Source organism: Parasteatoda tepidariorum, chromosome 8 (assembly GCF_982258835.1).
Source record: "Parasteatoda tepidariorum strain Cologne lab strain chromosome 8, Ptep-v5.0, whole genome shotgun sequence".
NCBI lineage: Eukaryota > Metazoa > Arthropoda > Arachnida > Araneae > Theridiidae > Parasteatoda > Parasteatoda tepidariorum.
In genome coordinates, this window is record NC_141762.1 from 55,969,530 (window position 1) to 56,438,559 (window position 469,030).

A 469,030-nucleotide genomic window follows, 5' to 3' on the forward strand; every position below is an offset into this window, starting at 1 on the left:
TGTTAATTAATATTAAGTATTATTTACACATTTTGTCAGAGTTTTATACGTTTAACACGAACACAATTGTGAAAAAAATATATTCAATGCTTAATATATACTTTGTTAAACAAAATATGATTTTTATGAACTATTTTTTTTAACTATTAACTGATTTTTATTAACTATGATTTTTATTAACTAAAATGCCTTAATGTTTCACCCAGGGCCACTAAAACCCTAACACGTTCCTGTTTAGATGGTAATTTTAAATGGAGAATAAAAAACATGAAAAAATTCAGAAGTGTTTGAAGATGCAGAACTTAAAATGTTATTGGACGAAGGTTCATGTCTGATTCAAAGATTCGTAAGAATATTTGAGAGTGACTGAATTTTATTGAATCTCAAATTTCTGAAAATGGTTTAGAATAAGGATACTGGTGCCAAATCAAAGTCAAGAGACAGGGAAAAGACATTTAAAGTGCTGGTCACAAACAACTTAAAAGCACTCTAATGGGAATAATTATCCACCTACTGTTTTCTCAAGACATAACTCTTTTCAATTACCTACCAGTTGCTAACTCATGACTTAAATGAGCAATACTTTTGTTCTTAAGACGATTGTAAAAGAATTGGTTGATTCCTGAATCACTTCAAAAGATCAGTCATTCTTTCAATGCAGAATTAGTATTCTCCCAACTCAACCTTTTTTTATCACAAGGACAAGGAACCATTTAGAATTATTTGTTCATTTAACATATTTAATAACATAACTTGGCAATGTGTCACTGGAAAGTTTAATGAAGATAGGGCAAATTCCTTACTATTTTCTTAAATTCTTAAGAACGTTTTCCCAAGTTTTCTTTATGTTAGTTTAACAAAAAGTTGGGCGGTAAAACATGTTATGAGTTAGATGGACCTTCTATTGTAAGATGGATATTCTTTTATTTTACAATTTTACTTTTTTTTGTGGCACGCTGTTTTATAATACGCTCTTAAATTCACTTAGCTGTTAGAAACCTTTCGATTCCTTGCAACAAATAAATTTTTTAATAGCATCGTAAATAATAAATCCAATTATTAAACTAAGAAGACATTTTCCTTTTATTCGCTAGTGTTTATTTTCGAGGGTAAAAACCAATAATTACAAGTTTAGTTGCGAAAGTGTCATCAATTTCCACTAGTGTGTTAATAATTAGTTCCAATCCTGTACTTATTATCATGTTTTTCAATGTAGAAGGGAAGACATTATCAAAATATTTTAGCTAATAGAATCTTTAAAAATCTTGAAGAATACTTTATCGAAGCATTTTTCAGGAAATTGCTTTTCAAAAAGACTTTGCCTCATTAATTAGCTACAATATAAACATAAAGCAAGAAAAGCTTAAATACCCAATTAATTTTAAGTGTTTTTCATTAAGAAAATAATTTGCTGTTCGTTTTGAAGAAAATAATTGAGGTAGAAACTGTTAAGTCTTTCATATGTTTTTCTGTAATAAACGAAAAAATGACGTTAGCATGTTAATCTTTTTCGAAGGTGAGAGTAAATCAATTTAGGGTTCCTCATTAATTTTTAGTCAGCTATTTGTTCTATTTTCGCGTTCATCGATTTTTTTTTAACATTGCGCTCAATATATGCGTTGAATGATTTAGCATCAATACTCAACAGGTAGATCATAAATTCAAAAACGCTAATATATATCGAGACAAAAAGTGGCAAAAACTTATAAGATAATCATTTTTCTATATCTATGACTACCAAGATTTTTTTTTTCACAGTTATTCCACAGATATATAGAACTTCTTTTTTCAACCCAAGATGAATTAAATAGTTCAAAATTGTGCTTCTCACGAAAACCAGCTATAAATTAAATGCTTTTGCAATCAGTTTTTCTTCTTTTTACTTTCGACTTCATCAAATCATCATACACATCTGAAATTTCACTTATTTTATATTGGTGCTTTGAAATAGATAATGATCACATTCTTGGAACTTACTGCCAATGTCAAAACAATTTGTTGCGAGGAATTGTATTCTTCAAAGAAAATTAAAAATGTCAAATTTTACAAAGAACATTTCGGAGTGCTTCTTTAAACTTTTAAAAATGTGTTCTCCTTCAAGTTATATTCAGAAAATAAAGGGTAATGTCTCGCAGAAGGCTGTGATTCAAAAATTAGATGATTCTGAAATCAAAGTCAGTAGCTTATCAAAAAGCTTAGTGTTAAACTTAAAAGTAGATTTCAGCGAGAACATTGAGTGGAAAATATTGATCGTATTCATGCAGTTTTTTGGAATATTTTTCTGCGAAAGATCTCAAAAGAATTTATTCCAACGAATGAAATTTTTTTGCTTGCAAGTATATTTTACCACAAATAAAATCTTGTTAACTTTCTTCATTGTTAGAATGGTGTTTGACCAAATGCATTCGAAACCGAACGGTAGCATTATTGCTGTGCATAAGATAGATCTGATTCTTACCGTAGTTATTAGCTTTATTTTGAACCGAAAACTTCAGAAGCTGTTAGCAAGAATTAAAACAATGAATTTTATTAAATCAAATCAAAGGACTGATGCTGATGCCTCTTCAAATAAAGTGAAAGCTGAGTTCATTTTTATCTTCTTCATCGTTGGCATCAGAGTAATCCTTGATATTGTATATTTCATGTTACAGCAATTTGATGTTAATTTACTTTCTGATATTAATTCCAATGTTTTTTCGTTCAGAGCAATGCCTGTTCCATTTAATTACATAGTTGAAGTAATTTTGAGCATATTGACGATTTATTCAATCACTTTCATTGTTTTCATCCCAACGATAACTGCTTTTTTGTGTATTTTAGTACAAAAAGAAAATTTTCAATTGGTTAATTCTCAACGAAATGTTATGATCCGAAATATGGTGTCAGATATCACGCCAGCGAATTTGACGAGTATTAATGCCAGTTTTTCTAATATTTCGAAGCTAATTAAGGAAGTAAACAGTATAATTTCTTTACTAATTTTTTCATTATTAGGTTTTTGGATCATTAGAATTTGTTTTGCCTTAAATGTGCTATTACATCCAGATTTTGGAAAAGTCTTATGTCTATTGATATACGTTTTATGCATCATGAGTACCACCTATGAGTTCCTGTTATTAGTCAATGCGTGTGGAAAAGTCGACGAAGAAATCGTTATTTCCAAAAACGTTATTATAATAAAAGTGGAAAGTGATCCTTCACAAGTGGAAGTGTATTCACAAGCATTTAAAGCTGCGAGTATTATGTTAATCTACAATGCTTTCGACCGTTACAGAAAAGAAATGGCTGTCACTCCATTGGGAATGTTCAAACTGGAACAAAAGTCAATATTGACCATTCTGGGATTAATTGTAAGCTACGAGATAATTATGTTGCAATTCAAAGGTTTGTGAGTTAAAACTGTTATACTCATGATTGAAGAATCAAAACTTGGGTGAAACACATCGGTGTAGGAGACTCAGTATACAGAAAAATAAGCACAGTTTCTATGAAATAAATACCGATTCTGCTAAATAATAAGTACCATTTCGCCGATTATTTTGCTAAATTTACTGTGCTTTTGATTATTATAGGAAAAAATGGCTGTCACTCCAATAGGGATGTTTAGTTGGAACAAAAATCTATGCTAACGATTAAACCATTCTGGGATTAATTGTAAGCTATGAGATAATTATGTTGCAATTCAAAGGTTTGTGAGTAAAAACAATAGAATGTAAACATGATTGGATAGAATCAAAACTTAGTGCAACACTTTGTTTATGAAAACTTCTAAAAAATCCGTATACAGAAAAATATGTACTGTTTCTCTGAAATAAATGTTGCTTTTCATTGTTAAAGTTTACAATGCTTTTGATTGTAATAGGAAAGAAAATGGCTGTCACTCCCAAGGGAATGTTTCACTGAGAGTTACACAAAAAATAAAACTGCGCATTTCGTGAAGTATGAACTTCCTTTCATCTGGCAGTTAAGAATACAAAGATGAGGAAATTAAAGATTAAAAAATTAATCAGCCATTTTAAATTGCCTGATGAAGGAAACCTCATTCTTCCCAAAATGCGCAGTTTTATTTTTCGTTGGAGTGTGTTTTAAGAACTCTAAATCTATTCAAATTATCCATATAATTGATAATCGAAACTTTTTTAGAACGTATTTATTTTTAATTGATCATGCATACTTTAAACAAGATGACAGTACACGCTTGAATTCTGAGTAGTCTGATTACATTTTCCGCTTTATTTTATTTGAAAATACTATTATTGTATATTTTATCATACAAAAATATGATTATGTAGAAAAATGACTATTAATAAATTTAAATTATTTGTATCGAAAGAAAACATGCATTTTTAAGTCAAAAGTTATGAATACTTGGCTTCAAAAACAGGTAAAGTTTAAAAATTCAAATTCGCCCCTTAAAAATTTCTCTACATCAATAAACCAGAAAGTTGAGATAAAGAAAAAAATTCTGTTCAATTTTGCTAATTATGAAAAGAGGTATTTTCCGTAAATAACTTCATTCAATACATTATAACTTTATAAGAAATACTAAGCAAATCAAAAATCGATCTTAAAAGTTCATTGAAAAAAATTATATTTTTAGGGAATGAAAATTGTTGAAGTGCTTGAAAATTTGAATACATAAGATTTTGAAGGTTACTCTCTTCCCTATTTTTTTTAACACTGTTAATGTTAAAAAAAAGACAATTTTTTAAAATCTAAATGCAAATGATATATAAACATTATATTAGTCGCGTTTTCTGGTACACAAAGCCATCAGCATATCTCTTCATCGTATCTTGACTTTAGCAACAAATATGTTTTCAGAGTTGATTTTAAAAATAATTATTTATTGTTATAATTTATAGAAAAGCAAGGACTGAAGAACCCTTCCAGAAATCCTCAAGATCTGATCTTAGTTCTTCTCTTTCTCACCTAGTTCTTTTCTTTCTGGGGTCCCATGTGAAAGCAGGAGCAGCAGATGTTAATTTTTCACTCGGTTTTTCTAAGTACGCGGCATAGCCAGTTCCGTCATCCATTGTCTTTATTTCGGGGTTTTTTTTTCCAAAAGATTTTCGTTTGTTATCTTGTATGGCTAAAAAAAACTTAAAAATAAATCTTAAACGTTAGTTCTGAAAGGTTCCTAATTTTTGTTTTTCTATTTTTGTCAAGTTTCCACGTTTCTGTAGCCCATAAAGTAGAACTGTTCTTACAATTGCTTTGTAAACTGATGTCTTTGAATTTATGCAGTCCTTTAAGACGTAAAAAAAAGTAGTAGTGGAAGTAAAACAGAGAATAATTAAAACATGTTCTTGCTTTAATTATCCTCTGCTTTATATTTTCAGTACCGTCATGTGGGGCTACTTTGTGCAAATACGAATTTGGCACTTTTCAAGTGCTGCTATTCAGTATTATGTTTTTTTCATGCTAAAAATGTGTGAAATTTGAAGATAGAAGTCTCCTCTATTACTACAAACATTCCTTCGAATTTTAAAACAATCTCAGAGTGTGTTTTGTTTATCCAATGTCAACAACATTCCGAGAACGTCGGACGTCGAAAAGTGTGCGTGGAAACTTTAGCTATGAAATGCAAAGATGCTGATAAAACAATTGTCGTAAGTGCAAAAATTTTTATTTATATATTAATAAACAATTATATCATGTTACCGTTAAAAAAATTTGAAAATTAATAACAAATAAACGGAAAAGGAAAAAAGATGCACTGTGGGGCTACTTTGTGCAAAGTTTCATTCAGTTTTCTTTCGACAGAAAAATTGTCAGACGTGATAAAAAAAATACCTGGAACGAGAAACTACCGTGATTACACTTTAGAAAAGCTGCAACAAGTTTGCAAGCAGATGCTGGGGGTATGTCGATTGCAGAAATTTCTCGGAAGTACAAAATCCACAGAAATACTATCTCTAAAAAATTCACAAGAAACACATGAAACGTGCTGGTAAACTATTATTTTTCTTCTCCCAGTTGATACGAATTCCGCATCTGGCTCGCACCGACCACAGTGCTGATGTGCAATATCCTCAATGGTAGACGGATCATGGGCTAGAGTCCCTTTGCCGTCAGGCTAACCATGGGAGGTTCTTGTGGTCTTCCTCTCCATGTAATGCAAATGCGGGTTAGCTCCATCAAAAAGTCCTCCACGAAGGCAAATATCTCCCAATACTTGATCCAGGAGTTCCCTTGTCTTCTGGATTGGGTTCAAAATGACAAGGCTACGGAGTTCAACATAAGTAGTCCCATAACCCATAAAATTGGATCGGCTGTTCAACGACAGTTATAAAACAAAATAAAAGGTCTGGAGTCAATTTGACAAATCTCTAGTTATCTAGGGTCAAACTATGATAAAGAAGACTTGTATGGAAAAAAGCATACAAAAAGTATAAGTTTAAAATGTTTATTAACATTATACTTACAAGCATGAAATTACATATAATTGTAATCCAGTATCACACATTTCATACAATATTTAATAAACATATACATTTTAAAAATAATAATACAAGAAAACATCACTCTTCATAAAATACTCTGTCAAATGCTTTGATATGTTTCAGAAATAAAAACTTGAATATTTGAAAGAAAAAAAAGTCAAGGAAAAGATGAGGAAAAAATTAAGTAAAAAAAGTAAGCTAGAGGTATTGGCAATGCTTTTTTTTTTCAAATATGTTACACGTATTGGCAAGTTTTATACTTTGAAACGGGTGACTAAATCACCACTTAATTAACAGAAGAAAAAAAAATATTGATGCAAAAAAATAAAAATTACAAATTAAACTATTTTACACTTTGACAAATGAAAAATATAACAATAGAAAATATTCTCTAATTCCACTGGTTTGTTTCAATGTGAAGAAATAAAATGCATTTTATGATATTAAAATCAAGTTGGCAAGAATTTTCGAGCATGTCTAAGTAGTATTTAAGACAAATAAATTTAAGAATATAAAAATATACATAAAAAGTAATCTCTGATATATCACTTTTTATAATTGAATAAATGACTAGAATTTAGGGCCAAAGTAACAACCGTCAGGCCAGAACTAAACTAAAAAGAAAACTAAAACTTAGTAATTGTTGAGTACAAAAATTAACAGAAAATGGGACACAAGTCATCGTTTTCTCAACAAAGTGATATATAAATAATTTTGACAAAGAAGTTAATAAACTATAACGCAATTTTGTACAAAAAATATATCTACATAATATTATATAAGCTATTTGATTAATCAGATAATAACTTATTTTATGCATGATGAGCAAATAATTTAAAGAAGTATAAAAATAAGACAGTTAGATTATTTAGATTAATTTATGAAAAATTAGTAAACAAATGACACAAAAGTGATTTGAACTCTTAGAATTTTTAAAGCTTATAAGAGTTGCAAATAATTTTAAGTAACATTTTTTGATAAATTTAATATATAATTACAACTAAATTGAACAAAATCAGCCACTTATACAATTTTAATTAAAAATTTAATATACATAAGCGCTTGATAGATTTAAATTTTTGGACAAATAAGTAAAATACTTTTAAAGATGAAAATCTTATAACAAAAAAACTATTCAGTTGAAAAGAGATATGACAATACCTCAAATGCATTTTCTTGAAGAAGAAAAAAAAGGTTAAAAAATACATAAAAAATGTATTATTTTGTTTTCTCCTCATTAACAACTAAACTCAATAATGATTTTACATAAAAATTAAAAGAAAACATAGACAAGAAAAGTAAAGCCATACAACATATAACGTTAAACAAAAGTATTTGTTTGCTATTAACACTAATATATATGTACATTTATATCTATATACTATTTATTTAAATACATAACTATATATACAAAGATATATACCCTTATATCTTCATTTAAATTTAACATTCTCTTTGAAGATTTCGATTGAGGATAAGCAAATTATACATATTATATACACAAAGTCAAATGTGATATATTTTTTTCACTTTACTTTTTTTTAAAATTTTGGAATTAAGATTAACTCAGGACTTACAAAAAACAATTATGAAAATAATTAATTTCTAAATGAAAGACATTTACTTGAATTGTTTGCATAATTAGAACTTGATTTAAGAATACAAATTGATTTTAATTAAACTATATATGCAAAAATTACAATAAGTATGAAATATAATGAATGAATAATAACATCATTAAGCATTATATTTTTTAAAATCAAAAAAAATATTCAAAAAATAAATTAAAAGTTCTTATTTAAAATTTAATAAAATACTACAAAATCTAGAAATATAACAAGTTTTCGTTTAAAATGTAATAATATAATAAACATCCATTAAAAAATAAAACAAAATTTTATAGTAATTTAATGTGTTGGCAAAAATGCACCAGTAATCAGCAAGTAACAATTTTAAACTAATATCTCTGATGAAAAAAAACAACTTAAGTATCAAATTCTAATAATTTCCCACAGAAAACAACAAAATCCACTTTCAAAATAAGTTAGGAGTTTTATAATACAATAAAAATGAAACAAATATGAAAAGATTAACTATAAATACTATATTTAAATAAAGTTTTGAATAAATAATGATAATTTAAAAATACACAAGCAAATACTAAGCATAAATTAACAAACAAATAAATTAAATAAAAACACTTTACACAACCATCAAACTTAAAAATTCCTAACTAAAAACGCTTGTGAGATATCTCCAGAGATCTAAATAATTATATATATTAAATATATAATTATTTACTAAATCTCAATAATTATATATTTTGATAAATCTCAATTTTTAATCAGTGAAGGGATGTTTCATACCAAACACTAATGTAAAATCACAATAAAGCTTAAAGTTTTGTTATACATCTATAACTGTACACCATATATAGATATACTTAGAGATTTTAAGTACCAAGGTCTGTTACTTTTTAAGAATACTACCAGAGTCATCTTTATCATCTCTGACGGCTGATATCATCTTTTCCATTACAACCGCTAGAATTTTATCCAGTGGATCCATGCAACCCCTTTGCATCCACTTTGGAATTGTAACTCGCGCATGGGCGAACCCAAGTTTTTGTAATATATAATCAACTCCATATGGCTCAATTCCTTTACCAGCCCAAGATAAGAGTCTGAAATAATAAGAAAATTCCGATATTAATATAAATAAAGTTAAACATGAAATAGACATGAAATCACGTTGGTTCTATTACGAAGCACCTTCTTTGGTTTTGGAAACACAGAACGAAAGACATTCAGAAATGTAAAGGAAATTTCAAACGAGTTACAATAAAGAAAAAAATTGACCTGTAGAGTAGGGGAACTACATATATTAAAATTTAACAGTTAAAATTAAAATAATTACTGTATATAACGGCGTATAAGTTAAATTTACAAGATCCTAAAATTTTATGAGAACCAGAAGGTCGACTTATACACCAGTTATAAAGTCAGACATTCATTGTGAAATGTCGATGCATTACAAACAATGGGATAGATATGAATAACTCTGTACCAATTTACCAATTCCAAAAACTATTTTTAATAAGTTACGTTGAGTGAATAATGTATTTTCTCACATCAAATTTTCTTTATATTTTAAGTTTCTTCAAAAACAGTACTTTATGTTCAGAAAAAAATTAAGAAGAAGAAAGGTTAAGATAACTTTTTTGAGTATTTCAAAAATTATAACACAATGAAAACTTTTAAAATATACAATAAATCTACATATTTAAAGATTTCCAGGGCATCATCAGCGTCGGATACAATAACATTAGCAGTGTCATCATATGGATCCCACTTTACGTTCTGCAATGGATGCTATATCATCTTCACCCCATCCCAAGAGTTCAAAATTCCACACTTGTTAAAAGATTTTACAATGGCATTTAAATTCACATTTTGTAATGAGCCTAGTATTATTTGACGAACGGCGTCCATAGGAGCAGCGTTTAGAAGCATTTTTGATTTTGAACTTGGGATGATTGGATACACCAGGATACGAGGTATTTTTGAAGATTTGCAAAGAATGAGATACTTGAAAGGTCATTAACCCCTCAACGATCGGTTAATTTTCAAGTAAACGGTCATAAAAGTGCCTATTGTTTTGGCTTTTGTATTTGTATGACATATTTGATTAGTGCTGATATCTAGCTTAAAATAAACTAACTATCTACAATTACCTTAAATATATCCTGGTACTGCCACCTGGTGTGTAAAATGAGAAATAAAATTTTTTCTGGGCAAAAGAAATGAATTAGTATTATCCTTATTACCATTCCCAAAGACAAAAAGCTCAAAATCATTAAATAAAAAAATTTAAAAAAAAAATCAGTTAAAGTTTTTATTTCTTTAATTTAGTAACAGATGCCAGTATATTTGTAAAGTTAAACAACAAAGGAGTAAGGGAATCTCAAAAGTAATCTGTTAAGTACCTAACAGTAGGCTCCAAATGCCATGTATGACATTCATACATTCTCCAATCCTTTTGAAATGACTCTGTTGGATCAGCCATCTTTAATTTTTTATCACTATCAGGCGAATGAGATTTTCCAAATGTGCTAACAACTGCAAAAGAACAAGTGATTGATTATGAATATGAAGTGAAATAAGATATATGCAACTAGTCAAAGTAATGTTCTCTCCGTGAACATTAATGGTTTTTTGATTTTCTTCTCACATTATAAAAGAAGTTCTGTTCATAGAATAAATATTAATCAAAGCATCATCGTTAGTTAAGTATGATTTTTAAAAATTAACTTAATATTTCTCATTTTACTACCAAACCTATACAACTTATAAATTTAAAAAACTTTAGAAAATGATTTTCGGTTTTGTATTTTGTTTGTTGGCAATGAACAGCCCATCAATATCCAATTTGCAGCTAGATAACTTTCAACTCTATAGTTTGGTATTGAAAAATTTCCAAAATGCAAGGGATTCTTGGATCATGCCTTGAGACAAACTCACCTTCATAACAGTTGTTGTACTTTTAGTGTAGTTCATTTACATCGCACAAGAGATGCACAATGGGCTAATGATGACGGTCTTGGAAACATCCCAGAGGATGATTCGAAGACATGCCATCACAATTTTGATTCTGAGCAGAGAGGATGGTAGCCTGATGACCTTCACGTGAAGTCGAGCACTTTACAGTAGAACAGTTTAACGAGGACCAATACTGCACACCCTTGGTCCCTATGCAGACTAATCCAAGTGGTCACTCACCCGCACACTGACCACAGCCAGTGATGCATGGACTTTGGTGATCTGGTAGGAACATAGCGGATCTTCATAACAGACTTATTGAGTGAAACTAAACAGTTTAGAATTATAAGGAGAGGAAAACCACAAAAACATCTCTTGAATAGCTTGAGAGGAAAGGAACTCTTACCTACAATCAGGCTACCACTGGAAGATTTTTTACCAGCAATGTGGCATGTGTAAGGCAGGAGCAATATAAAAAATAGACAAGCCATCAACAGAATTCCAAAACTCGTTGGGAGGTGAGCATTCTATCAATTGAGTAATCCTGGTTTTTTCATTTTGTTATTGTAAATATTAAATTGATTAAAACATGGAGAAAACACTAGAAAAGATTTAAAAAATTCTATTTTTTGAATTCTGCCAATTTTTTCCTTGGCTTAAAATATGACTTGTTTATTTTTTATTTTACCGTGAACAAAGAGCAAAAATACTGTCATCATATATTTTAATTCAAATAATATATGTTTATTACAGATTGTGTTTCCAACTTTTGCTTTTCAGACCATTGAAGTTCAAGTTTTGGTTTATACAATGTGACTTACAATAAATAGTATATAGTATAAAGCCATTAAAATAATATAAAGGCTTACATGGAGTAGAATCAATTAAATTTTTATATAGAGTATTTAAAAAAAATCTGTATTCATTTATACTTATTAAATAACTATGCATTTATTATTTGATTCAGATGAGGATTCGATTAAAGAACCACCCAGATAAAAATTAACTGCAGTTTTTTCTAAACTAAACTCAGCGGCACGACAGCCCACAGAGGGCCAAGGCCTACTGTGCCCATCTCAGTTTTCTTGACCTTGGGCTCTGGGGTGCAGGAGCAGATGTTCCGGTCAGGTGGTCAGCCAAACGCGGAACCCCCAATGTTTAGTTCCCAAGCATGCTTGGTACTCATTTATCGACCCACTGAAGGGATGAAAGACTGAGTCAACCTTGCCCGGCCCGAGGATCGAACCAGGGACTTGCGGCAGCGCTACCGCGCAGCCACCGGGCGTTGCAGTTTTTTTCTACAGAATTGAAGTACATTTAAAGTTATTCTACTAACAACTGTCGATTTCCTGTAGAGCAATCATAACTATAAAAATCTTTCAGTTATTCTGCAGTTAACTTGAAGTAATTTCTCAGTAATTTGTTTCAAAAAAATTTTTTTAGCAACTGTCTACAAAATCACTGTATTTTATGTAAAGTCACTTGAAAATCATAAATTTAAAAAATAATGAAACTTTAATCCATGATTATACTGCAGTAAACTTGAAGTAATTATGCAGTCATTGTTTCTTGTTTCAGAAGTATATTTTTTGATGTATCTGCAGAAAAATTACAGTTATTTTGTACCATAGTAAAATTGAGAATAAGAGTCTTCTAGTATTTGAATAGATTTTGATGTCTGCAATATTACCTTCCTTGATATTAAATCTACAACTTTTCATAACGTTTTTTTTATTGATTATATATTAATTTCTGATTATTAGCTGCTTTAGGTAAAGATTCTAAACATAGATATTAAGGGTGGAGATAACGTTCACTGTCTATATTTCTGAAAGAAAAATGCATAAATACATATTTGACATAATTTTAGTTATTTTATAATTTAGAAGTGCCAAAACTTTTTAAGTAACATTTTTACACAATTTAATTATTTTAAAAGCTGCTTAAAATTAGGTATTTAAATATTTCTGTATTTTAGTAATTTTATTACTAATTTTATTTTTATTAATTTATTTTTTATTTATTCATTTTTGACTTCTGCTTTTACACAAAGGTATGATGAAAAGAATATTATAGTAAAATGTAAGTAATTAACATTAATAAGTTTTTTTTCTTTATTTGAATTTAAACTAAAATAGAACTATTTCAGAACTAAAATTATACTTATTTAGTCCAATCATAATAAATTTTTAGTAAGGGTTATAAACAAATTTATATTTAAAGAGTTTGCACAATGGAAGTTAAAAATGAATATTTAATCGAAGATTTTTTAGCTTCACACCTTTCCTCCAAAAATTTATTACTTTTAGTTTGTGTCTGAAATTTGTCTTAAACAAATTCAGATTGTTTAAAACTAAAAATAAACCTTTTAAAATTAAACAATTAATTTTGTTTGAAAAAAAAATACAGCTCATAGTATTTTCAATTGATCATAAATGAGCATAAGATTTATAGAACTTGTGGGGGGAGGAGTTATTATCCACAATGCCAACCTTCATCTATCAAGAGGTACCTCATGATTGAATCAAGTTAGCATGTCTTATATAACAGTGAATTGATGTTTAATAATCGTAGTGATAGTTATGCCACAATACTCCCCACCAAAATTTTATCAGGGATAGAATTCGATGAATGGATACCACTAGTTGCTGCACTTGTGAAAGATCGGGAGAGCTGGATTAAGGTCACCGGGTTTTTTGAGAGCTGAATGTGAGAGGTGTATTAACTTCAAGGTCGTAGTCGCTCCTATGTTGCCTTTAGCAGTCGACTGTATGCAGGCTGACGTTGTGTACGATCGAGACGAGACTGAGCAGCTACAGTGCGAGGAGGTGGATAATGTCGCAGTCACAAGTAGCAGGTCAACTGTTCAATGTGGACCATCCATCAAAGTAAGCGTTATTGTCTAGGTAGGCGTGTTTACGTCAAAGTGGGCGTTTCAGACAAGGTAGGCGTGTTCACATCACGTCCAAAGGTCACCAATGTGGGGGGAGGAGTTATTATCGACAATGCCAACCTTCATCTATCAAGAGTTACCTCATGATTGAATCAAGTTAGCATGTCTTATATACCAGTGAATTGATGTTTAATAATCATAGTGGTAGTTATGCCACAAACTATTTGGTTTTAAAATTCGTTCTTAAAAGTTAAAAAAAGAATGACAAATCCAGAAGCAGTGGCGAAAATCACAAACCTACATTATTTGGAATATTGAGTAAAAAATGGTTAAATAATATCTCATTCAATCGCTATCTTACTGTAATCATCCAAAACAATAATATCTTTATAAAAATACAGTATTCAAACTGTTAACACTATGAAAAATCGTTTATAAACTGTTTTCCTCTAGTATGATATTAACAAACAAGAATTTTATATATGTGCCAAGTAGGCCCACCGTATCAAACCATTTAGTTCCTTGCAGAGGAGATGTAGACAAGCTATTGTTGAGAAGGGTGATTGGACAATCTCAAAACCTTACAGAATGAGAGTTCGAATCCCAGAAAAAACATCTTAATATTTCTTACATTTCTACAACATATGAAGAATTTCCAGTTTCTCACACTCCCTAATTGATGCCTCTGATTACTAGAATAAATATAATAAAAAGAAAACTTCTTTCTAAAATAAAATGTCTAGTATTTCCCATTGCTCACGATAGATGGCATTACTCAATAATCTAATATCTCTGTATATTTACTGAAAAACTTTTAGGGTTGGTTCTACAACAAATTATTGTAGTTTAGTAACTGTAGCAATTTTGTAGTGTCTCAACCTCTAAAATTCTGTGGTTTATTTTTAGCTGAGCATAATTAAAATATAGTGCACAATCATTTTACTTAAAACAATAAATTTAGATGTCAAAATTAAAAATAGTCCTCAAGCGATATTGGAAAGCAAGGGGCGGAATGAGAAAATGACATTTTTGTGTTTATGTTCTTGTTCCTTTCGTGATTTATTAAAAATTCTAAAAAATTTGATTTTGTCAGAATGGTCATATCTAAAAAAATGGTATATGGAATGTTATATTAATTTAAAGCAAATTAATTTAAATTCAATACTAAAATAATGAAATTTAACACATCATCATTGAATTGTTCAGCCCTTGTGGCCCAACCAGTAGCTAAGAAATAATTAACCAAAAAAAAAGAAAGAATTCTTTCTTATAATTCTAATCAAAAGAACATTTCTTCGTTAGAATTAATATATTTGAACATAAAAAAATCAAAATATGTGCTAAAAAGAAAAAAATTTATGAATCAAAATACATATATTTATAGAATAACCTTCCTTCTCTTTGATGTAAGATGTTATTAGATCATGCAAAAAGAAAAAAGCTTCAGCATCAACTGCTACAAATATATGATCATCAAATTCTGTGACAAAACTGCAATCAACTGAAGGTTTTGGTCCTAGAAATCATACAAAATATTTTTTCATTTTGCAGACAATAATTAATTAAAATACACAGAAAAACTCAATTTTATACAAGCAAAATTCCATGTAAGATGTTACACACCTTATAATTATCATCAGAGCACCACACTCTTTTTTTGCAGGAATAAAAATATTTGAGCAATATAATTTTTTTTAATATTATAATTTTTTTGACACATAAATCATTCATCAGAAAAGTTTTCATTAAATAATTTGCATTCTTCAAGAATTTTTATAAGAATTTCTTTTTCTATTTATTGTGAGAAATCTCAAATATTTTAGATTTTAATAGATTTTTTTTAACCAGTCTGCAATGCTTTTTACAGTTTATGAATTTCATAAATCTTTCAAATACAACATAATTTCTAAAATAATATTTTCATCAGTTATTTGACAGTTCATTTCACACCATTTATTATTGATATACAAAATATTATTGAAAACTATGATGGCAGAAACATAAATTGTTAAAATTCACTAATAAAAATATTATAGACCATATAGCAACATTTGTTTTCAAGAAACAAACATTGATTTTTCGTAATTTGAAAATGAATATGACTGTTTGAAAAATTAAATTTGTAATATACTCAGTCACTTCGACTTCAAAGTCAAAAACTCTCTATAATAATTATGCTCAATGTTTATTTTTGTTAAATCTCAGCCTTTTGGGTTATTTCTTAGGCATGCACTTTAAACAATGTCCAAAATATAAAGCTTATCAACATTTTATGAAAATGAAATTCATGTTTAAATAATAAAAATTATTTAAAAATCTAGAATTATTAATTATAATTTTAGAGCTTTATAATGAAGCAAAATTAAATATCTTATGAAAACATAACATACCTCCAACAGGTACAGGCCTTGCAGGTTGTAAATGCTCAGTTTTCAAATGTAATTGCATACTAGGTAAGGCAAAAATAACTTCCATATTGTGGTTAAATTCAGGACCTTTGGCAGGAACAGAAATTCTGCGATCTGTTGCACTGTCACGATCATGTTCGAATACTGGAAATCTGCCAACATCTAAAAAAAGTGTAATGATGAGCAATAAGTACTACTACCGTTTAATAGTTGATTTAGCACAAATACTTCAATAAATTTTCTTCTTAAAACTGAAGGGTATGTTTTTTTAACTGCTTATAATTTTCAAGGTATCTGCTACATTTTAGATTTTCAAATTCATGACTTTCCATGACTAATTTCAAGAATTTTTCATGACTTAATGAAGTTACTATTTTCTCCGAAAAACACAACAATAATTTTAAAAAAGCATTATAATAACATTAATTGAAATGATAGATATAGCCAAAACGGTTAGTCTTCATATTTATAAATTTTAAATTTAAAAAACAGTAAAAAAAGAGTTGAAGCAATAAAATAGCTGCAAAAAATGCAAAAGCAAATACTTTTTTTCTTTCTTTTTTTTTCTGCAGGACTATATTCTAAACATACTTTTCTTGTTCACCGGAAAGGAAAGAAACACTCCTGATTTTTCTGTTCTCATTTCGGAATAAAAAAAATCGCCAATGACTGGCTTGCTTCAGCTAGATATTGAAATTGATAAAAAATAAATAAATAAATAATAACAAAAATTCTGAAATCACAGAAGTTTAAAAGATAATTCGCCCTAGAAATGATGTTTTTCTGAAAGAACACCATAATTTTTAAAGAACATGATAAAAACATTTTATATTTTAATAAAATATGACTGTGAGTGGGTGATTTTGTTACAAATTTTGAAATTCGGAGCACTTTTAAATCGGGGGGGGGGGGTAAATTCCATTTTAAAAATTAGATTTCTCAGCAACCTAAATCCATGACTTTCCATGATTTTTTTAATCAGTTAAAATCATGACAAATTTTGTTCAAAACCGAAATTCATGACTTTCTATGATTTCTCATGACTTTCCAGGTGCGCAGATACCCTGAACTTTAAAAGCAATTGAATAATTAGCATATTAAAAATATTGCTAATAAATCACTATATATCCATCACATCATAACAAAGGTTATTATGCCTTTCCTTAGCCCTGAAAATACTGTGGCAGGACGTAGCACATATAATAACAAAAATGAAAATAAAGCAACAGAGAAGGGAAATTACTGTAACAAAACCGAACAAATTGTACAAAATTGTAAAAATTTTAAATGAATTTCATAAAATGAAATTGCAAGTAAAATCTCTGGAGTCTTTAATCAAGAGCGATCCTTACATTAACATTCTAATACTTACGCTATTTCCATAATAAATAATAACTATACAGAATAATACAGAATTACATACAGGACCAACACTCAGACTTTTAACAGTATTCAACAAAATAACATAATAAAAGTTAAAACGAATTTTTCAGGTTGATTAAATTTAAGACAAAAAATAAGAAAGCATTGAAGATAGCAAATTTGTAGTAAATTTTACATTGATTTTTAAGTTATATAAATAGACATAAAAGAAGTTTATTATTCTTCATTTTAAGTTTTTTGCTCAAATTTTTCAAAAAAAAACATTCAGTATAAAGGTTGTCTCTAAGCCATTAAATAACAGTTTGGATCAAAAAGAAGAAGAAAAATTTGTGCTTTACAAAAAGTCATCTAATGATATCAAAATTGATCCCTCACCCTGGGAGCATTTTTTAAAGCTTATATAGGAACCCTCATTATTTTTTTTATTGCAGATTCAGTTTTATTATAAAAGAATACACAGATTTGACATACAAATTTCAATTTTTGAGTTGACAAATAGTCCTAAAATTGGAAAATAAAGAATAAGAAACAAAATTTTTAAAATATTAAACATTATTCCTGAACTCACTTCAGGGGTTGGAACCAAATTTAAACATAGCTCTATATGTAAAAATAAAAAAAATCAATTCTGCAATATCTTCTTGAGAACCAGATATGAACTATCTGGAGATATTTAAACAGCCATGGAGGTTAAGGTTCAACAATTTTTTAGTCTAACTGCATGCATATTCTTTCTTTTTTTAATCTGATGAGTTGCATTTCCTGAGACAACTCATTTTTGTCATCCATTCCCATTTCTCAGTTTGTTAAGTTTAGATAAAATCATTTGTCATTTCAAATATAAATACTCAAAGATAAAATTTGGATATTTTCCCTGGAACTTCAAATAAAAATAAGGTTTAAATTAAGAATAAGATTTCCAAGTTGCTATCCAACTTTACCCCTAGGCCATAGCTGCTGATTCTTCCAGATTTTCCAGAAGATTTTATTTTTTATATTTAAAGTTATAGTAAACCTTTAGCTCTTTTGTTTCATTCTTAAATTTATAAATTTAATTAAGAATGATTTTAATTACCACTACAGATAAATAGATTAAACATTTATATAAATGTATTAAAATAATACGTTGGTCTATTTTAAGTTAGACAAAATATAAAAATACATTTGTCTATAAATGATCATTCAATTTACATTTTACTATCATTTTGAAAAATCAGTTTTAGAGCAAAATCTGGAAGGTATGCCAGCGGAAGGAATGAAAATTTTGAATTTGGTATTATTGAATAACTTTTTAAAAAAAATAAACACATCATTTCATCTTTTTGATCCAATTTGCATTTGTCAAAGTATTTGATCATTCTAAGGCTTTTGGGATACCTTTATACAAAAATAGTTATGAAAGTTGGTTTAAAAAGATCAAAAAATGCTTTACCATCCAATTCACTTGTAGCGAAGGCGTAGTGAAACCATTCATGCATGCTTCGAAACTGAGGTGGGAAGAGAACGTTCCTTGATATCCGGCAAACAGTAGCCATACTTGAATGCTGAGCAGTTTCTGTTGAGCAATGGCCAAGGGCATAAGACAAATTTTGAACAATGTGAGTAGCAATACTACCTGAAAGAGGAAAAAAAAAAATTAAAAAAAAAAATGAAGCTCTAATGTAAATACCCTATTCAGATAACTGTTTAATAATTATTGAAATGGAAAAATAAGTGGTAGAACTATAGCAATTCTGAAATAATAATAATTACATACCGTATATTCCAGCGTATAACGCGCACTTTTAATACAAAAAGTAACATTGGAATTTTCGGGTGCGCGGTATACGCCGAATATAAAAAATTATAGATTAACAAAATTTAAATATATAAAAATACTTTTATTCTAAAGAAATGACATACCTTTACCTATATACTTTATAGATTTTCGTTATTACGTAAATAGTTCATTATGTTCGTCCTCCGTTATTTCTTCAGGCACGTCATTACAATCTGTTTCGTCTTCATCATCTGTGTTACCCTCATCCATAAATAAACAGTCATCTTCTGATCCGTCCAGATTATTTGAAATGTTGCATTTTTTGAATGATTTTCTAACCATCTTAGGCTTAATTTCATCCCATACTTTTAATATCCATTCGCACACTGTTTCCAAACTTGCATGACGCATATGTCCCACTTTCGTAAAGGTTTTCTCGCCCTCCAACATCCAAGTGTTCCACTGTTTTTTTAAATTGGCTTTAAATGGTTTGCTTAAGCAGACGTCCAATGGCTGAACTAATGGTGTCAATCCGCCCGGAATAACTGCCATATCGGTGTTAAATACTTTCAAAAATTTTTTTGTATTATCTGTAAGGTGGGACCAAAACATGTCTCACACTAAAAGGCTTTCTGGTTTTCTGTAGATACTAGACGAGATATTGCACATGTACAATCCAAATTTTCGTGCGCGTTATACGAAGAGTATATCTTAAAATTTAAAAAAATTTATTGAAAATTACGGGTGCGCGTTATACGCCGGGGCGCGTTATGCGCGGGAATATACGGTAAGTAGAACTAATGTGCTGAATATAGCATTCAAAGGCAAAAGAGTCAGAAGTAAAGACTCAGCATCCAACATATACAACATTTTTGTACTCTAGGTAAGCTTTTCAAATGATATTGTAAATTAAATCTGATGTAGAAAAAAAAAGATGATAGAAAAAAAAAGTCATTGGGGTAACTTGTGATCATGGAACCATCTAAAGCAGGCAAACCTCTTGAGGAATAACAACATCATCATAAGAGCCAAAATCAGCTAGACAAAGCAAAACTCAAATAAAATAACATTGTTCAGGTGAGCTGATGAAACTGTAATGAACTGATATAAAAAGATAAAAAAAATTAACGATTACAAGTTTGCCTAAAGAAGGCACAGCCCTACACAGGATTGGAAGATTGAAAATGTAATTGGGCTTAAATACCACAGTGGACTGATTGTAAAACAAGTTTTCGAATAAATCACGGTCTGTAATCAGTGAGAGTGTGGGCAACCATTTGTATCTGTCTGTGAAAGGAAAAAGGATGCACAGTATCGGTTCTTGTCGAATTGTTCTAGCATTTCATGTGCAATCCATTGAGCTACCACAGCAAGGGAGCCATCTCTGCAAAGGATCAAAATTATGATGACATGACTTTGGATCATCCTCAGGAATGTTTTCCAGAACATTGCTAATAGCTCATTGTACAGCTCTAGTTCAATGTAAAGTATTACTCTTGGGCTGGATGCAGAGTTATTTAAGCACAGTGATGAAGAAACAACAAGATGACCTGTTCACAGTTTCAACAATCATATATTTTGAACATCTATGTAAGAGGAATATCTACAAATAACTGTGAGGAAGAAAAAACAGATATATGTTGAAGTACAGAGTTTCCTAGTAAACTTACAACATATCAAAAAGTAAAAAAGATAGCACACCGCAGCTTGATGTAGAAAATAATAATGCTAGCAATGACATGACAACACGCTTGGTACATAATATGTTACTCCTCTATTAATAATATGTTTGCTTCATGAACCAATTTAGAATACAAAAGGTATGTTACTCCTCTAGAAAGATGACATCAGCTTGAACTTTAATTTTACATTATGGTGAGTTAGAAAAAAGCGTAATACAAGGAAAGATCCGACTGATAAGTCGAACTATTTCCAATAATTACTACTACCACAATAAACATGTAAATAAATTTTTACAGTTATGTTAATGAAAAAAGAAATTGAACTAAATACAATGAGAAGATGCTGAGAATTACAAAAGTATTCAGGAAATTTAAATAAGTTTAGAAGTCTCTTTAATATGTAGGATTATTAAATTTGTCTTATACACATGTTAATAAAGTCACATGGAATATTCCTAAAAATGTAAAAATAAAAAATGTATCAACACATACCATCATCTTTTACAACATCTTGTGCTTCAGTTGCAAATGAAATAGTTGGTTTCCGCATACTGAAGATAGCCCAAGCTTTGGAACGAAAATTTATACCATGGAAGCATGCTAAAGAAATATTGTAACCATGAAGATCCATTGTGCCACCTAATATTGTTCCAATCTCCGGTAAGGCACTCGCCATCGTACTTAATTGTAAGCCTGATACCATGTATAGGACTTTCTGCCAATGACGATGATGTTTGGCTTCACTCTCTGCAATAAGAACATAAGTCATAAAAACTAAGTATATCAGTATAACACTAAATATATCGGTATAAACACTAATTTATGGAGATATATTAGTACAATTAAATTAAAAAATTAATACAATCATTAATAATTCTGATAAATTATATAATTACAATACGATTATCACAATTATTAATTAGTTGGAATATTTAATAAGCACACTATTGTTTTAGATATCCTTTATTCATTAGATAGTATCATTCTTTGTTCCTGAAATTCTGATATGCGTGATTGGTGGATCATGTCAATTTTAAATTTTCTATTAGGTATACAATATCTGTTTTCAGAATGGAGGTTCAGATGTGCTATTGCAAAGTATGTAAATATATGCTTTCTTTGTTATATTGTTTTTTTTCTGTGCTATCTAGAATTTTTTTAATACATAGGGCTGATTGTATTCAAGAAAAGAGAAATAACTAGTATTAAAACCATTTCTTTCTAGTTTGTTTTCGTAAAGAACAAATATCCAAGATTACCAAGACTTGGTAACAGACAGTTATTTTCCACTATAGGAAACAGTCTTATATAAGTTTTATAACTGTTAATTATTCTTGGTAGCCAGGGTTGGTTATTTCGTCCAAAATCAGCTTCTTTTTTACAGGATACAGACAACCCTGAATACATTACTATTAGATTCTTGGCTTTATATCTTATTTTCCTCACAATAGCAATAAATGAATTACTTATTTATTAATCATTAAGTTGCTGTTACTATTCATTATTATTTTAGTGGAATAGCGAATATTTTAATTAAGATACTCAGTTATATGAGATTTTAAGGCATTGTTTAAATCAATACCTTTAAAAAACAGTTTAAAAATTAAAAAAAAGGTTAATGCTTTAACAAATATAAAAAAAACAACTGCAAGAAAATTAACTATAACTATCAAATATAGAAAAGTAGTTGAATATAGGGAGCTCCCTAATGACCAATTTTTAATACAGATTTTGAGAATTACTGCAAAAAAAGTGAAATGGAAAAACTAAGTACATTAGGAGTTATAAATTAACATTTAGGTCAGAAGAAGCAACACATTATGAAACTTTGACTATTGAAATTAATAAAAATAACCTAAAACTAGATTATTTAAGTATAAGGTTAAAAGTAGTTCTTAATGAGAGGTTCTTCCTTTTAATACAGAATTTTAACGATTTTAATCCTTTCTCTTCCTGACCACAATAACAATTAGAAAGATGTTAAAAATGGTTTTTTCTTACTTAAAAACTATTCAGCAAGGCACTAATGCGCACATTTCAAACTAAACAAAACGATATGAGGAGAATGAAACATAAAAGTGAAATTATTATAAAATATTCTCCATACATTATTCTTTTAAATATAATAATTAATGCATAATGAAAAAATGTGACAAACTTGGGTGTTAGTAAAGTCATTTCATAATAGAGGACTATCATTTATTTAGATAGATACTAAGATGACATTGCTAAAAAGTTTTTTTTTAAAAAAAACGACAATAGCAACAAGGAAGACTATTTACTAGATAGGTGGTTGATCTCAAGAGGGATCTAGAGGTGAATACATAAATGGGGGTGAGTACACAAAAAGACATAACACTCAATACGTCTGGTGTTTGAAATTTGGAGAGATAGTCTGCCTCTATTAGACTGTAGCACTCAAGAAGATGAAGAAAGTGCTTAATTTTTTAACACAATTTTTTTAAAAGGATTAAAATTATATACATAAAGAGCCAATTATGAAGCATTTTAAATAGAGAAAATCAATTTCAAAATGATTTCGGAAAATAATTTTATACATCATTTATTCTTAGCAAGTATTTTTAAACCATTGCTCTGTTAAAGAACTTAAATATTTCTGAAAGATAGCAATAATAGAAAAAAGAGGGGAACAACAACCTTCCGGTGTCTTTGATTTTCGTGAACGATTTTTTAAAGAATGCCTTTGCAGGCGAGGCTGGAGAGATGAAAACACTCGTTTGCTACTACGAAATTGTTGAGAGAAAAATTCCTCCAGCTTGGAATACATTTTTATTAAGTCAGGTGTAGTCGATTTTGAAATCAAAAGCTGCAGTTGATCCCATGATAGTTCTCCATTAACAAAAATTAAAGCAGGCCTATAATTGAGAGAATACATAAATATAATTACTGAGTATATTAATATTGAATAATATCAAATAATAATGACTTGTTTTTCTTTTTTTTAGATAAATAAATATCTTTCTTCTGCTTTCTTTAATAATATTGAATTTATGAAAAAATAGAAAAGTATTGATAGTATTATCCTAAAAATATACATTACAACTTATTAACTTCTGATTAGAGATTAATTTCTGATTAGATTATTAATTTCTCATAGTGCATTTTTTAGTTAATTTAGATATTGGTTTTAAAATAATATAACTTCAATATTACTTACAGACACAGTAAAAAATATTTTATTCATATGTTTAGACAATTAAAATGCATACAAGTTATTTAAAGTTATATCTTATATGAAAAAGGGACAAAAATATGTTTTTAGAAAAAAAAGGGACTAAAATATGTATGAGGCAAATTAATTTTACCTACTTTTTTCACAGACTTTAATATTTTTCAAACTAATGTATGGAGTTTTTTTTTAAAGGATCAACTTTTTTTAAATGTTCTTTTTATTTTATTCAAAAATTTTTAACTATAATATAACAGGCACTTTTTAGCCTTTAAGTGACTTGTAATAGTCATTAATATTCAATAATGAATTACACAAGTAATTAATATCAAAGCTTATATTAATGAATTACATTTGTCATTATATCCAAACTTATATTAATAAACTACAATAGTCATTAATATCCAGGCTTATATTAATGACTTACACTAGTCATTGATATCCAAGTTTATATTAATAAATTACACTAGCCATTAATATACATGCTTTAATCAGATAAATTATAGAATTGAACTCACCTTTTAGTAGGATGACTAACCATATGATCTTGAATTAAACTGGTACTGACTCTCCACTCGTCTTTGAGTGTTATATCTAAAGAGCTAACACGTCCCATCAGCACACTTGTTCCCATGTAATCCAAACGAGATTCCAAAGCACCAAGTTTTAGGGCAACAGTATGATCAGGTTCCTGCCCCCAATCTTCTTTTAAATGCACTTAAAAAGAAAATTATTCAATTTGAAAATTTTTAACTAATTTAATGCAATCCTTCATGCATACTTCTAAACCTTTTAAGCAAAATTATATATGATTAATAATGATTCGAATATTTATGAGGAAGCATGAGCTACTAATTGTTAAATACCTAAGTGAGTAAAATAAATATGAATCTTTTTGACCCAGTATATTATAGAAATGCTGTCTTTTATGCTTACATAAGCAAGACTTGAAGAAAAAATTTAAGTTAAAATATTTACATCTTAAGAAAGTAAATGTATTGCCCCTGAAAATAAGTTACATTTTTTAATGCAGTTTTGCGCAAATATAATTACTAATTTAGGATCAATGTAACTAGTGGCAACTTATTTTCAATTTTTTTTAAAAATTATAAATGATGTCTTTGAAAAAAATTTATTACAGTGAAACCTCTCGGTAAGGGCCACCTGTCGTTCCATTGGAAATTGGCCCTTATGGAGGTGGCCCTTAAATGGGAGTGACCAAAAAATAAAATGAGGAAATAAAAATTTATGTAAAAAAAAACTGTTTATTAACATTTTAAGTTTTTATACACGTTTAAAAAAATTTTCAATTGAAGTTTGTTTACTTTTTACAATTTTTTCGCAAACAATTTTAGTTTCTAATGATTCCTTAACTCTATGAAACAAATTAGTCAAATTCGCATCATTTATTAATGCCTTGGATTGGGATATTAGTTTATTTACTTCTATTAGTGTTTCTTATTTTGATAAATATGGCGCAGAGGACTCATGGGACGGGGGAAAAAATTGCCTTTATTGGAGGTAGTCAGGAAAATGTGGCCCTCTAATGGGAGGAAAATTAACATTATGTCTATGGAGAAAATTTTCGTTCCTCAAAATATTGGCCCTTAATAGAGGTGGCCCTTAAGTAGAGGTGGCCTTTAGGAGACGTTTCACTGTATTTATAAAATAATAAATGTTTTTAAAGGAAAATTAATATTTTAAAACGGAACATGGAAAATATTAGCAAAATTAGAAAACCATTAACAGAACTTTGAACAATTCTTTTCTTATACTTTTGCTAAAACCTTTATTAGATCTTGCATCAATTTTATTAAATGTTGTTCATTCATCTTATATCGTATGTAAATAGTACAATTAGGATAAATAATAAAGTTCTTTATGCATACTTAATTGAGATGTTTATAAACATTTAATTCTTATAGTAAATAAATAAATAAAGATTGGGAGAAGAATTGTTTATTAAAAAAAAATATTTGCAGGGAACAAATTGAATAAGGTTTAATAATATTTTTTGTTAAATGAATTAAATTATGAGCTAATTAACTAAAATCATTTTCATAAAAGTAGTACATTTTAAAAATTAAAAGGTGGTAAGAAGCACTTAAAAAAAATGCTACAAAATGTGATTATATAAACAAGCTTTTAAACGAAACTAGCATATAATTATACTCAAATTAACAAAGGTAACACTGTCTTGTAACAAAAATTAAGAAAATAAAAATAGTTTTTTGTTTCTTTTAAAATTTGTTAGAAGTTTAAAGAAATTCATCATGAATTTCTCGTTTTAATTCTTTTTTGGGTTATTTTGAAGAAAAACACACTACACCCTCATTCATGATTTTTGTTTCTACAAATACTTTCTAAAGCATCAAATATTTTCTCTAGTTTTTATTAATTTAATAATACTTAAACAAATGAACAAAAATTAACATGCAATAGTTGGATGCTTTACTTACTACAAGTGTCAATGTGGCTTAATTCAATTGTTCCACCAACAATACCACCCTTGCTATCCAGAGTTGAAACTTCTAGACCAACAGAAAGAAATAAGTTTTTGTGTCCACTACTTCCTATTGATAAGCGGCCCTGAGATTTGAAATCTCGAGTTAACCACCTATAAAAAAAATTTAAAATATCTTAATACTCTATTTCTATAGGCATGAACTTGATATTAATCTAAACCTAAAAATAGTTGAGTTATAAAAAGTCTTACGTTGTGTTTCCCATAACATTTCCCATATTCATGTGAACGTTTAAACGTGAAAGGTTTACTGCAAACAAAACAAGAGTTTCCCAGGAACTACTATGTCTACCTGAATGGAGAGGGGAGGAAGTTTCGGAAGATATACTGTCTTTGCTTTCGTCATAACTGGAAGAGCCGCTTTTTGACGGACTTGGCATTCCTGAAAAGGCATAAGGAATCATTATTATTTGATGATTTTGAAAGTGTCGTTTTTAAAGTGTAGTAAAATAGAAATATTAGAAGAAAGTATCAAAAAAGTCAGAAGAACAATGGCGGAACTATGAACAAATTATTGTATAAATTTCTTTTCAACCTCTATTAAATTTCCACTGCAATTTTACTAAATATTATTCAACCTTAATTATCATCAGTATGCTTCTTTTTGATGAATAATCTTGAAATCGCTTCTTTTATTGTTAGGTTATGTATTTTCTTAAAGATAAGAAACAATAAAGAACAATTATTTTTAATTATTAGCATTAATTTCTTTTCTGATATTATCACTGCTCTAGAACAGTCGATTCATATTGAATTCGTAGCTATCATATTCGTAGCGTTTAACTCTTCTAGTTTGATCACAAACCAGAAGACTATCATGTGAATTGGGAGTAGTGTAAGAATCGGTTAGGGTTTGAACATTTATCGCATCATTGGAAGATTTAGAAGGTCATCGGAATTTGTAAAATTTTATTCCATTTACCTAATATTTCTATAGTTAACAAAAAAAATTATGATTTACTTTGCACGGAATTTTGCTTAGAACAAGTCTGATCAGAAAACAATTTGGTAAACAAACAAAAAAATACATAATTTAACAAAAACATACAATTTAATGTTCATTAATTTTAGAGAACTTAATTCACTTTTATTGAACTTTTAAGGAATGAGCCATGAGACATGTACCATATAGATTGGTGCATAAATCAACTTTTCAAACTCTCAAAATTTCATGAAAATCAGAAGGTTGATTTATACACACGTAATAAAGTCAGACAATAACTCTGTATCAATTCAGCTCTTACAAAAACTAATTTTAATATGTTATATACAATTAATTTTGAAATTTTTTTTCATCATATTTTCTTTACATAAAAAGGTTTTATTTTCCTTTAAAACACTTTAAATTACGTTTAGAAAATAAAATTAAGAATAAGAAAAGTTAAAATAATTTATTCAAGGGTATTTCAAAATATATAATACAAAGAAAACTTTTAAAACAAATCATAAAGCTACAAATTCAAAGATTTCAGAACATTATCTATGTTGAACTCAATAATGTTTTTCATCTTTATTTGAGGGCAAATACATCATGTAAAAAGAGAACTATGTGAAATATTTTTAATTTATTTCTGTTTTTTAATTTCAAAATTTAGTTTTTTTCAGCTGTCGATTTATACTTCTGACATACCAGAAATTTGGCATCTCGTAATCAAAATCAGGAAGTCGACTTATACAACAGGTCAACTTATGACTCAAGGTTTAGGGCATATAAACTTTCTTTTTACACAAATATTTAAAAGAGAGCTAATATTGGTTAAATATACCATACCAAGATTTCTTCTTGATTCAGGAATAGATCGATCTAAATTCAGCCAGAGTCTGTCTCGATGAGCATGAGGAGAGATTAATGACTTGGGTAATTTACTTGGATCTTTGAAACCATCAGAGGTAGGAGTAGATTTTAAGGAGTGAGAGATTGGAATAGTTGAAGTTTTAGAAGAAGATGTCAGCAAGGTTGTATTTTCAGAAGTAGTTGTAGTTGCACAAGAAGATTGCACAGTCACAGGAGAAGAGAAAGCAATGTAATCAGCTTTGCTGATACTTGGAGACATTGTTCCACTACTGCTACTAGTTTCAACAGAATCTTCTAAAGATGGAATAAAATATAAGTATATAGTAATAAAATCTGGAAAAAAATCCTAAAAAATATTTAATAGCAGTGGTGGTATATTTAAAAAGGTGGTGTAATATTCTAAAAATTTATTTGATAATTATATGGCATTATAAAAATGACAGTTCAGCAATAAAAATAATACTTTAATTCATTGGGGCCTGATTTATTCTTAATTCAAACCATGAGGAAACAGCCAAAAACAAAACTGGTAATAACATTGATTAAGAATAATGGGAAATTTTTTAGTTGATTAGCTACCAAATCTAACCATAATTTTATTTTTAATTTTATAACCAGCGATGAACAGCTAACCTAATTCTGAGTTTACAACTATCAATGTTCAACTCCATAGCCTTGTAATTTCGAACCCAGCCCAGAAGACAAGGAAACTCTTTGATCAAGCATGGGGACAAACTGGCTTCCGCAAAGAACTTTTTAATAGAACTATCCCACATTTGCGCTGCAGGGAGAGGAAAATCATGAGAACATCTCAAGGTTAGCCCAACAGCAAAGAGGATTTCTACCTATGATAAGTCTATAACCGAGGATATTTTGTTTCAACACTGAGGTCGATGTGGAGCAGGGGCAGAATTTGTATCGAGCAGCCACCACTGGGAATCAAATCTGGAATATTTTGGCCACCACTTTTTATTAATTCTAAATAAATACATGCAGACTCTCCCACATCAGATGAAATGATTGGTTTAATATTAAAATTGTTCATATATGTAGAGTTTAGTTTTTTTTTCCTGCAAAAAGCATTCATATAAGTATTTTGTATAAATGATCAAAAAATTTTTCAATGCAATACAGCTAAATTTAATGGCACATTTGGCATACATATATTATTAATTAATATATACTTTGCAACTATATAGCCATAATCTCTTCCAACCTTAGTAACATACATTGCCAGATATAATGCAAAATGATAAAACTGATTAAACAAAATATGCCCACTGATTGGCAAGGTATTAGCAGTCAGTTTTTTAATTGATCCATATTGTAGTTCTGCTATTTACACATAAGTCTTTCTTTTTTAAATAATATTCTTTGGTTTTGAAGAATTTTAGTAACATTAAATATAATTTTAAAATATATTACCTTGATCACTATATAAAGCACCAGTGCTTTGATCACCTAAAAACATTCTCCTTGCTATGCTGCGACGATACCAAGCTTTAGGAAAAGCTAAAATTTCAGTTAATCGTCTCATATCATACTTGAATGAAGCTGAACCAATATCACAGATAGCTGTAATAATAAAATTTATTTTTCACATTTAATGTTTGCAAGATTTTACAGAAAATACAGTAAAGCCTCTCGGTTTCACAGAAAAATGGTTGTTAATAGAGGTTGGTCGTTCTTAGGAATTACCTTCATTGACTTCCAAATAATTCATCAAAAAATAAGCACCTTTTAAGCACTTTTCAAGTACTCAAAAAATATTTTTAAGCACTTTAAAAAAATATCATAACTAGGCAGGGTTGGAAAGTTTTTGAAAATTTACGTTTTTATCTTGTTTTAACCGTCATGTCAAAAAAAAAAAAAAAAAAAACTTAAAATAAATTTTGGCATTGTTTTTGACAATTGTCAAAAATTATGAAATTTTGAATCATGCAAAACGAATGGCATTTTCATACGCTATGGACTGACAATACGGCGAAATAGATTGGGGTTGAATTAATTGTAAAAACGCTGAATAGGAACAATGTGAACTGTGTCTTTCTGTATAATTCGAAGTGAAAATCAAGAAGGTAAAGGAAAAATCTAATTTTGAAAAGGGGAAAAATTAAGCATTTTTTAAAAACACTTAATGAAAAAAGTACCTTTAAGGGCTTTTAAAAAACGTAAATCGAAAACAAGCACCTTTAAGCACTTTTTAAAAATGCTACGCACCCTGTTATGGAAGGCACAACGGTTTTTTGCAAGTAATTTTAATCTTTCTCAGTTTCATCTTATTTGGAGCGGAAATGCCACTTGCATTAGCGCCATGAAAACCAGATTGAAGAACAAAATTTACTGTCAATAAAAATGACCTTCACTCATGTGTAAAAACAAATTTAGAAATTATAAGTAATAGAGTTATTTTAAATAAATAAACAATTACGTTTTTTGATTAAATTTGCCTTTAATTTTATGTCATAAAAATCAGTTAGCTTTAAAAAACTTAGAAGAGGTTTGTTTGCTTCAGATGCTTAGTTTTTTCTGAAAAAGCTTTTTTTTCTCTAATTTATTAACTTTCAACTTTAAAAATAAATCATAGCAACATTTTTAGAGTACTCTAACTTCAACTTGAGGTTGTCTTTCTCTTTCAGAAATCGTCAAAAAGAGCCCTCTAAATGATTTTTAATACATTTGAATCTACTTATTTGTTTTGTTAATATTTTTAGTTTTGTTATTTTTCGTGTTTCCTTATTGGACCTTCTCAGCATTTTGCACAGAGAATTGCCCAGTCGCTGGGAGAGATTTTGATGGTCTCTCTGGAAGATTTTTTTCAACGGTTAGTCAATGGAAAAAATTCTGTGCCTCCCAAAAGTGGTCGCAAACAGGTTGCTACACAGAGGTGGCTTTCCTGAATGTTTCACTGTATATACTTTTGTTAAAAGGAAAATACTTATTCACTTCTTCTTTAATCTTAAAATATTCTATTTTTGAAAACGCCATCAATGCATTTATGCATGCGAGTCAAATTCAGAACACTTAATTATTTAAAATTAAAATTCTATATTAAATCTAATTTAAAATTAATTATTAAATAAATAATTCTTAATAAAACAAATAAAAAGAAGGAAATTAAGTATTGCCAGGTTGAGCATACTAAATTATTAAATCCAGCAGCTAGCTAAACACACCTGTATTTAAGTAAAACAAAGATGTGTTAATGGAAGAAAAAACTCACAGTCAGGCAGTAGGAGTACTGCCTGACTGTGTACAAAGGACAGTAATTACTATATTTTTATAAATTACTGTAGCATAATGCAAGCATAAACCAATAATGTCTTTAGATTACAATTAGAAAAAATTATAGACAACCAATATTTTATTAGTGTAGCTTGGATATGATGTTAACAACCAAATTATTTCATTTTAAAAGTTTGTACGAAACTGTTAAAAAAAAGTAAGACAGCAAGCATGATGCTATAACTAATAAGAAAGTTTTGATCTAATTCTAGCCGAAGTAGATATGTCAATTGTAAAATAAAACAAATAATATTTTACTGTAAAAAATATAGTTATAAATATTAGCGTTACTGCAAACTTTTCTGATATTACAATAATTTATGAGCTCTAAAAAAATCTAAATATTTTATAATTATTATGATTTCTCTTTGAAGTAATAGAATACCGCAGCTCATGTTTTCTATTAAACAACTCAAGTTTTATGATTGCAATAGAATAGAAGTAGGTTAAGTGAATTAAGTATCAGATTTCTTATAGCAACACAATAATTTATGACATTTTCTTTCTGTGTTCAAAATTGACTAGCTAGACTAAAACAGAATAAAAAATCACTTGGGAAATAAACAATGTCAATTTTTTCAGGAAAAATAAAAACGAATTAATTATAAAATTATTTAAAAAATCTACGTTAAATGTGATAACGGTGTTCCTGATTTAATGTTATTTTATTTTGGGGGTTGCTTTAGTTTTATTAGAGTATTTTTTTAAATATTACGGCATTCTGTTACTCTTTTTATTTATTTTTTACACTAATTGTTTGGTATTGATCCTTATTTTACATAAAGTTTCTCTAATACTTTTTGCTTTTTAAATTATAACTCACCACATGTTACTTTTTCACCATTTAAAATTTATCTACGCAATATTGCATATTAATTAGATCTTGATCAGTATTTATGTTTGAAAATAATTATACACAAATTTCGAGAAAAAACATTACTTCATTAGTCAAATATAAAATTTTTTACTTCAAGGGATTTTTTTAGGTCAAAATTAGGAAAAGATGCCAAAATTTACCTGAAAATCGAATCAGTGCACCCCCAGAGTCACAAGATCTCCCTGATTTTAGAGGATTAGAGCCAGATTCTATATGAGAGAGATTGATTTTTCTACTTCTCGAGATGTTAACTTTTACGAACTCTACTTGTAAACTCAATGAATCCTTTCTCTCACTTGTAGATAAAGGTGATGTTTCTCCTTCTTTAGAACTACCTAAATAGACAGCCATTCTGTTTTTTTAGTAAATTAAGTAAGTGTACAAAAAATATGCATTCCATTAATATCTAAAATAAGACTTACCTGCTTTTTTTGCTCCACCATAAGGATGGAAAATATATAATGAAAAATCAGCTAAACAACCAGTCATGCTTAATCCACCAACAGCTGTTTGGCACACAGACGCACTTTCAAAGATGGGTCGATTATTATTTTTGGGGAAAACTGAAAAAAAAATCATGACATTTTTTGTTAAAACAAGGAGCTAAGCCATGTTGAAATGTATATTTTGAAACCTGCATTAAAAAAAAAATTCTATATCATAATATTTTTATAAATTTGACTGAATTCATCATTCCTTACTATCATTCCTTACATTAATGGTACTATATTAAGCATATAGTACCATTTGAGAATTAAAAAAACCCATAAGCTTTTTAGAGGGTGATTTACAATTTATTTGGCATGCTCAGGTCTAAAAACCATATGAAAAAGTGAACTTATCTAAGTTACTTGTTCTGTAGAAGAGTCAGAGGGGGTTCAAAGAGTTAAGATTATTTTTAGGACCATTAATTACTTAATATTTAGATTGTATACCAAATAAAAAAATAGTTAAAATGTAAAAGAAAGAAAAAAAATTTGGGGGGACAATAAACAAAGAAAGGAATATGCATTCATAAAAATAGCTTTAATATTTTTCATCAATCTTTCAATTCAAAATAAAATAAATAGGTTTCATACCAGCAATAAAAATTTTGTAGTCCAATAGGATTACCTAGATATTCATTTAGTGTTCCAAAAACTTAATAGGGTCAACAAACTTGAGAGATGGAATTATGACTTCACAATTGCATAATTCCTGTTAAGGTACATATAAAAAATTATTACATAATTGTCATCAATTACACCCAAAAACTAATTAGGTTCATTGCCCTATAATAATGGAAGATTAGTATTCGTTGAAACTAAGCAGCCAAAAAAGCTAAAATAATATTAGTAAATAGATTCAACATATTGATTAAAATGCTGAAACCAAATAGATAAATAAATGAGGAAAACAGGAAAAGAGCTAACAAAATATTATACAAAAAATTAATTATCACGATATTATAAAATTCTAAATAAAGTCAATTTTAAAAAAAGCGAAAAATACTACTTTATTGATAAACAATTACATTGTCAGTACATGAATGCAAAGCACAGCATTTAAGTTTAAATTTTAGCATTCGAATATAAAAATTTTGTATCAGACATTTTCAGTTAATCCATTTGAAAAATTTTAAAATTAAAACTTAACCTATCCATAGAACAATAAAATTAGAACAACAATTTTTATAAATGCATGGAATTCGATACAAAAAACAATTTTTTGTTACGATTTTGTAACTTTTAAGTATATTTCAAGGTGAAAATTTTATCACCCATGTGTACGATTTGAGAAACATTTGTAGAACATTTGGTGACAATTATCTCCATACGCATGTACCTAAAAAATAACTAAATCCAACAATACAGAAATATATTTTTCTGATTCCAGTCAACGTTTACAGTTCCTCTTGTTTTTCTTTATATGAAAATCATAATTCAGATTATTTTATTTATTTTAAGCTAACGCACATACCAAAAAGAATTTTAAAACTAGACTAGATGCCCTTTCAGATTGGCCAGTTCAAATGTCTGACAGAAAGCAAAATTCTACAATTGATAAAACAATGAAATTTTTCTTCATTCTCACCACTAAATGTTTTCAAAATAATTAGCACTCTTGCTCTGAATCATATTTTAACAATTGCTAGAGAATTTTCCTTATTTAATTGGAGTTCTGCCAAAAGATGGTTAATCAAGTTCCATAGCTAGAAAAGTTGGGAACCACTGCTCTAGACTAATACAATATTAATAGTGAGCAGATTTTATCAAACTGTACAAATATAGCTTTATTCATATTTAAAGAAAAACATTGTAGAATACAAATAATAAACTAAATTGCTAAATAAAAGTGTAATTAGAGTAAACTACCTCTCGATTTTATCATAAAACTTGATTCTTGAGTGGCAGCTGCATATAAATCATCCTCTGCTCGTTTTGATGAAAAAACAAGGTCCACTGATGGTAATCTAAGGATACACTCTACACGTGATATGGGTAAGCAACTGAAACGTAAAATTGATGGTTGCATTCGGAAGTAAACAATGACATCAACAGGAAAAGAGGCATATGCATATTGACTAGGTGTAACCAATGAAGCACCTTCATCTTCAATCTTTGAAGGTTCTGAAAAGAGTTTAAAATGTAACGTTGTTTAATGAAATTTTTAAAAAAATATTCAATAATGAATTGCAAAGTTTGAAACAGGAATTTTCAATACCAGAATGATGAAATATTATGTAAATAAAAACATTAAAAAATGAAATTTTAAATATCTGAATGAGAGAAGTAGAAAAGTCTTAAAGATATTAAAGAATTAAAAAAAACTGATATGTTCATTGAAAATTCTGATTAAAGAAGTACATAACTGTCAAAATGTACCAAAAACATAATAAAATATGCAAAATAAATAAACAAACAAAAATTCAATGTTAAAAGCTTGTTTAAGAGACTTTTTGTTAGTTACAAATAATAGCCATTTCGTTTATAAGGCAAATAAAGTATTTACATTAGAAAGTAAACTTGAATTTTAATATTTATGTTTTATTTAATGTTTTGCTCTTGACTTGAATTAAGAAAAAGTTACAAATATGATTAACATTCAATTTAAATACAACAGACTATTGAAAAAAATTCTAAAAAGAAAAAGAAGCACTAAAAACTGAATAATAATAATCTACATAAATCATTTTATCAAAGTAATTAATAAGAGACATCTTTGAATTAGTGAACTTCAATTTTAGTTTTTAAATTGCAAAAATTAATTTAAAGATATAATATAAAAAAGCATTTATAAATAAGAATAAAATTACACTACAGAAATAATAGAACTTATTACATAAAACATGAAGCGCAATTTTGAAGGTTTTTAATGAAAAAAATTTTTTAATTAATTTAATTTTTGCTTTATATCAATGATAAGTTCTATAAAATGATAAGCATTATTTCTTTGGGGGGAAAATGAGAGCCTGTCACACAGATTAGTAACAAATTTAATACTATAGCTGATTTAAAATAACATCCTGTAAGAAAGAAGTTTAAATTGTTTTGATACAAGTTCTGTACACTGTTACGGTATAACTATATTAAATTTTATTCTTTTTTAATACTGCACTAATAACAAATAATTTATAAATTTATAAAGAATGATAATAATAAGTGATAACAACAATATGATTTCAATTATCCAAAAATAACTAATAAAGAATATAAAATCATGCAAAAGCATGATTTTAAACAAAATCAACAAATGTTATTTTTCCAACTTTCTAAAAATACAGATGATGAGAAAGTAAAGTAAAACTTTCGTTAAATTAAAAAATAAATAAATATAATACCTATAACAGGTGGAGTTTTGGTTAGTTGAATTGGTATGGGCTCAAGGGCTTGTTCCAAAAAGTCCAACAGATGTGGACTAACTACAGCTTCCTAGAATGCATTAAGACTATTAGTATAAAACAAAACAAAAATAATAACGAAAATAAGTAACATTTTCAGTGAAGAAAACTAAATTTGATTTATATGCACAATCTTTTGGTATTTGCAAATGAAAGAGAATATGAAAATTTTTTAAAAAATGCCCGATTTCTTTTCATTGCAATTGAGCTTAATATGTTTATCATGCTTAGGATCTTATTGATTGATTTAAGTTCTAGATCAGGGTGCAGATTTTCCTTTTTAAATAGAAATGGAAATTTTTACAGCGATTTTTAGAAAATAGTTGGTCAGGGTGCGCAGCCAAATTTTTCAACAAAAAATAAGCACCTTTTAAGTAATTTTTAAGCACTATATACATTAACAAAATGCAAAATAGTTTTCTGAGACTTTACATGATCCTAATAAAATAACTAGTTTCAATAAAGAACTCTTTTCTTGATTATATTAGACAGAGATTTTTTGGTTCAATTTCAGAGGGTGGAAAATGAGGCCTGAAATTGAGAATATCTTGCAAAATGCAGCAGAGTTGCAAATGAGAGTGCTAGAATCTTACAGAATCCAGCTCAGTATACGCACATGAGGACTCGCAAGTATTTCATCAAACATGTAAAATGGTAGGCGCTTTAATACGCTACTGACCGACGATACACCGAAATGCATTGTGTTTGAATGAATTGTGAAAAAGTTGAATAGAACAATGCTAAAACTTCGCTTTTGCATAATACGTGGTGAAGATCGACATGGTAAGGGAAAAAAATCTCACTTTCGAAAAGGGAAAATTAAGCACTTTTTAAAAACACCTAATAAAAAAGCACCTTTAAGGGCTTTCTAAAAACGAAAATCGAAATAAGCACCTCTAATCACTTTTTAGAAACGCTACGCACCATGTTGGTATATTAAAATCCCAGAATTCAATTACATTTATTTTTAAAAAATTAAACAAAAATAAAAAAAATAAACATGCTTTACAAAAAAATATTAACAAGCAAATATGGTTTATTATTACTTTAGAATCTAACTTAGCATTTATTATTTTGAAATTTATAATGCTTTCTATTTTTTAACGCTTTTTAGCCAAAACACTTTTTTAAAAAAAGAGGGGGGGGGAGACAATACTTCATCTATATATATAAAAGTGAATGTGTGTATGTCTGTCTGTCCTCTATAGACTCCTAAACCATCCGACAGAAAGCTATGAAACTTGGCATACAGATAGTTCAAAGCACGAGGAAGGTTTCTGTGGACATTAGAACATTCTGCGATAAACCGTTCCAGCGATATCAGTGAAAGTCGAAATGGAATTTTCTGATTGGTTAAAAGCTAGCCATTGTTTTAAATTTTGCTATAAACGATTCAGTTTTCAAATATCTTGAAGATAACAACAGTGATATTTTTCACCTTATAACTCTATTCATTTAGAAAAGTAAATTAAAGTAAATTGCATGTACTTCAATTTTTAATTCCCGCGTTTCTTTATGTCAGGTGAGCACAAGCAAGTAAATTAACGAGAATAAATTTCTTAATTATTAGTCGTATCACGGATTCGCGATCGCAACGAACTATAGGGGGCGTTGTTGTATGATTTCCATATGAGTTACTCTGGAGACGTCGTTAATGTAGCGTGTAGCATTGCAACGTTCCTTCTTTAATGTGGCTTATTAAATTTAAAAAAGAAAAATGCTTGATCTTCTTTCTTGTACAACCGAAAACAAAATGGTATCTCTTTTTATTAGAGAAGGAATATCCAAAACACATCGGAAAAATATTTGTACATTAACAGAAAAAAATATGTATATTCTTATAAGAGTTAAAACCTAATGCCCGAGAAGTAGTATTACTAAATTTAATGATATAACATGAAAGGCCCATTTAAACTTTACATTCTATAGTTTTAAGAATCATATTAGTTCAAAAATTAAAATGAACAAAAAGTATACATAAGCCTCATAATTTTATGAAATTTAATTTTGTAAACAACGTTTTTTGACAACAATTTTTATCAAAAAATTTCAAGTTTCAATAAAAATCATTATTTAGAAACTAAGAAACGTAAAATAAAGAATGCTGACGAAACAAAAACAAATGAACAATTCTTTTTTGTCGCCATTTTTAGTGCTACGAATATTCGTCTTTGGGATTTGCCAAAAACAAAACAAGATGCAATTTTATTTTTTCAGGAGGGAAATATTTTACCGAAAAAACGAAAATGTACCAATTCCCACAACATAAAACTTTATCTTGGCAAACGTACGTTTTGGAAATGTTATTTCATTTGGAATCTTATTCATCAGAGTTCATATGGCGATATGATTGTTTTGAATCTATGCTAAACTCTATATCGGCTCATTTTCCACCGAAATCCAATTAACTATTTTGATTTCAAATAAAGTGTTTTATTTTATGAACTGTCGCAAAAATTTTAAGTGTAGATTGGCGGCACTTAAAAACCGCCAAATCTGTAGCGGCGGTGGCGTTAATACGTCGTAAGTACCGAATTTTTATTCCATACTTTTCTGAATCATATTATTTCAAACATTGGAATATACAAGAAGTATACATAAACACATAATGTTATACCATTTAATTTTTCAAAAGTATTTTGAGAACAATTTTTATCAAAAAATTATAAACTAAAAAACGGAAAATAAAGAATTCTTAGGATAAAAAAAACGATTTTAAGAATTATTAACATTGAAATAAAAACTTTCATATTGTTTCTTTTTTTATTATTCTTATAGTTCTTAATCAGACGTAAAAAACCATTCTGTAGAGAACCATCATCAAATGAAAAAAAAATATTTACAAGCAAATTTTTTATAGTAAAAATCATTGCACTTACCTGATTTATGATTCCCGGAGAATTCCAAAATGATAAGTTCCTTGTTTGAAAACTTTATTCTCAAATAATAGATACATAGTTTATACCTTCATTACTTTTAGATAACATACTACACAGCAAAATTTTATAATTGATATGAATTTGAATATGTAGCTAAAAACAGAATAGCTGAATTCTAGTTGAACTTATTCTTTCAAAATTAAAAAAAACTTACCAAGAAAACGATTTAAATTAATTAAGAATCAGCACAAATGACACTATTTCAAGTAACTTGGATAATTTTTTATTGTTGTTTTCCGAATTATATGGATACAGAAATATGTACTATTCTATAACGAAGAAGAATATGCTATAACTATTACAATTCTGTATGTTCTGAATTCATATTTATTCACTGGAATGACGAAAGCAATGTTGACTTCACTTTAATTCGTAATGAATTGAAGACAGAAGAAATGCATTTTACCTTAATACACACATCTGTAACAGTATCCGAAATCGGAAGTCATCAGTTGCAAGTTTGTTGATAATAGAAATTAAAAATTATTGACGAATTTTTCTTCAAATGTTTGGCGTGTTCTGTTCCTGAAAGATTTACTAATATTCTGGAGATTTTTTTCAAGTTCTTCGGCCTTTTCCTTAGGGAAATTTTGTTTCTTATTTGCTGCTAAAAAATGGCGTCTGATTCAGTCAATGACTTTGATGGAACTAAATGAAAACGTGATAAATTAATGTCCGATATTTACAGGCTCCCGCTAGACGGCGTACTCGAGCGTTGCGATCGCGAATTCAGTTTAAAACGGATTCAGTAATAAATATAAAGACAAAAGCAAATTTCATTCAAATTGCACGTTTTCAAAAATATTTATATTTAGTATGTAATTTTAGGGTAGCACAATTAAATATAGTTTTCGAAGATTTCACTGCTGTGACAGTCGTCATTTGAAAACTATTAGTTTGTTTATTTATGCAAAGTTTTCGAATTCATCCATTTCATTTCTTTCATTTATGAAATTGATTTTTGTTTTAAATTTTATAATTTTCATATTTCTTATTCATCTCATTTTTATTGCTCTTTTTATTATTTAAAATATGTATGTGATATTTCGATTTAGCAAATTTGCGACCACTGTCAACTTTTACATTTCTTTTTCTTTGTCAGAAAGAATATTTGCAAAAATATGCCGCCTAAGCAAATCGCTCTTAGTCGGTCGACATCTCAAGCGCGCAAAAAGAGAACTACCCGTGTTTCAGAAACATCGGAGCAATGGGAAAAAGACTTGAAACTAATCGAGAACAGAATGCTTTTGCCCGTTCCTTAGAAACGTCTGAGCAACAGGAAAGAAGACTGTCAACAAATCAACTACGAACTACACAAGCCCGATCGTCGGAAACATCAGAGCAACGGGATGCAAGAATGAGAACCGACCGAGAACGCATTTCGCTATTCAGACGCTGCCAATACTCTGATTTGAATCTCAGTGCATTTCACTATGATCCGACAACAAACTATAGTCTTTCCCCAAGTGTCATCATCGGAGAAATATATCAATTATGTATGTTTTGTAATGCTCTCAAATTTAAAAATGAAACACCTGGAATTTGCTGTTCTAGAGGCATACTGAAACTACAAGACTTTACGTCGCCTGCCGAGACATTATCAACTTTCGTATCAGGTCAAACAAACCAATCGAAAAATTTTTTGGCGCATATACGCCGGTACAATTCGTGTTTCTAAATGACTTTATTCGGTGCTACACGTATCGTGAACGAGAATTACATCCCAACATTCAAAGTGCAAGGCCAAATTTATCATCGAGCAGGATCACTTCTTTCAATGCCTAACGCAGATCATAAATTTCTACAAATTTATTTCATGGATAACACAAATGATCAAGTCAATCAACGTTGTCAGGTAAACAATGGCACTAAACGAGAAATTGTTACCACATTACAAAATTTTTTCGATCAACATAATCAGTTAATTAGGCTGTTCACAATTGCCCTTGACTAAATGCCATCCGATATTTACAAAGTTGTTATTAAAGCTGAAAAAACATCTGTAGGCCGCCACAAAGGAAAATACAATGCGCCAACATTAGATGAAGTGACTATTGTTATAGTTGGCGAAGAATTTACCTCCCGCGATACAGTTCTTCATCGCTGAAATGGTGACGTTCAAAGATTTCTCAGAAACGTTTCGATCCTATGATGCATTGCAATATCCTATTTTATTTTGGCGAGGAGAGGAGGGATATTATTTTAACATAAAATTGAGAAATCCACAAAGAGGCGAGAAAACCAATAAGAAAGCAAGAATTAGAATGTGCAATGTGTTTTTATGCATATAGATTAAGGATTGCAAAAACGCTGATAATCATTATTTTAAAATGTCGATACTTATTTCATCAATACATTGTCGATATGTATGCGAAAATTGAAACTGAACACCTACTGTATATTAAATTAAATCAAATGAAATTACGTTCAGAAGAATACATTCATTTACGGGATGCAATAATTAATGATGGTAACGTTAATCCTAATGATGTGGGGAAAATGATTATTTTGCCGACTACATTTGCAAGGAGTCCAAGGCACATGTATGATTACTCACAGGATGCAATGACATATGGGCTCCCAGATTTATTTATTAAATTTACATGCAATTCTGCTTGGGTAGAAATTAAAGAGCTTTTGTTACCAGGACAATCATAATCGGATCGTCATGATATTACAGCACGTAAGTTCAAACAAAAATTAAAATCTTTACTTGATTTCATTGTGAAGCGTCATGTTTTTAGAGAGACACGGTGTTGGATGTACTCTATTGAATGGCAAAAAAGAGGATCGCCACAGGCACACATTTTGATTTGGCTTATTGAAAAAGTCCCTCCATGCCAAACTGATCAGATATCAGCAGAAATTCCTGATGTCGCCATAGATCCAGTCTTATTTCAGATCATTGTCCAAAATATGTTTCATGGTCCGTCTGCATCACCATACATGTCTGTTTGAAAATGCACTAACGTTATCCTAGAGAATTAACTGCTGAGACTATCACTGGGTTTTTTCACCATTAAAAAAATTTGTATTTCAAATCATAATCGCAAATCTCATTTACACACTTAAATACAAAATTAAAATTTAAACTGAAAGCGTTGCAACGCACGCAGGGTACAGCTAGTTATAAATATTAAAAACGACATATTTCATTTCAGCTTTAAATCATATTTCAGAGGTAAATCTAAAGAAAGTTTAAGACATACTTCAGGAATACTTTGTAGTGTAACCCAAGCAAAAAGGCACGCTTTTTTAATGCCAATTTTGCGAAGACTACTGCTTGTCATTTGAGAAGAATCTACAGCCAGGAAACTTGCTCGGTATGCTCCTGGATCTTCAAAATTACTAGAGTCCACCTCTGTATAGTATTTCATAGGACCATTTACACTAGTAAGAGGACTATCACCAGACACAGTTTTAGAATTATAATGAACCTAAAAACAAACATAAGGACCAATAAATGACAAATACAATAAAATAAATTCCACATTATACAAGGGTATCAACTTAGGAATTGTTTAGTTTCCCCAATTTTAACTTTTGATAAATTAAGTAAATAAATGAAGTTCTATTATGGCATGGTACTCAGTGTATCTTAGTTTGGCAGTGCCTTTCCTTGTCGAAAAATAGTAATTGGTGGAACATACCCAAGGTACTCCATCAGGTTTGCAATTTAAAGCTATTTATGACGTCTCTGCCATAGTGCCTGTAGCAAGTTTATCACAACGAAAAGCGGAGCACTAATAGTTGTGGGACATTTGGCCAAGGGCCCACATTCTTTGAACTTAAAAAGGCTCAGAACTGGTATTATAAAAAAAAGATTTAATAATTATAAAATTTTAAATTTTTTCTTTAAATTTTTAGCATTAAAAATTCTTAAATCTTTTTTATTTTATCATATAGGTGAAATAGAAAAAAAAAAACAGTGGTCTGCCACATTTCAATGAACATCACACAAACACCTCTTGCAAATCATAATTATAGAAATAGAAAATAACATTTGCCTAAATATTTTTAAATAATTATTTAAATTGGGCCATTGAATAAAAAATTTCTTCTTTTTAAAGGGCATTGATGTTATGCAAAAAATAATATGAAAATTAAATGACAATATAAAAATTGCAAAGAAAAACATGAAGAAAAAAATGCAAAGTTGAGCGTTTTTAAGGATGAAATTCAAAAAAGTAAAACATATTTATTGCAATAATATTGGCAAAAATCTGAAATTTTAAGTGATTTATTTTCCTAAGGGCCCTGCATAAGGAGAATATTTTAAAGTACCAAAAAATGATTTACCTAGAGTGTTGCAATGTCTAGTCGTAGTTCTGCTGCCAAAGAGTAGAAATATAAGCAAATCAAAACTTTCTTATGTTGTTTTTGTACTTCATTTGCATTTCTAAATAGCCTCTTATATATAATTTCTGATCTGCAGATTTGAGCTGCCATTTTCCAATAGAAGAAACACTTTAGAACATTTTAATAAAAATTTTAAAGACCAAATTTTGTTATAAAAATATTATTTTTAAATCAAAATTACTTCAAAGTTTGATTTTGGGGAATTATCTACTTAAAAGTCAGTCGGCAACAACCTATTTATTAAATAATGATTGGTTACATTTCTTTAAATGAAATACCATCAAGAACCTCTTAAACATGAAAAATTACAAGCAATATTTTTGCTAATTGATGTCAAACAAAAGAAGCATACACAAGCTATAAAATTTATAAATTGCTGTTTTCTAAAATAAGTTATAAATAAAACTTTAATATCATATTTGAGTTTATCAACAATCTTCATTTCTACCCCAAAGCAAGGAATAGTATTGCTTGCAAGCTCTAGCACAAACTTTAACTCTAAGTCAGCAATTACCAAGAGCGCTGCAGTGGGGTGCAAGGGGGTGCACTTGCAGGCTTTTTTTTTAAACAATTAAAAAGATACAGAAAAATTTTGTTATAAAAATTTTTTATTAAACATATTTTTATGTAAAAACAAATAATTAAGTAATTATTGATAGATACCAATTAAAAAATTGTTTAATCAAACAAGAATTGTAATCGTCTTGTTTACTGTCCAAATCTGTTTATAACTTTTTCAATGAATTCTGAGTCATCTTTGATTCTTTTCTTATGCACACTGAGCATTCACAAACTTGGCAGATATCTATGCTATATTTTTAAATTTCATTTAATAAAATGTAAATAATATTATATTTTCTACTAGTTATTCAGTTTAACAAAGGTGTATAACACAAACTGACTTCTCGCAACTGTAAAACTTCATCAACACAATAAATACCAATGTTAAGCGGGCAAAAACACGTTAGTATACGAAACTACTGTTTGTAGTTATTTGTGTTTGAAAGTTAGTAGCTATGCCAGCGCGATCGCTTCTAGGCAAAATTTGCAAATACAAGAAATTAGTACTTTTTTTAAAATATCTTGCTAACAATGAAGAAATGTATCTTGAAAAAATGAACAGATGAAAGTATATGTAATAACAAAACAAAATGTAATAGCAGACTATTTTAATTTTTTTTGGAGCGGAGGGGAGGGTAGTTTGTTAGAGGGTTGCACCCCCTTTTATATTATTCCGCCGGCGTCCTTGGCAATTACTATGGTAAAAGAGTATTTTGTTATAAAATATTACATCATTGAAATGAATACGTTTTGCTGGAATACCTTATTTATATAGAAAATATGGATACTTCACCTGGTAAACACATATTTTAAACATAACTATGCTAACTTAAAGATAATTTTGTAAATTTCTGAGAATATTTTTTCCTTATAGTCAATTTCCTCACCAAATAATAATAGAGAGACTGATTTGTTTTATATAAAAACACATAGAATGAATAATAGGTAAGAAACTAATCATAAACTTCGTGACAAAATTTATTTAAAAATAATTCATAAATCTCATGACAAAATAATATTTTTTATGTGAGTATATGATAATAGAAATAGACCTATTCATCCCTCAAATGACAATAGTATATTATAAAAGTCTGTGCTGTTTTTATTTTTTACATACCGCTGAAATGAGATAAGGCATAAACTGAATGGAAGGAACTAAAACATAGTGCTATGTGCTTAACATGCTTTTTTTTAAACGTGATTCCTATTAAAAGATGAAATTGCAGAAATAGAAAAAAATAGATATTCATGTTTTTATAATGTTATTTATGAGGAAAATGAACAAAAGACCAAGTGTGTTTTTAGAGTAAAAAAAAATTATAAGTCATAAAATATTATTATTACATAAAATATTTATTGTAAACTGTCTGAATCAATGTTGATATAAAAGCTTCTATAAATCAACTTAGTCCCAAATGAAAGACATTCATTTGTTTTCTTTCCTAATGTCTTAAATAGCAAAAATAAATCATGTATTTAGCTAAATTTAACATATTGTTAATATGTTAGAAGATTACAATTTTGCTTTGAAAAAACTGTTGATGATAAGCAATAAAAGAGAAAAATACCTAAATATCATAAAAACAGTATGAAATCTTTAAAAAACATGGATGCACAATTTTAATAAACTTATTAATATGATTTGATTTTGATTCAATTTTATTTACTGCTTTGAAACAAGTTTTGCAGAAACTGCATGTCTTAAGATAACTGAGTTAAGGAAAAATATATAAAAATCATCTGAATAAATAGTCCTAAATCTTTAACAAAAATACTTAAAAAAAAAAAGAATTTATTACAGTAATTCTGAACATTAGATGGGTATAGTATAATATAATTACTTATTATAAGATAACAACATAATTGCTACAAACTTACTTTGACATCAAGTCCAGGAATCAAAAATATTGTAAAATCGGCAACTTGACTAGGAGGGGCATTTTGCGCATATCGAAGGCGAGAAGAAGACATGTTATTTCTCATTCCGCTTCCATAACGTTTCTTTGTATGACTCGGTGATGATAGGTCAAAGCCACCACCAGAGAAACTTCTTTCTTTCCTCATAGATCTAACCAAAAAAACAACGTAAAATTTATAATCACTTTGAATAATTTATTTCTAATCAGCTTAATTTAAGATTATAATTTTAAGTTTTTGAGTCAATTAAACGAATATGCTGTTTATGACACTGAACAAATCACAAAAGCAAATCAGTCTTCATTTTTTTTCATAAAGCATTTATTTAAGTTCATACTATTGTGAAGCGTAAATTATTAAATTAAAACTATTTTACTTTATACAACAAATACTTTTTAAAAATAATGTTAGGTAAAAAAATATATATGTACTTTTTTTCATTGTATTATATAAATAGAGTATTTAAGGTCATTAGATGTTTCATTCAAAAATGTTCCTTAGTAAAAAAGATTTATTTTATAAATTATACTTCTTTTATTTGATAAAATTAAACAAATATTTGATATAATAATAGATGTAAAATTACAACCATGTTTCTCATTTTTTACATAAACAAATCTATGTTTTAACACTAAATTATTACTATTCACTATTAAATTAATTTACTATTAAATTAAAACTATTTTAATTTATACAATAAATATTTTTTAAAAATAATATTTGACAAAATAATTATTTCTTCATTAGCGTTAAGTCATAAGATGTTTTGTTTCTTAGTAAAAAAACTTTTTCTTTAATAATTTCACTTTTTTATTTGATAAAATTAAACAAATATTTTAAAATAATAATAGATGCAAAATTTGAAAAAATGTTGCTCATTTTTTGCATAGTAAGATCTATGCTTTTAATTCTTTTAATGAGATATAATTAAATCTAATAATGCTGAAAGATGTTTTAATGAAACCTATTTTTAATATTTTGCTTAAATTTCAGCTTCATAACTTTGTTTATGAATTTAATTATAAACTGTAACCATAAGCAGGGATTCAAGCATTTAAAATAAATATAATGGAGCAAACGGTAATAGTAAATTTGAAACCTTAAAATTTTTTCAAGCATGACTATTTGGCAATTAGATCTTGTACATAAAAATTTTAAAAATATAAATTTTATTATATAGAAAAATGTTGACTATTTGAATATGACCATTTGAATCGATGTCCATCTCAGAGTAAGATTATTATCTTTGCTTAGTTTGTTATTAGGTATAAGAATTTCATATAAAACTTATGCACAGCAAAAAACATCAAACTCAAGTTTAAATCAAACCAGAGTATAACTTGTTCCAACTCTGTATAGGGTTCATGTTTCACATTATTGGCCAAGCCGCACCAACTTGAGCTTACATGAACAATTTATATTTCATTTAAAAAAATTAATTTAAAATATGCGACCAAGATAAAATATTTGGTGGTTGCAGTTAACTAATATGGAATGATTAAAGATTTAAAGAGTGAAACTTGTTGTACATTTCAAGTGAAACATAAATATTACAAAATTATAAAACAGAAGAAAAAAATCATCACAACCCAACATTGATTACCAGAATTTAATGAAGATTTTTAATTAATTCAAAATTGGAGAACTGAAAAGAAATACAATTATTTTGTAGAAAGCCTACCTTTTTAAGAAATCCTCTTCCCGATTGAAATCCTTAGTATGAAGTACACATTTTCCACTGTTAAAAAATACTTTAACATCCAATTCAAAATCAATGTTAGGTTCAGATGGAGGCTGTTTAAAAGAGCTCACGCCACTGCTGGCTCCACCAGGAGTTGTATGACCTGCTTTAAAAGTGTCATTGGCCCTCCTGAAACAAATATTACATCTTACACATTGAAGTGAAATTCTATTTGTGAAACCGAATATTCATCTTTGTAGAAAGCAGAGAGCCTTTGTGCACAAAAGTTGTAAAAATAAAAGATGAGAAATAAACATGATTTTCACAGAAGGAAAAAAAAATGAAATCATATTTGAACAAAACAAAATTTTATTAGGAATACTTTTTGAACATATTATAAACTTACATGATTCGCATCATACATATGTAATTCAATACATGCTATAATATTGTGATGTCTTAATATTAATGGAGAATGGAATTTGCCTGTAAGACGTTCTATACACGCGGGACTTGCAATATTTTTTTTGAAAATTTTGAAAATAAGTTCACAAACATTTATAAAGGGCAATATTTAAGAGCAAATTCCAAAAAATATACATAGGAGAATTTTTTAAGATGAAGTTAGAATTAGGCAAGTTAAATTTACCTTAATGAAAATTTATTAAGTATAATTGTTGTCTTAATATTTTACAGAATATAAACAAAAGAAGAATAGTCTATTTATTTCATTAGACAAAAAGGAAAATTTAAGTGAGTCCTGCAAATTCAATTAGGTAATTAAAAGTTTTTTTCACCCCCTTTTTTGTAAATGCAAAAAATCATCTGTGGCACTAATTTAAAGTGACCAGATTTATGAACCCTGGTTTGAGAAGAAATCAGTGGAGCATCCTCAATAAATTTCACGATTCGAGGACACTCATACATTTATTGAAAATATAAATTTATATAAGAAACAAAAAAAAAATTTCTAATTGATAACTAATACCAGGTGAAGGGCTATCTTCATCAAACTTTACATCATTACTCAGCAGTTTTGAAATATTAAATAATATTTTGAATTTGAACACATGCATAATGAATTAGTTGAAAAAAACTCTTGTTGAAAAAAATCTGCTCATTTCTGATTTTTTCTCTTTTTTTATACTTGGCTGCATATAAAAAGGATTACATGTTTTCGGTGAAATTCGAGGTCATTCGAAAACACCTCTTAAAATTTGGAAAAAAAAAGATTGCTCTAAAAAATTTTGAAAGGTTTTGAGGATAATAAATGAAATTCGAGGACTGCTCTTAAAATTTGAGGATGTCTGGTCACCTTACACTAATGTGAAAATATAAGAGCTAAAAATAGAGTTACGTACTACATTTTCACACTAAAAAGTCAAAATGCTTTTGAAAACTACTCTAAATATTTATTGGCCAATTCAAAATGAAGATATTTGTGACTTACTTGAAGTCAATAGTGTCCATTTTAGCAGCATTTTCAACAGTTGCTTCAACTGAGCTAGAAGGAGACTCGGATGATGTAGCAGGATCTAGAGGATAAATGTCAGTCTTATAAGCAGTAGTACTCTCAGCGGTATGGGATGGAGTAGGAGTTTCACTGTAACCTAAATCAGCAGTAGCGCTTGAAGTGAACACACTATCTAGAGAAAGTTCTCTGAAAGCAAAAGGAGCTTCGGTTAAAAGAGAATATTTATCACAGAAAATGTAGATGAGTATTTCAAAATAATAAAGCTAAAACCCAGAAGATCTATAGAATGTAGAACTTAGAAATAAAATTAAACAGCCATTCATTTATTTTCATCTACATCAGGCGTTTCCAACTTACATGAAAGTGAAATGGCAGGCTGCAACTTTAAAAAAAAAATTCTGACTTATTAGGAATTATAGCAACAACAACAAAAAATTCTTGTGCATCTGAAATAAAAAAAAAATTTCTTTTCTGCTCATGCCACATTCAATTCAATTTAAATAAAACATGATAGTCATTACCTCCTTGATGCGTTTTAAAATTTACAAATGCAAATAATTTTGTCCAAAATGAGTGGTTTCAAAAAGTTAAATCAGAGAATTTATTCAAGAAAATTTCTGATACGCACATGCTAAATTATACTCACAAAAAGAAAAAAAAAGAAAAAGAAAAAAAACGAAATTAAAAAGAGCAACATACATGATTATTTTTATACTTAAATAAATATTTTCTTAGATTCAAAACCTGAGAAATAAATTTTTTGCACCATTGGTATGTTAAATTTCACAGAAACAGAAAAATGAGGGTTTTTTTTTTTTTTTTTACGAAAGAAAAGTATTTTAAATCAATATAGAATTTTTACGAAAATTGTCCGAAAAAAAATGACAATATATTTTAGTTCGCGGGCCACAAAAAAGGCATTATGGGCCAGATGCAGCCCTCAGGTTCCTCAGTTGGTAACCACTGATCTACATTCTGATAAATTTATATCAGAAATTAAAATTAATGGAAATAGGGACAAAAATTTAAGAGACTGAATATTTTTCAAAAGAATATTTAAGAAGTTATAAACAACAAATTACATTTTTGTTATTGAAATTTAGAAATGGAAATTATTGAAATTTTAAATGGTTGAACTTAAATGATTTCTAAGGTATTTCTTAATAAGATTTATCTCAGTTCAAAACTGTTAAAATAACTTATATTTTTATCACAGCACTTCTTAATAAATACTGTTTTATAAAAGTTAAAAGAGTATAACAATTTAGAGAAATAAAAAAAATAGAGTGAGACAAGCAAATTAGTCTAAGCACTCCATTTTAAAAAATTAAAATTCAGTAGTTTTGACCTTTTTAAATATATCTATCAAATTTGGAACATAGCAGTAGTACTTTATTTACGTTGTACTAGAGTTGCACAATGAGCTATTGGCAATGGTCCTCTGCAGAGAGGATGGTTCCACAACTTTAGTAGACTGATGACCTGCATGCAAAGTTGAGTACTCAACGGTAGAACATTTTCACGAGGACCGATACTGCTATCCTTGGTCCCATCGCAGGCTGATCAAAGTGGTCACCTTCCGCTCTCTGACCACAGTCAGTGATGCTTGACTTTGGTGATCAACTGGGAACCTTGCCTTACGATCAGACCTCTCTGGGACATCTTTGGAACATAAACTTACAACTTAATTTAATTTCTGAAATTATTATGGATTGAATAGGTTTGCAGATATTCAAAATTTGAAGAAATCAATTGAATTTAAAGCAATGATCATAAAAAGTAGACATACCTATGAACAGACTTTTCAGGTAAGGCAAGATTTGGTAAATCTGACATATCCAGAGACCCTGTTCTAGTATGAGCATGACTTGGAGAACTTTCTTTACTGCTTGGGGTTGGAATTGGATCATCTTGGCTGAAATTTAAAAATGCTTAGATATTATATCAGTTTTTAATTCCCAATTAAGTAGAATGTAAATTTCAATGAAATCACTAAAAATGACTCTTTATCATACAAAAATATCAGTCACACTCCTGTTAAAACTTCTGAAACAGCATACCTCAGCAGTTTAGAAAATTAATTTTTTTTAACAAAATAGTTTATTTACTTATGAAATGAAACATTTAAAAAAATAATCAAAAGAGTAGTGTACTGGCAAAGGACTTTTAGAACTAATTTACTTAGTAACAAAAATACCAGCACTTTCGGCAAAACAGGACTATTTTGACTAAACTGAAATGTAAAGCTAATTTGTTTATGAGTATAAATATATTGCAAGAGGATAAAAAAAAATATCTATCTAGTCTTATTTAAGCTACTAAAAACCAGTTGTCATAGTTGAACATATCTAGATCATATCATGATTTTAAAATAGATTAATACATTTTTTCTAAAATTTCAACTTTAAATGTAAAAAGTAGGGTCTTTAAAACAAATCATAATTAAAAATGGTGCACAATTCAAAATGCGTTTTAAAATAAAATTCTAAACAAATGTGTTTGAATTATTTTAATCATATCGTTTAAGTAATGTCACATTTAACAAAGGATAAGGTATACTTTGTGCTATGTAGACTAAAGCAAAAAACAACATAAACAAAGCACAAATGAAAGTACATAAATGGACTAAAATTGAGGCACTGAGGATGGTTCTGAGGCAAAGCAAATTTTTTTACATTAATTAATATTATAAAAGCATTTGAATTCTTAAAAATTATATTAATTAATGAATTTTTCTTCTTTTTAAATCAATATAATATATATTTTGTTTGAACCTGTTTATTGAAACCTGTGGGTGCACCTATGTATTGAAACAGTTCGATGTTTTAAAGTAAGAGGGTAAATAATTTTTATTAAATTGATATAATCTAAAGATAATCAGATCATAGTATAAGAAACTCTAAATAATCAATAATAAGAACATTAAAAATAATCTTATTATACTAATATAAAATATATATAACTTTTAAAATAAACTAAAAATATATTATAGTCATATTTAGTTTTTTTTCATAAATATATAAAATGAATAACTTATTCATTGTGAGGTCTAAAAAGTTGCAGGCAATAAAATTACTCAACACATTAATGCCTGTTTTTCATTCTATGTAGTTAGAACTTGATTTACTTATTTTATTCATAAAATTAATGAGATATAATTTGTTTAAATAAGTTAAAATTTATATTTAGAGCATTTAAAATAAATTTACTGAATTAAAATAAGTAAGAAATTTTTGGAACAGTATAGAAGAAATAGATTATAATGATTTTTTTTTATTTGTTACCCAATTTCAGCTCTTTCTTCAGCATCAGGGAAAAACAATGATATGGATTGTAAGGGACCAGCAGTTGACCGAGTTCCTAATCCTAATTTGTCTTTAAATGAAGTGGCCTAGTTAAGATGGAAAAAAAAATTAAAAGAAGTATTAAAAATATATACATATAATTGTAAACATTAGTCTTTAAATAAATTGAAAGACGGCATGTTAAACAACAAACATAATTGCTAGGATTAAAGATAAATAGTAAACATTTATCTTTTAAATAACAACTGAAATAAGCAGTGATCGTCAAAATACTATCTCTATATATACACATTCTGCCTATTATTACCAGAAATGGAAATTTGAGTTCAATAGATTTTTATTTCACAAGACAAATAACAGAACACGATACACATGTTTTTTTTTCAAGTTATTTTTTAAGAAGAAACTTTATTAGTAAAATTTTGTGTACAAAAAAAAATGCCATCAAATTGATATCAAACTAAACATTTGAACAATCATGCAACACAAGTTAACTGCATAAATTATATTAAATTTAAAATCTATAGAAAAAAATTTACAATAACATTTTCAATAATTAATTCTCAAGCAACATAATTATCCTCATTAAACAATTACAAAAATAATCAGTAACACAGAATTAAAAAACTAAATATAAAGTTTAAAAGTTTTGCATTTATGGGCTCATTCTAAATACAATTATAAAACAAGTTTATCTAGTTGTATTTACATACATAATTTCATAAAATTTTTTATCTTTAATTTATTAAACATAAAAAAAAAAAAAATTAGGTTCGCAAATGTTCACATTGTATTGACAAATTTCCCTTTTTTACATTCAAATTTAAATTTTAAACTAATTTAATTAAAAATTCTAGAAAAATTAAGAAATTTAAAAGTAAGACTTTAATAAACATATAATTTTATTTCCTAGACAATGTTCAGTTCTTTAAAAAAAACTTAAATAGAACAAAAATTTAATGTGAATTAATTGTACATAAAAATTTCAAAATGAATGACATTATGCGTTCATTAAGTGTTAAGTGGTATTTCATTTTCTACTAATTAATAAGTTACTAGAACATTATTAGCAGATAAAATTATAGGAATAAAACTTCAGAATTTTCTTCTCATTCAGCTCAAGAACAGAGAAATTGTATTGCAGAAAAAAGTTATCTTAATATTCAGATAATATGCAAGCTAAAATAAAATGATTTTGAGAATTTAATAGTAGTATATTCAGGGTTAAAAGTCAAAAGTTTCAAAATCATTTAATAAGGAAAAAAGTTATTAATTAAAAAACTGAATGCACCATTTTTCTGATATTCCATTTTAAATCCACTGGAAAAATTTGAATTACAAATAAAAACTTTCATTTTAAAATAATAAAAAAACAAGTTATTAAAAAATAAAACTAATTTGCAAATTTATAATAAACTGTTCTTTGGGGGATATCAGTTTTTGAATTAAGTCATATTAATATTTAATAATTATAATTGATATGCTGCTGATTGAAGAGGTAAAACTTTTTTTTAACAAACAATTCTATTTCAGATTAGAGATTATGCATACAAAAATGAAAACAATTAAAACAGATGATAAAAAATGTTTTATTGTTTTGTAATAACTTTGGCTGCTCTCTTATTCTTTAGATTGGTGAATTCATAAAAAAAGATGCAAAAAAATAACTGTTTCTGTGCCTAACTTTTTACCTAATCTCAACATTAGTCCTTTTTAATCAGCATAGTTTACGTATACCATTCAAAAGATATGTAAATATGAAGCATTAAATCAAAAGCTATTTATACTGTTTTTCCTCCTCTAATCTACATCAATGTAAGAGAAGTATTACCTTTACACTTTGTCTGCGTAGCTTTTTAATGACATCCCTTCTAAAATCATTGAATACAGCAGTCTCTAACTCATGAAGACGGCGTACTTCTTGCTCAATAGTGCTTTGACTAGCACCAAGCAATCTGAAAGGATAAATATGTGTAATGAGTGTCACAAAATGAAGGAACACAATAAGGCTGAGTTGAGAGTTTTTTTCTGAATTGGAAATATGCTGCATTAGACTTAAATTTCGTAGAGCTAAAAAATTAATTTTTAATCAAAAAAATAACAAAAAAAATATTTTATTTGATTTTGGTGATCAAATACAACTGAAATACAAAAATTTTTTATCACTTTATATAAGTAGATAGTACAGTAAAATAATAGGCTTAATAAAATGCTACAAATTTTTCTAAATATTATACTTTAAACAAACAATCTTTCAAAATAATTTTTTATAAAAATGCTATTTACTAACATTTTTAAATAACAATTTTTATTTTATTTTATTTTTCCTTCCAACAAAGAAAAAAAATTTTTAGCATCTAACTACAGTTAACACTATTTAAAATATTTATTTTCACCCCTTCTGTTAATAAATATGTGAACTGGATATGTATTTTGTTTCAAGTATCTCATATTATTTAAGATTTCTTCTTACCTCAGATCATTTATTATTTTAGCTTGTTCATTCATTTCTTTTTCAATGAGTCTTGATCTCTTTTTAGCATCTAAGCTGGGATCCAAAATTAAAGGTGGCAGCGTTTCTACAAAAGTACTGCCTTTCCTAGCAATCACAGGTTCCTAATTAAAATTTAAAAAGAAAACTGAAAAAATTGATACAAAAGTGAAAACAGTAGTCCACTTAAGATGCATAGTAAAAGAAAGTTGGTTAGTTTCATACAACATAATCAACAATAAGTGTTCTCAGCTTTCTAAATCAAATAACCATATTATTCACTTCACCATGTAATTTATGAACCACATAATTTATGAACCATATTATTTAACCATCATATTCATTGGGAAACAAAATAGTAGTAAGATCATTGTGCTCATTAAGTTCCTCTTAAGTAAGAATATTATATTTTATTGAACACTAATTCTTTTATTTCAATTTTCTGTCCAATCAATCATTACATAGTTTACGTTTCTTGAGCATTCATAAAACATAATAAAATAATAATATTATTAATACTGTATAAAACTCTTAAATAAATTTCACAAGTAGATATTATTGTACAAGTAGATAGTAGTATGATTTATATAGACCCAATTTATAGGATGCTTTTATTTCTTTGATTCTTTGGTACAAAATATTAAAATATTATAGTATAAAATTAATCATAAAAATCAATTTATCAAATTTGGGAATTTTTAACTAATAAGATTTAAGCAACACAACAGTTCATTGTAGGCCAGAAGGGTTCCTCACAATTTCATGAACAACTCCCTAACTATAAGGTTAAATCTACTAAATGCATTTTTAATAGTTTTAATTTATTTATTATGAAATATTAAAGACTAATTATAAAATCTAATCTATAAATAAATCTATTCCACAGAAAATAGGAATATTACTTTTAATTAGATAGAAAGCATAAAGATGTGGCAGTATAATCCAAGAGACTGACTAACTATCATGCTTTAGCACACTTGTTACAGCTTATAAAAATCAGACATATATTTATATGAACCCTTTTACAATGTTCCTCATTTTTCCATAACTGACTATCAAAAGATAATAAAGTAAATTTTATTGTACCTAGGTTTTTGTCTTAGCGCATTATCAATCCCATTAACATTAGTTTCATAGAAAATGAATAATATGTTAAAATCTTAACTCCTGTATATGTTGTATATAGGGTGTTTTATTTTATTTTATATACGTCGTTGATCGGTCGAACCAATTTTGGGTTTACAACTACTAATGTTCAACTCTGTAGCCTTGTAATTTTGAACCAATCAAGGCAACAGACAAGGGAACTCCTTGATCAGTACCCTCAGAGGTATTGATTTGTTATGGGAACATGGAGGACTTTGTGACTTGACAGATTTAGTGTGCATCAGCCACCATTTACTACACAGGGAGTCTTCGGCCAAAGAGGATCGAACCCACGACCTCTTGGACATGGGCCCTACCAATCAGGCTATCCCGGCCCTTATATAGGGTGTTTCTAAACAACAGAGCTTAAATGAAATTAAGCAAACAAAAAGAATTAAAAGTCAAAATGGAACATGGGTTTGCAAACAATATTTGGAGCCACTAGAATGCTTTGATGAAAAGAAGAGTTCTAATCTAAAAGTACCATGATTATCAAATTTGTCTTCTATAGACTTTATGAGTTTTTTTAAAAAAAAAAAAATACTTATTTACAAACCATCTGTTTAATTCTGGAAAGAATTGTTGCAGTAGGAAGGTGCGTTTGAGATGAATCTGGTATCATTGATGTAACATAATTGGTTAGAGAAAAGAGATCAATTATCATTTCACTAATAGCTGTCTGCAGACATTCGGCAAAAACTTTGATGATTTTCTGTCATAGTATTGGTTACAACGGTGGAACATGTGTCAAAATAAAAGTATAAATAAAATTATGTAGAACAAAAATCATTTATTGTCCTAGTATGTTAATTTGCAACCACTTTCAGTGGATCTGGTGTATTTATGACTCCAAGTTCCAATGTGATTTTTTTGAAATTCTTTTTATCAGCCTGCTTTATTCCTTTATTTTGAAACATTTAGCATATATGTGTACAGAATATGTTATATTTTTATTTCAATAATTTTGCTAGAAATAAAACAAAAAGCTTTTTAATACAATAAAAATATCTGTTTTATAATTAGGTATATCAATATTAATACAGTCATAATCATTATTAAAGTATCTTTTCAAACCTGTACACAAGGGCCATGATGATTTGCATCTTCAGTACCCCCATCCATATAATCCATGCCATCATTTTCATCTTCAACGCCTGTAATAGCTGTTAATGTTTTAAATAACGCAGACAACTGCTTCCCAATATTTGTGTCTAAATGTATATCTACACCTTCCATTTGCCATTGGACGTTCAAAATCCACTTTGCATTAGCTATTAATAAATTAAAAAAAATATGTTAAGAGATATTCAAATCAAATGCTTACATTATAAAGTGAAGGGAATACTCTAAATGAAATATAAGTAATCTGGTCGCTAAATGGAAACAACATTATGGTGGCTTTATTGCACTATAGATTCTGACCAGTCTTTTCATAAACTTTAGAAAAATAAATTTATAAATTTAATTTTAATATTAAGACTAAATTATTATAAAATTAAAAAAAAACATTTAAAATAACAATATATTAAAATTGTGTAACTAAAATGTTATAACTGGTACCAATTCCTTGAGGAGCAACTGTTCTGGAACAAATTTCATAGGTCCCTTCTGAAACCACGCATAAATTCATAATATTGGAATCTGTTGGATCTGGTTTCCAATCATCCAGTGACGTTTCAAAGTCATCAGCAAATCTAAAACACAATCCTAGGAAAATAATTAAAAAATAAATTTCTCCCATTTTAAAAACTTTGCATTCTAGTATAAAAATGCAACACGCTACTTTTAAAAAATTACAATAGCTAAAGTCTATCTCATCTTTAATCAGGATAACATTGTTTTATAAGCCTAACAAATAATAATAAAAAAATTGAATTAAAATGAATTTAACAACAGTTAAAATAATAATAACTAATTTAAATTGGTAAATAAAAAATTATTCCCATAACAGCTCCTTGTGGAGTAGGGGGGTCATGGAGCTTAAAGCTCCACAACTTCATAAATGGCATGATAGTGGCAATGTGATCAGCACTATTCACAAGCTCCTTTTATTTCCCAAACAAACACTGATTTCCATCAATCTGATGCTAGACAGGCTTCAAACTGCCACTGAGGATCAAACTCTAGTTCTTAACAATGACAGTTCAGTGCCTAAACTAATGAGCCATCTCAGCTCAAATTGGTAAATAACTCTCTTTATTATGAATTTTAACTAGTTAAATTTATAACCAAAGAAGTAAAAGAGGAAATCCTTGAACTAAAAATTAAAAAATTACATATTTATTAAATCAACTGAGTTGAATTGAACATTAATTTAATAGCGCAAGATCCAGAACCAGCTACACTTCATCAAATGAAACAATATTCGATATATCAATATATCGAGAAGTTAATCTAATAGTTTTGTAACAAATTCTAAAAAAAAATTTTAGAAATGAAATAAAATGTTACAAACAAAATACAAATAGATATTTATGAAGAAAAAAAATTTCCCCTAAAATGCTCTTGAAGGAAATATTTAATCAATCTAAAAGACTGTTTCAAATTCATTTTGAACAAAAATGTATAATGTTTAATAAATACTAAGTCATTACTTAACTACAAGGGTCATTTTTAAAGCAAAAACCAATTGCTCAGCATGCCTGCTCACCCTGTCAAGTGACGTCACTTCAAGTTTGACAACTCTTGTCAAGTATCTCACTAAGCGATTATTTCATTTTAAGTCTCTGCTGGTATAGGTTGTAGGTATATACTGCTTTGTTTGTCACCATGTCAATAAATAATCCTGATGATTGTGAAGTGAGTTCAGTTATTTGGCTTTTAAATGCAATAAAAGTTCATAATGCTGAAACTCACTAGCAGCATGTTAAAGATTATGGTTAAAGTGTAATGAATGATGGAAATGTGCATAAATAGTATAGGCTTTATGATGAAGGAAGAACAAGTGTTCATAATAAAGAGCAATCTGGACGGCTTATAGTCATGAATAAGAAGTACTGGATCATTCACTATACAGCTCTGATTTAGCACCATCAGACTTATGCCTGTTTCTGAAGCTTAAGAAATTTATTTGTTGTACCAACTTGAAAATGAGGGCATGCTGAAGGACAGTGTTACTAAACTGGTTAAACAATCTGGCGGCAGAGTTCTTTGATGAGATCTAAAAGCTGGTGCCACGACTGTACAAATGTTTCAATGTAAAAAGGTACTATGTTAAAAAGTGACTAAATGCTCCTATTTTAGTTTATGATTCAATTTACATTCATATATAAAGTTTCTTTTACTCCATTACATAACAGGTTCTTACTTAAAAAATGACCCTCGTATATATATATATATATATAAGTCAAGGTAGCCAAATATAATTTAATCTAACTGTAATACAAAAATGCCATTTTAGAGTTCAATAATACACAAAATTCCTTAGTAAATAGAATTCATTAGTTTAGTTCCTTAGAAAAAAGTTACTTTTAGATGAGAAAATATTTAATATTTAAGCTTTTTTTTCAATACATTAAATCGATGTAAAATAACATATATTTAAACATTTTCAATTAAAACTTTTGCTTTTCCATACAAATAAAATTTATAGATACATATAAAAAAATCAAGCTTAAAATTAGAAAGAGAAAAGTAAATATAAAGTAGTGCAATGTAATATACATGTTTATTATTCCACACGCTACAAAAAGCCTTAACATACCTGTAAACTTTGCTTTACTAACTAGAGAGCCACAAGAACAAGCAGAAATCCTTGTACTTTCCAATGTTACAACAACTGCTGCTTTCAGTTCAGTATCATACATTTTATTGGCTACATTCTAAAATAAATTTTGACAATAAATTTTTTTTTAAAAAAAAGTCAAAAAATATATATAAGATAATTATGAATCAGATAAATTAAGGACACAAGGTATCATCAAAAACTTTTTTTAAGACTTGTTTTGGCCTTGCAGACAAAAATTAACCAAACATTTAAAAAAATTGCAGATAAAATTATTAAAATTTTTTAAAAATAGTTGATTTCTCCGTTATTAACAGTTTGTCTTTCAACTTCACAAGTTAAATTTTTATTTTCTCTAATTTAAGTTTCGATTAATTAATTTTAAATATTTTCTCTTAATAGTGCAAATAATTTATCATCTAGTGCAGTATTGGTTATTATCGCCTTTCAAAACTTGCGAACCAACCAAGTGCAACAATAATGAATACAAATACTTACTGCATGCTCTACAAATAAAGAAGAAGAAATAGAATTTTTCTATGGTGTAGTAGATCAATAAAAAGGTTTTGTAACTGGGTCACATAATTACCAAATAATTTGTAGCTTAACTGAAATATACTTAGGATTTTCGAAATGGGCATAAAGTTCCCTTTTCCTTAAAGTCAAAAGTAGGAAAAATTTTAAATTTTTTTTAAAAATATGAATATGGAATAGATTTTTGTAAACCTAAATATTTTTTAAGTTAGGATATAAATTTTTTAGGTAAACTTGTGATCTAAATGACAATTTTCTACAGATTTGAAATTTTGAATTTAAAAAAAAAAGTTTTCTGTGATACACCCTAGAGAGTAGTTATTGAAATATATTTAATGTTTAATTTCAAAAATAATTTTTAACTGCAGAAATACGTACTTTTTTATATCCATCTTTTTTCTGTTGGCAAAAAGAAAACAAAAGTTGAAAATATAACTAAATGTGCAATTATTAATCATACATTTTAAATTCTAATAATATTTGCTATAAATATAAGAAATAAGGATTGCTTTTTTTAAAAAAGATCTAGACAAGAAAATATGAATCAGACGTTACAAAAATCCCACAAGAATATAATGTAAGCTTATTTGCATTTATGGTTTTTGAAACATATCTGAAACTGATTCATTTATTGTGTCAGTAACAAAACTTCAATAACATTACGAGTCTGATATTTTTCTTACATCCCAATTATATATTATTGATTTAATTCAAAATTTTAATAAATTATCTTTCAGTCACATAAAAGATATCTAAATATTTCTAGGGACAAAAACTAAAAAGGGATGAAATATCATAACCTAATATCGTCAAACTTCTATAACTTAAATGTTAACTATTACTCAAGTCAATTTTGACTCCTGGCCTTTCACATTTAATATTTTTCTATTTTTTTTTATTCCAATGAAGACTTCATTCCATGAAATATTCTGACCAATAACGTTCTTTTAAATAAAATATCTACTATTATTTTGTGCTTGTTCTAAAACATATAATAATCATAAACAAAAAAAATATATAAATATATAAATATTTCAATATTAAATTGTTACCAACCACCCATATTTTTGGCTTTGATAATGCTTTGAGTTTTTGAAGTTTTATTTTATTTAAATCATTACTTTTCAAAACAAGTTATCCAAATTTTAATATGTCATTTCCACAATAAAATTACTTGTTAATATAACGGAAATATTTAAAATAAAAAATAGGTCAAAATCAATCCTCCACCCTTTCTTTGAAACTAGAGTAATATGATATAAATTTTTAGATACATTCAACTTATGCATGCTGGACACACTGAAAAATACATTAGGATAAGTTCAGTGATAAAGGCTCGGTGGCTGAATGGTAGCGATTTCCACTCCTGAGCCACAGGTTCTATCCCTGGACCGGGACAGGTTTACTTGGTCTTTCATCTCTCCAGTGAGTTGATAAATTACCAATCATTCTTGGGGACTAAACACTGGGGGTTCTACGATTGACTAATCACCCAGCTGGAACATCTATTCCTGCACCCCAGAGCTGAAGGTCAAGAAAATTGGGATGGGCACTGTAGGCCTTGGTTCCTAATGGGTTATCGTGCCACTGAGTTTAGCTTTTTTAATTTATTGATAGCGCTAGCTAGCTAGAAAAGTGCGTTTGGGAAAAGGTGATTATAAACTTATATAATAATTTAAACTCAAGAAAGTATATTATAAAATAAAATTATACTCACACCAGCATATGGATTGAGAGGCAAACAAATACCCATATCGTCAACAGTTAATTGAAGAAACAAAGTCCCTAAAGCTTGTGAGCCTAATTGTGATATTTGAGGAACTCGTTCAAAAACTTGTTGAGTTGCAGTCAAAACCTAAAGAAAGAAAAAATTCGTAAAGAAAAACTTTTATCTTAAATGTAATAAAAATGTTTTGAACAAACACATCAAAACATACTAACCTCTTTATTAAGACTGGCTCTCTGTTCATTCCAGTATTCATATGCATTTTTATAGTTAAGCCAGACCAGTACAGCTGGAAATATAAAAGAGTAAAAAATAAGACAATCAAATGCTTCAAGCACATATACTATATTTACTTATCATTGAAAGACTATGATGGAAAGATATAAATATAAATTAAATTTGAGACAAAGTAGTTACCTTTATCAAGCGCAATAGGCTGAATGTATATCAATGGTCTATTTAAGGTGATTAAAACAGCTTCTTTGTCGTCTGAATGACTTGAAATCATTTCATCCTTTTTAAGGTAAAAAAAAAAGACCATTATATGATTCCATTGAAGAAAAAAAAACTTAATCAAGTATGCCAACAAAATTAAAATTTGAAAAGTGTTAAAAATTAATGTTGCAGCTATATGGAACTTTTATTTTTCAACACCAAAATTATTTAAACCTTTCAGGAGCAGGAGAAAAATTGTTCTACTGATTTACATGTACTATATATACTACTTAACATTAATGTAAACTACTAAATTTGTAATAGCCTTTATCTCTTAAAATCAGCCGCTCATCCCTTCAGTGGGTCGATAAATGAGTACCAAGCATTGCTTGGGAACTAAACCCTGGGGGTTCCGCATTTGGCTGACCACTCAACTGGAACATCTGCTCCTGCACCTCAGAGCCCAAGGTTAAGAAAACTGAGGTAGGCCTTGGCCCTCGATGGGCTGTCGCACCACTGAGTTTAGTTTTTATCCCTCAAAATATATTCAATCAATAACTTTACATTTTGAAAAACATGAACATAATGCAGGTCACTTTATTTTGAATGTGCATACCATAGCCATAATTCTTATTCTTATTACCATACCATACCATATTTCCATTCTTACTCTTATTACATTACCATAGCCATAATTCTTAATTCTTATTCTTACATTAATTAGCTCAAATTGTTTTTGGCCCATAAAGGGTTAAAAGCTATAAATTAAAACCATTAAAATGGATTTGGATAAGAAGGAAAAATTGGTGAATCCGAAAAATGAAGGTAAAAATAGTAACATAATATATAATTATGAGATTTTATAATTTAATATAAAATTATCAGACAGACTTAGTTCAGCAAAATTGAACTTTACAACTTAAGCTTTCTCATAAAATAGATCAAAATAATGTGATCTTCATGTATTATAGTTAATAATATAAGACTGGTCTGTTCATGATGAACTCGTGCCATGCACAAGTTAACTTACTATTACCCATTTTGAACAATTTTCTTTAATTATAATGTATATTATTGATTTTCATTTAAGAATATTGAATAAAAATAAGCTAAAAGGTTTAATATAACCTATACTCAAGTAGATGGTATCATTTAAACTTTCTTGATGAATTTAGCTCATCAGTGGGCAGAATAATACAAATTTTAAATTTTTAGCGTACAAGTAAAGAAATACTAATAACATTCACAATTAGACAATACAATATTTTCAATGTTAAATACTGTTTAGTCAGAAACAAAATGAAGTTGCTAAGCACATTAAACGTAAAAGGAAGTTACTTTTATTTGTTCCCTCCAATAAAAATAGTAGTAAATTATATTTCACTTGTATAATTAAATATAAAAATTTAAGTCAAACGTTACTGTAGGACTTGTCATTAACTTTATTTATAAAAACTGCATACATAAAGTAAATAAATAAATTCGATTTAAGAGTTTACAGTTTAAAGAATCAATACTTATGTCTAGACAGAAAACGATAAATCTCTTCTATAAATATCAAATGCAAATGAACATATTCATACAAGTCTAAAAACATAAAAATATATTAGTTAATTAAAAGAGTTTAATAACCATAATCTTACTTGAAGAGCATTTCTCATGCAAATTCTTGTTTTAAAATAAGCAAACTGCTGAAATTCTGGTTCTGCTTCTTCAAACAAAGCATTCTAAAGAGAAAAAAATTTTATAACTATAAACTAAAAATCATTCATTGCATTCTCTCTAATTGCTTGTAGAAACAAATTTTTGAGGAAAATTTTTTAACAATTAAGTATTCAATTACAAAGAGAGTTAATTGCAAAGTATTTAGTTTATTTAATTACAATAAAAATGATAGTATCCCACCATCTATTTACTCAATGCCTATATTATCACTCAATTGTCTTTTACGAGGTAAACAGATGTAAGAAACAAATTACATTTTTTCAGAATATCGTGTAAACATATTTAAATTTTAAGAAGTTTAAATAAATATAATACTCAGTGTAAATATTTTGTTATATAAAATTGTCTCGTCTTGAATACTGCCTAAACATTTCCAGAAATTTGAATTTCATATTTCCCAGCAGCTACATTTAACAGTCAAAATAACTGTATGTAGCTTATAAATCATATTTGGCAAAATTTCAGTTTGTACTAATTACATAAAAACATTTATCTAGTCAGGCAATTTTGTAATTTTTTTTTAAAAAATGAAATAGAATGTTAAGATACTCTTTTTTATTAGTATATAAGCTGGTGTAAGGTAATAACAATAATAACAGAAAGATTAATTAAAAAAATTACTTTAATCAATTGTCCTAAAGCAAGGTTGACATCAACTTGAGCCTTGCCAAAAAGTTTGATGTAATTACCTACAAAAATAAACATAAACAAATAATACTTAATAACTTCTTGAATAACACAAAGTTAAATTTTAAGAATCTAAATTACAAAATAAGTATACTAAAAAAATATCATAAAATAAAATGGAATACCGGTATATGGACAGCTAGATGACATATTTTGAACTCGATTGGATAGTTGTAGTTCTACAGCTCCTGTTTCAAGCCGCACTGCACTGCTAGTAGGTGTTGTAGCTGTTATTTGAATACCCTAAAATATTTTTTTTAAAATACATATTTAATATAAGAATTCTGTACTCATTTCCTTAAATGCATATTTCATGTATAAATCCTATTAAAAGTATTTCTGTAGTCATATTAACTTTAAGTCATTTAAACAATTTTTACCATTTAATTCAAAAGTTTTAAAAAAAAACTAAAAAAAACTGCTAAAAACTTAAATTATAGTTAGGTAATTATTAGTAGGTAATTACTAGTAGGTTAGGTAATTATTAAGTAGATAATTACACAGGTGTTACATTTTTTTAACGAATGTCACTGTAAACAAGAGAAATATTTTGAATTTGTTGATAAATGTAATAAACATATTATTACTGGTAATTTAAATATTATAGGAAACTTTGAATTTTAATGTTAAAAGGCATAAAAGTTAGACCAATTTACCATAGATCAATTAATAAAATTCCAAAATACTTTCATAATGTTCTCAATAATTTTTGTTTAAAGATATAAAATAGATTCTCCTTACCTTTAGGTATGGTATTAGAATGGAAATAGGCTGTTTATTATTGCTTTAAAAAAAATTCAATAAAAAGGAAAATTTAAATAAAAGTAACTACTATTATATACTATATATATATAGTTCTAATTTTGATAATTAAAATTTAATTCACATGAATGAACTTATGAATTCAACTGATTTTTGGTGACCCTGAGAGATCACCCAATCTGTCGACCCCTGAGCAACAAACAGCCTATGACAAACATTTTCATATGATATAACTAAAACTAATTTACACATTTAACTTGCAAATGCAACAAAATTAGCAAAATCCAGAGTTTATTTAAAATTAATTATTAACTAAGTTTGACTTTAAAAATGTTAAACTTTAAATTATTATTTAATTTATCATTTGATAGCAAAATGAATACAATGATGCATAATTTGAAAAGATACCTTTAGACGCAAAAGGAGAGAAAACAGCAGTCTTCTGGGTCTCATATGAGTTGACTTCTCAACTTCACTCCACAAAGAAATTGGTTTGTCAGCACCTGACATTTTCTGCACAACTTCATTAACTTCCTAAAAGTGTACAGAAGTTTAGCATGGAATGAATAATAAAGCAATTTGCATAAGGTTTAGTCATAAAACAATAATAGGAGTATAATTATAAATGCAAAAGTAGCAGTTAAAAACTAAATTGAATTAAAACCTTTCTCCTGAATTTTAAACTAACTTGTTTTTAAGTCAGACTGGAAAAGAAATATTATCTACTAAATCTTTCATTTGTGCTGTCATTGTAAATATTTAAAAGAAGGAACTGCGCTTATGCTAACAGGATTCAGGTAGAAGCTTGATATGCGAGAAATTTGATATTACAATAAATTTTAAAATCACTGTCAAAGAAATATAAAAGATGCAATAATTGCAAGTTTTTTAACAAGTTCGAAATTACTAGCTACCCACTATTATTACATAAAATTTTAAGAAAATACATTTTTCTGCTGTTTAACCCTCTCAGGCTTATCATGCAATTTTCACAGGCAACTTAGAAGTAACAAAGTTTGCGCAATCTGCAAGAATGCATCTTTTAGTCTATTTAATTGTGAAACCTCCAGCTCATTTCCCTATATCGTTTCATTTCGGCTTTTATGCAATGTTTACGCATCAGCTGTCCATATTTCTGTGAAATATAAATGCATATTTTGCAGCATTTTGTACTCTCTCTTTAAGGCTCAAAAATGCCTGACACGAAGCACTTAAGGAGTGATATAACTTAAAGTCCTAACAATATTTCATTGACACTGATAGCAGTTCTGACTCTGATATCAAATGTATAGAAGATAGTTATAGCAAAACTGATAATAACTTCACCGATTCTTCTGCAGATAGTGATAAATCTGATGAAATTCATTTTATAATGAATGATTACTAAGTATTTTGCATATTTTCATTAGTATATACGTTTTACCTTAGTACTTAATCAAATAAATCATAATTTAACAAAGATTAATTCTCACAATTTTGCTTCTATATGATTATTCTCCCATTTCAATTTGATGATAGCCATTTTTCATTATCTAGTTCACTTTTGAAAGAAGAAAAAACTCGACAAATTGTTTTTGTAACTTTAAAATATATGTGGATTTAAATAATGTAATAAAAATATGCAATTTTTAATCTATTTTAATAAAAAAATTACACAGCCAGAGAGGGGAAATTAACTATAATACATGAAAAAGATTTAAATTGAAGACATTTTTTATCTATTTCTGGTATTAATAGAGAAAAAAAGAAAAATGAATATCGCTTTCTTACTATTTTGTTCCTTTATTTTTATAAATCAATGTTAGGGCGACAACCAGCTAAGTTATTTTCCAGCAAAATAAAAGTTTTTCCTCTATTTTTAAAAACCCTACAGCGCACTTCAAAAGAATCAGCCTTTTGTTTACCACTCATTTATCATAGCCCCTTATTTCCTTTCTTGAAAACTTACAAATAAAATAACATTCACTGTTATCAAAATCTTCCAAAGGTAATGAACTTTATTTGATTTTCCTCTTGTATAAACTTGCTGCGAATTTTTGTCGTCAAACAATCCGGTTACAGAAATTTTTGCCATTTGTAAAAGTAGAGAGCAATGTAATTCAGCCTACAGCCTGTAGACAAAAGTCCTCTACTCTACATGTATGTATTTTATATCAAATTGGAAGTCTAAAATAAAATAAAGAGAGGTAAATATGTCTATTTCATTAAGTCTTTTGTTGCTTATTTTAACATTAAATGTGTGTATTTTCTTATAACGGCGAGCTCGCTATAAAGACAATATCATCAGCTATTATGAATTGTTGTTATTTCAGACTTTTATGTATATATTCAGAATAAATGACGATATATAATGATTATAATATAATGACGAGATTATTAAAGGCCAATGACTTCAATTAAATAAACATAACAATTATAATCAAAACAAAAACATTGTTTTTCCTTCTACAAATATTGTTATTTACTTAAATTTCAAAAAAAAAATATATGAGTTTCACGAATTCAATCATGGAACACAATATGTTAAACCCCTTGCCACATGAAGCATAAGAAATATAAACAAAATACATCACAGCCATGAGAAAAACACATCATAATAAAAATAAAGTTTTTAACCTTCATAAAAACTTTCTGAACAAGAACTAAATGATTGAGGAGGTCAGTAGTTAAACTATGTTCAAAGGATCCAATTTCGGCTAAAGCGCTCAGATAACTTCCTTGGCACAGAACTACACCGTCAGTAAAGGATTCTAATTTATTAGTTGTTGTATTAGTAGAGGTAGGATCTTGAATGTACTCAGCTGATATATGCACAGGCGGTAAATCAACACTGGCAGAAGATGGCATATTACCTTCAGAAGGTTGAACCTTAATGTAAAAGAAGAAATTAGCAATTAAAGCTTTGATAGAAAACTCAAAATTAGAAGTTAAAATTTAAATAATCGCCGAATACATCAGTGAATAAGTCAACTTTTCAAACCCTACAATTTTACGAAAATTAGCATATTGACTTAGACAATGGTAATAAAATTGAACACTCGTTGATCTGTAATATGGATGGATTAAAAACAATTAGGATAAATATGAATAACTCTGTATCAATTAACCTATTTCAAAAATTATTTTCAACATACTATATATACAATTAACTTTGCATTTTCCCTCATGAAATTTTCCTTACATATAAAGTTCTTTCAGAAAAAAATACTTTATATTATGTTTAGAAAACTATTAAAAATACGATAAGATAATTTATTCAAAAGTGTTTCAAAACATATAACACAATAAAAAAATTTAAAACATACACAAAAAGCTACAAATTTAAATATTCCAGAACATCAACTATGTTGGATTCAGTAATGTTACAGGTGTTGTTATACGGATTCCACTCTGTAATGGATTCTACATAGTCCTCATCTGCTATACCCCACGAAAAAATGGATTCATCCCCACCCAAAGAATTTGAAATTCCACATTCTGTTACGAATTTTACAATAACATTTAAATCCATAATTTGCAATGCGTTTAGTATCATTTGACACATGACATCTATAACAGCAGTGTGGAAATTTCCTGTTTTTGATGAAAAATACTTTTAACTTGTGACAATTTTAAAGACATAATAATTTATTTATTTTCTTTGTTTTTTCTTTAATTTTAGAAATTTTTACACTTGATTTTTTTTTCAGTGGTCAACTTATACACCAGGCATACCAGAAATTTGGAATCTTATAATCAAAAATAAAGAGTCGATTTATACACCAGGTTATATGGTATTTATGAAATTTTTAATACCAACAAAAAAATTTACAAGATTAGCAAAATTCTGGGAACACTTACATGCTAACTTACAGGAATAGTTTCATCTATTTCTGCATTATACCTCGAAAATAGACTTCCAAAGAAGTCAAAAGCTTACCCAGCATTGTTGAATCAATAAATAATAAAAGACTTAAAACAACCAAACAGGCAAAGTAAATAAAGTAATAGCTATTTAAAAAGAAAACTAACTTCAAAGTTTTTTCAATTTATATATTTAATAAGAAATTTTCTGAGGGACAGGAAAAACTTGTACAATAAAAAGATTTCTAGTGATGTTATAACAATAAGCAAATACACGGTTTCCTTAAAGTTAGTATAGGAGTATTTGCCTTAATTAAGCATCATTAAGCAGTATAAATGGTAATACAAGTAGTAGTATATAGTTTTAATGATATGAGTTCACTTTACTTTGGTATTGAAGCTCAATGTATGCTGCGGTAAATCAACAGTAAATTTTGCTTTACTTCCAGTAACTCCTAGACTGATAACTTGTCCCATCTACAAAATAAACAGTTTAAAAATAGTGTAATACTCAGCAATGAAATACAAAAAAATAATAAAATTAACAATTGAAATTTTTGTCTGCTTTTAATTAGATCTTGCATCTAATATTGCACAAAATTCTAATTGCCAATTGTATTCTAGTAGCTCAATGATATTCTTCTGTGAAATAAATTCCTTTCTTTACCAATCAACATTTTTAGCATAAATGCTTCAAAAATTCCTATTTTTTGTTTTTGTTTTTTAATTTAATTTATTTATTTTACAGGAAGGCTACTCTTTAGACAAAACCTAATTCCCTGAGATTTCCAGTGCACAATTTCAATGAAATATACTGAAAGCAGAATTTAAGCTGAATTTTAAGCAGAATTTCAATCATAAATTTTTTTTACAGTCACACATTTATCTATATTAAGAATTTAACAATAAATACAAAATACGCTAAGTAAAATTTTTAATTTCTTTAATCTAAATTTTATTATTTTTTTACTAAAAATTTTCAAGAATTCAAACAAAATAATAAAAATTATAATTTCAGTTTGATAATTTCGTTCTTATTTTTAACTAAAAGCTTAAGATAGATATTAATTGATATAAAAACAATTTATTAATTTTATATGTGAGGAAGTTTTATTTAATTTTTTTAGATATGACTGGTTACATTAAAAATATATTTATACCTAACACTAGATTGAAACATTGATGCGTAATCATCAAATTAATGATTAATACTCCATGAATTATTTAAGTTGATTGTGAATTTTTTTTAAGATTTCAAAATTTTCTCTGTTTCCAAAGAAAGAGAAAGCTGAGAGAGGTTACACCTTGGATATCTGGGTTATGTATTTTTCAGATAAACGTTCTCTCCTTGACAGCAAGTAATTTTATCCAAAGCGTAAAATTTTAAAAAATCCAACACAATGAATTGTATATAATTTAATTAAATCTATTTCTTAATTACTAATCACTAAGGCCCGGATTTTGATGACATTTGCATTTTTTTGCATTTTTGGACATTTTTTGAGATTTATAGGGCATTTTCTTTAAATTTTGGGGCGTATTTTGCATTTTAAAGCATTTTTTAAATTTCTTGTTAATTTTTTCCAATTTTTATTGTTTTTTATAATTTTTTATTATTACACTGGCTTCCAAACAATGAAGAAAATCTCTAGGATATTAACAGGTGAAGCAACATCTTTTCAAATTGAAGAAGAATTGTCAGTAAGTGTGACCGTCCTTCTCAAGTAAGCACCAATAACATCAGTAGACGTTGAAAGAAGCTTCTCCTGGTATAAAAATTTGCTTTCAGACAAGAGACGCTCGTTTACATTTCAAAATATTAAAAAAAAATTTAATAATCCACTGTAATTCTGATATTTAGTAATATTATGAGATGGAAGTTGTATATTCATTTAAGTTTCTATACAAAATGAAAATGTTTTGGAGTCAATATATTTTCCTTTTTTTGTTATTTTAGGACATAAAACATATTTTTCAAACTTTAATGAACGTAGAACAAGTATTGCATTGCTTTATATTTTTTTAAACGACTCATAATAATTTTAAAGAGTAAAACATTGTTTCAGTTCAATATTTTTCCTCCATTTAAGTCATGTCATAAGGCATTTTTAGCGCAATTTTCGCATTTTAAGGGCATTTTTTGCACTTTTAAGGGCATTTTTTGCACTTTTTAAGGGCATTAATTGAGATTTTTTAGGTCATCAAAATCCGGGCTCTACTAATCACTATACCAGATAACTTACAAATTTAAGTTTCTCCAAATTAAAAAAAGGAAAAAAAGGAAAGAAAAAAAAACATTTTTAATAAAACACAGTAAGTAATATAATAAAAAAAATTCAAGTATGAACAGTGCACCAAATAATGAAATGTATAAAATTTAAATTTAATCTATTTCTTAATTACAAATCACTATGCCGAATAACTGACAAATTTAAGTTTCTCCAATTTAAAAAAAACTAAAACACAGCAAGTAATATTACAAAAAAAAATTCATCAAAAGAAAAATTCAAGTACACACAGTGTGCCAAAAAAAAAAAAAAACCGGACCACCTTGTATAACTTTTCATCTAATGATCGGATCTTCACTTTCTAAGACTCAAACTTAATGGTTTGAGGAGTTAACCTCGAATATGCTAGTTAATTACTGTAGACAATATTTCAAGTTACAAAATCAGACACTAAAACATACTTTCTTCAAATAAACATATCTTTTTTTTTCGACGGATTCAGATTCTCTAAGATATAGTGGTTGACCACAATCTGGAAAATATGGTCCCCATAGTTTGGTCAGGAGAGCGATCCAAAATTTGGACCTATAATGCTCACTTGACTTTTTGCATATTTCACCATATTCTGAGAATTTTTTAAGTTAATTGGAAAATTTTTGTACACAATTATAAAATTCATTTATCTAAAGATAATTCTACGCAATAAATCAATTTTAGTAAATTATTATCATTTCATTTAATAATAGTTGAAAAAGTTTTGAATTATAAGGTATACCATTTTTACATAATTTTAAAGTATGTAATTTTACTTTGCAAAATACCAAATTTAATCGAAAGCATTAAATAGTTCCTGAGGAATTGAATTTTAAAAAAGTTACGTATTTAAAATTTCTCAGGAACTATTCAACCAATTTCATTCAAATTTTACCATGTAAAATTACATACTTTAAAATTATATAAAAAATTTTATCTTATAATTAAAAAAAATTTCGACTATTAGTAAATAAAATAATAAAAAATATTTTTAAAATTTCTTTTTTTTTTGCATGGAATTACTTTTAGATAAACAAATTTTATAATTGTGTGCAAAAATTCGCTTAAAAAGTTCTCGTAATATAGCGAAACACACAAAAAGCAAAATTAACATTAAAAGGTCCAAACTTTTTATCACTCTCCTGACATACTATGGGGACCATATTTCCTAGATTGCAGCTACCCCTATATTTCGGAAGTCAGAAATCTAAATCCGTCTAAAAAAAGGTATGTTTATTCAGAGAAAGTACGTTTTTGTGTCTGATTTCGATACTTAAAATATCGTCAGTATTTATTAATTAGGATAATTGAGGTCACTTGATAGAGCCATTAAGATTGAAAATCTAAATATTAGGTCAAAAGTTATTCAAAGTGGACCTTTTTCTTCTTTTTTTTTGCACACAGTACATTGTTTTTTTAACACTTCAATGTTTCAATACCAAACTTCATATTATTCATTCCATATTATTTTCAGTTGATATTTTCGGATGATGTAACACGTATTAAGAATCTGATATCATCCAGCAACAGTCAGTACATTAGAGTGCAAATTTGATATCTAATGTTTTGCACTAGAGCACGTAACTTAAAGAATACAATTTTTAACTAGTTCTAAAAAAAAATTTAACATTTTTAAAATATCGAAACATAAATTTCAATGAAAAAAAACATTTTTATTAAAATCATAAATAAAAAAAATTTTAACACTTGTTACAAAACAAATAAAAATTAAATAATTAAATAAAAGTTTAATTATAATACTGAAAATATCATTAACAGAAAGATTAAAAACTTTTTTTAATTAACACACAAAAACATTATACCTGATATTGGGCTTTTAAAGATGGTAGAACAGCTGCCCCAACAGTTAAACTATCTAAAATGATACTGAACTGTATGATAAAAGGATTGATGGGTTCATGATTTGGCTCAGACAAATGGTTCTGAGGAGTATCCCAAGGCGGCTGGGGGGAATGATTTGCGACACTATATTCATCTATTTGTCGGCTATGTAAATAAAATAAATAAAAGTTACAATGCACCTCAAGGTTTTAAAGCAAAATATTCATTATAAAAAAAACATTTTAAATCGTAACATAGAATCAATAATATTAAAAAAAAAACTAATTTTTTTATATAGTGATTAAACATGTTTAAAATTATGAAAAGATAAAATACATAGATATTAAAGTAATAAGGCTGGGGAGAATGATTTGCGACACTATATTCATCTATTTGTTGGCTATGCAAATAAAATAAATGAAAGTTACAACACACTTCAAGGTTTTAAAACAAAATATTCATTATAAAAATTTTAAAAAAATTTAAACCGTAACATAGAATCAATAATATTAAAAAAAAACTAATTTTTTAATATAGTGATTAAACATGTTTAAAATTATGAAAAGATAAAATACATAGATATTAAGTAATAAAATTTCACTTAAATTTTATTTCAAAATTAATCTAAAAAATCCTTAATCCAAAATTAGAGTAACTTAGTAAGTAGAATTAGTAAAGTAGTAACTTACATTTTTTTTGTAATAAAAAGTTTTCTTAGATAGTTTTTTTTTAGCATTTTTACAAATATTTAAAATAAATATTAAAAAAATAGTTAACTATCAAAACAAAGGGTTTTTAAATTTGGAAATTTATTTTAACTTTATAACTTCCATAGACTTAACTAAACTCAGTGGCGCGACAGCCCTACAGGGCCAAGGCCTACTGTGCCCATCTCTGTTTTTTTGACCTTGGGCTCTGGAGTGCAAGAGCAGATGTTCCGGTCAGGTGGTCAACCGAACGCAGAACCCCCAGTGTTTAGTTCCCAAGCAAGCTTGGTACTCATTTATCGACCCACTGAAGGGATGAAAGGCTGAGTCAACCTTGCCCGGCTCGAGGATCGAACCAGGTACCTGTGACACGACAGCGCGAAGCGCTACCGCTCAGCCACTAGGGTCTAACTTCCATAGCATTTGATATAATACTAATGATTTGTGTGGAGAATTATGAAAAGAGAATTCGAACAAATGGTGAAATATTGATATAGAATAATGACAGATTGTAAGAGGATAGCAAAGAAAATTTTCCGCATTAAAATTAGTTAACACGATTTTCAATAATAATGCTCAATCTTAAATTCTAAATTAAAAATCTTAAGACAGAGAAAGGAATATGTAATATGTACCAAGGCCTCAATGGTTGGCGAGTTGCTCTTAACTCCTGTAATGTAGTTGAAAGTTGGCGACTACTACGAGTCATCATCCCATGGAGAACAACAGGATGCTGAGGTATATCAATATTTATAGGTCCTATGGTGAGCAAAGCGGAGTTACGATCTTTTCCCTTTTTATTTTGAGTAGAGTACAAGGCTTGTGATTTTCCAACGGTCATATTTACAACAGTTCTTAAAGAAAGCAAAGTACATAATTGTTTGAATGAACATTATTACAATTAGCTTTTAATATGTAGTATTTCAAGATAATCATTATTTTATGCAGATATGAATTAAAATGTATGCCACTATAGAAAATTAATCATAATGCCATCTGCCACTTTATAGCTGAAACAGTTATTAAAAATCAAACATTGTATAGCAGTAATGCTCTTTTTTTTCTTCAACTTTTCGCACACTTATTTAAGGCAGATTTCCAAAAGCTCATATAAACTCGAATTTTCTACTTATGAATTCTCTTTTTTATGATTGAATTCAAGAAATCTTGTTTTTAACCTAAAAAATTGCATGATATCAAACATAAAATCGAGCCTATCATTTTTAAGTAAATCACTTCCACAACAGCTAATTATTGTTCAAAAGGATGTTGGAGATTAAAGCACCACAAGATTAAGAAACTTTAGAGAAACCTCTCTTACGTTAGAAAATTAAAATGCCTTGAATACAAACACTATGTTGAAAACAGTTTAAATGACAGTTGGATATTGAAAATCTCATCAAATGATTGCTTACAGAAATAACATAAAGGGTAAACAATCTTTATTTCTTATTCTCAACACATAAACTTTTAAGTCAATTCATCTAAACCAGTGTTTCCCAACGTGGGGTCCACGCCCCACCAAGGGGCAATTTAATTGCAAAGGGGGGCAATTCAAAAATGGACTCGACATGAGTTTAAACCTTTTGCTCTGGGCCATTTAAATGCAATGCGAGATTTCGGTGACAAAATCAAAAGAAAAAAGCAAATTCTTAAATAATTGCGGTCAATAAATATTATGTGACTTAGGGATTTTTTAAGTGACAAACCTGAAATAAAGTATCTGTTTACAGTCGATGGTAAAGCATTTGTGAGTTATTTAGTCAATATCTTTGAAAAGTTGAATATATTAAATAAGAAACTTCAAGGAACAAATAAAACCTTGTTGATGCAAAAGCGAAGATATATGGCTTCATTACCCTTATTGAGTTATGTCAGAAATATATTAACAACAAAAACTTTGAACAGTTTCATTGGCTCCAAAAATGTGAAGTAAATGATACCCCTTTACTTGTTATTGTCTATCATCTGAAAATTCTATCGGCTGATTTAAAAGAAAGATATTCTGATTTAAAACAAGTTTATTTTCCAACATGGATGTTGCAGTCCATGTTAGTGGATTTGTCTGATATATCAAATATATCAAGAAGAACTTGCAGAAATGCAAAATGATGAGCCAGTTAAAACCTTATTTAATATGAAAGGAGTGATGGCATGGCTTCGTGAGGAAACAGAAAACAAATACCCAAATTCAATCAAATGTGCAAGAAAACTATTGTTACCGATTCCATCTTCATATTTAGCTGAATGTGGATTTAGTGCTGTAAATGATTTTATTGGTAAAAAAAAAATCGTCTAGATATAACACAACGGGGAGACTTGAGACTGAGGCTAACCAAATTGGAACCTAAGATAAAATCTACGTGCAGCAAGCATCAAGGGCAAGAATCTAACTTAATTAAAATATTAAATTATTATAGAAAAATATTTATTAAAATTATTTCGAATTTGAATTTTAGTTTTTCATTATATGTTCTGAAAATTTACTTACTTTGTTTCGCTAACAATTTCCTAAGTTTCTTAAGTGAACAATACGATTTTTTTAATATTAAAAATTATGTATATGTTACATAGGGGGGCATAAGAATTTTAGAAAGGCTTAGGTGGGGCATGGTACAAAAAAGGTTGGGAAACACTGATATAAACTATCAATTAAGTCACTAAAAACCTTCATCCAATTAGTTTTTAATTTTAAAGTATAAATAATAATAATAAAATTGACTTTAAAACTCTTTTAGAATTTATAAAGTAATTTTCTTTAACTCTGCACAGCCAATAAGGCAAACGCATAGCATTATAATACCTGCCAACATTGGAGAAATAAAATAACGGAGATTTTACTAACCGATCAAATTTGGGGTTTACAACTACTGATGTTCAACTCTGTAACCTTGTAATTTTGAACCAAATCCAGAAGACAAGGGTACTCCTGGATCAAGTATTGGGAGAAGTTAGCCCCGTGAAGGACTTTTTTATGGAACTAACTCGGATTTGAGTTACGTGGAGAGGAAACCACAAAAACCTCCCACAGGCAGCCTGAGAACAATGGGACTCTAACCCGTGATTTATTTACCACTGAGGATATTTCACGTCAGCACTGTGGTCGGTGGAAGCCAGTTGCGGAATTCGTATCAACCAGTCATCGCTGGGATTCGAACCTGAGTTCACCTCAGTGGAAGGCGAATGCTCTATTCCGAGCCATCACGGCTCGACTTAAACAATTCATACTCAACAAACTGCAGTACTGACAATAGCACGATCTGTTGAGGAATAAGAGAAGTATTTTTTCCATCAGTGAATATTTTGTCACCAATTTTTATTTTCTTCTTTTAAATTTCTTCAACAAATACAAAGAAATTTGAGAATATACAGGTAAACAATAGATAGTCATAAAATACAGGAGTCTTCGTTAAAAAACAGGAGACTTTGCATTTATGCTTTACATTGAAAGTTAACAAGATAATGCTTCTAAAAATTTTATTTCAGTAGCAAAACTCAGTAATAATATTTTAGTTTTATAAAACTTACTGTTGATTGGGTGGAACACCTTCCAAGACAACTACCATAGCTTGGGCCAGCTGCCCAGCAAGCGATGATTCACTCCATTTTCTATTTGTACCACGAACTCTGTCCTTATGTGTTAAACTTAAATGAAATCCATTTAATTCTCCTTCAAGTTTCAAACCACTCAGCATTGCTAAGAGTCTTGTCTTATGCACAGTTGCCACTCCAAATATTATTAAAGGCGTCCAATCTCTAACTATCAGAGCTAATAAAGAAAATTTGAAATTCAGAGACACATTTTCTTAAGGCAACCATCCCATTTATAGAAATTTAAACCAGTAACTATCCCATTAGAGAATTATTACAGGGGTGGAAATTACTAGTCTCTACTCATCTTCACTATATTTTCATTATTACATTATTATACATCTCATTATTAGACTTTTTTTAAAAAATAACAACATGAATTCAAATAATATTACATTTAGTCATAGTATAATAAAAAATGATAATTTGTAACAAAACACAGACCAAAATAAAAATTCAAAAATAAATTTTTCAGAAAAAAGGAAAAAAATCAGCCTACTATCATTTTACATTTAATGCTAATAAAAGGAACAATAATTATTATTTTATCATGATTCAAATAAGCTTTTAGTGGTCCCATATCAAGGAATCTCCATCGAGTTTAAGCTCTGATTATTACGTCCAACCGGAACATTTGCTCTTGCACCCCAGAGCTATAGTTCAAGAAAACTGAGATGGTATAGTAGGCTTTGGCCCTCTATGGGCTGTTATGACACAGAGTTTAGTTTAACTATTACTCCTAGATGTTCTGTGTTAGGACAAAGACATCCTCTCATTATTAATTTTCTGTCTTATTTTCCTAAGGTTTGACACTTAAGTTGATGCTTGTTCATAGCAATAAAACTGCTCCATTTTTAATTATGATTATTAACAAAGAGCATTTAATTAATGATGCAGTCTTTTAAAGCACCGCTAACATCTCTAGAGGCCATGGGTTTCATCCTGGCAGCTGAATGAACAATCAACCTGCGTATAGGCAGCATAGGTTTCTCTATAGTTGAAGAGAGAAATAAAATCTCAAGCGCTCTCCATGTTGTCCTAAACTGGGGTCAAAATTACCAGGCATTTCTACCATAGACGTCAAAGATAAGTTCCTGAAAAACAGGGCTAGGTGCTTGACCATGGTAGTAAATATCAATTATAATATATGTCTGATTTTTTTAAAATTTAGAACAAATCTATTTTGTGCCAAAAACGATAGAACAATTCAGGTAATTTTAAAATATTCAATGTAATAAAAAATTAAATAAATAAATGCAGATGATCACCTTTAGTAAAGCCTTTCAAGTTCTCTTTTGGCACGTCAGGTTTTTCAGAGAAATTGTTGTCCACTGTATCTGCTTGTTGCTCTTTTAGAGGTTCATATTTGCCACTACCCCTGTACTCTTCTGATACATCCAGGGACTTTCTATCTTGAGTAACATGAGTTGTTGAACACCTGGCAGAAGAATGCAGTCTGATTTAAACTACTAATAATAATATAAACAGAATTTAAAATGGTGGATAGGAACATAAACATTTGGAGCATCAGCATAGAAATACTAGGAGTACAGAGAATTTAGAACCTGTTATTATTTTATAAGTAGCCTGAATAGGAGAATGATATTAAGAATTATATTACACATCAGAATTATAGCACAATTCCATATATGTCAGAATAAATGGAATTGTGCACATTTTTAAAATCAATTGCAACACACATCCAAGACTAAAAAAAAGACCATTGTGATTGGGCCATTTGATAAAAATAAATGAGGACAGAAGAGCGGAAAAGGGTTTTTTGAAATAAATAGCAGGAAAGAAGAGAGTTGAAAGGCCCAAGAAATGATGACTAGATGAAGTTGAGTGAGATATTAAACTCATGAAAGTCATAAATTACATAAAAATTAGCTGAAGATTGGAAATTTCAGAGGTGTGTTATGAGATAGACCAACATCCTTTATGGGTGGTAGTGCCAAGGAGTAAGTAAGAAAACAGCATAATATACTGATAAATATTTAAAACAATACAATAAAATATTAAAAAAATGTTAATTAAAAAGCTACTAAAATAAGTAGATGGAAAATCCGAAAAACGTACCTTTCATTCACTGTTTTTGGTTCAGGCATAGTATCATAAAGATCCAAAAGATAAAACATAGTTCTCCAACATCTTGGTTGAAGCTCTTTAATCTCTCCAAGTAATGTGTGTTCAGAGGCTGGGGCAGAACAGGTATCAGGAATATCAATGGCTACCGATTCACTCAATGTGAAACTAATAGGGCTGCAAGAACGATCCTCTTTTGTGGTCGTATCCTGTAAGTTAGTGTAACCTTTAGTGCTGGCCCTTAATCTTTGTGAAAGAGTATGAGGTCTACGAATGCCAGCTGTTATACTAGAAACTCCCACAGATTTGGTTGGAGTAGGTGTTGGAGTACTGAATTTCGGAGGTGGTGGTTTAGGTGAATTTAATCTGTAACTACCAGTTTGACTTACAGAAGGAGAAAACCCTTTCTTTTCATTTTTCACACTCTCCTTAAAAGAACTTGGTCTATTTGCTTTCAATTCGAGTCTCGTTTCTTTGATATTTTCATACATCGTGGAAAACTGATGCAACAGTCGAAGCAATGGCATATTTACCTGCTGAGCAACGAAGTTAATGTCCACGCTGAAGTTTATAATGGTGCTATGTTTGGGACCATTGGATAAAAACATCAAAGCAGGTGATGGGACAAGTATATCATTGCTTATTGTTTCACCTTTATGACAAAGTGTTTCTCTAAGTTCCAGTTCCAGTGAAAACTTGTCACAAATAAATGTGGGAGTATCCATGCTTGTGTCGATAAAAAACTTCCCATGCAAATTTGATTGCTTTCTATTTGATTTTTTCTTTTGGCGAACATTACTGTGATACTCAGATTCGACTATGTCAATTTTTAACATTTCCACTGTAGCTGAAACTGATATTTTTGGTCCAAATGCAATACTGAATGAAGTGTGGAGAGCTTGATTTGGAACACCGATGCTGTTCAAAAGAGGATGGAATATCACATGAGCGTCAGCAAGTTGAATACTCAACGGAGCAAAGTTGACAGCAGCTACAATTGATTTTGGCATTTCCGTTTCAAAGCTATTGTCTGTAGCAAAAGTGCTCTTTTTAGATTCTAGCTGTGCTCTCTCAATTCTTTTTTGGTTGTTTGTATTTCGGATGTATTCTTGCTGCCTTGCCATCCAGTTATATAAGTCCTCATCAACTTGATCTATATCACCATTGCCAAGTGTTTTCTGAGGTGTACCGAATACAGATGACTGCAAATTCGGCTCAATACTGGACAAACTCCAGGTTGTTGACTTTAAACTGTGTCTGCTGTCACTTCTTTTAAGTTTAGAGATAGCATTAAGACCGTATTGTTGTAAAACAAAACCATTACTTTTTCCATTCATACCTCCAGCATAACGGCCTGGAGAGTCAAGGGGACCACCAAGAAGAGGAAAGGCAACACTAGCTCTAGATGTACGCGGTGGATAGCTTGGAAGCTTTCTCCTTGCTTTTTGGGCACCGGAACCACTACTAACAGCTTCTTCAGTAACCTCTTGTTGACTGCTACTGGAACGAGAGCCTGTGTCCCGACTAGAATAAGATTTGTTTGGGGGCGAGCTTTGAGTAGGCATAGCTTTTTGAGACTGACCAAGAGTTAATGAGCCACCTTCAGCAATTAATAAATTAGTAGTTTCATCAGTGACTTCACACTCATCCAAAGATAATTTATCAGCATCATCATTACTGGATAGCATGGCATCAATCTTGGGTGCAGAGAAGGACAAATTTAGAGGCCTCATGTTTTTACGAAATCTAATATTTTGTTCTACAAGAAACGGCATGTAAAGAACATTTTTCCACTGCCGGCTTAGTGAAATTAAACCTCTATAGACTGTTTTAATCGGGGGAATATAATCTGCAACTACATTTTCTTCTACATTTACCAGGTCAACTTGTTTTAAATATCTTCTTAAAACCATTAATAATTGGCAGGATGGATCTTCTTGAAGAGTCTTAGCTAAAGGTGTTAATTTGAAAGCAAGATATTTGCTCTAAAATTGAAAGAAATAAAAAACAAACTGAGAACTTATTTTACAAAAATAAAAACAATAAAAATAAAAAAGACAAAAACTGTTAAAAATTGACTGAAATTTAAACACAGTTTTATATACTTAAACATATTTAAAATGATATACAAAACATAGTTAGTAAAATTAGGTGGCTTAAACAACAATAAAAGTTTTAATTTTAATTTCAAAGAGAAAATATATGAATTTTTTTTTAAATTTTTTCTAAAGGTTGTTCCCAATATTATTATTATACAATAAAAATAATGAGAAAGATTGTGAAATTTGATTTCTCAACATTTGACATGCTTTTAAAGGTACGAACCACATATCGAAATTTTCTATAATTGCATATTTCATTAGTTCCTATTTTTCCTATTTTGAGACCAATAATGAAAGTATAGGCTGGACAAAATAAAATCCATTAAATTGATAGTGATTTTTCTTTTTTTTTTAAATATAAAAATATGAAAGACTTCAATTTTGTTTCTTATATTAACATTGTATATTAACATTGAATTTAAAAATCTTTTGTTTATTTGACAACAAAATAAAAATTTTATACTTATTACTCAATTTTTCGGTAAATTCATAATATGATTGACTAAATAAAGTTTTACAGTTTGTCAATAGTAATTATTAATATTTGATTCAAACTTTCCTTTTTAGCTCAAATTTTACGACAAAATGTTTTTTCTTTTAAAAAAAATAACAATTGATGGGGCATTGCACTTTCGTCATACCAAATAATAAAAGTAACGATGCATAAATAAGAGGCATATAAATATTTTAGAAGCATATAAATTTTAGACATGGTTATCACTTTATTTATATGCCTCAGAACTTATGCCGGCTTCAGAAATAATACATAAAAATAAGTATAATAAATGCAATTTTACAATACTGTTTCAATTTAAAACATCCTTCAAAGATTATAGAAAAATTATAACTTACCTTGAAATTTAAAAAAAATTAAATTTGAAAGATTCAAATATGGATTCAAAATCAGACTGGTTTGAAATTGTTGACAAAAGAGAACAATTATTACAACTAGAATTTCAAAAATACAACAAACAAAACCTAATTATATTTTTAATAATTTAAAATAAAAGTGTATCTAAACAAGATTCTTAATAATTTCAAAACTTTTTTAAAAACTTTCAAATGCTTTGATGAATTGAGTTTAAAAATATTAAAGATAAACAAAAGAATGTTATTTTTTAGTGATTTTATAAAAAGAAATACATCAATAGATTTAAAGTTTGAGGTGCAATGAAATAGAATGCAGCTTTAGAATAAAGAAAATGAATTTAAAATATATATATATATATATGTTCCATTTACCTTCACAGGCATATGTATACTCTGTACTTCTAAAGCTTCAGCCATTAAACACGCCATTATTGCAGCAGATCTCTGTCCGGCTTCCTTTGCCATTTTTTTGGCTGAAACAAGCAGTCGATCACTCGGTTTCAGCCATGCATTTATAGATGGAGTAGCGGTACTTAGCAAATGCCAATCTAACCTAAAAAATTATAATCATTATACAAACTGATATTAAAAACAATTTAAATTCAAATATGAACTTTTTTTACTTTTTATGTCAAAAACTAATTATTTAGGGAATACAAAATATTTTTTTTCAAAAAATTTAAATAAAAACATAGTATGATAGTTTTCAAATAAGTAAAAGCAAGAAAATTTTTCTTTAACAAAAAAAACTTAACAAATCTTTTATATGAAATGATGAAATCTTTAATATGAATGTGTTTTAGCAACAAAACTATTGAAGTTCTTCTTAAAGAAAAATAGTTTTAATAACAATTCTGAAACAATTTAACAATTGTGGGAGACTTCAAAAATAGATATATCAACTGGGTTGGCAACTTGGCGAATTTGAGCAACACCATTTGCATCAACCATTTTGTCCACTCATTAGTTTGTTTTCTGGATTCTATTGAGAATCAATTTGTTGTGGTTTATCATAATCATTAATTTTGTTCTGAGATAATGTAACTTTAAATGGCGTAATTTTCAAGTTCACAGGAACCAAATATTGATATGTATTATATCCGTTCAAGAAATAACTTATGTCATTAATGCTTATTAATTAAATGAAAATTATTTTTTTAAAAACTCACGTTGTTAGTTCATATTAACATTATAATTGCAGTTTGAATTTTAATCTGTTTCATGGAATTTAACAAAATAAAGAAAAAGCATAGTTGATAGAAACTAATTTAAAACAGCTTCCTTAAAATTTAAATATTCTCCTAACTAACTATAGAAAACCAAGTTAAACACACTTTAAAATGACATTCATACCATCTTGATTAATTTCCCTTCAATTAAAAAGTTTATTTTCATTGTCAAGTCAAAACTTAACCAATGAAATAAATTTGAAGCAACACACTTTTAATAATTACGAAAAAAATTGCATTTATTTTCTGAGAATAATTTAGATTAGCATTTTTTATTAAATCTAAAGCTTATTATTTTCGAAATAATAAATAAAAACTAATTTAAAAAAACCATCCATAGAGAAATGAAAATGATTCTGTAGTGAAATGTGTATTTGAATGAAAAAACAAGCAAACATTAGTTTTAGGCATCAAAATTGCATGAAAATTTTTCAATTGCTAAAATTCAACTTTTTAATCTAGGTAATACGGTTAATCATTTAGGATGTGTTTCTACAATTTTTGATACTGAAAAAAAAACTTATGAGAAAAACCTTTAAAAAAATTGCAAATTATGAAAAATATATTTAAATATCGGATTCAAGACTGTAGAACAACAATAAACCAAATTTTACGCTCAAAACAATCAATTTTTATTATCATAATTTTGTCTCTTTTATGTAGGCTAATTAAAAAAGGATCATTATAAAATTTTTCTGCATAAAAAAAGTTTTTAATATAATCTATGGAATCAAGTTTACAATTTTTAAGTACATAAACCTGGAATCACTAAAATGATAGAAAAAAATCTTGAAAACGTACATTTTAATCCTAATTAATTAAATACAAAAATTCAATTTTCTGTCAGTAAACAGACAGCTAAATTGTGAAAAAAACAATAACTAAAGTAAAAAGCATTTGCTATGTTCTCTCAACAATCATTAATATTAAAGTCAAAAATGAAAATTAAATTTAGAACTTTTAAATCAAAATAAAGTTAATAACTATCATGTAATTAACTTCAGAAATAAAGTTATACAAGTAAAAAAATAATGCGATTGATAATGGATGTAAAAGAAATTAGAACAGTAAGTTAGGACTAAACCTCTAAATAAACATGCAGTAATAATTTTGCAATAATTTAAACTAAAACTCAGTGGCGTGACAGCCCATAAAGTGCCAAGGCTTACTGTGCTCATCTCAGTTTTTGTGACCTTTGGGCTCTGGAATGCAAGTGCAAATGTTCCGTTTAGGTGGTCAGCCCAACGCGGAATCCTCTGTGTTGAGTTCCCAAGAATGCTTGATATTTATTCTATCAACCCACTAAAGGGATGAAAGGCTGAGTCAACATCGCTTGGTTCAAGGGTCGAACCAAGGACCTGTGGCACGACAGCGTAAAGCGCTACCACTCAGCCACCGGGCGTCTTTGTAATAATTTGCACAAATAAAAAATATTATAGTAAGAATAGAGAAAGCAAAACTGTAACATAAACATTACATTAATATAATGAAAATAAATTTAATATTAATTTAAACTCTTTATCATTGTAAACAGTAGAGAGATAAGTAGTTTTTCTAAAGTTTCCTTTAACTATAACCACAAGAAAGTATTATTTGAAAATAAAAATTTAATATTAAATCAGGCTTCTTTTGAAAATGTAGACTTATTTACCTTCTTCAGGGTGCATAGCCAAATTTTTCAACAAAAAATAAGTATCTTTTAAGCACTTTTCAAGCACTCAAAAATATTTTTAAGCACTTTCAAAAAAAATATAATTAGGCAGGGTAGGCAAGTTTTTGACAATTGATGATTTTATCTGGATTTAACCGTCATGTCAAGGGAAAAAAAACTTTAGTTTTGTTAGTCAAAAATCATGAAATTTTGAATCATAAAACGAATGGCGTTTTCATACGCTAAGGACCAAGGGTACACCGAAATAGATTGGGGTTGAATTAATTGTGAAAGCATTGAATAGAACAACATGAACAGTGTCTTTTTGTATAATACGTGACGAAAATCAAGAGGGTAAAGGGAAAATTAAGCACTTTTTAAAAACACCCAATGAAAAAAGCATCTTTAAGGGCTTTTAAAAAAAGATAATCGAAAATAAGCACCTTCAAGCACTTTTTAAAAATGCTACACACCCTGTTCTTTAAGTATATTTCTTCAATTGATTTCTTTAGTTTTAAAAATTTCTTTTAAAAACAGAGAAAATGAGCACAAAATTTTTAAAATAAATTTGCTTTCATGCGCATAAATGCAAATAATTGAGAAAACATACCTTGTGAAATCAATTTTGCGTGTGTTAGGAGTCCGAGGAGGCGCTGCAAAATTGAACCATACAGTTTTCAATTCTGTTATAAAAGAAGATGCATCTCCTTTCAAATTTTGATTATTTAGATCCGATCTACTATCGTACATGCTGCTATAACTTCCACATTCTGAGACACAAGAAGGAAATGACACCTTTGCATCCCAATTATCCTCACATTTACATTGCTTATGGCATTGTTTAGAAGGAGGGCGCTCACTTGATGGCTTCTTATTAGATTTGTTTTCATTCTTCGGCTCGACCATAGGTTTTCTTTCATCCACATCGACACAGTTAAATGAATCATAACCCCACCTTTTTATGAATTTCACACCAATATCTTCAAGTCCACATTCGAACATTATGAATCCCATTTTTTCTTCATCCAAATACTGATTCCATTCTACATCCATAAACGCATCTTGTTTATCACTCTGTTTGGATAACTGACGCCCAAAGAAATGATTTTCGAAAGTGAATTCAACTTTACTCCTATGGTATGGAATCACCGTAAGCATAGCTTCCTTCAATATGCTGCTATTATTTTTAAGCCTGCGCAACTGGCAATGAATGCACATAACTGAAGCTGATAAAATTGTCTCTTCCTGCTGAGTTTCACTAGTTTCAACAGTTAACAATTCGGTAGGTAAAGAATCAGTTTTTGCTTTCTTTGATGAGCGTTCATTGATTTTAGTCCGAGCAACGCTACCGTTACAATAGTCTGTAAAAGTTTGAATCACCTTTTTTGCTTGACAACTATGTGATAATTGAATTGATGTATTATCGATACAAATTGACAGAAGTGAAACACAGGTTAAATCCTTTAAATTATCAAGAGCAGAGAAAGCTATTACTTCTTCAACTATGGAGGCTTGCATGATGCTAACATTTATCTAAAAGTGGAAATAAATTAAAATAAATATTCATATTTCATTCAGAAAATAAATTAAAGTCATTATTATATCTAGTTTTACAAGGTGCACAATGCAATATGTCTTTATTTAAGATGTGTATTTTATTTAAGATGTGTATTATTTATGTGTATTTATATAAAAGGATGTTTTGTTTTCAATGTTATAAAAAATTATATTTTTTACTTTTTAATGCTATAAAATTTCTACTTCAATTTTTTGTAAGGAAATATGTTAAAATAAATTTTCAAACCATAATTTTTAATCTAAGAATTATCGTATAGATTTTTTATTTTAATGAAACTGTTACATTTTAACTGAGATAAAGATTAAAGCATTTTATGCACATTTTTTTTAAGTTTTCAATTTTCAAATTCTATTTCATAGTAAAGTATTTCAAAGCACTTTGCAGATTATAAATTGTCCGTAGCAATTATTTGTAAGATTTGGAAGTTATTTTTAGCATACTTATAATAATCCTAAATGAAAAGTTTGGTTATATAGTTTGTAAATGTTCAATTGAGAAATTTAGAGCAAAAAAATAAAGTCCAATTTTTTTTTCTATAGTTAATAACTATTTTGAAATATGCAAAATCTGAGTAAAAGTGCATCATAAACTGCCACCTGTTCCATAAATAGCGTGAGAATTTTTTTTTATCATTAACGAAAATACAAATGAGAAGCCTTAGTATATCTATTCAAAATACTATGGGCAAAATCTCAAATGGATAAAGTATAGTGTTAGAAAACAAAATACCACAGGATAAAATAACACAAAACACAATCTCATCGGGACAAAATATTGTAGAGCAGAATCTTGTACAAGTGAATTCTGGGTTCAATTCTTATGTAAATCAAATACAATAAGACAAATATAATATGGTACACAATGATGATTGAGTCAAAACTTACTTTAGCAATTTTTATCAGTGCTTTCGTGTGAGTATTTCGAGTTTCTTCATAGTTGTTTCCAAGGTTCTCAGAGCTTCCATCATTTATCTTTTCTGAATTTGAAATATTGCGCTTTTTATATTTCTCTATTATTTGTGCACGAAGCTGGCTCAAATGAAGAACTTTTTCCTTTTTTAGCTGATTGCTCTTCTGCACTTCATGGGAGCACATGACATGTAAATGGTTAACAATCGTAAGTGGATGCAGCTGAGCTAATGCTGGAGTGAGAACATCGATGAAACTGCAATAACAAAAAAATTAAACTCAATCATACAAAATATCATATAAAAATTTAAAGTAAAATGAAAGGATATTGGTCTTGTTGTGTCAGACAGAATCAGCATGGTTCAAGCAAATAATTAAAGTGTTTAAAAAAAATTTGTACATTGAGAGTTCAAAAAAGTCAGTTTTAATTTGAGGCAGAAAAGTTGAGTTATTCTTCTGTCTCTTTTTTTAATGCAAACAAATGATTTAATGTTAAATAAACTGTTTTAACACAAACTTATAATTGTAATGGAAAATATTTTCTAGCATTGTGACAGCTGAATTGTACATTTTTTCCTGAAATAAAAATTCCTATAAAATTGATAATGGAACAAAGATTATCTCATTGGTGCCTATCAGATTAATGTTACCTAAGTTTCCAGAAATGATAAATCAATTTTTTTATATTTAATAAAAATTCTTCTATCAATGTTAATAATATTGATAAAACAATATTTTGATAAAGAATATATGATAAATTTCATCCAATTATAACTAAATAAATATTTAGGATGTCATGTATAAACTATAAACTTAATTGTTTGAAAAGTCAGCAAAGGATTATTTACAATTAAAAAGATAAAATAGTTCACAGTTTATTTCACTGGCTCCTTGTCTCAGCACTGACCCAATTATAAATTTTATTTAACAAACATTTATACTAAACCTTTTCAAACTTTCAACCAGCAATGGTGAGATTTTAAAATGAACATCGCCACTCAATTTAATGACGAAGACAATTTTTGAAGCAATTTTAGTACTATGATCTCCAGAGTTGTATTCATCTGCAACATAAAAAAAATATTATGTAACATACATTTAAAAAAAGGGAAAAAGATTGCATTCATTTGCTTATCAATCGTCTCAAGCTACAGTCAAACTTCGACCTATCATTCCCGCATTGTTCCTGTTCCCATATGTATTGCTTTGTTTTACCATTCCCGCGACAAATACTATTTTTATATTGTTTTATTTCGTTTTGAGAGAAAAATAGTAACTCCTGATACTAATGGAGAAGAAAATAAAGATTTGTTACCTCTAACATTATGTTTGATGTTTAAGCATCAGATGATTGAATGATGAAAATGTTAAGACTTGTGGTGTGATGTCAGTTTAAGATATGGTTGTAGAAACAGAAGTAAAATGGCACTTACTTAAGGCTTTTGAAAGAAGCAATGATAACACTAAAAATTATATAGTTTTGTGGTAGATATGTATTGCGAAAAATTATTCTCATTGGTTAAGAGGCTTCTACCCTCTCCATCTAGGATTTTAGGTGAAAATTTTAATTAGTGTTTTCTTCTTATTTTTCATATTTGGCAAACTTCGAAAGATATGGTTTTATTAGATGCACAATACCTTTCAAAAAAGGTAGAAAATAAAGGGGTTGCTTCAGTAGATTAGGAGAAACAGTGCTTAATAATTTTTATAACATCTATGAATTTTTTCTCAAAACTTTTAAGCAATAAAATGATGTGATTTATGGTTTTGGGTATTTAATTTAAAACTGCATGTTTCTCAAGTTTTTTTTTAATTTTTTAAAATCCAATCTTATTACAGTTTAAACTGAAGAAAAGCGATTTTTGATGACACTAAAAATTTCCTTTATCAATAATTGCATAAAAACAAAGATACTTATCAAAAATCTAAAAACAGACAAACAACTGTTTACTATTTAACTTTCAAAAACCGTAGTGGTAGAATTGTATTGTGCATAATTTTGACAGAAAAATTAATTGAGAATCTAAAATAATAATTGAGAAATAAAATAATAATCTCAAGATCTAACTGCGTAGCGAACTTGTATTTTACATGCATCAAAACATGCAAATAGGCCCAATAATTTATTTAAAATTTTGAATTGGTGTATTGGAAATCGAATTAATGAAAAAAATATATCAATTTATTAAACCACTCTGATTACATCCAAAAGCAACTTACAATCTCTTCAAAACCAATGCTAGCTGTTTTAAAAAAAAAAATTATATCAAAATAAAAATAAAAACTACACTGATACTGCCTTGCACGCTTCACTATTTTTCTTGCTTTTGTCAACCTTGCTTTCTTTAAAGTCCTGACAGAGTAAATAGCCATTATCAGTTTATTTGTGAAAATTAAATAAAGAGGATTAGAAGCATATTTAGAATTTTTCCTTTCCGTCTCCACCCCTTTAACAGTTGAGTTAGGGTGGGAGAGGAAGCACACCTTAAGATAGTTTTAAAAATTGTTATATAAATAAGCAAGTTTAAATATTTTTTTTAAAAAATAAGCTTTTTAAGAAATTTACCTTTTTTTAGTTCCTGGTGTATTAAACCTGGTTTAAATTCATCGTCAGAATGGGTTGACATAGATTTCTGAGCATATTGAAATTTGTGACGATGGCTTGATGTTCTGTTCTTGTGCACCATGTGTATAGATGTGAAACCTTCAGTTAAAGGAACAAATTTTGGTTTCCAGGCAGAGTGTGTCCGATGAAATATGAAGTCTTTGTTGTGTCCATTATGATGTCCATCAAACTGAGAAACCAGGTGAGGTAATGGTGGCTGCTGAAACCACTGAAGACACTGAAGCTGTGTCATGTGAGCCATATAGCAAGACATTAATAAAGGTGACTCTATGATAGGTTTGTCCATTTGATTATGGAGATCAACTAGTGCAATATCTTCTTGTGATGACATAGCTGATAAAAATGAGGTGCTAGAAATTGAGTTAGAATCTGATGGATCGTGGTGATTGCCACACGATGGAGTACGCTGCAAAACAGTAATATGAAGATCACTGTCACTAGATTGCTGTGATGGAGTTTCTTGTATGTCATGCAGTGATCTACGGGCAGTTGCCACTTTTCTATCGATTGAATTCGTACCATTTTTTAAAGTTACATGACGCTTCTCTTCATCTACATGAAACTCATCAGGATTATCACCAGTTTCTGCAGAGGATTCGCCATCTTCATCAGCAGAAAAATAACTTTCTGTGGAATGAGTAGATTCAGTAGACGCAGCTCTACGAACTGATCTTGGGGAATAACTCCTTGCGGCAATACTTGCAAGTGAATGTCTTGAGCCATTATTTTCTCCTCTTCCATTTGGACTTATGTTTAAAGATATCCGTGAACTGTACTTATTTTGAGATAAACCCGGACTTATACTTTCCTCTTTCACCAATGAAATTGGATTAATGTTCGACTCTAATATGCTTTTCCAATCATCCCCTTTCATTGTTGGTTTTCGATCAAGTTTCCCTGCTACAGGAGCAGATTGTGCCATAGAGATTTGATAAGAAGAAAGAACCGATGAACTAGATGGCATAGACACATGAGTTGGACTACTAAATTGCCTTTTTATGCAACGAACATGATTGTATCTCTGTTCTCTGGGAAGTGAAGGAATACTGGAATCATACAACATACTATCTGTGTTGGTGTCATTAACTAATCTTGAGTGATTGAAGAAAGATATTTTGTCATCTAGATAACTTTCTGAGAATGCACTATAACCTCTATTAATAAAATGAGAATCATTATCTGATGATTTTGAAAATGTTGTATCGTTTAGTTTAGTTCTGCTGTGAGCATGAGAATTCTCAGTTATGATGACTGATTTTTCAGAATGACTGGAACTATATGGAAAATTGGGTAGATTTTCAGGAGCATCAAATACAAAGTGACCTCTATGCAGTAAGCTTTCGCCATAACCCAAATTATTATCAAAACTGATTTGATATTTGGCAGAGACAGCTGAAATGTCTTCCAAATGATTATTTATGTTGAAAAAATATATCCCATTCTTATTGCTCCCAAAAAAGGAGCAGCCACCAACACATCCACACTTCCCATGAGAAGCTTGAGGTATGGGTGAAACATCTATGGGCCATAAAAACCACAATTTCTTTTTCTTATTATCATGCACACGTAAAAAGTTCTCTTGTTGTGTGTCATCATTTCTCTTCATTTGTGATGTAGCTGAATCAATGAACATTGGACCAAAGCTAAAACCACCGACTTCAAGCCAAATATCTGACGCTGAATTTTGCTGAGACATAATCCCATGACTGACTATATTGTATGCAGATGAACATACTAGATTCGAGCTTATTTTTGCATACTGTTTGAAGTGCACAGACTGCAGCAGCATGCTTAAACCTGACACAGTATCATTTCCATGGAGATTACAGGTTGCAAGTCGCAAAGGAAATACCTAAATCGATGAAAAGTTGATAAATAAAAACAATAACTATCAATAAAAAAGATGTTTAAAGGCTACTCAAACAAATTACAGTGGTTTCTCATGATTGTGATAACTCAAGAAAGAACAATTTTTTGTTAGCATTAAGCTATGTTGATTTTGATTAATAAAAAATATCATAAATTTAACACAAAGACTCTTTTTAATAAAAAAAAAATCGATTGCCTTCTAGAGTAAAAAAAAAGTTGCCTTTGGTTAATCTTGCTCTACAGTCAAGAGCTACACTAATGGGCTATATTGAACACAGTCTGGGATTCCTTTTTAATGATGATCCAAAGACAATACTGGTGCCTTTGTGGAATACACTCCCACAATTTAACTTAAAGGGTAAATGGTGATAACCTCCAAACTATGAATAACAAGACAGATAAGTTTTTTATGTGCTAAAATTTTTTACTTATTTGTAATTTAATGAATTTGCAAAAATATATATATTTTTTTGATTAACACATAAATAGCATAGAATAAGCTAATGAAAGAAATCTAAGTCTTTTTACATGCAATATTAGCCTTGAATCACATAATGCAAAGCTTGTTTATTTTTGTATCCCTTGCAGATTTGTTCTGATGTATCTTTTGAACAGCTGTAATTCACTTTGCATGAATGCATTAAACAAGTAATTTGCACCCCTTGCCCACTCAAATTTTGATGAATAAGTAATAATGGAAATTTTGATAAATGAATTTCAAGCCAATTCTTTAATAAAGAACATTCTTTATTTGCCTCTTTTTTAAAAACCTTTGCTTCTTTGAAGTGTTGTGAAGGAATTGAAATTTTTGATATAGCAACTTTTATAGAGAATGATAATTAAGAACAGTAACTAACCGAGAAAGGTAAAAAAAACTGGTTGCAAAACCAACTTATTTTAATCTTTTTATAGAGGTTCAAAACATCTTTGACCAATATAAATTATTAACAATTATACAGGGTTGCCCCTAAAATCTGGAGAAAAAAATTTCCTGTGTTTTCCCTGCACATATTATACACAATATATTAAGAGGAAACAACAATTACTATGCTCTTGTGTGAGCTAGGCTACTGGATTAACTATATTTATTAGTTTTAATTGCTGGAAAAACAACTGAACATACTTAAATAATGCTATAGTAAATGAAATAATTTAGTATAGCTGAAATATCATGGTTAAATATCCCACAGATTACGCTTTGAGTGGTCATCATTTTTTAAAAGACAAAAATAAGAAACAAAATTCCCTGTATTTTCCCAGTTTGTAAACAAAAATCAAAATTCCCTGTATTTTCACTGTTATTTTAGGTGACTTTTGAATTCCCTGTATTTTCCAGGTTTCCCCTATTCTCCCTGTGTTATAGTACATATTTACTAATAAAATATTACACAAGTAAATATAAATAACACTGCACCAGCACACAGCTGTGTATCTATAACACTGAATGTGACATTCATCTGAATGTTTGCTACGGCTAGAGAGAAAAACAAGAACCCCAATTCCCCACACCAGCCTACCAAACACATCTCCTGCAGCAAACTCAACATGTCCATAGGGTGGAGCCTTTGAATACTAGAACCTCATCATTCCCTACCAGTTTTGTCCTAATTTTTAATTTTTTTATGAACCATGTCAATTAATGTTACAAGTATTCTCTTAACATTTAACAATATATAATGAAATCTCGTAAAAGTTTCAAAATGTGTTACAAAAAATGCCAGAAGAAAAAAAAAATATTTTTTTTTGCTATACATAAAGAAATCTGAAAAAATGTAATGAAACTTATAAGCATTATCCATTAACTGTTATTCACAGGAATTGGCAGAAACAACAAGCATGTTTGCATTAACTAGAGTTCTATATTAAACAGAGTAAATTTAACAAGACATCAAAGAGCATATATGTCATAGTTAAAGCAAAAATGATAGTTAAACCTAAGTTTAAATGGTTAAATTGAAGTTTATCACTCCGAGTCAGTAAAAGCTGAAAAACTATTCAATACTTCTATGTTTAACTTGTTAAAACATAAAACTAGATTTCAGTCAGTTAAAGCCTAAAGTTACATAATATATGTTGATAAGGTAATATATTATTAGGTAGTACATAAAAAACTCTTTACCGGTATAATACCTATGAGTCTTGTAGGATATTATGATTCACTACATTGCTTTTTAAGGTTAAGGTTCATAGTTCAAACAATAATGCATATGTTGGCTTCTGCCTTAAATCGACTGGGAATGCTTAAATCAAGTTTTAGCCGACAGTCAATAAAAGAAAAAAACATTGGAAATTTTTAGGCTTTAACTCATAAGGGTCGGCAATCCCCAGTTTTAACTGGTTAAGCATAGGTACCTCTTTTATTACTGCTTTATCTGTAACAAATTATAAGAAGAATTAATAACGAAGAAAAATGAAAATACTTTTCGCTTAATTTCAAATTGTTCATTAAAAATGGTTTGAAGTTGCTTCATGTAACAGTTTAAGAGTGAATATGCACATAAAAAAATACAAAAGGATTTAATAATATAATTCCCAAGTAAAAAATTCATGGAAAAAAACATGCTTTTTATATTTTACCTATCAAAGTGGCTATTAAGAAGCAATAACTACTAAACATTAATTAAAAAGGTAATTATTAAATACTTCAATTTCAATAGCGGTTCCACTTTCAACAATGCACAAATCTATAGCATCAATAGAAAGACGAGTCATCCTATATTTAATATCATCTGGGCTAGGACACACCAAAGTAGTAGTAGTATGTGTGCAGTTGGATTGGGGTATGTCATGTTGGCACAATTTGAAAGCGTGTGGAGGCTGAAGATCACAATCAGACTGTTGCACTTGAAAAACAAACAGCTCAAAACCAGTCACAGTATGATAAACCTAATGAACAACGTAATATGTTTAATTTATTGCTAAAAAAGATTCATGCATTGTGCTGTACTTGTTACAAATTGTAATAGTTGCTTAAAAGTTCCATTCAATAATATTTGATAGAACAAGATAGTATTCAAGTGCACCATCACAGAAAAAAAACTTACTCAGCAGTTCCCTTTTTTTTCTGCTATGGAACCTTAAATGATTGCAGTTCCTTTGACAAAAACAATTATGAATGTATTAAACAATAAAAAACAACTTTACTTTGACTTTTCCTTAAAAGGAAAACTAAAAAGAACTGTTATAAACATTTAAAATAAATATATTTTTTGGAAACATCTTGTTACAAGAGGATTCAATTATTTGATTTTGACTTTAAAAAAATGATCTGAAATACTAACGCATTTTTTTTAAATCCACATTCCTTTTCATAACTTATTCAGTACATTGTAATTAAAAAAAATTATATATACTTCTTAAAAAAATATTACCATTAATTATATATATTTTTAAAAAAATATTTGGATGTCATTAAAAAATTGTAATATATTGCAATTTTCATAGCCATTTTACTTTAAATAATTTCATAAAGGGAAGAGAAATATTAAGTAAATAATAGATTATTCATTAGATCTAAATATAATTACAGGTTTCAAATATATATATATATATATATATATATATATACAGTGAAACCTCCTGTTATGGACACTCCTGCAAAACGGACGCCTCTCAATACGGACATATTTTTAATTCCCCGGGAATCTTCTATGAATAAACCATTACGTATATTCTCCGCAAAGCGGACACCCCCGTAACCGGACGCGGACAGTCATTTTGGTCCTGAAACGTTGTTTTTAATCTCTACAAACCGGACACTACTTTTTCTAAATAAATTGCAAGCTAAAAAAATTCAACTTTTCACCATTTTTAAAGCATGTAAATAAAACTTTTTGCCTTATCCATAACTAAAAATATTGTTAAGCTATTTCACCACCGAAAAATCAATCTTTCTCCTGTCACCTTGCCTTATCTTTGTAAAGAAAGGAGAAGAAAAAATGGTACTGCACTCCTGAAATAATTCTGACATCGGCATCTTTTGATCTTTTCATCTGGACCACACAGGTTATGGGACCCCTCAAGTTGAAATGACTTTTCTCAATGCTTCTTCCCCATTGAAAATTTCTTTAATTTTCTTATCAATTTGAAGACTGTATTTAACACAACTGGGGTAAAAAAAAGAGAACAGAAGTATAATCTTTGAGGTGTTTATATAAATGAAACATTTATTCATACACTTGATTGATTAATTGTGAATAATCATCTCCATAGGTCCGCATGACTTACAGGTATGCATTACTTTTTTTTCTGTGAATCATGGGAGGTTTATTTTCCAAGAAGGTATTAACCATGTTCCCTATCAAATGATAAGTAGGTGTAAGGGGATGTGAACCTAATAATTGAAACGGACTGAGGACAGTACGCTCCTATTTGGTATCATATGTCTAACTTGAGTATCTATGCTAATAGGAAAATTATATTTATTTATCTGTAGCTACATCCGGAATTATGTATTTATATCAAACTTCTTTATATATTCTTTTTTATCTTTCTTATTGTTGAAATAAATATTCTTGTAGATATTTACGGTATCCTTGTAGATATTATTTAATTGTTTCTACATCTTTGAGAATATTCTAAAAACAATTTACGGTGTTAAATTTCGTTATTGGGGTACCCTTCCCGTAAACGGACAACTCTCATAAACGGACAAATTTTTTGGTCCCATGAATGTCCGCTTAACGGAGGTTTCACTGTATATAAAAACTGTTTAAAAAAAAGTCTTTACTCTCAGAACCTTTTTAACTCTTTCACAGAACCCTAGGGTTCCATGAAACACCATTTCCATTTTGGAACTGCTGAACTAACTCATTTTTTTTCAAGAATTTTTATCTTACAATTAAAGAAAACAAGCAATAACTTAATTTGGATCTTAAGTTTTCAGTTGGTAACAGGATTTTGCTTCCTTTGTGTTAAGAACATGAATTCCTTACTTATTAAGTAACTAATGAATATTTTTTGCTTCATTTTATGCATTAAAAAATATATTCTGTTGGAGCAAGTAACCATATTTCAAATTTTAAGTATTTTTAAAGAGGTAGTTTTAAAAATACTTACAACCTCAAAAATTTGGTAAGTGGGATCAGCAGACCACATTTTTAACAATAAAAGGGAACAAAAATGGTAATTAGTTCTTTAAAAATGTTCATTTAATTTTTTGTCGGTTAGCATGGAAAAATATAATCTCTTTTCAGCCTGAGTGGAACCAAACTCCAGTTGCAGGTAATGTTAAAGTCGGTAAAAATTTATAAACAAATCAAGTAACCTGTTATTCTTATTCATGCAACTTAACTAAAATTACCTGAGGTATAGTAAGCCGTCCAGTTACATCTCCAATTAGTACTTCTACAAGCCATGCATACTCAAGAGTTTCACTCTCCAAGGGTCTGTCAACACCAGAAAACATAGCATTGCCACGAACCTTTAAAAAAAATACTCTTATTAGTACTATTACAGTCAAGCAATATAAAATAATTATGAATTGAAAGAACGCTTTCGTGCTTAAAGATTTACTTGAAGAGTCGATAAAACTACATGACCATCTTTTAAATGAGAATGGCAGTCGGGCCGTACAGCAGTATCCACTGTGCTAAGAACTAAAGGAGAAAGAAGCAACTGTAGTTTGGTTTCTTCATAAGTTTTGAACATCTCAAATGCAAACCTCTCTAAGTATAAGCTAGGACATGGTGGATCGTTGTCATTACAGCACTGGAAATATGAACAGATAATAATTTTAAGTTAACATGAAACAGTAACAAATTACATTCATACACGCTATAATTGTTTAAAACGAAAATTCTATGCTCATTAAAATTTGGTGACCAAAGGGAGAAAAAGAGCCCAGCTGAAAAATTAGAGATTGGGCAATATATTAGGAATACAAAATAATGTGCGCTCCAGTGGAGCAGATGGTAAAGGGATCACCCATTCCACTGATGGAGGCTGGGAATTCCATACTAGAAGCCGACTAAACAACTGTTGTGCATACACATCATGGTGCCATTAAATCTGCCATGGCTGAAAGTCCTCTCCTTGATTGTGGTGTGAAAGTTTGTAAAGAGAGGGTACCAACTCAGGTGTTGCCCCCACTGTCGGACAGGGGCAAAAATTATGTGGCTTTACTCCTGTGATTGAGAAAAGATATCCATGAAAAATGGGGCTAAGTGCTTGGCCATGTCTGGGTGGTATGTGGTGTTTCAAAAGAATGTATTTACCTACCAATTTCTAACTACATTTATTAAAAAATTAACCCGCTAATAATTTTATTCTTTTTTGAAAAAAAATTCTTATGCTGATTTTGTGTTAAGTAAGGTTTGTCCAAAACTTACCTAAACACTTTCTGAAAATTTTGCAAGTCTTTTAGAATTTGTAAAAGAAAAATGGATTTATCAATTTTTCAGAGATAATACAGAACAAGAATTCTCAGGATGAAACACGGTAAATTAATTATTTTTAGTAGATTTAGGTAATTCATAATGTGCAGGTGGGCTTTTTGCAACATGAAAATGAAGTTTATTCCTCTCACAATAAAATAAGAATTAGTTAAGATCGTAAGGATAACAGAATATAATTTGCTTATAAACATTACATTTAAAATCTAAATGAAACCAAAAAGAAAATATTATAAATATGAAACCTACCTTCATTATATGACCCTGTATGTCATGCATTATAACAGACACAGTTATGTCTAATGGTCGAAATTGACGAGGATCAAATTCGTAATTATCTTTTTCATTGGGAGCTGCTGTTGAAACTTGATTTGGAGTTATAATTGGAGCATCAAACTCAAAAAATTTTTGATTTTCTCCGAAATAATTTTCCTGAATAATAAAGATAAATAAAAACATCAATCAATAAATAAGATTCTTTACAATATAAGATATATTTTTTTTAATAATTAAAATAGTTTCAATATAAAAAATTTCAATTTAATAGCAGAATGTTATTTTCATTAATAAGTTTTGTAATAAAATTATAGCTAATACTACACTCATCAGTGTAGTCAATTTTATTTCCTTAGAAATTCATAACTATTTAGTATATATCTTTTAGCTAGAACAATTTAACTCTAGAAAGTGAGTCTTTAATCAAATTAATTTATTAAATTCTAGGTACAATTGGCAAAGATTCAGAAATTTTAATATCAATGAGATTACTTTACCTTTAGATGAATAAGATGTCGAAGTAAAGAGCCATATAATTTTAAAACTGATGGTCCTATCTCTAATTCAAGATGAACAATGTCCGGAGCTAAGGATGTGGGATCAAATTCTGAAGAATTACACATCTTTTTCTTTCTGTTTTGAGATCCATTTGGTCTAATTGGTGATAAAAGTATTTCTTCTTTCTCGGGGGTGGTTATGTTTAAATCTAAGCAGGAAGCACCACATGGTGGTGTTGGGTGGTAAATATAACCAATACTCAGGGCAACAATAGGCACTGACCAACAATCAACCCAACCAGCACTAAAAGTTCAAAAAAAAGAAAGAAAATTACAAAATATTTTATCAATTTTTTTAGTCAACATACTGACGATACGCAAACCATTGAAGAGATTCTACTCCTTGTGTCCCTAGAGTCTTTCTCAAATACAGAAATGCATATATCGCTCATTTGGTGAAACAATGACGTAACGGCAAAATCAACCTAAATCGAGTAATTATCAGTTACGTCATTATTTCACCAACTGAGCAATATATATTTACATTGTAACCCATAGGGCCACATTGTGTACCCCCTAATAAGCCTATAATTATTTCTTCTATTGGGGAAAATGATGTAACTGCAAAATCAACCTAAATCGAGTAATTATCAGTTACGTCATTATTTCACCAAATGAGAAATATATATTTACATTGTAACCTATAGGACCACATTGTGTACCCCCTAATAAGCCTATAATTATTTCTTCTATTGGGGAAAATGATGTAACTGCAAAATCAACCTAAATCGAGTAGTTATCAGTTACGTCATTATTTCACCAAATGAGAAATATATATTTACATTGTAACCTATAGGACCACATTGTGTACCCCCTAATAAGCCTATAATTATTTCTTCTATTGGGGAAAATGATGTAACTGCAAAATCAACCTAAATCGAGTAATTATCAGTTACGTCATTATTTCACCAAATGAGAAATATATATTTACATTGTAACCTATAGGACCACATTGTGTACCCCCTAATAAGCCTATAATTATTTCTTCTATTGGGGAAAATGATGTAACTGCAAAATCAACCTAAATCGAGTAATTATCAGTTACGTCATTATTTCACCAAATGAGAGATATGTGTCTCTACATTTGAAACAGACTAACTGTAACTATATCTGCTTAATTTCTTTTAATATACACATTTAGTAATAGCAGTCTTGAAAATTTTAGCTATAGCTGTATTGAGCTTAGCTTACATGTTATTAGATAAGAAAACAATATGCTGGAGACCCAAAAAAATACATGATTAAGGATATTAATACAGAAAACACTTCTATATTACATTAACTTTTTAGCTTGTTAAACTGTTACTATATTTCTTATTTTGAAACCTAAGCCTACTTATTTTTAATTATCTTAAAATGTGCCATTGTTCTTTAACAATGAATAAGATAAAGATTATAACGGCAGTTGTTTGCCATATTTGTAAAAATGCTTTAAATACTGCAAATCAATTGAAAAATTGAATCAGTCTACTTAAGTTTCAGCAAATGAACATAATGTAAAATTTGTTTAAAACAGCATGCAGTTCTTTTCATGAAACTCGGAAAACAAATATTCTATAATATTCCACAACAAATAAAGGAGTTTTTTCTTTCATAAAGTACAAACAAAATTATCAGAAAATAGCTTAAATTTTTTTTTCATAGTTCAAAATAATGTCTGCGAGAGATGAGAAATATTTTAAAGGGATTCAATGAGAAACATTTTAAAGGACTATTGTTGAGAAACAAACTGCATTAATCCAGAATATTTTAGTCAACAATGAACTTAGTTAAAAAAAATTTAAAAAAACTCATAGTAGAAAAAGTATTTTGATAGTTTTTATTTTAAATAACCAGATGTACAGAAAATTCTCAACTATTCCTAGCATTTAGAATTTGTTAATCAGTCAATAAATCTCATTTTAAGAAAAGAAAATATAAATATACTTTTAAAATTAACAAAATCACCTTGGCTTTGCCATATTTCTCCATCGTTTTGGTGAGTTATCTTGAAGACTTGGTGAACCATCTCTTCCCGTCAACTTGGCACATTTTTCAAGCATCAATATTATATCACGATTAGAATTCACTTCTGGTAAGTAGAAAACCATATCACAGCTCTCTCCCTAAGAAAAAATTAAAATAAATGCTACATTACACTATTACTATTTAGATCTAAATGAAAATAAATTAAAATCTGTGAAATTTAATATTTTTTCAACAATTTTTGCAAAGATGCTAGCACAAATATTTTCCTAAAAAATTTTCTTTCATACTTGTTTGAAAGTTATATTTAAAATAAGTTTTAGACAGAATGAACTAATTTTGTCTTAATTATAAAAAAAATTTTTTACATATATATATGTTAATTACATTGAATTAAGAGATTAAATTTCAGTCTTAAAAAGTGAACGGATGTATCATACTCCAGAACACATATTATTTAATTTGAATGTTCGAATATAAATTTTATTCAGTAAGGAGGGGCAGCATTAAAAAATAAATTGTACTTATTAAATCTTTTATCAGCAAATTAATGTGATTTTATTTCTTAAATTTTTGTTAAAACTGAAAACTAATACTAATCTATTGACAAAGATTTGTATAATTTAGAAATTTCACTTAAAACCTAATAGCGAGTAACAAAAGTTTTTTTCATCAATTAAATATTTTTAATTTATTATTTCAATCATCTATTGAAAATTTTTTATAAATCAGCTTATTTTATGTCAAAATCTGTCTAAAAGCAAAAGTTTTATAATATGTTTTCAATTAGCTATTGAAAATACATTATAAAAGTTTTACTTTTGGGCAGAGTTTGACAGAAGACTAGCTGATTTTTAATAAATTATAAATTTTCAGTGATTTAACTGTATTCAAACTGGATAAGTACAGGAATGAAAAAATTTTACATTGAAAATATTGAATATCATTGACCAATTTCACATTGAAAATATTGTTGAATATTTGACATGTTGAAAATACGACTATTTATCTCATTTTCAAAAATAATTTTTCAGTGTTCTTTATTTTGAAACAATAAGCTATCTTTTTATTTCAAATATAATCTGGTTGTTCAGCTAACAACAATTATATTTTTATCCAATAAATAATCCATAACTCAATTAATATTTCGGTTATTTATAAGAAATTTTTATATAATGCCAATAAAAAAAGCAGCAGAATTTTTTTAAAAAAAAAAAAAAAAACATTTTCAATACATTGAATGAATTATGAAAAGGATATGTTTTTCTAAAAATTCCATAAGTATTTCCAATTAAGCTTTTAAATTCAAAACAAAATAATCAATATCAAAAATAAAGAATTACATTTCTCTCAAAGTTTAGAACAGCTGTTTCTTCTGAATATAATTTAGCTTATTTAACTCATTTTCAGCATATGCATCAGGGTTTCCGCTACGGTAGCTTTTTTCGCAAAATGCGAAAAGACCCTTCAAAAATGCTAAAATTCAACAAAGCATTTTCGCATTTTTGCTAAAGGATTTTACTAAATTCCATTTAAAAAAAAAGCTTCCGCGAAAAACCATGACGCTAACATCCATGAAAAAAACTTGATCAAACAAGAAGGAGAAAAAATCTAAATATCTTTTGCAAGAAGAACCATGACGCTAGCGTTCACGAAAAAAACGTGAACTGAACGAAATCTGTTGCAAAATCAATTTCCAGTGCTAATGAATCAGTTATTTCAGCAATGAAAATAGTCTATATGCAAGCAAAGGAACATTTGGCTACTAGAAAGTTTAGTTCAATAAAAGATTTGTGCATAATTTAGGTTGTTCCAGTCTCAGTGGATTGAATATAGGTACAGCCTCTTATGAAAGTTATGACAGCATTCGGGACATGGAAATGGCCCTTGCCATGACCATTCAAGAAAAAATACTGCATAAAGTTAATTCAGCAAGATGGTTCTCCGTCATAATTGATGAATGTACGGATGTTTCCATAGATCAAAGTTTAATTATCTACCTAAAAGTGCTTCATCAAGGTAGATTGTCTACACATTATCTAAGTTTAGTAGAAATGGAGGGTGCAAGTGCTAATTTTATTTACTCTTCTTTGATAAAGACACTTGAGAGTTTGAAAATAGATGTTACAAAATGCTCATCCTTAGGTACAGATGGACCTTCAGTTATGACTGGTGTTAGAGCGGGGGTTGCTGCTCTGTTCAAAAACCAAAATCCGTATTTAATTTCAGTACATTGTGTGGCACATAGGCTAGCATTAGCCGTGAGCCAAGCAGCGTCTGAGAATGCTTACCTGGTAAAGTTTCAGGACATAATAAAAAGAATTCACTCTTATTTTGAATGCTCCCCTGCAAATACCAGGCGATTGAAGAATGTTCAAGATATCCTTGAACAAAAATCAAGGAAATTCATAAAGTTATCAACAACTCGGTGGTTGTCTTTGGAGAATTCAGTTACAGCTCTGGATTGCAACTGGCAAGCTCTTGTTAGTGTTTTAATGGAAGACAAACGTCTTGTTGCTCAAGGGTTGTTAAAAAATATAACTACTTTTTCGTTTTAAGCAACCACTGCCATCATGAATGATATCATGTTCAACATTAATAAATTAAGCCTCATATTTCAAAAATCTAATTTAAATTTTGAATATGTTCAATCAAGTGTGAAGGCTTGTATTTCAAGTTTAGAAGAAATAAAAAATGGCACCGGCACTCATTATATGAGTTTTTTAGATGATGTGCCTAAGAAGGAAAGTGAAAAATTTGAGTTTCAGGGCCATATAATTTTAGATGGACTGAAACAGAGGGAAAGATTCCGTAATTTGATGCACAATTTTTTAAACTGTATCATTGAAAATATTACTGATAGATTGGGAGATTTGGATAAAATCGAAATGTTTAATATATTTATACCTAGCAGGATGCCCCATAGTTCGGAAGAATTACAGCATTATGGTGTAAAGGAAATCCGTTGCATTTTCAATTTGTTTTCGGAATCTCCCAGAAAAGATTTTCAGTTTACAGAAACTGAATTACTTTGTGAATGGGGATTATTTAAACACATCTTAATGCAACGATGTAAAAACATGTCATTTAATGAATTACTTTTATTTTTATATACCAATGATGTGTCTGAACAGTGCCCATTAATAACTTCTGTTATAGAGTATTGTGCAACAATACCAATGCACACAGTTGACTGTGAAAGGGGCTTTAGCTGCCTTAATTTGATTAAAACTAATATTCGAAACAGGTTGTTAATCAACCATGTAAACAATTTGTTAATGATTAATATTGAGGGCCCTGAAAGTGCATTTAACTTTCAAGAAGCATTTGTAAAATGGGCAAACATGAAAGAAAGGAAGATTGTTAATTATAAACCAAAATGTTTTGATAAATAATAAATGTGTTTTTTTTTTTTTTTGTTATAGGTATTCTTTTTGATATTCTTGTACATTAAGCTATTCTTTGTCAGATAACTTACAGTACTTGTTTGATATAAAGTAATTTTATAAGCCTAATGGCATTTTAGCATTTTGCTAAAACTTTTTTTCAGATTTTAGCTTTTTTGCTAATGAATTTTTAGACTCAGCTTAAACCCTGATATGCATATACCAAGAACAAATTCATAACCTAAAACATTTCATTTTTTTCACAAAATAATTAGTAGTTTTTTCCGTTAGGATATTTACAGCTGCTATTGACCTTTTCCTACAATACTGAGCTTGTTTTGTTCCACCTAAAGAAACTCGATCATTTCTGATACCATAACCGAAAAAATTGGGAACTGTGAGAGTAAGGCAATGCTGGTGCAAAGCTCAGGTTTTTTAATTCGATCCTGACAACAAACAAAGCAACAGCAGCGTAACAAGATGCATTTTAAAGTTGTCTGTGTATAAATCTTCTTGGTGGTGAAGGGTGGAAATTCAGAGCGAGGGGTATCAGCTCAGGCACTATCCAAGTCATCTGACTCAACAATTTGACCTTTTTCTGGGCAAGGTATGGTAGCATTCCTGCCATGCCTTAAAAGACAAATTCCCAAAAAAATGAGACTGGCCTCGATTGAGGAAGCATTATTCAACAAATAAATAACCCAGGTCAAGAAGTTTTCGTTAAAATAAACAAACAAGCGTGATACTGGAAAGGTTAAATAGGGATCAAAAGAAGATACTTAAAATAAATTACATTTGGAAAACAAAATTTTTGTTGCAATTATCCAAGTTCTTGATCTTAACTAATTTAGATTTCAAGTCTGAAACTAATTTGTTTGGAAAGTCACAGTTTTCTCAAAATGGTATTTAAGTTCATTTTTTGTCTGAATGTACTAGTTTATAAAGAACATGTGTGAAATTATCTAAAATCTGTTTCAAAAAATCAGATCACAACAGAAAACAAAAATAATTGTTTGTTACCCAGTGTGCTATTAATTTATACAAATTGGAAAAAATCTTATTTCTTCAACATTATAAATAGGACATCAAAGGATATACCTAATTAAATTTTTTAGATAAAAATTTATAAAAACCAAAGAAATAATCTATTTACCTAGTTAAATCAGTAACTAATGTTTACCTGAATCCAAAACTTTAGGGATATAGTGGGTGGTAAATATTCGATGAAAGGTAAATCAAATGACAGTTCAAACTGATCTCCAGAAACAGCTAAATAGGCTAAAAAAAGTAATTCGCATGACAAACAACATTTTAAAATAAATTAATTTCAGAAAGAAGAAAGAAAAATAATTATTTTTACAAGAAAATTTTAATTTTGAAGATAGAAAGACACATTAATATTAATTTTTTACAAATAGATGTATTTGCTAAGATACTGATTTAATTTAGTTCCCAGCTCCTCGATAGTTCTTGGGGAAAAAAATTTCCCATTTCATTTGAATTATCTTTTATTTGGAATTGTTCCAAGAAGTGTATTTTTTTGAATTTTAAAAATAAAATGTTGAGAGTAAAGTGATTTTAATTTTACATTCCTCCCCCTCCCCTTATCAGCAAAATAAGCATATCACTATTTTCCCTCTTGTGTAGTTGAAGTGAATAATTTTTAATGTTATGAAAAATGAATATCTTATGATTATAATTTGATATCTTTTTGAAACTCAGAATTTTTTATGAAAGTTTTCATTGTGATAATTTAAAGCATAATTTCAACTCTTAAAATTAAGTCAATCACAATAATTTTAATCAATAATTATTTTTTATATCGCAAAGAGTAATTAACTTTCAAAAAATTTCATTTAAATAGAAAAACTACTTTAGTTGACATCATTATTTTTTTTAGAAATATATTATTTAAGAAATTTTAGATTTAATTCATGGAGCATATTGAAACAAAGAATGATCTTACCATTTTCTTGATGCTGACTTGAGCAGTCGATCCAATTGTACTCATTAACAACTGTGACCAATTCAAAGTCTTTTAGAATTAAGCCAAAGTGCCAAGTATAAGGCACAAAATGGAGAATATCTGGTCTTAATTTTGAAGCCCAATCTTCCATTAAAGCTACAACAAAAGTTTTTAGTTAATAAGCAATTATATATTTATAATTAAATTTTAAACTTATTTACATTTTCAATAAGAAACTGAATAAAATCAACTTCTAAGATTAGCAGGTATCAACAAAATATGGATGTAAAATTTATAACCCAAAAAGTATCATGATATATTATTCAAAAATTCATTCAAAAACAAGTTTGGAAAATAATTGAAATTGTGCAATAGATAGATGGAAAAAAAATTATGTTTATCAATCCAAAATATTTTTATTACAAAATATCATTTACAGGGAAAAAATTCATGCTATAAATTGTTATATGGCAATAGTTTCTACATTTTACAAAATTTAAAGATAACTTTTTAATTTATTTTTTACAAAAAATCAGAACGTACAGTTTCCTTATAGTTTAACGTCGCTTGAGAAATGTTCATAAAAACTCTTCTTTAAAATATATATATATATGTATAAAAGCTGCACAATAAAAATTACAAAAAATTAAAAATCATCAAAATCATACAATACTAATTATTACACTAGAGAGTTTAATCACTCTCACATAACATATCGCACATTTACGTGCATAAGTACTCTATAGCATAGTTACCAGAAAACAACTTTGGCGTTCAACAAAGCTTGCATAAAAACTATATACGAGACTATGCTGAGCGATAATTGAAACAACAAAATTTCTCTACTACAAGGATGTGTCTGAAAATAAGTTTCCCCTATGAAGTGTTGAGAAAGGTAGTGTAAAAAATACAATGAGATATTAAGTATAAGATGTAAGTTTATTTTCCCACTTAATTAAGAAGTACATTGAGATATTTTTATACTGCTTTATAAGCTTCAAAAATCAAGGCTCTGCATACAAAAGAAGGGTTGCGTAGCTTGTGTGACTTAAGCACTGATTTCAAAGCATCTACTGCTGAGATTCTTTTTTTAATACCGAAAACAGGTGGAAGTAACTGAATGCGACATTAGGGACTGAGTGGTGGAGGAATGTATGGAAGATAGACAATGCCAACATAGAGTAGCAAAATTTTTTTATGTTGCAATCGCAAAGTATGTTCTCGCATAGTCATCCGAGCAACAGAACTTTAGATGTGAGAATACCAGGCCATTTTTTTCCAACTAGCAAGCTTCAATTAGGGATGCTTGGTTAAGTAATGCATAATTTTGGTCTTTAAGTTAATTAGAAGTTAATTGTGTGAAGAGGTGAGTGGATAAGGGCTCGAATTGACATTTTAGTGAATTCACGTAAATAAGCTTTTAAGTTTATTAATTGACAATAAGAAATAAACATAATTTTTTCTTGTTCACAATATTCCATTGCCAAAAAATTTAAATCTCTAACGCTCATTTAAACTGCTTTGTTGCTGCACTTTAATTTGCTGCCAAAAGGATAACTTCATACTATTTAGCAGCTGCTTGATTCCAAATGCACATCGAATCCACTTCACTCTAACAATTCAGAACTTTATTGTTCTGGTTGTTTCTAATGCTACTTGCCAAATTTACCAGCAAGCCTGCTTGGTGAAACCAAGCGAATTTAAGGCAGAGGGCACATTTCTTGTTTTTTAGTGAGGCCAGCTATGGTCGAGAATACGACTTGAGCCACACACACATCACAGCCCGTTTTAAGCTGTGGACCCATTCATGCATCCATTCACAGATCGAATTGATTCAAAACTTTAATATGTATGAACTAATTGAAATATTGTAGAGATAAACATCATATTCAAAAAGAGAAAATATTTTTTTAAAAATTATAATCTTATCAAAAAAAAATATTTACTGTAAACTCAGATTAATGAATGAAATTATTTTTCAACTGTATTAACATTAATAGAAACTTCAATGTAAGTAAATTTTTTCTTCTAAAACAAAATTAATAATATCTTACCATGAAAAAAATGTTTATGAGCATAAATTAAATGTACTGTAGTTTTACATCCTGTTAAACTACAGTTCCACATTTGGTGGTCATTCCATATTTTAGGATATTTAATCCAGATATCAAACTGAAAAAAGAAAACAAAATTAATAAATGAATGTACTTTTTCATATAAAAAATTTATATACCATTTAATTTTTAATTAAAAAGTTAGAGTTAAATCATAAATAAATGAATCAAGTAAAATAAATTAACTAGAAAATGTCAAGCTCGTAAAGAGTATCAAATGATGCTAAATAAACAACATAAGTTCTTTATTTACTCATAACATTAAAAAGCTGTAAGGATAGATTCAGCGAATGAAAATAAAGGCTCTTTTATGTATAGAATAAAAAATATAATACTTCATATGATAGATTTTTCCAAAAACATTAACAAAATTAAAAAATTTTGTTGTACCCATAATGTCTAAAAATGAGAACAGCTATTGAATGAATAAATATACATACATTTGCACATGGCTAAAAAATAAAAAAATGAATTGCACCGAAAAGTAACAGAGAATTATATCTATCTATATATATATATATTACAAAATTTCGCTACACATTGCATTGCATCACTCAAATGGCACTTACTAGGTGCTTAAAAAATAAATGAGGATTTAAAAAATCAATAACAGAAGCTGATAGAAATGTAAAGTTTGTCGTATCCTATTTAAGAAACCAGATATTTTTCTCACTTAGTTTCAAAATGAATGACTAAGTTAGTCAAAAATATGTTGCTGCTAATTGAGAAAAAAGCTAACTTTAAAATCAATAGTTTAAAAGCAATCACCATTTACAGCAAAATGTTAACAGTCTAGGGACAGAATTAGCAGATGCCCATGTAAATATTTCAGTTGGAATGGTTTTAACATGCAGCAGAAATCATTGTTTTAAAGCTTCTAAAGTAAACAGCACAATTTGTTGACAAAATTTATAACTAATTAATCTGGTTAGGATAAAAACTCGTTTTCTAAGCTCAACTCAAAGAACAATAGAATATTGTCTTCAGACGTGGTGACTCCGGGGATGGAACGCTCGCCACCAATGAGGTGACACGGGTTCGAATCCCTGTGATGGCTGGTCAATACCAAATCTGCGCCTGGCTTGCACCAACCACAGTGTTGACATAAAATACCCTCAGTGGTAGACAAATCAAGGGTTACAGTCCCTTTTCAAGCAAACTGTGGAAGGTTTTTGCGGTTTTCCTTTCCATGGAATACAAATAGGGGCTAGATCTATTGAAAAATCCTCCACAAAAACAAATTTCTTCAAATATTTAATCCAGGAGTTTGTTTGTCTTCTGGATTGGATTCAACATTACAAGGCATTCCAATAGAGTTCAACATAAGTAGTCATAAACTCAAAATCGGGTCAGCTGTTCTATGACAGTGATAAAAAATATATATATACAATATATATATTGTATATATATTGTGTGTTTCTTATAAATTTATTTCTCCAATTTTTTCAGACATTTTTTGGACATCTGGTATTCTTGCAATTGGCTGATTTATACAAAACATATAAAACCTGAAAACAGAGTCACTAGCTTTTCAAAACAAACCCTTCAAATGAAATGTTTAAGAATAATTATCTGAAATGTTTTAATATCTATATATTAAGGACTTAAGTAAATATTTTCATACCTCTAGTGTTTCACTCTCTACTAATGATCTAAACTGCAGACTAGTTGAAGCTTCAAGGTGCAACAGTTGACCATTTATTTTAGTTGAATATCCATCATTGTTAATGCGCATGGGAATGGTCACTTCCAAGTATGACCCTTGACCAACATTCATGTGCACTGCATTAGTTTCCTTCCAAACAAATATTTACAATTAATATTTTGAAATTGTAATAAAGGTCTGCCAGCTTGAATTTACATAGGATGCATTACATAAAGATGAATATTTTAAGAGGCATCAAATTTGTACATTTCCTGAAATTTTCATAGACAACCAAAAATGAATTTAAAGGGATAAAAAAGCAAGATAAGAAAGATAAGATGTTCTTTTCAAGGGATTGAATTGAATGTAAAGTTTAACGGCTAAAAGTCAGATTTATGTGAAGAAATTTTCAAAACTTAGAAAAGTTTTAATATTAATGGAGCTGTATAGTGCTTTTTAAAAATATGATAAGGAAAAAAAGCAGGTATCTCACAAATTTGAATTTATATAATAAAAAATAATAACAATAAAACATGTTTTAAAACATTTATATTTCAGTTTTTAGATAAATTAAAAATTACTTTTTCTTTGGAAAATAATATATCAATTGTTGCCTCAGCCAGAGTGTTGAGACGAATATCAAAACTTTCGCAGAATCTTTTCTCACCCACGGCACTCTCTTTAGTAGGAACTAATGGTTGATAATCCTAAAAGAATTTATAAAAATTATTATAATTAGAAGAAATCTACACTTTCAGGGGTACTAAAAAATGGGATAAATTTAAATAAATATTTTAATGAAAATAAATTCAAAACGCAAAACCAAAGGTCAATAAAAATTTTGGAGCCAGGCTTGATCTTTGAGAACCCAGCACGTTATAAACTGGACAGGAGCATAATCACGTTTTGGTTCATGAAATTATACAGACAATTAATATTTTAAATTTAATATTGATGTTAGTATATAAAGCACTTATATACGTGTATATTGTTAAAAAAAACAATGAAATTTCTCTTTTTACATTGACTACCAAGAGCTGAATTATTAAGTGAGAGAGCAGTCATAAGCATGAATATTGAAACATAAATTCTGAAGAAAGAAAATTATTTCTCATGTGGGCAACAAAAATCTGAAACTAACTGAACCATAAGTCAGGTCAAAATTAAATGTTAAAACCGAGCAGTTCATAAGAACAAACTGGATGAGGTATATTTTTGTTTTAAATATTCTTATAAACTTATCCAGTCAATAATAATTTAAAGTTATATTTTAGTTTTAACGATACTATATAATTAAAGCAGGAAAGAAATGGTCTTATCAATGAATATTTGTCACATATGCTTCTTTTTCCTCATTTTCTTACTTTTTCCCTTGGATTTTGTACATTTTACGAGTTTATATTAGGAACTGTTGCGTCTCCAAACACTGAAACTTATAATTCTGTATATAAAGAAATTCTATGAATTATTTGCTCAAAATACAATTTCTCAATAGTATTGAAATGTTTGCCAATTGTGTATAAATAATCATTGGCTAAAATAATAAATTGAATGAAATGTTTATAATCAAATGCTTCAATATATTGAATATTTTGAAACTTTTATTTTAAAAAGAATACCCGCATTTATTGAAAACTGGGCAAAAATATAGAAAAGAGCAAAATAATCTGGAAAAAAAACTATAAATAAAAGCAATCTTGGAGGCTGGCAAGTGCAGTGCATAGGGTGTGGGATCCCTTAGTTATTTTATACAGTGGTCAGATGTGGGATATCTTAATAAGAGTTATTTTATCAGTCAATAAATTGTTTGTGGTTTTTAGCTTTGTAATATGTTGTGTTAACTATTACTTCCATATATTGTTACATAAAATCACCAATTTTAATGCACATTTTTTATGATGTATTTTCAGGATTTTCATGTGCATGGTTGGCATGGGCACATTGTGCATGATTAATTTTTTACGCGATTTTTAAACAATTTAAATTCTTTAAAAAAAATCAATCACACCATAAAATCAATCCACTATTGCTGAATCTTAATTTCGGTTATTTCCTCCTGCAATATCATTCAGTACTGGAGTACTTTTCATAGGAGGCATAAATCAAAATAAACAGATCAAATATGTGAACCTAGAATAAAAAATGATGACATCCAAGTTCGAAAGATTTTTCTTTAAGAAAATATTCTGATTTTTGAATTTAAAAAAAAGAAGGTAAACTATAATCAAGTCTAAGAAAAGAGGGTTGACAACAACAACTATTTTTTAGGTGAAATAGCAACTAGAATAGGGACTTTTTGGCCCCTGTATATAACATAATAGTTTCTTCTCATAATACAAAAAGTGAAAAAATGAAACAAGTTTAATTTACAAGATAAGAATATAATCATTTATACTTGAGGAAAGAAAAACTTATAAAGATGTTCTCTTTGGCGATCTGCCCATGGTCCATAGCTGAAATCAGTTCCTTTGCCACATTTGATATCTAAACCCCACAATGGAGCTGTTGACCGCTGGACCACATCACCATCAGCTAATTCTATCATTTCAGGCTCAGCTGTCACTAACCCTTTAACAATAAAATAAGAGTCATTCCATGTATTATGATGAAAAAAATGGCTCAGTTAAGTTTAAAACATTCAATAATAATACAAATTTTTTTATAAACATTTAAATTAAGTCCATTATTATCCATGAGAATAATACAATAATCCATTTCAAAGTAAAACTGATTTAACAATCATTAACTGAATATTAAACTAAAACTGATTGAAAGGATTATAGTGAAAACATGCATGAAACGTTAGAAAATCCTTCATCTAAAATTTAAATTTAAAAAAATTATGATTTATTAAGTAAAAATTCTTATCAGAAATGTTAGTATTTTTTTTCAGTAATTGTGAGGTGAATTTTTAACTATCCTAAACATCATCATAAGTATAAAAGAAGGTTAAAACAATAAACAACGTGAATAAAGCACAAAGAAAAGAACATAAATAGACATATGTTTCAGTTTTATAAACAAGAACTTTCCTCAGTATCAAAACGTCAGATAAAGGTAGAGAAATATTTATTAATTACACAGGATAGCGCAATACAAAACAAGTAATAAACAAATAATAAATTTTTTTAATTACATTTTTTAAAACAGCCTGACTTGTTAATATCATATCACCATCTCCATTTAAATGCACACTTCGCAAGCTTAAACAAATTCATTCAGTTCAAAGAGGGGTTGCAATGAAAAACTGACAAGATACCAAATCATATTTTCATAAATAAAAAATTTTATGAGAGTTAATCACTACTATTGATCTGTGGTATTTAGAAGAAAAGTGTTGTGGTACTAAAAGTGTAAAGGAAATAAGTCACAAAAGTTAGAAAACTTGAACAAAACTCTGACTGATTTTAAATTTGACATCATCTATTCAATTATGTTTTTCATTAAAAAAATATAAATACATAAATAAAATATAAAAATAAAATAATATTAAAATAAAATAATATAAAAATAAAATGATATAAAAATAAAATGATATAAAAATAAAATGATATAAAAATAAAATAATATAAAAATAAAATATAAAAATAAAATATAAAAATAAAATAATATATAAAATAAACAATGTATTTTTAATAAAAACGCTTAAATGATAAATGCAGAATGTTATGACACTGAATATCCTAAATTTCCAGTAAAAATTAATAAACAGATGCTTCTAACAAATACAAGAATTTTTGTGTAAACTTTTGCACTTGGTGATTTAAGTCTAAAGTATTATCAAAAATGACATTTTAAAAAATAAATTCAATGAATTTTGATATTTTTTTAAAAAAATTTCTTATTTTAAGATAATTTTTTTACGGTTTTCAAAAAACTCTTTTATTTGTTTAGTGGCATAGATGAAACTAGATTTTCTAAATATTTAATAGACATCAATGGCTTAAACAATATCAAAAATAATACCTGCTTCATCTTGATAGTAATAGAGATCCACAAAATTGGATTGAAATACAACAAAACCTTCTCCCATGTAGCGGGGTGGTTCATCACTCAGACCTGTATATTTTGGACTTGGAGCCAGAATAATTTTAAAATTTTCTGCTTTACATTTAGCTATATGGGTGAAATTATCTAATCTAGATGATGCTGGTTTGGTGGTATATAAAATATGGGCTTCTTCAAAATTCACAGATAATGTTGTGGGTAGTAAACGATTTCCAAATACTAATCGACCCTAAGAAAAATAACATAGGTAAGTACACAGGGAGCCTCAGTTGAACGTTTTGGAACTTCTAAGAGGTTTAAGGTGCCGACTAGAAATCATATAGCAATGCTGGTTGGAGATGCTTTCCTGAAGCAAGGATGTACATAAAATCATCATAAAGAAAAGAATTATAGGAGAATTTATTATTTAATAATAAATGTACCAAAGAAGGAACATGGATCAAAGAAAATGTTAAAAGTTTCTTCTGCTGACTGCAATACAGACCTATCATCAACGGCACAAAGAAATTTGAATAGTCTGGGATAATACAGGCTTGTCTTGAATTACTCTGGCACAGGGCTCGAAAAACAGCCCGTCCGCCCGTCCTCGACGGTCAAAAATTCTCCGCGGACAACGAATTTCTCGAATCCGACGTCCGCCCGGACAGCCATTTTCCGTTAATGTTCGTGATACATTTTCAATTTTTGTTATCTTACAAGAGTCTTGTAAGTTACAAGGCAGCAAAATGACAGCAACATATTGCGCATATATTGATGTTTTCTCTGTCTGTGAGTACTGCAGCGGTTGAAAGGGGCTTTGCAGCAATAAACTTACAAACAAACACAATACGTACTGGTCTTAAACAAGAAGCTTTAAAAGCAATTATGAGCACCTACCTAAATGAAAACCCCTTTCAGATTTCTGTTCAGAAACCTCTGTAAATCATTGGCTTGATTGTGGAACTGGCAAACGTCATATTTGATTCATTTAAGAAACGCAGTACCCTCGGTTAACTTGACATTCCAGATAACTTGACCCTTGTCATTTAAATTATTTCATAAAAGAAATACTAGGTTACTATTAGTAACCTAGTATTTCTTTTATTACTGTATAATGTAATCCTAGTAACGACTAATTCATTGTGCAATTTATATAAATGTTTGCAATAAATAGGAGAAAATTATATTTTTATTTATTTAAAAGCGACAGGTTAGTTTCAACGGAGGACGGGTGCATTGTTGGACAAGCCGTCCTCGGGGACGGGTAAAATTTCTGAGTTTTTTCGAGCCCTGCTCTGGCAGATACTTCGATTCTTACAGCCAGCTTCTGAGCAATCTCAACGCCATCTACTGCTTCAAAAAAGCATTTCCGACCCTGCATCTCTATGAGATTTTGAGCTGTCGGGACTCATCCTACCCCATTTAGAAGTTCTAAAATGTTTTAGAGACATTCCATAGAAATAAAAAATTAAGGAAAATCTAGAATGAAAAATTCAGGTATAAGAAAGTAACAAGAACTCATTTTTTTAAAAAAAAATTAACGATTATTTGGTAAAAAATGTACAAAAATATCGACAAAATATAAAACTCAATTACTAAGAAATCAATACAGATAACTTGAAAGCACATTTTAACATATTACTTACTTTCTTGCTCCCGTGATATTTCCGGGCTGGAGTGTTCAGTAGTAAAGCGCCAATAAGAATAAAATTAATTCATTTCTCTAGCCCGGAAAACATTTTATCTCTCATTTTACTCACCAGATGGCACTACCAGGATATTTTTAAGATAATCGTAGATAGTTTGCGAAGTTTGCTGCTCCAGAAACTAATTCATTTCTCTTGCCCGGAAAGCATTTTATCTCTCATTTTACTCACCAGATGGCAGTACCAGGATATTTTTAAGATAATCGTAAATAGTTTGCAAAGTTTGCTGCTCCAGAAGAGATGAAAACAATAAGAGATGTAGGAAGGAAACTTGGTACTACTGTCCAGATTGTGACGTTGGCCTCTGTATCTCATGCTTATAAATTTATCACACAAGAAAAAATTACTAATCTTTATTTATATCATACGTAAGTTTAATAAAATTATTTTCTAATGTTTAAAACATATATTTTTAAATTTCCCTTGCTAGAAAACTAACATTAAGTCATAAGAATGTTGGCCTTTCCTAAAAATTTAATTTTCTTAAAATTTCAAGCTAAAAACAAATCAAAATTAAAAATAAATATATATATTGTTCATACACATATTTTTATATAATTTTCAGGGATAAAAAAAATAGGCACTTTTATGACTGTTTTCTTGAAAATGAACCGATTGTTAAGGGGTTAAAGAACTTATATCCAACTTACAGTGGAAATCTCTGCCTTAATGACAGGGATTAAATCCCGCCATTCATATTTTGGGACTTCATTCTCTTCATTTTTATCCACTGGCGTTTGAGTATCCCCTTCTCCACCAGAGTCTTGCCAATAAGGCTCAGATCCAGATGGGATAACTGATGGGTCCAATCCAAACAAGTGTTCTAAGCGGGAATAGAGCTGTGATCGATTGTAGAGATGATATTCAAATCCATTTAAAAGTATTGAAAGTCTAGTGTCTGAATGAGATAAATCTGAAATATAAAACATGTATTGCATAAGATTTTAACATAAAATTTAGCATCATTATACTTTTCAACTAAATGTATAACATTGACACAGCTTAAAATTATTGGTACTCCGTTAGTCATGGACCAATAAAATCTGACTTAGACCACCATAATATAATTATCAGTGACCCACTGGACCAGCAACCAATCATAGAAAATCAAGTGTAAAGATATGGCATGCTAGTTTAATTTTTGGATTTGGGGTTTTCTCCATTTCTTTTGTATCAAAATGGTATATCATCATAAATATATATGTTACACTTTCTATGATTTTATGCTTGATTTGCTTTAATAACTTCCTTTTTTTAACTTTTACAATCAACTTATAGTAAATAGTACTAGTAAAATACTTGTACGCAATAATCAGGGGTCTGTCCAGACCGAATGTACTACCGTTTAGCGGTACCTTCACAAATTTAACTTTAGGAAAAACGGTAGTTTCACAAATTTAATTTTAGGAAAAAGAGTAGTTTCACAAAATACTTTTTCTTAAAATTTTATATTTGTATTCCTTAAGAAATGATAAATCCATATTCTTGCCATATTTTTGTGTTGGATTTTTAAATATAATTTTTAATTTTTCACAAATTATGTCTAAATTTTCACAAAATAGGTACCTCTCAGAAAAAGCTAGACAGACCCCTGATAATCTACTTTTAATAAATATGTAACATTTAACACATTTATTAAATTATAATGATTTAATTTTAGTTTATATAAAGCTTTATTTGTATTAATTACTTAGTTTACAAAATTTTAAATATGAGTGAAATCTTTTAGTTACAGGTTTTAGGAATAGTAATTAAATGTTCTTACTTTGTTAAATTTTTAGGTATAATTTTTTTTCTACACTAATAGAAGCATGTGAATATTTGTGAGAACGAGTGAAATCTTTTAGTTACTGGCCCTTAACAATGATTAAATTTTCTTACTTTCTATCCCTGTATCATATAAATAATTATGAATTGAATTCAATAAAAAGTTAATAGCACACGGATGAACTGGATACATCTCCAAGAACAAATAACAATAAGAACTCTGGGTAACAATATCAAATGATGTAACAAACTGAATTTAATACAAAAACATAAGGGAAAAACAAACAAAATAAAGAAAGATTTATTAAGTTAGATAAGGGCGTTAGAGCCTTTGCTTATCTGAAGAAGACAAAAGATGTAAAACAATTATTTTAGAGTCTTTGGACTCAGGTTTATGATGAAGTTTTAACGCCAAAATAATTTCAAAATTGACATAACATTATTTTGGTTTTAAAAGAGATAATATAACCTTTTCCTTATTTCATCACCAAAGAGAGAACAGAAACTGCTTATTTAGCTCCTTATCTAATATATATATATTAAATAAATTAACTTGAAAAAAACCAGTTGGTCTTTGGTTTACCTAATTATTACACTTACTTTTTGGTTAAGGAGAGTCGGTACCCCTAAAACTTTCAAACAATTAATTTTGAGATTTTTCTCATTTTTGTTATATTTAATTCAAGACCTCTCCAATGATGTATAATTTTTGTGTTTACTCAAATTAGAAGTTAGTTAAATTAAGATTTCAAAATGTAAACAAATGATCCACTGGCTGAGCCATGCCTACATTTGAAAACTCAAAACATAAACACAAGATTCAATTCAAGGAAAAATTATTATCAAAATTGATTAGAGATTCAAGGAAATTAATTCTAAGATCAACACTACTTAAATATGTTTCATACAATTTTTAAAGGAACATTTTTTTCCTAATAAATTTAAGTTTTAAATCCTGAAACAGTTTTACAGAAATAGAAACAAAAAAATACAGATACAATACCTGATACAAAAAAGTTAAATAAATATTTCTTTAAAATTAAGCAAGGAATGGACATTATTTTAATAGAGTAAGACATTTACTAAACAAAGACAGATATCACGATAATTTTCAATTGCTAGACGTACATAATTAGATTTCATAAATTGCAATCAGCATGACAATAACATACAAATAATCTAACGTTCATTATTTTTTTCAGTACTACAGTAACTTTGCATAAGCACTTTTACTATGATATTCAATACTATTTGTCTATAAACTAAGAAGATCACAAGTAAAATTCTTTAAGCTTACATTATAGAGTTGAATTTTAGGAAAAATGTGTATTTAAATGACTTTTATGAATTGCCACAGGAGTTTTACATAATTTTAAAACAATTTTGATAGATATGGTAGGAATTTTTCCCAAGTATTATGAAAATATATACCTTCACTTATTTCTTTGCGAACATAAGGATACCACCATCTAAAAATAATCCAACCATCCTGCGCTCTCCATGTGCAATCTTCTGTAATGTATGCAACATCGCGAAACATAATTTTTCCAGAAAGTACAGATATAGATAATGATCCTAGAAATAATAAGTTATTAGAAAATATAATAATGTAGAAATTAAAAATTTATGAACAATAATAAGTAAAAACAATGCATATCTATTCTGTAAACTTTAATTTTTATTTCAACTAATCCTATAAGTTTTAAAAAGTTTATTTTTAGTGAAAATAAAAGTATACTTAATATCAGAACTTACTCAACGGAATTGATAACAATGTTAAGATAAATAGGTATAGAAAGCATTTTTATTAAATGCTCTTTATGAAACATTCTCGAAATTATTTTCTTTAGTTTATTTTTGTATGAATTTGGATTCAGCATGTTGGATCAGTTTGGTACATTAAACAAATTATTGCTAAAAGGACATATTTTGTTTTGTCATTTAGGATAAAATTCGCCATGATTAAGCATTCTCTAAATTATTTTCTTTCGTTATTTTTGTATGGATTTGGGTTTAGCATGTTGCATTAGTTTAGTACATTAAACAAATTATTGCTAAAATGACATGTTTTGTTTTGTCCTTTAGCATGAAATTCGTCATGGGTCCTTAAAAATTGCTTGATATAATGGTATTAAAATATGCCACTGTAAAATTAAGCATGTATGATAAGTATATGTTTCTATGATTAAGCAAATGTTTACATGATTTAAGACCTTAATAAAAGAAAGTTCTAAGTGACATTTTTATAATTTTAGTAATTAAAGCTAAGCTTTAAGATATAAAGACTCAGCAGAAAGCTGTTTATGCATTTCATTTCTTTATTAAATCTCTTTTATTTAGTGACAGAGTTGACAAAAAAATGAGTAACATATAATATAGCTGACAATAACATATTTAGAACCCTAATTTCCACCCCTTTTTTAGAATAACAATTAAATTAGAAATGCAATTGAAATCAGTTACAAAAAAATAATTTGAGATAATATATTTATTGTTAAATTATTTTAATATAACTAACATGCTCTGTGGCTTCTACGAAACTAAAAAAAAAGGGGGGGGACATTAAAAAAAAGAGAAAAGGATACATATATATCATACCTACTTTAACGTATCCATATTTCATAAAATGGTTCAAGATTTTGGTTACTATGAAGCCAATTACTCTTGAATTGTAATATGTTATATATATTACCCAGCTCATAGCCATTACTAAAGCACAAAGTAGCCATGCTAAATTGGAATCTAAAGGTATATTTTTCAAAGGTGCAGTATTATTCCATGTTGAAACTGGCAAGTGACTGGTAAGAGGTGTAAATGTACTTGTAGATAGCATATCAAATCTAAAAAAAATTTAAAACTATTAAATTTTTTTTTATATAATATAAGTTTATGTACACTATTTTCCAGAAGGAAATTAGGAATTGATGGATTAATAAACATTTTTGTAGTTTTTTTTTTTTTTTTTTTTTTTTTTTACCGAAGTATATCAGGCAACAATTAGTTTAAAAAAGTTTACCTAATCTATAAAATAAATTTCAGCACAAAATAGTGACAAAATTACAACACAACATAAATTTTACAAAACAAAAAATAAAATTTATAACATACTATACTATACATCTTTCGAGCAGATACCATAAATTTCTAATATCTTATCTGTGTCAGTTTTAAACACTTAATTTGCAGAATCATTACAGAGGTTCAAAATTTGTTTTCTAGCTAGTGTGAAATCAAAGGTTGACTTATTCATCAAAAAATATAGTAGTTTAAATAAAGTTTAAGCTAAATTTTAATTAACCTGTAATTTCTTTATCACTTAATGCATATTAACTTAATTACCTATTGTAAACCAGCATTAACACTTTTATTTGAATTGGAAATAATTTTAAATAAATTTATTATCATAAAAATTTATTTTATTTCTACATAGGACAGTATTAGAATTTTCAAATTCATTTTTACATTTTAAACCATATGATTTCTTTGTTTAAATAAAAAAGAGAGTTAAGTTTTAAAAAAAGTAAAAATCATTAACTAAAAATTTAAAATGTAATTTTTTTCATGTGAAACATCAAAAACCTATTTAAGAATATCCCATAACAGTGGCTTCCGAACTGCAAATCTTGGCACATACCTTCATCTTGAGGGGATGGATGGAACAAGGTGTCATAGCTTCGAATCTTAAGTTGGTTATTTAATAGTAACTTATTTTTACTTAAAAGATAAAATGTACAGCTGATAAATAGAGTCTTAAAAAATGTCCTAAGATAGAAAGCTAAAAACTCATTTGTCCAGTTTATTTCACCAATATATCATTTCTTTGACAGGATAGTCTCACCTATAAAAGTTATTTAGTTGAAAAATCATTTTAATTAAATTCCTTCAACCAGGTCCTAGCATCAATAGCCTTGTTTCATCAAGAGGATAATTACAAATCAAATAAAAGTATAAAATAAACAGAAAGAATGTTGAGTTGTTTATTTTTAGGAATGAAACCCAAAATAAGAAAGTTATAGATATTAACTTGAATGAAAATTTAGAGTTCTAAGTTATTAATTTTTCTAAGAACACTGCAGAAAAGAATATTTAAAATACCATGAAAAGTCTAAAAAGAATTCACAATTACCTAGAATTCAATCCCTACAATTAACTAGGCTGATTTTCTTGAAATCAGGTTTATAAAAAAACTGTTTTTCCTGAGGAAAAAAGTTATAAATATTTTTTTAATAACATCAAAAAATCAAAACTTTAGCTAATTATAAAAGTTGTGCAATAACGCCATAAACTGGATGTCAGGTTAATTTATTAAATAGTCACATATATCAATAAATAATTTTTTTTTTTAAAAAGTAGCTAACAGTTGTTCCGTTATTTAAGGAAGTGTAGAGTAAAAAATATTCCAAAATAAAAGTTAAGAAGGCCCACAAAATCAAGCTCTACGCTCACAAAAACTGTCAAAGGCAACTAGACTTTCTAAATACAAACCTAAAAGTTGGAGATGACATTTTTATGAAAACTATTCACAGATCTAGCCGCTAATCATAATTACAATTGCACTAATTTTAAGCATATATCCCTCCATTTAAAAATTTTTAACAATGCAAAAGAAAAGTTATTATTATCTGGGCACATTGGAAAGTTTAAGATTACAAAATTTAAAGGCTAAAACAATTATAGACGAATAAGGAAATAGTTTAAATTTGTCTGTAAATAAAAACATTATTTATTGATTGCAGATACAGGAACAATGAAACGCTTCTGGTTGCTTCTTTCGGTTCATATTAATGTTGATTTTAGAAATAACCTCTCCAACCAAAACAGTTCAGACAAGGCTGAACTAGATCTGCAACTTATTGTACGGTTACAATCAAGTTCAGCCTTGTTTCAGTTCCTGCACTCCGGTCGTGGCGCTAGTAGTAGGAAACGGCTAAGTTTTCGCGGAATTTTCTCTTTCTTAACATTGCAATCACATACTCGCGCTGCTTAATTGCCTTATTAGAAACATAAGCAAATAATATTTGAGCTGAATATTCAAAGGTGAATATTATGAATATTGTGCTGTTTCCAAAAATATCAAGTTCTATTTTTTCGGACAAAGAAAGAAATTTAAAGTAAATTAAAATGGAGCTTGCTAATCCCCAGCGGTGGCAAAGAAACCTTTATTTCTCACTATCTTATAAAACGTACTTTAAACTTATAATTCAAATATTAAAGACTTATTTTATATTCATTTATATATTCATATTTTTACAGCAAATTTATTTAATTACGTATTTAAGAAAAATTCACTTGATTTTTTTTTCTTTAATTATAAAATGTTTTTAAATTAAATATTTTTAAACCTATATTTCTGAAGACTAATGATAAATTTTAACCTAGCATTAACAATTTGTTTTTGTTTTTTTTTATTTTAATAAATTGAAAAATAATTTAATAAAAAATAATTTAATAAAAAATAATTTAATAAAAAATAATTTAATGAAAAAGAATTTATCAAAATTTAATAATGACTTACTCTAACAAAACACTCCAATGTTAACTTATTGTAGTATCATACTTTATTGATTTTTTTTTCCAGCACTGTACTGGTCGTAAAGACGCGGTTCCCTGTAGAACACCGAAGTCAAACATCACTGGCTGTGTTCAGTAAGCAGGTGTGTGACGACTTTGATCAGCCTGCTTAGGGAGCGAGGGTGTGTGTTATGAGTCCTCGTTAAACAGTTCTACCGTAAAGTGCTCGACTTCGTGCAGGTCATCGGGTTACCAAAGTAGGGGTGCCATCCCCTCTGCAGAGGATCAAAATTGCGATGGCATGTCTTCGGATCATTCTGAGGGATGTTTCCTAGATCATCGCTAATAGCCCATTGTGCAGCTCCAGTAAGACGTAAATAAAGTATAGTTCGTTCACCAGGAGTTGACACTTGGCTCCTCCTTCATCACGTGGTATCGGATGGTACTATTTCGCTATTTTGGGGAGAAAGATATGAACAAGGCTGCTATTTGGCGATCGTATGACAAAAATATTTATTTCGCAATCTTCATGCGCATATTTTGAACATGTGCATTTTATTTCATAAACTTGTTGATATTTCTCTCTTTTTATTGAATACTTTGTTCTTTTGGAGATATTTTGCTGGGAAAAAGTTTTTAAATATAAATTAGCTAGAATAACGAAAGGTATAACAGCTGATGATAAAGCGAAGTAAGTGACTGAAAAAGAATTCACTGTTTGTGTTTGGCCCTAACCTTCTACATCAGAAAGCCTCCACACGGTTTCTTATAAGTAGTCTGCGCAGACTATTTAAAAAGTGAACAGTTTGAGTGCATGAAACCAAATTCTACTTTAAAAGTGACTGAGAGGAATTTTTCATATATATTTGAGAATTGAATCTGTAGTGGTAGACAAGTAAATAAGACAAACTAATCATATTCAAAAATGAAACAAATTTTTAGACATACATTTTCAACCACTTTTTTATTTTTACTAGATTTTCTATTAAAGGGCTCTTTCGTAAACTGGTTTGCCTTCATAGTGGTCTGATTGGACTACCTATAAGAAACCGTGAGGAGGCTTTGCGCTCATTAGAGGTTACCTCGATTTCAAGCGGGGAAATGTTTTTCTTGTTACTCCCCCGCGCTGAAATGAACTCTGCTTCCGAGGAGGTGGAGCCAAGTGCCAACTCCTGGTGAACGAACTATACCTATCTACCTACGATCATGTTTTGATTTCATTTATTTATTTTTTAACCTAAAGATTTCAGTTTTAATTAAACATTATGCTAATAAATAAATTTTTAAATAAATGCGTGCTGCAATTTTTTCCAGTAATCGGTTTCAACACTTTTCATAAATTAATCTAGTTCGATACTTAATTTAGGTCATACTAGAGCTGCACAATTCGCGATCGCAACACTCGAATACGCCATCTGGGGAGAGACCGGTTTCATGCCTTTAGCCCTTCTCCCTTCCCTCTCCTCCTCTTTTCAGTTGTATAGGAATGTACTACGATAATTTCTCTTTTCTTAATATTTTTCCTTTTTATTTCATAAAAATATTTTTTAAAATTTCTATGATACTTTTCTTCAGAACTATGTTTAATGTAGTTTTCAGTTCCATATAGTTTTTCAAGTTAAAAGATTTCAATCTATGTGAAAATCAAGAGAGAAACTAACGCACTTCCTTCCTCTATGACTTTCCACACGCTAATGGGGAAAGCATGTGAAGTGTTGCCATAGGAAAAGAGTTCTGCTCTACGCCACCTGCAGCCCATTTCGATCGCCAATGGTATATTTGCTACTGTCAGGGAAACATCTCTGACGATGATCCGAACACATGGCATCGCAATTTTGATCGTCTGCAGAGGGGATTATAATAATAATATCAAAAAAATAATAACAATAAATTTATCAAATATAACACATTTAAATACAAACTATCCAGAGACAGTGGAATTGAGATTAACATATGCTATCAGCGCATGAATATGTGATTTGGCACAAGCGTGCTACGCTATATGAGTTAGTTCATTGGGATATCTAATGCAATGAGGATTGTTTTTACGATTCTAGTTCTAGTACATATAGCCCAGTTGTTGTTGTTCCTAGTGACAATCAGACAAGCCAAGCTCACCAACCAATTCGTTGTCCTAATTGAGTCAGGAAGGAGCACCTTACGTTTGATCGTTTGATAAGTATATATATGTGTGTGTGTATGACTTCCCTTTTGTTACGCATAACAAAAGTAGGTTCATTGTCTCTATAAAGGACAAGTAAATTATAGAATAAAATGTGGTTCATCAACACATCCCACCGCTGGTTGCAATCACTGCTGCCCCACAATGTATAGTAAGCGTTTGCATCATAGCCGAAGATGAGCAATCTTCACAGACTTGGATTGCACCTTCTCCAATGCACTGTGTCATTGCCACACTGGGGAACCAGGGCTCTTCTCAGTAGGTAATTACTAAGGGTATAGGTAAGGAAAATAGTTGTTATTGTAGTTTATTAACTTCGCACTAGAGCTGCTCAATGGGTTATTGTGCACTGTCTGAAAAACATCCCTGAGAATGATCCGAAGACATGTCATCACAATTTTGATCCCCAGCAGAGGGGATGGTATCCCCACTTCGATAGCCCGACGACCTGCGAGCGAAGTCGAGCACCATAAGGTAGAACAATTTAACTAGGACTAATACAGCACACCCTTGGTCTCTTTTCAGACTGATCCAAGTGGTTATCCACACTGACCACAGCCAGTGATACTTAACCACTGAAGGACTTAAAATTAAATAGAATGCTAACGTTGTCACAGTTGCGCAAATTTTAGCGATCTGCTCCCCACCCCCCTTTCTTTATCGTAGTTGGTTTAAATCTCAGTGAAATATTTTTTTTCTTTTTAAAAAAATTTATTCATATTTCGAGAAAAATGCGCTTATTAAATTTTCTTTGTAAAATTTAACGTGTAGACATATTTCTAAAAAAATAGATAAAAATATTTAATATTTTTAGGTTAAACAACAGATAAAAATATTTAAATTAAACTTCGTACATAAATATTTAAATAAAATAATGTTTCTGTCATAAGTATTTTAATGCCATTTTAGTCATTGTAGCAAAGGTTATTTGCTTTGACTTATTCTGTGGTAATCTAATTTTAAGATTAAATTGAAACCAAAGATTAAATAAATTGCATCAGTTAATTTTATAACATTTTTAGTAGAATATTCTGAGGAATATTTTATGTTTTTCTTCTGTGGTCAAAACTTTTGATCTCTGAAACTCCTTGAAGATATTTATTTCAAATTTGAAATTTTTTCCAATTGTAACTTTTTAAAATTTTATGTTAAATTTTCTCCGAAATTTAAAAAAAAAAAATTGAAAATAAAGGAATTGGAGATTTGCGAAAGCATAGCCCATAACCCTTTTTGCTTTGTTTGTAAAATAAGTACTTACAAATAAACCCTTACCCATTAAGTGCTTTGATAGTATTCGATAATAAAGGCATAGTTTCGATCAATCAATATAAATTTGTATTAATGTTGAGGACTTAATATTTTTGCTTTAAATGTATTTGTTAAATTGTCTTTGACTGTATATTTTTTTTATTCGTTGACTATATTTTTTTTATTTTTTATTTTTTTATTTTTTATCGCGAAACAATTACGAGAAGGTATTTATCATTTATAATTGTTTAAACAGTAATCTCAATTGTATAACGATACATTGAAAAATCCCTAATTTTAATATTCTGTGCAGCGTATATCAACAACAAAATAAATACAACTTGTATTTAAGAAATGTTTCTTTCCAGCTAATAATTTAAAAATCATAAAAAAATATCAGCAATTAAAGAAAAATAATAGCAATCTCGATTTTTTTTTAAAAAAATAATATGGGACTGAAAATAGTTGGTAGAAGAAAAGCGGAAAAGTTTCTAAATTTTTAAATTCAATGAAAAATTAATCCATTGGAAAACATGTGAATATAAAAGAAAAAAGAAAAAAAAATTCTGTCTGTAATATTTTTCCGCGAAAAAAAAGGGATTTTTTTGCACCAGTGAAATGATAATTTTATTTCTTTATTTATCGTCTGTTTAGCATCAAATTAAATAATTGGGTACTTGCACTTCAAGAAGAAGACCTCCCATGCCCACACATGTGACCCATGACGTCAGCGCCAGCTAATCTTTATCAGCAAAATGGCGTATTAAATTTGAGCTTAAGTTTCTCTACATAAGTTAGAATGTTAATTAACGATAAATTAATTAAATACTGAGCCGTATTGAGATCGAATTAGTTGAAATATAATTCTTTCTCGTCTACTTCTTTGACTCAACTTAGATTTATTATTTGTTTATGTATTTTATTACAACAGTGATACATTTTTGTTCTGTGTACCTGGAAACTACGGTGCATAATTAGTTTATTTATGTTCCACGCTTCATGCTATATATAGTGAAAAAATTGAACTCTTTGAGAACTGTTCTTTCCATTCTATTTCGAGTAAGTCAAGCCCGTCGAGTATCAATTCTCTTAATTGATACATTCCAAATTCTTTCACAAAGATTCTTTCTCAAAGATTTTAATTTTTTCACTATATAATTACATAGAGACTTAACACAAAGATAGGCACGAAGCCATGTGGAACATAAACAAACTAATTATGCATCGTAGTTTCCAGGTACACAAAGCACAAAGATATCACGGTTACAATAAAATACATAAGCAAACGATAAATCTGAGTTAAATAAAAGAAGTGGACGAGATAGATTGATATTTCAATTATTTCGATCTCCGATACGATCCTGCATTTAATTAATTTATCGTTAATTAACATTCTAACTTATGTAGAGAAACTTAGCTCAACTTTATTACGCCATTTTGCTGATTAAGACTAGCTGGCGCTGACGTCACATGTGTGGATGAGTGGTCTTCTTCTTGAAGTGCAAGCACCCAATTCATAAAGTTTTCCCCCATTATTAAATTAAATAACAAAGCACAAAGAATAACCTTTAAAAAATATGTTTTCTTTTTATAGCTGTACACCCATCATTTTTGAGATTCAGGTGATTTTTCAAACAGATCCTATTTTAGTGAAAACACAGAAACTATAGACTATAGTATATATAGAAACTATAGTATAGGAAACTTTACAGAAGAAAGAAAAAAGAATTCTATATTAATATCTGATGAATGTAATTGCATACAAATCTGATAACAGTTTTATAAATATCCATGGTTTTTATTACAAAGAAGACTATGCATTCATACGAACTAAACGTAGCAATCGGAAACAACAAGAAAGGTTATTCAAAATAAAAGCAGACGATCCCTAAAATTAATCTCGACATGAATGAAACATAAACAACAAAATCTATTTATGTATTCATTTTAATCTCAAACGAAGACACAAAACACTGTTGAAGCTGTCATGATGTAATATAGCAAAGAGATTGATTATACGATTTCCATTTCAGCGCTCTAAGAAATGCCTTCTAATTAGGCGGCATGTTCATTGCATTCATTAAGCCTCCTTTTTTTTCTTCCTTATTTTAACTGAGAGATTGTAAAAAAAGGAATAATTATGACTTCATTATAAAACAAATGCAGGTGGTTTTGTTTGTTCTGTGGAACATTAGGAGTCGTGTCACAAATCAAAAAGCTATGTCAGTTGATGGCGTTTATCCTCGAAGATGATATGATGATTTAAGTAATACTTAATTACGAATGACTTATATGACAGGTATATGTAAAGAAACGCAAAAGCGATTGGCAGGGTAAGATTAGAATTGCTGTTTGATTCAATTTAAGTAGTTGGGAGTAATTGTACGTATTAAGAATTTCTAGAAGTAATTCAAAATTACAGATATGTACTAAAATTCGCATTATACAGTCAAACCCCGCTATAGTGAACCTTCAAGGGACCGACATTTTGGTTCACTATAACCGGGAGTTCACTATATCCGTTACGCAGGCGATTTAACTAATGGTTCCCAAACTCCTCCCTTTTATTACACATTATTTAAATAAATGACTGAAAAATGTTATTTAGTAGCCAAAAATGTGTTATTTTTCATTACTCTTCGTCTTGCATACAAAAAAAAAAAAAAAAAAATTTAGTAATCTTTAGTTGATGAGCAATCCTGACAGAAAATGCATATTGATCCCACTGACACCTTACAGGTGCATTATCTGCCAGGGTTGGAAATATCTGCTTGGTTTGTTTAGGGATGGGAAAGTGAGATAAAGGAAGCTTATCGTTAAATTCCCCTCTATAGATGGTTTTAAAAATCGGTAAATGCATTTATTTTAAAGTAAAAATTTCAAAATTATTACAAAAAAAAATGAGGAAAAAAATCAGTTGAAGACAGAAAAAAGTTCATTATATCCAACTTCCTCACTTTTTTGGTTCACTATATCCACAAAAAATAACATTATACGTGTATAGCAAGGCACGGGACCTAACATTTCGTTCACTATATCCGGGAGTTCACTATAGCGGGGTTTCACAACCATAAGAAGCAAAAACACTTAAAGAGGAAATTAATCACGAGAAGAAAAAATTTATCATTTTTAGCATTTCTTTGGCAGAAAAAGATAGTTTTGTCTAATATAATTTATTAATAGAATAAGTATTTATATACAACATGAAATTGATGCCCAGATTTTTTTAAGCAGAACTAAAAGCTAATACATATCAAGACGGAAAAGAGTATGAACTGGAAAGTACTGGATAAATAAAATACTGCAATATAATACTTTAAGAAATAAATAATAGTATCATAACAAGTAATTCTTATATCAGACAGAATGACAGTTAAATAGAATTGTTTTTTATAATGTAAATTATTCAAATAATTGTACTGAAAACTATACACTAGTAGTTAAAGTTAAATAAATCACTTTTAATAGTTAAAAAATAGTTAAACTCGTTAAAGTCAACAATTGGATATCAGCAAGTGACGTGGAAGTAGGTAAGTATAGAATTATATGACAATTCAGAATCCTTTATCTTCTGAAGTCAATCAGGTCTGACACATACGCGTGACGTCACTTACAGATATTCAACTACATTTGATTTAAATCACATGGTTAGGTATAATCACTTTACTTCTTCTGGAATTACAAGTACCCAATGGGATACCTGCAAGTGACGTAGTGTGGGTATCTCGATCCTGATTGGTGTTGAAACATGTCATTTGTTTACGATAGCAACTGTTCTTTCCATTCTATTTTGAATAAGCCAAGGCCGCCAAGTATCAATTCTTTTAAGTGACACATTCTATATTCTTTCACAATAATTCTTTTTACAAATATTTAAATTTTTTCACTATATATTTCTTACCTAACACAAAGACAGGTACGAAGTCATGTATAACACAAACAAACTAATTCTACATCGACGTTGCCAGGTACATAAAACAAAAATACAACATGTTTACGATAAAATGTATAAACAAATAAAAAATCTCAGTTAAGTAAAAGACGTAGAGAAGAACGAATTATATTTCAGCAAGTTCGATGTGCAATACAGTGTTGTATTTAATTAACTTCACGTTAATTAACATTCTTACTTATGTGGGGAAACTTTTCTCAGCTTTAATACGCCATTTTGCTAATAAACGATTAGCTGGCACTGACGTCATAGATCACATTTGTGGGTATCTGTGATCTCCTTCTCTTTGAAGTGCAAGTACCCAATTGACTTAATGATTTTGCTAAAAGTCACCTGATAACAATTAAAAACCAAACATGCTCTTAAGTATTGAAAACAAAGTATTATTTTTAAGTTTTTTAAAATGATTTTAAGAAAATGAATAGGAAGTAATTTAAATTGCGCAATTTTCGCAGAAAATCCACGACATTTTAAATTTACTATCCAATCTATTTCTTCCGGGAACTGTTCTGTTATTTAACAATCTCAAAACTGAAAAATATTTTTTTTTTTTTGTATTCTAGAATTTCAATCGCTCTAATGAAGGCATTCTTTCTAAAAGTAGTTAATCACTCAAAATTGCAATTGATATTAAATTTTTGCGATGCGATTTTAGACAACTCATTAAGGTTTTCAAAACAACGATTCTTTTTCCTTTTTGTTACAACCTTTAACGAACTTAGGAACATTTCAATACTACATATTCTTATTTATAGGTAAAAATAATGCCACTTCGGCAGAAAAATAAGCTATGAGGTTTTTTAGAACAAGTCATTAACCTTTAGCATTCTTAACATTTTTAACTTTTTGTTTAAGCCATTGTTATTCACAGCAACCAACTTATACGCATTTTGCGTTAAATTTTATTTTTAATATTTAAAATAATAGTAAAATGTATGCTTTCGAATCCTTCTTTTTGCATTTATAAATTTAATTTAAAATGATTTTGACCACCAGTACATTTAAATAAATTGTGAGTTTAAGCTTTTACGAAATAACAATTATTATTACCATTGATTAATTCAATTATTATTACCATTGAGAAAAATCTTTCTCGGAAAAATTAAAAAAATGGCTGGGGGGATAATTTAAATTTATAAACTCGAAAACCATTAGACATTCGCTTATAAATTATCCGAAGTTTAATGGATAAAGTGGTCACATTTCGATGCAATGTGAAAGTTTTAAAATTTGAAGTGGTAGCCATTTTTTCCCCGTAACAATGTCTCAGTGATATCCCGGTTTCTTACTGCATTATGCCTCGGTCGCCTATAACTTGATTCTTTTAACCGATAAACCGTGAAAACAAGACATAGGAATATAATGATATCCAAAATTTTACGAACTTGTAAATAGGGTATCAGTATAATTTAAGATGCTTTTTTTCACTTGTGTGACTTGTTTGTAGACAGTGTGTCCCCTGAAGAAGTACTGTCTTACAAACACACATATATTTTAATTTTTACAGATTAAATGTTTGTTTGAATTTCTAAATTAAATAAAGCAAATTTGGTTTCAGCTGCTTTAGATGCTTTTCCACTTTGATTTAATGTTTTAATAGTGTATTTCATTCTTTGTCTCTTTTTTGCTTTTGTAAATTAAATTCATTTTCTGATTTTATATATGCTCCGAAGAGCCATTACATTATGACCACCCTCCATCTATAACAATGGGCACGCCCAGGTTTTCATGGTTTCTCGCCCAGGAACAATGTTTTCATGGAGCACATTAGGACCCATAATCCTCATAGAACAATCCCTGACGTTTGTTAGCTACTTGAACATAGTTGCAGACCAGGTTGACCCATTTATGGCAACAGTTTTTCCTGCGGGGGATGGTGTTTACCAACAGGATAATGCACCATGTCATAAGGGTTGAATCGTCATGGATTGGTTCGAGGAACATTCCAGTGACTTTCAAGTCATGTCTTGGCCCCCAAATTCATCTGAGCTTAATCCAATAGAGCATTTGTGGTCCTACTTGGAAAACCAAATTCGTGCTGCCACGCTACCCCCTCCCAATGTGAGGGAATTGCAGGACCAGTTGGTGAGCGCTTGGTACCAGCTCAGACTACCTATCAGCACCTTGTGGAATAAATGCCACGGCGGGTGCTAGCAGCTTTGAGGGCTAAAGGTGGTCCTACATGTTATTAGCAGGGTGGTCATAATGTAATGACTCTTCGGTATATATATATATATATATGATAAAACAACTGGTAACATAATTATTTCATTTTTCAAATTTATTTCGGTGAAATAAAGTTCGAATCACATAAAAAATTGGTTTTGTACAACACAACAGTAGTACAGAAACGATTGCTAAACAAAAAAAAAAAAACATTTAATGTGTTTAAAGTTAAAGGATTATAAAAGAAAAAAAAGGAAGGAGAAAAAAAGAAGACAAAGACAAAAAATAAAACTATCATACTTGCACGATTCAATTTCTTTTCGAGTGTAAATGCTAAGAAAATATCAAATTAGTTCTCTTAAAATGTAATGATTAGTTCCAGAAATCCTTGTAAATATTAAAAGTTTCGCTAAAAATAATGAATATCATTTCGAATGGATAATAATTTTACTAAATCGAAATTCAGTATAAGGATGGCTATTGGGCTCTTATTCAAGATATGATTTGCCAATCGAAAAGCAGTTTCGTGCTGGTAATCTCCCTCTCGATTAATTTTTTTCCTTTTCTAGGAAAGTGAATTAATCAAAAGAATTAAGTAGAAGGAAGAACAAATTTAATAGAATAAGAAACGTGACTTAAATGGCCTGAAATAGGAGATGGAAAAAAAATCGTTTCTTATCAAACAATGTAAACTTAATCGTCCGAGATAGTTAATAGTCAGGTAAGTAAAGCAATACCATAGTTTAATAATAGTTCTTCTTTGAGTTAGATTTTATTAAGCCTTTTTTTTAAGCTTATAAAAACGAGAAATTTAAACTTTTCCACTAAAACTATTTTAATTTGTTTTAACAGTTATGGGAAAAAAAGTAGAAAGTAGGTCAGAAATTTGTACTTAATCAACTATAGAAACTAAATTTAATTAATCATTTTTCTTATTTAACTCCGAGTAACAGCGTCTTAAAGTTTCTCAATCTTGATAACTTTCATACCCTTATTTCTTTAAGGTAGGCCTTGCTTTCAGTACAATATAAATCTAGGAATTTTATGAAAAATGAAATTATTTTCATGTTATCTCATGTATTAAAACTTTAACAAAAAAATTTAGACTATCCTAATTTTATGCTTACTTTTAATCCAGTTGTGCCTAACGTCCTTGAAAAAATCTCTAGCTCTCGACATTCTCTATCTCTTGTCAATTATGGTTGAATTATGTATATAAAAATTCCTATATGTATGTTATAACTGTAGTTAAAAAAAATCTTACAGTGAGTTTTAATGATAAATTTGTAATACCCTTAGTCCTGCATTTAACATGCATACACGTCATTGCTTAATTTTAATTCCGCATCCTGTGAGGAATTTCGAAAATTAAATATCGCGCTCAACTGGTTAATATATCTTTATCATAAGAATTTATTTGAAGCATTGATAACATTAAAAAGATAGTTTAAGTAGCTTATAAAAATTTTTAAATCATAATACGATTATGGTTTCCACGATTAACTTTCTTTAAAAGAAACATTTTAATAAAAATAATACATTTTGATTTTCTAAGGAAAGTTTTTATGCAAGAGATTTGTAAAGAAAACTCTTGCATAAAAACTGCGGCATCGGTAAAAGTTTCCCAAAGAATTACTAAATATTAGTGCATTAACCTTTAATAAACTATCGGGAAATCACTTCTTTAAAAAAAAATGTTTAGTAAGTGAACTTAGGAAGAAAAATAAAATAAACAACAATCAAAATTTGCCACAAGCTAACCTGAATGAAATTTCAAATGAAATGAAAATACAATATTATCGATTTTTCAAAAGACTAGTCTATAACCAGATTGCAAATTAAAAAGTTTGTATTTTGTTATATTCTTTAATAAAAATAAGTTAGTATGGAACTTTCTAAACGTAATAGAATGTAAAGAAAATATTTTTGTTTGGGTAAAATGTGTTTCCTTATGTCAATGAACCGTTGTATTATCTAGTATTTCCAGGGTCTATCGTTTATTTTATTATGCGAATTGAGAAATCGTAACGATTCATAACAAAATGATTGTGAGCTGTTATTAAATGAAATATTAATAAATAAAATATTAATAGCTAATTAATTATTAATAAATAATTAACAATTAATAAATCATTAATTAATAATAAATCTTTATTTCTTGCACAAATTATTATCAGAATTATTTCTTGCGAGGAATTAATTTTAGAAAAATGAGGGTCTATCGTTTATTTTATTATGCGAATTGAAATCGTGAGAATTCATATCAAAATAACTGTACGCTGTTATTAAATAAAATATTAATAAATAATTAATTATTAATAAATAATTAATTATTAATAAATAATTAATTATCAATAAATCTTTATTTCTTGCAAAAATTATTATCAAAAGTTATTTCTTGCGAGGAATTATTTTTAGAAAAACGAGGGTTTAAAGTTTATTTTATTATGTGAGTTGAAATCGTGAGAATTCATATCAAAATAACTGTACGCTGTTATTCAATATAATATTAATAAATAATTAATTATTAATAAATAATTAATTATTAATAAATAATTAATTATTAATAAATAATTAATTATTAATAAATAATTAATTATTAATAAATAATTAATTATCAATAAATCTTTATTTCTTGCAAAAATTATTATCAAAAGTTATTTCTTGCGAGGAATTATTTTTAGAAAAACGAGGGTTTAAAGTTTATTTTATTATGTGAATTGAAATCGTGAGAATTCATAATAACTTTAATAACTTTTAATAACTTTTTCAAAAAATTTTCAACATAATTGTTTTTTTTTCTTTTTTGAAGCAGTTTTTTCTTTCTTAATTTGTAGTTTAAACGTTACTGTAAAATTGTAATTCTAATTTTTTTTCCGTTCATTTCAAAAAAACAAAGTAAATTTGAATTGCAGTACTTTTTATAATCAAACAACTAAGAAGCAAAAAAATAAATCAATTAATTTGTCTGTTCACACTTTAGGAAAAAGGGTACGCTTAATTAATTTGATCAGTAATAAGTTTTGAACCGAGTAATTTAAAAACAACAAAATATTCTAAATTTCTTAGGAAAGTTTAATTCTAAGTTAACTGGCTTTAGTTTCATAACTTGTTTTTAAACAAGTTATTACATCAAACAACAAGTTTACAATCATTTAGAGCGAATGATGACTTTAAAAAAAAAACATAAATACCTAAATTAAAGTGCTAACAAAAATAAAACAAAATGGATTATTATATTATCAGAAACAAAATTTCTTCGTAGTGGCATAAGAAATGAGAATTTGAAAATTGCAAACATATTATCATGGAATTTGTTTGAATAGTTCAGCGAAACACGAGTGGTCAAGTAATTAAAAATTTCATTTAAAAATAAAACGTTTAGGACAATAGGTAAGATACTAAGGCATTTTAAGACGTTTAAAAATTTTGGCTACGTATTTATCAGCTATATATGTTGGTATGCCTAAGCTATATATGTTGTATATATATATGTCAGCTATATATGTTGGTATGCCTAAGCTATATATGTTGTATATACAATGTTTATATATGTCAGCTATATATGTTGGTATATGTTTGTATGCCTAAACAGGCATACGTCAGCAACAACAATAACATTGTTGATGTGAATTATTTTAAAGGCATGTATACCTATCTAAATTATTGTAATTAAATCGAAAATCAATAAAAAATTAAAATTATAAAAAGCTGATAAAAACCACATTCTATCAGAAACATGCTTTTATAAAACTAGACTTTCCTAGAATATAATATTTTATTCAAATCTGTTTATTAGATTAAGAATTAAATTAGCTGACGGTTTAAAAAGAAACGTCGTATTTTATAATTAAGAAAAGGAAGGATAAGCAATTCATTACCAATGAAAAATATGAATGTATTATTTACGCAACTTAGCGTAAGGCCAGATCCTCGTCTATATTAACTATATTTAAGTATCGTACGTATTACCCTCATCTATATTAACGCCATTACGTATTAATCGCCCCGTTTTAATATTTCTTCTTTGTCGCCAAATTATTTTGTTCGAAAATAATTAATTTTAATTTTTCTCGGCTTCTACCTAATAAAAACAATTGAATTAAATTCATAAAAAAATTACCCTTTCAGCACGTCAAATGTTAACTTCTAAGTTGAATTTCATCATATTGCAGAGCGGTCCACTAGTTAATTTTTACCAAAAGTTTAGTAATTAACAATACTTGAATTAACTATCGAATGTTAAATCTTTTATTTTACCGTATTCCCTGCACATTAGTAGTTTTTTACATTCTATTGTTTATTTTTTACATCCTATAGTTTAGATCAAAAAAAAATTGTGTTCTTTTTAAATTGTTTTTGGTTATTAAAAAAACAAAAAATGTTTTTCACCAAAAAAAATTATTTAGTTATAGTGAAAAAAGTTAATTGCTTTGCAAATTGAAACAGTTGATTTAAATTCATCATTTTAATTTCATATGTTGACTAAACCACCGTTTTAGATTAAATATATTATAAAATTAAATACATTATTTATGAACGGTTACATAATTGTAAAACGGCAACTTAATATCATAATATGGTGTATTATAAGGTAATATCGTAGGATTACTTTATAATATAATGGAACACTGCTTTCAGTTTTAAGATTTTATAAATTTTGACTGAATTAAAATTTAAAAGTAATAATAGCAAAGAAAATTTTTCAAAACGGAATGATTAAAATAACTTAAATAAATACCGTTAAATAAGAGTTAAATAAATAATTTACGGGTAAAAAACTTTAAAACTTTCATTAAGTTAATGATAACTACTGCCAAAAATATCCTATCTTGTTTGTTTATGAACGCAATAACTATATAATGAAGTTTTTCTACCTTACGAGATAGTACAAATGGTAAGATATGATTTGTAGAGAAAAAAATGTAAACCATTTCTTAGATGAAAAATAAAAACAATTAATTTTTGAAACACAACTTTAGTAAACAGGTTTAAAAGATGTCTTGCATCATGCAAATAATGTTATCATAATTACAGTTTAGTATATGCTTAAGGCCAGCTTCTGCCCTTGATCATTATATGAAACAATATTTTTAAAAAACAAAAATAATCTCAAATTCGTTTTCAGGATTCGATTATTTAATAGGGTCAAGGTTTAATTAGTTTTATTCTAGTAAACAAAATTCAATAAGCTTAATATTAAATCGGTTCTGTTTTTAAAAAAACTTATTTTTAATCAAAAATACTAAAACTTATAAAACTGGTAAATAATATATATTTTAAGAAATTATATTTGAAAAAAAAAGTACTTGTTATAATTGAAATAGGAAAATATTGTTGTATTGAAATTTCGAAATGATTTTTCTGTTCGGAATGTTTTTGTCATCAAAAATGTTATTCAGACTTTTTTTCCCTCGAGCGATCTAAAACAAAAAATTTTAAACGTCACATGAATGTTTTCTTCTTACAAATCATGAAATTTGTTTTAAAGTTATAGCTTTTAAAATGTTCATAATTTTGAAGGTCCTTTCACCTATTTCTCTTTTTATATCTGCAGTATTTATTGACAATAATAAATAAGAAGAAAATAGAAAAACAGATAACTTTCGGGAAAAAGTGTCGATCAAATAATATCTGAGAGCACACTTATGTGAAGAAAAATTTTACTTTTAGAAATTTAATTTATAAAAATATAATTTTGATAATGGCCAAACGACGTGGACACTGCCTGAGTTGGTGCACCTCTCTCTTAAAATGTTTACTCAACATCTTGACTTTCAGCCCAGATAGATTTAGGCAGTCTACTTATAAGTGTTTCCCAAAGTGTGGTACGATTACCCCCAGTTGTACGGGAACAGTTTAGCGGGGGTACGCGTTCCTATGCGAAATATCTTGCAACAAACGAAAATATAAAAAAAAATTATTTAAAAACAAAGCTAGCCATGAAAATTTGCGATTACGTATTTTTCTATTGGCTATTTTTTGCAGAGTTAACAGTAATAATTAGTGACATCAACAGCTAGTTGTGATTTTCAACTTTTATGCAATTCTTTTATAGTAAAAAATGCATAAATTTTTTTATTAGTGGTACACAGCGTTACGAAAAATTTAGAAAGGGTAGACAAAAGTCATAAGTTTGGGAAACACTGACTTAGGGGGACAGCGGGATACAAGAGCTATATAAGGGATGGATTCCTATAAGTTTGCATTAGCGTAAAATGCAAACATATGGGATTTTGCCTTCCGTATGAAACTTTTGTCAGACTTATAATGAAAAATATAGGACACAACACTTTCTTTAAACTTCTATCAACATTTAAATGTCAAAAACGAACAGCAACAAAATTTCTTTTTAAGTCCACTTGAAAAACGTTATTTTTAAATATTTTTAATTTAATTCATAATAAAATAAATAAAATTAGTATAGCAAAATAGCGATTCATAAGATTCATAATAGCGTATAGCTCGGTGTAAAAACGGCTTCGATTTTTTAGATAGCAAATTGCTGGTAGTCGACAGCTAAAAGTAACAATTACAAAAAATTTTAATTTCTTTTTAAAAAAACATAGAAAATTATTAAAGCTGCAATTTTTTTTCAAGTTTAAAATATTTCACATATTTCTTCATAATTATTTTTCTCTTTGGATATGTCCCCAAATAAAGATGTATAGCGTTATTGAATCCAACAAGAGTGATGTTCTCTGTAATCTTTAAATTTGTATCTTTATGGTATGCTTTAAAAGGTTTCATTGTTTCATATATTTTGAAACACTCTTGAATAAATTATCTTAACTTTTCTTAATTTATTTTATGTAATTTAAAGCGCTTCTGAAAATAAACCTTTCAATGTACAGAAAAAATGAAGATGGAAAAAGCAAAATTAATTGCATATAACATATTAAAAACAGTTTTTGAAAAGGGTAAATTGATACTGAGTTATTCATATGTATCTCATTGTTTATATTGCATCCGCATTTCACGATCAACGAATGTCTGACTTTATTACGGTGTATACTGTATAAGTCGAGTTCGTAATTTCCGTAAAATTTTGGGGGTTCGATAAGTCGACTTGTACACCGATATATACGGTATTCATTTCGCATAATTTCTAAATTCAGCAATAATTCTTAATAAATTCATTAAAGCCGCAATGGCACAGTGGTTAAAGCACTGAGCTGCCATTGTGAATGACCGGGGTTCTTCCCGTAGACGGCTTGAAGCCTACGCTTCTTTCTTAGATCCATGGGTACCAGCTTGTCTAGGAAATAAAGGCGTAATACAGACCATAATGTCCTTGATGGTAGGTACTTTAATGACGTGCCATTAGAGCTGCACAAAGGATTATTGACGACGGTCTGGGAAACATCACTGAGGATAATCCGAAGACATGCCATCACAATTTGTGAGGTCACTTCCTCTATTTCGACAGTGCTCTAAAGGAGGAAAAAAAATGTTCTTCAGATCCCTGTGTCAATTGGAACGGCTCAGCGACCAACCACAGGACTTACGATTGTACAGATTTTACGAGCACGTATATCGCATAGACGCTGTGGGTCTTAGCATAGCCGAGGATCGAACCTTGGTCACTCCAGCTCCGGGGTCCCAATTCCCAACCATTAGGCTACCACGGCCTTCATCATATCCATATGCTCTCAAAATTGTGAATCTCCAAACCCGTGACCACCAATGCTGTTATGGAGAAGCTTTCCATAATAAATTTATGAGTTATTTTAATTAATTCAATAGATATATATGAAATTCAATGTAATAAGCATTCGCAAATCATAGAAAATTAATTGACTCTCTGCAAGAATTGCTGAAACAGGGTTGCCTTATAACCTAATGGAATGTTTTAGATATTTTCTCTTAATAGAATATAACTTTCGTTCTGTTCAAAGGCTCTTTTATTCGTTGAAAATAGTTGACTACGGGGAACCTGACAGAGTATCTATTGCCACAAAAAGAGCAAACTCTTTCAGACCTTATTTTATTTTAATTTTTTTCTTCCTTCGTAGGAAGACGAATTTCATCATTTCAAGCAACCAACGAAAAGCGAGCTTAGCCGCCGTCGAATCACATTTAAAATAAAATACGGTACTGCTACAGAACAGCAGACAAAATAAAATAAAAAAAAGGGGGGGGGAGGAGAGAGAATTCTGTTTTCTCCAAGGGGTTTTGAACGGACCTTAGACGTGAGAATCGTACTAAGATGAAATCGAGAGCTTCATCGATGAATTATTTATAGTCTAACCCCAGGGAGACGGTTGTCCTAAGCAAAGAGACCGCCCTTCTTTGCCTAAAAGAACATTTTCTTTTTAACTTACACAGACGGATATTTATTAGTAACGAAAGCTGCATAATATCTAACTGACTGACGAAGCTTTATTATCTGTTTAAAATTTACGAGATTCCAGATTCTTGTACCATTGTTTGGGTGATTTCGTTATTTCCAACCACGTGCCTCTAATTTTTATTTGAAACTTCAAATTACTCCATCTTTGTTAAATTAAAATTGGATTTTAAAATTCATGATCAAAGTAGTCTCGGGAACTACATTGGATAAACCTCAAACCAATTTTGGTATACGTTAATATACCACTCTATACATTGGAAATAGCACTTGTGCTCTCGTGAAAAAAGTGATAATGGCGTTTAAATTAAAAGGATATATTAAAGGATATATTCTTTCTCTGTTGAAAATTTAGTTTAAAAAAATAACTGATGACTGTACTTATCACTAGTATGACCATGTTTTTCAAAAGAGTTTTTAATGTATGGTAGGTAGTAGACATATAGGTAAGGTTGTCTCAGCCTTTCATCCCTTCAGTGGGTCGATAATATGAGTACCAAGCATGCTTGGGAGCTAAACACAGGGGGTTCCTCGTTGGTCTGACCACCCAACCGTAACATCTGCTCTTGCACCTCGGAAGGTCAAGAAAACTGAGATGGGCACAGTAGGCCTTGGCCCTCTATGGGCTGTCGCGCCACTGAGTTTAGTTTAGTAGACATATATGTCCACCATGATGTATGGCTGACACTATTATTTCAGCACTCAATCACTTGTATTGGTCAGAGACAGTGAATAGGAAATTAAAAATTTGAGCTTAAAAAATTAAACAAAAATATTCCGTTTAAAACAGCCATTTTTGTTTAAGTGAACTTAGTCATAAAATACAAGCCAAAAACATACTAATATGAAGATAATTTCTACATGCAGGGAAAGAAGTCAGTTTGTTTACCCAGATGCTGCTCACAAATGATATCACGCTTTGGGGGATGTGTTCGTGAAATTTTGACAAGGAGTAAACAGAAGGTAACAAGCGGAAAACCACAAATTTTGGTTAAAATAAAACCATTTAAAATCAGAGGATTAAATATTTTCATATTAATTATTTTATCTTTACCTCAAAATAAGTGCATCTGTAATAAATATTATCGTTATATTGGGGAGAGGAAGGGCAAAAATATTGGGGAAAAAAGTATGGCATCACTCATGAACTAAACATATACATGCCGATATCTATGCATGCCTATATTTTGGAAGATGGTTGATTGAAAACACAACTAAATGAAGCATTCCCACTACAGACAGTTGGCTGTCACGAAGGTTATAGATATTAAGACCCTACAATAGCGAAACAAACGGTATTATGGCTGTAATGAGGTCAACAACTTGCCCTTCCCAACTAGCAGGCAACGGCAGGATGCTGACCTCATTACCTCCATTTAGCTGGCAAGAGTCGTGGTGGCTCAGGGGATATAGCGTTCGACACCCAATGAGGAGACCCAGGTTCGAATCCACGCGGTGGCATGTTTCTCTTTTAGAGTTTAAATAATTCCAACGAGTTAATAACTACACCGAAGATATATTCTCGTTTTCTTAAATTAAAGAAAACTACTCAAATAACCAAACATATGAGGTAAGTAATAACAAAAAAAGAATATATTTAACATGAAGTATACATGAAGTATAAAATAAAATAAAATGAAATGAAATGAAATAAAATAAAATAAAATAAAATAAAATAAAATAAAATAAAATAAAATAAAATAAAATAAAACGAGCTTATTCTGAATCTAGGTCAGTTTCAAGCCACCTCTAGGTTATAAACATGATTTCAAAATTGAACATGATAACAACAGAACTGCACTTTAAAGTTTGATTTGCTTTATTTTATCATTATTTTTATAGAGATTTTTCAATCTCAAAGTTCTTAGACAATTTTAAACCTTTCTGAGCTTAAAATGCGAATGATTTTATTTATAAAAGTTAACAAAATTATAACGTTAGGCTTAATGGAGAGAATTAAAGCTCTGTTTTCATACCTCTTGCAATAGAACTTGCTTTTAAGCTATACTCTAAGTTATGCTTTGCAAATTTCAGAACAATAGATAATATTGTTATTAATTATCAAGAATTATATTATTATTATTAATCAAGAACTTGAGTTATAACAGAAGACCTAGCATTTTCTAGCCAAACTGTTCCATTAGGTGAAGTTACTGCATCATGTGTAAACACCGAAAAATTTTACCTGCTGCAAGCAATACTGAAGACAATAGAGTTCATATTAGGCTAGTTCTAATAATAATAAAAGACATTCCCTCAATACATTGAAACTATCAATGCTAGTTAAAATATATTCTGGGTAATTCTTAGAAAGCAATTTTAGGAAGCATGTTTTAAAAATTGGTTTAGTTTCATTTTTCAAAGAAAATAAGCGATACACAATATGCAATTTATGTTCACTATAATAAAAGAAAACATAAACTCTTGTAAATATGCTTATTGCTTTGTCTAGATGGGTCTAAAATATTCGAAAGTTATTGAGTTTTTGTCAACATTTTTGTATTAAAAAAAACTTGTTTTTCTGATATCGAGAAGTGCAGATCAGCGCACTGAAAGAAGGAAAAATAAATATATAAAAGAATGAAAAAAAATTAAACACCACTCTGAAAAAAGACAAGTAGTTGTAGAATTTCGAATCAATATTTAATATTTTAAATTGTGAATTACTTTCAATATTACATGGGATATTTTTAAAATTAGTTACACAAGTCAGCATTGCAAAACCAACCATTTTAAAAAGTCTTTATAAAAGGATGCCATTCACTATTGAGTTGACAAGTAACTTTCTCTGAAAATGCTTATGGAAATTTCTTATTTTCAGAGAAAATGTGACTTGAGATTTAACTTTGAGAAAAAAATATAAACTTAAAAATTTATTTTGCAAATTTTCCTTCCCTCTCGTTATATTTTATGTGTTTTTAGTTATTTACTTATTTATTCTTATTTTTGAAGAGACGCTTTGGGAGATATATTTAAAAATGCAGCATTAGGTACGAAATACAGAGCTAAAAGTAACAATTTTGATATTAATTTAACACATTTTTACAGTGAGAAACCAACGTGTTTTGAAAATCATATTTCTAAAAAGGAAAGGAAAGTCTGAAAAATAATTGCAGTAAAGGTTTTATGATTTAATTCGCGAATTCATTTTAATATTTTTCGAGACATTTTGGAAATAATTTTCAATAATAAGTAACGATTTCATTTTATATTTTATAACAGTCATTAAACAGCCGACCAAATTTTCGGTTTTACAACTACCTATGTTCAACTACGCAGCCTAGTAATTTTGAACCCTATCCAGGAGACAAGGGAACTCCTGGATCAAGTATTGGGAGAAATTTGCCTTCATATTTCTCCCAATACTTCCATTTGTATCCCATTTCCCAATACTTCCATATACTTCCCATTTGTATTTATTTTTAACGTACTGCATTACTATGTTAACCAATTAATACACGAACAAAAATAAGTGTAAACCGGTTTCAGCTGCGTAAAAACACTAAAGTTGTAGAGTATCACCTGATAATTAAGATAATTTTCTTCAAAATATCGAAATGCAAATAAATTAAGAGAGGATAACTTAGGATTACAATCTGGGAAAGTTCTCCTATAATTCGTTTTCATTTTAATATTTTGATAATATTTCTCAATATTTGAAACTTTAAGGCTTACTCTGGGCACGTCTGAATTAACTTTTCTCAAAATTTTAAATTTTAATTCACCAATGGAGAACTTCTAATTAAAAATAAGACTCCATTAAGAGGACGCTATGCCATGGGAGAAACTTTTAGTTGCGAATTCTCTTTCACGTACATAACTAACTTAAAATTCAAAGTTAAAATTTGAAGTATAGAAAAAATGAGTTCAGACAAACGTAGATTAAGATATGAAGTTTCAAATGCTGAAACGAAATTTTTAAAATATCTGAATGAAAATAAATTATGAGAAAAAAAACTTAGGATTACGCAATGGAGAATTCCTCTTTCAATATTTTTTTTAAATTTTTACATTCTGCTATTTTTAAGTTTTTTTTCTGCAATTAAAAATTTTATAGCTTACTCTAGGTTAGCCTGAACTCATTTTTTCTTTCCTTTAAATTTTAAATTAGTAATGGAGATTAAGGAGAATTAGCGACGAAATGTTTCTCTCGCTATATGGCATCCACTTACTTTTAAGTGGCGTTTTGGCTAATACAAAATTATTATATATACAAATTGCATCCAGAAATTTACCTCTTTTGGACAACAATATTTTATATTTGAGTCACATTTTAAAAATATTCCAAATTATTTTGCAGTTCAGCAGCATTTTCCCCTAAAAATATTAATCAGAATCCGGGTATCCATTTAGCATAGAAAAATGTAATTGTGGTAGTCAATTAAACAATTTTGATTCCCCCCCCAACATAAATTACAATTATGTTTAAAACTAATTGCGAAATATCTTTGACTCCTATTAATAAGAAGTAAATTATTCCTTTTAGAATTAATTATTTTGGAAAAATAACTAATTACTGGTTATATTTTTGATAGCTAATGTTTTATCCCATTTAAAAATTCAAGCTTGTAATGCAGAGGTCACATCCATATGCCATATATCTTTTTGAAGCCATGATCCCGCAAAATCGTGACGATTAAATGTCCAATGTTCAAAAAGTGATAGTAATTTTAAATTTCTGTACTGGGTAGTAGAGCCGTGGTGGTCTGAATTCTGATGGTCTGATCCACGGTGGTCTGACTGATTGATCTGAATTCTGTTCCCGGCTTTAAGTTTCCAATTTAGCGGCTTTTAACGACATTTAAGCGACTGTTAAGCATTTTCTAAAGTTCAAAAATACTTGATTCTTTACTTTTTTAGTTCAAGTAACAAATTAAAAAAAAAACAATAAATAAAAGCTGCTTGCATTATAATTGCGACAACTAGATCCAAGAAAAAAAATCTTCAATGAAAGTGTGGGAGTCGTTAAAGGCAACTGGACTGCAAATTAGCCTCCTGGCTCTAACCGACCAAAGTGCTTACATAAAATACCAGGGGTAGATGGATCATGGGTTAAAATCCCCTTGTCGTGGGAGGTTCTAGTGGTTTTCCTCTTCATGTAACGCAAATGAGGGTTAGTTCTATTAAAGAGCCCTCCACGATGGCTAGAGTGTCTCTGTGCTTGATCCAGGAGTTCCCTTGTCTTCCGGGTTGGTTTCAAAATAACAAGTTAACGGAGTTGAACATTGATAGTCGTAATGGTTAGTTTAATCAAAGAGTCCGAGGCTTGCAGTCCCAATACTTGAACAAGTAATTCCCTCGTCTACTGGGTTGGTTTCAGAATTACAAGGATACTGAGATTGTTACCATTGTTGAACATTGTCAGTCTTAATCTTACAATTAGGTTAGTTGTTCAACACCGGTTATAAAAATAAAACATACTGATTAATAATTTTATTTATATTTAAGTTTTTAATTTTTTAGCTATAATTTTCAAGAATTAAAAAAATCATAGAATCTAATTTAAATTTTAGAATTAATTATTTATTATTTATGGCGCTAATGTCATTAGTTCTCTTCCTCTATAAAAAATTAAGAATTAAAACATATTTCTATTTTTAAGGGTCAAGCATTGTTGACGCGCATATTTTTTCAATTTTTCATATCGCAATTCGATATAAATTAACGTGATTTTAAATATAACTAGCGAAAATTCATTGTTAAATAAATTTATAAGTTTCTTTATTTTTTTGTTTTATTTAATAAATAATTTTATTTACGCACGAGTAACCACGTAGTAGTGAGTTTTGAAAAATAAAACATTTTCTTTGCGAATATTTAGTTTTGTACATTTAGTTTTCAAAAGTTAGACAGAATAAAACGATCATGCACTATTAAAATTTTTCTGCAACGTATATTTTCTAATAGCTTGGCTTAATTTCTCCCATTATCTTCAACTCTTGTTCCTATTTTTATCATGAAATCAGTGATAGATCATAGTTTTTTTCTGTTTTGTACGTCGGTGTTTCAAGTATAGGATTTGAAGAAGACAAAATAAGCGAGTAGTAGGCGATTTAAACATGTCATTTCTGAAATATATTTATTATTAGTAACCAAGATGTTGGTTATTAGCTTTCAAATTACTGGTGTTTAAGTTCTCATATTGTTTTAAAACCGAAGTATTTAACTTAAGATAAAACAACAACTGAAATCGTAAAAAAAAAAGAATAATAATATGTAATAATTTTTTATTTATTTTATTTTATATCGAACGACGTATTTTTGAGAAAATTGTCTTGTAAAGTTTAAATTGAAATACGCATAAATGAGAAAAGAAAAGCGCTTTTGCGTTGATGATCAGACTGCTGAAATAAGCTGTTATGAAATTTCACCCACAACACAATGATTTCTGATGATGATGATTTTCACCGAATTTTCAACCGAATTTCTTAAAAATTTAAAAGTGGATTTATAATGTTACGATAAATGATCTGAGTGATTTTGTGCAATCACAACTAAATTTGATAAAGGTGATACATCATTGAATATTTTTTAATTTTACGGTTTAGTTTGCAAAATGTCCGTTTTGTAATGGTAAATGCAATAAATTTGGATTATTTTGTGTAGTATCAAGATCTTAATTCCAAAAAAAGGAATAATATGCACTATTATTGTAATAATTATTCAAACACCAGGGCCGGAGAATGGTTTTTATTATAAAAACATCGATGTAAGGAATACCGGGTATGTATACATCAAGTAATAGAAAAAATTATGCAGTGATTATTAACATTATAAATTTTTTTACATTTACCAAAAGAAGCTGTTATCACTAAAAATAACTTAATTTAATCGAATAATAATTCAGCAAGATTTTGCAAGCTGTGCGATTTGCCCGGTGTAGACTTGCCCGGTATTCCCCGCACCTCTTTTTGCAAGATAAGAGACCATTGACTTAAGTACACTTGTTCGGTATTCCTCACACTGATGTTTTTTTTAAAGTTAAGGTTATTGAGAAGCATAAAGTTGCCCGGTATTCCTGAAATTGAAATATTATTGAAAGTTTTAATTGCCGCTAATTTTGATTCTTAGCAGCAACATTTTTAGTATCATTTGAAAATATTTATATTTTGGAATTAAGAGCTTAATCCGAATTTATTGCATTCCCTATGACAAGTCGGGGATTATATAAAGTAACCAGAAAATTTGATAAACAGTGAATAATTTCATTTATTAAGGTTTGATGCGTTTATGAATAATAATGAGTAAATATGGATGATCACTCAGTTTATTGCATTTATCGTAACATATATGTAACTAATTGTTTTTCTCTGCGCTTTAGAGTACTTGATCAGTTTTTTTATTTCATTTTTTGTTTAAGTTATAGTTTCTTTAACTATAGCTTTCTACGAAATAGGCAATCAAATTTTTTCTTCTATGAAAATGTGTCCAAGTTTTTATGTTTAAAGAAACAGTTTGAGGGCAAAAGTATTTTCTATAAATGTCGTCTTTAAAATTAGTGCTATGTACTTTGCATTCAAACTCGGACTTGGCTTTTTTTTTATTTTTTATGTGTAACTAAACTTTCAATGATACAAAATTTTATTGTAAAGCTCGTAACAAATATTAGGTATGTCTGATAGTTACAGATTTGCATTCTTCATTAATTTTGTTTAAATTAAATTAAATCGTTCTCTGTCATATAATGTTTTAAAATTAGAAAAGTATCTTTAATTAATTTTATGGACTCATTAAAATATGCAAAAAATTAAGAATTAGTCATTGGATGTAATAATTTTGCTCTAGAGGAAAAATCTCGACTAATGAACAATTTTTTGAAGAAAAAAATATTCGATAACTTTTTTAATAATTTAGCTATTAGTTCGTTCTAAAGTTCAAACAGAGGCAATTATTTTCAGCAATTAACACATATAAATGAAGTAAAAAAAAGTGAATAAAGCATAAATAATGGTACAAAAACTACACTATAGTATAGTTTCACTATACTATAGCTATACTAAACTATAGTTACATAAATTAAAATTCATTCCATTCCCAAAACTTTTTGCTATATTAACATTGATTTGGTTGCACAAATTTAGCATCTATTATATTGGGATGAAATTTAAATTTAGTGATTTTGCTCGATTACTGGAGCACTTTAATTTTTTTTTAAATTCTCATTTTGTTTTTGGTAAACACAAAAATTTATTAAAAACTTTTCGTTACAGATATTATTTAGAAATTGCGTAGAAAATTTATTCTTAATATTGCTTCAGAATTTTAAATGGTAATTTTATATTCATTATTTTCATTGTATGCGTAGTATGAACATTTTTAGCATTTCTGGAATATAAAATGTACAGTGGGAATTTTAGGTAAATTTTGGAATTTTTTTCTTCTTCCTTCTCTTAAGACTCATTGATTATCGTATGTATAAAGTATTGTAAGTATTATTAAAAGAAATTTGAAATTTTTTTCTTTTAATAAAATAAGCTTGAATAGAATAATAAAACCAAACACTGATAGCCTATAAATATTAAAAAAAATCAGTAATACATATCCCTTTCCACCCACCAAATATTTTTATTAAAAAAAATATGTATAAGGGATAAAAAAAAAAAGAATGTGACAAGCCTTTGACAGGCAAGCCGGTTCGCCAATCGCAATCCAAATTCTTACGTCATCAGATGGGCGTGTCGCATTTCGCGGGGTGCCATCGGTATTTCGTCGGCGAAACTAAAATCTCCCTCAATGTTGTATGATTGTTAGTGCCGATTACATATTATGTGCATGTGAAAAAAGGAATATGGCGATGGACTTTAAGGAATGTTTACACTTATTCGCTGTGTTTTTACTACTCATCAATATCCCCCGTCAAACATTATGTAAACAAGGTAAGCAATCATTAAAGTTATCCCACTCTGTTACCTCTATGCGTGATCGAAATAATGGCCGCAAGTTGGGTTCACTGTGCTCTTTCAGCGTCTTGTTTTCACATTCTCAGCGCTCTCTGGTATCTAAATTCGTAACTTATTTTTATAAAAAAATTATGTATTTTATACTAAAAATATCGTTTTACATTTTTTCATGCACATTATTGAATTTCGAGTTGGATGTTGTGCGAAGTTCTCGGAACACAACTGCTTCGTCTGTTTGTTTTTGTTTTGATTTACCTGTCAATACAGGATCGTCTGCCTTGCTACTGGTTATGTTCGATATAATGATATTCAAAAAAAGGATTTCTAAATAATTTTTTTCAGTAGGAAATTGAAATTTTGTTTATCGTTTTGAAAAGTTTCTGAAAAATGTAATTACTTTTTTTATTTTATAGTAAAATTTTAAATAAACATTATTATTTATAGTTTAACATTATGTAAACATATTGCGGAACAGCGAACAAAAATTGAATTTTAAGCATTTATTTGCTTTACCATTTTGTTTTTAAAATAATTCATATAATTCATTCACATATTATTGATTTCACTATTAGATTTTTCATTGAATGATTTGAGAATTTTTTTCTTTTCTTTTTGTCTTAATAGTAAGATTATAAATGAACATTATATTGTAACTTATTGTGGGATACTTGACAAAAATATAATTTTAAGCTTTTGTTTAATTAGCTCGTTTTTTTTAAAGCATTTATATGATCATTGCAAGATTTTTGATCATTTGATATGGATTTTTTATTATAGGTCTCAAAATTTTCATTCCTGAAATTTTTTGTTTGCGTAAAGCTGTAAATTCAAATTAACATTATTATTTACAGTATAACATATTAAATAAATATGTAGAAGAATGAGTCACAAATGTAAATTTAAGCGTTCAGTTGCTTGAGTCATTATCTTATTACAAATTCATCACTTGAAGATTTTTAATCATTTGATATAGATAATCATTAGGGTGACCTGGGGTAATTCCTGATCAAAAAATGCAAACATCTATTTTGTGAAAAAACTATTCAAAATAGAATTTTAATATTTACTGGAAGTTTGAGGCTATATGAGATGAGTCCTATGCCACCTTCTTTGGTTTGAAAATCTAATAAGAATTTAAAAGATTTTAATTTTTTAGTGATCAGGAATTACCCCAGGTCTTGATCATTTCTGGGGTAATTCCTGATCACTTCTGGGGTAATTACTGATCACCAGTTTTTATTGTAAAGGGGATGTTTAAAAATAATTATATAATGGTAATTAACAAATAAGACATCAAGATCAAACAAATAAACCAAAAAGATATGTTTAAGCAGCTAATAAAACGATTTATTTAAAAGCAAAAAGAATGATTAACACTTTAAATTTTCAAAAATCTTTGCATCGTGCTATACATTTTAGGCAATCAGCCAACTCATTCTTATGTTCTTCTGAAATATAAGAGTTCCCACATGGGTTACTTTTGCTGGATTTTTTAACTTGATTAAGGGAAAGTGTAAAGTTAAGTAAGGTATGTCAACAGCTCTCACACTGAAATTTTCAATCATTAAAAGAAATTCACTAATTTTGTTTTCTAGAAGCTTAGTATCCTTTTTAGGCTTATATTTTCTCACCATATTTATACTAGGCTAATTTATAAACTTAAAAATTATTCTAACAATGTACACACATAAAATTAAGATAGAAGCAAGGTAAGACAAACCAGAAATGGTGCAAATCAGAATACAGTCTTGAATACAGTTAAAAACAAATTTTGTGATAACAGTTAAAATATATTTTATAGTTGTTCCACTTAATAAATATGAACTGTTATTTAAGAAAAGACAATTAGCTATTTATAAACTATTTTATATACTATTTATAAGAAGAAATGACAATGATCAGGAATTACCCCAGTGATCAATAATTACCCCATATGTAGGGGGCAACATTTGATATAGTTTCCTATAATCAATTATAATGTTTGCAGTAGATGTGAAACAATTAAACAAAAGCTTACACTACTTTTATATCAAAGAAAAAGAAAGTGACTCAAAATATTTATTATTAAGAGAAGGAGGGGGATCTTTGCAGAAATGTGCACATTTTGAAACCCATCTTCGAAATGGAAAATACAGAAAGCAGTTTAAAAGATACTTATTTTGTTAGATTAAACAAAACATTATTATTAAGTTAATGTAGTTATACTTTAGTAAAGTGTACAAGCATCCTTGTCCATGTCTCAAATTTAAAAAAAAAATAATTTCTTAAAAATAAAACTTAGGTGATCATTATTTACCCCAGAAACAGAGTGATCGTGAATTACCCCGGGTCACCCTATAAATTTTTCATTCCGAAAGGTTTCTGAAAAATTTAATGTATTTTATTCATTTATATATTTTTTGTTCTTGCAGAGCTATGAATTTTAAATAGCATTATTATTTATAGTGTAACCTATTGAGTACATATATAGAAAAATGTTTCACAATTATAATTTTAAGAGTTCATTAATTAAAGTTCTTAACTTTTTAAGAATTTAGCACTTGAATATTTTTAATTATTTGATGCATTATAGATTTTTCATTGTAAAAAATTTTTGAAAATCTAATTCAGCTTTCCTCTTTCATAATTTTAATCGAGCCAGATTCGAAATTTATAGAGTAACTTAAAGTAATTATTTTAAAGCTTAATAAATATTTTTATATGCTTAAATAAATATTTTTAAGCTTTCCTTTGCTTTAACCATTAGCTTTTAAAGTGAGGTTTATTTGTATCTTACTTAACTTGCTTGTTAATTTTGAAATTTATTTGTATATTTGGCTTAAGGTATTAACTTTTAAAGGATTAATCAATTGAAGATTTTCGATCATTCAATATTGATTATCATCATTAGTTTTTTTCATTTTGGAAGGTATTTGAAAAATTTAATTTCCTTCCTTTTTTAATTTTTTTTATATTAAACTTTAAATAAACTTTATGTTTTATAGTATAACATATTAAGTAAAAATGTTAAAGAGCGCTCAATAAATATAATTTTAAACTCTTAATAAATTGATACAAGTAATTTTATAATAAATTAAACTAGCTTGCGTAAACGCAAAAAATATTAATTAAAATTTTCATATTTGAATTAGTCAATCTAATGTTAGAAACAATGTCATAATTTAAAAAAAAAAGAAAATCTATTTTTGCTTAGCTGTTTTTTTTTTTATTTATTTATTTATTTATTTTAGAAAAAAGCTAAAGATCAATCACAAAAAGCTAAAGTAATCTTGGACTATTCATTTTTTTCGAAATTTTTCTACCCCAGCTCAAATGATTTTCTTATAAAATTTTTTAAAATTGCTAGCTCTGACTTTAAAACTCAGAACCTGAAAACATTGAAATCATAAGTACTAAAAAGTGAAATTTCTTTTTTTTTCAGCAAATTTTTATTGAGTGTACCAAAATAGCCAACAGTTAGAAAAAGCAATTAAGGAAAATGGAAAAAGATAATAATTTACCGTTGGCTGCGTTCTGCTTAGAAAATAGATTCTTAACCTCACCAAATTTCAAAATTAGTTATAAAGTTTGTGAACAGATGGCGCTGCTGGCTGGAAAAACTGTATAATAAACGTTGTTAATTTGCTGCTCTGCAAACCGTTCCAATTGAAATATTTGCTAAGACATTTGTTATTTTGGTTTTCATACAGCATCTGGTCGATGCATATTACTTTGTAAACGTTTTTCTGGTTTTATAATACATTACACTTCCCGACCATAATAAAAGAGACACTTTCAGTTTTTTTTTTTTTTTTTTTTTTTTAAATTTCTCAAGAAATACTTGGGTTATTTTGTAAATTTAGAAGTATTTCGTTCATAAGATGTTTCCTACTTTGCAGTTAAGTTTAAAGCTTTCAGAGGTGTGAGTTGAGAGGCCGACAATAAATTACGAAAGAAAAAAAGTATTTTTGAACATCCTATGCCAAAAAATTAAGCAATAAGCTTGTAAATTGTATCGATTACTTTGGTTGTTATTTGCAATTACTGCATAAAAGTTCGTTAATCTAGCTTAAATATTTATGTTAATGGACATTTTTATAAAAAAAACTTTTTTTTGTCTTAAGTTTTTTTGCTATAACTGTAAAATTATTCAGTAAAATTAAAAAAAATTTTTGGATCAATTTAAAATTAATTACAAAATTATTGTTTTAAAATTTGAAAAGAAAATGTTAAAAAATGCCCAGGATGTGAGTATTTAAAGTAACTCATGCATGGAAAAATTTAAAATCATTTTTTCATTATTTTGTAGTACTAATGGAAAAAAATCTGATTGAAATATCTTAGAAATGTAAAAAGTTTAAATAATTTTTTAAGTAGTTTTTGTACTTTTTAATAGAACGCTAAAAATAATCTGGGGTTTTACCCAAATTTTATTACTATGTAGTATTGCAAATTACACTACTCTATGATCACTGGACAGCAAGAACAAAATTAAATATGTGAGAAACCACTTATTGTTTTAAATTTTTCTTTTAAAAAGTACAAAAACTTTGATTTTGTACTTGAAACTTTTTACGTTTTTAAGATATTAAAATCAAATTTTTTCCATTAGAAAAAATACTTAAAAATTTTTTTGTATGGAAGAGATGACTTAAAAATTTTTCGTAAATTATGTATTTCTTACATAAATTATGAAAAAATACTTAAAAATTTTTTCCATGCATGCTCAGTACAAAAGAACTACTTTTAAATACTCATATCCTGCGCATTCTTTAGCAATTTTTTTTTCAAATTTTGAAACAATAATTTTTTAATTTCTTTTAAATTGCTCCAAAATTTTTGTTTAATTTTACTGAATATTTTTAAAGTTATAGCAAAAAAAGAAAAAAAGCATTAGACAAAAAAAAATTTTTTTTTTTTTTTTTTTTTTTTAATAAAAATTTCCATATCTTAATTTTCATATCTAATAAATATTTAAGCTAGATTTACGGAATTTTATTCAGTCATCTCAAATTCAAAATAATATCAAAAACCGAAAGTGTCTTTTCCAATATTGTAGGGTAGTGTATAGTTTATTAATGGTTTCAACTTTCAACATCTCTTAATACACTTCAACCTATTATGAGGGAGGAGGTGTCTGTGATTTCAAACAAATCGTTTAAACTAATAAATTTCATGACTTAATTTAGAATAAAAATCATCCACTTATCACTAAAATAAAAAACTTACATTAACACTTTTAAAACATTTTTAATAGTAAGAGCAAAATAGATTTTTCCCAAGAAATAAATTATTTTTACGAATTTATATACAAGTATTATGCACTGTGCGTTAGCACATGCTTAACAATTTAAAAAAAAAAAAAACTATATTTTATTTTAAATTATGTGAGGATAGTTAGGTATCATTATCTTTAGATTTTTATTTATTAATTTTTGACAATGTAAGGAAAGGATAAATGTAAGAAGATCACAGTCGTTAAGTGCTTTTTCGATATCTTGAAATTATATTAACAATCCGGAAAAATATCAGTAAAATATTAATAATATTTTTTTTTCTTCTCCGGCAGTGCATGCAGGATCATTAAAAAAGAATGTCGGGAATTTGTGGCATCCTTAAAAATTCATTTTTAAACCTGAAAATAATTTTTGCTTTGAAATGTAGTGAAAGAATGTGTTTCTTTAGTTCATAAGAATGGCACTAAACAATTAATGATGTTAGCTACTTGAAAAATCGAAGAATAACTGCAACTGAAACTGTATTTAAGGGGGATTCACAACACATTAAGCAAAAGCGATGTCTATGTATCGATGTCTGTATATAAAACAGTATTGAAACGACTACGAAGCTTAGTACTTTTTTTTTTAGAAAAAATTTTGTTCTAAAGAAGAAGTTTTATTCTCAAAGCTTGGAACAAATTTTGTGTTTTTAATTGTTTATTTATTTGCATTTTACAATTTTGTAATTTCGACATTGTTTTTGTAACTTGGTACTTTTCTTAATATTCTAGTATACCAAATTCATCTCTATAGCTCTTATTAATTTGAGAAATGCAATTTTGTTATCCGGCATTATTTTTTGCAACTTACAAGGGAAACTAGGGAAGTGTGACTCGCCAATTTTGAAATTAACTAGTGGGATGTATGCCTTATGAGGAACAATTTTAGGGGGCAACATTCGTTTCGGCCCATAGAAGGTCCTGTGAGAGATAAAAAATAATTCAATATATGGAAAAATCGGTATTTTATTACTTCAATGCAGACTATTAGTTATTGTAATTGTCTCATAATCCAATTAATTTGTAATTAATTGGATAATTAATTATTTTTTAATTAATAAATTAATCAGAAATTATTAATTAATTAATTGATTTGCAATTACATACTACAATTAATTTGGAAAGTTTTTTGAAAAAAAAAATTAAAAAAATTTGATGTCAATATTTTTTTTAAATTAACCTAACAGGTTTTTCTGAAAAACTGCAGATACATAAAATTTTTAAAATCAATTTTAACAATAAATATGCATTATATAGTACGTGAAAGTAATTAATTATCCAATTAATTACAAATTAATTGGAGTATGAGACAATTACAATAACTAATAGTCTGCATTGAAGTAATAAAATACTGATTTTTCCATATATTGAATTATTTTTGATCTCTCATAGGACCTTCTATGGGCCGAAACGAATGTTGCCCCCTAAAATTATTCCTCATAAGGCATACATCCCACTAGTTTATTTAGAAATTGGCGAGTCACACTTCCCTAGTTTCCCTTGTTAGTATTCAGAATTTTTCTTAATATTTTTGAATAAATTTTATGTGTTGCTGTTTTGTAAAATAAAATTTTGTGATTCCGGTATGCTTTCTTGATGACCCAGTTTTAAAATAATGTTATATTTCTGCAAATAATTATTAATACTATGAAATAGTAAGATAATTTTTGATTTTGTTGTCAGTGTCTCCTAACTTTTGGCAATTCATATAATCTCTAAATGAATTGATGGAGTAAGGGGGCACAAAAATCATGAATAAATTCGTGGAGTAAAATTATTAATAATAGCCACTCTTCAGTCCTGGGGACTGAAATCAGTCTTGAGAAAAATCAATGGACTAATAAATTCTATCAATTAAATTAAATTTTCTTTTTTTTTTTCATTAGAAATTTTTAAAAAAATTTTGGTCAAAATAAAAAATAATATATCTTAATGAAAACATATGATGTCAGGACTTTTATTTATCTTCTTTTTGTCAGCTTCACTCAATCTTATTCTTAAAGTCTTGACAAATGGGATTGATTGAACTTCATCTACTTGTGTAATTAAATTTGTACTTTTGCTGAATCCAAATCTGCTCGAGTTTGCTTCCCTAATCTATTGTCATGCTGGCGAAAGTTAAATCAAGATTACTTTTTTAAATAAGAAATTATAGTGCTAGAAAAAAAAAGTATAGATGAAGTGAAAAATAGATATGAATGGTTTCAGGTTGTTCAGTAATAGTTGTAAAAAAGTATACAAGGTTAGCTGTTATTTTCATTTTGTTAGCTAAAAAATATTTGTTAGAAAAAATAATCAAATGATTGATTTAATATGTAGGCTATTATCAAAGAAAGGTAAATTTTGGTGTCAGAGAGCTATACATTTCTAAAAGTTTGGTAAACAACACAGTATTATTTGGTCAAAAAATAAGTTCAGTCTTGAAATTTTTTCAGAGTGGCACCCCTAAATATGTACATAATAATATAAAACTAAACTATTACCAGCATTTCTTTATAACAAATAAATGAGGTAAAATTAATAAAAGTAACAAAAATTTAAACATTTACCGAAAAAGTTGGAACGTAAACTAGTTTTAAAGAATTTATGATGGTTAAGCTATGGGTATAAACTGAAATCAGCTTTCCTTTATAAAAGAATTTTTATCGAGGAGGAAATAAAAATGTTTATACTTAAAAAAAAATCTATCCGGTTTTGAAATTTTCTTCAGGTGCTTTCACAAAAGATGGAAATATTTTCTAGGATTTAGGACCTAACAGGCGTACTTTTCTTATTCAAATGGATGACGTACTCCAAAGAGGAGCTTTTTACAAGACGAACGAGCTCACTTGCCGATGAAAGGAAAGAAGGTTTATACTTTGCCGAAGACTTTTTCTTGAACCTTTTCTCACTTTACGGAAGGTTTTTCCAGTTAGGTTTAGGTAGTTTACTTCCTTGCTTTCTGGAAAACTTCTAAACGACGTACTTAAAATTGATGGTCGTGATCCTTTGCATAAACATTCTCTTGCCTGACATCGATGGGGCCTTTTATTCAAGACTTTCCGGAAAATATCAAAACGGAGCGTGTTTGGAACTATCTGCTGCATCGAAATACGACCATTTCCTTTACCTTTTTTTTTTAAAGCTTCCAGTTCGTAAAAGCTATAAAATTTAAATTTAGGCATTTCAATCGGCGGATATATGATAACGGCCGCGTTTGCACATTATGTCATTTAAAATCAATAAATAAAATGTTTCTAAATGTTATCCTGTTTATTAAACGGAAATATAGAATTTACGAGACTTTCTGCACTCGATCTAAACATTTTGTTGTCGCAGTATCTTTAAGAAGATTGCGTGGTCGGAGAGATTGCGCACAAGGATATGAGGCAAAAGTACAGTAGGCTTGCTGCAGTTTCAGTTATTTGTATAACAGCAGTACTGCAGTGTATACTTCAATGATATAGCTAATTAGTACCAGTGTCAATGATAAAACGTAGCTATTTTGTTTTATTTTCCCAAAGACCATTCGGAGATTCACTGTACTCGATCGAAACATTTTGCCATCGCTGTGACTGTAAGAAGATTGCATGGTCGGAGAGATTGCGCACAAGGATATGAGGCAAAAGTACATTAGGCTTGCTGCGGTTTTAGTTATTTGTATAACAGCAGTACTGCAGTGTATACTTCAATGAGATAGCTAATTAGTACCACCGTCGAGGATAAAACATGGCTATTTAGTTTTGTTTTCGCAAAGCAATTGTCTGAATTTTCATAGCTCTTCTTCCTAATTTTCTTTAGAATGCCAGTAGTGAAACATATTTTCAAATTAAGCAAGTTATTATAAGCAATGGACCTTGGCTAATAGTGCTTGCGTTAATTGTTCTTTCTAAAAGCGGTCATGTTTAAGCAAAAGGCTACGCAGTTGCTCCTACCAAAATGGGAAAGTTTTCTTCTTAAAAATTGAGTGTGGTTCCCATGTTGAGCGAGATTACGTAGTACTCAGAGTTTGCCAAAAAAGAGGCTGACAAAGTATGGCAACAATTCCTAGCTCTCTCTCTCTTTTTTTAACCCATTGGCAAAATGGGTGTTGTTTTAGGTTTGATGGCGTGCGCACCTTATTTGGACGTCATCACACTTTTCAACTGTGTTCAAGAGTAATAGTAAACAGTGCGCGTGCGTCGTCATTGCATGCGTTGCAATGGCGACCGCTGTTGTTTGATAATTTTTTTAGAATTCTTTTTTTTTTTCACTTTTAATTTTGTTATGCTTTAAGTTGGTGAGTTTATTTTTGAGATTTGGGACCAGAGAAATCACATAAATACTTCTTTAGTTGTGAATAAAAGTGAATTTCATCATTTGAACGATATTTTTGTTTTTATTGTTTTAATTAAGAATCAGAAATTCTAACCTACAGTTCAAACTGGATCGTTTTCAATACTAATTCAGGTGAATATCACAAATAAAGAGAGTCTCAAACTGATTGACACGGTAACAAAGGTTAGAATTGAAGCAAGAAAAAAAACGATGCCAAGACCAAGCGAAAGGATTCTGTTCATAAAAAATTAGAAAACAATTTAAATTTAGAATTATATGCATTTTTTGTTGTTGTTGCTATAATGAAATTTTTTTTTTTTTATTCGCGATCGCAACGAACTATAGGGGGCGTTGTTGTATGAGACGCATACCTGCGATTTCTATATGAACCGTCATTCAGTTACTCTGGAGACGTCGTTAATGTAGCGTGTAGCATTGCAACGTTCCTTCTTTAATGTGGCTTATTAAATTTAAAAAAGAAAAATGCTTGATCTTCTTTCTTGTACAACCGAAAACAAAATGGTATCTCTTTTTGTATTAGAGAAGGAACATCCAAAACACATCGGAAAAATATTTGTACATTAACAGAAAAAAATATGTATATTCTTATAAGAGTTAAAACCTAATGCCCGAGAAATAGTATTACTAAATTTAATGATATAACATGAAAGGCCCATTTAAACTTTACATTCTATAGTTTTAAGAATCATATTAGTTCAAAAATTAAAATGAACAAAAAGTATACATAAGCCTCATAATTTTATGAAATTTAATTTTGTAAACAACGTTTTTTGACAACAATTTTTATCAAAAAATTTCAAGTTTCAATAAAAATCATTATTTACAAACTAAGAAACGTAAAATAAAGAATGCTGACGAAATAAAAACAAAAAACAATTCTTTTTTGTCGCCATTTTTAGTGCTACGAATATTCGTCTTTGGGATTTGCCAAAAAAAAATCAAGATGCAATTTTATTTTTTCAGGAGGGAAATATTTTACCGAAAAAACGAAAATGTACCAATTCCCACAACATGAAACTTTATCTTGGTAAACGTACGTTTTGGAAATGTTATTTCATTTGGAATCTTATTCATCAGAGTTCATATGGCGATATGATTGTTTTGAATCTATGCTAAACTCTATATAGGCTCATTTTCCACCGAAATCCGATTAACTATTTTGATTTTAAATAAAGTGTTTTATCTTATGAATTGTCGCAAAACTTTTAAGTGTAGATTGGCGGCACTTAAAAACCGCCAAATCTGTAGCGGCGGTGGCGTTAATACGTAAGAACCGAATTTTTATTCCATACTTTTCTGAATCATATTATTTCAAACATTGGAATATACAAGAAGTATACATAAACACATAATGTTATACCATTTAATTTTTCAAAAGTATTTTGAGAACAATTTTTATCAAAAAATTATAAACTAAAAAACGGAAAATAAAGAATTCTTAGGATAAAAAAAACGATTTTAAGAATTCTTAACATTGAAATAAAAACTTTCATATTGTTTCTTTTTTTATTATTCTTATAGTTCTTAATCAGACGTAAAAAACCATTCTGTAGAGAACCATCATCAAATGAAAAAAAAAATATTTACAAGTAAATTTTTTATTGTAAAAATCATTGCACTTACCTGATTTATGATTCCCGGAGAATTCCAAAATGATAAGTTCCTTGTTTGAAAACTTTATTCTCAAATAATAGATACATAGTTTATACCTTCATTACTTTTAGATAACATACTACACAGCAAAATTTTATAATTGATATGAATTTTAATATGTAGCTAAAAACACAATAGCTGAATTCTAGTTGAACTTATTCTTTCAAAATTAAAAAAAACTTACCAAGAAAACGATTCAAATTAATTAAGAATCAGCACAAATGGCACTAATTCAAGTAACTTGGATAATTTTTTATTGTTGTTTTCCGAATTATATGGATACAGAAATATATACTATTCTATAACGAAGAAGAATATGCTATAACTATTACAATTCTGTATGTTCTGAATTCATATTTATTCACTGGAATGACGAAAGCAATGTTGACTTCACTTTAATTCGTAATGAATTGAAGACAGAAGAAATGCATTTTACCTTAATACACATATCTGTAACAGTATCCGAAATCGGAAGTCATCAGTTGCAAGTTTGTTGATAATAGAAATTAAAAATTATTGACGAATTTTTCTTCAAATGTTTGGCGTGTTCTGTTCTTGAAAGATTTACTAATATTCTGGAGATTTTTTTCAAGTTCTTCGGCCTTTTCCTTAGGGAAATTTTGTTTCTTATTTGCTGCTAAAAAATGGCGTCTGATTCAGTCAATGACTTTGATGGAACTAAATGAAAACGTGATAAATTAATGTCCGATATTTACAGGCTCCCGCTAGACGGCGTACTCGAGCGTTGCGATCGCGAATTCTGTCTAAAAAGTATGAATAATTCTTGTTTCGTTTATAACGAAATTTATGTACTTAAACAAAACAATCTTATCTTGTTTGTAGGTCTTAAACGAGCTGAAAATCTGTACTTCGAACCACACGAATTTGCTGTTGCATTAAGGAAAACTGGATGTTCTATATCATATAAAAATAAAAGTTTAAAAACTACAAAATTTGAATTTTTTATTTTAATCCTTAATTTTTATAAAAAATTCGCAATGAATTTTTTTTTTAAATTTGGCTTTTGAAATTGAAGAAAATGATTTGATAAAAATTTAATCTGTAATTGTCGAAAAATTCAATAACAGGTTTAAAAGGTTAACAGGTTAAATCATGTCAAAATGTGCATTTTAACTAGAGGAACGAATAATAAGATTTTTGAGAATTAATTCAGTACTAAGGAAATGTAATTATATCATTTGACAATTTTTACATAGACTGCTGTGGAATATTCGACTCCTTTTAATAAGGTGTTAATTTGAGCCATGTTTATGTAAGAGCAGAATTATAGCATCGTGTAATTGAGTATTGAAAGGAGTTGGCTTGCATGACAATATGGTTCAATTGCGTTTCACAACGTATTTCCACTGTGAGACAATAAATAAACATTTAAAAAATCTTTAAGCATTTTTAAAAGAATTGCCAATTTTGCAAGATTTTCTCCTTACATAAAAACATTTAAATCATTGAATAATATTTATCATTTTGCATTTTTTGTAAACCAAAACAATGGTTTATTGGAATACCTTTTCGAGTATTAAAAAATTAGATGACAAACCCTTTTTACTTTGAAAACTGTACGCGCCATTCTCTTGATAAACATTATCTTGATTTGGACAAAACTTAATCTGAAAGACACAGCAACCTCACAAAAATTATATATTTACAAAATTAAACATTATTGTCTACTAAAAAAGATATACTAAAACTTTCTTTAAAATATAAAACTAGAATGCAACAAAGCAAAGCCCAACGTAAAATGATAACCACACGAGTAATTACACTTATATTTAAATCTCTATTCTCTGGGCAGCCTTTGTATATAACAAAAAATTTATTCTACTAAATGTACTTTTTATGTTAAAATTATAATATTATTAACATTATTGAATGCATGCCAATCATTCTTCTTTCTGACTTCTCAGATTTCTGATCCAGTTACGCTTTCAGATGTGCCTACCTGTACAATTAAAAAATGTCGTGGGAAAAAACAATATTTTACGAAAAAGCAATAACTATCCGTTACCCTTATTTGCAATATTGTTGTACCGATTTGAAATTACTCCCACAGGAACTAGCCTTCCAGTCCGTTATATATCTTTCTAGGAAGACTTTACGGCACGCAATCTCACCTGCAAGCTGCATACATGTCTGTTGATGTGTGCATAGATCTTGCATTTCCCTTTTTTTTGTTATTGATAATACTGGTAATGTTGATAATTGGGTTTCTAATGGGGTTATCATCCCTAGTGGATATTTGACCGACGTTGTGTCTCGGTCGTGAATATTTTTTTTTAATGTCGTGTAATTGGATTGTTTTAATGGTTACGTATGTTTTGTGTGAGTCAGAAGTGTGGAAAGCAATCTTTCTGGATTTACTCTTTATAAGGGAAAAAAAATTGAAATAATTGCTTTTTGCGTGGGAAATTATATGATTGTTGAGCGCTTGGCAATCCTACTCAATTTCGGACAGTATACTTTGTAAATAATTTTACTACATTCGAGTTTTTACGGATTATTCTAGTTAGGCGAGTTATTTGTTTTACGTTAATTTGCTTGTCAAATCTCTACACCAAGTCTTGTTTTACGATTCATTTTCGAGGGCTAATTTTAACTTGTTTAAATATTTGAATATCTTTGAACCTGTAACTACTGTTCCGGAAATACTATGTTAGTTCAAAAGATCTGTTATTAGATATTGCCCCGATAATTACACTATTGCATAGCGATTAATAGTGATCCCACTCATAAGACGAAAATATTTTAGGTAAATCCGTGTTGCAGGTCTAGTTAACCTGTTACTTTATTATATCTGTTCCAAGAAGTAAAATTTTAATATCAAAGATTTGTTACAAACTATAAATGAAAAGTTCCAATTCAATTGTGACGTCTAAAATTATTTACTATTTTGTTCAAATTGTTGAAAAAAAGTAAAAATCCAGTAATAAAAAAGAAGTCTCTTATTTTGCCAATGATATTTGTATTAGATATTGTTTTGGATTACATTAGCTTAACCGCTATTTGTTTTGCTTAAAAGTAGCTCTTAGAAGCGAACTCTATTTTATACAGTATTAATTTATTATCCGTATAGGCTTGAGGGTTTAACTTTCTTGTTATAGTCGAACAATAAATAATATAACTTTCTTGCTAAGCTTTATTGCGTGTAGTTAAAATTAAGGACGTGTTGCATTATGAGTAAACTATTTTTTCTTTTAAAAATTAATTATCTTTTTATTTTTATAATTTTTATGCAAGCACTTTAATATCTTTAAACACTTTTAATGCATTAACGTGCAAAAAATGAATTTTTCATTAAATGAAAATTTGCATTCCTCTACTGGTCACAAGTCTAATTTAAAAATAAGCATAAAACTAAAAATTGAGAATTTAGTTGATTGATTTTATTCAACTAGCTATTTTTAAATTTTTTATTAAAGAAACAATTTAATTGTTACATATTCAGGTGCAATATGTGTAAATATAAGTTTTTGTTGATGCAAGTTTTTATTGAAAGTTATGTATAAATTATGTAAATTATATTCTTAAAATAATGATTAAAAAATTCAAATAATCAAAAATACTAGTGAAATTATTGAATTGAAACTTATTGAGATCATTCCAGAATATACTTTTGAAGGATCGAGATATACTTTTATTCGGAGATTTAGGATAAAAGTATATCGTTCATTTTTTTTTTCTTTTAAATAAGTCAGATAATACCAATCGATTATTTATCTTTTCTATTTTCAAAATAAGACGAGGAAATAGATTTACGTTTTGTGGTCACTTTAATCCCAATAAAATTGTGACACTTCAGAACTAAGTATGTCAAAATACTCATGCTTGATATCAAAATAACGAGTATGACTGAGGAATTATGTCGGAATTGAGCAGGATTACGTTGATACATATTTCTTGGTGAACGTAGGTGGTATATAATATCCTTTTTTCCCGTTTTTTTTATTCCTCTTTTTGTATCAGTTTAAAAAAATAGATAGCTCAAAAACATTGTTCACAGTATAAAAAAAAGTAAGCTGATTATCTTAACCCAGGGGTCTGTCCAGACATTTTGTGGAAGGTCCGTTTTTATAAAATTGTGAAAAAATGTCTCGTAATTTGTGATTATAAAATAAACGTTAAGTCACATTCTTTCAACCAGGGTCCGCTTTTGTTAATTTGTGCAAATAGGGTCATAATTGCAAAAAAAACTTTTTCCAGGAGTTTTTAAATTGTAAAGACGTACAAGATTATGCTCAGCACTGTAAAATTATAATTAAAAAAATTAAATTTTAAAAAATAAACAGCAATTGCAGCTACTAAATTAGCGATGCAACATACAAATATTTGGTATATAGCCTATACTGCTGAACGCAGAATATTCATTTCGGACGAATAAAGGAAGAAGCGTCTGCCGAAGACCAAAATTTAGTTCGTTTACTTCTGTCTTTCTCCCCCCCTTCCTGGGAAGGGTTTATTCGATTAACAAAACAATAATGAAGATAAACAAATTTGTGAAGGGTCCGATTAAAAGATAAATTATTTTGTGAAGGGTCCGTTTTGAAGTTAAAATATTTTGTGAAGGGTCCGTTTTCATAAAAAGATATTTTGTGAAGGGTCCGTTAACAGACCTATATTTCTTCTAAACAGACCCCTGCTTAACCGAATGATCGGATTTTTCACATTAACACTAGAAAGACTGAAACTTAGTATATTGCCCAAAAGCAGTCAAAATGACTGGATTGTGTTAAGAAATTTGTTTAAAATTAATTTTTAATTTTTTTTATATTATTTACAGTAATATAGCAAGTTATTAGTAAATATTAATAATAAAAAAAAATATATGTTGTACAAAAAGTCACAAAATTCTAAGAAATTGTGTCGTTATATGTACATCATTGTGTTTCTAATTGAAATTAAAAAGCAGTTAAAATGACTTCCTTTGGCAATCTAGTGTTAAAGTAATAATTTTAATGTATCAAAGTATTAACCTCAAACATGCTAATTGATTTGTGCTAAAGATTATTAAAGTTGCGAAATCAGATCCAAGAACCCTAAGAACCTTAAACTTTGCCGAAACCGACATTATTTTATTTGCATTTTTTTAAAAATGTATAGCATACATTTATAGTCATGTATGTATAGCATAATCATTCTTATGAATGATTAATTATTGAAATCAACTAATTTTTTCTTCTTCATTTTTTAAGTATTTTATAAATTTGAATCATGGACATGCTTGTTTATTGAAATCGATTGTTTTAATTTGCTATTTTTATTATCATTGTATTTTTAGAAAGTGTTCCTATAGTGTAAAATGGAAATTATAAAAACTTTTGGTTATTGAAATCAACTTATTCTTTTTACATATTCTGAAAAGTGTATTGTTTTTTTTATGGGAGTTACAGTGACTAATACAAAATTGGCTACTTGATATTCGAAAAGAAGTGAAATGGTTATGCCTAACCAATCAGATTTAATTGGATACCTGCAAGCGACGTCACGTTTGTGTGTCGAACCTGATTGGCTTCTGAATCGACAATTGCCGTGATATTCCTGTGATGACGTCACTTGCAGATTTGCAGTTGTGTAAATTTATTCGAATCTTCTAACTTGAATAACTGTTTCTAGAAAGCTATTTTTTTTTTTTCAAACTCATTCCATAACTCTCTTATAAACTATCGATCTATTTCTTTTTTGTTTCTATTGTGATTATAAATAATTTCAATTTAGCATAAAAATTTTTATTTTTGAAAATTCTAGCTTCAGTAATTTACTCTCCATCCCTTCTTTGAGGGGGTAAAAATGCTTTTCTGAAGCTTATAAAAAAATTCTTAAACGATGAAGGCTAAAAAGAGTATATATATATATATTTTATTGTAGAGATTTCGACTGTTAGTTGAATACTATCTGAAAGTGAAAAATGCGGTATTTTTGAAAACGATCTAAAAGTTCGAATACTTATATCTGCTGTGTTACACAATTCTGTTATCATTGTAACTGTTGAAAGATCGCTATTCATTCTGAACATTCTCATTCTGCTTTCAAGAAGTACAATAAGAAATTATAATAAAAGTAAAAGACATAGTTTTGGAAAATTTCTTAATAGTGATTTTCTTTACGATTTCATGAAATGATTAAACTTATAATAGAGATAATTGGTTAGTACTAACAATTTATCAAAATTATAATTACGAGTAGGCAAAGTTTCATCATTTTATTGCACGTGACTAATCATGTTTTAAAGATATTGCCAGTAGTATACCTTATAAAATTATAGAAAACACACTCTGGGTCTAGTTTCTGAATATAATTGAACCAACAGTCGCCAAACATTTCTCGTTTGGCGATATATTTTATATCAACTTGCATATTGTATCCATCCTTTGTATCTCTTCAACCGTGTTTCTCTTGGAAGCAGGAGAAAGATCAAAAATAACAAAACGTGCGGGACAAACGGGATCTGGAGGATGTAGAGGAAAGGATGCCTGGTTATTGTTCCCTCTTCCCCCTATATGTCTTTTCTTTAACGCTTTAGTTTATTTATAAGAAGGTCTGGGACACCTCTCGGTGACAGGGGAGAGTCCGGTGAGTCAGAGGGTGGGTTATTTGTAATACTGAAAGAAGGGAATCCATTGTCGATTAGGTGACAAAGTGAAGGCTACACCTTGTAATGATTTATTCTTTATTTTCTCCGGAAATAACGAAATTTCGGGAGTATTAAGTTTGATTTCTGGGGATATATATATATATATATATATATATATATATATATATATATATATATATATATATATATATATATGTCCGTTTTAATTTCATATTTCGTTATATGACTAACTAGTTACGAAGAGCCGTGGTGGCTGAGGGGATAGAGCGTCCGCCATCCAATGAAGTGAACCGGGTTCAAATCCCAGAGATGGCTGGTCGATACTAATTCCGCACCCACCACTGGCTGATCACAGTGCTGACATAAAATATCCTTAGTTATAGAAGGATCCTGGGTTAAAATTCTCTTGCCGTTAGGCTGACCGTAGAATTTTTTTCATAGTTTTCCTCCTCCTTTTACGCAAATGCGGTTTAGTTCCATCCAAATGTCCACAACAAATTTCTCACAATACTTGATATAGGACTTCTCTTGTCTTCTGAATAGGGTTCAAAATTACAAGGCTAGGGAGTTGAACATTCGGTAGTCATAAACCCAAAATTGGGTCGACTGTTCAACGACGGTAATAAAATATAACTAGTTACGAAAATATTTTTAAATCATATTGGCAAGCTGTCAGTTAGTTAGTAAATGGACGTCTGTTCTCGTTACTAGCTTTATTTATTTATTTATTTTTTAAAATTTTTGTTTCATTTTGTATTTTGTTTTTTTGTATTTTTTTTATATTTTTGTGCTTTTTTCTTAATATTTAATTTTGTATCAATTTTTTTGTGTTCCTCACACTACTGTATTAATATATTTTGCTATGGATTAAGAATGCATTCTAATTTGCGGATATAATTGTGTGAGCTGACGACAAAATTATATATTTTTGCTCTTTTGTTTTCTGGCTTATTAGTTTTTTTTAAACATTTTTTTAAAAGAATTGTGCAAATTTGTGATTTTTGGTAATTTTTCTTCTTAAGCTTTAAAAAATGTTTTTCCTTTTTACTTCTATCCATGTTTTCATTGTAGGCTATGGCCCCTATTCACTTCATCCACCAATCCCCATGATTGCTACAATTCTTTTTTGTTTCTTCATGATAAACAGATAGTTGCACCTAAATCAAAAAGCACATTCAATTGAAAGATCCCAAGATGATTTATTGTATTAAAACAGGTTACTAAATTGATTTCAATTATAAATTGCTAACAAAAATTAATTACTTAATTTTTGTAACAATTGGTTACTGAAATTCTGTTCGAGATTTTGTAAGGTAAAACTAACCATTTTACTCGCAAATCATTAAAAATTCATTTACACTTTTGTTTATTTATTTTTTAAAACCCTATTTAATTTTTTGTTACTATGAAAATTCGTTAAATGTTTTTTGTCCTAGGGATAATTTACTAATGGTTTTAAAAGCTAATGTCATTTAATGTGTAACAATTTTGTCTTGATTATTTTAATTACAGATGTTTGCAGAATTCAGTTTTGTTCAAAACTTATTATAAAAGGAAATTTAACTTATTTTACTTTTTAGTATTTATAAATGCGTTAATTTGTGTAGATACTGATTTAAATATATTCATCATAAGATTTGGCATAATAATGTAATATTATAGAGTTTATAATAGTTAACACCGATTTCACTTTTAAGCCTTCAGTTTGCTTTGAAGATTAAGAAATATTTCACAGGTAAACAATGCCTTTATAGATAAAAACATATTAAGTCGTTACCAAAACGTCTAAATTGCATTTTACTTTACACTGCACAGATTTTAAATTTTTAAATATTAAAATGTGATTATTCTAAGTGTTATTCTAAAGTGATGTTGTATGGTCGTTAAGCTACCTATTACGTAAGCATATTTTCCGCAATCTTTGTCTCCTTTATGGGTATAAATAAGCAAATTGTAACCATATTATGCTTAAATATTTTTTTTTTTTTTTTTGTAAATAATTTTTGAAATTTGCAGTGATCTTTTTTTTCGATTAAGAGAACTAAGCGTCTTGTGTAAACATTACTTATACTCCTCCTTGTCAGTAAAAATAAGTTAACAGCAAGCTCTATACCTAGACGCTTATGCAATTCTTGAGTGGTTTCTAATCTTGTCTGCAAATTGATTATTTAAATTAGCTACATTTTTAAAAAAAATCTATATAAGAACTATAAGGATTTACAGATTATATACTCAGCACTGCAAAATCAGTTAGAGGGAAAATTATGAATTACTAATCATCACTGCTGGAACAGGAGTTGGAGTTTTGTCCTAATAAATCAGAACAATGTTTAAGAAATAAAAAGTGATTACTCTACACTGTAGTATTTGATGAGAATTGCTTAAAGCGTTTTTCTTGCACTACTTATGGCAAGATAAATTAAAAAACCTCAGTTTGAGTAAAGTAATTAGTGCCGTGTTTTTAGAGTACTTATGGCAAGATAAATTAAAAAAAAACCACAGTGTGAGTAAAGTAATTAGTGTCTTTAATTTTAAACTGCTTATACTATCTATGTATAAAGCAGAGAAATTACTTAAAGATTTTAAATGTTATTAACATTTAAAGAACTAATAACATTACAAAAAATCCAATTTGGAGAGAATTTCTCACCTAGATGAAAATTATTCAACCTCATGTATTATTCTCAATTTTTGTCAATTTTTATGAGCTCGAGCAACCAAGAGTAGTAGCGACTTTCTAAACACGTAGAAAATTATGCCTTGAAGTCTTTTTAATTTTGCCAAATTGACGCCGTTCTACTTTATAAGATTTTGTGCCATTTTCGTAATTAACGTAAAATGTGTTGGTTGAAGATAGATGAAACTTAAAAGTCATGTTCATAATAGTAAAAAAAAAAAAATTAAAATTTAATTGGTTTGTCTTAAACAAATGTATATTTTGTGTGATATGCAAATACCGTTTTGGTTTATTAACAAAAACAATTAACTATTTCGTTTAATAATAATTGCAAATTTATTACAAATTTGTAAAAAAAAATTTTATTAACATATAATTATAAACAATAATTTCTAAATAACCAAACGTCTGCTTTTTACAAAACAATGTTTAGCATGTCCTCAACCTCATGGTAGAAACGTTAATAAGTTGGAAGAATCTGTGCCCACATGTTCTTGAAAGGCAGTCCCTTCTTTTAGTTACCGTTTTTATGATTCTAATACCTCGCAAGTCGCGTGGGGCCTGAATTGATGAGATGGAAGAGGTGTCATGGTATTAAAATCTGTCGCCAAGCGTGACTCACCAACTGCATATCAACAGTATTCCAGGAGGCCGGGATTCTCCTGCTTATTCCAAGCCAAGTAAGGGAAGGGGGGATAAGTAAGCTCTTTCTCGTCGTTCAGGGGTCTTAACACTGTCGCCTTTGATAATCTTTTCATTACTCCGTTCTCTTAAAGGTTATGAATTTAATTTTCCTAGCAACTGACGCGAGTTGCTGAGTTTTCGAGCAGATCTTCCAACTGATTGCTTTGGAACGGGTTGAAGGGTGTGTTTATCGTCACGCTCTCCCTTGTGGCCATCTTGAATGATATTTAAGTTTCTCATTTGTCTTTCCTGCGATGGCAGTAACGGTTGAGAAGATATTACTATTTGGGTGCCGTTTCTTAAATGCCAATTTTTATTTTCTTTCTGAAAATGTGAGATAAAATGTGTTCATTTCTTATCGTATCGTATGCTGAATTGTTGCCAATCTCTTCTACCCAGTGCGAACTCCATTTTTGTCAATGCTGAATTGTTGCCAATCTCTTCTATCCAGTGCAAACTCCATTTTTGTCAATGCTGAATTGTTGCCATTCTCTTTTACCCAGTGCAAACTCCATTTTCGTTAGGTGGGACATGATACACACGTAATAAAAAAAAATCACAATGTTACTAAAATAATTACGCAAAATTTTTTTATTGCATTCTTCCAACTGTCTCAGGCACACAAATTTTTTGGTCAGTCATTTTCCAACTTAGTCACCAGTGATAGATTTTCTACCAGGCAGATCGTGCTTAGAGTGTCCGAAAGCAAGATGGCAAAAAACATTATTAATTAAAAATTTAAATTACCAACTCTAAAAACTATGAAATATAAACTCACAAATTTTAATTTTCGATTGCAGCTATATGGTATGTGATTCGCCTAGTTGTTTAATTTTCGTAGTTAGCTTATGAATACAGTGCGTCCCCCTTAAATAAAGCCACTTTGATTTTGTGCCATAATTGGACGCTAAGAAAACTAATATAAATCAAATATGTATGTTATAAAAGTCGATGTCCAAACGCATGTTTGTGAGGAGTAAACTCACTCCCTACACCACCTAGACAGGAAAAAAATCAGGAAAAAAGTGCTCCATCGAAATAAAGCCTATTGTGATTCTAGGCAAAATACCCGCCACATTTATAGTATATAACTTGAAATATCTGATATTGCTTACCATTTACCAGTACCTGGAGGACAGTAGCATCAATATTGTGCCAGGTTTTAATGATGGTAGTTGCCATAGATTGAAACTGCTCCTGTTTGGTTCAGGGAAAGGATATGCCATTCATGGCAAAAGCACTGTGGAGCTTTCAAGCATGGCACTGTGGAGATTTTCAACGTACATTGTAGCCTTATAGTGCTAGAAAATCTGTGGTTTGAGACACCAATTCTCTCTTCAATTGACAATAAATGCGTCTCTCGCATATTTTTGCTTATGAGTACCAAGCGGTATGAGAGGAGAGAGTGGCCAGGTTACGTTTTTGTAGTGGTCACATGATATGATATAAAAGAAATCCTTTTCTCATGCCAATTGCACACAAAACTGTATGGATCATCCGAATTTTTTTTCCTATCAATTTCGATGTTCATTCTTCTATCTCCAAGAAAACAGAGTCTATCCTTAGTAGGGCTGTATCTGTATAAACCAAAAAGTTGCAGTTTTAGTCTATGGCAGAGTTGAAGGCTACCTTCATTGAAACCTGGTATAATATTGATGCTATTGTCCTCCAGGTATTGGTAAACGATTAGCAGCATCACATATTTCAGGTCGTAAATAAATGTGACCGGTATTTTGGCTATAAACAGAGGTGGATTTATTTCGATGGAACGCTTTTTTCCTCCTATTTTACTTATTCAATTTCTTTTCCTGTCCAGGTAGGGAGGGCTGAGAGTGAGGTACTCCTTATAAGTATGTGTTTGGATATCAACTTTCTTATTGTGCTATTTGTGTCCAATTATGACACAAAATCAAGGTGGCTTTATTAAAGTGGAGCACACTGAATTTTTACGTAAGATTCATGTATAATATTTGAGAAGTTATGTCAGATTTCAGAGGTGCTACTGTAAATTATAAAAACCGTATATTGCTGATTTAAAACTCACTGGCCTCTCAAGTCTTGGTGTACGTTCGAGCGTTAAATTGAAAATTTATTTCTAAAAATGCTATTGTCTGATACTTGAAATTTATTTATGAAAATCGCTGAACTGTGAAGTTTTTGTATCACATAATATTTGTTTTACTCTTTCTTCACCTAGTTAAATATATTTACGAATAGTTTTACTCAATTTATGAAATAGTAGTTAAGAGTTATCCCTGATTGAAAGAAGAAAAAAAGTTTTTCAATCTGAGAAAAATGTTTTTTTCCTTATCGGAATATTCGGGGCCGTTATAATATTACATAAGCACCTAAGACTAAGGATAGGAGAGGGTTTGATAGTTGCTTATTTTTTCTATCCAAGAGGGTGGATGTATTTGAGCTCTGCTTATTTAGATCTAACAATTATCAACGACAGAAATTATGATTTTAAAAATATTTTTCTTTAAATCTTTTTTTCTTTTCTTTCTTTCTTGGAGAAAGGAAAATTCTTATTTCGCCTCATATTTTAGAGAGGGATCATATAAATTTTGAGCTTTTTATCTTATGTACAATAGTAGTATCCACTTATCTTAAAATTAAGATACACATAAACTAATTACAGCTATTCATCATGATTAAAATAGCAAAATATTTTTAATATTATTAAATATTTGAATAAATAGCTTGTTTTTGCTAATAAATGGAGGAATATGGTTGGAAATTGCAAAAAACGTAGTTTTGCAATATTTGTACGTCCCCAAAATGTTACATTGCATTGAGACTTTTTGAGAGGCATTTCTGTTAAATCATTCAGGGAATATAAATAAATGTTGTTCGATATTTCCTATATAACGCTAATTTTTTTCTTCAATTTACTTTGGCAATGCATTGTCCTAAACAATGTTATTGTTGATTATTTTATAATTTAAAATAATTTTTTTTTTACCGTTTCATTTCACTCCGTAATCGGTTTTAGGAAAAAATTTTGTTTCTCAATAGAACTTGTTTAAATTTTAAGACAAACATAATCAGCAGGAGATTATTATTTTTTTTTTATTTTGTTAGTTATTAGTTATAATAAGAAATTTCAAATGTGAACTTTGCGATGCGAAATAATACACTTTTAGTCATTCATAATGGTAAATTTTTAATATAATAAACTTAGGAAAATGAGGGTTAGGATTTGGTAGAGGATTAGATTTTATGATAAGGTTCTTAAAAACTTAAGAAGATTGATGATTTTCTTTGGTGTTTAACTTGAGGATATTTAAAAAGTTATTTATATTTAAATGACATTCTGAATTGTGAATAATCAAAACTTTTAAAAAAAAGTAATAATAAAGGAATTGTGATTTGCCGTGTCACAAATTAAATATTTACAAATTTAAACTTATTTATTGCTAACTGACTAGACCATTAATCGATTTGTTGATCAATATTTGCTGATTCGCCTATTTATTGATTGATTTATCAATTCGCCCCTTCAGGACCAGCGGAAGGAAAATGAAGCCTTTCCCTTGTCCCGTACGCTTCTAGAGTATGCGTACTTAAAGGTACGTGCATGTACTAATGTAATGCGGGAGTACTGAATTGAGATTACGTCCGTGTAAATCTAGGCCGGTAGAGCCAGAATGGCTCGTTTCATATATGACACCGTGGGCCGCGAAGGGACGATAGCACAATTGCGTACATGTGATCACGGGCTTGAAAGGGTTAATTAAGGATGCAACGAATATTTATTTTGACCAAATTGCGAATATTCGGCCATTATTCTACTCGGCTGGCTGAATACTAATACATTGGCGTTATATACTGAATAACAAATAATGGATTTTTGACAATAAAAGTAATTTAGTGTCTCGCGTAAACATTGCTCAGATTCTTAATTATTGAAAGCAAAAATAAACAAATAAAGCTTCTTGCTTGAGTAATATTTTATAGGTCCTATCAGGTAACATATCACTCAGGTAAACCCTATCATTGGAAACTATCGATACTGGACTACCTTGATTGACCTCAAGGTAGTCCAGTACGTCCCCCTTTTGTTTATTAGATTTAATTCATAGTTTTTATACTATTTGATATTCGCTACCTGGATGACTACTATTTAAGAGGAAGCCATACCACGGGAGAAACTTTTCGTCGCAAATTCTCTTAATTAATTATAAATTAGTAATTCTCATAACTAATTTAAAATTTAAAAGAAAGAAAAAGTGATTTCAGGCAAGCCTAACTATTAAATTTCTAATGCTGAAAAAAAAAATCCAAAATGCAAACAAATTCTAGGAAGATAACTTCTCCATTGCTTAATCCTAAGTTATCTTCGCATAATTAATTTTAATTTTGATAATTTAAAGAAATTCTTTTCAGTATTTGAAACTTCATGATTTACTTAAGGTTTTCTTTAATTCCCTTTTTCTACACCTTAAATTAGTTATGGAGGCGACGAGAATATTACTCCTCTCTATTTCCTTTGGTACTATATAATCGAAATCCCGGTTTTGTGTCTTTCAGTCAAATCAATCCATTGTAGCATATTTTTTAAAAAATATGTATGAAAAGCTGAATTCAGATTGGGGTTACTTCATTAGAGATGGATCTTTTCCATCCACGTCATCAAAATTAAAGTAGTAAATGGAATTTTCATTCTGGCCAGGCACTTCAAATCACGCATCTCCTCCTTTCCCTGGTACATTGTATTACCCATCCTCTGCCTCACGTTTTCCTTGTTAGGAATAAACCCCTAATTTGATTTCGGATCTTGATTAGACGAAGCGAGTTTTTCTAACTTAGTAACTGGAGCTACATTTCAAACCCCCGCATTCTTTATTTTATAAACGTGTTTTACATTGTTGGGAAAAAACTTCAAATTGCAGGTTTACGTTCGTGGGTTCTTAAAAAGAAGTTTTTTTACTTAATATTTTTAAATTAATAAAATATTCTGGTTGTTTTATATTGAAGTTGGGAGATATATTTTAAGAATAGGTTTTATACGATCTAAATATTCTTTATTTTAAAACGTGTTTAGGTATTAGATGTTTGATATTTATTCTTCTCAAGTTTCAAAATTAGTTTAAAAGAGAATTTTTTGTGTTATTGTCTTTCTAAGCTTGCAACGCCATCTGTTGGTATACTTTGTAAAAAAAGTTGGGAAACTTAGTGAGAATAATTATCTCGTTTACTTAACAGAACACAGCAAACCACACATTTCTTTTTCGCTATTCTTTGATTTATTTTTCAAATCGTTTGTCATTTTTGAGACAACCGGTAGTAAAATTTCTGAACTATATCCATAAATGTTTGAAAAATGAATTTATAAAAAGTAAATTTATGTACGTTTTTTCATCTTTTTTTGCTGCTGTTGCATCTCTCCTGAAGTTACTTCTAACAGCAAAACACATTTTTAATTAAAAATAAATAAATAGAAGACGAAGGAATAATCTTCAGAATGAAAACATAGCTTTATTAAATATATTGTTACGGTTTATTATTCAATAGACTAATAGGTTTGCAAAGATACACAACTGTTATGTTATTCAAATTGTGTCTCTTAACTAATTGGAAATACTTCCTATTTTAATTAGTAAAAATATACACTATTCGGTTTTGTTTTCTCAGTAAAGATCTATTTGCCGTTCTCATTTACTTCGAAATTCGATAGCTCTATTCTCCTTGCAAAAATTCTCATTTCATATTATTAACGCCTTAAATTTTCAGTAAGATTTTCCCATCGCGAACTGAATATCGTCAGCTGGTAAGAGACTTCGTCAGTGTCAAGGACAGCTGCACCTCAACTCCAGTTGACTAGGTTTCTCGAAGCGGAAAGGAAGCTTTGCCAATGTTTCAATTATTCCGGATCAAGTAAAATTTTTCATTAAGTCGAGGAAAAGTCTTCCATCCCCACCCCCCTTCAGAATATCTCCAATTTCGTACACGGCTTAACCTCAATAAGGCCCCTTTCAGGGAAGTTATATTCATCCGGATTAAGAACTAAAAATAAAATTTCTATTAATTCAAGAGGAGATATCTCATTTTATTTAAAAATATGTGGAGAATTTAAGATTACGTGGTATGAAATTACTTATCTCTTTTTAAGAAAGGGCCCCAAGAATGATTCATACCTTAAAATTTGTTAAGAGTGAATAAAAATCTTCAGCGTCAAAAAGCAGTCATAAGTAAAATATTTTACGCATAGATTAAAGGAGTTATGTACTGTAAGGCAAAAAGAAAAAAAGGAAAGAAACGAAAAGAAAGATATTACCTTGAATAATTGTTTTTCTAATGATAGAGTTTTCATGTTCTGAAAACCTATCTTAATGCTTCAAAACGTTATTCTCAAGCGTACCTGTGTGCTAAATATTAATTAATCTTTTTTTGAAAGCAGATACAAAAACTTGCGTTCTCGGAATTAACATAATTTTTTTTCTCTGATTCGGATTTTTGATCATCAAAATATGGGGTTTTTAGCCCGAATCTGTGAAATATGGTACAATTAGTTATGTCAGGAGAGTTATTGAAAATTTGTACACCGTAACGCGATTTCGAACTAAATACGATCTCAATTACTTCAAATGTGGTTGGTTGGTTGGTTCTAATGGCACTTGTCACACGGGCAAGACTGCTTGGTGAAACCGAGCAAATTTAAGGCAGAGTGTACGATTCTTGTTTTTCAGTGGCGCCATCTATGGCCAAGAATTCGACTTCTGCCACACCATACGTCACACCTGTTTATAAGGCGGAGCCATTCATCCATTCATCAGAGAACGATCGATCTCCAATCCAGTACCCCCAGAGGTTTTGATTTGTTATGGGAACATGGAGGACTTTGCGACTCGACAGAATTTTAACGTACATCAGTCACCAACTACACTTCGGCCGGCGGGGTTCGAGCCCACGAATTCTTGGACATGGACCCAGCGTCCTACCGACCAGGCTATCCCAGCCTACTTCAAATGTACTTATACGGTACTACCTTACTGTATTTCTAAACATAAATTTTTTAATAACGATAGTATTATAATTAATTTTACAATTTTACTTAATCTTGTAAATTTAGCTTCCTTTAAAATTTGAAGTATAAATATTGTTAAATTTGCATCTCACTGTAAAAATTTGACCTATAGTCTTGTTAGGCTTGCTTCATCTTGCTATTATAATTTGGAACAGCCTTGCAAAGCTTGTCTAACCTTTACTATAATTATGTCGTGGTCTTAAAAGGTTTAGTGCGTTAGTATGAAAAAAATTGAAACATCAGTTATAAAAAAATTTTTAAATCTATCATAGATTTGTAAATACTTTTTGTACAGCACAAGAAAAAAGTCGAAAAAATATATGCAATTTTAAAAGAGTTTCAAAAATGTGTGTCAGACCCTTAAATAAATCGAAAAAGCTAATTAATTAAATCGTTAAATCTTTAGAAAATTTCGCACTAAAGTAGTTAGATTGAATAAATCATTTCATTTTACTCGCGGCGAGTTTTTGAAGAAACGATGTTCTTACCGCATTAAACTGTAATTTTATGAACAAATCAATACAACATGTTGGTAAAAACAAACGTTACCTTTGCTCGGGGAATTGTTTTTAAAAAGTTTCGTTGTTTATTTCCTTTCTTATGTTTCAAATGATATACGTTTTCCCGAATGCGAGAACGAAACTGAAAACCTTCGAAAAAAGAATATTATTGAACTAATATTCCGTATGTTCTGTCAGTTAAAATTAGCTATTTTCAAAATGGCAGAAAGACTTGGCGATTAAGAACGCAAAAAATGTTCTATATACCCTACCAGTTCAAAACAAAAGATCTTAATTTGTCATATTTGTATCTAATTGAAAGTGACAAGAGAAATTTCACCACTTCTCCATGTAATGTTATTCTATCATTTAGAAAGTGATAATTATAATTCTTCTATCGTGATTTAAAGATTGGTAAAGAAGAGGCGAAAAAATGGCGCAAAGTTCGCCCTCCGGTATGTCTGTTTGATCATTAGGAGATAATGAATATAATTAAAGTTGACAGTGTTTTACCAAGTATCTATTCTGGCTGTTTTTATAGTAAACTTTGTTATAATTCTTTTTCTTTAAAAGAATATTTTAAGTTTACAGCTTTTGGCTTTTGTTTATTGGCAGTCTGGAGTTATGTATACGTTAATTTTAGCATGAGCTGTCGCCAATTTTTTTTCTTCATTTTATTCATTCTGTGAAATGCCGAAGTTAGTTACAATTTAATTTAATGATATTTTAGATTTAACAAATTATTTCTATGTGATTTTTTTCTTTCCCCCAAGCGAATTTTTGAAATATGTTCGTTATTATTCTGTTTTAAGAAAATTATTTTGCATATTTTAAATAGTAACTGTAAGATGAGATCTGTTAATGTGTTAAAATTATTTTAAAAGGAACTTAATTTTGATTATCTAAAAAAATGCTTGTTGTTTTAGGTTAATATTAAAATACATAAAAAAAATAAAATCATACTATTATGAATTATTAATAAATAATTCTTAATCTTGTCTTGTTAATTTGAATTTTAATTCCATTTTTTCCCCATGTGTTTAATCGTTTTCTGATGCTTAAATCTACAATGCGGGGAAAAAAGTGAACATTCAAATAACTTATGATTTGATGATCGGATTTTTGACTCAAGGGCTAGTTTTTAAATATGCTAAATGATTTGTGCTGTTGATATTTTAAATTACGAAAGGTACTTTTTATTTTATTTTAAACTAAGCGTATTTTTTTTTTTTTTTTTTTGCAACAAATTCATATTTTGATCTTACATAATATGGGAGGATGGCTGCAATCAGGATAATATGATCTTAAATGCTTAGTCAAGTGAGTGGTTGAGCATTTAGGCTACTTAATGTTAATTTTACTTTTTGTGCATTTTCGCCCGCATCTCTGGAATTATTTTAGGAAATATTATTTTTTCTTTTACCTCGTATATCCACAAATAATACCACGTAAAAAAGCGTGTTTCTATAAATATTTTTATTGAATTGAAAAATTTCGAATTCTGAACTAAAGAAACTATAACATAATTTCGAACTATTTATTTGTAAATGAAAAAATTCATATCTGTATCGAAATTCATTGAAATGATTTTGAATAATAAATTTTGGTAAAAGGTTGTATCTTTGTTTTAACTTCTTAAATTTTTTTGACTGAATTCGATTGAATTTTAGATTTCGTCATTTAAAATTACATAGTTTAAAATTGTGTAAACATTTGCATGTCTTATTTTTCAAAAGTATAATAGTTGATCATTATTAAATTACGTAATAAAAAATAATGAGAAAAAACATTATTTATAAAGCCAAATATGAAAAAGGTGAAATTAACACTACAGAGCTTAACCTTTTGGTCCACAGTCCTTACTAAACCATTGAAATCATGTTTACCATATTGCAAGCATCTTAATGTTGGCAATAAATACCATTACATGATTAAAAACTTTATTCATTTCAGATTTCAATAATGTGCAGCAATTGATGATTTCCGGAAAATCATCAATCAATCTCGCGCTTAAATTCAATTTCGACAATGCCAAAATTATTTCCTTCCTTTTTTTTTTTTTCGCTCATCTTGATACCCTGGAATCTTGTTTTATACATATGAATGCTGATTCTCAGGTTAACGACATTAGTTCCTCCATAACACGTGGAAATAATTTTTACTCTGATTTGCCCCTCTCGGCTAATGTGTTTTTTTTGTTTTGTTGTTGTTCTGTTTTTAATTTCTCTCTGTAGGTTACTGTGGTTTTGTTAAACTTTGTTTCTCATCTTCATTTTTCAATTTTAGTTGGCAAATCTGCTCTTTATACTTCAAATCACTTTTGTTTCTTCTCATTCACATTTAATAAGTCTTGAAAATGGGTGCCTATTTTCGAAGAGCTTGAAACATGTCGACTGTTGTTTCATTCTTAGGTATTTTTGAAGCGAATGACGTTTTTAATCCAGTAATATCTTTCCTCTTCAGTTTCTTTGGATTATTTATTTAAATGCCATTGCATGTTTAATTTCATTAATTCAATACCGTATTTGCTGTTTTAAAAACACGAAAATTGCCCAATTATTACGGAAAAAAAAAAATAATTTCGAGCTGTTTCTATAGTCCTGCTACCAATTTAGTCTGACATTGCGCTTCTTTTCCCCCTTTCTGTTTCAACCTGCTGTTTCCACCCATTTATTGTCCTGTGCAGAAAAACTAATCTTGCTGAAACTGCAGGGGAGCTTATGGGTTCTTGTCTTTATTATGTTATTGGGTAGTACCGTTGATGTCTTTGTTACCCATTCCTTAAATTAGAAGATCGTGCTGCCGAAGAGATTGTCTTAGCTTTGCAAACAGCCTTTCCTAAACAAGGTGGACGATTTACAGCAAGAATTAATCCTGTTATTCCTCCGAATCCAATAACTGCTAGGACTACTTTGGGGTGCTATTAAAGACGAACACCTGGTCATTTGCTTTTGTAAAGGGTTGTGACAGTCCCACATACCCCTATCTTATTGAGGGGGAACCAGTATATGCTCAACCAAGCGTGGTCGCAGCAAGGGGCCAACAAAAGCAACTTGGCATTCATTAGTACATGGTTGGGATCATTTAAAATGGTTATGGCCCCCAAATATATACATTCCTGACAGAGTGGTTCCATTAATTTTGTTCAAACAGCAGAAGTGCCTTAAATTATACGCTTTTGTATTTTATTTGTGGTTTGGTTTAAAGCGTCATTACAGGCTTGTTGACGTACCATTTTCACTGACGAAACTGTCAACATTTGTAATGACAGATGGTTTGGAACAGTTAAAAGGCGAAACTGAAGAAAGATGGATCTGGCAATAATTACATTTGAAAGTAGAAAAAAAAAGAGATTTATTTATCGCCGTTGAAATAGTCCACCCTAGGCGTACATAGGCTCTAATATTAGTACGCCATAATTCAACCCTATCTTTAGGAACTTTTCCTTTGAATTTTGTGTTTATTTTTTAATGAATTATCTGCATTCTCTATCTTGTACTGCCCCGATTATGCCAGACTATGGTGTAACGGCTCGCATAAAAAAATGAAGTCCAAATTGATAATAGCCTCCCCTCAACTATATTAATTGAAAGTTCTTTAAAAAAAAATAGATATATAATTTTGTAATTTATAATACTAATAGTATTTATATAATTTTGTTTGGCAGTAATTGCTATGGTATTTAACTGTGTTTTTATATCTTTTTATCATTATCATTTTTTAAAGGTCAATTTGAATCAGCGATAATTTATTGCTAGTGACCTGCGACGATCGGTTGCGCATTGTCCTAATCTTACATTTATGTTCTCGACGCTTTTGGCATCTCCTCATCACCCTTCCCGCCTTAGGCAATATAACTCGATATCCTACATTGGTATTTTAAGAGCAAATCAGAAGAGTAAAAATCCTGTATAAATTGTAAACGTCTTAGGCAATATAACTCGATATCCTACATTGGAATTTTTAAGAGCAACTTAGAAGAGTAAAAATCCTGTATAAATTGTAAACGTCTTAGGCAATATAACTCGATATCTTACATTGGTATTTTAAGAGCAAATCAGAAGAGTAAAAATCCTGTATAAATTGTAAACGTCTTAGGCAATATAACTCGATATCCTACTTTGGAATTTTTAAGAGCAAATCAGAAGAGTAAAAATCCTGTATAAATTGTAAACGTGCCATGGTATCACTAAAGAAATGAAACGATCAAAATAAGAGATCAAATTTAGGTAAAAAATCGGTTTCTTTATCTAGAGTTGCTTCGCAAATTAAAATTGTCCTTTTTGCTAACATTTAAACAAAAATTAATAAAATCAAAAATAGTGTCTTCCTTTTTCGTCAGTCTTGAATCAAGGGATAGTGAAAATGCCTGCCTCTATTTTTATACAAGCCTATGTATAAAAATTGAATGTATTTTTTATGCTATAAACTCGTTAGTGTCCGCAGTTTAATTATTTTGGAGACGAAAAAAAAACAAAAACAGAAAAGGTGGGTTTTCCAAATTCTTTTACAGAAGATCAAAAAATTGTCCCTAGAGAAAGAATTGAGACTTTTTTTAAAGAAATAAGCGTGAACTCAGAGGTTAAAAAGGGAAAACCTTGTAAAATTTTTGTAAATTTGTAAATCGATAAGCAAAAAAAGAAGAAATAAAAAGATTCCATTTTTTTTTTAAAAAATTAATATTAGGTAAGTCAACGTTGCTCCCACAGTAAGAACAGATAGTACAGAGAATGAAAGAACAGCCATGCCTTGCCCGGGATTCAAACCCAGAACATTTCTGATGCAAGGCGAGTTCCCTAACCCCTACACAGGCCGGTCGGCCTTCCGTATTTAGTGGTATTTGCAAAATAAAATTTTGCACCCAAAGCGTTTAGGACATACAGACAAATCCATGTATCTTTTTTATTGTATGTAAATATAATAAACAAATGAATAAGGTGAAATACATATGCAATAACCATTTATCAATTTAAAAATAAATAAATCATAATATTGCAATTGTGCTTAGTAATTTTTTTTATTGTATGTATTTACATAAAGCTCGTCAACCCCGAAATGTTGTAAAAACTAATTTCTTCATGGACAAATTGTTCATAAACCTATTGTTTAAAAATTAGTTATAAAAGGAATGTCTGTTACACTTCAACAGAATTTGTAAAGTATTATTTTCCTTTTTATAAATCTTCAATGCCTATCTAGTTAAATCAACGGTATGTTTTGTTCAATACTATAAGATCAGTATTGTTCTTTGTTGTGGCAGCTGAAAGCAGAGACATTCAACCTCAAAAGGTTAAAATTAATTTCTGTAGAAGTATATAATTAAAAAAATAATGTTACTTTAAATGTCTTATTTCTGTATCCAATCTGGAGATAATTAAATTTGAATTTTTTTTTTTGAATTCGTTTGTAATTAGTGGCAAATAAATTCAATGTGAAATTTGCTTTTCTAACTTCGAGGAAACATATTAGATCTTCAAATTTGTCGAATTCTGAACTATTATTATTATTTTTTTAAAAAACTTTGGACTTTGGTTTTTCTTATTTTTGATGAAATTAAAAACTTTTAAGCATTTTATAAAAATACTTTTTCCATAGCAGCTTGCGCTGAAATATAGAACATAGCAGCTTGCTCTGAAAAAGAAAAAATGCAAAACTGCTTAAAAAATGAAGTCATCCAAAATTTATTAAGGATAGCTTATTATGTAACAATGAGTTTAAGCAATGTTTTTTTTCGATATATTTTTTTAAATATGAAATAGAGAACCCAAGTTTGAATCCCAGCGATGACTGGTCGGTTCCTTCTCCCAACGACCACAGTGCTGACTTAAATTATCCTTAGTGATAGACAGGCCATGGTTTTGAATTCTTTTGTGGTCGGGCCAACCGTAAAAGTTTTCGTAGTTTTTCCTTGTAAATTTAACCCTAATGCGGGTTAATTCCATTAAAAAGTACCATTGGTGATCCAGGAGTTGCCTTGTCTTTTGGGTTTGGCAGAAAATGTCAAGGTTAATGTTATGGAGTTGAATCTTCATAGTCGTGAACCCAAAAATGAATCAGCTGTTCTGAGTCTGTTTTAAAATAAAATAAAACTGCGGCTTACAAGAAAGTGTCGATTGTTCATAAACCACTCTCTGTCCATTTGAAAACTACAGAAAGAGAGAAAAAAACTTTTTAATTGCTTTACTCGCCCACTAGTCAAACGTCCATACTTGACAGACTTTCAATAATAATGGATCGGTCATTTCCGGGAAATAAAAACTTTATTTACTTTTCAAGGTTTTAAGCTAAATTGATATTTTAAATAAATGTAAACAAATATGCATTTATTTGTTTGGATTTCCTTGAATTCCTTATTAAAATGAAGCATAACTACTGTATTAAAAAGTTATATATATATATTTCAAACTCAAATTAAAGGAAAACAGTCTACATTTTGTTTATTTTCATCCCTTATCGTATGTGAACGATTGCCTTGTGTTTTTCACATTAAACAATATGAATTTAAGCGAAATATATAAACTTATCTGTATGAACTATTTTCTATAATGATTATATACTTTGAGTATAAATAGATGAATAAAAAATTTAAATAAATAATAAACAATATTATAATTTTTTTTTTTTTTTACTTTAACTATTATGGTTATTAGTTTTTTTGATCTTTCAAATTCATGTTTATAAACATTAAGAAATGTGTTGCAAGAAATTGGTTATTCCAGTACTTAGATACCGGAATTTCTCCCGAAATTATTCACATTTTTTTTTTTTTTTTTTTTTTAAATTTTTCTTATTTTACGAATTACACTACCTTTTGCTCCACAATTGGAATTTAATTTTTAAACGTCTCTTTCCCAAAACACGAATTTTTTCCCGTTTCTTCACAACTTTCATTCTTAGAAAAAAATTTTCCTCTGAAAGTTCTGTAACTAATCATGCTATTAACTTCAGAATCTATTCCCGATGGCTTTATTAAATTGGGAAATATTCTGTACTGTAAATCAACAGTTATTTTTTACCGTTTTAAGAATAGCTATAAAGATTTTATATAGCCATTTCTTTATGCATCTATATTTTTGGAAACACAAACTTCCGCGCTAAAATTCCGTGTGGTGTTTTATCTGAAAAAATTTTGAAAACTCTGAAAAGATATCTTAAAGAATTTAGTGGGGGGGGGGTGATTGAAGGAGATTTTTAAAAAGAAAAACTTACATTTCTAGTCAAACGATCTTATTTTAATCTTAATTGTCAATATGTTGCAGGAAAATGATGGAAACAGATTTGATCAAATCCCTATGGGGTTAATCAATTCACGGAAGTTGTTAAATCAACAACTCTATGGGGTCATTTTCCTAAAGAAAGTATGTGATTTGATCAAAATCTCTAAACTATTCTTGGGAAAAGAAGAAATAAACAATCCGGAAGAAGATAACAAAGATGAAGTAGCGAAAGATAAAATTAACCTTTAAGATACAGATTTTTACTTACGTTTTACTTTAAAATAATAGCTTTAATTTTTTTTTTTTTTTAATATCCTCACATTTATTGATATAATTTTTGATTCTTGAATTCATAAATTTTGACTTCGTTACAAAAGATTAATGAAAATATTAGTGTATAGAATTCTGTTATTGAGATAATAATAGCTGCTTATTATTTTTAGTAATCGAATTAATCAAGAGAAAAAGGGTGCCATATCCCGGTTTATTGATGTTGATGTTTTTTTTAACATTAAATGCTACTTCCCGGTACACATTTGCATGGTCATATACATTAACACATACAAAAAAAGTGTAGTATGCACTTGCCTATATTGATGTTTTTTTTTTTTTAAGTTAAGTTCTACTGCCCGGTATAAATTTTTGTCCAAAAAACCCAACAATGATGTTTTTTTTTTTAATTTTTTTAAAAGTAAATTGTTTTTAAAAAATAAAAATTTAAAAAGTATTAAAAAAAAATCATAACCCTATAGCATAAAGTACTCCCACAACGAATGAGTAACGCATATAAAGTGCGGGGGTGTCTGTATCCAAAGTAAACAAACTATTGTCCTGCTGTTTACGCTGGAAATTACCATTCAAATGCTTATTGGAAATCTCTAGCCAAATAAGTTGATAATTATTACATTGTCCAAACATCATTGGCAATTATTAATAACAACCGGTGAATGCGATTAATTCTGATAGATTATTCACTTTAAATGACTAACTTGGTTGACGAATATTAATGATAACCGACTTATTAATATTAATGAATTAATTACATTGACCGTAACATTTTAACAATATTGTTTCATCTTTAATCTAAACCAGTTTAAGAATTTGATTAAATCCATTCCTTTTTTTTTTTTTTAGGGAAATGCCCCCGCAGAGTTGTTATTTTGACATCTTCCGTGAATTGATCATCTCACTTTGGGATTTGATCAGATGTCCGTTTTTATCATCTCCCTGAGACCTACAGTATTATTTAATTTAAAAAAATCTTTATATTTCGTATCTTTATGTGAATGAAAATAATAAGTGATAAAATATTAGAGTTTTTTCCGAGTAAAGGAAGGTTCCTAGTTTACTGGACAGTAAGCAGTAAACGAATATATAACTGTAGCATGCCTTTCTTTTGCCCACAAATCAAAACGCCAAGCAATTTACATAAGTATTAAGGATTTATAGATTTCAAAAATGGACAAGATTTGCTGTAACATTTAATTTTTATTTAGGTTTATTTCATTTAAAAACTTAATTTAGTTAAAAATTTGTTTAATAATGTCATTAATTGAATCATTTTTCCTCTATTAATGTCCTCGCCTGTCTTTCTTATTATTGCTGTGATTCATTTTCCAAAAAATCGAAACTATTAAACTATCTCGAAACTATTTTGAAATTTAAACAGAGTGAGATAGATGTAAAGTGCTTATTTCGGACTTTTTTGTATGTTGCGAGAAATGTAATGTAGTGCGTAAAAAAGAAATGAATAAAATCAAATCAAAATAAATTTCAAAAAATGTTCAATTTCTTAAAAATTCGGATTCCTTGTGGACAATTCGTTCGATTTCTTTCAAGTTACGTATTTAAAATTACGTTCTTTAAAATGATGTAAAGAATTGAATACAGTGCCTATTAAAAAAAATTTGATTACTATTAAATAAAATAATAAGTTTTTACTAAAAGTTATATTTTGCTTGGAGTTATCTTTGGATAAACACATTTTATCATTGTGTGCAAACACTTTTTAATTCGCATAAGCAACACTTTTTAATTCGCATTCGATATAGCAAAATACGCAAAAAGTAATTTCACGCTAAGGTCACCAAACTTCGGGTCACTCTCCTGGCCAAACTATTAGAACCATATTTGTCAGATTGCGGCTAACCCTAATTCTTTGAAGGTAAGGAATATAAATCGGTCCAAAAAAATTTTTTTATTCAGAGAAAGTACGTTTTTGTGTCTACTTTCATAACTTAAAATATCGTGAACACAAATTAATTAGCCCCCTTGAACGATTAAGTTTGAGTTCGCAAAAAACCGATCATTAGATCAAAAGTTATTCAAAGTATGTGTTTTTTTTTTTTTTTGCACTGATCACATACGTATATATATATATATATATTTTTCTATGCCAAGGATTTATCATAATACATAAGTAAAAGTCCTTCAGCAAAATAAAAGGGAATGAATGGAATAGTTATCCTATTGACATTGCTATTCTTTTTATTTAATTATTTGCATTAATTTTTTGGCCTAAAAGCATTTTGTTTCATTGCACCCCACCTAAACATTTATGTGAATGCCAATTTCCCCCCCCCCTGGTAATCATCAGATATTTTTTTTCTTGCTCATCTTGTTTTAACAATCTATTTTATTATTTATTTCTTAATGGAATGTTACACTGAACCTATTGTATACTTTATTTTCACCTGTTTTGAAAAAAATATCGTTATTCTGACTCAATATAAAGTTGGAGGCGGTTGAACTATTAGCAATTATTGTTTTTTTCTCTCTCTGCTTTTTTTCTGTTGTTTTTTTTCCAAGAAATAGATGCCATTAGTAAGGAATATTGCCGATGTGTGTTTCTAACATACATTTTTAAGGATATTGACTCTCAGCTAATTTGAAGGTTTATTAAAACTACGGAAAAAAACATTCTCCGTAGTTTAATAAACATTCATTATTTTGTCTCAGTTATGTTTCTGGCGATTTAATTTGTTTTTTACTATTAAACATCGAAAAAACGTAGTTATTTTAATAGCAGGAAACTTTCTGCAGAAGTTTGAACCTTGACCTGGGAGAAGAAACTCGATAATACAGAGATAAAATAAACGCAAAAACTCTATTAAATTTGAATTTATAAGTATGAATTTATATTAGTTATATATTTTTTTATTAATATATTTATAAATTATTAATATGAAATTTATATATATATATTAATAATAAATTATTTATATATATAAATTTGAATTTATATATGTATTATAATTATTAATAATTTTCGTTTTGAAAAAAAAAGGAAGAAATCATCACTAATTTAATTAAGCATTTCTGATTTCAGAGTATCAGGGTGGAAACAATGTTCTGGGTCCTGAAAAACGCTTTTAGTGGCGTTCAAGGAGAGGACGAATGGGGCAATGGCCCCGGGTATCTAGTTGAAGGGGTCCTAAAATCGAGGACTATGTACACTAAAACTTTAATTACTAGTATTACTTTTATAAGGGAATTAAATTTTTCATTAGGTAAATTCTTGGCTTAAGCAAAATATTTTTTTTTTTGTAGAATTAAATATGATTTCCGAATAAACTTAATAATAATAAGTGTTAGGCATTAAAATTGAGAAAAGAATATATGTACACTCTATAACAAAAAAATCGACGCTCCAAGAAGGAGTTGTCCGATTGAAACGAAAATTGGTGGATAGGAAGACAATGTACATAATAGTAAATGATTAAAATTTCAGAACAATTGAATAATTTATTGCAGAGTTACAGTAACAAGTTCAATAAGGTGTTGACCCGCCTCTAGCCTGGATACATGCTGCCATACGGTGTGGCATAGACCGATGAAGCTCCCGGATGGTCTCTTGCGGTATTTCCTGTCAAATTCGATCCAATTGTCGAACGAGGTCATCAACATTCCGTACCAGATGCAATCGCCTTCCCATCATATCCCAGACATGCTCGATGGGAGAGAGATCTGGTGATCTGGCAGGCCAAGGAAGAGTTTGACAAGCTTGCAGACAGTTCATAGCAACACTTGCCATATGCGATCTTGCATTGCCCTGCTGAAAAACCAACCCAGGGCGCTGCAAAAGGAACGGTAGCAAAACAGGTCTTAGGATGTCGTCGACGTACCGCTGTGCAGTAAGTGTACCTCTAATGACGACCAAAGGGGTCCGGCTGTCAAAGGAAATGGCACCCCAGACCATAATGCCTTGTCCCCCCTCTGCCCTGTGCGTCTCCAAACACGTCTTCGATGATCGTCACGACACAGTTGGAAGCGGGATTCGTCGCTAAAGCCTATGCGTCCCCAGTCGGCATCATTCCAGCCATATCTGTTTAAAACATTCATGCATACGAAATTTCAAAGCAATCGGATGATTGCTTCTTGGTGCGTCGATTTTTTTGTTATAGAGTGTATTTAAAAAAGTTGAAAATAATAAATTCCCGAATATGAATCTTTAAAAATGAATATGAATTTTTATATCGTTCCATTGTTTTCCCTTTTAATTTTAAAAAAAAAGTGTTTTTTCTCCCTCTGCGAAATAACAAATTTTTTATTAGTTTTTTTTCATTGTTATATTGTTTCGATTATTGTTTGTTTTATGTGAGAGAGAGAATGAACGTCTCTTATGAATTTTCCCTAACGAATTCCCCTAAATGCCGAATTCACCCTATTCTCCCCTAAACAGGAAAGAAAGTAATTATTAAAATATTATAATGTCCCAAAAATGTAACTTGTGACTGTTTAATCATATTGTTGCTTCAATTTAATACCTAATAAAACCTTTTTATCTTTGCAGGTAAGCCTTTTATCTTTTTTCTTGACTATTTGTTTTCTTGAAGGAGGCTTTAATGAGTGGATAGGTGAGTGAAATCCAAAGTTTTAAATAAATTTTATTCAAATCCCTCCATATACAATGCGTAAAAAAAAATAATGGACCCCCTTGAATAACTTTTTATCTAATGATTGAATCTTCACATTCTAGAACTCAATCTTAATGGCTCCAGAAAGTGACCTCAAATATTCTAATTAATAAGTGCAGACGATATTGTAAGTTATAAAATCAGACACATAAACGTACTTTCTCTGATCTTCCTTTTTTTGTAGGATTCGGATTTTTGATCCCCAAAATATAGAAGGTAGCCGCAATCTGGGAAATATAGTCCCCATATTTTCCAGGTTTCATCAGGAGAGCGCTCCTAAGTTTGAACCCCTTAATGTTAATTTTACTTTTTGCGTATTTTGCTACATCTCGAAAACTTTTTAAGCGAATTGAAAAATTTTTGCACACAATTATAAAATTCGTTTATCCAAAGATAATCCCATGCAGAAAATAACTTGTAGTACATATTTATTATTTTATTTAATACGGATCTAAAAAATTATGAATTGTAAGGTCTTTTGCATCATTTTAAAGAAAATAATTTTGCATGGCTAATTACGAAGTTTGACTGAAATCGGTTAAATAGTTCCTGAGAAATTAAATTTCAAAAAAGTCAGATATTTGAAATTCTATTTCACAGAAGCTATTCGATTGATTTTGCTCAATTTTTATATTTTGCCTGACAAAATTTTATTCATTAAAATAATGCAAAAAATCTTACACTGCGTATTCAAAATTTTTCAGACTATTATTAAAGAAAATAAAAAAATACTTACTAAAAGCTATTTTTTTGCATGGATAAACGAATTTTATACTTGCGTGCAAAATTTTTTCAATTTGCTTAAAAAGTTCTCGAGATATAGTGAAATACGTAATAAGTAAAATTAACAATAAGGGGCCCAAACTTAGGAGAGCTTTCCTGGCCAAACTATTTCCCACATAGCGGCTACCCCCTTTATTTTGGGGATCAGAAATTCGAAACCCTCAAAAAAAGCAGGCTTATTCTGAGAAAGTAGGTTTTTGTGTCTGATTTCATAAATTAAAATATCGTCTGCACTTATTAATTAGCATACTTGAGGTCAGCCACTGGAGTAATTCAGATTGCGATTACAAACGTGAAGATTCGTTCATTAGATCAAAAGTTATTCAGTGTGGTTCGTTTTTTTTTTTTATTTATTTATTTACTTTTTTTTAAAATAATTTTTTTTTAAATCTGAAATTGCGCATTTTTAGTTTTTTTTTTAATAATTTGAGAGTATATACTAACTGATAAAATAATTTATATTAATGAATATGGGTGCTTTGCCGTTGGTATGATCCATCCAAAATTAGTACGAAATATATTGTCATATATGTCGAAAAACACATTAATGCTATGAAAGTTAGTTGTTCAGCGAATAGAATATCATTATTCTTGGTTAAATAAAAACATGTCAATCAATAAATCATGAGAATTCTCTGTGCAAAGTCGTGGGAATTACAAAATTGCTGCGATTAGACAGTATGCTTCGACAATACATAAGGAAAATTAATGCTAACTCAAAAAAAAAAAACTATTAAAAATACAATCTTATTTATTTAATTTATCTCTCATAAAATAGATATATTTTTCGCATTATATCTATAATAAAAAATATTTTATAATTATTTACATTATAAACAATGTATATTAACAGAAAAAATTTGGTATTTTTTTATGTATATACGGGTAAACTTATTAGATATCGCATTATGCTTTTTTGAATCGCTTAAATATACGTTACACTCCATGCCGTTTTACTGGAAGTGTTTGAATAAACATTCCACCATTATTTGAATTATAAATACTGGTTTATTAATACTTTTATAAAAAAATAATAAATAAATTTGAATTTAAAATGAACGATTCGTGAGATATGAATACACTATATAAAAATTTTAATGAGGTTGAGACATTAAAATTGAACGAACTGAAGAAAACAGTGACCTCTGAACCGTTCTTTTACTCTTTAAATGTTTTCTACTTGTTTGAAATCTCGGTGTGCAGGCTTAATTCTCATAGTCTCGTGACTGTTTTATAGGCCCCGAAGGCTTACGAATAGATTCTCATCCAATTTCTCTTGTCGTCCGCTATTGAACTCAATTAATTCAGTTGAAAAGGACGCGTTCTCATCTTTTATTATTCCCACCCGTCCCTTGTCACGTACTATGTTATTTCAATAAAATCTTCTTACTCAATAGCTTGGCCAAGACCACCCAGTTTTATTTGTTGTAGTTTATGAATGTATGCAGTCAATAAAAAGTAATTCTTTCGTATCGCAAAAGAATCATTGAAATCATAATTACGACCTTAGGATAGTTTTCTGTAATTCTTTTAATTCATCATGGTATGAATTTGTAGTTGTCAGGCAAAAGCGGTTCTTGCTTTTTGGCCGGCTTGCTCGTTTCGTTGCAAAGGTTGTTATTCCCGAATTTTGCATCACTTGTGCTATGAAATGTGGTCAACGAATGAAAAAAAAAGTTATGACGAAAAATAGATTCGCAAATCGAAGGAAAGTGGGTAAAGAATTTTTGAAAATGGACGCTATGCGAAAGAATATCTCGTTTTCATAACTTGTGCTGTAAAATGCGGCCAACGAAAAAAAAAGTTCTAGATAGGAATTGATAAAGTGAATTTATAATAAACAGTTACTAAAAAAACCTGCTAGATTATCGGAATTATCTTTGTACTAAAACATAAAATCCTTAAAAATGTAGTTTTAAATTTTTTTTTCTTTTCATTCATATTCAAAGCTTTTCCAATAATTGATTTCGTAAATTAAAGAAATTTAACTGATGAATTACTGTTTCTCTTAGATCTAAATAACTGCAAATAAATGCAAATTTGAAAAATCATTATTTGGAACTGAGTCGTGTTTGTAAGATTTCACCTTCAATGCATGAGAAGACACCGGTATTTTATGCGTATTTTAAAATTATGAATTATTAAAATGCTAAATATAATATTTTTCACTTATTTGTCGTAAATTAATACAAAATAATAAAAAAAGTATGAAAAATATATTTAATAAAAAAATGTAAATACTATCTCAGTAATAAAACTTCCTAAATGTCCTAGAATATCAAGCATCAAGACTGTTCACATCGTCTCATAAACAACATAAGCGGAAGGATACACCGGAAGTTTTCAAGATTGCATTCCGATTTTAGAATCTTGTTAATGTTTACAATCAGTTTAAAATCTGTAGAAAATTGTAGTTGTTCTGTAATAACTGCGTATGCGGGTTTTTTACCCCCTTCTCTATAACAGGTTTACTTACTTAACATAAGCACAGCTATAAAAGCCTAAATGTCCAAAAAATTTGGGGAAAAAGCAAAATATAAGAAACTAGTTGCGTTACCGATTTGTCAATTTCAACATAATTTTTCATACAGCCACAACGATTTCCATCTGGCAGCATTTTATCCATATTTGTCTTTTAATTTATACACGCTTTAATTTGCAGACTCTATTACAAATAGTTCATTTCTGAATGCTAAATGTACTCTCATTTTTCATAGCAGCGAATAATTTGTTTCATTTACATTTGTGCATATTAAAATCAGACATATTTTAAAAGTCAAACAGTTCCATGCCTAATGCAATGGATACCATATATCATTCCACATTAGAGGAAGTTCCTCATCTTCCAAACGATGACAGTGATTATATGGTTCATAAAAAGCAGTCTTAATGCCTCATAATCAATCACTTCTATCATTCTACCACTATTACATACTGGAAGAACCCTTTTTATTTTAGTGCAAAATCAAAAAAGGAAGGGGTTCCCAGAATTCCTCCCTTCCTTATTCATTCCGGTCATGAGAGAGGATGGTGCAGACCCAAAAGTTAGCCCCGCGAGGAAATCTTCGAGGAATCAACTCGGGACCCATAAATCGCGTTTGATGTACGGCCTCAGTCGGCCCAACAGACAGGTACAGAATCCAACTGTCAAGAGGTAAAGGATTTCGACAAAAGGATTTTCTCTGATAATTACACTGTATTCGCGTTTGACCCCTTCTGGAAGGGCTGAAAAATCTTCTGGCAGACCACGAAATGGAATCGACCTTCCCTTCATGCCTAATTCCAAATAAGGAGTAAGATGCTGAAACCCCTTGTTGGATAAATAACCTCTAATTCCACCATTAGACCTTAATGGGAGATTTTTGTTTCCACGATAGGCCAACAGGGGTCGCAGTCTACTCTCTGAAGAGAAATAATGCTTTAGGTGCGCATTTTTTTTTTTTTTTCCAAAATGATGCTATTAGACGAGTGATGGCAACGTGGTTTATCCAAACTGATTGACTTGACCTTTCGTTGCACTTCGAATTGGAAACCCATATTTTAAGTGATGATATCTCAACAAATTTCTCTGATGGTGTCCTTATCTGGATGTAATTCTTCGCTGGTGTAGCACAATGGAGACTTAAGTTTAATAATTATCAGAAAGAAAACAAACTCTTGCAAAAGGAATATTTGCAATTCCATGTACTTATTTAATAATTCAGACAATTAAAAGAGTAACACAGCAACCAACTCTTGAGGAAGATTTAAAAAATTCGTAGAAAAATAATAAATATAATATACATAATATATATATATATAAAATATTAAAAATGATATATATGATGTTACAAGCAAAAATATATTTTTGTTTTTTAATTATAAAAAAACAGTCTAGCAGCTTTTAAAAATACTGTCAGATTATCCGAATTTTTAAATTTTTTTTTTAACGTAGTTAAAAATGTATTAACAATTTATTTTGCAAATTAAAGAAATTTCAGTTGTGAATTACTGTTTCTCTTAGATATAAATAACTGCTAATAAGTGCAAATTTGAAAAAGGTTTGGAAGTGAGTTGTATTTGGAAAATTTTACCTTTAACGCAGAAAAAGACACCATTCCATGCTGTATTTCATAACCATAAATTATTAAAATGCTGAATATAATAATTTTCACTCCATTTTGCCCTAAATACAAAGTAAGATATAAAAAGATACAAGTATGAAAAATATGTAAGTGTTTCATTAAACAAAATAAGATACAAGTATTAAAAATATGTTTCACAAAAATTCTGCTTCACCGTGGTAAACTTTGCCATTACTAGAATATAAAACTTCTAATAAATGATTAATTATAATTTTCCTTTTTATTTTTTTTTTTATTACTGGGAAAATATTTCTTTTTATTTATATGATTTAACGTGAAACCCTATGAAAATGTTGGGAAATTCCTATGTATTCTCAGAAAAATGTTAGGACTATTGGCTGGGTTTCAAAAATAGTACTTATTTATTATATTTTATTAATTTTGCTTCTGATGATGTGGCCGAATTCTTTTGACTACTGAATAAAGGACTATTGTTGATAAATGAAGAAAAAAAAAGTATTTTCAAAAGCGTCGTATGATGCGCTTTTGTTGCTGATTCAGTAGTTTTTTAATGGAAATGTTGCTTTATATAGTGTCGGATGAAAATATTTGGCTTTATATTTCCCCGAAAACCGAAAAAACACTTTTCTTATCATAACTTTTTTATCTAAACATTTGACTTATAGTGATCAAAAGGACGATTTTTTTTCTGGCTTTTAGAATAGGCGCAACAAATTTCACCGAATTTTTAGAAAATAACACTTTTTAGTTAATATAGTGCTATGTCTGTCAAAAATTTTTAACAGTTATGTAAAAAGTTCGATTTAGTTTTGCATATCTTTAACTAAAATGGTGCAAAATACCAACATGAAAAACCACAATTTTGAGTAATTGAAAAGCGTTAGTAATCGAAATTTTCAACGATTGAAAAGTTGCTATTATAGTTTGTCTGTAGGAACAACTCTCCTTGCCAAGAAGTCTTAAGGCCGTCTTCTGCTATGGAAGCAAAAAATAGCACAGAGTTAGAAAAGAGGGGAGCTTCTCTCCCATGATTCCCTTTCTCTCGCTGACCCGATCCAAAATGTCTTGAATAATAACCCAATCTACTTGAAATAGTTCAACTCGTAACCATAGTCCCCGTCACTGCTCCAGAGATGAATGGCTAGGCGAGTTCCTTACGTAGATAAACTATACGCTGCGTTGCTTGGGATCAAATTTTTTTACAAATGTTGTGAATTATTAATTGATTTAAAAAAATTTTAATCTAAAAGGAAAAAATCTCGCCAAATTTGCGACTTTTTAAAATAACATGATATTTTTTTTTTTTTTAAACATTTCACACAGTTATTCCTTAATTCCAGAACTCGAATATTTTTACGGCGAAATAGATAGTTCAAAACTATAATTTTGCTTCCAATTTTTAAGATACTGTCACGAACTCATAATTCTAGATTTATAACCCGATTATCAGGTAAACCATAACTCACTTAAATTTTACGCATGTCTACGCATTTGTACGCATGTCTACACATAAACGTCTACGCATTTGACGTCACGTTTATGCAATTTTCACTGGCGTAACTTATCGTTAACCCTTTCACGCAAAGTTTTTATTGAACACGTTTTTCATACTTTTTTTCATTATTTTGTAGTAATTTAAGTTTAAGTAAGTGAAAAATATTTTATTTAACATTTTAGTAATTTAAAGTTATAAAATACAGCATGAGACACCGGTGTCTTTTTCTGTGTTAAAGATAAAAATTTTCCTAAACGGCTCATTTCCAAACAATAATTTTTCAAATTTGCACTTATTTACTGTTATTTAGATCTAAGAGAAACTGTTTTTCATCATGGAAATTTTTGAATAACGAAAATCAATTATTGATAAATATTTGAATATAAATGAAAATAATTTTTTTTTCAAACTACTTTTTCTGAATTTTATATTTTAGTTCAAATATAATTCCGATAATCTGACAGATTTTTTAATACTATTAGACTGTTTTTTATAGTTTAACTATGCCAAAATATATTTTTGAGTCAGAAAAAAAAATTATATATATATATATATATATATATATATATATATATATATATATATATATATATATATATATATATATATATATATATATATATATATATATATATATATATATATATATACACAGTGCACTCCCGATTATCCGGGTTAATCACCGGGACAGGTCGCACGGACAATCGAAAAACACGGATAATCCGAAAACTTCTTTAATTAAAGAAAAAAGCAATATCAGTAGAAAAAATATAAAAATTACTGACATTTGCATGCTGTATAACATCAAACTAGGAATTTTCCTTTTAAAAAATTGTGTAATGCGTCTTCGTCAGATATCGATACACATGTTTTACGAACCGCAGTAATGTCACCGTAATCAAATCCTCCCATATAATCTAATAAAATTTTCACAGAGCAAGAGAATAAGAAATTGTATTTCCCTCATTTACTACATCTTCTGCATCAGTTACTATCATCACTACTTGATTTAACAACATAACGATGTCTTTTTCTGTCAAATACTGGAAGTCAAGCTCACATGCATCACTTTGAAAAAATCTACAAAATTTTCTTCGTCAAGAATTTCGAAACCTCAGATTTCTTTTGCTTGTTCGAGAATACTGCAATCATATTTTTCTCGAACATCTGAAGAAGATAGTTCATCAAGCTATATGATCTTTCTCCAAGATCGTGATAAAGTAGACGATTTTACCTTTGACCATGCTGCTGATATTACATATACTTCAATCCAATAACGAATATTGCTTCCAAAAATTTGGTAGTGTTACAACTTCATGAATAAAATTTTTTTAATCTTGAAAATGTTTCTCTTTATATTTTTCATGTGACTCCGGAATGAGCACGGATAATCCGCGCACGGATAATCGAGAGTGTACTGTATATATATATATATATATATATATATATATATATATATATAATTTTTAAGATCTTCATAAGATCTTCTAGTTCGCTATTTTTAATGTTTAATAAGTAAGTAATAAATTATAATTATAACCGTAGTTCAACAGCCGACCCAATTTTTTGGGTTTACGACTACTAATGTTCAACTCCGTAGCCTTGTAATTTTCACCCCAATCCAGAAGACAAGGGAACTCCTGGATCAAGTATTGGGAGAAATTTGCCTTCGTGGAGAACTTTTTAATGGAACTGCATTTGAGTTACATGGAGAGGAAAGCCACGAAAACCTCCTACGGTTAACCAGACAGCAAGGGGACTCTAACCCATGATCCGTCTACCACTGAGGATATTTTACGTCAACACTGTAGTCAGTACAAGCCGGATGCGGAATTCGTATCGACCAGCCGATGCTGGGATTCAAACCCGGTTCACCTCATTGGAAGGCGAACGTTCTATCCTTTGAACCATCACGGCTCAAGTATTTATAAAGTATGTATCACTTTTAGATCTGAACGGAATCTAAGATTATGTTTCATTGTTCTTTATATTTAATTTTTCAAACTCTAGAGAATAGACCGGGATAGCTTAGTTTGTAGGGCACTGGACCCATGTGTAAGAGTTTGTGAATTCGATCCCAGGCCAGCCGAAGACTCCCCGTGTAGTAAATGGTGACTGATGCACGTTAAATCTGTCGAGTCGTCAAGTCCTCGATGTTCCCATAACAAATCAATACCTCTGGGAGTACTGATCCAGGAGTTTCCTTGCCTTCTGGATTGGTTCAAAATTACAAGGCCACGGAGTTGGACATTGGAAGTTGTAAACCCAAAAATTGGGTCGGCTGTTCAACGACGGATATGGAAAAAAAAAAAACTCTAGAGCTTAGGCCTGTATAGCCTGGTTAATAGGGCACTGAGCCCATGCCTAAGTGGTCGTGGGCTCAATCGTCGTCGGCCGAAGACTCCCTGTGGGGTAAATGGTGACTGATGCACGTTAAATCTGTCGAGCCACTAAGTCCATGTTCCCATAACAAATCATATTTATGGGGGATGGGGGTACTGATCCAGGAGTTTCCTTGCCTTCTGGATTGGTTCAAAATTTCAAGGCTACGGTTCTGTTCATCGACGGTTATAAAATATAAAATAAAAGAGATTTGCACTCATCATTTCCTTGCGTTCTATATACAGGGTGACTCTAAAAAGATGGGCAAAATTTTAGGAAGTGATAGTACACACCCAAGCAAACAATTCTTATCAAAGAATGCATGGTCGAAAACAAAACACAAAACCGCTAGAGGGCGTCAAAGTTTATGTTCTTATATGAGGCAAAAACTCACAAAGAACGATGAAGTTAAGTTATAAAAGCAAATTTAACGGCATGTGATTACAATAAGTGTTCAAAACAGTGGCCGGCAGCGGCTATGCACGCAGTACAACGGCGAAGAAAAGATAGGCGAACATTCTGAAATACACCTGGCATATCACGAACTTTCCCTGCAGCAGCCGAAATCTTGGCGACAAGTAACCCAGCGCAGTAACTCGCAACAGGAATGGAGCTTTCACGTTTGCATCAAACAACTTTCCAAATGCGCCAGCACCTTTGCGTTTTGTTTTCGACCATGCATTTTTTGATAAAAATTGTTTGCTTGGGTGTGTACTATCATTTCCTAAAATTTTGCCCATCTTCTTAGAATCACCCTGTATATACTAATATTTTAAATAAATTTTAACAATTATAAATAAACTTATTGGGTGAAAGAGTGAAAAACCAATTGCACCTAGTAACATTTAAGAGATTGTGTATAAATGAGGTTCAAGTAGTGAAGAGACAGGAACTCCCTTCAGATAATGCCCTTAGATTTGGAGTGGAGTTACCATCCAAAGTAGAGGCAGGATTTAGTTCCTGGACGATCAGGGTGGATAAAACCCTTCTCATAGATAAAGCTCTCCTCTTTAGAATAAAAATCGAACACATCATTCGAAAAGTCTAGTACCCTGGATGAATGTTTAAAGTGAAATCGAGCGTACAGCGACAGTTGAAAGCCCTTCTTTGGCAGGGCGGCTCCTGAAATGGATGGGGCGTAGAGTTTAAAAGGATATATCCTAAAAATAAATACGTCAGCTAGGATTTTATGAGTTGATCAGGGGCCGTAAAGATACATTGGAAATAAATTCGTCCGATTTATGCTACGTAATAGAAGCCGTGTTGATTTACCGTGTTCTAGATAATATTCGAGATGTTCTGAATGAAAATAAGATTCGTTTCATCTGCAATAATTCTCTGCATGTGAGTGTGTTGTAACTTGCAACGTACTTCGTGAATTTGTCTAATATAATTGAAACATTTATTTATTATTTTTTTCTTTATTATTTTTTTCTTTATTATTTTTTTCTTTATTATTTTTTTCTTTATTATTTTTGTGCGTGTGTAAATTAAATTTTGGATTGCGATTGTCAGGCTATTGAACTCAAATTTTTTTCTTTCCTACCCTGCTTGCATAAATAAAAAGTAAATAAATAAATAAAGTAAATAAAAGTCGATTCTTCTTAAGTCAGCTTGATCCAAAATATATTTTTTTTTACTTACTCTGAAATTATAATATTCGATTATAACTATAAAATAATCATGTTAAAGTAATACATGCTTCCTTTTTAATTTAACAAAGCATTTAAAATTAATTAATTAAATATCTGTGGTTTTCTGGTACATTTTTATAAAATGATAGAATGTAATTAAAGAAGTAAAATGGAAAACACTGTAAGTTCAAAAATGGAAATTGTCTAGGAGAGCAAAATAAAGTGTATTTCGAGTTTTAATACGCAGAGCGCTTTTAATTTCACTTTTTTTGGCACCTTTTTGACACTTTAAAATGTAAGTATTTTTATTTATATTATTGTTTTAAGTTCTAATTATGATACGAAAATATTTTGTTACTTGCTACGTGTGGCACTTTAAACCGGTGAAATCTTTCAACTCTATTTTTGAATTATTACTTTTTCTAGGATTGCTATACTTAAAAAGGTCTTTAGTTAATTAGTATTTGTTCTAAAGATATTGAGAATGGGTTAGAGTCCCCTTTCCGTCAAGCTAACAATGGGAGGTTCTCGTGGTCTTCCTCTCCATGTAACGCAAATGCGGGTTAGTTCAATCAAAAAGTCCACCATGAAGGCAAATTTCTCCAATACTTCATACAGGAGTTCCATTGTCTTCTGGATTGGGTTCAAAGTTAGAGGACTACGGAGTTGAACATTAGTAGTCGTAAACCCAAAATTGGGTCGGCTGTTCAACTACGGTTATAAAGATATTAAGAGAGCCGTGGTTGCTCAGGGGGTAGAGCTCTCGCCTCCCAATGAGGTGCCCCTGGTTCGAATCCCAGCTGTAGCTGGTCGTGGTAGACGGTTCATGGGCTAGAGTCACCTTGTCGTCAGGCTAACTGAGGGTTTCTCCTAACTGAGGAATATTTACGTGGTTTTTCTTTCCATGTAACGCAAATGCGGGCTAATTCCATTTAAAAGTCTCCCACTAAGGCAAATTTCTCCCAGTATCCAGGAGTTCCCTTGTCGGCTGGATTAGGTTCAAAATTATAAGGCTACGGAGTTGAACACTGGCTGTCGTACATTCAAAATCGGGTCAACTGTTCAACGACGGTTTTAAAGTAAAGTAAAATAAACATATTTTGATATTTAAAAGTAATGTACACAAATAAATATAAAAAAATGTAGTATTTCTTGCGTTTTCTTTTTTCTTCTTCATTTTTCATTTATTTATGTCAGAATTAGAAAGGAAGAGAAAATTCAAAATATTTATTCCCCTTTCCTCCACTTTTTCAAAAGATTATTCGAACATTTTTTTAAATAAGAAAATGCACGTTTTTTGCATAGAAATAATCCAATCATGTTTATTATGTTCACCTATAAGCATTTGGCTTTGTTGAAATAAGCTAACATAAAAATCGTTAGACGAAATATCATTGGTTTAGAACATAAATCTATCGACGCAGACACTTGAAAGTTGTGTTTACGATCTCCAGTCAGTAAATACTACCCTTAACAACATCCGCCGGTGCCGTTTAAAGATAGCTGCGAGCATCTGCCCTATTCCTTCTACTGTTTATTTATATTTCCGATTAAATTCATCGCTCACTCTATTTCAAGTAGACTGTGAACTGGTAATGAGTTCTAACTGTTAAAGATGTTCAAGTTTGTGTTTATTAACTTTCGAACTCTTTTTGCAAATAAATTAAGTTGATTTCTGTTTCGTCAAGTTTAGAATTACGCTACAAAAGAGAAATTATGGATAATCAGAAAAAATAGCTTTGAAGTGCGTGGGAGGAGCAGAGCGTAATTCTTAACCATTTGTTTTCTTCCACCCTTGCTGTTAAAGCATGTATTTAAAATATATCTCGGGAATTTTTTTCAGGAATGTGTGCACACAATTATCAAATTCCTTTTTCAAAAGATAATTCCTTGCAAGAAATAATTTGTATTAATTATTGATAAATTTTTATTATTTTAATTATCAAATTCCTTTTTCAAAAGATAATTCCATGCAAGTAATAATTTATGTTAATTATTGATTAATTTTTATTATTTTATTTATTAACAGTCGAAAAAATTGAGTTGTCATTTTAAAGAATGTAATTTTATGTGGCAAAATATAATATTTTAACGAAATTGGTCAAATAGTTTTAAAAAGAAATTGAGAAATTTCGAGAGTTGATTTTTGAGAAATTTCGAATTTTAAAAAATTCTTATTATTATTTAAAATTCGATTTTTTAGGAGCGATTTGACCAATTTTGTATTTTGCCATATAAAATTACATTCGTTTGAATGATGTAAAAATTTGTATCTTTTAGAATGCAAAAGTTTTCGACTATTATTGAATAAAACAATAAAAAATAATTAAAAATTATTGTTTGGTAATTCACTTCCAATAATTTGTTTGCGTTTTGATATTTTGATTTTTTTTCCTCCATCATTTGAAAATTTATGGCTTATTCTAAGTTTGCCTAAACTCACTTTTTCTTTTTTTTTTTTTTTTTTTTAAAAGAAAGAAAAAGGAATTAAATTAGTAATCAAGGTGAAAAAGAATTGGTGGCGAAAAGATTCTCCCTCAGTATGGCGTCCTCTTAAATATGAATGCACAAACATATAATGTTACGTTACATCTAACCGCTTTTGGTGCCCAACCTCTCGCTATTAAAAGTTTGGATTATTTTTTATAAAATTTATAACATTTTCATTTAAAGAATAGTTATAGGAAGTTAGAGATAATTAAAAATTAGTGTTTAAAAAAAAGTCAATGAATAATAATTTAGTTTTGGAAGTTTTTTTCTACAAAAGTTTTGTCACAAAAGATTAATAGAAAATCTAAAATACCACATGCTTTATATCTCAAATTGTGATTGGGCGACGGCCTGGTATTTTACATGCTCCTAAAGATACTACCAAATAGAGTAAATATCCATCATAATTTTATTTGTGAAAATGAAATAAAAAGGATTAAAAGCATGTTTAGAATTCCCCCACTCCGTCTCCAACAAATCCCCAACTGAGTTCGGTCTGGAGAGGTCTTTAGAACAATTTTTAAAATAAATTATCCGCGAGTGTTCTACTGTATTCGAGCCATTGGGATTTTTCTGGCAGTTGACCCTTAATTAATTCCTGCTTTAAAAAAATCAGCGCATTATTTTTCTCAATCCTTTTAGAACGAGTGAAAACGACGTATACAATATAATACTTACGAATTAATTTGGGTATTTATGAAGAGTAATTGTAATTGCCCGTCCTGCTTTCAAAAAATCAGTGCATTCTTTTTCTCAATCCTTTTAGAACAAGTGAAAACAATATATACAATATAATACTTACGAATTAATTTGGGTATTTATGAAGAGTAATTGTAATTGCCCGTCCTACTTTCAAAAAATCAGTGCATTTTTTTTTCTCAATCCTTTCAGAACTAGTGAAAACAACATATACAATATAATACTTACGAATTAATTTGGGTATTTATGAAGACTAATTGTAACTGCCCGTCCTGCTTTCAAAAAAATCAATGCATTCTTTTTCTCAATCCTTTTAGAACAAGTGAAAACAACATATACAATATAATACTTACGAATTAATTTGGGTATTTATGAAGAGTAATTGTAATTGCCCGTCCTGCTTTCAAAAAAATCAATGCATTCTTTTTCTCAATCCTTTTAGAACTAGTGAAAACAACATATACAATATAATACTTACGAATTAATTTGGGTATTTATGAAGACTAATTGCAATTACCCGTCCTGCTTTCAAAAAAATTAATGCTTTCTTTTTCTCAATCCTTTTAGAACTAGTGAAAATAACATATACTAACTAGTGAAAACGACATATACAATACAATACAATACTTAAGAATTAATTTGGATTTTTATGAAGGCTTTTGTAACTGATCGTCTCTTTTTTCCCTTTTGTTTTTGTGAGTGTACTAAATAGTAAACGAACCATAGGGGTTTTTTTCTTGCAGTTGACCCTAATTAATTCCTGCTTTAAAAAAAATCAGTGCATTCTTTTTCTCAATCCTTTTAGAACTAGTGAAAACAACATACACAAACTAGTGAAAACGACGTATGCAATACAATACTTAGGAATTAATTTGGGCATTTATGAAGACTAATTGTAACTGCTCGTCTCTTTTAGCCTTAAGCCACTGATTAACTCCTTTTACTTTCTTAACATGTGACTTGTAGTGAGTGAAAAAAGAAACGAACACTTGGAATACAAGAAATAAAAACAACTTTCATGAGTATTGAATATGTTATGTCTGCGGGATCGGTCACGTATGATTGGACTATAAAAAGTAATATGAATTTCTTCACCGGAACGGACAAATAGGCAGTTATTATTTCCTTGCCTAAAGGCCTGTCCAATAGCTTGCTGATGATAAGATCGTTTACGTTTTACGAGGCCATAAAACGTCTCGCAACTAGTTGAGATTTCATTTGGCTGATTATGTGTGTGGTGGAAAATGTTGAAAAATTGAGATGCGATATTGTGGATCTTGTAATTTCATGTTCCTTGTGCGTTTTGTTCATTACATAAATGCCTCATATCTGATCACTACAAGTTTTGGCACGTATTAATCGCACTCACCCTTGAATACCACTTAAAAAGTTTTTACCCTCTGTAAATACGGATAATTTTGTATACACCATAACTCTTCATAACTCTTGAGACTTGCTTTAAATTAGACTAGAAGTTGAACTTGTCGTGTTATTAACTTAATGGAATTTCTACTTTGGAAAAGCATTTAACTATTGTGTATTGCATGCTACTATCTGTCTATAGTGTATTGTATCTATAGTGAATTGTATGATATCTATCATTGGCCATATAAATTGTTATGTAAGTCGGTAAAGACTCCACTCGCTCCGCTGGTCATGAGTTCGAATCTGGTAGCCGACTAAACAATTGGCGATTGTATGCAGCTTGGCACTCTTAAAAACTGCCATGGGTGACTGTCTGTGGTGTGGAAAGTGGAAATTTGGAGAGAGGGGTACCAGTTCAGGCGATGTCCGCGTTGTCTGGTTGAGATCAAAATTGTATCGCCTTCCTGTCATGGCCGTTAAGTGATAGAGCCCAGATAACTGGCAATGGTTGGGTGAAGTGATTTCGATCATAGTGCTTATAAATATTAATCTAAGATGAAGACAGGGAATTGAAAAAGGGTATAGATTGTGAATTCTGGGAAAAAACTGATTTGAAGAAAAAAAATTGCGAAGTGCAACTAGTGTTGCATACTCAAACTCGTGACTCATACTAAACTTATAAATTTTTATAAGGGCTCCTGCGTTGCTCAATTTTATTAGCATTTACAACCTTTTTAATTACTTCTGGTTATGAAAATTTTGCACTTCTCTCAGTTCGTCAATTTTATACTATGATATAAGCGGAGTCTGAATCTTACAGCCTTTTAAAATAAGAATGAGTTATACTTTAAAATAAGAAAAATACCGCCGAAAACTCCAGATTTTAATTCTAGTAAGCTGCTATTCAGTTAACAAAGTTGTCGTTCACTAAATGAAGAAGGATAGCATAGCGTCATTGATTATAGAAATTTTTTTATAAAAAAAATTAATAGAAAAGTAGTTAAACAGCCAAACTTTCAATTGCAGAACAAAAATTAAAGAAATTTTTTTCAATTCCGCATATTGATAATTTTAGCGCCTATTGATAATTTGCACATTTGATAAACATTTTGTTTTAAAAAATACATAAACAGCATTTTATATACTTAGGCTAATTTCTCTTCTTTTTTTTTCTGATTGAATAAAAATTTTACCTGCTTAAGTGGTTTCCATTGTACGTAAGTTTTTTCCACTTTTTCAATAGATCCTGATTAATTGAATAACAAATTCTTTCTTTTCACCCATTTTTCATTCAATATGCAGACATTTTATTTAAGATAATTTTAAGGAAATCATACTTACGAAAAAAACTTTGAATAAGCTCTCAGAAAGGGAAATAAGGAAAAATACAAATTCTTCTTACATTGGGAATTTAGTTGGAGTAAAATGTTATAAAAAATATGCAACAAATTTTAATAAAAAAAAATTAAAATATAATAAAATATTATAACATGAAACATACGTATTCTTCAAAAAATTTTAAAAATGCAGAGCGTAAGTAACTTTTTATTTTAACATTTTATTTTTAAAAAAAAGTTACGGTAAAAGAGAACTGAGAAGAAAGTACTTAGCAGGTAAAAAAAAAAGGGGAAGTCAATTGAGATTTGTGAATTTAATTGATTTTTATGGGGATAGTCAAGTACCATAACGTACTATAGTCAGCAGTTTTCAGGTCCTATATTGCATAAGTAGTTAGTTAAGTGCCTTCGTTATCAGTTGCGGAATGATCACGAATTGCATACCTATGTGGTTTATTCTTTTGTTTTTAAACTTAAAATGTGCTAGAGGATTTTTAGAATTGAAATAAAATCTTTTAAGTGTCATCTTCGAATGAAATTGAATTTTTTTTTAATAAAATGCAATGTTAATAAATGTATGATCTAATATAATTTTTTTATTTTATATACACTCTATTAACAAAAGTTAGGTTTAACCCTTTGACACAAATTGGCACCGGTGCCCTTTATTTATTCATATATATATATATATATATATATATATATATATATATATATATATATATATATATATATATATATATATATATATATATATATTATTAAGTTATACAGTTATATCAAATGTTGTTTATTACAGTATCTTTACTCATTAATTTATCTTTTCTCGTCAATTCAAGATCCTTGTATCCTTAATTAGGTTACTTTTGTGCTCTTTTAAATAATATTCCCTAAATTAATTATAATTGCTTACTTTTAATGCCTTTAAATTAATTAAATAATTTATGGCAAGCAATTTTAGCTATACTTTTTCAATTGGTCTGAATATTAACCGTTTGACGCAGATAGATGGCACACCGGTTTGCCTTTTATACATATTTTTTGACGCTCTAATTACAAGCAAAAATATATTTTAGTATTTATTTTAACTATCAGAAACTTTCTAATATTTACTAAAAAAAACGTTAGATTTTCAAATTTATATTTGCACCAAAATATAAAATCCAAAAGAAGTAATGTGAAAAAATATTTTTTTTCATTCATATTCAAAAGCTTATAAATAATTGTTTTGTAAATTAAATAAATTTCAGTGATAAATAACTGTTTCTCTTAGTTCTAAATAACTGCAAATTTCGAAAAATTATTGTTTGGAAGATTTTACTTTTTACGCAGAAATAGAAACCGATGTTTCATGCTATTTTTCATTACCATAAGTTATTAAAACACTAAATATGATATTTTTTACTTATTTTGAACTAAATAATACAAAATAATGCAAAAAGTATTAAAAATTTGCTTAATAAAAATTCTACGTCAAAGGGTTAACATCACTCACACAGTATAAAACCGTTTAAAGTTAGTCTGTAATCCTTCTTATCGTACAATCTGTTAAAACACGAAATTGTTGAACCAACAAAAGCATATTAAGCATCACACACGTTATTAAAAATCGATGAGCATTATGTTATAAAAAAAAATTAAAAAAAATCTCAGGCTATATTTCACTCTCAGATGTAACCAAATGTGTTATATAATTTTTTGTTATTCTACCGCAGGTCTTGCTGTGGAGCTCCTAGATTTATGATCCCTTTCTGTCACTTTATTTTTTGAAAAACTTTCGCCATCATTGTTAAGAAAATATCTTTGCATCTATACCTTTTCTATCTATTATTTTTCTACCATGTTTCATCCTACGAGCGAAAACGTTTCCGGAGACATTTATTTTATTTATTCAATGTGATTTTTGTTAACATAACTCAAGGATAACCCTAGGGAAAAAAAAAATTAAAAATTTTTTTTTTCTACTGAGTGATATTTTTTTAAAACAGATCTTAGATACTTTCGTGTCTGATTGCTATCCGTTTCTCTCTTTAATCTTCATTCAGTTTTTTAGTGGCATCAGTTTTTTTAGTGACTTTAGTGGAAATGTGCAAGTTTAAAAAAGTTATATTACAGGGAGTAGCATAAATGTTGCGGCTGGGGGGGGGTGAGCACATTATATGGATTAAAATTGCATTGGAACATCAAGCTCAGAAATGCTGTCGAACGCCGCTACAGGCTCTTCCCTATTAACTATTTCTTCGTGGGCTTCTGATCATGTTATAATAGGAAAGCGCCCCTAGCCGCATCGGGCATTTCCGGACATCGGTTCCTAGGCAAATTTAATCTTTAATATATGCCCTAACTCCCCTAGAAGTTTTTCGCTACATTTGCTTGTGCCCTGTTACTTATAACGGTCTGTTATTAAACTCGTACATTTAAACAAAAAAATAGACTAAAAATGTCATTAAAAAAAATCTGTAGCTTTAGGAGCAAACCTAACTTTTGATTTAAGATCCTCATACCCGAATTAAGCAATATCAAGCATTTGCATGAACGCAACACAGAATTTGTTCACTAGTGTTATCATTATAATCGAGACATTGCAATGTCATTCATGACATTGTATATAAAAAAAATACAATGTCAAGTGTTATCATTGTATTTTTTTTTCTTTTTAGAAACTTATTGCTGTGGTTAAAATTCAGTAAATTGCCTTATTGTTTTCTGTTTAGAATCCAAATAAAATTTTTTACAAATAAATTAACACATAAATTTTTTTGTAATATTAGGCGAAAAAAAAGCATTTGAAAATTAATGTATTTAATACCTTGTGAATGCAATAAAATCAATAATAAATTATTAAATAAATATAAAGAAAATTAAAAAATAACTTGTTAAAGAGAAAATTTTCATCAATTTTCCAAAATCGTGCCAACGCCAGCCGATATGTACCATCAATCACCCTTCCCAAGTAGTGATGTCATTTTCGACCAATAGCATGATCGCAATCGCATGATCGGTCACTTTGAAATTTAATCAGTCGTCGACAGAATTACGTTTACAAACTTATAACAACAGTTCATGTATTTTTGAATTTAAGAAATTTGCTGCCGTCAAAATTTTTTAGAAAAGCTTTCTAAAATTTTTATTGTGTTTCATGCGTCATACTTTTTAAGAGAGCACAGAGCATTCTTGCTACCCCTTATGAAGTCTTGTGCTTTGCAACCCTGGTATCCTATTTTAAGTAAATAACATTCGATTTTTATTATTATTTTTTTTTAGTTTCATGTTTCAGGAAGCATTATTGCATATTATTACCTCAACGGAAGTTTTTTTTTTAGAAAAAAAAAGAAGTTCTGAATTCTGAGTTTCAATAAAAAACCTATTTGTTCCAAGAAAACAAGAACTCCCCTGCAGTTCCTTACCGATCAATACCACCATCGTTCTAATAAGTCACTTTTTTATTCAAACCCTTTTACCTTTATTATCTTACTTTGTTTTACTCATTTTTTTTCGGGAGGTGATTAATTAGAAACTTTGCTAGCCTGATAAGTACCAAACGTTCTGATTGATTACACGTAGACCCTTGCGTGTTACATGAAGAACTTTTAGCAGTTTCACACTTTAGGTGTGTCCCATGCTTTTTATTTATTTATCTTGTCTTCGTCCCATTATATTTGTCTCCAGTACTTACATAGGCTCTTAGGTTATCTTATTTATTTATTTTTTTCCGCATCGATTGCTATCACTAATGAATCGTTTTGTAAACTTCCTGGAATAGGAAGAATCTGTTGCCTTAGCAACGTGTACTTATGAGCCTGTAAAATGATTATGCGGTTGAAACACTTATTGCTACTTGTTTGTATTAAGGGTGGTTTAATTTTTTTTTTCTTTCTAATTTTTCTTACCTTGTTTTAATTCAGGTCCATGCATGTGATCGTTTAGCTTGCGTGCATCCATTGGAAGAAAAACCTTTTCGTTAGCTTTGAAAGAGTGAAGCTCATAAAATGATGTGCTAACGCGTTATTATTGTATGGCTGGAAATAAATTAGATTTTTTTTTCGTAATTTTAGAATGAATTTCGGGGTAATAAAAAATTATATTTTTTAAAATTAGAAAGATTTTTTTTCTTAAAAAATTATTATTTTTTATGTGTCTGTAAAATTTACAAATCCGGATTAACCGTCTCCATTACTTATTGCTTGAGATGTATGTTGCATAAGCCTGATTAAAAATAATAAAAAGTCAAGGAATTTATCAGGAATAATGAACGTATTATGCATTTTTGAGAAATTGGAAAGGAGATAAATATATGCCCTGTTGCCTTTTTCATTCGTTTGTAACCAGTGTCTGATTTATCATTGGTCCTGAAAGGTCGAGAACCCCAAATTTCTTTTAAATTTTGAAAACGTTCTCGCCCCCCTCTTAAGAATTGCATACTAGAATTATAGATTAAAAAAAATTCAAGTAAATATAAACGTAAATTCTTTAAACTTATAAATCATTCAAAACTTAAATCATTCAAAACTATTTAGTACACAAACAAGTTGTAATTTGGTTCACGATTGGTGGAGCTTTTAACTTTTCTATGCCTTCAACCCCTGGGTTAGTAAATTGGGCACTGACGGTGCACCACTAATGGCTACCGGATCAACTAAACATTCTAGACGTAACTCATTCCATCTAAATCCTCAAGACAGATAATTTAACAATTTATGAAAATGCATGGCCATTTTAGACTTTACCGAATAAGACATACTACTTGAATTGGATGCATAATCACTTCACAACTCGAGAGGAAGTGAAGTGATTATGCATAACCATGTGATTTAAATCAAATTTAATTGGATGTAGTTGTAATCGATGTCAAGGGTTTGTGTCGAACCTGATTGATTTTATATGAATCGACAAATGCAACGATTTCCCTATGATGACGTCCCTTGCAGGTATCTAATTGGATAATGAAAAGTATTTAAAGTATCTTACACACAAATTTACAGTATAGCTTATGCATTTAATTTGTGATTTGTGCGTCGATTACATCAACGTAAAATTACAGACTAAATATGTCATCATCATAAGCTAAACAGTACAATACTGTTGTGTTGCTTACAGTTTATAACTATTTGTTCATCGTTTTGCTCCAAAATTCACGTTGTGTTTGATGGAGAGTAGGGTCAAAGTTCGCATTAAACATTTCAACAAAAAACTGTTACTGAAGAAGCGATCTTCGGATGTAAGAGAGAAGCGTTTCTAAGATTAAACCACATATTACTTATTGCTTGTGATCATCATAAAAAAAAAAAGCCATGATTTATCGGAAGATCATATAATCTCTGACTTAGCTTCGGTGTTTGAACACCATTGAATCCGGATTCTTATTTAGTAAACTGCCAAAACCACGGAATACGAGAATTAAATGTAAGTTTAGAAAAATCATTTCATGATTTTCAATCCGTATCGTTCACTGAAGCAAGGTGGAGTGTTAAAAAGAAAAATCCATTCTCATCAGGGGTATCGCCATTTCGGTGTATTTTTGCCTCTTTTGTAACATTCGATTGAGCATTTATTTACCGATACACATCGTTAAGAAGGCTAGAAAAAAAAATCGTTTGCTTGAGTCTAACTCTACAACTTTCATTACGATACGCGCGCACGCGCATGAATTCTATCAGCTCGATAGAGATTAGGAGAAAGAAAAAAATTTGATTCTAGCACGGTGAGAACACCGCTCCAGAAAAGTTTGAAGGGAAGACTTAAAACTGATATCATTAAGAACCCATTTAAGAGTTGAAAGTGCTAAATGTAAATGAAAAACCTGGATGTGAGAAGAAAAAAAAGCAGTTTAGATAACACCAGATGATGCTAAAGGAAAGGAAGGGGGAGTGCTAAAAAAAGCTACTTTTGAGGCTTCCTTTACTCGAAAAGCTAGTTTTTTTTTTTTTTTTTTTAAATATATATATAAAAAAATTTAACACCTCAGCCGAGGGATAATGATTGCAAAGTTTGTTTTACAGCAACGGAAAGACCGATAATATTATGCATTCCTGTACTTTACCAAAACAACTTGAAAGGCTTGTTTTTATCGAAAATTCTCAACCAATGAGAATTAAAGTGCCATTTATTGAATTCGAATGTTCCGATCGAATGTATAATTCTATTTTCTTTCTTCTTTACCCACTTGTTTATCATTCGTTTTTCTTTTCCCATTTGTCTTTTTAATAAGTTATAGAAATTTTTAATAAGCTTTATTTTCTTTAGAAAGATATAATAATTCTAAAACGAAAACAGCGTAACGTAAATTATTTCCTGGTTTTGATATTTTTATGACTGACGAGAAAAAAAAAAAGAGAAGATAACATTAAAAAAGCTATTTAAAAATAATGAAGTCTGAGAATTCAATTGATTGTGCAAATACTTACTGACATAGCTGGTGCATATGTGTAACGTAATAGGCTAAATATTTTTTTAAAAAATTGCAGAATCTAATCGTAATCAGTATCGTAACGGCGGTAACGAAGGATTTTTAATATAGAAATCAATAACAAATTTTTCATAGTATGTATCAATATTTATATTAGAAGAAAGGAAAATAATTAATTTTAACAATGTTTTTAAACTATTTCTATTTGAAATAATAATAATAACAGCGATTAATTTTAATTGTTTTCAAATTAGCTTTGTTTTAAAGGAATTGAAATAAATTTTCTGTGTGCTCTCTTCCGTGAAAAAAGAAGAAAAAAAATTATTTTGTTTTAACTGTAATTGCGAAGATAAATACGAAGAAAAAAATTCTGAATGTCAGTGAACTTTCTCGATTTGTAAAATATATGTCTAAAGTTGATTTTAAATAGTAATAAAGTTGATTTAAGAACATCGTGTGTCAATACTTTTAAAAAGAAAAAAAAAGAGTAATCTTTCTATTTTTAAAGAAAGAAAAAAAAAGATTAAAACCTTCCAGCCATTAGCAAAATAATAATTAATGCAATAATGAATAGATTAATTAGTTAGAGAAAAAAAGAGAGAGAGAATTTTCAAGAATCATTCGTTTAAAAAATGAGCAATTATATTTTTAACTTTTAATATGATACCAATATCATCATTTATATTATACAGCGACATATTTATATTATACAGAGGCAACCGGCAACTGCGGGGATTCGAATTAGGCTTACCTCATTAGGGTGCCAATGCTCTATCCCTTGACATATCCCCCACATATATACAATGCAATAATATTGATAATTTATATATTTAATATGATACCAATATATAATACGATTATATTTAATATGATACCAATATATAATACGATTATATTTAATATGATACCAATATCTTCATTTATATTATACAGCGACATATTTATATTACACAGAGACAACCAGCAACTGCGGGGATTCGAATTAGGCTTACCTCATTAGGGTGCCAATGCTCTATCCCTTGACATATCCCCCACATATATACAATGCAATAATATTGATAATTTATATATTTAATATGATACCAATATATAATACGATTATATTTAATATGATACCAATATCTTCATTTATATTATACAGCGACATATTTATATTATACAGAGACAACCAGCAACTGCGGGGATTCGAATTAGGCTTACCTCATTAGGGTGCCAATGCTCTATCCCTTGACATATCCCCCACATATATACAATGCAATAATATTGATAATTTATATATTTAATATGATACCAATATATAATACGATTATATTTAATATGATACCAATATCTTCATTTATATTATACAGCGACATATTTATATTACACAGAGACAACCAGCAACTGCGGGGATTCGAATTAGGCTTACCTCATTAGGGTGCCAATGCTCTATCCCTTGACATATCCCCCACATATATACAATGCAATAATATTGATAATTTATATATTTAATATGATACCAATATATAATACGATTATATTTAATATGATACCAATATCTTCATTTATATTATACAGCGACATATTTATATTACACAGAGACAACCAGCAACTGCGGGGATTCGAATTAGGCTTACCTCATTAGGGTGCCAATGCTCTATCCCTTGACATATCCCCCACATATATACAATGCAATAATATTGATAATTTATATATTTAATATGATACCAATATATAATACGATTATATTTAATATGATACCAATATCTTCATTTATATTATACAGCGACATATTTATATTATACAGAGACAACCAGCAACTGCGGGGATTCGAATTAGGCTTACCTCATTAGGGTGCCAATGCTCTATCCCTTGACATATCCCCCTCATATATACAATGCAATAATATTGATAATTTATATAAATTACATTAATGCTGTAGAATTGATGTATTTTGATTTGGCTACATTAATACAATATTAGATAGCACTTATTTTGCAAAGATAATCGTGTGAGCTGACGACGAAATTATATCTTTCTCTTATTTTGTTTTCCGGCATTTAATTCTTAAAAAAAGAAAATTAAAAACAATTTACTTAGTAATAATTTTTTTTCTAATTAAATTTTTTTAAATTTCTTTGTAATGTAATAATGTTTGACTTTGTAATGTAATAAATGTAATGTAAACTTTGTAATGTAAACAATGCTCTAACCCTTGACATATCCCCCACGTATATACAATGCAATAATATTGATAATTTATATAAATTACATTAATGCTGTAGAATTGATGTATTTTGCTTTGGCTACATTAATACAATATTAGATAGCACTTATTTTGCAAAGATAATCGTGTGAGCTGACGACGAAATTATATCTTTCTCTTATTTTGTTTTCCGGCATTTAATTCTTAAAAAAAAAAAAAAATTAAAAACAATTTACTTATTAATACTTTTTTTTCTAATTAATTTTTTTAAAATTTCTTTGTAATGTAATAATGTTTGACTTTGTAATGTAATAAATGTAATGTAAACTTTGTAATGTAAACAATGCTCTATCCCTTGACATATCCCCCACGTATATACAATGCAATACAATAACATTGATAATTTATATAAATTACATTAATGCTACAGTATTGATATATTTTGCTTTGGCTACATTAATACAATATTAGATAGCACTTATTTTGCAGAGATAATCGTGTGAGCTGACGACGAAATTACATCTTTCTCTTATTTTGTTTTCCGGCATTTAATTCTTAAAAAAAAAAAATTAAAAAAATTTACTTAGTAATAATTTTTTTTTAATTAAATTTTTTTAAATTTCTTTGTAATGTAATAATGTTTGACTTTGTAATGTAATAAATGTAAACCTGAAGTTGTTACTTCACCTTTATTAAATTCTAATTTAATGATCTGATTTAAAATGGAAAGAACTCTTCATAGAACTTAAATACTTCACTCTGGTTTGAAATCAGATGGAAAATGCTTCTTATAGGTAGATTAGAAAAATTGATTGCATTTTTTTTAAAACAAATTTGCCTTGGGGCTAGAGTTGCCAACTTTCTTACTTCTCTGGGTTGCAGTCTAAGTCAAAAATAGTTAACAGTATCAGTGATTCAGAGATCTAAATTACGTTTGTTTATACATCTTATTCTAATCACTTTTGATCACTTTGACAAAAATATTTACTTATGTAATGCGGATGAAAAAATTTTACAATTTTTTAAATAATTCAAATATTATTCCTCACTTTATTTATTATTTTTTTCCCGTGAGTTTCTAATCCTAAATAACTACTATTATAGTATCATGTAATAGTTTGTAAACAACATTTTAACGTTCTAACTTCCTGTTTTTTTAAAAAGAAGATTAACGTTGCGAAAAATAGTACTGTAAATAATGGCTGTTGCAAAATAAATTACTGTCATTACATTTCTTGTTGATTTAATGTAATTTAATAAAAGATGAATCTTTAATATTAAATACCTACAATTGTATGCATCTTGCATTTCAAACAGGTTTCGGAGTTTACAATTGGTATGGAACCCTGATATGAGAGATTTTAAACGATGATATTTTATCGATTTAATTTTAGATAACCGCTGTACTTTAATTATAAATGGCATTGTAAACGAATTCTGATTTTTTTTATACTTATTTGTAATTTGCAGTGATTTTACTTTTTGGTATTGAATAAGTTTAACTTGATACAGCTTGATTATATTTCATTATAAGGGACCGATTCTAATTTCTTTTAAATAAATAGACTTTATTTAAGTGGATTATTTTTTAAATAAAAACAAATGTGGAGAGTTGATTTGGAGGGAGAAAAACTCTCTTTTCCTTTTCATAATATTTACCGTAAACTTTTTTCAATATGAGCATTTATAGATTTTTCGATATTGCGTTTATATTACATAACATTAAGATTAAAAATCTAATATATTTAGAAACTTTCTGGAGATCGAATATTATCGTTAGAATCGAAATATTTTTTAATAATATAAAACTGATACGTAGAATTTTTTAAGATGTTTGAAATATTCATTATGAGAACAAAAATTTATTTTTTAAAATTATAATAAGTACTATTATTAAAAAAAGATTTTCCTAGATCAAAGCGCAGTCAGCAAAACAAAAAAGTTAAGTACTAAAGTAAAATATTAAAACAATCATTATTTTTCTTGATCCGGTTTTCACGTACTAGGTCAGCGGTTCCCAAAAGGTGTTCAGCGGAACCCTGGAGGTTCCGTGATTTAGAACCTTTCTTTTGAAAAAACCAGTAATGATTTTTGAAACTATTAGTAAGTTTGTATCTAACCAATAATCGATTTATTTAATATTTAGGTTATTTTTATGAAATTATTTTAAAATGCGAAGAAAAAAGAAATAGAAGCAATATACTGAATAAATTACTAAAAAGATATGCATTTTTCACATAAATGCATCAGTATTTCTTATTGAACTTTAAAATTCAAAATAAAATAGCCCTATTCAAGAATAATGAATTATTCAAAAACCATAATTCTGCTAATTTTATTCATTTTTATTTATGCATATGTCAAGAACTACTAGACTAAAAGCCGTTTCAGATTTGCGAATTCATCTGCTTAATGCAGTGTTTCCCAAACTTATGACTTTTGTGTACCCTTTCTAAATTTTTCGTAACGCTGTGTACCACTAATAAAAAAAAAATAATATATTTTTTACGATAAAAAAATTGCACAAAAGTTAAAAATCATAACTTGCTGTTGACATCACTAATTATTAACTGTTAACTCTGAAAAAAAAAAAAAATAGACGATAGAAAAATACGTAATCGTAAATTTTCAAGGCTAGCTTTGTTTTTTTTTTAAAAAAAAATATGTTTCCCTCATAACCATTTTCAATATTTATAGCAGCTCTTTTAAGTTTTCATTTCGAAGTAAATCATAATTCGGCTTATTTTATTCATTTTCAGCTTAAACAAACACTATAAACAAATTCACAACTAAACTAGATATAGCATATCGTTTTGTTATTAAGATTGTTAATAATAAAACTATGAAAAATCTACATTCATCTTATTAAACATTTTAAAAATAGTCTTATATAAGTTATAACTCTCATAATTACCTGCATAAACTTTATTTAAGAAAGACCAAGTTCCGGTGAAAGAAAATTGATTATTTAGGGCTCCGTAGCCGAAAAAAATTGAGAACAATTGATTTACCGAACGTAGTGGAATACGTGAATGTGCAAAATGCTACGTGATAGTTCTGAATCACTCCTGAAAACCCGATCATTACATCAAAAGTTATTAATATAAAATATTTTTTAAAAAATGATGCATTTATTCACTTAATCGAATATTCATCAGGAATCGTATAATGGTAAGAGGCATACTCTATGATGATAATCAGAGGGATAGAATTTTCGTAGAATGTAAACTGAGTGTACTTCTGTTACAGTATCAATGGGGTATTTGTATATGGTATCCTGTATCAGCAATCCCATCGCCACCATCAATGGCGCTGTTTCAAATTCATTATTAATGCATGAGTCTATTTAGAAACAAGTAGGTTTCCCTCCCTTCTAACAATCAATTTTAATGAAGTGGTAAAGAGCCAAAAGTACCGTCTAGGGGGGCCAACGATACACTCCCCTTGAGTGCAATATCATGTCCAGTAATAATACAGGACTACCGTTTTCGACGATGGGGCTGTTTATTCTGGAGAAAAAAAAAGCATCGCCGGTGCACCTCTTCAAGTAAAACAACTAAATCTCTCTCTACCGGAGCAAACAACTGGAGATGTAATTTTTTGCGCCATTTTTTTTCCTTTTCTTTTTTTTATACATTGTACAAATGTCTTAAGTTGAAGAAGTTGTTTCAGGAAGTTGTAAAAAAAATATTCTTTTCTTCATCGTTAATCGCCAACCTTACACCAAGTGGAACAGAGACATGGCAGAATTGGAAGATTGCGAACAGTAGCAAGAATGGAAAACTAAGAATCTTAGAATTAAAACAGAGAACGAAGAGTTTTTTTTTTTTTTAAGAAATTTTTTTTTCTTTCTATCCATGATAGGGTCATTCGCCACCCCTTTTCTTTCGGTCTTTAGAAGTTAATGTGGATATGCTCAAGTTGCAGTGTACGCTTCAGAGGGTTCTTGATTTCTTCGGGCTGATTGTACTTCAAAATTTCTGCAATGCTTTTTCTCCTTTTTCAAAGACGGTATAAATAGACTGTGTGGTTTGATTTCTCAAAGAAACTTCGTGAAGTTAAAACTTCTTAGGAAGTTAGTTCTGTTATAGGTCAGATCATCACTTAAAAAAAAATATTACTAAAACTGAAAAAAAAAAAAAACTATTTTACCTGATAAAACTATTTTTTAGCAAAGCTATTTTAAACTAAAAAAAACTATGCTGAAAGACTATTTTCGTCAACAGACTTTTTCCATTATTCTGCATAAGCTTTTTTTTTTTAATAAATAAATTTATTTTGTTGGTGTTAATTAATGATCTCTTAAGGTTTTTTTTTCCTCTTAGCAATAATATGAACAATATAATTACATAATTAGCAATAATATGAGCAAAGTTTAAAGGCGAATAATTTATCGTATGTCTATCAAGAGTAATTACGTCTTTCCATTGAGTGAATGTTATATCTATGCTGTGTTTGGTTCATAAACTTATCATGTTGGATTGTTATTTAGTCTTAAAAATTTGTATCGCGTATATTAACTAAATGTTCATTTTTTTAGTCGTAGAAATAATGAGGAAGTATTTTAATTTTAAAGTAAAAACAGTGAAAAATCATTTTAAAAACACTTATAAAATTTTTTATAAAATTAATTATGTGTGTGCTTTTTTTATGAAAGATCTAACCGAGAATAAAGTTTAAATCCTCTAAAATATCTCTAAATAAATAAATTTCGTATCAAAAATTCAAAGAAAAAAAAAAGGCAAGTAATTATTAGAAATTAAATTTGAAGGGGATATAGACTATTGGGAGACGTGAGTCAGGAAAATGCACACAGGACTCTTTCAGTTTCAAATAAGAAGACTTTTGAGCCTTTCAAATATGTTAGCAAATTTACGATAAAGGACTTCCTTAGGCATAAGAATGTCTTTTGGGAATGCAGTCAATGGCTATCTTTCCATAGAGTAAGTAGTATGTGTGCTGTGTTTGGTTGATAAGCTTATCTTGTTCGATTATCATTTAGTTTTAATGATTTATATTACGTGTATTAATTGAATGTTCATCTTTTTTCGCCCCTTTCATATTTAAAATATTGAAATTTAATTCAAATGCAATGAATTATTAGTAAATAAAACGGTGGTAAGGCGGGTACGTAAAGATATTGAAATCTCTAAAAAGAAAGTGAAAATCCTCAGAAGTTTATTTTAATCTTAGTTTTAATTCCTTTCCCATGTAATAACCAGTTGGCGATTTACAGATATAACAAAATTCAGTTTTAATTTTTCTTTTTTAACTGGATTTTTTTAAAACACGTTTCCGCTGTTACGCGGTAAACAGATGATAACTGAACAGCAAACAAACAAAATGGCAAAACTTTGGAAAACAGATGGAGAATGCCATAAAATTCGTGATACCGTGCTGGAGGAAATGAAACTCACCAATTACCTTTCGCAAAAATCAAGGGCGATCGTGCCTCTCCAACTAATATTTTAATTAGTTTCGAAGAACAACTAAAAGATGGGTTTGTAAGATTTGTATATCTTTGCGAAAGTCCTTCAATTTTCCAAAATATGGGTCATTAAGCCGACGGGCAATTACAGGATCAAATTAAACAAGTTGGAGTTGAAGCAAAATTGCCGAAAAAAGAACCATGGAAGAAAGTGGTATTAGGGGGATATGTCCATAAAGAAATTCCATTTCTATTTCGAATTTAGCTTGAAGCACCTGGTTTTCTGGAAAGATTAATGGCTTGTGGTGTAGATAGTGGATAAAAATTGAGGGCATCGAGGTGGAACAGAAACAAAAGAGTGTCCCCCTCTCCCCCATCTTGCCTTTGCAAACAATCTGCTAGGTTTTCGTTCTACAAACGTCATCTGATAAGGGAAGGGAACAGGTAGAGCGTGGGTTCAGTGGATAGTGGAACGGCAAATGCCAGGATTCGTTTTTTTTGCTGCTTAGTAACAAATCAGACAAATGACAAATTACTTCCAATTGCTGAAGAGGAACGACTCATAAGGAAATCAGCAGAACGATGAAATGTTGGTAATTGGCTGAAAGTTGCTGCATTATGGAAAGGATGTGAGATTACACGTGACAAAGAAGAATATATGCATGGATATTAGATAATCATAAATAGTGGAAGTCACGTAATCATTGGCGATATAGAAAAGGAATTTTTTCATTTCTGACATTAGAACGAAAACTTTATTTTTGCAGTTGACTGTGGCTTTGTTGTATTCAACTATCAGTGCTTGAAATTATTAATTGTTATTAAATCCTCAATTTTGAAAAGGAATTCGACTGTGGATTATGCACAGTTTTTTTTCTTTCTTTTTTTTTTTTTCTTTTTTTTTTTTTTTTCGTAAAAGGGTTGTTTTTGGTATGGCTTCGCTGGCTCTTGAGGGTGTTTTAGTTCCCAATTCAGAAGCAAAGTTTCGAAAGCCTACTTAGTGGCTCTTCTTACATCTGTTATACTTCATATGTTCAAACTTTTAACTATTAGTTTCGCTAGAATTTATAGAAAACTTTACTTTTATTTCATTTACTTAACAATAATTACAACGCATCTTGTCTGCATCATAATACAATCTGATTTAATGAAATCAATTTCATCCAGGAATGCTGCTATTCAATCTCAAAATTCTACACATGAATCGCGTTTAAAGTTTTAAATTGCACTTACGACTGAATAGTAATTTAGTCATAACCGTGTAAAATTAATAAGCATATTATCGTGATTATTGTTTTGGTTATTCAATGAGTGCATAACAGAATTTTCTATTGAAACTGAAACAATTTAAAAAAATATTATTTATTTTGAATAAATTAATAAAAGAAAATGGTCCGATATCCTAAAAGTACTTACAGAACAATTCATATAACATTTTGAAACAACTCAGTGTCGATTTATTGGCAAACAGCTTAATGAGTTATGTTGTTCATATCATCGTTCGTTTTTAATTCCTTTTTAACAGTTTTATCATGACAAATAATAAAATATTGCAGATATCTATCTAGAATATACAAAATTAAAAGTAAAATCATTACAGATACCCTTTCTAACATGCCAACGAGTCCAGGTCACTCGAACTAAAAAACTAGACATACCTGCTTCGTTTTCAATAAATTTATCTTGTCTGTGATGCTGTTCATCACACATTTTTTCTCTCCACCTTTTTTATTTTATCTATTTCTCAATTAAGCATTTTTACTTCTTTAACTTCCGCTTTAATCTATTAAACTTATCCATATATGCAAGCTGTGAGCTAATTTTCTCATCTTGATATCGTCCGGTTTTATACTTTGAGTACTTCCAAAATTTTTGAAATAATAACAAGTGGAAATGTTTGTTGGATAAATTTTCAGTAAATTCTGCGAATAAATAGAGGCAAGTTTTGTTGATGATGTATGGTTATAAAAAATAGATTACAACTAATATATAATGGTATGAGTTCCTATTGTTGAGGAAAATACGAGGGTGGATTAAATATAAACGAAACTTCTTTAATAACTAAATATTAAAATATTACTTACAAAAAATACGAAAACGTTATTTTTCTAAATTTTTTCCGTGAACTTCTACACAATTTTTCCAACGTTTTGGAAGTTTTGTGGCATAGAAAAAAGTAAGGCCGTGTAGTTAACCAATTGCGCACAAAATCTTCTACCATAAAAGAAAAACTGTCGCCTTCCACCAAGGCAAAGAATATATAATGTAAGCTTTGTCTCACTTATATATTCTTTGCCCAAGACATCTTTATAAGGGATCCAAACAAAATGGTAGTCCAAAGGCAAAGGTTCCGCACTATATGGAGAATATTTTACCGTTTCCTCGTTTAATACCTGTAACTTTTGTTACTGCTGCTTTTTGAGGTGTCGCATTGTGTTGTAAAAAGTGAACTTTGCTGTACGGAATGCAGGTTTTTCTTTTTATGGACAATACGACAGTAAAATTATTTCTGGTAAAAAAAAATCTAAGTGAGTTCGTTATATTCCGTGAGCACAAATGCGAATTGTCATCAATATTTTAAATTAAGCAAATTTTTTGAAATTTTTTCAAAATCGTTTTTTTCACCGTATCGGCTTTTAGGGAAATAAATCATCCTTCGTTCTGGTTTTCAATTCAGAGTCTACACTTATTAACCGTTTTATTATTTTTTTATGTCAATTTCATTAATATATTGCTTTAAATTACAGATAAAAATATTCGTTAACTTATCGATCAACTTCACGCACAATGTGATGCATGCACAAATTGTACTTAAAAAATCAGCCTGCTTGGTAAGCAAAAATACTAAATTATGGTTGTGAACTCAAAATTTTTTTTATAACAATATACCTTTAATTTTAAATGTTATTTTAAAATTGATTACTAGGTTAAAATATTTATGTTTACTTGTCTTATAGAATCACAAGGAAATGTTTGGACTTGGGTATAAGGCGTACAAGCTTGAGCTAACTTTTTTTTTGATACATATATTTTAAGGATATAGCAACAATGGTTGCGAACCAATCATTGGGGTCGGTGAGGGGCAGTGAACAGGGAGTTTGTCTAAAATAAAATTAATAGACATAAAATATTCTTTTACAATTATCAGAAACGGAAATATATTAAATGCACATTTTAACTTTCAAAATTAATTATTTATCTTTAGTTATCAGTGTCATAGAATTTCTTATGACATAATTTGAAGTGGTTGACACCTTCTTGCATTTAAAAAAAATTCTATTAAGTAGGCTTATTATTTTTATACGAATATTTTAAGCATATATTCAATATTTATGATGATTTTAAAAGTATTTATGGAAGTTTGTGTTTCATTATATTTGATAACATATAATTTCGTATTACATACTTTTTAGTAATAGCAAAAAATAAGACCATTTTGACTCATTATCAAGGTTCGCCAAGTGGGCCCACTTTGAAAAAACCCACCCGGGTTTTATCGGGTAGGCCCACCTTGAAAAAACCCACTTGGAACGATAAGTAGATTTTTTTCAAAAAAAAAATGTTTTTATTAAAACTGATTGTTGCACATTTAATTTTATATAATTTATTGTGCAGCATAAATTTGTCAAATAGAGTTGCAGGATTTATATGATAAGATTTTAATATTTGTAAAGTGAAAGAAACTCGAATCTATAATTTTATAGTACTATTGAAAACTTTAAGTGGTTTTTTTTTTCTTTCAAAAAGTAATATTTTAATGAGATTAAATCAAATAGAAATTTAAATAACATAGTCTGAAAAGATAAATTTTTCAAATATAGTTGCATGCTTTATATATTAATAAACAGGTTATTATTATTAATTCATATGCATAAAAAAATGGAATTTTTTTTTTTTACTAAGTGATACATTAACAAATTTAAACAGTTTTATTTTCTAGCTTTAAAAAAATATGCTAAAACTTTTTAAAATTATTTATCTAAAAATTAAATCATTTTCCTAGGGTTATTTATTTGAAAAAAATGGAGAAGTAACTGATACTCTTTATAATTATACGTAATTTTAATTTCACTTTATAGAAAAATATTATTTATCTTATGGAATGCAATACGTGTTCACTTAAACATATTAGGCAAACAGGTACTGATAGTTAAATAAACAAATTAATAGTCATAGATCAGCCAGACGATAACTCTGATATCGAAATTGTACATTTTCAAAAATATTCTTTTAAAGAGATTTAATATTCTTATTCTTTAATATATTGAAGATTTAAATTTAAGATAAGATATTTTTATTTGTAAATTAAAAACTTCGAACCCCTATGAGCTTAATGGGAAATTAAATGGAGAAGGCTACTCAGATTAAACAATGCGTGTATTTATAATAAACTGAACATTTTTAATAATAATTTTTCATGTAAACTGAGAGGATGCAGAGAAAAAAGAAAAGGTAAAAATAAATTTAATTTGGTTCTTTTTAAAACTTTGTGTCGCTTGGATGTTAATAAAAATAACATTAGAAAGATTAGGAGTTTCATTTTTAGTAATAAAATTCAGTGTTGAAATTGATGATTAAAGAACAAAATTACACGATTAAAGAGCGATGATTAAAGATAAAAATTATGAAATTTTCTACACCTGAGATTAAATACATTGTATTAGATCTTATTAAATTTAAACTTGAAATCAACAATTTTGAATTTTTAAATGTTGTTTCGAAAATTAAAAATAGAATTTATGTTAATTTTTTTTATAAAGATTTTGAAAGAGGTTCACTGTCTATAGCTGTTTATAGACTTATTGATTGTTTCGCAATTAAAGAGAAAGTATGGGTTTCTATTTGTTTTAAATATTGTGAGAATTTAAAGAAGAATTTGCAATTATAATTGCTATTGTAAAAATTTAATTAATTTAGAAGATTATTTATGTGACTGTTTATGTGAACTAAAGCATTGTAAGGATTTTGTAAACAAAAATTTTGAACACATTGTAACAGGTGACCTTAACTTAATCAAAAATGAAGATCTAAGATTTATTATAGGACTTGGGACTAAGTTTAGAAAAAGAAAAATATATAATTTAAATTTTATTCTTGCTTTCATTAGAAAAGATTTTGATTGTTTTATTGCGAAATGTTCTAGAAAATTTAATTGGCCTGTAGAGGGATTTAGTGAATGGAAATTTTGTGTTTAAATTAAATTTTTTGAACAATAACATACCATAACAGGGTTTTTATTTGAATTCTAACATTATTAAATCTATTAGGGAATTGAAATATAATCTTATTATTTGTGTTGTTAACAAAGCATCTTAAAAAATTTTACTTTATTTGCAAAAATTTTTTTAAACATTTAATGAGTAAAGAATATAACAATCATACTTTTGTCAAAATTAATATTTCTAAGAAAAAATGACAATAGAATTTTGGATCTTTCCAAGAAAATTGGTTTAAAAAAACAATAGAATTTCATTATCCTTATTTATTTCCAACAATTAAGTTCCACAAAAAGATTTGTACTTGCAGTACTAGATGTTAAAATTCTGTTTTTTAATTTTTTTTAAATATTTAAGCATCATTTTAAATAAAATTATTTCTAATGATGAACATTTTATTGCAAATAACAACCAAGACGTTATTAAACATTTAAATTACAGTAAAATTAATGGTATTCTTACATGTGATTTTGAAAATTTTTTTACGAGTATACCACACAATAATTTAAAGAATATTTGTTTAGAAATTTTTTATAAATATTTGATAAATGAAGATATTGTTAGGGAAGATTGAATCAATTTATGTAATATAAACATATTTGAAAATTATCTATTTAATGGTATATGTTTTTACAAACAAATTCAAGGTGTTTCAATGCGAAATTGTTATTTAAGTGCATTTGCTAATATTTTATTACATTTTTATGATCATAAATTTTTACAACAAAATTCATTAGTTGGGTTGAGATTTATTGATGATTTAATTATTTTTGATTGCAATGATTTTGATTTAATCATGAAATGATTTAATCAATATTTTTCCTAAAGAACTTAATTTAACAAAGACTAATTCTATATAATTAATAGCGCTAATTTTTTAGATCTTGAAATAAAACTTCATAACGAAAATTTTTCTTATAGGATTATACGATAAAAGAAGAGAATTTCAGTAAAATGTTAATAGTTTAACACATTTTAATTCCAACTTATACTATATATTATAATATTTTGATTGGTCAAATTCTTAGGTTTAAATTTATTTGTAATAGTAAAACAGATTTTTTTTAATCTATTAAGAACTTTAAAAGTACCTTAGGAAATAATAATTATTGTAATTATAATTTTTTAATTCAATGTATTTTAAAGAGGTTTAACTAATGTGACCGATATTAAAGCCCATATAAATAGGCCTATGCGGAGAAATTTAGGATTATTTGTTTCTGAAGAATATAGATGAATATTTTAATCAATGAATGTTTTTGCTCTCTTTTTCAAGTACCTTTTGACTTACTTTTTTTTGTGAATCATTAAATTTTCATTGCAATTTCATTTCAAAATTTGATTCTTTGATTGCATTTTCTTATTTAGTTTAGTTTAGTATTATGGGGCCTCGGGGTACAGTCAGTTTTTGGTTTAAACACTGACTGCAGAAAGGCGCAAAGCAGACAGTGTGTCCTCTGATGAAGTGCCGATTTTGCTAACATACATATATTTAGAATTTCGTTTTTGCTTGTTTTTTGTTTCTAACTTTTTATTTAAATTGTTTACATAAAACAAATTAGACTTTAGCTGCTTTTAGCGCTTTTCCATTTTGACTTATTATTAAGGTTTATTCTCTCCTTAAAACTTGTTGTTTTCATATAAATGTTCTTACGCATATGTTTGACATATATTCGAAAATCACAAGAGTTTGCACGCCTCTAATTCTTTTATCTGAGTAAAAAAAGAATTGCTAATGCCTCTTTCGCGGAAGGCCTCTGCCAGCACGCATGCTTGTAAAGTAATTTGAAAATTGCATAGACTGGGAAAATGTGCAGCACTGGCACGTTTTCCCACCCCATTCTTTTACATAAAACTTTAAAATCTTTCAGTTAGGACTTTCATTTTTAGGGGGGAGGGTAGCCGGTTAATCCAAAATACTGCCCATTCACCCTCTTCTAAAGCCGTTGCCTTCATTATCAACACCAGCCCATTTATGCGTGCGGTCATGAATATTTGATTTTTCCATGCTCAGGACATGGCTTGCCATTTATGACTCTCAGCACGGGGATTACCAGACCACTCAGTGTGTGCCCATATCGTTAGTTTAAACATTCGGGAATCAAAACGGGATCTTCCGATTGCTCGGATTTTTTTTTATTTGAAAAAAAAAATCCTCCTGGATATTATCCGGGAGAATATGATCTGGCATGCGTCCGAGGACCTAATCATGAGTCAACGTTTAATCTAGCTAAATCTGATTACGTCACATATTCGGCAATCTATTCGAAATCTTCCAACACCCTTACTCGATGGCCGGACTCCCTTTCCCCCCCCCCTCTCTTCTTCCGGACGATAAATGACGATGTCCGGACGCTGAAAAAGGAAAAAAAAATTTTCGCTGCTATAATCCTTTTAAAATTGAATGACTAAGGGTGGATTGAGAAAAAAGGCGGGCGTGTTTGACGACGTACCAGGGTCTTGGTTAACTCTAATCAAGACTTCCCTGACTAAAGACCTCAGATTTTGGCGTGAAATATTAAGGACTTGATTATAAAGTGAGATGATTGGTCGGAAAGGAAAAATCTCCGACGAGTACCCTCGTGGGCATTAATTGGATTACATTTCAAATTCTGCGACTCACATAAAGCCGCGTTGTTTTCTGGGCTGTCCATAAACTATGCGTCATCTTTCATGGCTTGATATGAATTAAAACCTTTATGCTTAGTATTATTGATAATGTGTGAGACCGAAATTTTCCGCTACATTAATTTTTTTTTCTAGAAAAACAATACTTATTAATTATTCCTTAGCGATGGAGCTTCAATTGTCTAAAATAAAATAGACTTCATCCTAGGCGTGAAAATAACCGCTTGCCACAGGGCGAGTCAACAAAAAAGTGGCAACTTTTATTATATAAGCTTTCTCTGTGCTATCTGTCCTTACTGTGGGAGCAACGTTGGCCCACCTAATATGGTGCCCCTGAAAGAGTGGCCAACAAATCTGCCCTTAGATGCCCAAGTGGGTCATTCTAAAAAAAAAGGTGGGCATTGGAAAATGAAAAAAATTATTATATAAGCTTCTGGTCACTTTTTCCCATCAATTGTTTCTCCTCCCTCTTTTTTCTGTAAGATTGATTAGTGACAAAAAAAAAAACTTCAATGCTGTAATAGACTCTGGAGAACAGAATTTTCAATAAAATCTTCACTGTCTTCATTCAAAATTTTGAACCTAAATCCATCAATTTATAGTGGATAAATTCATGTGGAAGAATTCCTTAACAATTCATATGTTTCAATGTATATGTTACTATGAATGACCGAAATTGGTGGTTGTTGACATCCACCTGGAAATGTTGACAATCACATAGTATAGTCGTTTTGGTAAATGTTCGAAATGTATACTAGGCCTAGTTAAGTGCCACTGCCCGGTACTCTGAACATTGATGTTTCTCCTTATCTATCCTCAGCAGATATTAAAATATGGAATAAATATAATAATATCAACGAATAAATTAATATAAAATCGAATGTAACAAATATTTTGAACATTCACTAAAGCGACTATGTGATTGTTGACATTCACCGGTAAAAGTCGACGTTCACTTTATTTCTGTCATTAGCGGTAACATATACATTAAATATATTTTGCGTTCCCAAGTATTTTTAATTTAAGTTCTTTAAAGTCAGTATGTTTAACTCGATTTTGACACGCATCATTTTTATTGATGAATTAACTTTTTAGAGCCGTGGATTATTTTTAATACTATATTTTTTTAAAATTTAATTTTATCCTAGTAAAAACAAAATTGAGCAAAACGTCCTTTAAATAGTCCTACCGAGTCTACCAGCCACTGGCTTCTAACTGAAAATATAGGTTTCTTGAATATTTATATCTTTATTATTTATTTTAGGTTACAAGCTTTTCAATTATAGGATTTATTTATTTATATGTCATTGCACATGTATTTTGTGAACTTAAGTCTCATAATAACTAATGTAATTTTTCTTTTTTAGGTAAGTTATGTGTTCATCTCCATTTGTGTTAAAAAGATTTAAAGTAAGAATTTTAATTTGCTTTTTTTCAAACGATATTTATATTTTGTTAATTTCAACGTTAATTTTCTCTCGATATCGGAAGTGCTATATTTTTCAGCATCATCAATTAGTTACTATTAATGCTTATAATTTGGGATATTTTGAGCATTATAAATAGTATTAATACGAATTTTGAAGTACTAAATGTAATAAATGTTTTTTTCAAACGATATTTATTTTTTGTTAATTTCAACGTTAATTCTCTCTCAATATCAGAATTGCTATATTTTTCAGTCTCATCAATTAGTTACCATTAATGCTTATAATTTGGAATGTTTTGAGCATTATAAATACTATTAATACTTCTTATAAATACTAATTTTGTTGTACTGAAACGGCATAATTAGTAAATAGCTAATACCAACATTTTTTCACGAAACAATTCACAATAGCATTAATGCAATACAGGTGGTTCTTTTAGTAGTGCGTAAAGACTGTATGATTGCCCGAGGAAATTGAGTGAAAGTAAAGGACTATTTTCATAAAAACTTTCATATTTCATCTCTTAATCAAAGAAGCTTTGGTATTTTTAATTCCGTCTTCCTCTTATCTGTGTCTCCAGATTTTGACAATTCATCAGATTTTGATCTGCTTTTCCCCTCTCAAAAATATTAATTTGTGACTCCTAATGTGTGTATAATTTTGACTTCAATTTTTACAAATATTCTAAAAATGTATAATGACTGTGATAAGGGTGCACCTTTATGTATGAAGCTAGAGGTGCGACTTTAGAATTTGAAATTAAAACTGATTGATTTGACAAGCTGTTATCAGATTAAAATCTTGATTTTAGGAATAGCGTTTGAATTTTTATTTCTTGACAAGTTCTGAAAAAGTATTTTGCAACGTCGCCAGCTGGAGCGCGATCAGCAATCTCACGAGGCAGGTTCTTGCATATGAAGCCATTTCAAATTTCGTAAATTAGAATAACATCGATCATATAATTTTTTTTCTCTGATTACAAATCACACGCTTCGGTTTTAAAGCCGTTTCTTTTTAAACTTATAAAATTACATGTTTTCAATCTCGCGTGTTTCGATACTTCTCAGACTGTTGCATAAAAAAACTGGATTGATCTTGAAGAATAGCCTCCAGAGACAAACATTTTATTTATTGGAAATATTAATGCCGTGGACCCTCTTGGAGGGAGGTAAAAAAAAAAGTTGAAAAACCTGTTGGGAGTACCCGGCGCTGAATGTTCGAAATTAGAAGCCAGAGGTTCCAACCATCCCTCCTTTCTTCATATCTATCCTAAGCTTACTTCTTTTGTTTCTGAACCGAAGGAAGTAAATTAGTCTATTAATCTTTTGCCATCCCCCATTCCAAGCAGTGGGTATTTTTCATCCTCCCTTCTTGGTGACAGTCCGGGTTCGGGTTCCCTGGGAGCGGAATAACCCGGGGCCACTGTCATCGCGTAATTCGCTGTTTGAGTTTTGTTTTTGCTGTTTCACGTGTTTCTCCTTATAATGAGATGGCTGTTACCCTCCCTGTTTCCCAAATCACTGGGAGGCAACGGGATGGGTAATGTTTGCGCTGTAGATGTTTCCTCGTCCGGAGAGTTGTAATAATTGTTCTCTGATCCATGCAAAGTGTATTTGGTCAGAACCACCCCGCCAATCGACTCTTCGGCAAACTCTTAATCTGCTGCCTTGAAACAAAAGGTCCTCTTGGAAATCCATTCCCTTCCCCCTTAGCGATTTAATTCATCATGAATTAGATGGAAAAGAATGAATGTTTAATACTTTTACGAACTAAAGTTTTCTTTGATTGCCCAGTTTGCTTTTCATTAACTTGTCCCAGCTTTGCAGAAGGGGTCTTCAACCTTCAATGATCTCTGAAAATCTCACGGGTCGCATGTCTGGTAGCTTATGTGATTTAGGTAAAGGAGCTCATTAACAGCCAATAAGTAACAAAGTTTTGGGTTTCTGACATTTTAATATTTTTTGATAATATAAAAACTTCATTTGTTTCAAAAGGATTAGGAAAACAAAAGAATTTTGAATCAGAAAACGTCTAATTACTAACGAAAACAAAAAAGGAAAATAAATAACGATGAAAAATGAAAATCGAAAATTCACAGTGGCAGAGAGAAGCAAACATGTGCAGATTGCATTTCCGCTCCATAGCTTTTTTCTTATTCACATCACATTACATTGAGAATCGGTGCCCATTTTCGAGTGACATGTTAACTTTTTCCACTTTAAATTTTGAAGCAAATTGATATTTTATATTATCAAGTATATCTTTCCACTTCAGTTACTTAGGATTACCCATTAAATGTTCGTGTTTTGTTAAAAATCAATTTGTGAAAAACAAAAAATAATGATGACACCACTGTGTAAAGAAATAGTTAAAAAAATAAAGTTAATAAAAACGTTACCTACTTACATTACAATGGACTTCGCTAGAAGTTTTTTCCTGGTGTTTCTTTGTTTTGCGACTGTCGTACAATTTTTGGTTTCAGAAAGTCCATGTCTTTTACGAGACAGTCGGTTCTTCTAAGGCGCCGTCCACCTCTTCGTCTTCGTTAAACAGAGCTGCAAGCAGACAGGTGTCACTGATGTTATCTTCCAGCATCTGATACTCAGATCTAACACATTCTTATTTATAAGAAAAAGTGTCTGCTCTTTCATTTTAAACAATGCGTGTTAGTAGTTAAAATTTATTTTTCACCGACCTTTATAATTGGGGATCTGAAATTGCACTTTGCTGTCGCTGTCTAAACTCCAGGACGTTTAGCACAAACAATCCTGGAGTTGTTGGGCAGACATACAATTTTTTTTCTTTCAATATTATAGATATATTTATTAGTGTTCGATGCGCAATTCCTGAAATAGGGTGATATTACGTTGAAAAATGAAACATCTTCAATGTTCTTATGGCTATTAATTTACAAATCGTGCCTCTGATTAGTTTTTATTTAGACGTAAGATTAAAATCATAAGATTTTGTCATAATTTGAATAAATAGGCTGTAAAAAATGATTTCTGCTTTTTTTTTATCTGTTTATTTTATAAAATTATTCATATCTGCCTTTGTCGAAGTCTTTTTTTTTTTCTTCTTTAGAACAAAAACAATTAGGGAAGAAAAAAAAATTCCCTGTGTGTTCAAAAATGGTTTGATGGCACGCAAACTTGGAACTCATACACGTGAACAGTTATGCATTCTGCTGCAAATGATTTGTGCATAGGGGAAACACTCATCCAGAAAATTGACTGCCCTTTTGAAATTGGGGGTCGTTGTGAGTGAGGTCGTGATCTATTTTTGCTCTAAAAGAATGTAATTTCATCCATGCATGAGGTTAATTCGTTTGAGGAACTTGTTTAAAAACATTTTTTCCGGAAATTTATAACTTCATTAGTCAGAACTCAGTTGAGTTGTTGTTTTTTTTTTTTTTAGCTTGGAAACATGTTTCCCTTCCCCCGCAATAATTTTAAATAAGCGTGTATTCTATATTTGATTTCTGTATGTATTTCGCTTCTTTTTCCAGAATGTCAAATGTTCTGTTTATCGAATGTTTGACAAATTTGAGTGATTAAACGTTCAGTTAGCTGAGTAATTATAATTTTTTCAATAAAGAAAAATTCAAATATCTTTTTATTTGCTTGTAATTTTAAATACACTGTTAAGAAAAAAATTGGTGTATAGTTGGCACCATTTTTAGTGTCGGGGTAAGCTAAAATTTTTCACAGTGCAGTTATATTTTTTATTTATTTTTTCACTGTTATAGTTTTATTTATTTCTTCCTTTTTGTTTGTTTGTTTACTGATTACACATATCTTTATGCGCATTAAAATCAATTTAATAACTTCATTGCGAAAGCATTTCGCTTTAAAAAAAATCACAATTGTTATTTTGTCATTTTTATATAATTTTTTAAACGATAGCTACAGTTCTATACTTAAAAATTTATTTAGCACACCTCAACACAAGAAAGTTGGCAATTATAAACCAAATTCTTTACTGTGTAGGAGTTCATCATTTTTTATTCAGTATTCGCGCTGGTTTCTTTTAGAACTTTTAATTATTCTGTTCACCGAATGCTCCGAAAATATAATTAAATATTTGGGTGTATAGGCTCAGGGAATGTAGCGCTATATCCTCCATCTACTAAAGAATTTCCGTAGTAAAAAAAAAAATCTAGCTTTAGAAAAGATTATTTATTGATATTTATATAAATTAAAATCAAGATAATTATATCCTCCACAACGCATAAATTATTTAAACAAATAAATAAATCGTAAGATAGACGAACGGTCATTATTATAAATTCCAATTTAATTTTTGTCAGCATTCTTTTTCTTCTAAAATTAATTTAGTTCATTGCCAGTGAAAAAAGTATTTCACGAGAAACTCAAATGTTGGCAAGATGGGTGTTGCTCCCCTCCCAAACAAGTGACCCCATAGAGATAATAGGGTACTAACTATCTCAACTCTGTGACCCAGGTTGGAATGGTTGGCAATCTGTATGCTGCTTCTTGCTGACAAAAAACCATGATTCTAGATGGATCATGTATAGTTTGTCCATATACAGAAAGAACTCCCCTCGGCACAAAGTCTATGACCATCAGCTGCTATGGAAGCAGAAAATAGTGCATTTGAGGGGAGCTTCCCCCTCCCCTAATTCTCTTTCTCTCACCGATCAGAGCAAAACCCGGTCTTAAATATTGACCCAACACCTCTACTTGAAATAGTTATATCCCATAACCATAGTCTCTGCCACTGCTTCAGACGAATGGTGAGGGGAGTTCTTTTCATTGACAGACTATAGTTACCTTTCGATCATACTAACCATGGGAGATTTATAGTTTGTCTACCGTAAAAACTCCCCGCCACAAAGTCTAAGGCCGTCTGCTGCTATGGAAATAAGAATAGCTCATTTCAAGAAGGGTAGCTTCTCTTCAATCTAGGGCTAACACAGGACCGGAGAAAAAGATTACCTTTCTCTCGCCGACCAGAGCCAAAACTTATCCTAAACAGTGACCCCACACCCCGACTTCAAATAATTATACCTCGTTACCATAGTCACTGCAACGGGTCCAGACGCATGGCTAGGGGAGTTCTTACTTTAGACAAACTATATTTTCCTTTGCGAAGCAAATACGGGTCAGTTTCACTCAAACAGTTTTCCCAGGTAAGCGAGTCAGTCCATATACATGTTCCGTGAGTTCTTTTGCCTTTGGAGTTCTTTTTTTTTATTGGGTTAAAAATTTATAAGCCTATGGTGTTGATGTAGTCGCATATTAGATATGGATCAAGTACCGTAAGTTTTAAGTAAAATTTTTCTAAATAACATTTATTTTCATTAACTTAAGTATTTTTCCGTCGAATTTTCTTACAGATATTTTCTCTTAAGGGGGGGGGATTTTTTCCCCCAACATAATATTTCTTACTAACAACTTTTTTAAATTGTTTCTCGCTTACAGCCTTCTCCTCAGTTTTAACTCTAGAAACGGTAGGTAGCAGCTCTATAATCGATCAACTCTTCTCCCTCCCTATTCCTCTGCCCCACTGATCGCCACTGCAACGTTCCAATCCCTTGAGGGATTTGAATCCCCCAGTATAAAAGCAGTCGACTATGTTGGCCGTATCTAGAAATACTTGTCGTGTTTCTGAATTCGTCACTACCGGCCGGCTATAGTAGGGGGGCGTTTGCCCGGGCACTCCTCCCCTCCCTCTTTGTCCTATCGATCTGAAGAAATAAGCGAGAGTGAACGTAATTGAATGGTATTGTAATAATGTCTCAACCCGCCTTCATCAAGTTAGAACAAGGGGCATATATACTCGATAACTGAGTGGTTCTACCCCCCTTGGAGACTTCAGGAGTTTTGTTTCCTGAGTATTTGTTGAAGCAATATCATTCCATAGTTACTGTAAGATGGACCGATATTTTTAGATGTCGTATCGTTAATGTTGTTTTTCGAAGGCTCCGTCGCAATAAGAAATGAAGCCTTTTTTTGCGAATAATATGCTATTTTTTTTTTAAAACTGCTGTTAGTTTGCAACTGTTGTTCATGACTGTGAGGTCAAGTTTAGCCTGCTTAAAGCCAGCGCTGTCTACGCTTATATTGAAAATGGCGCGAAACGCAAATATAAGGAAAAGCCACAGTTTTGTGAAATTGAAAAGCGTTTGTGGTCTAATTTTTTAATATTTAAAAACTTACTTCAATGCTGCATTACTTGGACTCACAAAAATGTGCGTCCCGTTTTGGACTGATCGTTAAGACACGGTTCCCAGCAGATCACCGAAGTTAAGCATCACTGGCTGCGGTCAGTGTGCGGGTGGGTGACCACTTGGATCAGTCTGCGTAGGGACCGAGGGTGTGCGGTATTGGTCCTCGTTAAACTGTTCTACCGTAAAGTGCTCGACTTCGCGTGCAGATCGTCGGGCTGCCGAAGCGGGGGTGCCATCCCCTCTGCTGAGGATCAAAATTGTGATGGCATGTCTTCGGATCATCCTCAGGTATGTTTCCCAGACCGTCGCCAATAGCCCATTGTGCAGCTCTAGTGCGACGTTAATGAACAGCGAACAGTGAGTGAACATAAAAATGTGCAAAAACTGAGAATACGGCAGGTGATTTTGATAATTTTCATGTAGGTGGAAAAATGTCTCCAAATTGGCGATTTTTAAAGAAAAAAAAAAGTTTAAAAACTTTTAAAATATCTAAGTTATTTGTCTGTTCTAAACCCCTGAAATTTCTTCACGGCAAGCTTATAACTATAGTTTAAAATCATCGCATTGGTTCAAGTGTATGGCACTTAAACTATGACTTTTTTATTTTCCTTGCCGACAGAACTTCGAAAAACAGCGTTAAGACTACAATATTCCATTTCTTATAATAAAATCTAATTAAACTACAGAACAAAAATTTATCAGCTGGAAATAAAAAATATGAAGTTTCAATTTTGAATCAAAAGGTGAAAAATTTGCTTTAAAATGGTTTTAAAGAAATATTGGATAAAATAAGGAATAGGTTAAATGCTCCGAAAGGTTTCTTTTTTTTTTCTTTTTTTTTCAATACACCTTGGACTTGTCTAAAACCGTACTTCATCAAATACTAATAACCATCTATAAATCGCCTACTTAGAATTGTACAGTACACCAAATAAAAAACTGACCACCCTGAATAACTTTTGATATGATGATCGGATCTTCACTTTTTAGAACTCAGTCTTCATGTTTTGAGGGGGTGATCTCAAATATACTAATTAAATTAGTGCAGACGATATTTTGACTCGCGAAATTAGACTCACAAACGTACTTTCTTTAAATAAACATACTTTTTTTATTCTTCTTTTTATAAGGGATTTGGATTTCTGACCCTCAAAACAAAGAAGCTGGCCTCAAAATATGGTATCAATAGTTTGATCAGGAGAGTAGTCCAAAGTTTGAAGCCATTAATGTTAATTTTACTTTTTACGTATTTCACCATATCTCGAGAACTTTTTTAAACGAATTCAGAAATTTTTGCGCAAATTTTAAAATTCGTTTTCCCAAAGATATTTCCATGCAAAATAAAACTTTTAAATAAATATTTGTTATTTTTTTATTTAATAATGATCAAAATAACTTTAAATTGTAAAATATACAAATTTTTCGTTTATTTATTATTGTTCATGTTTATTTTGATGGCGTATTGTAAGGTTAGGTAAATTTCCTTTTTTTATTTTTAGTTTTATTCTTTCAAGATTTCAAAAACTATTTCCTTCTAACATTTTTTTTTTTTTTTTTTTTTTTTTTTTTTTTTCACGACTAATTTTTCCTCTTTCCTCTTTCATTTGAGCCTCACATTTTTTTTGTACGCAAAGTGAAGAAAATATCAATAAAAAATTTTTTTTTAACGAATTGTAGGAAAGATTTTCTCTTCCCTGCAATGTAGAGGGTTCACTCTGTCTATGTAACCTCATAAAAAAAGAAAAAATAGTAAGAAATAAATAAAAAAAAATAATAAAAATAAATAAATACAAAATAATAAGAAATAAATAAAAAAATAACAATAAATAAATAAATAAAAACATAATTATTATCAGGTGATACATTCCAAATATCCAGATGATACAATGTTGAAAAAGAAATGGTTTCCTGAAAAATACGATTGAAGTTGATCTGAAAGTCGAATTACGGAAAATTAGTTTAATAAATTATTTGCCTTTAGAAAATGAAAGGGGAAAGAAAAGTGTAGTTAAAGTGTACCTTTCCCTCTAAAGTTCATATGACTTCAAATATAAAAACATATATTATAAAACGAAATTATACTTAATAGGATAAATATTTGATAACAATAAAAAAAAACTAATGATAAAATTGTTTGTTTATAACTTTTTTTCTTCTTAAATTAGGTAAAATTTCCAAATAATGGGTCAGTTCTCCGACATGGAACCCTTGCTGCTCGCTCCAAACGATTCTGACGATGCCGTTCGAAAACAAACTGAAAAGTTAAATGGGTTTTCAACTTAAGAGAGGAGATATTCCTTCCTTCACTTTTTCTTATAAACAAACGATTTTGTGTAGAATGCAAATGTTTTGAAAACAAAATCATCATTTTAATACGAAATATTCCCCATCCCTGCACTGACAATATTTTTTTACACATTTTCTTAAAAATAGAAATTCATAAATTTGGAAATTAGAATTTAGTGCATTTTGAGTAGAACAATCAAACCACATTTAGTAGGACTGTTTCCCTAAATTTTCAAAAATCCAGATTTGTATCGAACTACTCTTTTAAGATTTTAACTTGCTCGAACTACTCTTTTAAGATTTTGCTGCTCGCTCCAAACGATTCTGACGATGCCGTTCGAAAACAAACTGAAAAGTTAAATGGGTTTTCAACTTAAGAGAGGAGATATTCCTTCCTTCACTTTTTCTTATAAACAAACGATTTTGTGTAGAATGCAAATGTTTTGAAAACAAAATCATCATTTTAATACGAAATATTCCCCATCCCTGCACTGACAATATTTTTTTACACATTTTCTTAAAAATAGAAATTCATAAATTTGGAAATTAGAACTTAGTGCATTTTGAGTAGAACAATCAAACCACATTTAGTAGGACTGTTTCCCTAAATTTTCAAAAATCCAGATTTGTATCGAACTACTCTTTTACGATTTTAACTTTTTTATTGTGGTTAAATTTTCTGAAAGGAAATATTTAATATATTGATAAAAGAATTAGAATTAAATAAAGAATATTGATATCTCAACCGTTAAACGATTGTCTTCTCTAAAGTTGGAGAAATTTGGATATATATATATAAAATTTCTGATTAGGAAATTTGACATAAATAAATTAGGTTTTTAATATCAAAAAGTTCTTTTTTCTTAATGTCTCTCTCTGAATTAAACTCATAATGTCTTATAGTTGATGAATGATATTGTTTTATAGTTTTTTTTTCTATGCTCACCTGCTGTTACAAATGAAATTTATGTTCTATGAGTTCGATTCGTGATTAACTAGGTCACGGTCGAAAATTAAGCTACACTAATAACAATAGTCAATCAAAAGGAGGTATCAATCAAAACATGAAGTCCCTTTTTAAAATTCCAAAATGTAGTTAGTCTTGCTTTTTTTCGTTTAGTTAAATAGTAATTATTATTATTTGTGCCGAATGGCGCCCCTTAACCTTCACATTTTTTTAATTAAATTTCCGCATCGATAATTATTTACTATTAAAGAACGATTTGTTTATGTCTGAAAAGTTTTTGCAATTTTGAGTTACACGTATCATTGCCATTGAATCGTTTACTTTAAATTACAAGTTTTCTTTGTCCGTGTTTCTTATTAGTTATGTTTTGTTTGTCACTTTCCCTTTTTTGCTTTCTTTTTTTGACATTTGGTGACAATTTCTAATTATTTTAAATTCCAACTATTTTTTCTGTCATAATTATGTCAATACAGCTCTGAAACTTGAATTTTTGGAACAGTAAGTTTTTGTTATATTTGATTTTTAGAGAAATATCTGCTTTTCTGCTCTTTATACATTAATAGAATTATTCAAACCATTAATCTCCGTTAGTTTAAACATTAATAAAAGTAGATTTTAAAAATCCGAAAGTAGAAAAGTGTACAGTATTAAATAATATTTTAAAAATTACTAGCAACATAAGTGAGTTACTTTGAAGTTTTTAGGGGGAAAAAAACGTGTAGAAGTTCTAAAAGCAATGAAATGCCATCTATCTTATTTAATAAAGCGACGCCTTTATTTTACACTTTTTTTAAAGGTATCGTGGTACTGATTGATACTGATTCATCAAAATTTTGCTAAGAAAAAAAAAAAAAATTCTAAAAAACGAAAATAAAAAATTAAACCTAGATCAGGTAGACCTCTTAGGTACTAGTTTCCTGTTATAGGTTTTTATCAGTTTGAAACTCAATAGTTTGTTTCTAATTAAATGCATTTTTCCCTCTAAAATTCAATTTCGTTACGTCCAAAATATAACTGTAATAGTTAAGGAATTCTATTTAGCTTCCACTTCTAAATAAATAACTTGACAGACTGTGGAAAAACGAATTACTGCTTTTTGAGAGGATGTCTTATTTTTAGGCTGATATATTGCCCTTCGAAAAAATCTTTGGTTTCGTTATCTCGTTTGACCCAACCTTCTTGTTAAACCCAGCAGTTTGTGTCGCTTTTTGAAGTTAAAAGAGAAGAAAAAAAAAGCTTCTTAAAATTTTTTGTTGCCTGGATTTCCAACAATTTGGTATCTGCAGCCTGAAAATGATGTGTTTAGTGCTGTCTTGGATGCCTCCTGAAGATATCAAACCGTTTCGAACGTTTTTGTTTTTATTCTCCTTCATATGTTTATCGTCTGCTTTCGTTCACATATGACAGGTTCCGTAGATGTCGTTTGATGCACCTTCTTCACGAAAGACAGTAATGATAGTCTGATAGGGGAAAAAAAATAGTTTGCTTTCGATGCCATTCTTAAAGAAATAAAATTTTTTAAAGGTATCGTCATACACTAAACCAATTTTGAAATAAATAGGTGATCTCTAGAAAAATAATAATTTGAAATGACGCTATCACTCATTTTTAAATTATTAGTTTGGGACTTTTCGTAGGAAAGAATTGTAAGAATGATAATTTAATTTATTTAAAATCTATGAGATGTTCTTAAATTACAATGTTTACGTTTTCAAATTTTTGATTTTAGGATATACGTTTATATTTTAAAATTACATATAATAAAAACATGTTTACTTGGCGATTTACAGTAAAAAGGATCTAAATAAATAAAGCTAGGCATAATAAAGAAGCAAGTCGGGACGTTATGAAATATAAAAATGTGCTTTGATAGAACTCTGTAAAATCATAATTTTATGAAAGTAAAACTGTGTGCTTTTTATAATTTGCATTTATTTTTTAAAATTATTATTAAATAATGTCTTCTATTACCAGCGTTTTTTAGTTTTTTATTTGTTAAATAAATTCACAAATACTTAATTAATTACAATTTTCCATTAAATAATTGTAAGCTCCATGTTAAAAAAAATCGTAAGTTCAGTGTAAATAATTAAATAATTTGAGCTATATAACAATCTGCAGTGCCATTTAATTTCGTATTTACTCTATTACAGCGGTTGCACAATTTTTTCGGCTACGGAAAGCTAAATAACCCTTCTTTCGGCGGAATTACGACTTTAAAAATAAAATTTATTAAGGTAATTGTGAACATTGTAACCTAAAAAAGACTAATTTTGAAATATTTAATTAGAGGAATGAAGATTTTTCATCGTCTTATCACTAATTAGGTTTTATTACTAATTATCTTAAATTAGGTTTTATGTCCGACAATTAAAAATGCAGTCTTTGTGCTATATATCTAGTCAAAGTTATGAATTTGTTTTTGGTATATATACATAAGTTGAAAAGAAATGAAATAAGTCGAATTATGGTTTATTTTGAAACGAAAACTTAAAAGAACTGCATAAACGTTGAAAATGGTTTTAAGGAAAACATTTTTCTTTATTAAAGTATTTAGTTATTTTAATTTGATTTGAAAAGCGCGATAGGAAATACTAGTGCAATATTTTAAAATTGCTTGTTCTTTTCATATTTTTTTCAATATATTGTTATTAGAAATAATTTTTTTTTCTTCAAAAATGCCATTTCTATTTCATTGGCTAATTTCATATAGGCAACCGAAAGATTAAATAAATTATGAATTACAGGTTGAATCTAAATATTAACGAAGGTTTCAAAACTCATCACTAGTTATAACTTACAGAACCCCCATTAACTTTTCCACGGAATCCCAGGGTTCCGCGGAACTCCATTTGGGAACCCCTGCTATTTGACGATATTCTGGTTCAAAACGGATATCTAGTTTTGAATAAAAAAGTGGATTCAATTAAATACCTTCAAACATTTGCGTCGTATATTTAATTGAACCTTACATTAAATATATTTATATGGTTTAAAGACTTCATATCAAAACTTAACGTTGTATGGGACATTTGGATTCAACGTTGTGCGGATATTTGAGAGTATATTTTACATTTTTATTGAATACTTTTTTATTCAGATCCGTAATATTATACTATGCTGGGCACAATAGCCTCATTGTTTACTGGAAAACTGTTGGAATTAATAAAACTGTATTAGAGAAGGAAATTATATCTTAAACACACATTTTATACAAAAATGATATTTTGGACTGAGCCAATATTTTTTGAAAAAATATTTTGAGGGTTTATATATTTTTCAATTGCATACATCTCTGCTATGATTGTGTAGGAAATTATGGTTATAACATTCTCATTTCCAGAAAAGGGTTAGATCCAATGCGTCCCAATTTGATGAGCGCTAGTTCGTTGAAAAGATACTGTTAAAACCGTTAAAATTTGATTGTGACAGTAACAATTTTCGTCAAAAGAAATTAGCGAGGTAATGTTTAGGCAATGTAAATTTTTTATATAATTAGTTTTATTGTAAAACAATCTGGATTAGTCTTTTTTTTTTTTTCATTATCAATTATTCATTAATGCCAATATTTATATTTTTCAGTATCTAAAGTAAATTTCTTAAATATTTGTTGTAATTTTATAAATTAGTTACTGTCTAGCAATTTAATAAACTTCAACAATTTGCATATTTTAATGTAACCATGTTTTTCAAGGTTTTATAAAAAAAATTATTTTTAATTCGCAATTATCCTAATTAATCTTTTTTTCCCCCTTCAATAAGTTTGTTTTAGTGCTTTATAAACGATTTTGGCTTTTTTTTTTTTGTTTTTTTTTTTTTTTATCAGTTATTCAAAATTTATTAGCAACTTTCTCAAAATATTCTATATAATTTCTGGTTCCTTTTCCCCATAAAATATCTGTTATTTAGTGCAATTTAATCCTGTACCTTGTTTAGTAAGTTTACAACATCTAGCATTATTTTAAAATAACCCTGTAGTTTCGAGATTTTTTTTTATTACTTTCGCATTTGCTCTACATACATATGAGAAGAAACACGATATTATCTCATCAAGTTTATTATATATAATTACTTTCCTCTACAAACAATAATAACAATCGAAAAGATATCCGCATTACTAACACAGTGCAAAATAAATAATAAAGCCTTCATTGCGTAATGGTTTAATAACCTGGTATAGATATCATTTGTTCGCTCCTTGTAATACATGAACTTAATGAAATTCGTCACGAAAAACAAACAATCTCTGAATAAAAATAATAATAAAAAAAAATCACCTTGGCTACAATGTAGTCGGCCCTTTCACCATTCTTTAATCATATATTTAACGAAAGAACATTCTCAGTTTTATACTCCAGACATAGACTAAAGCGATGAGGTGTCAAATAAAGAAAGAAGAAAAAAGGCACCTCATTATTATGCCTGTCCTCACCCATTCCGAATTAAATATCATTTTGGCGAATCTTTCTGTGTGCTTTTTGACGTTGTCTGGCTATCGGGGCCAAGAATGATAGGTGGAGAGGAAAGTGACCTTGAAAAGTCGTGGATTTAATTAGAGATCGCTTTTTGTGGAACATGTTATATCATTTCAGCGAATATTTCCCTGCATTTGAATTGTATTTTTATGATTCCATTTGCATCCAAAATTAATTTGGATGTTTCTTAGTTGGATTGTTTGTTTTGGGGTCTCTTTGTCAGATTAATGGATCTTTCTGTGGCTTTTTAACGGTGGGGCGTCCCATTTCTGTCCTAATATTTGTCTTTGTGTCTAATGCTGCCATTTTTTTTTTCTTCTTACTGTTTCATTTCTTATTTTTTTGGAGAAAAGAAAATGAGTTTCATATTTGGTCATTTATTAGGTGGAACTTTTTTTTTTCTTTCGCCGAGAGATAAATGATTTTTTATTCCTAACTTTTCTTCTTTTGGATTTCTTCCATTTCTATCTTTCATATTTTGTGGGCTGTTAAATAAATGGAGTATTTTCTTTTCTCTTTACTTTTTTTTTTTATAAAAAATCTTCCACTCTTTGATAGAAATTGGCAATTTTTTAGCGACTCTGTGCGATTTTTATTCAGCAATTATTAACTTTCGCACTATTCTACATTTATTTATTTGTTTCTGTCAATCAACGAAGTTGATGTACGATTTATTTGTGTTTTTCTTCGTAATCCCCGTTTCAACTCATCTTGTTTTAAGCCTTTGATTTTGAATAGGAAGAAGAATGAGTAATTTAATTATAAAAAAGAATAATAACCTAGGATGATATTAAGAGAGAATAATAAATAAGTAATGGTGGTAAATACTGTTAAATGAGGATTAAACAAGCAGTTTACACAGATACATACTGTTATAACTTTTGTTAATTTTATGCCCAGTGTATCAGGATTTTTCTTTTTATTGAGTAATCACTTCATGTAATTTTTCTGTCTATTGAGAAGGCACAAAAGAGCAAGATGGCTATTTTTTTTATAAAATGAAAAATAAACACGTTTTAAATACCATCTGATTTTTAATTAGAGATGTACACACACAAGAAAATAAGTTTTCTCTAAATTTCCTCCCAAAAATGCAGTAAAAAAGGTAGGTTAAAATTTGGATAAACATTAACAAAGCAAAAAATTTAATCTAGCGAAAATATATTGAACACAGGGATGAGATTTTTCCGCTTTTTAGCTGATTTCCGCTTTCTTCACTTTTATCACTTGAATTTCAGCTTTTTTATCAAATATTCAGATTTTTCTAAAATTTCACTTTTTTTTTCATAAGTATTCCGCTTTTTCAGAAAATTCACCGATTTTCAAAGAGAAACGGAAAATTCAAACTACATAGCTACCAATCCTTTCTCATTTTTACTTATTTTACCTATTTTCTCCCCTTTTACTCGCAGCAGATAAGATTTTCCGAATTTTTTACCCGCCCTCCAGTTAGATCCGATTTTTGTAGTTCAAACGAAACTGCTTCTGACAAGCCTTTTAGAGGTCCCAAGCCTGGAATATGCTAATATCTCGATTCTTATTCACACTATTTTAATATCAAACATACCTTTTTCATATTTGCGTGTTGCGATTCTGATTCACGCGATTTGAATATTGTACCTTGCGATTCTTATTTACGAGATTTAAAAATCCGATATTGTGATTCGTATTTACACCATTTTAAAAACCTATGTAGCGATTCGTATTCACGCAAGTTTAAAATTCAATGTCTTGATTTGCTCATGCGGCTTATAATATCAAACACTGATTTTCGTATTTATACGTGATTTTAAAATAAGGCATTTGGATTTGCATTCTAAAAATTATGCATCATGATTCTTATTTATGCAATCTAAAAGTTACACATCACGATTCGTATTTACGCGATCTAAAAATTATCAATCGTGATTTGTATTTACACATTTAAAAAATTCTATATCGCAGTTTGTATTTTCACATTTTCAAAATCGTATATCTAGTTTCATATTCATGTGATTTCAAAATCCATAATTGTTATTCATATTCGCGCAATTTTAAGATCAACTATCGTGATTCTTGTAAGAAGTAAATTTATTTTTTAATTAGTTACTATAAAGGTGGCTGTTTTTCTAACGACGATTATTAGTATATGTAAGTGTTACAACATCAGAGAAACTGGAAGGGAATATATTGAAAACTTACATTCTGTGCTTGCAAGGAAGAAAAAATAGGATTTGTCACAAGATGTTTGAAGATGGACTAACGACTAAATATAGCAAACATAAAAGATATAGCAAACAAAAGCAATCACTTAAAAAGGGATTTAATTATTATTTTTTTTGGAAAAATAGTTAATTAACTCATCATCAAAATTTTATTTATAATTGCTGTTATTTATGCTATAAAATACAAAATTCTTATCAAATAAAAAACAATTATCTAAACAGTTGCTGATTGTCATGTAATTTTCAAACTAAGATAGCAATTTTAGTATGTTAAGGAGTTAATATATATTTCTACTTCACTGTTATTGATATGTTTCAAAGGGCTCTAGTTAGATTAGACTATAATATGAACATAATGATTCGGTCCATTGTTAAAGTTTTTTTTTTTCCAATATAATTTAAAAAGTAATATTACTGATATATTTGCTATAAATCACATAACAGTATTTATTAAAAGAAATGAAGTATTAATGTATATTCTCAGTAGTTTTAATTTGCTAAACCAGGTAGTTTTTCAAGTAACAATTATCTCTTATGTGAACTGAGGAAAAATATAATTTCCAGCTTTATTTTCTCATATGGTAATTTTTATTTTCACTAAATGTTAAGTATCAATGTAATCATTTATATAATAATAGATTAGTACATAATTGTATGTCAACACATTATTTATAACCTTAAACTGTCTGGAATTTATTATTAAAGGGTTGCGCTTGCGTAAAATTTACTAACGTGCAAATTCAGCTTTTTTGCCTTTCGGCTAATCTCATCCCTGTGAACAATATATTTTAAATTATTGTTCAGTTTAATTTCTATTAACAAAGTTAGATTTTTCACTTACTGAAAGGTAAGTATAATTTATTAGCCTTTTTTTTCTAGATTTTTTTAGCTACAAAAAAAAACAAGTAATGTGTTTTTCAATTAATTTTTTTAAATTAAATTTCGGGTGCGTCCAGCATCATTTAAAATTCATTGTTTTGATTTTGTGTAAATCTATGGTCTATCACACTGGCTGCAAAAATGAACTCTTATCTCCCGCTACGATATTGTGCCGGGAAAAAAAAAATCGTGATGGCGACAAGACTGAGTTGTTCGCCAAAAGCAATTTATACTCTAAATGGTAAAAAATGTTACGTCTTTACTTGTTTTACTCATTATGAAGTAAAAATATATTGCATTTATTTATTTTTTTAATAATAATGCAATTTACATTTCTTAAAACCTATCTCTCTCTCTCTTTTTTTTTAATGATTCTAGAAGCACATCATTAGCTCATAGGATTTTTGATTTATAAATTCTTTACAAATTATTTTTAGACATTCATTCCTTTTAAATTGTACAATAATGACAGCATAAATAAAGTATCCAGCTAATGATGCAGCCTTTTTTTTATTATTATTATAACGCTGGATTAATAAAGACAGGCAAAGCAGGATTAATAATTAATAAAGAAAGGATTAATAATAACGCAGGATTTTTTTTTTTAAGTTTTTTTTTTTGTTGCTTTTTTTGCAATGACAAGTTAAAAAAAAGTTAGTTGGAATTTTTTAATAATTATTTCATTTGTATTCAGCAAATATTTTAATAAATACAGTTATAATAATACTTTTTTTTAAATTCTATATTATTTTAAATTTTGTTCTTTTTTTTCTAGATTTTAGTTATAATTTAAAATTTTAAACTACCAACGTAGAGTAGCGTGTAAAAGTACGTAAATGCTTGGAATGAACTACTCGATTATACTCGGTAAAGATTTAGTATTTATAGGGGAGAGTGGGGTCAATTGTAACATTTTTAACTTAACTATTTTTAACTAACAAAAAATCCAATGCATTATTAGTATTAATTGACAGACGAGTAAAGTAGACTATCCTCTACTAGAAAAAAAAATACTTTCTTTTAAATGTTATTATATTAGTTATTAACAATTTTTTACAGTCGTGCACTTGTTACAATTGTCCCCACTTACGGGGTCAATTGTAACAGTTCATACTAAATTCAGCTAAGACATAGTTAATTATACATATTATCATAGTTGTGATATATTTTTTTATTGATCAAAATAGTAGTGATATTTTACGAGTAAAAATAATAATGAGCAGTGACCTAAAGGGTTAAACTTTTAACTTTAAGGGGTTAAAAAATTTAATTTATGCTGTGAAAGGTGACAAAAAAAATAATGCACATGCAACATAATATAAATGATATAGGAAACTATTGGTGGCTCTTAAAGAGTTAAAAGTAATGGTTTGTAAACATAAGATTATTTATTTTCAGCTGTTACAATCGTCCCCAAGACGCCATTTCAGCTTCATTTGTTAAAAACAATACTAGTTAATTAACAAAACTATTTTTTTTATTGAAGTGTTAATTAAGGTGTCCACTTACATATTCGGTTAATAATTTTTATTTGTTTCAACAAAATTACTTTGTTACAATATAATATTCTAATACCAAAAAAAGTACTTACCTAGCGTGAAAATATCTTTTGTGATGTAACTCTTTCAAAAGTACATAAAAATGGTTGCCAGCAGGGGGGGGGTGTACATGGAGATTTATTAAATACACCTTGTGCGCCACCTAGGAACCAAATCTAGAACCCGACACTCGAAATTTTTGCTCTGTTACAATCGTACCCTGTTACAATTGATCCCACTCTCCCCTACTCTTCTGAAAAAGCGGAGTATAAATACTGAAATGGGTTCACTAAATAAAATTCTATTTAGTGAACAAAAAAGAAGAAAACATTGGTAAGTCGTATACATCTGTAAAAAGCTATGTCCATATTTTGTATTATTTATGGGAATGTCAGAGAAAATCTTTTTTTTTTTTGTTAAAAATTTATTGCCAACAAAAATACAGTATAATCTTACGGGATTGCCTATGTTACTGGTGTGAAAAGTTGGCCGCTATTTCTAATTTTTCAACAAATTAATTTTTCAAGAGATAAAAAAAAAATTAAAAACACATTTAATTTACTGAAATAATAATTAAAATAAATCACAAACAGTATAAGACTTAATCCACTAGAATACTGATCCCAATAATGATCACTTTTTATTTTAAATGGCATTAATTTGTGTTTTTCTTCAGTCCTGCGTTCCGCCGTCATATTTTATCTGTTTCAGAAAATAACTAAAATGCTTATAATAAATTTCTTCTTCTTTGTCAGCGCAACAGCCCCTTGCTGGCCTTGGCTGCCTCAACAGCTGACAAACGCCTATCCATGGCAACTTCCCTTCCAATTATTTAATAAATTGAGTTTACTTTAAAATCGTTTCAAATTTTATAAAAATATGAACATATTAGTAACGCATGGCAAAATTATCTACCCTTGCTTGAGAAATTTTTTGTCTGACTTATTTCATCCAACAGATGAGCAGCCCTCAGGATTTTTCGAATTTATTGCTGTATGGCCCTCTTGTGCTCTTAAATAAGCTAAATAATGAATGCAGGCTATTTTTGAAATTAAAAAATCAAATTAAAATTCAGACGAAAAAATACTTTTTTTTCGCAGATTCGAATTTTTGATTTTTGAGGTATGAAACAGTGTTGTTGTTGATGTTTTTAATATCACCTGCCAATACCAGCAAGCCTACTTGATGAAACCAAGCAAATTTAAGGCAGAGGGTGCGTTTCTTTTTTTTCAGTGGTGCCATCTACGGCCAAGAATAAGACTGCCGCAACACACACGTCACAGCCTGTTTATAAGGCGGACTCATTCATATATCCATTCATTCATCTACAGATCGTAATTTTGACCTGAACCAGAGAACGATCAATCTCCAATTCAGTACCCTCAGAGGTATTGATTTGTTATGTGAACATGAAGTACTTTGTGACCTGACAGATTTAACATGCACCAAACACCATTTACTACTCGGGGGAGTCTTCGAACGGCAGGGAACGAACTCACGACCTCTTGGACATAGGTTTAACGCCGTACCAACCAGGCTAATCTGGACTTACGAAACAGTTCAAGTGTTAAGTGTCAGAAAAGTAGTAAAATGAATCGTTATTTTAAAAAAACGACAACTGTTAAATTTTTAATTTTTTTTTTTTTTATATATATATTTTCGAAATTCTATATACTACAATAATTTTCTTGAAGGAATTAATGTGAATAGAATATCCCTTCTAAAAATATTTTACTCTTTGGGTAATCTACCATTCCGATTTCCATTGAAAATTCCATTATTATTTTCGCCTCAGTAATTCCTATGTATCGTTAAAAATACCAATGAATTCGTTCAATACTTTGACGCTTACGTTCCGAACGAATCAGAAGCAATAATTTTTATCTTTGACGTCTTGCGACTGCTTTGTTTGCTCATTACCCGGCCATTGTTCTTTATATCTCTTACCTTTTTTTTTATTAGAAATTATTAGTTAACATTTCTTTATCTTTTCTCGCATTTGGACCCGTTTTGTGGGTGGATAGTGAGAAAAAGTTATGGAAAATATTCTTTCCGTGGGAAAGAAAATTTTCTATGAATTGTTCTGAAAGCGTAGGTAATCTCTGGAAGAGAGAGAGAGAAAGTGGGAGGGGGTAGTCTTCCGCATGGAAAGAACTTTGCTGTAGTTTAAAGATTCGAAAGTAATTCTTCTCTTCCCATCCGAATCTAAAATGGTTCCGGAATTTTTATTTGTGCGTATTGCATTTATTTCCTATAGATGACCTGTCCCACATGGTATAAAAGCGGAAGACCATGGCCTAGAAGCAAAACTCTTTGGCTAGTAGGTGCAACTATTTTGATATATTTTGACATACAATTTCATGGTTAGGGTGTTTGAACGATTTATGCTAGTTATTTTCCCTCGCTGGAGTTAAAAAGTTTTAACCGATTTCGGTATCATAAAGAATTCCACAAAAAAAAAAAAGACAAGGCAAGATTATTACAGGGATCCTACAGATATTAAGTGAGCACGTATTTGGCAATTTTAAACTCTCCTCCCCACTTACTAGCGAAAATAAAAAAAATTGCGAACATCCTTTCGATGCCTAGGCAGGAATGCCTTTACAACCTCCTTGCTTTAACTTTAGTAATCTTAGTTTTCAGAATTTTAAGATTAAATTTAAATAAGAGAATGTTATTTAGCATAAAACAAAATGCACGCTTTAATAAATGTATAAAGTTTTAAAACTCATCGAGGAAATTTTTTTAAAAACTTTTTCCCTAGTTTAACTTTTATTTTAGAAGGAGATGTCTTATTTTATAATAAAAAACGACAATTTAGAAAACAAAAAAATACTCTAAAAATTTTAGAGAAATACTTTATTAACTGAAATCTCTTTGAATTTTTATGATATTCAAACCAAAATTTTTTCATTAGTCTTTATGCAATTGATTATAAAATTTTGAGGAAATTTTTTTTTTTAATATTTTTGATCACATGTTTATAAAGTTACCATTTCAAATATCCATATGTTGCCTTTTTTTGTTGCTTTTTTTAATCAATTATAAAATACTCTATAATTTATTTTGTTTATTTTACTGTTTGGGTTATAACTTAGAAACGTGCGGTATGAATTGATTATTTTATGATAGATTAAAATTTAATGATCGTGTTGCAGTTTTCCATTGTACAATTTTATTTGCCGGTCAATCACAAGTTAGGATCCAGTTTTCCCACATTAATTTTCATATTATTTTGGTTATCATCAGCATAAAATTATCCTGTAAAATATTTTTGTATGGTCCAAGTTATATTTTTGCCCAAGTTAGCGTCACTTCACTTACCTGTCCACTGGAAATCCATCAATGATCAATTAGTTCGATAGCAACCAATGGAATTTCTAAGATGGAAATACATATCGTCCGATAGAAACATTGCAAATAACTTGTTGCCATTCATAACCACAAAATCGCATCAATTGATCTATTTATTTCAGTCAAGGATGTAGTTCAGCCTCTGTCTTCTACATCTCTATTCTGCTATGCTATTATTCGCGATCGCAACGCTCGAGTACGCCGTCTAGCGGGAGACTGTAAATATCAGACATTAATTTATCACGTTTTCATTTAGTTCCATCAAAGCCATTGACTGAATCAGACGCCATTTTTTAGCAGCAAATAAGAAACAATATTTCCCTAAGGAAAAGGCCGAAGTACTTGAAAAAAATCTCCAGAATATTAGTAAATCTTTCAGGAACAGAACACGCCAAACATTTGAAGAGAAATTAATCAATAATTTTTAATTTCTATTATCAACAAACTTGCAACTGATGACTTCCGATTTCGGATACTGTTACAGATGTGTGTATTAAGGTAAAATGCATTTCTTCTGTCTTCAATTCATTACGAATTAAAGTGAAGTCAACATTGCTTTCGTCATTCCAGTGAATAGATATGAATTCAGAACATACAGAATTGTAATAGTTATAGCATATTCTTCTTCGTTATAGAATAGTATATATTTCTGTATCCATATGCGGAAAACAACAATAAAAAATTATCCAAGTTACTTGAAATAGTGCCATTTGTGCTGATTCTTAATTAATTTTAATCGTTTTCTTTAGTTTTGAAAGAATAAGTTCAACTAGAATTCAGCTATTCTGTCTTTAGCTACATATTCAAATTCATATCAATTATAAAATTTTACTGTGTAGTATGTTATCTAAAAGTAATGAAGGGATAAACTATGCATATATTATTTGAGAATAAAGTTTTCAAACAAGGAACTTATCATTTTGGAATTCTCCGGGAATTATAAATCAGGTAAGTGCAATGATTTTTACAATAAAAAATTTGCTTGTAAATATTTTTTTTTTTCATTTGATGTTGGTTCTCTACAGAATGGTTTTTTACGTCTGATTAAGAACTATAAGAATAATAAAAAAAGAAATAATATGAAAGTTTTTATTTCAATGTAAAGAATTCTTAAAATCGTTTTTTTATCCTAAGAATTCTTTATTTTCCGTTTTTTAGTTTATAATTTTTTGATAAAAATTGTTCTCAAAATACTTTTTCTGAAAAATTAAATGGTATAACATTATGTGTTTATGTATACTTCTTGTATATTCCAATGTTTGAAGTAATATGATTCAGAAAAGTATGGAATAAAAATTCGGTACTTACTTATTAACGCCACCGCCGCTACAGATTTGGCGGTTTTTAAGTGCCGCCAATCTACACTTAAAATTTTTGCGACAATTCATAAAATAAAACACTTTATTTAAAATCAAAATAGTCAATCGGATTTCGGTGGAAAATGAGCCGATATAGAGTTTAGCATAGATTCAAAACAATCATATCGCCATATGAACTATGATAAATAAGATTCCAAATGAAATAACATTTCCAAAACGTACGTTTACCAAGATAAAGTTTTATGTTGTGGGAATTGGTACATTTTCGTTTTTTCGGTAAAATATTTCCCTCCTGAAAAAATAAAATTGCTTCTTGTTTTGTTTTTGGCAAATCCCAAAGACGAATTTTCGTAGCACTAAAAATGGCGACAAAAAAGAATTGTTTTTTTTTGTTTTTGTTTCGTCCGCATTCTTTATTTTACGTTTCTTAGTTTCTAAATAATAATTTTTATTGAAACTTGAAATTTTTTGATAAAAATTGTTGTCAAAAAACTTTGCTTACAAAATTAAATTTCATAAAATTATGAGGCTTATGTATACTTTTTGTTCATTTTAATTTTTGAAGTAATATGATTCTTAAAACTATAGAATGTAAAGTTTAAATGGGCCTTTCATGTTATATCATTAAATTTAGTAATACTATTTCTCGGGAAATTAGGTTTTAACTCTTATAAGAAATATACATATTTTTTCTGTTAATGTACAAATATTTTTCCGATGCGTTTTGGATATTCCTTCTCTAATAAAAAGAGATACCATTTAGTTTTCGTTTGCAGAAGAAAGAATATCAAGCATTTTTCTTTTTTAAATTTAATTAGCCACAATAAAGAAGGAACGTTGCAATGCTACACGCTACATTAACGACGTCTCCAGAGTAACTGAATGACGGTTCATATAGAAATCGCAGGTAAGCGGCTCACACAACAACGCCCCCTATAGTTCGTTGCGATCGCGAATTACGTTTTTAACTTCGATTATTTTCTAAATTACTGATTTATAACTTAAAGAGTTTTTTCTTTCCTATTATAAGTTGAGGATAAAGAAACTCGTTAAATGAATAAGAGCTTCGTGCACAATGTGACGCATGCACAGTTTAATATATCAACCTGCTCGGTAAGCAAAAATATTAAATTACGGCTGGGAACTCACAAAATTTGTTATAATTGTATATTTTTAATTTTAAAAATTGATTAATAAGCAGAAGTGGAATCACAAGAGTAAACAAACAGAATTTGTTTTAATATATATATTTTAAGTGAATAATTTCAACTTACGCAGAAAAAACTGTTTTACGCCAAGAAACAACTATGATTGCGAGGTTGCTCGAGGTTGATGAGCGGTAGCGAACAGGGGGCTTCTCCTGCTTACTTTATATACAAATAAAAAAAGTATTTTTAGAAAAATTGAATTTTTTAAAGCTGTCTTAAAGAAAATAATTTTTTTTAAGAAAAGCGTGTCTTTGTGAATATTCACGAGAGTTAATTAAACCACAGGTACTACATAAGTGAAAAAAATTACTGATTTCAAAATAAAAAGTACAAATGAAGAGCATTAAAATATATAATTATTTTACAATATTCTCATTATATAGCATGTCAGTATAGCATATTTTTTTAAATTGTCGTTATGCTGCTTTGACTAATGATTGATATGTTTTTACTTTTAGGTAAGCTGTGTTCCTTTGGTGTAAAATATATTATTTTAAGCTTAGTGGTATGTTCAATTTCTATTCATTAATTATTTTTATCCATGAAAATTTTTTTATATTTTCAGTGCATAAAAAAGTATAATAATTCATTTAATACAAAACAACTGAATAATTCACTGTATTATATAATTATAATAATAATTCTACGCAATAATTATTACCCTTAATAATTTTTTATGTGTCAGTAAGAAATGAAGTGACTTTCACTAAAAAACGCTGTGTAATCATTATATTAGAACACACAATAATTCGATATGGACTGCGTAGTTAAATTATTACTATAGTAAGTTTCTGTTATTCCAGTTAATCCCTTAATGTATGTCTGTACGCTCTGGCTCAAGAGACAGAGTTCTAGCCTCCCAATAAGGTGATCCATGTTCGAATCACAGCTATGGACAGCCGATGCAAATTTTGCCTCTGACTCACACTGATCAGAGTTGTGACGTTGAATATTTTCAATCATAGATTGATCATAGTTTAGAATGCACTTGTCATCTGTCTAAAAGTGGGAGGTTTTCATAATTTTCCTCTCCATGGAACGCTTAGTTTCATCAAAAAAGTCTCCACGAAAGTAAGTTTGTCCTAATATTTAATCGAGGAGTTTCTTTGTCTTCTGGTTCGGGTTCAAAAATTACAAGGCTTCGAAGTTGAACATCAGCCGTAAACCAGAAAGTGGGTCGATTGTTCAACGCCGGCTATAAAATAAAATGTCTGTGCAAAAAGAGATGGCAGTTGTATTACCGTCAGATTATGTAAGAGAAATAACTGATTTTTAAAGTTTTTTTCCTTCTCATTGCTTGAATTGATTCAATCAATCAATATTTCATGTTACATATCGATACCGGCATAAATTCTTTAGTACCCATATTTTTATTAATTTATTTTTATTTCTTTTATTATTTTTTTTAGAAATCTTGTGTAACTGTAGATTTGTAATTTACTGTAAATATATTAGATTTAGTAGTTTTGCGAATTGTCCTATCTTTGGCCTCACAATCAAACCACGAATCTTGAGGTTTTGATACGTTACAAATGCAATAGAAAAGTGTTAAGTTTGTTAAATTATTAATTAATAAATTTCATAGTATTCAGCCACTATATAAGTAAATGCAAATGTAGATTTTTAAAAAAAAATTTTTTTTACCGACACTGAACACCAATAGACAAACAATGCATTTTTAGAGCTTAGATAAATTGCAAATAAACACTTTCTCTTTAAATATTTTTTTATCTATTTATTTGATGCTACTAGGTGTATTTAGAAAATTTTTATTCTAGATTTCTTGTAATTGGAAATAAGTTCCATTTTATTGAAATTGTTGTTATCTAAAATGTATTTTTAAAAAAACGGCATAGATCATCATCGAATGTTATAAAAAATGCCCTAAAATTTCGTGAAAGTGGTGTCTCAAAATTACTTACTAATCTAGCATGCTTAAACGTCTCCTTATGCTACAATGTTTTTCTTCTTTAAACAGGAGTGCCCTCTTTTCAAAATTTTTAAAGCTTTTCTACAAAGATAACTCACAAAGATAATCTGACAATTAAGAACGGAAGATATAATAGCCATGTACGGCATAAATTACCCAATTTCATCTAAGCACTCCATAAACTCAACCTTTCCTTCCAGTATAAGCCATTTCACATCAAAAGCCTGGCATAGCTGGATAACCGAAGAAAACTCGTTCATTAAAGTTAATTACCCAAATTACCACCTACTCCAACGCCATCACTGATTCAAGAATCCTATGTCCACTATCCTATGAGCGATTGTTCTTAGTCCACAAGACATTCGCTCTTCAAGCAGTGGCAAACGAAGTGACTAGTCAAAAAATTTTAATTCTCTAACTGGAATTAACAATGTGTGGAAAAATATACTCTTTTTTTCGCGTGGCTGGCTCTCCTAACTACTTTACTGTTTAGAGTAATTAACTTTTCCAGAAGAAAAGCTATTCCGGTAAGATTTAAGATTTTCCAGCCAGAGGAAAATGCTCTTCAAATCCCACATTGCTAATTAGTCAACTTTAAATCTTGAGCTTTAATCGAAAGCTAACTTTTAACGAGATAGTGGGTGGAAGTACTGGTGGAAGAGGGTCGACTTCTTTGGATGCTTAAATGTCTACGCAAAATAAAATTCACAAAAGAAGAAAAAATATATATATACAGGATATCTTAACAAACTTCGGTGTTGTAATCAGATTGTTGCTAATTGACGGCCAGATTAAATGTTATTTGATCTTAATAGTTCGAACAGTTAAGCCTAAATGAGCTAATTCACTTGTACTGACGATATTTTAAGTTACAAAATCAGACACAAAATCGTACTTTCTCAGAATAAGCATAAATTCTTTTTTCGACGGTTACAGATTCTTAACCATCAAAATATTGGGAGTGGTCAGAGTCAATTCTGGTCTCAATAGTTTAGGCCAGTGGTCTCCAATCCCCGGGTCGCCCAAAGAACATTAAATTATTTTAATTTTATTTACTATGGTCTCTCTTTCGCATTCATCCGATTTTCCATGGAAGAGAGGTTAACCGGGTGCTAAGAGACATCACTTAAATCCGCCCTAATGCCGCTTATGTGATTGTATTTAATTTTGAAGGCATGTTTAAATACAAATCAAAAATATAAACAATTAACGTCTCTCCCCAAAATCAATGTATCTAACCTTGGCCGGTCAGCTGCGCGATTTCCCAATCCAGCGGCTTTTAACATACCGCTTCCTGGTTTGGCATTTTATTAAATAAAGAAAAAACATGGTTTTCGACTTCTTTTTTTAATTCAGGTAACAAATTTTAAAGGAAATAAAAGTTTGCGTTATGATAGTGACCAACTACAGTCAAGAGGAAAATTTTGAAAAAAGAAATCAAGTCGTTAAAGGCCGTTGGATTGTAAATTAGCGTCCACGGAAGTTAAAGAGCACTGGTTTAGGCAACACTGCGGCTGAAATTTATTAAGGCTTATAAATTTTTTCCAGTTAATTCTTTATTGTATAAATATATAAATAAAATATCTGCACTCGAACTTTTCTTTAAAAGAAAAAATATCTATGTAATTTCCTTGTCGTCTCGTTAATTTAATTAGAATCTGAAATAAGGAATGCGAGAATAGATTTACTAGATGCTATGGACAATGAGATAACATTCAACCAACTTGTTGTCAATTAGGCAATGATATTTGAGCCATCCGCATTTCAAGATGTATATCAGTTGACTAACATAAAAGTCTAGATGTTGAGAAAGTTGCTATCTTGATATGACATAGAATTTCGCTCTCTTTTTTTATCGCCAGTCGTATTTTTTACCGTTATTTATATTAGAACCTAACCATAAATACTAGAACTTCTTTTGATGGCTATCTCCGATGTTTCAACTGTCTCAGATGACAAATGCGTAGTTGTTAGAAATTCTTCCACTTCAAAGCTGTGCCTTTCAACCTTCAAAATTTTGAAATTGTCATGAATGACTCAAAAATGAAGTAGATATGTTGATAAGTTTGCGGGATATTTTATGATACGTCGCGCATTAATTAAAATTCTGAGTAATCAGCGTCATAATCCTAAAATTGTCTTGCTTTATGCGCATTTAAAATGAATTATTCAAGCTATGTTGACAAATATGTAGCAGTTTCTATTTCAGAAAAGGTTAGGAATTTTAAATTATCGTCTGTTTTGCTGTATAGAAAAAGAATAATTGTGTGTTTGAATGCTGTTGTCACGTGGTTTTAATTTCATATTTATAAGTGAATTAGAAATTTTGAATAATTAGCTTCATAATTTTGGAAATTTATTAGTATTTTCTTCGCCATTTTAAAAACGAGATAAGTGAAATGAAAAAAAAAAAATTTTTTTTTAATGATTGCTGTTGGCAATAATTTAACATCAGTGAATAGTGTGGCATTATGAATAATTTTTATAACTTTGGAATTATCTTGCTGTAAACAACATGTTGTTGTAAACAAGATATAATAGATGTCGTGAAGTTGTTAATTTATTGACAGACATAGACAGCTGACTTTAGAGTAGTTGATGAGTCCATATAACTATCATTAAATTTTTTAAATAGTTTAATAAAAATGAAATCTTTTTGTAATATTTTTTTTTTAGATTTAATTAATTCCGTAGATTTAAATTTAAGTTCATTGTGTTATAGACATTATTTTGTATATTGTGGAAAATATTGTTGGCACGTACGTACTCTAAAAAATATAAATCTAAAGTCTGGTAACTTAAGTTAAAACCTACTATCGTTAATTTACTGTTATTAAAAAAAATAAAATTATACTTTAGTAGCTATAATTTATGTACATTTTGCATTACTCTTAGTTTAAAATGGTTTTATTTAACTTAAAAAATAGTATCAAAATAATATTTAATGGGACAGGACAGGTATTTAACATTTTATTATGAAGTGATTACTTAATCATAAGTAATTACAATTTTCATGTTTTTGCGTTCTTCGTAAAATCCTTAGTTTTTACGTTTTGCAAATTAACTCACATTGCCTTGCGGACTTTTAAATGACTTTTTTTTTCTTCTCGTTTCTTTTTTTTTTTTTTTTTTTAGCCCTTGAAATAAACTTAAATGTGCTCACTCATTTTGTCACCTACATCATGTTTCTAAAACCTCATTTTTCATTTCGAGTAATTAACTGTAAAATTTGCTTTGATTTCACCAACTTTTCATCAAGGACCTTTCGTGCTGGGCTGGTAACAAAACTTAGTAATGTCACGTCATTTTTCGTTTCCCGGGCATTTTCCGGCGGAAACGGGAAAACGGGGCGGATGATTGTGCATAAGAGGAGTCCTCCTTTTTGGACGAAAGGGCGCTGCTCCTCTCTAATGAATAATCTTGCTGTAATTTGGATAATTGCTGGTAATTAATCTTTTCTGCCATTCTCCAGGACATTTGGCGAAAAGAGTCGCCAAAGTTTTCACCAAAAAGGAGTGACACCTTTCCATCGGAAGACCGGTTCCTTGTAAAATACTCATTTAGAACAAATCAAGACGTAAAATTTTCTCCAAATGCAATCGTAATTACACGGCCGTACTCTTGTGGCTTCCACCCATTTCTCTAATTGCAAGTGCCAATTGAAAGAACTGTCTTTTACGCCTCCGCAAGCCTGTCATTGACTGGCGTTTTCACTGAGTTTCAGTCACTAATTCCTTGAGGAACGCACATTTCGCTGTCACTAAATTAGAGATATGGTGCCCGAAGTGGAACATATGAGAACATTTCTGTTAAGATTTATATTACTGTAGTCCCGTTAAATGATTGGCTGTTTCCTTGCTAAAGATTATTAGATTGTTTATCATACTAAATAGAAATTCTATTTTAAATGAAAGTTTATTTTTTCTTTAGAATACGATTAAATAGGTAAATAAGATGACTATGGGATTTCAATATTGTTTTCTAAATTAAAAAAAAAGTGAGAGAAAATTGATTTTACATATTTTATATTCTTTATGTTGCTGACCGGACTGTGCAGGGGTCAGGGTACTGGCCTTGCATCAGAAAGGTTGTGGGTTCGAATCCCGGACGAGGCATGTTGTTCTTCATTTTCCGTACTATCTGCCCTTTATGTGGGAGCAACGTTGGCCCACCTAATATGGTGCCCCTGAAAAAGTGACCAACAAATCTGTCCTGTAAATGCCTGAATTGATAAAATTTTAACGCAGGTGGGCAGTGGAAATAAAATAAAAAATTCTTTATGAATAGGCTTTATGAATTATTCTTTATGAATTACCAGTTTTGACCAGATACAAATTTTGTACTTTCGATCCCCTTTCAAAATTGTTTTAATTATAAATCTGTTTAACGTTTCGTTATCTTGGTATCTGAAAACGTTTGAGAAATACTTTCCTACGCATCTATTAATATACTTTTCTCAAGTATACATTTTATAAAAATAATTTTTTGCATAAAGGAAACGTTTAAGATGAATGCAGAATGATTTCAAAGCAATTCAAGATATAATTCACACTTAATGCAGAATGATTAAAGACGATTATAAAATAATTCGTATTCTCAATGTACTATACGGGGCAATGTTTCAAGATTTAAAAAAAAAGGGGAAAAAAAGAAAAACATAAAAATTTCAAATAATTTGAGACATAATTCAAAATTAATTACTTAAGGCAAATGAAATGTATTTCAACAAAAATTTGCTTCAAAATGAATATAAAAGAACTTCAAATTAAATCGAGATAATCGATACTTCAAAACTCATGCAAAATATTTAAATACGATTATAAAATGATTCGTGTTCTTAATATTCTATACGGGGCTATGTTTCAAGTTATAATTTGAAGTGAATTACTTAAAGCAAATGTAATATAACTCGTCATAAATATGTTTCTAGGTGAATTCAAAAGAAGTTAGAAATGCAAAATAATTAAAGGCAATTATAAAATAATTCACCATCCCAATATTCTAAATGCTATGTTTCAAGATAAACCCATAAGAATTTCAAATAATTTGAGATATAATTCAAAATGAATTACTTGAGGCAAACATAATATAATTCATTTTAAAAAAAAAAATATTTTGAGAGGAATCCGAAAGAACTTCAAATGAAATCGAGATATTTGAGAATTCAAAATGAATGCTATATAACGTAAGGCTAATCTAAAATAATTCAAGATAAACATGCTTAATCCGAATGAACTTCAAAATCGACACAAAATAGTTCAAGATGACGAACTAAAAAGAAATATAATAATTTTCGAGGCGAAATCCAAAACATGCAACAAAAAGGTGATCTCTTGAACGAATGAAAAAAAGAAAGAAAAAGAAATCTCAGATTTTTATAATATGACGGTACTCTTAAATATGACTCATATCTGACAATTATTATTCTGGATAATATCACACCTATGGTACAAACGAAACTCTCTTCTTTTACATTCTGGAATATTCTATACGGGGTGGATGGAACGTCAGGCATGATATTCCATCCTGTTACTCCATTCCTCTGTAGTGAAGAGTAAGAGAGAAAAACCTTTTATTAATTCAGCAGGGACACATAGTCTTCGGATCGATATCACGTGCTGAATTTACTCTGGACAAAAGAAAAAAAAAGAAGGGAATTGTCTTGATGAATCGTAACCGGGTACACCAGCGGAACTTGAACCGCAGTTATTCCAAAAATTTACATAATTCATTCTTTTCCTTTAATGAAAGTGGTCCAGCTATCGCACCCAATTACTTTACTCGGCGAATACTTTAACGTGTCTCTTTTTTCATTCTTTTTCCAAATGGATGTGGGGCTGGAAATGACGTGACGGAAGTGTGATCTTCCTGTGTTGTGACTGCGACAAATATTTAAAAAATATATATAGAATGTATGCCAAATATGTTCCATGGCAATGTTTCTTTCATAATTACCTGCAGCAGAAGTAAACTTTTGTAGTGGGAAAGTAAAATTGAAGATACTTAAAAGGGGAGGGGGAATGAAAAGGTTTTCGCAGGTTTTATTTATCTTCTAGGCACTTTTGTTTTTAAGTCTTCCTTAGCAAATAACATGGGCCCTCATTCGATCAATATTAACGAATCCTGGCTCAGTAAGGGTTCAAAGGTTCGTTAGTTTCCGTTATTGGCCTTATATAGAATTGTTTGATTCGCCCGATATTTTAAAACTGTGGTTACCAACTGGCGGCTCGCGGGCCGCATCCGGCCCGCGAAGTCTTTTTTTTGTGGCCCGAGAATTAAAATATATTATTTGTCATTTTTGGCGGACAATTTTCATAAAAACTTTATATGGGTTTAAAATACTTTTCCTTCGTTAAAAAAAAAAAAGCTTATTTCTTCGTTACTGTGAAATTTAACATACCAACGGTGCAAAAAAATTTATTTCTCAGGTTTTGCATCCAAGAAAATATTTACCCTAATACAAAAATAATCGTGTATGTTGCTCTTTTTTATTTTGTTTTTGTATTTTGTGAATATAATTTAGCATGTGCGTATCAGAAATTTTCTCGGAGAAATTCTCCGATTTAACTTTTTGAAACCACTCATTTTGGACGAAATTATTTACTTTTGTGGCCGGAATTTTTTAATATGCAATAAAATATTTTTAAAAATCTACTTCTTATTTCAATTTGTAATTCAATACTTTTGTTTTGTACTACTTGATAAAAATGTGACAGTAATATTTAATGTTCCTTCAAACATAAAAGAGTCCTATATAAGATTTTGATAAAGTTGCGGCCCGCCATTTGACTGGTGTTTTTAATTGTGGGCCCCGGCCCCATGTGAGTTGGAAACCCCTGTTTTAGAGTCATTTTACAACCAATATCGGCCCTATATAGAGTTGTCAGTTTATTTTTTAGAATTTTTTTTTATTAATTTTTTTTACTTATTTATTTTTACAGTTATAGGAGAGTCTTTACAATTTTTTATAATTTCTAATAAAATTATCTTGACGATTTAACAATAAAAGCGCAAAATAAATTTTAAAAAATCATTTAATTTTTATGAATCTTATGAAAGTTAATGCTCTGTTGCATTTTTAATCCATTTTTTAAAAGTAAATTTACAAGTTAATATAGCAATTTTAATTAAAAGGATTTTTCAATAAATAAATGCATTAAATGAAAAACTACTAAGCCACAAAATTAAAAAAAATAATTTTGCGGATTCTATAGAAAACATTAAAAAAATATAAAGATGGCAGGCCTGTATCGTTGCCATTTTAGCATGTTAGTTAAAAACAAAAACACCCCCACCCTTTTCATAGGGGTGAAACACATAAACTAAATTTAGAGGAATTGATTTAAATTTGTTTAATTGTCTAAATCGTTTTGTTTAATCGGAGAATATTATATTAAGGAGTTATTACTAAGATTTTCTTTCTGTAGTTAATCTAAATTATCCACCCTGTTTTTTCTTTTTCACATAAATTTTTTTTCCCTAATAGTAATCATCTTTTTTATTCATAGTCTCATTGTTAGCATTTTTGTGATCGTAATTTATCTGATCTCTTGGAAATTTTATTTCCCCAATCGTTGCCGAATTAATTCAGTTCTTTTGACTATCTGCCTTGAACTACTTTCGAATATTTAGAGGCTGACCAAATAAGCTTACAAAAATACAGCAAAGTTCTTAATTCCTAAAAAATTTATATCGAATCAATCAATTTTATATGCGTGGTTTTAATTTAATTGTAAATATAGTCATTTATTTTCGTTCTTAATTTATAAAGCATCCGGAGTATCAATGACTGCCCTCGACCCTTCAAGTTAAGAGTTAATCGATTACTCAGGCCTATCGATACCTTGGAAGACGGTACAAAATAATCGATCGGTAGGAAGGAACATTTTGTTGCCAACTCCGAGGTGAGAATTTCCACTAACGAAAGTCTGTTAATCTTTTGCCCTCCCCCTAATCTGTCAGCCATTTGTCAAATATTCCAGTCTCCCCCCCCCCCTAACCATCCATGACAATTTTAAATGTGCCTTTAATAAAACTCTTAGAAAAGGGGATGAAACGATGATGAATTAAGCTGGTGTTTCTTTTAGTGGTATCACCGCTATTTTTTGGCTTTTTTTTCTAATTGGAAGGCGATAACCTTCCATATAGAGATTGATGTTGTATCTTCTATAGAACTATCAAATTTCGATTAAAAAAATGAATAAGTAAAACAAAAACATTCTTATTTATTTATTTTCAGTAAGGATGGCTTATAAAAAAAAACACATACATGCGTATAATGAAATTATTAAGCAGTGCATTAAGGAAAATCAAATATATCCAAAATGTTCTTTTTTATTTATTAATTTTTGTTTAATAATTATGATTATTTGTTTTGTTTCTTTCTGAAAAATTCCATATTATCTGTAACGTATTCAAACACAACCTTTCGAAATATTGCTCATAAACGTAATCATGACAATTAAAAACATGGCTCGAATAAAAGAAAAGAATACAACTTTTAACGATAGCGTCGCCATTTTTTGCTTTTTGTCTAATTGGAAAACGATAATCTTCCGTATATATATTGATGTTAAATCTTCTATAAAACAATTTAATTTCAAAAGGAAAAATTATTAAATAAAACAAAAATATTCTTTTATATTTTTGGTAGAGGTAATGGATAAATTTTGTTTTCATTCCTTAACCTATTGATCATTTTGTTTTAATGAAATTATTAAGCAGTACATTAAAACAAAAATAATTAATCCGATATTATTTTAACATTTAATTACGCTTATTATGTATATTTATTTGTTCCGCCCAAAATATTTTATTATAGTTATTACAAATTCAAACGTAAACATTCCAGGAAACACAAATAAACTTAACCATGACGATTTCAAATGTGGCTTCTGGAAAAGAAGATGTAACGATGATGCATTGGGCTAATGTTTCTTTTAGAGATAGCATTGTCATTTTTTTAGCTCTCATCTTATTGGATGACGATAACCTTCCAGATAGAGAAGAGAATACTTTTTACTTCCAGAAGAGATGCTAAATCTTCAAAAAGCGATCCAATTTCAAAAAGCGATCAAATAAATGAATAAATTAATAAATTAATAAAAACATTCTATTAATTTTTAGCAATTTTGTGTAATGAAATTATTACGCTGTGCAGAAAACAAATTAATCTGAATTGTTCTTTTTTTTTTAAATAAATTATTTATGTTTGATAGTTATATAATTTTTTCTTCTGAAAAATTCCCTTGTCAGTATCATCAATATAAACTTAGACGATCTGGCGTTTGGACTATTATTAAACGAACATTCAACTTTTTACTATTCGAATTTTTTACATTTTTTTCGCTTGACATGTTTTATTCATTTATTTTTATAAATCTGATTTATTTTATATTCTATAATAAAATTCTAGATTTGTTCCGTGTTTATTTATAGATTTAAATTTCAATAAACAAAAATGGTTTATTGTTCTTAAAATAAAATTGCATGAATCATTGGTACTTCTGTTTATTTTTTTCTTGTTTTTTTTTTCGATTAACTGACTCATAATCATTATAAAGCTGTTTTTCTTCTCTTGTCATTGTTTATAATTTAACTATTTTTTAGCTATGAATTTGCCGTCTATTTAGTACTGCTCATAATCAGTTTAATAATAATAATATATATATATATATATATTATAATTGGAGTCTGTTGTTCTATCACATGGCCGACTTTGATATTGTTTTTTCTCAGGAATTACTAAATCGATTTTAATTATTATTTATTTATTTATTTATTATTAATTATTATTTTTTTGGTATTGTTGTGTTTGGCATTGTGTGGGGCACAATTATGCACTTTAAAAAATACTTTAATAGTTAATTTTTTTATCAGTGCCATGGTTTTCTTTAATGACGTCGTATTCATTTAATTTTACGTTTAACGCGCTCGCTGCTAGCCGTGTGCTATGCTATTTATATGATTATACTATTTATTATGGTTATGCTATTTATATGATTAAAGAGTTGTGATCTAAAAAGATAAAATCAAAGTAAAATTTTCTTTTCATGGCAACCTTTTTATTTTTTAATTAAGTTTATTTTAATGAGCAATATGTTATTATTATAAGAAAACATAATATTTTCTGCAAAAATAGTTGAATGATGACATGCAATTATTACTATTACTTCATCTGTTTTATTGATGCAAACTGTAGGGAAGAATTTCGTCTCGCATTATCGCGTGGTCGACAACGAAAGTGTTAAACACAATATTGATTAAACTGTTTAATGTTATTTTTTATGAGAAACTTAGGAATCGATTTTCAGAACCTTTTATTTTTGTTTCATTTTTCTTACGTTTTTTGTCATTTTTTCTTATTTCGTACCATCCTTTTTTCATTTGAAAATTTTTCGGAATCAGTAACATTTTATTTTTATTTGAAACAAAAAATTAGTTCGATAAATGTTAAAAGTTAAATTTTCCAGATTTTTCTTTTCTTAAATATTTATTATGAAATAATATAAATTCGAGCAAAAAACAGTTTTTTTTTTAAATTAAAAAATATGTTTATATTTTGAAAATTTGAAATTTTTGTCTGATTTTATTTTTTAGAATTCAGCTTTAGCTTTTAACTGTTGAATCTCAAAAACATCACGCGCAACAATTTAAAACTTTTGAAATTCATTGAATTAGTTGTTTAGTAGCAGTTAAATACCACTAAACTTTGATAAAAATTCCATTTGTTTTAAAAATTTTTGCTTTGGTTTACTCCATTGGAAAAAAATATTTTGCATAAATCTAAAAATGTTGCAGGGTACCAGATTACCTTCTGTTTTCCCAACTTGGGAGGTTCAGGTCTTTTCATTGTTCAAAGGTATCTTGATTTTGTAAATGTCACACTACAACCTGAGAAACAACATAATAATTTTCGAAATAAAGTTTACGTAAATATTTTTTCAAAACATTCGCTGTCTTTTAAATTTTTGTTATTTTATTTCCAAAATTCTTTTTCTTGCATACAGCGCAACACTTCTCTATCATTAACTAATAAATAGCGTCATTTTTCTTTTCTATTTTTATTGTGAATTGTTTGATTTTAAAATATTCAAACAACGTATAAGCATTTTTTTTTTCTTCTACTCATTGAAACGCTCCAACAAGCTACTTAACCAAAAAAACGAAAACTTTTTCTTAACCAAAGAAAGCTCCGCCAAGATCTCTCTCTCAAATATTCGAAAACGCCCTTTAGCTTTAGTCATTTAGTTAATTTTCTAACCGGTCTTACATAATGAGCCAATTTATCTATAGATGATTTTCAGAAGCATATCTTTCTTTTTTAAAGAATGTAGTATGTTAGTCACAGTTTTGATTAACATTGGGCGCACCTCTAACTGCAGATGGAAAATTGTCAACAAGTTTGACGAAATCCATAATAAACGTTCGTTTTATACCCCGTTATTTTCGATAATATAAACTCTAGTAGTTATTGCAGCGTGGATTTTTCTTTCATTATAAAGCATTTATTTCTCCATTAGCCTAATTTGCCAAGGTTTCGGGGGGCAGTGGGTTGTATTCTGACCTTTAGCCATCCTTCAAATAGCTTTGTACATGCACAGTCCATTAGAAAAATGCAACTTATCTTTAGACAGTCGTGTTCGATATGGAAATGCTCGCACTCTGTTGCCAGTTACGTTAGTTTTTATTGCAAAACTAAATGTTTATGATTTGGAAACTTTTTGTTATTGGTAACTTTATTCGAAGGAAATTGCATTTTGTCTTAATCATATATTTAAAAAATATTTGTTGGATGATTGTGTAAAATATGTCTGAAAAACGGAATATGTTTCCGAACGCATCCAAAGGGAATTTTAATGGACTTTTTTTAAGCTCTCTCAAAATAAAAGAGGTATGAAACAAAAGAAATTGTAGTTTTTTTTTTATTATCGTAAGTGGAACACCGGCGTCCCTTATATTTACATGTTTTATAAGCTCTAATTACTAATAAAAAAATATTTTGGTATTTTTTTAATTATAAAAAAGTCTGATTGTACTAAAAAATATCTGGTAGATAATAGGAATTATATTTGTACTAAAATATAAAATCCAAAAAAAGTAATTTGAAAATTTTTTCCCCCATTCATATTCAAAAATCTTTCAATAATTGATTTAAGTTAAAGAAATTTCAATGAGGAATAACTGTTTCGCTTAGATCTAAATGATTGTAAATAAGTGCAAATTTGAACAATTATTTAGAAGTGAGCCGCAATTTGAAAGATTTTGCCTTTAACGCAGAAAAAGACACCGGTAAATATAATATAAAATATAAAATGCTTAATATAAAATGTTTCACTTATTTTGACCTATATTCATACAAAATAATGAAAAAGTATGTCTAATAGGTTTAATAAAATTCGGTCAAAGGGTTAATAGTCGATCGCTGAACAGAAATACAATAATTCTTAATGACCAATATGTTTGGGGAATAAACGGCTTATCTTTCCAAATAATTAACTTTACATATTTGTCGATATTGATGCGTATGTTATGCATACTAATAAGCTACAAACAGTGAGTTAAATTACTTAAAAATTCTTCTTTATGCAGATATTTGTGCTTAAGGTGCACAAATATCTGAAACATGATTTCGGATAAAAGTTTATTATAAATTTAAAATCCCTGTATTTGTAGCTTTCCAAAAATACTTTACTTTTATTTGTGTTCCAATTATTTAGAAATATATATTAAGTTTTGTGGAAGTTGATAACAGTGAATTGACTAATGATTTTAAGTCTTTAAATGCGTTCATCTCAAAATAAGGTTTTTTCATATTTTTTTCACCAGTATCTGATATTGTTTTTCAAATAATTGTCTACTATTTTTCAGGAATGTTTATGATTATGCACACATGTTTTGAAATACAGACTAAGAAAAAAGTTGAATTTCATTTTTTATGCATGTTTTTTCGCTAAGAGACGTGCGGAAATTTTTAAAAATTTTCATTTTTTAATTACGTTGATCCATAATTCAGTAGTATTTGCATTTGTTTCTAAGACAATGGCTCTAAACATATTTGATAGACTTCTAAATAAAATCCTCAAAGGAGTTTTGAGGGATAGAATTTTTTGACAGTGTTTAGGCAAAAATGCCTTTTTTTATACCTAAACATGGTCATTTAAAAAAAAAATAATTAATAATAATTAGTTTTGCTAGTTTTATATGTTTTTGCACTTAACAAAACATATAAACTAATTATTTTTAAAATTTTATATTTAAAGACAAAAATTGTCAAATGCATCTATCCCTTATAAAAGTTGCGTTGGCATTGGTAATTTGTAAACTTAAAACATTTTTTATCCAAATAAAATATTGTTAGAAAATGTACCGGATTTGCATTTTGTCTTATTTACATATTTTTACCAATTTCATAGTTTGGTTGTTAGAATTACGGTTTTAAATTATTTCTCTACTTACTTTAAACGTGCTATTTCTTTCCCTTCTAGACGCATTGTACTTAAAGTAATTCGGATCACATTGGCTCATAATTTTCTTTCAAATTTTACTGCAATACCTTAATACGGTACCAAGTCGACCCATATTCTCCTGCATATTACACAATATTAAAGATATCTTAATTTGCGCTACCAGATAGATCGATACTAGAGAGGTTTTGCATTTTCTCGTAGTATCGCACATTCACATATGAAGGTTTTGTATTTTCTTCTGTAGAGAAACTAGATTGTTCTGTCTGCGTTACGCAAACTATAACGTGAAAAGATGATATGCCACATGCAAAATCTCTTTCTTACAATTCAGATTGAAAAAAATATAGTTTTTGCACAATATTATGTAACAAAGTACCGTTATTATAATTTAGCGTTGAACATACTCTTTCAAAAATAATTAGTCTTATGCCCCTTGAATTAATTTATTTAAATTGTAATACTATTCTTTTTATAGCATGATATATGGCTGGGATGGCTTAACGGTTCGGGCAATGACTTTCGACACAGACTTAGACATGGCTCACAATGCTCTTGACCAGTACCGACCATAGCAAAATGGGCATAGTGGCAAACGCAGACAGATCCTAGGCCTGAGTGCCTTGCTCTCGAAGGATATTTTAGTAGGACTAGCGTGTCAAACTAAAACTGTTTGAATTTTCTGCAAAATGGAATCTTATTGTCTCACAAAATCTTAATTACACGACGCTGAGACTTAACTTGAACGGAAACACTGCAGGCTTTAAAATTTAAGTCAGTTGCAAATTTTGCTCGATATTTTGTTTTAAGGTTCTGATATTATGGTTTAACGTTGAAACGATTTTTTTTAAGGTACGATTTATCATCTCTAAAAAGAAGAAGAAAAAAATATTTATCTGTGGTCAATTTTTCGAAAGAGCAATGCAACCTTCAGGAAGAAGAAAGAATCTAAAATGGTAGATGTCGGATATGAGATTTTTTTTCTGGGGGATTTTTTTATGGCATTACTGAAAGAGCCTCCCACACTCCCTGGGAAAATAGAAGGAAAAAAAAAAAAAAAAAAAAAACATCAAAAGAGACAAGGTACAAACATGAGTTAGGGGCGTCGGCCATCGACTGTGAATCCCTTCGAATCGATGATCTTGAGCAAAAGATTCCTGTAAAGGAAGTGGATGTTGGCTTCCCACTGATACATTAAAAGGACGTCTTCGTACTCACAATTTTTTTTTTAATATCGATTGTTATTTCTTTTTTTTTCACTCGTCACCGGACTTACAGAGGAAAGAATCTCTTTAAAGTGAATTTCCTGTTTTTTTATTTGCTTATTCTTTAAAGAATTATAAGCAAATTCAAAAACTCCTACAAAAAGGAAGTATTGAACAGTTGTTAGAAGACCCACAACTACGAATTTTCCCATGTTTTCTTAATTAATATTTTTATTTTATGGGAATTTATTTTATTTTTAATGTTTTAATTTTATTTATAACCGTCTTTAAACAGTCGAACCCATTTTGAGTTTACGACTGCTAATGTTCAACTTGTAATTTTGAACTCAATCCAGAAGACAAAGGAAATCCTCGATAAAAGCATTGGGGTAAACTAGCTTTCGTGGAGGACTTTTTAATGGAACTAACCTACATTTGCGCTACACGGAGATGAAAACCTCTCACGGTTAGCTTGAAGGCAAGGGGACTCTAACCCATGATCCGTCTACCACGGCGATTATTTTACGTTAGCACTGTGGTCGGTGTGAGCCGGGTGCAGAATTCCATCCGACCAGAAATTGTTGAGGCGAGCGCTCTATCCCCTGAGCCACCGTGGCTCTTATAGGAATTTGTTAAAATGATTTCCTTTCGTTTTGGAATATTTTGCAATTTCAATAACACCAATTGCCTGACAATTTTTTTTTAAAATATTTATCAACCGATCAATTAGTCTTCAGAAATAAATAAATAGGTACTTTAAAAAAATAATAGATAAATATTTTGTTGTAAAATCAATTGTGTGTTTCTATTTCTGCTCATATAAAAAAAATTATGAACTGGCTGTTCATTCGATTTTAAAACAGTATTTTTAGTATCTAAATTATCTTAATTTTATAATTTAACATTTTCAATAATGATATTCAAAATTTGCATTCGAATATGCCCCATAATAGGCTATTTTATGTAATTTAATGGTTTTGCGATGAACATGTCTGTCTTGCCAAATTAGTCGCATAATCGACGATACTAACTCTGGATTAGTTTAAAAGCAAATTTTGGCAATAATTACTGGAAAACTTTCAATTATCATTAAATTAAGATTATTTGAATAATAAAAGTAGTACCAGCTCAGTGGCGTGCGAAGAGGAAGTTTATAGTAGAAAAGCGTCCCTAGCCGCATGTCATAACATTTCTGGACGTTGATTGTTATGTGGGTTAAGTAAAACAACCTATTTTACATAGTTCAGTACATAGGTTGCTTCGACTCTCAATCTTTAGGATATGCTCATTACCCCCAAGTTATTTACCGCTATACTGAAGCACCCCGTAGTTTCAAATTTAATTTTTATTTATTTATTCATTTTTTTAACGTCATTGTAATTTTGAAAAGATTGATCTTTCTCTAGAAAAGTTTTACAACGAACCAATTTAGGTTTTAAAAAGGGTTTTAATTGCTAAAGATAATTCATTCCCTTTTTTTTTTGTTGCTATTGCTCGTCTACACTGCCGTGACTTGTATTTTTTGAATGACTTTTTAGGGTTAGTCATTTTGCAAAGTTGCCATCCTTGCGCTTAATGATTATTCATCTATCCTATTGTCCGTAGCGAAAATAAAATAAAATTGGTCAATTATAATAAAATGTGACCTTATTTAGAAAATAACTTTCACTATAAACATTTTTTATTTTTAATTTTGATAAGTTTTTGAAATTAATCATTCTGCCTGCCTATTTTGTAATGCTTTCTTTTCGCATACATCTTAATTCCCTTGATGGCATCTTAAAGCAGCAATCTATCAAAATCACATTAATCTTAAAAACAATTAGAAAATCGTTGAATAATGTTCAACATGAATCTTGTCACGAAGCAATTTTATTTTTCCTCAAGAGCTGCTGTAAACAACTAATAGTTACAGCGCTGAAACAATTTGTGGCCATCAAATTGCAATTTCTTCTTATTCATTCAATCTAAATAGATTGCCCCGCGGAGCACCGAATTTACATGTCTCTCTCGATTTCGTAACGTTTTGACAAGAAAGCAAGCTATTCCCAAAACATTTTTCACTGGCGGCCTTCAAGGTACAAAATGGAACTGTCAGGCGAAACTTGTGTTCTATTAACTGTCTCGTGCTAAATGTAGGCCAAACTGAAGCCGTGGACCTCGCCCACGTTCGCAAAACAAACAGTAGTGCGAAAATCGATAAATTGGCTGATCGACAACCGCAATTCGTCAAGGGCGGTAAGCCTTGTTGTCAACACTTTTCGGATTTTTTCGCCAAGGACCTTTTGGAGAAAGGGGTTAATTTGGTTGTTATGCAGGCAGAATGGCATTATACCCGGTTTTTTAATCGGTTATCTTATGAAGTGGGATGACCAATTACTCCCTGATTATGAGGTTAGGTTCTGAACTGATCGGCTGCTAATGGAATGCAATCAATTTTCCGTACCTACACTCTATTCATCCATGATTAAAAAAAAAATCGGATTAGATTTTTTTTCTGTTTTTTTAATTAGAAATTACTATCACGCTTGAAATTTATCTGCTACGAACTGATTTGGCTGTTGCCATCGAAGTGGTGTTGTTCCTCATCTAAAAACCGAATCAGCTACATTTTACTGAAGAAGAGTTTTTTTTTTAAAAAAAAACATTTTTTTATATTTTCGCGTTTGATTGTAGGCTCATGTGAGAGCAATGATCTGAATAAAAACTCACATGAATAAGGAATATTGATGTGTATATAAATGAAATAAGCTCATGTGAGAGCAATGATCTGAATAAAAACTCATATAAATTAGGAATATTGACGTGTATATAAATGAAATAAGCTCAACCCGTTCGTTTCATTCAATCAATACGAATCAAATGGCGTTTCCATTTTCTAAAAACGACCATCATCTCCTTTAATTTTCATAAAATTGACTTAAAAATTTTAAAGCATGTATACTGGTGTAGTTTTTTTGTGAGCAGTTTGTTTTTTCTTCTTTTATTTGTAGTTTTCTGTTAAATAATAGTTAAGTACTGATTATTTGTAGTATCTTCTGTTCAGTAGGATGTATTTTAGTAGAAATTCCAAGTTTCTTCGGTTAAAAAAGTAATGATACGAAAATACATCACTGCCATTTGTCTGTTAAATATTAAACATTTAAAAGATAAAAATGGATGGAGTTATCTGGTCAATTCTTTTCAGATATCATAAAGAATTGCATCTTTAATTATTATCAGATCATATGGATAATTGTATTATAATGCCTATGCGCTGCTAAACACTAGATTGCCTGAGAAAGTCATTATGACTGCTTTTTAATCTCAATTAGAAAAACAATATAATGACACAATTTCTTAGAATTTTGTGACTTTTATGATTATTTTTATTGTTGATATTTACTAATATAACTGAAAATAATATCAAAAATATTAAAAATTAATTTTAAACAAATTTCTTTATTCTATCACAATGCAGTCATTTTGACTGCTTTTGGGCAATATAGGTATTTCAGTCTTTCTAGTGTTAAAAAAGGCAATCTTGCAATTTAAAATATTTCGAATATTAGGAAATTAAATAATTGAAAAGTATTTTGAAAGTAATTTCTTCATGATTAAGCTAGTTTTATAATTAGGTTTTTTTTTCTTCTTTTATTTATTTATTTATTTATTTTTATTTTTTGCCAGTAGTTTAAAGGCAATGACGAATATAGCAGGAAAGTGAACCAGACTTTCCAAACTTTACTAGCATTATAAGGTTCATAGTTTGAGAATCGATTGACTAAATAAATTTATTTATCGTTTCATTTTTTTCTCTGAATTTGTAATTTAATTAACTATAATTACTTATTAACACGAATAAAAGCCATCAATTTTAAGGCGATAAGAATACAAAGAAGAAAAAATGATAGGTAAGTAACTGCCTGGCAGAGTCTGCGGGGACGTGAAAGTACGGTACATCATCCGAGGAAGTACTAAATCTCTCTATTTTCTCCAAGTAAATACCATTTCAGGGAAATACTAAATCCTGCAGTCCGTACTAATCATCTACGCATCTATCGTAGTTATCTCGATAATTTTTGTTTTCATTTTTTTTTTGGTCCGATATAACACGATATGCAATCAAAGTACCGATATTGCATTAAACGACCTAAATGAAGATTTATATAACTTAATATTTTTATTTCATTTTATAACCGTCATTAAACAACCCACCCAATTTTGGGCTAACGACTACAAATGTTCAACTCCGTACTCTTGTAATTTTGAACCCGATACAGAATGCAAGGGAGCTCCTGGATATTAGGAGGAAATTTTGCCTTCATGGAGAACTTATTGATGGAACTAACCCGCATTTGCTTACATAGAGAGGGAAACCACGAAAACCTCCCACGGTTAGCTTGACGGCATGGGGACTCTTAAATGATCCGTCTACCATTGAGGATATTTTACGTCAGCTCAGTGGTCGGGGCGGAATTCGAATCTACCAGACATCGCTGGGATTCGAACCCGGTTCACCTCATTGCATGGCAAATGCTCTATCCCCTGAGCCACCACGGCTCTATATGGTTTATTTTATTTTGTTTTAAGTTTATTTTGTTTTATTTTGTTTGTTTATTATCTTCGTTGAGCAGCCGACCTAATTTTATGTGTTTACGACTACTAATGTTCAACTTCGCAGCCTTGTAATTTTGAACCCAATCCAGAAGACAAGGGAACTCCTGGATCGAGAATTGGGAGAAATTTGCCTACGTTGAGGATTTTTTGATAGTGCTAACCACATTTGTGTTGCACGGAGAGGAAGACCACGAGAACCTCCCACGGTTATCCTGACGGCAAAGGGACTCTAACCCATGATCCGTCTACCACTGAGGATATTTCACGCCTGCACTGTGGTCGGTGCAAGCCTGATGCGGAATTCGTATCGACTGGGATTCTAACCCGGTTCGCCTCATTGGATGGCAAATGCTCTATCCCCTGAGCCATCACGGCTCTATATGGCTTGATAGACGTGGAAGAACTTTAGTTATCTCATTTACTTCAGTAGTTATGGCGTGTCAAAATTGGTCAAAATATTTTTAATCACCCCGCAAAGGTTTTTTCCTCTTTTTAAATTCAAAACAGAATTGAGAGGAAAGTCATTATCGTAATAGCTATATCCTCGTGGGCAGCCGTGTTTTATTTATACTCTTAATCTAAGCTCACTTTTTTTAATTGTTTAAGGCTCTATCTTACTCCGATGAAATTCCATTAACCGAAAACCCGTAACAAAGTAAATGAGATACTCTAAAAAAAGAAGGAAAAAAAAACCCAACCCTTCACATTTAATCGATAATATCTACTACAGAAATATAATTAAAAGAACAGGCGGCCTCTAGTGCAACAATGTTCGCGTAACGAATAGGCCTGTTTGCCCAAATAAATGAACACATGCGATACTGGGTCACTTTCTCTATATAGCAGCTGTTTTTTGTGAGTGCCTTTCCCCTTTGGTTAAATGAAATTAGGCATAAAAGAAAGAGTAATAGCCTGTTTTAATAATGAGTAAAAGGGGGGAGGAAAGTATCTATTTTGTCTCAACTAATCTTCCATAAACTGGTTTGGAAGAAAGTTCTTCTACAAGAAACTTTGTATATACAAACCATCTCAATACACAAATATTTCATTATAATGGGGTATTTTTCCTGCCGCTTTCCATCAAGTTAAATAACCTTACGGAAAGAACATTTTATTCTTTTTTTTTTTCTTCATTCTTGAGCATTAATCTTGTCACACTTCTTTTTGCTTTTATTATTATTTCTCTCCCCCCCCCCCCCTTCTATTTGGTTGAAAGCCCAGTTTTCGGGGGCAGAAATCAATTTCCGTCCTTTGGGAATATTTTGCCGTGACCTGTACTCACCGGTAGCCCAATAGCCATTTGCAAAAGCGGTCAAAAGTTTTCACTATCCGACGAATGCATTAATTCGCCATTTGTCTTGTGGCTGACAAAACGCTTATTAGTGGCGGCCATGTTGGAGCACGGTTGTCCATTAATGACCTCAATGAATTTTAACACTCTCCCTTTCTCCTCCACCCCTTTTTGCTATTCATTTAAATGATTTACAACTCGCGACCACTGCTTGTGAAAGGTTTGCTTGAGTTGAAGTTCACGAAGGCGTTTGCGCATTTAAAGACTTTGGAAGAAGCTCTAGTTATGATTGTGTAAAGGCTTAAATATGCAGAATAATAATCAAGTTTGCTTACACTAGAAGTTATCTTGCCCGCTGAAACTTCTACACATAAGAGCACAATCTACTAAATAGCCTGATATTTTCTTTACTTTTCCAATTGTAATCGGGTTATCAACTAAGTTGCATTAGATTATACTAACCAACACTATTTTGAAAATATTGGTGAGTTAATTACTTAATAATATACATTCGAAAAGCGTATTTTAAGATTCAAAAATGGGTTAGTTGATAACGTAACTAAACTATATATCTGTTTTCCCTTGTTAAACTAACCCATCAAACATAAGGTAATGTTAACTTGATTGTATTTTTAGTTTTGATTCGGGCCTAGCAAGAACATTAAGAAATGCATGCTTTTACTTACAACATGCTTTTTACTTTTCCAATCCAATTATAACCAATTATTAACTAAGTTGCTTTATATTTTTAATGCTAAGCAGCATTTCGAAAACATTGCTGTGTTAAGGCATATAATAATGAATGTTTGCTAAGTACTTTTAAATACATGCATAGTTTAGTTGATTACATTAAAAATACACTATTAATCTCCCCAAAAACATCAATCATAAGAAAATGTCAATTTAGTGGAAAATTAACATTTAAATTGATTAATAATTCATTTAAAAAAACTATCGCGTTGAATTCAGGTTTATGATTGCTTATTGCAGAAGTTTACAGCCTTGCCTTGTCGATGTCTGCCTAAGCAAAGCAAGAGAGAAAAAAAAATATTTTGTGTCTTATTTTTATTTATTTATACATACTCAGTTTCACTTATTTTGTTATTAAGATGCATTCGTACTCATTCATTAATATGTACGAATCGTGTCATTAATTTTTTAAGCGCTTTTTGTGTGAATTTATAAATTTTTTATGATATGTGATTGAAGAAAGCTTTATTTTCGATTAAGCATTGTACATATTTGGAAGTAAAAATTTAATCTTCACAGATGAGAAGTTCATAAAATATGTACTCAGATTATTTAGTAGCTAATTATCATTGTAAGGTTCTAATTGAGTTTTTAAGAGCATGAGTGCCTGCTTGAGGTATCTTGTCCAAGTACCAAGATCAAATTTATGTCACATAATGTTCAACTAATTAAACAGGCAATAATGAAACTTAAGAGTAGACAGGTGACATAGAAACATGTGTTATATAATAAATAATTTAGAGTAGGAATTATTTTTAAATATTAAAAAATTAGATCAGAAACGCCTTTCATTTACAAAAAAAAAATTATGGCTTTTCTTTATACTGTTAAGCACCGCCATAACGAACCTGAGATGTAGTAAACACTCGGTTTTAATGAACTTTTTTAGTGGTCTCTTCTGCTGAACTCCAATTAAACTAACATTATTTATATGCTTGTAATGGACAGTTGGAAAATTGGTTGATCGTTTATTGTAGACTCTAATTTTATTTCCTTAGTTTTTTTTCTTTCTTTTTTCTTAGTTTTTTCAGCTTTAAATTTGCAGGAGTTGCGATTGCAAATAACGGTGTTTCTTTGCCTTGTTATGGAATGCTTTCGCTTTTTACCCTCTTCCTCTTTTTGTTGAAAAAGGACAAGAGTTTGCAGTAACTTCGATCTGGGAGGTGAAATCGGTATGAAATATTCTGATTTTTTTTTCCCTGCAGAAATTGAAGGCTAGATACGAATATTGGTGAACTCTATTTAAAATTGAATTGTAGTCAGTCGAAAATCACTAATTTTATCCATAGAATGATTTTTTTTTCTTCTTCCAATGCCCACCTGGGGAATGACATCTCGTCAATACAGACATCTGAAGGGCAGATTTATTGACCACTCTTTCAGGGGCACCATGTTAGGTGGGCCAAAGTTGCTTCCACAGTAAGGGCAGATAGTACAGAGAATGAAAGAACATCTGTGCCTTGCCCGAGATTCGAACCCAGAACCTTTTTGATGCAAGGCCAGTTCCCTGACCTCTACGCAGATCGGTCGGCATCCTTAGAATGTAAAAGCTAATGATTCTTTTTTTTATTTTATTAAATATTTTACTATTTTATTTATTATGTATTTAAGCAGTTAATAATTTATGAACAAATGTTATATCGTAATTTCTATATCCAACAATGCTATTGTCTCATGCTAAAAAAATAATTTTTTTTTCAGACTTGCGATTTAATGAACCATTGTTAAAGATGGAATAAGATATGGTGGGGCCTAGGACCCATATGTAATTTGTCGCCCAACCTATACGAAATTAGCCAAAAATGTACAGATATTCTATGAAATTGAATTCAAGTTAAGCTTGTTTAAGAGAGATTCGGAAAGAAGAAGGATTTTGAAATTTTCAATTTTTAAAACTTATTACATTAAACATTAAATACAATTCAATGTTTATGTCAGCAAAGTTGTTGTAAAAACTATCCAACATACAAATTTTAAAAATCGAACGAGACAAATAAGAGTTTTGCGTTTTTATTAAACTTGTTAAATTTTAATTACAGATAAAATCAGGGAGTTGGAGGAGGGGTATTGAATGAAATATCATGACCAAATAAAATTTTTTTATTCATTTATTCAATTTTCCGAATTTTACACTTAAAATACGTAAAACACTTTTAATGATTCGAAAGGAAGAATGTAAAACATAACGCTTGAAAATATAAAGAAAATTTTTAGAAATTTACTTCAATTAATTTTAACTTCAAAAGCTTAGAGATCCCTTGTGGGGCCCTAAAAAATTTTGAGGCCTAAAGCTACAGCCCTACTAGCCTCCCTCTTTATCTGGCTCTGGCCATCATTCACACTGGACTTATTGCTGAGTCCACAGACAGTTCACTATAGCGGGGTTCAACTGTATTGTGTTATTTTGCGCCATTTCCATAACTATTTCAGAAGATGCTGGCTAAAAATGGCCATAACTGTAATAAAATAAATAACTGTTATCATAATCATGGATCACAATCATAAATCACTATCATAATAATCATCATGAATCATAATCATAAGAATCATGAATAAACGTAATAAAATCGAATTGCTGTAACAAAATCATGACAACTTAGCATATTATTTGCGAAAAAGCGTTATTTCACTTTGCTGACTTTTCCTTCGACGGTTAGCTTTAATTACAACAGTGTACAAATGTGATTAATAACGCAAATACATTCCTTTTGAAAAAAACTGCAGATCGAATTTTTATTACTGTTACTTCGTTTCCACGTTTGACACCATTTTGCTTGTTATTTTATATTACACGTATGTATTTTCGTTTATGATTGTTGCTACTTTGACTCTTGAGGCCATCGCTGCAACACTCAATAAAATTGGCGACACGTTAAGCTTTGATGAGCTCTGCGAAATGATGGACTGCAACATTACAACATCAAACACAGGACACGGCAACTAAAACCAACTTTTTAATCCACGCAGCTATTTAAAGGCTTATCGAAGCTCCGCTTACTGAACCAAAACTGAAAATAAAATATAGACTCTGCGGGCAGATGTTCATCTTTTTGAGCGTGAGATAATGTCAAAGCAAGAGGGAAGGAAAAAAAAGGGACTAAAAAACAAGACCAGCGAATGTCCAATTAGGGTGTGAGTTATAGCTAGTTTGAAACATTGACTAGCCTTCTACAAACCAAAATCAAATAAACGTTCCTTTTTGACTATCGTAAAAAAGGGATCAAAATGACTTGGAATCATTAATCAAACTGGAATGCCAGTTTCCTTCCTATTTTGGGAGAACCATTTCCAAATGAAATTGGCCTAGTGCCAAGAGGTGGTTGAACTATTTAGGGTAAAATTTCATTCTTTAGTTAATTCTGACCGCTCCCGATTTAAAATATTTTTCATAGAGTCATTAGAAATAAAAAATATTTCTTACTCTATTTCATTGCTGTGCAATTTTAACTACTGGTCTAGCATCTTATTGCAACTATAAAGCCAGCAGATTAAGTCTAAACACTTCTATTTTAAGATATCTTATGGTTTCATTCTATAATTTTTCTCTCTCTTTACAATACTATTAAGGTACTACACACTTTTACTATTTAGGACACAATTACATTTCTTGTATAATTTTTACATTGATTTGAAAGTAATTGCAATAACTAATTTGATAGAAATTTCGAATTTTTTATCAAATGAGTTGTTGTAGTTTCTAATTTCTGTGCTCTCAGAATATGCCATAAAATATAAAGTAATACGTTTGCAGGTGTTATTCACTACAAAAATTGAATGACTTCATAAAACAAAAACACCATAAAACAAAAATTATTGGAATTACTTTTAAAAAGACTTATTGCAATAAAGAGGCTTATCAAAAAAGATCGAAATAAAAGGACTCACAAAATTAAATACAGGACACGGCAAATTACTTAATGTTGACATTATTTACTCCAATGGAATTAAAATACCAATTTTTACAAGACTTTCTTATTTATTTATTTAAGTAGGTTGTAGTTATTACTGTGAGACTAGACTCAATCAAAAAAGTTCGCTGTTATACTGCTAGCTTTGAGTAAGTTTCGAATTCGAACGGTCATCATAGTACAGGAAATATTAAAAAAGTTACTAAAACTTATCGTTTTATGGATGAGAGAAATTCGAAACGGAAAGGGAGGAACAAAAGCATTGGAGTTCTAATCTTTTTAGAATTGAGTGACGGGCGGGTCTGGTTGCTTACAAGCTTTCTTTTATTCCAGGATCATGTGTAGCTTTCAGACCAGCTCAATTCTGTAGGGTACAGTGTCGAGTTGTGGTGGCAGAGGGAATAGAACCTTTCACCTCCCAACGAGACGATTCAAGTTCAAATAACAGCGATTGCTGATCGCTGCGGAATCTGCTTCTAGCTCGCACCAATAACTGTACTGACGTAAAAACATCTATAGTGTTAAACGGATCATGGATTAGAATCTCCTTGCTGTCGAAAGAATCATGGGAGTTTTCGTTGTTTCCTTTCCATGTAAAGCACATGCGATTAGTTGTATCAAAAAGTCCTCCACGGAGACTGGCTTTCTCCAATGCTTGATCTAGGAATTTATTGCCTTCTGGTTTGAGTTCAAACGTTAAGACACGGTTCCCAGCAGATCACCGAAGTCAAGCATCACTGGCTGCGGTCAGTGTGCGGGTGGGTGACCACTTGGATCAGTGTGCGTTGGGACCTAGGGTGTGCGGCATTGGTCCTCGTTAAACTGTTCTACCGTAAAGTGCCCGACTTCGCGTGCAGGTCGTCGGGCTACCGAAGCGGGGGTGCCATCCCCTCTGCAGAGGATCAAAATTGTGATGGTATGTCTTCGGATCATCCTCAGGGATGTTTCCCAGACCGTCGCCAATAGCCCATTGTGCAGCTTTAGTGCGACGCAAATTAACAACAACAACAATTGAGTTCAAAATTACAATTAACGGAATTCAATCAAATTTACAGAGTTGAATAGTATTGATAGTCGTAAACTCAAAATTTGGTCGACTGTTTAGTGCCGGTTATGAAATAAAATTAAGTTACTATATGTACGCAATACATGTAGTTTCTTTAGTTCGTCATACGCATTCCATCTGTAACTTAAGTATTCTTGTATCAATAAAATTACTTAATCCAAAAGTTTTTTATCCTGAATTTCCACGTTCAAATAAGAGTATTTATTCTACTTTATTTCTAATCAAAGAATTAAATATTGGTCTAATACCTCCTGTTTCATAACAATATGAGTTATAAAAATTAATGAAGCCTATTTATTAGGTATATGAAATATTAATTCCATCTATTCTTCTTTGTTTGATTTCCACTCTCAATTGATCTTGTGTTACAATAGCGTGTCTGTTATTCATAATTATTATTGTTGAATTCGTTTTAATTTCGTAATACGTTCGCGAAATTTCCATTGTGGCAGCAAATGTGATGTATTAAATTAGGTTTTGAGATCTGAATGAAAAGCTTCATTAAATGAATTAAGACAGCAGGGATTCTTGTAGCAATAGAGGCGAAACCTCCTTTTGAACGATTTCAACAGTTCATTCTGTTAACTTGCCAAACGTGACCAAGTCATCTCCTAACCTGATCTTAACGTTTTATTCATAAGGATGTTAAAGGAAAGTAATGGCTATCTATTTATTTGAGGGGGATATCTATATATTGCTAACAACATGTCGTTTTTATATTTACTAGAGTTAATTTTGGTTAAGTATTTATTGCTATTATGTCACTTGTGATCGAGTATATTTTATTGTAGTTAATTGAATTGAATATTTTATTTATTATCGAAGTCTTTTGGGGAACTTGAATTTATTGGTAGTTATTTGAATTGAATATTTTTTTTAAATTTTATTATTGAAGCTTTTTGTGTTGCTTTAATGTATTTGTAACTACTTTTTGAATTAAATATTTTATTTTCTTGTAAAATCTTTTCGAGAGGTTTTAACGTGACCTATTTGTAGATATTTGAATTATATATTTTATCCATTATTGAAGCTTTTAAGGGTTTTAGATGTATTTTTAAATTGTTTTACATGCGAGTTAAACAATAAACAGTGTTAACTCGTATTTTATTGCATTTGTGACTTATTAAGAACTTTATTCGCTGCAGAAACATACAAATCGGAAAAAAACTGTCGACATATTTCAAGCGCTGAAAAACAGGCGCTGTTGTTCAAGACTTGCCAGGCGTGAATGAGAAGAAAACGTGTGATTTGAAATAAAAACTTAAAATTGACAACGTTAAATGGAAAATAAAGAAGAGAAACAAAATTAGAAAAACCACAGTAGTCGAGAGAGAAAAAGATGAAAATAGAACAAGAAAAACCACAGTGGCCAAGAGGACAGACCCGGGGTAAATGCATTTCCTCGGGCGTAAAAGTAGTTGGCATCCCTACGAATAAGTAATTCAAACTAATCTATTTAAAAAGACCTGGTAATCAAGCTATAATGCTTTTAAATGTTGGCGAAATTTTTTTTTTCTTCAAAAATTTGCATAACTTTTTTATCCACTTCAAATATGAGCCATCATTCGATTAACTCTACTTGAAATATATATATTAAGTTTCAGTGTCAAACTTTTGGATTAGCCATAGTTTTTTATATTTAAAATAAATTTCTCAAATAATAAATGGTAACAGAATATAAATTTTATAAAAGGAATTTTAAGAAATAAAGTAAATTTTTTTCAACAGATTTTCCACTTTTGTATTAGGAGTTAATCATGTGTTAAATGAACGACTTATATTTATGTGGGCTAAAATTTCAGGATTAGCATCTTTGCCATTTGAAATATCCATCTTAAGTTTAGATGTGATTAATTTTAAGATACTTTCTTATTTTTACTTATTTATTATTTTTTTTACGTGTTACAATAGCGAACTTTAAATTAGAGGTTTTCATTTTACTTAGAATGAATTTCAGGGTCAATGTATTGATTACTATCTTACACTAATTACAGTTTTCATCTTTTACATTTTTGGTATGTCTTTTGTGTGAGTATTTTTCTTTTTATACTACTATGTGAATGTTCCTCATGTGCTATGTATTTGTTGACTAAGCATGCGGTATTGTGAAACGAGGCTAGTTAAAAAAAAGTAATAAATTACTTTATAAATTTCAAGTTAAAAAACGAAAAAAGGTTAAATCGAATGTTTCCATTTTTAGAATACAAATGTATTTACTTTTCACAATATATTCTTTCGCCGTTTTAAATAGACTTTAAAAAATTTGTGTATTAAAACTTTTTTTTTCAAGCTTTTCTAAATGCCACTGAAAAATAAAGTCTTTTTTGAAATTACTTTTTTCGACCACTTCATCATTCATGTTTATTTATTTTTTTCCCTGTACTTTCACTGCGAAAAAGAAAGGGCATGTATAATTTGGTTGTGGTGTTTATTTTTCTCAAAAAACATTTTGTTGCTCAGTGCAAGAAATACTTAATGGATACTGAATGAACTAAAATGCCACATGTTTTTCTTTTTTTTTTTTTCTTTTTCTGCTTTTGAAGAGTGTTCGAACATAAAAAATTCCATTTAGAAGGTTTTCAACTTCGGGCTACAATAAAAGAGTGACTTTTGGAACTCTCGAATGTTTACTTTTTCGAAAAGCTTGAATTGTATGAATTTTAAAACTTGTTACTTTTGTGTTTTCAAATCTCGAAGCGATTAAAGGCGGTGTGGATCATGGACTCAAATTTGAAGCACGCAAGCAGCTTTTTTTAGAATAGCGTTGGGGCAATTACATTCAAAAGTAATAAATGAGAAAGCTTATTTTTTTTCCTTCTTCCCCGCCTTCAAGAAAAGGAATTTCCTTCTATACTATGGAAGATACTATTTTTTTTCTAGTACAAAAGACACACGCCACATTTTCAAAAGTGACTCCTTTCCTAGATCTCTTTTTATTGGGGTGGATTTGTGAAATGGGCGTGTGTATCGCTGTGTGAAATGTATTGTTGTGGGGGTGCGTGTATTGTATGCCTAAACTTTTTTTCTTTTTCTCCTACTTCGAATCCAAACATTCCTAGTTATTCTCTTCAACTTCCCTCAATAGTCGAACATATTTCTCTACAGAAAATAAAAATGATCGGTATTTGCGGACATTTCTGTTCGTATCTTTGGCATTTCCACATTTAAAACTTTACTCTTTTCTGAAAAAAAGAGAAATGCATGTGGTGAGTTACCGAAATGCAAGTATGCATTTCAATGACTCACCACATGTTATATGTTTCTAGACACATGCCTACACATGTTATACGTTTGTAAGTCACTACAATGCAAGTACAGGGTGCGTAGCGTTTTTAAAAAGTGCTTAAAGGTGCTTATTTTCGATTTTTGGAAGCCCTTAAAGGTGCTTTTTTCATTGGGTGTTTTTAAAAAGTGCTTAATTTTCCCTTTTTCAAAATGAGATTTTTCCCTTACCATGTTGATTTTCGCTACGAATTATGCATATAGACACAGTTCACGTTGTTCTATTCAACGTTTTCACAATTAATTTAACCCCAAACTATTTCGGCGTATTGTTAGTCCCTAGCGTATGAAAACTCCATTCGTTTTACATGATTCTAAATTTCATGATTTTTGACAATTGTCTGAAACAATGCCAAAAGGTTTTTTTTTTCTTTTTGACATGACGGTTAAAACCAGGTAAAACCATCAATTGTTAATAAGTGGCAATCCGTGGACGAACTTATATGAAGAAAATTAACTTCAAATTGCAGATGTTGTACATAGGACCTTTGATCATATTTAAAATTATTTTCTTTCCATTACGCGACACAAACCAAGCATCATTTGTCAAAAACTTTCCAACCCTGCCTAATTATGATATTTTTTTAAAATGCTTAAAAATAATTTTTGAGTGCTTGAAAAGTGCTGAAAAGGTGCTTATTTTTGTTGAATAATTTGGCTACGCAACCAGAAGTATACATCACGATTATTACGCGCCTGCCGGTTTCATTAACACGTTGAATGACACGCTAATTTTACATGGCTTGCCCGTCTGGCCAAAATGATTTTCTCAGTACGCATTACATTAATTTCTTCAAACCATTTTAGTAACGATAATAATATTTAAAAAAATTTAAAAGCATTAAAAATGTACTCGAATTATGTGTTTCTAATAATCTTGGCTTCGCCGGTCACCGGTGACCCCCGTGGTACTACGAACAAACTCAGAGCCGGTCACCGGTGACCCCCATGGGATTCAACGTGTTAAAAATGTTTGTACCAAAAGTTAGCGTATTATGAAACGTTATGGTGACTGTTTCAAAATCTGCTAATTTTCACTATATTTATCCTTCGTAAAAAATTTTGCTTCAAATTGCGATATAAAGTATACTTTGGGTGCATCATCCGTAAAATCCATTTACCATCAAATGTTTTTTATTTTTTTTATTTCCAATGAGCTGGACAATCGGTCTTGCCGATGAACAGACCTAGTGCGTTCTCCAGAGATGGTATCCACTCTTTCAGGACCACCACAATGGGTGAGATACCGTTGGTCATGTTAATTTGGACGTCTAGTTTCTGCCACACTAGATGGCAGCACCGAGACTCTATTCATATGCTAAAGTGCACTAGGAATTTAATTTTGCCGGAAATGCCAAGAGCCAATAAGGCACTCCAGGGATCTTTTACATGCCGCATAATCATACGACATGGCCGCTGAGGATTTTCTGCATCCCGAAAATCCGGTGTCTGGGCCGGGGATCGAACCCGCAGACACCATCAAATGTTAGACCGTAATTTTTGCAGTAATATTTATTTAATTAGAGTGATTCAGTGATTTTACTTTAACTATCACTATATCAATTATATTATTTTTTGTTACATGTTTAAGTAAAAATGGACCTCACGGTACAAAGTACCATAGCGAAATTATACAATTTGCATTCAAGCAAAATTTGTACTATATTATGTTTTTATTTACTATATTTTGTGTAGGAAAAGAGTCAACCTTATAATTGTTCTCTAGCATTGACTAGCACCTTAGTGACTAGATAGCATTCACAGATGACTAAGCAAGTTTTCATCGTTTTCTGACCGTTACAAATAGAATTAAGTCATTTTAACTTTCTAATATAATTTATCAAAATTCCTTCATCTTTTACTCTTAACTAGAGTGTTCAAATCTCATATAGAGCTGTTTGTCTGATAACAATTTAATTTCCAATCGTTTCCTGGCCACCAGGTGCAAAATTTATCGCCATATTATGGTCAAAGGTAATTACTTATCATCAATCAAAATTTCAACCTCTTCCAATCTAAGCAACTGACAAACACATATCTAAAAAGAATAAAATAGCAAAATTAAATAAAAAGTTTAGTATCTAAGTTTTTTTTTTATTTAGACTAAAAAGAAGAAAAGAACTTTTTGTCAGATGATCTAAAAAAAAAATATAGGGTGCATCACTTCTGTAATTAATTTTTAAGACCAAAAAACTACCCTTCCCCCTCCCCAGTCTTCCGAAAATCATGTGCTTTGCATTTTTCATTTTAAGCATGACAAAAATAAAATTATTTTCTTCATTACATTTTAATTGAAAATGTTTTATTGTTAATTTTATTTTGCTATTTTTAAGTAATTTGGGTCCACATTTATTTTTCACGATCTTTTATTAATTAAAAGGCTTGAGGCGATACAGTGATAAGTTAAATTTTTTAAAATGTGACATTTTTACATGTTTATTAAAGTATTTCTTAGCATTATTTCCTGATAAGTACTTTACAAAAATCCGGAATTTCCGGATTTTAAATTTTTTTTAAAAAAGAAGAAAAACATGAATTTCTAGTGCGAATAGCTTGGGAAGATTGTAATCCTATTTTAATCAAATTGTTTTTATCTGATATATTATCTGAAAAATCGATTAAACGTTGCATCATAATGTCATGATACTGCGCTTCAAGATGATGCACAGTATCGTGTAATCAAGTTAAAAAATTAACATTGTATGGTTTATATGGTTACACTTAACACCATATTAACGCAGCAACCATATTAACAAATTTGAACAATTATGTGGTTCGACGCTCTTCCAACTTTTTAGTGCTGGTTTTTGGTTGAAATTTTGTAATATTTAATTTATTAACTATTTTAACAAAAAGCACAATTTTAAATTTATTAAGAAACGTTAAAATTGTGCTATCAAACAATTGAATGACGCTCTACCATATTTTATTGAGCTATATTACATAAAATAGCAGCAGCAAACTCGGATCTTGATTTTCCCAGATATTATACCTGAAATTCATAATTGTAAATATTAAAATTGGTGATTAGAACGTTTCCTGAGAACACCCTTTGTTCTAAAAAAGTTTTCAAAAAATGATTCTTTCAAATTTGACTCATAAATTAATATTTTCATATCATTGTAGCGCATTACATTTTAGACAACAAAAAAAAAGCATTCTTTTAGTCATAAATTCATAATTAGATTACAATATTCTTTTTTAGTTATGAAACTGAATGGGACTTGAGTACTGTATCCTCGTTTTGATTACTTTCGGAATAAAAATCATCAAATTTTCATTATGTCTTTATGATACGAATCTTCGTTTTTGACAACGTAGTTCGAAAATAAGTCCGCTCCTGGCTTTTGAAAAATTTGAATAATTTTCCCTCCACTCCACGAAGTGGAATAGAACTTCATCTCCTTTCATTAGGGATTTTTCAAGTGTGTTATGCAAATAAACCCTTTTCCTGACAGGCATCAGGTGCTTTTTGTCTGTATTCACATAATTTGTCTGTGCATTGCCTGGTACAAGCTGCAAACATACCTCATAAATCGATTTCCTCCCGGAGTTTTCCTTTTTTTTTTTACTTCCTACTTTTGTTCCTTTATTTTGCAGTCGTCCTGCATTTTGGGAATGGGAGTGGGGAAGTCAAGGCACGTCTTCGAATTTTCTTGTAAAAGATACAGAAACTCCACAGTCTCTCCCCCTCTTTTTTTTTCTTTTCATTTTTGAATCTAGTACCTCATCGAAGATTTGTCTCTGATGTATTTTTCTTTATTCCTGAAATTGGTTATTGACTCGAATTTATATCAGCCCAGTTCTTTTGTTTCGAGATATTGGAATATTTTATAATTCAGACATCTTAATATAATAAGTATGCTAAGATAAATATGCATTAATAAGTATATTATATTTGTAATAAGTACTAGCTGCCCTTGGCGACCAACTTGGGCAACTTTCAAAATTATTTTGTACTACGTGTAAACTGTACTGATAACCAAGCCGAATGCACAGTATAACAGTATTTAAATATTCTTATTCTTCAACTCGTCCTCTAATCCTAACTTGTACTAACCTTTTTGTTCGAAACTTTTGCTTGAAAAAGGCAAGCTCCGTCAGCAATAATTGGTATGACAGTATACGGCACCATAGCGTTGTTTGTGTTTAAAATTTCTGCAGCCATTTTAGGAAGGATAAAAAAAGAATCTAAATAATTGCTTCGTAACTAAGTTTTTATTTATATTAAAATACAAAACTATTCTAAATGAATGCTTATCGTATAACTAAACTATTCAACACTACTTAAATTATTACGTAAGACAACCCAACAAAATGATAACTATAGTGTTGCCAATAGATAGAGAAATATCCGAGTTTATGGTGCCGCATAAGATAAATATATATAGATCATTTCATCTGGTTTAATTTAGAATTTAACAGCGTGGATATTTTTAACATGTTCTTGTTTCTAGTTCATGGTTTTTTTATTCAGTGAGGGGGTGTGCCGCTTCACAGACAAGTCTGGAAACGCTGATCTAAGGAGTCAATATTTATTCATCAAATTGATCTAAATATGGCGGACACCCATTAGTTTCAAATTAAAAATACCGCTGCACTATTGTCATTTTTTTATTAAACTTTAATTAACACACTGTTTTAATTTTATTAAATTCGATTTTGATCATTATATACATGATACATTAATTCATCAATGGACAAGAATTTTTTAAATGTAACATCAGTGTAATGTTAAGAGAACAGGCAGTAAGTAGTAACGATGATATTTCCTCTTTAAATATTTTTAATCATTGTGAACTTCTTCCATCTTTAACGCAACGAATTATTTGTATACTTCACCTCAAATGTAATTTATTCACTACATCTCTAATGCGGGCGAAGAGTTATGACGCTGTATTTCCATAAGCGAGAATAACAATTATCGTTGAAGTTTTATCACGGCCATCAGGGAGAGTTAACTATTGTGAAGTTGGAACAAATAAAAGGCCTCCTTCTTTTCCTTAAACTTGCCAAACCTCCTTTAGTAGTTTTGTTGGCGATTTATAATCATACCAAGATCATTATTTTTCCATTTCTTCCCTAATGATGGCAGTGTGTCTTGTTTGAGCAAACAATTCGATGGTGATTTCAAGCGGCATGAATCCTAATTGTGTCTGAATATATGTCATGCCTGCTTTTCCATGTTATTAATAGTCTCAGGTCATCTTGCATACGCTTTACTTTCCATCATTTTATGCCAAAAGGCATTGATATGATTGTCTGTGTTGGCGATGAATTAGAAATTGTTTCTTACGATTGAATTGTTGGCGATATCACATGAAAGGGCTTGTTTCCGGAATCGAAAGTGTGCGATAAGACAAATAACAAATTTGTCTGCATATTGTGGATTGTGTTACGTCTTCCGCTCTTTGTAATCTGATTGAGGTACAAAATTGAGTCATTTTGTCTCGTATCATTTTCGCTGTTTGTCACATAATGGAGAATTGATCAGATCTCAATCGTTGCATTCCTACTGAATACCCTATTTAAATATAATAAATTTAGTTCTGCTATTTTTTTGATAATATCTTGGTTAAAACGTGAAACCTATGCAGCATTAATTTTTAACAAGTGTGCAATTGTCTTTCATATACTTTTAAGCTGTGTAATATCACTAAAAGTTTTTTTTTTCTTTTTGCATGTTTGAATAAACATTTTCCAATATTACATAAAAAAAATCTGTGTTATTTGCTTTCTAAAATAAGCAATTTGAATACATATTTAAATAATTTAACGCACTGAATCAGTTTTTATTCAGTTATCAAAAATACTAGAAAATAAATGTAAGTTTTCTCACAATTATTAAAAATTGTTTTCTTTTATTAACCTAATTTAATTCATTCTATTTCTTTTATTAGCATTAGTAAATATTTATACATACGTATAAACATGTAAATATATTTTTAAATGTTAAATAATTAAATACGTATAGAAATAAAATATACATTATATTAATATGCAGTTATTAATATGCAATACTTATTTGCAGTTTAGTAGCAATAGAAAAATTATTTCATTCTATAATGTCGCCAAGTTCAAGAAAAATTTCGAATTTCAGCACAATAGGAGCTTTAAACATTTTTCCATAAATGAATAAAAACAGAATAGTTTTTCGTGGTCGTTTTGTTTTTACGTTTGTTTCTTTTTAAAATTTTTTTTTAAATTGTAATTATGCAATTTTTTTGTTATTATTCTTTTCTTTCTTTATTTATTTACTTCGCCTTTTTCCTTATTTCGTAGAACATTAAACTATTATTCCATGAATACAGTCAGTTTCTAAGAAATTATAATAATGCAGTTTGGTACATTTTTTTTTTTGACAGAAAATTATTGAAATGAGTTTAAAAAAAGTAAATTGCATTGCAATAGCTGGCTGAAATGATTGCTAGTGATAATTGGACCAAAGATTATAAGTTCGGTTTTCATTGGACTAACTTGAGAAGTTTACGTGGGGGTTCTCTGTTTGCAATAAATTTAGAGGCTTGTTAATTGCATTCGAAAAGTGCACCTAAAAGACTATTCAATATTCTTTTTTTCGAAGTTAAATTCAAAATTAAATTAATAAGGAGGTTATAATTATTGCGTCATGGGTAGAATAAAACAAGTTTGCTTTTCTATAAAATTTCTGTTAAACAATTAGAAACAAAGCGAATGAGAGGCTGAGTTCGATGTCCTAGCAAAGTAGAAATAAAAAATAAGCAAATAAAAGGCTATGTGTATACCTATTTTTAGAAAAAAATTGTTGCTATCATAATAGACAAAATAATTTTTTTCGACTAGTATTTCCCATTTTTTAAATTTTTTATTTTAGAAGTACATGCTTTAATTTATCAGTACATAACTATCCCTGCTATAAATAAATTTATTCTTGCTATTGTATTATTTATTAAATCGAGCCAGATGCTGAACTACATCCTTGAGTGGAATAAATAAATCATTTGTCGTAATTTTGTTGTTGTGAATGACAACTAGCTGTTTGTACTATTATGTATTTACATCCCAGTAAAACAAAAACCTGCTTCAATCTTCTTTTTTCTTCTTTTTTTTGAGAACTTATTATTTATTCTATTGAATATTAAAAAGTAATTTACCGAAATTTTAAATTAATTGATTATTTCTTTTTTGTATATTAAATAAAAAAAATTCTTTGCGTCTTAGAAAATTTACTTAAAATTTTTAAAAGGTAGTTAACGTAGACGCGTTTCGTGGTATAAAGGAAATTGATCAGCCTATTTTTATTTCCGCATCTTGGGCTTCGTAACTGGCGGTTATTTGCTGTTGAAACTACGAAACCCGTTAGATGTTTATGTTCTCAATCATTCATCAATGACACAATACAAACACAGACACAATATATCAATAATTATTTGGACATTTTGTCTCTTTCTCTGTTACTCTGGGTAAATGTTTCACTTCCCGTTCACAATATATTGTGCAAGCGTGGGAAAGCGAAATTGTTTCTACATTCTTAAGTCTTTTTTTGTTTTATCATTTTTTTGTTGTTGAATTAGACTAGTCTTTTCAAGAAAACCAGTTCCGCTTATGATTTTCTTCTGAGGAATATGTTACTGAAGTTGAAGAAGCTTTCTTTAAAATCTATTATAAAATTAATTAAAATGTGGTTATGTAAGTTAATTTCTGAAATTAAAGTACGTACAGTGCGCAGCAAAGATAAATAAATAAAAAATAAAATAAATAAATAGCTATAATAAATATTAATACTAAGTCATCGAACCACCCTGAATAACTTTTGATCTAATGATCGGATCTTCCCCTTGTAGGACTCAATCTTAATGGACCAAAGAGGGGGACCTCAAATATGCTAATTAATTAATGCAGACGATGTTTTAAGTTACAAAAGCAGGCAAAAAAGGAAAGGAATTTATCAGAATAAACATACCTTCTTTTTTTTGTCGGTTTTGGATTATTTACCCTGAAAATGTAGGGGGTAGCCGCATTATATATATGGTCCCAATAGTTTTGTCAGGAAAGCGGTTTAAAGTTTGAAGCCCTTAAATTTTTATAATTTTTTAAAGTTCTAAATTTTTGTATAATATTTTAAAACAAAAGAAATTTAAAAAACGGGACTCACTGATAAAAATTAAAGTTATAATAAAGTCGTTGCTATATTTTTTTGAAAAGGGCTTAATAAGATTTTTAATCATATTAATAAAAAACAAATATAAAAAAAAGGGTATAAAAAATTAAGGAATCATGCTAAATTTGAAGTTGCTGTTGCCCCGATCTGGCCTACAGCATGAATCGGGTGTTTTTTTCAAAAAATAAATTTTAATTATTTGATCTAACTTTTGATCATATTAAATTTGATTTAAATTTGATTCGTTTATTTTCATTAAATAAATTTTTTAAACTTTTTTTTGTTTTCATTTAAATTTTCGTTATCTAGCTGACTTTAATCAGATTTTATTCATTTATTTATTGAGACATAGAGAACTAAGAAGCACTTTTAAAATTAAATTTTTAACTTCTGTTCCGTGTACAGAGTGACCACCTTTAATCTATATTTTTAGTCATTTGCGATGTCTTTAGTTTTTGCGTTTTATAAAACTGATTTAACGATAAACTTAGGAAACTAAATCATTAATCTAATGAAAAAAGCTGAGTTTTCATTCAAGTTTCAAGCATTATCAAAATCAAGCCGCTTTTGACTGTTCTATGATAAGCTGGTGCCTGCAAAACTTCCGGGCAAATTTCTATCTAATTGGTACCAGTTTTGAATTACAATTGTTCCATCACACCATTTCTTATCTCGTTAAAAAAATTTATAAAATTTTATTTTTAAGCTTTTTTTCTTCAGAATTTGGTAATTCAACATCATTAAAAAAGAGCAAAAAAAAAGAGCTGAAAGGTCTATGAACTTATGAACCATCTTCCGAGATGGAACTTTGAAAAGTGCTTCAATTTATAGCTTTTCTTTCCGTCAACGCAACCATTAAATTTTCAAAACAATGCTTAAATGAAAACAAAACCATTCACAAACATAAAAGCGAACGATATTTTTACTCAATAGTTCCTTATTTTTTAGTTGGCAACCGAAAATAGGTCGAGCAGGTAACGTCTTTTAGCAAGTAACTCATCCACGCTTTAGAAGTGAATCTTTTATTGTGCACAGAGAAAATGCCTTTTTGAGCTGATGCCACTAACCACAAGTAAATAATGCTTGAGTAGCTCGTTTGCCTGCCATTCTTCATTCAATTTGGACGAACAAGGATTTCCACCCACCTGATTTAAGGCTGTGGGATTTGGAGAGATGTTGTAAGATTTAATAGGTTGCAGACACAATAGACATGAATTCCTCTATGAAGTCACGATTGTGTATTTGCTTTTCTCCACGCGTAATTGATACCTCTTCTTTTGAGCATGGAGGATGAATGAAATATGCGGTTTGATAACGGTACTGCCTAAACTTTTTACTCCTTTTCCTCTTCTCATTTCTTCTATTTATTTTATAATTAAGTTTTCTTGGAAGTTTCTGAAGAAAATATCAGTGCTGTGCCATTTTTTTTTAATGCGAAGTTTTTTTTAGCATTCTTTAACTCTAAGATTGTTTTAGTCTTTTAAATTTGCTTCATATCATTAAATATTTTTGCCTGTGGTTTTTTCACATCCGAATGTTAACTATAAATCCAACTTTTCTACTTTTTGTTTCCTTCATACTAAACAACAAGTTAATACTTAACGTAATAAAAATAATTATACTATTTAATTACGTGTACTTATAAGACAGTCTTTAGAAAATCACTAAGAGTGTTGTCGCCAACCACGTGGTGTAGCGCAATAAATAGGTAGGTGCTTTATTTGAACTAGAGCTGCTCAATGGACTATTGGAGACGGTATGGGACACATTCTTCGAACATGCCATCACAATTTTGATTCTTTGTAGAGAGGTTGGCTGTTCTGCATTGGTTCCCCGACGACCTGTGTGCAAAGTCGAGCACTTTACGGTAGAACAGTTTAACGAGGTCCGATACCGCGCACCTTCGGTCCCTACTCAGGCTGATCATAGCTTACCTCACTTATCCACCGCAGCCAGTGATGTCTGCCTTCGGTGTTCTACTGAGAACCGTGTCTTTATGATCAGTTCACTCGCAATAAACAGAGAACAACCACCTCTCCAATAAAACTTTTACGTACGTATGCTCTTAAGTAACTGATTATAAACTGCATTGAAGAATATGCGATACAGGCATACTCCATTACTTCAGAATGTATTTACATGAACGTAACGAAATGTGTAACAGTACTAAAGAGATTTAGCACTTTCACGCAGCATTCCTCATGTTCACCTACTTATGTTGTGCTCAATCTATGTGCAGACTGCAGTGAACTGAGATTGTTTTGTTGTAACTGCGTTGCATTACGTAAACGTGTAGGATGCTGCTTGAAAGAGCTGAATTTTTCACGTCACAAACAGTTATAATATCGCACTCTTACGTAATATCCCATACGCTTTCGTACGTAAGATATGAGCACGCAGTACTACAAAACACCTTCGATTCTCTGCAGAGTTTGCACGGAATCTACGCACTCATGCGAAATCTCTTGAACCCCTCGTATTTTATTCGAAAAGAGAATGCATTTTAAAAATAGTTCATTGTGAAGTTGGGAATTAAAATGATGTTTTACAAGTCTAACAACCAATCCCCTGAATCGTTGTATTATCCATCAAAATTTTTATTTTATACCTATTATCCGGAAGTCATCATTTATCGGTGTATAAAAAGTTTCCCTCCCCCAGTAATGCCAGTGAAGAAAAAGGTAAAACGTAAACCAAAGTAAAGAAAAAGCTGATATGAGTAAAAGTTCCGCCGGAATTTATAACCCGTCGCAACACTTTCCTCTGATGTTTGGAAAAGGTAATTCCAGCTGAAGCGGAAAGTATAAAATAGACCATTGGGCAGATATTTTTCTACCCCACCCTGGCAGTTTCGCTTTCAGAGAAAAGCGATTCGTTTATGTTTGGCAATGGATCATTAATTTCCAATGGAAAAACCTTTGGCATCCCCCTTCTTCAGGCCCTCTATACCGCCAATAAGTCTTTAGCCCAGCCACGTAATACTCGATCGATACCGTCGATTATTGAGTAACTTTCCTTTACTGGTGTGCTGAAATTTTGCAAGAATCTTTCAGACCATGCATGGCTTGCCTCTTGGTGTTTTAATTGCATTTTTTTTACCTCTCTCGCAATCTCCCGTTTTGTTTACCCTTGAGTAAAAGTGGGATTGGAAGAGGGGTTGAGGGCATCCCCTGAATAATGAATGTTGTGCGCGAGTTTGCTAAGCTTGATCATTTCGGGGGGTTCTGCTTTCTCTTGGGGATATTCACTCAATTGGGTCGATATAATAGCTTTTAGGAAGGCAATGGAAAAATCAGGATTTCTGCCTGTCTCATTTATTTGTCTCAATAATTCAGTGGACGTATGCCTCTATCGATCTTCAGTCAGGCCTATTTAGCAAAACTAATTTATCTTTATTTTCTTGTGTCCAGGGAAACTTTGTTTCTTACTCCGTTGAACTAAATGGATTAAAAAGTTTTTGGTGTATGGATGATAGCTTTGCAAAGTCGCTACGCTTTGCCAAATTTGTTATTGAAGCCTAATCTACGCCTTCGTGCTAATTATTCATGGATTTTAAGTTCTTTTTAATACTAAATATTTTTTCCCCACCATTTCCAATTTAGTGGTCTCTTAAGTAAAAATCTACCATACCGCTCTCTTTCGTACTTGAAATTGTTTTTCTCGAAATCTTAATAAACATCGAGTTCATGAAAAATAAATAATAAACTGCTATTTGATGCCATTTTGCTATCCTGTTTGGGAAGAGCTTTCTAAACTCAATTTAATGCCTGAATAAGTTAAAATCACATTTGAAGGGTTTTGGAAGTACATCAATAAGCCACGTTTTCAAAGTATTCAAGAGGACGTTTTCAGTGAAAAACGTTTCGATTTTCATGTAGGCAATAAAATATTTCCGTATATTGTGCTGGATATTCCGGGTACTACTTTCTTACCTGGTAACAATATCAAGAAACAATTTAATCCTAAAAATATCATGATGGGGCCAATTTAAACAAAAATGAAGTTTGTGTCCAAGCCGTTTGTTTCAGTTTTCCCCAAAACTTAAAATATATAAGTAAATACAGTCAAACCCCGCTATAGTGAACATGGCTTATAGTGAACTCCCAGATATAGTGAACGAAATGCTCGGTCCCGTGCCTTGCTGTACTCGTATAATGTTATTTTTAGTGGATATAGTGAACCAAAAAAGTGAGGAAGTTGGATATAATGAACTTTTTTCTGTCTTCGACTGATTCCCCCCCCCCCCATTTCCTTTGTAATAATTTTGAAATTTGTACTTCAAAATAAATACATATACCGATTTTTAAAACCATCTATAGAAACTATTTTTATGTGCTCGAATGGCAGGTTAGACAGGTTTAAAAAGCGGAGTAACAGAAATTCAGGAAAAATTATCTGAGAGTTGGAAAGTGTTTCCATATCTGATGTTGAGGATTGCTCATCAGCTAAAGATTAATAATTTTTATTTGTACGCAAGACGAAGAGTGATGAAAAATAACACATTTTTTGCTACTACATAATATTTTTCAGTCATTTATATGAATAATAGTGTAATAAAAGGGAGGAGTTTGGGAACCATTAGTGAAATTGCCTGCGCAACGGATATAGTGAACTCCCGGTTATAGTGAACCAAAATTTCGGTCCGTTGAAGGTTCACTATAGCGGGGGTTGACTGTAATACGATTCTTGAATTCAAACAAATAATTGAAACCTTTTTTTTTTATTTTTACAAGTTATAGGGTTAAATTTATAAAAAAAAGTAAGTAAAGTAGCATGTCATATTTCGAGGATTGCGGTTTATTCTGCTTTGCTGACTATGATAACCTTTGTTACGGTCATCCACATTTGAAAGGGAACCGGCTTGTTTTTATAGCGAGGAGGCGGAATGGAATCATTTTATGCTAGTTGACGATTTCCACCGAGTACTTCCGGCACGTGTATCATGCGACGGTCTTGTTTGAACAGATCTGGGCTCGTTGAGGTATAAAAATTATGATAACCGGAAGGCGGTGATACCAGAAAAGAAATGCCAGGACAAAAAAGTCGGGGACCCCCAGGCCAAAGTCTTTTGTCCAATAACTCAGCCGGCAACTTTTGATGTCAAAAGTCTACGGGTCCCGTAGTAGCTGGCGCTTTTTTTGACATAGACTGAGGAGATCATAGCAGAACACACACGAAGAATTTCATAATTGGAGGCGCCCCAAAATAAACGACCCCACCCCTTACCCTCTTGCGTTATGAAACTGACAAAAAATGAAGAAAGGGGGGGGGGGGTATCAGGATGAAAGCTCTAGCTGTCATGACAGCTCTACCTCTTTATCTGCCGCCTCTTCACTGTTGATGATACCAAATGAGGGAAGGCAGCTCACTCACCTATAAATTGGCGACATTCGAAAAAAAAAAATGTTTTTTTTCCTTGCAGATGTAATCGTGTCGTTAATTGTTTAAATAGCTTCTGCAGTGTAATGAAGTATAAGTAATTATCGCCGAGTAATTTTTCTAATATAATGTAATGTAAGAGAAGATTAAGTTAATGTTTGAGCGACACTTAAAAAGTTTTATAAAATTAAAGGTTTGTGACTTGTATATTTTTGAATGAAAATCATTCCCCCGCCATGGTAATATTGTGAAAGCCAATTTTTGGAAGAATAATTGGCGAAATAGGATTTTCTTTTCTTTTTTTTTATGTGTTCTTGTCGTTTTGAGTTTTTTAATTAATATTTAAAGGAGGCTAAGAAGAACGCAAGCGGAAACTAATGAATTAATAGTGGGGAAGGTGATTGTATAAAACATCAAAACCTTGTTTGATATCCAACGGAACTAGAGAAACTCGTCGTTAAAAACTGTTTCAAGATTCAGTCTGTAAGATCTAGTTTTACGTTATATAAATCCGCCTTTCTTACCAATAGTTTGCCAGAGTAATAAATTGGCGAAGCAGGATTTTTTTTATATAATCGTGCCGTTTTGAATTTGTAAATTAATATTCAAAGGAAGTTAAAATTAATATTTAAAGCAGGCTAAAGAACGCAATCAGAAACTAAAATCACTATTGAGGAAGGTGGGTGTATAAAACAACAAAACCATATTTGAGTGCCAACGGAACTAAAGAGAAGTTCAAATTTCGTCTTTAAAACTACTTTAAGCTTCAATCAGTAATGTTTGTTTTGTAAAATCCTATTTCGCCAATTATTCTTCTAAAAATTGGCTTTTCACAATATTACCATGGCGGGCGAATGATTTTTATTCTAAAATAAACTAGTACAATCCTTTAATTTTATAAAACTTTTAAGTGTCGCTTAAACATTAACGTAATCTTCCTCTACATTATATTATATTAGAAAAATTACCCGGCGATATTACCGGTTTTGATGTTATATGAATCCGCCTTTCTCACCAATGATTCGTCAGATTTTCATAGGGTTTTTATTATTTCCAATTTAAATATTTTTTTCATTCACTTTTGGCTAGGATTTTAATAATATATATTGAGGGCAGTCGTTACCGAAAACCCTGTATATATTTATTCACATTCTTTAGATATTTGCAGAATTCAACTCATATTTAACTTGCAAAATGGTTTCTGTCATACCAACTACAGTGGAACCTGTCTAAATTGACCACCCTCGGGACCAAGTCAAATGGTCACTATGTAGAGGTGGTCACTTTACGAAGACTCTTTAAAAAGGACTCTTGAAATAAAACTAGTAGAAAATGGTCACCTTACTCAGGCGTTCACTTTACCCAGGTGGTCACTTTTACAGGTTATCAAAAATATAAATTTTACACGTTGTCTTAAACCTAAATAAAGCAGTTATTTTACTCATTGCAAATTTTGAAGAACAAGATTAACTTAAATTCACTATAAATTTTGATTCACTTTTGTACTATCTTTGCTTTGATATAAACAAATTTATTCCTTCGGTTGAATTTTAATCTTACACGTTTTTTAATGATTGCAATTATTCGTATATTTACCGTGTCAAATCTCTAAGTACTACTTGCATGCGCACTGAGCTTTCTTGTTTACAACATATAAGCGATTATTTTTTAATTGCATTCTTCCCAACTAGGATAAATTTACATAATGATAGCCCAATTTGACATCGACATTTTGATATTATTACAGCGTGATTGATATTATTATCGAATCAAAATTAAAACTATTATTATAAGGGAAAATTCTTCTTGGAAAAAAAATGTAATAGCTTTTACGTTAAGTCTTAACTAAACATTCGAGGAAAAAAACTTTTCATGAATGTTCAGTTAAAAGAAAAAAAAGAATTCATTAATGATAAAAGTTTTTGCTATTAGTCTAATTAAGAATATTTTTCCTTCGTAGTAATTGTCTCAACCCAATGGTTAGAAAAATTTAGGATCGAGAAAAAACAATGATTTATAATTATTTGGTTCTTTGCATAACGAGAAGGCTGGTTGCTTGGCCATGGAAACAGACTAGCGAATAGTCAAAAGTATGGATAAAAAATCTTCTAAAATACTTATAAATTTCATGATTGACAATTTATTTATCCTCGCCAAATATCTTACGGAGAGCAGTATGAAACTAAGTACAGATGGCACAAGCAGGTAAAATTTCTAATAAGACTTCCGGGTTACTATTTCCTATCTGTTTTTACGAAAAACACGCCATCCTATATTGCTATAATACTTGTACTGTTTAAAACATAACTTCTGTTAATAGCCATTAAATTTGTAAATCTATTTAATTTTAGCTGAAAACATAAAAGCGCTGAAGATAATAGCCGTGGTGGCCCAGAGGGAAGAGCGTTCGCCTTCCAATGAGGTGAACCGTTTTCTAATCCCAGCAATGGCTGGTTGATATGAATTCCGCACCCCGCTCGCACCGACCACAGTGTTGATGAAGAAATATCCACAGTGGTGGACGGATCATTAGTCAGAGCATTTCATGCTAGAACAGAATCTTCGAAAAGCAACCTGTAAAAAATGGTGACAAAACAAATGAGAAAAAGACTTAACACATTTATAAGCGTTATTTTTTCAACATAACACATTTTATAAATGCAAATGACTAAGTATTATTAAAAATAATTACAAAGCATTATTTTAACATTCTAATTCCTAAGTATTCTTATAATAAATACTACGTATTATAAGTATTTATTATAAGACATTATTGCTAAGTATTATTATAACTCAAACAATAATAACATATTTACTTAGAAATAAATGTGTTAATGTTATATTTCAACCAAGACCTAAATAAGCCTTTACTCTTTAAATGATAAAATAATAACTAAAATAAGGAGACTCATAATTAGTGTTATAATTAGTTTATTGCCTAATTTAAATTTGTAAACTATTGCGAAAAATTTATAATTCTAACTTGTTAATCCACCGCTGTGAATTTCCAGTGGGCGTTGTTTTAAAATAGTAATAATTTTCCTGTTCAACTGGCTAAATTAGACAAAAATATACTACGCATGTTTACACTTTTTTTTTCTACCTGAAATTAGTTATCTTTGATAGGCTATAATTTAAAAACAGCTCATTAATAAATCCTTAGGTATATAATCAGTTTAATCTTTTGAATCTATTTCCTATAAGAAATAATTCATAAATTTGATTCTGTTTTCACCGGTTAGTTAACTAACATGAGTCCTGAAAGCGCTTGATATTTTAATAATTTTCTTCAGTCGCTTAATTTGTTAATTTTGATATTATAATTAATTAAAATTTCTCTAGTTTATGCCGTTTTAACTTTTTTGCTCTTATTACATTACTTGCTATCGATGCATTGGAAAGGTCAGAATTTAATCTTGCTTTCCTGTCTGCTTTCATTTCTCCCTATAATTTTCAAAGAATGGTTCTTGGAAACTTAATTATTATAATAAATAATTAATCATCTTAATTATTTATTAGCTTCATAATTTTATCTTAATCATTTGTCATTTATATTACTATGGTTTTACCAACTCTCTTTTGTGTTATGGTGGAATCTTGAAATCGAAATTTCGCTTACTTTCTATCTAGTTAAGAACACTCAAATCTCTATTGAATCTTCGTGACTGATTACAATGCTATTTTCCTCACTACTACAAGCAGAATATTATTTCTTTTGCTGGCTATAGTTTTCATCAATTTCTCGATTGAAATTTCGACTATTTTACGACTAGCTGGGAGCTCTCAAATTTCTACTTAAGCTATGTGTCTGATGCAAATTATTATTCTTCATTGGCTCTCGGACTTTCTCAGAATTACCTCCCATGCTAAGGTTTTCCAGTCTGTTATTTTAATAGTTTTAAGGTCATTTACCAGACAGTTAAACTAACTACGTTTGGTCTCCCCCTTCTACAGATATCCGATGGTTTTCTTAAAAAGGTTTTGTTACCGCTATCCAAAATTATTAGGTGTCCTGCCCATTTAAACCTTTATATAGCAAAGAAATTAATAGTGTTTGGCTGTTTAAATAGTTTATAGATTTCCGAATTCGTTTTAGTTCTCCAATAATTGTCACACTTCCTTCCTACAAAAATATATTTCTCGGTCAATTGCGGCAAATACAATCGGGTGCCTACAAGTGACGTCATCATCGGTAAATCGTGGCATTTATCGATTCAGAAGCCAATCGTGTTCGAAACATACGCGTGACGTTACTTACAGGCATCCAATTAAATCTGATTTAAATTACATGATTTAGTCATAATCACTTCACTTCTTCTAGAGTTGCAATTACTTAATTGTTTCCTAAATGATAGCAGCAAAATTTATCACCAATCGAAGTTTCGACTACTTTCTAGCACAAAATTAAAAAGATGAAAATAATAAAATAAAATATAAATTTTAGAATCTGCGATATAATTTATAATTTTACGAAAATACTAATCTTATTTATAATTTACGAAACGAAAAATATAGGCATTGAAACTAGACGCTAATAAGTAAAATATTTTAAATTTAGCTCTTAACGGCGGCGTTATTGCATCAATTGTTATTTAATGTTCATTGTATATTCTTTAAAAAGAAAAAATCAGTCGGGGATAAATTTAATTGGCATTGCCTGAAGGGAATGATCTACTAGATTTCAAGATGTCACGACCCTAGCGAACATTAAAAGAAATCAAACTCGATCGTGACGTAGCTCTTACCTCGCCCTCCCTTCTAATAAAAATAGATATTGGTGAATTCTCATTCTATTATTTTGAAGGGCTCTAGATTGAGTAGCTTAAAGCCTAGTGCCGCCGCCCTTTTTAAGAGCGCTTACCTTTGATAAAACGTGAGGCACTCGCTGGCTGTCTTCAATCCTTCCATCTAACGCGTGCGGCTGGGCAGTTAGATGAAACTATTTAAAAATAAAAAAAATAAAGGATGGAACAAATATGAAAATATTGTTCTGAATCGTGACCATGCATTGGTCCTTGACTGTCCAATCATTAATCATCTTTCTCTATTCTCACGGCATATCATTAACAGCACTGGAGGAACATTCGACAAGAGATGATCTCGCTTTAGAATCTCTTATTGTCGTCAATTTGGCCCCGCTTGTACCTCATCAGCTAGTTTTTTATTTTTTATTTTATTTTTTGAGCAAGTTAACTTTTGGCTTGGTGTTCAGTGTTTAACAACGCTGGTGATCGCCGTGCATGAGATGTATATCATCTTTAAATAGTTGAAATTGATCTTTTGCGCGGGTGATAAGATGTTATTTACTCTTTTGTTTTGATGGTAGTTAATTTGGAAACGTTTTTCAGTACCATCAGCTTCTTAATCGCTTTCGCTTCATGAAATATAGTTTTTATTTTTGTGTTATTTCATAAACTGATTTGAAAATCCGGATCTTTACAAATGATATAAATTTGTAAAACACTTGGTTAATTGGAAAAGTCCCAGTATTTTCCATTTAACTTGGTTCATTACCGTCAGCGCATATACCTTCAAGATTATTAGAAAATGTGCGAAAAATTACTCAATCAGTCAAATTTGTGTAGCTTGGCAATGGCAGGAACTAAAATAATCTAACTGATGAAGCATTCTCTAATTAGCCTAAGAGTAAGTGAGCTTATTGCAACAAACCTAAAAACTGACAGTTGCTAAAATACTGAATATTTTTCTAACTATTCTGATTTTTGGTTTAAATAAAAGACAGCTTTTTTACGTTATGATATTGAAATTTTTAGCTTTATTTAATTTCAAATTGTTAGCTCTTTCAATCACTGCCTTAAAAAAATTAATTGCTATTTAGAAGGAAATAAAAAAATAAAAAAAACAGTTCCTACCCGTGAAGTAAACTATTTAGAGGAAAAGAGTTTTTTAGATTTTCACCATTCAAATGTCATATTTCGTTTCTGTTTGTTAGAAACAAATGGTTGCTTATTTAATTTTTGTTTTTTTGACACGAAAATGGTATTCTATATCAAAATATGACGAAAAAAAGTTGAGTTTTCTGTTCAATTCATTTCTAGGCATGACAATGTTTTGGCATTGTGTGTTGTTCAAAAAATATCATTTTGTGGTCGCCTAGCTATTGAAAATTTATTACTTCGATAAATTTTTTTATTACTTTAAATCTATTTTCTTATTGTACAGTTTCATAAAGCTTTTTGTTGAAAATTGAATGGCACCGATTTGAAGCACACATTCCAAGAAAGGATTGTTTTGTTGGTGTCCCCGTTTGAGCATTAACTATTGAAGATGATTTCAGCATTCCCAAATAGCCAGGCTGTACACTTTCGATAAATAATTTTCAACATTCCATTGATATCCTTTGTATTGTCTTTAGACTTATAACCGATGTCCAATTGAAATCGTGAAACTAACCCTTTTTTTATGACTATGCCTATGCAATAAATTAGATACTTTCGTTTTCCTGTCGCTGTACCTAAGTCTATTTTAAAACCGATCCATGGACAGCTTTAAATTTTGTGGCTTTGTTATGAATCATTTCCCATTCTCAGCGGAAGTTTCAATTTTTATAATCCATTGTGCTTGGAAGATGATTTCCTTGTCTCTTATTTCTTAGTTGTCAAGTACGCCCATTGTGTATAAATTAATAGCTTTCCTCTAATTCTATTTATTCGTGATTAATGTCCTTTATATCTAATATTGTGTATTTTGCAGTTTGAAGCTTTTTAAATCTTACACTTATTAGTTTATGTGTCCTGTGTAATTTAGCTTTTATTATCTTTCTTTGCCTTGTTTAAATGCAGTGAGATTATTTTGACATTGCTAATTCTAATAAAGATGGACTTTTCTAGATTCGTTTTGTCTCACTTTTTCAGTGTCATCACCTAAATTCACTATAAATCTCAGTCTAATTTGTGAAATTTCAAGCTTTAGAAATCTTACTCTTATCAGTGGTCCTATGGTCCTTTCGGGTCCTATGTAATTTAGCTTGTAATATTTTGGCCTTCTTTAGAATGCTGTGAAAGTATTTTGACGGTACATATTGAAATAAAGGGGGAGGGGGTCTTTTTTTATACGTTTTGTGTTACTTTTTGAGAAAAAAATATCAAGTAATTTCACCTGAACTCATAATCTTTTTCTTTTTCGCAGTTTAAAGCTTCTAAAATCGGACACTTATTAGTTTACGCATCATCTGCAATTTAGTTATTAATGTTTTAGTTTTGTTATAATGCAGAGAGACATTCCGTATTGAAAAAAAGGTGGTCTCGTTGGATCGATTTCTCTTGTTTGTGCTGTTATGTCTGCTCTTCCTATTACAACATATTCCAGAACCAATGCTTGTTTTTATGTAAGCGATATGATTTTGTTCTGTAATAGATTCTATCACGTGTTGTTCATCACACATTCTTTCCCTCTACCGTTTTTATTTTACCAATTACTCAATTAAGCACGTTTATTTTGTTAACTTTCATTTAAATCCTTTAAGCTTATCTCTCTAAGTAAGCTATAAGCTAATTCTTACGTCTTGGTATTTTCCTGTTTCATGCTTTGAATGCTTCCAGAATTTCCGAGAGGTCAACAAACAAAATTGTCAAGAAAGAAAATTTTCCAATAAAATGTTTTTTTTTTTTTTTTTTGGAACTTTCTAAAGTTAGTCTAAAAATAGAAGAGTGATTTTGTTTTCAAGATAAGGAGAGAGTTTTCAAGATAAATTGCAATTTAGATTTACCAGTTAACTTCTAATTGTTGATGAAATTGTAGATCCTAGATGAAATTGTAGAATGGTGGATCCTAGAACAGCCCACCCCTTGGCGATTTTTCGCAATCTCACCAAGCAGCTTTTTTGATTATTACTTACTTGGATCAACGTTATAATTTTTTTTTTTTATATAAATTTTTTTTTTTTTTTTTTTTTAATTTTCAAATTTATTTTAAATTTGTAATAATTTAAATAATTCTTTTAATAATAAAAATACAACGTTGATTCAAATAATAACCAACTTGGCGAGATTTCAAAGAGTCGCCAATGGGTTGGTTATTCTAGGATTTTACCCAGATTTATATATAATGTTACTTAATGGTCGTTTTTTTTTTTTTTTTTTTTTTTTGTGAAATTTTAAAAGTTCGTAACTTGCAATCAGTAAGATTTTTTATGCTCGTGTTATAAAAAAATAAAGAAGATTGAAATGAAAAGTGAAAAGTATCAGTTATTTTTTGATTGCTTTCTACTTTTTTCTACTTTTCTGTTATTCCAGCATCACTATGGCATGTTATTTTAAAACAGATATCAAAACCTATATCTATTACTTACTAAGATACTGCTATGCAATTTAACCAAATTAATTCTTACATCGTTATCGAAATCGAATATTTAATTTGTTTTTTGTTTCCTTCCGTGAGGACCTGGCAAGGTACCTAAACGCGAACCATTCATCATGTTTCTTCCTTTCGTGACCGAGAACAGGAAGAAACGGGAAAAACATTCTTTTGACTCACCTTAAAAAAAGATTCTTCAAGAGAGAAACTTACACTGCCGGCATTTGTAAGATCTTCCCAAACTTCGTGCAATGGTCATGGGTTTTTGGTATTTATTGTTGTGCGGTTGGCTGAACTGCTTGGATACTTGGCTTGACAAGGGTGGTGAGTGACACGTACCCATGTCCTGGTGACTGGAATCGTTTCCACTTGAATCTATGTTGATGAATCACTTAAAAGAATTTTAGGTGGCGGTAATGAAATGTGATTTTGTGCGTGTAAAATGGAGTGACCATTAAACGATGTCCATCTCGAATTGTTTTTAAGCTTCATGCTTCATGTAAATGATATATTACTGACATTTATGTTTTGTTTTATTGTTTTTTTTTTAAATCTTTTCTAATCTGCTTTGACAGTGCTTATGGTTTTTTGCTAATGATTCTGTGAAATAATTATATTTTAAGACTGCTTTGCTTAAGTTCATCGAAGTAGGAAGAAAGATTTTTTTTTTAAACAATGTAAGAGAAGATATTTGATTAATATTTCGGTACATACAAATTTGTGTATAAAAAAATCCGCCCTTTCTAGCATGGGATTTACTTTTTTCAATGTTTTTTTTAAACGTGCTAATACGGCAATTTGCAATTATTAAACTAACAATTTTTTTTAACGGAATTCCTATTTCATTTTATAACAGTCGTTGAACTGCCGACCCAATTTGTTGGGTTTACAACTACTAATGTTCAACTCCGTAGCCTTGTAATTTTGAACCTAATCCAGAAGACAAGGGAACTCCTGAATCAAGTGTTGGAAGAAATTTGCCTTCGCGGAGGACTTTTTGATGGACTAATCCGCATTTGTGTTACATGGAGAGGAAAGCCACGCAAACCACACTTGGTCAGCCTTACGGCAAGGGGACTCTAACCCATGATCCGTGTTCCGCTGAGGATGTTTTACGTCAGCTATGTAGTCGGTAAACTGGGTGCGGAATTTGTATCGACCAGCTATTGCAGGGATTCGAACCCGGCCAGATTTCTATCCCTTATAATTTGGAGGCGAGCGCTCTATCCCTTAAGTAACCACGCCTCTATGAAGTCAATTATAATTTTTTTTTTTTTTTTTTTTGAATTTATGTTTGAATAAAAACTCATGAGAACTAGTGCCTTAAACTATTCGAAAATACGTAACCCCGGTACGTTGCCTCTAAATATGCAGTAAATACTTCATTAGGATCAAGGAGATATTTAATTAGCACCCATTACCCACTTTTTCTTCTTTAAAAAGAATGAAAACAAATTGGTGGAAAGACCACGTGACTGCTATTAAGGCAAATTAACTAAAAGATAGGCTCCCTCTTCATCAAATGATGATCTAACCCCCTCCCCTCTCCTTCTTCTTTCCCTTGTCATCACGGCAGGAAAATCAAGAAATACCATCGCCAAGTTGATGGGTAAAAACTGACATAGATAAGGCCGATGACATTCAAAACGCTACGTGAACAAAAAAGAAAGAAAAAAAAATATTCCGGTCATCTTAGTGAAGAGCATCCCACTGTTTTATAGTGGCATCCATGTCGAGAAATAAATTCCCTCCCCACCTATAACCCCCCTTCCTCCCACCCCCAACGTAGAATCGAATGGAATTTCTTTGGCATCAAATTTTCTTTTTTTTCTTCATGTCATACATAAAACGGTCATATTTATTTTATGATACCTTTTTTGGAAAATATTCTGATATCATATAGAGTACATGTTTTATTTATTTCTTTTAAATCGAGTGATAGAATGGTAGGCGACAAATTAAAGTATTCACCTAGGAGGGGAAGGAAAAAAAATTCGATTTGGCGATTGATTTCTTCCAACTGGCCTACTTTTCCAGAACATTACCCTGCTATAAAATTTTAGATGGTCTCAAAAATATTTTTTGATATTAGATCCTATCATTTTGCTATCAGTTATTTATTAAGTCGAATAAAATATTTCATCACACATGGAGACACTATATTTATTTACAAAAGCAAAAACGTAGACCAATTTAGGCTGAATTTTTTTTTTCTTTTCGGGAGAAAACAAATGTATCTGTCCATTACTATATGAATTTTTCTTTAAAATATCGTATTGATAAAAAGAAAAAAAAATAAACATTGAACTACCCTTGCGAAATTTTCCGGTTCATATTCAATAGATCAGTGAATCCCAACGTATGGTACGCGTACCCTCAGGGGTACGGGAACAGTTTAGCAGGGGTACGAGTTCTTATGCGAAATATCTTGCAACAAACGAAAATGTCAAAAAATTTTTATTTAAAAACAAGGCCTATACAGATACCTCATTGATACTGTAACAGAAGTACACTTAGTTTACATTCTACGAAAATTCTATCCCTCTGATTATCATCATAGAGTATGCCTCTTACCATTAAACGATTCCTGATGAATATTCGATTAAGTGAATAAATGCATCATTTTTTTAAAAATATTTTATATTAATAACTTTTGATGTAATGATCGGGTTTTCAGGAGTGATTCAGAACTATCACGTAGCATTTTGCACATTCACGTATTCCACTACGTTCGGTAAATCAATTGTTCTCAATTTTTTTCGGCTACGGAACCCTAAATAATCAATTTTCTTTCACCGGAACTCCGTCTTTATTAAATAAAGTTTATTGAGGTAATCATGAGCGTTATAACATATATAAGACTATTTTTACAATGTTTAATAAGATGAATGTAGATTTTTCATAGTTTTATTATTAACAATCTTAATAACAAAAGTTTAGTTATGAATTTGTTTATAGTGTTTGTTTAAGCTGAAAATGAATAAAATAAGCCGAATTATGATTTACTTCGAAATGAAAACTTAAAAGAGCTGCTATAAATATTGAAAATTGTTATGAGGGAAACATATTATTTTTTAAAAAAAAAAACAAAGTTAGCCTTGAAAATTTACGATTACGTATTTTTCTATTGGCTATTTTTTGCGGAGTTAACTGTTAATAATTAGTGGTGTCAACAGCTAGTTGTGTTTTTTAACTTCTGTGCGATTTTTTATAGTAAAAAATACATTCATTTTTTTATTAGTGGTACACGGCGTTACGAAAAATTTAGAAAGGGTACACAAAAGTCTTAAGTTTTGGAAACACTGCAATAGATAGCCGTTATGAATAATTTCGTGTTATTTTTATATCGTGAAACTTTTTACTTAATTTTGTGTTATTATAATTTTTGAATTTTTGTTCCATTGTTTTCGCATTCCATTGTTTTCATAAATAAATGAATTCTGAATATTTCATTCTCAAGATTCGCTAGACGCTCATTCACGTGTAGCGAGTTTTGAGAATGGACGCCTATTTTTGAGCGTTCGAAACCGATCGACTTTTACCATCATCAAGCAAATGAAGTTTTTATGTAACCAAGTATATATTTCCACTTCAGTTTCTTGGAATTATTCATTTAATAATAAATCAGTATTTTGTCTATTTCATATACTAGTTTCTCTCTTCGTATTAAAATGACTCCCACATTCTGAGGAGGCAAGAGGTAAGTAAGAGACATACGAGCGGCAGATTCCCATACTTTTGCATTGGCATTCGCACATCACCTCTGCGCATCTTAGCTCAAAAGTACAGGAATTCGCCACCTGTATGCCTTTTTTTACCGCTTGCTTCCTCGGTGTGTGACCTGCCTTTTCTTTGTATAATTTTCTTGTGCGTATTTATTGCGCATAAAAGAATTTTACTTATTACTTCTTAGTGTGCATTATATATGACTCCCGTACAAAGACTAATCATACATTACCATAATTAAACTAAACTTATCGGAATTTATGAAATAATGCATTTTTTTAAAAAAAAAAGAAGAAAATGGGCTGTAATTTTAATCGTAGTCCACAGTTGTGTTTTGCTTTACATTTAATTGCTTTTTAAAACTATTCAAACAAGGTTATAAAAGATAAATGTATTTTTTTAATGGATTGCATTTAATAATGAGCATTAAGTTTCCTTTTATAAAAAAGTATAAAGAACAAAAAAGAAAAAAAAGCGTAAATCACTTAACTAAAATATCTTCTTTCTCTAAATCTTACTTCAATTTAGTCCTGGCGATGTTGTTTACCGGGGAGTGTCTTTATGTATTCGAATTTGTTAGAGTCGCATTGTCATCTTCAATGTCATTTTTATTATTCTATCTTCTAAATTACAAAGCGCCGAGTGGCAACGTTACAGCAGTTCTAATGCTTTCCGACTTCTCTAATGGCAAACTTCTTTTTACGTTTCGCCCCATTCCCACTTCGAATTTGCATAATTATTCTCCATCAAAGAAAGCTTTTAAAAGCATTCATTGTTATGTAAGACGAGAGAGGGTGTTAGGATTTTTTTTTTATGCTTCTTTATGGAGAAAAAAAAATTGAGATTTATACTCCATTCGAAAACCTCTCTTTTAAAAATCCGAAGCTTTTGTTATCTTCCTGAGGAAAAGATCTGAATTGTATGTCTGTTTCATTTCATTTATTCAATTAGGTGCATGATGTCTTGTAATAACCTCAATTGTTTGGTTCAAGTTTCCGCTGTTGGTTTTAAGAATAGTTTAAGGTTGCTATTCCCCGAATTGAATATACAGGATGTTCTAAAATTCTTTCAATAAGTAATTTAGATTGAATACGTAGGTTGTTAATTGAAAACTATGGATGATTTATTGATTCGTATGAAGTATTTAGTATAGAGATGGCTAAGTTGACGTCACTTCACTTGCCTACTGAAAAACATGATCAATCAGTCACTAATAGCAACAAATAAGAAAACATTTCTATTGGAATAGGAATAAGAATCGTCCATTAGGAATAGTATAAACAACTGGTTGCCATTCACAATCAGAAAATTACTGCAATTGATTAAATTAGTATGGTAGTCAAGTGATGTAGTTCAGCCTTTGGCTTGGATATTTCTAAAGGATTAAGCATGAAACAACATTTGAGCATTTGAGGTGATGAGCTTCTGTTGATGCGGTGCTCAATTTCATCATTCAAAGCGTGAACTCTAGGTTTGTTTATATAAACCTTAGACTTTAAAAGAAATAATTCAAGAACGTTAAATCGTGTGATATGAGTGGCTAATTTTGATCACCATAACGGAAAATTATACTTCTAGGAAATGATGCCATGCTCAATGAAAAGGTCTTGTTCTTCCTAGCCAGGCTCGATTTCCAGGTATCCGTTATTTACGTACTTTACATTAAACTTTTCTTAGAAATATAGGGTGAAACAAAATTATGAATTCATCTACGACGTGCAATTGTAACGCTTGGATTAAATAAGATTGCTAGTTTATGTCTTACGCTGTTAGAATTTTCATTCTAAAATTATGGTAAAATAACCGGCAACAGTCTGTAAATGTAAAGTTTACGATAAATAGCATTTTTTACCTTTATGGTTTTGAAACCGTTTACAACTGGTGTGGTTAAGAAACCATGAATACAAAAGTATACGATTTTTTGACTATTTACTACTAGCATGGTTTCAAAAGAAGTTTAACTGAACATTGGATATAATTTAGCAGCTTTATAGTGCTGCTATCTATGCGTGAAAGAGAGTATCATATTTTAGTAGCTCAGGAATTTAAATCCTGGAGGGCAGGACACTGGAAACTCTTCATGTGTTGAAGGGAATGGATAAAATACTGTGGTTTCAACACTGGGACTCGAACCTAAGTTCTGTCGGTCATGAGATTGACTGATTAACCCTCTCGTCTATATTATGTATCCAGCTGCAAGGAGCTAAGTGGGTTCATTAGGTGGGCCTAGTTGTTGCGATGAAATTCTGGTTGTTGAACCGTATTAATTGAACGCAGTTAATAAACTTTTTTCTCACGGTTAACAGTTTGAATACCATCTTATTTATGGTTATTTGACTGTTTTGTTTGAATGTGGTAAAATAACAATTATATAAACTGTTATCTAACTATTTATTCTGGGAAATTTCTAACAGCGTAACCATAAATAAAATTTTTGTCGAAATTATTGTAATTAATATTCGAGTTTGCAACGCAATGCTGCTCGTGCAAGAACAAGACAAGAGATCTGCAAATGTTATTTTATTTTTTAAGACTTCTTCGTCCCTCCCCCCATTTTAGGACTTTTTTTTTTAACAATCGGGTGTATTTTTTTAGGATTTCTGTTGGTACTGGTTCATTTTTTAAATAAAATTTTCAAAACTTCTTGTTCTTTTATAACATAACTTTTTTTTAATGTCTAATCGCACATTGTTTTCCTTCTTATGTTTTTTTTTTTTTTTTTTTTTTTTTTTTTTTTTTTCGCATTTGCTCCTTTGACATTTATTTCAAACTTTTACGGAAAAATGCTTCTAGACTATCATTAATAAAATGTATTTTAATGCATCATTAATAAAATGTATTGTTGGGAAATTATGTATTTATTTACACTTGTAAAGATATTATCGTAAGTTTGGGAACGAAATAATGTTTCAATTTGAAATTCCTGTTTAGTTTTTCGGGAATTTTTTCTATTTCAAGGTATTTTTTGACATTTTCAAGTGCCTTTTTAGTTATGTTTAAAGGGATTTTCAGGAGCATTTTAGAATTTCAGATTTCGACATAAGTTGTTTAAAATTCGAATCTTCATTTTCCTTTCCAAAAGGATAGTCTTTCTATCTTTACTAAACTGTAAATTTATTTTATTGGTATAAAATTTTTCACAAAAAATTAAAATAGAAACTATTGGATTGATTGATAACAACTATTCATCTAATTTTAACGGCAGATCATCTTGTTTTCTGCTATCTCAACTAAAGAGTTTATCTTATTTGTTTTAAACAATGAGTTTAACTGCATCTAATGTGACTGATATTTTTGCGAACTGTCTACTTATTTGCGATGCGTTCTTTACATATCAGTTCTCAATTTAATAGAATAAGAAGTCCTATTTTCCCTAACTCAAGAGACACTCTGAAAAAGAGATATGATATTAAAATCTTCATAAAACGTCAACTCTTGAGGAAGAAGACCGTGCCGTTGCAATTGAAGTCAGAAAAAATGAAATATATTTATATGAAAAATGTAAAACCGTGAAGGAAAAAAAATGGCGGAGAACAAATGGCGTGAATAGACAACAGGGACTTTGAAAATAAAATAGAAAGACAAAAATGATGTGGCTGTAAACTTTTCCCCTTCATTTTTATTTAAATATATATTTTTTTCTTCCAAAAAATAGAGGACTGACTCTTCTTCTGCGTGTCACGCCTTTCGCGAGCTTGAAAATCTGAATATTAAAACGTGTTTTTTACTTCAGCCTGCGCCTTGGCGTCCGCTTTAGATGACTGAAGCCTGTAGTCTGCCTTATCTATATGAGATACGTCAGTGTGTCATGTCTGGAATCGGCGTTGACAGGATGCAAAATATTTCCTCGGCTTCAAAAAAATTTTTGTTTTTCGTCTCTTGTATTTATTAATCTTCTTTTTTTTTTCTTTCCTTTTCTTCAATTAATTTCGGAAGAGGAGGAAGGAAAAGAACAGATAAATTAGGATGAATTATTCATTGTTGACTTGCATCGTTCATTCCTATCTCTTTTTAATGACATCTTGTTATTAAAGAAGATACTTAAATATAAGTGGAACTTAATATATTGCTTTCCCCCCCCCCCCATCAGTTCAATGAAAAAATTTATTAATATTGGGGACTTCTTTCAATAATTTAATTAAGAGTTCTACAGTCAATTTGTTTCGAATATATTGGAGTGATGATTGTTGTTTTAAATAAAATCATTCTACGAACTGTTTTAAAAACAACATGCACTAAAAAGTACAATAAATGCTTTATTATTTAATGACTTGAACTCATAGTTGGATTTTATCTTTTTTTTTTTATTGTTCAAGCGATAATTCATATAAATTGGTCTGCAGCTCCTCTAATATTAAAATCAGACGCGCTTTTAAATGGCTCTTTTTTTTAAACTAGTTAGCGAATATAAATTAAAAAATAATTGTAAAAATTAACTGCACGACCCCGATTCAGGCCGAAAACATGAGTCGTAATGTACTTTCTTACGTTGTCAAAAATTTTGTAAGAAATGATAAGTTCAGTTTTTCTTCCGAATTTTTTTCTGGCAGTTTCTCTCTGTTTCTATACCAAATTTATTTGAAATTTTGAAAAATATCTGCTATGTTATTACATAAATAGACAGGTATTAATGTTGTTTATAATAGAAATTTTATTTGATAATATTTTTTTGTAAAATTTGTATTATAATAAAAAAGTTTCTTACTTGATAAAATGGGAAAGTTTGAAAAATTTTCATCATTGATGTCCCAATTTCTGAACGAGAAAATAGATATAATTAAAATTTTAATTGAAATGCCATATTCTAGTCAGGTTCTTAAAGCTTTTGACAGCACAGAACAATTATCTTGTTTCATTTGCGTTTGCCTCTAAATAACTTTTATACATTTTCTTTTAACTGAATGACTTAATTTTGAACAAAAATTTTGTAATTTTTTAACTTTTTTCTACCCTTTTGAAAAACTGTTTACGGCAGTTAAAATTTTTTTCTAAACTGTTAATTGTCTTTTAAACTAATAAAATCTATGTAACTTAGAAATTTGAAATTACGATAGATTGTAGCAAAATGTACAATATTACATATGGAATAAGAAAAATCCATAAAAATTAGTTTTTAAACTTGACGTAAAAAATACCATACTACAGACCACTGGCATGCAACTACAGATTTAAAATGTGGCATGATGAAAGGGCCATATTTGTTTATGAATGATGTCAATCAAAAGTTTAAAGGAAAGAAGAGAGAGAGAAAGAGAAAGATTACATGTTGCCAGATATGAATAATAAAATTAATATTATTTTAAAGTTAAACAATTCTTTAAGAAATTTAATAAACAGCTATTAAAACCGTTCTCTAATTGAATTGTTATAATTCTTGTGAGCGAGTAATATTACTATTTATTTATTTCGTCTAATTGAGTCAACACAATCTGTATTACCTAGGTTAATTTTTTTTAATTTTTTTTTTTGAATTTATATGATTTATTTTCAAATCGTTTATTTCAAAATGTTCTTGCATAAAACTACAACAATTTATTTTAAAAACAAAATTTTCTGCATTTTTGTTGAAAATATTGACTTTTAAGGGGGAAAAAAATAGTGATTAATAAGGACCAATTAAGGTGGTTGGCGTGCGGAACTCCTTAGTTAATATAATAAATAAATGTAATTCAATAATATAATGTAAATAAATGTAATTCAATAGATTAAAAAAAAAACTATTTTCATTCATTCCTAAGCTTATTAAATAAATTGCAATTACTGGTGATTTTTATTTAAAATAACTTGAATCCTTCCATTCATATAAAAAGCAATCAGTCCAAACTTAGATCCCTAACATGGAGTTATAAATTAGAATGATTCATTTTATTATATTTTTCCTTCCCTCTGTCTGGACTTTTGAAACAAGTTATTGATCTTAAACGTATCATGTTCTTAAGGAAGACAAATGCCAGACCTGTCCACCAAGGCTTTTTTCCCAAAGATGGATACACAGCCTTCCTTGTAGACTTGAAACTAATTTATGTGGTATCTCCGACAGCAGCCTCTTGACTCTCAAAACTCGTAAAAACTTTGTGACCAGCCGTATTTCTTTTTCTCTTGGACACTCACGGGATACCGTTGCTTTCTCTCTATCTCATCCATGTATCTCCCATATGTTGGGCCCAAGCAACGCGTGACCAGAGATCTCAAACAAGAACTCGACTGTCAGCAGTGCCCATGGTCCCGACCATCCATAAATCGTCCATAAGATCTTAGGGATATATGCCCTCTTTAGATAACACTCATCTTGATCTTGAGGAGGGCAGTGTATTATCTTTTTATTTTTTTGTAGTTGCCGTTTGATAGAAAAATGTTTCTCTAATGATCTGATAAGGGAGGTTTTTTGGTGGATTTCTTTTAATTATTTGGGGGCAAAAGCGATCATTTATTTATTTTTTGTTTTGTTTTGCTCACTTATCAGTGTATTTATATTTTGTATGAAGTTTTTAATGAGAGATTTTTATATATCTTTCTTTTTTTTTCTTTATAGGTAAGTGTTTTTGGTGATGCTATAATGAAGATTTATATTGTTTGACATTTGATGACTTTGGAAAGTGGTGTAAGTTATTACTGTAGACGAACTTTAAGATCTTGGTATTTTATGCACATTCGTTGTTTGGGAGATGCTAAACAGGGGCTGTTTCAATATTATGTAAGCATCTGATGGAAATTTACAATTAAAAAAAAAGAACTCTTGCTTAAGAATGAAGGGAGAGTTCTTATTTTTGCTGCCAAGATAAAGGAGATTCTAGGGATGCTGAAAATTCTCTAGGCCTAACATTCCTCAGAATATAGTTTTTTCTGTTTGAATTTTACCCCAAAATTATAGCTTTTTTTTTTCTCTTTTAAATTCACATTAGCTTTTTCAAAATGTTTTTAGAAAGTTTGTATGTTATTAAAATTTTTTGATGAGAAATTTTTCTTTGTTAGAAATTTTTATTTAAATTTTTGAAGATAGAAAAGAAAATCATTTGATTTTTACATAAGTACTGGCTCGAAGAAGCGAGTTTGAAAGTACAAATTTAACGCCATCAATTGGGTTTTCCCATCTTATATTAGAGCTGAATTAGCTGAATTTTTTTTCGTGCATTAAAATTACAAATTTTGAACTAACGTGGCAAAAATATCCATAGCTAAGACGATGTTGACGAAAAGAATTCACTATCATTTGCCATTGGCTCATGCTGAAATTAGTTCTTACACGAAATTGAGTAGCGCTTTTTCAGATATATTATTATAATGTAGATGATAATGTTTCTGGATGTGTTGTATATTATACCAGGGCTCGAAAAGACTCAGAAATTTTACCCGTCCCCGAGTCTATTTTACCTTGTCCAACAATGTACCCGTCCTCCTTTGAAACTAACCCGTAGCTTCTAAGTAAAAAAAAATATAATTTTCACTTATTTATTACTAACATTTATATAAATTGCACAATGAATTAGTAGTTACTAGGATTACAAATACTAGGATTGCATTATACAGTAATAAAAGAAATACTAGGTTACTAATAGCAAAACCTAGTATTTCTTTTATGAAATAATTTAAATGACAAAGGTCAAGTTATCTGGGGTACTGCGTTTTTTAAATGAATCAAATATGACGTTTGCCAGTTCCAAAATCAAGCCAATGATTTACAGAGGCTTCTGCACAGAAATCTGAGAGGGGTTTTCCATTTAGGTAGATGTTCATAATTGCGTTTAACTCTTCTTGTTTAAGACCAGTACGTAATGTGTTTTTTTGTAAGTTCATTGCTGAAAAGCCTCCTTCAACCGCTGCAGTGCTCCCAGACAGAGAAAACATTAATTCCACCATGCACAGTATGTTCCTGTATTTCTTAATTCACCTGACCTTAATCCAATAGAGCATTTGTGGTCCTACTTGGAAAACCAAATTCGTGCTGCCACGCTACCCCCTCGCAATGTGAGGGAATTGCAGGACCAGTTGGTGAGCGCTTGGTACCAGATACCTCAGGACTACCTATCAGCACCTTGTGGAATCAATGCCACGGCGGATGCTAGCAGTTTTGAGGGCTAAAGGTGATCCTACATGTTATTAGCAGGGTGGTCATAATGTAATGGCTCTTCGGTGTATATCCTGTAATATTCATTTGGTTATTTGAAAATGAGTTTCATAATTTGTGTGGCAGATAGTAAATGTGGCAGAGATATTCATTGATTGTCAGTTTTTCACTGCTCGAAGTTTCCTTTATAAACATCATCTTTTTTATTTTATTCATCTATTTGTTTATTTAATTTTATTGTTTTACAGATTGGGCTTTTATGTTTAGTTAAAAATAAGTTTTTCAATGACTTTTAAGAGTGCTTAAATTTGACTTATTATTTGCATAAAATTGTACAGACAAATCATTATTTACTTTTCTCAATTTTTAAATTATTATAGCTTTTTCGATTTATATCCCCGCAAGTAATAAAAGTTCTAAAAAAAAGTTTTTTTCAAATAAATTTTTTGTAACTATATAACCCCGATACATTGAACCGTTTGCAGACCCTGCTATACGTATACTATAAATATAGTTTTACTATATCCAAAATAAGTTTATTTTACGTTTATCTATTTTCATCATTCCTAGGAATTTTTTAGATTTATATCTTTTTATTTCCATCATTTTTGAAGAAAGTTGCATTTGAAAGTTTGAATTTCTGTGCAATAACTTGAGTCCACTATTAACGAACTACCAGTTAAATGTAATGACATTAGTTAAATAACAGTTCGGTCGGGATCATTAAAAAAACGTTCTCTAAAACCACGTGTTCACAATATTCCGTGTTCATAATAAAGGGGTTAGGCTGTAACCTTTTAAGAACCAAAAAATTTATTTATAATGTAAACACTTCACGTATTATTCTTAAAATATTTCTTTGCGGCACGGTTTAAATTCACACATGACTTCAGTTTTTTTTTTTTTTTTTTTTTTAAATATTTATTTCGTATTAAAATAAATTTCTTTGTTTAAAGAAATGTTTCATTATCATTAAAAATATTCCCTCTTTTGAATTTATTTAAACCTATCATCGCATTTATTTTAAGCTTTAATTTCCGCTTGTTCTGACTATAAATAAGCGAAAAATAAAAATTTTAATGAATCAACTACAGAAATAATGTTTAATAAAAAGAATTTTACCTGTTTTTAAATTATCGTCTGTCTCTTTTACTTCAAAAGCTTGCTTATTCCGTTATGTCAGTTAATTTATTTTTCATACATTTTAAAGCGTCTTCTTTGTGTGTGATTCTCTAGTAGAAAATGAATGAGATTTTATTTATTATAATTTTTTTTGTGTGTGTGAGCGTGCGTGTGTGTTTTATTTTTTCCTCATTATTGCAGAAAAGATTTGAGGTATTCAATTAATTTCGTTGAAAATTGAACCTTCTAAAATCCTGTTTTTCTTCTTTGAGAACTTATTTAAGCTTTAGATTTCTTTAAAATGTATATTCTTCTGGCTTTAATTGTAAGGAAATGGTTGTTTGCATACCGAGAACTGGGGATTATTATCTCTTTTGTCGTGAATTAACTTTTTGGCCGTAAATTAGTTACCTTTAAATTTAAATTGGTTATTTTTTTTTTCAATTCCTTTTATTCATTTCGTTTTAAATCTTATTTAGTAATTAAGGATACCAAAAATATTATTTATTTTTACTGAATGTAAAATATGTTTGCCTCATTTCCTGGTGTTGTTACCGTTTTTTATAGACTTAATGTTTAGAATTTAATTTTTTTCTGAAAGTTTATTATTATAGACTTATAGTACTGTTATAAACTTATGTTTCAAATTTAATTTTCTGCAAGTCAAGAAAGGGGATTTTTTTTAAAATTTGGAACCATTTTTGGTTTTAAAAAAAAGTCTTCTGTTCAGCTGTTTACTTTATTTTTTTCTGTAAGGTTATTAATTCTGAGTGTTTAATGAATAGTTTCCTGTATTTTCTAAAGCTTCACGAATTTACGAAAATATTACTAAATTTACGAAAATATGATTTGGAGCCATTTTAAGTTTTAAAAAAAAAGTGTTATGTTTTGCTGTATACTAAGAATTTGTTTTTTCCCCATCAAGTTTATTAAAAAATGCGGACATTTGTATGAAAAAGGTTACTTATCGAACATGTCCTGTATTTTACAAAGCTAATATTCCTAAATGTACAAAAGTATCATTTGGAACCATTTAAGGTTTAAGAAAGTGTTATGTTCAATTGTAGGCCTAGAATTTAATTTTTTTCTACAAGTTTAAGTAGGTAATTTTTAATGAGAAAGGAGTTTATTGAAGACTTTTCTAAGCTGATGTTCCTAAATTCATAAAAAAATAAAAAATAAAAATCTTCTAGAACCTTTTTCTAACTAAGCTCTTCAATTAGACTTTGCAGTTAGAAAAAGCCTATTTATAATGAAGCTTTAAGTAATTTTTGGCCTAAGTATAGCAGGATATTTTAAGTAGTACTTTTACAATGTGTCTTAAAACTTCACAGCTTCTGTAGAAGTAAATGTAGCGTTAAGTAAACTTATTAAGCTGTTTTGTTAGTGGATAGAAAAGTAAAATTAGGGTTCAGTGCTCTTTCCGATGAAGAAGATTTTCCAAAGCGAAGAAAAGTTGGCATGTTTTGGATCCAGTCTGTTTCTTTTTTCAATGCCAATCGACAGCCAGGCGTGAAAATGGTCTGATGGTGAAAGTATTAGACGTCATACTTTTAGTTTCTCTCTGAATCGTTAAAGCTTCATTTTCGACTAAAGCTTTCTCACTCCATCTGTCCTAACACCTTTGCTTTTTTTTTCCACACATTATTGGAATGATTTCCGTTTTCCGTCAAGAGAAGAAAAAAAATAAAATGAAATTCTGAGCTCTGGAAGTCATTCTATTTAGGGTTCATTAGGAAAGTGGGAAAGTTCTTCCTTCTTTTTTTTTTTATTTTTCATTGTCATCATCTCGTTACGGGTTGAGTTTATATGTGTACAGCATCCTCAATTGTTGATTGGCTCTCTCTTTCTCTGGTCACATGCACCCTTCGATGTCATCGGTAGTTAGTGCTTGTTAAAGAATGCTTGATGGGATTTTATTGGCTGTCTTCTCTAAATATTGTCCTATCCAGGTTTAGGGACAGTTGTCATTGTGGTTGCCAGAACTGAACTTTTTGTTTATTTTGAATCTTTTTCACATTTGACGTACTTTTTGTTTATAGTTAAGAGGAAGCAAAAATTGGTTGAAACATTTTTTTTCCTTCACAAATTGATGAGCAGAGTTATAAAAATCTCGGTTTTTTTTTCTCCCCAAGAGGAACCAAACTCACAACTTTTCAGGGTTTTATTGTTTTTTTTTCTTCTTTCAAAATTAATTGGGTTTTATTCATTATTATTATTCTTTTTTTTTTGTTCTTTATAGTCTTAGATCAAGTCTGACTACATTAATAAATACCATTAATTTTTGTTCATTTAGTTGTATTTAAAAAGAACAAACTATTTGAAACCGTATTGAACAAGACTCACCAAACTTGGGAAAATGATACGTAAAGTATATTTTTATAAATTATTTTCCAATTTTATTGAATTGTGATTCTGAAAATATTATAGATTATATCTTGTTATAAAAATAGCTTCAATTATATTATGAATTAGTATCTCACATTTTTGTGAGAATAATTAAGTACATTATTTGCATTTTTAAACAGTGCGTGATTTGAAAAAGGTTAATTAAATATTTTAAAGCGCAGTAGAAAATAGAAGTAAAGGAAATATAAATATTTCAATTTTTAAATTTTTTTTGTAATAAAATGCAATTATTACAATAAATATTGTAAAAAAATTTAATGAAATGTAATTATAAAAAAAAAATTTAAAATTAAACCTGTTCCGTTTTTTTTTTTTTTTTTTTTTTTTTTTTTTTCTTGAATAAAATTATAACAGCCTTGTTGATGAGATAATTTTTTAAGAAGAAAGTGTAAAAGTATTTATCTTTTTTAATTGTGAAAAAAAAAAACAATGTACTTTAACACCAAAAATAGTGGAAACTATTTTAGACCAAAGCGCAGTAGAGAAAAACCACACTTCTGTTTCTGCGAAATGTTCAGCAGCGTGGGAGGCAAAAACTAACTTTCACCTTCTCGTTCTCGATTGTAAACAATCGAAGGCTATCATCAGACGATTTCCACTAGTACACCAAAATCGGTGGAAATAATTTATAAAAGCATTAAACGCACGTGAGTTTGGTGTAAGTTTTCAAAATGATTGGTGTTTAAATTTCATTCATCTTTAAAGTGTGTATGAACTCTAAATTAGGTATTAACTCGAAACAAAGTATTCATTCTCACAATTTTTGGAGTTTTCCATCCCCGAATTCGGAATATATATTTTTATAATTCTTGTCGAAATTAAAGTAAAAAGATATCACTGGTCGTATTAACAACCCAAACAAATGTGTGTCTTATGCTTCTTGTTAATTACCATCTGTTATTTCCTCGCGTGGTTTCTGCCAATTGTATACATTTTTAGATAAAGTTACCGTATTCTGGAGGATTACTGATTTTAAACTTCTCAATTTGATGCAAACTCAGAATAAATTGGGGACAGATTTTTTTTTTATAGAAAAATTCGTACATCTCCTGTTACTTGAACACATGGTTCAGAAGAATCAGTTTCTCTTCTCACGTTTCAGGAACTACTGTGTCTTTAACCGAAGAAAAGAAAACGGCAGCGAGAGAAAATATTTCGTTTTATATTTCTAACTTTCGGCGTGAAAATAAAAGAATAAAAATAAAATCTCGATAAAACTCCAGAATCCATTCTCCCAGGTCTCCTTTGAGCTACAATTTACTCCACCCTAACTTTTTTTTTTTTTTAAAGAATAATTTTTTTTTGTTCTTATTTTTTTTAAAGAAAAAAATTCTTTTTGTTTTTCTTTTTCATATTTTTTATTTCATTTGATTTCAGAGTTCCGTTTTGAACCGAGAGTTTTCTTTCGAGCCGACCGGTCATTCTGTTCGGACGCAGTGACCTGAAGCCAGAGATTTAAATTGGAAAAAAAGGTGGGGCTTGCGAGGGAGTAAAGTTCGAGAAGACGCCATAAACATTCCTCGCGGGACTTTTATAACGGAACAGATTGAGCATTCATTTTTTTTTTTTTTCCTTTCGAATTTTTTTTTCTTCTATATTTTTCACTTTTGCTCTGAAATGTAGTACTTCTTTTTCGATTCTAAATTCAATTCTTAAACTCTTCTTTCGATTCCTGGAGAAAATGAGCGCAGTGTAGAACGCTCGCAGAAGGAAAAACCATCTTTTGATGGTGAGGATTTTTTGTGATAAGAAGCAATTTTCTCTTCGTATCTTTGAGTCTGCAAAAAAGAGAAGAATATATAGATTTTACAATTCTGGAAAAAAAAGTAAATCTTTGAAAATCGGACTGTTCGCCGTGAAAACGTAATGCAAGCCTTGTGTACCAAAATGAAGTGTTTTTGCGGAGTCCAATGAATATTTTCGTTTTTGGGCTTCAATTTCCAAGAAAATTGTTCCCGCTTGAGAGTCATTGCATTTTATGTTGTCTAACCTCAATTTTTATTTTGTTGCTGTGACTGCGTCTCATTTTAACTGGTTTCTTTGTTTCCTTTCTAATAACAGAACAAAAATATCAAGAAAGACAAACTTCTGAGCATAAAAATAAATTTATTTAATTATTAGCCGTCTTGGATGACAATTTTGGGTTGCCATCCCGACAATAGCTGGCAACTGCGGGCATTTTGGTTATTTAATAATTGATGAAAAAGAAATAAATGAAAATAAGAACTTTTAGTGCACCTACAATTGATTCTTAATTTTAACTCATTATACTGGTCAAATCGACAGAAATTGCGTAAGATATTTGGGAATTTTCCAGAGTTTTGAAGCACGCGTGAATTATATAAGTCCTACCATGTGCCAATATAAATAAAAAAAAAATTACTATGCTATATTGTTTGAATTTCAATCTTTCAAAGGAGACAGAAATTTATATAAATACATTTTCTCAAATATTAAATCGTAATGGTGTTGTCAATGGTTACGCAATCTGGTATTGCCATTATAATTTTTTATCCTGCAAGCTTGGCTTCAAAAATATCTTTTGGCAAGAAATATTTGCAATAAATGTAAGCTAACCGGTCCCCTTTTTGAAATCTTAGAATCAGGTTCAAGCCGGCAGGTGGATCTGTGATGATTTGGGAGTGTTTTCTTAATATAGATTGGGCATGCTCTCAGAGGTGACCACTTACAATTACATGAACCATTCACATTCAGGTATTGTAATATCTTCATGCTGTTCTTACCCTTTTTTTCAAGATGGCAACAATAATGTTCATCGGGCTTGAAGAATATAAGACTGTTCCATGAACGCCTTATTGAATTTTATTTACCTACAAAATGCTCATACTTGAACCCGGTAATTAATTTGTGGGACATGTTGGAACTTTCTTGTAGTCTAACTTCATAACAAACTTCAAGCAGCCAGATGCAGTGCTACTCGATATTAACATTGGTTTTCAAAGCTCTTTCGCCTAAGATAAAAAAGGCCACATTTTAAGTGCCTTATTTGAAGCAAAGCTATAATTTTAAACTGTATATGCTATCTTACTATAAAGAATTATCTGAACTTTACAACTGACAAATATTTAAAATATTTTAAAAGTTGTTAAACTTATTTAAAAGTCGCCGATTTGGCGACGTTTTCCCACCCAGATAAAAAATTATCAAAGTCACTGCCATATTTCCATTTTTTTGCAAAACTTTGAGTCCAAATAATGCAGCATGGGAGTAATTTTCTAAATATTAAAAAATTAGACCTTAAATGCTTTTCATTTTCTCAAAACTGTGACTCCTCTCCCTATTGAAGTTACAGAATAAACATTGCGGGCTCAGACTAAAGATCGGCTAAACTTGCCTTAACGGTCAATAGTAGAACCCGGATTTTGATGACCTAAAAAATCCCAATTAATGCCCTTAAAAAGTGCAAAAAATGCCTTAAAAATATGCAAAAAATGTCCTTAAAAATGCAAAAAATGCCCTTAAAAAGTGCGAAAATTGCGCTAAAAATGCCTTATGACATGATTTAAATAAAGTAAAAATATTTAACTAAAGCAATGTTTTACTCTTTAAAATTATTATGAGTCATTTCAAAAAATATAAAGCAATGCAATACTTGTTCTACGTTCATTAAAGTTTGAAAAATATGTCTTATATCCTAAAATAACAAAAAAAAAAGGAAAATATATTGACTCCAAAACATTTTCATTTTGTATAGAAACTTTAATGAATATAACAATTTCCATCTCATAATATTACTAAATATCAGAATTACATTGGATTATGTAATTTTTTCTGTTGATATTTTGAAATGTAAACGAGCGTCTCTTGTCTGAAAGTAAATTTTTATACCTGGAGAAGCTTCTTTCAACGTCTACTGATGTTATTGGTGCGTACTTTGAAAAAGACGGTCTCACTTACTGACAATTCTTCTTCAATTTGAAAAGATGCTGCTTCACCTGTTAATATCCCAGAGATTTTCTTCACTGTTTGGAAGCCAGTGTAATAATAAAAAAATGATAAAAAAAATAATAAAAATTGGAAAAAATTAACAAAAAAATTGAAAAATTGTCTTAAAATGCAAAATAAGCCAAAAAATTTAATGAAAAATGCCCTATATATCTAAAAAAAATGCTCTAAAGGATAAAAAATGTCCAAAAATGCAAAAAATGCAAAAAAATGCATATGTCATCAAAATCCGGGCCTTAGTCATTAGTAACTGTTGCAAAGTCACCTCAGTTATGAAAACAGCGTATTATTCGCAAGGAGATACCATTTCATGCGACTACAGAGTCTTCGTAAAACAACTTTATATAGCACTTGCCATGATTTTCCTATAGATGACTACTTTTTTTATTTGGTGAGCTTTGGTTTTCCTCTGAATCTGCTATTTTTTCAATGTGTTGCGTCATTGATTTTAAATTTTTATTAGTTGTTATCCTTTGAAATTCAAACTAATGAACCAAAGGAGTTAAATGAAGGTGACCTTGCTTGCGAGGCACATAATTTATTGTAATTTATTTTCTTAACCAATCACCTGTGATATTATTCTTTTCTGGAATGAATTTTATAATGCGTTTTGACTTTGTTCACTTTCCATGTTTCATAGAAGCGATTAAATTAGGTGTGCAGTTAGGTTATTCATAAAAGTTGGGTTTGTTCAAAACAGAATTGTTCATCCGACTTCAGTATAATAAGTGAAGGGAAACGCTGGTATCTAAATTAAATTAACTTGATTCGTTTTATTGAATACAAGGACTTGATGTGTTCATTGGTCATTAGATAAACATTCCATTCCGTTTAACCATAGAGTTTATTTTACGTATGAACAAATGTTTGGTATTTGCTTGGGTTGAAATTGTCTAAAAAAATAGGCTTTGTTTTGGTTTCGTTATATTGGACGTACCTAAAAATTCTATGACCTTTTAAAAGATAAACATTACTTTAAAATAATGTCTCAGCAGTATTTTTAGCTGCTGCTGTAAATTGTATGGAAATTTTTATGATATCTTTTTTTTTAATGATAGCTTCTCATGTAGGCTATGACTGTTTGTTTCTTATACACTCATGACGCAACATCCGGGATCCTAACATGTTTTACCCAATTTTAAAACCGTTTACATTGTGTGACATTATGGTAAAGGGGTTGTTGATTTCCTGGGTTCGAATACTGTGGTTGATTAAACCGTTTACATTGTGTGACATTATGGTAAAGGGGCTGTTGATTTCCTGGGTTCATATACTGTGGTTGATTAAACCGTTTACATTGTGTGACATTATGGTAAAGAGGTTGTTGATTTCCTGGGTTTGAATACTGTGGTTGATTAAACCGTTTACATTGTGTATTATGTTAAAGGGGTTGTTGATTTCCTGGGTTCGAATACTGTGATTGATTAAACAGTTCTTCATTTATATTCTATTTTTTTTTCTTCCTTAAATTTTTAGTATTAATTGAAACCACAGGAAAAAGTACTGGCTCTTTTACCATAAATTTTCAGAAATAACTGTTAAGGTTTATTCATAATAACTTTAGTGTTTGGCGCAATGTAACCTTATCTTTCGTACTCTGTGAACTGAAATAGTTTAACTATTCCTATTTTTCGGAACTTTTCACCGATTCCTGTTTTCCGGAAGTTACTCATTTGAACTTTAACCTTCAGACTTCGATGTCTCCCCTTGCGGTTAACTTTAAAATACCAGCATGAATTTTTGAAAGGTCCAATACCTAACTATATTTCACCATTCAACTTATCAAATGAATGTACTAGTTTATAGTTTATGAAAAATTGAACTAAATCGCTTCTTTCCCCAACCAAATACGCTTTCATTTCTTTCACCGGCATTTCCTGTTTTTCGGAGGTTATTCATTTGAAATTTAAATGGTTAGGCTTAGACTGAATGATTCTTTTACTGTGGAAATCTTCTCCAACTACCAGTGTGAAGCTTTTTAAGCTCTGAAAAGATCCAATATCTAACTATATTTAATCATCTAACTTATTATTCGGCAGTACTAATTATTATGAAATCGTTTTTTTTTCTCACAGTATTCTCTCATTTCTTTCACTGGTACTCTTCCAATCCTGTTTTCCGGAAGTTATTCATTTGAACTTCAAAAGGTCAGACTCAGACTCAATGATCTCCCACTGCGAAAATCTCCTCTAAACTACCAGCATGCAGAGTGTGAAGTTTTCCTAGCTCTTAAAAAGTTCCGAAAATCTTCAGCTAAAACATAATCAATTTAATAGCTTTTAAAAGCAATTTCATTCAACTTTTGCTAATGGATAGAAAAGAAAATATTCTTACAGAATACGACTTCGAGAGCTATTTCTTTTCCCTCTCTCTCTCTCTCTCTCCTCATTCCATTCATAGTCAGCTTCTGATGCTTGCTCACAAAAGAGCAGTCTATTGCTGCATCCCACCCCCTCTTTTTTCGAACAAATAAAATAACTTCCTCCCACCCCATCCCTATTGGAAAAAGAAAATTTTCTGATATTTTTTTTTTTATTGGGTGTCCGCAGATAACATCTTCCCTGTTGGACATGGACATCTCCTTGCTGGATATCTTTTTTTATTTCCTTTATTATTTTTCTATATTCTTTCTTCGCTTCGTTGCTCGAACCGGATTCGTCTGTCTGGTCGGATGACTGAATTGCCTGGCAGTCCAAATCCCTTCTTTTTGCTTTCTTTATAGTATCATCCTCTTAACAGTTTTTACCTTTTTGGAGCCTTCTCAACTTTTTTTTTTTTTACAGTTTTTCGTTCTTTTTCTTTGTTATTCTTAATATTTTTTCCCTTCCTTTGTAGTTTATTGTGTTAAAAATGCTTTTCCAATTGGAATATGGGAAATTTCTTTTATTTTTCTTTCCCTTTTCATTGTAATTTTAAATGCTTGTTATCTTATTTCTTAAAAAAAAAAAACTATTATCGATTGGGATAACTGATTAAAAATTTTACCCTTTGTTATTGTTCCCGCGCAAAATTGGAAAAGTTGTTTTAAAAAAAATATTTGTTCACGGCTAAATGGCTATTATTAATTTTCTAATTTATTTTCACTTTTTATTCGAACATCTAGTCTTCTTTCTAGTTAACAATCTGCCCCAATGCTCTACTATGAGGTTTTGAGTTGAGAAAGCAACACTAGCTCATATATTTGAGAGTTCGCGTTTCGTCAGAAATCACGTGATTTCGCGACGAAATGATTCTCAAAATTAACGAAATATAGCTTCTAAATTGCTGAACAGTCAAAAGTGAGAATTTTATTTCTGAGAGTGGTATTATTATTTTACAATGTTGCAAAGAGTCAGTCGCTAGTCCAATTAGTCTCCTCGTTAATTTATAACAACACTTTTTGTTAGTCGCAATAGACCATCAAAATGTAAATATATTATGATTTCCTTCTTTACATATTTCGTTTTTTTTTTCTTTCTCAATTATTTGTCCATCGACATGGACAGCATTGTAGAAAAATCGATATATTTATAATGCAGTCAATTCACAAGCTGTTGCTCTAATTTTGCAAGACACCTTTAAAAGTAACATCTTGCTTTCGCAACAAGTGCTATACGTAACAGATCCGAAATGTCTTGTTACAGGAAACACTAGCATTTCTTCTGTTTACATATCTTCTAAATGACAATAATAGTAAGGTGAGCAAACCCAAACATTTCTCAGCTGAATATTTATTTTCTTCCGCCCAAATAATTCAGCGTGCTTCATTATGCAAAATTCGGTAAAATAATCCCGATCACGTGATCCGCCAACGCACTTCCATTGTTCTGTTTTCACTCAAATCCTGCTGTGTTTACGCACCTGTACCACAAGACAAGATACCTGTCGCGGGGCCATCAGCCACAAGATTTTAATGAAATCGAATAAAAGAATAGTTATATTTTTTTTTCTTCCAGGTGAGGTTAAAGCGAATGACAAAAGTTGTCTGATTTGAAGGGAGGGACGCTTCGATAGAGTTCACTTTTTGCCATGAACTGAGACTTGGTGTTAGGCTTGACTGGCGAAGAATGGACAGGGTCGCCCCGTTTTATTTTGTTTGTTCTCTTTCTAGGATAAATAATAAGAGTGGATCTTTGCGGCAATCCAAAGCATTTTCGAATTCATGTTGTGCTTTTTTTTTCTGACCTTGAATTAGGGTATTAAATACCGGTAGAGTGCACACGTAATAACGGACATCTGTTACGCTGCATAGCCGTGTCTGATTAGCTCTTCCGGTGTAACTGTTGATTAACAATTAGATAATTCATATGAATTATTTTATGTTAGAAGAATCATTGCGAATTTAGTTCTAAATTTTCAGAGGAGGTGGGAATGTATATTGCGAAAAAAAAAAGGAAGGGAGAATATTTTTAATGGCTTGAAGACCAAACCTCGAACCATTAACATGCTAATTTATAACCTTAATTGCGTTAACTTTCAAGTGGTGACGATATTTTAAGTTATGAAATGAGACACAAGAACACACTTTCTCTGAATAAACATACCTTTTATTCGATGGATTTGGATTGCCTTGCCTTAATAATATAGCGAGTAGCCGCATTCTCAATTTGGGAAATATGTTTAAGTAAAAAATGATTAGTTTGATCAGGAGAGTGGTTGGAAGTTTTGCCTAATCAAAAATTTTTGCGCACAATTATAAAATTCACTTATGCAAAGATAATTTCATGCAGAAAAATAGATTTTAATAATTATATTTTATTATATTTATTTAATAATAATCGAAAATATTTTGAATTGTAAGGTTATAGAACTAATTTTAACATCATTTTAAGGAATGTAATTATATAAGGCGGCAAAATTTTAAAATTTGAACGAAATCGGACGAATAGTTTTTGAGAAATAAAATTTCAAAACTATAGTATAGTTAAAATTTGATGTCACAAGAACTTTTCGTGCAATGCCCATTATATATATATACCACCCCGTAAAAATTAACTACTGTTCAGAAATCTTAAGAAGTTAAAACCGGATGGATCATACATGGTAAAGATGAATGAAGGTTTCCCAAATAAGGTGGCTAGGACATGTATTTCGATATAGCGATGATAATCCTGCTAAAAAAATAACCTTTTAAACACCAGAGGGAAAAAGAGGAAGAGTGGGAGAGATCCGTTATGGCAAATTGTGTTTCACGTGCATTAGTAATTTAAAGAAATCCTTCATGGCAAATTGTGCTTCTCGTGCATTAGTAATTTAGAGAAATCCGTCATGGCAAATTAATTGAACTTCACGTGCATTAGTAATTTAGAGAAATCCTTCATGGCAAATTAATTGAACTTCACGTGCATTAGTAACTAAGGGAAATCCTTCATGGCAAATTGTGCTTCACGTGCATTAGTAATTTAGAGAAATCCTTCATGGCAAATTGTGCTCCACGTGCATTAGTAATTTAGAGAAATCCTTCATGGCAAATTGTGCTCCACGTGCATTAGTAATTTAAAATTTAAAGTTTCTAGAAAAGTGTGGTCAGGTGTACCATGAAGTTTCAACGTTGAATATAAATTTCAAATTATCAAAATGCTAACAAATTATGGCAGGATTATGCAGTTAGGTAGTAATCAGTTTTAATAATTTGATTTGTTGAAAGGATTTGTTAGCATTTTTGCATTTTGAAAATTTTTTATCATCATTAAAACTTCATGGTTAATTCTAGGATATCACTTTTCTCTTAATTTCAAAATACCATTGATGGAGATATAGAATTTACCATGAAAAGTTTCTCCCGTGGTATATCGTCCTCTTACAAGTCTACTTTTCAATGTAGTATATGAAGCATACATATTTCAATAAAATGTAAAAAAAAAATTTAAATCTTAATAGTAAAATTTGCTATACTTATGCTATTTTTTCATCAAGGAAAAAAAATCGAGCCATTTTTTATGACCCTTCACATTTTTACTTTGTATAAAATATACTGACTTTGTCGACTGGCTTCAGGGGTCTTCTTTGATGTTTTGACGGCATATCATCAAATACAGGGTAAAACGTTTATAAGGGGCGTTTCTTTTCTTTCAACATTTTTTTTCTCCCTCCACCATCCCCTTAATATTCCCCTGAGTCCCATTCACCGTTTTCCATATGGTTGTTTAATTAGCATCAAAATACCCAGATTCGAGGACGCGTAAGAATCTTTTTTAAATTGAGGGGGCCGTTCTCATGGTAAAAGAAAATGACGAGGAAAGAAAAAAAAAAGAATAATCTGGCAGCAGGAAAGTCTTTCTTTGCAACAATGGTTATTTTCTGCAACATCCAGTTCTCGGAAGGAATCCACCATCTGCTTTTTGCTTATTTGAATTTTTCTTACCTGTTACAAGTGGAACAGCGAGCAATTGTCCGTTTTAAGTTTCGTCTAATATACCATAATTGACTTGTTTTCTTCCGTGGGAACATCATCGTTTGAATTAGTGCAAACAAAACTGATGTCATGCTTTGCTGAGTTGATTGTCGTTTTCGTTTCGTTCTGTTTCCGCCAGTATCTAAATTTAAGCTCTTGTTTATATTGAGTACTTAGTTGAATTTATTTTCTGCGAAGACGCCATCGTTGCATGCCATGTTTATTGTGAACGTTGCTGCTTGACGGAAGTGTACATAAATCACTGTTTATTTTGATATGTTGGTGCAATGCGAAGCGTAAATGTTTAGAGCTTGATGTAGCTTATGTTAAATTAACAATAGTGAATATTTCTCTTAATGTTTATAAATTTTAACTAATTCAAACTAATTAGGGGAATTTAGCTAATATAGAGATCGAAATTTACAAAGTCGCCATTTAAATCACCGAATAAGATAAGAATTTAGCTCTTCTGTTTCCGCAAGTGTCTAAATTTAAATTCTTATTTATATGGATACTTTGTTGAGTTTATTTTGGGCAAAGACGCCATCGTTGCATCCGATGCCATTGTGAACGTTGCGTGCAAGTGGTTATAAATTTTTGTTTATTTTGATATGTCGGTGCTAAATGAAGCGTATGTTAACTATAGTTAGTTTTATATTTATAACAACGACCATTCTGAGAATTCACTCAACATTGTAAATTTCAAAATTTTGGTTGTAGTTCAAAAGAAACAGTGAAATTTAATTATTTTAAAGATTGAAATTTGTGGAGTAGCCAAATTACCAAATGAGATAAGAATTCTGCTTGTTCTGTTTCCCCTTGTGTCTGAATTTAAGATCTTATTTTATAACCGAGTCTGAGCAGAAAACACATTTTTGGGTTTAATTGTCCAATACCATAGCCTTGTCATTTTGTACCCAATATAGAAGACAAGAGAATTAACTAACTTAGGGATGAATCTTAACAGCATTTGCGTTACACGGAGAGAATAATCACAAAAACCTCCTATGGTTAGCCCGACGGCAAGGAGATTTTAACTCATGATCCGTCTCCCACTGAGGATATTTTATGTCAGCACTGTAGTTGGTGCGAGTCAGGAGCCATATAAACCAGCCATCGCTGGGATTCGAACTTGGGATACCACAATGGGAGTGAGCGATCTATTTACTGAGCTACCCCACGACACTAGATCTTTTTTATATGAATATATTACTGAGCTTGACTTAAGAAAAAATACCATCTTTGCATTCGATGTTTCTACACTGTTAAAAATTTCTTTCCAAAATTACGGTAAAAGGAACGGCAGCAGTCTGTCCATCCGATTAACCGTAAAGTTTACGGCTGAGAAAAGTTATTTACCTTTACGGATTTAATACTGTTTACAACAAACACGGTTAAAAAACAATGTTAACAAAAATAAACGGTTGTACTACTGTATACACCTAATACGGTTAATTAACCAGGTCTAAAGAATTTAATTTGTTTATAACCGTATAGTTTAGTATTGTTCAATAACAGTAAATATAAAAGTCTATGGTTTAGAAACTATTTACAACATCTCGGGCTAAAGAGATAACTATCATAAATAGAATAATTAACAATAAAATAGAATAATTGTTTCATATGGAATGTCACTGAATATGTATGGAATCTTTACGATTTATTTTCTAATTGGAACTAACACAGGTAAAAAAAATTAACATTAAGCCGTTTATAAATTTATGAGACTAAAACATTTAATTACGATCAGAAGATGCAAATAGCTTATTAAAACTGTTTAGTAAATTGTTAACTCTATAATATTAGTGACCAAGATTTCAGAAAACAGATTAGGTGCTGAAATAGTTTAAATTTTTCTAAGAAATATGAAAATAGTTCGCAGCTATAAAATTACACTGGCGGAGGAACTTAATAAATTTAATGGTAACCTAAGGCCTGTCGGGTGACCATTTTCTTAACATTGCTTGTCTACCTGAATAGGAACTATACAACAACAGGGTCCTTATTGCTTGTTTGGCATAAGGCCAATAAGAATGAAATTTTCAACTGGTTAGATACTGAACTTCAAGATATATCATTTAACGTATACGAAAACAGAATATAAATGATAATTAGAACAATTTATAACACAATTTTTGAAAGTTAAGTTATTCTCAAAACTAAACTAGGTAATTCTAACATCAACTGTTTCAACTTTTTAAGTAAAATAAAGTTTTTTTTATTAAAACTTCATAAACATGTTGATAAATTGCAGATAATGAAAAGAAAACAATTACAAATAACAAAAATGACTTTATTAATTTCTACAGATCATTTCATGCAAAATAAACACCTTTAAACACTTTTTTAAAATGTTACGCACCCTGTGAATGAAGGAAAGAATAAAAAATTGATGAATTTATTAATGTCGACAATCTTTCACCCAACTGTCATAGATAGAAAGCTTAAAATCTTGAGTGAATTTCTGATAAACAATCTTTTCCCTTTCTACTTTGGAGCCAGACACTGGATTTATTCTAACAAAGCACCTGAAAAATATGTTAAAATTAGTAAAAAATAATTTCATGTACATCAATTTTCTTATGCTTCAGAAACAACTATAATTATGATAAAATTCAATATAATAGCAAACTGACTTTTTCTATTGAAAATTTTGCAAGACAAACATTACTGCTATCAATATACCAAATACTGATTTTTAAGAAACAAATTTAGCCAAAATAGAAAACCTTGCCACACCATATCTCAAATCTCATATTGTGGAAAATGAAAAAAAAAAAAAAAAAAAAAAACTCCACGAAGTCAAAAATATTTTCAATACTATTTTAATACCAAGTTTTCATGGAGAATCCTTTTATTTAGAAACGCTCAACATACACATATGTAAGAAAATAAAAGCAAAAAGCTAAAAAAATGGCTATCAACAAAAGCAACTGAAAGGCAAATTAGAAATTACCATAAACATTTATACAAATTGATAAGTTTATTATTAGTTATAGACTGTTAATTATTAGAGAAACCAGTTAGTTGTTAATAAACTCAGCACAGAAAGGTTGACCAAGCCAAATGCAACTTGATGCAAAAGTAAATGAACAAATTTATTTTATTACCTCGGAACTAGATTAAAAAAATGTGTAAATATGTGTTATCTGTAGCAAAAAGAATCTATTCTCAATCAGTATGAACACTCAATGAATAAAATTGATACATAGCATATATTCAGCAGCTTTTTAAGCTCTTAAAACATAATACAACACTACTGTTTTAGTGACAGCCTCATTTTGTTTAAAATATTTTACTAACATAGGAATTGTAACTTTCAGTTATTTCTAACATTTTAGATATGACATTTTCACATGAGAAAGCAAACAATTATAGAATATTGGAAAGTCACATACATTTGTTTAACCGACTTAATCTGCAAACATTTTTAAATTTAATCTATTAAGAGTAGAGCATAATAATTAAAAAAAAAAAAAAAAGGCGAAGGCACATCCAAGCAGAATCTATTGTTAATTTATATAACAAAATACTTAAAATTTCTCATAATTAAACTTATTTATCGTAATATTTGATTTATTAGTGATTTGATTTCAGTAAAAAAAAAAAAATCGTGAGTTAAATCAGAGCTTCTAATCTTTAATCAGGGGTCTGCCCAGACATTTTGTGAAAGGTCCTTTTTTGTAAAATTGTGAAAAAATTACTCGTAATTTGTGAATATAAAATAAACGTTAAGTCACATTCTTTCAACCAGGGTCTGCTTTTGTGAATTTGTGCAAATAGGGTCCGTTATTGCAAAAAAACTTTTCCAAGGAGTTTTTAAATTGTAAAGACAGACAAGATTATGCTTAACACTGTAAAATTATAATAAATTAAAAAAATTAAATTTTCAAAAATAAACAGCAATTGCTGCAACTAAATGAGAGGAGCAACATACAAATATTTCGTATTCAGCTTTTACTGCTGAACGCAGAATATTTATTTCGGACGAATAAAGGAAGAAGCGTCTGCCGAAGACAAAACTTAGTTTGTTTACATCTGTCTCCCCCCCCCCGGGAAGGTCTTATTCGATTAGCAAAACAATAATGAAGATAAACAAATTTGTGAAGGGTCCGATTAAAAGATAAATTATTTTGTGAAGGGTCCGTTTTTAAGTTAAAATATTTTGTGAAGGGTCTGTTGTTATGAAAAGATATTTTGTGAAGGGTCCGTTAACGGACCCAAATTTCTTCTAAACAGACCCCAGTTAATTTAAGTTGTTTACATTATGATAAAAAGCACAAAATAACTGATGGATCATCCCTTAACTGAATTGAGATTCATTTGTAATTAGTTAGAACTATTTGAATTAATAATTAAATTTTAATCATAAACAGCAATTCTGATAAGATATTGTTCCAATCATAGGTTTATTTAAAATATAATTGGTTTTAATGAATAATATATTGAAACACACATCAGGTAAATTTTTGTGCAACAATTGGAAGAATGGTATAAAAAGTCATGTTTATAGGTCTTGTGGCATTCTAACGATTTGCTAAAAGTTTTTTTTTTTTTTTTTGCTCAAGAACTTTAGAGCTTAGGGGAGGGGGAGAAGAAGAAAAATACAAGAAAAATCAATGAAATTTTTAGTACCTCTAATATGTAATAGACGCAAAAAATTTGGTGTTTACGGCTATGCCATCCATAGTTCCTCACACCTCAACATTGATGTCCCTAAAATTAAAAAAAAAAAAATAATAATAATGAGTGATATGAGAATAAAAAAATACATTATCTTATAAATTAATTTATAATTTTCACAAAATTTTAAATTTAAACATTTCTGAAAACATTCAAATGCTAAGACAACAAATATTAGATATAGATTATTTCAAACGTGTGGAGATACATCTCCCAGCAGTGAGAAATTTTATAAAATTCTAATTAATTTTCTCAATTATTAATAAAAATATCTTACAACATTTATTCTCATAAAATTCAATATGCAAGTTTAAATAGGGAGAGAAATATCCCAGATGAATTATTTTAATTCTTTTAATCATTTTTCTCTTTTTAAACAATAGCTAAAATTAAACTAAAAATATATTGACATTTTTAGTCACTGGCAAATTGAAACTCTATGTTTGTGGATCACACAATTACCTAAGACATGGATGCTTTGGTAACGATTGCAGATCAAGTGGTTTGAAGACCTGAAAGAAAATTAACTATTTAGATGTATCTACACTAAGTACATACATAATAAGTTTGAAATACATCTACATTTAAATAAACTTATTAATAGTAAAACAGCAAATTAATTTATTTGCAACTAACGAGTTACACTTAAATTTAACACAGAACTCATGTCTATGAGTTGACATGTGGAGATAGTACACTCTAGATGAGTAACTTACATAATTACATATACAGATAATATGCAATGATACATTATAAATTTTGCTTTTAAATTATTATTCATCACATTTTCAATTTAGCCTACATTTCACTTTTGCAAACTGTAAAAACATATAGCACCTTGCCTCATTACATTAAAATAACTTAAAGTGAATTTAAGTAATAAAAATGAACACACTAGATATGTTGTAACAGCAATTAATGGGATAAAAGCTAGAAAATAAAGACTAAATCATGAATATGAGAATTTTAAAAAGGAATTAATTGTGTAAAATCACTAAATACACTACTACACTTTACAAAAACAAATAAAAACTAGAAATTTTTTTTAATTTGACTCTTTTTTCAGTACTTAGGTATGTTCAGGTTTAGTAGTCGGCCTGAAAAAAAAAACACAATAAATAAATAAAGAAATTTTTTGTACATAATGGATGTACCAGACTAACTATAACTGAAATAAAAGGCTGGGATAGCTTGGTCGATAGGGCCCAGGGCACATGTCCAAGAGTTCGTGGGTTCGACCCATGCCAGCCGAAGACTCCATGTGTAGTAAATGGTGACTGATTAACATTAAATCTGTCGAGTCTCTAAGTCCCTCATGATTTTGTAACAAATCAATACTTCTGGGAGTACTGATCCAGGAGTTTTCTTGTCTTCTGGATTGGTTCAAAATTACATGGCAACGGAGTTGAACATTTGTTGTCATAAACCCAAAAATTGGGATGGCTGTTCAACAACGGATATAAAATAAATATAACTGAAGTATAATTTGCTCCACTAAAGTGCAAGAAAAGCAATTTCAACATAAAAGAAAGAAAAAACTGTTTTTTAAATTCAAAACCTACTATTTTTAATTATTATTTTGTTTAGAAGAGAACACTTTTATAATTTCCAGTATAATTTTGTCAATATTGTACAGTATTGTGCAAAATTAACAGTCACCACCTACTTTAAGGCACTAAACATAACAAATGGCAATTCACTAGCTAGTTGTCACACTGTCACTTTTTTCATAAAAAATATGCCTTTTACTACTATTTTAATAAATTGGAATCATTAAGAAGACTTTATAATATTCTGAACTTTATTTTACGGTTAATTCGCAAACTATCAACCAAGGTAGCATTAACCTCTTTTGCTGTTTCAATCAGATAAACATTTAATATTAATTATTAACAATCAGTTTTTTTTCTCGACAAATTTATTAAAGCAAAGAGTTTTTGAGTTGGTTCATACTATCAAAAGTAACCAGAATGTCATCAAGTTCATTTTAATATTTAGTATAGAACAGAACTAATCAAAACTTTTAATTTATCACAAGGTCAAATGTTAATTATATATATTGAGGTAAAAAGACTTCTTAAAATAATTTAGGGAATAAGTCCATACAAGGATCTGTGCTGCCACTATCACCAATGTGCCAAATGAATTTCAAACTACCAAATTTAGGATAACAAAATAAGAATCAGAAAAAAATACGACTTACAAATATACTACAAAAATACAATAATAAATTCTTAAATAATTGCAGTCAATAAATATTATGTGACTTAAGGATTTTTAAGGCGATAAACCTGAAATGAAGTATCTGTTTACAGTCGATGGTAAAGCATTTGTGAGTTATTTAGCCAATATCTTTGAAAAACCGAATATATTAAATAAGAAACTTCAAGGAACCAATAAAACTCTTGTTGATGCAAAAACGAAGATACTTGGCTTCATTACCCTTATTGAGTTATGTCAGAAATATATTAACAACAAAAATTTTGAACAGTTTCATTGGCTCCAAAAATGTGAAGTAAACGATACCGCTTTACTTGTTATTGTCTATCATCTGAAAATTCTATCGGCTGATTTAAGAGAAAGATATTCTGATTTAAAACAAATTTATATACCAACATGGATGTTGCAGTCCATGTTAGTGGATTTGTCTAATATATCAAGAACTTGCAGAAATGGAAAATGATTAGTCAGTTAAAACTTTATTTAATATGAAATGAGTGATGTCATGGCTTCCAGAGGAAACAAAAAACTAATACCCAAATTCAATCAAATGTGCAAGAAAACTATTGTTACCGATTCCAACTGCATATTTAGCTGAATGTGGATTTAGTGCTGTAAATGATTTCATTGGTAAAAAAAAGAAATCGTACACAATGGGGAGACTTGAGACTGAAGCTAACCAAATTGGAACCTAAGATAAAATCTATGTGCAGCAAGCATCAAGGGCAAGAATCTCACTAAATTAAAATATTAAATAATTATAGAAAAATCTTTATTAAAATTATTCCGAATTTGAATTTTTTATTATATGTTCTGAAAATTTACTTATTTTGTTTCGCTAGCAATTTCCTAAGTTTCTTAAATGAACAATTCGATTTTCTTATATTAAAAATTATGTATATGTTACATAGAATTTTAGAAAGGCTTAGGTGGGGCATGGTACAAAAAAGGTTGGGAAACACTGTATTAGACTTTCACGAATAATATTTCTTATGCAATGAATAAACTTTAATAGTAATAATATATTTAATTAAGAATTGTGTTTTCATTCGAAAATCAAAGTTCGTCGCTAGTAGAATATTGAAGTGCAATGGCGCTTACTTATCACTTGACACTGCATAAGAACACATGTACTCAAAATTACATTTTTACGAGGGATTCAAACTTAAATACAATATATAATAACATGAAATAATTGATGATGAAATACTTACATTTTGTATCTTAGTCTTGCTCAATGGTGATGGAGATCCCATGCATTCCATCAAAGCTCACGCGATTTGGAATAATATTTATATTTCCATTATCGCATGAGCTTTGAGCTTCTAACGCTTCTCTATGGCGAAAGACCTAGATAGCGCGAATAAATTTACAGTTGTTTTAACGTATTTGGTTAAAATGATCAATCGACGATTTTTTTTACAGTTAACAGTTTGATTACCATATTATTTATGGTGATTTGACTGTTTTGTTTGAATATGGTGAAATAACAATGAAATAAATTGTTATTTAACCATCTTTTCCGAGAAATTTCTAACAGTGTATGCACTAAGCGTTTTGCGAGAGCGTGTGTGTTTTTTTTTTGTGAATTGTCGTTGCTATACGAAGCGCTTATTCTAATTATAGTTAGTTTTTAATTCTAAGTGAATATAAAAATTAATTCTAAGTTAATATTCGATATAAAAATTCAGTGATTGTAATTCAAAAGAATGAGTGAAAATAAGTCGATTTAGGAATCCCAACAACTAAATTTTCCAACAGTTTTTAAAGATTTAAATTTTTCATCTGTATGTATTTTTCATTTGTATATTTATTTCTAATGAAATCATTTGTATGTTTCATACTTCAAAAACAGAAATTTAAGTGGTCCTGTAATATCTTTAGAAAAATCTTTAATCTCCTTAAATATCTTTAACCTCTTTAAATAACTTTAATATCTTTAAGTATTCTTGAAACTCTCGACGATAGTTTTAATTTATAAAACCAACTGAAATTGTTAAGGATAAGTAAGAGGAAATAAATTTGGATTTTAACAAAACAATAATTAAACTTTTTATTCTACGATGATTCGTAAATAATATATTTAATCGAACTAAGAAGTGGTTTTCCATTACTTTTGTTTCATTTTTTATTAATTTTTGAAAAAAAAATATAATAAAAATTAATCTTTAGTTTTTATGTATTGTTTTTCAAAGTAGATGATAAGAACATTTCGTAACTTTTGCATTGTTTTTAAAAGCTTTTCGGGAATTTTAAGGGCATTAAACACTGATCTTTTTAGTACTTGGAAACATATTCTGATTTATTTTATTTTATCTTATTACCAAAGTCAGTAAAGTTTAAATAAATAAATAAATTGCTTGTGTGCTTTTTATGATTTTAAAATAACATTTTTTGAATAATTTGTTCCAAAATGAAAAAATAAGAAGAAAAAAAACAGCGAAATTGCTTTTATATTTGTACAGATATAAAAATAAAGAAGCATTCTTATGAGAAACTTTATTGGGCACTTCTGCATTTTTGCGGCCCACTTCCATTATTTTTGTGAAACAAAGCTGATTAATAAGCAAACATGGGGAGAATGGGATGATTTTGGATTCCATAAAATTGCCATAGTATTTTGGATTAAATAAAAATAACGAAATTCAAGTATGAAGAAATATACGTTTATTTCTGTCATTTTCGTTTTTGTTTCAATGAAAACCACATTTTAGTTAATGTATATTCAGTTTATACTACTCTAAAAACAAATTTTAACACTATATGCCTCTTAAATTTTAATGTCCGTTATAATAGTATTGATAAAACGATGGAATGAAAGCATTTCCTTCTTTATATATTCATAATTAATTCATTCATAAATAATTAATGAGATTTCAATTATTAAATATTTTTATTTGTTTATAAATTTATTTATTAAGTCTCGGGGTTTCTCCAAAAGAGGGTTGATTTCTTAGGGTTTCATTGCCGAAAAGAATTGGAAACTACCTGTCTTGACCACTAGTTCCCATATGGTGTTCAGCGGAACCCTAGAGTTTCGTGGAAAGGTCACAGAGACTCCGTAAATTAAGATATATTTTTAACCAGCAATGATTTTTGAAACCAGTATTAGGTTTGTACCCAACCGATAATCCATTATTTATAGAATATTATTTTTATGAAATTGTTTAAGTAAAAGTGCCAAAAAAATTAAGCGGCGAATTTTATAACATATTTTTTTTCTTTCTAATAACAATATATTGAATAAATTACCAAAATAATATGAAGGACGTTTAGGGAGCGTTCCTTAACTGAAAAAAAATTGAAAAATTGGGAACCACTGTTCTAGACAACTAAAGACAAACATTGAATTGTCTAAACAAACTTTCTAATATTATGTTTAACTTGAAAAAAAAAAACTAATTATCGAACTTTTTCTTTAAAAAAAAACCTCTAATTGAGCAAAATTTTTACAATTTGATTATAAGACAGGGTGCGTAGCGTTTTTAAAAAAGTGCTGAAAGGTGCTTATTTTCGATTTTCGTTTTTTAAAGGTGCTTTTTTCATTGAGTGTTTTTAAAAAGTGCTTAATTTTCCCTTTTTCCAAATGAGATTTTTCCTTTACTATGCTGTTTTTCGTTTCGAATTATGCAAAAAGTCACAGTTCACATTGTTCTATTCAACGTTTTCACAATTAATTCAACCCCAATCTATTTCGGCGTATTGTCAGTCCGTAGCGTATGAAAACGACATTAGTTTTACATGATTAAAAATTTAATAATTTTTGACAATTGTCAAAAACAATGCCAAATGTTTTTTTTTTTTTTTTTGACATGACGGTTAAAAAAAGATAAAACCGTCAATTGTCAAAAATATTCCAACCCTCCTAGCTATGATATTTTTTTAAAGTGCTTAAAAATATTTTTGAGTGCTTGAAAAGTGCTTAAACGGTGCGTGTATTTTTTGTTGAAAAATTTGCCTACTAAAAAAATTTTTTTTTAATTTTTCTTAATGACGATTATAAAGCTCCGGAAAATGGAAAACAATAAAAGAAATTCCTCGGTAATACCGTCTGTAGTAAAAAAAAAAAAAAAAAAATCGAACAACATTCTCATATTTAAAAAGGTACTGAAGGATTAAATGACTGGATCACGGCTTACTCTGAAAGCTCATTTAACAATATACGAATGAAAATGTTTTTTAAGAGGCGGCGTTTAAAAAAAAAAAAAAAAAAAATGTGATTTATTTCTAGTTGGAAGAAGCGAGTGTCCCCGCCTCGAACATTCGTAAAATGAAGCTAGAGGCGGTAACCTCTAATAATTAAGTCTAGTCTCTCCGCCTCTTTAGAGTTGTTTGCAAATAAGCGGTGTTTGGATAAAGAGGTAATAAAAATACAAGAGAAATCTTCTTTTGATTTGTTTGATTCTTTTGTGATGATGATTAAGTTCGTGTTCTTTTGCCGCTGCTTACTTGAAGATCGTCTTTCAAGGCCAAGGTTTTATATCAGCTCAATTAAAAAAGAATAAGTCTCTTTTTCTTTTCTTCTTCTAATAGTTTTTTTTTTCTTCTTCTTTATGTTGAACTGCGCATGTTTTGAAAAGGAATCCAAGCATTTGTTTAACAGTTTTACTTTTAGGAAAGATTGAATGTGTACTGAAGTACATTGTTTTTATTCCTTTGCATCAATGGTATCAATTTATTTTTAATTTCTATTTACTTATATATTAATAGAATTTTAGAATTCGATTTCACACTTTCTGTTGGCGGGATTAAAAAAATTTTTTAGAGCGACGGAAAATTTTCTTCACCAACAGTTTTTTTTTCTTCTTTCCCCGTTTAGAATTAATTTGTTAAATTGAAAGTTGAGTTCCTAATCTAGTTAAAGTAGAAGAAAGGGCAGATCTGTTTTATATTCACGAAAAATGGAATACTATGTACATCAGAGTTTAAAACAGCAACATATTTTAAGATGAACAAGAAGTGGATGAACTTTTTTCTTCACTCAAATCTGTAACCTTGAAATTTAGGAACTTTTTAATTCTTGTAACGGCCAAATGGTCGCTTCTGAGAATTTATTTATTAATTTATTTTATTTATTATTTTTTTTATTTTTATGTACCATGCAAACCAGCATGTGTGTTAGATCAAGAAATGAAATGGAATGTTGCGTTTCACGTATACTACAAGAATTTTTCAAACTAAAAATGCATATATGTAAAGCTAACAACTACTTACTATTAATTTACCGTATATTCTCTTACTTGTATTGCTTCAGTGTAAAAATTCGTGTTAAACCTACTTGAATCTTGTGAAGAAAAACTCTTAAAAATTGTGTGTTTATAAAAATTTCAAATTAATACCAAAATTTCAAGTTTATACCAAATTGAGCGTTCATACTCAATTTAAAGTGTGTAGTTTTGTTATCTAAACTCCAATAAATGACGAAGCTTACACCTAACTCAAATGTTCTAAATCCACTCATGAATGATTTGGCATTAATTTAATTAAACGATCAGTTTTTTTTTTCTTTTTACTATCGAGAAATTGAAAATCTTTCTTCTTACACGATGCTGATTTTCTTTGGAAGTAAATTGTCGTGGAAAGGTTAAAGGTATCTTATGTTTTTAGTTGCATGAGGAAGATAATTTTGTTATCATACGAAGATGTACATAAATCCCGGTCCTGATAAACGAATGTGGGGGCCCTAGGCACAAAACTGTCAGGGGCCCCCTGGTCGTTACTTTAAACTAAATTTATTTGTTGTTTATTTACCTTTAAATTATTAATTAATAAGTGCCTTTAAATTAATAACAAGATTAAATTACGATATGTTTGTAAATTTGAGCTTATATATATATTACAATTTTTGTAATCTCATAATTATAATAAACAAAACTAAATCTGTCAAATGTATTAAATAATTAAATTTCCGTCTGCTTCGATTGTATTAAGTTTTGTTCGATTAGAAATTAATTGTTTAGTACTGAGTGTATGTTTAATTAAAACTAATTTTATTTTAAGAAATATTGAAAACATACATCCTGAAAAAAAGTAATGTTTTTTCTTTATATTGTATCGTAAAAATGACTTTACTAATTCCTAATTTTATCTTATCTTATAGCAATTATAAATTTTAGTGCTATTGAATTACAAAAATGGAGGCTGTTAATTATATTTTCTTTTATTTTAAAGATTTTTTTAAAATTTTATTTCATAACCGTCGTTGAACAGCTGACCCAATTCTGGGTTCAATTCCGTATCTTTGAAATTTTGATCCTTATCCGGAAGGCAAGGGAACTGCTGAATCAGTACCCCCAGAGAGTATTTTATTTTTATTTTTAAATATATATATCCGTCGTTGAACAGCCGACCAAATTTTGGGTTTACGACTACTAATGTTCAATTCCGTAGCCTTGTAATTTTGAACCAATCCAGAAGACAAGGAAACTCTTGGATCAGTACCCCCAGAGGTATTGATTTGTTATGGGAACCAATAGGACTTAGCGACTCGACAGATTTAACGTGCATCAGTCACCATTTACTAACGGGGCCGGCCTGGGATCGAACCCACGAACTCTTGGACATGTGCACAGTGCCCTACCAACCAAAAATTATCATTAATTCTTATAAAAATCTAATGGTAAAAATAAATGACTGAAACTCTAAACAAAAAGTTAAAATCAAGTAGTATGCCTGTGTGATATGGTAACAATTATTTCTTAGCAAAAATAACAATTCATGTAAAAATAAAAAGGAACTATAACTTGAAGAATTTTACAATCTTTATTTTAGAGGGCCGGGATAGCCTGGTTGGTGGGGCACTGGACCCATATCCAAGAGGTCGTGAGTTCGATCCCCGCCGGTCGAAAACTCCCCGTGTAGTAAATGGTGACTGATGCGCGTTAACCCTGTCTGGGTTACAAAGTCCTCCGTGTTCCCATAACAAATCAATACTTCTGGGAATACTGATCCAGGAGTTTCCTTGTCCTTCGGATTGATTCACGAAGTTGAACATTAGTAGTCGTAAACTCAAAAATTGGGTCGGCGGGTATAATATAATATCAAATAAAATCTTTACTTTAAGGATTGTATATAATGTTAAGCAATAATTGTTACCATATTACTCACGCATACTACTTAATTTTAACTTTTTGTAGACAGTTTTAGTCATTTATTTTTACCGTTAGATTTTTATAAGAATTTACGATAATTTTTATGTTATTATATGAAGAAATATGTTCTCTGGTAATTATCAATGTTTTGTTTTTTTAATTTCAAAACGTTTTTGGTATGCGCCTTATGTGTTACGTCAAAATGATAAATTTGTTTATAGAAAAAAAGATGTCTTTATTTTATTTTTTCGATTGACATGAAGGCTGAAAGTAACTAAGTTTCTTTTCTTTTTATTAAATATATCAACTACTTTGTAATATGTATGTTAAAAAAAAAAACTTTGCAATAACAATATATCAGTAAAGATACGAAATAAGTCTGGAGTTTCGAATTTCCAGCATTCCTTCCCGAATTTTTCCTTTTTTTCACCTCAAAATTTCGCCAAATTCTTCCTTTTTTTCCCCATCTATTTTTTTTAAATTTTTTCTCCCTCGAAAGATCTTGTCACTTACGGATATTTAAAAATGGGTAAGCGAAAAAGAAAAGGAAAGGAAAAAAAAATGGTTGAAAAGATTACTTTGTTTTTCTTTTGTCTATTGCTGCACGTGGGGTAAAAAACACAGAGGGTTTAGCAACTTGATTGATGTAGGGCATTCATCCGTAAGTCGCGCAATTCTTGGAATGTATGAGGGAAAAGGCCCACTTTTATAATTTTTTTTTTTGTAATTGTGATTTATTTTTTTTGCCCAAGCTTCGAATTTTTGCTGAAAGTATACCCGCACTCCTCCCCCTAATTCTAGTACGGCGTGGGATACTTTTTCTTATTTTATTTATTAATTTTCCTCCTTTTTCAAATCTTTATCTCCCTCTTATCTGTAGTAAAAATAATTTCCCTCACCTTTTTGTACCCTGATGAATTGTTGTAATAATGTTAAGGCAAATGAAAGCTTGGAATTTTCTTTTCGAATAATCCCTCTTTGACTTGATTCAATTTAATTATCGTCTGTGTGTGTGTGAAACAGTTAATTTAGATGCCTTTAATGAACCTGGTAATATTCAATTGAGGAGGAGCTAAGAAAAAAAGAGAAATATATTAGCCATTGTATATGTGGCATGGTGGGAGAAAGTATTTTTTATACGGCTTTTCTTTTCTTTTTCCTTTCTTTTTTCTTTCAACTTCCTTCCTCTTAAATTTAGATTGAATCATTGAATTACTCAGTTAAAAAAAATTTGGAATTTACTATGTAAGAAAAAAAAGAAGCTCTTTTTAAATTAGTATGAAATAAATTCATTACTGTTTTTAATTTCTTTTTTTTTTCGTGTGGTTTTTCGAAATATATTATTTAGTTATTTGCACATTTTGATTTTAAGTCCACTCTTTTAAGATTCTTTTCCAGTATCAAATAGCGCTTATTAGCTGATTGTATGCCCTTTCTTAACTGTTAGGTTAATATTTGTTGTAGTGTTAAGATCTTTAAGAAGAATAAGAACTAATAGGTTGAGATCTTTGTCAAGCTTTTTCTGTGTTTATTATGAATGGGAACAAATTCTTAATATGAAACAAATTCTTAATATGAAACAAATTCTTAATATGAAACAAATTCTTAATATGAAACAAAAACCTGGATTTTGTGAAATAAAAAGAATTTGATCTGTGAGTGTTTTATTTTGGACACAGCTCAAAATACATAGTTAAGACAACAAGCACAGCTCAAAATACATAGTTAAGACAACAAGCACAGCTCAAAATGGATAGTTAAGATGATGAACACAACTCGAAATGGAAGATAAAAAAATTGAAGCAGCTCGAATTATGTGTATTCAGAACATTAATTAATAAAATTTTTTTAAATTATTTTTTTTTTTACTGCGTCAAATTAATACCACTTTTATAAAAATTACAGCACTCATAACATCTTTGTATAAAGAACTGTTGACTTTTATCTTTTCAAAAAAAAAAGTAGAAGAAAAAAAAAAAAGGTTAATTATAAAAAACATCTTCTTCTTTGGCACTACAGCCGGTTACCGTATAAAGCAGTCAGTTAAACTACACCACATTACAAAATTTGTTTAGTATATATATATATATTAGAGAAGTTTTAAAAACGGAAGTTAATGCTGTGTGCATTTTCATGAACAAACATTTTGACCTGTATCCAAAATGAAAAGATCACAAAAAATTTGTTATCTTATTATTGAGTATTTCAAAAATTACTTTAGCGCTGCATTGTCTAGGCTCATACAAAAATTTACAAAACGTAAGAATTATTCATTGATTTTTATAACTTATGGAACCTACGTGGAATAATCATCCTTTTCAAAGCTTAATTATTTTTTAAATTAGTACGTAAACTTGTCCGCCCTAATGACCCAATAGTTCTTTACAGCAAGTTGTTACATATGTAGCGTCGAGTCTAAGGTACTTAAACGGTGAGTTATCACGTTATTATTATTATTTTCCTGGGCGAGAATAATACCTTGAATAGTTTGCACCTGAAGGGGAAAAACTCGCCAAATTGGGTAATTTAAAAAAAAAGGAAAAAAAAGTTCAAACATTTTAAAAAGAACTGCGATGGTTCAAGGGGTAGAGCGTTCGCCTTCAAATGAGGTGAACTGGGTTCGAATTCCAGCGATGTCTGGTCGATATGAATTCTGACCACAGTGCTGACGTAAAATATCCTCAGTGGTAGACGGATCATGGGTTTGAATCCCCTTGCCTTCAAGCTAACCATGGGAGGTTTCCTGGTTTTTCTCTCCATGTAACGCAAATGCCGGTTAGTTCCATTAAAAAGTCCTCCACGAAGGCAAATTCCTTCAATACTTGATCCAGGAGTTTCCTTGTCTTCTGGATTGGGTTCAAAATTACAAAGCTGCGGAGTTGAACATTTGTATTGGGTCTGCTGTTCAACGACGGTTTTAAAAAATATTTTTTTTTTAAAAACAAAAACTCATCTTTATTAAAGTCCAGACTATTCTTAAATAACTAGTACAGACCATAAATAACTAGTTCGCTTCGCACTTAAATTGCATTTTTTTTTCTTTTTTTAAATTCAAAATTTTTTTTTTAAATCTTTTTTTTTTCTCCATTTTCCTTGACAAAATTTTTAAATAATTCCATTAACGACGTTCATTTTGTTTTTCTGAAACTCATAAGTGCAGGAACTCATTACTTAAAGCATGCTATTAGTCAATGGATTTAGTTTATTTCGGATTGTAAGAGTTAGTATTGTTTTGTTATTATATTGTAGTGATAGTTTTTGAATATATAACAATTTGTTATATACCTAACACAACATTAAATGCAAGGCAGAAACCAAAGAGAAAAATGTAACTCAGCTCATTCGCAAATTTAAATTTCACAGCTAGAGTTGGGTAGTTGGCAACATTTTTTACTCACATATTCTTTCTCTAACTCACATATTCTCTCTCTGAAAAAAATATATCGTTTTGTAGGAGAATTGTGTACGTAACGTATCATGCTCTCTCTCTCTCTCTCCCTCGTCGTTAATTTTGTTATACAAATAATATTTTATTGTACAAATTGTACAATTCTTGTATTAAAGTGAACATGGACATTAATTTTTTATAAGTTTAAAAATTTTTTTAAGTTTTATAATAGCAAGTTAAAAACTTTTTCTCCTATATTATTATTATTTTTTAAATTTTCCTTTAATTGTTTTTTTTTTTGTTCCCCGCTTTTATATTTCATTATTTTTTCCCTCACTTATCCAAGCTATTAAGCAACATTCTAATTACATTTTTTTCAGGAAAGATATTCGATTTAAAAAAAAAAAAAATGAAACCTCAAATACCAAAATACAGAATTCAAATATAGCACTCTTGCTGTCACGATGAGAACTCCGAACCAAAAACTTCCATTTCTATTTACGATATAAATCCATCGTTTGTTAAACAATATTGGGTGAAAAAAATACACAAGTGAAACTGGAATTTTGATTTCCTTTCTCAGTTAGAGACATTATATCCGAAATAAATTGTTTTCCAATAAACAATAGTGAAAAAAAAAATGATAGGATAAAGGTAAAAAAATCTGTTACCTAATTCCTATTTTATTGACTTTTCTAAATGTTCTCGAACATGTACCCATCAGACAACGCGCACTCTAATTACATGATCACGACAAAAATTACCGTTATCTCTTACAACGCCTTCAATTTTTTTTTGACGTATTCGGAAGACAAGTTAAGGGGCACATTTAACACCGATAGCCTTACGTAATGATGTAAGGCACGCGAAGTTATTTGACAACTGCTACTGCCTTACAAACGAAGTGGCGTGCCAAATGTTCTAATACCACCAGCAAAAAGGTCCATACTCTTCGGGCGGCTGGACGCCGTCCGTTTCCTTTGGCCATGCAACACGCAAAGAACTCCACCCAGGAAGCGAAGTCCGGCATGTATAAGAGTCCGGCAGTTTTGAGTCCTTTTTTTATTTTTATTTTTAAATCCTCTGCATGCACAGGATCGGAAGGAAGCAGAAAGGCAGGTGCGGTTTTACCACAAGAGGCGACTTGTGGTCATAGTGACTAGCTAGTCATCACCCCTTGGGAGGAATATAATCATTTTAAGTGTTTATGCTGTTTCGATTAGATTAATATTATAGTCATAATGGCTTAGAGAGAATGTTCCTTAATTATGGGCTTTTGCTATTAGTTTGAAAAAAAATATTTTTGTTAGATGTGTTCTCGGGTATAGATTATTTCTTGAGCATTCTGCAGTGGCTGACAACCTGAGCCATGGCTGCTCAATTTTCGTATTATAATTCTATTTTAAAATATGCTAAAATTATTGTTGTGTACAGATCGAAATGAGTAATTTCAATACCACTTTGTGGTACTTCTAATAACTTGAAGTAATCTTCATGGTTCAATTTCATGTTTTTGTTAGCTTATTATTCTGTATACTTTTGAATCTGGAAGAAAAAAAACATTTTTGTTATATATGCTCTCGGATATAGATCTTTTCTTTCTGCAATGGTTCTAAACTTTGTGTACAATTTGAACCATTGTCTACTCAATTTCGTATTGTAAATTTTATTTTTAAGTAGTATGCTTAAATCTTTGCTGTGTACCGATCAAAATACGTAATTTTAAGACATATCGTATTTCAATATGTCATGAAATTACGTATTCCGATCAGAATCATATTGTGGTACTCGATCGACACGTACGATATCTTTCGATCAAGATCATATTGTGGTATTTCTAATAATAAAAATCTAGATTCTTCTTTTATTCAATTCCTTATTTTTGATAGCTTCTTATTCTGTATTCTTTTGGCTCGTACTAAGTAAAATAGGTTAGTAGCTTTACAAATTTTTAAGCAATTATTTTGAGAAAACTAACTTGCTGCAAAAAGACAATTTTTTCAAATTTTTTGGACCAAAAGCCAAAACTTTGATCGGGTGTAGGTTTCCTTTGAAATTTGACTCAAATTAACAAAATGAAGCACCTATAAAAGGTGGCTCACATGTTCTTAACGTCTATAAATTATCCCTTTTCTTAAATATTCTTTAATTTTTGCGTCATTAGAAAGAAAAAAAAGTCAAAATTCTGCAATCAAATTATTAAAATTTTGGAAATATAAAAGTATTTAAAAAATATCGAATTAATTTATATTTGAAATTTTTTTGCACATTTCAAGAATATATTGCCGGTAAATCACATTTTTTACCATCTAAATTTTTTTTCGTAAGATGTTAAAACATTAAATATCATTCTTTTAAACATAAAAAAAAAAAAATCTTGATTAAAAAAAAAAAAAACTAAGTCATTGATTGACCTTATAATAATAATAATAATTAGTAAGTAAATAAAATAATTATAAAAAAGAATGAATAAATGAATAAAATAAAACAAAAACTGATTTTTAGCTAAATCTAGATTTTTTTTATTTATACTTCTAGATTTATTACGAAAACAAAATTATTTGACCTCAAATTATTTTTTTCTTATAATGTTAAATGTCATTATAATTTTTAAACTATTTTTTTTCCAGAGAATGTAGCCATTTAAGTTTAGTTTGTTAAAATTAGTTGAGTTTGAAAATTAAAAAAAAATGCAATTATATTTCTAATAAATAGTTAATCTTGTACATTTCCTTTTCATTATAACCGTTAATAAAAGCACAAATGAACCTCTGTTGCTGAATACGTAACAAATTTACTCATTGGGGGTCCGCTGCACCATCAATCTAAAATTTCATTATTCCCACGCACTCAAGCATTTTATTAGATATCTTCAGTGGTTGGTTCAGTTATTAACTAGTAATTGGCCGCAAGGACCGTTATTGTCTTTTCAGACGAGTAATAAGGCAACTTGTAACCCAACTGTTCCACCCCTCGCTGTTCTTTCATTCCGAGGTTCCGGAAAATTTTATGTTCTTTAGTTTACTATGAGATTTTAATTAAGAACGAAATGGATACTGGCGGGTCTTTTACGCCTTTATAAAGGTCTTATGAGTAACAATTTTTTGTTCTTTTTTTTGTTCTTTCGGTTTTTGTTCTTTTGGTGATTCTTCCACACTTTAATCACAATGGGTTACATGGATGCAAAAGATGAATGGAATTCCTATCTCCTTTCGTTTTTGCTCGATTTTGATTATTTTGTTTTGGTGTTCCTTTTCAATTGATAGATAAATTTATTATCTTGGTAATCAATTTTGTCATTTTAGGGTAACATATGATGCTGAATCTCCCCTGAAAAATTTGTACATGAGGCTTATTATTATTTTTCCTCTAGCCAAAATAAAATATGTAAAATAAAACTTCCTATAGTATTTGAATAGTATTTGTTTATCAAAATTAGACATGATAATTTCAATTTTGAGTTAGCAGCCAGTGCCAGGTAAACTCTAATATCTTAGAAGCCGTTTTTTCCTCAAACCTAATGAGTTCGTGACCAAAGAATCGGTAGGTCCTTTTTATTTAATAGCCACTTTTTTTGCAAGCTTTCTTGTTGTTGCGTGGATTGAAATATATTTTACAAAAAAATTCATATTAGAAATTATTCACGGCTACAAAGAGTCAATTCAAGACTAAAAATAATATGAATATGAGGCGAAATTTACTTAAATCTACTGGCTTTAAAGAACTTTATTTGAATTATTTTTGGAGGCAAAATACTTTTAATGTATACATTACAACTTCAAAATACGTGAATTGTTGAAAAAAAAACTCTCCTTCTACATGAATTTTGATAACACAAATTTATGGATTCTGAAAGATCAAAATTTTGACTGGTAACATTGAACATTCTGAAAAAAACTTCCTGAGTCTTTCTACTTCGCTGTACTTTTATCATTGAACAGTCTTTTCTTAAAGAAAAGCAAAACGATGGAAAAAAGTGACCGCTTGCTTATTTTTAAATTAAGTCGCCATTTTTTTTTCTTTCGAAAGGGTTATTTTCAGAATTAATCGAAATATCTAATTTCCAATATTGTACTCAATCATTAATAGCACTAATTTTTTTACGACTCTGTTTCCCCCCCCCCCCCCCATTATTATTTATTTTATTTCAGGAATCCAATTTTCTTATGCACCACCCTCTTTCCATTGTTTACATCGGGAGATATTTTTGAAAACGATATCCCAATGTTTTGTTTTTCTCTAAATTTTTTGTATTTTCTTCCATTGAGATGTTAAGAAAACTCCATGGTATAAATGATAGAAAAAGAAACGAGTGGGGAAAGTGTAAACTGAAGGTTTGAGAAGGGTGGGGAATCTGCATCCGTAGAGAATGTCGTGATGGTAGTTTAGAGCTTCGAAAACAGGTTATTATCTCGCTTCTAATGTCATTTTCTAAAAGAACGAAAAAAAAAATGAATGACGCAATGGGCGAGTAGCAGTCGAATCCAAATCACTAAGCCAAAAAAAGAATATCTAATTTTTTTTTCTCAATTCAGACGATTGTATTCCTCCTCCTCCCCTATAATTTCCCATTTCGACGCAGACACAACAACGAAAGCAGTTATCGCTTATTTTTGTATAATTAATCATTTGACCGACCGATTGATAATACTTATCTTACACTTTGCTTATCTTTCTGAATAATGGAATACCGTTGCCAGGAATATAAATTTTACACTAAATTTCAATCGGTTGGTGAAGTATATATAATATAGTTTAGATTACATATAGTCCGTGTATTTTCTTTATAGAATTTTTTTTTTAAAAAAAAATACTGATGTCAAGTTTCAACGAAAACAAATTTCCCCCCAACTGTAATTTTCTATGCTAAGGTATTTCCTTACCACAACGACGCTGCTTTGTCGGGGCCTTAAAAGAGAAGTCTTTCGGGCGGTAAGTAATTTAAATAGCGTAATAACTATTATTTTAACTAGTGTTGTCCACTGATATCGTTCTAAATAATAGTTAAGCACATGCTTTTATTTACGTGAAATTCATAATCATGGTTTTTGCATATACTAGTGATTGAATTTCATGAATTTTTTTCTATTGTTATTATGGTTTTGTTTCTAAATTTAATCAAATTCTTTTTGAAGATTTCCCCAGATAAGATAAGCGTCTTGAGAATTTGAAATTGATATGATTCGAATAAAATTGCATGGCTTTATATTTTTCTAGTATAATTTAAAGCAATTTTTCTCATTCTGTTTAGAATTTTAAATGATAACTTTCCAGTTGAATAAATTCTCAGTCAAATATGGGTAACGATTTTACACTTATATTTTATTAACATATCTAAATTACCTAAAACACTTATAAGTATGTGGTCACAAAAAATGCTGCTGTTTATTTTCTTGCGTTGGCAACGAAGAGCTGAAACAAACTGAGCTATAAGCTAGGCAGTGAAATTAAAAGGAAACTTTTCATAGAAGCAAATTAAAAATGTAAATTACTTACTGTTTCGCTTATTCATTAATTCTCTGACTCATTGATTCGTTTTTTTGTTGTTTTTTTTTAAATTTCATTCGCTATATCAAGAATCAGTCAAATTAACGGTTGCTATAGCGTTGTGAGCGGTTAATAATAAGCTTTTAATTTTAAGAATAAACATGCGTAATTTAAACAAACATGAAATTGTACAAAATTGTATTTCCCCCTTTTTTACTTAATAGATATGCGCAAAATACGTGGACAAAACAATACCAATAAAGGGGCGATTGTTATAGTAAAAGAATACATTATATGGCTGACACTTTTAATTTTAGATAATTAAACACTCGTCATATAGACTTCAAATGTTCACCAGTTTTACGAAATACCATGTTACCGTTTATGTACCACTTTTACTTCTTCAATAATTACAAGCGTTACATTTTATTACTTACATTTTACATTTTAACTTATATTTCGCGTTTTTACGTGAGTTAAGTTACGCTAATTTGTTTGATATAAATAAAAGAAATATTAAAAAAAAATGTTTTTAATTGGATACTTGCCACTCGAAGAAAAGTGAAGTGATTATACCTAACCATGTGATTTAAATCACATTTAATTGGATACCTTTAAGCGACGTCATGCGTGTCTGTCGAGCCCGATTGGTTTCTGAATCGACAAATAATTTACCTACGATGACGTCACTTGCAGGTATCCAATTACAAGTTTATAAATCAAATGATTCGCTTCAGAGTAATATTGATTTAAATTTAGAAGCATAGCGTTAAACAATGCTTGCAAAAGTCAAGATTTTCTGTTTATCAAGTTTAACATAAGTTTATAAGCCTATTGGGGGGGGGGGCGACAGTGCTCTGATGGTCGGGAAAAATCGTAAAATTAATATCTTTCTTTTTTTCTTTTCTTTTTTTTTAATTTTTATTTTTAATAATATTTAATATTATAGCTTTTAGACTCAAAAACACTTATACGATGTTTCCAAAATAATCTTTTAATTTAACTTATACTAATTCTTACAGCTATTTTTTGGTGACATAAAATAATAAGCTTTTTAACGATGTTATTTTTACTACTGTTATAAATTTGTAATAGCTATTTATAACTGTTAATTAAAATTTTTGCTTATCTTTGGCCAGCGCTTTCTAGGCTAAATATAAAAATGGTGCAAGTGTCAACATAATGAAAAATTACAGTTTTGAAAAAAAGAGAAGAAAAAAAAAGCGTTCGTGAACTCATTTTTGAATCTTTGAAAGCTTTTCCGCTACATTTTCTTGGTTCACGAAAATTGAGTATTAGTCGATAAGTTTTAACAATTTTTTTCATCTGAGTGAAAAAAATCTTACCAAATTAGCAATTTTTTTTTTTTTTTTTTTTTTTTTTTTTTTTTTGACATTTAAGCTAAGCTATTTGTCTGTTCTATAGTTCATATAATTCTTTACAACTAGATAGTGTATATAGTTAAAAATTATAGATTTGCTACGCGTTTTTTTTTTTCGAAAAGGAAATTAAATTTATTTTAAGGGAGTTATTGATTATTCTTATAAAATGAATTCGAAATATTCATTTTAAGGTAGTCATAGAAAATTCGTATAAAATGAATTCGAAGTATTCATTTTAAGGGAGTCATAGAAAATTAGTATGAAATGAATTCGAAGTATTCATTTTAAGGGAGTCATAGAAAATTCGTATAAAATGAATTCGAAGTATTCATTTTAGGTGAGTCATAGAAAATTCGTATCAAATGAATTCGAAGTATTCATTTTAAGGGAGTCATAGAAAATTCTTATAAAATGAATTCGAAGTATTCATTTTACTTTATGTTAAAGGAGTCATAGAAAATTCGTATCAAATGAATTCAAAATATTCATTTTAGGGGAGTCATAGAAAATTGTTATAAAATGAATTCGAAGTATGAATTATATTTATTTGTAACTTTTCCCTTACATTCATCGCTGATATGATGACGAAGAAATAATCACATAATTGAAAGGGGTAAAAAAAAGTTTAAAAAAAAAACCTAATGCTGGTATCGCAGCGGGGAGTCTTCCTTTTCAACTTTCATCACCCCTACCATTCCACTAAACCACCCATTCCCTAATCTTGTACTTTATTGTTGAAGGATGCAAAAAAATTTTCTTTGACTCCTCTCTCCGTAATTGTCTGATTTGCTTTAGCTTTTTTCAAAAGACTCAAACCTTTCCGAATCACAAAAGATTTTTTTCTCTTCATCTTTACCCCTTTGTCTTTTTTTCTTTTTCTTTCTTACTTCCATTTTTTGGAGCTAAGGATTCAGTGTCTTGACAAGTTCATCTGTGTTGTGTCTCCTTTTCAGAACATTGAAGATGCTACTGACCCTTGTACAACTAGACAATTTTGTTCGCTCTTTGCCATTCCAGATTATTCTTTTTGTATTTTAATGAAGTTTGAGGGAAAGTTCTTAAGTAAATCTTCTATGGTATTTTAAAAGCGGAATAACCGGCCATTTTGCGCATTTCAAAAGTAATCGTAATGTGGCTTAAAGTGCATTCTTACTTTTGCCTTCACTTTTTAGCATAAATAATCTTCTCGCCTTGTCATTCTTAAGCTTTAAAGCCTAATCTAGTTCTAATTCTGACCATCAAAAATTATCTTTCATTTTTTGGTTGCTTCGATAGATAAAGATGGTACGTGTTTAATATTTAACAGTACAGAGCGCAAAATTAAAGAGAGAGAAGAGGAGACACCTTAATGACTTTTGGTCTAGTGGTCGGATTTGTTAAAAGTCTATCTTAAGGGCTTAGCTCGAGGACCTAACTTTAAAACTGATAATTAATTGGAACAGACGATATTTTTCTTCTTAAATATTTTTTTCTTCTTAATCTTCAAAATATGTGATAAGCAGTATGGTTCCAATAGTTCTAGAAAGTATGGTTCCAATAGCTTAAACAAAATTTTAAAAAATCAAATGTATGTTGTTGTTTTTCTGTAATTTTACTTTTTTTTTTAAAGCGAATGAATAAAAACAATTCTAAATTTTTTTATTTTTTTGTTTTAAATTTTTTACATTGTTGCCCGTGGGCAACTGATACTGAGTGGATTTATGACATTCTTATAAATGCTTGAAACTTACTATTTTTTTTTTTTTCGTTAGTCTCATAATTTTAAATCAGACTCAGGAAATTTCTTAGTATTATTACCGATAATCAGTAGAAATTTTAATTTTATCATTTTATGAGTGACTTCCCTTGAATCACCCTTATGATATACGGATTTTTTTTTTTATCAGTTTGAAACACATTACAAAACTTGGTCACAAATATTCTACACGGGATATTTTATATCAGTTTAAAACACATTACAAAACTTAGTCACAAATATTCAACACGGGATATTTTTTATTAGTTCAAAACATATTACAAAACTTATTCATAAATATTCTACTCCGGATATTTTTTATCAGTTTAAAACACATTACAAAACTTAATCACAAATGGACGGGATATTTTATATTAGTTTAGAACACATTACAAAACTTAGTCACAAATATTCTGTACGGGATCTTTTTTATCAGTTTAAAACACATTACAAAACTTAGTCACAAATATTCAACTCGGGATATTTTTTATTAGTTCAAAACACATTACAAAACTTAGTCACAAATATTCAACTCGGGATATTTTTTATTAGTTCAAAACACATTACAAAACTTAGTCACAAATATTCTACACGGGATATTTTTCATTAGTTTAGAACACATTACAAAACTTAATCACAAATATTCAACACGGGATATTTTTTATTAGTTCAAAATTAAAAATCAAATAATTCCTTAACAATATGAAACAACATAATTAGGACAACCTCATTGAAACTTTTAAAACAAATAAAGCAACATTTTGTGTTTATTTCAATTTTAGAATCAAACAAGGAAAATCTTGTAACAATAAAACACAACCGATTGCAATTTCGTTCTCTTTTGACGATTATAAATAAATTTACCTGATATTTATATCTTCTCTACGGATCCATGCATTAAATAACGGTAGTACTAAATTCGAATTATATTTCCTCTCAACCCTAAACCGCGCTGAGCAAACATCAAAAATTTACGGCTATTATTTGTGAAGCATTTTGTACAGATACATGCGATTGGAGGGGTTGAACTGCCCGAATTTTTAGAGGGTGGAGGTAATCAAACAATTTATTAAAAGGGGGTTTGGGAAAATGTTCATGCGTTTAATGTCCTAATTATGAAAATGGCATGCTGGGAGACTACCCTACAAGACTATGAATCAAGTCTCATTTTGGCGAATATGAGCATTTTGTAATTTGCGCTTTTCATATACTGCGCCATATGTTATAATGTAATTGAAGTATGGAGATTAACTTCTCTTTTTTTTCCTGTTTTGTGTCTGTTTTGCCATTATTATTTTTAATCTAAAGGTATTTCCCATTATGCAGATTTTTCCCTGCTAAGTCATTTAGAAATTCTTTATAACAGGATGTTCCTCTTTTTAGATGTTGAGTTGGCCTAATTAGGCCTTAAAGTTGATTTAAATGAGTAAAAGATTTAATCGGTTTTATGCATGACGTAAGTTATTATAGCGTTGTATGCAACTATACATTCAACTATGTTGAATTTATTGCTAGATAGGTATGTAACTAGTTCAATAAAATCGGTTTATGTTTATTGAAAAAGGCACTATGTTTGCATTTTGTGCATAAATGCATTTTTATATCTGATATTTTAATTTTAGAGTACTTTCCATCCTACAAATTTTCTCTAAGTAATTTCGCTATTATAATTCCATCTTTATAACTCTATGTTCCCCTTTTCAAATGTTGCGTCGGAAAATAATCAGTCCTTAAAGCTTTTTAAATGAATATTTGATTTAATAGGTTTTATGCATAATTTAAGTTATTATAATGTTGTATTCAACTATGCATTCAAATATCTAGAATTGCTATTGTATATATATAGTCGTATGCAATTAGTTCAATATTCAGTTTGTATTTATTAATTTTCTGTTAAAAGACACTATGTTTGTATTTATTTATTCAAGATATTTTTATTTATAAATATTTTTATGTTGTGTTTATTTCTGATTATTTTATGTTTGACGTTTTATTCTGAGGATGTTTTCCATTATGCAAATTTTCGCTAACTAATTTTGAAATTAAGATTCAGACGTATAGAATATATTTCCGACGCTGAGTTGAAATTAATTAAGAATTGAATAGGTTTTATATGTTATGTAATTGTAAATTATAGTGTGGAATATGTAAATTCAAGCATTTGGTCATTAAAGTTATATTATTGATAAAATTGTGTTTTAATTACGATTTAAACAAATTAAAATTTAATTTGCAGTGTTAAGTTTAAATTTTATTTTTATTTATTGCAATTTTTTTTCTGCGCTAAAGTGATAGCTAATAATAGAAAGGTTTTACTTAAACGCCCATTTTACCATTTATTTCATAAATGCACTTTTTACATTCGTATAGAACGGTGAATTTCCAGTTCATGGAGTGAGTTAAGAAATATTATTCCTGGATAAATACATTTTTGTTTCTAAAAGTGGAATGAACTGTAAACTGTTATAATTTTTTTTAAATTTTTTATTTCATTTTAAGTCATTCAAATGTCACATAAGCTCGTTATGAGTTAATTTTGCATTGTCCTCCTCTTTTTATCAGCTAAAATAAGCATGTTTAGTGGAATTTTTAAAAATTTATCTGACTTGGAAAAAATATTAATATTTTCCTTGTGTCTAACCCATTGAATTTCTATAAATTTTGGGGACTTGAAAAGTTGTTTTATGCGCCGTTTGAAAGTTGTATATGCTGTATTTATTTTTTATATTTTTCTCACGGATAAAATTGTATCGCAGGCATAGATTTTATTTATTTTATTTTACAGCCGTCGTTGAACAACCGACCCAATTTTTGAGTTTACGACTACTAATAATTAAGCTCCATAGTCTTGTAATTTTGAAGCCAATACAGAAGACACGGGAACTCCTGGTTCAGGTATTGGGAGAAATTTGACTTTGTTGAGAACTTTTTTGATGAAAGTAACCCGCATTTGCGTTATATGGAGAGAAACCACGAAACTCTTCTACGGTTACCCTAGCGGCAAAAGGACTCTAAAGGATTTAAAAAGGTCCGACTACGTCGAAGGATATTTTACGTCAGCAATGTGGTCAGTGCGAGCCGTGTGCGGCATTCTTTTTGACCAGCCATCGATGAGATTCAGACCCAGTTCTCGTCATTGGGAGTCGAGCGCTCTATCCCCTGAGCCACCACGGCTGCAGACATAAATTGTCATAAATAGACTTAAATAGGATTTTTAACAAAGTTTTTAGGAACGGAAAAAAAAATCATTAATTTAATTGCAATAAAATCATTAAGCCCAATTGTAGATATGTTTGTTTTGTGTAATTAGGAGTTTAAGTATATAATGTCCACTTATTTTGATTGTTTCAAATGCATCAACATTATTTAGGAAATGCAGTGCGTAATTTTGTAATTACATGCTTACACACTTTCCCTCTTAATGTAATGTCTGGAAACAAGTAGAACATTCTGAGTTCCGTTAATTGCTTCAGAAAACTAATCTCATTCGTCTTCATTCTCCAGTTGGATATTTTGCTTAGTCACGTCAAAGCGATGTTTCTCCAGGAATGTCCTCAATTCAGATATCTTCCACCCACCCAAAATGAACATACGGCGAACAAGGCACTCAGACACCTCGTCGTAGATAGGGTACCCAACCTCGCAACTTAATAAAACTCATTTCCAACCTCCCATCTAGCAACCCAAAAGCAAGGTCCATCCATTAAAAAGAAGTGTGCCACTTCAGAAGGATGATCCGATTAGGCACTCTATTTCGTGTATTATTCACGATAATGCTTTATCTAAAGGAGGACCTGCATGGAGTAAACAATCCGCCATTTTGTTTTTAGAATATCTGATAGGGAACGTGATTCTAAAACAATTCCATTTGCAGAGAACACTGTCTTCTTACTCATCGGCTACCTAAGGTCGCAGCGAAATGGCGAGACCATCTTTTTGAAATGTCACTCGGTGTACTTGCTGTCAATATTTTATCCTCCGTTTTCGGATATGAAAGGTATTGTTGGAGATAAGCTAGTTCTGTTGACTCTCTTTCTCTAAAATCCACTTACGTTTCTGGTGCAGAGAAGAGACATATTATCTGATGCCATCTTTGGGAATAGAAAAAGCAGACCTTAGATCGTTTGCTGATGGGGAGAATGGAACGCTTTGTTCTTTTATCACCTCCCCCCCCCATAAATTGTTTATATTCCCTGATAGGTAATGCAGGGACTTTAGGAACAAAACATTAGGAGTGAATTCATTTGTTTTTTGTAGAAAAAAAATGCGAAATTAATTATTTCTCTTCTCGTGTATGGTGTGCTACTTATAAGCGGTCAAATTTTGAGGATTGCTTTATGGTTTGCTCAAAAGAAAATTAGAAAAAAATTTATAATAATAAGTGAATAAAATTATTTTTAAAAAATGGAAAGCTAGTTTGAATATCTTATAAACAATAAAACATAATCAAAACCGTACCTGATAAAGCTCTAAAGCAGTATAAGCCCAAAATTCGTTTTCAAATATATTTATACTTTAAATACATTCAATTATATTATAGTTCAGTAAAATCTTGACACGTAATCTGGAAAATTTAAAAGAAAAGCTGGTACAATCACACCGTAACCTACAAAATTTCTAAAAAAATTTTTTTTTTTTTCTCTAGAATTTCACCATAACGTACAAAATATCAAAGAAAATTAGACGAAATCTCCGCATAATCTACGAAATTTTGAAAAAAATTAGGTACAATCGCACCATGAGGAAGAAAGTATCAAGGAAAATTAGGCAGCATATCAGCATAACCTAAAAATTTTGAAAAAATTTGATAGAATCTCACCATAGCATACAAAATATCAAGGGAAATCAGACAGAATATCTGCATAAGGTACAAAATTTCAAAGACCAATTAGTTGAATCTTACTATAACCTACAAACTATTGTTAACGCGTTGCCTTTATTTTAATATCCTTCTTAATTGTGATGGAAGGGCACGTATATGGGGAAGGACCCTCTGTGGTGTATTCATTTCAAGAAGGAATGACCCTCATGTCCAGCTTCTCCTCAGGCATCTGATGGATGGGTGCGTAATTAGGCGGTATTCCCCATTCACCATGAGTTATTAGGGGTAATAAAGGAAGCATTTATCAGTACACTCCTTCCCATGGCTCCACCCTCGTTCCAGTTGTGACACTCTTTCTTAGCTGGGTTCGTATTTCTGGAGCTACTTGTCCGATCGCCAAACAGCATCTCATTATCGCTCTTTCCCCCCTATATTGTGATTTGCATATATTCCCTCTGATAAATGGGTGCTGTTCCCCGAAGCCCTTTTGTCGCTAAATTTTATTAATGTGTTTTTTGCGGTTATTAGCTTGATTATATGTCACATCCGATACTTGCTTTCCATGCATATATTTATTTTAATTTTTAGAAGCATCAAGCGTTGCTTCTATTTAGCTAAGAAAAAATGTAATTTAGAATGCATATTTTTTTAAGCTTACCTAAAACGCTTCAATGTATACACATTTTATTTATTTATTTTTTAAAAAAAATAGTACTATAGATTAAAGAAACTTATACTAGTGAAATATGCTGTTGCATATGTTCTATGAAATGAATAAAAAAATATGTGTGTAAAGGAGAGTGAGATCAATGTGATATTAAATGTCTTTTAAGAAAAATTTTTATGTGAAAAGAAAGACGCGACGCGATCTCTAAATCTGTGGTTTAAAGGGGTTTTAATAATTTATACAAAGAATTTAAGTGTTCTTCAAATCCAAGAAGACATTTTAAAAACGCCATTTTTTAATCAATTTAACTAAAATATCATAATCCGAAGACAAAAATAAGTTGTTAGTTAATTCATTTTTAACTGTTATTTTGTATTATTTTCGGTGTTTCAATTGCATTTTATATTTTGATGGTTATACAGCTTATTGTAAGACAGCTTGTCTCGTCTTTTACATGTTAAAACCAATAATTTCAATTTAGATTTAGCTGCTTCTGTTTAAACCGTCAATTAAAAAATTATAAATCGTGAAACAAAAACTATTTCTACGATAGTTAGAAGCACAAATTAGGTAAAGAATGTCCCCTTCTCCCATTTTATATTACATAACATCGAAATTTTTTCATGATACTAAATGATAAAAAAATTCAAAAATTGGTTAGCTACTATACATTTAAAAGAATTAACGTTATTCTTTGGTTCGAAATGTAATGTTATCCTTTCCTGATACAAAATTAGTAGTACCTTCCAGAAATTGGCTTGCTACCATGCATCTAAAAGAATTAACGTTATTTTTTCCTACGAAATATAACATTATTGTTTCATGATACAAAATTATTAGTACCTTCCAGAAATTGCTTAGCTGCAAAGCACCTAAAGAATTAATGTTATTTTCATACATACTTTTACATTCTTGAAGGGGGCCTCTTTTGTTGACTTTCCCTAAACAAGTGTCTGATTTGAACCTCATTAACCTTTATTCTCCCCCATTTCAGGAATTTCCCCCAATTTCCTGTATTCACCTGACTCATCTGGGTTTCTGTTTCTTCCCATATCATCAGTTGAGGGGTTAGTTTGTGGTCTTTTTGTTAGATAACCTTTCGACCTAAAGGAGGAGTCGAGTTTACAAAGATGCCTATTTCTTGTCAAGTGTTTGTGGATAAATGACCAAGTGAATGGATACTTTAAAGACATTTTAGTATGTGGTGTGCCACACAAGCCTGGGTGGTTTCATATTGGAATGTCCTTGTTAAAAAGTTTTGGAACTTTCGAACTTTCAATGATCTTTATCTGTTAAGAAAACAGGCTTTTACTTTTCAAAATCTGCAGTATGTGTTGCGCTTTTGCACTATTTTTATTATTTTTATGATGTTTTTAAAATGTGCGCTCTCAAAGCTTCTTAGAAAAAGCAAGTGTTTCAAAATCAAGCCTATTTTATACAAAATGTCTCACACGATATCGAGTATTTTATTTTAAATTATAACCTTTGTTAGACAGTCGCCCCAATTTTGACTATACGACTACCATAGTCTCTTAATTTTATACCCAATCTGGTAGATAAGGCAGCTCCTAAACAAGCATTGGGATAAACTAGATTTCGTGGAAGACTTTTGGATGGAACTAACCATCATTTGCGTTATATAGAGGGTAAAACTACGATAACCTCCCACTGTTAGCCCGACGGCAAGGGGATTGTAACCCATGATACGTCTATCACTGATGATATTTTATGCTGGCCCCGTGGTCGGTACGAACCGGTACATATTGCTCAGTTATCGCTGGAATTCGAACCTGGGTGACCTTATTGGCAGGCGAACGATAATCGTACTCTCCAGACAAAGCTGGAGCACGATTAAACATCTAGGTGTACGAATGGAATAAATTAATGCTGGGAAGTTGAAGGGTGAGGACATAAGAGGTCCTCGTTCCTTAGCCCCTTGTCTGTTAGATATTATCATTATAAATACTTATTTGTTTTGTATATCATTCATGGTGCGTAGCGTTTTTAAAAAGTTCTTAAAGGTGCTTATTTTTGATTTTCGTTTTTTAAAAGCCTTTAGAGGTGCTTTTTTCATTGGATCGTTTTAAAAAGTGCTTGATTTTTCCTTTCCGGAAATGAGATTTTTTTTACCTTGTCGATTTTCGCCAAGTATTATGCAAAAGCGTGCTTTTCACATTGTTTTTGCAATTCATTCAACCACAATCCATTTTGACGTACCATAGATCCATAGCGTAAGAAAGCGCCATTCATTTTACATGTTTGATGAAATACTTGCAAGTCCACATGTGCGTCTACTCTACTGAGCTGGGTTTGAAGATATAATTGCACTCTCATGTGCAACTCTGCTGCATTTTGCAAGATATTCTCAATTTCAGACTTCATTTCCCCCTCTCTGATATCAAACCGAAAAATATCTTGATCATTTTATAATGGCTAATATAAATCAAGAAAAAAGTTCTTTGTCAGAAACTAGTTATTTAATCATGATCATGTAAAGTCTTAGAAAACTATTTTGCATTTTGTTAATGTGTATTGTGCTTAAAAATATTTTTTAAGTGTTTAAAACGTACTTAAAAGGTGCTTACTTTCTGTTGAAAGATTTGGCTACGCACCCTGATTGTTTTAGTTTATTATTAAGTAGTTTTTTAATTATGTGCTTTCAGTGTCAATTTTTTTGCGATTACCATTTCCCAAAATTGTTTCTTCATAACGATTATAGATTTGCATATTTCCAGAAATTATCCCAAACAATTGATATACCATTTCAAATGATTCAATTCATTCTTCCTCTTAAAATGCAAAAATTTTGCTACATAATTTATTGCAATATGGTATTGTAATTTAGTGAACCGGACATCCTTATTTGATGTAAGGTGTCCATAGGGGAAATTTAATTTCGTCTTAACCATCTTCCGCTTACAAAAGCGATCAGCTAAGTGTTGATTTCCATGGTACCTAATCAAGACCATCTGTGGGAAAGCATTTTCACAATCCTTTTGTGATTTCCTTCATATGATGTATCACAACACGTGTTGAAACAGTACAAATCCAGGATGTTTGTTATCACGGGTGCGAATGATCCATCATTTTTTTTTTTAATTATCGGCTATAAGATAACTTAGTGAGGTTATAATTTTACTTCCCTTTGAACTGACACTATATATCTCTGTTGAAAATGTAATTTTCGTAGAATTAAATATTTTCATTTATAATTAAAAAACTTTAATTTTTTAATAAGTTAGTTTTTTTTTAATAATAGACGTACAATTTAAGGGATTTATTATTAATGTATAGTGTGCAAAGAAAAATGAAGAAAAAAAAAAGATTACCCTGTATAACTTTAAATACCCTGGATAACGCTAATTAAGTTGCATATGTAAAATTCGATTTCTCAGGAACTATTCGATCGATTTCGGTTAAATTTTCGATTTTGACATATAAAATTACATTCTTTAAAGTGATGCAAAAAGTTGTACACTTTACAATTCAGAAATTTTTTCGATTATTATTTAATAAACAATGATAAATTATGACTAAAAGTTATTTTTTGCATGGAATTATCTTTGGGTAAACGAATTTTATAATTCTGTGCAAAAATATTTCAATTGGCTTAAAAAGTTCTCGGGATATGGCAAAATACGCAAAAAGTAAAATTAACATAAAGGTGTCCAAACTTTTGATCGTTTTCCTGATCAAACTATGGGGACCATATTTCCTAGATTGCGGCTATGAAGGACCAGAAATTTGAATATGTCGAAAGTATTTCTATTCGAAGTGTTTCCGGTTTTGTGTCTGATTTCGCAACTTCAAAGATCGTCTGCACTAATTAATTAGCATTCCTGTAGTTATCCTCTCTCACCATTAAGATTGAGTCCTAGAACGTAAAAATCCGATCATTAGATCATAAGTTATTCAGGGTATTAAAAAGTTATTCTTTTTGTAGCGCATTATACTATGCAACAGCGAATAATGAAAAAAAAAAAAAACATTAATGAGGGGGCATATTTACTTACAACTCAACTCATTCTTAGTATTGTTTCCCGATACATATTTTGCAAGTGTTCGAAATTTCTATTTTACAACTGCTCAATATACAGAAACATTTTATTGCCTAAGCAGAAATCTTTGTGTTTTTCACCAAGCCGCAGTTTCCTGCTTAATTTGAAATTTTGTTTTATCATACCATCCTAATTAAGAATTATATTTATTCAAAAATTTAAAGCGTTATTTTAAAATTATTTCCTGGAAAATGAAGTTTTTGTGGAAAAATTCATTCCGGACATTTTTGAATTAAAAATTTTCAATTAAAATCTAACATCTTGGTCGATTTGGTAATTTAAAATAAATTAATCAGAACCAGCTTGAATTTCTTAAGAAGGAATTTTTTCCCCAACGAATTATTATTTCTTTCGGTTATAATTTAATATGCAAAAAATTAAAGCACAGTTTATAGTTTATTTTCTTAAATTTTTTTTTATACAAAATTATTTTGCATTTTTTGATCAGTAGAAATTTATATGATTTTTAATATTTACAAGTGCCCTTTTACCATTTTCTTCTAATATAAAAATCATTAATTAAGTTCATTATTTTTTGTAATTGCTTTTGTTATTTAAAGTCATTGTAATTATTATTTTATAGGATAGTATTTTACTTGTAATAAACAGTTGATTTTTAAGTCTAGAATGTGCATGTATATTTATTTATTATTTTATAGAAATTTAATATTTTAATTAAAAGCGATTTAAGACATCATAAGTAATGTTATGGTTATTTTGATGTGATATAAATTTTTTTGGCAACAAGTAATCTAGATTTTAAGGCAAGCAGAGGTTTATTCATTTTTATAAAATTATATTTTAAATCGTCTTAATTTTTAAACTTGGTCAGAAATAGACATTACACTGACGAGTTATATGTAGCATTTTTAACCATGAATGATGCTCCATTTGTTGCTCAATATGTAGCAGATTCATCCTAATCTATATACAACCCTGAAAATGGAAATGAGCAGTATTGATGGCTGCAACTGAAGAGGCTTTCACAGCGAAACAGCAGTGAGGAATATTCGTCGACAAAGAAGGATTATATCATCCTTTTCAAGCTGTTACGACTGTTTCCTGTTTTGCAAGAACGAACAGAAATTAAAATAACATTTCGATCCAAAACAACCCCATCCGTCGAATTAAAGGGAAATAATCCCTTGGACAACACACCCTGTCGTGTAGCAGCACGTGGCATGAGTCATTTTTATAGCCCCTGTTTTCTGTGTGCGCCCCAAGGAGATGCAGAAGAGGGGGTGGTAGACCATAAACTAATCAACGCCCCACACATATCTGATGACTGACTTTCCAACTGGGAAGAAGAGAGACAGGGGGAAAGCGCGATGGGTGGCCCTTCGGTGGAAGACAAGGAATTCTTTTTTTTTTTATTTTCTTCCCAGATGGCGTTGCTGTAGCTGGAATGTTTGCTGCTGACTGGTTTGTTCCACAGTTGCAGTTCTGTCTGTAGAGTCGGTGTGGACGGTGCAAGGACCTGATGAAGTATCGCAGGTAGCAGTGGCGTTTGTGTCTGTTTTAGTTGTAGGTTTTTAGTTCTTGTGTGTTGTGCTGTGTGTCTTATGTGACGCTATGTGTAAATTTCGGATTTTATCACTCTGGATATGTGTTATCATTAAGGATATTCTGTTGTGTTTGTGTGAGAGTCGCTTTGGATATCAAGACAACAAAGGTGAGTTCGATTTTTATATCCCTACTTTCATTTGATCGCGAATGAAAGCTGCTGCGGGCCCTGAGGTGAAAATACTCGCAATGGTTTATTTCTCGTTCGTTTTCTACCTTTTTCTATTCCCTTTTTATCTTTGTTGAGCATTGGATTCCTCTAATATTTTGAGCATTGGTTTTATATTTTAGACTCAAAACGAATTGTGTCATATTACCTGTACTCAAAATTTATGTAGATATTTTTTCGATATTTATGTAAGATATTTGTCGCCGTATTATAAGTTTTACATTCCTTTATCTAATTAATTCTTGTCTCTAATTAATATTAATTAGTTTGCAGCAATCTAGTTCTTTCCTTATGTCAATTTGTTGCTAATTTTTACAAAAACGATAATAAATAACATTTTTTTTTCCTCTCCAGATACGTAATGGTGGCAGTGGTTATTAAAATATTACTTCGCAAATACGAATTATTAGTTAATTACATTATTGAGTAGGCTTTATTTACCTTATATAATATTTCATTTGTTATACAAGTCTTCGATGTAGATTTGGAATTTATAATTATTGATATTCGAACAATTATTTTCCAGCATTAATACTTTTTTAATACTTTCATTTCTGAGGTATTTCCCCTGAGTTTTTATTCTCTCGAATTGATTTGTTGATTAAAAGGTCTCGTTTTCATTGATTACAGTACTATGCACCTCTGCTGGAATCATACCTTGTATTATAATCACATTATAATCCTTAACATTATTTTCTTAACATTTATTTCTTAACGTTATTTTAACAGTTTGGACTAATGTTTAGAGTTTTTTAAATTTTTATTCTAATCTAACCTTATTGATTTATTACTCTTCTGCTAGTAGGGTTTTGTTTATGTGGCTGATTCTATATTTCTAGCATTCTAACTTTAATATTTAGACATGCTGGAAGCGTGTTTGACCAGCTACGCATTTTTGCAGTTAGTAACTCTTAAGAATAATAGTTTAAACGCAATTTTCTTTTCTTTTAGTATAATTACATTTTAACAAAAGAAATTGAAACCATCGCCCGTTCTTTGTCCTTAATTACTATATATATATTCTAAATATTCATCACATCATTTCATTCTCACATCGAGTTATAAGATATTTGTCACCGATTCAGTTTTGTATTACGGCGCGACGGATATGTTCTTTACTTCAAGATTTTTTGACAGGTGGTGTTGAACACTCGCTGCAGGGTTTCCGCTACGGTAGCTTTTTTCGCAAAATGCGAAAAGACCCCTCAAAAATGCTAAAATTCAACAAAGCATTTTCGCATTTTTGCTAAAGGATTTTACTAAATTCCATTAAAAAAAAGCTTAGTAGAAGATTAATATTGAGGGTCCTGAAAATGCATTTAACTTTCAAGAAGCATTTGTAAAATGGGCAAACATGAAAGAAAGGAAGATTGTTAATTATAAACCAAAATGTTTTGATAAATAATAAATGTGTTTTTTTTGTTATAGGTATTCTTTTTGATATTCTTGTACATTAAGCTATATTCTTTGTCAGATAACTTACAGTACTTGTTTGATATAAAGTAATTTTATAAGCCTAATGGCATTTTAGCATTTTGCTAAAACTTTTTTTCAGATTTTAGCTTTTTTGCTAATGAATTTTTAGACTCAGCTTAAACCCTGACTCGCTGTCATTCTTATTAAAATATTCTGATTATGAGTATTCGTTCTAAACTAGAATGTTTTTTTTTTAATGGATTTTCTCGATTTTTTATTTTTGATCAATATTTTATGACTTGTTACCTTAGAGGGAATGGATAAAATTTCATTCGTGATCATCAAAGAATTTTGCAGCGATTACAGTTTATAATTCTTTATCGTTTTATTTGTTGTTTTCTCATTAATAATGACTAAAATTTGTCATGTTTTTCGAATTATCCTATCAGTTAAAAACTCTTAATTTGATTTTTGCAATGAAAATGTATCGAAACTTGTCGGTGTCAAAACTCTAAAATTAAATGGAAATAAGATCCTTTTTAATTATAATCAATTTGAGATAGATTTTCGTCTGTAAATGTATCATTGTTGGAGATGTTTATGTGCACATCAGGTAGTAATTTTGTCTTTAGATAACATAAATTCAAGAACATTTGTATCTTTCAGTAATTTAGAATTTTGCCAATTGCTGTTCCTGTACTGACTTAATATTCATTCATGTTAAAAAGGAAATGACTTAGTGCGTTAGTGATCTTGATCATTTCATACTTTATGTTAGAAGGTCCTTAACGTAAATGGCCAAGTCAGAAGAATATGTTAGTGTTCTTATCGTTCTATACTTTATGTTAGAGTTTTATTGCATATTATGTTCCTTATTCATGGCCCTTAACGTGAATGACTTAGTAAAAGGACTTAGTGAGGGTTATTCTTGTTTATTATTCCATAATTCAGGTTAAATTTTTTGTGCATATTATTATTATGTTCTTTACTCCTGGTCCTTAACGTACTGTTTTCCTTTTAACTAATTGTGTATCGTCACCCAAGCTTTTATCTTCTTTTTTTTTCTGGATGATTTGTTAAATTCTTCTTACCTTCCAAAATAAACAACTCTAACTATTAATTGTTTTCTTTTCTTTTTCTTTATATATTTTGTTCGAGATAGCAATACGCTTGACAGATTTCTGATTTGTAAATCACCCTGCCTATCTCGAAGACCCATCATTCCGTCATGTGGCCAATACGATACATTTATGCAAATGTAACATTAGTTTTTTTCCATCTCATCTCAATCTTTCATTTCGTTTAATTAAGAGTATGTTGACTGAAGCTGCTTGAAAAAACCAATGGGGCAGTCAACTCTTATCTTACTTTTCACTTCATTTGTCAAACCGTCATGGCAGATGGGCGCCCGACTTGTCAACTATCATGTTTTTAATTCCATGTAAATAAATGGGAATGTTTTCAGTCAAATCAGAATGGATTACTATCTTGTTGAAAAAAAGGGATATCCGATATCCTTATTTACAACTCCGGAAACTTGTATTATATTTACAAAGTATATAATTATTCTTTTCTTATCAATTGAAGATTTAAGTGCTAATCACTGTGTTGATTGATTGGTTTAGATGATTTTATGGAGCGGTCAGACCTTCTATTTTCATTTTTAACTATTGAACTTGTATTTTTAAGACACATACTCCCCCTCATTTAACAAATACGAAAATAAAATTATTAAAGTAAATAAACTGATAGTGTACATGTAAACGCAATAGGTGTTATTTATGCTTTATTATTTTATTTATATTTTTAAAAAAGCATGTGCAATTATTTTGCTATCCGTCTAGAATTTAATTGCCAATCACGGTGTTGATTGATCGAGTTGAATCATTTCATGGAGCTGATATATAATACTTCATATACTTATTTTAAATTTTAACTATCCTATTGAAATGGAATTTTTGAGGCAGGCCCATTATTTACTTCATTTCGAGATAAAACAAATTGTTTTGAGGCCTTTTGTAGGTTTTTTTTAAAGTTTTAAATACATAATTTTTCTTTTCCTATGGGTTACTGAGTTGATTGATCGAGATTGACCATTTTATTAGGCTGGCTTATGCTTCGATTATACTTGTTTTAGTTTTTTAGTATTCAAATTGTTATTTAAAGTAAAGTACATTACTTTCTCCATTTCAACAAAAACAAACCACTCTGTGTGTTAAAAACAAGGTGTGTGAGGTTTTTCTTTTTATATATTTTTCTATTTTGTCAAGATTAAATTGCTGATCATTGTGTTTATTGATTGAGTTCTTTCATTTTCTGCATTTCATTATAATAGTTAAAAAAAATATTTAAACCGGCATTATTCTTATGCTTGTTTTAATTTTTAACTATAAACCATCAAGATTGTATTTTTGAGACTAGCGTATTACTTTTATTTTATGGAAGAACTAATCGCTTTGTGTGCTTATAAACGCTCTAGAGATGCATGGTGTTTTTTTTTCCCCCTTTCTTTTTTCTTAAAATTATTTTTTTAGGTCAATTGTTAATGACTTATTCCAATTGAAACCAATAGCAAATTGTAAACGAAGAAGAAAACTATGAAAAATGCAAAAAAATTATATATAATAATGACAACTGAAGCTATCGTATTCAAGGGGTACCAGCCCCAGAAGTCATAAAAATAGTTCAAAACCTATTCTACAGAGAGAGCAAGAACAAAGTCTAAAATGTCCTTTGAAATTGTAGTTTTAAGCTGTTTTTTAACATGAATCTGATTTTTCTTTATTCTAATTCAGTTGGGACATTTTATTGATCTGATGTATGTTTTTATTATTTATTGTTACTTGTTTTAAAATTAGAGCATTCCATTAAAATTGTACTTTTCGGTTAAGCAAACATAAAAAACTTTTTTTACACATAATGTAATTTTGAGGTTTGTATATTCCTTCCTTTATTGTAATGTGTGCTTTACATGAAAAATAGACCACGTTGTGTGCTCAACGCAATGGCACTTGTGGTGTTTTCTTTAGAACTTATGTTCCTAGTTTTGTTTGCCTTTTCTTCGTTTATCCCCGTTATCATGTGTCTACAGGTTTTTGGGGTGACTAAACTGTAAAGAAAAGATTTCGCCGCTCTGCTTAAATGCATAATCTTATTGTTTAAACGCATAATCTGATAAGGGAAATTCTTTTCTTCTATTTTTTGAATTTTGTTTTCCCTATGGTTCTAGTAATTACGTTCTGAGTTATTTTGCCTGTTTCTTCATTTGTTACAAAAAATGTTGCTTACAAGAAGGGTGGAGGTTGGGCTATAAAGATACACCCCCTACCCAATTACAATAAAAAGGAAGGGAAAAAAAGTTCTTATTTAAATTGCATTTTATAAATTGTTCCAATCACTTATTAAGTATTTTTGCTTTAATTTTTTTAAACGTGTTTTATGATTTGTTGCAAGGATTTGATGGTTGGTGAATCTGTTTTTGCTGTGTTTTGATATTCGTAAACAAAGAAAAAATTTCGAGATAGCGAGCTTTCGTGATAACAAGTTCAGAACTAAATATGTTCTAAAAAGTAGAAAAATATATTCCAAAAATACTTTAAAAAGTAGTGTCATTAAACATAAGAATAACTACTAATATGTGTGGAATGATAGTTGACTATAAGTCTAAATACAACAATGATAATTTTTTTAAAAGTAAGGCAAAACTAATTATGCATTAAATAAAAAAGAATTGATTAGCAATAAACTTACATTGTGATTTTTCCGAAAAAATTCAATTTCTATTTTGAAAAAAAAAGTCGTCATAACAAGGGTTTAGAGTAAAGTGACCACACGTCCCGATTTTGGCGGGACAGTCCCGCTTTTTTGTGGACTGTCCCGCGTCCCGCCGATTTTTTAAAATGTCCCGCTTTTTAGAAAATATCTGCATTTCTTATTTTAAATGTACTGTAAAAATATATTACCTATTATTTATTAAGTATTATGGTGAATATAAATAAATAAAAAATAGATTTAAAAAAATACATTAAATGCATGCAGAGTAAACTAAATTAGGCAATGTACCGAGTTAGATTTATTCGGTGGTGTTCGATCATTGTCGTTACGTCTCGGCTTAATTCAGATAAGTGCAGACAGGCGGACTGCCGATAGACAGTGCGGTTTGCTGTTTTCAATTTGACTTTCGGTTTGACTCGATTCGATTGACGAAGATAGTGGTAGAGCAATAGTCGCTACAACGTAATGGCCAGAAAGGTAAAATTTAATACTCTTTTTTAGCCTTTGTAGTAAATTTTTTTATTTATTTCTAGTATTTGGCCACAGAATAAAAGATAAGTATAAAAAGAGAATGCAAATTTAATGAAGAGCTAAGCAGAGAATTTCCATTTATTAAAAAAACTGAAATAGACTATATGGTACGGTGTGATAAATGCAATGCTGAATTTTCGGTCTCACATGGTGGAAAAAACGATATTACTAAACATCTAGCGACAAAGAGGCACAAAAGATTTTTGGATAATGCCGCTTCTTCGTCTAAAATGGAACAGTTTTTTCGCAGTGCTAGCTTTGGCAACACGGAAAAACAGCTAGCATTAGCGGAAGGGCTATTTGCTTTCCACACCATAAACCACAATCAAAGTTTCCGATCAATGGATTGTACGTCGCAAATGATCAAAACATTATTCGACAAAAAATTTGCATGTGCAAGGACAAAAACCGAAGCAATTATTTGTAATATTTTTTCACCATATTCGTTTTCACAACTGCAGAAAGAATTAGAAAAATGCTCATTTATATCCATATATTCTGATGCTTCCAACCACAAAGATTTAAAATTATTTCCCACAATTGTTAGATTTTTTGATCCGGAAACAGGAATTAAAATTAGAATATTAGATTTTGTTTCATTGCCGGGTGAAACTTCACAAATAATTTTTGACTCAATAAGTACTATTTTGAAAAAGAATAATTTGAACGATAAAATTATTGCCTATTGTGCGGATAACACTAACGCAAATTTTGGTGGAAAAGCTAGAAGAGGCATCAATAACGTTTTTACGAAACTTAACGAACATTTGAACCAAAAAATTATTGGAGTAGGTTGTGCAGCTCACATTCTACATAATGCTATTCAAACAGCATCTGACTTACTTCCAGTTGATGTTGAAAATATTATTGCAAAAATTTATTCGTATTTTTATATATATACTGTGCGTGTTGAAAGTTTGAAGGATTTTTGTGAAATCGCAAAAATCGAATATAAAAGAATTCTTGGTTACAGCAAAACACGATGGCTAGCTCTTTTACCAGCTGTAGAAAATATTTTAAAAATATACGAACCATTAAAATCATACTTTTTATCACAAGATAAATGTCCAAGAATATTGCAGCTCTTTTTTGAAAATGGCACATCACAAATTTGGCTTCAGTTCATTCACAACCAAGCTACATTATTTCACAATGCTGTGAAAGTTATTGAAGGGGACAAAATTTCAATTACGGAAGTGTCAAATGAAATCAATATTTTAAAAACAAAATTACGAGAAAGAATTGATAACGATTACATTCCTTTAATTATTCAAAAAGACATCACTAGGTTGGAAGAGCAAGGTGCCATTAAACGACCTGATTTTTTGAACCATGTCAAAAATTTCTATAATAACTGCTTGGAATATCTTGAAGAATGGACAGTTCAATTCGAAGATGTTAAAAATTTTCATTGGGTGACATTAAAAAAGGAGATTTTATGGGAATATGTGGAAAAATCTTTTGAATATATTAGTAACCATTTTCCGAAAAATAATATTTGCGAAAATGATCTTTTTGATGAGGTGTCATTGGTAAAAAGATATGTTACAGATAAAAAAATTAAATGTTGGTTGTCTGCAAATGTGGAAACAGACAAAAAATGAACGGAGTTATTCCTTCATTTTAAACAGAATAATATTCCTTATCAAAATATTTTGAAAATTGTAGAATTCGCCCTTCCGGGAACAAATGCAGCAACAGAACGTGTTTTTTCTAGTATCAATAAAATATGGACAACTAAAAAAACGCAGTTGAACATTAAAACTTTAAAATCTATTTTAAGTGTAAAATATAATTTGACCAATTCATGTGAAATATTTCACGACATTTTAATAAATGATCCGAATCTATTGCAAAGTATTCACTCGGATCAAAAATATGACCGTGAAAGAAAATCATATTTTTTTTTAAATAAAAAATTTAATTTGATTAAAAATCATAATGTTCAAATTATTATTTTTTACAAATATTTTTATAGTCACCGATAATTAATAATAAATACATTTTTGTACAAGTATATGAATGTATACAATAAAATATATATAACTAAATTGTAATTCTCATTTCATCCCATTTGTCCCGCTTTGTCTCAGTGAAAATGTGGTCACTTTAGAGGCGTAGGAAACCAAATTAACATTAAGTTAATATATATTGCCAAAAGGAAAAATATTATTTTAAATATAACAAGATTTTCGAGATAACAAGAATGTACTGTGTGTATATATATAAAATAATATAAGAATAATATTATAAGTCTGTTCCGTGAATTATACTCGTATTTGAATGACAAAGAGTCTGATTTTTTAATGAAATATTTTAAATTACTATTTCAACAAATTTAAATTACTATTTTCAGCAAAAAAGATTGTTGGTTTCTCTTGTATTAGTATTTTAAGGAAACAATATATATAGTAATGATATTAATTTATTGGTTTCGGCAAAGTTTATTCCAACTTGCCTTAAACTATAATTGCCTAGGTGTAAAAGAAAATTAATGTGAGGTGATCTGAAAGTAATTCCATTCGCAAAGTAAGGAAATTGCATTATTTTGGACCGAAAACAAAAAAATAAATAAACAAGAATGAGAGAATAATAAAAGGTAATTTCCTACTCCGAGGTAGCGGCAAGACTTTTCACTATTCATTAAATCTTTATTGGAGTGCCTTGCTTCTGCCGGAAAACTTTATTTCTAGATTTACGTTGGAATTATTAGCTCCTCCGCGACGCATCTTTTTACTATACGAAAACATCGAGCCCCAAGTTTTAATAGAGCACCTTGCGTACGCTTTCACACATATTGCAAGCATTACATTCCGCCAATGACCGTCTCATAAAGAGGCGAAAGAGTACCTGGAATCCGGTCTGCTCCCGTAATTTCCGGACTGCTCCTCTGGTTCCCGAAATTGAGAAAAAGGCGCAGCTATCGTCCGGTTATTACTCTGGTACTTCGTCTTTTGGAGGCGACCCGTAAAATTTCGAAAAGTGCTCAAGTCGTTAAGCCCGGGTCTGCTGTACCATTCACAATTCACTTCCCCACTCTTCCTTCTGATAAATTAAAGCGAACGGAAAATATAATATAGGCAGGCGAGAGCGTCTTTAATGGACGCTAATCGGAAATTTCATGCTCTGGCTTTATGGTAATGGCTATACCTTCTCTCTTTTAGTTATGGTGTCCTACCTAATGGCGCTTCTGCGTTTCCTAGAATAGGCAAGCGCAAAAATGTTGAAACATTGTAATACTTTAAATAAGCAATATGCCCCCCAAAAAGTTTTTTTTTTTAAATATTATTTTTCTAGTTTTGCTTTGTTTTGTTAGAATTTTTTTTAATGAAATACGTATGCTAAATTTTTGATATATATAGTAAGACTCGTAATTACCTAAGTTGTAACTTAGTTATTATGATGGAACAGACGTTATTTCCAATTTAGTGGTATCGAAATTAGCATGATTTCTATTTCGTAATTCACCTCTAGGGGTATAGACACATATTAATTTCAGATAGTTGTAATTGTTTGAATTGGAAAATGTTAATGCAATAGTCAATGTCATGTTTAGATGTCCTGATAGTGCGTTCGTGCTACATATGTCAGGGGTCTGTTTAGAAGAAATTTGGGTGTTATGCATGTATGCTTATTTATACATAAATGTATTTATTTATAATATTAGTGTAACGTGTGATAAATATTTATATGTATATATATATATATATAAAATGTATGTATAAAACCTACAGTATCTGTTTTCCAAAAACAAAAAGTTTGCCCTTCCCCTTACGCTACACTTATAGAGCCATGAAATACGATCGAGTACAAGGAACTTTCTTTTTTTTATTATGTCATAGTAAATGGTTACCATCAACTATGGTTATGATGACAGAAATAAATGCATAATCAAGTTGATTTTTCGTAAGCGAGAGTCATGAAATAATAATGACAGAGCATTTTTTTAAAAAAAAACCATTACCGTTTGGCTTTATTGTACACAAAGAAGCGTTGCCAAGTTGTGTAAATCAGAGTTGGGTGTAATCTGTGTTGGTATGAATAAAGCACAAACAACGTGAATAAATCACAAATAAAGCTTCGGAAATATTTATAATGAGGTTTTCTGCGACTTTATTTCTGCTTTATTCTTGTTGTTTTTCTATATTCATTGTGAAGTTAATTCTTCTGCACACGCTTTACCCTATTTTATGAAGTTTTATTATTATTTATTTATTACAACGATAATTTGAACAAAAGAAATTAATTAAAGCCAGTGAAATAGTTATTTTTTAAAAGGCTCGATTGTATTTTGATAAAATAAATTAACCAACTTACAGGGGTCTGTTTAGAAGAAATTTGGGTCCTTCACGAAATATCTTTTCATAAAAACGGACCCTTCACAAAATGATTTTTCTTTTAATCGGACCCTTCACAAATTTGTTTATCTTCATTATTGTTTTGTTAATCGAATAAACCCTTCCCAGGGCAGAAAACAAGAAAGATGGATGTAAGCGAATTAAGTTTTGTCTTTGGCGGAAGCTTCTTCCATTATTCGTCCGAAATGAATATTCTGCGTTCAGCAGTATAGGCTAAGCGTTCAGCAGTATAGGCTAAATACCAAATATTTGCATGTTGCATCTCTAATTTAGAAGCAGCAATTGCTGTTTCTTTTTGAAAATTTAATTTTTTTCATTATAATTTTACAGTGTTGAGCATAATCTTGTATGTCTTTACAATTTAAAAACTCTTTGAAAAAGCTTTTTGCAATAACCGGACCCCATTTGCACAAATTCATAAAAGCAGGACCCTGGTTGAAAGAATGTGACTTAACACTTATTTTACATTCACAAATTACGCATCATTTTTTCACAATTTTACAAAAACCGGACCTTTCACAAAATGTCTGGACAGATCCCTGACTTCTGTACAATTCATACCGAAACATCTACTAATTAATCTAGTATAATTCATACCGAATTTTCTTCTAATTAATCTAATATATTTCATACTGAATTATACTAGATTAATTAGTGACTTTTCCGCTATATCAGTAATAAATCTTCTCGTGAAAATGATTATTCTTATCTCTTTTTTAAGGATGTTAATGAAATATGTATTTTTTCCCCTATTTTCCAGTCCATCTTTTAGCTATTTTGTAGAGATATTGATATCCTGTCTATGCCCCACACCCCTCCACCCTTCAAAAAAAATATATGTTTCATATAGTAGTGAACTTTTTATCTAGTTTCCCTCATCTCTCATCCCATCTTGACAACGGAGAACTTATTTTTTTTCTTCTGTAGAAAATGATAAGACTGCTCTTTTCTTTCCATGGTCTTTGCTCCTAATCGGCCCCTGGAGGGCGGTTCTTCCACAGCTGTCGTCGTCCACCCCTCTATTTTTTTTTTCTTCCCTTCTCCACACTTCTGCCTCTTCATTTACCGACTCGTTCCTTTTTGTTAGTAACATAAGAAATCTTACTTTTTTTTTAAGTCAAAATATGTCTCTTATTTATTTTCATCAACGTTGTAAGCAACATTTTTTAGTTGGATCAAATTTGCTTTTTGTTCTGTTCCGCTGCCTGAAGTCAATCCTGGATTTCTAGCCAGAGTCCTTTTAATTTCGCTATAAATAGCTTGTAATTGAGTTGGAAAAATATAATGTGAAATTTTGATATTAATACTATTTTTGCCAAGTCATATTCCCACAGAATATATAATTTCCTAGCTGCTAACTCTACTGGATTTACCAGTAAAATATTGGAGTTAGCCAGTTTCCCCTGGTCTATTGGTTTTTCTGTTTTTTGTACATTTTAGAAAATTCTCCAAAATGGAGAAGTTTCCTAATAGGAATTCCTTTTGAAATAAAACTCGTACATAATTTATTGCTTGCTTGAATGTTTAAATAAATATTACTAATACATAATGAAGCGAGCCTCAATCATAATAAGTTTAACATTTAGAAGTGTTGTTCTCACATAAGGTTTAAAACTTTCAGAGATTTTAGGGACCGACAATAAATTACCAACGAAAAAAAAAAGTGTTTTTGAATACTCTTATGACGTAAAATATAACAATAAACTTGTATCAATTAGTTTGGTTATTATATGCAATAATTTCATGAAATTTCGTAAGCCTAGTATAAATATTTATGGAGATACGTACATTTATATTAAAAAGAAACCCTTTTTTTAATATAATTTTAAGGATATTTCATAAAATTAAACATAATGTTAGAACAATTTTTTTAACTAATAAAAAAATTAACATTTAAAAATTTGAAAAAAAGAAAATATTGTTAAAAATTGCTTGAGATATGAGCATTGTAGGCAGGGTTCGTGATTTTTTTGATTTTTTTAAAAAAAATCAAAAGAATCAGATTTTTTTGATTTAAATCGGATTTTTTTGATTTAAATCAGATTTTTTTTGATTTTTATTCAAATACACTGTAAGAACTTTAATTTATGATTAAAAAAAGTTATAAGTGTTTAATCAAATTAACTTAATATTAAAACTATGTTGTAACAATATTTTAGAAGCTCTAACTAAAATAATTTTTCATTATAATACATGGCTTTGAATGCATAGCAACTGTTTTGAAAGAAATGCATGATTAAAATTTAAAGACTAGATTAAATAGAGAATTTAAAGAATACTTCAGGGGTCTGTCTGGGTTTTTCTGAGAGGTACCTATTTTGTGAAAATTAAAAATTATATTAAAAAATCAGCACAAATATAGTAAAAATATGGATTTATCGTTTCTTACGAGACAAAAATAAAATTTTTAAGAAAAAGTATTTTGTGTGATTATTCTATCATTTTTCCTAAAGTTGAATTTGTAAAAGTACCGTTAAACGGTAGTAAATTTGGCTTGGACAGACCCCTGCACTTTAACTATTAAAACAAAGTTTCAGTTAGCAAACCATAACTTTAATTTAAAACTGTGATTTCTTTTTTTTCCTCTTGATTTTTAAAATAACAAAATAAATGCAGCAGACTGTGTTTATAAATGTAGTCATTCATCAAATAATAAATAAATATTTAATCTATATATTTTTATATTAAAATATTCATTTTTAATTCTATATCAAAATAGATAAGTTAAGCTAAAAAAAAAAAAGTTCGAAAATCTATCTACTCATTGGAATTTTTTTTCACAAAATTTCTTTACAGAAAATCTGATAATGTCAAAGATACTGTAAACAAATTATGAGAAAAAAATACCAGTTAATAACCCTACTGCATCAAATAGACTTTGAAAGAGTTTGAAAGGGAAGAATGACACTATATTTGGAAAAATACATCTGAATTCATCAGCCCTCTTTTTTTCTTTTTCTGTTTTTGGCATATTAGGGTAATTTCTTTTTAACATAACCTCAAGCTTCAGAAATACACATTTTCCACCAATAAAATATGATGTAGATTTTAATTCACGCTTTTTCATTCAAAAGGTAGAATTTTAATTAACATTATTTGTATTATTTTTTGAAAAATATTCATGTTTATTAATTACTTTCTACAGCTATGCAAGTCTATATTAAGACAGCATTAAATGTTTACTTTAAGCTGTACTTTCAATCTCAAGAATCAAAACATTTTTAAAAATGTAATTTCAAATGTGTTGGAATTTAACACACACCAAAAAAGTAATTTTATTAACTAAAATTAATAAATGCAGCAATTTATTTAAATTAAATTTTAATACTAAGAAAAGGAAATAATAAAAGTATCAAAAATTTAAAACACTGTTTTTTGACTTTTAAAATCAATATATATAGATAAAAAAATTTTTTGATTTAAATCAATGATTTTTTTAAAAAAATCATTTGATTTAAATCAAGATTTAAATCGTGATTTAAATCAAGATGATTTAAATCATCAAACCCTGATTGTAGGCAGTTCTTTAAATGCTCAAATTCAAACCTCAGAAAGTTTTAAATCATATTAATAGGTATGAGAAATCGCATGCCCTTATCCACTTTATCATCTCTAAAGTTATAAAATAATAATATTCTTAGTATTTCTTGAGTAATTTAAAAAGTGTAAAAAATTGTAACACTTCAATTATTGAAAGGTAGTGAAATTTCAATACTTAACTTTCAACAGTATCGAAAGAATATTAAAAATAATAACAATGAAATATATTTACAATGTAAAATGAAAGCTTTTATGTCTACAGGAAAATTAAAATCTATAAATAAATAATTTGCAGAAAATAAATAAATGAAAATGCAATTCACAAAGCAGCACAAAATTATTAACGCAGCTGTGATGCAGCCATATGAACTAATACAAAAAAGAAAAAAAATATTAATAAACAATTTGTAGATAATAAATAGATAAAAATGCAATTTACAAAGCAGCGTAAAATTATTATCACTGCTATAAATCCACATGAACAAATACAGGGGTCTGTCCAGACATTTTGTGAAGGGTCCGTTTTTCGTGAAATTGTGAAAAAATTACCCACATTCTTTCAACCAGGGTCCGCTTTTATGAATTCGTGCAAATAGGGTCCGGTTATTTCAAAACACTTTTTCAAGGATTTTTTAAATTGGAAATAGATACAAGATTATGCTCGGCACTGTAAAATTATAATTAAAAAATTAAATTTTCACAGCAATTGCTGCTTCTAAATTAGAGATGCAACATACAAATATTTGGTATTTATCCTATACTGCTGAACGCAGAATATTCATTTCGAACGAATAATGGAAGAATCGTCTGCCGAAGACAAAACTTAATTCGTTTACATCCATCTTTCATGTTTTCTGCCCTGGGAAGGGTTTATTCGATTAACAAAACAATAATGAAGATAAACAAATTTATGAAGGGTCCGATTAAAAGAAAAATCATTTTGTGAAGGGTCCGTTTTTATGAATAGATATTTTGTGAAGGGACCGTTAACGGACCCAAATTTCTTCTAAACAGACCCCTGCAAATAAATACATGAATAAAATTTTTTTTTTTTTAAACTTACAGTGATTGAAACTTTTTACTCATTGCAGCAGCATCTGTTGATTGCTTGCAAACTAATTTGTCTATTGATGGTTGATACAAAAATTATTTTAATAATTGCATTCACAATTGGCTCATTTAGATTTATTTGTCAATTTTCACGAATAGTCCTTTTTGTATAGTATATGTAAGAATACAGGCAGATTAGACTTAATTCATTGGTTGAAAAATTGGATTTTGTGAAAGAATATTTTTGAAGATAAGAACTTTAGTGGAGGTTCCTTTTCTAAGGTTTATTCACTTTTTGTTGGTTGATATTTGTAAAATGTAATCTAGAAAGAAATTGGGGCAGGTGGAGAACTTAGTTTCTTTCTAGATTGATCCCTGGCTAGTTAGCTTATATTTGGTTTGGTATGTTGATGTTATAAAACCGTGTTTATAGTACACATAGTGGAATGTAATCCATATGGATACGAACATATTGCATCTTTTGTGGAAGAAATGCATTTTATAAATGTCCAATAGTTAGTAGTCCGTTTATTGGTTATTAGTATTGTCAGCAATTTTATTTTACATATGCGGACAAGAACCGAAGTAATATTTTTACGCAATATTACTTCTTAAAATGACGGTATTGGTTACAGTTGTCTTTTTTTGAAATAAATAACCATAAAAACTTGTGATATTTCTGGGAGGAAGGTGATACTCTATATATCATTAATCATTATATGATTCGGTCGATTTATTATAGAACTGATATTTAGGTGAAGATAATGGTTTGGAAAAGTGCAAAGAAAAAATGCACAGAAGAATAATGCTGATAGATTGTGTCTGTGCAAACAACCATTAATAAAATAATAACACACTATCAAGGAAAGTTTAATTAATCATAATTTTTTAATATACGTATGGGGCGCTTATCAATTATTATGTGAGCGTATAAAATAGTTCATTATGGAATATTTTTTATTTATTAATTATTCATTGTACTTGAGCAAATAAATCTTACTTATTTATAATTTTTAGTTTTTATAATTTTTTATTTTGAAAGTTATATTAGGATTATAAGTGTAATACCAAAGAAAATTGTTAATAATGCATTTTTAAATTTATTGTGTTATTCTTTTATAGTAGTATTTGATAAAACTAATAGAATAGGGTAGTTGCGTTTGCTTTTGTAATCTTAGAATTACTTTTCCAACGTGTATTATTTTTAATGAATTTTTATTTTATTTATTAGTTTTACATGCGCTTGAACAAATAAATCTTATTTATTACTAATTTTTTTATATTTGAGCGTGAATCCTGATTAGAAACGTACTAACAAAGAAAATTGTTTCGAATGCATTTTTGAATTTATTTCGGTATTAAATTTTTTTTATCAGTATTAAAATTGAAAAAAAATATATAAATGAACTAATGGAATTGCGGTAGTAGGTAGATGAATAGGGTAGTTGCGTTAGCGTTTGCAAACCCAGAATTCCTATACAACCGTGTAATTTATTTATTTTTTTACGATTATTTTCATTATTAGAAAATAATAATATTTTAATTGTTTTGCTTGAGTTTCTAATAGATTATGCGAAATTAATGTTAATGCAACAAAATTATTGTTGGTTGTTAAAATGGCAAAGTTTAATTATGGCGCATTTTTTAATTTCATTGTTTTTTGATATTTTTCTTCATAAGTTGTTAAAATATTTTGTTGTCTATAATCACGGCATTCTCGTTTATACATGTTAATGACTCCACCTATTTTCGCAAAAAATATAATTTTTTTTCATTTTACTTATTATAATTTTTTTTTATTCAAAAAAACATTTATTTGTTCTCGATTAATCTTGTTTAAGTGTAATATTTAATGTTATTTAAGATCTATTAGTTAATTTTTAACGTATCGCTTATCTTTTTATTGTGATAATTATGTCTACCGGATGGTATTTCTTTACCAACTAAGGACCTATAGGACATTGTGTACTGGATTTTCCAGTAGAGTATTGGATTTTGTCAGTTTCTCCTGGTCTACTAGTTTAATAAAAATTCTGGTTTTTGTACATTTTAGAAAATTCCCTAAAATTGAGTAAGTTTCCTTAAAAAAGTCCCTATTAAAATAGAATTTTGGTGCAGATTATTGCTTGCTTGACTATATAAATAAGTATCACTGATACATAATGAAGCGAGCCTCATTTATAACATTCAGTTAACTATCTTTGATGAATTTAATGTCTATTACTATTCAAAATTATGAATAAACATAATACAAAACATTTCAAGATCATTTAATGTTATCATAACTCGAAAAGCAATCACAACTGGAAAATATTGCAGTATTTCTATTTCGGTGACTATAAAAATCCCTATGTGTAAAATATTTAGTATATTTTGCAACAATTATCACGAAATGTATATTATTGCATGAAATCTACTGGAATTTTTCCTATCCGTTTTGGCAGCTATTAATAAACTGTACTGTCAATAGTGCTATCAGTGTTCATTTGTGGAGTATTAAGATAGTCAATATTGCTTTGCATTTAATATTTGTGAGATAAAAAATGTAGATTAGATAATGTCTGAAGAGATTGATGTTGAGGACATTTAAAAACAATTTAAAGTTCACTGGCCTTTTATTAAATTTATTATTGATTTGTCTATTTTGTTTTATTATTTAACTTTTCAATTTTTTTTCTTTAGTTTGTTCCAATAACTTTTTTATTTATTAATAAGGGTATGCGTGTTTTAGTGGATTTTTTTTCAAGTTATAGGCAAAGTAAGGCAACAATTGTTAATTGATAATTTTTATATATTTTTTTTAAGAGGGTTACTCTAGGTTTGATTGGCTACTTGCAAAGTCGCAATTTCACTTCTTTTTCATTCTGAAATCCCAATACCTTAAGTACTTGAGTCATCTTTTGTGTGGTGTAGGCCAAGCTCAATTAGTGGTTTTCGAATTTACATTTATGGGTGGTGTTAAGAGAACTTGCATACAAAAGACACGTTTGATTGGTTGTTGAGATGACAGCCCATTTTTTTAAAACAAACAAAGACCACTTCAACAGCTTGTTAAAATAGCTTTTATTGTTATTGTGGTATATAATTTCTTGTAATTATTTCAGTGGGTTAGCAGTATATTTGCGGTTTTTATTTTCGAATTTTTTTTTTTTTAAATTTATTTTTCTCACAAAAATTGATTAAATACATTTTCCAAATTTAAGTTATCGAACCTTTTGTTTTTATTATTATTCTTATGTTTAATTTGATTACTCTAACTTTTTTTTCTCTTATTATCTCTATTCTCAAACCTCTGTTACTGTTAGGGTATCGTGTATCTATCTCTGTTAGATTAAAAATTATCGAAAATCTTTGCGGTAACTGTTGCTACCTATGATACCAGAGACTTGAGAATGTGTGGATTTTTTTTTTTTTTTTTTTTTAAGAAGTGTGTGTGGAGGGGTGAAAAATCGAAATATTAGGTAAAATTCAGGAGAATGTTACAAATAAAAATCGTAGCTTATTAAGAATGCAGAAGAAATTAAAGTTATGAATTAGAAAAGGAATTGACTTTTTTTTCTTTCTAAAAGATATGTTTAGTGAAAACACTGTTTTCACAGAAAAATTAATTTGTAAAGAATGTATTTTAATGTTTTTTCTTTCTTTTTTTGTGAAGGGATTTGTTTATGAACCCGAATTTCGCCTAAAATGATCCCTGGTTTTATCTGTTTCTCTATTAAATAAAGCTAAGTTACAAGAACTTGGAAGAAATGGTGTGTTTTTTCTCCAAATTATGGAATTTATATAAATACTTTTTTTACATAAATACTTCATTACAAACCTGGTCCCTGACTTACAATAGTGAACTTCCTTCTTTTCAGTCTGTTCCTTTTATTCTTGCATCAGACTCATTTTACTGCACCCTTTTATTTTATAACACTGACTATGTATCAGTGCTTGGCGTTTATACTCGGTACCTACCGACTCTTGTACGACTAAATTCTATGTATTCAAGTACATTTTTAATTTTTTAAATTTATTTGGTTTACCACAGTTTTTATATTTATACAAGATTGATTTTATTCCGGGTGCATCCTGGTGCTGCTATTTTTTTTTTAAAAAACTAATTAAAAACCATTTATTTATAATAAAGTATTTTATTTGTTATTGTACGTTATTTGAAAAAAAAAGAAAGAAAGGAAATGTTTGTTTTAAGCTAATTAATAAGTGGCATTTATGATCGTTTTTGTCGAACGTTTTTTAAATTAGTTATGGGGTATATAATTACCCCATTTGTCTTATCATGCTCATTCTCTGCTACCATGAATCTGTTTCTGTTCTAATTTTATCTATTTATTTTTTATAATTTTTTTATTACACTGAGTTTATCTATCATCCATTTCTATATTTCTGTTTAACTTTGTGTTTTTAATTTCTGAATTTCTTCTTTAATCATAATGGATCTTGAATGTCCTTTAGTGTTAAATGATGGAAGTCATTACTATGAAATTTAAGACGGTAAGTTCAGCGTGGAAGAATGTTCTTAAAAATGCAGCAATCTGATAAGACCGTTTTAGCCGATTAGTGTTGTATTTCAGAACGTTTAATTTATGTTTTACACTGCTAATCTTCTTTAAATTTTCTTGTTTACTGTTTATCGTAATTGATGTTATTGTTTCGTGTCTATTCTAAGGATTATATAAAATTTCCTCACGTGTTATCTCTCCCCTTTAAAAAAAAATATCGTAGTGGGGGGTGGTGCGGAAATCCCGGACTCTTATCAGAAAGAATTATCTCTGGCGTTTGAAATTAAGCAGATCCGTGACTACGAAGTTCCCAGCCAAGAACCAGGACAAGGGGCTTATCTTTAATGCAACTGGAGGTCCAACATTTTATCGTACTTGATCTTGAAGACGTTGGTATGTCGAGCAAAGACACGAGCTGCTCGTATGGATATAATTGCTCTGAAGCAACCGAACCATCGTGAGAGTTGAAGCCATTCACTTTTTTTTTTATCATTCTCCGAACATCCATCTCACTGGATTTCTAATTCGAAGACTTTTTTAGTAATGAGTTTCTAAATGTGTGTACCCTTTCCTTTTATCAGATCTGCAGAGTTTGATGATAGCTGTCGATTGCATGAATGGACTCGTTTTCGATGTAAATTTATGTCGTTTAATGACCAGTTGTTTGTTCCTATTAAAGCGAATCGTGTGTTCATAAACCGAACTTGTTCCATGAATTGGTATGTTTTGAATCGATCATAACCGGACAACTTGCTTTCATGAGTTGTGTGTTTTCATTTGATATGGATGTGAATGATTTATCGCTGGCAGTTTAGATCTTGAAATAGATTAAAATAACGTTTTGTTTAATATTTATCAATCGGGAATCGTCTAGATGTTTGTAAAGGGTTGTTATTTAATGATGTTATGTGTAGCTTATAAATGTGAATTATTTCTTTGGTTTTTAATAGCCTCTGATATCTGAATGGGTGGTTTGGGATAATCTCTGATATTAGCTTAGTTCTAATTATATATATATTTGCATTTGCTGGAAGAGCATTTGAAGTGTTGGTTTCAAAATTAACTCAGTACATTTTCTCCCGAAATATTTTTCACTTTTTAAAATTTTTTTTTTTTTAAATCTTGTTCCTATCGTTATAACTCCTCTAGCGATTTTGCTCATAAAATGTACTAAAAGTTACATTATTTACATTACATTATTGCAAATGTGAAATTAATTTACCTAAGGAAAGCTCCTATCGAGTTTTTTTCTAAATTCATTTATTTAAATTTTTTAAAATTCATTTTTGTTTAATTCCTTAACATTAACAGAGCAACTTATGGAATCAAATGCTGTACTCTTTGTCGAAACATTGCTGAACATGATCTAATATTTGAATTGGCAAATACCTACTTTTCCTCCCTAGCGAAGCCGAATTATTGATCAGTCTTGTTGAATTTACATTTCTGACCAATTTATTACAATAATTTGAACCACCCCTTTAAAATTAAGTTTACAGTAACTTTGCTAAGAAATAATATTTAAACTATTTTTTTCAGGTGCATGTTAAGGGAATTTCTCTAACTTTGAATCAGGAAGTTTGTTCCACAATTTTATGATAGTGTTTGTACTATATAAGATTTAAATAAACTTTCAGAAGTTTATGCTAGAAAATAATTCTAAATAATGATATAGTGATCGTAGATTTCCCCCCGTAGATTTTAATTTTATGAAATTATAATCAATAAAAATTCATTCTGTTATAAATATATGAATAAAAATGTATTTTCTGTTATAAATGTATAAATAAAAATGTATTTTCTGTTATGAAAGATGAATAGAAATGTATTAAATCAATACCACGTCTAATCGGATTCCAGCAACAGGAAATCCTTCAAAATACTATTATAACAGAGACTTGTTAACAAAATATGTTTAAAAAAATGTAAGAAATTTTTGTTTTTAAATTGTACAGTTAAATCATTAGAAGAAACAATGCTGTTACTTTATATGTAGGGTAGAGCTCAGATAAAAGCGATCGGTGGGTTACTGGATTGTCCAATTATCTGGATTGTACAAGGACCTTCCTACCTTCTTCAATTTTTTTCCGATCAAAAAAGCATCTTTATTTTCGGAATATCTAAAGGTCGAAACTGCTTCTTTAAACGAATCTCAGTTCGTTCCATCTAATAGTTTTCGATAAAAGAACAATTTTCTTATGAAATTAGAAAAAAAAAGAAGAAAACAAATACACGTTATTTGTAACATGCTATAATAGGCAACAGGGTTGCAAAAAGCCCACCTGCCCAATAAAACCCGCCCGGGTTTTACTGGGTATAACCCACTCTGAAAAACCCGGTAAAACCCACCCTAAAGTGGGTTTTACTGGGTTTTTCTAAGATTGATTTTTTTTTTCATCCCCTGTATTATTAAAGAGCTATTCTATTGAAATATATATGTAATCTTGCCTAAAAAAAAAATTAACCTACAGTGAAGAAACTAATTGTGTTGGAGACTGGAGAGTCACCTTGCTGGCTAGATTTGACTGTATGGCCATTGATTCGCTTTCTATGCAAATAAAAAATTTTCCCCTAACATTTTTTAAGATTATAATATAAATAAAAAGTAATCCTGTGTTAAAATAAGTTTCAAATGTGTGACGTATGTGAGTACATAAAACATTTTGTATCATGATATATGAAGAAACTTTTTTCAGACTTTCACATCAATTTATTTGTATTAATTATCTATATGAAGTCAATTTATAAATTAAACTTAATTATTAATATTAAAATAAGCTTTTTTAAAATAAGGTACTTATCCCTGCCCTCTTATTTGAAAATCCTCCCATAAAAACATGAAAAACCCAGAAAAGCCCACTAGAACCCAGAAAAGCCCAATAAAACCCAGAAAAACCCACCCGGGTTGGGTTTTTCTACAAAAACCCGGGTTTTTTGCAACCCTGATAGGCAATGCTACTATTGCCAATCCTGAGCCTGGAAAAAGTGTGAAAGAAAGTTACTCGGTAACATTCTCATAGCCATTTTCTAAAGTGGTCCGATTATCCAGATATTTTGTTATCCGGATAGGCTTTAGTCCCGATTTGCCCGGATAATCGGCACTCTTCTGTAATTGTTTTGCTTTGCCTCATAGATAAATAAAGTACCTTGTAAGCGCAGCGGTTGCAAAGCTGTCATTGCAATAATAAGTAATACTCGCAATACTCATTTATTTTTTTTTCTCTCCAAAATCTTTCTCCCTTCTTGTTATATCTCGTTAGCGCTGATTGTTCTTTTTAAAATTCCATCAGCAGCCTAGAAGGTAGAAAAGAAATAACAGATCTGTGGCCCCAAGTTTTCCCTCTCCTGACAGATCCTAAACGGGTTTCCTAAAAAGAATGGGCAAGTATCTTCATCAAAGGGCGTAACAAGTTGTTTCTAGGGCTGTCATTCCTGGCAAAAGAGGGCCCGATTCCTTGATGAATAACGTGGGAGTCTTCTCTGGACGAATGCCAGCATCCAGCCTTCTTTGTTCCATCGAGACAACAGCCTCTAATGGTAATCTTCCATTGCTGAGGCATCTGCTCCCGGTTGCACATATGAATTTTTTTGTTCCTTGCCTCTTCAATTTACTTGATGAATGGTTTCACACTCTGCAGACATTCCTCCGATTGGATAGAAGCCTCATTGATACCTAACCTTTTCTGTTAAGCCGATTATTATTAGATTGTTCTTCTTTTTTTTTGTTCCCTTCACCTATTTATTTATTTTTTTCTTAAGCTTTTTGAGTCATTGAGTGCAGATGACTTCATCTGCCCTTCTAATTCTAAAATTTATCTTTGCCGTAAGTTAAAGGATTTCAATAGTGCTGGGTGTATCGTTTCCGTTTGTGTGTGGAAATTTTAAGTTAACGTTTTACAATTTTTTGTTTTATTTCAACCAGAATGTCATTCTGCATTGCATTTTGCTGAGTTTCTTATTTACATCTAGCATACAGGGCCTGGGTTGATGATCTGGTTGGGGTTTCGATCAATAGTTTCGAAACCAGTTTTTTTAAGTAATGGGATATTTTCTCATTTCTTGTTTTTTTTCTTCTTGTATTTAATGAAAAATGGCAAATAATGTAAAACTATTTTTATTCGAGAAAAAAAATGTTTTATAAATGATATTATAAGCAATATATTATTTTTAAATAATTTAATTTTAAATATCCCGAGATTATTTAAAAAAAAAATAATAATAAAGACCGGCTTTTTCTGGGAGTTCTTTATTTTAGATATTTAATTCATTTCATGTTTTTCTTTACGCAATATAAACTTATTAAATTTTTATTTATGAATTAGAGTATGGATTTTTTTTAAATCAAAGCATTGTTAAGACTTACTTTACCGCATTGTAACTCAAAAATACAATAATTTCCATTGTGTTATGGTGTTGCTGTTTTTTCGATGTCCAGTTGATGTCGATATTTTGCGATTCTTAAATATCAATGAATATTGCTCAAGAATTATTATTATTTAGGTTAGGAATGAATATTATTCAAGAATTAAATTTATTATTGTTGCTGATTAAGTGGGTCCGGATGCTTATTTTTTTTAATTGATTTATTTGTTGTGAAAAAAATTCTTTAGCATACAGAATTCTTCTTTAATGTTGCTGTATTAAGTTTCATGTTTATCGAGGTTATTATGAATTGTCCTTTTTATTTTGTGATGTATATTTTTCCTCGAGTCAGCTGCTCTCGTCTTTTATAAATCAAAAATGATCCTTTTTGGTGTACATTGAAATTTGTTTACCTACATCAACTCTCGGGGAAAATGATCGTAATCCCTTTGCTTTGAAATCTAGACTCAGTTATTTTTGGCGACGTTACTAGTTCATTTATTACATTAAGCCGGACGGAATAGGCACGGGATTAGTGAGCTGAATGCCAAAACTATATTTCTCTCCGGGTATGCCAAGAATATCTGTTCTTCGTCTTTTATGTGCATGATATGGCGCCAAATAACGTTAAAATATGAAATCGCCTACTTAATCTCTTCTTTATGTAATCTCCAACTGAATCCCTGGAAAATAAGTTGGTATAAGCTTCCTTTTGAAAACAGTATTGGTATTGTGTTCGCCAAATTTGAACGGGCAAAGCTTTTTTTTTTTCTTTTCTTTTCTTTTTTCTTTCCCCTCAAAATTTTATTCTTTCTGCGAGAGAAAAAAATAAGTTCTTCCGTCTGCTGTTCCCTCACATGGTCACCTGTATTTGTTATTTTTTGGGTGTTCTATTTTCATTGGGGAACCACAATGGGGTCCGTAACTGGAAAGGGGGTGAGACCCCTCATTTAGAATCTTGGTAGCAGGGCATGAAAGTATCTTTTTGGGAAACTCTTGCTTGCACTTTTGTGTTCCAAACACCCTTGAAAGGGCGGTAACAGTGGGGCTTGTTATCGATCTTGGAATGCAAGGTGGTTCTAACCTATGCCTTGTGAATCCTTTTTTCCTGTTCCTACATGATTTATTTGTCAGGTTGAAGTCGGCTTTTTCCGCTTCAAGAACTATACCGACTTATTCTAAAATTGTTTGTTGGAAATATTCTTTAACATAATGTTTCTTTGTCTCCGCATTATTTAATGTAAACAGCTTTAAAAACCAGAATGGCACCTGTGAGAGCACGTTAACTCTATCTCTGGGTTAAATCAGCTTTTTGCTTTTAAAATATCTGTAAAAAAACAAATATCACGTAAAGAACACCGATAAAATAAAGTTATTATTAGTGAACCTTGTTTGTTTCTAAAAAGTTTTAAAAACGAGTTTGTTGTCCTGGAAATAATTATTCTACAAAATATTTGTGCCAATTTTAAAATTCTTTTATTACTACGAGACGCATCGATTCGAAGAATTCAGGTGGGTTATAGGTATAGAACAGAATTCAAAATACTCTTCAATTTTATGAACTAATATCAGAAAGGGATAATGGGTATATAATTGAGATAGCTGTCGCGAGTGGCACTTAACAGGTTCATGAGTTTCTTTAGAATAAATGAATTATAATGGTTTAATAATATGTATTTTTTCCCACGATTGATACTAGTTTATCCTAGTTACTTATTCAGCTAAGGTTTTTAGTTAAAGTGATGTATTCTTTAATATCAGCAGTCTTAATTCTTATTTTTCTCAGCCTTAATTCTTATTTTTCTCATTTATTTTTGTATCTAAATGTATAGCTTAGAAAAATTGTATCCGAAAATTTTGTTTCGTAATTGATTACCGGATTGCTTCTTGTATTATAGTTTTTAAACATTTTGCTTAGAATCATTTTGGGTACCTGGTTATTAAAAGGTAACCTATAATAATAATTAGAAATGTGAGAAGTTAAGAGAGTTTCGTCTGAGATTTTTTTTTCTTCCTGTTCAGCCCAATTACCTACTGTTAAATTTCTTGTTAATATTAATGTTTATTTAGCAACTTCATTGCGTGAAATGAAGTAAGCTGCTGAAATCGTGGCATTATTCATATGGGGGCTTATTTATTTTTTAGAAAAGGAAAAAATTATATCAACTTTATTAGAGGAAGTTATATTTCTCACCTAAATTAAGTTTTTGTTCCTTATTTCCTGCAGCTTTTGATTTTAAATTATTTTTTTTTTGTTTTGCTTCATCGTTATTCAGTCTACAGAGTTCCGTGACTCCTAAATTTTGCGATTGATCATGTTCGTGTTGAACTTCAACCTGTTCTTGGACTTCATTAAAAAATATTTCGTTAATTTGCCGATTACAAATAGTAAAATGTTTTTAATATTTCACGGCGCTAGTGAGTTGTAGTTAAAAGAAGGCACCACGGAGCCATTTTTGTGAACTTGTCTGTAGTATGGTTTATTTATGTAGTTAGTTTGAGAACTTCCCCTCTTTTCATTTTTGGATTGTGGTGAGATTATATTTCTTTCTGCAAAAAGTTACTGGAATTCTATGCTTTCTGGCTATCTTTAATGTATCTCACTGGAAATAACAAACATGAATGTATGCAAACGAACCAGCTTTACCTAAGCTTTTATTTGTCATCGATATGGAATACCATGCAGGAGTAACTTGATACCCTTTGTGCCTACTCCCAAGAGTTTGGATATCATAATTCTCATGTCAAGCTTTGCGACCATCCCAAATCAGTGCTATGAGGGCTTTCATTTCAGTCCTCCCAACTTTTTGCGCCCCTATTGAAAGTAACCAATCGTCAGCCATGTTGCAAGTTTTTGAAGCGGAAAGCTTTTTGTTCAAATTGTGGGCTTGTGGTTGTGCCACACAATGGAGGGGTCGAAAAAAGATATTCTTTGTTGTTTGGATGAAAAGAACTTGCCCCTCCGATAAGTTAAGATATCCAATGCTTCAACGACATCTCGTAAAGCATATCACAATTTTGTGTGCCAATATCGAAGGGGACGCGTTTAGCTGTGGCAGATGGTCCAGCTGTTAGGAACTGCATATCGAATCGTTACATCCATGATACAGGAAAGGAAGTTCAGGTGATCCATTCATCTGTGTTATTCAGCTTGTTATTTGGGAATTGTGTTTTTATTTTCCGCCTGGTACACAAATGTGTTTTTTTTTTTTTCTGGTGCAACTTTGCACTTTGAATGTGGTTCTCTTATATTTATCTTAAAATATTTTCTTCTTCATTAGGGCGAATCTGGTTGAATTATAACCTGGTTCAACCAAACTATAAATAACCTTAAAAAATTAACACTTTTTAACGTAAATAATATAAATCTACTATGCAGCATGTTTTTACCCCCTTTATTTTTAAAATTTGTTTTGTGTCGAAATTGAATAAAGTAATTAATTATCATCAAACAATGAGGTTCACGAAATAAATATGTAATAGCAATAACCAGAATTTAAAAAAATTGTGAAATTCTCAAGCTGAACTTCAGATTTAAGCCAATCTAAACGCTATCATTGCGTATCCGTTCCATACACTTGACCTCACAGCCCTTCATCTCAATCTTAAAAAAACGAATGGTGCTAAATAATTTAAACTTATTCGAAATTTTGAATTGGTAACAATCGTCTCGTAAGTTTTTACTGTTTAAATGAATAGAAATTAACAGTAATGCCTTTGGATTTCATTAAATAAAATAGTTATATATATATATATATATATATATCAGGGGTCTGTTTAGAAGAAATTTGGGTCCGTTAACGGAACCTTCGCAAAATATCTTTTCATAAAAACGGACCCTTCTTAAATTTGTTTTTCTTCATTATTGTTTTGTTAATCGAATATGCCCTTCCCAGGAAGGGGAGGGGGGAGGGGAAGAAAGACAGATGTAAACGAACTAAATTTTGTCTTCGGCGGACGCTTCTTCCTTTATTCGTTCGAAATGAATATTCTGCGTTCAGCAGTATAGGCTAAATACCAAATATTTATGTTGCATCGCTGATTTAGTAGCTGCAATTGCTGTTTATTTTTAAAATTTAATTTTTTTAATTATAATTTTACAGTGTTGAGCATAATCTTGTATGCCTTTACAATTTAAAAACTCCTTGAAAAAGTTTTTTTTTTTGCAATAACGGACCCTATTTGCACAAATTCACAAAAACGCACCTTGGTTGAAAGAATGTGACTTAACGTTTATTTTATACTCACAAATTACGATTAATTTTTTCACAATTTAACAAAAACGGACCTTTCACAAAATGTCTGGACAGACCTCTGTATATATATATATATAATTTGTCGGAGGCTTCGTTGTTTTTACAATTTATCCTAATTAATTTAAAGTTATTTACTAAATACTAAAATTAAAATAAGAGATTAAGAGTGTAGTAGGCCAAAAACATTATTGCTCTCTTTTTTCCCGTTATAATATGAACCCTTATTTCACTCCGGCACATTGCTTAAATTAAGAAATATCAATTTGTCGAAAATCTAAAACAGTTTCATGAAATCAATTTTGGTCTTAAACTCAAGAGAGACAGACCATTATTGGTTCGCATCCTGCAATGAAAGTCTCATTCGTCGAGGGGAAAGGCCTGAAAATGACGGAAGACATCTTCAGCACCTCGGAGTGGTCCCCAATTAGAGACTCGTCTTTCTTGCCATTTATTGATCCATCTCCCACAGTTTCTTCGTGTATTGGGGTGCACTGTTGGCGTGAACTGTGCTGTCCTCATCACCTCATTGATTTGGCGAACAGAAAAGCTGAATAGGCAGTTTCCGTATCTCCTGACTTGCTTCCAATAATAATTTGTGGACCGTAGGTAATCTATTGTTTTAGGGTGGCTCGCTTGCTACTTTCAAGTTAAGGTATTCTGAACTCAAAATATATTTTATTTGGTGAAGATGTTATAAATTCTAAATATCAAAATGCAAACAAATTACTGGGAGAGAACTTATCCAATGCTTAATACTAAGTTGTCGTTTCATAATTTATTCTTATTTTGGTATGTTAAATATTTCTTTTCAGCATTTGAAATTTCGTGGCTTACTCTACGCTTATCAGAACTCGCTTTTTCTATACTTTAAATTTTAAATTAGTCATGGAGGTGAAAGAAAATTCGCGACGAAAGTTTTCTCCCATGGTATGGCGTTCTCTTAACTTTGAATGGTGGTGATGGCCGTTCAAAAGTTGCTGTAAACCGTGAACGTATCTTTGTGCTATTTTTCCACAATTTGGGGATGTTCTTCTAATTCTCTTTTCTTGGGTTAAGTCGTTCTTTGCTTTGCTCACACAAACCTTTATGTGTATGTGAATAAATAAATACCTTATCTGGCGTTTTCAATTCAATTTTTTCTTAAAAAGTAATTTAAAAAAATACATACTAAATTTGTGTGGTCTGTTATTTGGTCTGCTACGTAAAAGTGATTTCTGTATTGTCAATGCTTTCAATGTAGCAATATTTTAATCGAAAAAAAATGGAAGTATAAATTTTTAGGTGGTGCAGCTATTTTCAGCAGTATCAACTATTACAGTCAGACCTGGTTTACAGATCTCGGGGCCCCTTAGGAGAAGGGAGCCTTTGAAAAAGTCGACAAGTTTCAGTTAACGTGCATGGTTTCCATAGAAATTTAATTTAGCTAAGCTATGAAGAAAAGAATAATGAATTTTATTCATAATGTAAGAATTGTTGGTGAGAATGGTGCAAATTATCTTGGGATCAAGATATTTGCTCTCAGTATGGAGTAAATATTCTTTTTCTTTTCATGTGTAATTTGAGGTGCGGGGGAGGGACTTTTCACAGGTTGGGGACCTTGAGCATGTGCCCGGAATACCCTTCCGTAAATAAAACCCTGATAACACTATCAATTTATTATTTTTTTGTTTGTTTGTTTGATTTTAGGTCGGGTATATTGACTAAAGTGAAATTTAAAGTTTTGATTTTTATCATCATTACTTAAATATTATTTATAAAAAGTAATTTGAATGAAAAGATGTAATCTAGAAAATATCAATTTTTCAGTCTTTTTTATACGTTCATACTGCTTACATTGTAAATAAAAAACCGCTTTAAAATTATGGGGATCAAATTTTATGAATTTGCGTGCTTATCGTTATTTATCCAGAATCGTTATTTAATTCAGCAATTTCCAATTTTTATTTATTTTTTTTTTTAATTTATTATTTTTTTTTTTGGTTGTGGAACTCTAAATGATCCATCTTCCTTTTTAGCGGAACCCCAACTTCGTATTTAAAGTTTATTAGCGATTGTATACTTATTAACCAAAAAAAAGTCTGCTAATTATTTGGAAATTGTTTGATGTGCTAATTATTGTCCCCCTTTTATCAATATTAGTTTTAAAATGAGATTTTATATCAGGCAGTTAAATTTCCCAGGGCTAAACTTGTATCGATTTACAATTTAAAATCTCATTTAAAAAGTTTTTTGCAACAACCGGACCCTATTTGCACAAAGTCATAAAAGCAGGATCCTGGTTGAAAGAATGAGAATAATTTTTCCCCAATTTCACAAGAACCGGACCTTTCACAAAATGTCTGGACAGACCCCTGGTATATCCTTTTCATAATTTAAATGTATTGGTATTTCTATAAGTATAAATTTTTATATTTTCCTCTGGCATTTTATTTAAATGATTTCTTTAAGTAAACCGAAATATTAATTAAATGGATTAATTGTTTAGATATAAACATAATGAAGGATTTCATAAATCGTAACTGGTGTAATTCTCGGAACCCCGTCGATTCTTCCTTGGAACGCCATGATTCTGTGGAACTTCTTTAGGGAATCGCTGATTTAGTGCATCCATGATTAGATAATTTTCTACAGTGTCATTGTTTAAAAGTATGTAAATATGCTGCCCCATCAGTAAATTGCAACTAGTTACTTGCAACCCCTAATGGTAATGTTCATTGAGTTAAAGATTTGTACTTTGTGTAATGATGTTTTGTTGTTCTGTTTTCTAAAACGTAAACTTGACTCCATTAATGTGCCATTAATGCTAGTACGTGCACAAAAGGGCGTCGCTGTTTGGGGGGAAAAGAATGGCACAGTTCTTTGAAAAGATACATTGTTTCCGAGAAAGAGACACTTATCTTTTTCAAAGGTCAAACTTCACTTAACGATTTAAAAAAGATAAAATGTTAAAAAGAACAACGAACGTTGGAAAATTGTTTAAAAGTAATTTTAAGTTGTCATAAATAACATGCTGACAGCAGTGTATGATTTCGAAGGTCAAATTACCATACTACATGCTCCGTGTTATAAACGGGGGGTGTATTGTTAACATCAATTATTATTTAGTCTAGTTAACATCAATTATTATTAATAAATGGTAACCAAACCGAATGCACAGCATTTAAAAAGAATCAAATCTAAATAATTAATTTGTAACTTAAGTTTTTATTTCTATAAAACTACAAGATTATTCTAAATAAATGCTTGACTTATAAATATTTTTAACATTACTTAAAATTATTACTTAAGAAACCTAACAAAATGAAAAATAACTGTAGTGTTGCCATTAGAAAGAGAAGTAACCGAGTTTATGGTGCCGCATTATATATATATATATATATATATATATATATATATATATATATATATATATATATATATATATATATATATATATATATATATATATATATATATATATATATATATACAAACTACATTTATTATTGTTTTAATCGTGTTTTTCCGCTATAGCTTTTTGAATTAAAGCGAACATATTAGCATATTTTTAATCACTATGATTTAAAAACTCATTTTAAAAAAAAAAATTCTATGTCTTCCATTCTTTCGCTGTTAATTATTCTAGATTTGTTAGATATTTTAAGATCGCCTCTTTATGTAATAATATTGTTCTTGCAAAGATAGTTTATCGCTTATAGCCTTTATGTTTCATTATTCTCTCTTCTTTACATTACATTATCTTTTTTTTCTTATTCTTTTTCTTCATTCTTTCCATTTTTCCTCTCCACTTAAAAGCATTTAATTTTATTTTTCTACACTCAGTTCCTATCTTTCGTCGAACATGCCTTGCAGATGAGGTTCACATCGATAAAAGATAAGAATATTCAAGTGCTCTTTACGACTATAAATAAATACTGGCTCTGTTTTGCTTTGGCGACTATTATTGCTGCCATTTTATGATTTGTTAGCTTTCACTTTACGCTCTTCTTCTTCTTTTTTTTTTAATCTCTAAAATACGTGTTGGCGTCCGCTTATAGTATTTATTTCTGAGGGGGCGTTCACTTTTGGGGGCCCTTATTTAATGTGTTTGATGAAGTAAATGCGCCGTTGATTGTTTTGAGGTTTTTATGATCTGGTTCGCAAGTTAATAAATGTCCAAGTTAAAAGTGGTTATCTTTTTTATGCCTTTTTTTCTCCGTTCAATAACATATTCGAAGTGTTTGCTTTTAATTTATTTTTCTGCGAGAAAGAGAAATATTGTTGGGTAAATTAGTTCAGTGTTGCGTTTTGTTACTTGCTGACACGTTTTATGTTTAGTAACTAGTAAATGCTTCGTTTGATGTTTTGAGTTGTCGAATGTTATTTTTTTGTAGCTTCTAAAGTTTTTTGTTTACATTTATTGCGTGCCATTTGCGATATATATGCCATATTCCATAAAGAAAAAGTACTAATAGCGAAATAAGAGCAAACAGTGCAACATAAAATCTTGAGTACGAAAGTTTTCCTCTCATAAATTTTTTTAAGAATTATCTGTCAACAACAAAAATAAAATTTTGTATTAACATTTTGAAAACTGCCTGATAAAAAATAAGTAGAATAATATTAATAAAAAAAAATGCAGGCCTTATTTTCCTGGAAAATCAATACTTTATACGAAACGATAACACTAACAAGTATTAAAATGAATAAAATGTTTTGTTTTTCTTCTTTGTTAAAAAGCTTTAATATTACATATGGATGTTATTTGTGCTGTATGATTTAGTTTTATGGTTAGAATTTGTTTTACTAATTTGTTTTTCTTTTTCTTTTAGGTAAGTCACCATTTCTTTAGGGTTGCTATTGACATGTTATTAGATTAAACTTGCTCTTTCTTGGCTGTCTTGGAAATCGAATTCAGGTTTATTTATTTACTTCATGTACACTTGCAAGGCTTAAGTAATATGCTAGTTACTTATCTATTATTGTAGTTTATTATTTACTTTCTAAACAAATATTTTTCTATGAAAATTGATTCCTCAAAATCTTTCATGTTCTTTTTTTTCCTTTTATTATTATTTATTTAAGAATATCTGAATTATATGAGTAGTGCAAAGTCCGCCAACTGCTCTTTTGATAAAAAAAGAGAAAGAAAAATACTAAAATGTAACATTTCTTGAAATATTTAAATAGTTTTAGTTGAGCTGAGTAAGAAAAGAATTTTTTTCCTTCTTTTTGTTATGTTGAGTAGGTAGATGTGTATGCATCAGAAATAACGTCAGCTTAAAAAATACATTTATTTCAGTGCTGTAAATTCGATTTAAAAAATGCCTACTTGTTTGATAGCAAAATTTAGTGTTACACATGGTCCTTGTCATTTTTTTCAAATATGTGCATTATGACAAAAATAGCTAGCTTATTAGCGGCACGTGTGGAATGGCGGAGTTACTGTGTCACGCAGAGATTCATAGCTGAAGAAATTGAAATATTAATGTCTTCCTTAAATTTACCAAAAATCTTCTCCTAAAATCTCAAAAATTGATCTACAGCACTATACTGCTCTGAAAAGCAAACTTAAATGTATTAAAATAATGTTAAAACCACTCCTAGGTTTTACCACTATTTTAAGTGAAGCAAGTTGCATTTAATTTCGAAAATCTGTTTCAAAAAGAAATTTCTAAAAATTGCAAGATTTAGATGTCAGGTATTGTTAGAGGTTTCAGTTAACATATATATATGTTAAAAGTAGGTTTTAATTAATTATTATTTAGTTGCGTGTGAGTTTTAGCCTATAGCTCACTAACAATTAATTAATAAATAAACTACTGTTAACAGTTTGTAAACCAATATGTTCGATTGCGAATTAATTAAAATCGAAATATTGTGCAACAGATTGGCACCAATAACACTAATTTTGTTTGAATCTTCAAAAACTAATTTTAATGTAGATGTAATTTCGTAATATTGGTGGATATAGTTATAATCATAATATAACCTAATAGTATGGATGGAATATAAATTCTAAAACCACATAAATAGATTTTAATTTAAATTAAATTCTTTAAGAAATTTATTTTTCAAATACATAACCTAATCGACTTTTTTAAAAGATGTTTATTAGCAATGAAACGTAAGTTTTGTACTTTTTTTTATATCTATGCTATTATTTAAATCCCAGAAGTTTTTTTTTCTTTCTATTTTCGTAAACCTTCTATAATTGGCCCCCCTTTTTCAATTTTGTTGTTTGTTAAAAGGGGTTTTCATTTTATTTTATATATTTAGTGTCACTCTTTTCAAAAATGCACTCATGATATTTGAGTTAATACCATTTTATGTAAGCTACAATTGAATATAGATCAGATAGTTACATGCCTAAAACTATTTTCGGTATAGCTTGAAAAAAAAAAAACTCTATGCGTTACATTAAACTAATGAATTTAAAATAAACTGTTTGCTGTTGTCAGAATTGATTTGTGAATGATTTTTCTGGTACACTTTTGAGTTTCAAATGGTAGGGGGTATTGCAGCATGATAGAACGCTTCAGTATAAGTACGTTTATAATATTCCTTCATATTTTTCTCTCTGAATAATGATAGAAATGGTTGCTGCCTTTTCCAACTTCAGGTAAACACGCATTCACCTTGGCTAATCGAGCAAATATTTCTGCTGCCCCAGCGACGCATAATAAAGGCGATCCTTTCCAACAATTTGTCACCAACGTAGGAGGGACTAGAAATAACGAATGCCCCTCACCTCGCCGTTCCAACAGGGGGGTTGCCCCGGCGACGTGAGATCCAAAAGCCCATTAGTTATGAATAGAGAAATCCCCATATATAGGAACTAGCCCAACCCTATCAAGGCCTGGAAAGAGTCCTCTGACTTTAATGCAGAATTGACAAACGATACGAGCGACCCATCACCTGTCAATGGAAGCAATGGTCTGTGAAAGTGGAAGGCCTAGAATGTTCTTTTTTTTATATATATATATCGCAACTTTTTGACTTCTAGTGAAGAGGCCTGTCTAAAACTGCAGTAAAGACTCTTCATTAGAAAAGCCTTGGAGCGAGGTTGATTGGATTGCCTAGGCGTCCGCCTCAATCTAAAGCTCGGGAGTGGAAGTTTTGAAAACAATTGTTCTATTTTTCTTCTTCCCCCGAGTAATTCTTTTCCATATACCCTGTCCGGTTGGGTAGGGTAACCTCTAATCCCCTTTTGTACTTTTTCTTTTCTTTTTTTTCTTCTTCCTGTTACGATTGATTTGTATTGGAAAATTACTTTTTAAGTTGTTTCACCGTAAATTTTAGTTGCTGTAGGTAGATTCCAATTTCTAGCGAATGAAATAAGCTATTAACTTATTTTTAACTGTGTTGTTTTAAAAAAACTAACGAATATCTACTTTAGACCTTAACAGGTCTAGGGCGTTTTATCAGCGAATGGCGATCGATTTCTCATTTTGGTATTATTATGAGCAGCATATAATGTTGTACTGAGTTTTGCATTTTTGAGCTACTTTTATTATATTTACTTTAATCTGTTTTCCGAACATTCTCGAAACTTTGCTTTGCCTAATTTATGTGGTACATACTATTCTCTCTCTTAGTATTATTTTTTCCTAAGTACATTTGGTGCAGTACAATATTATTCATATTTTTTATCATGCACATGAATCTCAAAGATCTGCCATGATTCTGCAGGTGATTTTTTCCCTTCGAATTACAGTAATAAATAAAATAAACCAGCTATCTTTCATCTGCATTATAAAATTCTTGCAACACATTTTAAGATTAGCTCTACATAAAATGAACATAATACCTGGAAAATTACCCGAGACTACAAATGCCCAACGTAATATTTTATTTATTATTCTTTTAGTGCAGACCCATAGAAAAAGTTATTTTAAAAAAAGTTTTTAAATTATATTATTTTAATTAAAGAAACTAAACTCAGTGGCGCTACAGCCCATAGAGGGCCAAGTCCTACTGTGCCCATCTCAGTTTTCTTGACCTTGGGCTCTGGGGTGCAGGAGCAGATGTTCTGGTCAGGCGAACGCGGAACCCCCAGTGTTTAGTTCCCAAGCATGCTTGGTACTCATTTATCGACCCACTGAAGGGATGAAAGCCTGAGTCAACCTTGCCCGGTCCAAGGATCGAACCAGGGACCTGTGGCACGGCAGTGCGAAGCGCTACCGCTCAGCCACCGGTGCTAGTAACTTTAGAACTGAAATTTCATATCCCATCTTAAATTTTTTAATCTTTTAGAATACATACATAATTTTTCTTCTTCAAAATAACAACTTGGAATATAATATGTTTATTTATTATTTTTATTATTATTGATATTATTATTTTACTCCTACCTTTACTTCGAAATAAAAATAATTTAACTAAGTAAGTTGTTTATTATGTGACGATAAACCCCCAAAAAATTCGGGCCGTTTCTTTAAAAAAAAAAAAAAAGAAAAAAAAAAAAATCTTAAAACTCAGGTTTTTTTTTTTTCTTTGTAAACTAAACATAATCAATATCGGGCCGTATATCAATTGTTATTTTTTATTTGACTCATAAATGTAAATGCATTATACACAAATATATAACCCTGCTTTCAAAATTTAGTATATTTAGATAAACTAGTGGGCTGCGCCCCCTGCTCGCTAACGCTCGCCAACCCCCGAAAATTGCTACGCAATCTTATATGGTTTGCTTCGCAAACCAAGCTCGCTTCGCTCGCTACTAACTTAGGTACATTGCAAATACACAAAATTCTAAGAATTCAAAACAATCATTTAAATCCATATAACAATTTTTTATTTTTTTTAAAAAAAATTACATCTTTTTAGTAAATACTAAGTCATTAAAATAAATTTGGTTTCAAATAAGTGATATGTAATTCGTTAAACCTATTAGAAATGTGCTATGGTATAAAATCTTAAAGCGTAACAGCACGACTGAGACTCATTTTTCAATGAATAACTAATAACAATATTAAAACAAATAAATTCATGATATAAATCAAAAATCGTCAAATAAATTTGTAATACGTATATGAATTAGCGAAAAAAGCGCTTTCGACAAAATACTAAAATAGAGATCTATCGTCAAAGACTACTCACTTCTGCCTAGCTTAAGGTTATTTCAGTTTCCCAATAGTCTATCAATATTGAAAACAAACAACAAGCAATTTAATTGAATATTTCACTTAAGTATCTAGTTATTCTAGCTTTATGTTTTTGTATTCTCTGTTACTTCCCTTTAGTTCGAATTCTGGTCGGTTTATTTTTAATAACGTGACCTTTTAAGTTCTCCCTTTTTTAAATTATTTTACTTAAAAAAAGAATTTCAATTAACGGAAGATCTAATCCACGCAATTTTATTCCTTTCTAACCTCGTAACATAAATCTCAACACTATAATTTCAACGCGGGGCATCCTAAGTTGCACAATATACAACAGTTAACTGAACGCATGTGACCAATTCAAAGTTGCTGATAAGTTTTTTTGTCGGTCTTCACATTGAACAATAAGCTGTTCTTAGAATGAAAATCTCCGCCAAGTGGGTTAGACGTGGAATTGCTCTGAACAATAGCGCGGATTCTGAGAAGCATAAACGCCAAAAAGAGATGCATCAAATCTTAATTTGAGAGTTGAGGGGAGGAAAAAAATTCGCCAATTGAAGCTCTTTTTGGCGTGAGCTGTCACAAGAATGGAAGAATCTTTAGCAAAAATAGCAATTGATGAACATTTAACCCGCAGATCGGCGGTCACGACACCAAGGGGCGTGTGTATATATACGCAATCCGATGTAAGCATTGGAAAGGTCATGTGCAGAAACAACATGAGGTTGCCATGACTTTTTTCCTCCCACAACCAAACCTGCCAGACACGCGAAGATGTATAAAAAGGAGGTTATAAGCTGGCTACTTTATTGATTCTTCAGGATTTTTGTCAACCTTCGATGCTTATCCGGGAGAATGGGGAAGAGGGGGAGGTTGGGAAGAAGAAATAACACTCCGGCAGGATCTGGGAGGTACTGCGCTTGCGTGCCGATGTTTCGCAATCAATACTGTGTAGCAAGGAATGTGGGAAAGCAGAAAATTCTTTTTCATCGCAATCGGCGAGCTTCTGATCAAAATTAGAGCTTCAGTAAACCTGGATGCGAAGATAATATCCGTTTATTTTTCAATCCTTTCCGTGAATTTTTAACGTAATTCTCTCGTTTTTATTTGATAGTCATATTTTTTGAATTCACTGCACTATGTTATATATTCAAATGTACATTCACATTATTTTCATTTCATTGACACATTGCAAGGGTCTGTTTAGAAGAAATTTGGGTCCGTTAACGGACCCTTCACAAAGTATCTTTTCATAAAAACGGACCCTTCACAAAATATTTTAACTTAAACACGGACCCTTCACAAAATGATTTTTCTTTTAATCGGACCCTTCCCAAATTTGTTTATCTTCATTATTGTTTTGTTAATCGAATAAACCCTTCCCAGGGCAGAAAGCAAGAAAGATGGATGTAAACGAATTAAGTTTTGTCTTTGGCTAAAGCTTCTTCCATTATTCGTCCGAAATGAATATTCGGCGTTCAGCAGTATAGGCTAAATACCAAATATTTGTATGTTGCATCTCTAATTTAGAAGCAGGTTTATTTTTGAAAATTTATTTTTTTTAATTATAATTTTACAGTGCCGAGCATAATCTTGTATCTATTTACAATTTAAAAACTCCTTGAAAAAGTTTTTTGCAATAACCGGACCCTATTTGCACAAATTCATAAAAGCGGACCCTAGTTGAAAGAATGTGAGTAATTTTTTCACAATTTCACGAAAACCGGACCATTCACAAAAGTCTGGACAGACCCCTGACATGAAAATTTTAGGGGTAAATTTGTATGGAAATCTTCGTTGTAGAAGCATAGATTTTGAAACTACTTTTTAGTAAGAATAGGACGAAGCAACTGAGCTACCAGAATTATTCGTTTTATTTATTTTTTTCTTCCTTTCCACATAATGCACTCTTAAAATTGAATAGCATTATTTCAAATGCTAAGGTTTTTATAATTGTATGTAGGAAAAATAGCACCTAGTTTAGCTAGTTTTTGTCTTAATAGTTTTGATTTAATGGTGTTATTAAACATTTTAATTTAAAATCTTATAATTAGCAATGTGTGTGTGTGTAGAACAAGTTTCAAAAAATTTTGAATCTATTTTATGTGTTATAATAGCTCTGATTTCATAATCTAGTAAAGTTTATGAAAAGTTGTCTAAAAAGCATTGACTTTTTTAAGCGTGAGCAATTCAACTGTTAAAAACAGATATATTCAAACGAAGAATTGTTAAAAAGAATGGGAAAGAAATTTAGGTTACCGAACTCGTTTCTATATGAATAACAATATACATATTGTAGTATTTATTGCTGTTTTAAAAAAAATTGTTTGCTAAATCTGGACATTGCTTATATTTGTATTTAGTCTCGGTAGTTAAGTAATATTATACAGCCTGTAATGATACAACTTAAATATCCCAGTGTATTTTTTTTATTTTTAATTAGTACAAATATTTTTGTTTGATCAAAAATGACCATATTAAAATAAAGAAGAAAAACAAGATTGTGGTATTTAATTTTTATCTACCATTTAAATATATATATGTATTAAAAAAATTATGATTAATATTAAACGAATTTTAATTCGATTTTAATAAATGAACTAAATGTGTTGAATTCGATTATTTGTGACGTTTCTTTCATATTTAATGTAAGCAAGTTTGAAATGAAATAAATCTCTAACGTTTCTTTCATTTTTAAATCTTGCTTACATTAAATTTGTAAAAATATTTTCTCAGTTTTTGAATATTTTTTTTTAAACCTCATCGAAGGATTTTCTTGAATTGATCGTCGAAATTGTTCAATCCCTCCCCGCTTTGTGTTGAAACACCGCGCGAGAATAGTTCCAAACAAATTTCTCACCTTGTTGATTGATGTTGACCTAATACAAGTACAGCTTAATAATCAACTTTCATTCAAAATCATCTGAGAGTTACGATTTCAATGATGCGTAAAAAGCTTTCCTTTTTATTTTTATTCAATCACTGCTAAAAAGAGCTGATCTACTGACTGCTAAGAAACACACTTTCAAAATCGCTTGTGTGTAACAGCGTCTATATACTTACCTGTATTTAATTGTACCTGAACAAAATAGCTCTGCCCAACATATGGATGAAGAGACAGAGATTTCCCCATCCAAAGAATGGATTTTAGCGGCAGGGCGCCGTAACCATTTGCAGAATGGCATTAAAAAATACAAAAAAAAGAAAAATTAAAGAACCAGTCTGCGAGGTTGGCTTTCCGAGTTAAAACCTGATCCGTAGACCTCATGCTGCTTGCTAGTGATGCACCCTGTTCATAACCCTCAGGCCGCTGAACTGCCATCTTCGGCTATTTATTTTTTAAAAACCTTTTCCTCTTTTCTGTGTCTCTATCTACCGCCCGAATCTTTTTATTTATTATACCCAACTTATTAAAAAACGGGCCCCATCGCGCCCCTTCGAAAAAACGAAGGCGTGCAAGACTGATCCGCTGAAATAGAATATTTTCTTTTTGTTTCGCGTATCATCCTCTCTCTGGCAGTGATCTTTCTTGTTGAACTTACCATCCTCAATCGTTCTTTAACCCATAAAAAAGAAAAAAAGAAAAAAACCTTGCCCTCTCTGGCGAAATTTTCGGAGTCGAAATTGGCTGCTTATGGAAAACTAATCTATTTATCAGACTTTTAGATCACATATTTGGCTTAGGTATTTAGATTTGGCTGTGATTAGATCTGCATTGTGTGACAAATGGTTAAAAGAAATATTCCTGGCCTTACCTTTGGATTACAATTAGCTTAATATAGTCTCGTGCACATACTTTTTGCATGTTATGGCAATTTTTTCTTTCTTTCTGAGGCAACGTTTATTGTTTTTTATGCGTTGCTGATTTACGATATGAAATGAAGACGGTGTAATTATTCTGCGCCTTTTTTGTCTTATTTTTAGTACTTCTTACGCAGATATTTAAAATTAGTTTGCCGCATTTTTGACTTTATTTTTCTGCTGGAGAATTTTACATTAATTTAAAAACTTGATTTATTCTAGTCGTGGGTTTGAGATGCTCATCAACTAAAACATTAAACGATATCTGAGTTTAACTCCTGGCCCTTATATCTGTACTTAAAGGGAATTTTTCGAAGATTTTTTTTTCTTCAAGCCACAGTACAGTTTGAGTGCCTTCAACTCTGGGACACTTAAACTGTTGCCCCAAATGGTTGGGTAACTTAAATTTATTAAATTTAAGTTACTAAATCATCAAACTATAGATTTTTAATAACCATTTTAATGTTGTTTTTTTCTAAATTAGAGTGGAAGTTATGATAATATAAAAAACACTTCTCTATAGGCTGGCATACCATCGCTCATCTATTTAACCTTATACCTCAGAACGTGTTTTCTCGTTATTTTCCCCCAAATTTTTTTCTCCATTTACTTGAAATTACATATTAATTTAAACCAGCTAACTTAGACTGCACTCTAATTAATCGAACTATTATTTTAGACTAGTTATTTTTGAATTCTATTGAGAATTATATACATTTTATAATTCTCAATTAATAATTTTTAATAAATTTTATAAATATAAAATTATATAAATTTTATTCTAAATTATACGCATGTTGATATTAACCGAAAAGTTATATCATCCACTGAAAAGGAATCTAGCTTTTAATTTTAGTGAAATTTAAAAGGATGGATAAATATTCGCTTTCTAATCTAATGTCTCGTATTAAATATAAAATCCGAAGAGGCAATATTTTTTCTAAGAAATGTAAAACCTTCGATTCTCAAGAACTTTAACTCCCAACAATTTAAAATCGTGGTAAATGTTCATGCGTTCACTATGGTACGTAAAAAAACAGCGATAGTTTTAAAGGGTTATACAAGATAACTATGCGATCTATATTTATTTGATTGCATTTCTGTTATACTATAATCTCAGTCATTCTTGAACTGAAGCAGTTATTTTACAACCTCCCTCTGTTATTATTAGAGCTGGGCATTATATTGATAAATTAGTTTTAAAAAAAATAATAATAAATTTTAAATATTACGATAACGATATTTTAGAAAGCACTCACAATTTATCGGAATACTATGTTTTATAGTAAATTTTGAATATGCGATAGCTATCAGTTATCATCGACAACAATAAATATTGATTACTATAATTTCGTAACTATTATTGCTAGCGGTAATTACAGAATGCAATATTGTCGTTGGTAGGGCACTGCACCCATGTCCGGGCGAAGACTCCCCATGTAGTAAATGGTGCACGTTAAATCTGTCGAATCGCAAAGTTCACCATGTTCCCATAACAAATCAATACCTCTGGTCGTACTGATCCAGGAGTTTCCTTGTCTTCTGGATTGGTTCAAAATTACAAGGCTACGGTTTTGAACATAAGTAGTCGTAAACCCCAAAAATTGGGTCGGGTGTTCAACAACGGATTTATAATATTGTCGTCGTGAGTCATGCTAAATTTTATTTTGGTAATGAAAATGTTGAATGACATAAATGGAACGTAAATTAGTTAAATTGGAAAAAAATATCGTGATGCTATATTAAAAATATGATATCGTCTAACACTACTAACTGTTAAGAAAGGAAAACGCCTTTGGAAAGAAAAAAAATTATGCTCACTTAGAGAGGATTGAGTCTAAAAAAAAATTCTATTTAGAAAAGTATCGATTTTAAAATTGTACTTGAAGTAAGTTTTCAAAAACGTTAAGATTCGATATTCTGGTTTCTTGTGGAATAACTTACAAGCTTAAATAAAATTCAAGGTTGTAGACAGATGTTGAGAATAGGAAAAAAGCTGGACAAGTTTGACAGGTCTCTGAATCTCAGTGTCGACTTTTGATGGATTTATCCTCAGATATAGGCAGATAGAAAAGAAATCGAGTGGAAATAAGATCAAATAAAAAAAAGTTGAGTTGAGTAGTTTTCTCCAGTTACACCTGCAGACATTTTAGAAGCCACGGATGATTGATAACGCCATTCAGTATCAAAGGAGTTGAACGCCGCTTTTAATAAATTCCCAAGAAATTGGCGAGAATAAAAAAAAAGAAACAATTCAGAGAACGCTTAAAAATATATCAAAATAATTTCTATGTACTAGTTGATAGACTTTACTTGTGCTTCGTGCGTCAACCTAAATTTGATTGGGCAGTTTGGGGGGAAACAGGTTTTACCGCCCAATAGATGCTTAAGTCAATATGGTGATGACTTGTTGATGGCCCGTGCATCCCAAAGAGTCCATCAGATGCAAGTAGTTTTGTTGGTACGCCCTACCTAAATAGAAAGTGTCGTGTTCGATTCTGGCATAGCTGATGAGTTGGGCGATAAGAACATGTGTCGTCTGCTGAAAAACTCTTTCTAGCACTTATTTTTTTATTGTTCAAATTTTGAAAAGTAATCTAGTAACTGTCTAGTTCTGCGCAGACACTCCCAAAGTTTTGACAGTTCGTCAAGCTTGTTTTGTTTGTTTTTAATTATCGCACTGTTCTCTGGAAAGAGACGAGGCAAATCTCTTTTGTAAGTTCTCTAACCTGAGATTTACTTAAAATAAGAAGCTGTGCCTATGCATGTTTTGTTATAATTTGTTACTTTACCTGGAAGAAAAACAATAAACGCAACAATTCCTTAAAATAATTCTTAATTTAAGAAAAGGATAAGATAAAAGCATTTTTACAAAAGCACAAGTTCGGTAGATGAACATAAACCTTATATGATTAACAAAAGCACTTTCAACTTTTTTTTAAAAAAAAATAGTAATACCTAAAATAAACTCAAAAGTTTCTATAATTTACAGTTTATTAAAATATACGTTTTATTATAATGTTATATTGTTTAAAATTAAACAAATATAATCCTCTATTGTAGAGAAACTAAGAATTTTAAGGTATTTAAAAAGCATTATTTTCATTAGTGTTTAAATTTTTGAACAATGCTTACAATCTTATCAAAAGTAGTAATTAGCTAACTTCTTTGGGAGTGGACCAAAAAATCGAGTTGCATTCATCAAATTAATGCTTGAATACTGTAATAGAATACTTGTTTTGAATGTATTTAGAAAAGTTACACTTTCATGTAACATCCATCAATTTACGTATGCATGTTCGTCGCAGCACAGATTCTTCAGAGCAATCTCGGTTACCTACTCAGTATGCGCAGAATATACGTACCTAAACATGTGGTTCGTGAAGTGCAAAATCTCTCTATTTTGAAAACTTTAAAAAGATTATACCAGTATTAACGTGATAGATATAACTGCAAATACACTTTTAAAAATATCCCCGACTCTGGTTTATTGCGTTTTTCTTATGTTGGATTTTGCGTTAAATCAGTTAAGCTTCGCTGATAAAATTCTATCATAGGTTCACTTGCTAGGTTCAAGTAAACTGCTTGGAACAATAACTCCCCAAAAAACTGAAAAATGTCTCCATATGATCCCATCAAAAAATTAAAATCCCATACATATTGTTGACGTCACAGAACAGTGACTTTTTTAAATACGTTTTTTTTTCTTTCATTGCCTCAAATTTCGAAAATGTTTGTAATAACTTTCTCTCTAGTTTTTTTGCATACTTTTTTAATCATAAAAATACGCCGAAGAAAAAATAGACCCAAAAGTTTTTTTCATTCCTAAAAAAAAAGACTGACGATAAAATTAAATTCTAAACCTAGGGGCTACAACCCCAAATTGGCAATCCTCCTGGGATAATGGTAAAAAACACCCGTTCACCATTTACTTTCTATGTAAACAATAGAGTTTGAAATGATATGTAAAGGGTACTTACCCCTTTCTTAGGTTCTTTTGACGCCAGATTCTGTAAAAGATTTCTTAACAAAATAAACGATCTGGAAAAACATAGATATATATTTATTAACGCAAGTAAATTGCAGAAAAAATGATATGCCACTAAAAGACAACTGACATGCTGCCTTTTTTTTTTTTTTTTTAAGTGTGTGAAGACAACAACTCCTAACGCGCATGCGTTAGGAAAGTTCTGTTTTTTGGCGATTGCATTTCCGACACCATTTATAAAATGCGAGAAACATAGCATTAATATTCCGGGCATGGTTTGGTAGATTTGCTCTCTAGAAACGATTTCCAATTCCCAATTATTGTTTTAAAATATTGTAAAATTACATTTAAAAAATCAATCAATTCTAAATATAACGAAATTATTCAAATTACACGCAGTAGTCACGCTGCTTTCTTTTCTAAGAAATTTCTTGAAAATACCAGAGAGAGAAACTGCCCAAATCGCAGTGTAAAATGATGACCTTCTCTAAATTGTTCTTTGCCTACCTGCCACCACCCCTTCACGCTTTTTCTGCCCTCTTACTAATGGAACAACGCTGCTAAACAAACAGGAATAGTTATTTGCCAAACTCAAATATGTCTTGTCCTATTTTCTGTTTCTAGATTGCTCGCTCACGAATTTAGCTTTTTTTTTTCCTTCTGCGCTAGAAATATAAGCACAATAATAATAAGAAAAAACGTTAACAGTGAGTGAGTGCCGCATGACAGGGAATTAAAGAGGGAGTTCTGAGGCCGACCTTATGAACCCTGCAAACAGTATTTTCCTGGTATTGACAGTGGGCCATCATCACCCATCAATACTGCGAAAATGCCACCTCGAAACGCATTCGTCTTCTTAATCTGTTTCCTTAATATTTGCAATGTTTAATTTTGCATTTTTTCTGCCTTAAGAATTATTACATACGTAGACTATGATTAATTATTCATTTATTTTTTATTATCTACAACTGTTGATTAAATAAGACCTTAAAAGTAAAAAGCGATTTAACTATTGATAAGAATTGATTTTGAATTGGAATCGAAATAATTTTGACATGTCTTAGAAAATAGAAATCTTATATTTGTTCTTAATTTAATTTTGCTGAGTTCTATGTTCTCCACCTGCAATAATATATATGATAAACTAAAAACGCTTTAAATTGGATTAAAAAGGTATTTGCACTTCACTTTTAAGACTATTTTCTTTATTAAGCCTTTTCCCGAAAATGTTTTTAATTAATTATTTATTAATTTTTATTATCTACAACTGTTGATTCCGTAAGACCTTAAAAATCAAAAGCGTTTTAACTATTGATAAGAATTGATTTTGAATTGGAATCGAAATAATTTCGAAATGGAGAATGTATGTTTTAGAAAATTGGAAATCTCAGGGCTCGAAAAAACTCAGAAATTTTACCCGTCCCCGAGGACGGCTTGTATAACAATGTACCCGTCCTCCTTTGAAACTAACCCGTAGCTTCTAAATAAATTAAAATATAATTTTCTCTTATTTATTGCAAACATTTATATAAATTGCACAATGAATTAGTAGTTACTAGGATTACATTGCACAGTAATAAAAGAAATACTAGGTTACTAATAGTAAAATCTTGTATTTCTTTTATGAAATAATTTCTTTCTTTCATGAAATAATTTATTTCTTTTATGAAATAATTTAAATGACACTGGTCAAGTTATGTGGAATGTCAATTTATCCGTTTTTAAAATGAATCAAATATGACGTTTGCCAGTTCCACAATCCAGCCAGTGACTTACAGAGGTTTCTGCACAGAAATCTGAAAGGGGTTTTCCATTTAGGTAGATGTTCATAATTGCGTTTAACACTTCTTGTTTAGGACCAGTACTTAATGTGTTTTTTTGTAAGTTCATTGCTAAAAAGTCCCTTTCAACCGCTGCAGTACTCCCAGACCGAGAAAACATCAATTTCACCATACGCAGTATGTTACTGTATTTCTAGATTAGAGGGTCATTTTAGAAGTGAGTCCCTAGACTCTTGAAAGATAACAAAAATTGAAAATGTATCATAAACATTAACTGGAAAATGACCGTCCGCGCGGACGTTGAATTCGAGAAATTCGTTGTCCGCGGGGAATTTTTGACCTCCGAGGACGGGTGGTTTTTCGAGCCCTGTGAAATTTTTATATTTTTTCTTAATGTAATTTTGCTGAGTTGTATATTTCCCACTTGCAATAATGTGTAAGTTGATAAACTAAAACTATTTTGAATCGAATTAAAAAGGTCATAGTAATTTGCTATTCAGATTATTTTCTTAATTAAGCCTTTTTTCAAGTTATTTTTCGTTTCAACACAAATTATTGATTGTTGTTGCCACCATTATAGTTGTATTCGGTAAAATTCGATGACTTATTTATACCTAGCTATATATATTTAATTTAATAATGCCTAAATTTCTGGGGTCCTATTCGTTATATTTTTTTTGTCATATCATTTCTGCATAAATTAAAAACATTTAAAAATTCATAATTATGACTCAATTGAAACGGATGTAATTCATATCAGTTTCATTTATATTCATCGCAAGTCAAACTCGTGATGGCTATTAACGAACTTAGTTTGAAATAATTAAGTGAAATTTTATGTAAGAAGTGAGATTGAAATAAGTGTTAAAATTTAAAAATTGAGTTAACTAATAATAAATGACCTTTTGAATAGCGCAAATTTCTTTCTAAAGGTGTTTTTGTTTGTAGAATTTGAGACGAAGTAAATAAAATCATTAATTTATTTTATTTGATATTTTTTAATACTTTTCATAAGTTCAAGCCGAGCACTTTTAATACTTGTCTTGGGGGATTAATCTAGATGAATTTTTTCATTTTGATCCGTTTAATTCGTTTTTGTTGTTCTTATCTTTTAAATCAATTTATTCAAATGTCTTTAAAATGATGTTACATTAACTCTTAATCTAACTTATTTTTGTGATAAAATGAGAATTCGATCAGTGTTCAGAATTTTAATATATCCCGATTGTCAATGTACTATTAGATCATTCATTGTTCATAATACTTTTTATTTAGTGAATAGAATGCAATGCATGATGTGGTAAAAGGGAATTCATTTACATCTTTTCTTTATTATTATATAATTTGATGCAATTCTTAAAACGTTTTTATTTCCATAAGAAAGCATTTGTTGGTGGCTTTCTCATAACGTTTTTAAAGACAGTCGTTGACTCCATTCAAAGAGTGTTTCCATATTAGTCTTCTTATATATTTAAATTTTAGTATCATACATATTTAGAGGTTACTTTAGTTGCCTTTGTCCACTGCGAATATATTAACTTTAAACATTCTAAATATTTATAACTTTGTTGTTGACTAACAGCTCTTGAACTTAAAAGAAGTCGCCGCTTTATTTAATAGTTTTATATATCCCAAGCTTTGTCATTTCTCAATCATTTAGATACAATGTAATGAGATACTTTTAATCTAAATATATTTTTGTCACGTGTTGCGAAATAAATATTGTTTTTAGATGCGCTTGCTTTTTTTTTTTTTTTTTTTTTTAATCTTTTGTAAAAATTTAAAATTAAAGTGGTTAGTTATTTGGTTAATTATTTTACTTAATACTTTTTGTTTTATTTAGTTTAGTATTTTGGTATTATTTTAGTTTATTTCCCGTAATTGAAGTTATAAGGGTCTCTTAGATCCTTTTTTGTAATATTACTGAAATTTTAATCAACTAATGAGTATTATGTCTCAATAATACATCATAACATTCTGTGTTTCTCTATTTTGTTTGCATTGATATTTTCCTGAAAGTCTTATTCATTTACCTATACTGAGTGTTCTGTAATCACCACTGTTAGTATGTACTTTTAGTATGCTTGTATTTTTTAGTATGTTTGCCAAAAATTAAGTAAAAAAGAAGTGTATAGAAATTCGTTTTTTTAAATATTTATTAAGATCATATTTATGCTGGGAATAAGCGAAACCGATTATAAAAGTCGAACGAATCATTACGGAGAAAATCTGAATAGCTAAATATTTTTTTAAGTCTCGTTAAAACGCCATAACCCTAGAAAAAATTAAATAAATAAAAATATCCTGAAAATGAAATAAACATTTATGAAAAAATATTTCTTTCATTTAGATTCAAAGTTCCGAAAATCCCACGTGAAAATAACTCTAAATTTTAATTTTTCTATTTTTTTTTTCATGCTCGCTGAAAAATTAACCATATTCTACCGACAAAATGCATTACTTCTGTATCGAAGAATTCAAGAACATGTGTGTGTGTGACCAAAGGGAATGAAACGAACTCTGTTTCTTTTTTATCCCCGCATATAATGGGTGCTAAGAATTATGCAAGTCGGGCTGATGCAAAGGAATTTTCTACCCCGGCATCTTCATTAGTTCATTTCAATGGTTTTTCTTCCTTTTAAACTTCCATAAGAAACATGCAATTAAGAGAGTTCCTCCTGTGTTATAAATTTGCTATGCTCCACATGGATTCTCACCCACTGGTAGATGTATCCGGGAATATTTTTTTCCTTCATTTTTTTACTGCATGTGCGAGTGTTGCCAACAATTATTTTGGTGAGAAATGTTTTATAATTTTTAAAGAATAAAATGTTTTTCGGAGATTTGACTTTCATGATGCGCATTCATCAAGGATTTTTTATTTTTTATTTTAAGGCCTTTGCCATTATTCCAACATTTATTTAGCTGAGAAATATCTTATAATTTTTAGTAAATCAATTGTTTTTTTTTATGCATGTGGCTTCCATAAGGAATCTAGAATAAATCGTTTTCATTTTTAATGCATTTGCTGAAATTGCCAACGCAATTTATTTCAGCGAGAATATTTGGAGAGAAATGTCTAATAATTTTTCGTGAATCAGTTACACAATTTATTTTGGTGAGAAATGTCTGAACATTTTTAGTGAATCAAATATTATTTTCATTATGTCTTTTTTTATTTTTTATTTTATTATGATCCAGTATTCCAACATTTATTTTAGGTGAGATATGTTTTATAAAATTTCATAAATCAAATTCTTTTTCAAAGTTAATTACTTTTTTTTTTGTTGTTGGTAGTATTGTAACATTTATTTTGGTGAGAAGTGCCTTATAATTATTTTAGTAAATAATTTTTTTTTATCTGATGTGTAGCTTTCTATGTGTAGCTGGGTTCTTTCCCTTCTTTTTTAATGGTCCAGTATTGCTAACGACCTTTACTTTGGTGAAAAATGTCTTATAATTTTTAGTAAATATTTTCAGAGATACTCCTTTAAAAATTTTTGGTGAAACTTTATTAAAGATAATGAATTTAGGAAGAAAAAAAATGAAAGACTTGTCACGGTAATAAAAATTTTATGTATTGAAAACTTTGTCTGAGTTAGTAAACAACCTTTGAATCATAGGCCTTTTTCTATGTCTTTTTTGGCCATTTTTATGTCGTTTTTGATAATATGCAAGTAAATCGTTAGTTATAATTTATCTCCGACGAATTATTTAATTGTTGAAGACGTGTTCAATATTATTAAAAAATTCATTATTCATCGTAGTATATCAAAAAAAAAAAAAAATTACAGCTGTTCTATGTACGAGGAACATTTGAAATCGCTAAATGAATTTAAAGTAGTTTGAAATGAATTGTATGTATTAAAGAAAAAAACGCTGATTTTGGTCTTTGTTAATGTTTAATAAATTTGTTTTTGTACAATATTATTGAATATAGAACAGCAGTAAATATGCTGTTGAAAAAAATAAAATAAACCGTGTCTCACTACTGCGACGGAATAAATTTTTAAATCTTAAATCAGACATCAGTGTTGTCTTAATCTTGGTTATGTTTGCACTCGAGTAACTAACGAATTACAATAGGACATTTTTTAAAGCTGAAAAATTAATTGGTTTAAGAAGATTTATTTATCATTTTTGTCCTCATACCTCGTGAATTAAAGGGCTGATAAAATCGATTCCATACATTCGGAAAGAAATATCGTTATATATCGTTCGTTAAAGAAATATTAGAAATTAACAATGTAATACACTAAAAAATTATTTCTTATGATGCATTTAAATTATTTAATTAGCTCCGTTGCAATTAACGAGCAATCCATACTTTTCAATAATGAAAATGAAAAATAAGTACTTTTGAAAAATGCCATAAATATAATAAACGGAATACTATAATTGTGGATTATTAGTCATCCACTCCACAAAAAAAAGAAAAAAAAATCAGGAATTCCATGTCGATTATCAACGCAATGTTTAAAATTCTACTGAATTTACAATTTATAGTATCCTTACTTCATTTCTATTTGTTACCAATCTGTATGTTTGTTTTATAATGTTACCAATTAATTTAAAAAAAAAAATAAAAATAAATAACTTTTGATTTTGCAAAGGAGCCTAGGAATTCAAGTAGTCAATGAGCCACTTATTTCTAGCAAGTACAAAACCAGGTTTATTTTCCAACTCATTTGTTCATATTTTATGTATTTTTATCTATTTTTTCATCTTGCTATTAAAATGTAGGTTTCTTAGGGCTTAATCAAATCCACCATCTTCACACTACTACTAGACGATATTAGAATTTTAATTTTGCCAAACATCGTTAGGAAATATCGATATTTCTTGATGCACTACTCTAATTTAGATAAATTTACATTGATGAATGTTTTCGTTACCCAAATGAAATTCATAAACACTCACGATAAAATATCGTTTTCGATAATTATCGTTAGGGTTCAATGTTCGCGACGTTAGTGTATTCGATATTTATGAATGCCTATGATGATCATGATATTATTGTATTTGATGTTAATTGTTGTTAATAATAATTATATTTATTGTAAGATTGAATTGACATATATCGGTATAACACTACCGTTGTTACACTTCGTAAAAATATCTGCGTCTTACGATATTGATATATATATCGATATATTGCCCAGCTTTCCTAGAACGTAAAGGTGTCTTTTTATGATGTTACATCACAATTTCAGCATGGCCTGCTGCGGCACGAAGCTCTGGCCTATTCTTCATGTAAATCATGTCCAGAGGCTTGCGGGGCGCCGCCCTAAGATGAAAGGTTAAACAAACTTTCTCCTATACGTCCATGGCTTCAGGGTTTTGTCTTTCTTTTCTCATTTTCTTCCCCCTTTCTGAACTTTTTTATTATTATTTTTATTACAATTTTTTTTTCTCTCGCCTTCTTTTTATCTTTCATTTATTTCCTGCTGATCCCGAAGAACTCTTGAATTGCGTGTGTGTTACAATATTTGAGAATAATATTTCCTCGCATCCAGTTTTGAAGCGGTAACTTTAATTGAGTTTTTTAGTTAGAGGTTAGGAGGGTGGGGGAAAGGGTGAAGAGTAACTCCGCCCCTTTCATATTCCATAATATCAATTTGCTTTTCTTTTGAATAGCATAATTGAAATGAATTTTTGGATGTTTGTTTTATATTTAATTTGTATGTGATGAATTTATGTGAGTGTTTGGATGGAAATTGAATATCTTTATTTTATTGTTGTTAGTGAATGAAGGGGATAGAAAACCAAAAATACTAATAAAAAGTTTTTTTTTTTTTAAATTTTTACAAAATTTATTTTATTTTGTAATTGTGTATCTTACTTCAATTAATAAAAGTGTCCTGAGTAAATTTACTAGTGTAAATCGGTTATTTATTATAGTATTTAATGTTTTAAAAAATGTGTTGTGTTTGCTTGAATACAAAAAATAAGTTGATATATATGTAAGTAAGTTTTTATTATTATTATTAATATGAGTGATGTGAGAATAATCATGTTTTGTAACAATTTTCTACGAACATTGGGCTTAATTGTGCATATTTCATGTTTTAGTGTATTTTTATTCATTCAGTATAAAACAACATTTCGTGGTTTTATGCTAAGGAAAATGCATTCATGTTGCCTTATTAAGTGCTTTATTCATTCAAAATGAATTTTCGCAAAGCTGGGCTATCGAACGCCGTTATTAATATTTTCCTCTAAATTCAATTATTTTAACATTTTAAGCAGGCATTTTTACCCTTATAAAAGGAATTATTCTTTTTTTGCATCATGAATATTATTAACTTTATTTATTATAAATATTTTTTATTTTATTTTCTAAAGAATTTTGTTTAATTGACCCTGAAAATAAAGTAAATTAATCTATTGCTAAATTTTGTCTCGAATTTAGAACTGAGCACAATACAATAAAACGTAAATCTTCTAAAAGTAAGTCTTTTGTTATGTCAATGTTTTGTTCATCAGGGAAAAGAAGAAAAAAAATATTTTAGAATTTAAACGAATACGCGACAAATTTGATTGTTCAACACTATGTCCGAAGAAGCAATATGATATTTGTGTAATAATTTCAATTTTGTTTGCATGTTAAACTGTTGTTATTTTAAGTTATTTAAAATCTTTAGATTTTTTAAAATAACTATTATATCATGATCGGGCAGAAAAATCGTTTTTTCTACATATACTTCTTTTTTTTAATGATATGTTTCCCATAGTCTTGAAAAATTGCCTATATTTCCTCAATTCTTTAATCCTTACATTTTAAATTGTTATCCGAAACTTTATCAGGATCTTTATTTCTATTAAAAGTTTAAAAAAAATATTTGACTTAAAACCCGTTTTATTTATTTTTCTCTTAAATCTTAAAGAAACATTTGCATATCTGAAAATAGAATCACGGACGTTTTGTTATTGCCGCAAAGGTAATTATACTCCGGAATTGGAAGCGAAGTCATTTGGGTATTCCATTTTCTGTTATTTTAAAACTTACTCGTTACGAGAGGTTTAGTGTATTCTTTATTTCCCCATTATTTAAATATCCCGTGTTGGAACTACTATTTCGTTTCAGGACAAATCTAATTTCTTTTTTCGAAAATTGTTCTGAGAAGATTGGCATTTTCCAATAAAAACATCTCATTTTATTACAGTTATCATCTTATTCCCATTATACTTTGTGCCTCTGTTACTTTTGGAAGCAATTAAATTGTCAAAATCGTTTAGAAACGCATTTAAAAAAATCGAAAGCAAAAAGAATACGCTTCTCTGAAATCATTAAAGCAGACGATGTTTCTTTAAATCTTATTTTTTTTTAATGGATAAAACAACTTATATTCATCGTAATCGAATTTAATCGATTATTTTTCGAGTTTTTATTTATGTTTATTTATTTTTATCGCGTATCCAAAGCTTAGTTACTTAATCTGTTCGCCAACTAACCTATTTATTCTCAATTTTCTTCGTGGACGTGAATTTTTATGACGTCCAGGAAGAAAATCTCTTGGAAAAGAATGTTTCTCGCTGAATATTCATTCTTTTGAGTTTTAATTCGTTTAGCGAAGACAGGAACTCGAATTCTAAGCGTGTTTTAATACCATTAACACTCTTTTTCGGCACACGATAAAAGGATTAAAAGAAGGTTTTTGGCAACATCGTTTTCGTAGGACTAATTATTGTGTGAGATGGTAAAGCGACATTTGTTGTAATTATCCTTCACGAAAACAGAAGCTCGGTTCAGTCTTGTGCGCTTAGTTTGCTTTTATTTGATTTAGTTGTAAGAATAATCGTAAAAGATAACAAGGATATTGGAAAGGTTTTACTTTGTTTGCGGAGGATTTTGTTATTTGAATAGAAATCGATTTTGTTACAGTATTTTATTATTTGAGTGATTTTTACTCTCTGAATTATGTTATGATGAAACACGAAATAGTAAAATGAGAGGGAGAAAATGTCTTAGTATATTGTGATTTTTAGGATCTTATAAATTTTTCCATATTTGTAAAACTATTTAGCTTTTCTAGCATGGAGTGAAATTAGCTTTAACTCTTACACTATTTAACTCGTTTTTATTTTATTTTATCAATTAAGATTAATAAAAATGTCTATACATCAGTTCTTCTTATTAATATATTTTATAATTAGATAATTTATTTACAAAATTTTGTTCATTTCTTGTAATAATGAAAATAATAAAGCATAGTATGATTATTTAGTGCTGAATTTAACTATATTTTTTTCAAGTTATTTATTTTGGCAAATTTTTTTTCTCCTTTACATTCATGTTGCTTATTCTTTGTCTAAAATTAAAAATAACTAAAACTTTTTCTTCATTTAGTTAAGTTGACTTTTACCCATGGAATAGTTTCTTTATATATATATTTTTAATCTTAAAGTGATTCGTTTTTATTTTATTTCATCAACAAAATGCATTTCTTTTACTATTTTATTATTTTTTTTTGTATCATAATTTTCCTGGGAGGAAAGTATTTGCGGGGCGTGTACAAAGAAAGTCGGCTCTTCGGCTGAGAACACAGAAGCAATCCGTCATCTTACGTAAAACACCTGATACAGTTCAGGGGGGAAAAAAAGAACTTTTTTTCTTGCTACTCTCTCTTTATGCCTTCCTCTCATATAACAGCTGCAGTCTTTTTTTTAATCATATTTTAAATTATCGCTTTCAATTTCCGGAATTACTCTTTACTTTTTCCTATTTTCCCCCCCAAGTTTTCTAAAATGATAAGATATTTAATTACTTATCTTTTCTTTCGAGTTTTTACGTTGTTGTTTAAGCAGCAACAATATTAAAATATTAGGCAGTAATAAATGCTGAAAACTTGGACGAACAAAATGGCCAAACCTTTACAAGCATAAGTGAATAATCAAATTAAATTGGGTGAAAGTATGTGTTAATTATCGCATGCTGAAATATTGTATATTTATAGCTAGTCTTATGTTTATTGAGAATTATTCACAATAATTCTAATGTAATACACGTTAAGTCATTTGAAAGAGATGATACTGTTCATGATTTCTTAAAATGTTAAGAATTTTTTATCTTTGCTTCAACTGATGTATGGTACAGATGATACAACGTTGATTTAAATGTGTATTGAAGCCATTTATGCTAAGTTCTCAACCTTCTGCAATGTAAAGTTTTTGAAAATTCTTGTAGCAATGCAGTTAGTTCGTGTTACAGTTATAGACTTAGGTCTCAAAATTAACAAATAATAGAAGTGTAAACATTATTGTCCGAAATATGTTGTTGTTTTTTAGAGGATATAGATTTGAAAATTCGTCTTTAATTATTTTAATCTCTTAATTTCAAACAGCCTTAAAAAATGCGTTATCATTGCCAACCTAATTATACCTTATCAGGAATTATTCCAGACTTTTTGTATGAAGTTCTGTTTTCTTGAAATTATGAAAAATCTACTTCTAATCTTATCTAAATTTGAAAATAATATCCGCTTTTGTGATTTTCTGAAAAACCAGTTGCCAGTTTAGACTTTTTACTTTATAACAGCCAGCCCAATTTTTTGGTTTTACGACTACTAATATTCAACTCCGTAGCCTTGTAATTTTGAACCCAATCTAGAAGACAAGAGAACTCCTGAATCAAGTATTGGTATAAATTTGCCTTCGTGGATGACTTTTTGATGGAATTAACAAGCATTTGCGTCACATGGAGAGGAAAACCAAGTCTAGAATTTTTGTAAAAAGTCCTGTTCTGTGAATTTGAGAAAAATAATTCTCCCTAAGCGTTTTTAGAAGGGTGGCCCGCCCTGCCTGCCTTTTGATACTCCCTCGTTGATTTTTTTGTAGAAAACAAGCTGACATCCCTTAAAAACATTGCCTTTTTATTCTTATTCCATTTAAAAAAATTTATTCACTGTATAAATAATAATTACACTCTTGTAAAATTATCTATGTTTATAGGTTTAATTCTGATTACTATTACAAATACTTATTTTGTCCGGATTATTCTCAACTGATTACATTTTCATAATTTTCTCTTCTTTCGAGGGGTATATTAAGTGATTTTAAATTTTAGAATAGATTTTTTTTAATAAAAATCTTTGGAAATTGTTGAGGATCAAATTCAGTTATTATGTAATATTACACACTTTGATAAATTTTTTACTCTGAATAAACATACCTTTTTTTCGACGGATTTAAAAGGTAGACCATCAAGATATGGGGTTCGGGACAATCTAGATAATACGGTCCCAACAATTTACGTAGGGGCGAAATTCTGGACCCCTAAAAGTTAATTGAGTGTTTGGTTATATAGTCAGTTATTCGTTTTGTTCACTTTATTATTTTGCGTGTTTAACAACAGAAAGTTTGCTCTTAGCGATTCAGATACAATATTTATCGTAATTACAACGCCGAATTCATTACTTCATAAATATTTGTCATTCCTCTTATTTGATAACGGATTTTTTCCCCGTACTAAATAATATTTTTTATTTGTGTTTTTATTTCTGCTGATGTGTTCTGGCGGCAATTACTGGGTGCAATTTAAGTAAGTTGTTGGTAGATGAAAGATAGGAGTGTTGAAGAAGAAAAAAAATAATAAAATCCAGTTGTTTCGTTCTTCTCGGAACATTTAAGAACAGAAATGAACTCCGACACCGTCACTGTCACCAAGAAAGCGTGAAAAGTTATTTTTGCTGGAAGGGTGGAGAAAGAAAAAAAAAAAGAACAGGCGTAAACAGACGATCCCCTGTTGCATTGGCGACGATGCGTGATGAAGCTATTAAGCGAAACAAGGAGACAAAACTTCAGCATATTCTTCCCCTTCTTATTTCATTGAAATGTCAACTCCATCGCGCGGTTTTAAATTGAAGACATCTCAAATTAAAGAAGATTATCTCTGCTTAAAACCATATGGTACAAGTCCCGGAAAAGGGGGAAGGGGTAGAAGTTATTTTTGAAATGCATTTTCACGCTATTCTATATTTTGATGTGCAGCTCGGAAATTTAAACCGCACTCTTTGATTGCTGTAATTGTATATTTCTGTATTCGCATGTGCCAAGTACCATTTCCGCTGCAGTCGCTTTTTAAGTGCCTCTCATTCATTAAATGGATCCTAGAATTCTTCTGGAAGTATACTTTTTAGGCTGCGATTTTTTTTTTAATGTGATTTATTTGGACTGTTCATGCGATCTAATCTTATTCTCTTAAAGCGAGTTGTAGTTTTCTAAATTAGTTTTTTTTTTTAAAAAGTTGTACACGAATGAGAAACTCTTAATTTATGATTTTTTTCTTCTTTTTTAATGAATAATTTCTAAATCTTTCGCGGATGATCTCGTGAGAAAATATTTCAACGGTAAAAATATTCTAGGCAAAAAATATTATATGCTTATTTATGTTTAACCAAAATAATTTGCAACTAATCATAACTACGTGCAATGACTTACACATTCACGTGAGGGAAAAAATCGTAGTTTTACTTAGTATTGATTCGGTTAAATTTTTTACAGCTAACTTTATTTATTTATTTATTTTGTTTGAGCTTCTTGATAAAGGAAACAGCTAATTAAATTGATTACTTTACAGGCTAAATTTGTTGCTAAAAATAATTTTTTTCATATATCTATCACTAAATTGGTCTGAAATAAGTTACCAATAAGTTTAAACACTTGCCCTGAGGTAGCTAAGCGTTTAACTCTTCTAGTTTGCCCTATCCTTTTTTTTCTTCCTTTTCTTCCCCGATTCTATTATGGTTGTCAAAACTTCGCGACCTTTTTTAGCTCAAATAACGGTACAGAAACCTTTCCATTTACATTTCTATTGGTCCTTAACAACTTAAATTAATGATTGAATTAATCTATTAGTGTAGAAATTATGAGTAGCAAACTTGTTTGTTTGATTCCAAGATAGTGCTTATTTTGTTCTCTTGCAAGTCACTGCTGTTGATTTTTTTATATATTCGAAATGAAAAGGTTGATGCTTGCATAAATAAATACATACCTTTTTTTTCTTTTTATCTCCGATAATAGTATTAAGCAGTAGATTCACCTTTCACTCTTATTTTATATGATACATGATATAGCAAAAATGGTTTTTATCATCAGCAGTAAAGTTCTCCGTTGCCACTCCCATTAAACAAAAAAGTTACTATTCTGCCTACGTGAAAATAAATTCACCATGCCGATTAGGAGGGAAAAAATCAAACGATTCAGCTTTTATTTCAGATCGTCTGCTTTCCTTTTTTTTTTTTTTTTTTTCCTTCTTTTTTTTCATCATCTCATCTCGTCGACGTCAACTAGACGAGGCATCAATCGAAACATTCCATTCACCAATTTAACTCTCGTATGAGCATCACGTAAGGGTGTCATTGAAAGGATCCTACGAGAACCATTATTAGTTTCGATGAGGAAAGAAAGAAAAAAAAAATGATTTCTTTTAGATGATGAGCCTTCCTTTCTTTTAGGGTGTGGAGCGCGTGTGGTATCCAGAGACAGGACAAGCTATAAATTACGTCCACTTAATATCAGGGAGAGTGGCTGGCCAAAAATAAATAAGACCAGAACATTTCTTGGACATACTAGTGACTTTTTTTTTTAAAAGTTCTTGTTCTCAGTTTCAGATGATCGGCATATTTTTTTCTGGCAATGAATATGTGTTTCAGAACAGAAGAAAATTTTTTTTTTTCATGATATTATTTCAAGGCTAATGAGAGTGGGGGGGGGGGAATTATGAATCGCTTGTGACATAAACCTGATTCACTATTTGTTTTTATGCAAATATTGTACCTAATTAATTTCTGATGACCCTGATAAGTATGTTTGTGTAATGTTGTAAGATATCAACTTATTAATTATTTCAATGTTGCTGACATATTATTTTCATCTGTATCATCAAATATAGGCTAATGTTTTTTCCCCCCGTTTACTGATATCTCAATTTCACAATACATGTATAGATTAGGCTATTTACTTTTAGTTACATATCTAATTAGTGATTGCGCAATTTATTGTTTTTCATTTATTTATATGTAATAGTGAACATCTTTGTTATTATCTGCATGTTTGCTGTTAACATGGATTTTCGAAACTTTTTCGCTACGATAAATAAATAAGTTACAGTTTAAGTGCCTCACGTTTGAAGTTAAGTTATAATTTTAAACTATGTATTCCATCTTGCCGTTAAAGAATTGGGCTTTAGAACGGATAAATAACTTGAATATTTTTAAAGTTTTTAAGCTTTCTAAAAGACGCCAATTTGGTGGCATTTTCCCATTTAGATGAAAACTATCAAAACCGCTGCTTTATTGTCAGTTTTTGCAAATTTTTATGAGCCCAGGTAATAAATACTACATCGGAGTAAGTTTCTAAATGATAAAAATTTGATGTTTTCGTTCAATCAAAAATTCAAATTGATTTTCATTTTGTATTCTAAGGAAATTAAATACAATTTAATTTCTTTTATCAGTTAAAAGTAGTAAATTGTCTGAAAGGTACAGAATGATAGAAGATAAATATTTTTAGGGAACAAAAATGTGATGCTGTGATAATAAAACATGCGGAATTTTTTTTTTTTAAGTTAGTAACTTTAGTAAATTAGTTCCATTGGATAGGATTATACACAATGCTCAAATCCATAATAATGCATTATGCTGCATTTTGATGTTTAAAAAGAGTTAAATAAAAGTTCTTAATATTATTAAGTTATTAATTATTATTAATTAAGTTAATTATTATTTAAGTCCAAAAAAAGAACAGTATTAGAAAAGAAAAACCTATATAAGGAATTGTCTTTTCTAAACAAAAATATTTTTGGTGAAATAATATGCTTATTGTTTAGTCGCTTTAATATAGTTAATTTGATTAATTTTTATTTTTCAGTGGTACTACTAGACACAACATTAGAAAGTTCCTTAGAATGGACGAGGTATCCATATGGACCTCAAGCCAGGACACCAGGAGTAAGTTTTTATTTATTTATTATTTTTAAATATATTTTTGCATGTTTTTACGTTTACTTACGTTTCACTTTCTACTTGTCTAAATTATTTATTTATATTATTGTGAGAAATAATCTTTTTTTGATATGCCGTCTTGTGCGCATCAAATAGTTCACATACGATTTCAATATTTTAATTTAAAGCCACTAAAACAACAATTTGTAACAATATTTAAATTTTAAAACGTACAAATAATCGCTTTATTTAAAATCTATCAATTAAATATACGTGCTTCAGAGGAAAAACAGTAAGTTGTAGTATTTTAGTTCTTTTTTTCTTTTTTTTAAATTTTTATACCAAAGAATTTTTTTTTTTTGTCAATTTTTTTCTCTCAAAGTAATTTTTTTCTTTCTAATTTGTAAAAAAAGTATTCTACCAAAAAATAAATGTAAATTTTGCTTTCAAATTATGTATTTGAATAGATTTTATTGGTCATTAATGCAACATTATTTATAATTATTATTTTTTAAAAATAATATTTTAAAACAAAATATAATGTTTGATTTATTGGATTTTCATGTGGGTGCAACTGCCCCCTTTTGACATTACTTATAGGTAGCTACCTATTTCTGCCATCTTTGATAGAAGTTTTGAGATTGTTAGAATTTTTATTTATTTATTTTCCCCTGTACTGAAGGAACAATTTTTTTATTTTATTTTATTTGCTAAATTGGGGATTATTTATCTTTTTTGAATACGGCACGAAGCCTGTCATACTGGTTCACTTGTACTGACGGTAAACAAAAAGGTTAAAAAAGATTTAGTTATAACAACTACTTAACATCAAAATACTCGTTAACTATCTATTCCATCTGCCTTAGTTATATTGATTTCTAGTGAATTTTGATTTTGCCTTTAAAATACTTATGAGATTATTACTTCTAAAATCAGAAATTATTAACTTATTCTTTCCAAATTGCTGATATTTAATTCTAAATCTATTTGTGCTCCAAAAGAAGAATAAATATAACTGGATAACACTAGTGAATATGATATTCTCAACCTTTTGACGCAGAATTTTTATTAAACATATTTTTCATACTTTTTGCATTATGTTGCATTAATTTAGGTCAAAGTAGGTAAAAAATGTTGTATTTGACATTTTAATAATTTAGACACGTTATTTTCTGCGTTAAAGGTAAAATCATTCAAACACGGCTTCTGAACAATAATTTTTCGAATTTGCATTTATTTGCAGTCATTTAGATCTAAGAGAAACAGTAATTCATTATACTATTTTTTTTAACTTACAAAATCAATTATTAAAATTTTTTTGAATATGAATGAAAAAAAAATTCAAACTGCTTTTTTCGGATTTTATATTTTAATACAAATATAATTCTGATAATGTGTCAGTTTTTTTTTTTAGTATTAGGCTGTTTTTAATTTTTTTTAAAAAAAATACCAAAAAATATTTTTCCTAGTAATAAGAGCGTCAGAAAAAATATATAAAAGAGGCACCTACATCAAAGGGTTAACTAATAGTTTCCTAATTGGGAAATGATACTTATAACTAATTAAAGAGAAAATTTTACTGATGATATATTAGTTTTTAGTCATCAGTTTAGATTTTTAATCTGCTAATGTTAGAGCAAAAGTAGTCTTTCTGAAATAACAGTTTTTATAACATAATCTCAGATATTTTTTGATTTTTTTTAGAGATATTGTATTGGCAAACCCAGTTTATTCTTATTTTATGCAGTTGATAGTATCTACCAGAGTTGGACAAAAATGTAACCGATTACATTTTTCGATTACAATAATCAATTACTTCATGATTACAAGATAACAGAATTTTGAATACAGCTGTAATCGTGATTACAACTTCTAAAAATTTTGATTACAGCTGTAATCAAAATTTTGATTACAACTGTAATCATGATTCCAAGTATTTACAATTACAAGTAATCGCAACAAAAACGATTACGGGTAATTATTATTACAAGTAATCAAAATATATGATTACATGTAATCATGATTGCAAGTAATTGATTAGCAGTAATTATCTGTAATCGATTAAATTTGTAATCCTTTACTGTAATCGACGGCCAACTCTGGTATCTACTAGATACCAAGATTCAGATCTAACAGTCATTGGCGTTGTTTATATGATTAAAACTGCTTTTTGTCTATTATTGAACTACTATCTTTTATTCGTGTTCATTCTATTTTTTTAATCTTTGTATTTAAATATTGTTTTTTAAATTAAAATTTGTTTTCATGTGTTTCAGTGGGTGGAGGAGAGTTTTACGAACTTTGAACAAGGGATCAATTGGCGATCCTACGTAGTGTGTGATGTAGCATATAACAGTGTTAATAACTGGTTATGGACACCTTTCATTGAGAGGAGAGATGCCAATAGAATGTACATTGAAGTGAAATTTAGTATGAGAGATTGCAATCTGTTCCCCGGGATGGCTCTCTCTTGCAAAGAGACATTTTCCTTACTTTATTATGAATTCGACGCTGCAACCAAAGAACCGCCACCTTGGGAACCTGATTCCTATAAGCTCATAGACCGTATCGCGGCTGATGAAGGCCGTTTTACATCCACAAGTGAGGTGATCATCAACACTGAAGTCAGAAGTGTGCCCATCACCAAAAAAGGTGTTTACTTTGCGTTTCGAGATCAGGGGGCATGTTTGTCGCTGATTGCCATCAAGGTATATTACATAACATGCCCTTCAGTCACTCTAAACTTTGCTTACTTTCCTGAAACACCAACTGGTCATGAGCTTCCAGCTATTGTGTCCGCTGAAGGGCAGTGTGTGGCCAATACTGAATCAGTGGATACTCCTCGTCTTCTGTGCAAAGGTGATGGAAACTGGACACTTCCCAGTGGAGGATGCAAATGTGTTGCTGGATACGAACCTGTTGACCAGTCTTGCCAGCGTAAGTTAAACACATGTTTTTACATTATCGTTTGTTTATTTGTTCATTAAATTTGTGGTTGGAGCTGAAAATTTGTGGATCAAACTAATTTCTTCGTTATAAAATGGTATTTTTGAGTTTTTGCATTATTTTATTGAAAGGCTTGAGTCTGTAGGACAAAGTTAAGAAATTTCGTTAGTGGCCAGTTGTAGCATTTCTAACAGTGACCACTTTTTAAAACATTTGACGACGTTTTCAACTATTGAAAATTTTAAACGATTAAAAAAAAAAAACTTTGATATTAAAAATATAAGTCATTCCTTTTGAAGTAGTTTTCAAAATATGGTAAACATTGCATCATTTCTAAAATAAGGACAACTTTTAAGAAACAAGAGTGAAATAAAGTAATTTTTAGAATAATTTAAAATATTCTGTATTTGTTAAGGAAAATAATAATAAAATGCACGAGGGATGCATTTTCAACGAAAAATCTGCAATTAATATCCAATTTATTGATCTCTGCACTTGGTACAATATAGCATTTGTCAAATTCTTCAGCGAGAGTCTTTTTAAGAGTGGCTTTGGATGAAAACAATTCAAGTAGGTAATAAGATGTAACTGTATATTGTGCTGTGTATCGAGTTTATTTTTTGGGGGGGGGGGCAAGACAATATATTTCTTGTCTAGTAAAACTCTCCTTTTTCTTCGTAAAAAATTAGTACCCAAGATTTTGGGGATACCGATAAACTTCCCCTTTTTTAGGAGAAAACTTAGGGGTGACTTATAGGGAGAATCGAATTTGTTTCAAACAAGCAAGTGAGGAATTGTTTGAGATGCATTTTCTCATGCTGAATTTAATGAGAACAACCCCAAGATGGTCGTACTAATACCTTAGAGGTTATAAGGGTTTTACGTACAGAAAGTACAAATTTATACTTATACCTATTTACGCATCTTTTATTGATAGATATCTAAACAAGTGAGACATTGTTTCCTATGCATTTCTTTACAGTGAATCGAATGAGACTGTGCACAAGCCAATAGAATAAATAGTCCGATAACATTTGAAATTTTGAACTATTTGTTCTATTGACTCGCGTATAGTTTCTTCTGATTTATCGTTTAAAAAAAAAAAAATCGTACTTGTTTAAATATTGGTTGCAGATACGTAAATTGCTGTAAGCATAAGTTTATACTTTTTGTTCACAAAGCCCTTATAAATTTTAAACTGTTAGTCCGATCGTCTGCCTCACATGTTTGTTTAGAAAAAAAAAATCGAATTTCCCCTCTCTAATCACCCTTATTTCCTGCAAGCAAAAAAAAAGAAAGGAGGAAAGCGTATAGATGAGAGTTAGGGAATTTTTTCTGATGTCATTTATAATAGCATAACAAAGCTTTTTATCAAAAAATATCTTGGGTATTAATTTTTACAGAGAAACACTTTTTGTTTTGCTGCTATAACTACTGGACTATTTCTCAAAGAGGAAGGAAGAATACAAATAAAATTTTAGGCTTTTTTTTTTTCTTCTCTTTTTCTCAATAGGTATTTGGCGAAAAGTTTTTACTCGCAGTTCAATCCAAGGTTCAAAATCAAAAAATCCTCATTAACTTGACCCCCCCCCCCCTGTCCAATTAAATTTAAAATTGCATTTTACTTTAAACCAACTCTTGCTGTTTTTCTCTTGTATTCTTCTATTGTCTTAAGTAAAATCTTATTAAAATAGTTTGTGCAAAAAATACATTTAGCTAATAATAACAACTAAGTCTATCCAGTGTGATGCTATTGAAAGAATTCTTTAAATTGCATTCTTTATAAATGCAATTTAAATTTTTATATAATTGCATGGTTTTGTTTGATAATACAGGAACTAATTTATGAAAATAGTTTGTTCTGATTGGATGATTACTCAAGCACAACACAAACAATAAAATGATTTTATCGTTTTTGTTATGATATTTTTTACATGTTCCAAAAAACAGAGTTATTTAAAAATAGTTGAGTCATAACATTATTTTTATCTTTAGATAGTATAGTTAGAGTTTTAATTGTAAGTTGCACTGCTATATCTAAATATGTTTATCATAATATTTGTGTACCAAAAAAAAAAAGGAAGACTATACTCATCAAATTACTTTTAAATGGAGTTATTAGTCATAAACAGTTAAACATTTTAGTAAATAATTTTGAGCAAAAAAAAAAAATAATAATATTCCTTTTAGCTATCAGATCAGTATCTTAAGATGAATAATTTTATCAACCCTCCATTGTTGATTAAAAAATAAGATTGACTAAGTTAAATAAAACTGATGTTATATCTTTTTCAATAAATTGTTTTAGAATACTTTGAAATTAATGTATAAATAATTGAAATTTATAAAGTTAGATTTGCGAAATAAAGTTCTCATTTTTAACTGTTTGCTCTAAGTTCTAGATTTAAGATTTGTTGATACCTTAATTTTTAATATAACATACAGTAAAATTGAAAATGGTAGTTACACTCAGCAATTTTGCTCTGAATATTATTTTTCTGAATATGCCTTCTGTAATGAGCAATTGTAAAAAAGCCTTTAAATTAAGAAATTGGAATTAAAAACGTTTGCATTCCAAATGTATAGTAAATTATACTATTGTTTATAATTTTAATAGATACAAATATTTAAAAATGAATGTGTTTTTTTGTGGTTCCCTTTACCTCTATTGACACAGTGCAATCCAGGGGTGACAAGTTTTTGCCACAAAATTCCAATTAAAGCTGGTTAAAAAAAAAAAAAAAAGAAAAAAGTTATAATATTTGCAAAAATAGATGTGCCAGCAAAAACTATTTTCCACTGTTGAAACGTTAAATTATAATTTTTCTTTTTCAGAGTAAATAAAAAATTATAATTAAATAAAGTGAAAATTTATAAATTTTAACACTTTTCAACTAATTATTTAATTAAAAATGATTAATTATATATTTGCTTGTACAAAATCTATAAACGTAAATAATATAATATCAAAAAATTTGATGAAAATTTAAAATGTTAACAGCATTGTACAGAATATTAATGATGCAAAATATAAAATTATCAGTAAATACAAAAATCCTGTAAAATAAGCGAAGTCTTTAAAATTTTTTAATTTATTATTTTAATGATTAAAGAAGTACCCAGATTTAACATTAAGATGCACTTTGTTTTTTTCATTGTAGCAATATAATTTTTGTTGCTTCAACATTCCATAAAAAAAAGACAAACTTAGAAGTGTTATTAATCAGTAGTCTATTTTGAATTTTTGAAAGGACAAATTGGAAAGTAATCTTTCAATAGCAACACTAGTGTACTATAGTGTAGTGTATTTTGTTATACACATTAACAATTAGTTGAAATCTTTTAAATTTATTCTTCATATTTAAATGTAATAAAATGAGTTCCTGTAATAGATTATTATTGATGCATTTAAAATCAAAGAGCTTAGTGATAAACGTCCAAAAGCTGCTTATTAAGTAGCGTCTAATGTCTTTTTTAGTTGCTTACCAAATAGCCTGTGATTCTTTTCTAGCTGTATACCAAACATCTAAAGAACAAAATTGTTCTATCAAATAGTGCTTTTGATGTGTTTTGTAATTGAAAAACTCAGTGGAAGAACACATAAAATGATATTTATGTTAATTTATTATTATGTTAATTTAATTATGATATTTATATTAATAAATTTTAGAAAATTTGCTCTAGATGTTTGTACACATCAAGAAGTTTTTTTTATCAGATATATTTTTCCTAATAAAACTACCTTATTTTAAGACTTGACACAGTAAATTAATGTTCAATGCTTAAAGTTGGCTCTTAAACTTGAAAATATGGATATTATTATTGTTCTTCCATTTAGTTATTTTATTTAAGATTAATCATTATGTTGTCTAATGTTTCAGTGTGTTCACCTGGAACTTACAAAGAGAAGGTTGGAGATGATCTCTGTATGCCATGTCCCATGCATAGTGCTGCTTCCTATAGTGGATCTGTTGAATGCCAGTGTGATAAAGATTATTTCAGGTCACCTAAAGACCCTAAATCTTGGCCTTGCACAGGTAAGTTTTTTATTATTTTCTAAACAGTTTCCATATCAAATTATAAATTTGAATTTTACTTTGTAGTTCTGCATTTCTTGTTTTATCATCTTATAATCATAAATAAATCTACACTGTGCATTTATTGCTTTGTACTTTGGATGGAAATGTATGTAAGAAACTTGCTTTGTAAATCTATAGAAAAGTGCGTACAAAAAACAATTTGGAAATTCAATTTTTTTTTCCTTTCTATTTTTATAATTGCTTGTTCTCTGTGCGCTTTTTTACAGTTTTACCTATCTGTTTAAACTGTTAACCAACAAAGTTTTTTTTTTTTTTTTTTTTTTTTTGTCTATTTGAAAATTTAAAAATGTATTTAGTTCATCGTTTATTTAGTTAAAGTAAATAAAATGTATAAGTTTTTGCATATCTTTAAAAAAAACTATACTTAAATAAAAAAAATTGATAGTCAAAATCCATTTATAATTATAATGATTGTTGGTATTATTTTTATTATTTATTGTCAAATGGCGTAGTTGATGACCAAACAATTGGTGTAGTTTTTTTTTCTATTATTCTTTTAATGTTTATCTAAACTTGTGGAAAAGTTTATTAGAACTTAAGACGTCTAATTTTTGAGAGGGTCTGAATGAAAATTCCATCTGCTAAATCTGCAAAAATGATTAGCTTTTAAAATAACTTGAATCTTGTTTTTACACTAGATAAATTTAAATTGATAAAAATACCTGATTTTTTTCCCCTCCAAAATATTATGGGGATATTCTTTGAGATTTTTAATTATTGAGGGATCAGATACACACTCTCCCCCATGCATTTGGTACCCATCTGTAAACTATATGAAATAGTTAGTTTCATGTTGGTTAAAAAAAAAAGAAGTTATTCTTCAAAGAAAATTGATATCTAAGTTCATTTACAATTAGTTTCCTAAATTCATAGTTAATATAATAGTTTGTTTTTCATACTTTATTTTGCTGTTATGTATAATTTAATTTTTACATTCTATTTTTTAGAACCACCTTCCCAACCTCAAAATTTATCAGAGACATTTGTTGATCAGTCTTCTGTGCTTCTTTCCTGGTTACCTCCGAAATTTTTGGGTGGTCGCAATGACACTTTCTATAAAGTTGTGTGTGACAAGTGTGGTGCTGGTGTGTCCTACGTTCCTGCTCAACAAGGATTTTCTGACACAAAAGTTACAGTTACAGGGCTGAGTCCAGTTACTACCTATACTTTTATGGTATATGCTGAAAATGGAGTTTCTAGCTTCACAAACAGTCAGTTTTCAGAAATCACCATCACTACTGAAGCCTCGGGTAAGGAAGAATACTACACACAAGGTGTTTTGCTATAACTGCCTTTAGTACATATTTCTAAAATCCTTGTCTAATTATGAAGTCAAAAAGGTATACACATTAAGAGATATAGATTATTATTTAAAAAGAGAAGAAGAAAAAAGCTATTAAAATCCAGCGATGCCAACTGCTCCGAACGAGCCAAAATAATTTTTAAAAAAAAAACGCTAAATAGCTACAAAGCAAATTTTGCAAATATTTGACACTTTTGCTTGCTTTTTAAAAGGTATAGCATGGTGTAAGTACTATTAAGTGGTGAATTATATAAACCTACGAACTATTTAGAAATAGTGGTGGAAAAAAATCTACTACATTGAATTTATTAAACCTAGAATCACAATTGATAAACTACCACTTTAAAATATTTATTTGCTGTCCAAAGCAAGTTGACATCTCTGAAAATCTGTACCTATGAGGGAGATTTTATGAAAAACATATCAAAACCAGTTTGATTGTATGGCAAGACTGTGAGGAGGTCTTACAGATGATGCTTATCAACTTTTTTCTACTTTCTAGCATTCAAATAGGTTTTGAGGCTTGCTGTCTCTTCAGTGGTGTTTCTTTAAATTTCTCCGGCATTGTTTTATTTTCTTAACTTAAATCTTAATTAAAGACCAATAATATGAATATTTTTTAAATTTTTTGTCAAGCATTCTAAAATTATATATTAAGGGTGGTTATTATGTAACACACTGAGTGTATGTATATTCTACTAATGAAAAAAGTATTAAATTGAGCTACAAAATGTGAATTTTGATAATAAATTTAATGAAAGCCTACAGATTAAATACAGCATGTTTTCAAAAATTGTTTAATGCCTCATAGTAGCATATTTATTTTATTGTTAAAAAATGCTTTTTTTTTTTTAAATTATGATAGATTTTTTGAAATTTTCTATTAATTTCTCTTTTATAAATATTTTAAATGCTATTTATTGATTGTAAGAGAGTAAAATTAATGAAACCTAAATCTTTATTTCATTTAAGTTAAATTTGGTGTATGAATGAACTTATAAAATAATATTTTATTTATACTTATTTAATGTTTTGAAATAGTATAATTATATTAATTTTTTGAGATTATTTTTTTGCTCTTACAAGTTTAATTCATTTATACTGTTTTTTAATGAAGTATATTTATTGTTTTAAGAAAAGAGGTCTATTATTTATTATGTTTAATTATAAAATTTTATTATTATTTTTTTATATATATAATTTAAGGTAATAAAAGCTACAATATTTATTTAAAAATATCCAGGTGTGGAAAAGTTTTACTTAGTGCTGTATATGAATAAAGCTAGCATTATTTGTGCTCTTTACTCATTCTTTAGCTTTATTTTTATGAATGTGTTTTAATTTATATGTTGATTGTCTTATATATTGTCTTTAATTACAGTTCCTTCAATTGCATCTAATGTTAGAATAAAATCAGTGAAAAGCTCTGAAATCGGCCTGGAATGGGATCCTCCGGATGATCCATTCTCTGTTACTGAAAACTATGAAGTGAGGTATTTTGTGAAAGGTCATGAAAAGAATGGTTCTATTTCTACAACCATGAAAGAGGATATTATCATCTCCAATCTCAGAGAAGGAACCCTTTATGGTTTCCAGGTAAATGCCTCTTTTCATTTATATTATAGTGTATTTTCTAAAACTATTCTTGTCATATTTTTTTTAGATCAGGTTATCCCATTCCATTGCATTTTTATTTATTTATTATTATACTTCGATAATAAAATCTTCTACAAATTTTTTTTTGTATGGCGATGGTTAAATTTTTTCTTCTCAATCCTACTGTAACGAAATAGCTTTTAAGCAGCCTGACCCGAATCGGTGTGGTCTCCATGAAGGGAGACAGCCTTTTGAAGTATATTCAGCATTAAATTTGAGAGATTCAGAAAAATAAACAATATTGACCGTTACCAAAACTACTGTAACGACTTAGGCCTTTAAACTGTCTAGTCCAGAGCAGTGTGGCCCTGTCTGCCTCTTTGAAGGTTAGAGCTGTTAGAAGAAAGTGAGAATGCCGAAGAGTTCAGTAGCGAGAAGCTGAAAGATGTGAACATTTGATGGCTTCTTAAACTTTTTCCAAAAATATATCTGTATCAAATTTTGCCTATAAATTTTTTTAAATGATAAATTTTTTTTAAATTTTCTTAAATTCTTCCTTTTGTTGGTGATGATGATGTATATTTGTTTGTAACTGAGGGGCCAAGCCAATCTGGCCCTTTTTGCAACATTACACTCTGTAAGTTAACTCAAGCATTTTGAATCTGGATGATTTTCTCCCATGTTATCCGGAATAAAAGTGGTAAAAAATTTTTTTTTTTGCATGAACTTTTTCAGATGTTAAAAACTTTTGAGTGTTTAGATACTTGATGTTCACCATTTCTAATGTGTTCAATACATTTTAGAAAAATAGTCAGTTTTTAATTTTGTGTAAAATTATCTTGCCAACATAATTGCATGAAAAATTCCACAATTAACTCAATTTATTATTTTATAGCAAACTGCTTTTTCCCCTAATAACTTTTCAGTCCAACTTTAATGTAACATGAAAATTTTACTACTAATGTAAACTTAGTTTATTGTTATTGATAAAAGACTATTTTTACTACATTGTTTATTCAGTATTATTTTATAACATCAAATGACAATGAGTATTTATACTATCTCTTTTGTGATTTGTTGATTCCGATTGCTTGAAATATGTTTTGTTCTTTGCCTTTTAATGTAACACATTTATTACTCCCCTCTGATTTCTTACAGCTTTTTGTACTTCATTTTACTTACATTATTTAAAATCATATCTCGTTTCTAGGTACGAGCAAAAACTACTCATGGTTGGGGTGATTACACTAAACCAATATTTAAAATGACTGGAGCAAAACTTGCAACTAGAGGTAATAATATTACTGGAATATTTGAAATATGTCTTTTAAAAACCCATTCTTAATTATAAGTAATCCAAATTAATTTAACTATTATTTTAATTTTTAACTATTTTTTCATTCATTATATGAATGAAATAGTTGATAAGTTGTTTATAGTATATTTGAAGTTGCTGTATTTTTTTTAATAATATGTCAGTAACAGTATAATATGTTATAAACAGTTTTTTTTCCATTTTATAATTGTTATTAGTTACTGTTTCTTTAAAAATATAATGTTTATATTTCTTCTTGTTAGAAATTGTGTAAATGATGAGAAAATTTTTATTGAATGTAAATAATAATAGTCTGAAAAATGTTTTTCAAATGAGGTATTTTGGGTGAAACTTTATTTTTATTTATAGAACTTGTAACTGACGATCAAGTTCAAGTGCCAATCATAGCAGGAGTTGCTATAGCAGTACTTCTTCTCATAATTATAGTTATTGTTTGCATCGTCTTTTACATTCGAAGGTAAGTTACACAAATAATTTTATTTATTTCACTTAATTTATTTCCTATTGCTTAAAGTTTGCCTATTTATTGTTGTTATTTCCAAACTAATAATGCTTTAAATACAAATTTCTTCTAGAAGCTCTGATGAGTGTAATAAAAAGCAACCAAGTGATTGTGATACCTTAGAATATCGAAATGGGGAAGGTAAGAAATGTAAGGATTTTTGCTTTTATTTTCTTATACAAAACATTTTGAACACTAAATTTTTAATTAATTTCTTTCCTCTTTCATTTTATAAGATTTGAAAATCAGCTACATATTTTTGAAAATCAGTTATATTTACTGCTGTTACATTATTTTTATATTATTTTAAAAACTTTATTCCAATTATCGGCAAATTGGTATTTTTGATAATGATTATTTAAATTGTCAGATTCTTCATCTGTTTTTAAATCTCATGCTGAATTTTTATTTCTTAATTTTAAAGAGGAATTTCATTTTACCTTTAACCAACACTTTGAAATGAAATAAATTCTATAATTATTTAATATTCAAAGTATTGATTTTAATTAGAATAACTATTTATAAAAATTTCCATATTAAAAATTAGTATGTAATTTTTAAAAATTTTAATTGTTTGTAAATTGGTATTTCTAATGATTTTTTGATAATAATTATTTAAACTGCCAGAGTTTTCATTTGTTATTCAATCATGTTCTAGATTTTTACTTTTAAATTCAAACCAGAAATTTCATATTCTGCTTAATCAACACTTTGATAAAATGTGTTAAAAGTGAAATAAATTCTTTAATTATTTAAGTATAGATAAGTAAGAATTAAGTAAGAATGATTTTTTTGAAATCAGCGAGATATTTTTTTATTTATTTGTAACTGTTTAATATGTATAAGTTTTTCTTAATGATTAAGAATTTCTTGTAATAGTTTCTTTGGTTAAAAATTTTAAAATAGGTTATATTTTTGTAATATAAATATAATTTTTACTGTCTATTGATTATTCGAATGACCTAAATGCAAATTCCATTGAGGATCTTTTTAATTTGTTTTATTTTTTAAATTTATATATTTTGTTCTGCCATCAGCCCAGTTTTTATATGTTTAAATAAATTTTTATAATTGTCTTTTTGTATGTGTTTTGTCCATTTATCCTGTGCTTGAATTTTGGGCTTGGCTAATATTTGGTGATGGTTGATGGCCCCTGCTTAGCATTGCTTTTATATCCTCTGTGCATTCTATTATAACCATATTTGCATGACAACATAATTGTCTAAAATATAGATAATTTGTTTTTCTGCCTAAATTTTATAACAGAAAATTTTTCTGGCTGCAGTTTTTTTCTGCAAATTATTAATTAATAATTCATTCTTTATAAATCATGAAATAAGTTTGAGAGCTGTTAAAAGTTTTTACAGTTACTAATTCATTCTTAACCTTTGATATAAAATTAAATCGATAAATAAAACTTTTCAAATAACTCCCATTAATTGCACCTAACAGTGTAAATTGTTTTGCAAATACTCATTAATAAAATACTGAACTCACTAAAATAATAGATTTATGAAATAAATTGAGTTGTGAACTCATATACACTATTGACACTTTCTAAAAAAAATATGTTTAGGTGTATTCTGTCCTCGATTAAAACTGCCGAAGTCAGAAGAATTTTTTGTTTTACTCACTCTTATAACAAAACTATGAAATAATTAATGATTTTAATTACATAGCACAGTATATCACTTAATTACAATTTTATGATGAATAGGCATTAGTTTTGCTTTCAAGCAGCGTTGATTAAAAATGTCAAGCTATCAAGTTCTTTAACCCATTATTGACTGATATAAAATGATTTCTACTTTCAAAAGATTGTTATAATCATTGTTTTATTTTAATTGTTGTTTTGTTTTAATTTTTTTTAATAAATGATACAGTCTAATAATCAGTTAGCAAATTTTGTTTGCAGACTTTAAATCAGCTTTTTTAGGCACGTAAAACCATATTTAATTTTAGAAAATAAATTACTACTTATCATGAAACATGTAAATGTAATAAAGATACTAGCATTGGTTTATTGCGATAAATCATTTTGATTGAATTAATTGCACTATTTCAATATATGTATATTTAAAATCTTAAATATCTTTGCTTGTCATAAAGTCTTTCAACTGGATTTCTTAGGGGTTTTCCTCCATTATACTGCAATTTGCATTGCTAAAGGTGCCTACATAAAATGATAATTTGTTCCAACTATAAATTATTAAATGTATTTAAACATGTACATTTTCATTCTTGATTCAGCACTCCCCATGTATAGAGTGGCATGCCATACGGTTAGGTTAGTTAACACACAAAATTTTCCCAACAAAATATTTTGACAATAACAACTATGTTGTATAATACAAAATAATAATTTAACAATAATGCTAATTTGCTTATGATTTAAAAAAATCCTACTGCAGTTATAGTTTTATGCAAGGAACTGTAATGAAATACTTATAAAAGCTTAATATCTTTCTGGTTTATTTGATCATAATAATTTTAAGATCACGAACCAGTCATAATTTAAAGCAAAGAGCAACAGTAAAGTGCTTATGAAGGTATTTTCTTTGGCGTTTCAATCTGTAATGAGTTAAAGAAACAATATGCTTAAAATTTTTATACAATGAATCCTGATATCTCTGTGCCTTGTAATCATTATTAAAGGAGTGAGTTTCATTTCTGAAATAAAAATGTAGTCCTTTAAAAAAAAACGAATCACAAACTGACATATCTGCCTTTCTACCCCTAACAGTAGTGCCAGCTCTTGTTCACCCACCTATTGTTCCCACTGCATGGTGTAAGTAGCTGTTTTGCTGTCTCTCAATAATATCTGCGCTATGTCCCTGTTTTTTTTTTTTTTTCTATGTGTGTATTTTAATATCCTACTTACATTAAACGTTTTTCTAGTTTTTATTTAACCATTGTGATTTCGAATAAATTATGGGTGAGTTAGATAATAAATGCTGCATCAGATGATCAAAAAATGACCGATTATTTGATAATACAAAAAGTGATTTACCAAAAAATGACTGATTATTTGATAATACAAAAAGTGATTTATCAAAAAATGACCGATTATTTGATAATACAAAAAGTGATTTATCAAAAAATGACCGATTATTTGATAATACAAAAAGTGATTTATCAAAAAATTACCGATTATTTGATAAAACAAAAAGTCATTTGTTGCATCCTGCTGAAATATCAGTAACATTTCATCTTAATAAGTTTTAAAATTGAATGTAAAGTTTGTCCACAGATTGTGCTTCAAACAAGAAAAACTATTAAAAAATTGTACTGAAATAGCCTCCATTTTCAGCCAAAAATGTGATACAATCTCCGGACAGAATCAGACATTCATTTAAATAATTTAGTTGGAATGGACAGGTCTGTAGCAAATAACATAGTTTTATAGTTCTTCCTGTTTGCAGCACCATCTATTGATGAACTAAGTAACCAATTTTGAAATTTTGCGAAGTATATTCCTAGTTTCTTGAGCTGAGTGCAACAAACCGCACTTTTCTTTCTTCAGTTTTATTTTTTTAAAATTATTTTTCAAATAATATGTAAATTATTTTTTAGAACACCCAATATTCATTGTTAAAATTTTTGAATAAACTTCATTTGAAATGAAGTTCAATTTATTCTTTTAATTAAAAAGTTCATCAGTGGTAAATTAATAGATATTAAAAGAAAAATATTTGAGACTATTAGAAAAAAGTATTGAAAAAAAAAAGTACTTTGGAAATTAATTAGTTGTGGTTTTTTGATTTGAAATTTGTTTCAGAGTTTCAATACAAGTACTTAAAACTATTTCGTAAAATATAGTTAAATTCATTGTTGTATAAAGTTTTTATTGTGTTTTTTGCATTAGAAAAGTAATGTTTATTAACTCCTTTGCAAATTTTTTCAGTTAAAATGTTTTAGACAAAATTTCCATTTAATGTATCGAAAAATGTTGCCTCCAAATTTGGCTTACATTGAATGTTATAAATGATCCTAATAAAATTGAATTTATATTATCTTTAAATTTCCATTTTATTTATTTTAGTCTTCAAATTTCCATTTCTTTTCTATATGAAATATATTCAGTTAGTTATATATATATATATATATATATATATATACCTATGAGGTTACATGACTTAGGGGCCGTTCAAAAAGTACGTACATCCCGAAGGGGGGGAGGGGATTTGCTATTATGTACGGTTTTGTACGATGGGGAGGGGGGGGAGGTATTATACAAAGTACGTACTTTATAAACATACACCAAATTTAAATTTGACTTTATCCTACACACTCCTTAAGTAAATGTTTAATTTTATTCAAAACATAATTATTCTAATTTTTATGAAAAAGGGGGGTAGACTAATAAAATGTACGTACTCTAAGGGGGGGGGGAGTAAGACCTTATGTACGGTAATGTACAAAGGGGGGGAGGGGCTTAAAATTTCTCCATTTTTGTGTACGTACTTTTTGAACGGCCCCTTATCTAAATATCTGCTCCAAAATACAATTTTAAAATTTAGAATGGTAGCCTTGAATGAATTACAAAATATATACTATATAAACAAATTAAAATATTTAACTATTATTTAATATTAGTAATTGTTACGATCAGTATCTATAGTTGTTAAAAAAAATTGCCTTTCTTTAATTTGCTGTACGTCAACTTATTTATTCCAAATTTAAATTTCTTCATAATACTTTGTTTCTTTAGATTAAATGTCATTAAAAAATTTAAGTGAAAAAAAATGCCGATTGAAAACTTTTTGGTTTTATTTAAGAAAATTGTAAAATTTACAAAAGTTTAGAATAGAAGTTCTCAAATTTCAAAAGGAAAAAAAATATCTAAATTGAAAATATATTTGAAATTCTTAGAAAAAGAGTACTTTTTCAAAAAGTGTATGTTAAATTATTTGCTATTTAACATTGAATTTACTTTTAAATTCAATCTGGATTTGATTGTTCTAAAGACAAATTATTTTTTTATTTGAGTACAAGTTTCATTTTTTATTATATTAAAGGAAACTTATTTACATGTTTTCAAATAAATATTTTCAATGTTATAATTTTTGCATTAAAAAACTTTCTAATTCTGACATTAAATGGAGCACTTTTTATTTTTTACATTTTTCAATACATTTAAATGTCTAAAAGTAATAAATCTTTTTTCATATAGTGACCACTCCCTTGTTTACTCAGTGCGGAGCTGCAAGAGCATATATTGATCCTCATACTTACGAAGATCCAAATCAGGCAGTTCGAGAGTTTACTAAAGAAATTGATGCATCACATATCACCATTGAATCTATTATTGGGGGAGGTAAAACAGAATAAATTCATATTATTTTTTTTCTGTAAAAAAGAAGTTGACAGTGCGGAAACTGCAAAACTTAGTGCTAATTTTTTTTTGTAATTATTAAAAATTTAAATCATGATTATAAAACTAGAGAAAGTTTAAAAATAAAACAGTTTAACGATTAAACAATTCTAAAAAAAAATATTATTATTTATTTGTTAATTTATTTTTTGTACATTACAGAAAGAGTATTGAATTAATGGAAATATTTTTCTATAAATTCTGAAGACTTGAATTTGGTACTCCAAAGTTGTTTGGCTCTTTAAAGTTCTAAAATCTACAAAAATCTTTTCCATTATTTATTTATTTATTTACTTTTTTTTAAAAATTTTTTACGATGTACATAAATCTTTTTCTTGTTATGTGCAAACTTCTTGGAACTGTAATGGAACATAATTTAGTTTTAGAACCTCTAACAGTGCAGTTTTTTTTATTAAATGGTTTAACGCTATTTTAAATTACAGTTTAGCAATTGAATTATTTATATTTTATACAATAAATGTTATGTACACAACATTTCATTGGGCTTGCATGCACATCTTTTTGAAAATTCTGCTTATTTAAGTTTGAAATGATATAATTTGACTTGGATAGTATTTCTTTAAAATTAATGCAAAAATTTTTTTTATTGAAAATTGTGTTTCTATCTTTTTCCATTTTTCTTAAATTAATTCTAAAAATAGTTTGATAAGATTTTTAATGGGTGTGTAAAAATTACTACTTTAAAAGTATTAAATTAAAAAAGTATTTCTAAATATTTTAGAAAATATTTTCAATGAGTGTGTAAGTATTACTACTTAATATATAAAAAAGTATTCCTAAATATTTTGAAAATTACTTCTTAATGTATTAAAAAGTATTTCTATATACTTTGGAAAATATTTTCAATGGGTATGTAAAAAATACTACTTAAAATATTAAAATGTATTTCTAAGTATTTTGGATAATATTTTTAATGGGTATGTAAAATTTACTACTTAAAACACTAAAAAGGGTTCTCAGGATTGGCATCAAAAAATTATTTTTAAGCAACCTCTGATAAACTATGTATTTATTTGCGTGATTTTTTTCTTCCTAGGTGAGTTTGGAGATGTTTGTAAAGGTAGGTTGAAACTTCAAGGTCAAACAGAAGTAAGTGTGGCCATAAAAACCCTGAAACCAAGCTCATCAGACAAGGCTCGCATGGACTTCTTAACTGAAGCCAGTATTATGGGACAGTTTGATCACCCCAATGTTATATATTTGCAAGGTGTTGTTACCAAAAGTAATCCTGTGATGATTATAACTGAATTCATGGAAAATGGATCATTGGACACATTTTTAAGGGTATGTTTCAACTTTTAATTGTTCATTAGCTATGTAAATACCCTTTCAAATTAACCTTTGCTTGCGGTGTTCCATGTTGTACCATCACATGGGATCCACATGTTAACCATCCGTTAGCAGATGGTTAATTTAAAAATTATGTAATTTAAATTAAATTGCCTCCATTTATTGAAATCTATGAAGTTAAAAGACTTGGCAAAATTAATCTAATGTTGTATGGTTGAATAAAACTAAAATAAGATCTTTCATCTAGTAACCTTATTCTTTTAAAAAATGTCTCTTAAATTAGATTTGTTTGATAAATTTCATGTTTCAGGAATTTTAAATTTATTTGTTTCATTTAGGCTAATGATGGCAAATTTCAAGTTATCCAGTTGGTTGGTATGCTTAGAGGTATTGCAGCTGGAATGCAATATTTAGCAGAAATGAATTATGTGCACAGGGTAAGTATTGTAATTATTTATTATTATTCACTATTCTACATTTCAATGTATTTTTATAATAAATGTTTTAGAGCAATAAAAGAACATTTATAATTTTTGACAATTTAACTTTTTTAGGATCTTGCCGCTCGAAATGTTTTAGTCAATGGCAACTTAATTTGCAAGATAGCAGATTTTGGGCTATCCCGAGAAATAGAAAGCGCTACAGAAGGAGCATATACCACAAGAGTAAGAACTTTTTTAAACAAATGTTACAAATATTTAAAATAACGTACATAAGTTATTAAAAAAATAAATAAATTTTTGAAACTCATAATTTTTCTAGTATCTCTTTTTATCATATTTTGCGTGCATTTTGGAGAATAAAATTTTTAAAATTGCATGATATTTAAAAAAAAAGAAATTATGTAAACCTAAAATAGTTAATAATATAAATGTAAATTTTGTTATTTTCTATTATGTATAGTTCTATCATCTTTTGTTTAAAATCGTGTACGTATAGGCTTGAAAGGCTAATAAATAAAGTTCTTTTTAACAATATTTTCAAAAAATATTGGGAAGAAATTCTTTGTCTAGTTACTTACCATTGTTTAGATTTTAAACATAATATCTAAAAATTAATAAATAAATAAGTAAATAAAAAAAACTACTACTAAAGTAATATTACTACTCATGTGGATTAACTACTTCCAATAATTACATAGTCAAAACGTTGTTTACTAGATTTTTATTATTAACTGTTATTTTTAACTAGCAACTTTAAGCTATTTTTTTTCTTCTTAGTAGTTATAACTATTGTCTATTTCCATTAGGGTGGTAAGATTCCGGTGCGATGGACAGCCCCTGAGGCTATAGCTTATCGAAAATTTACTTCGGCCAGTGATGTTTGGAGTTATGGTATTGTATTCTGGGAAGTGATGTCATATGGTGAGAGGCCTTATTGGAACTGGTCAAATCAAGACGTGATAAAAAGTATTGAAAAGGGTTACAGACTTCCAGCGCCGATGGTAAACTTGTTATTTCATTAATTGTTGATAATAAAACTATAAGGAGTCCACTCATATTATGCATGAAATAAACATTTCTTTTATTTAGTTGTTTTTTTATTTAAAATAGAAAAATTTTATAATACTTGTTCTTGACATGGCAATGTATCTTTGGCAACGTATCAATATTAATGCCGTGAAATAATTTTTACATAAAAGTGCTTAAAAACACTAAAATATGCATTTAAGTACAGATTATTTATAAAAGAAATGTAAGTTATCAAGAGCAATTAAAAAAAATTTCCAACAATTTTGTCAATTTCGGTTGGTTTTAAATTTAAAGATTGTGAAGTTAATACATTTATGAACAATTGTGGTTATCTATATTTTATTTTATTATCCCAAAGAGTTTTACCCTGATTCTATATTATTGATTTCGATTATCTTAACCTTTAACACAAAGCATGATAGACTGTTTTGAAACAATTTTATATTTAAATAAACTTGTAAAGTTGATTTCAGCATTAATGTCACTTAATGCTACACTGGCGAGCTATTGACGACAATTTTGGATAGAACTCCGAAGTGTATGTCTTACTTTCAGTGTAGTGTGAAGTTAATATTTAGTTAGCTACATTATCTTTATTTAACACTGTAACAGGATTTTGCTTTTATTTTTAAGCTGGGAAGTAGCATGTTTGGCAGTTTAAATTCTTATAGTACAAGATTTAGCATTTAAAGTAAAAGATTTATGCTCATTAATACCTTTCTCAATACTGTTCTTGAGAAAATTCAAATTTTACTTACCACAATTATGTAACATTTGTAATTTATTTTTAATTATATGTTAGCAATGTTTTTCTTTTTAAATTTCAACTCAGAAATGAATTAGAATTAGCTCATGAGCTAATTTTTATAAAATGAGATCAATTTTGCTTTCTGATTTCAAATCTATTAAATTCAATTAGAGTTTTACCATTTGATACATTTTTATGTTATTTATTGTATTTCTCTGTGCTTATTTGTGCACAAGCTATTTAAGCACTTAAAAAATTTTTTTAAATATTGCTAAAAAAAATTTTTTTTTTTCAATAATTTTTTATTTATTTGTTTTTGTAATATTTGAAAGTAATTAATGATTTAAACATTGTAGTGGTTAAGAGATGATTGAATAATGAAAGATCTTTTTGTAGCTTAATTTTAAACTAATTTTTTTAGTTTAGATCTTATATTGAATTTTTCCTCCTAGATCTAGAATCTTCTATTTCAAATTTATTTCTTGAGGAATGCACAAAATTTTTTGAAAATGTTTAGTCATCAATGAAGGATGTCATTTTTAAATGTATTTCTTGACCTCTATGTTTCAGGATTGTCCTGAAGCTTTACATCAGCTAATGCTAGATTGCTGGCAAAAGGAGCGGGCTCACAGGCCTACATTTGCTGTTATTGTGAAAACATTAGATAAGTTAATGAGGTGTCCAGAAAGCTTGAAGAAAATTGCTCAGAACAGGTAAAAGCATCCAATCAACACTAAAAGCCAATTTGGAAACATTTGCATTCTTTATAATTTTAGTAACTATAATATTTTTTCCTTAATCTAAAGTATTTAAAATGTTTTATTTATTAATAAATTTAGTGAATAGCAATTCACTCTCTGAGGTTTAGTGACTCACTTAGAACTACTTAAAGGCAGAGAAGTAATTCCTGTATGCTGAGGCTGTTGAGCTGAAATCATGAAGTTAAAAAATTTTTTTCTTTGATGCCTATTATAGTTAATTAAAAGTTAGGTCATATCAGATGATTATTATATATTATATTGCACCGTGGTGAGTCAGGGGATAGAACGTTCGCCTTCCAATGAGGTGAACTGGGTTTGAATACCAGTGATGACTGGTTGATAGGAAATTCCACGTCCGCTTTGCACCGACCACAGTGCTAATATAAAATATCCTCAGTGGTAGATGGATCATAGGTTAGAGTCCCCTTGCCGTCAGACTAGCCGTGGAGGTTTTTGTGGTTTTACTCTCCATGTAATTCAAATGCGGGTTAGTTCCATCAAAATATTCTCCACAACTCAAATTTCCGCCAATACTTGATCCAGGAACCATAGTAGTTATGTAATAGTCTTAGTATGTATTTGTCATAGTAGTTATGTTAATTTAAACTCTTATGTAAATTTTAACCGTATTCTAATAATAAATGAATAAGTAATCATCAAAATTGAAGCTTTCTTTTAAGGAAGTTTCTAAGCAACCTTTTCCTCAGTATGACAATGAACCACCTGATCTTCACCTTTTGTATTCCGAAATCTCTCATTAAAAAATAAATATATAATTCAGAAATATTATTTACTTAGTAACAATATCACTACTTTCTTTGTATTTAATGAAAGTTTTAATCAAACATTAAGTCTGAGTTAAACTTTCAGAAAAGTTCAGAGTTAAGCTTCAACTTCTGATTTAACAGCTCTGCTGTTTCTAACTTCTCTGAATGAAAGCAAAAAAGAGCAGAGGGAGAAAAAATGTCTAAGTTTGGATTAGTTTTGCAGTTATAGTTTAATAGAAAGACCTTGTTCTTGATTTTAATTGTAAAAAAAATTACTGAAAGGTGCACTTATAAAACAAATTATCATTTTGTTTGCAGTTGTTTAAAATTAAAACCCTCTTATTTGTATTTCATGTATAAGAGTGCTATGGAGTGGGGGGAAAATTCATTCTGGTGGGTGTTAGTCTTATTTAAGAGCTTATTTTCCAATCATAATCATCGTATTTTAACAAAATAGCCGCTAAACAGAGAAATCAGGATGATTTGGAAAAATTTAAGGGACTACATTGGTCTGGAAACAGTCAAATTTGTTTAAAATGTGAAAACGCCAGGGAAAATAAATTAATTTATGTTACTAAATATTGAATTCCCCCCCCCTAAAAAATAGTTTTTAATATTTTTTTTTCTGAATTTGTTTTTAACTTCAATGGGACATATAAGTGTTTTGATATATATTCTATGGTTTAGAATAAGACAAAACTGTCATTAATTTGAAACTTTTACCAAGATTAGGAAAATTCACTAAAATCTTCTTGGAAAAGAGGGGTTAAGAGTAATTTTTGAACAATTGATTTTTTTAAATCTTTATATCGCTCATGGGCTGCAATGGTGGCACAACTCAAAGAACACTTGTTTTGGACTAAGAACAGTTGTAAATATTATAATACACATTCTTTTCAGCAGCAATACTAACACAACTCATAATTCAACTTGATGGTAATCTTCGTTTAAGCAAACTAAAGCATTTCTTATGCATTTTCACTAGCAATGAAAACTTTAAACCCACTTATCTCAAAACTTGATTTTTTGAGTTGTGCTGCTATTGCAGCCCATGAGCTATATATATATATATATGTGTGTGTGTATATAATAGAATTGTGATTTCTGGAAATTTAATTAATATTTTATTAATTTGTTAATATTATTTCTGCCTGGGGTATTAAAGTCTTTTATTCTTTAGGCATCAAAATCCACTGGACCCCAATGCTCCTGACATGACACAGTTCAAAACCGTTGACGAGTGGCTCAGTGGAATCAAGATGAACCGCTATCAGGAGAATTTTCAGCAGGCAGGTATCACGACCATGGATGCAGTCACTAGGATCACACTGAAAGACTTGACAGCTTTGGGTGTGACTCTAGTTGGTCACCAGAAGAAAATCATCAACAGTATCCAGACAATGAGAGCTCAGCTAAATGCAAACATGTCTGAAGGTTTTCTGGTATAGCAAAGCTCAAATTAGCTTCACTAGGATTTCAAAATAAATTTGTGTGGTCGCTTACTGATGACAATATTCAGTGCAGTGACCCCATCTACAACAGGTGCCATTGCAAATGAGGCAGTTTTGTCCTCACATCAGTGTGTCGCCGTTTTGGTGTCATTGGCTCTTCCTGCCGGCCTACCATATGCTCATCGATGGCATCTGTTCCTATCTGGGATAACCAGATTAGTCAACAATAAGAAGAAATTTGGTTTTTGTATATATTTGACATATCAGATTATTGGATATATTTCATAATGTGGGCCTAATTCCACAATCTGAGATTATCCCACCGGCATGCCAGGACAAAAGTTTGGTTGCGGTTGCATATCATTCCACTTGAATGCAAATAAATGCTGATGTGTACTTAAAACCTTATCCGCAACCGTAGCATCACGAACGATGCTCGTCGTTATTTTCATTTTCATCTGTGATCTTCCGTGTGTAAATATTGAAGGGCTGTGTGTGTTGTGTAAAGTGTGTAAATGTGTTTCATTTCCTCTCTATTATTCCCTTACGATGGAAACCATGGTGCTTATTATTTGTGACAAAATGGCAAAATTCGCCCTCTTTTTTTTTGTTATCCATCCTCGACGAGTGCGTCATTGTTATCGCCTGCCCCTTGCTTCTTGCATGTTCCGTTACGGGGATGATTTTAATAGTGATTTCATTTTGTTAGAACCATTTTTATAATTTATTTCTGTGATGCATGCACTATAGAAACAATGTTCTTGTTCCTTTTTTTCTTTTTTGAAAAACTTTTAGAGTTGAAACAGCTTGTGTACAATGGCAAACTATCAATATATGCAAAGATATAAATATATATATGAGTAGAATTATTTGTTAAATGTAAATTTTTTGATAGAAATAGTTCTGTTTTACACAAGGAATCTCATCATGGCAATACTAAGTGTGGAGAAGTAGAGTATTTGTATTGTTGTGTCACATGAAGCTTTTTTCTGGAATGACTGACAATTCAATCATTTTTCTTTCAACAAATGTTTTTTCTTCAAGCACTGAAACTCACAATCACCCTAAGATCAAACTTTTTACTCTTGATTCACTAATCAGCATTTTATAAAATTAGCAAGTAAAACCAGAACTACACCAAAACTTCTAGGTTAAAAATAAAATTGTGACTGAAAGTTATAACAATGATAGGTTTTAAATATAAAACACTTTCCAGATTTGATACAAATTTCCATTCCAAAAATCTGTACAATTTTTAGATATTAAATGTAGGCACTTGATAGAGTTTTTATTAATGTTACAATTTAATGTGCTGCAAATTTGCCCAAAATTGCATTGAAAGGCTAATGGCAATTTAATGATAAGCCACTTTTCAAAATTGTTCAAGAAAGTCTTTATGTGAAAACATCAGTTTCCACATATGCCTGAAGATCATGCTGCTATCTAGGAATTTGTTAAACACCTATCTGGTTATGAAATTAAGGAACAAATTGATACAAAAATGTGGCGTATAACTATATTGCCCTTTGCACTTCAATTATAGAACATGGCAAGATGAAATATGTCAGTTTCAGCTTGCTTTAAGCTAAATTTTTGGTTAATGAAAACTGCTGTTTTTATTATTGAAATTAAATATTTTTTTACAGATTAAAAAAAAAAGAACGCTTTATATTCAAGATCGAATTGTTGTAATGCTCAAGCTATTTTAAGTTACAATAAAACAATTGGTGTTCTACACTGATTACATGTAATTTATTTTATTGTTCATGTGTTTTTCTTTAATTTGTTCAATTAAAAAAAATGAATCTTTCATTGTTTTTAAATGGACAAAACAATTTATCTCAGCAACTTTGTTTATGCATATTCCTTCAATAATTCTATATTTTAAAATTCACCAGTTATGTGATATTATATTCAGGCCATATAATTTTATTCATTTTTACATTTTACGTGGAGGCTCTGAAAAATTTTTTAACAAAATTTATTTTTTTTGTTACTTTTTATTCATAAATTCGTGCCAAAGCTTTTATTTATTCTTTTTCACCTTTTTTTTTACTGTAAGCTTTTAACCTCATTGTTTATGTTTTGAGTGTTACTTCACTGAGCATTTTATCGGTTACAGTTTTAATTGAAATAATTAATATTTCTTTGAAATTAATTTTGAAAGCATTTGTAGGTATTATCAGGCAATAGTTTCTTTTAGCATTATATTATAAATGTAAACGGAAGGTATTTCTTTATTAAATTTTGCCATTATATCATTGCATCAAGCAATTTATTTTCCATAATTTCACATAAACTTCAAAGTCATTGAACTGAAAAGATTACTATTTTTTTTCTATCTTTTTCATAAAATAATTACTATTTTTAGACCTGGTAATGATAAGCTGTTCAATTTCCTCCAAGATATTTAAATGAATGTTTCTTTTTATAGTATTTACACTGAATACACAGTTTAAGATTATTGCACATAAGATTTTTTATTCTTAAATAGCATTGTTGCATCACACGTTGAAAATAAATCGCAATTCAATATCACTTGTTTCATGTATAAATGTAAAGATGTGTGTGGTATTAAAAAGCAAGTTTATTTTATTTCAGAATCATTTCTTGGATAATATAAAAATTGTTTTTAACTTTGAATTCAAACTAATACCAATGCTAAATTAGAAACTTTTCATAATTGTACTCAAAATATTGTTTAAAGTTTATTATTCATGTATTACATTTGTTATTCAAAAAATTTTAAACAGTAGGCATGTATTTTTTAAAGCTTGGCGATATATCATGAAACTTGAATTTTCTTTTGATATTACATTGATAAATATTAAATGTATGATACTTATTGACATTGATTATATGATTATTATTAAAAACAATAACTAGCCAATACAATAAAGTTCGTAATATTTCCAAAAAAGATTATTACCAAATGCTATAATATCGGAAATATTATTGATATCTATTATTAGCAAATGCAATGTTTTTTCCGAATGATAATTTATTTAAAGTTACAAAAATATTGTTCATTAAAAAAATAATGATTTTTTGGGATATTAAAAATTCAGACATAGTCAATTTTATCTCTAAGTAATTGACTCAAAATAAGACTCTTGATTTTTTTTTTTTTTTTTTTTTTGGCTTTTTGCTTAAAGTATGTTTTATAGTCTAGTTATTAGACATATTTATTGATGAATTAACTAGTTGAGTGTAAATAAATTGAAAAATAGACACTTGTTATAGTAAGGTTTAAAATGCAAAATTTTCCTGCACATCTAGGTTAAGTAATCAAAATGATATGCTAATTCTGGCATAAAAACTTAACACTGGCAAGATACGGTTTATTTATAAATTAAAAAAACTTTATAAGTAAATTAGTTTTTCATTAATTTAGACGATTTAAAAAACTTAATATGCTGTTATGGGTGATAAGCATAATCAGATTAGCAATAACATTTGTATGACTAACTGTATACTTTTATAGCACAAACACTGCATTTGTGCCTTAAAATAATGCACATTTCAAAATTGTCTTGTTCGTTAAGTAAAAATTTTGATGGTTCTTTACAAAAAGAACTGAAAAATGAAATTATGCACAGAAAGTTTTCATTTACTTGATTTTTGTTTAAAATTATTTATAAAGTGAATAATATTTAGTTACTTAATATTATTTTACTGTTTCTTAAAAAGAAAAAAATTTTTTTTTTTTGTTTTCCATTTTATTTTAATCCATAATTTTCGAGAATTTTTTATTTGAGTTAATATTAAAAAATGTTATTGTGTGAATTGTGAGTGGTATTGCTAGCGCTCTATATATTATATATAAACCTATAAGTCAGCAATGTATTGTAACATATTTGTGCGATGTTAGGAAAAGCTCATTGAATTATAATGTGATACATTTCTTTATGTTTAACTGCAATTAATTAATTTTTCATCCAGAATTTTAAAGCATATTTTTAAACAAAATGTTTTAATATATCTTAAAATATATAGTTTCATTCTTATTAAAATGTTTATTTGAGTTGCTATTAAAAAGTATTTTTTCGATTGATAATTTTTTATATTAAAAACTGGTAATAATATTTAATAGCAAAAGAAATTTATGCTGAAAAAGTTTTTAACTGAATAATTAAATGTTCAAATATTTATGTAGTATTTCCCCTATTTATATTAGTTAGAAGTTCCCTATCTATATTAGTATATTCTTATGATTTCTCCTTAGATATAATTAAATTATTTTTAGTCTTTTCAAATGTATATACATATATAAAGTTTGGATAATAAAATTAACCGAATAGGTATCAATAGCGTATTATTATAAAAGTTTCTTTGGCAATAATTAAAAGGGTAGTTTTGTTTACTTTTCTGTAAACGGTATAAAATTTTAATATAAAAAATAACGGATTTCTATACATTTTTTGGGGGAAGTAAAAATTGTTACTGTTTTTTGAGTAATAATGTTATTAATTTTTCAAGGTATGTGTAGTGTGTTAAGCTAATTTATCTATTGATATTTATAATATATTTATTGATGTACTGAACTTCATTTTAATGATACGCTAAATATTCAAAATGTTTGAAAACAGTCTTAAAATTTTAAAAATAAAGAATTATATCAGTACCCATTTATCAATATGCTTCATATATGAAAACATCCGTTATTATGACATACGTCAAATGTAGCTTTTCAGAATATTGCTACATTATATTTTAATATTTTTCTAATAATCTTATATGGCAACTCTCTCTAAAGCAATAACTAAATACTTCGAAGTGATGGCCTCGTGTTTTCTATAATGTTAATATCATGACAAAATATAATTTTTTTGCTTAAGAATTTTCCTGTTGCTAGTTGGACAAAAAAATTAATGTTGCTTGAATGTATAAGAAATAAATTCATATTTTTCTACAATTTTATTTTATGCATGAATTGAAGAGCTTTTTGTAAACAAAAATGTTAAGTAACATTTAGGGAACACAAAAGTATATTACTATCAATGTTAATAAAGGACTTTAATTTATTCTAAGTCTTTAATAAATCTGTTTTCAAAGGAAGCGATGTTTTGTAAACAGCTTCCTGACAATAAAGATGTTTTGTTTTGTTAATGGATTCTTGATGATAACGATGTTTTGCTTTGTTAATAGCTTTCTGATGAAGAAGTTGTTTTGTATTCTAAACAGCAGCTTTTTTTAATGGATATTAAACTCTCCTGAAATTTACCAAAATTTCACTTAACATTTTCCTATATATTAAGCTCTTCAACTATTTCATCCAGCTTGTTGACTTATTATATATTTTACTGAATAAGCTAAAATATGCGAAACTGAATGAACTAAAATATGCAAACAATGCCTTATATAACATTTTCATGGCTGTATTTATTTAATTAATTGTTGTTTTAGGATTCCAAACATGTTGTGTTTACTAATATATTTATAATAGGTTCAAGAAAATGAATGATGAATTTTTAGATGTGTGTTTTTTTACTTTATTTATTGCAATTGTTGTATTTATATTTTTATTAAATTTATAATTGTTTTGTATAAAAAAGAAAACCTCGGATGCAATTGATACTATAGCTGCCTATAAATTAAATTATGCAAACCACTGAATTATATTTATATGAAAATAAAATAACAGCTAACTCGTGCTGCTGAATATAAAACTTTTCCAAAATAAACAGAGGAAATGAAATTGCTTTGATGTGAACGTGTATTATTGTATATTTGTTTATATGTGCATTTGTCCCGAAAAAAATGCGATCTATTTATTTTCGGGTGAGCCTTGGTTGCCTCCCGGTTTTTGTTCATTGTAAGATAGTTCTGTAAAAACATTTTGTATAAAAAAAAGAAAAACATTGCCTACCAGTGAAAATTAAAGGTAGTGTTTTGTGCAGAAACGAAATAAAAAAAAAGATATGCAATCATTGACCTTGATTTCCGTAGTAGGCTAACTAGTCAATGCACCTGAACTTGTTTTGAATGCAGTTTTAATCTTTTATTGTTACTGCTGCGGAAAGAGCACTTGTATCTTATTTACAGCATCAGTGAATTGGTTTCTTCTTGTAGTTAGTGTGATTGAAATAATGTACAGCTATTGGTGAGAGGTACGTTATATACATTTTTATTGTAAAAACACGGACTGGAGCCGACTACTTGCTATACAAGGTCTTTGAACACGTAATAAAAACTAATTTTTAAAAATACCCGTTTGTTCATTCCTGTATTTCTGTTTTGTTTTTTTATTGCTGTTTTATAACATGGTTTTTCGAAAATGGCTAGAGACTGCAGAGATGCCAACTGCTCCGGACACGCCTAAATAGTTATTAAAAAAATAAACGGTAAATAACTACGAAGTAAATTTTGTAAATTACTTGACTATTTTTGCTTGCTTTTTAAAAGGCATTATTACTATAAAATGGTGAATTACATAAGCCTACGAATTATTTAGAAATAGTGGTGGATAAAAATCTACTAAATTGAATTTATTAAGCCAAGAATCACAATTGATAAACTACCACTTTAAAATATATACAGTAAAACTTGTGTAAGTTGACCACTTGTGGTGCATTGTTTTAGTGGTCAACTTAGACAAGTGGTCAACTTATAGAGGGGGTGGGTCATTGTTTACTTTTTCGTTTCCTATATCATGTTATAAATGTAATTTTTTTTTACTTAACTTAAAAATTTTATTCAGAAAATATGCAAATTAATATCTTAAGAAATATGTTTAAACATGAATGAACTTCAATTTGATACACATAATTCTAATATTTAACAATTTTTTTTTTGAAAAAATTATTTCGTTAGTTATGCATGTGAAGTGTTTAATAAATATAATTTCTTAAAATATCAGAACACGAAAACATGTAATTTGAAAACTTTAACAAAATAAAATTATTTGAACCATTTAAAATTTAATTACTACATTTAAAGATCAAAGACCATAAATTAAGGATCAAAGCATATTTCAGAGCGTTCATTTATTCAAATGCTCACTATTGCAACTGGAAGAGCAACTTTTCAACTAACACACCTGTTTTCAATGAACGGATGAAAGAAATGGCTAAAAGCTGACCCCTTAAAATTTCCCCTGATGGTCAACTCACAAAAGGGTTTAGATTAGATTTTTACACTATTTCACTAAACAAGTAAAATTTTAACATACATTGCCAAAATGACAGAAAATGTTCTGAATTTTTTTTTCCTGGTCAACTTATAAGGGTTTTAGAATAGAATTTCATAATACTCCTAGACAAAATTGACTTATTTCAGTGGTCAACATACAAGATAGACAGGTGGTCAAGTTACAAAGGTTTTGCTTCTTTATATTATGTAGGAAAAATTCCGTTCTTGATAATTGAGGTCAACTTATGCAGGCGCCCAACTTACAAGGGTGGTCAACTTGGCAGGTTTCACTGTATTTGCTGTCCGGAGCAAGTTGGCATCTCTGAGACTGGATGTTTAAAGTCTGCTGCTTTCTACTTCGGAAACTCAACATCAACAAATTGCGGTGTACACTGAAGAGCTAAAAAAATTGTTTTCTGCTGCATGTCAATTTTGTTCTCATATTAAGGCATTGTTGCTGTGATAGGTGGTTATTTATTTTCTCTAACAGTGCCATCTGTTGGGTTACTTTGTAGATAATTTTCAAACTCGATGAAAATAAATTTTATCAACTAAGAAGGACGCAGCAAACCGTGAATTAAGTTAGTAATTTTTTTAATACTCTGTACCTTCATCAATTGAAGAAAAGATGATTGATTTTCCGTCTGAAGCTTAGGATTATTTGCTAAAAGTTCTATAAATAAAAAAAAGAATAGAAATGAGTGCTGCACTTACATATTTTTGGTCACTCATCAAATGAATGTTATCAAATTAATATGAAAAAAAATTGCACATTCTGAGAACTGCGGCACAGTCAGAATCTTTCAGACGTTTTTATGTTATTTTTATTCTTTTTTTTTTTTTAATTGATAGTTTAATTTTCTATAAATTTTCAATACGATATTTGAAGTAGGAAACTACTTTTAAACGTTTTTCCCACTGAATAACATCTATAAATTAATAATTACTACATAGTACATAATTCAAAATGACAAATTTGAACTGTCCTTAAGACTTAGAAAAATGAGAATTAAAAATAAGATTTTTTTAAAATTTTTTATCAGAAATAAAATTTTGCTACCTTTTTTTTTATCATTCTCGTTATGAATCAAAAGGTTAACAAGATTCCTTTTCTTCTGGAAAAAACGTGAGAAAAATTACATTATTTGGTTCAGATTGAACAAATATATATGCCTCTCTTTGGATTGAACGAATGTTTCTGAATTGAAAAAATATAGCCATTTGGAATCAACAAACATTTATTTATTTATTTTAATTTAAGTTTTATGCTTTGCCAGAACACTTATAAACTTACACTTTACCATAGTTGGACAAAAATGCAATCCAATACATTTTTCAATTACGCCAATCAGTTAGTCGTCATCATAATTACAAATTTTGATTACAATTGTAATCGTGATTTCGATAATCTATTTCTCATAATCACTACAAACATTCATAATTTTAATTACAATTGTCATCATGATTAAAGTAATCAATTACACTTCTAACTGTGACCGCAAGTAATCAAAATATACGTTTGGAAAAAACGATTGTATACTGTATGTATAATTGTATGGTTATGTTATACAATACAGATTGCATAAAGTATAGGGATACAATTTGTATCTGTTATTTACATTCAGTATATGAATGTAACTAAAATATATGTACTTTATGTATTTATCTAATAAATACATGCATAAGTAGTACAAATATTTTACTTACATGCACGTGTACACAATAGTTGTATGTATGAAATATGTATACGAATGTATAAATCTAATATTTATATGCAGTGCGGAGAAAAAAAACCCACCCTGAATAATTTTTGATCGAAAGATCGGATTTTCACGAACTAAGATTCGATTTTCATGGTGAAAGAGGATAACCTCAAATATGCTAATTAATTAACCAAAACGAAATTTTAAGTTACGAAATCAGACCCAAAAACGTACTTCCTATAAATAAATTTATGCTATTTTTGACGGATTTTGTTCCCTTACCCTCAAAATATGAGCTGTTCGCCTTAATCTGGGAAATAATGTCACAAAAGTTTGGTTAGCAGGGCTAAAGAGAATAGAAGGGCTTGTTCACTCCTTTGAAGAAACTCTCTCCCGCCAAACCTCCGATTTTCGCCTGTGACGCAAAGCTTGAGCATTTCTTTTTGTGAGATATTCCAAGACATTATTTGTTTCCTAAAATGGTTTTTCTCAGTTTTGTGAAGTGAACTACAAAAATTTAAAATTATTTATGAAGTGCCAGTTTGTACGATTGTAACTTACAAAAATTTTGATAGAAACACTACAGGAAAAAATATTAATTTTTCACGTGTTCCCTAAAGTAAATGAACAACTATGTAAGGAATGGCTTCTACATTGCAAACGAAATGACCCAATTAATATTAAATATGAACGAATATGCAGTAAGCATTTCTTAAAACAAGATTATGAAGATAATATGAGAAATTGTTTGCTTGGATTGCCGATTAGAATGATTTTAAAATTGCTCTATCAAGTGCTCTCTTATCTAATTGAGGACTAAGTGTTCCGTCAGCAGCATGGATGGAAGTGTGTCAGGAATTTGAGAACATTTTTCAAAGTGTGCATGGGAAAGAAAATCAAAAAGTGTCATCAAAAAATTTATAAGTGAATTAGAGGGACGATATCCCGCAGTGAATAAAACAGCAATACGCTTATTTTGCATTTCAGAACTTTTATAAGAATTAATTGAAACCGCCCAGCTACTCCAAAAAAAAAAATGGCAGACGAAAAAATTAATAAGTCAAAGAAAATAGAAACTTAAATGAAAAGTATAGATAATTAATGGTTAAAATTCTTCAAGTTTTTAATGTAGTTATTCTAAATATTTATTTTTTTAAAATTACAATATACAGTCAATTCGCTATAACTCGAAGTACGATAACTCGAATATTACTATAACTCGATTTTTTTATGAGGTCCCGACCCTTTTATTTTCAATTTCATGTTAATTATTCTCGATTACTCGAATTTTACTCCCTTTACTGCCACCTCCTATGCAACACACACACAATGTCTTTCGCACTCTTCATGGAGAAGCTAAAGCTGTCCCTCTTGAAGTATGTGAACAGTGGTTAAATGAAACGTTACCAAATTTACTTCAAGGATACAGTTAAAATGATGTTTTCAATATTGATGAAATGGGTTTATTTTTTAAATGTCTTCCAAATAAGACTATGATGTTTAATGAAAACTGCTCAGGGAGTAAAATGAGCAAGGAACATTTGACTGTCCTAGTCGAAAGAAATGCGTCTGGGACAGAGAAATTGCCCATACTTGTTATCGGAAAATATCGAAATCCCCGATGTTTCAAGAATATAAAAATGTATCCTTTGGATTACAAGTCTAACAAAAAGTTTTGGATAACATCAGTTTTATTTGAAGACGATGTAAGAAAATTGGATCGGAAATTCTTCGCTAAAAAGAGAAAAGGGATACTCTTTATGGGTAAATGCACAGCGCATAGTGATCCACCTAATTTGAAAGCAGTAAACTTGCAGTTTCTCCAGCCAAACACATTAGCAAAGTTGCACCCGATGGACCAGGGTATCATATATGCTTCAAACAGTCTGATCGTAAATGGCTTGTCAAAAAAATGATCTTAAATATTGTAAGCAATTAGAGAATTTGTAATTAATAAGCATTAATTAAATAATCCGACAATATTTTGAAAGTCCAAAACTAATGGTAAGTCGAACTTCCGATATGTCGAAGTTTTTCGTCAGTCCTATCAGATTCGAGTTATCGCGAATTCACTGTAATTATTTTTTTAATATAATTATATTCTCTTAAATTTAAATATATATACAATTGTAAAATTTCTAAGATTTTTATGAACCTAAATTATTATTTTGTTAGAATAATTAGCGTTTAAAGTTCTTGTTTCCTAATGATTAAGTATAAACAAATTGCCATTAACAGCATATTTTAAAATCAAGATTCTAAATTTAACCTAACTTTACAAATTATTGTTATCGAAAAATCTGTAGATAAAAAGTGTCGATGGATGTATAATTTTTTATTTTTATATATAATGAAAGTTAAAACTGAAAATTTTAAAATAAAGTATTTATAGCGTCATTTACGACAACTAGTAAAACATTTTTATTACTTTAAAAATGGTATTTAATTTAATATTTTGGCCAAGAAAATTTTTTGAAACTATGTTTTTGAAAGGAAATAATATGTTATTTGCATAAAGTTTGAAAGCTAATATCAAGAAAAAGTCGAACAGAGAGAATGATACAAAGTTTTCATAATATCTATGCTTGCGATCTCCGAGATCTGTGTGTAGCGTGATGTCATGAGGAGGGAAATCGTGGCTTCAGCTCTAAGAGCGGAATGAACTAGCCAGGGCTCGAAAAACCGCCCGTCCGCCCGTCCTCGGCGTCCAAAAATTCCCCGCGGACAACGAATTTCTCGAATCCGACGTCCGCGCGGACGGCCATTTTCCCGCTAACGTTCGTGATACATTCTCAATTTTTGTTATCCTACAAAAGTCTAGCTCCTCACTTCTAAAATGACCCTCTAATCTAGATATACAGCAACATACTGCGTATGGAAGAATTGATGTTTTCTCTGTCTGGGAGTACTGCAGTGGTTGAAAGGGGCTTTTCAGCAATGAACTTACAAAAAAACACATTACGTACCTTAAACAAGTAGCGTTATAAACGCAATTATGAACATCTACCTAAATGGAAAACCCCTTTCAGATTTCTGTGAAGAAACCTCAATAAATCATTGGCTTGATTGTGGAACTGGCAAACGTCATATTTGCTTCTTTTAATAAAAACGCAGTACCCTCGGATAAATTGACATTCCAGATAACTTGATAACTTGACCTTTGTCATTTAAATTATTTCATAAAAGAAATAAATTATTTCATAAAAGAAATACTAGGTTGCTATTAGTAACCTAGTATATACTAATGTAATGCGTATTACTGTATAATGTAATCCTAGTAACTACTAATTCATTGTGCAATTTATATAAATGTTTGTAATGAATAAGAGAAAATAATATTTTTATTTATTTAGAAGCGACGGGTTAGTTTCAAAGGAGGACGGGTACATTGTTGGACAAGCCGTCCTCGGGGACGGGTAAAATTTCTGAGTTTTTTCGAGCCCTGGAACTAGCCCTTCTATTCTCTTTAGCCCTGAGCTTGTACAATCTACAAAATGATAAAATTTAATAACTGGAACAATTTGAATGATAGGGAGGAGCATGTAAGAACAGCACAGGCAATCACTAAATGGCGCTATAAATTGCCATGAAATATTTCATAATATCCTTCCTTCCTGCTGAAAATCAAAAAATAATATCACTCTTCACCTTATACCTTTCATCCCCTTTACTACATT

The 469,030-nt window shown here is 29.5% G+C and overlaps 2 protein-coding genes and 2 long non-coding RNA genes across 11 annotated transcripts; 1 reads left to right on the forward strand and 3 right to left on the reverse strand.

The window, feature by feature from the left end:
• Positions 1–8,769: 8,769 nt before the first annotated feature.
• On the reverse strand, positions 8,770–123,833 carry tweek (transmembrane protein KIAA1109 homolog tweek). 2 transcript variants are annotated; one of them, XM_087150374.1, is made up of 64 exons: positions 123,536–123,833; positions 121,649–121,890; positions 120,482–120,625; positions 117,934–118,196; positions 115,557–115,827; positions 113,986–114,158; positions 112,172–112,297; positions 111,570–111,740; positions 109,886–110,003; positions 107,832–107,987; positions 107,046–107,143; positions 102,462–102,619; positions 100,455–100,758; positions 99,931–100,113; positions 98,804–98,998; positions 98,592–98,711; positions 95,933–96,175; positions 91,361–93,272; positions 89,741–89,858; positions 88,771–89,050; positions 86,918–87,840; positions 83,800–83,980; positions 80,450–82,440; positions 79,639–79,808; positions 78,308–78,548; positions 75,415–75,633; positions 74,054–74,237; positions 70,357–70,446; positions 68,743–68,994; positions 66,535–66,660; positions 65,490–65,607; positions 65,299–65,366; positions 64,596–64,679; positions 62,935–63,031; positions 62,733–62,806; positions 62,509–62,646; positions 61,170–61,190; positions 60,237–60,354; positions 58,094–58,240; positions 57,608–57,804; positions 55,370–55,512; positions 54,728–54,851; positions 52,876–52,982; positions 51,381–51,506; positions 49,568–49,777; positions 48,118–48,306; positions 46,398–46,587; positions 42,809–43,036; positions 36,601–36,691; positions 35,135–35,389; positions 33,203–33,343; positions 32,921–33,115; positions 30,044–30,193; positions 28,595–28,912; positions 27,016–27,205; positions 26,759–26,916; positions 24,818–25,016; positions 23,768–23,985; positions 21,602–21,856; positions 19,101–19,283; positions 16,268–16,447; positions 15,268–15,393; positions 10,432–10,564; positions 8,770–9,129 (listed from the first exon to the last, which is right to left on the reverse strand). In XM_087150374.1, exons 1-64 carry the CDS (start codon positions 123,553–123,555, stop codon positions 8,916–8,918), a joined length of 15,057 nt encoding a protein of 5,018 aa, XP_087006500.1. In that variant the 5' UTR covers positions 123,556–123,833; the 3' UTR covers positions 8,770–8,915. The 2 variants fall into 2 exon arrangements, with proteins under 2 accessions (XP_087006500.1, XP_087006501.1); XM_087150375.1 differs by lacking the exon at positions 61,170–61,190.
• A 27,293-nt stretch (positions 123,834–151,126) lies between these two features.
• On the forward strand, positions 151,127–458,274 carry Eph (Eph receptor tyrosine kinase). Of its 7 annotated transcripts, none has more exons than XM_043043347.3 (17): positions 151,127–151,335; positions 432,779–432,858; positions 435,129–435,789; positions 439,680–439,835; positions 440,846–441,148; positions 442,583–442,797; positions 444,008–444,089; positions 444,482–444,590; positions 444,709–444,785; positions 447,379–447,423; positions 449,809–449,952; positions 451,067–451,314; positions 451,659–451,757; positions 451,875–451,985; positions 452,570–452,764; positions 454,111–454,253; positions 456,249–458,274. In XM_043043347.3, exons 1-17 carry the CDS (start codon positions 151,200–151,202, stop codon positions 456,514–456,516), a joined length of 3,072 nt encoding a protein of 1,023 aa, XP_042899281.2. In that variant the 5' UTR covers positions 151,127–151,199; the 3' UTR covers positions 456,517–458,274. The 7 variants fall into 7 exon arrangements, with proteins under 7 accessions (XP_042899281.2, XP_071037450.1, XP_071037453.1 ...); XM_071181349.2 differs by having other exon boundaries at positions 444,709–444,776; XM_087150379.1 differs by lacking the exon at positions 151,127–151,335 and adding an exon at positions 357,288–357,510.
• Positions 337,469–343,442, reverse strand: LOC147806170 (uncharacterized). Its single transcript, XR_015428752.1, has 4 exons — positions 343,314–343,442; positions 340,342–340,391; positions 339,832–339,912; positions 337,469–337,724 (listed from the first exon to the last, which is right to left on the reverse strand). It is a non-coding gene; the product is annotated as an uncharacterized LOC147806170 (long non-coding RNA).
• Positions 346,396–351,170, reverse strand: LOC147806171 (uncharacterized). The gene is made up of 3 exons (XR_015428753.1): positions 350,814–351,170; positions 348,789–350,758; positions 346,396–348,011 (listed from the first exon to the last, which is right to left on the reverse strand). It is a non-coding gene; the product is annotated as an uncharacterized LOC147806171 (long non-coding RNA).
• Positions 458,275–469,030: the final 10,756 nt, after the last annotated feature.

What these genes read in the sequence shown, in the direction of transcription:
- tweek (XM_087150374.1), bottom strand. Translation starts at nt 123,555, where the DNA reads ATGTCATCTCCAACTTTTAG. An exon ending in TTACTATCAAGATGAAGCAG is followed by an intron (nt 114,159 to 115,556) that starts GTATTATTTTTG and finishes TTATTGTTAAAG; the next exon opens with GGTTAGTGACAGCTGAGCCT. An exon ending in TACAGGGTCATATAATGAAG is followed by an intron (nt 98,999 to 99,930) that starts GTAGGTTTCATA and finishes TCATATTTCCAG; the next exon opens with TGCTGTAATGACAACGATCC.
- Eph (XM_043043347.3), top strand. Translation starts at nt 151,200, where the DNA reads ATGATTGTTAGTGCCGATTACATATTATGTGCATGTGAAAAAAGGAAT. An exon ending in CATTGGACACATTTTTAAGG is followed by an intron (nt 451,315 to 451,658) that starts GTATGTTTCAAC and finishes TGTTTCATTTAG; the next exon opens with GCTAATGATGGCAAATTTCA. An exon ending in AAGAAAATTGCTCAGAACAG is followed by an intron (nt 454,254 to 456,248) that starts GTAAAAGCATCC and finishes TTTATTCTTTAG; the next exon opens with GCATCAAAATCCACTGGACC.